This window comes from Anopheles coluzzii, chromosome 2, assembly GCF_943734685.1.
Source record: "Anopheles coluzzii chromosome 2, AcolN3, whole genome shotgun sequence".
NCBI classification, from domain to species: Eukaryota; Metazoa; Arthropoda; class Insecta; order Diptera; family Culicidae; genus Anopheles; species Anopheles coluzzii.
Window position 1 is genome coordinate 101,278,053 of NC_064670.1, and position 555,823 is coordinate 101,833,875.

General features: G+C 45.7%; 42 protein-coding genes, 1 long non-coding RNA gene and 1 pseudogene across 67 annotated transcripts; 18 read left to right on the forward strand and 26 right to left on the reverse strand.

Moving 5' to 3' along the window:
- Positions 1-1,543: 1,543 nt before the first annotated feature.
- Positions 1,544-21,194, reverse strand: LOC120961441 (zinc finger protein 260-like). Of its 9 annotated transcripts, none has more exons than XM_040385157.2 (16): positions 21,079-21,194; positions 17,671-17,823; positions 16,617-16,755; positions 16,423-16,500; positions 16,116-16,199; positions 15,313-15,396; positions 14,899-14,982; positions 14,532-14,615; positions 13,767-13,850; positions 12,602-12,685; positions 12,381-12,464; positions 11,763-11,846; positions 11,205-11,288; positions 10,663-10,746; positions 9,667-9,877; positions 1,544-9,584 (listed from the first exon to the last, which is right to left on the reverse strand). In XM_040385157.2, exons 1-16 carry the CDS (start codon positions 21,091-21,093, stop codon positions 8,738-8,740), a joined length of 2,283 nt encoding a protein of 760 aa, XP_040241091.2. In that variant the 5' UTR covers positions 21,094-21,194; the 3' UTR covers positions 1,544-8,737. The 9 variants fall into 9 exon arrangements, with proteins under 9 accessions (XP_040241091.2, XP_049462793.1, XP_049462797.1 ...); XM_049606836.1 differs by lacking the exon at positions 21,079-21,194 and adding an exon at positions 19,561-20,053; XM_049606840.1 differs by lacking the exon at positions 15,313-15,396.
- A 644-nt stretch (positions 21,195-21,838) lies between these two features.
- LOC120947686 (protein FAM136A) lies at positions 21,839-23,668 on the forward strand. The gene is made up of 4 exons (XM_040363250.2): positions 21,839-21,931; positions 22,765-22,945; positions 23,077-23,268; positions 23,351-23,668. The coding sequence occupies exons 2-4, from the start codon at positions 22,859-22,861 to the stop codon at positions 23,498-23,500; spliced, it is 429 nt and encodes a 142-aa protein (XP_040219184.2). The 5' UTR covers positions 21,839-21,931; positions 22,765-22,858; the 3' UTR covers positions 23,501-23,668.
- Positions 23,669-24,016: 348 nt separating this feature from the next.
- Positions 24,017-27,414, forward strand: LOC120947685 (retinol dehydrogenase 13-like). The gene is made up of 3 exons (XM_040363249.2): positions 24,017-24,347; positions 24,419-24,682; positions 24,779-27,414. The coding sequence occupies exons 1-3, from the start codon at positions 24,271-24,273 to the stop codon at positions 25,428-25,430; spliced, it is 993 nt and encodes a 330-aa protein (XP_040219183.1). The 5' UTR covers positions 24,017-24,270; the 3' UTR covers positions 25,431-27,414.
- LOC120947684 (dnaJ homolog subfamily A member 1) lies at positions 26,935-29,124 on the reverse strand. Its single transcript, XM_040363248.2, has one exon. It carries the CDS (start codon positions 28,831-28,833, stop codon positions 27,631-27,633), a length of 1,203 nt encoding a protein of 400 aa, XP_040219182.2. The 5' UTR covers positions 28,834-29,124; the 3' UTR covers positions 26,935-27,630.
- Positions 29,125-57,052: 27,928 nt separating this feature from the next.
- Positions 57,053-63,142, forward strand: LOC120948967 (rhythmically expressed gene 5 protein). Its single transcript, XM_040365867.2, has 3 exons — positions 57,053-57,799; positions 59,263-59,443; positions 60,478-63,142. Exons 1-3 carry the CDS (start codon positions 57,683-57,685, stop codon positions 61,173-61,175), a joined length of 996 nt encoding a protein of 331 aa, XP_040221801.1. The 5' UTR covers positions 57,053-57,682; the 3' UTR covers positions 61,176-63,142.
- On the reverse strand, positions 62,563-90,598 carry LOC120948966 (putative sodium-coupled neutral amino acid transporter 11). The gene is made up of 9 exons (XM_040365865.2): positions 89,563-90,598; positions 74,789-74,845; positions 72,977-73,171; positions 67,788-67,902; positions 66,339-66,594; positions 66,191-66,261; positions 65,945-66,106; positions 65,575-65,876; positions 62,563-65,504 (listed from the first exon to the last, which is right to left on the reverse strand). Exons 1-9 carry the CDS (start codon positions 89,620-89,622, stop codon positions 65,220-65,222), a joined length of 1,503 nt encoding a protein of 500 aa, XP_040221799.1. The 5' UTR covers positions 89,623-90,598; the 3' UTR covers positions 62,563-65,219.
- Positions 90,599-95,379: 4,781 nt separating this feature from the next.
- LOC120961439 (uncharacterized) lies at positions 95,380-104,067 on the forward strand (annotated as a pseudogene).
- A 1,240-nt stretch (positions 104,068-105,307) lies between these two features.
- On the forward strand, positions 105,308-107,408 carry LOC120952694 (fatty acyl-CoA reductase wat-like). Its single transcript, XM_040372151.2, has 4 exons — positions 105,308-105,598; positions 105,674-106,013; positions 106,077-106,335; positions 106,401-107,408. Exons 1-4 carry the CDS (start codon positions 105,474-105,476, stop codon positions 107,234-107,236), a joined length of 1,560 nt encoding a protein of 519 aa, XP_040228085.2. The 5' UTR covers positions 105,308-105,473; the 3' UTR covers positions 107,237-107,408.
- Positions 107,409-122,009: 14,601 nt separating this feature from the next.
- On the forward strand, positions 122,010-132,483 carry LOC120951354 (protein anachronism). 2 transcript variants are annotated; one of them, XM_040370024.2, is made up of 6 exons: positions 122,010-122,738; positions 128,341-128,568; positions 128,634-128,749; positions 128,836-129,060; positions 130,616-130,688; positions 130,773-132,483. In XM_040370024.2, the coding sequence occupies exons 1-6, from the start codon at positions 122,419-122,421 to the stop codon at positions 131,242-131,244; spliced, it is 1,434 nt and encodes a 477-aa protein (XP_040225958.2). In that variant the 5' UTR covers positions 122,010-122,418; the 3' UTR covers positions 131,245-132,483. The 2 variants fall into 2 exon arrangements, with proteins under 2 accessions (XP_040225958.2, XP_040225959.2); XM_040370025.2 differs by having other exon boundaries at positions 130,619-130,688.
- A 636-nt stretch (positions 132,484-133,119) lies between these two features.
- Positions 133,120-137,412, forward strand: LOC120950484 (solute carrier family 28 member 3-like). Of its 3 annotated transcripts, none has more exons than XM_040368550.2 (8): positions 133,120-133,307; positions 134,318-134,560; positions 134,644-134,700; positions 134,956-135,187; positions 135,286-135,463; positions 135,809-136,588; positions 136,665-136,992; positions 137,060-137,412. In XM_040368550.2, exons 2-8 carry the CDS (start codon positions 134,519-134,521, stop codon positions 137,348-137,350), a joined length of 1,908 nt encoding a protein of 635 aa, XP_040224484.2. In that variant the 5' UTR covers positions 133,120-133,307; positions 134,318-134,518; the 3' UTR covers positions 137,351-137,412. The 3 variants fall into 3 exon arrangements, with proteins under 3 accessions (XP_040224484.2, XP_040224487.2, XP_040224485.2); XM_040368553.2 differs by having other exon boundaries at positions 133,123-133,307; positions 134,980-135,187; XM_040368551.2 differs by lacking the exon at positions 133,120-133,307 and adding an exon at positions 133,343-134,041.
- Positions 137,413-138,418: 1,006 nt separating this feature from the next.
- On the forward strand, positions 138,419-141,557 carry LOC120954027 (solute carrier family 28 member 3-like). 2 transcript variants are annotated; one of them, XM_040374572.2, is made up of 6 exons: positions 138,419-139,393; positions 139,474-139,639; positions 139,696-140,647; positions 140,720-141,047; positions 141,113-141,293; positions 141,375-141,557. In XM_040374572.2, exons 1-6 carry the CDS (start codon positions 139,319-139,321, stop codon positions 141,449-141,451), a joined length of 1,779 nt encoding a protein of 592 aa, XP_040230506.2. In that variant the 5' UTR covers positions 138,419-139,318; the 3' UTR covers positions 141,452-141,557. The 2 variants fall into 2 exon arrangements, with proteins under 2 accessions (XP_040230506.2, XP_040230507.2); XM_040374573.2 differs by having other exon boundaries at positions 138,530-139,393; positions 139,474-139,633.
- On the reverse strand, positions 141,541-143,370 carry LOC120954033 (ceramide-1-phosphate transfer protein). The gene is made up of 3 exons (XM_040374582.2): positions 142,993-143,370; positions 142,700-142,911; positions 141,541-142,510 (listed from the first exon to the last, which is right to left on the reverse strand). Exons 1-3 carry the CDS (start codon positions 143,106-143,108, stop codon positions 142,215-142,217), a joined length of 624 nt encoding a protein of 207 aa, XP_040230516.1. The 5' UTR covers positions 143,109-143,370; the 3' UTR covers positions 141,541-142,214.
- A 583-nt stretch (positions 143,371-143,953) lies between these two features.
- Positions 143,954-145,286, forward strand: LOC120961438 (60S ribosomal protein L14; the record flags this gene model as incomplete). Its single annotated transcript, XM_040385155.2, has 3 exons — positions 143,954-144,079; positions 144,416-144,610; positions 144,911-145,286. Coding segments are annotated over 3 exons (579 nt in total), but the record flags the coding sequence as incomplete, so codon positions are not given.
- A 7-nt stretch (positions 145,287-145,293) lies between these two features.
- On the reverse strand, positions 145,294-148,408 carry LOC120954028 (cytochrome P450 302a1, mitochondrial). The gene is made up of 7 exons (XM_040374574.2): positions 147,516-148,408; positions 147,357-147,439; positions 147,052-147,295; positions 146,783-146,979; positions 146,186-146,704; positions 145,795-146,117; positions 145,294-145,726 (listed from the first exon to the last, which is right to left on the reverse strand). The coding sequence occupies exons 1-7, from the start codon at positions 147,584-147,586 to the stop codon at positions 145,580-145,582; spliced, it is 1,584 nt and encodes a 527-aa protein (XP_040230508.2). The 5' UTR covers positions 147,587-148,408; the 3' UTR covers positions 145,294-145,579.
- Positions 148,409-149,045: 637 nt separating this feature from the next.
- Positions 149,046-150,724, reverse strand: LOC120954029 (uncharacterized). The gene has a single exon (XM_040374576.2). It carries the CDS (start codon positions 150,573-150,575, stop codon positions 149,076-149,078), a length of 1,500 nt encoding a protein of 499 aa, XP_040230510.2. The 5' UTR covers positions 150,576-150,724; the 3' UTR covers positions 149,046-149,075.
- Positions 150,725-150,844: 120 nt separating this feature from the next.
- LOC120954030 (sialidase) lies at positions 150,845-170,136 on the reverse strand. 3 transcript variants are annotated; one of them, XM_040374578.2, is made up of 5 exons: positions 169,923-170,136; positions 167,792-168,069; positions 154,231-154,384; positions 154,041-154,162; positions 150,845-153,974 (listed from the first exon to the last, which is right to left on the reverse strand). In XM_040374578.2, exons 2-5 carry the CDS (start codon positions 167,846-167,848, stop codon positions 152,898-152,900), a joined length of 1,410 nt encoding a protein of 469 aa, XP_040230512.2. In that variant the 5' UTR covers positions 167,849-168,069; positions 169,923-170,136; the 3' UTR covers positions 150,845-152,897. The 3 variants fall into 3 exon arrangements, with proteins under 3 accessions (XP_040230512.2, XP_040230511.2, XP_040230513.2); XM_040374577.2 differs by having other exon boundaries at positions 167,792-168,072; XM_040374579.2 differs by having other exon boundaries at positions 167,792-168,072; positions 170,036-170,127.
- On the reverse strand, positions 155,452-157,647 carry LOC120954032 (uncharacterized). Its single transcript, XM_040374581.2, has 2 exons — positions 156,359-157,647; positions 155,452-156,272 (listed from the first exon to the last, which is right to left on the reverse strand). Exons 1-2 carry the CDS (start codon positions 156,948-156,950, stop codon positions 156,025-156,027), a joined length of 840 nt encoding a protein of 279 aa, XP_040230515.2. The 5' UTR covers positions 156,951-157,647; the 3' UTR covers positions 155,452-156,024.
- Positions 170,137-175,253: 5,117 nt separating the features above from the next.
- LOC120954031 (protein lethal(3)malignant blood neoplasm 1) lies at positions 175,254-181,204 on the reverse strand. Its single transcript, XM_040374580.2, has 4 exons — positions 180,849-181,204; positions 176,910-177,030; positions 176,138-176,812; positions 175,254-175,982 (listed from the first exon to the last, which is right to left on the reverse strand). The coding sequence occupies exons 1-4, from the start codon at positions 180,864-180,866 to the stop codon at positions 175,588-175,590; spliced, it is 1,209 nt and encodes a 402-aa protein (XP_040230514.2). The 5' UTR covers positions 180,867-181,204; the 3' UTR covers positions 175,254-175,587.
- Positions 181,205-184,880: 3,676 nt separating this feature from the next.
- On the reverse strand, positions 184,881-186,385 carry LOC120954035 (flexible cuticle protein 12-like). Its single transcript, XM_040374585.2, has 2 exons — positions 186,145-186,385; positions 184,881-185,648 (listed from the first exon to the last, which is right to left on the reverse strand). The coding sequence occupies exons 1-2, from the start codon at positions 186,270-186,272 to the stop codon at positions 185,459-185,461; spliced, it is 318 nt and encodes a 105-aa protein (XP_040230519.1). The 5' UTR covers positions 186,273-186,385; the 3' UTR covers positions 184,881-185,458.
- A 4,166-nt stretch (positions 186,386-190,551) lies between these two features.
- On the reverse strand, positions 190,552-191,195 carry LOC120954034 (endocuticle structural glycoprotein ABD-5-like). The gene is made up of 2 exons (XM_040374584.2): positions 190,972-191,195; positions 190,552-190,882 (listed from the first exon to the last, which is right to left on the reverse strand). Exons 1-2 carry the CDS (start codon positions 191,085-191,087, stop codon positions 190,678-190,680), a joined length of 321 nt encoding a protein of 106 aa, XP_040230518.1. The 5' UTR covers positions 191,088-191,195; the 3' UTR covers positions 190,552-190,677.
- Positions 191,196-196,067: 4,872 nt separating this feature from the next.
- Positions 196,068-196,835, reverse strand: LOC120952805 (flexible cuticle protein 12-like). The gene is made up of 2 exons (XM_040372323.2): positions 196,615-196,835; positions 196,068-196,491 (listed from the first exon to the last, which is right to left on the reverse strand). The coding sequence occupies exons 1-2, from the start codon at positions 196,737-196,739 to the stop codon at positions 196,302-196,304; spliced, it is 315 nt and encodes a 104-aa protein (XP_040228257.2). The 5' UTR covers positions 196,740-196,835; the 3' UTR covers positions 196,068-196,301.
- A 2,153-nt stretch (positions 196,836-198,988) lies between these two features.
- LOC120950103 (endocuticle structural glycoprotein ABD-5-like) lies at positions 198,989-199,538 on the reverse strand. The gene has a single exon (XM_040367867.2). The coding sequence runs from the start codon at positions 199,434-199,436 to the stop codon at positions 199,107-199,109; it is 330 nt and encodes a 109-aa protein (XP_040223801.1). The 5' UTR covers positions 199,437-199,538; the 3' UTR covers positions 198,989-199,106.
- A 625-nt stretch (positions 199,539-200,163) lies between these two features.
- On the reverse strand, positions 200,164-200,665 carry LOC120952882 (flexible cuticle protein 12-like). Its single transcript, XM_040372436.2, has one exon. The coding sequence runs from the start codon at positions 200,534-200,536 to the stop codon at positions 200,222-200,224; it is 315 nt and encodes a 104-aa protein (XP_040228370.2). The 5' UTR covers positions 200,537-200,665; the 3' UTR covers positions 200,164-200,221.
- Positions 200,666-201,019: 354 nt separating this feature from the next.
- LOC120952881 (flexible cuticle protein 12-like) lies at positions 201,020-201,995 on the reverse strand. The gene is made up of 3 exons (XM_040372435.2): positions 201,692-201,995; positions 201,496-201,620; positions 201,020-201,425 (listed from the first exon to the last, which is right to left on the reverse strand). Exons 1-3 carry the CDS (start codon positions 201,698-201,700, stop codon positions 201,239-201,241), a joined length of 321 nt encoding a protein of 106 aa, XP_040228369.2. The 5' UTR covers positions 201,701-201,995; the 3' UTR covers positions 201,020-201,238.
- Positions 201,996-203,703: 1,708 nt separating this feature from the next.
- On the forward strand, positions 203,704-206,260 carry LOC120951685 (endocuticle structural glycoprotein ABD-5-like). The gene is made up of 2 exons (XM_040370513.2): positions 203,704-205,890; positions 205,968-206,260. The coding sequence occupies exons 1-2, from the start codon at positions 205,748-205,750 to the stop codon at positions 206,200-206,202; spliced, it is 378 nt and encodes a 125-aa protein (XP_040226447.1). The 5' UTR covers positions 203,704-205,747; the 3' UTR covers positions 206,203-206,260.
- Positions 206,261-206,437: 177 nt separating this feature from the next.
- On the reverse strand, positions 206,438-209,934 carry LOC120951649 (cuticle protein CP14.6-like). 2 transcript variants are annotated; one of them, XM_049605986.1, is made up of 5 exons: positions 209,819-209,934; positions 209,621-209,748; positions 208,707-209,539; positions 208,503-208,621; positions 206,438-206,924 (listed from the first exon to the last, which is right to left on the reverse strand). In XM_049605986.1, the coding sequence occupies exons 1-3, from the start codon at positions 209,825-209,827 to the stop codon at positions 209,272-209,274; spliced, it is 405 nt and encodes a 134-aa protein (XP_049461943.1). In that variant the 5' UTR covers positions 209,828-209,934; the 3' UTR covers positions 206,438-206,924; positions 208,503-208,621; positions 208,707-209,271. The 2 variants fall into 2 exon arrangements, with proteins under 2 accessions (XP_049461943.1, XP_040226390.2); XM_040370456.2 differs by lacking the exon at positions 206,438-206,924 and adding an exon at positions 207,638-208,436.
- A 205-nt stretch (positions 209,935-210,139) lies between these two features.
- LOC120951651 (larval cuticle protein 65Ag1-like) lies at positions 210,140-210,685 on the reverse strand. The gene is made up of 2 exons (XM_049605987.1): positions 210,500-210,685; positions 210,140-210,422 (listed from the first exon to the last, which is right to left on the reverse strand). The coding sequence occupies exons 1-2, from the start codon at positions 210,505-210,507 to the stop codon at positions 210,161-210,163; spliced, it is 270 nt and encodes an 89-aa protein (XP_049461944.1). The 5' UTR covers positions 210,508-210,685; the 3' UTR covers positions 210,140-210,160.
- Positions 210,686-210,726: 41 nt separating this feature from the next.
- On the forward strand, positions 210,727-211,636 carry LOC120951652 (endocuticle structural glycoprotein ABD-5-like). The gene is made up of 2 exons (XM_040370458.2): positions 210,727-211,148; positions 211,226-211,636. Exons 1-2 carry the CDS (start codon positions 211,146-211,148, stop codon positions 211,583-211,585), a joined length of 363 nt encoding a protein of 120 aa, XP_040226392.1. The 5' UTR covers positions 210,727-211,145; the 3' UTR covers positions 211,586-211,636.
- A 544-nt stretch (positions 211,637-212,180) lies between these two features.
- LOC120951653 (larval cuticle protein 65Ag1-like) lies at positions 212,181-212,830 on the forward strand. Its single transcript, XM_049605985.1, has one exon. It carries the CDS (start codon positions 212,319-212,321, stop codon positions 212,748-212,750), a length of 432 nt encoding a protein of 143 aa, XP_049461942.1. The 5' UTR covers positions 212,181-212,318; the 3' UTR covers positions 212,751-212,830.
- A 1,139-nt stretch (positions 212,831-213,969) lies between these two features.
- LOC120951654 (endocuticle structural glycoprotein ABD-5-like) lies at positions 213,970-215,711 on the reverse strand. Its single transcript, XM_040370461.2, has 3 exons — positions 215,502-215,711; positions 214,388-214,497; positions 213,970-214,268 (listed from the first exon to the last, which is right to left on the reverse strand). Exons 1-3 carry the CDS (start codon positions 215,511-215,513, stop codon positions 214,085-214,087), a joined length of 306 nt encoding a protein of 101 aa, XP_040226395.2. The 5' UTR covers positions 215,514-215,711; the 3' UTR covers positions 213,970-214,084.
- Positions 215,712-218,615: 2,904 nt separating this feature from the next.
- Positions 218,616-219,906, reverse strand: LOC120949715 (larval cuticle protein 16/17-like). Its single transcript, XM_040367186.2, has 2 exons — positions 219,800-219,906; positions 218,616-219,140 (listed from the first exon to the last, which is right to left on the reverse strand). Exons 1-2 carry the CDS (start codon positions 219,809-219,811, stop codon positions 218,835-218,837), a joined length of 318 nt encoding a protein of 105 aa, XP_040223120.1. The 5' UTR covers positions 219,812-219,906; the 3' UTR covers positions 218,616-218,834.
- A 2,510-nt stretch (positions 219,907-222,416) lies between these two features.
- LOC120951137 (endocuticle structural glycoprotein SgAbd-3-like) lies at positions 222,417-223,072 on the forward strand. The gene is made up of 3 exons (XM_040369680.2): positions 222,417-222,530; positions 222,614-222,720; positions 222,786-223,072. Exons 1-3 carry the CDS (start codon positions 222,522-222,524, stop codon positions 222,970-222,972), a joined length of 303 nt encoding a protein of 100 aa, XP_040225614.2. The 5' UTR covers positions 222,417-222,521; the 3' UTR covers positions 222,973-223,072.
- Positions 223,073-228,114: 5,042 nt separating this feature from the next.
- Positions 228,115-228,963, reverse strand: LOC120949951 (endocuticle structural glycoprotein SgAbd-2). Its single transcript, XM_040367602.2, has 2 exons — positions 228,863-228,963; positions 228,115-228,790 (listed from the first exon to the last, which is right to left on the reverse strand). The coding sequence occupies exons 1-2, from the start codon at positions 228,869-228,871 to the stop codon at positions 228,329-228,331; spliced, it is 471 nt and encodes a 156-aa protein (XP_040223536.1). The 5' UTR covers positions 228,872-228,963; the 3' UTR covers positions 228,115-228,328.
- A 3,566-nt stretch (positions 228,964-232,529) lies between these two features.
- Positions 232,530-233,443, forward strand: LOC120949853 (endocuticle structural glycoprotein SgAbd-2-like). The gene is made up of 2 exons (XM_040367419.2): positions 232,530-232,640; positions 232,762-233,443. Exons 1-2 carry the CDS (start codon positions 232,542-232,544, stop codon positions 233,194-233,196), a joined length of 534 nt encoding a protein of 177 aa, XP_040223353.2. The 5' UTR covers positions 232,530-232,541; the 3' UTR covers positions 233,197-233,443.
- Positions 233,444-238,862: 5,419 nt separating this feature from the next.
- On the forward strand, positions 238,863-241,711 carry LOC120961437 (PR domain zinc finger protein 13). The gene is made up of 2 exons (XM_040385154.2): positions 238,863-240,445; positions 240,537-241,711. The coding sequence occupies exons 1-2, from the start codon at positions 239,758-239,760 to the stop codon at positions 241,313-241,315; spliced, it is 1,467 nt and encodes a 488-aa protein (XP_040241088.2). The 5' UTR covers positions 238,863-239,757; the 3' UTR covers positions 241,316-241,711.
- Positions 241,712-245,003: 3,292 nt separating this feature from the next.
- On the reverse strand, positions 245,004-248,508 carry LOC120952505 (all trans-polyprenyl-diphosphate synthase PDSS2-like). Its single transcript, XM_040371868.2, has 3 exons — positions 248,148-248,508; positions 246,314-247,062; positions 245,004-246,242 (listed from the first exon to the last, which is right to left on the reverse strand). The coding sequence occupies exons 1-3, from the start codon at positions 248,492-248,494 to the stop codon at positions 245,971-245,973; spliced, it is 1,368 nt and encodes a 455-aa protein (XP_040227802.2). The 5' UTR covers positions 248,495-248,508; the 3' UTR covers positions 245,004-245,970.
- Positions 248,509-248,523: 15 nt separating this feature from the next.
- Positions 248,524-254,912, reverse strand: LOC120952506 (all trans-polyprenyl-diphosphate synthase PDSS2-like). The gene is made up of 5 exons (XM_040371869.2): positions 253,476-254,912; positions 250,958-251,284; positions 250,467-250,879; positions 249,951-250,400; positions 248,524-249,880 (listed from the first exon to the last, which is right to left on the reverse strand). The coding sequence occupies exons 1-4, from the start codon at positions 253,805-253,807 to the stop codon at positions 250,129-250,131; spliced, it is 1,344 nt and encodes a 447-aa protein (XP_040227803.1). The 5' UTR covers positions 253,808-254,912; the 3' UTR covers positions 248,524-249,880; positions 249,951-250,128.
- Positions 254,913-260,625: 5,713 nt separating this feature from the next.
- LOC120952503 (serine/threonine-protein phosphatase 6 regulatory subunit 1) lies at positions 260,626-277,018 on the reverse strand. Of its 5 annotated transcripts, none has more exons than XM_040371864.2 (15): positions 276,855-277,018; positions 275,673-275,755; positions 273,098-273,656; positions 272,945-273,024; positions 272,420-272,864; positions 272,200-272,347; positions 270,251-270,395; positions 270,021-270,162; positions 269,795-269,913; positions 269,521-269,701; positions 269,142-269,417; positions 269,002-269,033; positions 268,401-268,829; positions 267,819-268,322; positions 260,626-264,941 (listed from the first exon to the last, which is right to left on the reverse strand). In XM_040371864.2, the coding sequence occupies exons 3-15, from the start codon at positions 273,152-273,154 to the stop codon at positions 264,491-264,493; spliced, it is 3,009 nt and encodes a 1,002-aa protein (XP_040227798.2). In that variant the 5' UTR covers positions 273,155-273,656; positions 275,673-275,755; positions 276,855-277,018; the 3' UTR covers positions 260,626-264,490. The 5 variants fall into 5 exon arrangements, with proteins under 5 accessions (XP_040227798.2, XP_049461799.1, XP_040227797.2 ...); XM_049605842.1 differs by lacking the exon at positions 276,855-277,018 and adding an exon at positions 276,459-276,807; XM_040371863.2 differs by lacking the exon at positions 275,673-275,755.
- Positions 277,019-278,834: 1,816 nt separating this feature from the next.
- On the reverse strand, positions 278,835-416,840 carry LOC120947376 (protein bric-a-brac 1-like). Of its 3 annotated transcripts, none has more exons than XM_049605837.1 (4): positions 413,899-416,840; positions 314,721-314,778; positions 287,679-288,112; positions 278,835-286,372 (listed from the first exon to the last, which is right to left on the reverse strand). In XM_049605837.1, the coding sequence occupies exons 1-4, from the start codon at positions 415,525-415,527 to the stop codon at positions 285,098-285,100; spliced, it is 3,396 nt and encodes a 1,131-aa protein (XP_049461794.1). In that variant the 5' UTR covers positions 415,528-416,840; the 3' UTR covers positions 278,835-285,097. The 3 variants fall into 3 exon arrangements, with proteins under 3 accessions (XP_049461794.1, XP_049461795.1, XP_049461796.1); XM_049605838.1 differs by having other exon boundaries at positions 287,703-288,112; positions 413,899-416,839; XM_049605839.1 differs by having other exon boundaries at positions 286,282-286,393; positions 287,703-288,112; positions 413,899-416,838.
- Positions 343,663-346,537, forward strand: LOC120947377 (maltase 2-like). Its single transcript, XM_040362640.2, has 4 exons — positions 343,663-344,243; positions 344,315-344,599; positions 344,680-344,756; positions 344,833-346,537. Exons 1-4 carry the CDS (start codon positions 343,731-343,733, stop codon positions 345,803-345,805), a joined length of 1,848 nt encoding a protein of 615 aa, XP_040218574.2. The 5' UTR covers positions 343,663-343,730; the 3' UTR covers positions 345,806-346,537.
- A 59,336-nt stretch (positions 416,841-476,176) lies between the features above and the next one.
- LOC120952581 (tryptophan 5-hydroxylase 1) lies at positions 476,177-482,143 on the reverse strand. The gene is made up of 8 exons (XM_040371977.2): positions 481,092-482,143; positions 478,314-478,638; positions 478,086-478,251; positions 477,922-477,972; positions 477,338-477,619; positions 476,906-477,265; positions 476,622-476,838; positions 476,177-476,556 (listed from the first exon to the last, which is right to left on the reverse strand). The coding sequence occupies exons 1-8, from the start codon at positions 481,197-481,199 to the stop codon at positions 476,482-476,484; spliced, it is 1,584 nt and encodes a 527-aa protein (XP_040227911.2). The 5' UTR covers positions 481,200-482,143; the 3' UTR covers positions 476,177-476,481.
- Positions 482,144-486,137: 3,994 nt separating this feature from the next.
- Positions 486,138-496,500, forward strand: LOC120953845 (JNK-interacting protein 1). The gene is made up of 5 exons (XM_049605844.1): positions 486,138-486,832; positions 489,339-489,922; positions 489,994-490,736; positions 492,112-492,296; positions 492,378-496,500. Exons 1-5 carry the CDS (start codon positions 486,750-486,752, stop codon positions 492,448-492,450), a joined length of 1,668 nt encoding a protein of 555 aa, XP_049461801.1. The 5' UTR covers positions 486,138-486,749; the 3' UTR covers positions 492,451-496,500.
- A 405-nt stretch (positions 496,501-496,905) lies between these two features.
- Positions 496,906-554,188, reverse strand: LOC120953844 (uncharacterized). Of its 4 annotated transcripts, none has more exons than XM_040374145.2 (10): positions 552,669-554,188; positions 535,506-536,043; positions 507,500-507,666; positions 507,243-507,394; positions 502,244-502,515; positions 501,948-502,176; positions 500,005-500,236; positions 498,763-499,911; positions 498,553-498,695; positions 496,906-498,481 (listed from the first exon to the last, which is right to left on the reverse strand). In XM_040374145.2, the coding sequence occupies exons 2-10, from the start codon at positions 535,793-535,795 to the stop codon at positions 498,137-498,139; spliced, it is 2,979 nt and encodes a 992-aa protein (XP_040230079.2). In that variant the 5' UTR covers positions 535,796-536,043; positions 552,669-554,188; the 3' UTR covers positions 496,906-498,136. The 4 variants fall into 4 exon arrangements, with proteins under 4 accessions (XP_040230079.2, XP_049461798.1, XP_040230077.2 ...); XM_049605841.1 differs by lacking the exons at positions 535,506-536,043; positions 552,669-554,188 and adding exons at positions 523,492-524,674; positions 530,047-530,210; XM_040374143.2 differs by lacking the exons at positions 535,506-536,043; positions 552,669-554,188 and adding exons at positions 523,492-524,674; positions 529,877-530,210.
- LOC125906547 (uncharacterized) lies at positions 507,673-520,733 on the forward strand. Its single transcript, XR_007451918.1, has 2 exons — positions 507,673-509,481; positions 509,610-520,733. It is a non-coding gene; the product is annotated as an uncharacterized LOC125906547 (long non-coding RNA).
- Positions 554,189-555,823: the final 1,635 nt, after the last annotated feature.

Consider the following 555,823-nt stretch of genomic DNA (forward strand, 5'->3'; position numbering starts at 1 on the left):
GGCCTCCCGCTAGTCAACCAAAAAATTACACGGAAGCACGCGAAGGAATGCCAAAATTGGTGCGAAATTGCCCCACACAAGGGCAGAGAGTGCAAATTACCAGCGAGACCACGGAGGATTAAGGATGCGCTCCTAAGAGCTATAACATACCCTCCCCCTAGACCCCTCGCGGGGCACAGGGAAAGGGGCAGGAAGAGGGTTGGGGAATATGTAAATATTGTAACTTTACTCAAATAAACTAACCCGATTGTTTAAAAAAAAAGCGTTCACACGTGAGGTCTAAAACAGCCGAAGTCGTGATACAAAATCATGTACAAAAGTCTAATCCTTTGCGTTCCGGCGTCCACCCCCGACGTTTAACGAGCTGAACCGAATAGTTTTGTTCGTTAAACATGTGTACGTACTAGTGTTGGGAGATTCAGGATTCGGAAGATTCGAAGATTCAATCCCTAAAAAGATTCGATCAGATCGGATCCCGTTTGTAGGATTTGAATCCCTAAAAGATTCCTTTGCGATTGGGATTTGATTGCGATTCGATTGGGATTGGAAATTCGTTTGCGATTCGATTGGGATCCCGAATGGGATTGGGATTCGTTTGGAATTCGTTTTGGATTCTGATTGGAATTGGGATTCGATTAGGATTCTGATTGGGATTGGGATTGCGATTCGATTTGGATTCTGATTGGGACAACGCATGGGACTTGGGTAGCCGTGAGCGGTGGCGGATTTAGGGTGTTGGGGCCCCCTAAGCGAAACTCTTGCTGAGACTACTGTACACACTGTTCTATATGCTGGTTCTATATACACGGGACCCCTACATTGTCCGCGCACCGTTAAATCCACCACTGGCCGTGAGCAAACTTTTCTGTGTCTCTTTTGCCTTGTCCTCGCCTTTAGATCCTGATGAGTGAACCTTTCGGGTACGGTCATGGTAAAAGCCCTGTCCCTTTCATGTTAATGGTGAAGATAGAATCGGGCTCTGCATTCGGGCGTGGGCAGGCCCGGACGCGTCGTGTGAACGCCGGTTCCCGGACTTGGGTGTCCTATCGAAATTCCGCCTAAAATGATTGCGCATTGCGTTTTGTCATCATTACCTTCCGCTACAAAACCAGTGGATGCGAGTTCTGCTCCCTGAAATGTGTTGTTTGTTTCCACGTTTCTCAGGTACTATATTTCACTGTTTTTGGCCTGGTTGCATCGATCCACCGGGTCAAGTGAACGCATCGAAGTAGCGCCATTTCCCTTCCGTCTTCACTTTCAAGCATACCCTTTGGGGGTTTTTAGTCGCTCGGGGTCATCGGTCATTCCGAACTTTCGGGCTTTCTCTCGATGGTGCTGCCAGATGCTGCCAGATAATAGTGCCAAGATGCTGGAGATGCCGGAACGGGCTTGTGAAAAGGATTTTAACGGGTTAAAGTGGGTTTCGGAAAACATCGTACATTCCTTTTCTCCACATCACAACACATGCACCGCGCTCTCTCTTCGAGCGTTTCTTTTCAATCTTTCTCTTCTTCTCTTTTCTTAAACCAGCGTTGCACACCAATTAGATATTGTTTTCTTTTTATTTTACTGATTGGGTTGTTGTGTTGTTGTGTCTTTATACAAAAAAAAAATCATCTCATAAATGTGTGTGTAACTGCTAACTCATAATAATCGTAATAATAATAGTAGTAATAGGAAGGTGCGCCGCTGTTCAACCGCCACGTGGCTCCTCCTCTCTCTTCTTATCCCCACTCACACGCACACACACAGCTCTTTTAGCGTACTAAAACAAATAGTAATAGCAATAGTGTTATCATTTCGTTTGTGTTACAGCCCTCACTTTCACTCTCTCTCTCTCTCTCACTGTCTCCCCCGCACAATTGAAAAGAAAAGAAAGAAAAAACGCACGCACGCACGTTCACTGAAATCTGTTTTGCTGCGGGCGCCTTTTCTTCTGTGTCAGTTTTCGTCAACGTTAAACGGGATCGAAATCATGTTTTTTTTTTTTTAATTATTTTTTGATTCTCATAAACATATGATAGGCGAGAGACGAAGACGGAGGGAGTGCAAAACCACCGTGTCTGTACGAATGATTCTTCTTCCAATGAAATACATCAAACAAGAACACGGGAACAAGAGGGAAGAGTCACTACTAATTGAATGATACAACTGTGTGCCTTTAAACACAAGAGAGCGGGAGGGGATAACATAGCTTTCTTTCTTTCTCTCTCTCTCTCTCTCTCTCTCTCTCTCTCTCTTTTTTCCCTCTACAACACACACCGTGGGACTTGTGTTCCTAACATTCCTTATCGCAATTATAAATCATTAAACGAAACGATGACTCATGCAACAACTTGGAACCAGCTCTTCCTTTCTCTCTCTCTCTTTCTATCTCTCTCGGCGCACAAAAGTCCTCCAATAAGAATAATAGTAGTAGTTAATAAGTCACAAACTTAACCGTAACTAACCGCACGCACACACAACCACATTGAAGGTGGATGGGTGGGTGGGGGAATTAAGAGGAGCGCGAGGATGGGGCGGAGGGGGGGGGGGTATAGGACAAAAAACAGGCACAGTTGTAACAACAAGAACACGCGGCTCTTAAGAAAATCATTACAAAACACACATTTGCGCGCTTCTGCGGTTGTTTTCCTTGCTTCCTTCCTTCATCACTTTCACATCCTTCTTCAGCTACCGCTGTGTAAGTGTGTGTGTGTGTGCGTTTCGCTTTCACTTTAGTAACTTTTTTCATGTTAATTCGTCTTCTCATTCACACCTCTATATAACATTGTGCCACCCTCCTTTCTCCTCCCTGCAATAATCGTAACAATCGTCCTCCCGTGTTGGCCTCTTAATCTGCGCGCATCCTTTCGCTCTCTCTCTCTCTCTCTCTCTCTCTCTCTCTCTTTCTCTTTATCTTTCTCTTTCTCTCTCACGCTCTCTCTCTCTCTCTCTGTACAATGGGTTTTGATGCTTTTTTAAAACACACTCCACCAACCAGTTGCGGTTCCCTGCGTTCTCGTCTGTCTTACGGACATATTATCACCTTCCTTTATTAGCTGCTTCTTTTCCTCCCTGGCGCAGGCCACAAACTGACCTCACTCTGTCATCACACGCTCCCGCACACTCCTTCTTTGACACAACGTCCTTCTTCTAGTACTTCAAAGGGGGGGGGGGGGGGAGGGGGGGGGGGAGCAACAACACGCACACTTTGTTTCTTCTTTTGCTTAAAAACTCAATCTCTCCCCCTTTTTAACCAATCCGCGCTGTTTGTAGGTTGTGTTGTAGTAGGCGGTGTGTCTGGGTGTGTGTGTGCTTGGGATTTTGCTTCTTTTTTTCTTCATCTAATTTCTCACGTGTATACTGCGTTTACGCTCTCTTTTTGTTTGTTTTGTTTTACACTACTGGTTTGTATCTACTTTTGTTTTTTTGTTTTTTTGCTTTCTTTTTGTTTGCTTCTTCTATTTGCAATGTAATGATTCTTATTTTCTGCTTTGTGTAACACATCATTTCTACTTTCTTTTTCTATGTTTGCGTGTGTATGTTTGTTTGCTTGTTGTTTTACATTATTATTGTTTTAAAAACGTTCCTTTTTTCTCCTTCTCTCTTTTCTGTATCATTGCTAATGGTTTTCTCTCTTTCTCTCTCTTTCCTTATGAATTAGATTTGTTTAAAGTGTTTTCTTTTTGTTTTCTGGCCTCTGGCTTACACTCTGTTTTGAACAGAGCTTTCTATTGTGTATTACACGACCTGTGTTTGCTTCTTATCCATATCCTTCTTCTATAAGACTGATTTATGTTTTTTTTTTCTTTTTTGTCATTTTTTCAGATGCTTTGTTTTGCGCTATTTTTCAACCTACTTTTAATAATGTTTGCTTGTGTGTGTGTGTGTGTGTGTGTGTGTGTGTGTGTGTGTGTGTGTGTGTGTGTGTGTGTGTGTGTGTGTGTGTGTGTGTGTGTGTGTGTGTGTGTGTGTGTGTGTGTGTGTGTGTGTGTTGGCTATAGCTTGCATTTTATTTTTCTACAAATACCCTTCTAAAGGGAGGGGGCTATATGCAGGGGAGGGAGAGGGTAGAGGTTAAGCGTCTGCAACCAGTTGTTTGGTGAGGAAGAGGAGCAAGCAAGCAATCTACTATCTTTCTCAATGGGCTCCTCCTCCGGTAGCGCAGTGTCTGTGTTTTGAATATCTACAAACACACACACACACACGGGCATAATTTTGAAGATCATAATAATGTTTTGCGTGCTTTTTTTTGCCGTTCCTTTCTCTCTTGTTAAAAACTACTTTTGATTAAGAGGTACCTTCCATGACGCTCCTCTCTACTCTCGCGCGCTACTCTCCTGCTACACGTGTGTGTGTTTCTTGTTGTGGCATTTTGTTGGGTACTTTCTAACAGCTACTAAACACAACAGCAATTTTACCTTCTATAAATGGTGTAAGGAATGAGTGTGTGTGCGTTTCCTTAAAACCGGTTGTATGATCTTCTTCGAATGATTCAAACAAACAACACCTCTCTCTCTCTCTTCTTCCCATACTATTCTCGTCCTCATTCTTAGAATTCGCACCACGCATAAAAATACACACCACACCATTGGCTTTTCCAATGCTTTACACATTTTAATGAGGTTTTTAGTTGCGTCGAAAGTACGGCACACTCAAAACGATCCCCCGCCCGTTACTGTCCCGCTCCCAACAACTATTGCCAGTGCTTAGCGGACCCATAGTATGATGGGCGAGATCTAATGCGACTTCTTTATGACACCATTCAAGCATTATGCGTTTTTTTTTTACATTTTAGCTGCCCTGCAGTGCAGTGTGTAGTATGTGCGGTTGCAGCAGTGCACCCTCGGCTTTTTGTGTTTGTAGTAGTTTGCAAAAATCGTTTCCAGTGCTTAAGAACTTTGTTCCAATGTCCCATACATCCCCTCTCCCTCTGGTATAACACAAATATGAATAGAGGGATGGATGTGCATGTGTGTGTGTAGACACAATAGAGAGTTCAGTATTTCATACTGCTGAAGTAATGTTCCCCCAGAATCTTGGAGGGTACTGGACCAAAAAGAATGTGATAGAAGGCAAACGAAGGTTATCAAAAAAAGCCTCGATGGTATGTCTCTCCCTCGCAAGTTGGCGTCGTGTGGCATAACATTGGAGATTTCCATTCGAATATCACAGTCCCAAGTTGTGTGTGTGTGTGTGTGTGTGTGTGTGTGTGTGTGTGTGTGTGTGTGTGTGTGTAAGAAAAGGATCATACGATCGGAATCTATTGGAAGACATGCGACAAGTGTAGATCAAGTAGATCGCGCAGCAACAAGAAGAAACAAGAAACATAATTACAAAAAATAAACGGAAGCCACACACACACACAGCCACCCCCGGTACTAAAATGGACAAAACACACACACACGCCTACACCAAGCAATTTGATCGCTGAAAGCAACTGAGGATCATGTAGTGATGTGTGCGATCACGATCACCACTGCGAACACTCCCATCATGCCGAAAGCCGCTGTTGAAATGCTGCCAACGCACTATATATTCTACATTCTATTGCATTCCCCCCCCCCCTCCCCTCCCCTCCTTCATTGGGGATATTCTTAATCATTCTTAACGCTTTGCTTTACGGCGCCACAGGTTTTCTTATTGGAAAGTGAGCTACCCTTCCTTCCCGTACAAAAAATCAAACTTGTGTCGCTCTCCTGAGTGAGGTTTCTTCCACTAATTATACAGTATACTACTAATCATGTTCGCGTGTTTGTAATGTAAGTGTGTATGTGTGTGTGTGTTGCAAGATTGCGCACTGTGTTTTAAGGGTTTACTAAACACACACATACAGTTCTATCACCCCTACGGACGTGCATTATCTGCTTGTTTACACTTTGCCTCGGCTGAGGAGGTGTGTTTCTCTCTCTATACTAACGACTAATTATTTTAGGACACACCACGATGATCCTATGCAGTGAGTGTCTCGGTTCTACCACGCACACACACCACCACCATGCAATGCAGTCTCGAAACGAAAGCATGACCCAGTATAAGAGAAAAGGTGTTGTTGTCGTACTAAAAAAAAAAGTACAAGGAAATCGCAAACATTGTGTGTGTGTGTTCCTTGTTCCAATGAGCAGAGACTAGAATGATCGTTGAGGACACGCGTTTAGCCTTTTCTAACGCGGCGAGGATGATGATAATAAAAAAACAAGGCATTAAATGTATCGCGCTCTCTCTATGTATCTCTCTTCTGGCAACACGAAACTGCTCCCCCTTCAAAAAAATAATATGAGAAATACGCATGAGAAATCACATGGCAAAAAGCATATTCCTCCCCTTCTAAACATAAACGCTAGGCTAGTGTTAATGTCCCTCCTTCCCTCTCTTTCGATTTTAAAAAGCTTACTAAATTGGCATTCTCTCCACACGATCCTCGAATCTGCCGCTGCTTGCCTATCGAACCTAAAATGAAATTTTGCCCTTCCTTAGCCAAATATTTGTTATCACACATCACTTTCTTGTATTAAGTCTTCCTTTTCGAGCTAGTAGTAGTAGTGTCTCCTGTCCGCATTTTCCTCATATTACGCTCTTCATACCATACATAACTGATGGATATTTAACAAAAAAATTCAATCCCCACCTCACTGTCCGTGTGATCCCGGGCTCCTAAACGAATCGACAATCGAAATCAGGGGATATAGAGGGGTTGGTAAAGGTAAGGTAGCGTAACTGGTTGACCGGTAGTATACAAACACAAACAGGAGACTGGGGAGGCGACAGGCCAGACCGAGCGAGCTCTCTTCTTCTATAAAAAGGAAAGGTGGTAAAACACATCTCTGTTTTCACATTTAATATGGTAATATATATCACAACGGTTTGCTTCGCGACCTATACACTTCTTTTCTGCCCATAGTTTTGCTTTGCCTGTGGTGACACCCTGCCCGCTCTTCACAATCCAAATGAAAATTCAACCCAAAAAACCACACAACACAGGGCACATTCGCCCTTAGGGATAGAAACGATGCCTTACAACGAGAACGAAAAAGGCAAACAATAATGGTTTAAAATTTAACTGTGGCACACACACACAAACCACATCCACCGGATCTCGCTGCCGAGCTGTCTCCCCATTGCCTGCTTCCCGTACTCACTCTCTCTCCATACCGGCCCGCCCGTGGACTCGAACCGTTGACAGTTCTATCACACTATTTCCCTTTAATGTTTCGTCTCTTTTTTCCCTGTTTCTCTCTCTCTCTCTCAGTGTAGTGCTCCCCACTTTCCTGTCCTCCTCCTTCCCTCCTCATGCTTGTGTGCAGTCTTTGCGTTTTGTTTGTTTGTTTGTTTGCAATAATACATACACGTCTCCTCACCTTTCCTGTCCGCCACATTTGTTTCTTTTATCACTGTTGTTACACGCGCGTCTAATGGCGTAAAACAAAAACCTACAATCTACATCATGTGCCAATGCCATTTCACAGTCCTTTCACTCTGTCCTTCACTCAAAGTGTGTCTGTCTGTCTGTGTGTCTTTACGGCGCACGTTAGCGCAGAGAGATAAAGGATAAGCGTGCTGCTGCTGCACGCACTGCCCCACCCACAACACATGTCCCTGCTGTGTTTGTTTGTTTGTTTGTTTTACATAAAGCATGTTTAAAAATATACACATTTTCGACATTCGAATGCGGCACACACACAACGGTGTAAGATATAACTTTACAAGTACACGATACTACGTTAGCTCTAATATATATCTGTATGTGTGTGTGTGTGTGTAGTTCCATGGGATGACTGTGCGCATACTATGCATATAGATTTCACAAAAGCACATTCTTTCTCTCTCTCTAAATGAGGGTGTAGCTGCTGCTGGACTTCATTCTTCACCTCTTAATTGCACCTCTCTAACACACACACACACACACACACCCACACTTCCTAACACTATAACGTCGCCCTTACTAAAAAGGATATATCGTTTGTCCGCAAACAATCGCTTCTTAAAATCATTACCAAGAACAATATGGTAATCTTGCTGTGTTTGTGTGTGTGTGTATGTGCGCTAATTCCTAACGATGTTATAAAAATATAAAAAAAGGAAAACAGCACATTAACCGATGTTCCACCGCGAAAATAAAACCCCCACAGAATATGGGAGTTTTGGAAAGTATGAGAGGGAGGAGGCGAAGCACTGTCCTGCACCTTCATTTGCATTGCTTTTTTACCGCCATGTGTGTGTGTGTGTGTGTTTTTTTTTACAGATTGTCCCTCCTTAATTTCCTCCTGAGTATTTAAGAGAACCGTGTTCGTTCGCATCGAGTCCCGCTCTCCACATGAAAACTGCCATTTTGCTGCTCATCCCCGTTTGCTCCTCTCTCGGGAGTGTGTGTGTGTGACTGAGAGTTCGCGTCCCATGTTCCTGACTGGGTGTTGTTTTGTTGCTTTCTTTTCCATCCCTTTTACCCCCTACACACACTCTCTCTCTCTCACACAGACAGTGGTGTTTGGGGAAGTGCACCGTGACCGACTACTTACCCGCGGGTACACAGTTCCTCCATCCGCTCCTACACACCACCCCCAATTTCCTCGTCCGGCTTTTCCGCCTTCACGACGAACGGCAGCACCATCGGGGAGGAGGCGGAGGTGGATGGAAGGCAGGCCGCCGCATTCGGCAGAAGGGACACCACGCCGGCCGGCGCCGGACCGATTGCCGCCGGATCGACGACAACCGTGCCCGGCGGCGGCCGCAGCGCCGGTCCCTTGCAAGCGCTCCATTATGTGCTGTGGTTGTTGTTGAACGGCGGAATGTGGAACAGCGGCGACAGGATCTTGTGCGATATGTTCGGCAGGTGGGAGATGTGCGGATGGTGAAAGTTCACCTGATGGTGCAGGTCGCCGCCGCCCCCACCGCCCGCACCGCCGTGGTCCTGCGGGTGGGGCAGATGGCTGCTGATCAGATGGTGGGACAGCTGCTGCTGCAGATGGATGGGCAGGTTGTGCTGCTGCTGCAGCACCAGATGCTGCTGGTGGCTGCTGAGCGGTGACAGTTGCTGCTGCTGTTGCTGCTGCTGATGGGCTTGCTGCTGCTGCTGATGGGCTTGTTGCTGCTGCTGCTGCTGCTGCTGTTGAGCGTGAGCGGAAGGATGCTGCTGGGGAAGCCCGCCCACACCGGGTGGGGTGTGCTGCTGCTGGGCGTGCGGATGGCCGGTGGGAATGCCGCCGGACAGGAGGCCCCCGTTGGTCGTCACATGGCCGCCGTGGTGCGAGTGGGCCGACACCAGATTGTGCGCGGTCACGTTCGAGCCGACCGACGACGAGATGACGGAGGTAAGGATGGCCGACGGAATGTGCATCGGGGTCGGCGGTTGCGACTGGCTGACGCTGATCCCGTTGCCATTCGTGGCATTGGAGGTGGTAATAATGTGCTGCTGCTGTTGCTGCTGCTGTTGCTGCTGCTGCATGCCCGAGTTGGAGCTGCCATCGATATCCACCTCGCTCTTGATGTTTTCCAGCTTCACGCTGTGCTGCTGCACGGTGCTGATGCCGCACCGTCTGGTGTGGCGCTCGAACTCGATGATATCCTCAAACTGCATCTTGCACGTCTGGCAGCTGTAGAGGATACTGGGGAGATAGACAGCGGAGACATATTGCTTCAATCTTGCCTATTTATTAAAGGACAAAGCCGATGCGGCACAACACTTACGCCATCACCTGACCGTTCTGTTGCTCCTGCTTGATCGCCTGCTTCTGGTGGCTCAGCAAATGCTTCTTCAGGTTCGAATACTGCGAGTAGGACTTCGTGCACAGCGGGCAGGTGTGGGGCCGTATGCCGAGATGTACCATTTCGTGCTTTTTCAGATTGGCGTTTTGTGAGAAAGCCTTATCACAGCTTTTGCATTTGAATGGTTTCTCTCCTGAATTGCGGGGAGGGAGGTAGGAAACAAAAGGGGAAAAACCATTGTTATTGCATTTGAATTCATAGTAGATGCAAGGCCAAGTATTCAATATTGTAACACAACGTGTGAAATGTAAACAGACTACAGAGGAATTGAAATTTTACAGGGTTTTGCAAGTTAGTTGTGTGCATGACACAATGTGCATGTCACAGAATGTGCACACAATTATTCACCGCCTCTAAGATGTTTTTCAATAGCTTTCAAATGGTGTATTTCCTGCAACATGAAATTTCTGTTTCAACACATAACAAAGAACTGTCAAACACAATCCAGCAGCTTGAGTGTTGAAAATCATGCTGATAGATTTAAAAAATATTATAATGGAAATGAAATGTCAGATCTATGTGGAATATCATTTTGTACGCGGTGAATAACAATGTTTACATTTGAAAGAGACTTGGAAAACCTTGTACTGAAATTTTAGCTTTTACACATGATTTTCAACACATCCCAAAGAACTGTCAAACTCAATCCAGCTTGAGTCGTGTTGAAAATCATGCTGAAGAAATTAAAACTTATAATGATGGAAATGAAATATCAGATTGATGTGCATTAACATCTTTCACGCGGTGAATAACAATGTTTACATTCGAAAAAGATTTAGAAATCTTGTAGTAATCAATTATACTGAAAAGGGCGCTTTTGGTTTATTTTGTTAGTTTTTACTCTAAGCTAAGCTAACTAAATGCAACATATTACGCTGATGCGAATAATGAAAAAGAAGGAGGGAATAAAGGTTTTACCCGTATGGAGCATCTGATGCTTCACCATGTTCGCCTGCTGGGCAAATGCTTTGTCGCAGGTAGGACATTTGTATGGTTTGATTCCTGTGCCGAACGTCCGCGAGCAGACAAGTGCCATTCGAGATACACGCCACATTGACCGAGAAATACAAAATAGCAAATTAAAACAAACGATCTCAATCAGTTGCATTCTTAGTTGAATTAGTTCTTTTCCTAGCTGTGCCCCATGCCTTTGATCCATGCAATGCATGCATTGGACCAACCGGCACAGCACCACAACAACGCAAAATGCAACACATTAACAATAACAAACAAAGGACAGGGCGAGGAAGAGGACACACTAAGTGGGATTTGGGGTTATGGTGGTGCACACCGTGGGACACAAAATGGGGGAGGGGAGGGGGGAGCATTGAGGGTGATACATAGCACGTATGATAAGATAACAAAAATAAGGGGGATGAGGGAAGGGAAATAATAATTGTTAGAAATCGAACTAAACAAAACAAATAGAGAGCGAGAGAGTGAGAGAGAATGTGTATTACCGCTGTGGAGCATCTGATGTTTGACCATGTTGGCCTGCTGGGCAAAGGCTTTATCACAAACTGAGCATTTGTATGGCTTTATTCCTGGACGGCACACACACAGCCATTAGAAGCGCGAGCGCAGTTGAAGTGATTGTTTTCGTTTACGTTTCGGAAGCAAAAAGGATCCGCGCACGTGGCACGGTCGATCATAGAACGAAAGAACAATGAAGAAAGAAATTGGAAATGAAACATCACAACAACGACAACAACAACACCGGGGGAGTGGGGAGAGAGGGATATTAAGACGGAATTGAAACACGGTTTGGCAGGAACAAAACAAAAACGGAGCTGCTGCTGCTGCTGCCGCTACTCTTCTTGCGCATCTAAGTTGTGTTTTTGCTTGGGCGAGCTGTGCAGTGCTGGCAAAGATAGAGCAACACGGCAGCGCGCGCAAGCAAAACGCACGTGTATGCGCGCGCGCAACCCGGCGGCACCAGCGCATATGGACGAGAATGTAAAGGAAGAAAAAAGGGGTGGTGGTGGGGGTAGTATAAGATGAAAAAATGTGTGTATTACCGGTATGAAGCATCTCGTGTTTGACCATGTTGGCCTGCTGGGCGAATGCCTTGCCACAGGTATTGCATTTGTACGGTTTTAAACCTAATGAGACGAGAGAAGGAGGAGAGAGGGCAGGTGTTGATCATTGATTTGCACTCTTTTGCATTGCATGAAGAAAACCCATTCACGTAACAACAAGCAAAGGGTAAGGAAGAGGGATGGAAATTATTGCATTGGTGTACATACTGCTATTGGAAAGAAAGAAAACCAATTGGAAGTAGTTAAAAAAAAAACAATAAACACAGCAAAGCTAACCCCGAGGACATTGCCATGGATAATTGTGCTGTTTGACACTCTTTCGTTTGAGCTCGAAATAAATAATAAGCTATGGAAGTGGTAATTGCAGTAGTAACCCTACAACATCTGGGGAGAAAGGAGCTCAGGAGGAGTTTGATAAAACACACATTTTGATTAAAAAGAGGAATTTTAGGTAATCGGGAGTCAATAATTGTGACTATTCATTGTGCAGCATCATCATGCGTACGGAGAAAAGGGGAAGGAATCGGTTGGAAGGAAGGGAGGAGTGGATGTGGTTTAATTTGATAATAACATTCCAATTAATATCCAGATCATTACCGGTATGCAGCATCTGATGCTTGACCATATTGGCCTGCTGGGCAAACGCTTTGTCGCACGTGCCGCACTTGTACGGCTTCAATCCTGGGGGGCGAAAAGGGAAATGATGTATCAAATAAGGAACGGGGCAACAGTAAAAAACCAAGCCAAGCCTAGCAGAAGGACGGCATTAGCCAGGAAAGGAGAGAGAAATCCCTTTCCTTGCTCTTAAAACCACTTACCCGTGTGCAACATTTGATGCTTCATCATGTTCGCTTGCTGGGCAAATGCTTTGTCACAGGTGGGACACTTGTACGGTTTAATACCTGCAAAACAAAAGGAAAACCGGTGATAGCTATAGTTGGGTGTGTGTGTGTGTTTTCGTGTTAATGCTAATTTTAAAATAGATAACTTAATGGATGAATGATGGTGATGGGATGGTGTAAAATAAAAGCGGGTAAGGTTTCTTGAGTTTGCAGATAAAAACAGAACAAATGTGTCCACACCACGGTGGCCGGCCCCGCCTGCGACAGCAAAGCGCACGGCCCCCTAGCAGTTTGCAGAAAGGAAAGTTACCGATGAGCTGTGAGTTCGAACTTTGATAGCAGCTTTTTTCTCAACGCAGAGCACTCGCAGTCAACGCGCGGCTACAATGTATAATATATAGCGCGTACACGATACGGAAGAGGAAACACAAATGCAATATTGGCTTAACATTTGCAAAGGCAACAGAGTATGGGTGTTTTGTTAAACGCTTTTACCAACTATTTATTATTCTTGGCCCGAGGAAACAAAGATCAAATATTTTCTATAATATTTCTTTCTCCTCCTGCTACACTGTCTTTTGATATTATCTCTTTCTCTCTCTCTCTCCTTCGTAGAAATTATGAAAGGGGTTCTCTCTTCTGTTAGAACAATTTACATTTCTAATAACTGAATTCTGACTTTGCCCAACCGGAAAGCATTGCGCCCTTTAAAGTGAGAAAATAATCTGACAAATGGATAAAATAATATTCTACCGTATAAAAAGAAAATATGCATAAATAGTTTGCACAGTGTGTATCATCCCTTCTTTCTCTAAGCTAGCTCTCTATATCGTATTTAGTAAAGGTGGCGCTCACTAAGTACGTTAACGCACCACACACACACACCAGCCACCAGTAGTAGCGTGATATCAAGTAAATGTTGAAAAGAAAACCTAGAAACCGCAACTCAATAATATGTAGTGTTGTGACCAGTGATGTTTGTTAAATGTATGCTCAGTATAATAATGCTAGTGTATAATAGAAGGGGGTGTGGTTGGTTGTTGTTAAGACGATGAATCACTTTCGATCTCTCGCGTATCGTCATCATCATCGTCTTCCTGCTTCATTATAGTATCGATGTAAAAACACTCTATGGAATTACCGGTATGAAGCATCTCGTGTTTGACCATGTTGGCCTGCTGGGCGAACGCCTTGCCACAGGTGGAACATTTGTACGGTTTAAGGCCTATTGGTTTGGTGTCAGTTGATCGCGACGCGGTGATTTGGGTGGCGCGCAACCCGTAAAGCATGAGCGAGCGAGCGTGCGATCGAGCGATGATATGCGTTGGATGATAAACCGTAGAAGGGTTTGTGTTTTTTTTTTTTTGTTTTGTTGCACGCATATACGTAGGGCGTATGTATATCGCAATGCATTTTTTCATACACACACACAGAAACGCATTGATTGCGATAACACACACGTGTATATCACCCGCGTCGACGTAGAGTACGGACGGAGGGCAAGAGAAGACGCGCGCGCGCACATACGGCCGAAGCGGTCGGAAAAGAGAAAAAAGAGAAAATATCCACGAGATCAGTGATGAGTAATTCATGTAAAAGGAAGGAAAGAATAATGCAAAAACACGCAAACGGAAACAATCAATGGTACTAAAGAAGAAGTTCGGGGAGAAGGGGGACACGCACAACACTTTGCGTATCTTCATTTGAGACAGAGAGAGAAAGAGTTGGGGCAGTACAAATGTAGAAAAAAAAAACAAAATAAACAAAACAAAAATATAGACAAGGCAGCATATATGATGGGGAAAGAAAGGGGATGGGGGGACACCAAACTTATCAAGTGATGGTATGAGTTTAACGGCACAAATTTAAAGGTTTTCATTTCTTTTTTTTTTGCGCGGAAACTTACCGGTGTGCAACATTTGATGTTTCACCATGTTGGCCTGCTGCGTAAAGGCTTTATCACAAACAGGACATTTGTATGGCTTGAGACCTAAAAATAAAAATCAGTACAAAGCAGACAGTTAGTGGCACATTCTGCACAAAGGTCTGCACGGTCTACTATCTTTCGATAAGAGTAGAAACATTTTATCCCTCATTTTTGTACTGGCGCACTATGTTTTCAGTATGAACCAAACGTCAATAGTCATCAATGGAAAATTGTGACCGTGCTGTGAACAGATATCATCACTATAGTGCTTACAGATGCATACAAAAAAGGGATAAAATTGATCCACTTCCAAACCCGAACTGATAATGCAATTAACAACACTTACCAGTATGTAACATTTGATGTTTAATCATGTTGGCGTGTTGCGTAAATGCCTTTTCGCAAACGGGACACTTGTACGGCTTTAATCCTGCAGCCGGGCAGTTCGGAACATTCAGCCATCAAGCCAACGGCAGCAAATAGTTGTTGAATTGTACCCATTTGAGATGAAAAAAGAGACAATTAAAATCATTATTATGAACTGTCATTATCAACTGTATTTATAAGCTATTGTTTGAAATGAAAATCAAAATCAGACTTCAGAGAACATCGAAACTACGATCAATCGTTAAGAGGGACTATCTTTAATAAAAAAAAATAAGAATCTGATTTGTTACTTAATCGCATGGACCCGGCACACGAGAGAGGGAGAACAATGTTAGCAAAGGAAAAAAGAAAAGTAGAAAAACAATTGGCTAACCTGTATGAAGCATTTGATGTTTGACCATGTTTGCATGTTGCGAGAACGCTTTCTCGCACACCGGACATTTGTACGGCTTAAGACCTGCAATTGATAGGTAGAGAGAAACATTTTAGCAACAATTACAGAGCAGGGGCAGCCAACTTACAACACACGCGCGACAGTTACATTTTTTAATGGTGCATTAAAGGGGAAAAAACATGCGCAATGACTCTCTCTTTCTTGCACGCTATCGTTTCAGAATGAACCAAACATTACACATATGTCATCAATGATTAATTATGATGATGCTGTGAAGGGTTGTCATCATTTGATAGTGTGTTTGAAAAGAGTCAACCATACATGGCGCGACGTTCTCAGACGGGGTTTGAACTCATGACGGCTGGCGTGCCAATAAGGCGCGTACGAGTTGACGACTGTACCATGAGACCAGCCGGGCATGACGCACATTAATATGCTATAAAATGCTTTGGTACTATACATCTCGATTAGAGTCGTTGCAGATAATTTTCATTTCTAAAGCACTAATTAAGCACACTAAGCACAGTTTGCATCAATGTTTGCCAATAAAATGTCAATTTTGGTCTCTAAGGTAGTTATTTTTAACAATTTTCTTCATTTTTCCCTTAAAAGTTGGCTAAACTTAGCGGCAACGACTGTACAAAAACCACAACCAAAAACGAACAAACACAAATCATTCTGCAACTAATTGCAAAAGGGTCAGTTATAAATCGCAAGCACGCGCGCAATAGTTGTTCTACAGCTGATTCATTCATCTTATCATATCGCAAAGCTCAACTTACCGGTATGCAGAAGTTGATGTTTCAGCATGTTGGCTTGCTGGGTGAAGCATTTTTCACAGATGGGACACTTGAACGGCTTTAGTCCTGTGAAGGTAAAAAATGGATATTAATGTGTGGACGATACATTTGCTGCTACATTCAACAACCACCACCAGCTTCAGTACATTAATGCTTCAGAATGAACCAAACCAGATCATCACAAAGTTGTATGAAAGTGCTGTGATAATTTGTCATCATATGCTAATGTACTGAACACGTTGAGGGTTGAGAGCGAACCGAATCCTACTATTCCTACTAAATCGCTTACCATTGTGGACGAGATCATGTCGTTGCAGGTTGGCCAGTTGGGTGAAGCCTTTGTTACAAATCTGACAAACGAAAGGACCTGCGCGATCGGAAGCAAAAAAAATATCATTAATTTACTATCGTTTGTGAGGGGGATTTTTGTTTTCTTCACACTCCGAGAAGAAACATTCAAATACCTTCCTACTTCATACTTACGTTCGCCCGTGTGTGCCTTGGTGTGCTTCCACATGGAACTATGGCTGGGAAATTCTTTGCTGCATATTTCGCACTTGAACTTGTTCTCCGTCAAATGCTTCGTCCGGTGCTGTTCCATTTCCTCCATCGTATCGAAACGCTGCAAAATGGAAATGGTTGTAGTATTAATTAACTATCAATAAATGAAAGTGGAAAGAAAAATGCGTCACACACAATTAAAGCATAATTTTGGTGTGGGTGATGAGGGCGCACACACACACACACAATGCAACAGGAAATAACATACGCCACCCTCATCCTCAAGAAGATGGGATCGAACACATAAAGGATTAACGAAGCTAGGCTTTGGCTTGGGATCGCGCAGCGATCGAAAACGCTCCACAGCTTCGAAGGTTCTTGTAACAGCGAATCCCCAAACGAAGATGGCAATACGCACAAGAAACGCCGATGAACGATCGTGTAAAAGCAAACAGAGTGGATGGTCGGAAGAACAGGTTTTGTTATTTTTAAAATCCCTTTTCCTGTGCGTTTGTGTGTATGATGTGTTTTTCGTTCTCTACATATCGGAGAAGGTTGCTGGTACTCAACAAGCGAAGAGACAGCAAGGAATAGAGCAGGATCAGTGAGAAGCGAATGCCGTCACAGCAAGGAAACTTGTTTTCTAGGTTTGTGTCGGTTTCAAACCACCAACAATCCAACAATTCCATTCCAAGCCTGCTCGTTCTACTCCTACTGATGATCTTGAAGATCGTAATGATCATTTCAAGGATTTCAAACCCCGTTGGGAGATGCTATACAGAACATTTTTGCAGCATTTGAAAGGAATAGTCTCGCGGGAATGATAGATTTTTGAGCTATGCATGCTTCAAAGGGATAAAATGCGCATGTACTCCTCTACACTATCGCTTCAGAATGAACCAAACTCAAGTCATCAACGTACAAATTGTGACCATGCTGTGTGCAATTGTCATCACTGATAGTGTGTGTTTCGAGACAGCGCTTGCCGTGAATCGTGAATTCAGGACTTAGAAATATCGTTCAAAAGCAGGCTTACCTTCCGGCACTGTGGACACTTGATTTTGTTGAGATTGATAAGCGTATTGCCCAGGGATAGCGACACGACAAAATGCTTATTGTCAACCAGATGATCCTGCTGGAGCATTTCCGACCGTGTTAGCTCTATCACACCATCATCGAATTGGGTTTGCTGGAAATAAGAAAAAGGAATCGACAGAGCGTGAGAAGAAATAAAGAACGAAAATTAAGGAATTTTATAAACCGTAAATCGGTTTGATAACAAAAATCAGCTGCCACTTTACCCAAGCACACCCGCACAAGAGCGGTCGGGGTTACACACACGTGAGCCGTCTTTTTCTTACTTATTCAAGTTCAAAAGTTCTTGTCTTAAAATAATATTTACGTACAGCGATGGTAAAGGGAATGGGAAAAATGAACCCTCGAAAGATTCCAGCACTCCCGCAACGATCAACGGGCACAAAAACGGGTCTCGCTGAGAGGGAAGCAACGATTATTATCCAGCCAAAGGTGTAATGGGTGACGAAAGCGAAAGCATGGAAGGCAAGCAGAAGAACGAATCGATGGGAAGGAGGCAACAGCGACCAATTTAGAACCCGGCCGTAAAGAGTCAACATGTCCGGTGGCCTGTCGGTCGGTCGGATCGGGATGGGAGGCGGCCACCAAGCAATGGCAAAAAGGGAGACGAGATATAAAAAAGGATGACTTGTGGCTCTCGCCATTGTACCTACGAGACGCTCGCGAGAGATGTGCTTCTCGGGACCTCCACCACTTGCCAGCCAGCCAGCCCAAGTGTGGTGAAGGTGGTAAAAGGCGTACAGCAACACAACTATATTTGTGTTCGTGGGTAACTGGAATGCAATAGAAGCACATCCATAGAAAAAAAAGGAAACCCTCTCGTAGACCCACGGGAAGATGATAATAAATTTATCGTCCAAAAATTAACCAAACCGGCGCAACTGAGGACCGCCATCGGCAAACGAGTTTTGGGACGCATTTCGGTTCGTGCGTATACCACAAGGGATCTATGGTTGAGATTTGAAAATTGATTGACTTGTAATGTGGAAGAAACATAGCAATTGAACGGATTCCATTCCTGTTTTCCTACTTTTACCACAGAACACGATCTCTTACTTCCTAGAAGAGGGCGGATTGTAAATATCATCGAAAGTGTGTTGTTCTACTTGTCCATACCTTTCTGGAGCGTTTTTTTTTCGGTATTACTGTTGCTATGCTACTTGTTTGACCCTTTTCTTTTGCACAAAATTTGCCACACACAAAAAAAAACGCCACCACCAAGGAAAGCGTTAGGTGGTGGGAGGAGATCAATCTTCACATCCCCCCCCCCCCCCTTTCTGTAACCTTTACTTCCCTTTCCCAATTCACCATTATTTTTTCATGCGAGATGAGCGTGTGTGTGTGTGTGTGTGTCGGTTCGCGAATTTTGGCAAACGTCGAAATCCAGGCTCTCGCTCAGGCTATCGCTCTTACTCTCCCACTCTCTCGCTCTTTCTGCTCTCGATCCGCGGTTCCTCTTTGCTTCCTTTTCGCAAAAAAAAGATCTCTAGCAGGCCGTGGAGCAGCAAGCACACCGAAATCGATCACATTTGCCAAAATTCGCGAACCGCGGCACCGCACTTCTCCCGTTGTCCATTCCTTCCCTTGCGCGCACACACACACATACAACCGGGGGGTGTAAAAAGGAAACCCCGACAGCAGAAAACTAAAATGGCTCGTAGAAAATAAAGGAAAGCAAAAAGCAAAAACGGAACAAAAAAAGCTACTGCTGCCAAAAAACGAGTCCGTGTTTCCGTGGGAGTGGGTGGGGAGGAGGAGGGGGGATCAGTAGCCACCACAGCTTCACACTGCACACCGCACATCACCCCAGCCTGCGGGGTGGAGGACTTACTTCTCCTCCAGTGGGCACAAAAGATTGGAAATCCGAGGGTTGCCGTGTACCCGGTGTGCACCACCGCACTACACCACCAATGCTGCCGCTGCTGCTGCTACTGTTGCTGTCCTCCCCCGTCGTCCCTAGTAATGAAGGGCGCACTGACGGATTTTGCGAGCGGGGGGGTGAATCTCAACTCCCAAAGTTGGTGAGAATCGGAACGCAGAGGAACCTTCCGCAGGGTTGTGGCACACACCGAGAAACGCCAGCCCGCAAAGCCGGAAGCCGCTGGTCCGCAACGAGCTGCGGGAGTCCACACCACACCACACGGTCAACGCGCTGATGATTTTGGCGATGGCAAGTTGGGAAGGCTTCGATTTTTTTCCACCCAGCACACGGAGCACACACAACGCACCACTCTAGAGACGGAGGTAGGCTTACACACACACACCGCACACACTCTTACACCGAGAGCGTAATTCGCGCAAGGGTGGATGGATTTTTTCTGTCATCTACTGCGCGTGTGTGTGTATCTGTGTGCAGGGGGGGGGGGGGGGAATTGCTCGCTGTTGCTCACACGTCGTTCGCGATTTACAGTGCAGTGCACATCAAGTGCGACACCCGACAGTGCCGGGATTCGCTGACGTTAATGCGCTGCAATGCAATCAGTGGGGGAGTGTGCACCACAATAAATATGCTGTTAATAATTAAGAATTACAACACACAGCGGCTGTTTTAGTTTGTAGAATGTTTTCAATATACCTCGATGTCCCATTTCTTCTCCTACAGCACTGTAATTCGCGAAACCACATTTTCTGTGCACTCGCCGCGTTTTTTTTTTTGCTTCCGCAACTGTGCACAACTTTATGCGACTCTACACACGCATACCGGAGCATGGTTCTATGTGGCAGTGTCGTTTGCCGGCCCGACGTCGACCGTACACGCACACACACACACACATATACACACGCGTGCGCCCGAATACCGATGGTTGGTCTGCTGTCGTAATCGCGACCGGCGGCGACAGCAGCAGTCCCAAACCGAGGGCACGCACACACAAACACACACACACACCCGGCGATGGAGGTGACCGCGGTCGGTCGGGGTGGTGCATGAGCCAAAAGGCTATAGACAGATGCAAATGGGGTGCGTGCGGGGGACAGCGAAAGCGAATGAAAAATTCAAATCGCAAAGCGCTTCACATTGTGGGACACACACACACACACACAAACTCTCCTGCACCGCGCGACGCACGGCGGAACCGGATGAATGAGTGACGACACGCAACATGGAGAAGAGGACCCCCTCCGTCCCCTCTCTGTCTGTCTCCCATGAACATCACCACCCATTGACCAAACCTCAGCACGCCGTGCCTTCCATATAAGTAGGCGATGTTACAAAAAAAATGGGGTTATGTTTTCACCACGCCAAATTTGCTGCTATGTGACGACGGCTACCGTGTTTCCCCCAAAAAGCACGAGGAATCCACACACTGACCTCCCGACACTCTTCCCCCGTAAAAACCACTATACTCACCAGCGGGTAGAACATGGTTTTGGCCTGCTGCAGCGGCTGCTGCTCCGGTGACTGCTCCAGGTTGGTGGCCGCTGCTCAAGGACACGCACGGAAAAGGGGGGGGGATGAGATGAAGATATATCACAGCTGCTGCTAAGTTGGCCACACACACTGGAGAGAGCACACGGCCCTGCTGCTGCTGCTGCTGCTGGAGCACGTTCGATCGGGAAGGCGACGCACCACACAACCGCGCTCCACGCGTACACGCGACACAAGAGAGCGCTGCTGATCCGGAAGCCGCTGCTGCTGCTGCTGCTGTCGCCGCCGACGCCGCTGCTGCTGCTGCTGATGCTGTACACCACCACTGTGGTGTGTCTGTCTGTCCGTCTGTCGGTCTATCGGGGGCTGTGCGTGTGTGCGTTTCTCTGTTGCGTCCTTTGCCTACCGCACGCACACACACGCACACACTGCACGCTCTCAAGCACCACGGAGCATCTAAATCTAGGCCTACTTCACTGACTTAGTATGGCTGTTGTACACACACCTGCGCCACGGTTAACCACACAGCTGCTATTGTTGCTGTACGGCGGACTAATCTTTACAGAAAAAAAATGGCAACCCTTATCTTTCCAATGTGCGGGACAGGGGGCGGGGAAGAAATCGCCTTTTTCCGGTGCAGTTTTGACGCTTCCGTTTCGTTTCGTCCTCACTTTTGTTCCTAGTGCACCAGCGCACACGTCCAGTGTCACACACTCTTGAAGGGGGTTCACCGGTTTTTTTTGTTGGGAAAGTGTGCCTAATCGTCGTTCCTTGGCCACTGAGTGTAGTGGTGGTGGTGTTTCTCGCTCTCGCCACACAGCAACCGCTGCCGGAGGTATGTGTTCCTTTGCGAAGTGCCGGCTATGCGACACACACAGAGAGCCTTTGGAGGTGCACGATCCGCGTTTGGTGGCCCGATCCGACCTCCGAGCTTGGGGAGAAATTGAGAAGGGAAGAAGAATTTTCACCATCCACCCCCGGGGCAGGGAGCAACTGAAAAAACCCCCAAAAAACCGAGACACCGAGGAAGGAACCAACCGGAGAGACACGGCCTCTTCTGTGTGCCACACTCTCTTGTCTGTGCGTGTGCTTCTTTTCTTCTTCACGGTTCGCTTGCAACGTCGTGGTGGTGGTCGTCGTCGTCGCCGTCGTTGCTGCTGCTGCTGGTGCTGGTGCCGCTTGCTGAAAACCTGTCTGCTATGCATGTGGTGGTGGGATGGCATTTGGCATACGTCTGTGTGCGTGTCATCGGAAATTCGCCGCTGTCATGGCGAACGGACGTCAACAAATAATTTTTTATTTCTTTTCTTATTATTTGTATCATTATTATATCTATGTTATTTGCGTATGGGGAACGTGAATGCGTTAAAAATTACTTATTTTACGAAATACTCTTCTTCTTCATAAAAAAGAAACAAGGCGCGTGACGTCAGAGGCGAAATACGCTGCCCACCACGTGGTGAACCTGGATGACAAATGACAAAAAATAATATTTTTACAAAAATCATGCTCAAAACTACTAATCTACGTACATGTGATTTTTTATAAACAATCATTTAAAGTAAAGTCGATCATTATTTTTAAAAATTCCAATTTTTCCTGGCCTCGTGCGGTTCCCGTTTTCGCCTGTTTACATCGTGACGCAACCCAAACGTCAAACGGCCCCAGCGCTATCGGAATCGACATCTTCTGGCGGAGTGGAAAAAAGTTGTTGATAGCGCATAGCAGTCCTCGTTATTTCATCACACAAACTCTACACAAAATGATCGAACAACAGAAGCAGCGGATCGAAATGGAGATCACCAAACAGCTGGACGATCTGGACCGCAATGTGCTGCGGAAAATGCAAGTAAAGTATCGATTGTTCCCGCTTGCTCGTGGTGAAGATCCTTCCCGGTGTGCTTCGGAACTGTCCCTGTCTTTCGAGATTTTTTTTTAATATTATTTTTCTTATGATTCTATTTTCTCGTCCTTATTAAGGCCGATATGCACGATTGTGCTGCCCGATGCTGTAAGGATTCCGTTTCCTCCATGGACACGGTGCAGCAGTGCGTCGAGCGGTGCTCTGTCCCTGCCCAGCGAGCCCAGCAGCACGTGGAAACCGAGATCAACTCGTTCAACAGTCGCCTGCAGCGTTGTGTAATGGATTGCAATGATACGATTAAGGACAAGGTAACATTGGATTCGGAAAATTCGTTCTCATACTACTCAAATGGCGTTCTCAATGTTTCATTTCTTTCGCCACTGTTTTCAGATGGGACCCAATCCGTCCGAGGGCGATATTGCTAAGTATACTGCCGAGTTTGAACGGTGTGCGATTAAATGCGTCGACAAGCATGTTGCCATCTTGCCAAATATGTTCGCGAGCATGCGAAAGGTTCTGCAGAGCAGATCATCATCGTAGAGAACGGGAGGCACCTAGAAAGGGAAGAATCTGTAGCTACACCCAACTGCAGTAGATTACAATTGTGCATTTAAACGGTAAAGCAGCTGGGTCGCTCGGGGTAGCTGTATTGGATAGCATTTGTACAGAGAACAAAGTGTATGGATGATATAAAGTGCAAAGACTGTAGCGCCGTTGTTGTTCATAATTTGATTGCCTTTTGAGAAGATTAATATTGATCCGCATTGCTGTTTTGTGCAGTCTACGGTGACTGACCTACTTCGAAATGACCGACTGAAGCATGTATTACGCGATCATATGGCTTTTCCATTACAAACAGCACAAACAAATCATCGTAAATAACATTGCTGTCGGGTTTAATGCAACAATATGATTAAATCTTAAGAAGAAGAAGAAGATGATTAAATCTAGATTGAAATAATGATTGAAATGATACATTCACTTCATTAGGTTTTTGTTTTTTATAAACTCCTTACAAAACTTCTCACGTTTTGCAAAACCTCATTTTCAATGCATTGATATTGCTGCCAACGTCCAGTTTGAAATATTCATCTACGCCTCTGACACGTGCTGTCACATTCGTTAAGTTGATTTAACGAACGAAACACCGCTGGAAGCACTGGACCACGAAATTCCGGGATGTAAACAAAAAAGAATCGATTTTTACCAGCAGCAACTCCGCGAACATTTCCAAAAGTTACGATCGGCTAAAGATGAATTAAAACCTGAACGTCGTTGCCCGGTACGCGAACCACTGAAACGGTGCAAGAATGTCGATCTTTCGTAATAAAATAATTTTAGTGAGCAGTGCGATAGGCACACTTATCGGTGGCACCGTTCTGTTGAAGTAAGTAGCAGACTGAAATGTCCCTCCCCCCCTGGCAGGAAAGCTGCTCTTATGATCCATCTGTTTTGTAGGGATCGTATGCAAGGTGCCAGCTTCGAGAAGAATGTGCGAGCCGACGGGAAGGTGGTCATCATTACCGGGGCCAACACCGGCATCGGGAAGGAAACGGCCCACGCACTGGCCCGCCGTGGCGCGCACGTTTACATGGCCTGCCGGGATATGGTGAAGTGCGAGGAGGCCCGGAAGGACATTGTGCTGGATACGCGAAACCCGCAGGTGTACTGCCGCGAGTGTGATCTGGCCTCGATGCAATCGATCCGTCAGTTTGTGAAACAGTAAGCAGCTCACACGCACACTCTGACAAATGCGCCACCGACGGCGAGTCGTTACGTAATGCGGTATTGATTTGGGAATGTTCTACCGTTTTCCAGATTCAAAGCGGAACAGCAACGGTTGGACATTCTCATCAACAATGCGGGTGTGATGCGCTGCCCCCGCACGCTCACCAAAGAGGGCATCGAGCTGCAGCTGGGCGTGAACCATATGGGCCACTTTCTGCTTACCCATCTGCTGCTCGATACGCTGAAGCTGAGTGCCCCGAGCCGCATCGTGGTGGTGTCCAGCTTGGCGCACACCCGCGGCCAGATTGCGCTGGACGATTTGAACAGCGCGAAAGCGTACGACGAGGCGAAGGCGTACGAGCAGAGCAAGCTGGCGAACGTGCTGTTCACGCGCGAGCTGGCCCGCCGGCTGGAGGGCACGGGCGTGACGGTGAATGCGCTCCATCCGGGCATCGTCGATACGGAGCTGATGCGCCATATGGGCATCTTTAACAGCTGGTTCTCGGGGCTGTTTGTGCGACCGTTCGTGTGGCCGTTCCTGAAATCGCCCCTGTACGGTGCGCAAACAACGCTGTACGCGGCACTCGATCCGGACCTGGAGAAGGTTAGCGGGCAGTACTTTAGCGATTGTGCGCCGAAGGAGGTGGCCGAGCAGGCGAAGGATGACCGGGTGGCCAAGTGGCTGTGGGCGGTGAGCGAAAAGTGGACCGGCACACTGACCGGTACGGCGGCCGTTTCCTGACAGCGGATACTGCGTATGAATAACAATAAGGATATTGTTATTTTTACGACCGATCAGCAAACAGCAGCCGGCAATACGTCCCAAACGGCAACCGACCGACCGAGCGGAATGGCATCGGGATAGGGGAATCGTACGCACACACCATTGTACACATCGCACAGAATGTAATCTAGTCACCGTTGGTCGTTGCTAACGCTGTCTTTATTTGCTAGTAAAAAAAAAAAAAAAAAAAAAAACAAACAAAAATCCCTTCAAACCGAGCATTTGCACAATTTTCGCAATATTTCAAGATCGTATTTAATAGATGGCAGGAGCCGCTTTTGCATAGCGATACAGTGTGGAATAAATAGGTTACACAAAAAGTGAGGTTAACTATTTGATTACATTCCTCTTTGTTTCGCGCGAACAAAAACCCCTACGAAGGGGGCGAAGAAATGTCGACGGCTGCAGTAGTGATGCAATGTTATATCACACACAAAACCCACTAGGGTGGGGGGTTGGGGTGAGTTTTTTCCCTTCCTTATCCAACGAGCAGGCAGGGTGAAGAAGGGGCTGGGGGGGAACAGGGGAGGTGGACCTTCGTGCATTCGTCATGCGATCAAAACACTTCACTGCACGATGACGAAGCGCAAACGAACACACAAACATACGCGCAGCAGTGTACTAACGAGCACATTTCTTTTGCGTGTTTTTTTGCTACATGAAATTTTATTTCGCTTCCTTCTTTATGAAACACGTACAGGGGGGAATTTAGTTTCGAATGTGTGGTACACTATTTTACATTACCGAGCGCACATTACCTTTGCTGCAGGAAGCGGGTTGGTTGGATGGAGTGTGGGTAAATTTGAAAATGAACTATTTTAAACGAAAATTTTTGAGGCTCACCCGAAACGGGGCGTAAAAACTAATCCACACTTGGCGGGGGTAGGTAGAAAGGGAGCGAGTGGACAGACACAGCCCTGCACGGCGTCAGATGAGCGCGAAGGTCAAGGTCGGCGAAGAGATGGAGTATAAATAATTCCCGGAAGCGTAGCACCTACGATTCCTTTCTGGCTCATACGGTTCATCATAGCCTACTCACGCGTCAAAGTTAAGGAATGGTGTTGCGAGGGGTGCCCTGTCTTCAGCTCTAGTGCCGTAGTGTTAGAGAGTAAAGCGTATATATTGTGCCTGTGTGTGTGTTTACTTGCGAGTAGAGAGGTTAGGGTAACGGTACTTCCGCCGTACGGTGCGCCACCATCTTAAGGGCAAGATTAGTTATATGTAGTCAAGTTTCCCTGTTTACAGCGACTTCAACTAATAAATCGCCTTTAAAGTGGCTTAAAAAAGCGAAGCTAATCCTACCTTGACCGTCCTCTCCTGCCTTCCCGATCGACCTCTGCTCCTCCTAAATATATCACCACATCCACACTAAAGCGTTCAATTTCCTTCAATTCTCTCGGGGGCTGGGTTGTAAGGGTTGTTCTCATTTGCTTTGCAGAGTAAGTGAATTTGCACAACGCAGTCAGGGGGGTTTTGTTTCGTTTCTTTTGGGGTTGAGAGTTTTCAGCCTGCCGGTAGTGTTTCTTGTTTGTGTGTTTAACCTTTCATCCAGATTGATGTGCTAATAATTTATTATGCTTCATTCCGCGAAAAATGGGAATACGTGCGCGCGCGTACGTACCCGTAGGTTGCGCGATTTGTTCCCCCCCTTTCCCTCTCAAGTTGTTCTGTACCGTTGGTATAATTTCTGTTCCACTCCTGTCTGCGCTGCTTGTCTTGCCTTGGTTTGTGTAGTCGTGTGATTTTACAGCTGCTCTCCCCTTGCTGGACAGTGAGCTGACAATTTGTTTCCTATGTTTGCTCCACACAGCTTGCTGCGCTCCCTACTGTACCACAGTCGCTCGTGCTCTCTCTTTCCTCTTCTTCCGTAAACTACGTCGCTGGGACGCCCGCGTGTGCTTGTTGTTGATGTTGAGGAGTGAAGGAGGTTGGTGGTGGTGGTGGTTTTGCCGGAAAAAAACACACGGCGCCAGAGCAGCGCTTTGAAAAGACAGGAAAGAGCGCGCGCCGTCAATGATGCCATTTGCACACGTCACCAACTGCTAACAGCTACACGACACAATGGTCAAAAAACAGGGAGGAAGGCTGGATGGATGGTGGGAAGGGAGGGGAGGGGGAAAGGAAAGATGGTGTCCTTGGAGCGGGCGGGGCAGCGCATTTAGCTGGTCGCGCACTGCTGAATCCGCACGCCCGGGGTGCCGCCGTCCTCCTCGTCCTCCTCGTACGCGTTCTTGTACTGGTTGCGGGACTCCTGCTCCGGATCCAGCTCGACCAGCTCGACCATCTCCACGTCCTGCGGGATCTCCTCGGCCGGCTTCGGGGGCAGGTACTGTTCCAGCAGCTTGGCCGCCTCGCCCGGCAGCGAGTCCGGGAACACCACGCGGAACTGCATGATGAGCCGCCCCTTCTCGAACGGGTTCTTCCACTGCGGCATGCCCTCGTCCATGATGCACTTGAACGCGGAATGCTTGATCACCTCGCCCGGCATCGACGTGATGACGAGGCTGCGCTTGTCGAGCGTGGTAATGACCTTCTGGAAGCCGCACAGCGCCTCGGACAGCTCGAGCCGCATCTCCATCATCAGATCCTTGCCGGAGCGCTTGAACACCGGATGCGGTCTCTCCTCCAGCGCTATCACAATGTCGCCCGGCTGCAGGCCCGGCTCCTGGTCGCCCTCGCCGCTGAAGACGATCTTCTGCCCGTCGCGCATACCCTTCTCGATGTGCACGTCCAGTATCTTCTTGTCGCGCACCTTCTTCTGGCCGTCGCACTTTTTGCACTTGTGCTTCTCGTCGAACACCTCGCCCTGTCCCTGGCAGGCGCGGCACGGCACTTTGTTCTGCTGCATGAAGCCGGGCATGATGTGGTGCACCTTCGTCAGTATGCCCGTACCGTTGCAGGGGACGCACTTGTGCACGGTACCCCGCTTGCCGCCGATGCCGTCGCACCCATCACAGATAACGCTCTTTTGCAGGGACAGCTTCCGGGTTGCGCCACTGTACAGCTCCTCGAGCGTCACGGTCAGCCGGTGCACCAGGTCGCGGCCGCGCTGCTCCCTCCGCCCGCCGCCCATTCCGCCGTTGATCAGCATGTCGAAGATGTCCATCGGGCTGTGGAAGCCGCCCCCGCCCGCACCGCCCTGCTTGATGGCCGCCTCGCCGCCCTCGTCGTAGATCGCTTTCTTTTCCGGATCGGACAGCACCTCGTACGCCATCGAGATCGCCTTGAAGCGCTCGCCCTCGTTCGGGTTTTTGTCCGGATGGTACTTCATCGCGAGCTTTCTGTACGCCTTCTTCAGGTCCTCCGGGGAGCAGCCAGGCTTTACGCCGAGCACATCGTAAAATCCCGTCTCCTTCACCATTATTGATTCGCGCACACGGTACCTTTTCTGAGGGGTTTCCTTTTTCACTCGCGGAGAACGTACTTTGCCTGGGTGGTGATGGTAGCTCGCTGATGAGTTGCTCTTTTCTTCTCCTTTTTCGTTTCCGCTTTGTTGCGCTAGGGCTGCACGAGCGATTTTCCACAGTTGACTTCGCTGAAAACGAGGAACAAACTTTGCTAAAATGGCGGCGCAGGTGAGATTTTTAGCACTGCCGTACGGGGAGGTACGAACGGTCGAGAACAACTTGACACTGGATCAGTCTCGAACATACGTGAAATGTTTGACAGTTGAATGGTAATGGCGGCGTTCGATGCGTTTACAAGCCCCTGGTTGTAGAGTGACCAGAAATACCGATTTACAGTCTGTTCCCGAGTTACGCGGTTTGTGCGTTCCCGAGGAATCCGCGTTATTCGAATGTCCGCGTAAGTCGAATTTCACGGGTTTCGACCAAAATACAATTGGTTACTCGGTTCTTTTTATTCAATTTAGTACTTTTACACACTTTATCATTTATTTGATACGATTCGTACAGAACATTCTGATATTTTTCGCTTGTAAGTGATTTAAATTTATTAGCAAAAAAGCAATTCAAACTGCATTGTAAATTTCTTGAGACAAATTGTACTGATTGGACATTTGATCTGTCAAATTAAGAAAACCGCGTATCTCCGAATCCACATAAGTCGAGAACCGCGTAACTTGGGAACAGACTGTATCTGTATTTCTATTGATTTTTGAGGCCGAAAATACACGGACTGGAATTTCGCGGCCACGGAATTCCGCTTGCTGAAAAATGTATGGATATGACAGCTAGGCAGCGATAATCGCTACTGCGGGCGTGCAGGCGTGCGTGCGGAAAAATCAAAATTGTTTGATTCTGACGCATGCGGTTGCAAATTGTCACCCGTTGCGGGTGTCAAATTCCATACATTTGCAGAAAACGCACGCACGCCCACATCAGCGATTACCGCTGCCTTAGGGAAAGTTTTCGTTGACACTTTCAAATTCCATGTGTAAAAGTACATGGATTTGACAGCAGGCGGAATTCCGCGGCCGAGAAATTCCGGTCGATGTATTTTCGGCCTTACAATTCCCTAGTATAATTTTCAGATCGCTGAACCAAATCTAATCAATCTCCTTAAAATAGATAGAGGATGTTCTCGTGCGGTGGAACTTTCATTTTGCACATAACCCTCCCCCCATCTCTCCTTATCCCTTCTATTCAACTGAGAGTTTAGTTTGTTTTAACCGTAGAGTTGGCAACCAGATTAACATACGTAAGTTGGCAACCGACATACCCCGGGAATTCCACACGTTTTGACGCAAAAAATAACCGGGTTTCCTAGGTAAACAATGCTTTCTATATTTTAATGCTGTAAGCAAGTAATCTCGACCATATATTCTCTTCTATTTCATTTATTCATGGAGTTTGTTTTCTTTTTATGATAAATTTAACGGTCAAATTGAAATTTGGAATCGCTTGAATTTGACTCCAAAATAAGCACAATACGAAAAGATGAAGAAGAGAAATGTTATTCTCCATACAAAATGTATGGAATATCCAGGTATGCTGGTTGCCAACTTACGTGGTAAAGTTAAAAAAAAAATCAAAATAAAATACTTACATACTGTTTTAAATTACAATTTATGCACCAAAAAATCAGAAATTAAGAGTTGGGAGGCTACGGAAAATTTCAGGTCAATAAAAGCAATGAATCAAAAGTTATTTCAGTTTAAATTTAAAAATAATACCCGGGTATCCGATTGCCAACTTAAAGGTTAAACCTACTGAAAACTACCGATAAAATCCAACTCCTCCTGAACACCACAGATAAAATGATGGTGTATCAACAGAAAACTGCCAAAATAATCTGGCCACTCTGCCTTGATGACCGGGTGTGCGTAGCGAGCGATGTGTCAGAGCAGTTTTAACGAAACTGAACGAAACTTTTCGTTCATCTGTCTCTTTCTCCCTAGGTTTGGGGCTCGGGCTTCGCTCTCGCTCACATTTGTGCAATACTGTCGACACACGTGCAAACTATGGGCAAATGGCGTATAGAATAATGAACAAAAAGCTCGATTGACTTGTTTTGATTGCGTTTATTGACCACGTGCTTTTGAATAGCCATATTTAGAAATTTAAATACAACTAACAGAAGCTTAATCGATTTGTTTTACAGTAAGCTGTGATTATCTATAAGCTTTGGAATAGAAACTGCTCAAAACAGATTCATGTTAAAAACACATTTCGAAATCAACTGTTTGGCAACTGTCAAACATCCATCACATTTTAAATTTAAAGTCGTTCAGCTTTTGGATCTCAATTGAAACCGCTGATTAGGCGTTGAAAAGCAAAACTGCTGTAACTCGCGGACCCCCCAATATCAACAATGTAAACATAAAAATAAAATGAACTTTAAGAAGAAGAAGAAGAAACCGCTGATTGTTTTGTTATAGATAAAACAATCTTATTTAATTGTAGATTTCTACGCAGAAAAGCTTCTTTAAATTAATTTAAAAAAATTGCAATAAAATAATGGCATTTTAAAATAATTGGTCAAAAAACTCAGGGATGTTACATACAGTTTGAAATCGTTTGATTTAACCGTCCAAAAAAGACTGCTTCCATGGGGTTTTGGTTGAGTTGTGAACAACATATTTGACTCCGCTGTTATGCATGCAAGATAGGTCTTGTCCACACGCGATTCGAGTTGGAGGCAGTGTCTAGATGCTATATTCTTGAAAACATAGGTGCTTGGATTGGACGGTCTAATGATAAACGAATAGTCCCTCGCAAAGGCCGAATTCGGTTCGATTCCCACCCAGACAGTTAATATATAATACAAATATCTACACATGGCTTGAAAACATGCTTTGCAATTCTTGCAATTTCACGTCTTGCAGGCTATAATGTTTGTCTTTTTAAACTATATTTTAAGATTCTCGCTATCAACCAATTAAAAGAGCTTGGTAATTCTGAAAGGGAAGACCTTTGCATTGGTTACATATTTAAAATTAATAAACGTTTCCTCCATTACTAAACTTTTGCCAACGCTTCAACCTTGCTAAATGAATTGCTATAAATCTCTCCTATATAAAGCATTGCGAACTTACCACATAACTATATTGCCATCCAGTCCGCAAACCCTTTTTATTCTCAAATCCGCAAGCCGTACGTTCAGCGCCTATCGTTCTGCCAAACGAACCCATCTTCTACCGCGCTTGAATAGCTCTTCCCTATCATCCTAAGCACAGCAGCTCCCACCCCACCACCCCGGGGCGAGCAGCAGTCAGAACCGGTTTGCTGGCCGTACCTATCCGTCCGCCTTGTTTGCGCTCGCGTCTGCGCGTATACGCGAGGAGAAGAATGCGACCTTACCCGCGGTTCGCGGATGCGACCATCGAAAAGGTCACCAAGGACGTTCGAGATTCTGGTTTGCTGGCCCAACCTAGGCCGCTGGATCGCGAGCTCTCGCGCTCATCGGTTGGCAAAGATTGGGGTGTGGGAATCGAGAATCTTGCCTGCTTTTTTTTCTCCTCGAAACCCTGCCATTAAAATGAAGCAATATCCCATTAGCCTGAACACGGAGCGGAGAAGGGCGTAGCGTAGCGTAGCATGCTTTCGGGCTGTGGCTTCACACACCCCAGCGCTGCGATCGTTAGAATTCTGGTGGAGGGTCCAGATAGCGCTCGGCGTATCAGGTCTACCCGAGTTTGGAGACGAGCCTACGAAAACCGAACTTGCAGAACGCTTGAAGTGATCAATTTATTGTACATCATTAGGCTCCCCATTTGTCAATTTGGCAGTTCGCAGTTGTGATGTGGGGCTGGAATCTGCCAACCACGGTCCGTTCTAAATTAAGCATCCTGCAAGCGGGCGACAGCAGCAGATTGATAATCTGTTGTAGTTTTTAATTAGTTTAGCATGGCTGAATAGCATTACGCTCATAAAGTCAAATTGATAGCACACCTTCCTCTCCCATCTGCCTGCCGGCCATAAACAACCGGCTCGATCGTATATGCCAGCCAGCATAGAAGAAGCAACCAAAAAAAAAAACCCAACACGATCGTCGCCAGATGATGAGCTTTGGCTCCGGCTGGAAATATGTACGCACAAACACAAAGCGCGACATTCACGCGATTCCACGCGCCGACGGATGTGTCGTGGGGACATGGTGCGCGGGTGGGGACAGACAGCAAAAATTTCGATCCGGGTTATGGCGCCAGACCTCGATTTTCGGGTGGGGTGAGCGCTTTTTTTTTGGTTCGTTTTGGCGACTGTCGCCTGCAGAAGAAAACTCAAAAAAAAAACAAGCGCGACGGCTGGTTGGAGCGAAAACAGTTCTTCGGATGCTGTTTGTGATCGTCGCGATTTTGGATGGATGGAGATACTGTGCCGCGTGAGGCAAAAGATTGACATTCTCGCGTACGTAAATAGGCGCACGATCGCTTGGCCCGGGTGGCATTAACCTGCGAGACACGCTAACCATGCCATGCGACATGATGGCAGCATAGAATTAATGTTGTGTTTTGGAAGCGATCTGTATTTTTTTGCACGCTTTAATGAAGGAATTTCTCACCTCGCTACCTCGTGGACCCCGGAGACGTTAGGGGGAATTTTGGGAGAAATTATCACGGCACCGCTTGAACGAGCGCCTGACTGGTCGCCGGGAAGCGGGTGGTAAGCTTGGAGTGTTTATAGCCGCTGGTCTGGAAATAAAACCCAGAAGCTAACATGCTCCTCGATGGCGATGCGCTAAACAGCCTTGGCGCCATGCTGCCGGCGGAGAGATGATGGTGATGATCGTGGAATTAGCAAAGTTCCCATAAAAAGTAAACTTGATCGGGAACGGCAGTGCACGTTTATGGCATCGCATATATCAATCGAATTGCCTGGTTGGCCTGTGCTCTTTAAATTCCCCGAGGGTTGCTCCCCCTAAAAGGACCCAGGTCCCCAGTACGAGGACCCGGCTAATGAGAAGGAAAAGTGTGAGCGTCTTGAGCGAAGTGTACAGCCAAAACGTTGGCATCAAGGGGGAAGATGCTTCGAGCCAACCAACAGCCCAATCGGACCGACGCGATGATATTCTAATCTTTATGTCCTCTCTCTCTCTCTCTCTCTTTCCTTTCTTCTGTTTGATTGCCACACAATTTTCGCAGCTTGCCAGTTGCAAAACGGGCTAGGCGATATGTTTAGCAAACGGCCTTGATCGTTGGAATTTCTTCGAGCTTCTTCACCACTTCCTTTGCCCATCGGACTCGATCGCGGGATCCCGCGAACAATGAACTGACTCGAAATGCTAAAAGTCGCCTTTTCTTATGCGTCGTCGTCCATGTTTGCCAGCGTGCCAGGAGTCGAAGGCGGGAAAGAAGCATCCCGCACGATCATCCCGCGCGCGATCGGGGCGAGCGCGCACACACAGAGCCTCACAGATTAGCTGGGGGGACTTTCCCCACTGCTAGAGATGGCACAAGAACGCTACAGGAAAGAAGAACTAAACAGGCACACACACACACACACACACACATACAGAGACGATCGAAAACAGAACGTCCCAATATGTCCCCATGTTCCGTTTGGTTTTCGCGAAATCTGTCCCCTGCCGCCCCGATGCTGGGGTTGGAACATATGGGAGGGTGCTGCGAGGTTTTGCCGTGTGCTGTTGGATTAGTGATTACCATAAAAATTTGCTTGTTATTCAAATGAGACTTGCATACACACACACACGCACATGGATGCTGCATGTGTGTATGAGGGCGATCGTAATGGTCAACCGGTGGACGGACGGATACAGCAAACAGCAGCATCAGCAGCGTCAGAGTGGAGCCAGCCGTGCCAGTGTCCAGGACACGACGTCAACATTTTTGGAATTCCTGCCCCTGCTTGCGAGGGGGTTTTTTTAACGCTCTTCCCCCTGCTAGTATTCGGGTTATACAATGGCGACAGCGATTGTGTACATCTCGATCGTTTCGTAGAGTAGAAGATCAACAACGAAAAAAGGATGGCTTTGCTTGCAGTCATATCGCAGCTGTTGAATATGGGCTAGGTAATACTTCGTACAAAAAAACGGGTACAGTAGCACTAACGCTCAAGTACATCCAGCACACGATGCGGATGTTGCTAGTCGCGTTGCGGGTGGCCCTTAACGCGCGAGAGTAACAGTGGAAGGTTCTAAGAAGCGCTAGACGCGTTGCCAGACGCACAGATGGTTGATTGATTGTTGTGTTCGCTGGAACGTGCCCACGGGTGGTGTGGGAAAGCTCGGCAGCTCAGCCACGTTGACCTATCTCAATTTGCGTAATATACCGCCCTTCCCTGACCTCCTCTAAGCCTCTACCAAAACCACCCTTGCACACTGATCGTAATCTGGGCCGCATGGAGGCTGAACACTGTAAGTTGGCACTGTTGTAACTGTTGATGGATTGTGGAAGCTTGCTGCCTGTTCATCGCTCTAGAGTCTGTCTCGTGAGTGGTTTTTACATGTGTGATGATTTCAAATGTAGGTGTTTCTGTGTGTGTGGGGGAGAGCTTTTTGCAAAAAATAAATGGTCAGTACAGAACCGACGAGCAAAGCGATGTTAATTGCAGGTTGACTTCTAACAGTCCCCACACGGGGAGCATGGGAATTTCAACTGATTCTCAAAGACAAAATGCTTCACACTGCCTGTACAGTGCTATTCCCATTCGACCGAAATGATCATCCCTTCGAGAACGAACGATTGTCATTGCTGTCTGCCTTGCTAATGCAACGGAAGCAGTAAAACGTAAGCCATTAGTGCCGCCCAAGCTGAATTAGCAGCAGCAATTTGGGAGATTTATTAAAAATTCATTTTTTAATGGATTTTCCATAACGAACATCGCATCGCTGCTAGTTCCGGCTTGCAGGGTGAAGATCAAACCCCACATCCATTAGAAGTTGCTCTCCTTCCTTTCAGCGGTGAACGATCGCGTTCACCTGGAACTACTTACTAATGATGAGATCGCCGTTTTGTACTGTGCTGATGAAGCTAAAGGGCTTCTCGTCCCGGTCTTGGAAAGCTTTAGCAGACTTTTGGACGTTAATCGAGAAGATCTCGTATGTTTATCAATGCATAGGCGTAGTGATATCTGCATTCGATACCAGTTTCCGAACCGAATGCTCCAGCATTTTGTAGATCTGGTTTTGTCTTCTGCAGATGTCCCTGGCGAGCGGGTGCAAGCTAATCGTGATGCACGTTTAGTTCGTTAATTTGGAAGATTATCCTACTAAAAATACCACAAAACCGGCACCAACGGCAGATTGAACTGGTTTGATCTGCTCACGAAAGCATGCGTTTACTAGAGCTGATACCTTCAGGTGGTGGTGGTGGTAGTGGTGATTGGGGAGTACAAGCTCAAGCTTCTGAATAGAATTCTGCGTTCAACAATAGCAACAACCACAAAAAAGCGTCAAAACCTTTACCCAAATAAATAAGGTGACTTAATGTGTTTTTGACCGGGCTCCGAACGTAACCGAACGCCCGCCCTAAAAGCTTCACCTCTTTGAAGCTTGGAACTGTGCCACTACGATCGGTGCGTGTGGTTTTCAGGGTCAAGTAATGCTGCGTTTTTTTTGTTTTGTTTGAAGATTATTAGACAAAAAAGTGTTCTAATGAATGGGTTCCGTTCCTTCTGACATGGAGGTATGATGGCTGGAGATAGGGTAGGGTGCCACGGAGGAAGAATTATTGTGATGGTACCCTATCGAGGCTTAAATCTCGTAACTTATAGGCTTTATATTGCGCGGTGGAAGGCTTGTTGTTTTCTTCGGCTGTGTGGTGAGCTTTTTGGAAGGCGTGTACCTTTGCAGATAGACGACCAATCCAATCAAATCAGGAAGCGGTAGTGCGGGTGACCCTGTAATATACGGAAGTATCAACAAGCGTTCGTGGACGTCGTGAAGATCGTGGAGATTGGGGCTAAGGTAGTTGAAGTTATTATCTTGAACAGATATGAAAAGCAATTAGGTAATGGTGGATATCAAGAACGAAATTGAATAGAGTGGTTTTGACGCAACTCTTTATCAAAACAACGTTTCAGTTGAAGCATCTGGAGTGATGGTGCATTTTATATCAAAAGCTTGAAGTAGGTATCTCTGAAGGACTGTTTTCGGTTTGACAGCAATCAAAGAGGGTCGTCTTCTTCCACGCCGTACGAAGATGGCGTCGTCATTTGGAAGATGGCAAGGTTGATCAACTAGATCAAGGCTGCATACATATTGACCAATATCTTAACAAACATCCCGCTGATGTTGGACCAATGTTTACCTTATCAGGTTCACTTCCGCGTCATAAACTTCCAGCATTGGCATTAGATGCTGTTATTCTATCGTCTCGCTGCTCTGCTCTGCTGGAATGACTGACAACAATAACGGACAGCTTCTTTGTCGGAGAAGGTCACCATCGCTTTGTGTTGCCTTTAGTCTTTAAACGATCTGCCTATGCTTGGATGGCAGAAACGGAAATTTCCATCCCCCAAAACAGTGAGTGCCCTGTTGTGCTGAGGTGGCTTATGGACGTTGTTTACAAATGTTACCGTTGTGGTCCGTGTGTCGCGACCGTTGCTAAGGAATTCCCCGGAAGTTGCTAGCCTTAAAGTTGCGCACATGTGTTTTTTTTTTGGGCGGGAAGGTGTGTGGCTATACCATCGCTATCGATTTCTGCACTGCGGGTGTGTGTGTATAGTGATGGATGATGTTGATCTTGAACTTCACAGTGACCGCATACATCATACAGACGGTACTAAGGCATGACTTGACATGGATGTGTGCGCTTATCAGTAGAGGCCTACCTTATGCGAGAAGCTTTAAATGGAAGACAACACACAGGTAGTGCTTTGTGGACGTAAATATAGAAACTAATCCCCAGACTCCCCATTTCCCGTAATGGTCCGTAGCTGATCGAGGATGCCACAAGCACTTCGTGAGCGCCCAGCTGGCAAGCTCCTGCCCAAAACAATCCACGCCAAAACCACCAGCCAATGCTTATCGATTGTCGCCATTGCCTGCCCTAATCTTCCTCCACCTTGTGAGCCACCAATCGAGCCCGAGCTACTATAAAAATCCTAAACGAATTTATTAGCCAGATTAAGGAGGGAGAAGAACGGCGAAAATATCTCCTTTCAGTCACTATTAAAAACTATTCGAAATTTGCATAAATATTTGTACAAATTCGTTTGGCGTCGGCCCGGAGCCGTACCATGCTTGCACTCTCTGCCCTCTGCCTGGTGCCAGCTGCGATCTCTCTTCGTCCGTTGCTTGTTTGTGCGACCGTCGGTAACCCCTCTCCGGCTGGCTTGATGGAGGATCTTGGAACGGATCTTGAATTCTGGCGCACTGAACTGGACGCGTCTGTTCAGGCCCGCTGACGGCTCGTGGTCGATTGATGCGTGAAGACTGGCGAGTGCCCGAATCGATTGTGACGTAGGCATGCAGACCGGCTGGCACCGGGTTGGCATTTCGCTGCGCGTCCCGCACCCGCTCGGCCCAGCGCACGAGGCATTAGCGACCTACAAGCCCGCTCCTTCCAGCTCCGTCAGCTGTTATGGTCCGTGCCGATACCGGCATCGTGTGTGTTTTTGTGTGTATTTTTATTTTAATGCACACACTAGGTTGCGGGTGTGCCCGGTGTGCGACACCTTTTGAAGGCCGCGGCATTGGGGGAGGTCGACTTAGCGTAAATCAATCGTCGGCGTCGTCGTTGTCGTCGTCGGGATCGTTTAGCCGGGGGCTTAATGTGTGCACCGAAACCCACCGGAGCGCACTGCTCCAGACCCTCCGCTCGAACCCGGTTTAAGGTTGAACGGTTGATCCGGTCAGACCGTTGTGATATCACCATCCCGCAGAACCCGGAACCCGGTCGAGAGCCATAAAAATGGAATAAAGTTACCAGGCGGGAAAGCCAAAACGTGTCCGTTTTCGTATGTGAGGAACCATTGGGGGAGGAGAAAGCTTTGGCGTATCTTTTTTTGAGGAGTTCTGAGGGATGCTACCACATTTTCAGATTTAGTGGGCGATTGTTGGTAGGAACGTCATCAGCAGTTTCTTTTTTTGGGCTGGTTGCCTCCTCTCAGTAGCAGGAGGGCAATCGTTTGATCGATCGCACATGGGATTTAGTTTATGGCTGCATTCGGGTGGTATAATGCATCGTGTACGATCGCTTTACGGTGGTGTATGACGATCGGATATTATAACACACCGAACGGAGGGTTCCATAAAAACGGAGCATTCCCGCTTCGGGTGTAATCGTTAAGCTTAAGCTTTTAACACAACACAACCGAGAAAAAAGCATCAACTCACACAAATTTGAGTATCAATAAAAGGGGGTTTTCATTTCGGTGCTGTGTCCAGAATCGGTAAATTGTTCTCAACTCAAACGCACCCGAGTAAAAGCGGAATATTTACGTTCACACCAAAGGGAACGGTCGAGCCCACGCGTGAATTGGTTTTTTTATTGGTATCAGGAACTGCTTTTTTGTTGGAGAGAAGCTGTCAATGAACTTTAGAAGAAATTATGTGGCGGATGTTGTTAGGAAGGAAGAATCCTCAAAGAATGGAATGATCATGAAGATCATGAAATACCTTGAAGAAGTTGTTGCTTCCCTGCTGTTCGGCAACTTTGTAATCTAATCGTCAATTGCCATTAGGGAACTCCCGTGAGATGCACCGTCATCGTCCTTCTAAGCGTTGGAAAGGTCTAGTCATCGTCATCATCCGATTGATTGATAATTTCCTCCACCCAACCAGAGTCCTCCGGTGGGCAATCACAATCACATTGTAGCAATCACACGGCGAAGGTGACCAATTATGTTCATTAGTCACGCAGTGTAATCATCCAATTCCTTGCGCCATTTGCTCTGCCGCGTGTGACCGTACCCATTAAAGAAGACAAGATGTCCATCGGTTGGCTGGTGGCTCTAGCTTGTGATCCCCTGTGAGCCCCAGCAGGGAGTTTTCGAGAAGGGCTTAAGGGCTTCACGGCCTTCAAGAATGAAACAGAGAACAACGGGACGACGGAGCAGTGCGACGCAATCAAAGTGCGCAATTAGTATCTTCTAACGTCATCAAGCATTGCTTTGGGGAGAGAAAACCTTGGAGATTTTACAGATCAAGTTGGGGCTGGGGTCATCTGCTGTGGTATGTTCGTGGGTGCATCTACGTTGCACTGCCTTGCAACTACGCCTCATTTGCACTGATCGATGCAGCGGAGGAATCGAATTGTTTGCCCGTGTATTTGCAGATCGTTGGCCGTAGATATTGCGGCACCGCTGCAGTGGGAACATCATTTGTAACATTGCCATTTATGATGCCGACCGCTTCCGGGTGGTTGTAGGCTCTTCGATCCATCATGATATGCCCGCCACACACACAGCTGGTGCTGCGAATGGTGCTGCTGCTGCTGCTGCTGATGATGATGATGCGGGGAATAATTCAAACATTAATTACCGGCCCACTAGCGTCGAGCTGTTGGCACGCTGTTCTCGCCCCGAGAACCAGGAAGACATTATTAGACATCTCGTCTCTAATCGTGGCGATGGATCAGAGCGCAGGATCCAAGATGGATTGTGATTGTGGAGGAGTGACGATGTAGTCATCGGGGTGGCAGGTGATCGGGAAACGATGCTGCAGCTCAGTGCAATCGAATTGAAATCTCAATTTCACCGCACAGACAAAAACACACAGGGAAATGAACTGCTACATTCTGAAGCATTTCACATTTGTTTTCTACGCTCCTGATCGATGAGCGATCGTGTAGCGATAACAAAAAAACACAACAACGCTCTAAAACAACACCTTAAAAGCTTTCATTAGAGGCGAGTTTAATCAAGTGCCGGTGAAAGGGTGTGCCTGCAACACATTTCTGCCCAAGATTGTGATGATGTTTGCTGAACACGCTATGCTCTTTGTGCAAAGAAACAAAAACAAAGAAAGAATACTTCAAAACAAGACCCCAAAAACGGATGCCCTCGAGGCAAGAACGTACTGGATGGTGCGTGTGTGTGTTTGTGATTTTTTTTGGGGACCGATGCGCAGGGTTTGGGCCCATTTATTTTGGCAAGCTATTTTTAGCAGCCAGCAGGAGTTGGTTTGTTTTTTCTTCTTCTTCTGTTGGTAGGTTCGCCTGCATCTCCTGCCTTTCCAAACGACATTCCATTGGTATGGAATGGCGAAATTGGGAGGAAAGAACAACAAAACGTAAAGCATAAGGGATGGGCAGGCCAGCGATTACTACACACTTGAGCGCAACAACACACACACACACACGACTCGGGGCCGGAACAAGTTTCAGGGCAGTGCAGTGTGTTTTGGTCGTAAATGCGCAAAAAGCTTCGTGCATGCATATACCTCGAGGTACAGGGCAATGAAATTCTTCCTCTTTGCACCGCTTATTTATCACACATCGTTCATCGCTCGTGGGATGAAAACTGGTTTGTTTTTCGTATGCAATTTTGGACGGCAAAAGAGGGAAATAAAAGAGAAAGAGAAAGAGAGAAAGAGAAAGAGAGAGAGAGAGTGAGAGAGAGAGAGAGAGAGAGAGAGAGAGAGAGAGAGAGAGAGAGAGAAAAGCACAGAATAATACAGATTACCACGGGAAGATGGCCAACAACGCCACAGGAAATGGCGTTGTAGACGATCTATTTTTAGCACGTCCACAGGGGCTGAAGGGGGAGAAGAAGCGCCGCCCGGTGTCGCTCGATTAACGCTCACCTCGCAGAATCCAGACAAACAAGCCTTTTATGGCTTCGGAGGGTTTTCGAGCACCGGCGTACCGATTTTCCGACCCGTAAGCGCATCAAACGAAAGCGTTCGTCGCTTTCTCGACCGCGCAAGTCTTTCTTGCTTGCGTGCTTGTTTTGGGCGATTTCTGGGATGCTCGTTGCTCTGGGATGATCTCTGCATGTATTCTGCGTTATCTTGTGGTTGAAGTTAACCAGCGTATCATTCGAATTCTTGCCACGGTGAGGAGTGGGTCAGTTTTTCCTTCTTTTTTTCACCTCAGCAGCAAGCGAAGGTGCAATGGCGCACTTTTTGGGTTTTATTTTATTCTTTTCTGTGGTTCTTTCGTATGCACACTTTGTGACGCAGTCTGGGCAAGAATAAATTGGCCAACAATCTCGCACAGCCGGGCGAATGAACCGGATGTAGCGGTGGATGTATGTTAAACAGAACAACCAAGTTTGCAACGTTTGTTTGATTTTGAGTTTTGGTAACGTTTGTTGATGGGATGGAACTACACAATTGTAAAAATGGTCTAACATGTCGGTGTAATGCTTTAACAAGTTGTTTTTTTTTTAATCAAATGAATGTTACAAAGTATAGTACAACAGCTATTTTAATAAATTACTGACGCACAGCATTAAAAAGACAGCTGAAATAAATGGCCAGTATCACCTGCCAGTTAAACGAAACGCATGAAGACAGACGGAAGCAAACGATTTATTCTCGCTTTATTTATGGATGAACAACGGTTGCTGTTCTGGGATGAGCGTCTGGCTTTTGATCTGTATGCGTGACACAAGGCGAGACATTCGATCGCTGCCCACCGGAGCATGATTGCAGGAAGCGACAAGCCCTGAAACACTGACGAAAATATTGCACCGTTCGCTGCGTAATGAGTGTAGTAAATTTGGCAAACCGAGGGCGTGGGATGTGTTCAAATTTCGTGTGACCTCAACTCCTGCTCCGAAGATCCCTATCAGCCGTTTACTACCGGAAGAGGACTATCAGGTTCACTTCGGGCGGGAACGCTCCGTAGCAAAGTGACAAAACCCAAAAAAATCCCCCAGAACACTAACATCTAACGCTGTTTTGTTTACATCGCGTACGAACGTACAAACAGCGCACCAAAGGAGGAGGGAAAGGAATCATCCTGACCGCGCGAAACCTGCGAAACCCAAAAAGCAAAATAAATAAATAAACACACCGAGATAACAGGCCAAGCGGGCCGCGAAAGCTTGCCAACGCTGCACTCACATCCAGATCGCTCACCCCCCGGGAGTTGGTCCGGGCGCGACCTTGGTCGTGCCGTTGGCTGAACCGAACCTTCTCGACGTCCGCATGAATTTCCGATTTAATTTATGATTTCCCGGCCACAGCACTCCCTCCCCACGTGCTGTCGAACCGTCCAGAAGCGCAACTGCGAACGGTTTTTGTTTTTGCGCATTCCAGCAGTGGAGAAAGAGAGCAAATTATTGTAGAAAAAAAGCAGCTTCAACAACAAGATATTACAGCAGTGAACGGGAGCAAATGATGGGCGTAGAAAGCTTGAGCCGGGTGCTGGGGAAAAGGTGTGTAAACACACACACACACACACACACACACACACACACACACACACACACACGCAACAGCTAAAGAAAACATTTGGTTCAAGCTGGTTTGGGGCAGTGACGACGTAAGAGCACAAAAATTCCGCCCAACCGAAAGGAGTCCAAATAGGAGCAGCAGCAGCAGCAGCAGCAAAAAATACGGCTCAACATACGGAAACTGTTGGCGACATGTGGTCCCTAATAGGAGCAGGAAAAAGTGCGACCGAAGAAGAGCCAAGAAACAACAACAATCCGGTGCCTTTCCGCTATCTTTCGCTCCATCTCCAGTGCTAGCGCTTTTCCCCCTGCCGGGTTTGGCTCTATTCTCTGGCCCGGGCAAAGTTCTCTTTTGCTGCACAAACACACACACACACACCCAGGCTAGTGCGAGGTGTGAAAGAAAGCAAGGAAGGGTGCGAAAGGTTGACAAACAGCCAGGCCACGAAGCTGAAGCAAACAGAAAGATTTTTTTTCTATACAGGCTGTATTTTTTTTTATACAGCCAAATAACCATAACCGGTACAAGGACGCCAGTGAAGCGTCCGGTATGCCGTCGTCGTCTGGTTGCGTCTCGTTGGCGCCAAGAAATTTATAACATTCCCCAAAATTAACGTTATTAATATAATGCGCAGGTTCGAACGAGGGGGGGAAGGGTGTGGGGAATGGACAGGAAGTCGCAAAAATTCGCTAGGCGTCGCGCGAGAGGCCGCCCGAGGGCGAGCGAGGAAGATGCTTCGTTATTCGTCTCGCGGCGAGCCGAGCGGCCGGCTAGATCCGGTTTCAGGCAGTTTCGGGAGATTGAACTTTGTGTTTTCGTACCGCTCGTATTAGCAATGGTCGGTGTGGATGGGGATTTACGCCCCGCCATCCCCAACTTTTTTTGTCATGTACTGCTTTATCAAACCTATCCACTGCTGCCGGCTGCGAAGGTGCGATAGGCGCGTGAAGCAACGTTGGACGCCCTTTTCTTTTAGGGGGAGGGCTGCCCTAGGGGGTAAGTGATCGCATTCCGCGATGCTTTTGGCCGGCCGGGTTCGTCGCTCGCCAGTTTGGGGGTGCTAAAAGGTACGATCGCAGAACGACGAAAGACTTCAACGGCTGCTGTTGTTACAGGCGACGAACCCCGCCGGAAGCGCGAAACCCGCCGGTGGTGGCGGCAGTGTGCTTCGTGCGTTGTGTTTTGGTGTGCCGGTTTGTTTACGAAACACGCGGTCAAAGCAGAAGGGAAACCGTAGGAACGTAAATTTGATAACCTTTTTTTTCCTTTACCACCGGAAGGGTGGGCTAACCAAATTGCGTCTCACCACGATGAGGCGCGTTCCCGTTTGTCAACTAATGTGAACTTTTTAAATGCTGAGTGTAAAAAAAAACCCACTACGCAAAAACGCATTGTTGAGGTAAACAAATCCGATTGTTGTTGTTGTTATGGGGCTTTAGCAGTAAATAGTAAACAACACTGTTGACCGCCCAAAATGCCCCGTGTGTGGCGTGTTATGTAAAATTGGAGGGGAAAACGAAGAAGCTGCCTCGACGCGCGCCAAATGCATCCCCATCTTGCTACATTGCCCAGCTGAAGGTGACGAATCTGATATTAATGACGTGGCGGGGCGATTAATCACGTGACCCAAAGGGGCATTAGATAATACAGCGTACGGTGCGGGAGATGGTTGAAATTTACATGCTGCTCTAATAGCATCGTTTATCTAATTAGTTGTGTCGTGTTTCGGCCTGCTGCAGGGGATGTGTGTTACGATCATGTTTTGATCGTTTTCGGGATGTTGGCAAATAGCGTTGCATTTTGCTGTAATATTTTCCACCCATTGATGTACAAACATCTAAAAATTTAGTGCAAAACGTTCAAATCCAGCAATCGATCATTATGCAAGGGCAGAAGGTTCTTAACCTTGCGCACTGAACCGAGGGTAGCTTCGGTTCGTTAGAAAAGGGCGATAAAAATCGCATCATTCCACTGGCGCACTGGCAGCAGCTATCAGTGACAGCGCTATCAGCGCCCGGTGCCCTCGATTAGTCTGCTCTCTGTTGTGGGCGCGTGTTACTCTACCGAAGCTCGTGTTAGTCTCGCGGGAAAGCACGGGAATACCACCACTGGGCGGGGTTGGTTGCATTGTGTGCAAATGAGCAGCATCATCAGTATCGAGCTGGCCCGTTTAGCGCTGGAGTCGAGTGGGAAAACGGCCAGAAGAGAGTCGGTTATTCCCAGCAGCACCAGCACCTCGGTCTTGATGTAGTGGCGTTACTACAAGTGGCCACTGTGGCGGTTGCGCAGCACCTGCAGCTCGCGACTTCATCCAATTCCACTGCGCGCGCGCGCACGCGCGATGTGTACATCGCGTTGTTTCGATTCAATTAGCGATCAGCAGCAGTTACGAACGAATCCGTTGGCAATCCGTGTGGCCCAAATTCCCGGACCGCGGCCCTCTCGCTGCAAGCGCAGGACTGCCGTGCAGCACTAATAAAGCTTGCAAACAAAACTAAACAAAAAAAAAAAGCAAGCATGATCTTAAGGGAGGGGCGACTGCGCGATGAGGTACGATGCGAAATCTAAACGCTTCGCGCGCACTCGATAAACTATGGGCGGTACGCGGTCGCGCGCGCGCAAAAAAAAGGTAGAGAGCAATGCTTGAATGAAAACACAGCAAAAGCACACATTTTATGGGCGATTTTGTGTAACATTGTACCTTGAGGTGAGTTTTGAGAGCGGGGTGTTTGTTTGCTCGAGATCTCGAGACCTTTATTCGCTACTGTTTTGCTGCTGACCGTTATTGTCTGATTGCTGCTGCTTGGATGCGTCGCTTACTGAGCCAAGCGCGATCAGTGCTCGGTGCTGAACTTGCAAAACCGAATGGAACTCGATTGACGGTGGTTTCATCTGCGCTTTTCATTGTTGCAAGTGTGAAACGGGCCGCTTGCGGACCCGCGTCGCTACAGGGCTGATTCTGATTGTTCCATGATACAGTTTAATCGCAGATGCAAGATGCAATTCCCTCTGTTTATTGGGTGTAGATGAGGATTTTAGCCGTCATAATGAAGAAACTGCTAAACGATGTCACGTTGAGGTTGTTTATTACCGTTTTGTCTCATGAGAAGTTTTGCGTTTTTTACGAGTATTGCCCAATTTAACACCTTATTCTGCGCTATGCGACTGAGAGATGGTTTCGGGGGCGGCGAGATTGCCAGATCGTGATTGTCACCTTGACCAGGAGTATTGCGGGATACAGGAGCAAAGATTGCATCAACAGTGGACCGATACCAAGACTGGTAGAAGGGCAGTGACAGTAATCATTAAGTTGAGAGCGAAACCGTTACTGGGAACAGGAGACAATCAAGGCAAGTCAGTAGGACTGGGACATTGACCATCTCAATAAAATCCTGAGACTAGATTTTACGATTTTCGTTTTAAAACTTTGTAAGTGTTGGAGTGTAAACATTACGTTTAGGTATTATTTCAAATACCTAAATAATATTTTTCAGTGTTCCTACTTTAATCGTTTGCTTTTCTCTTTGATTTTGTAGTTAATATATTTATTTTTTAAGAAATGCTTACCTCTAGTCGTAAGATATTTTCTTTTCAGCCATGTTTTGTAGCTTTTCTATAATATTTAATGTATCATACTTCACATGCATAAATTCTTGTTATTAAGAAGAGCAGACCTCTACTTACGTGACATTTTTATCAATAGCGAATGTTTTGTGAATGTGTTTAAACCCGCCCAACCACATGGCAAAGCGTCTAATGAAGCCATCAACACATATACTCACATTAACATTAACACTAATCGATACACTGGCATCGATCTTGGCATCTAATTTATGTGCAACTGCTCATGCTCATCTTCTCATCTTCGGAGGGGATTTTTGCTTCTCGTCATTCGATTAGTCCGCTGTGTCATGCGTAGCTTCGCGCGAACACGGCCACGGCTAAATGGTACGACCTCCTCCGGGCTGTCCCGGTCATCGTCGGGTCTACTCGGGGATACTACTAGAATCCGGTCGTCCGTGAACTGTGCCGTGTTCGTCGGCATGGGGCGGGTTCGCCCTGTCTGCGATCGACACATTTATCATACTCGTGGTACCAGCCAAGCCACCAAGCAACAACCTTTACACCGGATGCCGGAGCGTGCGGTTCTGATGCGCGAAGGTAAACCTCCGTCCTGGTGCTGATCCTCCCCGGTGGCTACGGTTTGGAAGGCTACGGATTATCGGTGATTGGTTCAAGTGCGTTGGTTGGTACAGGTCGTAGTGGTCGTGCCATCGCTGGTGCCATCTTCTTTACCTCCTCCCGCGTGTAGTTCCCTTTTTAGCCCCACGCCAAGCGTAAAACTCGTTGTCATTGAACGCATCCTCACCGCCGAGTTTCTGACGGAGCGGTATTCTTTTTCTTGTGCGACTTCCGGAACGAAAGCCTGATCGGGGGGGTTGGGTTAAAGGTTTTTTTTTTGTGTCTACATACATATCTTTTTTTAGAGTTATGTAGAAGGTAGGTAGAAGAAGAAAGGGGGAAAAGGAAGAAACACTTTATGCGTGGAAATTTTAATGAAGATTAATGATGATGCTTACACTCCCCAACCAACGTGTCGGTGCTCAGCTCCTAGTGCGTTAGGGATCGTTCTTACCTGAGCACTCAATTAGGGACACTTGAGCGAGGATTGTTACGATGACGTATTTCGATGCGTGACGTATGAGCCACACAGCATCGATGCAATTAAAATAGGGTGGAATATCGATTCTTGCCTAATAAGGCTGTTTCTGCTCCCAGGGAGCAAGTGATGAAGCGCAACGGCTCGCATTAACCGCCGAATCGGCGGCAGGCAGGTTTTAGGGGATCGTACCAAGACCGCTTGACGTAAGCCGACCGCAGTAAGACGATTCCGATCGACTCATCGCTGCGCTTTGTATTTGTGACGTCTTGCGACAGCGAGTGATTGATTTAGCGTGTGGTTTGGTTTTGATCGCACAAAAACCACCCTGAACACCACCGTAGGATGCTTTTCGTGTGCTCTATCTTCCTGGTATCGGTTATGAAAGGTAGTTGCCTAGATTAATGTGCGTTTTTTTGGTCTGTGAAATAGATGAAGCAATGCCCTACTGTGTCTTAAGCGTGTGCCTTGCTGTGTTGATTTGTGAACAGGCTTTATAATTTATCTTCCGATCGTCAAACGATTCGGTGTGCCCATTATGAACGAAAATCTCCTTTAAATGAGGGTAGTTCAGCTATCCACAGCACTGCAGGGATTGGCTTGATTAATGATCGACGCTACCCGCAAACCGTTCAAAAGCTCCGAAAAGGATAGAAACCGTTTCCGGTAAGCTGCGTGCAACAGCCCGAACAGTTCAAGGAAGTTAGTGAGTATTTCCATCTTCATGAAGGGGAGCCGTAAACCATTTCCGAAGCGAAATCAATGTCCAATGTGCGTTTTGGGTGTGTGGTTTTGAGCAGTGGACTGTTTGGAGCACCGCCATCAAAGTGATCGTCTTAACGGCGGCTCGCCTTTAATATATGTATCATCACGTTCGCGCTCCAAAACAGGTGATTGGGACGGGGACTGGTGAAAAACACAAACACCTCCAGCAGCAACCGGGGTCCACGGTCAAGGGTAAATAGTTTGCTTTAACTGTCGCACGCAGAGGAGGCTCCGTTTGCTCGGCTTCTTTATCGTTATGAAGCGTGCAGCAAACGGAGACTCTCTCTCTCTCTAGTTCGCCAGCTTATCAGCTCACCTTTTTAAAGCTTGTCGCAGTGCACTTTATCAGTTCGCATCGCAGGATGGTGTTTTCAAAGTGCAAAGAACGTTCGGGATGAACAGCTCTCGCAGGGTGGAGCGTTTTTTTTTTGAAACTATTCGGCTACATCCTGTCCAAAGCAATCGGAATGAGAAACAACAACACAGCGAAAGAAAAAAAATCATTCCATAAACGGCACACTAAAAATCCCCGAACCTTTCAGCCCGATCAACAGCCAACAAAAAAACGTAAACAAGCGCATTTTCTTTACACTCTGTTTACGCCTTTCCAAGTCACCAACGTGATAGGAAAGAAGGCGTCCCAGTCAGGGGGCGATGATGGGAGGCAGCACGGAGGGAATCTCAGATATGTCCGAACGGTAGATAGAGTGGCCTTTAGAAGGTTATTTGTTTCGCGTTGGTTGTTTTGCGTTTTTCTTCGCCGTGATGCCGCGTGTTTTATTTTTATTTATTCATTTCACCCCCTTGTTTTACTTTTCGCTGTTACGCTTTTACCCCCGCCAGCTACCCGGGTCCCGGGCGGTGGTCCCGCATCCAGCATCCAGCGCAACGGCACAAATAAACATATTTCTTTTTACGACTAAACCGGCGCCACGACCGTCGGTCAGCAATCGGGCATCGGATTTTACTTTGTCGCTCCGGCTGTTTTTTGTTGTTGTTGTTGTCCTATGCTTCTTCAATCCCGTGACAGTGGGCAGGATTTCCAGTCCCGGCCAGTGCCATCTGCTGCCATCCGATCGATGATCGACCGATAAATGCCGGTGACGAAAAAGTGAAGAGGATTTGGTTGTTGTTGTTGATGTTTTCCCCTCCCTTCTCAGGAATTAGAACGTCCCAGAAAAGGATGAAGCAGAGTTTTGCGACCCCACCAAAGAACTTGCACAACAAGCGACCGCGCACGTCAATCGGTAGCTCGGCCGCTAGATCCGCGTTCCGCGATTCGACGTTTGTTCTGTTGTCGTTCTGTTTCCAAAAAGCTTGTTTAAAGCAGCTGCTAGTTTTCCCCTACCAAGACATAACAGGGGATTCGGTATCGGTATTAATAGCAAGCGCATCCGTACAGCTCTTCTCTCGCTCTCTTGGCCACTCGAATCGATTTGATTTGATGACGATCGTGGCGACGACGACGACGACGACTATGATGATGATCTTCCTGATGGTACTGGCGACAGTGTGTAGACATTCAGTTGGTCTGCCGACTGACTGGCGTCAGTTTTGCTGATTTGCATAATTTTTATAACATCCACCACCCGAAAAAAAGGGGGCCAACAAGACGGGGTGTGCGCTTGGGTGGTGGGGAGGGACCGCACGAGCGCGACAAAAAACAAAACACAGCTTTTTTGGATCTAACAGGCAGCATGATACGCGCACGCATCGGAGGTGGTGGTGCGGAGGAGGCAGGAAACAAAAACCGGCAGAACAGCCCGCGTCCCGCGTAGAGTTTCGCGCCGTTTTGCCGGCTGGCCGGCAGGATGGCGCCGCGCATCGGGATTCCACTATCGTTCGTGGGGACCGACGCGTCGGCCCGAGCGATAAGGAATGATAATGTGATGTGATGCGGGGTTGTATTTTATGTTAGGTCTTGTTGTTTTCTTTCCCGGCAAATGATCGGACTTTACAGCACACCCGATCATCGCCGCGATCATGCACACCTTGTGCAGATGGGACGGCGAATCGATGCAGTCGGTTTGAGGCCGCGCCAAATGTCAGCAAAGTGCGAACAGTTTGTCGTGTTGTTAATGTTTTGCGATTGTTTGTTGTTGAATGTTGCGAAATGCTGTGGAAAAGGGTGTTGTTGCTTTCCTTTCAACGCAACACAGTAATTCCTGCTACTTTCAAATGTCACCAAAAACCGTGATCTAATGCGATGATCTCTTAAAGAGGTGGGGAATTTGACAATGTGTTTTGTCCATTCATCACTCCGATCACTCTTTTCGATGGCCATTCAGAGGTGGATTTAGGGTTTTGGGGGCCCTTAGGGGTAAAAAGAGTCAAGATTCCCTTCTTTCATTTATCATACATGCTGGACTAACGATCGTTGAGAGCCTCTCCAACTGACCGGGACCCTGGCGGCAGTCCAATTCCATTAAGCCAGCTACCATTAAACCCACCGCTGTGGCTAATGCATCTTTGTCAGGTAGAATCTGAATATTGCAAAAGAATATTGGAATCATTCAGCTTCTAAAGTTGATGTTTAAGATGTTGAAAGCTTTAATTTATTTCTGCCAGAATTATGGAATCTCTTGAACAATAGATGAATCTCCCGAGGATCCCACCAGCAACTTCCCTGGTCGGCTTTTAATCTTGCAAATTCCACTATCTCCCCTCACTGGTGTGCTTCTGTGTGCCAACATTTGTCTTAAGCCGCAACGAAATTGGTTCAATCTTAGCGAGCTTCCCTTTCGGTGTGCGATTTACATTCTGCACGCCGCACCAATGACATCATCCCGAAGCCCCAAATCCAGCGGCCACCTGAAGCGCGGCCACACAAGCGGTAGTCGGTAGTCAAGAAGCATCTAGTGTTCGCGAGGCATTTTGGGGCAATTTTTTGTGTTTGTTTTGTTTGGGTCTTGGTCTTGGTTGCTGTCTGTCTGTGCCCGATTCTCTCACAAATCCATTTTGCCCGGGTCCGGGTCTCCGGGATATAAATTAAAGTCAAGCCTCCGCAAGCAGGGACACCGGGATGGGGTACGAATGCAAACAGTAACAAACATTGAAAACACTAACCGTGAGCCGTTCACTTGAATCATCTTCCACCAGGGTAAGGAAAGCTACTCGCGCGTTAGAAAGAAAGACACAAAAAAAAGGTGGGAGTGAACGAACAAAAAGGGATTCTGTTCTGTTTCGCTTAATGACCGGTCACGTTTTGACTCACGACCAGGCCAAAACAACAGCACAGCAAAAAAAAGTAGCGCGAATTACTATAATGAGTGGTCCGTAAATGTGTCTTCTCGAGTGTGTCCAGCACACACAAACACACACGGATCCAGTGTTTTGTTTTGAAGTTTCTCCAGAAGATCCGTCTGGAGCCGGGGCCAAAGCAAAACGCAGGAAAATTAAGTAGCCAACCCACAATAATATCTAATCCTCGGGGAATGTTCGCGGACCCGCTCGGGACTTTGGAGCTGGTTGAGTGATGTGTGCCGCGGCAGCCCTGCAGGTTGATCGGCAAGCCTGATAGTACCCCGACAGCATTGACCTTCGTCTCACCTGACGCATTTCAAGGGTCACCCGTTCGTCCCCAGCTGTGAAGCTTGAAACGCGGTTGATAGGTTCAGATTCGCCCAGAAGAGTGGCACACACAGAAGCAACAAAAAAATGGAGAGTGCTCGAGACGCTCGTAAAGATGAGATCGTCTTTTGGGGTGGCTCCCGAGAGCTCTAGTTCCGGGAGCACTCCGGCTCAAGTGATGCCACGAGACGGCTTCATGTTTATTTAATTTGTTTCATTATTTCGCACCCACCCGTCGATTGGGGGTTGCGGCCATCGGGGGAATTAGCGTGGCGCAGAATGTTTTTTGTTTATTCTAGAGCACCATAAAGGCGTTTGGATGGGTGATCTTAAGGTTCGAAAATCCCTCCCCTCTTTCGTACCAAGCGGAAAAGGTGTCGATCGACAGCGCGCAGTCAATTGAGTACGATCATCACCCGTTAATAAGCAGTTGATGTATCGCGTTCCGCACATTAGCTGCAGCAGCACAAGCTGGAAGCGGTTCCCGATGACTCAAAATCGCGGCAACCGGTGCGACCTTTTATGGTGCCCCGCGCGGTCGTAACCCTTGCCAAGAGCGCTTCAAGCGGTACAAACCGGAGGGAAGCACTGAGCACGCGTAACTGAAGAACGTCATCGATGATGAGATGATTTGTTTTCAACCCCCGGCAAACCATTGTCCGCCGGCCACCGGCAACTGTTTCTTCGCGTAGATCGTGATCGTTTCCGTGACGTGCGCCTCGACCTACGCGTTTACATCGAACCTGCTTTATCCGTTTGTTTTTTTTTACTTCTCTCTTTTGTTGTTGCGTCAAACGTAACAAAGCGCCGAAGATGCCTGCCGGCTTGAAAAGGCCAAAAAAGGAGCAGTTGTCGCGGAGGCACTAAAACACGCAAACACCCAAAGGCAGCAGTGCAGCCGCAGTGAATCATCCGCAACTGAAATAGGTTGTGATGCGACGCCTGCGTGCCTTCCAGTGTTTGTTTACGCCGAAGGCACGCGGATTAGTATGGGGGAGGGAGGTTGGCACGCTAATGGGCGGTTTTTACCAAGCTGTGTGTTTTATAAGTTGATGCTTTCTGAGCCATGGGGTTTTAAGGAAAGTTTGTCAACGTACGCAGCACATTTGGTTGTAGCAGTGAGTTACCGTTGAGGAATGTAGATGCAAAATTAGAGCAGCTTCGCTGACTGTAGGGTGGAGCAAATTATAAGCCACCTGTTAATGGGTGATTTTGTGCTTAGTTATGGCTAGAACATAAGAAAAAGAGGAATAACTAAACACGAATAACTAAGCGTTGTTGGACATTTTCATTAATTGTCGTGAGTGAGCAGAGCTGCGGAATGCTGCTAATAGGAGGTGGCGTCCAGCGTCTTCGGCTCCATTGCCATATTGAACCGTTTGCAAGGCTATTTCTGACTCAAACAGAAGCTTTTTCTGGTGATCTAAGAGTAGCAGCAGAATGTGCAAAAACAATACGAAAAATACTATCTCGAAAATACGCAAAACGTGTGCAACCCTTTAGCGTGGTCAGCTTACCGTGATAAGAACATTATTTTTAGCATGTTTGTTTTTGTGCTGAAAGCTCCTATCACTGCCCGTGGACGGTTTGTAGACTTCACTCAACACTTGGACTCGGTTTGGAGTTTGGAGCATCAAAACACTCACAAAAAAACCTACAGATGCACTTGTGTGGGCAGTGGCGCACAAAATTGGTGCATTTGGTGTTTTTACTTGGCCCGACATGGTACGGGAGTGCAGAAGGCGAACGAATGCCACTGTGCTACCCCCCCGATACGACGCATCGACGTGTCACGTTTGCATTCTCAGCCGGGCGGGACGTGGACTTCGATGCCCCGGCTGCCTGAATTACGTGTTAATGTACCGTGCAGTTGGATTAATTTGGCTTCGGGCTGGGGCGTGGACGGTGTTGGTGTGTCGGTACCGAATATCGTTTAGTTTTCGTTCGGCATAGTTGCACCATAGTTTGGTTGGCGGTTTGAGGGCTTGTAGCTATTTTTGTAGCACAGCCAGGGGGCCATATGTGTAGAGGCGCAAAAAAGAGGTCTAGCTGGTACAAGGTTTTATCGTTTCGGTGTTTTTAGGGTGTTGAAATTGCTTCGATCGCAATCAGTGGCGGGACAGTAGGGGCGAGAAAGCACGTGTCTGGAATGATGAATGATACGCGCTGGTGTAAATTAATTTCACAAGGCAAACAATTTTACTAATTTCATGCAATACATCGATCAAATATGTGGGCCACTTTGTTAGCTCTGGTTTATGTGCCTTTCAATTGATTATTCTCTGCAGTTTTTGTGTCTTTTGCTAAGTAAATTGTTGAAAAATTGATTTTTTACTATTTTTTGTTCTATTTTTCACTATTGATGATGGCGGTTCTACTTTTTCCTCTCGTGGTTACTGCTGATTTTTAAAATAAAAGATTTTTTTTTTTCATTTTTCAAACCCCAAACCCCATCTCTCCCGGAGCGTGGGTAATCCAATTAACATTCCTAGTCGAAGAAGCGACGGGACGGTGCTAACACAGCTGCAATAAATCTCGCTGGCAAAGCATGTTGAATGTGTGCATGTGTGTATGTGTATGTGTGCTCAAGTCTGGCAGCTAATCAAAGTCATAAAGCTTCCCGTCGTGCTGCGAAAAGTTATGTAGCTCTTTGCCCCTCATTCTAGCGCGGGCCAGGCGAAAAACAAATTGGACTAAGTGAAACCAAACGAAGATGTGAATCTACGCACCCCAAAACAGGCGTGTTAGCACCTGCAGCAGTAAAGCCGGAACGTTCGGTAGCTCCAAACACACAGTCCAGAAGTCTGCCTCATAAAACCAACCTTCATTTGGTATAGAAACGTTGCAGACTAAAGTCTAGGCTAATGAGAAAAAAAGAAGACACATAAAACCCTTCATTCTCACCAATTTCTAACCGATACAGCTCTTCTGTACTGTGAGCGTACTAAGCTCACCAACAGTTTTATTTATGCTGACCTTTACCCTCTCTCTCTCTCTCTCTCTCTCTCTCTCTCTCGCTGTCTACTAATAGTGGACAAGTGCAGCACCGGCAATAGATGTGATGTGGCTTCTTTTTTTTTTTCAAACAACCGACCTCTTCCTCCTCCTCGCACACTTGAAATTCCAAAACGACCATACACTTAAATCGGCCGCAAACAGCGCACATAAAATTATTTTACAATGAGCAATGATTATTTTCGGTAGCTAACCCCCCCCCCCACCCGGTTGGCGTGTCTGAAGGGGTGGTCCGTGTGGTTGAATGGATGTGGCGAATGAAGAGGGTAATCCTAGGGGTTTTTTTTCGTACCGGGTGATACGTGCCATGTGGCGCGTACACGAGAGTGCTCCCTCTCTGTTTAATGTGCGGAAAGGGGGTTCGGCTTTGAGAGCACCGTGGGTGATCGTTTGATGCTGTTTGATATCATCTTGGCTTGATAATTGAGTCATTTTTAGCGCGAAGCTTTAATGCCCTTTGTGCGCAAATAGTGCTCTGAATGTGCTTTCATGAAAGCTGTTTTCGCTTAACCAACAGACACCAAAAACCAAATGTGGTCGTGTGAAATTGTACTGTTGTAAGGAGAGAGAGAGAGGGTGATGGAAAGAGAAAGACAGAGAGTATGTTGAAAAAAAGGCACCAGTAAAAAAGGGGAAAACAAAATAAACATATTCTGATGCGATCTTGTTTTGGTTCGTGCAGAATAACAAGTTACCCTTGTTTGGAGAATGTAAACAAAACCCACGCGATTTGCTGTTGATCGGTGGATAGTTGTTGATTTTTGGAAGTGAACGATTTTATGCAAAAATCGCAACGCGACAACGCGTGGAGGGAGATGAATAGGAGAAGGTGCTGCTTAGTGCAGATAAAAACAAGGTGACTGGAGTTGAAGGAATGTTTTTGGCTGGTTATCACCAAGCTGCGCAATTGCTTTAAAACGTGTTTGAAATGGCCTAAAAAGGAAACAACAGATGCATTATGGAATTTTATTTGTATTTCAGAAGCTGCTTTGTAAGCCTTTTACTAAAATGCCTTTTGCACTAAAACACATCGTTCAAAATAGTCACACAACATCATGATAGCTACGGATAGAACTTTTGTTTTTGTACGCAAAATTAGCAATAAAATCGTCAACAGACAAACTTCCTTCGCAGCAACTGAGTGCGCAAAAGAAGAAGTGCTTTGAATAATTTCGATTCTGCGCAGATCGGTGTGCAGATGGGCGGCTGTGTGCGCCCAAGAATTTGGCGAGAAGAAATTCAAGATAAAAAGCTGCACAAACAAAACAAATAACGCTACGAACAATAATAACGTACGCTTGAGTTTCGCTCTGTTAGCGGGGAATGTATGACAAAAAAAACTGCAAAAATCCAAAAGAAAGAAAAACGTACCCAACGAGATAAAAATATATACAGCCAAACGGCTAGAAGATGAAAAACACGATCACCAAAGCTTAGAAGACAGATGATAAACAAACGGAAGAGAAATAAATGATAAACACACGGCACGGGGGAATAAAAAAAGGGTTAGCAATGGGTTGCGGGCGAGGGATGAGAGAGTGGTTGCGGGCGCGTTCGATAGAAAAGAAGACGATCGTGATCAGTGAGCGAGCTTGCTTGCGAGCCCCGACGTTGTTTACCAAAGAGTAAGGCAACCGCGGCGAGATCCGCAACAGAGTGAAACACCAGCAGCCCGGGCGCTTCACGCCAGTGGGAAAGGGAAAGATTATTCGGGCAAGGGGGGGCAAACAATGGGGAGGGGCGGTGTGCTTGAGAGGCGACGATGGTTGGAATGCACGAAAGCTTTGCGGTTCGGCTGGCGTCGGCCAGTCGGTATATGACGTCATGATTTACGAAGCAGCGCGCGGTATATAAAGTGAAGGCCGCCCGAGAGAGCGCGTTTAATTCGAGCCAGAAACTTCAACGGTGCAGACCGTCAACTCAGAAAACAGCAACCGCAAGTGTCTTTTCGTTTTAGCAGGACAAGCAAGACAGCAAACGAAGAAACAAAAAGTAACTAAAAACAAAAACAAATAAACCTCAATTGTGGTAGAGCGAAAGTGAAACTTTGTGCATTAGAAGAGGCGAGAAGCAGTGAACGATCATTAAACGGTGTGAGCAAGCAAGTGCGCATTAAGTGAGAATAAGTCGGAAAAAAACCTTAAGGTGAATAAAGCAGTGAAAAAAAAACAAAACAATTGTGCAGTGGTGAGAAGCGGTGAAAGATTAGAAACACAGTGTCGGAAATATTAAAAAAAAAAAAACGGAAGGAACCATTCAAACACCGACTGTGCGGTCGTAAACTGAGCCACTGGGCCCGGAAGCAAATTCAAATCTCCATCTCCAGTGCACTGGTGTGACTAGTTCCGTGTGTAAAGCAAAACAAAACAGCACGCAAAAGCAACGGAAAACTTAAATGCACTCGTAAGCAACGAAACCCTTCGTCGCGCAGCGCAGTGTGTATCGGATTCTGGTTGTGAAGCAAGTAGTGAAGTTGCCAGTTGCAGTGTACAAAATGGCACACGGAAGGAAGCTTAGCTTCAGTGCGGCGGTAATGGTGGTGTCGAGCCTGGTGACCGTGTGTTCCGGTTCGGCCATCCCGATGTGGGAGTTTCTCAGCCGTGGCGAAAAGGTAAGTGTGCTCGTTGCAGCGTCTTGCAGGTGAAAGATGGGAATTGTGTGATGCGTGTGTCCTTTTGGTGGAGGTTGGTTGAGTGAAAGTGCATTCTTTCGGGTAGACAGAGGAGGTTAACCAGTCAATTCATTGCCTGAAAGGTCAGTTTCGAGGCGTTAGATGCGTTGTAGTTTCTTTTGTTATCGTAAAGGTGTGCTTCCCGATGTTTGATTAGCATACCTGTTCCAAGATGTGAAGGACTTTGGAAATCGACCTCAACTGCCTGTTCACACAACCCAATAGAACCTTGCACTTTGGTAGATCAGATCTAAACCGATAGGTGTCCGTATTTGGGAGTCGTCCCAGGGAGCGTCTTCGTGCCCACGTTGCCCGCTTTGCGCTTAGATGCGTGGGGTGAAAACTCGTCCGACGGGTTTCGTTGGTCCGCGCCAGGCCCTAGGTCAGGGTGTGCACGAAACCGGATTCTCCCTCGGGGCGTTTTGTGAGGGTGCCAAGATGTATGCCAGTGTCAAGGAAAGTCAAGGCCAGCGTTTAGTTGTGCTTTGGGGTGGAGTTCGTGCACCCTTTCAGGGCGAGCTTGAGGGTCATCCCGGAACAGCGCTGAAGGGTGCTCTAAACAGGGGAAAGCTTCCAGAAAGCATCACTAGATCCCAGCAAACCGTGTTTGACGTCAGGCAGGCAGGCAGGCAGGCATAGAAATCGTCTGACGCAGGGCCTAGTTGTAGTAGGCGATGTGCAACACGATCGCAATCAATTACGAGGAGATTTGTAGCGTGCCGGCTACGCTAAGGCCGCACGGTTTGCCTTCGCGCAGGTGGGAAGCTCGCGTTCTTCCCTACATTGTATGACGTCCGATCGGACGGGATGATGCAGTGGGGTGCTAGCAAATAGAGGTCAAACGCATACAAGTTTTTGTTAGATTACATCACCTTGGACAGGCATTTATTGCAGTTTTATTGAGAGTTGAAACAGTGCAGAGTTCCTAAAATTCCAATCTTAGCAAAATTCCTGAGTTCAAGCACCTCAAGCAGCATTACTTTCTTTTGCTACAATTTCAACCCTGTAGCGTGTTGTCTGTGGGGCATTTCATTAGTGGGCCTTGCCTCCCCGCCTATCTAAAAAAACAAAAAAATGCCCGTGGCGTGAAGTATGCCACTCCAAAAAGCGAGTCGTCACGCACCGCACAATCTCGTTCGGTTTTGTTTTTGCGCTGCGCAGTGTGCCAAACCGAGCGCGTTCGCGATTGTTGTGCAGTAAAGAAAGAAGCTATTTACTAACGCCATCAACGTCAAGGGCTGGTCGCATACCACCAGCAGTAGCAGTAGGAGCACCATCATCACATTCCGCGCCCATTGCCCGTGATTGCTGCGTGTGCTTTCACTTTTCGGTATCATTACTTATGTATGGTTTCTTTGTTTTGTTTTTTTTTCTCGTTTGCATGGTTTTCTTGAACCCGTTAGATGTCGCATCTGTACACGATGTTCGCCAAGCAGGTGTCGAGCTACTGCAAAAACTCCCAAGACATGCCGACCAACATGTGCAAGCGCAATCTGCTGATGTACGGCATCAACAAGCTGCAGGACATGAACGAGTCGCACCTGGACTCGATGGACCCGTACCAGCGTGGAGCGACCGATATAAGTAAGTATTGCCGGTGCCATATTATCCAAAGTGCCTGGGGAGCCATAGGAAGCCAAAGCCAGAAACTTCGCTTGCGTGGAAATCCGGGAACGTGATCGTGAACCAAAACAGGAACACATTTCTCGAGGCTTCAAGTCGATGCCGTGCGACTTCCGGGGTCATTTGAGTCGGTATTTAAAATTATTGTCTCTTTGCGGGTATATCTGAAGGTGTTACATGTACACGTACACATCAGTACTTCCAGAAGAAGAGGAAAAAACTTGCCACCTTTCAGAGCAAAACTGAAAGATTAATTTGTCCATTAGAACAAACAACTGATATTATTTACGGCGTCGTGACTGCACTCGGTACGGCGATGCCCCTTTAACTTTGTACTTGATCGTCCCTCCACACGATCATGGCCTCCAATGCAACCTTGATCGAATGAGGGGAGCGACTGGATCTTAGCGGGTCGGAGCGACAATGTACGAAAGCCTCTCAATGAACAAGTGCCTCTTGATTGTGAAGCCATCCCCGCCGTGTCGGAAGTGGCGGAGACCGCACCGCGCGCGTAGAGGATCGTGCCGGTTTGATTGACAGTCGGCGCAGGTCTCGGAAACCTTCCGAGACCTCTCGGCGATAAGCGTACGGTGGATGCCTTCAAAACGCGGTGGATGCCTTCCGAGGAGGAGCAGATGGAGATGGAGCAGGAAGCAAATAATGTCCATAAAGGGGTGACGCAAGCGCAAATGATCTCGCGCAAGATGATCGCTGCTCGGTGTAGGAGTATCGCGTGATCGCGCCATAGATGCTGATTTATGATCGGCAATGCCGGGAGCCGCAAAGTTCACCGGTAAAGTCCACGGTCTGCTCTTTTCTGTTTGTTATTTTGTTCTTGTCGATCTTCCGTCGGTCAAGGCGAGATGCGTTCACAGGGTTTGGTTTGGCATTTTAGTGGGCTAGAATCTTCGCGGTGTGTGTGTTTTTTCGTTTTCTGTTTTTGCAAATCTAATCTGATCGTTTCTTGTTTCGCTCGCCTTTGCTTGTATCCGCAGTTTGGGACGCGATGATGGACGGACACACGAAGAACGGCAAAAAGAAGACGCAAACGACGGTCGCGCCGGCCTACATCATGAGCGAGCAGTTCGAGCACAACCCGCTGTTCGACGATCCGGCCCCGACCGATGGGGCGGTGCGCAAGAGCGGCAACGGCCCGGTCAACAAGTACGGCATGGACTACGACTACGCCAGTGGACCTACCGGGCAGGAGATGCAGTACTCCGAGCCGCAGAACCATCTGCCGCAGGAAGCACCGACGAACGTCGATTACAGCTACGAGCCGGCCGCGTCCGCCCACTTCAACAACCTGGCCCCGTACGAGCAGACGAGCAACTACCTGACCGGCCCGATGGTGGTGCGCCTCCGCCCGGACGGTACGCCCGTGGAGGAGGACAAGGTGCAGCCGGCACCGGTCGTGCCCAAGGACGACGACATTAAGGAGATGACGCTCGGCAAGGAGAAGATGCCCAGCTTCCAGCAGATCTACGACAGCCTGAAGCAGAACGAGGAGCATCATCTGCCGTCGACGGCTGCACCGACCACCGCCGCACCCACGACGACGACGGCTGCACCCCGGCCGGCCGTAGTGCTGCCGGTTGTGGCACCCACACAGCAAGTGTATGCCTACGTTCAGCGTCTGCCCAACTACCTCCGGTCGTACCGCACCGCCTACCGGGTGTACAACGCGCACTAAGCCCCGCGTTCGTCCTGCAAACGGAAACCGATCGCGATCGAAAGCTGAATGTGATTTTAATTAATTAACTCAACAACAACAACAACAAAAACCTAACCCGCTGAATGCTGAAAACCAGAACGACGCGATCCGAGCATAGGACAACCGACCACCATCATCACCATCACCAGAAGAAGAATGCAGACAAACGACTGAGACGTACAGTGAGCAAAAAATGGCAAACAAAATTTTGCGAACCGGTTCGGTTCTGTTTTTTTTCTTCAAACGAAACGCAGACCCAAAACGACGACGTTATGAATCTTCCAAAACGGATAGAGACGAGCTTTTCAAACATTCCAGTCGAAGAGCTGTGCTCAGCATCGCGTGCGATGTGGGATGTTTCGAGGCAGCAACGGACAGAAACTAGCGCTAGACATTGACCGTACAAACACGATCGTGCACCTCTGCACAGCTAATCGGAACCACAACGATGAACAACGCCGCCCCGCGCGGTTGCTTTCTTTTTACGATCGATGCAGAAGCCTCACCCTGCAAGCAGCGCAAGCTAACTGCGATCAACTGGTACTGGTTGTGTTGATCGAGAGTTCTAGCCGTACGCCTGCCTGGGAAAGGGTGCGTTCGGAGTGCTCTGCCGATCGTTGAAGATCGTGTGATAGAACCGCCGGGTGTGTGACAGACAGAGCTTCGGGACGTTTCCCGCTAGAGAGCGCTCGCGCGCTTTTTAATACTATTTATAACCCATTACGTCATTCATGCGCGGGTGCACACTTCATTCGTTTCGTGATTAGTTTTGTTGCTCTCGCCATGAGTGCAGGAGAAGCGACGAGAAGCAAAAGAATACGAATAAGAGAGTATGAAAGAGAGAGTGCTGCAGCGGCTGCAGCGTTAACAGTAGCCTCGGTCGAGATGGATTTAATTTAATTTTATCATTATTTTATTGGTATATGTGTTAAGCGCGCCCGAGCGGCAACAGGGGTACGTTAAATTATTTCTCAATGTATTTATGTGTGCGGTGCGCGCGGCCTGCAAATGGCGGAAGGTATGGCAAGTAATGGCAAGAGTTTGAGCAATTCTATCTAGAGAGGCAGAGGCCACGTGCTGACATGGGGGCAGAGTAGATGGCCATAGTAACAAAAAAATCAAACACACAAAAATATGTCAAAGATACGTCAGCACAGCAAAACATACAAAAGCAACAAATCGGGCGCACACAAAGCATACACCAGACAAATTTATACGATTTTGGGTACGAAACGGAAGCACACGGAGAGTGCAGATGCGCTACTCGGGTGCCGAAGGTTTCCTCCCAAAATTGAACGGTATTCCAAATAATTTGGAGAAGTTTTTTAAAATTAATTTTAGGTTATTGGATAAAGTTAGGTTATGCTTATTTGTTTGTTTTTTTTTACTATACACTTTACCTTTTTTCTTTCGTATTTCTCGCAAGGCAAATGGGAAGTAATTAGTGCAACCCGGTTTTTAGGTCCCCAAAACACAGAAATGTTTTAGGCTGTAATGAGAAGAAAGGAACGGGAGGAAGGGTTGAACAGACAAGATAGGCAACACACTTGTTGTAAGACATATTCTCGCAAATCGTAGATGGAAAAGACAAAAAAACGCCATTACAGGGGCGTACACTAGTGGTAAGCTACTGTGAGCTAGTATAGCGACGAAAGGAAGGAATCAAATAATTGTGATGTATTAATGGTTAGGGATCTTGTGCCAGGGGATGGAAGCGTAGCACCTGTCAGGTGGAACACATCCCCATCCGGAAACAAGATGCGCAAGGAGTGAAGCATTATGTAAAGCAAACCCAGGCAAACATGCTTCAGATGGTACGTCTGTTTGAAGATAAGTGTGATTAATTTTGTTGACGAATGTCGAACTCCAAAGGTAGCATTGAGGTGCGGTGTGTTTTGAGATGTATTTCAAAATGCAAAGTGAAATAAAATAATTCAAAACGATAACCCTTCTGTGTACTGTGTGATACTTATTGGTTGGGCAAAGGAAAGAAACTCTGATTGCTTAATGCGGTGGCCGGTTTCATCCTCGTTTGTGTTCCATAATGTACACCCTTTTCGGTCTGCAGATGACCATGGACTCAATCCTAGCACAAAACGTTTCCATCAAACGCTACCCTTGAACCACTTGGATGACCCATATGTCACCAAACATTGCGGATCGCGACAGTGGAGCGAAAGCTATAAAGCAGGTGTGAATAGCAATTATCGATGCGTTATGGGGTTTTTAGCAGCGTGAGCTAATGCGGGATACCCGTTTGGTACCACGATTTGGAAATCGTCCAATCGTGAACGGGAAGAAATTTGGGAAGCGAAAGCGACTTCGGTCGGTCTAGTTTTGGATTTTATTCAGTACATTGTCTAACATTCATAACATCAGCTCGTAATGTGGATCGCTAGGTTTTTTTTGGTTGGTTTGTTTGTTCTAGTTGTCCTTATGTTCGTTTGATTTCTTCTTCTCCTATAGATTGATTTGATAAATTTAGCTACTTAAAATATATTTTCTTTTCATATATTATCTCTCTGTGTTTGTGTTTTCGTAGTTGTGTTTACGTGTGTGGCAATAATTTAATAAGTGGAATTTATTTAAAGGGTTTGTTTTGTAAATATTTCAATTAATTTTCAATTGAGTATGATAAAGAAAGAAATTCTAATTGTAGCGTATGTCAACAAAAAAAGTAAAATTCGAACAATTTGTCTTTCCGCGGTGCTCCGGAAGGACATCATAATACATGTATCGTTACTTACATGGATTACGGACTGTTATATTGAATCAACGCACGCACAAATAATCTGCAGTTTTTTACCAGACAATCAACGCTTTACTGCATTCAACCACAATCAAAACGTATTTTACCGCATGATACAAATCATCTTGCCTCTTCAAGGGTTTAAAATGGGTTTCAACCGCCTAAAGGTATGCTACGACCGTGTTCAGAGCGCAGTCTATTGTGTCTTGGTCGGACATTGTTTTCCCAGTTGTTTGTAACAACAAACAAATGGGTTTAATTTTTTTCCATTTTCAAATGCATGTGTTTGTTTGCATAATAATAGTTCTGTTTTGCTAGTTAAATATTGGTACATCTTTTCATCTTTCGCTATTCATTTAACAATCTCCTAACATCCATTAATCGATGTAAGTGATTTGTGTTTTTCTTCTCTTCCTACCTTCAAAACAGCGTTGGTTCAGAGTTTTTGTTTTTCGTTTTTCTTATGATTTATGATTATGTTTTCGATCTGTTCCCTAAAAGTTTCAATACGCGTGTTCGAGGACACTGCTACACATTTTTATCAAGACTGAATTGATTGGTTGCTGGTGCACTATTAGATTAGATTTATGGATAGTGGTAATGCATTTTTTCTGCTTCATTTTATCGTTTGAAATTGTTGGTTTTGATTCTTATTATAGTATGTAGGTGTGTTTGTGTGAGTATCGGTTCTGTTTTGGTGTAGTATCTCAACATGTGTTCAGTTTGTGGACACTTCGTATAGTATGTTACTGTCAAATAGAGCTTTGATTGCTTGTTGTATGTAAAGAGGTGTAAGAGTTAGAAACGCAAGCAAGAGAAAAGTCGTAGATTGGTATGATAATATGTTATACAAATATAAATCTATCGGCCTCCCTTGAAATAGCGTATATAAATTATTTGATTTCATCTCGATCATCATAAAAATATAGTTTAAGTTACCGTTACAGTAGAAAAAGTGTTAGAAAAGCCTGTTTAGAAAAGGGTTCGTTTGTTCTGAAAGAGAGTTCTGCAGGTACCGAATACTGCTGATTGAAAGCACCACATGGCGTCAGTAGGTAGCGCTAAAAGTATCTCGACGATGTTTTCAAAATATCCTCGTAAGTGAACGCAACAACAGGTGTAAACTATCTCCAGCGAGATACAAAACAACATTGTAAACTAGCCATTCCTAACCTTACTCTTTGGTTTTTGTTTCTGTTTCTCAGTATCAGTAGTTTTTGATTGTAATGTTTCCCTCCTGTATAGTGTTTTGTAATCCGTTTTGTCAGCCCGCTTTACATCTTGTCCGTTGCACAGTTTGGATCCAGCGTCGAAGCAACAAAGAACGTTCCATTTAGGGCCCGCTCGTCATCCTTGCAGTATCCCATAATGATACCGGTCCGGCAATCTCCAATCAAGTTCGGCATCAGGATGGCGGCACCGGAAATGGTAACGATCGTACCGAACAGCACCAGGCCGGCCGCGGGCAGTTTCTCCTGGCTGAACAGCGAGTGTGGACTGAGCTGAATGTAGGCCAGTCCGGGAAGGACGTACGCGAGTGGAATAGCAGCAAGCAGACCCTGTAAAGCAATACATTTTAGCATGTTGTGGAGGATATAGTTTTGGATTGATAGCATAAGCGAAACACACATTTAATTCCAGCACCGGCCCGAGACACTCGGTGTAGGGCGAAATGATGAACGCCGAAAACACAATCACCAGCGTCGTGATCATTGATTTGCGGTCGTCCTCCTCACCCGTCACATGGCTCGGATCCTTGTCCGTGTCATACTCGACGACCTCGTGCGAGTAGAACCGTTTGATCTGCGTGCGGACAATTTCCCGCGACACGAAGCATTCGATCGGGAAGGTGAGCAGAATCGAGACGGAGAACAGCACGCGGGCAAAGTTCATCAGATCGTCATCCCAGCAGTAGTTTTCCAGTAGATCACCTACAAGCAGAGATAAGAACAGTGATGACCAGCTAGATAAGGTTGGATGACAGCTCGCCAGTACGTACCCTGCGAAAGTGCTCGAAACGTGCAGTAGCCGGCGATACCGAACAGTGCCGCCACGAGCCAGGCAAATCCGACGGAAAAGTGTGTCACCTTCTCCCAGCGCTCCATAGTAGCGTTTTGCATCGATTGGTACACCAGGAACGTGTTGTGGTGGCACATAAAGGCTGTGGGGATTGGAGAAAAAGGACGAAATAGCACACAAGTAGAGTGTAAAGCACAACACTCGCAGGCGCACTCGGCATGCTTACCGAATGCCATTATGCCAACGGCCGGAATCAGATCACTGTGGGCAAATCGCCAAGATTCTGGAGTGTTGGGGCTGTATATAGTGGTGAGTTGGACGAGGAAAAGAATGAGCTTTAAGCAGGCAAAACCCTTCTCCCAAACAATACTTACACGACACTGTAATCTCCCGACAGGAGCCTGTAAACGACAGCCATCAGGATGAGCACCACGCAGGCCAGGCTGAGGAAGCTTGCCTTCGCCAGCCGGGACACGTTCTTGTACAGACAGAGCGGTATGACGACGAAGATGGTCACGACCAGCACCACGCCGAACCGTACCATACCCATCGAGCTGCCCCAGGCCGGCACAAAGCGCACCAGCACCTTGGACAGTGTGTCGCCCACGACCACGTTGTACGATATCATGGCTGCCGGGCGGATTGCATACCCAAAGGCGTCGTTTAGTGTTATGCGGAAAGGCAATAGACAGATGGTGCAGAATGAAATGACGCTTAGAGACAAAGGATTTGCTAACGATTCTAAACAATGTTGCTGGAGCAATAGAGTGTGTTTTTATATGTTTTTGCAGGAGGAAAGAGAAGGACAGAAGCTTGAATCGTAGCGTGAGTGGGCAGCGCTTGAACTTCGAACGATTTCCATTCCATTTCTCGGTCCGTGCGGGCTCGATCGCTCCGCCATTTCGGTGAGGGGTGTTGATTACGATTAAAGCTAGCTACCGCGTGGTCCTGTCCTCTGTTCATTAGCGCCTCCCGTGACTCGTGTAGGTGTTTAGGTTTCTCTTTATCCCTCCAATAGAAATGGGAAAGTTTTAATTGAATAAGTCTCGCAGCCGCGGCAGACGGGTACTGCGTTCTCGATGACGTCGGATAGATTTTTATTGGTTTATGCACACTAATTAGCTGCGTTAGTTTGGTTTCTTACACGTAGCGAACAGTGATTGCGACTCTTTTATCTGTAGCACATCCTGCTTGAAAGGGCAGCCGAGAGTTCTGAGACTGGAAAGAAACAAGTCCCGTCCTGTTGCATGGAAATAAATCACCCACATTCACCCACCGATTGAATGTGAGTCATTAGAGCTTTTTTTTTGGAACAGATTTCATCCAAGGACGGTTTGGTTGGTTTCTTTTTTAAAGCATGACCGGGGCAAATTGTAGCCAAGACACGAACAAAGCGGAACAAAGAAAGCTAGTCTTTCTTGTGTGTCGGTGTGTGTGTGTGTGCTGGGCGTTAAATTTCTTGTGGTGGTATTCTTTATTAGCACCCACCGAAAAGGACGTGTGTACGTGTTTTTTTTTGGGGCAAACCATGACGCAAACGCTGTGCCATGCTTGATGAAGCGCTCCGGTGCCGTGCTCTAGTTTTCCGAAAACCGGATCGACCCCATGCAGTTTCGAGAAATAGGTTAAAAACGTGATTGCATTTTGACTCACTCGCTTTTGCCCTTCTGCCTTCTCTTTCGCTCTCTCGTACACAACACACTCCCTCTTTCATAGCTAACATGGAGCTGTTTTTATATCTACGTGGGGTTTTTGTGCACCACCTTTCCCCGTACAACAGGTATGGTCGCACCGCTGGAACGGGGAAAACAAGGAACGCTCACCTAAAAAAGGGTACATAAATTGCAGCAGCGATAGCAGATAGTATCCACCCTTGCCGTATGCGGCTTCCATCACGCCGGGATAGCTGAATCTTCCGCTCAGGTGACCGCAGCGTACCTGAACAGGGAGAAAAAAGACATTCGGGGAAATTGGAGGGAAAAGAGAGGAAATTAGTCACGAGTGAGTAACGCGCACGGGTACGGAATATATAAATCGGGGATCGGGAAAGCATCCCTGAGTGCATGCAGCTGTGCGCTGTCAATGGATCAACGGAAAATGCATTTTGGTGGTGGCGTGTGAGTGTTTATTATTGGTATTGCAAAAAAGTAGTCAAGCTATTAGAGGGTAATCGCACGAACGTTATTGAAAATTGAAGCAATCATTTCGCAAATTGAAAATGATAATTTAATGAAACCAAGTCATGTGTGTGAATTTCTGTTTCAGTGTTATTTGCAACTCTTAATGAACTCTTCATTATTTGGTCTTCAAAATACCTGTAAAATATGGAATTGAATCAACCGAATAAAGTCAGCTTTTTCAGGCGCCTGCAGTTATGCAAATAGCTTACCATAAGCGTACTGTTAAGCTGTTCTGCGGTCAACACACAATTTTATGTGCAATTATAATGGCAATTATAATGTGCGACACGACTAGAAACGGCGAATTTACATGTAGATCTGCCAAAAGTACTTCATATCTAAATGTACAATAAGGATTTTTATTTAACAATTCGCGGAATCCTTTCCACGCGCCTGAAGTTATGCAAATTTTATCTTTATTGGAGTTATTATTCACAACGAAATATTCGCCGATAAGCCTAGAACCGATGTCCACAACGAGATGCCTACCAGATAGCACGAGCTTAACAGGAAAGCCTTATGCATTTAAATTCTCATTACTTAAACTACGCGACGGGCTTTTAAAAGCGCTTTTACATCGGTATAACTTATACTGCAAATGAATAGTGATACTGTGCCTTAAATTTTCCAATTATACCACCCTTCCCCGCCCCTCTGAAACCTTCTCTAGATTAAAACAACTCCCATCTCCCCCCGCCAGCCGCTATAAATAACGTTAAACGACTGCATTGTGCTTTAATTTTAATATGCTGCCTGAACAATACTCCAGCACACCATACTCCAGATAATAGAGTCTCCGAAGGCCTGTTCAGATCCTGCGGCTGAAAGCGATCCGCTCACGAGTGCAAACGAGGAACGATGCCATCGTTTAAACCTATTTTGCCGCCCTAAATCTCGCTCCGTGTATCGTAACTATTAATCTCCTCCTCGGGTGGCAAATTCGAGCAAAATGTGCAACAGGATCGCTCGCTTGCTAGTCGACACCGACTCAACCAGGGGTTCATTGTACCGGGCTTTCGTGATGATTTCTCGTCACCCACGTACATACTTGAAGCGGCCGAAAAGGAGGCAAGCGTGTTGATGGTAACAAATTTACTCTACCCCCCCAAAAAAAAGGCATCGTTCGCCAGCCGGCCGTTTTCACGGTCTCAATTTGTAGCCCACTGAGCAACAGTTTTGAAGGTTTTAACTGGCTGTTGGCAAAGCTTTGTGTTTGAAAAGGGGAACAGCATAAAAAAAATGAAACATGGCATAGCGATGCATCTTCACTCGGGAGCTGCAAGCGTTATGCCTGTGAAGCTCGTTGAGTTGGCTGATGCGAAGTGCTTTCCACGCTCCCACGCACGAGTGTGAAATATGTATTATTCATTCATAAAAACCAGAAGCATGAGTGATGAGTAGGTGTGGAGCAATTCGTTGTTTTCACAATTTCGACTCCCAGGCCACTACAAGCCGGCTCCGATTGCGCTGGGCTTTTATTTCCTGGAGGCGTTGCGTGTGAGATAACTGTGCATGGTGGGGGCAAACAACCCTCCTTCCGAAAACAACCTCCGTACGCAACCGTACACGCAATCCTACGGCACACAATAAACAAGGAGGAAGCTTTTCCTCGCTGTCGGATGAAAATGTGCCTAAATTGTGTGTGTGGAATGTGTTCGTTTGTGTTTCATTCAAAATTTGCGCGCACCCGACCGGCGTATAAAGTGCTACACGTTTAACACGATCAAAGCCTTTGCGTGCCTGTGTGTGTGGTTTGCGTACTTTCCCGCTTCGTGTGCCTCAACAGGCTTCAGCAGGGTGGCGTTCCTTGGGAGTGCTTGACGAATCGTCACTAATTTCGTCTTGCCAGCCTAATGCGATTAAAAAGCAATCTTAACGAATGCAAACGGACGCCCACCGTCCGGACAGTGCCTGGCAGAACGCTCAATGCCTTCGTAAATTAAACACGTCCTTGTTTGCTCCCCTTTTGTGGCGTTTGGAAAGCGTGCGCGCCACTTTGCTAATGGATTGCACATTGCCGCTGGTACCGCTGCTGGTGCAGGTTTTGGCCCTTTTGTTTGCTCTTTTGTGTGTGCCTCTGTGTGTGTGTGTGTGTTGGTACACACTCTTATAAGGTCCTTCAAGAAGCTCACTTCACAACAGTTGGTGTATTGTCGTAAATCGGGCTTTCACGCCGCCCGCTACGGTTAATCTATTTTACCGAATGAATAGGAGAAACAAAGCAAAGCCATGGACACTTACTTTCCCTCCTTCACCACTGAACAGCAAGCAGAAACAAACTCCACAAATTACATTTTAAGCATCCTGAAGCGAAGTAACAAAATGCAACGTTCCAGAGCCAATTCTCTTTGTTCCTGAGATAAAGTGGTGAATGCAGGACGGTTTGTGCCACTTCAAACGGCACCAAAAGGCGTTCCTCCTGGCACGAGGCAAGTGTTCCCCTCGCAGGCGAAACGGGACGATACCCTCCACCCTCTTACCCTTAATCGACCCAACTCTTTTGCCCCCCCCCCCCCCGGTGGAAGCGGCAAGAGCTGGAAAACAAAACCGGCCTGACCCTGGGCAAACGGGATTGGCAATGTTCCTGTGGTTTCGGTTTTTGCCCTATTTCATTTTGCCGGTATCGTCTTTTAATGGTGTACGTATTATGTTTTTCTGCCGTCTGCATTTTTGCAAACTGTCCCTTGGGCAAAGTTTGCACCCAAAAGGGAAAAGTGTGAAAGAAAGTTTTTTTTTTTTTTTTTGCACAACTCTTCAGTTTGTCTCGGGTGTTCAGTTTTTGCTCGTTTCTTCGCGCACACACTTACTGGCGGTTTCGATTGAAATTATCTTGCCGTGGGCTAACTCTATCTACCCACCATCGGGAGCGTAGGGTTTGTGGTTGTGTGCAAAAATAAAAATTTAAAAATAGACGACTGCAAAAGTTTGTGCCATCCTGGTTTTTTTCCTTCTGTTTTTCATGGTGCATTCGTGCTGTCCCTTGGTTTCGGCTTATTTCGTTCGTCCCTGTTTCGGAAGAGTGTAACAGTGCCAGATACCGATGGAATGGATGCCAACTGTGTCATTAGGAAATGAGATTTTCCAGACCCGGCATTTTTTGTGTGTGTTTGTTTGTACAGTTCACGTTCACGGTCTGGACCGGTTGGCATGGAGAAAGGGATTTTTCTCGCAATCGGTTAGCTATTGGCAAATGAAACGGTTTTCTGTAGCAGGGTAATCATCACACCAGCAACAGCTTCATGCCAAGTGCTTGGAAACATAAAACTGCAACACAGAGGTGTGCGAGAGTTTGTGTTCGTTTGTGTGATTTTTCTCTCCATTTTCGTCCCTCTCTCGTTGAAGTGCCATAATGTAACCGTTTCTTCAATGGTTAGTTTATTTCCTCTCGTTCCACTCGTCCTACTCATGCCGCTTAGTATGTTGCTGAATAAATAATGCAAATGTTCTGCAGCAGCCCCACTGTTTTGCCGCATGCCAGTGACGGTGGTGCACTGGGCGTGTGGCAAAAAAAGAGTGTTCAATGTTACAGCCAAAAACCCGCAAACGTATGCAAAACCATTCAGCAGGATTCAAAGTTTAGAGAAGGTTTTTAGTTCCTGCTTTAGTTTGTGTAGCGTTTAAAATGAAGGTAATGTTGTTTTAAATGGGAAAAGCATCTCGGTCGTGATTATTAGGGTTGCTTTTGAAACTTATGATTTAAAAATCCCAAAAAAAAAATTGATTAAGTAATTGAATGAGCAAGCTTGTCAGTATCGAAATTCAAGTCGTGATACTTGCTGCAATAAAAAAGCTGTTTCTATGTACCACCTCATAGTAACACAAAATTGGATGTTCTGCGAATGCTTCTTAATTCATCATAACGACTTTTTCATGGCAATCTAACAACCCACTGCCCCTCCTCCAAAACGTCCACAGGACCTCGTCAATTTAGGGCGAGCCTAGCAGAGACCAATGTTTGCACATCAGTTTGCACCACCACCACACAAACAATTCACGTCATTGTCCCGCACCCATGAAACCCATTTGCGCCAGGATTTTCCTACGGCAACCGAACAATATCGTTCCCGTTTTGCTCAAAATCTTTTGGCACTTTTGCCTGATACGAAAACTTTAGAGCCATCCCCTGCTAAGACGCCGTACTACGGCTTCATTTCATTGCTCGCCCATTGTGTGGTGATGCGCTCACACCCAGCACAACAGCGGGCGTTGATGTGGGTTATAAATTTGTAAACATTTGACCCAATAACCATCATTTTGGCGGGCGTAGGCTGATGGATAAGAATTGAATATATATTCGGTCGGCTTTTGCCCGAAACACGTGCACAAGCTGTGGAAGATGAAAGTAGGCGGCGAAGGCCTGTCGCATTAAAACCAGCATGTTATGAGTGTGGCGGCGGTCCCGGAGATTCGAGGAGAAGTTGCAGGGATTTTGTGACGAAGTTTAATGGTAATAAAAACAGCAAAGGAAGTACGCTAAACAATGGCAGGGTGACGAGCATGTTGAATAGACGCCTCGTACCTTCATGTAGGCACACTCTCTTTTACGTGTTTGTGTGTGGGGTGTATGTTTTCATCCTGAAAGATAGCACGCAACGGCGTTATCTAGTACCGTTTGTTGCAGAAGGAAGCGAACTTTATTATGCTGGCATTTATTATCATCGACGCGAAGGCAGCACGCTATTATTGTACGCTTCAAAGCGCTATCATAACGCTTGCTTGCAATTGTCTGCCGGCTTATCGGTGGACCGGCTACAACCGTCCAGTAATTAATAATGCATCTTGAGAGAGAAAATACGACGGTACGATGTTGATACTCGGTATAAAATACTCACCATTAAAATGAGCGAATAGTCCGTGATGGCGGCCACAATCACTAGCAGAAACAGCCCCAGCCCGAACCCGGCCCGGTGCAGCGCGTACGGGATGCCGATGACGCCGCTGCCGACGATCGAATTGATGTAGTTGAAGGACGCCTGCGGAAGCGATGAGAGCGTTTCGGCCGGCTTGCCCTGGTTGGCCTGGTCACGCTGGGAAAAGGGCACAAAAAGTAACACGGCCAGACAGGCGTTAAAAGCGATAAACCGTGCAATGAAAGCAAGCCGCTCCCGCCTCCGCCGCCGGGCAATTGATGATTGGTCGGGCGTAAATGAGATGAAACCTTACGTTAATGAGCAATTACTTACTGGCCCGGGATCAAGCGAAGGAAAGAGTGCTTAAAAGGTTGGCATGATTGGGAAAAGAGAGCCACTTTTGCTTCATTTTCAACCATTTTGGATAGTGTATTCGGTGATGGAAAGCTTTAAATTGAAGGAACTAAAAGTCCACACTTCACAGCTGTCAGTGTGTAGCAGCACCTTTTTCTCACTGCAATTATAGCTAGTTAAATAAAAACCCCTGCAACATAAATATGCAAAATTGAAAACTAACTCGCCTGTCGCTCGTTGTCAGCTTTTGGACTGGAAATATCAACATTATGCTAATGAAGCCGCACGTACGCACACGTCCGACCTCTCTCCAGTGGCCTATCGTAGCTTTGCTTGCTCCTGGCGTCCCCAGGACAATTATTTATTCATAACACTTCCGAAACATTTCTCCCAGTCCTGTCAGCTCCCAACGACATTCCCAGGGGAGCTTGACGCATAGCTTTCGGAGGGGAGGGAAATTCCGGACGTGTGGCCATACACCCCGAAAGGCAACCGTCCCCCGAGCAGCCCGGAACGCCCGGAAGCGAAATTGGTTTGAACTCAATTAATGAAACGTCATGTGCATACGAGAGCCGCCCGGTGCCGGTGCGAGCGACATTCCAGACGCTAGTTGCAGAGAGCCGATGCAGAAAATGGGTTCAAATCGACATGCCGCTATGCCAGAAAAACAGGGCAGGAGAAAAATGAAATGAGTGTTAGGAAGCGGCAAAAAACGACCGTTTACAAATCCAATTGCTGATCTAACAACAGGTCGCAAAAATCGATCACACTTTGCTCTGTCCTCGAGCCTCCGGGTGAACCTGGGACGATAAGGTGGACGATACAGCAGCATTGACAAAACCGTATCCTTCATCAAACGGGTCAGCGTGCAAATGACACGCTCGAGCATGGAGCTCGAACTTTAATAGGCATTTTTTAAAGGTACGAAGTTTCCGTTTCGGAAGTTTTGCAAGTGAGCTGACCAAAAACTGCAAATAAACGCCCAAAAGCTGAACGACTATGTGCAAATAAAGTGAAATTATTTACTATTTGTTGACAAAATGAAAAAATGCAATCAAAATGGGACGAAAAAACACTTCATCAGAAGTGTTGTCGCCGTTGGGCGGGGAAATGCTCAGAGACCGTTGGGAAATATTGCAACGCTTGTTATTTATATTCAAATGAACTGTTTGATTTACGAATATATTTTCCCGCAACATTGTTGACAAGTCGACAAGTGGCCGTGAAGTGATTCTGGGCGCGTAGTTTCGTTGTTACGCACGGTGCAAATAGAAAGTTTGGCATGATTTTAAACCACAACTGACGTTGTTGATTGGTTTGTGCAGATTTTCCAATGGGAACCTGTGGTAACGTTAACCCGTGCGAATTCGTTCAACGGTCGATGTCAAGTTGTTTTCAATGAGGTAAACATCGATGGGACAAATACTTCACAATGTTTACCTTTACCAGCGAGTTGATGTCATCGAAAGCGTTCACTTCAGCCGAATCGTCACTGGCCTGCAAAGGAACAAAAAATAGAGTGCAAACGTTAAGCAGTGGTAAAGTTTAAAGCGTAACTCAAGTGTTGGATACAATTGATACGGATTCCGAGGGAAAAGCAGGACAAAGAGCTTTCGATGGAGTGGCCTTTGCAGTACACTGTACAGGCCGATCGCATATGTGAACGGAGTGCAGAGCAAAAAGCAATTTTAGGGAGATGAAGAAGAAAAAAAAATACCCCAGCCGTATCGTTGCCATCATAGGATTATATTTACACCGTGCAACGGAGTGGTGGAATCTCTGTTTTATTTTCCCATTTTATACCCCTTCGGGGGCTTTGTCGTGTAGCGCGTATGAGTGTGTGTGTGTGTATATCGGGATGGTCCTAGTCAAACACTTGAGCTAGCGAGAGACTAAACCCGCTGCCACGATAGTGTTTGCGATCGGGTTAAGCTGCTGCAAGCAGCAGGTTCCGCCCCGGTTGGACTCATCCCTCACCGAGCACGTGCTGCACCATGCGTCTCCATCGCCTCGTTACGGTCAAGTACCGAGCGTCTCCATCTTGCCACTCGTGCCGTTCAGTTTTGCACCGCGGGCAGACCAATTCAAATCCTACCCAGCACCACCAGCACCAGCTTACTGCTATGAATATCAATGGCGCGATGGCTATCGATGGTGCGAGCAAAGAGTAGCTGACACGAGTGAGGAGAAGAATTTGTGGTACCATTTGGATGGAGGTGTGTTTGTACGCTTGGAGGCTATTGTTGCCGGGTGCGAGATGCTTCTCGCCAGAAAGATGAATGTTGGATCACTTCTTCGGCAGTAGGTGGTTGCGTTATTTTGTTCTAGGTATTTTTACAAGTGCCCTTAGCATCGCAAGAAAAGGGGAAAAATGCCTTTTCTTTACTGACGCAAGCAGTTTTGTTGTGGTGCATTTCCTGTATCGTGAAAAGTCCGTTTTGCTTGAACATTATCTTGAACAAATTGATGTGTAAAAGTATAAGTAAAACAATTTGTAAAGCTCCACCCATCCTTAATGCTTTTGAAATTATCATCCAACCTGTTAGCATATTCAACAAAACCTTTGAACCATAATCACATTATCACACACACACACACACACACACACACACACACACACACACACACACACACACACACACACACACACACACACACACACACACACCGAAAGCTCTCATGCGCCTGCATTCCATCACGCTGTATGCCGCAAGGGACTCACTCAATGGGTTTTTCATAACCACTTGGAAGGGGGTGCATGGGGACGTTTTCGGGAGTGAGTTTTCAATGCCTTCAGGCCGTTGACCACAGCTTGCTTGCTTGCTGTCAGTGACAAGACGTGCCGTGCATGCCCATCGTCGACCAACGCACACATCATCTGAATATTTTCTCCCCAATCCTCTCCTATCGTCCCGAGGGAGGAGGAGCAGCCTCGACGTATGCAGAAAGGTCTATTTTATCACCGTCCCTTTTTTCACTACGAAAGCAACACAGGCGTAAATGGTGAGGGTGGGACAAAACTAGAGGCAAAATAATTCTTTCACACTAGATAACAGCATCCAGGGCAAATGCGCCGTGGCGTTACCACAACCCCCCGTGCGACCCGTGTGACGTAAAAGCAAGCAAGATCATAAAAGACACTCCGCACAGGATTCGCCACAGCATCATTCGCCTTTTTGTGGTTCGCACTGAATCCATGGATTGAATTCTGCTTTGCACGCGGCGACCTTTTGTGTGGAATGTGATTTGAGGATGAGCCGTTTGGGCATTCGGGCAGACGACAAAGGTTACGCCGCTGTTACGGCTAGGGCAAACTGGAATAGAATGGAGGAAGAAAAAAAAAAGAAACGCACACGCAACGATATCGTAAGAAAGGACAAGCAGAATCATTCAAAGGAACAGGGCAGCCGCGTACGTCATGGGCAGCTTTAGCAACGCCATCAGCCGTGTTACGAAACCGTCATCGGTTGGGTGGAAGAATAAAATCCTTTAGCAGCTGCGTCTTGTGGTGAAGTACAGCTTGATTTTTATCTACAAAAAAAACCTAATTTTGTTGGTCTAGAAAATCATTTCACCGATGACATTTATGCGATGGCCATTGCTCTATAGTATGATGCGCAAATAGACGCAGGCGGAGAAAGAAAACGTTCATTTCCGGTGGTTGGTTGTTGAAGCGAAAGACAGCAAAAGAAAGTGCTCCGGGGTCACGCAATCGTTGGCAGTGTCCCGAACAGATAGGAATCGACATTCTAAACACTCCATCAACAAACCCCTTGCTGATGTTCTTTCCGGCTGTGTGAGTTGAATACGGATTGTTGCTGGTCTGTAACATAATCGTTGTCTCTTCGAGTCACTTTTCTACGTCACATCTTACCATCAGTTCAACCGGCTAGCTTTCCACAGTTTAGCTTTTATCTCGTTTGCCGGTGGCACATAAAGAAGACAGATACATTTGTATTAATAAAACACACTCAATCGTGTATGTGTGTGTGTGTGATGCACCAGTGGGACGTCCCACCGGATAGGATGAATGATGAGATACGTACGCAAGATTTATGACCGAATTGATGGTGTGATCCGTTTGATAGGCTTTTAATCGTTACGAGCTAGGAGCTGTTGGATTGATCAGCAGTTCAAGATAGAGTTTATATTAAGCAATACAGTTGGATTGTAAAAAATACAACCTTAAAGATGGAATGGAGTCAAGCTTTACAAAAAGTTTTCTTTTATCAACATCTACGAGACTAATACTCGTACATTTTGAGGGGCGTGAAATACTTCGCCTGACAGCTCCGTTATTTATATGCAAATGTTGGCGCTGTAGCTCTGCATTTTCTGGCTGCAAACACGCCTCAAGCCGGCGAAGAACGATACGACGATGCATCGTGCGCAAATAAACCTAAAAGATGGTTCAATATGAAGTGAAGTTTTTGGTTCTATTTTTTTGCGAGCTTCTGAGCTGTGCTTTATAATTTGAGAATATTGAAAGCAAAAGCTCTGTGTGACCCGCATCGAGGGAGGATATTTTTGTGGGTCGTGAGAAAAAACAACATCACAGCGGGCCCGTTTGCCATCTGACACCTTAAGCAAATATTTGTGTAACTTTTTCTCAAGGCCATCCGTAGAGGTGTGTGCTTGTGCTGTCTGTGAAGAGCTATGTCCTTTTTTTAAGCTTGATGGAGCTTTTCGAATATGCACCCGTTGAAGCGTACGTGCCATGTATGGGAGACACAGTGAGAGTAGATATTCGGAGGGATGTTCGGGACACACAGTGCGCTCAGAAAATCTCACTCAAATCTCACCTCTATTTAAAGCATTGTGGATCGACAGAAGCGAACGAAGTGCAGCATTTGCTTCCCGTCAGCTTGGAAGACGATGGAAAGGCATCGTATAATCCACCAGATCCACACGCTTCCGTCCGCTTCACGCTATCCGCTTGCAGGTGTTGCAATCAGTGCACAAACTCCACCCGCTCACTGTGCACAATGGAACAACATTTCCTGAACAGATCGCGCCGACACTCTCCGGTTTCGAAGCTGATTGCAGCATTCGCTGGCGCCACGGTTTCCACGACTGCCAGCGACAGCAGATCCCAGGGTCATCAGGTAGTTATTCACGCCGGGATAAGCTTTCGTGGATGGCGCAAAAAACCTGGATGGTGTGAGAAATGGAACTGGCTGTCGTCTTTCCGTCATTGCGGGCTCGCACAATGTATGGTTTCCTTGGGCAAACCGAGGGGCATCATTTTACCCTTCACCAAGTAAACGCGCAAGACGTTTTCTTCCTTCCTGCACCAGCTGCTGTCAGCCTGCCTGCTGCAAGGCGTTGCACTGATCGATGTGCCTTTACAGTGACAGGGAGTCAAATGGAATCGCTTCTCAATAAGTGCCTCGTAGGATGTGAAGGAGGAGCGAGAAGAGAGATAAAATTGAGATTCTTGGATCCAGTCCGGGTTTGATTTGTTGGTAAATGGGGCAGGCTACGGCAAGGGTGTGTTAACGGACGAGCTGCTCAAATCGTTTGCTGATTGCGAAACCCATCAATCAGGAAGGTGGTTGGTGTTTGTGCCGACGGTCGTTTTTCATCGCCATTGACGCTGGGTGCCACTTTATTGTTGCGGTGCAGTGCACTGCAATGTAATGGTGATCTATATCATGCTTAACGAGTTTCACTAAAGATAATCATTATGATGGTAGCGTTTCTAATTAAACTAAACTCTTTGATTAGGTTTCATTCGAGATTGTTTTTTTTTTTCTATTTCCATGATCGATTCGTTTCCAGATTCAATTGCCCATAGCAACTTCACTATGTGTTGGCGCTAGTCTGTGTTTAATGACACTGCAGCAACAACAACAAAAAGCGATGCTACCAGCCGAGCTCAACCGACCGTACCGAAAGGAACGATTATTTTACACCCCGGGAAACCCTACCCGTCCTGCTACGGTCTTACCCGGGTTGGCGAGCAATTTAATTGCATTTTTGATATCGGCGTAATTAAATCGACTTGTTTATTGACGGACAGCACACAGCGCAGGGCACAGAGCCTTCGGGTACGCGCGCAATTGCGGGCGATTTGGGTCCGTTTCGTGGAAAAGGCAGTGCTTTTTTCTACACCGAGCGTTGGAGGGAAACCGGGCCACCCCTAGGCAAGGTAAATTTATAGCGCTTAATCACCGCTCATCGTTTACAGAACCATCGTTGCAACGGGCGGGAGGAGCAAGTTGGTTGAGATTTATCCTTCGCTGGCCTCGATTTCTAGCAAACCTTGCTTGGAGGAACGGATTATCTTTTTTTTATGGGTCCAAATGTACGGAAAGTGGGACGTAAGACAGGCGGATTTGTTATTACTTTTACAAATTAAAAAGTTTGAATCCTTTGAATGCTTTGTTTAAATAAAATATTACTCAATCGAGACGTAACAAGAAAATGAATCCAAAAAGTGTAACGTAGCGTCGATTATATTGGATAATCTCCTCATCTCATCATGACCAGCCGAAGACGACTTATACTAGCATGCAGTCTGTCACACAAACGGTTGTGGGTTCAAGCCTAAACTGGACCCAATTCTTCAAATAATAAAAAAACGATCATAGATTGCGAGAGAAATTTATTAACAAAAACAAAAATCTCCCAACTTTTAGGCAAAGCTACGTATAAATTCATAATAAAAAGTTATAAATGCCCCCAAGAGTCACCTTAAGAAAGATCAATTTCCAGACATGGTGTTCTAACACCGTGTCGACCTTTAACCTTGGAGAAAGAAATAACGAATTAATTTGTCTTCCTTACCACGTGTAATCAGCCGCGTAATCCGAGAAAGAGAGCGCATTACACCTCATAGAAAAAGCTTAACGTACCTTGGTAGGTCCGGGAAAGATAAAGCTTCTTGCAAGACAAGCAAACGAAATACACACACACACACACACACAAACAATGACAATAAAGCAGTGGCGTACACTCAACAGAACCGATCGGGTTACTAGCTAGCCTTAGTTTTTGGGTACTTAATATTTTATGTTTCAAGCAATGTGTGACAGTAGCATGTTGCCGGCAAAAAGCCGGCGAAGGCGGTCAAGAAATGGAATCATTTGTTGCGGGACGAAATCATCTCGACGTTCCCACACACACTCTCTCTCTCTTTCTCTCGCTGGCTCTTCATACAAAAGCAGTTCTAATGAAATCGTATCCAATAACATGTTGCTTGCTCGAGGTCGAATTTCGTGCCTGTGCTGTTTTCGGCTAGCGTTTGCAGGAGCAGCGAAATTTCTCCAATTTCTACCACCAGCAGATCGAAGGATTTGGCAGCGAATGCTTGGAGCTTCTCGTAGTATTTTCCACCCGGTCCAGTCACCGTCAGCTTCCCACTGTCGTAGGAAAAACACAACAGCTTAACTCGAGGAAACGAGGGCTGCTGAATTGGCCCAATCCGCACCGACTATCGTGGCCGCTGGATTAGTCGGTAGGTGGCAGACAGAACGGAGACGGAGGGAGCTGGTGAAGAAAATCCGAAAACTCAATTTGTATTCATCAGGCTACCGGTTCGCATTGCCCGTCGGCATGACCAGCTCCTGGGGAGGAGGAAGCCGTCAGTGTCTCCCGGAGCCACGCAAAACGTTGAATGAGTTAATTCATTTTATTTCACTCCTTCAAGCGGGCGCTCGAGATTTGGCTGTTTGTTTTTACCTCTTTTGTTCTGTGTCACAAAAAAGTCTTTGCCGTCGATTTGCCATTCAGTGGCACCGCTGTGTGTTTATTCTTTTCTAGGTTTTGGGTGTTCGTACAAGCTTCAGCACTAGCTGAAAACAGGATGGTTGTGCAAGAGATTGTGATCTGTTTGGTGGCTATGGAGTTGTACTATTGCTAAGAAAGGAAGAAATAACGAGCTGCTCCATCGTCTCAAGATATCTGTAAAGGGTTGCTAGAGTGTATATAAGCATACTGGAGCTTTGTGAGTGAAAGCGTTCATATGAAATGGTCATATGATGCTCCGAATGGTCAAGCTGATTGAAAATGCTTAAAAAAATGGTTGAAAAGCAATTAAATGAAGCTGGACGTACTATATTGGCATATATTCATAAAGTGCAATAAAGCGCGTTACGTTCTGCACAGAAAGTGAGTAAAACGGACGCGTAGAATTGATTGAAACGTTTCTAACTTCATCGCATCACGACCCCGATCATGACCGTTAGAAACCTTTGCGACTTCCACACCAACCACCACAAGCACATCTCTTCGGTCGAGCTGCTTTTACGAAAGATTAAAAAATAAAAGCGTGACGTTGCACGTTTCCCACCACACCTGACAGAGCGGTGGAGAAAAAGTCAAAGGTGCTAAAAAGGAAATATTGAATGAAAGGCACCCGCAAACCCGGTTTGGAGCGTTCAATTCATGAAGCGCCTTTTATTGCTTTTGCACGATGTTTCGCGTACCGACAAGCGGCGGAGGAGACAGCATTAAGGAGACGTTATTGGAATGTAATTTATACCGTACACGTTTTGTGATGGTGCTGGTGGTAGTGCACGCCAAAGTAGTGAAAGAAAGGCAGCAGATGATGCAGGCCATCGAATGGCATCTATGCTGGGTGGAATTGCGTTACCGTGTGGCTCGACCGGGCGCTCCGGTACCGGTGGAAGAATGCGAAGAATGTTACCAAACGAGCCAACCGTTCCTTTTTCCCCAACCATCCAGCCAACATTCTTTTGTGAATGGCGTGAGAAACAGAAGGTGGGCGGGAGCTATCGGCACCGACCGCAACGGCTGTGGTGGACGATTTTTCCACTCAATTAAATTATCGATTCTTGAACTTCAATTATGTGCCTCCTCCGATGCCTCCTGCCTTGCCGCGCTCTGGAAGTATTGAAAAGCGGTGGGAAATTTTTGCTTTACGAAGTGTGAGAGAGTTTTGCCTATCCTGTACCAAAACATTCCTTTCCATTCCCCCCCATGGAACCAGGTGGGGGGAAAGAAATTGCAAGAGAGTGGTTGGTGGATCGGCGGTTGCCTGTTGAGTGTGGAGAGGGGATTTTGGGAGTGTAGAGTGTTGCGTATGCTATTGCGTAGAGCCTTCCGAGAGGGTGGGCGCGGTAAATATGGTCGAAATTGTTCTTGGGATGTTTATTCAGCGCACCGTCGTGGGCTCATGGTAATTGTAATTGAACTTCACAACCGGCTTGTCCGGAACGGTAATTTAACTTTTCAAATGAAGATCGTATGATATTAGGGCAGGTGTGGGACGGTCTATTTGTCGTTATTTATTCGGAAAAGTGCGGCCTTGGGAGAGCTTAGGAATATATTTTGGGAGCCGTCTTTCTATCAATTGATACTATCTAATCGAGAATAAATGTTTAATAATAGGATTTACTCATCGATGGAAATATCGTTTGTTGTAGGATAATTGAGTATATTTTAGAATTTGAATTTTCAATATTCTCTTTGTTGTTTCAGCGAATTATGTACGCTTCAAGTGTTATTCCGGTTTGACTAGTTGATTGTCAACACATTTTTATGTAATTTAATGTAAACAGTTTGTAGGTTTATTGTTTAGAATTGAAGGTAAACACTTTAATGAAACCCCAACAGTATTCTGCAAATCAATTTGGTGTACTAAAATCATAAAATACTCCAAGCATCAGAACGGTTAGATCAGCAAAATGACGAAATAGAAGTGGAGCATGAGTGCCAATTTTAACACTTTTGTAATCAACATTGAACAGAGATCGATTGTAATAACGTATTACACCCTTTTGTATTCCATTTATCGATCAGACAACAGACATTCAAACAACCTCCACCCTTTCGTTATCTAACGAACGCATGATTTCTTCGGAACCACAGCCAGAAACCCACATCACTTGACACCGGATTCATCCAATCAGTGGGTTGCGTACATGTGTCCTTGGGCAATTTATCACAACGACAGCATCCTCGGGACATCGCATCATTGTGTCCGTGTGTGTGTGTGTGTGTGTGTGTGTGTGTGTGTGTGTGTGTGTGTGTGTGTGTGTGTGTGTGTGTTTGTGCGAGAATTCGTTAATGTCAAACAATCATTGCAACTTGTCATCATCACATCACATGCCCGGAACGGCATGTTGCTGCTTGGGTTGGGATGGTGTAAATGTCGTGCTTTTTCCGCCCGTTGGGCTGATTAACGATTCATTGCGACAATTGTGCTGACGGAGGCTGAGCGTAGGAAAAATCGCTCCACCATCAGCAAGCGCTCTACGTTCGTATGTTCTAAATTTTTTCGTTCGTAAGCGCAAAAAAAAGGAGCAAAGCACACAAAACAAAACCAAACAGGTGCAAAGTGGTGTTACAAGCACAAGGACATCAATTATTGAACGCGTTATCGTATCGTGTTATGTTTTTTTGCTTTTGTGTTTACGTCCCACACTCGATTTGGTGATCTTTGCCCTTCCCAAAAAGTGGTCTGGTGTGGTCCACCAGCTTTTGCTGGTGCTTTTTCTGGGTAATGTCTGTCGTTTTCCCTGGCTAAACTTTATTTCTTTTTTTTTTCGCAAGCCTGCTAGCAGCCTGTGCCAACGACATTCGCTTGTAATTGGTGATATGGGTAGCAACAGTTCCAAGGAGCGAAAAAAAGAGCGTGCTGAGCAGAACCGTACCACGCACGTCGAAGCGAGACAAGCTACCGTGCTTCACGCAGCAGTGGAGATGACCATCGTTAACAGCAGATTTTTCGGTCCTTGCTTGCTGCTGCCCACAACGAGCAACGAGCGCGTTGTGTTTCCTACTACTGACTGAGACCACCTGGTCAGAAATGGAGGAAATGGAAATGGAAAGCACACCGGTACGAGAAGCCCTCAGACCGGAACAAGTTTATTTTTATACCTTTGTTTACAAATCGTTTTATGTGTGCCCGACAAATTGTCGACCGCCTGCCGTCGGGGCCTGCCGAACCACTCGAGAGCGGGAAAATAGGGACGATGCGAGTGCACGAATTATTCGGTGGAGCCGGCTAACAGCTAACAGGTATCGAGTCGGGGTTGTGAAACACACAGCAAATGAGCACGGTCGGGGAAGCACTGTTAATTGTGCAACGGGGCAACGGGGAACGTGGTCGGAAGGTGGATATGTAGGTAAATGTAAGTGGGCGTGTAAATTACCGGTTGTGAAACGGCAGCGGAACATCATTTCGCACTAACTTCACACCGGAAGCGATTGTTTACGGGCCGTAACCCCGATTTCGGGTGCTAATCGCTGTTAAGCCCCTTTTGAGCGTGCTGAGGAGATGGGAAAAAAGAGGTGGAAAAAAGCCATCTTTCTGCAAACAAAGTGAAGAAGCGAACCGGTTTTTGTATTGTTAAATATTTTAATCCTCAATTTCTATGCTACAATCGAACGATGATGAAAACAGTGGAGCAAAGTTTTACATAATTGATGTACGATTTAACCTTTCGAGCCATTGCTGGTACTTTCACATTTTACGTTAAACACCAATTTAGAATTTAAATCGCTCCGCCTATAGCTTTACGACTGTGGGCTTCATTTTTATTGGAGGAAAAATGCTTTCCTACACCGAATACACCGAAACACGGAAACAATACGGCACAACGAAAAATCAATCATGCAAAATAAAACAGGCACGGGCGGGCAAACCGATGGAAGAGACCAGTTTTGGGAAAATGAAGAACACCAAAGTGTATGCAGGTGCGATTACGAGGGGGAAAGGTTTCGCTTTGTTCTGCGACACAACTGTGACAGCAACAGCTAGGGCGGTAGGCCGTTCAATAGGACACGTCGGATGATGTGGGATGTGGATCCCGGTGTGACAACCGACAAATGGATGGTTGTAACGATACAGCTTCTTTCCTGTCGGTCTTTAAGCAGGGCCTTTGCACGATCGATGAGAAGAACGTCGAAGTGGCGTTGAAGGCCACAGCAAAAAAGTGGGGATTTATTTTGGCGACGAAAGAACTGTGTTTCTTTTTTTTTGCTGCACAAAAGCGGTACACGAACATTACGAGCATCTTTAAATCGCCTTTCTGATTTCCCCAGAGTATTTTTGTGGAGCATACTTTTTTTTTGGAGGCTCAGTGTAATGTCATAAGACAGTTTTTTTCCATTTCATATTTTTATTGTACTTCTCCAACTTGGAACGAATACTTTTGTTATGTGGAAAACAATTAAGCTACAATAAAGCAAACCGGTGTGCTCGTTAAAGTTGTCTCTAATGTATCTTTTCGAACATCATTTCCTTTATCTCGGTCTAGTGGTTTCACCAATAACATAAAAAAATCCGAACTTTTCCTAGCATTACCGGTCGCTTCCACGCAATTTACCGTGATCGATAACCGTTATGGTTCTGTCCTTTTCTCTCTCTCTCTTTGCTTCTTCTGCTTGGTCTTCCGCGCGCTGCCAATGGTGTGAAATTCCGTAACTCAATCCCCGACAGCGAAACCGATGAGTGATATCCCTTTCCGATTGCTTTCGACGCGCAATTTCCCCGGTGTCGCCGGATCGAAACGGAATATCATGCAAGGCTTTACGGGATTGTGAATCAAATCCAACGGATTTTTTGCACTGCAAGAAGACAAAGTATGCTTTCTTGGAAGTATACTTCCCGGAAATAATAAGTAAAATGCTAACCAACAATTGTTACTTCCTCACGATAAAAGTGTAAAAATCACTCAACCTGCTTTCAATCACCCATTCGCCCATGCCCACGTCCATCCTGACCTTCACGGTGACCGATTTTCTCTACGATAAAAAGAAACTCAATCTTACTTATCCCAGCATCCCCGTCGAATGACCCGCTAGCGCTCCAGGAAAAAAGGCGTCCCCGCAGCTACGAAGACATATCCCGTGGGAATGGCAAAGTGGCCACCGTGCCCCGCGTTTCGTGCGGCGGATGCCAATGATTTCAATTATGGATTATTTACTTTCACTTTGCATAGAAATGGCAGCATTAGGTGCGGGCAGGTGAATGTTTGCGCCCTGCTTCGTTAGCTTCGTTCGCTTTTCCTGCTCAAAACCATCCCGTCCCTGTCCGGTGCCACTGCCTCTGCTTATCGTCTTATCACCGTAACCCATCTCCTATCGCGCTTCCCGTTCCTGTCACCTGTTCCATCTCCATCACATGCCAACGGACGCTTCGTGGACGGTCCAACGTACGGTGTGGAGCGCACAAGCTGGAACCGGTATGGACGCTGAATAGAAATGAATAGCACTCGGGGGAGAGATAATGGAAATGGTCAGTGTTTCGGGATGGGTTAGCATTTCCTCAATCCGGTTGAAACGGTTGCTGCCTGGCTTTTGAATGAGTTAATATTATCGAAACAATTCAAAACCAACGGGCCTGGGGTGGGTAGCCTGGAGTGGGCTATTAGGTCGTTGGTAGAGCACTTTCCCCGCTGCATACGGAACGGAACTTAATGTGGTGGAAAATGTATCGCCGTTGTTACAGGTTTATGCTGGGAATGATGGAGATATTTAACAGCAATTGTGCATTATGAGCATTCAATGAAGCGATCAACAAGTGTAATTGATTAAAACTATGCTGTGTAACATTTCAAAATCGGTAAATGTAATGCTTTACCTCTTTAGTTATACGTCAACAGTTTTCAACATGTGTTAACCGCCCAAAGGTATGCAAAACGCAGCACAAAACTGGAATTCCTTACAAAGTTCGTAAATAGTATAATGGCAAAGCAATTTTTTTAGGCGTGTGTAAACGTGACACCGTTAAATGAAACTATTTAATTGAGCCAAAGTTTAATGCTATCCCTTTACGATAGGTTGAATATGTTTATGTTTGTTTGGTAGTGAAAGTAAATTGCTACTCAAATTACCATCACCACGGTAAAGTTCAACACGTTGCTCAAGTGTCTTGCTTGGAGTGTAAAGCTTTGATCTTCTAGAAAGGTCTGCAAGGTAGTGTAACATAGTGCTGGTGTTACTATAAAAACAAAATAGAATTTATTCCAAATTATTCCACGCCGTAAACTTTTCCACACCTACCCATCTAACCTAGCAACGGCTGAAATTAGATTACAGCTCAGTTTTTGCAGCTGCTATAATTTATTTCTGCCTCCTACGTATACCTCTTCATTTGCTGTATGGCTTCACCCATCGATTCAACGTACCCGAAGGGGGGAGCAATCAATGACCCACCGCAGACAAACGTTCAGACAACCAGCGTTGCCAACTTGCTCTAAATCGATTAACTTGCGCACAAACTTTCCACCTGAAGCTCGCACGAAAAGTTGTACCAAATTCTAATTACACACAATTGTGGTCCGCAAAAACACGGCGAAATGACGATGTCGTAAACATTTAGCGTAAGACGCGGGGCGGGTGGAAAACTTTTCGACAAACGCCCACCAAACTCACCGGAACGCACCGGCTTTTGATGGTGCGTCGTTGCCGTGCGGCTTACGTCAGTATTACACAGCACACGTGGATGGAAGCTGACGCTTTCCTTCAGATGTTATGATACCAGAGGCACACACACACACTCCAGAGAAGCGATGATACCTCCGTCGTCATACGGAAGTGAGTGCCGAGAGTGCGTGTACATCAAACCAACCATTAAGTTGGAAGCTTTTCCGGAATGAGGTGGTACCACGACATTATGCAGTAATCTGGTTTGGCAGAAGAGTGCAGAAAGTAGGATTATCATGTTCTACGAAAAGTCGGAGATGAAGCGAATGGAGCTCCTGGAGCCTCCGTGGCAAACTGTGTCCGAGAAGGAAATGTCCGCCAATCATCCCTGCGAGGCGCGAGGCTTGTTCGCTTTGTTCCATTAGCGCTTCGAGTTTTGGGATGGGTCCTCGGGTGTCGTGAAGTATCTTGCTTTATCGATCGGTGGCGTGAGAAGTTGTTTATTGTTTGATTTATGAGCTGGTGGGCAGTTATCGCGGCCGCACAAAGGGCACCACTGTGTGACAGTAGTCATGGGAATTTAAAGCCTGACCAGCGTCAGCTCCAACGGTCGTAGATTTGGCTTTCCAGTATGCCTCGGGGGAAGAAGTAAAGTAACGAAATTCGTGAGCTTTGCTTTGAAACAAAGTTTGGCTCAAACTAATAACGGATGTTGAAAGTAGACTTGGGAAGTTCCCTGTTTAAACATGGAGAAAGCTCTTGAAATTCTAGCAAAGTTTGTACAGTACGCAAGATACCATCCCACCATCCGAAGAAGATGATCCTATCTATCCTAAGGTACTGTTCGGTTGACTCCTCCATCATTGCGCTAAAAAGTGGGCGGTAAAACACAACTTTCCCTTGTCGATGCGGCCTCGCACCGTGGAAAGTTGACCTCCGATGTGGCTCCATCGTGTGCTCCAGCCCTGAACTTGTGAGCTTGCCGTTGCTCACTCGACACAACCCCTCCGAGAACGATGCTGCCAATGTTTGCCCAACTTTGGCCGCTTGCCTGGAAGGTAAAGGTCAGCGTGCAACTTAAAACGCTATCCGCTCCTCCTCGGTAATTGGAACAATGTCTGCCCAGTCGTGCCGGACCCGAACGAAGGTCCTACTGATGTGGTTAGCGTAAATTTAGTCCTCTAGCTCCATCGTCCGAGCTGGGACGATTTTCGAAAAACCCAGGGACCCAGGGAGTCGTTCGAATGTGCACTTGATTTATCCTCAACTTTAGCTTCAAATTGCTCTAATGAGCATTCACCGATGTCGTACGGATACACCCGCCACAAAAGGGCAGAAACTAATGGCAAATCGTGCCGCTGCCCGACGGTGAGAGGGTAATCCATAAATTAGTATTCTATCATCCTTTTTGCAAGCCAGTAGGGTCTGGGGTTGGGTGAACGTGAAGAGATGAATAGGATAGAGGAGGCAATAAAACGAGGGTAAACCCGGACCAGACTACACAGATGTGGGAGGACGTGGATGCACGAAGCTTCCGAAAAGGCTACGGTGCCAATGTGTATCTTTTCCATTTTCAGCCCGGGGGATGTTGCTCCCGAATCCCGAGCAACGATGGCACGACGATCGCCCACTCACCAAAGGACACAGACACAAGCGCACACACACACACACACACACACACAAACGATGAATGGGTCGAATCTGAATGAGAATGAATTGGAAGATAAATTGGGACACCGGTCGGTTGTGTGAAGCGTAACGTTATGAGCATTCTGTTTGGTGCGTTTTTTTCCCCGTGAAGCAGTGAGAACAGCCACATTGTGCACCTGGCAAGAACCTGTGGAAATACAGGGGACATCTACCAATCTACTTCTTACTTGTCGCTGCAGCATGTAGCTAAACTCGGACACGGTGTTCTTCTTGGCCGTTGGTTCCATGGTCGGTGGCGTTGCTTCGTTGCGGGTCGCTTCCGGGAGTAAATAATCCTGCTCACAAACAGGTGCTCGAGCGAGTTGTGCGAACGATCCTACTGCGGTAGGACGGGTGCAGCCAAGATCACCTTAGGGCGGGACGAGCTGGAACCGATCGATTGCACAAGCACAGCTGCAAGCAAGCACTTAATTATGATTCGTTTTAGCGTCGGTTTGATTTTCTAATCACGCACGCCACGGCCTTAGTAGAAGGGTTACATTACGGATGGGGCACGGTTTTGGGGGTGGAAAATGTGGATAATTCGGAAACTTGAGCACAAATACACACACACGCTCGCACTTGCATTTCACACTGAAGCCATACAGTTGCACATCTGGGAGCCAGAGGGATGCTTGCGGATAGTAAGCACGGATGTAATGGCAAGCTTTAGGGCTTATTGTGCATGGCGCAATGAAGTAACGGCACGGTTTGGAATATGTCGCTGACAGGTCGCTGGGAACGGGTCCCAAGGGTCACATCAGCGTAGCCAATCGGAACGATCTCCGACTGCTTTAGCGAAGCTACCGACGGTAACGAGGGATTTCTTGACGGAACCGACGTGACACTGACGACTTAAACGGAGCAGCTGACCGCAGCGGAGCACAAATTGCAGCTACACTGTTGTGGTACGGAATTACCGTTTTCTTCTATCCTGCGTTTTTGATGGGACTGAGCACGGCTCTGGGTAAGCGGCAGCTCGTTCACTAAGCCGTAAACTTCGTGAGAACACCAAACGATTGTAAGCTGCACTCGCGCTTCGTAAGTTCGATGGATAGGTCAGGATGCAGTGGACTGTAGTGCCGAATGGGAATGCGTGCAGGATGTATCGCGTATCCTCGCGAGCACACGTCTGCACGCGACGAGGCTTCACTGCAGTCTATCCGTCGATATCGGAGCACTTGGCGTAGCGTTCTACCATAACGACGAGCGTCATGCATTCTCCCACGCTTCGGATTCGCGGATCCAACCAGAAGCATAGATGGGTAAGACAGTGGCAGTGGACACCGTTTTGCCAGAGATACGAGAGAGCGAGAGAGCGACCGTTACGGCACTTCTCATCTTTGACGAGCTTTGATTATTTGTTGTGCTCCACACGCTGGTTTATGTTTCCCAATTCGGTTAGGTTTCGCTCTGGCAGTACGTTTTTGGAGCACCCTGGAGCAACAGGAATCAGGACATCGGGCACTCTGTTTACTAAACGGCTGGCCGATGGCTGGCGGGTCAAGCTGGATAAACAGAGACAGCGAGCGAGCGAACATGCGCAACAGTGTGTGTGTATACGTGTGTGTGTGTGATATGGGAAGACAAGGGGACGGTGTTTGATCTTGACATTCAAAACACAGAGGCATTAAAGCAAGGGTGTCGAAGTCAAATAGTGATATTAGAAATTTTAAATTATCTACAAAAAAACTTATTGGAAAATTATACTTTTTTGTTGAATTATTCAATATTCATCAATATTTATTGTGTATTTTAAATTAGTATTATATCATGTAGCATACTTTTAATATCTTTTCATTTATAAAATATTCTTATAAGCTTAACTTTATGTCTTAAAAATAATATTTTTACAATTATGTGCTAAATTTTTACTGGTTTTAACGTGATTATTTACAAATATTATTCTCATAAGACTTGAAGATAGAAATGTTTGGAAGAATGAATTTGTGTTTTACACACAAAAATCTATTACTCATTAATAATTATTACTGATTTTTTTTTGTAAGATTTTCTCCAAGCTACATTACAGATAATGCTTAATTGACGTTAAACAGGCAATATAAGATTTAAAGCTGCCCTCTGGGACCACGCAAAGTAAAAGCTCCCGAGAGCTTTGCATCGTTTGAAGCGGAGCTTTATGAGCTTTCTGGACGGAAGCTTTGTTTGTGTGCAAGCATTTCTCAGAATAGCATCCGCAAGTTGTAAACCATGTCAATGACCTAATTTATGACGTACATAATAATGATGCATTATGATGACATGATAGATACATGTTACTAAAAAGAAACAAATCAATAAAATTTATAATTTAAAATATCTCTATTGAGCCAAGTTTTTTCTAAAAACATATAATAACAAAATGCAACAATTTCGACAGCGCGAGACAGCCATTACGCATTAAGGACAAACGCCACTCACGATCGAAGGTCAACAAAATTAAGCTAATTGTTCTCAAGACCGAACTGCCGGAAAGCATATCAACGCCGTAGCCGAAGGTGCATCAAAGTGAAATTCGATCGTGAAATTCACCTCTGCCACGTTCGGCCTTCGGCGTGTTGTAATGCAGATAATTATCGACATCAAGCAGCATCCCGTAAGAGCGCGTACGCGTCGCTCCAGTGCGGTGTACAGACATCGAACAATTAGCCGACCGAAGTGATGGTCACGGCCAAATTGGGCACCACCGGCAGACCGGTGGCGATGGAAAACCGAAACACTGTACACACTTCGGGTGGGTAAAGAGTGTGTGTGTATGTTTGTTTTGACCAGTACAAAGTTCACTTGCCACAAGCAGGGTGTAAGAAAAGAACATCAGAATGAGACGCGTATATGCTTTTTTTCGTAAATTTGTTTGTTTGAAAGTATTGACGGAACTTCAAGATGTCTACTACGGTCTAACAACATCTGCCCACAGTGCTGCGTACACAACGCTTCCAGCGGAAGCCTGTTGCGTTAGTGGCTGAAAGTCACTCTCGCCAGACGCTATGCTTTTTTTTGGGGAGAGAATCAGCTTCACCAATCGTTTGCCGTTCATCGCAAAACACTGACATGGCATGAGGATGTAATTGCACGCGTACACCGACTGTGATAATTCATTGTCATCTATCGAATGTACCTGTACGGCAGACGTCATTACTGCTCCCCCCATGGGAGTGCGCTACGAATAGTTCCAAAAATCCCAAAGAACTTGTTTTTTTTTTGTTTTGTTGCTCTGTTCTGTCTGACCGTATGAGCGTTTGCGGTTCGTTCCAGCAACCCAGAAGTGGTCACAATTTGGCACGGGCTATTCAGACTTCAACTGTGGACTTTTCTTGCGGATAGGAACCCCCGGAGAGGGAAGCATAGCCAGGAAGGGTTTGTTTCGTTGAAGGCTGCCGTCAGTGTTTTTTTGTCAGCCGTAGCAACAATTGAGCTTGAGGGCAGTAAATATCGGTAAACGAGCAAATTGATCGGTCGGTAAATAATAATCTTCACAAACCGCGTCATCGCGCTGCCGCAAATACGTAAAACCGAAGACGTTATGGTGTTTTTTTTGTTTGGTGTGGCGACTTATAATAGAATTTAGCACACACAATCAGCCCCAACTGGAAGGATGTGCACTTGATTTTTTTTGTGAAGAAATTAGCAGAATGGCGTTATGGCTAAGCAGCGTTGCATTTTGTTGCACAACAGATGAGCCGTTTAGGCGTGTGCCGAATGTAAGATGTCGCACCGACAACCAGGAAGTACATGCTGTAGTACTAGCAATTACAACGGCTGTTGCTCGTAATGATAGCGCCGTACGATTGTGCCGACCAGTTGCTTCACTTTCAGGTCCGGTTTCAGCGCACCGTGCCCTTGTCCTCGGTGTCAGATCCGTTGTTCTAGGCGTTGCACGCACGCCCAGCACGCCGGTCAGACACGCTGGTCTGGCTTGCACCGGTGATAGATTAACGGCGTTTGTTTGCTAATTAGTGATTAATTGCTTACGATAATCCTTGCACCTTCGGTGAGCAGAGACAGTGCTCGTATCAGGTCGGCCCCCGCACGCTGATTGATGGGAGGATCATGCACCGTACGTTGGCTGGCAGGCTTCAGCCCGCGGAAGGTAACTTCCTGATCTCGGCACGCCAGCTCTCAAATGGTTTGAACTTGTAGGATTCGATCCGAGGTTCTTGCTGCATGATAAGCGTTGCCACGCGCAAAGGGCTGGTTGGTGTTTACTGGCGGCACCTGACCTCAATTAGCTCGCGCTAGGAGGTGTTCCAACTGCTAGAAGCTTCACCGAAAGAGTTCAGAGTGTAAGTGAGCTCTCGATGTGTTGAGCTAATTGTTTGTAAACTTATTTCAAACAGAAGCAATGTGTGAATGAATGATTCATGCTACTGCAAGTTGCATCTACATTTGGACGCGAATGACCGTTGCACCTGAACGTTCTGGATGACACTTTGCGTTTTGTTTTCGATTTGCCTATCGCTGTATCGTGAGAACGCACAACACACACACAGGATGTTTAACACAATAACTGTGCAATAGTGCTTAACATGTTGCATTCAATCGCATTTTAACGCCCACACCCTCGATCATCACGTATGGGAATTTGCGTGTGACTAAAGCGGCAAGCCAATTCATTCTATTAGCACTGCAACAACGTGGCATCGATACTAAGGGGGAGGAGTGAGCAAGACAATCTTTTTGCGCATGTGATAGGCGCACCGGAGTGAGAGGAAAATTTGCGCTGAGAATTGTAAAGTCCAATGACACGGCACCACGCGTCATTTGGCGGTTAAGTTGAATCGTGAAACTGTTGGGACGTGTCTGGTTGAAAGTGATCTACTAAGTAGAGCGGACCTGATTGCCCCTCGTTCTGAAGCAGGGAAATCCCCAGTAATGCGAAACATGAGTGGCGTGAAACATGAGCATCGGCAAGATGTGGCTGTTCGTGCGTGATGGACGTAGGATCTAGGAAAACCCTTGTCATGGTTATTTCTTTTAAAGTATCGCTTGATCTTTAGTGATTCTAGGAAAGCGCTCAAACAGAAATCCCCTAGGGGAATAAGTTTTGTCGAATTGATGTACTTACGTTTGCCTATATTTCATTAAAAATGACATTATATTACAAAGTTCCTGTTGAAACCCCCTCTTCAATACGGTGACATTTGGAATAGTGAAGGAGCGTTTGTTCCACACATTACCACGCTTCGGTTTCTTCCTGGTGTTTCTGCGACAGTAATTGAACTACATACACCGACAGTGGCAACACTGCTATCCAATCCGTGCACACCCCAGTCATTTACGTCATTCACCAAGGGTGGTGCTCGAAGGTGTACGTAGTAGGGGCAGGATCGCCATGCGCCCGACCGCTCACGCTGGCGGACACTGACGTAGATATTGGTCAGCAATTTTCTGTCCGTCGTTCAGAAAGCATTTCCTAATGGGTACTTGCCAATCGGACGGTACCGGTAGCTGAATCGGTTGGATGAAGTGTAATGCTGCTGCTAACGAATGTAAACACCTGTGTCTCCTGTCTTCGATTGCCGATCGTCATCATCCCGTGTGTGAGCTGCAAAGTACACACAATTTGACATTGTATCTGTGCACACACACACACATGTAAATGGGAAGGTAACTTCCGGGGAAGGGATATAGGATGTGAGTGGGTCCGAAAAAAAACTGAAGTGAACAAACCAGACAAAATCATTCTTAACCTACCATTCTCTCCCTAAGCGACGAACCTCCTGCGAAGATCCTCCATAACCCCCTTCAAAATCTAACACGATCACACTTACGATCGGCGTAATTGTTTGGCACGCACATCGCTCCATTCTTGCCGGTGCGGTATGTAAACAAGGGGAAGGGGGACTACCTCTACAATTGCACGTATGTGTATGTGTCCTTTGTCTGTGTGCGCAACTTGACTCGTACGACGTTTGAAGGGGGGGAGGCGTACTTGGCGAAGGGTCCGGGCACTTGACGCCGTGTGGTGTTGGAGCGGTGGAGCTTCGGCTACCAAGTCGGGTGAAAAATGAAATTACCGCTCCGTTGTGGCCAGTACAGTGAATCAGTTTGAGCCGTGCGGACGCAAATTTTCTCCGTCGATCACAACACCAGCAACCTGCGCCTGGTAGTCCACCGCAACTGCAGCAGTAGTAGACTACCTGATTGATCGGTGTCTTCAAAGCCATCGATCGGCGAGTGTAAACGGTAATAGTCTCCGAACGGTTAGTGGCGGTTTCCAGCAGGCTAGGGCACGCGCGATGCGGTGTAATCGTGACTGTTAGCGTGAATTATTGGTGGATCGTTTCTAGTTTGTATTTGGGAAAGGTAGAGCAATAGTTTCGGGTACGTGCATGGAATAGACAAACGGTTGGAGGAGGGGAACCTGGGTGTGCTATTAAGCAGAGTAGATAGTGTATTCGCTATATGCCGCGCAAATTGAGCAGAATACAAAGGACAGGCCCAACATGTCATAAGGCTTATGAAGTGTGATGATGTAAATGATGCACAGGAAAGATGCAGTGAAAGCGCATCGCAAAGTAAACGAGGATCTTGAGACGCATTCACAGCTGCGATTTTTACTTCCTGATGTAATGAGCCCTTTTCTCCGCAATAGCTTGAGTGACTGCAGGCATAAGGGACACTCTGCTGTGGCTTAAAACTATTTGCTCGGAAGTATAAACACTGTAATTTTTTTTTGTACACGCTTCCAGCACAACACCTCACGCAGAAGGTAAAGCCAAATAGAGGCCACGTGGTGGTGTGACTGTGCGGCAGAAGAAAAGCGAAAGCGCTTCCATCGATTCCGCCCGTCGTCGCAGTTGAGTTTTAATTGTCGAAGCTGTTTGCATTTCGATTAAGACTACCGATTGTGCACGTTGCTGGCGAGTGACATTAGATAGTCGTTTGGATATGGTTTAGCTGTGTTTGTGTGTGCATATGTGTGTTTCTTAGTGTTTGTTCGAATGTCGCTAGTAGCGTGTGCGTAAGGTGAAAAGGGCGGGCAGTTTGTCGTGCGGCTAAATAGGAGTGGAAAGTGAATTTGAAATGACATTAAAATGTTGGGCAGTCGAACGACCTTTTCCGTTTCGAATGGTGTTGTCGCGCAGGGATACTTCATTACGTGTTGCTGTTGTTGATGATGTTCTAATAATTATCAACCTTATCTGTCATCTTCCTCTCACAGGCTTCTAAGTCTACGTCTGCCCTGCGCCTGCGTTTTTGGAAACACGAAACTTCCCCACACGCAGCAACCCGCAACGGCCCTGCTAGGATGGATCTTCGAGCAAGCGCAGAGTCGGGCCACAACAACGAGCTGACGATGACGGAGGAGCGCAAGATCACGTCCACCCCGGTGATGGAATTTTATCGCGACAAGTGTGTACTGATCACCGGAGGTACCGGCTTTATCGGGCGCTTGCTGATCGAGAAGCTGCTTAGGTAAGATCCCACGCAACGCACGTTCTGGGCGTTTTGCTATCATTCTGGATCATTGCGCTCCAGGGTGATCGGGGAGTATGGGGCGACGAAGGGACTGACTGTTAGTATTCGATTAATTATTCACCCGCATGTTGAGCGCGGGGACAAGCGCGTCTGACAAAACGGGAAAGTCGCTGTTTGCAAAACGGCGAAAACGGCTGTTGCTGCCGCGTTTAAAGCTTTGTCCCACAAGGCAGAGAAAAAGAGAACGAGATTTGATGTCGTTTAATGCACGGCTCGGCTGTGCTGGGGATTGGCAATAGTGGTTTAGGAATACAGCAGCGGTAATGCAATATCCAAACGGGTGCTACCACCCGCTGGGTGCAGGTGTATGATATGGACGACGTCATAAGTTGTTGTTTACTGCTTACTGTGAAGGTGGCTGTGGAGAGAAAGTGACAGCAGGTAGATTACCTTCATGAGTAGCAAATGTAGTTCTGTTTAGAATGTTTTATAGGAAAAGTACTAGCAAATGTTAGAAACAGATACTTCCATATTTTCCTATTCCTAGAACCTAGAGTAAGGCGTACGATTCAGGCCAGAATTCAAACGAGAGTTGCTACCGAAGCGTTAATTTTTCGTATCATTACGAATCAGGTGTAATACGACTGTGCTAAGTGGGGGTGTCAATACAGCTGCTGTTGCTATTGCTGCTGTTTCTTCTGCTGCTAAAGCGAAAGCACGTTTTGCATCCCGGATGCCGGTTTGCAGTCGTAAAGTTCTGTAAAAAAGTGTTTGCAAACCGAGTGGAGACATAATTTGCGACTGAAAATTCGTTCTTTCAACATAGCCTTGAGTGAAGACGCGTACTGCCTTCAGCAAATAACATTGCTGAAGATGACGCCGTACGCATCTATGTACTTCCGCAAGTTATCACCAAAATTTGTATCGTGTTCTCAGCAACTGCCTAGGCTTTGTTGATGGTTCTTGGAGTACACATGTAATGGGACAACACACATCATTACGCGTGGTGATCGATTGATCTTGACGTAACCTTGGTAAACAGATTTTTTGTTGTTGTACACCTGCATGCTGTCTTTTTATGAAGTACTTCTTTCGAAACAATTGCTGTCAATAGCCCAACTCTCCGCACGATGTGTTGGGCACAGAGAGTACTGCAGACATGCCTTGTTTGCCGTGTAAACCGCAAAACATTTATTTTTTACACCTTTTTTTGTGTGTCAGTGACCTTGTTGGAGTTCATCCACAGCAGAAGATTCAACCAAAATGGATCTGTTGTCCGATAAATATTGAATTAAGCCTTAACTGGTGAAGTGTTTGATCTCGATGAATGCACAGAGTTTATTTGATATTTTAATCTTTGCTGCAGTCGATGCTACAGATAATAACGTCTATTTCTGCATTCATACGCATGTTTGCACCCGGATAATGGGAGGTTAGACTCTTATGCTATGCACACTCACATTCCGCCGATTAGGATAGAATGCCAATTAGCTGTGGGTAAACAGGTTTCGCAAGACTCGATTAGTTCGCTTCTAGCCAGAAGATTGTACCTTACGCAATGGTAGCGGCGTTCCTGCGCGCTTTGATCCTCGCAGGCAGCAGCGAGGAAGGTTGACATTTGTGGCCCTCCAGGCGGATCGTTTGTACGGTAATGCGCATATAATAAAGATTGCCTGCCCGAACGAGAGTACGCAGGGTTGGTGTGTAGGAAGCAAAATTAAAATTATTGTTTTATTCCGGCAGGCAAACCCATAAAGACAATCCATTGCTACAATCGTGTAATGCGTAATTCTGTTACTTCGTCTTCGTTCCATTGCGGTCGCCTTCTGCCCAGTCAGAAATAATGATTATTTTGGATTTCTCTCATTACCACTAACCGGTTTACTTGAGGAGCATCATCATTTCCCACTCTCCAAAATCAAATGAAGGTTACCAACAAGAACGGACACACGCCGTACCGCTACATTAGGGCTGCTATTGTTGTGCAGTTTAGCGATGGAAAAGAAAAAAAATCGGATATGTGGAAGATACAAAAAAGGTGCTTCCTCCTAGACCACAAAGTTGTTTGCAACAAAAAAAATCCTCTATAGACCAGTGCCCGAATTGCTTACTCACGTTATCGGGAGGTGTTGGCTGCGGGGTTTGGCACGGACAAACGTGTGAGCTAGCCTTCGTAACAGCTCGTGTCATCGAAGCTAGAGCACGAAGTAGCAGTCTGTTTTTTGTTGTGCTTGAATTTTCTTCTAGTCGTTGGAACCAAACCGTGGGACGGTCAGTGAAGGCGAAGTTCAAGTGCGTAAAAGTCAAGTGGAACCGAAGTAATGATGAGGTGAATGGTGCTTCAGGTCCACCGAACGGTGTTCTAGAATTTGTGGCCGTCTCGCTGTGTCGGGTGGGTTCTAATTTCGAATTAGAATTGATAATTCGATCCGGATAGTGCAGTACCTACTGGTACTGGGATTTACATTCAATGTTGCGGTGTTCTTTGACTGTATGGCAGACACGGTTATAGAAAAGATAACGATTGCAACCAACACTAGAATCTAAACGACTGTATTCCTTCGTTTTTTTCTTCCCCTGTAGAATAAACGTCAGACAGATTATTCTACTTTCCCGACCGAAGAAGGGCAAAACGACGCAGCAGCGTTGCGACGATCTGTTCAGCAGCATCGTCTTTATGAACCTGAAGAAAGACTGCCCTACGTTCATCGAGCGTGTCAAGCTGGTCGATGCGGATCTGCAGCACCCGTCCCTCGGCCTCTCGGACGAATCGATCGAGTACATCGTGAACAATGCGCAGATAGTGCTGCACGCCGCCTCGGACGTCCGCTTCGACCAGGCGCTCAAGAAAGCGATCGAGGTGAACGTGCGCGGCACGCGCGATCTGCTGCGCATCGCGGAGAAGATCGTCAATCTGGAGCTGTTCGTGTACATCTCGACCGCGTACTCGAACTGCCCCCAGGGACTGATCAAGGAGCAGTTCTACACGCCACCGTCCGAGCCGGAAAAGATGATCCAGCTGGTCGAGGCGATGGACGAGCGGTTCGAGGAGCACATGAACAAAACGGTGAACGATTTCATTCACCCCTGGCCGAACACGTACGTCTACACGAAGGCACTCACCGAGGACGTGGTGCGGCAGTACGGCGAGCTGCTTCCGATCGCCGTCGTTCGACCATCGATTGGTAGGTGTTGGTGTGGGCAACAGGGAAGTTTTTGAGAGGGCAGCATACAACTAAACCTGGCATCTACTCATTCTACAGTGATTGCTACTAACGAGGAACCGATCGGTGGCTGGACCGACAACATCTACGGGCTGAACGGTGTGATTGCGGGCGTTGCGCTTGGCATCATTCGCATCATGCACGTGGACGACAACAACAAGGCGGACATCATACCGGCGGACATAGTCGTGAATACGGTGCTGGCCGCCGGCTGGCAAACCTACGTAGAACGGTAAGCTAGAGCTTTTGTTTCCATCCCGCAGCAGGCGGGGGCGCTGTCCAAGCACTGAAGTTTGTTCGCTCTCTTGTTAAACGAGACAGTTTTATCTATCACCACCTTAGGAAAGGCGATCGACCGCTGCCGGAGGCCAAGTCGAACGGGGAGCTGAAGGGTGTGGCCAAACCGCGCACCAAAATTTACAACTGTGTCACCGGAAACGACAATCCCATCTCGTACCGTACGTGTGTTTTTCATTTGAGGTGGGTGAGGCTTTTTTATTTCTGATTCTAACACCGCTTTGGCTCCTTTTTTCACCTACAGAAAAGATCTACAAGTACTCGATCGAGGTGGGTAAACATTGCCCGCCGAAGAAATCGCTCTGGATCGTGTGTCACAACACGACGACGAACAAGTATTTGTATGAGTTCTACAAAGTGATCTACCATCTGCTGCCTGCACTGTTGATCGACACGTACCTGCGAGTGATCAGACGCACACCGAGGTAGGCGTTGTTGGAACATGTTTTGAGATGCAATGCATGTAATGTGCTTGTTTCTTATCATTCCAGAGTTATGGACCTTTATCGAAAGGTGCACAAATTCGCCACAGTCATCGAATACTTTGCCAACGGACGATGGACATTCGAGAATGACAATTTGAAATCTCTGAGAGAAAAGTAAGTGACTGGACATTGGTTAGACATTCTTCTTCTACAACAGAATGCTCTCTCAAATTCGTAGGCTGTCCCCAGACGATCAGATTATGTTCCAGTGCAACATTCAGAAGATTGAGTGGGCCGACTACTTCTGGACGTACATTCATGGGTTGCGCAAGCACATCGCCAACGAGCCGCTGGAGAACCTGGACGAGGCGATCAAGCGCCACAAGCAGATGCGGATAGTGCACTACTTCATACTGGCCGCTTACTACTCCATCTGGGCGCTGCTCATCTTCTACCTCTGCAAGGCGGTTGGGATGTTAGTCTTCTAAAGCTAGTTGATCGATAGCATCTCGTCGATCATCGTAGGACGTGAGTTTGTCTGCAGTTTGGTCCTCCCACAAACACGCGCTATAGAAAAATGGAAGCAATTTTGCAGATGGCTTCCTATCGGGGATGGGTCGGGAAATTATGAAAGGTAAAGAAAGCCATTTTTTGCTGATGCTTGTATGCGTGTCATACACTCCATGTGTCTGTATGTTGTACAAATTCGATGCGAAAGATACGGCGCATTTTGTTAGTGCTTGGGGTTTTGCTCTGCTTGAAGGCAGGGATATTCACTCAAGATTCACGCTAGAATGACGTAGTAGACATCGAGTGTTACTACTCAATGCTTTTTTCATGTAAATAGAAAAACAAACAACTGTTAGAAAGATAATAAAATAAAGTACATCTTACGGTAAAAGGAACGGAACGGGACTAATGCAATTTTTTATACAACAAAAGATGGGAATAGTACTGATGTTTACGAAGACAATCATAAGATAACAGTAGATAAGAATGCTGAAAAGAAACAAATTGGAAAGAAGTGTGCTTTTTGTTACTAAATGTGGCTTATCATTGCGTGGATTTGTATGAACTACCCTGTTGTCACTATAAGTATTTGCATGCAATGTTGAAACTGTCCTTGCACGCCATCGATCGTATCCAGCATGAGAGACCATTGCATAGCTCAAGGCGCAAATACGGAATGAACAAATCATCCTTTTTCACATGTGACCCATGGGCCTCTACTCACTCTCGTCAAATCTTACCCATAGTTGCCGAGTTGAGCCCGTAGAAGTTGTCTCACCCAGGGCCGAACCTTTTCTCACTAATTCCAATGAAAAACAAACACAACACTACGCGCACACACACATACGCACATCAAAACGCGACAAACGTGTACGTCACACCGCTATAACCTTTTTACAATTCGGCCGAGGTCGGGGTAATTAATTAGACTCGGTTGGCGGTGTAAAGAAATACTTCAAATTGGCCGCATGCGTACGATCGCTCATCAGTAATTGACAACTAGCCGCGGTAACAACTGTCCGCTCGTATTGATTCGCACTTCCTCCTGCAAGGAGAAAGAAGAAAACGTGGACAAATCATGAGCCTGGAGGAGTTTAACGCTAACAAATCTCCCGTGAAGGATTTCTACCACGGCAAAACGGTTCTGCTTACCGGAGGCAGTGGGTTTCTGGGCAAGCTGTTCATCGAAAAGCTGATCAAGTGTGGCGTGCGTGAGATTCTCCTTCTGCTGCGCTCCAAGAAGGGCGTCAGCCCGGAGGAGCGGCTCCATGCGCTGCTCAAGAAGGAGGCAGTGTTTGTAAACTATCAGCAGCAACCGGAGCTGTATCTCGACCGGCTGAAGGTGATCGAGGGAGACATCAGCCGGCCCGGGCTAGCGATCAGCAACGATGATCTGGACTACGTGATCAAGCACACCAACATCGTGCTTCACTCGGCCGCCGATGTGCGGTTCGACGAGTCGATGAAAGAGTCGGTCGAGACGAATGTTCGCGGTACGGATCATTTGCTTAACATTGCCGAAAAATGTGCCAATCTTGAGGTAGGTGTGGGTGGGCAGTGGAAGAGTACAGAGGACTCTAAGTAACTTTCTACTTTGCAGGTTTTCGTTTACGTATCGAGCGCTTTTTCGCAATGCATAAAGGAGACGGTGGAGGAAAAGTTCTACACGCCCAACATCGATCCGCTGGAGTTGATCAAAATGATGGAAAACGAACCGCGGCTGGACGAGCTGGAGGCTGTATCGAAGAAGATGGTGGAACCGTGGCCAAACACGTACTCGTTCACGAAAGCTCTGGCGGAGGAGGTCGTCCGACGGCGCAGAGACAAGATGCCGATAGCGATCGTTCGTCCTTCGATCGGTAGGTTAAAGCCGAGGCAACTTCCTACATCGGTTCAACATAATGACTTTACATTTATTTCTTTCCCCGTTGCCCAGTGACTTCCACCTACGCTGACCCAATTGTCGGATGGACGGACAACTTCTACGGGTTCAACGGGGTCGTGAGCGGTGCCGGAACCGGTGTGCTGAGGATCTTCCACATTCGCGACGAGTACAAGGCGGACATCATCCCGGCCGATATCGTCATCAATGGTACGCTGGTGGCGGCCCACTACGCCGCCAAACACCCGGCAGAGGAGAACGTGTTCAACTGTACGATGGACGAAAACCACACGACCTGGGGTGACATCCGGAACGATTGCCTCTCGCAGAAGGGCGTGGTGGCGGTGAAGAAGTCCCTCTGGATACCGACCTACAACACGACGCGGTACTACTACGTCGCTAGCTTTCTGCAGGTGTTTTACCATCTGATACCGGCAGTGTTTTTCGACCTCGTGATGCGCTGCCGGGGCGAGAAGCCTCAGATCTTGCGCCTGTACCGGAAGGTGCACCGGTTCTCGGACGTGCTGCGGTTCTTCACCAACCATCAGTTCCAGTTCGCCACCAAGCGTATGCGCCAGGTAGTGGACGGGATGGAGATAGTGGATCGGCATCTGTTCCCGTGCGACATGAAGTCGGTAGTGTGGAGCAAGTTTGGCGTCAACCATATCCGGGGCTGCCGGGTTTATCTGCTTGGCGAGCCGTGGAACACGAACGAAGAGGCGCTACAGATTTATCGGCGCCGTCGGCTGATACATCTACTCATGCTGGGGGTGATCTACTCGATGTATGTGGTGGTGGGCCTGCGACTGCTGGAAGCGGCCGGTGTGCCCGATCTGAGGAGCTTCTTGGGTTGTACACAATTTGCTTGAAATTCATTCTTCGCCACTGTGTGCATCGATTGCTCAATAAAAGTTGCCGTTGTTTTGTACTGTATGAGGAAGTTTTGAGCTTACTTACCTACGTGGAACGTATGGGTTGTGTCTTGTAATTTAAGTGTCACTAGGCGATTGATTTATAATGCGGTGAGCGCTTCCCTGATCAGGAAGGTCACTTTGCCGTTGGATGAACCTGGTGCTAATGCTAATTACCTGTATAGCAGCAGCATTTGTATGTTTGTGTGTGTGTGATACGGTTTGACAGTTCTTTGCCCTCCAAACTTTGCTTAAAACGTGTGTTCAGTAGCGTAGGCATGCTCATGTTTAGAACGAAGGCGTGAAAGGTATTGAATAACAGTTTGCGTATCATCAGTATTCAACACTAATGTAGAAATGTCCAAAATTACCGAGAACGAATGAATGTGTTCTCGGTGTTTCTGGTTGCGTTATCTGTTTTCTTTAGTAATCAAAATGCCTTGTCGTTGTGTCCATATCGCCAGAAAAACAACGTGAACCATTATTCATTTGTTTTCTGTTGCTGCGGGCAGTGTAACGTTATAATATTTGGTTGAGATTAATTTGTTGTATGTTTGATTATTATTCCAATATGATGTATATTTATGCTTTTCAACATTCTCTAGCATGTTTCAGCTTTGTTCGGATATATTTCTATGAATTATGCATTGTTATTTTATACTAACTCAGGTGCACTTAGAGAGTTACACAAAGCACTACTTGGTGGAGCTCAAAACTACATTATAGACGGATATAGTTTTATTCCAATATTTCTGAAGACAAATCTGCAACAGTCTTGCTGTGACTTGTTTTTTTCTCACATTTTCCATGATTTTCGCTTACAAAGTAAAAGAAAAACATTTAATTATACTTTCTAACATGTGTTATTTGTGTTGAAATGCATAAGAATATCATCCATAAGTTCAAGAAAAGTCACATGAGTCGTTTCATTTCCTATTTTTACGTTAGTGTCAATAGATGTAGTGCAACAACTCATGTAGTGAAATATAAATAAAGTAAATCAAATTATTACATATTCCATCAGCATGGGAAATCGATAGGCACGGCCACTAAGACGCATTAAAATACTGCACAGCGCATAGCCGCTCAGCACCACCTCGAAAACTAGTGCAAAACTGCACATTCGTCACCTTACGACCGATCAATTCGTAGTGTTTGTGAGGCTCAAATAAACGAAAGCAGCAACACCGAAGAAAAAAACATACTGAATGTTAATGAACTCTCATTGGCCGGGAAAAACGGCAGCTTATAATTAAACTTTAAACATTGGTCACAGTGCACTTGGGTTGCAGTTGCAGACCGCGCCAGCGATCGCGTTAGTTGCAGTTTGTGCGTCCACGGGGCAAACGGTTCCGTATCGATTCCCTTCTGCCAAACGGTCCGTGTGTGTGCCTGTGTGTGCGTCAGCAGAACAGTGTCGTTCCAGCGATGGTCAGTTTGGAAGAGTTCCGCGCGTACCGATCTCCGTTGAAAGATTTCTACGACGGAAAGTACGTGCTGCTTACCGGTGGTAGTGGGTTTGTGGGCAAGCTGCTGATAGAGAAGCTGATAAAGTGAGTTGTGCAGGTGGAAGAGGGATATCGGGGATAAGAGTGTGAACAAGCTACATAAAAGGGTGTCAATTTCAGATGCAATGTGGCGGAGATACTGCTGATCCTTCGACGCAAGAAAGGCCTTAGTCCTACCGAACGGCTGGAGCAGCTGCTCGGTAAGGAAGCGGTGTTTGTCAACTACGAAAAAGATCCTCAGCTGTACCTGTCCAAGATTCGGCTCATCGAAGGTGACATCAGTGAGGTTGGAGTGGGCATTTCGAACGATGATCTCGAGTACATATACGAGCGGACGAACATCATCGTGCACGCTGCGGCTGATGTGCGGTTTGACGAATCATTGAAGGAGTCCATACAAACGAATGTGCGCGGAACGCAAGAGATGTTGAAAATAGCCGAAAAATGCCGCCAGCTGGAGGTATGTCACGAAATCCATTAAACAATTCTTCCATTTACAATGTTCATTTTACACCCGATTCAGATTTTCACCTACATCTCGACGGCTTTCTCACACTGCGTGCTGGGCGTCATCGAGGAGAAGTTCTACGATCCACCACTGGATCCGAGCGTTCTAATCAAAGCGTCGGAAAGCGAGAACGATGCGGACGTGTTTGAGCAGCTGTCGAAGAAGCTGATCGAACCATGGCCGAACACGTACGCCTTCACCAAATCGCTCTCGGAGGAAATGGTGCGGCGCTACAAAGCGAAGCTGCCAGTAGCGATCATCAGACCTTCGATCAGTAAGAATACGCTCAAAGTGGAAATGTAATACCACCTGTAATATATTTTACTGCTTCCTGCCCAGTTACAACCACCATGGAAGATCCAATCGCTGGCTGGACGGACAATCTGTACGGTTTTAACGGCGTAGTGTGTGGCGCAGCAACTGGCGTCCTGCGCATATTTCACATCCACATGGACTACAAGGCGAGCATCGTGCCGGCAGATACGGTTATTAATGCGACGCTCGCCGTCACCTGGTACGCGGCGAGCCATCGCGAGGAGGACAACGTGTACAACTGCACCACGGACGACAATCCGGTGAGCTGGCGCGAAACGCAGCACCAGCTGGAGCACTGGAAGGATCGCATCCCGTTCGACAAGTCGCTGTGGATAACGACGTACAACACGACCCGCTTCAAGCTGGTAGCGGACGTGCTGTCCATCCTGTACCACGTCCTGCCGGCACTGTTCTTCGACGCCATGCTGCAGCTCGGTGGTCAGAAGCCGCGCGTGCTAAAGCTCTACCGGAAGGTGCATCGCTTTTCCGCCGTGCTGCGCTTCTTCACCAACAACCAGTGGTGCTTCCGGACGGCGCGTATGCGCCGCGTGCTGGACGCGATGGCGGCCGACGATCAGCAGTACTTCCCGTGCGATGCCAAGGCGATCCAGTGGAACAGCTTCCTGGATCATCAGATCAAGGGACTGCGGCAGTACCTGATGCGCGACCCGTGGAGCACGTTGGAGAAATCGGTGCGCCGCCATCGGTTGCGAACGTTTGCGCACTGGTGTCTGCTGGCGGTGCTGTACGGTGGAATGCTGTACTTGGTGGGGAAGGTACTGCACGCGTACGGTTACATTGATTTTACGGGGCTGCATGAGAGCAACTTGGAGGAGTGTCTAGAAGCGGAAGCTATATGAAAAGGGGAAGACGAGGTGCAGGGTGTTTTTGTGTAGGATAGGAACTAGATGAAATGCGCTTTCCTAGAGAGCGTAGACCCCAGGTAAGGACATGTGTTATTAGGTCTTCTAGCGACATTTTTTTCATGTGATATGCCATTCGCCAAATAAAGCCAACTTCTTCGCCAGCGTCTTTGCTCCACCTCTTCGCTCACCGTAAAGCCGTTTCCTGCGTTGGGTAGTTGCAATTTAAATTCATCATCTGTCTCGTTATCGAACGGTGAGCAGAGTCTCATTTAAACTCCACAGAGCAAACACTCTGTCCACCTCAATCCAACGCCGACGAATCATCGTCCAACTCAAGCAGGTCGTAAAACGTAATGCAGGACAGGAGGACTTTCTGTTCTTAAAGCGCTCCAGCGTTCTGGGAGCGACACAAAACAAAAAAAAAACAAAAATGCATGAAGCTGTTACTTAACAATCGCTTGGCTTGCAAAGAAGGAAACACAAGTCAAGCTGCAAAGGAGCCTTGCGCATCATCCTATCTGCGGCGTGCGCGCCCGCGTAACAGTTAGGTCATTATCGCACCGTGCGCTCTGTACGCTTCTGTCTGGGCTACAGTGTTTCGTTGTGTTCGTGTTTGTTTTCGGTAGCCAGTACCAGCCAGTCTCTTGTTTTGGGTTTTTACTTTTTCACGGTCATAAAATGACGAATAACGCGACACGCGAAAACGTTGTGGGACGTAAAGAATTATCCTTTTGCCCAGTGAAACGATACAGCATAAAAACAACCAAAAAGCATCTAATTCCAACCAGACTCAGACCCAAAGAGACATGTTCCGATGGAGCTGGAGAAGACAGGGAGTATGAGGAAGTTAATGACAGCTAGTAATTGGCATTCGGGGAGGCATACGCTGCGATGAACGAGGGAGAAATTTACGTGAACGACAACGCGAAGTTGATGCAATTGAAGGTCAAGATCAGCAGTAGCAGAAGAAGATCATCAAAATTTGTCAAAGTGGTGTAAAAAAAAAACCAAAGAGGAAAGCAGTGATGTAGCTGGGGAAGGCTGTGCTGGAAATGACAGCACAGTTTTATGCCACAATTATATTCTGGAAGCAAACAAGGCAAAACTCCAATCGCATCCATCGAGACAAGCATTGCGGTGACATGCGACATCATTCGTCGACACCGGCTACCGCGTCCGACAGCTGCGTCGGTAGTGAACTGCATGCGAGATGCAAAGTCGTCTTCTTCGGACTCCGGCAACACTTTCGGGGTACGGTAAGGAAGGAAGGAGGATATGTAAAAGAAAGAGAAAAAAAAAGGCAACAGAAGGTGTAACATTTCCGATGGCGATGGCGAGAATCGAAAGGCGTTAGAAAAAGTTGCCAGACGTCCTCTCCATTCCTTTCCCTCTTTGCTCCCATCGGTCTGGTCACCTCAGCCACCGCTAGAACCAACCTGTTGAGCTTCGGGGTGCGCTGTTGCGCAGAAGGTTAGATAGCGCAGCGAAACCAGATCGCGCGGTGGGCTCGCCATCGTCTCGCCGAAACCCTCGCCCAGCGGGAGGGGTAGGTGAGACGAGGGGAGTGTTTGGACCCGGCTGTACCGCAGCGTCTGGACACCGGTCTGGACGGTCGTGGGGGCTTCGAGCGTCGATTAATCAACGACAGCAACCGTCTGGCTGTCTGGCAGACTTATTGGACGCGGCTGACGAGTTACGCGCGCGCGCGCGCCTCTATGTAGAACCGGGTGAGAATCCGGGCCTGTGGTTATGCAAGCGAGACAGTGCCGAGCCGAGACATGCAGTCGCGGATGCACATGCACACACACACACACACACCCATGCAGGCCACATGAGGAAGAACGTGGTCCGATCAGCAAGCGCTAATCAATGAGAGCCGGTCGGAAGGGACAGACAGATACCCGTGGAAGGTGGAAAGTGCGCGGGCTATTGCATGGTGCAGATGGAGTCACTCGGACACACGACGCATAAAGACGAAAGGGTTTCAGTAGGGGTGGTGGGGGAGAGGGGGGGGGAGACGTTTCATGCGACGTAGAGACGTTTCATGGGGGTGAAGCGACGTAGAGGACGTACTTTTGCCACATTACGTTTGTTTTGTTTTGTGTTGCCTTAACTGTTGTGGCCACAAGCAGGGGGAGTAGAGCTGCCCACCTTGTGGGATGGGTAAGCGGTCCGATGCTGTAATCGAATGCAGTCTCCGTCTGGGGTGGAGCATAAAAGAAAACAGGAACAATAAAACAGTAAAATATGATTTTCATGTACGTCCCAATGGACGGGCTTCCAAAACGGGCTGGCCAGTTAGAACGCGTTGCTGGCAGCAGAACACGAAGCAGGCAGCCAGCATTGGGGAGAGCTGTTTCGGCTGTTACTTTTTGGTAGCAGTGGGTGTTTTGTGGGTCTCTCTAAACGAACCTTCTTGTTTCTGCTATTTTGTTTCCCTTTTCTTTCGAGGCAGCTAGTATGCAAAGCTTTCGCTTCTGCAATTCGGAAGCCAAATCCCGAGCCAGAACAGAAGGGATGGAAAAGCATGGCATGGAAGCGGGGGTAAATTAATTTGTACGCCCAAAAGTGGGCGTTCTGCTGTGGTTTGATTTGTTGCAGTTCGTTTTGTTGGATGCATTTTCGTTGTTGTTGTGCTGTTATGATCCACCGTGCCTTGTTTATTGCATTTTTACCCTTTTCTGCCTCTGTGTCTGTGAATGTTTTTTTTTTTTTTGTAATTTTTTGTGTGCAATGCACTTGAATGCATCTTATGCTGCCGTGGGTTCTTCTTGCAGTTGCAGCAGCAGCTCTGGCACCGTCTGGCTGATAAATTTGTTTTGACTGCGCGCTACGCAAACGACATCAATTGCAATTGTTAATGTTAATGAGATTTTCGTTTCGTTTGCTTCGGTTGCGCTTGCCAGGCTGTGCTCACTCTTTGCTGCTCCCCCCTTCCCCCTCGTATCTGCACCTTTCGTTAGAAGACCATGTTTGATTACTTGTACACGCTACTGTGTGTGTGTGTGTGTGTGTGTGTGTGTGTGTGTGTGTGTGTGTGTGTGTGTGTGTGTGTGTGTGTGTGTGTGTGTGTGTGTGTGTGTGTGTGTGTGTGTGTGTGCGAGTGTGTATTTTATTTTATCTCCACGCAAGACACTTGTCAGGAAAGAACGATCGAGAGCGAAAGGATGCCTATTACGGAGTGGAAATAATGGTGTCTGTTGGTAGAGGAGTTTCTTTTTATTTTTGTTTTTGTTGGTAAAAGCATGTATAACACTTTTAATTGTAACATAAATTTAATTGGGCGCTGTTTTGGAGCAGACTTCGAGCAGAGCTTTTAGCCTTCGTTGTATTTGACCAGACTAGTAGTACTACGTTTTATATCTTACTGGAAGAAATAAATTCCTTAGACTCTTTCAATATACCCTTATTTTCTAGTGGTACATAAAGCTGATATTCATAGCTAGTTTTAATAATATTGTTAAGAATTCAACGTGAAGACTTTCAGTAATTGAGGTGTAGGTATGCTCAATGTAATTAACGAGATGTTTCGTAAAGATAAGTAAATACATACCAGTTAACATCTTATTGTATTAGATATCTTGCAGGTGTTTAAAATTCGCCATCAAAGGAGTGCTTTCCATTTCAACCTTTATTAATTTTAGTTTATTAATTTTTGTTTCAACATTTTAATAAGTTTTTTATTATGATTATTATGATGATCGCTTCTTTGTTCGTCTTTACTTTATTTTCTCTAATAGTTCTCCAACAATTTTAGCAATTTATTTAGTTTAAGAAGAAAACAATTGATTAAGTACCTCCAAACATTGCCTCAGCAATATCTTCGTTCCCAGAGTGACTCAGTCGTAGGTCGTGCTCGCTCTAGCTCGTCTAGCAGCCCAGTCCAAAGATGCGCTCGCCCCCTCGCCGGTTCGCAATATTTTACCTCACTTAATGTAGGTCAAACTGATATCAACAATGTCTGTATCCGCTGTGCCAGCAGCTCATAAGCATGGGTTCCTTGGTTATGTCACACGGACAGCACACTTACCCAGCATCTTCCAACTACATCCGGCAGAAGAAAGCGGAAGCGACGAGCGTAAAACGAGGTAGGAACCAACCAACAGCGAAAAAAAAAACTCACACACAACCAACGCGACAATCATCATAACAAAATTCAAACACAAACTTTACCACACTAACTCGGTGGCCTGCTCTCTTGCTCTCCCATTCTTTCTCGAGAGCCGATACAAAGAGCCGGTCAAAGAGGCAGGTTTTGTGCATCTCCAAAATTGGAACGATGCAACAACACACATACTGCCCTGCCCCTCCTCCTACCCATCTCCGAGGGTGAAGATTCAGATGGTTCCCTGTTTCGACTTCTAAGCACGACGACCACAACGACAGCCAACAGCTTGCCGATGGACGACGCAACGAGAAGGGGCAGAACTTCGCCGCTGTAAACTTTGTCTCGTCCAGACGTGGGGAGTGTCAAGGGGTGCAAGGAGGGAAGCCAAAAGGAGGGCGACAGCTTTTAGCATCCAAATCATTACCGTCTGTCTGGTCTGGTCTGGCTGCATTAAAGATTGCGCTGGCTGGATGCAGTTCTGTTTGTTTGCATGAGCGCGAAAAAGGACATCACGACGAGCGCGGCACCAGAGCAAGCTTTGGCAGTGTTGCAAATGGGAAAAAAGAATAAAAATCGGCTACTATATGACACTACATGGTTAGCCAGATACCAGAGAGGAAAGGAGAGAGAGAGGACTGTTCTCTAAGCAGGGTTCCCTTTCCGAGCGCAACTGGAACTGTCTATGCATTCTAAATAAATTGACGATTGGCTGAGACGTCGTCGTCGTCGTTTTGGACGCAAACATCTCTTTCTCCCCCCCCCCCCCCCCACCCGTTTCGACAGCACTACCTACCCAGCTTATCTGCGCTGAAATGGATTTGGTTCCATTTCCTTATAAAATTTTAAACTGTGTCACTTTGCACCAACCTACGATACCTTCCTTCTCGCGGGATACTTCGAGTCCGCCAGTCCCCCTTTGGTACTTGCCTGCGCGTACCGTGGTGCAGGAATCGGATCGTTCAGCGCACATTTTAAACCCGGACAGGAAAGATAATCCTAACCCACGGGGAATGGGCTGGCAGGAAGGGGGAATTGGGTGTTGAGATGCGGCGTATTGTCGTCTGCAATGCTACTGGGTCACGTTTGTAAGGCGAGCGGTTTGTTTTTGTGTGGTTTTATTCGTATGGTCTGCCAGCATTAGGTGGCGTGACAGTGTGCGTATCGACAGATTGATGCTTTACAGCGCATCGAGGGGGGAGTTAACAGAACAGAAAAAAGTTAAGTATTTAAAAAAAATCGACATAAATAATAACGAATTGGTTGTTCTTCTTATTGCACTTGTTTGTCTTGCGAATTATTTATTTCTTTAATTTTTGTCAGGTTAGGTGTTATGTTTTACAATCCACTAACGATTTGAATTATTTTATCATGCAATCTTCTGTTTTCATTACTTTTACTGTTAACACTGCACAACGAATATGATACTGCTCATAAATAAGCTTTTATAGACAATTAATTATATCTTGTAAATAACTGTTCCGTGGTGCAGTGCTAGGCCGTCGTTCTGGTATCATAACAGTTCTGCGTTCGAATCTGATTTACGACGGGGGGAATGCTAGATTAATTTTAAATGGGGCTTTCTCTTAGGTGTGAATCACTTAAAATGTATTAGTACCGGCACAGAATCAGATTTATACACGCGACAATCAAGACAACAGGTCAAACCACTTAAGTCAAAAAAAAGGACAGCAAGGAAATGAGAAGCAGAGAGACACATACAAGTGGGGCAAAAAACCGTACCATCAATTCTGTATTTAAATTCTGCTGTCCAAAAATCCTTTCGTGTGACGTATTTTAAAAAGGGGGCAGTCTGTGCATTTTGGCGATCAAATGATCGAGTGCAACACTCAACGAAAAGAGGATCGATTACCGCAGGAAAGGAAGGAGACACTCTCCATACACCATCACCTCCGCATCATCCACTCTCTGTGCACTCTTTTTCCGCCAAGCAAACCGGATGATGATTGGATCCTGTTGCCCGGCCCTGTTACTGATGCGCATTTATGCAACAGTGCTGACGCGCACCGACACCTTCTTGCGGTAAGGCTCCACTGGTCATAGTTCGATGTGTTGCTGCTGCACCTTCGCTTGGGGGCCGGCCAGACTCGAATGTTTAAACCACATGCAAATGCACTTTCAGTGTGAGACGATGGAACGGTGGAAGTGTCGCTGGCTAGACGGTCACACAGCAGCGAAGCGTACCTGTATCTTGGACTCGCGCACACACACACACACACACACCCCGTTACAGTGTCTATTTTGTGTGCTCATTTTTTCCTCCTATGTCAATGCCTAGCGTCGTCTGGCCCGGGGCTGGGGCTTTAGAAGCATTTAGCACACGCGAGAGGTCGGCCTGTCTGGGGCTGCGTCTTGGCCGGTTTTGTGCATATGTGCTTGCCGGCAGATAAGGTGCACTTTCCGGCACAGCACTGGCACCGACAGCAGAACGGTGTTGGTGATGGTGTCGAATGCAACACAGAAGTAAACTCAACAACAAAAAAAACACAAAATGGAGAAGTAGTGCACCCCATCCGAGACGAAGAAGACGAATGTTGATTGTTTTTTTTTTGCGTTTTATTTGCTCGTTTTTTGTACTGATCGTTCCCCCGTTTCGAAGTGTCCATTGAAGTAGCAGACGAGGGGGAAGGGGGAGGGCTGCGGCCACATGATGCATTTGTGATTTAAATTTGCATTCAGCAGAACTTCCCTGCCCGGCGGGCTGGCTGGATAAAATGTGTGTTAGTAATATTTAGAAAATTGCTTCTTTTTCTCCCTCGGTCTCCCTTTCTGTCTGCTCACTTGATCGTTTGTTATTGCGATCGGGGTTTTTATTTGTTGCTGTGCTTTTTCTCTTCCACCCAGCAGTATATTTTACTCACTTTATTTCACTTATTGTGTTAGGTGAGTTATGTAATCATGCTGATGCCAGATAGAAGCCATGGCCAGTGGCAACACGACGCGAACTGTTTACGACGTTCATGGAATAGTGTATCGTTTTGCGGAAATGCTCCATTGAACTGCTCGATGGTGTGTGTGTGTGTGTGTCTAGCCATTACGAAACGAGTGGGCAGGATCGTATGACGGCATCCAATTGGAATCCTGGTTGGTGGCGGATATCGGGACTGTATTACGAACTTAAAGCGCCACCATTTGGATGATTTCAAGGTCAATTTCAATGTGTTAGTTAGTAGGCATTGTGACTGAAATGATTAACAATGAAATGTTCTAATAAATAATCGATTAAAATGATGCTGCTCTCCTATCAACTTTTACCTTTTCATTGCAATAACACTGGAAATTATAAAAAAAGCTTGATGCTGCTGAGGAAGAGGAAACACACACAAAAAAAAAAAAAACAAACTGTCAACCTAATAAAGGCATATTCAAATAATCGTTTACATTAATGGCATCATCAGTACCATCATCCATTGCCACATGGCCACATTTCCGTCGATTGTCGATCGTCACCATATGAGGAAAGAAATTTCCGGTTCGCTCTCGTTGCACCATGCACGCTGCACCACGACACAGTCTTGCCACAAACGAGCTGAAATGAAGCTGTCCTGACACGGCAGGTAGCCTGTTTGGCGGCTCGCAACATCACCTTCCATTTCCAAATTATGCCCTTAGCTCTCAGAACCAAAAATGAACAAAATGGTACAAAATGAATGAACACGTTTTGCGACGCAGTTACGTCTTTCCCCAAAAAAATAGGGAAGCATTCAAATCGGGTGCAAAATGCAAACCACAGCGACAACGACGTATTAAAAACACTTGTCGTTTCACTTTCCATTCGCGACGTCCCTCCCCGTGTTTTTTTTTCGAAGCGTTCGTGCTAATTATGTTAAATTTGGGCAATGCTACTTCTCGCGTTCCTGTGCTGCGCAGCATCCCCGAGAACGGAGAGCACCGAGTTGATTTTCCGGTTTTCCAGGCCCCCAGCTCATCACGACGTCACGTAATGTAATGCAATGTGTATGTGTGTTTATGTGTGCAATGGCAGCAGCATCATTTGTGGCTTTTGGTCATTCATCGCATCAGCAAACCGGACTCCCGGGTCCCATTTTGAGGCCTTCTTTTTCGGGGTCTCGGCCATGGCCAAGACGGGCGAACCGTTCGCCCCAAAACTGGACGACCGGTTTGCATCACTTGTTAGCAACGATTTTTTAGCAGCCGTTTTGCCAAACCCGAAAACCGCGCTAGGTTCTGTCATTTTCCGCACCTGGGTAATGAGCACGGGATGTCACAGGTGTGTGTCTGTGCATTGCGTCGTCCCAATGTTGAAGGACAAACGGTGAACTGGGCTTGCGCGATCGTGTTTTCGTTCCATAATTGACTCATCGACGCATCGGACGGGGCCGGGTCGGCCTGGGGTTACCAGACAGGATGACTTTCGCATAAGGCAAGATCAAAACATGCCCGGCATTATGCAAATTCGGCCACAACATTCTGCTCGCCTGAGTAATCGAACATCAGGGCTGGGCAAACAAACAAACAAAAATTATCCTTGCAAATCCCGTGCCGTCTGGCTTGGCGGCTCAGGTGATCCTCGGCAGGCGATTCCCAGGCAGAAGAGAATTGATTAGAATTACGAGGTCAAGTCACCTTCTAGCTTGGGAGAGTTGGGATTAGATGCGTGGAGGGACATTCTTACCAACAGTTCGGTCCAGAACCGATTGGAAAGTCAAATGGGAAGACGGCGGGACATATGGGGTTTTAATTTCAATGTTACTCCACGTCTAGGCAGATTAGATTGGGAAAGGAGCATTTTACGGCGGGATCAAAACATGCATGCAAAAGCAACAACATGCCCAACAAGTTCGTTATACGACAACTGGCACGATTGCGATTATCAAGTGGCCACCTTTGGGATGAAATTCGGCAGAGTGAATATTCATGCGTGTGAACGCTGTCTAGACGGTGGTGGCCATTTGTGTAGTAGAATTTTAATCTCAGCTCCAAACAGGGCAGTTGTAGTAAGAGGATCTCGTTATGTACTCTCTGTCGGTCAGCAGGCATGTCGAAGTTCGAAGTAAAGTTCAGCGTATTCAGAGAGCAGCATGACCATTTGGTTTTAGAATGTGACACTTACATAATGCGCCCTGTCTGCCCAGATCTAGATGGTGATACGTTGCGGCGTAAAAGCATATTCAAGATGCATAAGGTTGTTGTCGCATAATGCCCGCTGCAGCGTGTAGCGCGCAGTAAATCCGGCTCGAAGGACCACGTTTTTGACCACTGTGCACGGCGTGTATTTGGGTTTCAAATTCTGTTGACTCTTCAGCTTGTTCTTTAGCTGGCAGCGGTTTGTGTGCTTTTTTTTACCGGGCCTTACTATGCGTAGTTTAAATTTGAGCCTTTACGGTTGTGGAATGTTTGCGACGAATTCCCTTCCAAAAAAACAACTTCTCGCTTTACCGGGGCATCAAGTTCAACAATTACGGCGCGTAGTTGGTGGCGCGTAGCAGTGCTTGCAACAACACCCAGGAACCAAAGCTCACCTTGCCGAACCGGAACAGTGTGTCTGGACGCGTGCCTCAACATCCACGTTGTACGGTGGCACGGACCGCAAGTTGGCGCTCCAACAGCAACATTGTAAAGCACCGGCCTCACCAGCAAAGATGTAATAGGACTCGGTACACTATCCGATAGCTCTGGCCTGTAACCTGTAGTGCCAATTGCCAGTTTCCTCCGTGCTCCGTCCCTCTTCAGAATAGAACTGATCGCTGACATTTAATCCAATCAACGTGACGCGGATCTTCCATGCTTCTACGCCGAAACTGCACCGTGCTCCGGGCCGACGGATGTGTTTACATTGATCAAGACGTGCATGTCAAAGCTATTAATTGTGCGTTCGGGACCGGACGCCGGGTCACGGTTGGAGTTAGATGTAATGGAGGCGCTCGGTACTCCGTACGTTTGGTGGTCACCTTCCCTGGTCGCTCTGCCCTGTACCGTACCCCCAGACATAGTAGGGCGATTGTGGAGGAACGCAAGACATGCTTGGCTAGTTCATTCATTTCATCCAGTCGCTCGTACCGACACAGGTACAGACACGCAGGACAACACGAGGTGCCGTCTGTGAATAGAAATTGCTTTTGTCCCTCCCTCGCCTCACGCTAATAGAGCACGAAATTACACCAAATCACAGGCGAGGGATAAACACGGGCAGTCTGCGAGAGGAGCAGAGCTGGCGGACGGAACACAACCGTCTGTCCTAAGACGCAGCTGGAAACGATGAAATCCCTGCAGTCTGGAAAGGCCTAGGTCGTTAGATATCAAGCAAGACGCACAGACGCAACAATCCTCCCCGGTCCGATGCCGATGGCCTATGATGGGTCGTCCCAAAGTGTCTGACATGCGGGGCGGGGGAGAAGGGAGTATTCAAAGGGGGGCTGGCGGCGACGCGTGATAACTATGCAAATCGAGTGGCCAATTTCTATTAGTTCACTTCTCTAGTAGGCAGTGTCAGTGAACTTGTTGAACCGGGGCGAGTTCATTGCTATCAACTTATTTTGACTGACGATTTTATTTTGCCCGTGGTTGTTACTTTCTTTTTTGGTTGGTTGGTGTGTTGGTTGTTTGTCTGTCTGTTTTGGACATCACAAGAAAGGGAGACGTACCTTTCCTTGGAAGGAATTCGATGTTATGAGAAGCATTACAATCGGAAAATGTGGTTTATATTTTTTTCTGCTAGTTTGTTTGACTCCTTGAACAATCTAATCTCTTATGACTTGACTGGAGTATCATTAATTGCAGCAAAATTTAAGACACATTTTGAAAAAATAAATTCTATCTTATTCTATCTCCATTAACATCAAGAATACATCAATAATATTGTCCAAGAAAACGTACCTAAAAAAGTATCTTTTTCTTTGCAATTCTCAGTAAATATTAAATTTACCATCTCCTATGAGCTGCCGCATTTGCCTGCCGGGGAAGCGATTGTTTAATAGAAAAATATGCGCGGTCACTGCCACTTGCAGCATACGGCACAACCAATTAGATCGGTTATGCTATGTCGCCGTATCCATACCGTATCCACCATCTATACCACCACCACCGCTACGGGCTAGGTCAGGCAAACATCATCCCATCACCATTCTCCCTAGAAACGTCGCTAGAAAGGCGACAACTTGGCCGAAGAACGTAGAGTGATGGCGTGGAGGTGTGAAACTTCTATACCGCGCGGGGATCGCTAGAGACAAATGCCGTTGTCTAGCGTCAAGCGAGCGCAGACACCGACTCCCACCGAGACGCTGGGTGCTGCCAATTTGGAATTGTGTAGTCGTGTAGCTCCCCTTGCTTAAGTATGTGATCCTCGGCACTTCGCTTCGCACAGACACAGAACCCCCTTTTCGGAATCACGGTAACCTTGAAAAGGAGTGTGACTAGTCGCTGGATCGTTCTGCCGGACTGAGCCAATGCACAATGCGATCACACACGTCCCTACGGCGAGACGCGTCCGAGACGCGATCGCTTGCCTAGGTCTAGGCGGCCGCATGCTAGACAAAGCCCTGGAGTGTGTCGCAGACGCAGACGCATAATAGTGTGCCTAGACGACAAACGGTCTCTCGCCAAGAAGGAAGGGTCAGTAAATCTTGTCTATTTGATTGCTGCTACGCTAGACCCGTCCCGTTCGGGCGGGTGGGGCCATATTTTGACGGGAACGATCGCCATACGCCGGCACGATCAACGGCTGGAGGGCTGCTTGTTGGGGAAGGAAGAAAAAGGTTGGCGCATTCTTGCTACGCATGATTTTGCTACGACGGTGGGAATTTACGTACGGGAACTAGCGTGCGTGCGTAACGACTTCGGCCAGCGAGACTGACAGACGCGAGGATATCTTACTCTATCTGTACCATTCCCGTTGGCAGATGATTAGCCAAATCAACGTGTGACTTTGGGTTGGGTTTCGTTCGAGCTTTCGGGCATCTTGTGCCTGAATGAATTGTGCGTAACTTTGCACGGGATATTGGCAATTTCGGAACATTCGTGGTGGTTTTCGGCGGTGCGTTAAGTGTGGCTTCCGGCATGCGTGCCGTGCGTGTCAACAACGGTGCGTGATTGGTGCGCCCAGGTCAATTGAAATCGTTACCACAGCATCCGACGCTAGACCAAAAGAAGAAGAAAAAAAAAGAGACAGAACAAACGGAAAACATACATTGTAATCCACTAATCGGCCAGCAGTGGGACCGGCCCCACTCCAGCAGAATCGCCAATTGGTTGCGACTAATGATGAAATATTTGCTGTTTCCTGTTGTTGTGCGCGAGCTTTTTCTTCTTCTTATTTTTTCGCTATTGTTATTGTAGCCGGCGGCGGCTACAAATGTGTTCGCAAATGACTTATCATTTGCTCCTAGACAGACACCTAAGCATAATCGAGGATGACGCCCGCTCGCCACTCCCCGTCCGTCTCGCGGTTGTGAGTTGTTTGTCTAGGAAAGCAAGTGGTCGCTAAATATTTTGCAGCCGAATTAGGATTGTAAAGTGGCCCCCCTTCACCCCCGTTCTCACGGCAGGGGCAGGGGCACAAGACTGATGAACTCATGCAAAGCATTCGTCCCCGAAACGGTGCAGACTTGATGTTTATTCCAGCGTCGAATTTATACATTCCCATCCGAACTGGGCGAAAGGATTGTAACTGCTTCGCCGAAACTCTTCCTCGTCTGGGTTTCGTCTGGCTGCGCTTGTCACGTGTCACGTATCGCCACATTCTACCGAACGAGGCCGTCCGGGGGGTTCATACATTCGATGTAAAAAGGGACGACAGTGCAGCAACTCAAACAGTGGTAGAATAATTTCAGGAAGTTGTGTACTTTGTAAGCGCATTTTCTGAAAATGTCTTGGTTTTGGGGTAATTTTGATAATGCAGCTTTCGATTGGCCCAAATGATTGGCTGGCCGTTAACGCCTCCACCGAATGTGAAACCGACGCCGTACACGCCCTCAAACTTGTTTTACTTGCAACATGACTGAATTACAGTAGGTGCTTTATGTTTAAGGCTAGAGAGATGTAATTAAACTGATGCTCTCAGAAGGTCTAATGGTATGCATGCAAGTTTCTGTAAGGACCGCATATAGTTAGAAGCTCAAGTGAACCATTACACCAAACCAAAGGCCCACGAAGCTCCTATATATGGGGATATGGAAGCATTTTGGGAGAATTTATTTATTTAAAATACTTAAAATATGTTTCAAATATTACAAGAAAATGTATGTTGATGCTCTGACTAGTGTTACTTCCGATTATTCCAAGTATCGAATGTATTAGCTCTGATAGAATATAGTTCCGAAAATATGCTTATATTACATATAAATATTACATCCTACCTTTTAAATCATTTAGTTTGTTTACACCAAAAGAAATTAGTGTTAGACATCATATCTCTAAATGAAAAGAAATTAGTGTTAGATATCATATCTCTGTCTTAAGTAATGCGGCAAAGCCGTCCCTACTGAATAAAAAAAAAATCATATCTCTGTCGATTAGGGTTTGGTCTGGGATCATTCGAGGTTTGAACCCTTGTCGGGCGTACTCTCTGTTTGATGAGTGTATTTGCATTAGTAAATAAAGATCTCAGCGGGTTTAAATTTGGATTAAAATCAGTTTCCAAATATAGCATAGCATATTCTAGCAGTTCTCAAAAGAAAATTTGTGTAAGGCATAAAGACGTAATTCAAAAATAAGACCTTTAACAGCATACATCGGATAGAAACAAGAATATCTCACATTCAGACATCTGGAAAATGAACAACATAAGTTGTTTAAAAAATGAATAAATATAGCAATAATAAGCATATTAAATTATTAAGAATTGGAAAATTCGATCAACGTACCCACAAAATCTTAAGAACGATCTCCTCCGCACCAACTGCCACATGCAGCACTGTGCTGCTCGGTTTTGAAAATTGGTTTTCTCTCCAACTACCACGTGCACGCTAACAACCCGGCGATGGACGATGGACGGGGGCCGGCAGACGAGATGGGCATAAAAAGCCGAGATTTTCCTTCTACCAGCTGCCTCGATGGAGCTCGATTCTACATCCCGTCCCATTTGCACCGACAGCTTTGCCCGGCCCAATCTCGCTGTGGATCTCGCTCTTCCCTTTTGGGGCCCGAGACCGGCACTTCGTCCGGCTTCGGTCGGCTTTTCTCCCGCTCCTGCTTACGCTCGCAGCACCAGTTTTCCCTATCGCCCGTGCTCGATCGCACCGCCGACCCGGCGGTTCGATTTTCCCGCTGCCCGAGCTTCGCACCCGAGACTTCTTGCGCCCCCCCCCCCCCCCCCCACGCCCAAGCGATACCGGTACGTTCTTGGCAGGCAGTGGCATTTGCATGCTGGCGGGGTTTCGTTCCATTTTTCTTCCGCTCGCGCCCCGAAGATTGCTCCGCTGTCCCGGCACCCTCGATTTCCCTCCTGCACCCAGTACGCGCGCTTTCACACTCACTCGCGACGGGCGTTCGCTCGCTTGCTCGCTCGCACTCGCGGCTGCCCGTCTGTGCTGGCGTTCGGCTCAACGCGAGCCCTCGCACGCACGCCGGCGGCCGCGTTTCGGACCCGGCGACGCTCGTTCGCATCGGCATCGGCTTCGGGGCGAAGCGGTTGCCCGGTTTACCGTATAAATAAAATACCTCCTTTGGCAAGGAATCATTTGATCTTGACGAGCGCAAGTGTCCAGTTCAGCGCGATAGAGCCAACGACGCGAAGCGAACACTTTCAACACTGTTTGCTGGAAGCTGATTTTTGTACTATTTCTTTGGTTTGGTTTTTTTTGAACATTTTTTGCGAAAATTTTTGCTTTTTACTTAGTGGCTAACAGTGGTAAAAAAGCACAATAAATAGATATTGTTCAGGACTATTCAGTGAAACGGGAAGTAGTAAGTGTCACTCCAACAGACGATCGCAAATGATCGTAAACCGATCATATTATCCGCAAGGAGCGCAATCGAACAGAACAGGTTAGGAAAGGCGAGTTCAAATTGAAGTTTAAATAATCAGTTGCAAAAGACAATAAAAACAAAAATATAGTGAAATTGAGTGAGTGTGCCATCCATCCACGGCGCGATGAAGACGGTCGTACCCTTGGGCCTGGTGGTGCTGCTAGGCTTGCTGCAGGCGCAGCCGACGCACAGTGCACCGTTCAATCTGCGCGACCCGGTCGAGGAGGGCCTGGCCATGGCGGAGTCGAAGATGATCGATTTCGAAAACCTGACCGAAAGCGAACGGCTCTCGTTCCTGCGGGAGAACATCAACATAACCGCGCTCAAGATACAGCAGCGGGTGCTGCGGGAGAAGCAGAACCTGAACCGGACGAGCGGACCGCTGGCCATCACCCAGAGCACCACCGATCGGAACGTTTCGGATCGCGTGAAAACGCGAAAAGAGTGAGTATTTGCCAAGTCTATTTGTTTGGTTATTTGTAGCAGCAGTTGAGTAGGAAAGTACCTTGATCAGTCGGGCACCAGGAACAATGTTGGAAATTTCCGCCGCGAGCAAAGGTGCGATATTAGCCAGAGAGACGGTTTTGCCGTGACAGATATAATTAAAAAGTGCAACATTAGTTAAGAGCACATTTTCACCTATTAATAGGTCGACATGCTTTTTTGTTCGCCGATTTGTAACAATTCCCGTCATCGGGTTTTGTTTCGTCGTTTTTTCACCTCCCAAAGGAGGAGGAACTGCCCCGGTGGTTCGATGAAAGCAGATGCGAGTTGGGCGGGTGGCGAAAATTGCAACCAACGTGAATGATGTGTTGTTTTAATATCAAGCACCTCCTTTAGTGCTGATTAGGGGTTACTTGAGAGAGAGAGAGAATTTTTTTTTTCAATTTCAAATGAGATTTGAAGTTTCTCAAAGTAGTTTTTAGTTAAAAAAAAGTATACATAAACAAGCTGGAATATCATTTAAAATACATCAACCAACAGCTTTCTCGAATACATTATAATTTTGTGTTTATATAATAATGCTCTACAATATTTCTAGTCTTGGAATAATTGCATACTACGATTTTCCTTCATTTTGTCAAGTTAATTTGCGTAACATTTTAAGGAATATGATAAAAATGATCATTTACAGAGATATATTATATGGAAAGTGATACTTAGCGATGGAAACTATTGAATTAACTTCTGTTCAGTTAATAAATTGTATTATTTCAAAATGTTCTTAACACATAATGCTTTCTAAATATTTTCACTAGCTAAGTATCGCGATATCGCATTCAACATAGGAAAATAATATGAGTAATTTTCATATAAAAAGGATGTTTTAAGACACAACATCATTTTTTGTGGATGTTTTGGGGAAAAACAAGACATTTTTCATGTTTTAATGGCCCTAAATATTCAGTAAGAAGGCAAATAGCCTGATGTCTGATTTTACAATCAACTTAGGTTGTAAAAGTGTACAATGTACTCCAAAAAACGGTTTATTTGAAACATCGAGAATTTCTGAGAGTCTTGAATAATGTTTAGGCTAAAAAATCTAACACTAAATTTTCTTCTTTCTACGGTGCCACCTCTATTTCGCACCCTGACCATTCTTACCATAACTTCTCATTCCGGCATATTTAATAAACCGAAGAATGTAAGTGTGTGTGAGGGTATGAGTGAGGGTCGCGCAAAGAAATTGTTTGATTATTGTTGTTTCTCTTCCCGTCACCGTCATCGTCAGGAGATAAATCACTGCAAAGGAAGCGAATGTAACACCTTTGGGCCAACCTCGTGTATGATAAAACGGTTGCAGTTGCTTTCTTTTTGCTTTGCCGTTTTGGTTGCGTTTTTCGAGCTGATTTATGAGCAGTTGAGGCCACACACTGGTCGACAGCGCGCTTTCCTTGCACTGCATTCTCGCTGTCTCCTTCGGCTCTCAATCGTCGTCGCTAGATGTAGGTTATACATTTGTTAGAAATGTGACTGGTTAATTCGAGCTTGTTTTCTATTTTTTTCTCCACCTCTTTCGATTCTTTCTAATTGTCATCGCCATCATCGTCTCGTGTCTTTACTGCCAAGCACTGCCAAGAATGGGCTAACGGCTTACAGCTGTTTCTAGATTGCCACACGCGCTCGCTGTTAAACGGTTGCCAAAAATGGAAACTTTCCCAACGGGTGGGGGGATGTTAAATGTACATTCCAACACGGGCATTCAATGTCGAGTACGGGTAGTAAATGTGCAGGAAAAAGGGGGAAACCCATTTCTTCCGGCGGCTGTAGCAGTGTTCCGCGGCTGAAAGCGACCAGGCGACCCCTTCCGTCAATCATCTACGTCAGGACACGGTCGATCATTAATATCCGCCACACGAGTTTGGTGACGGTACTGTACACACATACACACCCTAAAACGTTAACTCAGCTGAATTCACAGCTGATGCGGGGGCAGTAGGTAATATTCTTAGAAACGCAACACGGAGAAAACGCTGTTTCTCACGGCAACAGCCCGCAGAATGCCTTTTCACCGGTCCTCCCTCCTTTCACCGGCAGTGTCTGGTTTTGTGAAACATCAACGCGTGAAAGCGAGCAATTTCTACGAAAACGACACGAAACATGCGTGCAAAGTTGGTGTAATTTGCTCCCGCCCGTGTCTCTTTTTGTTCGCACCGGGCAGACAGAGCGGCGCACGTGGCAACTCGCAAGCGGATGAGTGATGAGTGGTACGCACCCACGCCACCAATGGCGACCGGACGACACCGTGTCTTCTTCGGGCCGGCGGGGAAAGGCATGGTAGTGCCAAGGCCCCGCACAACCATTGACGTCGGTTCGGGTCGAGTGGTTTTTAGCTCGCAGGCGAACCAGGGGAAGGTCCAGCATCGCGCAATGTAAAGTGCATTTTGCGCTGCTGCAGTTCGGCGCGTGAGATCTGGTTGCCTTGTCCGTTTCTTTGGTATGCAGATTTTTATTCGACGATTCGATGCGCTTTCCATCAAGTGCCATCGCACTTGGCAACCGGTCAAGTACTGATACTGACCCATAAAAAGTTCATTGATGCCACGGGTCATTAGCATGTCTCCCTCCCTCCCGCCGGTGGGGCTACTTGAGAAATGGGTGTTCTGCTTCTGCTGCTTCGTCCTGATAGTATAGTGCCTGGCTTTTCTTGAACTGTTTTCAAGCGAGATTAAACGACATCTAACCTACGCCCGTGTGTTCCCTAGTTCTAGCCACAGGGGTGGGAAAATATTGTTCATCTTGGTCTTGGTTCTTCTGCCGTGTTCGGACTCCACCACCCCAAGGGGTCGAACGCATTCCATCCGTCTGGTATGTGACAGTTCAGATGCATTGGAGCATTAAAAAAGAAACACGCTATAACGACCCCGACCTTGGGGAACGAACGCTCCGGAGTTCCATTCGAATGCGCTGCTAATGAAGAGAGCGAATGCGACATCTGTCAAGTGTCTGAAATCAGTGTCGAACTGCCGGCAAGTCTGGTCTCGGTCGAACCCAGGCACCGGGCAAGTAGCAGACTGCATTCCGAGGAAAAAAAACACGGTTGCGCTTGTTGATTGCGCTCTCCAGGCGTCTCCAACGACATCTTCTCCTCGCTCCAAGAGCGCATCTTGCATAATAGCAGCAACGACAGACGAGGCCCCCGGATGATGATGACTCAATGACGGCACTTACCTCAGACCCCACAGGCTCCCTACACTAAATAGCTTTCAGCACACACACACACACACACACACGTATCCCCGACTGGATGCGTTCGGAAGAGTGTCTGTGTTTTTTTATTCTGTACATTTTTTTCTATTCCAACCAAACTGTTTGTGTAGCGAAGTGCACACAGTTAGGAGGATGCTGGAGGAACTGACAAAAAATGGAGCTCTTTTCACAGGGATTGAATAGAACGGGAAAACACTGATGAACACTGCATCTGTCGCCGTCATACGAGATGCGCTCGGGAGTGCGACGCATCTTTCTGACCGGTTGGCCTTGCTACTCGTATCCTATTTGACTGCTAGGGAGCTGCTGGGGAAGCATATTTTCTCGCATGCCTTGAGAAGGGGCTGAGACGCGGAACGTCATTTAGTCGCATCTAGCGAAAATATGGAAAATATGCCGCCGTCTGGATTGGAACCCGTGGTTGCTTTTTCAAGGTTACCGAGGTGCAGATGCTTGGGATTGGGAGAGAGCGAGCGAGCACGAAACCTTCCCCGAATGTGCAAATCTGGGTCTTCGTGTGAACGGTGTAGGTTTGCCAGTGCATCCAGATGCTGCTGCATTTCGCTTAGATATAGTATACATTTTTCCACATACTTTTTCGTGAGAAATATCCCAATACAACATGATCTAAAGGAATGTATTCATTATTGATGACATATTGGATCTCTTGGGCGTACATACGCATCATAAAAGTAAACTCTAACTGATTAGGAGCACCTGATATGAACCATAACACATCCCCTTAGTATCCTTGTACACTTAAGATGACTAAACGATATATCTAGTGCATTTGATTTCAAGCTGAAGGTGTTCAACATCAATAACAACTGATCTTAAAAGGTTTCATGGAATTGAATATTGGATCCACTTAACAAAAACGATGATCTAGTGTAATCTAATCGATCTATTTTTAAATACACGGAGTAATGAACAGCTCCTATGCAAAAGAAGTAGCTGAAAGCTATTGAGAACAAACCCAATCACAGCAATACAAGCTCCTAATTAAAAAGTGGTGAGCTTTGCAACGTTCTCTGGCTGGCTTGTGCAACTCTAGCCCAGTTGTGGGCCCAGAATAAAACCCCAAAGCTAAGCGGAACGGTGGCGGGCAAAGCGGTGCAGCCCAAACAGGCTTGCAAATATAGTTGCAATAAACAGAAAATCACAGTAAGAAAGCGAACGAGCAAAAGAGAGAGAGATGAAAAATAATACAGCCACTGCACAACATAAACACACACACTATCCGTCTAGACAGCCGGCAGACAGCAGACAGGTCCCGCCGCTTCGCCGGTTTCAACGCACTGCCCGCGGTCAGGCGGATTTATTTCGCGGTCTCTGATCGTGTGTGAGCATCGACTACGCGAAGGTGAATGCAAAATGCACCGACTGCATTGCAGCAGGGGAGTTTGGGTGGGGGAGAAACAGGGTTTGCAATAGTTTAAAGAGCGGCTCGGGCTCTCACACGCGCGGCATGATTGGCGGCCCCGGCTTCCCGTTTCGTGTTCGCGCATTCGCTCGCCAATCCGCATGGCAAGGAGCAGCAGCATCCCATCATTTGGTGACATTGTATGTCGCTCCTACTACTTGTGGCAACTATCCATCGCTCCCAAAGCCTCCCCCGGGCCAGACAGAAACGGCCCGGAGAGAGGAAAGATGCCGCACAAAGCATAAGTAGCATTGAGAAGTGCTTTGAAGTTGGATGCGAGCGTGGGCAAAAAGATAGTTTGCCAGTAGTGAGTGGCCTGGCCGGGTGGAGGATAGTTTACGCCCCTCGTAGAGGGAAGGAGAGGACGTGTCTGTGTGTCTTGCGTCTTTAACGTCTTCATCATTCGCACGTCGGGCCGGGTCGTCGGCATTCCGGCTTCCGCACGCCGGGCAGGCATTTTTCCCTCCGCATCGGAATGCAACCGCGCGTCACGCTCGATGCAGATTGTGTCGCGCGCGTGTTTTGCTTTGCTTGCTCGCTCCCCTTCCCGTCCATCCGGACAGGGTGGGTGTTGGTGTAATGTTGTGGGCCGGAAGGGGGTGGATTGAAGCAAGACGCAACGACTAGCCGTCTAGCCGCTGTCTGTGCTAGCCGCAGCAGGCACGACGGGGCAGGGCAATTATAATAATAAATCTGCAAACGTTTTCACAAACGTGAATGAGAACGTGCTGTTGGTGAAACCGTGGGACATAGTGTGGTGGGAATAGCAGGACAGAGACACACGCTTGCGATGTCGATTTTGTCGCTCAAGATGAATGAAGAGGTCGCGGTGATGCCACAAGTGAAGCATATAATTTTATTAAAACTTCCCATTTTTTTTTTGGGTTTTCTTCTTTCTCCTATATCAACCAGATACGCCGAACACATCATCGGTAACATCAAGCACAACATCGAGACGAACCTGATGCGCAACGACACCGGGCATATGGGGGCGGCGACGCACGAGATGGCCTTTTCCGCCGTGTGCGACATGCCGAAAAACACCAACGCGAGCCAGTGGAACAGCGACAACACCTGGAATCTGTACTTCCGTCTGCCTCACAATAAGCAGTATAATTCTGTCAGCTCGGCTGTACTAAGGTAGGTGTGAGGGACAAACCGGGTTGAGCTCATGCCTAAGCAACCAACCTGCCTTCCTTTCACAGACTTTACATGCACGGTGCCAACTCGACTGGTTCGCGCGAGTCGGACAACTGCAAGAACCCGTCGGAACAGATGATTCGCATTACGACCTCGGTCTACTTCCGCAAGAACCGCAAAGGTAAGGGATAAGGCACAAGATTACACAAGATCTAGAGGGAGGTTTTGTACTGAAAGGCGGTATCTTTTTATCCACAATAAAAACAGATAATGCCGGCCAGGAGCGCAAGAAGATCTGCAGCTGCATCACGATCACCCGATCGTACCGGGGCTGGATCACGTTGGACACGCTGCTCGCGGTGAAGGCGTGGGACAAACCGAACCGCAACCTGCTCATCGCGATCGACGTCGAGGATCAGGACGATCGACCGATGCGGGCGGCCGATTTCTTCCGGCCGGCCGACTGCACGGAGGCAAGTAAACAACACAACGGTAAGTGTGCTTTTGCTTGGCTTTACGCTTTACTACCATTGAAACGAATATCTAAGGAAATTCCTTTCTCCAAAAAAATTTGAACTCATCCGTAACGACGCCAACGAGTGGACTCCATAGCGAGTTCCGAAGCATTCAGGATGCTTGTGTCGTTGTAAACAACCTCAGCGCCACTCAGCGGCTCAGGCCTCAAAAAAGCCGACCCGACACCATGTGCTGCACATTCTTGCCGCGCGTACTATTCCCACGTTTTTGTTTACGCGCGTACCTTGCGTATCCGCCGTCAGGTACAGGCCCGGACCAACGGTCGGGCGCAACCAATCAAACGGCACGACCATGCCGCGACACGGCGGTGTCGCATAACGGCTTACGCAGGCAGGAACACTACGCCATTGCGATGCGCCCGTTGCAGGTGCAGCGGTTCGGGGCATTCTTGGCCCCCGGGAAGGGAGGCTCGAACCTCATTCATTCATGAGGGTGTTGTTGAGGTACAATAACTAAAAAAAAAAAAAAAACAAAAAACAATACAACTTCCTTGCCAATACTGACGCCGACCTGGCAACACCCTTGGGTGGCGCGTGACGGAAGCGCTTAGGTATGGTGTTTTTCCGTTCGTGCCGTCGCCTGGTGCTGTTGGGAGTAGTAAAATTTCCAATTTTGGCCGTGTCCGTGTCCGGTAGCGGCAGAATAGATTGCCTACTTGCTCACCGATTTGTGCGCGAACGGTGAATTTCTTGCAGACGGTACGTCTCGCGTTCGATTCGCAGGTGGGGTGGGGCGTGCTGCTGTGTGGGCAGTTTTGGCCACAATAGTGCCACTGCCCTGACTGGTAAAGCTGAAGGTCAATCGTTTTAATTTCAGTTCTTGCAAACAGCAGTTAAATATTATATTTTAGAACATTTTCTACGCAAACTGATAAAGCGGAAGAATTGCTTAGATCGTTTTTCTTGCGGTATGTATACTGGATCGATGCCCAAGAAACGTTGCTGTGTACAAAAACAGTATTGTTTTTTTTTTAAATATATAATAGGCTACACTCGCACGCCTGTTGCTTTGCCAACTTTGTGTTCAGTGTGTGTGTGGTTTAAATGCTGTTTTAAAAACGGTTCCGTTTGTAAGTTGATTAAGAGCTTTTTACGACCCTTCGCTGCTTCGATGTTGTATGCCATTTTGTTTGATGTGTTGATATGCGTGTGTGCGTGTTTTGTTTCCCTATTTTGCAAACCATTTAATAATGCGAAAATTCTGGCTGTCTTGCATGTTTATGTTTTTTTTTTGCCATGCTTCGCTTGATGAAAACACGCACACACGCTCCAATACCAAACGAGCAGTTGATGATCGCTCGTTGGTAAAAATGGGGGTTTTACATTGCACTCCCTGCTGTTTTGTTTTGCTTGTATGTTTTGGAATGTTTTGTTGTTGAGTGTGCATTACTTGTTGTTGTTACATGATGATGTTTTTCAATTTGTTTTTCTTCTTTTTTTCAATCATTCCCAATGCTTTTAACTAATTTATATGGTCCATTGCTCCATCTCACTCTCTTCCCATTCAACAGCAGCCGTTCTTCCATGGACCTATCTCCGAAGCACATATGCAGGGTCCGCTCATGAAATGGACAATGTGCCACAGTGAGTAATTTTACATATTCTATATCCTCTCCGCACTGTTTACTTACAAAACCTGTGTGCAAACTGCCAACTACCCTTTTCCAGCAACCCGCGACTAGACCTAATGTTCCAGAAGCGCATGCATCACAATCATCGGCCGTACCGCAACAAGCACCACTACAAGGGCTACTACCTGGCGAACGATTCCACCGGCAGCGCGACCGGCAACTCGTACGAGCACGATGGCACCGACTCGAAGTGTCCCCGGTTTGTGGGCGAAGACGCCAGTCAACCAGCCCAGCAAACCCACCACGACCATCAACACCAGGCCACCAAGCACAACGGCCAGCGTCCGAACCCACTGTACTACTTGTTTAAGGAGCTGCATGGTCACCAGCATCAGCAGCAGCAGCACGTCGTCGTACAGCACCCGGTGGTGGTAAGCCGGGCGCAGATGAAGCGACGCCATCTGAACCATCGCGCCCGGGACGCTCCAGTTGCAGGAAGTGACGGCAGTGATGAGAGCCGGTCGGTGTCCTCCGCCTCGGTGCTGTCAAGCGAGGAACGCAACCTATGATGTGGTAGCGCTGGAGCGATGGAGCAATACATCAACAACAATTAGACGTGTAAGAGGAGATTCGGGCATCGGTAACATAATGTTGATGCTCGGTGTACGATTGAGCTAGGGTAGTAGGTACTGGTCCGTACCGTTTCCGTAACATGCGCTTCCTTTCTTTAAGTTCCTTTTTTTATTTCCCCTTGTTCCTGAGCTGAGTTTCTTCGTTTAAGGTATAGGTCGTTTCACGCACCGGAGAGTGTGACTCAGAATGCGACGCCAAACTGTAGAGTTCCTGTGCTTCTTAGTGCTGTACTTAAGTTTGATTGATGTACGTGTAGGTGTATATGCGATGTGCTGAGGGGAGAGTTAAGCCGATACACAGGTAGTTAAGTTAGATGCGCAATCCTGCGTGTGCAAGTTGTGTAATGTGGTATGAGAACACACAGACACACACCGATTCATTCATTCACTTTCAAAATGGTTAAGCTTTATACATAGGCAAGGTAGGTTAAAAGGGACGATAGGGCGATCAGCGATCACGCTGAGAGCTGAACAGTGCGCCACAAAAATCCCACAGCCCGATCGAAACGATCGTAACAGAGGATGCAGAGTATCAGAACAGAACAAAAAACAATGTATGTAAATATTCATTTCTCACGCTCTCCTTGCTGAGATGCCCCGCTTTGTGTCACACTGTGTGTGAGATAACGGTGAGGGAGGATAGGATGGAGCGTGTGTTTGCTACGTTCGCGCTATCATTGTATCTAGACGATATTATTTATTACCGTTTTTGTCACAACATTTGCCTCCCTTTAGAAGGGATGCAGTTTACTTTCGTTCCCTTTTTCTTAAGCTGGGAAGTTTTCCCCTCTATTCCCGTGCTTTTGCTTCGCTTGCTCACACTGAAACGCTAAAGCAACTCTGCTGCGGATGCTGCGCTGAAACCAGATTGTAAATACCTAGGGAAGCGAATATACGTTTACTGTTTCTCGTGTCTGCTGTGCGCAGAATAGTGTAGCTAGTTGTAAGAAGTGAAACATAGCAGTGGTTCTTTTACTCCCCGGTTTGATCGGTACGCACAGACGTCACACAGTTCTGTTTGGTGGTTACTGTTGCTAGCAAAAGGACCGATACAGGAGATGTAAGCCGTACACAAAACGAGCGTTAAATAGTAACAATTAATGTGTAGTGCTGTAATGTAATGTAATTGCTAGTTAAGATATAAACGATATCAATAAAATTGCTTCACGAAATGCACGTGGTGTTCTGGTTCGTTGTACGTTGGCCAGTTTGAAAGATTCGAGCAGTGTTTCGAGCAGTAGCTGCACGATGGGAGCTTGTATTCAAGCTGCTGCCTTGTATGCAAGGCAACTGTTTCGGGTCTTTTGATTTGTTTTTCAAGCATCTTTTCCGTCACATAACTTAATTATTTATTATTACTATAGAGAAATGGTAAAAATAATGGACCCGGAACTTAATCCAAACCAGAAACTGTTATCAAAATACTGCTTCACTTATCCCGCTTCTTATCATGCCCTAGTCGGTCTGCAGTACAATAGCGACCACCCCCCAGGTAGCTTGATAACGCACGATTGAGAGCTTCTCCCCCACCTTCGATGGATTGGCATTTGATAACTGATCCAGCCGAGATATTACAGTGCATTTGTAAGTTCAATTCCATTAAGAAGAGCACTCAAAGATTGCGTTCGCTCCACCAAGACCATCAAGCAAAGGAAACTCCGAACGTCGGTGCGACCCTATCAGCGGACCCGACGGTCTATCTAGCAGGGTAAAGCGAGACGATACTGAAGATAGTACAGCGACCTATCACCATCATCATCCTCCCACCAAGCGAGCCCACCAAGCCGGGCAACACCGGTAGCAGTCGCGGGTGTATCGATGCGATACGCACACCACCCACGGGGCCCGGGTGAGGTGAGATGATAAACGAATATTTGAGGCACCGGCACGATTGATTCGATGGTCATTCGGATCGAAGCAGGTGAACGAAGCAGGTCGGCCTGGCAGGGCGCCTAGTGCACATAGTCGAAGCGTTGCAGCATTCCGCAACCCTCAGTGAGGTGAGTAGGAGTGTGTGTGTGTGTGTGGTGGAACGGTGGAATTGAATTGTGCCTATCGTGGCGTGACGCAAAAACATTTCGGAAAGGGGGTTCGCCGCTTAACCGCCGAGCCAACCTTGCCCAGCCCTGAACGGCAGCAGTGGATGCAGTGCGGTTGTTTACAAGTGTGTTCGATAGCAAAACAAAATACCTCCTGCTCCCGGAAGAGGTGCACAACATCAGCAGCCAGTTGGGAAATGCTTTCAGTGTCTGAGGGGTGGAAAACATACGGAAGAAACCCCATATTACCACGTGACCGCGTACGGGTTCCCAAGCATCTCGTTATGAGTGGACTCGCTCATCATAAGGAGCTGGCGGACGGCCCGTGCCTGTCCGAAGCCCTCGATACATCAATGTCAAATCAGCACCCGTTGGACCGTGATAATGCACATAAGCACACATGAGTGTGTCTCTAGTGATATGGATTGGTTTGAATGGGGCAATGTTTAGTCACGTCCTAGCCTTGGAAGGGCGCCTATCGATATAGTTTTCGGTCGCAACACTAGCCACTATTTGCACGTGAGGCAATTAGTTCGATCACGCGGAGAACAACAGGAGAACAGCATGAATATATTAACACATGGTACTTCCACCACAAGAACCAGTTCCGATAAGCTCCTTCACGAGTGCAGTGTACGAGTGTCGCCTTCGAGTGGAGTTCAGAACTCGCTCGGATGGCAAGAAAAACAAGTTTGGTAAGGTTTAATCCAGAGTGAAAGCCAACGAAAATAGCAAGTAAACGGTTAATTCCGTGCAAATTCTGTGGACAGTGTGATCTTGTTTTTTCCCCCCGGAGTGAGTTCTGTACTGCGAAGTAGACGCCATTTCGCAATGTTGATATCAACCTTAATTTCTAATCGTTCGTCCGGTGTTTAACAATCGATTTTATTGTTTGCCGATAACAATCCGTGCGTCCGGCTGGTATTGCTGATTGTGTAAAGTGGTGTGTTTGTTGGTACATATCGTTCCAGGATTATCACAATTCGTAGTGTTGCCCGCCCTTTTTGACCATGCGATAATAACAGAGCGTTCACAGTGATGATCTTCCAGGCAGTGTTAAGTTGGTTCGAATAAGACAGGTCTTGGACTCAACACCAAAAGCACCCGCGGACTGTGACCCGGGAAAGGATACCAAACGCAAGTCGATCGATCGATCTCACAAGCGTGCAGCAATGAGCGGCATCCAGAATGATGCATTTCTCACGGAGATGGAAGTAAGTGAGAAGATCCCTCAAATGGGAAGCTCGAGATGACCGACTGTATCACACTGTTTGTGCTTAAAATCTTCCCCCCACAGGACGGTACAACAACCCTAACCAAACGCAAATCCAATGGACACATGGCAGTGGTCGAGGTACGTACATAGGTGCTGCTTCCGTGCGACGGTTAGGCGATGTGTGGATCGTAAAGTAATAACGCTTGCCGAGGGTGTCACTAAGATTGCAGATTGCATTGCAGACAGTTATCTACGCCCGAAGGCGTGTGGCAAGTCGGGGAGATTGCTCATTCTTTTCTCTTTCCTCCCCACAACATCATCAACATCCTTCAGCAGCACATTATCTTGAATGACATTCACACCAATTAGTGAACTGTTTCAGTATTTACACAGCCCCGATTCTGCGTTCTTCTGCAGGGTGTGCCGTCGATATCTTACGGAAACGATAGGGCACCAACACTGGCCGGTGGAAGCGAACCTCCATCGGTGGGCGGCAAACTGTACGACAGACTTTCCGGAGCCTACGACCGGCACAAGAAACACCTCCAATTGGGCGTGTACATTTTGCTGAATGTTGTTGTTGTTGTGTTCTTCGGTTTCGCTACCAATTACTACCTCGAGTATGGTACGTTGTATGGTGGAGTGTTTGGTCGTTGAGGCTGAAGTACCTGCGCCGGAAGAATACTGGAGAATACATTCCAATGTCCTCTTATCGTTCGACAGAGCAAACGGAATGTGGTATGCAGTGGTGTGATGGATACGGTATGCTGGTACTGCTGGTTGGTTTCGTCTATTTGGGTCTGCTGTACTACCATGTGGCAAAACCATTGCTGGGGCGACACTTTAAGGAGTTCATGGTACAACCTGTCACAAGAATGGTAGTCCACATCAGTAAACCTTGGTAAGTACCATGGATGGTGCAGTCTTTTTGGTGTGTCATTTGCTGAAGTCACACGACCTAAGAGCATGTCCATCGTGGGTTTAAGCCTCATAGTAGGTTCATTAGAAGGTCCAAAGACTAGCTTAAACTAACTACAAAGGTCATTGCGCAAACGTGCAACACGATGATAATGAAGTGGATAAATTACTCATAATAACATTTCTGGCATTTGGCTACCTAAATTGTTTAGTTAGTATCAGTGAGATGGTTGTTGAAATGGAATCCCTGACTTTGTTTAGAAAGCCTTAGAGAGACTTAAATGTATATCCAAAAATACTTCATTTTAATGCTTCTCTCTTGTTTCAGGTATATACGCCTTGGTGCCGTCGCATTAGTGCTGGCCGGTTTCGCCCTATTCGTGTACTTCGAAACGCGTGACCAAACCGAACGGCTTATGTCCCTCACCGGAATGGCGTTCCTGCTCGCCGTCTCCTTCCTAATATCCAAACACCCAACCCGAATAAACTACCGTACCGTCGTGCTCGGTGCCATCTTCCAGTTCCTGCTCGGGCTGTTCTGCATCCGCTGGGATGTAGGTCGTAGCATCTTTTCCTGCGTCGGCGATAAGGTTGCCACGTTCCTGAACTACACCCGTGCCGGTGCCGCGTTCGTGTACGGTATGGTGCTGGTCGGGGACGGCGAGAACGAGTACGCCATCTTTGCGTTCTCCGTCCTGTCTGTGATATACTTCTTCAGCTTCTTCATCTCCATCCTGTACTATCTGGGCGCGATGCAGTGGGTCGTGCTGAAGCTGGGCTGGATTCTGCAGTCAATCCTCGGCACAACCGTGTGTGAAAGTGTGATCGCAGCGGCTAACATTTTTCTCGGTATGAGCGAATCGCCGCTACTGATACGACCGTACCTGAAAGATCTCACCCCTTCGGAGATACACTCGATCATGACGTCGGGGTATGCGACAGTGTCCGGGACAGTGCTGGCAGCGTACATCTCGTTCGGTGCCAATCCGGCTCACCTTATCACGGCCAGCGTGATGGCGGCACCGGGTGCACTTTGCTTCGCGAAGATGATTTACCCAGAGACGGAGGAGAGCAAGACGCGATCGGATAACATACAGATGGAGGAGTCGTGAGTGTTTTGGTCAATCATGTGTCAATCAAAGATAAATTTAACAAAAATAAAAAAAACATTCTTCTCTTTCTAGTACTGACTCCTCCATGTTGGATGCGGCCAGCAATGGGGCCAGTGCGGCGACACCGCTCGTCCTGGGCATCATTGCCAATCTGATCGCGTTCGTGTCGTTCATTGCCTTCCTGAACGGGGTACTGTCCTGGTTTGGGTGGCGCGTCGGCTGGGAGGACGTATCGCTGGAGAGCATCTTCGGTGCCGTCTTCCGACCGCTCGCCTTCGTGATGGGCGTCCCGTGGGATGACAGCTACTACGTCGGCAAGGTGATCGGCATCAAGATGATCGTGAACGAGTTTGTCGCGTTCGAGCGGCTCGGCGAGTTCATCACGGAGCAGGTGATATCGGTAAGTGTTAGTGGTTGAAGAAGTTTAAAATAAGTGCAGCAAAATGATTCTATCTATCTCCTTGCAGCCAAGATCAGCGGCTATTGCAACGTATGCTGTGTGCGGATTTGCTAACCCGAGCTCGATGGGCATCATGATCGGTACGCTCAGTGCCATGACGCCGGACAAGCGCGGCGTCATTACCTCGGTCGCGTTCCGGGCGTTCATGGCGGGATCGATCGTGTGCTTCATGACGGCCAGCATCGGCGGGCTGCTGATGGATGATGCGATTTTTAACGGGTTTGGCAGGATGGGGCCGATCGAACAGTCGATCGCCTTGGTGAACGGTACGCTCGGTGTGCCAACATTAACTCAGTAGCATTTGTTAGGTTAAAGAGATGTAAAACAAGTGTCATTAATAAACCAAACGTAATAGTTTCATTTGTCAGTATTAAAAACACAGTTGTTTTTTGAGTTGAATTGCAAACCCGTAACGAACATTTGCTTTCTTCAGTTGGCACGACTATGCAAGTTCTCTACAAACATATGCTTTTAAGGTACAGGACAGGTTTGAGAATCATTGTAGACATGGGTTCGGGATCAATTCCGGGGATGGTATGGTTTCAGTATCAGTTACAGAACCGGCATGAGTTGGGGTTTAGTTCCAGAAGGTTAGGTATGTAGTCATGAGCAGTTTCAAGGCCGAAATGAGTTGAAGATATGTTCCAGGGTCGGTATGAACTTGGGATCAGTTCATGGGCCAGTATGGGTTTGAGATCTATTCCAGGATCGGTATAGATTCAGTAATTCTTCCAGGAACGATGGGGGTTCATTTTTAATTCGACAACCGTAATGGGTAATTCGTAATTTCGAGGAATTCGACAACCGTAATGGGATGGGTATCATCAATTCCCAATCTGACATGGGTTTCAAAGTAATTCCAGAACTGCAGATTTAGGAGCAGTTCCAGAGCCTTTATGGGTTCGGGAGTGAGTTAGAGGACCGCTGTAAGTGAGGAATAGTTGTCCGGGTCCAATACAGGTTCAGGTTCTGTTCTAAGGACCGGTATAGATAGATCAGTTCCAACACTGATGTGGGTTCGATGTTAGTTGAAGGACTGGTAGAAGGGTCGGGGATCATTTTCAAGACTGATATGAGTTAGGGATCAGTTTCAGAATCGTTATGGGTTAGCGATCATTTCCAGTAATTCGCGATATGGGTGCATCATCAGTTTCACTTCCCCATCGATTGCTGGGGAATTAAATGTTCTATAAGTATCTTTGCTAGCTCCCTGGCCTGGTTATGTACTCTCGAAATTATTTTACGCAGTCGAGCCAAAGACAATGTTTTTTTTAGTTAAACACCACACTGTAACCTACATCTTATCAGCAAGACTACGCTCAGCGAGCATTCTTAGTAGTAATTTCATTGTAGCCCTAAACGATATCAAGCAATACGTTGGCGCCGATTACAAACCGTAAACAAACCGTAGGTACAACACCACCAACACTACTGCCTGTCGCTCACGAAAGCTCTCGGTGTGTTATTCCCCCCTATCACCCTAGCACGATACGCAGAGCACGTTTTGTAACAACAGAACTTGCCTGAAAAGGGTGACTTTCCCGCCCGGTCACCAATAGCTCATCATCGTTGATGCATTGACGTCGGCACTGTACACTGTGGCCTTTTAAAAGCGCTCCCAAACATCTCCGTGAGTTCCATTCGTTTGCCATTAGTCTGGTGGATCGGTCTTGGCACAGTTAGGCACACGATGACACGACGCTGAGTGGGTTATGCCGGTTGTGTGAAACGTGTTTTTGCGACGGTCGCGCGTGATTCCCCCAAAAACGTCAGCCGTTTGGAGAGAGAGAGAGAGAGAGAGAGAGAGAGAGAGAGAGAGAGAGAGAGAGAGAGAGAGCAACCAGATATCTACCTGCGTTTTTGGAGGGGTGAGAGAGGGTGCGTTTTTATAGCTCGATGCAGGTGAATGCTGTCTAGGGGTGGTGGTATAGAGCCGTGTGTGTTTTGAAGATCATTAGTACGATCGAGCGGTGTGTGGTGAGTCGAAGTTGTTTTGAAGTTCGCTGTGTGTTTGCTTTGAGTTGTCTGTGTTTGAAGAAAAATTTGAAATAATCAAAATAGTTCAAAACAGTGTAAGCTGCAGTTGAAAGTGAAATGTAATGTGAAAAGGAAGAGATTGAGGCAATCAAATCGAAAACGGCGCCTTGAGTTGTTTGCTCAGCTGATAGCAAAGCGCCAGCGGAACACCGATTGAGTTCCCGTTTCCAGGAATGAATTAGAAATTTGCAACACTCATCCTTCCACATAATTGACTTATCACTCAACGATGGCTGCCAATGGGCTGTACACCATCCGTGGTGATGACGATCAAACATCTGTCCGTTGCATTGTTGACTCAAAAGTAAGCACAACTGCCCTATCTATCTATCTATGCAACGTCCTATCTAAATGCATACTTTCTTCCCCATCCCCGCACACAAGGAGGAAATTGCACTCTCAACACTCGGCTTGGATGACGCACCGACCCCGACCGGCAAGGCGAAGCAATACGGCGCCATGAAACGATACACCTCGATACTCGTCATCAACGGATGCGTTGCGGTGTTTTTTGCATTCGCCACGAAACGCTTCATTCAGCATGGTAAGGGTAGGTGGGTTTGAAGGACGCGCGTTTCGAATACAATCTCCGATCTCTAATCGTAGAGCGAAACTGCCAAACGAACTGCGGCATGCAGTGGTGCGACGGGTACGGGATGTTGGTGCTTCTGCTTGCGTTTGCCTACGCCGGGATGCTTTACTTTCTGCTCTTGAAGCCCATCTGCGGACCGCCACTCTCCAGGAAGTTTGCCCCGGTTGCAGCCCTTTGCCAACGGACGTTTCGCTTACGCGCTGTAAAACTCTCCCTCGGTGCGATCGTGCTACTCGGGCTCGCGATATTCCTGTACTTTGACACGCGTGACGACACCATCCGATTGATGCCGCTCACGGGGATGGTTGTGATGCTGGCGCTCTCCTTTCTGGTCTCGAAACACCGCCGCTCCATCAACTATCGTCCCGTGTGTGCGGGTCTGCTCGTGCAGGCGCTGCTCGGCCTGATTTGCATCCGCTGGGACGTAGGGCGAGCCATTTTCTCCTGCATCGGTGCAAAGGTTGACACCTTCCTGAGCTATTCCTCCGTCGGTGCTGGCTTCGTGTACGGCGATGCACTCATCAACCGGTACGCCGTGTTTGCGTTTGCCGTGCTGAGTGTGATCTACTTCTTTAGCTTCTTCATCTCCGTGCTGTACTATCTCGGCGCGATGCAGTGGGTGGTGCTGAAGCTCGGGTGGATCCTCCAGTCGCTCATGGGAACGACGGTTTGTGAAGGCATTATGGCGGCGGCTAACATCTTTCTCGGCATGAGCGAAACACCACTCATCATCCGACCGTACGTGAAGGATCTAACGCACTCGGAGCTGCACTCCGTAATGGCATCGGGGTTTGCGACCGTCTCGGGGACGGTGCTGGCCGCCTACATCTCGTTCGGCGCCAGCCCGGGACATCTCGTGACGGCGAGCGTCATATCCGCACCGGCCGTGCTGTGCGTGGCGAAGATCATCTATCCCGAGGTGGAGGAAAGCAAAACGACGTCTGAGAACATTCAAATCGAAAAGTCGTTAGTATTGGTGTGATCGGCTGTAGAAGAGGTAACTGTAATTAAATTACCTTTTTCCCCGTTTGTCTGTAGCACCGATTCGTCTGTTGTTGATGCCGCCTGCAATGGTGCCAGTTCGGCCACCTCACTCATCCTCGGCATCATTGCCAATCTGATCGCGTTCGTGTCGTTTGTGGCGTTCTGCAACGGCGTGCTGGCCTGGCTCGGCATGCTGGTGGGAGTGGACGGCGTTTCGTTGGAGTGGTTCTGTGGCTACATCTTCCGTCCCCTTGCGTTTGTGATGGGTGTGTCCTGGAAGGACAGTGAGCATGTGGGGCAGGTGATCGGCATTAAGACGGTGGTGAACGAGTTCGTCGCCTACCAGCGGCTAGGGGAGCTCATACGCAGCGAAATCATAACGGTAAGAGTGCAAGATAAACGGCTCGCGCTGAGTACAGGATTATCTTTCTTCCTTTTCTTTATCAGAAACGATCGGCAACGATAGCGACTTACGCGATTTGTGGCTTTGCAAACCCCAGCTCGTTGGGAATTATGATAGGGGCGATGAGTGCGATGGCACCGGAACGGCGCAGCTCCATTACTGCCGTGTCGTTTCGTTCCTTTATTACCGGTTCGGTTGCCTGCTTCATGACCGCGTGCATCGCAGGTAAGAAGCAAGCGAAGGAAAGCTTTCTTTCATTATGCGTTCATGACGGTTTGTACAAATTTGCCTCTTTCTATCCTACAGGACTTCTTATCGACGACTTTCAAGGGTCGAATGGTACACCGCTCAATATTTCGACTTCATTAAACTCTACTTTATAAGACTCAAAACTGATGGGATATTCACGTCAACTGTAAATAAAAAGTATTAATTATAGTTTTACTCGAATAAAGCCATGGTGCTGCTGTGCTGTGTTTACAATACATTTATTCACGAGCAAGCCAAATAATCATCCTGTCCATCCTTCCTGTTTGTCTTTCAAAATACATGAGCCTCAATCCTACTACAGGGTGGGACGATGTGGGGTGGTAGTTAATACGAGTGGAATGTGATGTGGGCGTTCTACACGGGGGGGGTTGATTGATTATACAGCACGATATAACTTGTTGCATCTTCCGTTTTAGAAAATTGAGCAAGTCGTAGCATCACTTTACGCAAGTAGGAGATTGAGCTTCTACAGCCAGCTATAACACACGGTAAGCACCTTTACGGGCGGGGGAATCGATCGTTGGCCAGATCTAAGCGCAAACACACTCAAACCAATTGCACGCACGCGAAGCCAGCTTCAACTTAATATCACTGTTTTGCGCCACTGCCTTTCAACCGAAACTAAAACACAGCTAAAACTCAAACTGACACTACAATCAATTAGCTATTTGGATCAGTCCTATACACACACACATGCTCCTAATACCCTCTCTTTCTCGCTTCACGACATAGACAACAAATTAAAACATGATTTAAACAAAACTTAAAAGCATTAACCAGATAATACACCCTTTGTAAGCGTAATTGGGTAGCAGCCGGCCGGATCGACGGTTCTTTGTTTCGGCGTTTTTGTTGCCCCCTCCCAGCGCGCAGATCTCAAGGCAATCCGTGCAGATCGTACCGCGTGTAAAGGTTCTGCGTACGATCGTACACGTTGCGCGTGACGGACAGCATTTCCGGCAGCAGCTTCATCGCACCGGCCACATCCATGCACACCCGCTCGAGCAGCTGGTCCCTCGTCGGCAGCGCGTACATCGCTACGGTGGCACCCTTCCGGATGAGCCAGGGGTGAAATTGAGCAAGCGTATCGTTGTACGCGGCCTGGCAGACGCCGTTCGTCTTGCCGTCGCCCTCCAGCTCACCGAGCCGCTTCAGAAACTCTTGTATAAAATCTGCAATTTGACGGATACGCATCGATATTCCATTAATGGGGCAATTACATTTCAAATAGTAGCCACGTTGCGGGTGATAAAACAAAAACAAACGGTTGCTTGAAAACCGGACACGGTGGCACGGCAGTATAAGATAAGATAAGCGTGCACACAGATGCATTTTTTGCAGCCCACGGTGCCCACACTCACCCAGCCCACGGTGAAGCCGTAGCAGTGTCCGGCTGCCCGAGACGTAGTCTTTCTTGTTGAGCAAATTCGACTCCTGCTCGTACTGCATCATCGTGCGGATGGTGAGGAAGCTGTCCGCATTTTCCTTGCCGCGCAGCTTCTCCAGGATTTCCACCTTTTCCTTCACGTCGCTGCTCACGAACCCGAACACCGTCCCCATCAGCTGGAAAAATCTACAAATTTGGGAAGGAGGGAGCGTGAGCGGGATGTGTGATAAGATTCGATCGTGGGCAATCATGATAAGCGTTTCTTACTTGTACAGCTCCTTGAACGCTTCCAGGTACTGGTCCACGTACACATCATCCTCCTCGACCAAACTTTCCGTAAACTTGGCGTGCACCTTTTGCAGATCGAACTTTTCCACCGACATGATTGTTGTGGTGTGTAGAAAATCTAGAAAAAAAACAAGACTGCACAAACCCGGCACACAACACTACTGCGCTAGCACGGTGGAGCGATATGTTGCTTGATCGATTTGTGTCCCACGAGAATAAAGCTCGCGGAAAACGGAAAAACTGAAAACACTACACAAAGGAAAACAGCCCAGACAAGGCGGGTGAGCGTGTGCGATTGTTGTTCTTGTGCAAAAATGACAACACAGCTGTTCCCTCCTACCCCCACCCCTACCAATACAGTCTTCGGCAGCCTTTCGGACGATTCCGTTCGCGTTGTAATAAAACGTCGCACGCGGCAAAACATCGCAACCCTCCAACCGGCGCGTATAAACCAACGGTGCAAGAAAACTAATCGCGTCAAGCAAACGATGTTTCCGGCGGTCGGCTTCGAGCTGTCATTGCGCGAATTGTCAACTGTCAGCTTTCTTTCCGGTCCAAGATGGTAAGCGATGTTGTCGAAGATTTGCTGCGCTCGTCCAAAAATTGTCGCTAAAATCGGTGAAGTTGTGCGCGGTGGGCAGTGAAATTGGTCAAAACACGGCGAGCATGTCCGCGAGCATCGATGGCACCAGTGCCGCAGGCGGCTGGGTCGTAATTTTTCACGAAAATGGGTGAAACTTTACGCCGTCTGCCACATGTTTATCTTGTGTGTGTGCTTCGCGTCGTGGGTAATGGTGCTGCTGGCGGCAGTGGTGGTGGTGCTGGAGGGAATGCTGAAAATGTGCCCAAGTTAAGCCCAGCGGCAAGCTTCACCGGTTTTTTCACGCGACAATTGTGGCGAATTGTGAAGGAGAATGAAATGGTGCAAAGAGAGGGTTAATGTGTCTTCGTTCTGTTACAGTCGTCTTTCACCAGGTTCGTGGAGACTGGCCGCGTTGCCAAATGCGCTGTTGGAAAATACAAGGGACGCCTTGTAGCTATCGTCAATGTGATTGATCAGAATCGGGTAAGTTTGTTGCGATTAATGCCACCCCGGTGGGAAAGTTTGATTCATTTTAGTTCTCACAATACACACACACACGCCGGTGAACCGTCCAGAGGCAGAGGCAGACAAGATGCGGGTCGTGTGGTGATTTAACCTACGATTCAATGATGATGTTTTCTACGGAAAACAAGAACTAATTAGGAAGAGCCGTCTGAAACGTACCTGAAGTAGCGCTTCCAGAACTGAAGTTTTGTTGCCAAAAATGTCCCACACTTTGCGAACAATCAAAGCGATTGTCTTGGTTTCCGTCGTGTTTCGTTTAGTCACTAAATCCGGCATCTCTCTCGCTATCCGCAGGTACTGATCGATGGCCCCACCAGCGGCGTTCCCCGTCAACAGTACGCCGTGAACCATCTGCATCTGACGAAGTTCCGCGTGCGCTTCCCGCATACTGCCCGTACCCGTCTGGTGCGCGATGCCCTCGAGAAGTTCGACATCAGGAAGAAGTTCGAGGAGACCAGATGGTACGAGCGTTCCGTCGCCAAGGCAAAGGTGAGTGTTGCTAAGCAAGTGTGCCCAAGTACGTCGTGTGTGTGTTTGTCGTTCGTTCCTACCACCGTTCCATCCGTGATGAACCTTTTTGCGTAAATATAATTTACATGATAGGAAATGCCGGCTGATACAAACATGAAGCCAATTCTGTTCTGAAATGGAAGTAAAAATACTATTTAAAATGAAAACACCACACAGCACTAGACGACGCCCTTATCGTTCCCTGCTCCATGCTCGTGCGATCGTTATTTTCTCAATGCTAACTTTATTTCTCTCAATCTCTTCTCCCGCCTCGTATAGCGCTTCAGCATGAACGATTTCGATCGCTTCAAGCTGCGTCTTGCCCGCCGCGAACGTAACGCCATCGTCAGCGCGCAGTACAAGAAGATGAAGAAGGTGGTCGTCAGCAACGGTATGCTGTTCGGCAAGCCGCGCAAGGGTACGAAACCGCTGCCGTCGAAGCGCGAGAAGAAGCCCGAGGATGCCGCCAAGAAGAAGAAGAAGAAGGTCAAGGCCCCCAAGAAGGAGGCGGGCAAGAAGGTCGCGGCCAAGAAGTGAGAGCGGTGGCTAACGAATTACTACTATCGGGACGCAGCGGGAGTGTATAATTATTAAAAGCCGTTCAAAAGAGGAAGAAGTAAAACCAACCACGAAAAAAACACACAAAAACACTCAACGCTTCGATGTTCAAATCAATACAACATTCGTAAAGGGCGAGAGAAAGTGGCGCAGGACAGGATGAAGGGATGTTGAAGTAAAGAAAAAGATCCACACACACACAATTTTGAAAATTGAAAATACTTGAGGCAAGATACCGAAAGAATACGGTTAGCTATTGTTTCCACCCTTTCATGTGGATTATCTCTTTCCATGGGCAGAGAATTGAAATTTCTTTCCAATGAAAACCAGAATCTCGTTTGTGTTTTTGGCCTTTAAATTCTATATTTGCACATATTGGTAATTATAAATTTAACTCATTTGCTTTCTACTTTCTCTCCCTTCTGAAGTTCTCGCCTTCATTCGTAGCCTTATCGGTTGGTCGGGTTGATTGATTAGTTTCGTTTTCACATCCATCGGAACGGTTCCTGCCCACTCAATCTCGAAAGAACGTATCAGCTAGAAGAGTTTGAAAGAAAACAGGATTAAGCATAATGTTCAAGTACAATCCACCCGACCTAGCTTACCCTTAGAAGCAGCACAAGCATGCTCTGTTCGGCCAACCGACGTGCGATGCATGAGCGCATACCGTGGCCAAACGGAAGCACCAGGTGCGGATGCACTGGTTCCTTTGTCTCACGCATCCACCGTTCGGGGAGGAATAGCTGCGGATCACGAAAGTAAGCCTCCTGACGGCACGAAATCATGTTCTGCGTCACAATCACCGTTCCACGTGGTACTTGATAACCGCCGAGAACGTGGTCGCGATTAAGGATGCGTCCTACCCCGATGGAGATCGGATTGAGGCGTAACGTTTCCTTTAGAACCGCGCGACAGTACGAAGCTTCCGCTGGAAATTGAATGCCGAAGCACATTTAGCATTAAAATAAGGAAGCAGAAGAAATGGACTTAACTTACATCCCAGCACAGCCGCACCGATTCGATTTTCCTTTGGATCGGGAAGAATTTTCTTCGCCTCCCGGTACAGCCGGTCCTGTGCGGTGGCCCCGTGCAACCCCAAATGGTAGAGGGCGAAGGCGGTGGTGTAGCTGGTCGTATGCACACCGGCCAGCAGCAGATCCGAAGCCATGCCGATGATGTCGTTCAGCTCCAGGTTCGGATTGCGCAGGTACTCCTCCATGAGCGACTTGGAACCATGCTCGCCGCTTGCCAACCGTTGCTGGTCCTCGTTGAAGTAGAGCAGCTTCTGGGACACCAGCTCAACGGCCGTCATTTCCATAAACTCTTGCGCTTTGCGCAACCGTCTGTACGCAGGAGTTTCAAAGTAGCGCCACAGCTGGAAGCCCTGGTCGGTGGGCAGGATGCAGGAGTTGGTCGTTTCGGCCGATTCCATCAGGCGGGAGGAAAGTGAGCCCGGGTCCATCTGTTCCTCCGAGAAGCTGTCCAACCGTACGTCGAAGGCAAGCAAGCAGATCACTGGGAAAATAGGGTAGGTATCAGGCAAATGCTACCTCTTAGGGGAAAATGTTTAAATTTTTAATTAATTTCCCATACATTCCAGATTGAGCCGCGAGACCAGTGGCATAAAGTCCTCTATTAGGATGCTTTTGCCTGGCTCCGTTTGCGCTCTCAGGCGAGTAACGAACTCTTTCGTTATTTTGTCCGTGGCGGGCAGAAAATTGCGCACATTCTGCGGTGAGCTGAGGCCCTTCTGCAGCTCGGAGCGAATTTTCCACCATTCTGCACCGTTGCTGGAAAAAGTACGTACGATATTGCGTTAGCTCGTTTAAGCTATTTGTTGGCATTACAGTTGGCACACTTACGTCGGCAGCAGCCCGGCGGTGCGGTAAACGTTCGGACGATCCTTGCGATATTTTTCCAGCGCCGTGTGGCTCCGTCGCGACGGATACATGCCCGGTGTCCGATCGTCCAGCACGGTCGCCACATCGTCCGGATCGTAAAGCCACACAATATCCTGCCCCGGGACCATTGTTTCGCGCACGATCGAACCATACTGGCGGTATTTGTCCTCGCCGGAACGGTGCAGCTCATCGAAGCTGTAGCGTCCTGTGGAGCGATTCGATTAGGGTGGATGCCATCGTTCGAGAACGGCGCTGGAGCTGCTTACCTATACCCGGTATGTACTGGTACAGATTGCCCAGTCCGAGCGGTCCTCTTGGGCCGGGTATTTCATCGAAGCTTTTAACCGTCCTGAGCGGAGGGAGAAAAATGGTTCTTTTCTTGGCCACGCAAAAGCTGTTTAATTTCATTGTGGAACAAAACATACCTTTTCGAGGGTTCGTTGGCTACCGATGAAAAGCCACGCAAACGTTTCGTAATTTGTCTTGGAAGATTCATTGCTCTTTACAATATGTAAACAATAGTTTCTAACTTAAAAGGTCAAAGGCATCTTTTTAACCTATCCACGACACTAAGAAAATATTGAAAGAACAGTAAGGGCGCACCACAGAGATCACGGCGGTCCGTCGTTCGCGCAAGATCTGACAACAATGCAAGCCGGTTTACATCGATCAGCCTGCGCGATCGCGAGCGGCGATCGGTTTCGTTTCACGCACACCACTGTAAACTCTTTCCGTTTTGTCACAGATGATCGATACGACGGACCAATCTTATTGTATTTTGAATGTTTCAATGAACTACTATTTGGTGTATAATTTTAAATGAAATTAATCAACAAGAAGGCCTTTCCCTGAACGTATAATCGATCTATCAGTATCGTTCTTTAATGCTGAACGGTACGCGCTTTATGTGGGAACCTGCACGCACACAAACATTGCTTTACATTGGCCCATCGGCCAGCGCTACATAACCGATAGGAGAATGCATAACAAGCATAACAGACCGTGTCGTCGGGCTGACCTTGAATAATAACATGTGGAGTCAAAAAAAAAATTGGTGTGCGTGTGCCACCGCCCGGCGATCGCAGGCTTGCGATAATTTTAACAGCAAACCGTTGATTGATATTGAGCATTAATAGAGCGATTGAGTTATTTTCAAACTCAAGTGACACAGTTTTTGTAGGAAATAGGGCTTTAAAAAAAGATTGATTAACACAAGGCCTTTTAACACGTGGACAAAATACGTTCTAAAACTTGAGGAAATGCGTTCTTCAATTAACTTACGTTGCAGTGTGGCACGAGAAGCTGTTGAAAGAGCGACTGAAGCTGCAATTCCCCTTTTGAAATGAAACGCGAAATTATGCACGCTTGTTTACGTTTGTAAACGATTAAATAATTACAGCATTTGATAGCGATAATATGGGAACGGGAATATGGGGTAAAATGCACACTGCTAGCTGATTTTGTGCGGGTCAGTATTGAAACCTGCCTGCACCACTTGTGGCCTTGGCTTTCAGTGATTTATTGATTTCCCCCCATAGCAGGATAGTCAGTCCTACGCATGGCGGCACGGTTCATTCGGGGATTGAACCCATGACGGGCATGTTGTTATAGGGGTTTTCATGGGTTCTCATAGTTGTGGGAGACTTACTCGACTCTTTCCTATTGGTAGTGAACTTCATATATCGGAAATTTGACTCTATGGCACCTTTTTGGAAAGGATCCTTGGAAATTCCTATTGGATTTGTTCAACAAGGGTTCTATAGAGTTCAATTCTCGTTACATAAAGCTCATTTCATATAAGTAAGAGTAAATAAAGTGTCCCAAAGCTATTAGACCTCCTGGAAAACTCTGTAAGTCGTGCGGGAAGTCGAATGTTTACAATAATTTAAATTCTTTATTTTTATTAAAATCATAATTTTTATTACTAAGACATTTCTTTATTTGCGATTCCAACGCTCCAACCCACAATCTCCACAAATCTCCACTCACCACAACCGACCATCGCTCGGAATCATCATGGCGGGCGTCTCTGGCGGCTTCACCTTTTCCTCCACCGCGTTACAGTCCACAGTACAGACCACGATCTGAGACAGCTGGCCCTGGGAGTCTTCGGCCGGCACCACCACCACCGTATCATCGTTCGGATTCCACACCTGACGATTCTGCTCCCTGCGGCTGTGCGTGAACTTGAACGACCCACGGCTGCCATGCTTGGCGGGCTGCTGGCCACCCTGCTTGGCCTTCAGCACCGGCAGCGGTGCCATCGATTGGACGAGAATTACCTGCGAGTGGGTGGAGAGTACACGGGGTTGCAGTCGGTCCGAGGAGGACCGCTGGGAGAGTCGTAGATCGACAAGGGCGCCATTGTCCCCGCCGGGTGATTCTTGTTCTAGGCGCACGCGATGCTCGGCGGGCAGACAGTTCGAAGGGACTGCTTCGCTTGGGAGATCTTCTACGAGTGGGGGTGATGGTGGTGGTGGTGGTGGAACTTCTGTGGTTGTGGTTGGTGCAGCCGGGTACACCAGCTCGGGCAATGCTGGAAGTTGGTTGAAGTTACAATCGCTGCAGCCCACAGACGGTGGGCCATAGCTTGGGACCTCTGGAACGGTGGGGACTTCTGGGACAGTGGGGACCTCTGGGACGGCGGGGACCTCTGGGACGGCGGGGACCTCCGGGACAGTGGGGACCTCTGGGACGGGAGGGACATCAAGCAGCACACCCACAAGCTCATTCAAACTGTACAGTGGCTCTTGGGAAGGAACGGGACCTCCTACGACTGGAACTACCGGTTGCACATCGGTACAGAGTACTGGCGGCGGAGCTACTACTGGTTCCTGCGGCATTGGCAAAGGAACTGGAGGTACTGGAGGTACCGGATATACCAGCTCCGGTAGGGGTGGGAGTTGTGAAAAGACACAGTCAACACCACCCGGGCAGGGTGCTTCGGTCGAGCCAGGAAGTCCGTACACTTCGTGAGGAACTCCCGGTGTTGTTGGTGGCAGCGTTGGAGGTTCCGTCGGTGCTGGAGTCGTCGTGGTTGTTGTTGTTGGAGGTTCCGTAGTTGTCGTCGTCGTTGTTGTGGGAGGTTCCGTAGTTGTCGTGGTGGTGGTGGTGGTGGTGGTCGGAGGCTCGTAATGCGTCGGTGGATAAACGGCCGGCGGGTATGGGAAATCCGCCTGGCGCTTCACGATCGACTTGCCCAGGAAGCGCCGCAGCTGCGGATCTTGGTTGCGGACGTACTCCAGCTTCAGGTGTGCCTGCCGGTTGTAGTCGTGCGCCTCCTGGTCCCGGCCGAAGAAGTGATCACCGTTAAAGTCCAGCTTGTCACCCGCCGCATTCTCGATGTGGGTCGTCACCGTGACGGGGTCATCCTTCCCGGCGTAGTGAACGTTCGCCAGCTGCTCCACCGGGGATGTTGCTGCCGGCCCAACGGCCGTCGCTGTCGCAACGAATGCCCCCACAAGGAGCCAAATGACAAGCAACATCCTCTGCGGGGAACCCAAGCGAAAAGCTAATTCGAAGTTGTCGAAAACCTTGGGATCTGATGATACTACTTACCATTGCGTGCACCATTCGGGTGCGATTTGATATGGCGCTAGCGCCATTGCATTAGTTTTATACCTTGCCCCTCTCTCCCCGATGCCTGTTGTTTTGGAGGGGCACAGGGTCATCGGATCTTTCCCATCGGGAAACTGGATCCCAGCGCCCTGGGGGATTCTTTTCGGGACATAAAGACAGCTCAAAAACGTACTGGTAAATCGATCACGCGGTCAGACCGGACTTTATTAAAAACATGTCATGCTCTTCTGCTCCTCATGCTGTTGCTGCTGGTACATCACACGGAAGTTGGGTGTCTTGTATCCGGTAATGTCTTGTTACATACAGTACACAACACACAGCGCGCCTCATCCCCTTGTACGGTGTGAGGTATTTATAGTTTATTAGGGGCGTGTGTGTGTGTGTGTGAGTGAATGTTCGTACACTCGTAGTCGAGCATAAAATTGGCTGGTTCGATTGTTGTGTTAACATCGGCCCTCCGTACATTACCGCCCATGTTGGCTATCGCCGTAGCGCCTACGACGGAACAGTGCGGCATTCTCCGTAACGGAAGTTCATTTCCCATAGCGTAATATTTTGCGTGTGGTTTGTTTTTTGTGCAGCGGAAGAGATTCCTTTTTGCATGTTTTCATGTACCAAACAGTCCCACGGTTGTGGGTGAACTAACTGATTAGGCGGGAAGGGGAAATGAAGATCTATTGACGGAGAACAGAAAAGCGGGCCTCTATAATGCGCGCGCGAGCGCGGGCGCATTTCGATTGAGTTCGACGGTGACGCGTTTCGTGGTTTTATTAGCAAAGCGCGAATATTTTAGATGTGTACTTATACTGATAAAATCACTCATTCTGTCTTCTAAACGGTACAGCGAGCTGTTCGGTTCTGCTTACATATGGCAATTAGGGTTTTTTTTGTATTACTTTGCTCTTGCGTAACTATTTTAAAGCTGTCTTACGCAACGAATGCTGGGAAGAATTGAATTGGGAATTGGATTAAAAAAGGGCCATAAAATAGAGGATATTAATTGGATCATAAGTTAAAACGGAAGCTCACCTTACCGTACATTGCTTATTTGCAAAAGCTTTTACGTGTTTACAACTTTACAACAGCTAGACTTAAAATTATGGCAATTTTTGCAAAACAAACGCGGCACTTATCGGTTATGGTTAACGGTAGAATGGGCGTGAGGAGATTGGAATGGAGGATTACAGAGCTGGTGCGGGTAGAGTAGGACAACAACGACAACGTCGACAATCGAATCGAATTGATGTCTGTTTTAAGCAAATTTGCCTAAAAGAATGCACGATTCACATTATCTGATTAATGATCATCTTCCTTTTTTGGACTCACTATTTTGAAGCAATTTGCCAAAAAGCTTTTGGATTAAACACATCGCTCCGGTTTACCATCGCTACCCACACAGATATGGCTTAAAATGCTCTACAAAAGTGGACCTTCAGAAGAATTGCGACGAAGGACGCTTTGGACCAAAATCACCCGTCACATTACTCAAACACCTTCCAATTCTGTGCCATTCCGCACGTGATGACATTAATCATCAGCCAAATTAGATCGTGTGATACAATCCACGAAGCAGAAGGGTGAATGTGTCACACTCACATTCGTCATACGCGTACGTAACTACGAAGCGGAGATCGCAAAAGACGCACGCGACGTTACGGTCGAGATGCCGTACGCCCAGTGGTAACGAATCAATTTCGCTGGAGTTTTTGTTGTTGTACGAGAACTGCAACTTGGAGATCACAAACGAGAGCAGTCTGTGGATAATTACAATTCCAAGCTGATGGTCAACGTTACGGCAACGTCCGAACGAAGATGCAAAAAGAGAGAAGATGACGAAGAGACAACGTGACTGTGTGATCAGGTTCGGTGCTTTTCGTAGAGAGCTGATTTGTAAATCCAATCTGAGCTTTGGAGAACTCTCAGATCGGAGCTGCAGGCCAGACATACATTTTAATTCACTTATCATGTATCAACCGGTCGTTGTCGTTTTGTCCGCCCCAAGCCCCACTCTGTTCCTCTGTTTCAGTGACTTTTTGAAATCAATGTTAGGCGCTGACGAAGAATGCACCACCATACATCAAAGGCGCACCCTTACTACCCTATCCTCATTCTAAGTAGCTATCCTTCGCTCGTGCGAAGAGTGTGTTAGTGTAGTTACCATCTGGAGAGGGGATGAAATAAATAATGCAGGAAGCAAGGCGTGATGAAGCGTTTAAAAGCTAGCAAAGCTACACTACCGGCCGCGGATCGTACGGTGTCGCATCAAACCCGACGAAGCGATTGTTCTTCCGATGCACAAAGCCCTTGTTCGGGCCGGTGTTGTAGTACACGACGCGCCGTATGCCGAACGGATCGATGTACCCGAACGAACCGTCCCGCGTGTCGCTGGCCGAGTTGCGCTCTTCGTGGTACTGCCGGGGCAGATAGTACCGGAAGCCATCGTTCGTGACGGACACCCCATCGTACGGGTGGCTTTCGCCGGCACGCCGCACCGGCAGCTCCTGCCCATTCTCGTCGTAGTACCGGCGGACGTGTTGGTCGTCGTACGGTTGGTGGGCCTGCGGATCGATCAGATCCCGGTTAAAGCCGATCGATGCCGGGTCGAGCAGATTCGAGCTGCCGGAATCGAGCTGTACGAGCGGTTTTAGGTTCACTGTAGCGCGGGTTGTGCTCTCGATGTACGGGCGGGAGGAGGTGATTAGGATCGGTTCACTCGATGGGCGACGGCGCCGTTCCGAGGGGTTTATGGGTCTTCGGCGTCGATGCGGTGGCGTGAAGGTGGTGGCCGCAATGTACCCGCTTGGGTCGACCGCTACCGAGGGATTTCCGTTGTAGATGACGAGCGGTGGAAGGTGAGCTTCGGAACCGTCCCGAAGGGGCGATGGAGTTGAGGAGGGAGCGTAGACAGCGATCGGTGTGGAGGAGAGCTCGTTGCCGATCAGCGGAGTGTACGTTGTCGAGGGGACGTAGATGTCAAGGGAAGGTGGTCGGGACGATACGGATGATGGGTAGTGGCGGTGTGGAGAGGAAGAGGAGGACCCAGGTTGAAGTGACGAATGGTATCCGGGACCGAGTGGTTGGGAGTGTGGTCGGATGAAGACACCATTGAGCGAAGGAGTCGAATGGACGGAAATTGGAGCTGGAGTTGAGGGGATGATGGCGATCGATTGGATCGCGGGTTGGTTGCGGTGCTGGGGCGGTTGAGGTGGAGCGGATGCTGGTGGTGCTGGGGGCTCGTAGGAAGGATCCGACGGTACCAAGACGCCCGAATCGGCCGGTTTATTTTTGGCCACCTTAATAGCGTCCTGTCGAAAAAGTTTGGGAACATCAGAAATATTGGAGAAGGCGTTCGGAAGTTTATGTTATCTTACCTGTATCGGTCGATTCTGGCCCACGTACACCGTCTTGGACTTCAAGATCCGATAGCCCTTGTGATCTGCGATGTAGTCGTTCTGGCGCAGATAGCCGGAAGCATCAATCCACGCGTCCGTTCCTGCAGATGGGTGGTGCATAAGTACACTTGAACTTTGGACGTATACTTCACGCAGAAGTTCCACTTACCGATCACCGTGCCATCTTGCAGACGCTTCTCCTTCCGAAACTGACCATTGTCCGTCTGGTACCGGAAGTACCGCTCGGGGCCTTCATCCGTCTGTATGTGGTACTGGTTGCTGTCTGGCGAGCCCCAGGAGGCGTTCGCCCCGTCCAGGTAAACCTGCCGACGCGGAAACAAAAATGAGAAATGAAACAAATGACCAAATATGAAAGCAAAAAAAGCCCCGTTAGAATGTCAAAAGAAATGTGTTCTTGAGCAGAAGGTGCGTCATCGGCAGTCTGGAACACGCCCTGGATTGCAAGTGGGCGTTCCAAAACGGGAAACAGAGCGAGTTCAATGAATCGTAGTGTGGAACGCTCGTTTTTGGTGCACTTTTTGGTTGCCACCGGACATTACTTTTCGGCGGCGCTTTTACGGGGAAGGTGATGACCTTCGGGTGGTCAACACTCGAAGGCGGCATTACGAGTTGGCGCAGTCAATCATGTGGCGTTACACTTCAGCTTAAGCTCTCGAAACTGCTCGAGACTGCCCTGAGGGCATCTTGACAGAGAGGTAAAAGGGTGGTCGGAGTCGTAAAGCTGGTGGCCACCTTCGACTTCAGGTAGTCAAATGCGTAGGGAGCGTAGTCCGCACACACACACTATTTCCAACGATCGTTCTTTGCCGACCTGCCGATGTGGGTGTCTCGATCAGATCAAAGTGTCGACATTCTGAAGCATTCCCACCAACGTCCAGCGACCCACCGGGTGCGCCAGATGCGTGTGTTGGTCATCGTAAATTCTCCCCCGCCCTCCAAGGTGCCCACACCGAAAGTGCGAATGGAATGAACGAACGAACGATCGGTTTATATCGAGTACAGCTGGTTAATGTACGATCTCGACCTGTCTTGGCTTATTTCTTTTTCGCGCGATCATAAAGTGATTGCGTATTGCGCTGGCGGGGAAGGTGGCGGGCGCAAACTGTAACGCTACAGAGCCTCATGCCCGTGTATGGAAGGTTGGTGTGGTTCCATGGCGTCAAACGGAAAGCCTCTGGTTAAATCGATTCAGACGCTTGTCCCGAGTGTAGAATCCAAGTCGCGGATGAATATTTACAACGAGTGGATGCTGGTTGCGATGAAGTAATCACCATTACAAGACAAACGGAGGCGAAATCTTGCCGCCCAGAGCACCATTTGTCATCTAATGGAACATTTTTGCCCGCAATTGTCATCGGTTTGGGGCTTGGGGTGCTCTTGACATTGCCAACACGGCGGTGTAACATTCGAATTTGAATAAAGGCGAGGTCGTCGTGGGCATTGAAATTCTCGCGTTTAATGTCTTTTCAGGCACTTGAAAATTGGAGTTTTCAGTCTGTATTACCTAACTAGTTGATTATGCGTTGGACATTACTACTTGTCCCATAACAGCACAGACCCAACTATCGTGCCATGTTAATCGATTATCGTGTGAGCTATTACTTTTGCAACCCAGCAATTGGTGAAAGGTTACACCGATACTGAAACGATCAGGCTCCAACTTTCCACCTCATTTGAATCGACTATATCGTTGCCAATAGTTGATGGCAAGCCACGGGAGAGCCCCCCCTAGAAAGTGTCCAGAGTGATCGATCGATGCAAAACGGGTGTTAAACGTTGGCCTGCCGCCCATGCTATCGTGCTCTCAGTGCCTCCGAATGGGGTGGAAATGATGCAACAAAATGCCACCTCCGTTACGCGATTGGACACGCTTACCCGGCGCGTTCGGCGATGGTATTAAAACATATTTTTGCAGCCAATTTTCCAATTTAGAAGGAGCAGTTTATTTCCCACCGAACGTTAGGTTCACATCGTATTTCCCCGTCTCGAACACATCGTACGGCGTGAGATCTTTCGGGATGGGCCAAACGAGGTCCCGGAAGCTGCTGACGTCCGGCAGCCGGCCGTAGAACGATGCGTACTCGGGCACGGTGAACAGACACTTCAGGCCGAGCAGATACTCCAGCACCGCAATGTCCGGCGTGTGCTCTTCGTAGTTTTCGTCCAGATAGAGCGATTTAAAAGCGGATCCTAAAAGGGAGGGTGAACAAGACGCGCAAAAACCATGAAAAACAATCCTCAAACAGGCACACTCTCTCTCTGTGAGTTAAACTTGCTTTCATCCAGCTCCTCTTCCCGCACCATCTTGCACAGCTGGTACACCTGCACCAGGAAGGCGTTGATGGTGCCCTGCGTCAGGTTCGGGTCCCGCTGGTCCAGCTCGGTGCGCTTCAGCTCGTTCAGATAGTCCGACACGCGCCAGACGAGCTTGCGGAAGAGCCGCTGGTTGATGTTGTTGTACACCAGCACGACCCGGCTCTCCTCGAACAGGTCGGCCGCCGCCAGCGTGCGCAGATACTCGCCGACCGTTTCCTCCGCACTCTCCACCATGTGCACCGTGTACCCGTCGAAGTTCATCATCAGCCCGAACAGCTTGATCTCGCACACCGTACACTCCTGCAGCTCCTTGATGAGCTTCAGAAAGCGGTCGCGCAGCGTCATCCCCGTCACTTTTGGATGGCGGCCAACGTACACGATGCGCTGGAAGTAACTCTTCCGCCCGGCGCACAGCATATTGTCCTTGACGTGGTCGGCCAGCGTGCGCCGGTTCTGGAACGAGGGCAGGGCCGCCTCTTCCGTCCTTTCCATAAAGTACGGCAGCGGTTTCTTCTTCTTGTTCGGGCTGTTGCTCGCTGTTGAGTTGGACATTGTGCGGGGTTTGGCGTTTCTTTCGGGGTCTGTCTGCGGGATTTCTTGTGGCAGGACGGAACAGGAACAAGAATTTGTTGCACGTTACAAGCAGAGCACTGTTTTGATTGTGGCCCGGTTGACAGGAACATCAACGCAATAGCGCAAGGCGTGACTATGGCAACAACGCTTTCGATGCGCTCGTTACCATGGAAGACTCGAAGCCTGCTAACAACTGGTGTTGTGCCCAAGCAACGCATTCTTCACCAAATGGGGAAACAGACATGAGGCCCTTGAGCAGAAAGCGGCAAAGCGAGGAAACGTCATTTTCATGCCACTCTTCGTTCATCAACTGTGTCTACCCCTCCGGTCCCTGACGTAACACAAGAAACACATTCCCCACAGGGTTCGTGCGCGGATGGAAGGTCTCAATTAAAGCAGAAATTTTCCACGCGCAACTCCCCTTGTTCCCGTGACTTGTGCAAATGTGTGACAAGGTGTGTGTGGAAGTGCCCGTGGTGCTATAAAATGCAGCGAACTTTTAAATCTAACCACTGCCAGCCTCATCTAACTACTGGTCAGATGGGGTTGAGCAGTGGCAGTCGTATGCAGAAGACTCATGGCACTCTCATGGCTTTGCACCCGTCGCACTTTAGGGGGGCTTTTTTTTGGCGCGTGCGAATGCGAACAAACTGCTCGGCATGTGTATGTGGCCATTGTTTTTCGCCCGCCATTCTCGCGGGCGTCTCGCTTTCGTTCGCCCGGCTAGTACGTGACGCATTTTGGGAAGAAAGAGCCACTGAAGCAGAAGGTGTTCGTTGTTGGCGATGAGTTTCACCCTCCCAACGGTGGTTGGTTTTGCATTTCTTTTGCCCTTGAGCATCGTTGAACAGGGGGAGTGTGGTGCTGTTGCACCGGCCGAGAAGGGTAATTCGATTAAACCCATCCATCGAACGAGTGGTTTCACCTTTAACTCGAGCGAACTAGATTGTTTTGGCTTTTTTTTTTGGGGTTTAAATCTGTTTCACCTTCCAGCTGCATTAAGCTCTGGCCGACGGTTGACTCCTCGGTTAAGTACCCTGGGGCGAGGTCAAGATTGCGTTAGGTAGACAGCGTGGAGAGAGAGAAAGGTATGAGGTGTGGATTAAAGAAAGAAATAATTTCATATAATTGGGTATCACATTTCATCCGCAGCAGGCTGTTGGATTATATTTAAGGCGCCTAAAGGTAAACAACACATTTGATTTGCTTCCTTTTTTTTATATTGCATTTATAGTTTGAATGAGTTTTGTTGTATTTTTACTAAAATTATTTTTTGTTTTTACTTTTGTTTACTACTCCTCCACTATGCCTCCTGTTATTGTTGTTTTCTAATTAGTATTTGTTTTTCATATCTGATTTCTCAAATGTATGACAATCTTTAATTTAAATAAAAAATTCAAGTTTGAATATTAATTGATTAGTTTGTTTTCTTATCGTTACTTTTGATTATGCTTGATTATTCATGATTAAAAATGAATATTAGTTTTATATACCTATTCCAAAATCTCTTTTGAAGACTTATTGTGCTTAACATTCCTTGGTCATCAATAACTTCATAAAATGTGAAATATGCAACATGCTAACGAACTCAAACCCGTTCTAAATCGTCAATATTTCCTAAATATTCCTAAATCGTCAAATTTTGATTCCTAAAGGAGGACTATTCCATTTGTTTATTAAAATCAATCAATTGAAACATTTCACATTTAGGCGCCAATTAAGCTTTACATATTTAAATAAACTTCCAACACGCATCACACATTCCTTTCCAACTCGGCTCAATCAACCGATCCCGAGGTTTGCCACCTGATTGACAGCGAAAAAGGGCCCAATTTCCCGTATCTACTTCCACCAACAGCCGTTGTCTGTACCGTTCCATCGATCGATCGTTTCAAACGCGATGAAGCGATAGAACGGCAAATTGCAGTGCTTCCCCAACTATGGGCGGTTTGCAAAGTGTATGCACAAATACCCCATTAGACCCTTTGCCAAAGAACTGCAAACTGCATGTGCCTCATGCATATTCAAGAACCGCCCATTTAGCGTAGGCTCGATGGAGTTGGATTCTTTTTTTTCTTTGGCCCATTTGGTTCCGGAACCGCGTATGGCGCTCAGGTTGAGTGTGAGTGGAGACCCCACCGTAATGTTCGGTGGCGCCCAATTATACACCCACCGTGCGCAGGAAGCGATTTTTTGCTTTGCGGGATGTGTGTGGAGCTTTGTGCTGCATACACGATTACATGAGCAGATATTACACACCTATTGGCGTGCGTTGTTAGTGGGTGCACTTTTTTTTTAGTGGAGCGTCTTCGATGGTGCGTTCTGTTCGCGCTAGTGCAGCGGTGCATCATGCCAACACAGCGCAACCGGTCGCATTGCAGCGAACACCTTTCCTTCCTCGTGGTTAGCGCTAAAGGTTAGCCTTTCTCTCGAGCCTGTTTTTGTTTTGCCACCCCGTTGCAACCATTTGTTGTTGATTTTGTGGGGCTGTGTTAAGAGTGTTTTGGTTTTCACTTTCCTACACTGTCACATAAGCTTTGCAAAAGGTTAGCAGACAGCCCGGCGCAGCTACCATCGGGAATGATCTGCGATAAGCCGTCTCCATTTGAATAGTCGCAACCATCCAGCAAATCAACACGGCCAACAGCAGGTACACACGGCGTGAGAGCGGGTGTTTGATAGTGATCGGGAGCGGTACACCAGCACCGGCAACAGAAACCGGAATCGTCATTTAGACATAAAAGTGGAAATGATGAAAAACAAAACGATTCAATCCCGGAAAAATAAGCCCAAGCCAGGAAGTGGAGGAAACGCACTCGGCAGCATGCGCACCCGCTGCGACAGTCAAGTGCAAGTGCATGCTGCACCGGAGCAAACATTGGCAAACATTTATTGTCGCAATACTCGAATCAACTCCGGCGTGTTGGTAGCCGTTTGACAGTGAAAGTTGCCGGTGTGTGTGTGTATGTGCGAAACGATTTATGCGAAACGTGCTCCGAAAATATGGGCAAAAAACAGCGTGCGCAACCTGAACCTGAACCAACGGGTGCGCACAGCACCCTGTTTGGGGGGTGAGGATAGAACCGGATTTTTGGACGCCGTTGATAGCAAAGCAGAGAAGGAGGGGCAGCAGGACAGAGTTCCGGATGTGCTGAGGATATGTGCGCTCCTTTCACCAGTATGTCATCGGTTTTAATGTCAGATTAGCGACCCCTCGGGGCGGGTATGCTAAAAAGCAGAAGGGCAAATACGCGAGCTTTCGCGGTTCACCATGAGAAATCTTACGATACGATTGATTTAAATGCGTGCAAGAGGGTAACCATTGGCATCTCTTTTCGCCTGTTTTAGTGTTTCTGTTTCTGTTTTTCCTCCTCCTTCTTGATGATTACCGCATCGATCGCGATCTTGATTGAGTGCATCGCTTCGGAAGAGTGTATTGCGTGTGTATCTGAAGAGATGATCCGGTTTCTGTCAGTGCGAGTGGGAAAAAAACGATGCAACCCGCTTAATAACCGGTGTGGCAGGGTAGCGCTTCACTTCCGAATGAACGAAATGCTTCCTATTCGCTTGATTCATGTGCGTTGTTAACGGTGCTGTGATCGATAGCGCCTTTAGTGTAGTTGTGAAGCGAGCGGCTCCGTATCATGCTCGTCTGCTGATCGAATCTCGGTGTAAGTAAGCTTTTCGGATGTACAGGAACAAACTTTTCCTGAGGCATAATCGACATTTAGTTAATTCGGTAGCAGAGATAATTGTTGTAAGTTCAAATGTGAATGCATTATAAATTTAAAGAAGTATTAATGTGGCTTTTCATGTTCCTTAAAGGTAACGTCCGATTTTGCGTGTCATTTTCGTCTTTAAGTTTTCAAGCTTAAATGGAATATAGACCGTTCTGATGGTAGTTTTAATTTCTACACAACACAACGGCGACCACCTGATGAAACTTTAATGCACCTTTTCCCCCATTCAACCATGCAAAATTTTCGGGTGAACGTAATTTCGGTCCAATTGCACCCTTTTTTGTCATCTGTCCAGTTTAAAATGCTACCTTCCCCGCGTTCCTTTCTGCGCTACCTTTCAATTTAAAGGCTCGACTAGTGGACTAGTTCGTTTTTAAAAACCTGTATCGTTTTCGGCTGCCAAAAAAAAATCTCAGAAATCTTTCGTCCACAAAACCAATCCTTTCTCTTTGCCAGCCAGTGCTAGAAGGGATGGTGCCTGCTCGCTGACCATTGGACGATTGGGTGTGTGGTTCAGGTTCGATCACAGGTTTGCAGCTCTCTGATTTAAGGGGGTGTCTCGCCATGATGATGGTGATGGGTGATGATTGCACCCATTTTCGCAGATCATTTGACCGTGATGTATTGGAATTCGCTCGCTCCGTTCGTTCGTTTTGAATGAAGCTTAAAGCGAGTGTTAAAATCACGATAGCATTCATTTCGCGTAATCAGATCAAGGCCGCAACACGTTCAAATGGCGCGGGTTGGGCAGTTAGTCCGCGCGATCGATTGTGTACGATGGGTCCTACACAAAAAAAAGGTCACAACTTCGGCTGGACCCCGGGGTCTGACTTTGACTTTGACTCGACAGGCGCACGCGATATTCAGCCCGTGCGGGAGTGTAAATTGGTAAAGAAATGGGTGAGACCGGTCGGTGCTTTGATTGTTCCAATTTTGGGGAGCTGGGATTAAATGTGGATCAGTTTGGATTACAGGTTGATGGTATTAAAAGGTGCGTACACTTGACACCAGCGATCGAAATGTTGAAGATAATCCCGGTCCAGTTTTGGAGCGACCAATGCCACAGCTTATTAGCATTTAATTAGAATAAAATCCTTGAGCTCTGTTGTGTCTTTCGATTTGCAATTATAGACGAAAAAACAATTGCTGCTTATTTTACACGCATTTGCATTAAATTAATCCTCGCTCAATCGCCCCTTTTTGGCGCGGATTATTCAACCAGAAATGTGTGTCATGCGGCAAACCCGCCTAATAGAATTGTAGCAACATCTGTCTCGACATAGATCACTGTCGCTTTTAACATGATGCCGAACATGCAGCATCGTCTGCCCGCTCACAGTGGCTTCCGTTTTGTAACGCTGCAAACGATGAAGAAGAGCTCACGTTCACACGCAACGGAAGCTGGCGTAAAAGAAATGGATCGCGAAAGCATGAGCAACATAACTGACAAAAAAGGCGCATCATCAACCACAATTCCCAAAAGCGAATGTCGGGAGAATGGCGAACAACGAGATCGGAGCGAAAACAACGCCACCACCAACCATCGTCATCGTCATCAGCATTGGCGGGAATCACCCTCGTCGTCATACTTTTTTTTGAGGGGAACATTACGTCATACTGGATGGGAGGATGGGGCGAGAGGAAGAGTTGTTTGGGTGGTTTGAAGGAAGCAAGCAAGAGAAAAAAAAACTGGACCAAACACGACCGCGCACGCCACGGCGCAGAAAACGAGAGCGAACCGAGATCGGTTCGCGCGCGAGGATCGTGTCGGTGAGCACATAACGACGGGCTCCGCAAATCAAGCGTCGGAAACATAAACAAGAAACGACTTACTAGGGGACACTAAAGGGCAGGGAAATGGGAATCAAATGGAACCTTTGTCACAGCCCGAGATCAACCCCTAGTTTCGCGGACTGTTGCCGGCGATGATCGTGCGGGATGGCGAATTTCGCGTTTGGGTGTTCAATGGCGTATGCTGGATTATGAGTTTGACGGGTGCCCTATCTTATGCAAACTCCCCCCGGTGTCCTGCCGATTACCGTGAACGTGTTCCCTTCGTAACGAACCCTTCGCTTTCGGTACCTTACCGCACAAATCGAACCGACGACCGCCGGGTTCGTCGCTTGTGTGTGCTGTTTTGAAGCATCGAAATTGTTCGTTCCGTGTGCAAAAAATTTGAACGAGAAAGCAAGCGAGTGCGCGAACGTAAAACAACGCGTTCGGAAGGGCTCCCGCGTTGGAAGCCCGCGAGTTTGGTGGTGCGAAAGCGAAAGGCATGGTCGAATGATGAATGGGGTGTTTTTGTTTTTTGTACCTTTTGCCCCGAGCGAGCGAGCGAGCGAGCGCACGCGTGCACACGATCATTCTTCGCGGTGGATGGATGGGTCGGAAGAATTTGCAACGGAAAAGCGCGCACAAGCAAACAGCAAAATAAATAAATCAAATTCACTCCAGCCAATTCGCGGGGTGTTCAACGTGATCGGCCTTGATTGCAACTGATCGCGCAGATGGCACCTGGTGGTGTGGCGATTAAAATAATGCGTACATTATTGGAAGTTTGCTTTAGGAGAGCGCAAATTGTAAACAACAAAAAAGTGCCTTCCTCCGTGTCCATCAGTTGCAGAGCGGGGGAAAAACAGAATAATTGGAAATGACGATTGCGTAAGGTGCGGCCCGAAAGTTTGTCTAATCAAACGATGACCTCGCCACCATAATTACCATTCACGGCAAATGGTCAACAACAAGCGAGTGACAATGGCAATGTGTCACGGTCTTGCACGGTGGTGCAGCGAGAACAATCATGGTTTTGACCCATACGAAGGTTTGCCGATGCCGGCCAAAAGGGTAAAAGGGCGCTTGGGAAAACGGCTGGGAGCTTCTAAACATTTTATGCAAAGTCGCATTGTTTCTTGTTTTTTCGCGGGCACCAACGATAACAACGAGCATCTAGCGGAAGGTGGAAACACCCATTCGGTGCAGTATTAAGTTCAAGGTGGCCATGAAATGTGTTTTAGTGGTGATTTTGTTGAGCAGCTTCCACCCTTTTTGAGTGGAAAGAAAAATGGATTTATTTTTTTATTTTTGAATTGATTCGCCACAAGGGAAACAAATTCACTTTATGTAATGTCCATCGCTGTGTAATGTTGGCTTAATGATGCACGATTTTCAACGGTAAATGGATTTCCCCCCTGATGGAAGTGTAAAACAAAATGGGTGTAAAATTCGAGTTCCGGTGCCCTCAGACTATTAATTGCGATTGAATTGCTTCAAATAATGCAAATAAAATTGTACTTTTAGGAAAAAATTGGAAGCCAAAACTTGTGACAAGATAGGAAGCGACGCTTTTTGCTTAAATTTGTGCAGTTTGGGCGATTGGAAACTGGATAAAAAGGATTTAAAAATTAATCCAAAGATGTAAAACTACTTGCAAGGAACTCTCTTCACGTGACCTTTTAACCAATTGCAACGAAACACGAATTGCGACCATCTATCTCGTGCTGGAAAGTGAAAGATCGGTGTGGTTTATGCAACGGGATCACTCTCCATCCGTATATGGGCCAAAAGGGGTGCACACACACACACATAAACACGTTCCGATTCTCCAAGAATCGAAAGCCTTATTCGCATCGAGCCGCCACGGCCACGGCAGGAGTTTTGGCATCAGTGAAAACTGTCACGGGCGTTCCGTGTGCTTATGTCTGATTCACACCGACATTTCGGAGGGGGCGGAAAAGGGAAGTAGAGGGAGTTTTATGGCTACTGATGGTGAAAAAATGGGTGAAATAGTGAACCAGTTCTTGCTGCTTCGTGTCGTTCCGTCCGCAAGGCGTCATGTAAGAAAACGTGACCACAAACGTGCGCGATCTGCTTGCAGCGGACTGTTTCGGGCAGCCCTTTCGAGTTGGGTTTTGCGGCACGATCGCCCAAATAGAAGTCAACATTTTGGGTCAAATATATTGATTTTTTTGTTGTTAAATGTGTTATTTATGCTTTGAAAAAGTATTACAATTAATACGGTCCAAAGATACGATCACAATACGACAGGGAAAGTACATTTAATCGCTTTTTAAACATGGCAAGGTGGGTTCCCTTCTTTCATGAACAGTTTGCTGAAATGATGTTAATTATTGTCACGATCATTTTCTTTCTAGGTCACAGAATTTAAGCGTCCTTATTAGCGAACAAAACTGCACCGTTTTTAAGAGCATTTTCTCTAGCTTCTCGGAGAATGGAAGAAAAAATCGTACCACACTGCTAAAATGCACCTTTCATGATGTACATTAATTATGATAATCGATCCTTTCCTTTCTATCGATCGCTGATCTCCTTTCTAAGCGCGGCAGTTTTGTTACAAAGACTGCAGAACTAAGGGAGGCTCAATGTAGGTAATGGTAATCTGTTGTTGCAGCATAAAAGGGCGGAATGCTTTTGTCGTGTGTCAAAGGAAATTGATCTCTGGGAGTAACGGTTCAGACGGAGCGCAAGGGAGGGGAATATTAAGCCCTAATTTGCGGTACAATCGATCGTGATTGTGCTGCTTTGATGCTTTGTTGTTTGCTGTGTGTCCGTCCGTGTTCCGCAAAAAAGGGATTTAAGGGGTTATTGATATAGCAAGTTGAAAATATTCTTAGTTTTGATATATAATGCTTACAATTATGCTTTCTCGTTTGTGTCATAAAGTGATTTACTCAACGTGTACTAAATTTAAAACAAGATCGAACGAATCGTACCTAATCCCCTTCTAGGTTCAATCATCACCTTACGCTTGCCTGGTTTGTCGTTTGCCAGCTTGTTGACTGTACTGTTGCAGGCGTGGGTTAAACTAATTTGGTCGTGTAATTCATTTGTCAGAGTCACACAGATACACACACAGCCTTTCGTACGCCTTTCGTGCAAACTATGCTCTCTGTGCGTCAAGCAACAGCCAAAGTCAATGAGGCAGCCGATCGATCGATCACAAGCACAAGAAATCATGTTTTCTGATCTGGTTTCTGATCGAAACGCCCGCCCGCCCGCCTGTTTCGGGTGGGAAAACATATTTTGTGATGAAGCAATACACACCAAATCGCTCTGCTCCGGGGGCGACTGTGGGTGCAGCAGAACATTGAACATTGAAATGGGAAATGATTTTTATCGAGTGCTTAACAGTTGCAAGAATGCGGCGCGTTATTGCATCAAAACAGAATCGAGCTCAATCAACCCATTAGGAGATAGAATGTTATGATTTGTGCAAAATGAAGCAACAAAAATGACCCAAATTTCCTCCCATCAGTGGCTCTCATTGAGCCTATTTTTCGTTTTTTCAAGCTTACCGTGTTTGCTGTTTTTAGTTTGATTTACTGCTTCCTGTTGTGGTGATCCAAACCTTTGATTAGCAACCTTCCGTAGTGGGCGAAAAGTAAAAACAAATGCTCACAGTTTCACCGGAGGCACTTATGGGCCGTTCCGGTTGCACTGGGGCGTCGGCAATCAGAGTATACGAGCGAGAGCTGCACGACACAAATATCCCCTGCGCTTTAATCGGTCTGTTGATCATCATTAGCAAATATTTGGGATGCCCTTGAAGATAGGAAATGGTTCGAATTGTGTTTTATTATCATGTGGGCGCAAGACCGCAATGATACGGCGGGCAAGAGAAGGCTCGATTGCTAAGCGAATTCTTCCGAGCGCGCCTGTGCGTGCTTACAAGAGCACCGGAACGAACGCAGTTTAGAAACCTCGTCCGGTGAGTGATTGGTTGAACACGAGGCGATTGCATCATGAAAAGAAGCGGTCCGATCATTGCTGGATGGATTGATTTTTTCACTTCTTCTGTGTCATCTGAAGTGGCTGCAACGAAGCGTTTAAATCGATCAGCATGAGAGGACTGATGATGATATGCGCATTTGCTCATCATGTGTGTGTGGTGACTGACGGGGCAAGAGGGCGAAAGGGTCGACTGTCGCAAGTGAAAAGGTTAATCTCCTCTGCGAACGCTTTCATTGGACTAGATTTGATTGGGAAAGGTCTGCCGTAGCCCGTGCGGTACTATTAATGTTAGCTTTGAAGTAATCCATCTTCATGTGCTTCGTGGGTACTTTTGGGGAGGGAGCTGCAGATGCTGGACTAGAGCATAAAGGATCCACATTTGTCAAGAGATTTGATTTCATGGTTGCCGTATAGGTTGAAAGCTTTCTTGCATTGAGCACGCTGTTCAATTGAAAATTAAATCTACGCAACCCGATTTAATTTAAGGAAAATAACTGGGGATATTAAATGTATGTAACAACATACTTGAATCGGAATATAGTAAAAATCTGTAGCTATTAAATATGCTACTATTTTGTGGTACATTTTAGGAGCATTGCAAATAAATCAAGTGCATAAAGTTAGGGAATTTAGTGTTCAAATCCTACTAATAAAATAAAATGAATATATTGTTAGGCTTCTGATCCCCAAATTGCATGATTTGTAACGAAAAATCAATAAATAGCAACGATTGCAATGCTCGTATGAGTCAACTTGTCTCCCCAAAACAGACTCACCGCGTCTTAGTTGCAATGTAAGGACTTCATTGCCCACTCCAACCTGCGTCTCGGAATCAATTTGTGCCAGTAATTTAGCAACGTGACTATCACGAGCCAAGCATTCTCCTCCCCACCAACCAACGCGATCATGATGATGATGATTACAAATTAATTGTGAAGGCCCGTATCCATGACACTAATTACATGCCGTGCCTTTGAAGAGCGATCGAAAATAAAAGGGTTTGGTTTGTTTTATGAGATATTAAGCTACCGTATTATGAGTTTCCGTTATTTTTGTGAATCAAAAGAAGAAATTTCTGTGTTGGGAAGGAAAAACAAAGGTTTTAGAATGGTCAAGGCATTGCCTTTTTTAAGAAATTATCCAAAGCACACGAGTTGAATCCCCTGTAATCATATTTGCATTTGCTTAATTTGCCTAATCAAACCTAATCGATCGTGATTGCAGGCGATCAAGCAAACGCGTTAAAAGAACCATAACAAAACGCCATTTCGCCAGTTCGTTCACATGCACCGTGTGCATGCACCCTCCTCTTCATCCTTCCCATTGACTTACCAGATGCAATCCAAACAGAAGCAGGAAAATGTTGCCCATATTTTCGGTCGACTTCATTTTGATATGTAGGGTGCGCTGTGCAAGCGCTTTCCCTGTGCCTGGTGTCGGAGTAGTGTGTATCCGCCCCAAACTGCAGTTCCGGTGCACCGATCAGCAGGATGATGTCGTTTTTTTTACGTCGCTCTCACTGTGCTCCCGTCGATTCCCAACCTTCCGCCTAGTCACTTGCACTAACCGTCGGCGCTTAGCCGTACACACGCCTGGTTTTATTTCTGCTGCTGCTGTGGTGAGTAATGGGTAATTAAAAGTGCAAATCAATCAACACCGTCATCGGACGTCTTAACTAGAGGTGTGCTCTGTGGACTCCGCACCAACGACTGCGATCCGACTCTGGGAATTGTTAATCCGATTCTAACTTCGGCAAACTAGGATTCATTAGTTCTGCCTGGAGTCTGAGTCACCCGGAGTTGGAGTCGTCCATAATCAGAGTCGTCCGGAAATCGGAGACGTTCGGAGTAGGAGTCGGTTGGAGGAATTTCATTTGGAGTTTTTATTTCTATTTTTCACTTTGTACCTGCACTTCTTAGACAGTCCTTTTCATTCTAACAATGAGGGTTTGAGTTGACCGGAGGCAGCAGAAGTAAGAGTTGGAGTCGGATATAAAATTCCAGACGTTTTGGACCATCTCCAGCCGACTCCAGACGACTTCTGACGACTCCGGTCGACTCCGGATGACTCTGGGCGACTCAAAATGACTCCTAACAACTCCAGACAACTCCGGACAACTCTGACTTTGCACAACTCCAACTCTAGACAACTCCAACCCCGTATGACTCCAACTCCGGATGACTCCGGATGGATCTGGACAACTTCGGATGACTCTGGACGACTTCGAATGACTCCGAATGACTCAAGGCGATTCTGGATAGCTCCAGATGATTACAAAACGGCTCCAGATTATACTGGGCGGAGTCGGATCTTCCTTCCGGAGTCGGTTTCGAAATTTTCGGATTCGGATCGGAGTCGACTCCTAATTTTTGCCAACTTAACCCAACACTAGTCTTAGCCCCCATGTGTATCGGTGCGTTGTTTCACTGTTCGTTTGCGTTCACGCCAAAAAGCAGTAGTAGTTGGGTTCGTTGCGTTCGACGCGCGCAACTCTTAAATGTTACTAATTTTGCTCTGTCATCGATCACAACCGTTTGCCACCTCGTTGAGCAGCACCACGCCCCTCTCTTTACTTACGGAGAGACTGAGTAAAAAAAACACGTAAAACATAATAATAATAAAGAAACTAGCAACAAAAATTCACTCCATCGCGCCCGCCGTTCGCACGATCGTGAGCGTGATATCAATTTGATTCTTCGCGTTCATTCACTTTCGCCCGGCGCTCCTGGAGGAGGAGGGGGTTGCTGCATAAAATAAAACAACAAAAATGCACCGACAAACATCCAGCCCATGGGTGTAGTGGACTTAAAGCATCACCATTTTCATCCACCGTTATACTGTCCCCACCGAGGTGTGCTTTTACGACATTTTCATAACCGATGCGACCGGCAGGTGTGTGTGTGTGTGTGGGGTTGCCATCGTTGAGTGTAGTTCTTGTTTTACCCCGTCTGCGGAATAATTAGCTCACATAACCGCCGGTTCAATAAAGTTTGTGTCTATGCGGGGCAGTTTGTGCGGGCATTCGCTCCAGGCGCCGGAAAGTAAGAGTTACCCATCGGCGGCGGTGACTGTTTAGGCTGATTAGATGCTCGACCGACCGGCCGAGGCTTTGGGGCGTGCTCCGGATAATATTCTTACATCACTCAACCCAAGCGTCTTGCCGCACTTTTCCATTCCAGCAAACCACCCAAAAGCTCACACCGAATCACTCGCATCACTTCCCGTCCCGATCAACCCGAAGATGCTGTGATGTGATCGCTTCCGACGTCGTCCGTTACTACTTGTTATCTTCATTAGCGAACAACTCCCCACATACACACAAACACACGAGAGTGGGTCGGTTGGTGTTTACTATTTGCACTTTTCTTTCACTTCCACTTCATCGAACAGCTTCTGCTGCACTACTTTTTTTTAATAACACTTCCACATGGCCACCCACACCACCCACACGAAAAATCCGTACCGTTTCGTTTCTTTCCGGCTATGGGTGCAATTTTTCAATTTTCTTCGCCACCCAACACCGCCCTGAACTGTGCGAGCGCGACCACACTGGAAAACGTAACCCGTGTACCGTACCGAGTGCTGGCCAAAGCAACACTGACCCACGAGCGCTGGGGTTGTAGCTTTTCCTCCCGTAAACCGATTTCGCGCTACACGCGCTCGCTCGTCGGTTGGGGCCCACGTCGTCGTCGTCGTCGTCGGTGGCGGCAGTTTTTGCTGAAGCAGTCGCCACCCGTTCGGAGTGCTGGCTCGAGCGTACGGAAACCGCTCACGAAAGGTACAGTGTGCACAGAGTTTTGCACCACGGGGAATGCACTGAGAGAATGAGTGGCTCTACTAAATGGAATTAGTCTGTTGCGGTTTGGTAACTCACTGCGAATTGGGGTTTTTGGAAGCGAAACAAAGCGTTAAATTTGTAAACTACTCAAATAGAGCAGCTTTTTTTGGGAAAGAGATTTGGGAATAAACAATTTAAAAAAAAGATGTAGTGTGTAGGAGGAACCAGACAAAGTACTTCTGTGTGTGTGTGTGAGAACTGGTACTTCCAAAATGATTGATTGGCTTCCTGGTTGGTGCCAAAACCATCAGTTGTGCCGTTCTTACTTTGCAAAAAGGTAACGGGCAGTACAGAAGGGTTATGGCTTTGGTGCGTTGGCGTTGAACGCGTTACACTGTTTTGTTGTGCGCAGAAAAAAGGTACCGATTTAAAGCGACAAGCCAAAGATGCAGTGCAGGAAGTGTTGGACGATTGGCAAGCAAAAGGTGGAGATCAAAAGAACGGTTCGGTTGTTCGGAATACATTACATTAACGAACACTTGTTAACAATAGGTGGCTTTTTTATTGGTTGTTAATGATTGCAAACAATTCAGAATTGTATGTATTGGAAGTGATACCTTTAAGGGCTCAAAGTAAGTTGTACCAAGCATTGCAAACAAGCACTTTCTTAGATAAGTGATGCTCGTTAGTTGCTGTCCTTAGATTTATGCATTTATTTTCCTCTCTTCGTGGACAAGCGAAATGCAATTAAAATGTACATCGAGAGGAATGCTTCTACCAGCAAGACAGCTGCGATAAGCCAGCTACACTAGACACAGTGTTGCAGACCGGGCAGACCCACGCTGCAAAAGTAACAAAGAATTGCATTAAACAGCGATAAGCGACGAACCCGCCACACGAATGCCATCTGCACACCATTCGAATTTGCACAGCGCTTTTGTGGGTGATGTGATGCTCTTCTCCCGGGGGTGCAAAACAAGGCTCATGCGCAAATCAATAAAACGTAGACACTTTCCTTCCCTATGCACACTACATCCGTATCGCGATCGGGTCTAGGAGAAAGAGAGAACAGGGCTTTTCGCACAATTCCGACAAGAATGTAACCAGCACGGACACGGATTCGTTTCCAGCATTTTTGTGCGTGGGGATTCATAGGATGAGTCATTGGTAGCAAAACACCACCCAGCACACAATTAACGGTCGAATCCACGGCGTGTTGTACTACAGTGTGCCTCGTGCATTGTTTGGGCCGTTCCGCCATGCCAATAATAAGTTAGTTGGCGCGTTTAGTTAGGCGAAAGTTGAGTCGAGTTTGTGATCGGATTTAGTTGACCGTGTGCGCCAGAGGCGGGGGAAAAGTGTCGTCTTCGTTTCAGTACAGTCAGCGCACACCCTTCAGGTAAAATTATACATTATAACCACAGCGGGACAGAGGAACCATTTCGGGAAGTTGGGCAGCTTTGTTGATGGTGTATTCCGAGTGGTGGAATAGGTTTGTAACGACCTTCACGAATTGCACGCCTTGTCAGAGCGGCATGGCAAGAATAAGAGCTTTGCAGAGGACGTACGAGGTTCTAATTTGCATGCAATGCTATACCGTTGGCGTTCTAAGATGCAGTGTCTTCCCTGTTTGAAGAATGCCTAATAAAGCAATCGGAATGGAGCAATTGGTTTAATTTGTTTTCGAGCAGAGTGGTTAGAATAATAGAATCGGTTTGAAGTGTTTGCAATCGGCTCACGTAAATTAAAGCCCACAATAATAAGTGACCTTCCGAATGGATGGAACACATTCCATTCGCGTATGACATCATTGAAGTTGATCGACTGGATATGAGGAGTTCTTTTTTAAAATTGAAAAGCTTCAGCTTACTCTTCAGGATTGCCTATCACTGCTTTTAACCCAGTGCAGCAACGGTACTGGTTGTAACGGTCGAAAGTGCTCACCCAACATTCCGGGCAGCTCAATCCGATTAACAGTCGCATCAGGTGGCCGGTTGTGTGCGAATTAGTACTTTCGCTGGATTTTTGCATTTGTGGCTGGTAATGGGACAGCAGCAACAAGCAGCCGTTGACAATGATCCTTTCCGGAACCCTTTTGCCAGGCACGTACAGGCGATAAAGTAAGCAGAAAACGTGATCGAAGAGTATCGGCGAACGCCGTTGACGAGCCGGAAGAGTGTGGAAGAGCACTGGCCGAGTGGAACGCTTCCCAAAAGGCGAAAGTGTTAGTGGTAGTGAAGGTGGGACTTTTAAGGAGCGCGTGACATACATCGATCAGTTTGGGGGGCAGGATTTGTGACGAACAATTTGTGTACAATTCTTCAAACTTTTATTGTGTTTTTTATTCGGGTTTAAATCAATGATTCGGACGACTGGTTCGAGTAAACGATCGTGTTAATTGAGCGGCTTCCCGCGGCAGCAAACACTTCCAACGCCCAACAGTGACATCGGATGTTATGCACGCGCGGACGCGCGCGCTCGCAACAGCAACAACAGCACACACGGCCACCGTTTTCTTGCGATAGTTCCGCTGCTCGTGTTACATAAGCGGAAGCATTCAGCGCCGACCACCTATGCTTCCCGCGCCTCACCACCACGCGCCTATTGGACTGTCGTTTGGGGTCGTTTGTTCGATGGTGCTGAACGGGCTTAGCCTTGGCCATGATATTAAACGCTCGATGCATATTTCATATGCAGGCGCAACCCGACATGCCCTCCCCGACATCCCGCCTGTCAACAAATTAATGAAAGAAAAAAAACGAAACCCTTGTCACCCCCCGCTCTTTGGACGGTAATTATTGGTGAATTGAAAAAAAAGGGGGAGCGCGAACGACCAACATATCGATTGCGAAGCACCAAAAGGGAGTGAGTAAAAAATTGATCTCCGAGGCACGTGGTGATGACGAACGCCGGACGGGGTTCAGCCGCGTACGATCGAGCGCGAGCTCGGTGACCTCATGCGCGTGCAACTTCAATGCTAATCGATGATCGTTGCAGTTTATTCTGCGCTTGTTCTACATCCTTCTGTCAGCTTCCGTTGGGTAAAAGTAAATAATTGTTAAAAATTTCTCACGCCATCTATTTAGAACGATCTCCAACTTGTGCAATGCACTACTGCTCTCGTTACGCAGAAGAAGGAAGCACTTTCAACGGCAGAACAAACAGCGCTGAAGTACCACTGAACATGGTGATTTACCGTTTGCTGAGAATGGCCTCAAGTATGATGAGTGCGTACCTCGGGTTCGCCAATCCGTTGCTATCGGCGCATGAGTGAGACATTACCGGCTACCGACTTGAGCGCAAAACGAGGCAATACTTCCAGCTGGCAATCGTGTAACAGGGACAGGGTTCAAAGGCGCGCTGTGAAAGGCGTCTCTGCACCTTTACAGGAAGCTACGGCGTGCGTAAATGACCTAAATTTGTGGTGGTTTATAATAAATGGAGGACAATTTGCGCTATGGTGTGGAGCGTGCAATTTTATGCAAAAAAGCACAGGCAAATAGTTTACACATTTATACATAAAAGAAGCAAGGGTTATCAGCAACACTAGACGGAACTAGAGCTATTAATCTTGCAGCAGAACTTGCTCGATTTATGCGCTGCTCGGCAAGATCCGGGACGGGAACAACTGTCTGGTCAACTGGGGAGAAAAATTACCCCCCACAATGTGGGTGGTGTTTCAGTACAAGCCTCGATATGACACTTACAGGGCAAAAGCCAAACCATTTGTAACGCTTCTACTACCAGCCAATTCTTGCTAGCTCCGGTGTGTGTCTCCTGGGACCACTTTACCGGGCCGTTGTCCATATCTGCCTGTCCCGACAAGTTCCAATCGCGATTGAATCCATTCTTTTGGGGCGACTGACACCTCCGAAGGCACTGGATGCTGACGGACCCCCTTTCGGTTCGGTGGAATGTTTCCGTACACACACACACACATACACAGTTTGAACCACAAATCCTACGCATGTGTACAACACTAACTACCTCCTCCAGCCAGCGCTCACTGCCCACGCTCAGTTGACCCTGCAGCAGGAGAGTGCGGGCGCTACAATTTCATGCCGCTGACAGTTTGAGCTTTGATCGCCCCAAAGGGGTTGCACAGAGTCATAGAACTGCGCCATTTGTTCCTTCACACGACAGCTCTTGAGCTCGCGGAAGCTTGGCCCATGTCCTGGCTTGGCCGATTATTGATCCGATTTGTTACGGCTGACGTAACTCCGCTGAATGTTCCCGCTTTCAGAACAGTTGCAGAAATTTACCCCGTCGCCCGACGAAAAGTCGGAATATGGGATAAAGTTCAACAAAACTGTCAGCTTTATCTTATCCGGTCAGTATCCATTCCGCTGGCTGGTTTTTGGGGACATCAGTTTCGGCAATGGCGTCGGAATAATTCCGTTTGGAACAGTTCATCTGGTTACATTGTGTCCATTGTGCCGCGAACTACCTCCTGTCCTCTTAAACGGTTTTGTTTTTGGTGTTTTTTTTTTCTTTCGGGAAGCGAAAGACAAACCGGCGTGGGCGTCTCCTTTTACGGTTACCTTGCCGCAGTGTCACTGTCATGGTCAATGAACGTGCAGAATGTGAGTCGTATTAGTGGGCTGGTTCCATTCTTGGATACTAATTATCGGTTCTCCCGTTGGACGAGAGCAACGAACGCAGTGTTTGCTTTCGTTTTGTGTCTTTTGTGGCGATGAGCATTTGTGCGGGCGATGACTAACAAACCAATCAACAGTCGGCCAAATATGGTGTCGATTGTAGCTGGGAAACGGGAATGATGCACAAATGCATCTTTGGGAATTTGTGTTCTGAGTGCAAAGCAAAGCGAAGCAAGGTTCTGAGTGACAGATTGACTTTGAGTGATTAGTATGTAGTAAGTTTCAAAATTATCACCTTGAAAGTAAAGCTATGTTGCAATCGGTAAAAGTAGTCGCAATTCAGCAAACAAACTGACTTGGGGCTGGTTTTTTGGAATGTATTTTCGGACGAAACCTTGGACGAAAGCACACCAACCCGTTTGTTACTGAAGGCTTACCTTCCTATCACTTTTATTAGCATATCGCAGCGTTTAACATATGAAACAGAGCGCGTGTTTTGTCTTACATTCCTTTCTTTTCGCTTTTGAATGCTTCATCCTCAGTGTTTCGCTCCCTGCGTTTATCCTGGTTTTACATTTACATTTGCTAGCCACTCTTACTTTACTTTCAACAAGGATACAATCACCTGTGGCAGAGGACTGTTACAAATGGGAGGGAGGCAGTGTTATAACATTCCTTTTCCCGTCACACAAGATCGAGTTGAGTATTTTTAGTAGTTACAATACAAAAAGGAATCTGGATGCAGCATCCCATTACGAACCGTAAAACCACTTAAAGTCGAACCCTTTCAACCCCGCCTGCTTTTCCGTCTCCTCGCGGGGCGTCTCCTCCGGGCTGACCTTTTCGAACTTGATGTGCGGCTGGTAGCCAAACTCGTTCGCCTTATAGCTAACGCCGCGCCGGATGCCGTCCCGCCCGATGGAATAGTAGCCGCCCTCCTTATTGCCCTGCCGGTCGCCCTGCTCGTGGTGGCCGTGGTAGCCGGCGGTGTAGTTGAACCGGTACAGCAGCCCGTTCAGGATGTGCTGGATCATGTTGGCAGTGTGTATCTCGATCAGCTTCATCGGATCGTCCTTATCGGTGCCGGTGGACCCACGGCCGTCCTTTTTCGGTGCCTCTGAGCGGGACTGTGATTGAGGTTGATCTTCTAAAATGAGTACAAAAACGAGAATAATGTGAAAAAGTGTGTTTAAATGTCATTAAAAGTGTCTGTGAGTGCTTCAAACGGCAAGTTCCCAAGCGTATGTCGACTGGGTCGATAAAGCTTCCTCGATTTTAAATGATGTGCTGCACATTGCATACCTTTCGGCGCTTTTCGTTCGCCGCTCGTTTGCCCCTTCGATCTGTTCGGCTCTTTCCTCTGTTCGCTCCGCTCCCCAGCAGTTACGTTTGCAGCTGAGCTCGTGCCCGACCCTCCACCCTGCTGCTGACGCTCCGACCCTTCCTTCGATCCCTTCGATTCGACCAGCTTCTGGGGCACATCGGGCGGTGGCTCGGCCGGCCCGCTGACCGACCCGGCCGTTGTGGTCACCATTGAGCCGGGCGTTGCTTTACCTCCGCCCACCGGTTCAAGGTCGTTCTTGTTGACGATTTTAAACGGTGGCACGTACAGGGTGCTCGTTTCGGGCAGCGGGGGCTGCGTGGACGGTACCGGTGGTTCTGGGATTTTGCATCCCGAGCAGGTGGCCACGCTGGAGGGTTTCGGCGTGGTCAGCGGGACGATCGGTTTGGCGGTGGTGATTATGCGGAACGGTTGCGGTGTGGTTGAGGTAGTCGTTGGAGCGGGTGTAGTGGTGGTGGGTGGTGGTGGCGATGGTGGTGGAGGAGGAGGAGGAGGCAGTGTGGTTGGTCCGAGTTTATAGTTCTTCATGCTGACAATTTTAAAGTTGCCGTCCGCATCGGTCGCGTACACCGTGACGTGGTAGACATTATCGGCCGTAATGAACCCGAACTCGCCCATAATGATTCCGTTTTTATCTGCAAAACAAAATAGTATGGTGGGGAAGGAGAATGGCGGTCAAGACAATGCGGTAGATCAGCAATCAGCAATTGGGGATGGCAATCCGCAGCAAACCTTTAGATTCCTTCCTGTGCTGATGTCCTTCGATGTTGAAGCCGAACTCGTACGGGCGTATCGGACCGTCGTAGTATTTGGACGCGGCACGCACCATCGTTAAGAGCAGCAGGATGATTATCTGAAATAAAACGCGTTGATAGACAGGTTAGGCTAGCGTTGGTAATAATGGGCTTAACTCGTACGAAGATGCGTTATTGTATCCTCTTCATGGCCTGGTGTTGTCCGCACCATCTACGGCAACAGGAAAGTGAGGCTATCACCATTATCGCTGACCACAACGCGCAGTCCGGCTAGGCTAGATGATTTGTTTGCCAAAATGTGGTCTTTACCATACGGAAAACTAAACAACTCATCATTTCGTTTTCGTTCGCATGCGACTCAATTCGCTCGTTCCCAAACATTCCGATAGCCTTACCGGTCGGTTGACTAAAAAGTGCAAAAGTTAATGTGATCTTGCCCATTTGATTCGGGCGATCCACGGGCAGTGATGCAAAACATCTTCATCTCAGTTTGTTGCAGTTTGCATCAATTCTCTAGCCCGAAAACTCTCCAACTTTATTAGTGAATCTTTCCATGCGTTTTTTGATAAAATTATCTTCCAAACGACCATCGATCGGGTTAAGGTTGACCCGCCGGGGTGGTCGCTGTCAATAAAACGTTGTTCGATTTATAGCCGTGAGACACACCGCAGCAGCGGCGGCGATGCGAGGAAGCGGTTTTTCGGACGTGGGTTGAAAAGTTCATAAAGATCTCACCCTGAACTCCCGGGCCGGGCCTTCCCCGCATGCGTGCTGATAGTACCGGAATCCAATCGAACTGGCGAATGACATAAGCGAGAATGTATGCGCACAGGTGCCGTACCGTGGCAGGGCAGTGAGTCACGCAGCGGCAGAACGGGGTGCAAAGCGTGGCAATCATCTTCGGTCGGTCGGTGTTGAATATGTATGGCACATAAATCTTTCGGTAGTTGGCCAATTTCATGTTAACCCATTACGGGCGGTAATGGGGATGGCTGCGTTAATAGAGCTTAGAGGATTATGGGGCAAGTGATGAACTTTGATGTCGATAGATCGCCAACGCTACCGTTATCGTGTGAGCTATTAAATCGACGAAATGGTTTATTGATTTAAATTTAATCCTATCACATAATTTGGTAGGTGATGATGATTAGATCGGAGTTGTTAGAAGCAGAGAAACGAAGATTGATCTCTGACATATTAGATTACAGGGAACTGTTGAGTACGGCCAATTTTAATTCATGTTTGTTTGTTTAATTGCGTCGATATTTCAGAATGTTCTGATGGTGCTGTGGATAAGTGTGCGGCTCCACATACAAGGGGACGTTGAATCGAATCTTTTCTGGATTCGAACTCTCGCTACAGGTGAATGAGTTTTTGAATTTGACGAGTGTTTAAGTTTTCAGTACATTAACGAAAAAGGCGGATAATAAGAGGCAAACAAACATATTAAAATTATGAATGCAATTACTATATATATGCACATACAGTCCCTGGTTTGGAGCTGGAAACGACACGAAATCTATTTGTACAAGCATCTTCATTCGCGATCGTACATCTTCGTTCTTGATCTCCGGCATGTAAAGAAATCACGATCTCCTCTTGGACTGTGTTCTGTTGTACACACTCGCGCCCTAACCCAGAGCCAGCCAACACATCCAGCGTATGTAGCCTCACCCTTGAACGGGGCTCGGTCCAGTAGTTGCTGTTTGTGAATAATTAACTCTAACGAGACGCCGCGCGCGCAACGCCGATGTCACTGCTGCTGCTGCTGCATCCCCGAGAGAGGGCTGCGCGCGCCGCTGAAGGTGTCGATGATGGACGCGATCGGATCGTGTCTCTTCATCTCTCCTCCAACGAAAGGGAAAAGAACATGCTGATGACGACCACAAGCCGGCGCGATATAGACTGGAATGGTCGTCTCTGGGGATTAGAGGTTTGTTCCCCTATCTCTTTCCCCCCGTGGTAGTAAGTGCCGCGTAGCGCACGCTCGCGGTATCATTGTGTGTACTTATCGTTGTTTGAACGTGTGCATCTTCCTTCCACTTTCCACACCCGGGGAGCAGGTTTGAGGGTGCTGATATTTATGTGCATATGCTAAACACGATCTTGAGCGTCGATCCCCGGGAGACCGGGAGGGGAGCGGGAAAAGACGATCGATCGTTTCGATCGGTGATATGATCTGCCGCGAACTGATGAATGGAACGGTGCGCTAGGTCGACGCGTATCGTTGCACACCGCGGCTGGTTGCACATTTCGTGAGCCTGGAGCGAAGATGACATTTCACATCTCGAAGGGGGTTTGCGTTTTTGTCGCTGTTTCGGGAAGGCAAAGGCACAACCGAATGCGGATTAGCGATGGCTTCATCCGCGGGTCCTTTTACGACGCGACAGATGTCACGGAACCTCACTGCAAACGGGCATTGTTGCAACAATGTCACTATCGCATTCGCATTGTTATCGATCGATAAAGATCGTTTAAGGTCAGACAGAGCCGCGGTAACCGCCACACTGGCAATGATGCCGAGGCGTTTGGGTGTGAAGTGATGCTCGTGAAAATGATGTAGCGCACATGGCGTTTGTGCGCCAATTGCTTGATCAAACACACTCCGGGTGCTCTAGTTTGCTTTCCAGCGCTGTTGGATGTACTTGCAGATGCATTTCTAATGTATTTACTGTTTTGATTTGCTCTTAAATATACTATCGAGTAGAGAACATGAAGTCATGAAGTTCGTGTAAAACTGGTCATATTTTGGGAACATATTTCACCATTGGTAATAATATCATGCAAATCCCATTGCTTGTCTTGGCCGCGTTGCCTACCGTGCTGCTTGCAAATTTGTGTTTTCGCAAACCAACACGCAAATAACACGCATTGATGGGAGGTACTGACGAGAGAAAAAAAAATCATTAAAATTGCCGTATGATGCAATCGCAGAAGTCACCCGGCAAACCGTTGTTTGTCAAATATTTGCTCAATTCTTGCTATCCCTGCTTCCTAGCGTGTCCGGCTGGCACAGTTTGAGATTCTGCTAGCCTTTTCAGAGACCTCAGTTGTAGACTTTTAATTCGAAAGTAACGGGAATTTTCAATAAACTAACTAAAAATGGTTCCAAATAAGGAATAAAACAACTTCAAAATAAGTAATTTAATTTCCGTACTTTTTTGCAGATTCCAGCAGACATCTTCCTATTTGATTTATCTATTTGTGTGGCGAAACATGCTGTCTATTCGCACCCGGATCTGCCTTGATTCCTCTCTTGGCATAGATATGGAATTCCATACCTCAACAAGAAGGGAGGGTTTCGTTTTCATTGCACCCTGATGGCATACGGTTGACGAATGGGTATAATCCCATCATGTACTGCTTGTCAAGAGCATGCCACCGAGCCCCAAGCGCCCCAAGATGAAGAATAATGCTATTTACAGGTGCAAATTGTAGTTTATGTAAATTTGTTTACTACCATCTGCCACTGCGGCACTGAGGAACTGTCCAAATGAACCGTTGACACGTTCGAGAGCCGCACAGTATTGGGGATCAAATGATCGTGGGCGCGCACGTTCGTTTTATGAGCACTGAGGAGCAGACTGGCGATGGGCTGGGTGCTGGTTGTATTAATAAACAGCAATTGATGGTTTTAGGAGTGTTTGGAAAAAACAACAACACCAAAACCAAGGAAAGAGTCGAGAATTATGATCGTAAAAATTATGTATGTGGCTCCCTTAATTGGCCACGTGTGAATGCGATGAACTTAAGAGGTCTCATATGAATGATTTAATAACGCCTTTCATTTACATAAATCACACACATCTTGTGAGAAGATAAATATTGATCAACAGGTGGATTTTTGTTTGTGGTTTTTAGGAATAGTAGGATATTTTTGAAAATAACAAAAAAAAAACACCGAAAAATTTCTTACCAAAACCTTAGTCTCCATTATGAAGCAGGAATAATATCACTTTCGTTTTCACTATCCTTACAGCACTAGTAACTCTTTCTAGCTCAAAGACTATTCGCTTTTACTTAGCCACCAGTCCACTTAAACACTGTTCATAATCATGTATCACAGCACTAGCATAACTTGTTTCCAATTCTGTTGACTCACACACAGTTTCAGCACATCCATCCACAAGCACTACTAGGCTGACCTCTTCACACCATCCACTAGCCTAGAGTTTGCGGAATAGTGTACGATACCCGCAAACACCTGTGACCTGTTACCCGGGCGACGGTCCAGAACGTTTTGGTTGGGTTGCAATGTTCGGCAGTTCTCGACAACTTCGATTCGGGCTCGCTAACGGCGATGAAAAGCGACGACCCCACCGAGTGCGTGGAGCGGTGGAGCCTGTGGCGCATCTTTACCGCAATCCCTCTCCGCTTGCGCCCACTTTTCCGACCACTGCTTGATAGTATTGTGTACGGGTGTTTGTGATGTGGTCGTTTTTGCATAGTTTGATGACGTCGGTGTCGGTGACGACAAGAAGTAATGAGCTTTAGAGAGGGGTGCTTATGCAGCGGACCGATCAGGAAGGGATCTTTCGATGATGAAGATGAGCGTAATAGATATGATTGGTATAAGAAGAGGTATCAGATGAGATGGATTTCTAGTTGAGATTGATTAACTAAGTTTTTGAAGAAAAATCAATTTTATTTATTCCTGCAATTTCTGTGCCACATTGAATTATTCAAAATATTTGTACATTTTATTGAAAAGAACATTGTTTGTAACACATTTTAGTTTTAAGAAGTAAACCATGCATGTTTTTACTAATACACACACACATCTTCTGATTGCATATGCTACCATTACATGGCACAGATGCAAATGTGATAAACTGTACACGAACGTGATGAAACCGATTAAAAGTATTCTCAGCAATAACTTTCCACCTGTTTGCCATCGGCGCTTCCTAGATGCGTATCGGCGCGAGGTGTTAAAATGCACCTTTTGCACACATTGTTCCGAGGTGCAATCGTGACAAATGGCGCACAATTCATCGTAAAGCAGCGCGCGCCGGACTGGACGCCAGTCCGGTAGCTTCGGATTTCGGAAGTGTTGTTCTGTTGCATGCATTCTTCACCTCCGCGGGTCAGATTTCACAGCCACGCAACGGTGATTAATTGTTATCGGAGAAGCCGCAGGGAAAACACCTCTAGCTCTTCATCCCATCCTTCCAGCGATATGCTTCGATTGTTGTTCAACGCGATGTTGCGCTCACACGCTGCGTTGAAATCCGTTAGGCTCGAAAGGTTTCCTTTCTCGGATTCGATACCTTGCCGACCGGCGATGGTAAGGTCTTGCGACAGCTATTTCGATCTTTTGCCGCACATTTTTGGCGAGAAGTACGGGAAAGACACGCGTTACCGGGACGCAGCATAGCTCCGCTTAGGCTTATCTTTTACGCGGTAGAGTGTGAATCAAAACGCAACAACGCGAAACGTGTTGCCAAATGTGGTAGAAATGCAGCTACTCTTGACACTTGACATACGGGGACCACGGGGGTTGAACCCGGTAGTTGAGATACGGAAGGAAGAGCGCACTACGCAGGTGTAGATCGATCATTTGTGTCTGAATCGTTTTGTTAATCGGAAAGTAGAATGTTGTTTTGTGAAGTTCTTTTTTTCTTTGCTGACACATTATTTGCTAATAAAACCCGCTTTGAATTATTGAACAAAACGTATCAGCATACCCACCAAGCGTTGGTGCATCGTTAAGCTGTGCGATCGATGAAACAAGTTGAGCCATCAAACGGCACATTTATTGCCCTCTGGTTGGCAGAATTTTGGGGCCAAAACCTGTGCCGTTTTATGGCGTGACAGGCGTGTGGTGTCGGTTTTAGTTACCTATTTTGATACGCAAATCATGTTTGCAAGATGCATTCCGAAACGGACCAGAAAATAAACCAGTCTCGCTGGTGCGCTGGGTGGGGTTTGTGCATATTCTTCACGATAAATTGCATCGAAGACAGCTTATGCAAAGAAAACACGGCCTGCGTTGATAAATGATCATTGCTTGTTTGACAAAATGAAGCGGCTCAACAATTTAACTAGCCTATCGATCATGTGTCACAGGCTATGTGATCAGGCAATGATCATTCAGTGCGTTATTTATGCAACAATATGGTACCACAAGGTGAACAGCGTGAGAAATGCCTGTTGGGAGGAGGAGCCGTTTCATCGGTTATTGTAACGTTTAGTATTGACGTCTTCATAAGCGAATGATCTAAGCAGCATCTGAAATGCGATGATCAACACTGAAGCTTTTGATCGAGCGTTACGTAGCGTTACACAGCTCATTGAAAGCTTCATTAAAGCGCCGAGTTCGAAAAAGCACGGGTAGCGGGAAAGCTCTTGAATTTCGAAAATAATTTCAAATTAAAAAATACTTAACGTGTATCAGAGGTTTTGTTAAGAAAATAAACTATGTTTTCTCTTTAACTTGTGTTCGACAATATAATACCGTATACTCTGTTCCATAATATAGGAACCCTGTAATCCGGGTTTCCCACGATTTATTGGTTGGTTCCGATCAATTTTTGGTTGGCTCCCAAATTTTTTTGGTGCGTTCCCATTTTTTTTTTCTCCGTTTCCCAGATTGTTTTGGTTTATTTGTACTGAAATCCAATTGAACGATACCGATAATTTATGGGAACGAACCAAAAATCCATGGGATACGATAAAAAAATCGTAGGAACGCACCAAAAAATCATGGGAGCTGACCAATAAATCGTGGGAAACATTGTATGCTACCCTATGTATGACATTGTATAGGTTGTCGGTCAAGGCCTGCCTGTACCACGAATGGGCTAGGCTTTCACTGGACTTACATAGAATGATAGTCAGTCCTACGAATGGGGGCACGATCCATTCGGGGCTAGAACCCGTGACGGGCATGTTGTTAAGTCGTACGAGTTCACGACTGTACCACCAGACCGGCACTGAAGATTACTTATTTATATTTGAAGCCATGTCCAATTGAAAAGTAGCTATAGTAAATCGTAATCCACTGTTTTATGCTAGTTTAAATCAAAACCAACCGGAAAAGACTCTTTAAATCAATTCAACAAGCTTAAAGCTTATACATCCTGATGCAATATTGTCCATCACACCTCACTGATTCTCGCACCCACATTGGGTGCTCTCAGAGCGTGGCGACACATTCCACAATCCCTAAATCATATTCCCCCTTATTGCTAGTCACACTGACGCCTAAAGATGGTCCAAAAGCGGGTTAAACTGCATCTCATTAGCAGCTGCGCGGTACAGTAAATCCTTTAACCCCGCCAAGGCGATCGATCGTTTGATGGCCTTGCCTTACCTTGAACTAAAAACGGAAAAATCATCCCCACAGCACACGCATCTTAACGAACCGATTCACGATTCCGTATCGCACGACCCTGGTGCGGGGTAGGCTCCACGAAAAGCTTCACAACCCTTGCTCATAAAGTTATTTTGATAACGATTTATGGAAATTCGCTGTAGAATAAAGTTCAACCCGGCTTCGAGGGTGAACTAGCGTGGGGTGGCCTTTTCTGGGGAGAGCGAGAGAGAGAGAGAGAGAGAGAGAGAGAGAGAGAGAGGGTTTAGATGTGAATGATATTAATTATTCGTCCCAGAGGTGGCTGGCAAAAGGGTTCCCTGCTTCACGCGTTGGTGTGTGTGTATGGTGTCTTTTGAGCCATTAAATTTAAATTTCCACACACACTCAACATTGAGCAATGAGTGAATGATGTTAATTTCGGCGGAGGTTAATTGCTGCGTGAAGAAGGGCTCGGTTTGGCTGGAAAAAAGCAACCTTTCGGTGTGTTTATCATAACAGGTATTTTCGACCAGGTTCCGACATCGTTTAACTCCTAATGATTGCAGCGAGGTGGAGAATATTTCAACGAATCTCGAAGGTTTGTTTGTTTTTGTTTTCGGACAAAGAAAGACTCTTGCATTTTCTACACGATTTGTTTCTCCCCAATAGATGTATTTCGGTAAACTGTCATTACAAACAGCTCGGTATGGCAAATTGTACATTCGCGAGCACTACGTCTGCTCAGTGTGTGAGTATTTTACGTTGCTGTGTGTGTGTGAGTGCACGCCATTGCCCGAAGCATCTTTGGCCTCTAGACCCTGGTGCCTGTAAGCGGGGTTGTTTGTCCTGCTGGTAACTTGTGTGCTGTATTTTCGGTGAGGATTTCACTTAACAAGTAAGGAGATTATGTAGAGTAAAAAAAACGATACTTTAAACGCAAAAATGTACACAAAAATCGTTCGAGAACGAAAGGGATTCGTTGGAGTGCGTTGAAAGCGTGTGTTCGATAGCGTGCAGAAAAGTTCAAAAATCTACATCCCCGCGACAAAACGGACGCGTCCTCACCGATGTTCGTTACTATTCGTCTCGGTTTCGCGGGTCGTGTGGTGTTCTGGTGCACCCAAAGTCCATCGCTAGCGATGGAAATATGGTGCACGGTTTTTTTTTAAAGACTTTGTTTGGTGTTGTTTGGTGGCTTGGTAGGGCCTGTTGCAGGGCCTGTTCACGACTTAAACCGTTGGCAGATGGGCACCCTCCGGCTGGAATCCGTTCTCGTCGGCGACGTAGTTGACGGTGTACACCTGACCATCGTCACCGGTGAACGAGTACGAGCCACGGACGACCAGGGCCTCCACATCATCGCCCAGCTTCTTCAGCTCCGCCTGCTCCTGGCGCTGGTGGCCATCGCTGGTCTCGAAGCTGTGGAAAGAAGAACGCGTTTTGTGAGAAAAAATAACTGCTGCCTGTTTTTTTGGTCGTGAAATAGAAAGATAAACATTGATATGGGTGTGGTCGAGATCAACTACGACTACGGGTTGCTCAATGGTGCCTCCGGGAGACGCACGGTCGGCTGATGACAAAATGATAAAACAAACACAAACTCCGAGCCGTAGCAGTAACCGTGAATGCAACCGCTCATATAATGAACAAACAAACCGTGAGCCAGGAGCGCAATTGGTGCAGATTTGAGACCGTGCGCACGGTTGCTTCACACTCTTCAATCTCGCTCGTATGTCGTAAGCAATTAACGTATTCACGCACACAAAAAAAAACAGAAGAGAGCAAACCAACTAAAACCGATCACTTCCACTCGGACGGAACACCGAGGGGGTGGTTCGTCGCTTAGCGCGCCTGTTGAAATCTTTCGTATTCACTGACAAAACTCCGTTGCCAGGATGGCGAAAACCACACTTACGCAAACTTGTATCCATCGACACCGATGTTGTCGTTCTCGTACTTCAGGATCTGGGCGTTCTTGGAGTCATCGAGCGGGGCGGCCAGGGCCAGGGCGACGACGAAAGCGAAAGCAATGATGGTTTTCATTGTGAGGTTTTGGGGTGGGGTTTGTGAGAGTACTGAGTATACTGAGAACGTGGCTCCGCGAAGCAGTGATAACTGATTAGATGGACAAGCGACAACTGATGCCGATAACCGATCTGCAAACCTCTTTTATACACGTCCGACCCAAAACGCTCGCCGTCGTCGTCGCGGATGCTGCTGTATCCTGGTGGAGGCGCTCGATAACGTGCAACGTGCCGGGGAGGGATGAGCAGTAAGCCATTTTTTGTTGAGTGTGTGTGCTCTACCGGAATCGTCTTTGTGGTCGTGTGCGTATGTGTATATAGGGGTGGGTTTTGTATTGTAGAAATTTAAATACAATCATCCGTACGTGTAATCCGGCGTCTGTGCAAGCCGGACGGGTGAATCTTCATACGACGTTCTATCCATCTCGCTCTCGGGCGGTACTTTCCAGGCCCTGCCAATGCTGTCATCGCACTGCTGCCCGGCAAATTTTGTACGTTTTGTTTTTTCGACCGGGGTAGAGGAGCTTTAAAAACGATCTAAGCTTCATAAAACTGGTGTAAATTTTTTGATTACGGAATGTTGCGGGCTGGGAGGCTGTTTGGTGCTGTGTCGAATCACAAGGTGTCAATGAAGCGGTGCGTGATCTTGCTAGACTCGTCTGCTAGACTTGCTGAGATGAGGTTGGTAGCAGCATTAGCGACGGGATGATATTTTTATTGTTCGCATGGCAGCAGGAGGGTTCGCAAGAGCGAGAGAGAGGGAGAGAGAGGGTCAACTATTTCCAAATGTCACTAACGCTCATTAATTTGCAGCAATATTTGCGAACGGTAAACATCATCTTCATCAACGAAAGTTCATGATCAAGCCGGCGAGTCATTATGGATTGGCAAAAGTTTATTGTTTGAAGGGGTTGAAGAAAACAATAAGGTTGTAAAATCGGTTTAAATGTGTGGTTTAAGCGAATTGTGGAATGAAGATTCTTTGTTTTGTATGACAGGATTTTAGAGTGCAATTAAAGCACAGCAATAATTAATATATTTATCGCACAGCTCTTTATGTATATTGAAAGCTTTTAAGAAGTCATTTAGCTATATTGGTAAAGCTCTTTGATCTAGCAGCGAAACGTCATTCGCAAAAGAAGATCGAAAGCGATCGTTCACGCCGCTAAGAACCAGATTAAAAGAAACTCTTTTTTTGCCCTCCCGAAAGCACTCTTACGCGCCGCCGACAGGTGTGTGAGTTTGGATGCTGCGCATTAAGAAGCATCGTAGCAAAAGCAAAACTTTGCGGATTTTTTTTTTCGTTGCACATACATGTTCTAATGCGGTGGTGTAAAATAGGCTCACTAAGCTACTTTAAGTCGATATTTGTTAACTAGCGTTTGAAGATTATCTGCCGCCCGGACTAAGATGGCGATATTTTACAGCGGCTACGGCAGCAAGATGGGCCGGTCTCTCCAGTTCCACCTGTCTGCCAGTCCAAAAACACTGACCACCCCGACTTTGAATCGCTTAATCCGATTAGCATAAATTGACGCATCTCGCACCATACACACACACACGCGCGCCATCGAACGTTGTCTCGAAGTTGCATACGCGCTGATGTCTGTCGGGGAGGGTTCGCTCTTATCATCGAGCCTGATTTTTCTCTTCTGCGCTGACCTTGAATCAACTGGTGGCTAACCTCCGCTTATCAACGGCATCCATCATGGGGTCCATCCCGCCCGGTGGGATGTGCACGTGTGCCTCTTTCGCCCGTTGCAGCCCTTCGGCGACCTTAAAGTCCCGCACCACGACTTCTTCACATGATCGTCGGGCGGTTGCCCCACCTCGCAGCCTAAAAAGTAGTTCGGCGGTCCCGATAGTTGATGGCCTTTTCCGATAGGCATTCATCGTTACAGAGCCATCGGTTTGAGGAGTTACAGCAGAAGGGTTTCATTTTCGATACGATTCGAGAGAAGCGAAGATAAAAAAATCCCCCACACATGTCGAACCGGAAACGAACGAAAGGGAAAACTGGTCCTAATGTTTGTCTTCCCACCATGGTCGTATCGTTTTCGTGTTCGGTTCTCAGCTCTCTGCACAACCGCGCCCTCCGGCTCCGAACCGGTTAGGAAGAGTCTTTTGGACACTAGAACTTAGGACGATCAGGGTAGTGTCTGCGTGATTGGAGCGACTTTTACGAAACAAATTAATGCTGCATCTTCCTCCTTACTGGTACAGACCGGTCCTCGCAGCTCGCGCACATTTCAGATCGGGACATGTGTTTGTATGTGTGTGTGTGGAGGTTAATTTTAGATCATATTCAAATGTTAAAATTAACATCACATCTATGTTTGGCTGCGATGATGATCATGGCTCATGATCAAATACCAAACAAAAAAAAAAGGCTAACAATTTTACAGCACCGAACCTGTTCTGTGGCGTCCAACGAAGAAAGAATCAGCCCAATAGGGAGGGGCCGGGTGCTACAACAGAAATCTCTCAAGATCCTAGCACACACACAAGGCGCGGAAGGCGTGGAGACCTGTGCAGGGGACACGGTCCACACTCTCCATGGGAGACTTCAAAAAACCTAGACCGCGTTCAAGGTCCGCCAAATTTGTGATTCAAATTTTGGCCAGTGAGGGAAGGACCCTCACTCGGGTCCAATCTGTCTTCTTCCTGCTGGCTTCACCCCACACCTTGGTAGCAGCGAGATGGCGAGGGGCGATTCGGGAGCGGCGGCCCCAACTGCTTGTTTGGTGCTCTCATCATGGTTTTATTTCGAGAACGAAACGCTCCGAATCGGTTCGCCCGATCGCACAGGTAGTTTTTGATTGTGTTTGACTTGGTGATAGGTTCTCGGCCCGGGTAATTATTGGACCGGCGAAAGGAAGCAATAAGACATGCGATTTAATTATATCATTCCGTGCGATAGGGGCAAGGATGTTGGCAAAATTTTGTGCGAATTAAACATCAAAAGCCGAAAGAGCCAGGAAGTTGTTGATACAACGATTGAATGGAACTCTAATACGGGGATGAGAAGGAATTGTTTTAATGTCAGAAATGATTTTATAATTAAGATTATAGCATTATTAGTAGAGCCATCAAAAGAGTGGTTTTCAAAATTATAGCAGATATCTGCTGTTCATAAGGACATCCTCATAAACATCTGTTTCTGTCTGTGCACACAGTCTGAAAGAGGGACAAAGCCAAGCCAACTGACTGCCAAACACTGGTTGAACTTGACATTCCGCAACACTGCAACATCAAATATTAGGTCCACAATCTGTGCTGCATTTAATTAGCCATATTTGCTCAAACCGTGTCTCGGTGTATTGGAGTAACATCATCTGCATCTTGCTGGTACAGAAAACGTATTCCAAAAAATGTGCCAAAATACTGAATGTCGTCAATCCAGGAAGAGCTGTACGGCAAACAAACACAGGCCGCGGCGGAAGTTCAAAGCTCGTGCAAATATCTCCAAACGTACATGGTTTCCTTGTACGACGTTAGTATGTAAAGTGCGCAGTGTGGCGGTAATTTCAGGAACTTGTTGAAATGATGTTGTGTGTAAGACGAGTTGAAATGATAGAATTCATCGTTGGAGGAGTTGATTGGAATTTGGTTGAAAAGTCAGTTAACATGCTATGCAGATGTTTTGAACTCTCCAATGCTTTCTTTCGATTTTTTAAGCTAATCGCATAGTCATACTCATAGTTAGGTATGACTATGAGTTTAGTTAAATAATTGAAAGAAAGCCTTGAGGAGTTCAACAAATTTGAATAACAAAGACAACATTAACCACAACCAACAAGCTAGAGACAAGCAATATCTTGGGAAGATCCTAATATATGTATATATGTAAAGAACAGTACAATAACTTTTATGTGAATCTTCCTCTTCTATTTCGTGCTAACTTATGTAGGTAGACCTATTCCGAAACGTATTTACAACTACATACCCGCATAGTCAGCCCTTGCTACAGGGAACGGTCTATACATGACAGGGACCCAAGACGAGCTTGATGAAAGTGAGTTGATCATCCAAGATCTGATCAGATCACGATCTGAATGATAAAAATGAATATTATTTAAGGTTCCTAAAATACGAAAGTTATGAAGAACTATTGCTTCTCCTGAAATTAATGAAAATCCTCAATCAACATGGCGAAATACTATTCGCTAATTCACCAATAGACTATTCGGTACCCTTGATTAATCCTCAAACGTTAATCACACTTTTTTGTCATCAATTTGAGTCATTTTGTCATCTTGTAAGTCTGTAGCTGTAGCTGTAGATCAACTAATCGTTCATACGTTTTCGTTGCCCTCAAAAACAGAACAACAGTACAACGGTCTTTATTTGTTTTGTTCCATATGATAGGCTTTTGTTATCACGATCTAATCTCTAACTCTCGCCATAGCACAAACCCGGCCTCCTTACAGGCTCGGCACATTCTCGACGTACTCCTTCGGAATGTGATCGCCCTCGGGATGGAAGCCCTGGCTGTCGGCAACGTACTGCACCACGTACTCCTTGCCGTCGTCGGCGACGAACTTGAAGTTACCCTGCACGTTCATGCCTTCCTCCTCAGTCTTCAGCTCACCCTGCTCCTGGCGCGCGATACCATCGTCCGACTCGAACCTAGAATGGGAAATAAGAAATTCTCATTCATTAAGGACTGCTCGACCACTTACTGCCAATATGATGATCAATGGTTGTGCAATACTTACGCAAACTTGTAGCTTGCATCACCGTCCTGGACGTTCTCGTAGCGCAGTACCTTGGCGTTCTGGTCGGCGGCAACGGCCACGATCGCGATCAGCGCAAGCACAATCAGAGTCTTCATGGTGTGTGTTTTGGGTCGGTGGTTCGACTTCTTCTAAGTAGGGAAAACTGGGACCGGGCGTGAACCGTACTGGTCGAAGGCTGGGAACACAACTTGCTGAACCACGCCATGCACCGGCCGGTTTTATATACCTTCCTGCCCGGGCCGGGTGCTCTAGCTCTCCCATATCTTATGCAAATTTGGTTCTGCCAGAACTTCCAGTGTCAGCAGCAGCAGCCGCAGTTTTATTTCACCCAGAACGACATCGCCCGAATCTGCCACAAAACGCACATTCGGGCCGATTCGCATGGGGCGGTCTCGAGTGTGTCCTGTTTTTCCTGTTTTCGTTCCGGAGATCTTACTCTTTTCGTGCTTATTTTTGTTTTTGGCTGTCCTCATCCAAACCTTTGCCCCGAAAGGTGGTAGTTTGCTGTTGGCGCTGTACGCCTTTTCGGTGAACTACGCAAGTGTCGCTGGATTCGCACGTTCAAATCTGGCAACACTGGTTCCAAACTTTTTGCAGGCCACAATCTGCTCCACAAGTTGCTGGGGCCACAATGTCTACAAAACGATCCAGTTCACAAAAAACGAATGCAATCATCGTCGTCGTCGTCGGTCGGTGGACTTTCCCCATACTACCCCCTCTTGCCTCCTGCACCCGTTGACACGTTCCGTTTCATTGATAAAATCGCTTCTCATTAGCATAAGCATTAGCCGAAATTAAAGTTATGACCCCATCGGGACGACCACGGGGACACCGACGGTCTTTATTTTTTTGTGTGGTCACTCCTCAACCTCTGCCTCTCTCGTTCTACAAGACACTCACACCAGACGCAGCACACAGGTGGCTTTTGCAAAGATTGAAAAAAAGGTGATTTGTCCGCCCAAAAATAAAGCAAAACCTAAAAGCAAGCAATCCGATCCTTATTTGGAGCTTCGCTCCGTTTCGGGACGGAGAACACTTTCGTTGTGAGTTTCGCTCGTGTGTGCGTGTGTGTGTGAGAAATAACATCGCTTATTAATACATCATGCCGGCCAGGAGCGGAGTCGTCCGCGAAAAGGTCATCGTATTAATGCTGTGCGATAAGAGCCGGGCCGGTTCTTCGTTCTGGGTCCGTTTGGATACATTTAAATTTGATATCAGCTTTGTTTATGTTGCGTTATTTAAATAATGAAGCCAATAAGCAGTTACATCACAACAGTTTGTTTGTTTTTTGTTATCGAATGCATGGGAAGATGAAGAGTTTCTTAAAAATAGAACCCTTCCGCGCCTCGCCAAACTGGAGATACATACGAAATGATCGATCCGCTGCCCGGTTTGTGAATATATTCAACGATCACTCCGTTGTAAACGAAACGGCGCATTTGGAAGATAAGATCGAACGTTGTTCTGCTGCTGCGACGGTGAAACAAATTACCCAAATCTCGAGCCTCGATCGTTCAGCTATCGATAGGTGTTAGATGATCTGTGGAGATCACAGAAGCGATCTGGGGAGAGGCAAACCTGTTCCAAAGGTTCTAACTAGTTCTAGACGTTAGAGTTGATGCCTTTGGACTCTTCACAGAGTAGTAAAGTGCAAAATTTTCATTTTTGTAACATAAAGTCAACACTGTCGCCCTTCGAGACACCTTCAATCATGTGACATGATTCAGAAATTACCTTTAATAATATTTAAAAAAAATCTCACAAAAAGAAGGCGAAAGCGAAACGTTTGTCATATCGTTCTGGGTGCAAAACTTCATCCTTTCCACGTTTATGCAAACGAGCGTACAAGTGAAGAAAGATATCAAATCGCAGCAGGGCGACCATCGGCTGATTATAAATCTAAACCAGTTTGTGCCCGTCTGCCGGACATGGCACCTTTTGCGGAACCACACACACACACACACACACACACACACACACGCTTGAAAGCTGGTCGCAAGCTGGCCAGAGTGAGGTTTCGGGCGTTATTTCCCCCTTCTTCCAACACCACCAGAGGTGATGACTTTTGGAGCCGTTTTAGATAAGTGGTTGATTATGGTAAATAGATGTCGATTTTCTTTCTGCTTAATGTCAGTATCAGGTTTGGTGTCGTGTGGTTCGATTGGGCGGAAAAGATTGATTCTAGAGAAATACACACCAGAACTTGGTTTTTTGTCTGTGCGTGAAAAAGAGCGCTCCTCGCTCACTGTAACTTTCAATGCCACAGTTTACAGGCTACAGGGTAGTACAGCTTAAGATACCATTAAACAACACATGAGCAGTTGTAGCACTCATCTTCACCTTCACTTTCATTGGCCACACCAGCGAGGGGGTTGTGCCAAAACAGCACACGAAAGCTTCCCGCCGCAAAACGAAACCGGTTGCTCGAAAAGGGGGGAATCGCGCGCCCAAAGCAACCTGCTCGACCGGGCGGGCTTACTGGGCTAATATTTTGATTGCCATGTACTCATCAAAGCGTGCGGGGCGCGCGGGCCCACTGCGTCAAGAATATCGCGCCCTCCCACCAACAAGCGGGCTTATATTGCGCACTCGCTCGAGGATATTTGTTCGGTGTGTTGACCTTCGGCGCGACGACACGATGAAGTTATGTTTGGTTGACAAAATTTGAAGTCTCAATGCAATTCCTGGTCGGTGTAGTTTGGAAGTTTCCATGCAAGCGACACGATCTTCACCGTGGTCAACAGCTCACTTGAGGCCTTTGCTTTAAGTGCTCCGTCTTCTCTCCCTACTTTAAGCCCGGGCGATCATTTCTTGGAGCTGTGTCGGAAAGTACGTGCCACATCTTACACCTTCCATGTTGCGCGAGTGGAGCTAAAGCAACACTTCAGTATGCATTCAGCTTCCGGTCTCGTACACTCGTTTGAGGCGTCCAAAGAAAAACGAAGAGAGGGTTTTTTGCTTCATTGAATTGAAGGCAGCAAAAAATGTAATCGCTGTGTGCACAATCCATAATAAAACCGGCCAGCGTGCGTGATTCGCTCCCGCCGGTAGGATGCTGCTGAATCATCAATGCTGTGTGGGCTGCAATGTCTGTGGTTAAGCAATTTATGGCCCACAATTGGCACGTAATCGTAGTTGACATCCTTTTCTCCCCCTTTCCATTTTTTTTTCTAAACTGAAACGGCTTGACAAAGTGTTTGCTGTGCAAGCAAAGCCCGTTTGAAAGCGTTTCAAACGGTTGCAGTGAAAGAGAATCGAACAAACAGCCGATTGCATACATTTAGGCGACTTTGGTAGCGAACGGTGACGCGTGTTAGAAATCAAGCAGGGATTTCAAATTTGAAAAAAAAACGTTCGTTTCCAATCAGACTTTGACGACAGACTGTCTTATAAGCACTTGGTGTGGTATTTCAGATAAAGCAAACCAGAAGTAGTAAAATGTTGCTAGCTTCAAGCGTAAAACGACATCTGTGAAACGTAATGCTTGGTAACAAAACTACCCCTGCGTCAAAAAAACATGTCCAACACAGTAATGGCATCCAGCCCGTACGCTTGCCAACATTACCACCTATAGCGAATTAATGACAACGACTTCTTCCTTTTACGGAGCTCGATTGGAATAACATTCACGGAGACACGGAGATGAAACGCCACCGCTTTTCTCTCTCTCGGAGGAGGAGAGCCTGATAGCATCATGCAGATGATTATGATGATGATGTGGTGTTTGTGGCGCATCAAAAGTGAGCGTCCTTCAAAACGAGCCAGTCCGATCGGTTCAAAATCCTTCAACGGTTTGTGCTTAATTTCGGAAATATTAGTTTAAAAATAGCACTTTTTAGTGACGACGCGTTGCAAACCTTTATTTTAAAACAGGGCCGTTGGTGCGAAATCGAAATGAGCTTGAGTTTTGGAGGCAATGAAAGCAGCAGCCTTAGCAACAGCACAATCTGCGTGGGTATGATAATTTAATTTCCATTCGACTGCATCCCTCCAGGTACGGCACCAACACTGCCGTGAGCACGCTGGCCTTTCCCGAACTTCAGGTAGCGTCAGCAAACACAGACGCCAGCAAACACAGATGGGGAGAGGGGTGGGCACAGATGCACTCTTTGCACTCGCGTTGGGTTGGCAGCACCATTTACTCTACTTTACGATTGAATTCACGGAACGCCGACCAACCGGCATCTGCATTTAGTCAGTGCTGTGCGCATCTTGGCTCGTTAAACATCTTGTGCGGGGTGACATCTTCCATCAATCTTGAGGGCGCCCGGGTTGAGCTGCCGCAAAGTGGGTATTTCCTTACGCGAGTGGAAAAATTTACGACCAGTGCGAAGGCTGCGGCCGATCGTTACGCCGCTACCAAAGACGACCTCCCGAGTGGACTGCCCCCGAGGGGGACGAAATATGGTCAAGCGCGTCTTCAAGCATTGCGGATAATTATTGGGCACTTTGCATGCGAGCAAAACGGTTTGCCACGGTGGTCCGGCACATCTTTTCCCCCCCCCCCCCCCCCCCGACCTGACACCCGCGGGCGGGCGTGGGGAGGATCTTTAACCTGACTAGGTAGCGAATCCAAAGCAAACCTCCCAGAAGAAGCTTGTAGAAAGCTGGAACGACGCTTCATGGCGACATCTTTATCCGGCGAAGGGTGTAAGGTCAATGGGGTAGGTTGGTTGGTTGGTTGGTTTCGGTGGAAAATCGGAGCTGAAGGACAAACGCGTTTGCGAAGAATGGGACAACAAAACATCAAGCAGATCATCCACTGAAGTGCAACACTTCTTCTTCTTCCCTCTCCGGCACAAGGTGTAATAATCGAGCAAATTAGGGTCGTATAATGTGCAGTTGACGGACTTCCCAGGGTGCGGGTATTAAACCTGCCAAGACCCGACGGGGAATGAAGATGGGCGCCAATGGGCACCTTGTGCGCCAACGAGGTGCTTAATAAAAGTGATGATGATCATTTACAATGAAGAAGGAGCAGAATTGCATCTCAGGTTTGCATCTCGATAATTCGATACGATCGACCAAACACCCTCGGGAAGGAAGACCAGGAATAAAAAAGACACATGGTAAGGTTTGTATTTTTTTTTTGTAAAATAGTGTACTGGTTTTTTCATTGGGCTATCATTGAAAAAACACAGCTCAGGTCACAGCTTTTATTGGGTGAAGGTGGTGGTGTACTGTTGCTCGCAGAATGTTTCATTAACCTTAACAAGCTAATAACAGAGAAGTGTTTGGGAAATAGAGCGCGAGACAGAAGGAAAAGTAGAGCGAGAGAGAGAGAGAGATCCTTTGCTTAGTTTCCCTCCTTACAGGCGCGGGATATGGGGAGCTTCCGGCTGGAAACCGTTCTCGTCGGCGACGTAGTTCACGGTGTAGACCTGTCCATCGGGGCCGGTGTACGAGTACGAGCCGCGGACGACCAGGGCGGCCACATCGTCTCCGAAGTTCTTCAGCTCGGCCGTCTCGGCGCGGTTAATGTTGTTGCTGGTTTCGTACCTGCGATGGAAAGCACAACGGAAGGTGAGCGACACAGCAACACAAACACGAACCAATCACTCGAGAACCAATGCACCAGCGATGATCACTGTCACTGTAATGCACTGCGTGAAAGACACTCACTGGAAGTTGTATCCATCGACACCCAGGTTATCGTTCTCGTACTTCAGCACCTGAGCGTCCCGCTCGTCGGCGGGTGCGGCAAGAGCGACGGCCAGAACGGCGGCAAACACGACGGCGAATTTCATGGTGGAAGGAGGGTTTTTTTGCACTATTTACTGCAGGGCGGTAACGAAATACAGTGACTTGCTGGCGCTACGTTAGACAACTGACAGCAGTGTGGCGGTTTGCGTTTCTATTTATACTAATCACATTCACCCAATGTTGGGGGGAGGTGCGTGTGCTCGTGTGACGACGATCTTTAGGCAGAGAGAGGGGGGAGGGGGGAATATCATCTCCCTTACCCGTGAACCACCCGGGCTCGCGGGATAGTTTTGCAATCCGGCGACTCTGACGCTGTCTTCCCGCACGGTACGGCACGAAGGAGTAAGGCACATCACGCATCAAACAGAAAAAAGTAAGGTGCGGGAGTGGGAACACACACACACACACACACACACACACAACAGGCGATCACAGACCCATCTTTTTGCTTCGAGATAAGCTACGAAGAGGGAGGGGTACGACACCCGCTTCGGTCTCTAATTCGACCGGCCCCGACACACGCGCCTGGGCGAATTCAAATTTTTATGTGACCCACACCCTAAATAAAAATTTTGAACCGGTTTCGATGATGAGTGAGCAGAGCGAGCTGCCCGGTGTCACCATCATTCGCTGTACCAAGACTAGACTTTACGTTTGTGTCTGTGTGTATGTTCATGTTCCATCTGTCTTTTGTTGGTTTTGAATGTTTCCAGCACAAAGTTAGAAGCCCTTCCGTTGCTTCAGGCCGCGGAAGAATGGAGATAGGACTGGCGGTGCAACTGCAAAACGGTTCCGACACACAGCAGACCGATACCAAAAATTGGCGGAAAATTTCAATGCCAGGATGCATGCAGATAAACTGTGGAAGGGAAGACCGGATAAATCAATATCAAGTGTGTGCGGGCTCACCGATTTGCAAACGGAAATGTCAGTGGCGTTTGAAATGGAGCGACCGACCGTGAAGCAAACGCATGCGGCATGCTGCGCGAGACGGTTTCGAGTAGGTAGCGCAAATGTCGAGGCCTGCTTTGTCCGGTCCGGCCCAGTGCGCCGGTGGCGAGAATGATCGATTTCGGACGGGTGCGAAGCACCCATGAGGAGGTTCTTTTAATCATTTGTTGTTGTTGTTTCTCTGTATGTTGCTCCAAAATCTTGAGGTTGCTTCCGAAAGGATGTTTAATAGTTCTCCCCCGGGGAGTTGGTCGCAGTTTGTGTACAAACAGGGCTAATGATTTTGAGGTCCATAAAAAAGTAGCATGATTATGAATATGGCTTCACATTTGTGCACGGAATAATAAGATGGTTGGTGGTCTAGAGCCGTTGGATTTTGGGCCGCAACCAAACGCATTGTTTGGGAGTCAAATGCTGCAGTATCGGGTGAACTATCTCGTGATCATGGTACGGTATGGTTTTATGTAGTCCAGCCGACCAATTTCATTGAAATTCAGATCAGGTAGTGAGGGTAAAGCTTTCAGTAGAGATCGTTGAACTTTTGCATACAGTAGAATTAAAAGCTACTTTCATTCTCATGACTTTTAGAGCATATCAGTGGCTTCTTTTTTATTATTTTTAAGTAAAGGTGATAATTCTAATACAGCGAATCTGAAGTTTTCGTTCTAGTTCTTAATGTTGGGAACTTTTACACCTCCATGTAATTTTTTTGACTTTGATAACAAATAGCTGTGTGATCTTTAAGACTTTGAACTTACGTTAGGATGATGCAATCAGAAATGAAAAGAACCCTCACAAAACTAAATTTTAATGGTTTTCTATCAGGACCATACTGGGTCGGACTGTAGAGGACTAGCTCGTTCGTTCGGTGGTTCAAATAAGATCATTACGCTTACATAGTTACAGAGAAGACAACACTACTACATCCTTTGGGATTAACATAGGAGAGTCTCAGATTCGGAGATCCTTCAATATACATCTCTTAGGAATAGGAATGATGAAGTACTTTTTGGGTCCTCTTCTGTTCCTTTAAATAGTTATCTGTCTTAGAAAGACATGTAATGGATGTAAATTGTTAATAACAAATAACATTTTATATCGGAAAGAATGCGCTCAACGACTTAAGAGACTCTACTGTATTTCATTTAGAACAACTTATGTGTTGTTTGTGTCATTTCATTTATTCAAATTTTTAGTAGTGAGAAGCCACTTTTGTACGACCTCAAACGCTGAAAAGTTAGGCTTGCGAGACTTAAGAAATTCCCAAAACATCTCTCACTCTTAGCATTTTTCTCAAAATCTTCTATCAAAAGAATCCTTCCAGCACACCCAGTTATACTCAAATGAACTATCGTTCTTTAATTAACAAACCGAAGGAAGAAAAAACAAATTTTTAACCTATATGGACCAATCGCAAAAAGTTTGCACTAACACACACTGCCAACCAAACCCCGTTTGCCTTACTTCGGCAGATGGGGAGCTTCCGGCTGGAAACCGTTCTCGTCCGCAACGTAGTTCACCGTGTACACCTGCCCATCGTCACCGGTGAACGAGTACGAGCCGCGCACAACCAGGGCCGCATTTTCATCGTCGAACTGTTTCAGCTGGGCCTGCTCCTGGCGCTGGATGCCGTTGCTCGTGTCGAACTGGAAGTTGTACCCATCGATGCCGTTGTGGTCGTTCTCGTACTTCAGCAGCTGGGCGTCCTTTTCCTCGGCGCCAGGGCGCGGTGCAGCATAGCCGAGCGCTAGCAGGCCGGCGAACAGCAGGATAACGATGGAGGTCTGCATGATTGAAGATGCTTTGTTGCTTGGGCTCGTGGGCTTGAAGGGGTTGTAGTACACTGCAGTACACTGTGTCCAGAGTTTGAGGCTGCAACTGATGCTGTCCGAGAGTGCGGGACCAGCTTTTTATACTCGAATTCAAACAGTTCCCTGCAAACACTGTACGATTACGACCTTCAGCCGGCGTGTGCGGCGATCGTGTTCCTCCCTTGGTGCCGTGCAATCGCGTACCCCCTTTTCGGGAGGAGGGAACGGTGGCCAGTAGCATCCGTGCCTTGCTTGCACTAAGAAGGAAAGAACCGTCGGGTGAATGTCAAGTTTACACCCGTCGTACCGACATCCGATCGGTATGAATTGGATTGTGTGTTTCTGAATGAATCGCGTTTCCCTTCGCTCCGCCTCGTCCAGTGAAAGAAGCCCAATATAGCACACACGCCACCAATTGGCGGGTCAATGAGAGGGTCAACGCATTTTTTGGCAAAAAGAGGTTGTTAAAAATCGCGGCAATAAATTAGCAATGCCAAAAGAGGTGTCCAAAGTGTTTGTGTGTGAGTGGATCACTTCAAAATTGAAACTTTTGTCACTTTTGAAGCTACTGGACAATCAATTCAATGTTTTTGGAATATTCAATATTTACAAATTACGCAATCAGAAGAAATTGCGGGCGATTTGATCACCATTTGTCACCATTCAACTGTAACTGGCATATCTTTCATACAAGTGACACAAAACATGTTTTGGTACAATTTCCAACCATTTATTTACATCTCGAGTACGCCATTCGTTACGCTCTACTCCTTCGGCAGATGTTCGCCTTCCGGCTGGAATCCGTTCTCGTCCGCAATGTACGTCACCGTGTACACCTGTCCGTCGGCGGCCGTGTACGTGTAGGATCCACGCACGGCCAGGGCGGACGCCTCACCGACCGCCTTCAGCTCGCCCGCTTCCTGCGCCGAGATGCCGTTGCTCGTCTCGTACTGATAGCTGTACCCGTCGACACCGTTGATGTTGTTGTCGTACTTGAGCGTTTCGGCGTTCTGGTCCGGGACGGGGATGGCCACGGCCGCGGCCACGCACAAAGCCACACAGATCAATGCACACTTCATTTTCACGCAGAAAAAGATTTGGATGTTCTTTCGGGTGAATTACTTCAATCTGTTGATGTTCGAACGAGATGCGTCGTTGACGGTTGCAAAGCCAAGAACGTTACTAAAGAACGATGTCACAAGTGTGATCGCTTTTATACTGAAATTTGGCACAAGGTAGAACAGAATGCTATAATCTACCCACAAAAAAGTGGCTCAGTTTCCAATCATTGGTTTTGCACATTTTGTCACATCATTCGTTGCAGTCTTTTCTCTTGTGGGACGCTCCGACAAATGCGTCCGAAATGAGAATTTTATGTGCATTTTCCATGCATAAGCTTAGGAAGAACCGGTCTAATAGCATGGACGCAACACGGATGTCGGGTTCGGTTGAATATCAAAGGAGAGTTTGAATATCTGTAAAAAAAACCGGTGGAATAGGAACGCCTCCAGATAGAACTGAACCGGTGTTGCATCGATTTTCGTATTTCGAAGTATCGAGGATTTTGGAGGTATTTTTTGCTTTTTATTTTTTAAATCAAACATGATCGCATCAGCAAACTGATCGTGGATGGGAGGAATTCTCGAAACTAAAGACGGAGATGACTTGTTCTTGACTCTCTACAGTGAAATGCATTAAAAACCGAAAGGTTCTCCCGCAAAAGAATTTGTCACTATAATTTGGCTACTGGATAAGGCTGATTTGGAGTTTGAATGACCAAACTACTTGGGAATATGTGCACCTTCCGGTTGGAATCCGTTCTCATCCGCAACGTAGTTGATCACGTACACGGTCCCATCGGGCCCGGTATATGAGTAGGATCCTCGTACGGCAATCGCCTCATTATCCGTGCCGGGATTACGCAGCTCAGCCTCCTCCGTTCGGCTTGTACCGTCGCTTGTGGCGAACCTGTGTCGATGAGATTAGAGTCCCTTTTTATGAGCCAGGCACTATCCTAGACAAATCTAGCACAACTTACTCGAATCGATAGCCATCAATTCCAATGTTTTCGCTGCTGTACCGCAAGATCTCGGCATTTCGGGAATCATCCAGCGGGGCAGCAAATGCACTAATCACCAGTGTCAAAGCGATTGCTGCTAATAGCTATAAACACACAAAAGTTTTGGACGTTAATTCAAAGTTGATTGGGAACTGATGGAAAGAATATTGTGTACCATCTTCATCTTGAAGTAACTGTTTTTCTAATATATATTTGAACTGATGTACTACAACTTGTGCGATCCGTCTTCAACCACTTAGCTACCGTAACTAACGGGGGACAATGCAGCTAGCATCTTCTTTTATACGCTATCGGTGTTCTTCTACAAACTGTCATAACTTGTCAGCTTCCCCTCAGCAGTAATTAGGATGCACACACCACACTTTTGCTTGATAACGGTCCTGCGGTTGCCGTCCGGGGGTTCGCCCATGCCTCCTACTACAGAACGTGATTCGCTTTCAGCGAGGCAGTGGCAGTGTGTCATTCGATCAGTCGATCAATTACATCGATCATATCACGTGGAAAGCATGAGTTTTTGCTAGCCAAGTTGCTAGTACTGTACTGTACTGTGCGTCTTCCGCAAACCGGTAATACGGTAAAGTGTGAAGGTTCATTCTCGTACCTGGTTCCACTGCACTGACGAGTGAGGACCTCGTCTGTGAAGGTACGGTGAGGATGATGTTCAACGCATTAGATCGGGTTTGAAATTAGACTCCCTAGGTAGGCGTACGCGCATCCGGTTAGAACCACAGAATGCTGCTGGAGAGCAAGCAACAAAAGAAACTGGTCCGAGGTCTGGGACAAAGCGATCGCGTTGAACAGTGGAAGAAAGATCACTTTTGCTTTCAATGTCTCGTCGCCGTTGCGGTGTAGACTCGAGGCAAGGCACTTGAGATTGGAGTCTCTTTCGCTGGACTACAATCTTTCGCTCTCAAGCACCGCAGCCTTCTCTGCCTGTGTGCTTCGTAGCGTAGCAAAACCGACGGCACAGCAAAAAACCTTCTGTTTACTGTATCACTTACCCGACTTTACCCCCGCAACCAAAAGCCACAGCGAAAAAACGGTACAGTGAACAACGAAACGAAGTGCCAGTAGCACTCTCAGGACGCACGCACGCACGCACGTCGGCAGTAAATATGTAATGATTTATGGTCCCTCTTTGATGTGCTGCCGTTAGTGGATGCATCACGCGGGAGGTTCACATGCCCTTTTTTTGTGCCTGTTTGCGATGCCTCTTCATTGCTCCGGACGAAAAGATTCTAACCAAAAGATGAGATGCAAATGTCAGAGCCCGAATTGGACAACCGTTGGGTTTTGTCTCCAAAACAAAGCAATTTATTGGTCGGTAATGATGACCGATAAGCTGGGTGAACTATTGGAGTAGCTCTTTTGGGGGACCGACTTCCCAGGAAATGTGTTTTGCAGGAGTGTAATATTTTACAGCAAAATCGATTGATGCCCCTCGCTACAGTTGGCTGTAACCGTCGAAACTTACGGCACACGAGCGCGAGCTAGAAATATGATGCAAAATCCAATCGAACAAACCGAAAACGAAACCACACACAAGAAAAAGAAACACTCCACAGATATGCTAATGAAAGCATCGGCACTCCGTGAGACATTCCGTCCCAAACCGCTAAGCTACCCCGGGAAGAAAGAAGAAGAATCTACACATGGATGTGTATGTGTGTGTGTGTGTGTGTCTTTCTAGTACTTTACCGTGTTTGTGCGTGTGATGTTAGTGATAGTGAAAACTGTTCGAAGGCTACAGCCAACCGCTCGTTGACGATTTTCTTGATCATCTTCCATGCACAGCCCCACCCTTTTCTCGTTTATCATCCCCTCGCGCCATCTCTGGCGAACGGACACTCGGTGGGGTAAGGGGGAGGGGGATGATCGAAAAGTGGTCCAATCACGACCCCGCACCATGCGCACCATTCACCAGCAGCAGCAGCAGCCAGCGAGCCACTTTCTGGTTAACCTTGAAAGTATCTTCTTCATCTTTCTCCGCATAGTGTTACCGCAACATCAGGCTAGCATCCCCCTACCCGGTCTTACCCTTCCTCTTCTACTTTCCACCACCAACAACAACAAAATCCATGGCAACGCGAACGCTTGCGTGCTTACACATAAGTCACATTTTAGTAGTAATTTATGCACGGTAATACCGCGCTACAAAAGCGTTTGGTCGCCGACAACTCACCGTGGCCGATGTTCCGCGGCCGTGTTCCTTTTGTGCAAACGTTCTCAAATGGGGAAGGTTAGGATGGCGTGGGGGGGGGGGACAAAAAATCCCCGAATTTAAGCATCGAAGCTAGAATGATTAGATATCATAGAGTTTCAGGCCATCGATTTGAAGGCAGCCTGAACGAAAAAGGGAAGATAAAAAGAGGACTTCTGGGAATTCGGACTGTTTTTTGGGACCGTTTTTTTTAAAGGTTCCTTTCAGCACAGCCTTGGTTGACATTGGGTCGAGCTAAATGGGAAGGACGCTGCTGGCTAGTGAACATCGCGATCGAGATAATCACCATCTTGAGCGTCACCATCATCATCATCCACTAGTTGCTTTGCTGGCGATGCATCATCGATTATGTCAGCGTGCATCAGCGGGCGCTGCCGAGACACCGGTCACCTCCGAATTGACCTCCTGGCGTCACATCGCCGATCATCTCGCGCTCGCCGACGGAGATCGCATATTTTGGAGCCTGAGCCCGTTCGTGTTTGCGTTTGTGTGTCGGTATTTTACATCTCCTTCGACCTACATCCCTCCCATCGTAGGTGCGATGCGCTCGTTTGGCTTGGAAGGAAGGAGATTTTGTTTTTCTGCTCTCTGTCACCTTTCTTTCGAAGCTCGGTTAGTTGGTATCTCTGTGTGTGAGTGTTTTTTTTGTTCGGAGACACACTCTGAGCAAACCAAGCCAAAAAAACAACACCCCAAAACTGTTTGTTGTGTATGATGCGTGGGTAAGATGCGTGAGGTGAGGCAAGTTTTACGGTTCAATTTTATGGTGATGTCCACGGGCACGCTTGCAGTTTGGTGTTTCTTTGGCGGGGAGGCATCTTGACTTTTGGTGGCCTTCCCGGCGTGCTGCTGCAACCTTATCTAGCTGGGCCGTAGCACGTGGGAGGGAAGCGCCAGTGTTTGTTTGTGTTGGAGCACATTTGGGAGAGAGGGCTCATCGCCGGACGGCATTTAATCGGTCAGCTGTAATCTAAATGTTGGTCCTCGTTCGATCAGCTGGGCTGAACTGATTGGGGCAACCCTTCGAGTGGGCTGTGCATCCAAGCCAAAGGTAAGAGGGATTAGCATGATAGGAGGACATAAAATGAGGTCACTGGAATGCAATCGTACTGCGCTTGTTTGGATAACATCATATCGCATTGCATAAGCTTGAAAGGGGAAACGTTCTATGAGTTCCAGCAGATCCGACAATTGTCCACAATATTCCTTACACAATATTCTCTGTTTCTGACTCTCATTTCCATCTGTTTTGTTTTTTTGCTCGTGAATGATTATCTATCGCAACATAATTGCTTGGCGCCTCCTTGCGTCTGCAGCCAGACAGAAGCAATGCTTATGTAACGGAAGTGATCTGACACGCATCGCGCTCTTATCAAATCGGAGTTAAAATTAACAGCGAACCAGCAAAACCGATTAGCATATTATCGTAGCAGGCGTGCGCGGTTCGAGGTTGAAAGGTAGCTTTGAAACCAGTTCACTCCGAACAAACGTTCCGAATGTGTTCCGAGCAAAACGTATGGAAAGAGCCTTTGCGTTATGCCTTTGGCGAACTACAACAACCTTTGGTGCAGTGTTTGGTGAAGAGTTGTTGGGCTGAAGTGCTCTTGGGAGGAACAATGCTTCACTGCATCCTCCGTTTTTTGTTCGTTGCAAGTATTTTAATGAAGACGTTTTAGACTGCTCTATGCTGTATTCTCCAAAACCACACCTTCTACTAATAGAGCCATCAGTGTTTGATGTGTTCTCATCAGCGTTGATCGAAGCTCATCATCCACCGTGCGCTCGTGTGTGCACCCATACCGTGGCCATGCCTAAATCCCCGTGTACTCCTTGAGCTGTCACTTCAAACCTTTGTGTTTCGATGTTGTTTAACTTATTCCAAAATCCCCCGCTCGCAACCCGCTCAATCACACCTTTGTTAGGCAAAACGATGTCCAAAATGGTAGTTTTAAGAAGCTGTAGGACATAGTTTGATGCCCAGTGCTCATCATGAATCTTATCGGCGTGGTAGTATCGTTAGGCACGCTGCTAGCTGTATCAAAATGTGCTCCGATGGAGTCGTCAGATGCGGATCAGGATACTGAACTCCTCAACTACGAAAGTATCCACGGGCAGGAAATGTATCGGTTTAAGTGAGTGATCGCAAGTGCATGAAGCTTGTTGCTAGTGCAGTGTGACGTATTTTGTTCTGCTTTCTTTCTCACAAAAGGTACGAAACGAGTGATGGACAGTTTAGGGAGGAAGTCGGTATGCTGGTGAACGTTGGAACGCCCGAGCAGGAGCTGATGCTGATGGGCCAGTATGGGTACAAGAATAAGGACGGCACGATGGTGATGGTCATGTACACGAGCGGCAAGAAGGGCTATCGGGCACGAACGGTGACAAGAAACGCACGCGATGCAGATTTAAGGATGAAGGCTTTCCTGTCGTTGCTGATGGGATAGATCTGCCGGGGTTGAGATCATTCAGATCATTAAAAGGATGGAGAGAAAATGAAAAAAAAACATAGCAGCAAGTAATTTAAGTTTCGTTTAACTAAAAATAAATCTTCCCCGATTATGTATTCGACAGCATAAAAATGTGTAGAAGACATTTATATGTGTTTTCATGTAAATTGCTGTGACTAAAACAATTGCAGTTAAGCATCACATGGTACTTTATGCAATTTTATTTACCCGTTTATTCTGTTAACCTTTTGATTACCCTTAATATGTGTAGATATTTTGAAAATCTGTACCTAGAACAGCCCTGAAAGTATAGCCTCTTTAACGACCCGATGAAAGTGATCTAATATTATCTAATGCATTTTGACGATTTTTTATCATACTGAGCTAATAGCTGCTTCGTTGAAGATGTTGACTGTCGTTGAAAATAGCATTTGTTGCAATGTTCCAATTAAAATCAGATTATGAGATATCCCTATCCAACAAGCGAAAGCAGCACCGTCCTATCGATAGGACCAGCTTCAACGTTTGGTGTGAACTCTTCCTCAACGGACGACGGTTCGCTTTCGACTCGATAGCCATTTTCATCCGCAACAAAATCAACACGATGCATAACGCCATCTGGAGTGTAGTAACTGTACCAACCCGTCACGCGCAACACGCCCGTGCTTGGGTCGATCGTACCGATCTCTTCCCGTGCTTGTCCATCCTTTGTTTCGTAGCTAGAAATAGACGATTTTTTTAATCAGTTTGGAAATTTAATTCAGAAATCCAATTGAACTTAATGTACACTTACGAGAAACGATATCCATCCTCGGTTTGTACGTTCTCGTAGCTAATTAGATCGTCACCTATTGGAGCTCCAATGATCAAAGACGTAAGCAGGACACACACGGCAAGAAACACACCAATCTACCACAGTGCAAGTTGGAAATAGGAAAGAATGTAATATTATCTTCAAGATTCAAATCACAATCAAATCAACAACATTCTTACCACACGCATTTTCGTTAATAGAATCCTTCCTGTGCAGTAAAAGCAAGTTCCCAAACTCTTCTAATATCACTCACAAATTTTGCACTGCGCTAACATGAACCACACTCGTCAGCACCTTTCACACGTCTACACAGCTTTAAAGCTTTTGCAAAAGCTAGCGAAAGAGATGCCCACCGAGGGGTCAGATTCAGAAATGATTAATGCGTCCCAGCTGAGACGCGAAGATCCCCTGAGCCGTACCAGAAAGGTCAATACCTTCGGACCAATCTTAAGAGAGGTTCATCGGGTACGTTTCAATGATCCCGGCAGACGATCTCGCGAGGTAATGCTCAATTGCACGATGATCGTTATTGCTACTGAGAGGGACAGGTTGCTTAATGTTAGTCATTCCCCCTTTTTTGCAACGTTTTTCGTTTTTTCTAATATCAAATTTTGAATAATAACCATACGGCATTGCTAATCGTATTAAGCTACTTAACAAGAGTTACTGTAATGTTATCATTTTCGAAATGGATAGAACAAATGGATAAAGAAAACATAAATGTTAAATTTTAAAATAAAATATAAATCTTCCAGATTAGGTCTTGCTTAACTACTGCTACTATTTCAAAATATAATCAAAAGACTCCTGCCGAAACAAGCGACGAACCTTTCAATATATCCCACAAGAGGTTCTTAATGTTTCTGTTAAATAATTTATTCACACATTTGTGATGTTATGTGTATTAAATATTATAAATGATTATCTATCTGATGTCCTATAATCCATATGCAATATGAATCCGATATCCAATTATATAGCTGATATCATAACTACTAAGCTGATAATATAACCCTAACCTCAGCCTCTTTTATAATCCATTGAAAGCGAACTATTACTTATTTCTATCTATAGTGTATTGTTTGACAATTGTTAGCTTCTGTGTTGTAACATATTGTTATGAAAAATTAATTGTTTTTCTTGCAACGTTCCAAGAAAAGTATCTCCCTATCCGACGAGCGATAGCAGCACCGTCTTATCGATAGGTGAACCAGCAACAACCATCGGTATGAATTGTGCCACAACGTTTGGCGGTTGGTCAACGATTCGATAGCCATTTTCATCCGCAACAAAATCAACACGCTGCGTATCGCCATCTGGCGTGCGGTAGCTGTACCAACCAGTCACCGTCAGCACCCCCGTGCTGGGGTCGATCGTACCGACCTCTTCCCGTGCCTGTCCATCCTTTGTTTCGTAGCTGGAAATACATGTTTGATTCTTTTTATCATGGAAATTGCATTACATTAATCTAAGGTGCACTTACGAGAACCGATATCCATTATCGGTTTGCACGCTTTCGTAGCTAATTAGATCGTCGCCTATTGGAGCTCCAATAACAACAGGAAGAAGCGTTACAAACACACAAAGAAGCACACCTTGAATCTGCCACATAGAAGAGGGGATTATGAATGTTTTATTTAATCATTTCTCTCTTGCTTCATCACAATCGAACAAACAACAAGCTTACCGCACGCATTTTATTTCCTAGAATCTTTCTCTACAAAAAATAAAACTGCTTTACTCCTTTGCTTCAGATTTTTTTCTTCGCACAAAAAAAAAAAAACAACCACACTCGTTGGCATCCTCAGCACGTCTACGCAGCTTCCAAGCTTCTGCGTAAAAGCTAGCAAAAACCGATGCTCGCCGATGGGTGCGATAGCGCTTGATTAGTGCGTCTGTCGTTGCCCAAGCCCGAGAAGCGAAGAGGCCCCCGAAGAGCCGTTTCAAGCAAGGTCGTTGCCTTCGAACGATCCTAGGAGATGTTAATCGAGTATGATTCCAGCAAGCGAACTCACAAATCAACGCTCGCTGCGCGGTGATCGGTTATGCTACTGACAGGGACAGGTTCCACAATGCTGTTCGTCTTCGTTCCGACGTGTATCGTGTTTCATTTTTTGTCTTCAAATTTTAATACTATCAATACCACGTTGCTAATCGTACCAAACTACTAAAGATAGGATTTCCATAATTTAACCGCATTTAAAATAGCACACGCACAAAATTGTAATTTATATCGCCCCCGTTTGCTGATGTCAGCCGACTAGGGATAGAAGCACTGTTCGCGAAACGCCACTATCGACGAGTGGCGTAAGCACGCTGAACGCGGTCGGATCGGACAGATCGGCCCCGGGCAGATGCATCCCGAGCGGCCGGTAGCCATTCTCGTCCGCCACGTACTTGACCTGGTAGGTGACGCCATCGGGCCCGACGTAGCGGTACCAGCCTGAGATGACCAGCTTGCCGGTCTTGGGATCGGTCTCAACTGTTTCATCGCGCCACTGATTGTCCTTCGTTTTATAGCTTTAAAAATGCAAAAAAGGGTATAAATGGTTAATAAAATAGATTCTTCTTTGTTTTAGTAATGAGGAATTAAACACGTACGAAAACAATTGCCCATTTTCAGTGCTTATTATCTCATAGTAGTGGAAGTTGTGGTCTTTCTCCATCGCCGGTCGGGCGTCGGTCAGTAGCGTTGATGCCAGTAAAAAGGCAAGAAGACACACACAATACTAAAATGTTTAGATATTTAAAAAAGTCTTCAAACTAACTGCTTTTCTAGCAACTAAATCAAACACTCACCCGATACATGATGGATGGGGAATTAAACTACAACAGCGCAACATAAAAGCCGTACAACCTGTTTCTAGCGTCGCGAAGGTTTGACTAACACATAACGTCCAGAAACCACGGCTACACACGGTGCCAAAACGCTAAAGTTTGCCTGGTACGCCCGTTTGATCAGCGGTGTAGCGATAATTTTTATTGATTTTCATTCGCACGCAGTAGCATGAGTGGGGATATATCCTGCCCACAGTACAATTTTTACTTTTTTACACAAAACAACAACCAAAAGCGCAAAAACCGGAAAGCGCAGAATTTTACGCCAATTTTCAACCGCACCGCCCACCTGGTCGGCCTGGTTTATCCAACCAGCGAGAGGAGCACGGTTTTCGAGATTCCACCCGCGAACGGGGTAGAAATGGTGTACAAATCTGGATTCGGATCGGCACCGGGCAGATGGGCGCCGAGCGGCTGAAACCCGTTTTCGTCCGCCACGTACTGCACGGTGTAGAGGACACCGTCCGGCCCGAGGTATCGATACCACCCGGAGATGACAATCTTGCCCGTGTCTTTATCCCAGGAGACCGTTTCCTCGCGTGATTGGCCGTCGTTCGTTTTGTAGCTGGAAGAATGTGGACAGGGCAAACAAAACAGTTGCTTTTGGGTGGTTTACCAACACAGTGCGATAGTGGTACTTACGAAAACATTTGCTCCTCGTCGTCCGCCTCGTGGTAGAAGCTCTTCAAATTTGGATCAACTCCTTGGGCCGGTGCCCCGCCGACACCGCACAAAAGGGGTACGAGTAAAAGAAGGAAACAAATCTGTGAGGCAGAAAAGAACGTTGTAATACTCGTATTTATGTGTTTTTTATGGCTCTCTTACCTGATTCTTCATGTTTTTTTTTTTACAGGAAAAGGCAGCCAAAATTCTACCAAATCTACAGAGCGAGCTCCCGTTCCAACCTTGCTCGCTGGGAAGATCTAGTCAAACTGACAGTCCAAAATGCCGAAATTATTTTTAGAAAGATTCACCCGGTTTTCTTTTTGTCTTTTACCACAACTAAACGGCCTTGAAGTGGCATCTTTTCACTGGAGAATGTCGATGGAAACATCAGCAACATTCAGCGATGCACCGGAATGAGGGTTATTCCCCAGCTAAATAGTTGAAACACGTTTGATAAGTAGCTCACCAATATTTACAGCGTACGCTTGGCTTAAGTTATAAGCGCATGTGTTTGTCTTGGTATCGCCGGCAAACATAACCTTGACAGGCACACAGATGCTAAAGACCGAAATGTTTTAGTGTTGATGTATCGCTGTTGCAAACAGGACGGACTCAAGCAACGATGGTAAGATACGCGGTTTGTTTATCGAATGCGTGCTCAAGAAGGTGTTATCTTTTATTAAAATTTGATGTTCGTTTAAGCGTTCCTACAAGTGGATCCTAGCAACGGTGGCAGTTGCACTGACCGTAACCGCGATCCTGGCAGCGCCCGTTGGAGAAGAGGAACCCGACATACTATACTACGACAACGTGCGTGATGATCAAGGATACTTTTATTCCTACAAAACGAAGGATGGCCAGAGTCGCCGGGAGCAGGGATACATTGATCCCGAGTCGGGCATTTTGCGTGTGACAGGGTCGTATAAGTACATCGGTACCGACGGTGAAACGTACGAGGTGTACTATGAGGCGGACGAGAACGGGTATCGCATCGTTGGTAAGCCACCGCTGCCAGGCGCTCCCGGCATCTCCAACACTGTGTTACTTTCGCTCGTCGGTTGAGGTGGGAAGCTGATAACCGCTGAAAATTATTATGAATGTGCTTTATGGAGAAATAAATTAGGAATATTGAGTGTAGTCTAAAGTGTCTAAAATTTATCTAAAGGCTGATAGCCTACAAGACTCAACACAGAGCAAAAGTTCGTTTAACACGTTTGGCTTAATAGCTTACAGGTAGGCGGTTTTTATAGCCAAACCTAACTTAACGCGCAGCAGCATTCAAATAAAGATAAAAAAAATAATATTAATTACGTTACAATGGGCATTTCATGGAATGGAAAAATGCGGATAAACTATGCTTCGAGGCACTTTTTCATTTTTTCATAGATGATTTAATTTGAAAAGGCAAACTAAAACGTTGTCCAAACATTATTTTTCGTATTAATTTAGATTAACGGCTATCATCTACCGGTAAAAAATAAAACCAATACAAAAGACTTCTATCGCTATCAAGCGACGAACTCACGGAATGCAGAATATTACAAAAAAAGTCTAGCATGTGCGTAAGCAAAATTGTGTTAACTTATAAATACATGTGCATGGCTTTGTACCACCTACCACAAGCATAACCTTGATCGTCGTAATGCGTATCATCTTTGGCACCATTCACCACAAGAAACGAAGAAGCCGACGACCGTCAGCGCATCGCAGCGCAGCAGCCGGTTGTTGAAACTTTTAGTATTGACTTATCGCTGTTGCGAACAGGACGGACGGATAACAACGGACTCCAGTAGCGATGGTAAGCGACAACACGGTTTTCTTATCAAGCGAGCGTGCACAATATTTGGTGATCTCCTTTTCCTTGCTCTTGTTTAAGCATTCGAAATCGTGGATCATAACGGCAGTGACAGTTGCACTGACCGTGACCGTGACCGTTGCCGCCCCTGTACGAGAGCAGGATCCGGAGCTCGTTTACTTCGAAAATGTGCGCGATGAAAATGGGTACAGCTTTTCCTACAAAACAAAGGATGGCCAGTTCCGCGAGGAGCAAGGGACCATCGACCCCGAGACGGGCATTTTGCGTGTAACAGGAGTGTATCGCTTCATCGGGACCGATGGCGAAACGTACGAGTACAGTTACGAGGCGGACGAGAATGGGTATCGCATTGTAGAGAAGCCTCCTCCGGCAGGCATCTCCAATACGGTGTTGCTTTCGCTGGTTGGCTGACCAGACCAGTGAAGCAAAAGGTGGACAAATATTATCTACAATTCTTGTGGAATGGAATAAACGAGCGCTTCACGTAGAAATGATCTGAGCATATGATATTTTAATGTTTACAAAGGAAGGAAATCACCTTCTAAATCGCTACGAGTTCGCTGACTTTGTAAATGAAGGACAAAAGTTCAAGATCACTTACCCTGCTTGCCTTAATCGCTTGTTGATTGGCTGTTTTTGTAGTGAAAGGTGCCTAAGCGCGCACTAGCATGCGAAGAATGATGGATATTAAAATAGACAAGCACAAAAAATGGAATCTGCATGAGCATTTAATTACGACTATAGCAAAAGCATTTAAAGCTTTGCTCAATGTTGAAGTTTCGTATTAGTTTCGGTTGCAATCAACAGATGGCACTTTAGGCGATCGAGACAGAGGCGCCATCTGCTGATGAGAACGAAAACTTAAACGAAAGTCTTCGGATGACATCAAGCGACGAACCTACGGAATGCTGAATATTAGTGGTGGGAGTACGGAATCGGACCTACCCGATTCCGCGTTCGGAATCAATTACGAAGTCAATACGATGGTGAAATCGATTCCTAATCCGGATTCGATTCCTTTACCGATTCTGGAGCCGATTTCGGAACCGATTCCGGAGTTGACTTCGGAGCCGAGTCCGGAGTCAGCTCCGAAATTAGAATAGACTTGGGAATCGCAATTTGCTCCGGTAACTCTAGAAATGGAATTAGCTCCGGAATGAGAATCAGTGCTTGAATTGAAATAAGTAAGAAGTTTTAGAAGCGAAATCAGTCCGGAAATCTCTATGAGAATGCATAGTTTACAAGTAAATTTGGATTCTTTGCGCCTATCAATACGCAGCATCATTGGACCCAAACGCCTATTCTTATGGAGGTGCCGAAACCGACTCCGTTTCGAAGCCGCGTCTGATTTCTGATTCCAATTCCAGGGCCGATTTCGATTCCAGAGCCAATTCCGATTTCGGAACCGATTCCGATTCCGGAGCCGATTGCGGAACCTATACCGGAAACGATTCCAGAGCCGATTCCGACAAAAACATGTTTTTCCCATCACTACTGAATATGTATTACGTTTAGCATTGCATACTTTCGGGATGAAAGGCTCTGCATGCTTGTGTTTTAAAATAAACGGACAAATGTGCTTTCTTTCATTGATTTCTTCTTCTTTTGGTAGTGCAATAAGAGAAGCAAATTTAAAGATTATATTGTTCACAACTTTATTCACTTTTTTTTACATACTGTTTGTGGCATTTGAATCTCACTGAGTGTTTGTGCTTGTGATGGCAAGGCTGTACCGTCTCCGTATCTTACAGCTTGGTCACCGTCGGGCGGTATCCTCGCTCGTCAGCAACATAGTCCACCCGGTATCGCTGTCCATTCGAGTCGGTATACTCGTACGAACCTTTCACGGACAGGGCTGGCTCATCGGATCCTTCCACCGGCTTCAGCTCACCCTTTTCCTCCCGCTTTTGGCCATCGCTCTGTTCGTAGCTGTGCAGTTCAAAGATTAACGAAAATCACATTAGTTAAACCCCTAAAATGCCACCACGATTGTGCAAAAACAATCGAAAAGGGATAAATTTCATGCAAAAGCATGGGTTGAAACTTACGCAAATTGGTAGCTTCCATCGACGTTGTTGTCGTTGTTAAAGCTTATGACTTGCACCTCATCCTGCGCCTTAACGGCACAGAACACGGCCAGGGCAGCGAAAAGAACAATCTAACGGGAGGGAATGAATGAAGAATGAAATGAAGATAGTGTCGATGAGCAGTTCATATTTCTAGAACATTTTTACGGCCCGGATTTACGCCTTTGCGTGGGCATAGCATGGCTGGACATTATTTCGCATCTTTAGCGACGTAATCTGGTGTGACATTTGTGCCGAACTGGTCGGAACCAGCGATGTTCCCGCGAGTGCCTAATGTTGTTCTGATAATGCTGATTTATGTTGACCCCGCGGCAGAACTGGTGGGCAGGATGCGTCACAAAATAAGCAATGTTGAACATTTGAAGAACCTTTAGCACATATTCTTTAATTTTCGTAAGTGAGACATGTGTTAATACATTAATTTCAATCGCATTGATTGTGACTCATATTTAACAAGAATAATTTTTAAATATTTCACTAAAATTTTCTCTAATTTTTCTTAACTTCTGGCCTTTTTTGATCTATAGTTGCACAGAGAGCACCTAAGAACAGTTTTTATACTGAAAACTATCAGTAAAACAATGTGATTTTATTTTTTTGTTTGAATCTATAACACATAAACTAAGAGCTGAGGAGATTGAAAGTTGATTTAAAAAAAATCTTCAATTTAAAAAAATAAATATTACTTATTGAATATGGAACTTTAACTTGTAAGACAGAAAAATTATGTATACAGTCCAAATTTAATATTTTCTCCACGTTTAGTAACCATTTCGTCACACTTCAATGGATCTCTTGAAGCATGATCTATGAGCTAATATACCGCCATATCCTCGTTCGTAGTCATATTTTTGATGTTAAAGATAAGCAACACTTGTCCAACGTAACATCACCAAAAAATGTCAGCCATTTCTGTCGCCACCTCATACTACGCAACCTTCAGGTGCAAACAAAAAATGACATTCCACCACCCACAGCACTTTTCATCAACATCAATTGTCTTTTGTTCACTTTTGCACGTAACGCCTACACCGTACATCGCTCCATCCGCCACAATTGTCACGTTGAAACTCACCACGTGCTTCATGCTGACGGTTAGACGGTACACACGGACACACCACACGGGGAAATAATCCAACAGCTGTAATAAAACGTTTCCTGGAGTACCGGGAGCACGGGAGCAATGTTGGGCGCAAAATCTCACTCGCTAATCACAGGACGACCACAGGGTGTGTACTGGACACGATTGCCGTACCGCGCGGACAGAATAATAAGCGTCCAAGATGCTGCGCGGCTCCTTTTATACTGCCACCGGACGCAGAGGCCGGTCAGCGCAAAGGCACTGGCCGTAAAAAGAAAGGTAATCGGGATGGGATGGGAGGAGCAGCCAACTTTAAGGTGACGATACCGTCCCCGATGGCCGCAATTTATCACCACCACCACCACCACTACTACCGATGCTGGGAGTTTATGCTTGTTTTGCATGTGTTTTGTGTGGTTGCGATGGGAAGGAGCATTGCACGCGGTACCGCACCGCTGATGATGGTGGGAGCGCACGGTGTTTGATCGCAGGGAAGATGAGCACGTACACGGACACCGAGTATGGGCCGATTGATGCCACACATATGCTGTAGGGAAGGGAGGTGGAGGAGTACAAGTGAAGATCAGTCTGTTTGAGGGGTGTCAAAAGTTGGAGGACGTTCGTTTACAGTAGCTGTAGAAGAAAAAGTTCAATCGCACGGGAGTCAACGATGGTGAAGGTGCAAAATCACACAGATATTTTAAAGAAAAGCTATAAAACTAAGACTACCCATTCATGTAGGTCAGCCGCTTTTGTTTTAGCGTCATGAACTGCTATGACTGCAAACGAGGAGTCGATGTAGTTGTCCCCGTTGCGTAATTTATTGCCAAAAACGGAACAATGGATTTGACAATTTAAAAGGACGTCAAATCGATTGTTGTAATTACAAGATTTTTTTATGTTCTGTATTGTTATTGTTTAATTACTAACATTCACAATTACAATTACAATTGCAGTAAAAATGACTCTGAATTAATTTATTCAACAAATAGACCTATTCTACAACTCCAAATGATAAAATGCCCAAAATTTGGTTCTATTAATTACTTGAAAAATGCAAAATGTACAGAAACATTACATCTCGTACTATTTCTTTTCTTATAAATTGATATATTGTCCTTGAAGATAATAAAGCGTAAACATTTGCAAACATAACCCCAAACCCATTCCCACCAGTATAAAAGCATCAATCGATTGAGCAACTGCAGCTGGAGCGTGCAATTGCTTGCCCGCTTAGCTTTAAGTGCATTATGCACATTTACAAATTAGCATGTAGGTGACAACATCTTGCTCTCTCTCTCTCTCTCTCTCTCTCTCTCTCTCTCTCTGTCTCTCTCTCTCTCTCTCTCACACAACAACAACATAATCTTTCCCTTCGAACATATATTTGTTCGTTAGTTTTTAATCGTATATTTAAAACTACTAATCGCAACACCCGGCACCCGATGCACTTGCATCGATTCGATGCATAATTCCCTGCGCTGCAATCTACGACATTTAACCTTCCCCAGCTTTACGGCAGCTAAAACTGCCAATTTATCAACAAGCTTCTCGTTAGCATACGGTTCTCGTGTGTGTGCGGTTTTAATTGTTTATCTTTGAAGCGTTTGTGAAAAATGTTTGTCAATTAAATAAACTACCTTGCGGAGAACCTTGCTTGTTTGGGGACAGTTTTTTTTTTTGGCCAGCAGCCATCGTCCCCTTTGCAAAAGCTGACCATGAAAAAAGAAACAAAACAGAATGCCAAAAAAAGAAGAAGCTTGTCACATCGATACATGCTGCAGCTCGCCAGGAAGGATTACGTCGAAGAAGCGCTTGTTTAAAAATTAACGCCTTCCGCAATGTGCAAAAAACAAATCGCCAACCGGTACAAGAGTAATGACCGAACGCCCGTCGGTAGCCGGCTTCTGTCTCAAACATCCAGCATATACGCTCAGCTGTGCTCGGTACTATAGAGAAAAAAAAACGATACTAAAAGCCACACAACGTTGAGGCGAGCAATAATTGAACAACTTCAATCATGATTACTGTGTCCGTTTCGGGGGTGAGTACGATCATCTTTTTTACTTCTTCCGTTTCTCATCTCAATTCTCTCTTCCATCGTGCTCGTCCCCGTGGAGTGACCTTTGCAACATTCCACTAAAAACCTCCAAAAAAAAAAAGCACTGCGGTGAGATAAGCGTGAAGAGATGTGAGAACGGCATACATCTCATTATCGGCAACAATCAATTACCACGCGCTCACGACGCGCCCCAGCGTGTTGGCGATCGTTCGCTTCTCCAATAATCTTCCGCTGTGCATCAATTTCCCCCAAGGTCTCTTATTTTCGGCGAAGGCACTGTAAGGTTTTATACATATCATTCGATTTGCTATTCATCATCAAAATTGCATCTTCAGCAATGGCGACATACACACACACACGAGGTAGGCAGTTACACCCTCTCGAGGAGTGAGTGTGAGAATAGGAAACGCATCTAACAGCTAGGCTAGAGCTGCTGCATAACACGCATGACACTATCGGCACGACGACAACGGCACGATGGCGTAAGACGACCCCTTGCTTCAAGTCCGCGAGAGCACATCAAATACACACAAAAAAAAGAACACCAACCCCTTTCGTCTACAAAACGAACACGATCGTCAACCAAGTGGAGGCAGTACATGTGCATAGGTTAAACAGATGAGGCGCGTGCGTAGTTAAACCCTCATCCACGCCAGACGCCGGTGGTCGATCGGTGCCGATTGCTAGCCAAAGGAGGCAAACAAATCAACCTCAAATTATCAAACACTCGAGCGCGTGAGTGTTCGGGCGCGTACGAGGATGATCGATGGTGATATTTGTGGCGGTGAGCATTGTTGGTCAAGCCGGGCGTCGAGGGTCGCGCACAGTGTGTTGTGGTCTGTGCTTCCCGATGATCATGATGATGATATTATGCCTTTTCGTCACCCCAAATAGGTCCCCATATCTGGCAGCTCTCTTTGAAGGTCGTGTTTTCGTGATGTCTTTAGAAAGATATGCCTCCAAAAATACTTCTCTCTCAGAGACAAAGACGCCTTCAAACTGCCACAAAGAAATTGTGAAACAAAACAACATGTTTTTTTTTGAGAAATTTTAAACTTTTTTTGTATTATTTCACATCAATTTTACAAACTCTCTTCACTGGATTTGTGTGTTTGTGTCGGCTGCTACTTCAACATCTGCTTGTTTTAACGTTCGCCGTGCAGTACTTTGAGTACGGTCGGCGAACGGTGGCGATCTTCTAGGAAGAAACCAGCACCTGGCACGACAAACACGGACAACAGAAATGGTGGTACAGTGCGCCGCGCTTAGGCCTCGGTGATCGTCGGGTTGAATCCGTTCTCATCGGCCGTATACTTGACCAGGTAGCGCTTGCCGTCCGGATCGGTGAACTCGTACTGGCCGGTGATGGTGAGCGCTGGCACATCCTCGTTGTCGAAGTTCTTCACCGTCTTCAGCACGGCCGACTCTTCGCGCTTGTGGTCGTCCGTCTGGTCGTAGCTGAAGCTGTACGAACCGTCCACCAGGCCGGCATGGTCAATGTCCAGGTTGCGCAGCGCGATGTCACCCTGGGGCGCACAGGCCGCAACGGCAATCAGGGCAGCGAGAACGATCTAGAAAGGGGAAGGATAACAGATTAAGGCGAGAGTTCTAAACTGAAGGCGGAAGTGTGACCGGCTTCCTGGTTTTGCACAGTTGAACCGTCTGCGATCTGCTTAATTGGCAATGAAAATCGATCGCTTTGGATAACGATCAGCACGAAAGGTAACAGCAATAGGCGAAACCTCTAAGAGGATGACTTGTTTGGGCACATAAAGCAAACCAACGATCACAACATTGTCGCGTGTGGTATTATTTCATTTCTGGTTTTGGTTGAAATGTTTAATCCCATCGTGACCTTGTGGATCTTTTTCACACAAGCTAAGCTTTATCTATGGTATAAGAGGCTATCATAATATTTATACGCAGCAATCTGTCAACTTGATGCCTGACGGTTAAGCGAGAGAATTAGCCAACCAGCTTGAGATGACGCTATACGATCGTCTTGAAAGATCCTTAGATGAATGTTGCAGCCTGATCGTTTTCTGATTTGCAATATGTTGGGAAAAAGATTTGATAAAACATTCAACTTAATCAACAACGGAAACAATTGGAAAGAACGACAGTCTACATGTCATAGGCTCGCTACAATTCAATCACTTTCTCCAATGATTCCCGCTCGCAAAGCACTTGCTCGTAGGTTCTAGCACTTTCGTTACGTTCTACCACTCACCAGGCACTTCATTGTTGTTTGTTTAAAGAAAGCTTTTGCTTGGATCTTTTCACGACGATGTTTGATGGTACAATGTACTGGTTAGCCGGTCCCACTGGGTTATATATCCGCTGGACATCTTCCGACCCGCGATACTGCTCAACACGATCCACCAGCAAAACCGCACCAGCTGACCTTACATTAATTCAAATTCCGCACCAAACTGATACAGATTCCGGCGTGATCCTCGCCTGATCGTATGTGTCTGTGTGTTATAACTTTTTTTTTTGCATAGCTTTACAGCTCAAGCCTCTATCAGTATCAGTCAGTGAAGAAGAAGAGAGAGGGGAAAACAAGACATATTTCGACGAAAACTAACGAAACACTTCTCTACCGTGTGGAATGTGCCCGCCACTAAAGAACTAGACGGAATTCAGATAATGGGCCACCTAACCTTTCAGCACTGTCTCGTACGTGGTCGAAGATGGATCTCTACCGGTGCAGCAGAAACACTCAGCAGTAGTAGTAGTGGTAGTAGTATTGGTAGCAGTCTCCTAAACATGAACTTGTTTTTTTTTCTCCCGGTGACGTTCGATTTTGGCGAGACATGTGTGTTTAGTTTCTTTAAACCCCCTTCTCTATCACTTTTGTTTGTTGTAGGTGTTGTAGAGCAAGGCTGGAAGAAGATGAACCTCGTTTTCAAGGCTTTTGATTTATCATATCGGTAGACCGGTGGCGGTCCGGTTCTGCGGGTTAATGAGTGAACCAGATCGGTTTATGGCGCCGGTTGGTTTTTGTTTTTTTAAAGAAGATTCTCGTTAGCGAAACCAGGAAGGAGCTGCTAGAACGGTGCATACACTGGATTATGGTGGGAATTATTGGAATTATAGGAAGACACACGAGCTTCCTGTTTTTGCTCAACATCTTGGTTATGCTAATTTGCCAGGAATTAATGCATCTTTGGTGGGCTTGAAAGAACAACATGCGATCAACAAGAGAGAGAACCATGCAAACAAAGTCACTTTCACTGCAAAAAGTTATGTTAATTTAGGAAATATCTTTTGGCTTATCGAGGGATGATTAACAAATAACAATTCTACTTAGAATATTCCAATGACTTTGTTTGTTGTTCCCTTGAATACAAAGGATTAAGAAAAGAATAATCAATGTTTAAGAATTGAGACGCTGATAGGATCAAAATTATGGGTGAATTAACTAAAGCGTAATCAATTTAACGGTCCTTTCCAAACGAATCTTGAATGAACCGAGACAACCGAAAGAAGAGTAACTAATTCCAGCTAAGAATTAGGCTATAAAGGTAATAACATCCATCCAGTAGTTGTAAAATCAAACTCTTCCAACGAGTTCTAATGTTCGTCGAGACATCCGCATTTTGCTGAAGTTAGCATAGCTTGGAAATTTCTGATGTCTAGCCCTACATGAGTCATGGACTTGTCTATCTGGCAACTCTAGAACATAACATAGCGTTCGATCCTCTCTAGATTTGAACTCATGACGGATATGATGTCAGTTCATACACTTGGGGACTGTGTTTGTGATAGCTCAAAATGTCACTCCCGTCTTTAGACAAGTTTCAGTCTAGATGGCATTCCATAACCTTTCAGGGACTGTTATTGCGTATCTGTCAATTTCTTCGCAAAAAGTCTTATAAATTATGAAGATCATAATCAATTTCATTCAACCTGATCACAAATGTACACAAAGTGGCAAGACATTAAGCTGATCGATGTCTATTCTTTACTAGCCAAATAACCAACCCGTCTGCTCTGATGTAATGATGTGCGAATGTCTCCTCCACATACTCGCTGGAACGCTCAAACCGGTACCACTTAAACCTGTCCCCATGCACGAATTCCAACCCAACGATAACACTCAATTTTACGGTCTACGGCAAATTGATGAGTTTCAGAGCAAACCGGCAAACCCGAACGGCATGACGTAGGCGCCAGAACACGGTCCTTGCATACGAGACTCTGTCATCCCAGCCACTCTGCCGAAAAGCGTAGCGATATCCATTAGAAATTCTAATTCCACGCACTTTGAACTTTGCACAGGGTCGTAAATTAGCGAGCCACATCCTTGACCGGGTCGGCCGAATTTTCAATGTCTACTGTCAGACACAAGGAGATTAGTGAGGGGGGAGGAGCATGTTTGTGGGTCGCGAAAGATTTTGCTCATCTTCATATCATCCACACCGGGGTGGAACATTAAGCGTGTGGCTGGGGCTCGGCTCGAGATGATGATACCGCACGATGATGCCAGACGATGATACTTTTTATTTCATTTCGCTTCGGAGGTAAGGCGAATAGTGTATTGAAAAGGGAAATGAAATGATCATAAAATAAGCCTCCGGGGGGAGAGAAGAACTTGGTAAACAGATCAACCAGAAAGTCCTGCATTGGGGAGTAGGTTAGGGAAGAATCGAGTTTGATCACCTGGGTTCAATTCAATAGCCATGATGATGATGATGATGGTGACAATAAATGACCCAAACCGTGGACCGTGGGGACATGGGCCGTGGTTCTATGGTGTCTTAACCCCTACCCAGCGATTCCAGAGAATGGCAGAGAGTTAGATTTCGGGGCACGCCAAATTCGCATATAAAAGCGCGCCTTGGAAGGGTTCGAATGTCAGTCGTCCACAGTGTTATCGCTTTGACTTAACGTAATCCCTGCGTTCTTTTGGTAGTGCCTCTGGACGTTTGTTCTAAAACTGCTTCAACATGAAGTTTGTAAGTTTAAAGTTAAATAAAATGATAAAGTGATATTGAAGTACTCAGTGTGTGGATGTAATAACCGTGTGTCCTCATTACAGGTCGCTGTGTTTGCCTTTGTGTGCCTGCTGGGTCTGTGTCTCGCAGAAGATACGTCCATCGTATCCGAGGATAAGGAGATGAACGTCGATGGAAGCTACAAGTTCAAGTAAGCATCCCGAACGGGCCAAGTGTTTCCAATTTGAAGTCTAATCCTTACATCCAACCGTACAGCTACGAACAGTCGGATGGGCAGAAGCGCGAGGAAATGGCTGAGCTGAAGGCATCGGCCGCCGATCCGGACGTGCAGGCAATCTCGGTCAGCGGCTCGTACGAGTACACCGACAACGATGGCAAGCGATACCTTGTCACCTACACTGCCGACGAGAACGGTTACCGTCCGATGGTGAAGCAGCTGTAAAGGGTATAGGGCGCTGGTTCGCTTCAGGGTTAAGCTTTAGTTGGATATCTTACCGAGAAAATCATGGAAAAACAATAAAACAGGTCAAACGAATTGTACAAATCTACTTGCATGAGTTTGTTTGCTGTGTTAGCTCAGGAAGAAAGAATTGCATTCATAGCAAAAAACTGGTATTTTTCGACATTTTTATGTCAAAATATGTCTCGGCAGTCAGCTTTAGTTGACAGAGCAGTCAATTTTAACATTTAAATGAATCTTCGATGGACTGCTGTGTGTCGCTACTTAACGGATTGAATTGATAAGGGGAATGTGTTTAAAGGCAAAGCGTGAATGTCTTCATTGAATAAAGTGAATCTTCTCATTTACAACCTAATCTGACTGCGCTGTGTTGGATGTAGAGGCACACGTGCTGGCGACAATAATGAACATTGGGCTGTACCAGTGAGTGATCATGCAAATGATATGCACAAAGGCACGTTGTGCACCCAGTGAATCATGTTAAAAAGTGACATCCGCTGGGCTGAAGGAATGCAATTTATTTCCGAATAGCTTCACTACCGTATCAAAACGATCACGACTCTTTAAATTGGCATAAAATTGCCCATTTAATTGAATGATTAGTACATTTTATTTGTAAACACAGGAAAGTTTTAGCCCTAATGTCTACACCTCAAGCGAAAACCACCTTCCAGCAAACCAATAAATAACATCAATTAAACCAAAAGGGAAGCAAACCATCAAACATCGTGGCAAAACACTCCACACTCATCCACAGCACGCCGTCGGCGTGTGATCGATGCTCGGATGTGCGCGACCCGTCGCCGTGCCGTGCTCACTGGCCACAAAGTTTAAATGTCAAACGATCGCACGGCCTCTATCGGTCAAGCTCGCGCGCATCTCACGTGCGCGCACCGCATTTCAAGTGGAAAATTGCAAGAAACCAACCAGTTATCCTCGAGCACGACTCTTCAGCCCGACGCTAACGCGGCTTTTCGGGTGATGCTTCTTCGCGAGCGCGAGCATCATAATTTGTTTGCTACTGGCCGTCTGGTCGTCTCACACCTCACCACCACTTTGGGCGATTGTTTCCCCGTTGCGTTTGATAAGATTATGCTGCTTGGGGGGAGTTCGGTGTAAGTGTTCAATCAGGCGAGAGCAGCCCCAATCCCGAGTGGTCCCAGATGTTGCGCCGACGGTGGGTCATCTTACCAGGTAAAAGGGTCACAGGGTTGAGGTTTTTTTAATGCTTGATTGTGGAGGGATTGCCACTGGTGTTTGTTGTTGTTGTCTCGAAGATGATGATGGATACAGCGTTGACCACTCATCGCACCATGCTAGGCAATAGCAGCAGCTTCAGGTTTTGTCTATTGATGGATGGGTAAATATTGAAATTTGAGTTCGTATCATATGCGTTGGGTTACCTGTTCAAGAAGGGGTTAGATGCAAACGATACTGATAAACATGATCTTGTCTAACATGTGTTTTATGTCGAAAAGGTAAAAGGTCAGCTCAGATTTTACTGGTTTAAACTATAGTTTGTGTAGTTGAAGAATTAGAGCCAAGAAAATACTTTAATCTACTAACAATATCAGATTGTTGGGCAATTATATTCAATACTTGTATAGTATTCGTTCAAAATTGGGCAATCGTTTTTCGTTACACACGCACCACATTGCCTTTATTTGATTGTACAGCTCACTTTCACTTTCATTCGGCTCACGCTGCAGGTGGATGCTACTGAAAGTGAGAGTGTACTGCTGGTTGCCTATCTGAGGGCGTTCTGCCCAAACCTCAGCCCAATCTTAGCAACCTTCGGCGAACAAACACCAACAACGCTGGTGCAAGCGACGAACCCCACTTCCCTCATTTGTTTTAAATTAATATTCCATTAAATTTAATTAAGCGCAGCAAAATCATATTAAAAAATTGAACAATCATACTCTGTATGTAGCCCTAAAAGACAGAGAGAGGGGCGCCTCAATGTAATTTATGCACGCCTGTCTGTCCGGCTCAGAGAGTGGATGATGAATTTTTGGCTCCCTCCGCATCCGTGTGCGTGTGGTTACGGGGAATTAACTTTTGCTGTCCAGAAGCGCGGCTGTGACTGCTGGCCAAAAACCCCTAAATGTATGTTGTAATACCAACAAACCCGAACCAACTGAACGACCGGTCCACCCGGGTCCTGCCCGTCCGACCCGAGTGCGAAGAGGTATCGCTACCGCTCTGTTTGACGGTGGTGGTACGAAAGCAGAAAGATAGTTAGTTTGCGTCCGGCACAGCGTTCTGTTCGGGTTCGCTCACCCTTACGCATCCTGTTCAAACATTCAATCACAGCGCACCGCGAAGGGTGAGCGGGAAAATCGTTCTATTATTGCAAGCCGTGTGCACCACCAGGGGACCGACCGGCTGCACCGGCTGCCTCGCAAGCATACGCAGCACCAACGAAAGGGACGTGAAGTTGAGCAGGGAACGCGGCATGGTGGTTTTAGCATTTGAAGGATTTAGGCACGGTAACACCTGCATGTTCGTCTCGGTTCTAAAATAAACACCACTAGTGCGGACTAGTGCGAAGGGCAGTGGGTTGATGTTCGGTGCAAAATGCTTCGCCCCTCTTGCTCTCTATATTCTCCCCTGCGCAGAGCATCACTCGGCAGCGAACGAAGCGGATGAGGTGAAAGCGATTTGTTGTAGCAGTGCGCAAAAACATATGATCGGTTCTCAGCGAGCACTTTAGCTAGACGCACCGGACGCTGCGTCCCCGCCGTAACCTGCGTGCGCCTGCGGGTGGATAGATGTTCCCTCTGCTGCGCTGCGTTGTTTGCTGAGTGCGCTAAAAACCATTCGCGTACCGGCCCTTGGTGCGCAAAACGCGGGTCTGGGAACTGGCGCATGTGGTGCGTCGGGATGTTTCGGGTTTGGGTGTAGCTGTAGGTTGGTGTCTGGTTCCTGGTGCTTCCTGGTTTGGCTGGCAAGGGTTGGAATCTTTCTTCTCCCCCTTTTTTCTTGCTCCGTTCCAAATCCAGCGAACAGCGATGCAAATCTAAATGCTTTCCCTCTTTAAAGCGCAAGAAGCAGAACGCGGGATAAGCGCACGGGAGAGATTTGTTGTTTTTTTTTGCTTTCTTTTTGTTTGGTCCTGAATTTGGTTTGCTGATAAAGCACTTGAAGGGTTGGGTGCAAGTCTTGGGCTGGGTTGTTTTTAACCCCTATTTCGGAGTGGTATTTTTTTACATGACTGCAAAGTAATTTTGATGTGATTTTCACGCACTTGCTATCCGATCACTATCGGCACACCGTAGCAATGTGAAGGGGGTGGAGGAAAACTATTTGACAAAAGGATACCGAATGAATAGGAAATGATTTCCCTTTCCCTGTAGTTTTGTTAGGGAAAAACTGCACATGGTTTTGTGCAGACGATTTTATCACGATCTACAGACAAGTGGAACAATTTGCTTCGTTCTGTGTGTGTGGTGAAGTATGAATAGCGCTTAATTTAGTAACACAAATCCCAGCAAGTTTCATTGCTTATCTCGATTTTTGTTTAGTTTATTGAGGAACATTTGCTACTTATATTGGTAGCATCAATCTGTGAATGCAAAGCTAACACAAACCAAGCTGTTGGGCAGCTTTTCATCTTCTCGTGCCATCGTCTGCTTCGATGAGGTAATCTTTCATCGATCGGATCGTTGCATTGGTTGCTGATATGAAAATAATAACAATAAACCATCACGCTCACCGGCGAAAGTATAAACATTAGCAACATCAAACCACGGGCAGCCCAAAAAAAAGCAGAGACTTCACCGGCCACTAAGCAACGAAAGCCATCCATCACGCCATCAACGCCTTCGGCAGCAGCAGCAGCGCCAGCAGCCAAACTTCCGGAGACAGAGAAGCGGAGAGGAAAACCCCGCGTCTTTGTAACGATTAACCCTCCCCTTCGCGCCATCCACCTCACCAGTAGTCGTGCGCCAGTCCAGTGTTTATACTGCCGGCTGTCTCGTTGCGGTGGTAACTTTTCAATCAAATGCAAGCATTTAACACACAGTGCGACAGGCGGAAGGCCTCTCGAACTTGGGTGGTGCTATTAAAACAATACTTGGGGCACCCCATTTTCACTGTGCCATCATCGCCATTTCCTTTTTTTCATGGTCCCTCGGTGATGGGTTTGTGACCGCGTGGTGATGATCAATCAAAGAAAGGAGCAATTAAACGCTTCGGTAAAGATTTGAACGATGAATTGAAAGATTATGTCCCGCAAACGCAGTCGATTTCCTGGGTTGCACAGTGTGTGGTGCGTTTTGAATAAAATATGTTTAGATTGACTTTGAATTTATTTAAAATGCTTAGAAATTAAGAAAAAAAGCACTATTTTACGAATGTTTTTTCTTCTTCCTAAGGCAACATCATTCACTATTGCAGCCAATTGGCCAAAATTCCAATTTTAACATCCTCTTCTTTTTGGTGCGCATTTTTCTCACCTTCGCAACACTTTCCCTCTTTCTCTCGTTCGGTGTAAATAGCGCCCAATCTTCCACTCTAAATAAAGTGCATCTGCACACAAAACAACCGTCATTAGCGTCCAACAGCACAAATGCATCCATCAATTCGGACCACTCGTCTTTCAAACACACGTAACGCTAATGCATCTGCATCTTTCTCACCTTTTGCTGTTGTGCATGCATGGAAGCTCCACTTTCAGGTGAGTGGATTATTTTTCTCCAATTTTCTATCTAAAGTCGAGACCTAAATTCGACCGAATCTACTCTCGATTTCAATCATCACGCACAGTGCCACACAGACATACACACATATGATCAATTGCGTCACACCAGATGTGTGCCTGTCACAAGCAGCAACAGTGGTAGCGATAGGTTTTTTTGTTAAGAAAATTGGTATAATTTTGGTCACACATGCACGAAAGATGTAGCGTTTTTTATTTATTTTAAATTACAGCAATCATTTATGTAATGTCACAAAGAGGGAATTGGCACGTGAAGGCAGACCCTGATGAGTGAAGGAGATATGTAACAGAGATTAGAGGTGTTTTTGCTGAATACAGAATGTACCTGTAAGTTTTGTGTAATATTTAAACCATTTTTCATACATGCATATACCAAATAAAAACACACAAAAGTATTTAAATTTTCTTTAAAATTGTTTTATATATCACATACTATAGGTTTTGGGATACACATCAGCAAAATAAAACGATCGGAGCACGAGTTATCGATGACCCCGAAGTCAGTCAGTGTTGGTATTGAGATTAACAGCTCCACTGTCCTGCTGTTCACTAGCCACTACTGCTTTTACCAGGTGCAACAGCACTAGCCTCTTTCTCTCTCTTTCTTGTAACCCCTTAGTAGGCACTGTATCCGTGCTGCTGGGCGGGCTGAGCGTATTCCGGCTCGTCGTGGCTCTGGGGCTGGCTGGCGGCCTTGGCGTACGCATCGACCAGCTCCTTCGGGACTGGGGGCGGCGTCGGGACGTGCGAGCCCTGCACCTGGAAACCGTTCTCATCGGCCACATAGCTCAGCGACACCGGGACACCATGGGGATCAGTGTACGAGTACGAACCGTGGGCGACCTGCACCTCATGGTCCTTGTTGCCCGCGTTCTTCACGAAGCCTTCCTCCTGGGCGGTAATACCGTTGCCCGACTCGTACGCAAACTTGTAGCTACCGTCGTGGCTGCTGTACGATTCGCTGTGCACGATCGGGATCTGCTTGGCCGGGGCGTGATCGTACTCCGGCGCATGATGGTACTGGTCGGCGGCGGCCAGGCTTGCCACCAGCAACACTCCCAGCGAGGCGGTAATGAACTGTAACGGGACGCAATGGGAATGTATTTAAAAGCCTGAAATCCTTACAGGAAGCAGTCCGACTTCACTTACCATCTTCATGGTTGTAATGGGGGCGCTGCTTGAATCTGCTGCCTGGTGAAGCTGACTTGACGGTTGCTGCGACTGCACTGATGGCCTTCCGAATTCGGGTAGTTCTTTTTATACCGGAGGCCACCCCAAACAGTGGCGCCCGCTTGGTCAGGCTGCTGCCCCGGATGCTGCCCCGTGTTGGTTTTGCGTCTTTCCGACGATTCCGCCATGTGTTTCACTCTCGCACACGAGCGAGGATAATAAGAGCGGTCGGCGGGTACTGATAAATGTACGATGTTATGCGAGCGATGCTGCGGAACTACTCTCGGGCAACAAGTTTGTTTTTTTTTTGGGTGTACGTTGCAATGTGCAAGCAATTCGTTTCCACTTTTTGTCTGTGGGGAGAGGTCCATGGAAATTGTGTAAACATTAAACTGCTGCGCGCACTATTGAAACGGGCATCGATCGCGATCGTAACAACGGGGAAGCAAAAGAGTGAACGCTGGCACACGCGATGGAGGAGGAAGTAGAGTAAGAGTCGAAGGCAGTGCAGAAGAAGGCAATTAAATCTGTTTGATTGATATACCCGTACGGGGCTGCGGTGTGCATGGAAATTGATCTATTACAGGGAGAGAAGTCACGGGCGAATAAGAACAAGAACAGAAAGCGTGAGCGTTTGGAGTGACGATAGTGATGTGAGAGAGAGAAAGACTTTCACCCGTAGGCAATTTTGGAAAATCACGTTTTTCTTCCATCGCGTGCATCCACGTTAAGCCCACATTCGTGATTGAAGGTGGTTGAAAACCTGGAACCCTAAAATTGTTAGTTTTTTTTTAATGGAAAAGAAAGTAATGTCAACCACTTTTAGGCATATGAAGGATTTATAACATAAAAGAATATCCTAATAGTATTCATGAACATGTCTGAAATCCCCGAATTTGAAAACTTTTGTTTTCAAATTTTTTGTGAAGATTCCAAGTAATCTGACAATGTATGGGAGAAACCAGTACGCCTAATTACGTATCAATAATGATGACAGTCTCGTGGCGTCGGGTCATGTGTCTGCTTTTACATATACAAGGTAATTAGTTCAAATCTCTTCGAGATCGATTTTACAAATTTAACTTAAACGATCATTAAATTGGGTACAACAAATCAATAGCAAGATTTTCTTCTTCTTCTTCTTCTTTGGCACAACAACCGTTGCCGGTCAAGGCCTGCCTGTACCCACTAGTGAAGTGAGCTTGGCTTTCAGTGACTCATTATTACCATAAAAGGATAGTCAGTTCTACGTATGGGGGCACGGTCTATTTGGGGCTTAAAGCCATGACGGGCGTGTTGTTAAGTCGTACGAGTTGACGACTGTACCACCAGACCGGCAAGATTTAGATGATATTATTAACATGTTCAGCAAGTTGGTGAGTCGTTCAAGCAATATTGATTAATTCTTTCAGCATAAATATTGAATTGTTCGGAGGTAGACGATGTTGACATATGTTTGGCAATACTTTATTGAGCTGTCGTTTGTTTTGTTTTACACCATATGCTAAACCGTTTAATTAGTCATTCTTAGCTTTCCTAATATTGGTGAATAGTCATTCCCCAAGCTATTTGATACATAATTTAATTAATACCGGCATATTTTTTCTGATGTTTACATTCTGATGAGAATGATCCTAGTTGCAGTGCAGGGGGTACGAAAGTGACAGCACAATAATATCGCCGAACATGTCAACGCCTGCTCGAACGAATCAAACACACTCGCTGAACATGTCAATAGTTTCAACGAAAACCCTGTATTTACCTTACCTCCTTACGACTTATTACAGCGGTCTGGAATTGACCATCTAATGTCTAGTCAAATCTTGATGCATCGACAATCCTCTCAACTCTTTCTTCTATACCTTAAACTTCGTCTCGTTAAGTAACGGTTTCGTCTTTTGATGATTATGATGTATCGTTTGGCCTCTAAATTCTAGTAATCTGTTTCGTTTTGCATGGATCATTCACGTTGTTCAATCGCAAGACATAACAGTATGCCCGTCATAGGATCAAATCCCTGGTACTGGTCCATATACGGGTAAACACATAAGTCACAGATTTACTTATCTCGCTATGATTGGTGCTCCAAATACGTAGAAGAAGAAGAAGAAAGATAATAATTAGCAAAGTGGATTGAGTTCCAATAGTCATAGACCCAGGGATCTTCAAAGTGTTGAAATTTTTACGTACATTTTAATTTCAAAATCAAGATCGAAGCGATATAATTAGAAAATCCAAATTTGAAGAATGGCCAGAGGTGATCTAATTTATTCAATACACAACCAGGTGCGTACTAGTCAACTGTAGTAACCCTTCCTCTTAACAACAATACAATAAAGTAACGCTTTGTCGAGCATAAATTCGCATGTTCAAAATTCAAACGATTTTGTTACGATCGATCTTTTTTTGCAACAGAAACTGACCCCATCTCACAAGGCCACACAGACCCGCACCCGCAATTCACCTACCCAAACTACGACGGGCTTCCAAATTGCAAACTGATTTCATAAACTCCTCCCCCACACCCGATAATAGCTTGCTGCGGGCGTATTTGTTTTTTCAATATAATTACTTTTTTTGTTGCTTGGTTTGCTGTCTTGTGCGTGATCTTGTTTTTCGCCCGATTTCGGTTTCATCTTCTTCGTTTGCCGCTGCAGGCGATCATTTTCTGCAGGTCGAGCGTGCTTTTCGTAACCATGGCGTTTGCAAGCGGCACACTAGATGGACGAAAGGCTTTTGCATATCCATTGTGTGTTGCTATGCACTCGGATAGTCTACTATGTACAGAGTCGATCTTTGCATGAGTTTACTATTTTTAGCTCAAAAGCTTTAAAATAAAGGCTCACTGATCGAAGGTTTAAGTCTAGACCGTTTTATAAATACATCGATTGTAGCTTGCCGGCAAGCCTCCGGTGTGACATCATCAAGAAAATTTGCCAAACGTCATTTTCGTACGATCGATCAGTTTTTGACAGAAAAAAAAAACGATCAACTTGAAGCTGCTCTAGATTCTATTCGATCCCGGGCTCGCCAAACCCACTCATCATGTCCACTGGCGCAACACGACGACCGAACGAAAATGAGTGCAGAGTGGAAAAATTAATTGAAAAAAAAAAAATTCGCACACCACCAACCCCTTGCGGGTCGGTCCTCACGTCGCTCACGTCGACCCGACGAAAGTCTTTTGTAAAATAATAACTTTCAATTTCGTTCCAAGTGGCCGTTGGCTTCGTGCCGCGAGGCCTCTGGATGCCCCAAGGAGGGCCCCACGGAGCAGCTTTTTCCTACCAGCTTTCCCCGCTCCGGCTGTCCACCCCCGAAAATTGGCCACTTGGCATGGGGAGGTGCCGGCTGTTGTTCCTATTATTTTTGGACATTCGCTGATTCGCTTCGTTTCGTTAGCGTGGCTCGATCGATTGTCTTACTTTCGATCCCTCGGTCTCTCTCCTTCTCCCTCCGAATTTCACATATGAGCTCCGAGCCGGCATGTGAGGTTTCGGGTTTTTGATTTTCTTCTCTTACTCCCCGAAAAAAAAAACACATATGGTGGGCTTTTTGTTTGCCCTCCCCCCCTTGTAGAGCCCAGGTGCCCGAAGCTTCTGACAGTGGCTTCTGAGTGACGACCCGGTCCGGTATAAATAACTATCGAACCGTTCCAATGGTACGTCAGTGCACAGTTTGCATCCAAAGCCAAACCAGCTCTACTCTTGCAGCTCAGCAGTCTCCAACCTCCAGCACCAGCACCAAGATGAAGATGGTAAGTGATGTGGTGATGTGGTGTGTGTGTTAGTGCCCTAGAATGCGACCCTTGGACATTGTCGTCAGTGTCTACATCCAGTGTTGTGAGTGTCTAAACGTTGCTTTTCCTCCCCACACAGTTCGTAGCCCTGTTCGCAGTGTTTGCGGTGGCAAGTGCTATCGGTGACTATCACCATCAGCCGACCGGTGCTCCGATCAAGATCGTGCACAGTGAGTCGTACCACGGCCACGACGGTAGCTACAAGTTCGGGTACGAGTCGGCGAACGGTATCGCGGCCCAGGAGCAGGGTTTCGTGAAGAACGGTGGCAGCAAGGACCATGAGGTGCAGGTTGCCCACGGTTACTTCTCGTACACCGACCCGCACGGTCACCCAGTGTCCCTGAGCTACGTCGCCGATGAGCACGGTTTCCAGGCGAAGGGCTCGCACATCCCGACGCCGCCCCCAGTCCCGCAGGAGCTGGTCGATGCGTACGCCAAGGCCGCCAGCCAGCCCGCCCACCACGAGGAGCCGCAGCCACACTACGCACCGCAGCCGACCTACAAGCACTACTAAAGTGTACCGCCGCGTGTGTCTGTGTGTGAGAGTGTTGAAAAACACTGCGCCACTACCACCCAACAACCACCCAACCCCCCGCCCAGGGCTATGAACAAATTGTGATCTATTAGCGATCGCGCTTCTTCTTGGTGTTGCCGCACAGGAGAACTGCTGCAGGGCAACGGAGAGAGAGAGAGATGCCGATCTAGAGTACCTAAATTCGAATAAAAAAAGAAAACCTCCGATATATTTTTTAAAACCAAAACGTCTACACCACCGCCATTGTCTATCATTAGCTGTTTCGGGTCCGAAAATCAACCAAACAAATGGGGTGTGTTTTCTGTTCAGGGTAGTGCAGCAGGTTGTCATCGCCGGAACGTTTCCCAACGGATGATGGTGGTGGTGGTGGTGGTGTGTCATGTGCACGTGCGCTCTTTTCACCCTCTTTTGTACAACCCCATGCCATCCGCAGCCACGGGCATGACAAATTGTCTTTCGCAATGCCATCCCTGTCTTCCGTTCGCTTGTCCCGCGCTTATCCATCACTAATCTCGTTCTAATAGAGGAACATCAAACATTAAATCCTCTCCTCGTTCGCTTGTCTTTGCTTGGTGCTGTTGGTAGGTGGCAAACGGGGGGGAGATGTTTCTATACGTTTCCCCTGGCCGGGAGGTTGGAGGTTATGATTTTGGATTATTATTAATATTTTTTTGGCAGACACAAGTGAGACAAGTCTTTTGCGTTTTTGCGCAGTCGGTGCATAATGCATTTGTTTCGGTGGTGTTTGAGTTAATTTAATAGTGCTTTTTTGTGTGCTAGGGTAATATTGTTTGCTAGTTAGTTTTGGTCCCGTAGACTTCAATGTTCTGTAAAAATTTCAATGACGTAGCTCTAAAACCTCAACCCACAGAGCGACCGCAATTGTAGCATTGGGGAGGTAATTTCAAAGAGAGGAAATGAATTCATGCTTCTTCTATTGAGCTCTTCCGCAGCCGTTTCACGAATGAAGGAATTTGAGGAATTTTCTTGTATTCACTACATGTTTGCGAGTCCCAATCGTTATCAAGAATAAATTAAAATTCCTGTTTGTTCGATGTTTGGCATACTTTAAACTTTTAATTTTGCTTGTTATTCATGAAGCGTAACACCGCCATAAAAATCACCGAATTTCCAGTGTTCAATTTAAATGTATTTGTAATGATTACTTCAAATCTTCAGCGTACACATGAAGTAGAGAATAGTTAAACAAAAAGGAAAAGGAAAGAAGAAGAAAGAGGGTTTTAGAAGAAGATGAAAGAGAAGGGGTAAAGGAAGAAGATGAAAGAGAAGAGCTAAAGGAAGAAGAAGAACAAGAAGAATAAGAATAAGAAGAAGAAAAAGAAGGAAGAAGAAGAAGAAGAAAAAGAAGAAGAAGAAGAAAAAAAAGAAGAAGAAGACAAAGAAGAAGAAAAATTGAAAAAATACAGTCCTTCGCCGGCTTAAGCGAATAATGCGGAGACATTCACGTAACTGTGATTTTCGCGGTAAGTCGAATATCACGTTTTACAGCCAAAATATACTTTATTTATGGTGATGATGATAAGTCGCACCTCTTACCTGTGTTGGGGTAAGAGGTGGCACTTATCGTCATCATTTATAATGAATTTTGATTAAATTTAGTTCATTTATGTGATTTATTACTTACTTAATGCAATTTCTTTAGAAACATTTGAGTTATTTCTGTCTTTATACTGATTTGAAAATTTTACTATTTCATTTGACAATTGATGGAGAAATTATACTGATTTGACATCTGAACTGTCAAAAATAAAAAAATCGCGTAACTCGAGGAAAGACTGTAATAAATAATAAGTAGTAGTAGTAGCAAGGTGTATGGATATTAGGAGGTGAAGTGCTTCAGAGCAAATTGACATTTCACGACTTGACATAACAATACTGGGTGCTCCGGTATTAAAATCGGGGAGGGCTGGAGGGGGGTATAGAAAATTGTATGCGATTTGACATAACAATACTCGATGATGGCGCCCGAAAAACGCACTAACAATTCACCTCCTTAATAAACACACCTTGAGTAGTAGTAGTACTGATGGTGGTGGTGATAGATGTAGTATTAATAGTAGGAGCAGATGAAGAAGAAGAAGATGAAGAGTAATACGAATAAGAAAAATAGTTATAAAAATACAGTGTTTAGATTTCTTAGCAAATAAGAAACAGAACAATAATAATAATACTTATAATAATAATAATAATAAATAGAAGTAGTAGTAGTAGTTATTGTACTAAAAGTAGAAGTTGAGAAGAAGAAGAAAATAATGATGAATTTATAATGATAATGATAATGATAATGATGTAAAACAATAAATTCAGCGCTCAGCATACAAAACATAACTAATTTTTGTGTAACTGAAGCGTTGGTTTTTAGCTCTTAAATTGATTTTTAATACGATTCCGACGCAAGATAACACGCAAGATAACTTTTTAAATAGTCTTGAAAATTTTATTTCAGTATATTGATTTTACCCCGAATATATAAAATATATATATTATAAAATATAGTATATTTGGTTCAAGCCCCGAATAGACCGTGCCCCCATACGTAGGACTGACTATCCTGCTATGGTAACAATAAGTCACTGAAAGCCAAGCTCACTTCACTAGTGGGTACTGGCAGGTCTTGACCGACAGCAGTTGTTGTGCCAAAGAAGAAGAAGAAGATATTGATTTTACATTTAAAAATTGATGTATTAAATCAGAACAATTTATTCAAGGAGCTGTCTGCTATCTCAGAATCCGCGCCTAAAAGGAACCGAGTATCTCAGGGACCACCATGTAACATTCTACCATTATTTTTGAAGTTTTTGTGGTTTTCATTACACTGTGAATAGGTCTAATACAACTACTCCCCGAATTGAAGTTGTAGATTGAGCCAACACAACACTCTGGCTCATTATAGTCATCAAAAGAGAGAAAAACACGTGTACACTTCACAGCATGATTTGCGTATGTTATCAAACGTTTCGTCCGGCAAACATCATGTCCCTCGGCCTCCGAATGAATTAATACACCTTTTAGCATAGATAAAACTGTGCAGATAGCGGTGCAAAACGGCTCCCTGCAAAAAACATAACCTAATGAACCTTATCGCAGCCCCATTGCTTAATTAATCGCAATTTCGCCCTCACACGCATAAGCTCCTCCCTTTGGCGGGCATTGAAATCACTCCTCGCACTGTCCCTGTGTAGTTGCAGTACATTACTCAACCATTCCATTCATTCGCATTCATTCATCCCATCGACATCCTTACTAGCCCTTCGGATATTTGCGAAGCATTCCACTCCCCTCGCTTCGTTCGATTGGCCATCGCAAAGCGGGTCGCGGCCATGTATTGGTATTGGCCCTGTAGATTATATCTGGTCGGCATGGTGCGCTACCATATTCTCCGCCCCTCCACTTTCTGCTAAGGAGGGTTGTTGTTCTTGGTTTCGCGCAAAGGAGACCAAAAAAATGAGGTCGAACAAGAAAAAGGCATCATCCTGCTGCGTCACACACCGCAGCGCACCCTTCCTGCAGGCACACACTTGCGTGTGGGTTTGACTTGCATTTGCAAGCTTCACGGCAGGCCGTAGTAGGCTTTGGGTATTCCCCTTCCACACAACGTTTGCTTGTTAAGGTTGTGCGGAAAATGAGATGTGCAGAAGCGGGACAGACAAACATGCAGGAAACCCATTACACCGAAAGCAGTAGAAAGGGAAAACAATGCCGAAAAATACATTCGCTCCACCGAAACGCAAATGTAGTGATAATATTTGAGCTTTTCACGCTTTTCCCTCCGTGTTCGTGTTCTTATTTTTAAGGGGATGAGTGTGTGTGTTGTTTTTTGCTTCTACAACTGATGCTGATGCTGCGGCTGCAGTCTCCGTCTCTCTCTCTCTCGCGGTGTGTATTCTTTCATTAGGGTCAGTTGATTTTCTATTATTAAGCCAATGCATCAATTTGCCTAGCGAGGGGAAAACGAAACCGTATGTGACGAAACAATTATGATCGCTCCGAACACGCACAAATGTGGTTTGCAATCGCCCTTCTCTCCCTACTCTTCGTTTTACTTTTTTTTTGCTGGCGATAGGAGCCGCTAAAGAAGATGAATCACGTGGCACACGAGCTGATAGTGCAGTGGAAAGTGTTTTTTCTCTCTCTTGCTTTCGGAACCGTTTTTTTATCGCCATATATCTAATTTTGCTTTGACACGGCTGTGACGTGAACATGGCCAACATAGATTGGCGTGCATGATACGGTGTCCTGCATGATATGGTACGAGCAGTGCGGGTTCGGATGTATGGTTGTAGCGGTGGTTCTGGTTTTTTAATGGTTTTTTGGAAGGTAATTTAAAAATTTAGATTTTTCTATTTTTTTTCAATTGTATTAAATAAAAGACAATTTTCCTTCACCCTTGGTACTATGATAGACTTATGCTGCGCTAACATTTCTTTCTTAACATTTTTTATCCTTTTTTTAAAACTGAAATAGTTTATATTCACGTTTGGTGTTGCATACCTTCAGGCGCATAAAAAACACGGGCAAGGAGTAATGTGCTCCTACTTTACTTTTAACATTTTTCCTCTACAATTAAATTTATTTTAGGCAAAAACGATACTAAACACCTACTGATTGCATACATTCAGGCGTTATTTCCTCAAAATGTATAAATAATAGACTGAGGTGTCCGTTGAAAGTGTTTGTAACAATTCAACAACAAACGAGCTCAAAACGATAAATAAGTTATTGGTATTAAGGTTTTAAAATCAACTAAAGTGTAAGTTACAACCTTCACCTCCTTTACAATTGTTATTAGTTATCGTTGTTGTCTCAGACAACCCAAACACCTTTTGATCCGGTTCGAAGGACCAAAACGTAACAAAGCTTTAAACAAATGTGAGCAATGAAGCAATCCGCTTAAGGTGCAATGGTTGGGCCATAGGTAAGGGGTAACATTTAACCAACGTGCTAAGCACTTTATTCTCAAAGGAATATAGGTTCTTGTCGAATTAATTGTTTTATTGTTTAATATGTTTTTTTTTTGCTTCTGTTGGTTGTTGCAATTCTTAATTTCTCCTCCCTAGTGGAATGTAATAATAATCCCCTCACAAAACATACCCACTCGACCCATTAATCTATCTCCCTCTAATGTCCTTTTAAAAAATCAAACATTCCAACCCCTTTCAGTCCCAAACCCGCTCAATAAAAGCAGCAAAAACACACACACACCCATACACATAGAACCCACTGCCGGCGCACAGAGGAGTCGTCGCACTTCCTAATTGAATCGTAATGCAATGTAAACAAAACCGAACCAACCGAACCAACCAACACAAAAAAAACCCCTTTCCGTTTTGATTGAAAAAGGGGTACAGCACGCGCACAAACCCCTTTGAACTGTGGAAGGGTGGTACAACCGATCGGAGCCACCATTCGTAAGGAAAACAACCCCGAAAATCCTGGAACGCACGGAACCCGACCTGACTGACTGGCTTTTAGTCTCACCCTTCGCCCTGCTGCTCGGTCGGCAAAAGGCAACCGGGAGTTGTCGGGCAGGGGAAACTGGGCACTGGGCCACAGGTTGCGCCACAGGTTCTCTTTTTTGGTTGGAAGAAAAACATATGATTCTGACGGCTTGTGCCGAGGGGGAAGGAGGAGGGATTAGGCATTGTAGTGCATTTAGAGAGCGTTTGAGGGCGCGCATGTCGTCGATTAACCGCAGCAGGAAGCCGACAATCGATGGGGTGCGACGACAAGGCGAGCGATAATCCACCCTCCCTCCCCTTCCCCGTCCCACCTTCCCTGTGGACACAGGATCATTTACACAGCACCCCGACGGACTTTGGGCTGATCTTTATCAATTCATTTAAAAACTATTATGTGGCGCGCAAAAAGAGGGCGAGCGGCGCGCGCGTGACCCTTCGGAATGTCGTGAGATTTTTAGCACTTGTCGCACACACTCGAACCCTCTTCCTGCTGCTGCGGGATGCTGTTTTCGCTCCCTCCCGTTCATCTGCTGTCCCCTAAAACAGGACCACTTACTGCCTGAGTGAGTGACTTCGTATTATAGTTTCCCCTCGCCGACGCGTTAGTCCCGCGTTCGTGATCGGTTCGTTCCGGGTGCTTTCAGTGAGTTGGTGGTGTTGGTATGTGTTGCGGAGGGCAAGACGGACGAAATCCAGGACAGCAACCAGGATACAGCATTCGGGACACATCACCACCACCACACTTGCCGGCAGCAAAAAAGCTATGCCACACCGGCCGCAACCACCCCGAGAGGTAAAGCCGTGCGAGCGCACCACCTGATTTCGGCACGAATCACCAGGCGTTCGCCTGTGTGTGTGTGTGTGTGTGTGTGTGTGTGTGTGTGTGTGTGTGTTTGTGTCCTGTGTAATCCTGGACCGATATAAAATATCCCGACCGGGGTGGTGCCGTGCTGCAGACCGAGTCGGCACGTGGCGATGAGAGGTTGTCGCATCCTGTTTGGGAAGAATTAAAGGATTCTGTGAGTGTGATTGCGTGTGATTGCGTGGAGAGCGAGATGTGATGGTGTTACTTACAATAAACTTTAAGAACATATTGCTGTCTGTCGTGTGCTTTCAATTCAATAGTGCAAGTGTCTGTTCAACTAGTGCCAACATGTTCCCCTCAACGACGTTCGCCACAACGCCGACTGCCGACGGATCGCCTCCGTTCGTGCGCAAGTTCCGGCCGGAGATCGATCTGCACCTTAGCAACGTTAGCCCCGAACCAATGTCCAACGATGGGTACGAGGGCTATGCCGATCTGTCCTCCCAGTCATCCACCTCGGCCCCGATCCCTCGACGTGCTCCATCTCCTTCCACGTCCGTCTGTGCGCTCGGATTCCTGCCGATCGATTCCGTATCGAAGGGCTACACCCCGGAGGAAGTGTGCCTGAGGGTGGCCCATCACACCGTCCACGGTGGCGCCTCGTCGACCGCCCGCACCACGCTGATACGCAAATCGTCCTCCACCGGGCTGCTCACGACGAACGAGTCGACCGGTGGCATGAAAAGCTCGAACTGGATACGCACGATCAGGTTGGCGAGTGATGTGCGCAGCTTTAACGCACTGCTGGAGCTGACCGCGACGCAGCTGCTGCGCATAAGACTGACCGCCGACGTCGGCAACGGGGAGGAGTTGAAGCTGTGGTTCTCCGAGGATGTGATAGCGCACATGCAAATCCCCTTCCTGACGCCGGTCAACATTCAACGTAAGTAGCTGGAGGATGAAAAAAAAACACGAGGAAACGATTCATTAGTAAGAAGTTTAAATGCAATTTTCCGATTCGCTTACCCACCCAGGTCAAAACTGCTACGTGTGCCACCTCTGCCAGAAGTCGTACGAGTATCCGAACCCGCTGAAAATCCATCTCGCCACCAGCTGCAACCGCGAGCCGCTGGCGACCCTGTGGCACCGGCTGCACCAAGCCCTTGCGGCACGCTACGGTGCCCCCTTCGCGCCCCTGTACGACTTCCAGCCGTGGCGCAATTCCGCCTTCCGGCCCGTACTGAGCGCGCACGTCGTCAAGCTGGACCATCACCTGTCGCCACCCCCGGCAGCCCATCGGCGGCTGCATCATGCGCCCGCCCCGGCAGTGGAGCGGGCAGCGGTGGCCGCGGACGAACCGACGGCGGGCGCTACCCATCTCGTCACCGCGGCGCACCTCGAAACGATCGTCAGCAACATGGGCTCCTCGAAGCAGGGCCACGTGTGCATCTACTGCGGCAAGCTGTACTCGCGCAAGTACGGGCTAAAGATACACATCCGCACGCACACCGGCTTTAAGCCGCTCAAGTGCCAGTACTGTTTGCGCCCGTTCGGCGATCCGAGCAATCTGAACAAACACATCCGGCTGCACCGGCAGCACGATGGGTCGCTGTACGAGTGCAGCCTGTGCGGGAAGAAGCTGGCCCGGCGGAGGGATTTGCAGCGCCATCTGCAGGCAAGGCACAATAGCACGCAAATCATCGACCAGTCGACGACCTCCGAGGAGGAGGAGGAGGAGGAGGACGAGGAGGTGGAGGTGCGGCAGAGGAGAGGTGCTTCGGTCGGTGGTGGACGCCGGGAGCCAAACAGTTGATAGTCGAAGGCCGAAATTGTCGTCCGGAACGGACGAAAGTCGCTCGTTTGTTAAGTTTGGTAGCTCTTCTGCAAACAACAGATGTTTCATTAAATAGTTTACTATATTATAACGAAAATGTGTGTAAATACAACAACGCATGATTGCCGAAAGAAATTTACTTGCCGTCTGCCAGTAGTACAGTTTTCTTGGGTCCGGGGTAGTGGTGTTAAAAACGGATCTTTTTAATGATCGGCTCAGTTCCGGTTCATTCATAAAGGTGATCCGGATCGTTTGATCGGATCAATCATTCAATCGTTCGTTCTCTGCTAAACCTGTCATTTAATGCCAAAGAGAAAGAGAACATCTTCTACAGGGCTCTACCAAGGTTTTTTGGTTGTTTCCCAATTATTTTTGAATGCTTCCCATGGTTTTTGGTTCGTTCCCACTATTTATTGGGCGTTACCCATAGTTTTTTGTTTTGGGTGTATTGTATTGATGTCCTATAGGACGGCACTAAAATTATGAGGAAACTATACAAAAATATTTGCGAAACGGTGAATGAATCGTGAGACGGACTCTAAACATTACAGGAATAAATCAATAAATTGTGGGAACCCTGCATCCAGTGCTGTTCGTCTTTAAGAGACTGGCTGAGACGAAGCACGAGGCGAAAAGATGCAGTGCGTGTTAACGAGCGAACGAATGAGAGAGCCAGTTATATTTTCATCGTCATTGTCGAGTAGACAATACGCTAAACATATTGCTAAAGCTGCATCCACATCCACAACGCTCGTCATTCAACTCTCTTTGATTTGATGAGCCGGCTTGCTGTAAACAAATCATCCAGGTTCAATATTCACCTGTTTCTCTCAGCGTTCTTTTCGATCCCGTCTGCAACGCTCGATGATCTGGTATCTTTCATACGATGGGCCAGTTTGCTAACCTCGCCAACCTCTCCAACCTCGCCAACCTCGCCAACCAACCTTACAACCACCTCTCTAACCTCACCAACCTTAGCTTTTTATTTCAATAACTTCACTTTTCAAACTCAATAAATTTACTTTTAAAACTCAGTAAACTCACTTTTCAAACACAATAAACTCACTTTTTCAAACTCAATAAACTTACTTTTTCAAACTTAATAAACCCGCTTTCCAAACGCAATAAACTCACGTTTCAAACTCATTAACCTCGCCAACCAACCTCACCAACCAACCTCGCTAACCTCGCCAACCTCACCAACTAACCTCAAAACCTTCAGTATCACGTATGATTATCACAATTGAGTGCGTGACGCTGACATGGAATTTGTTTCAGTCAGATTTTTTATGACATTGACAGTGGCATTTTGGCAGTCCTGATTATTACTTTTGAAAAAGGGAAAAATTATCGATATTAGTCAAAAACAAAAACCACAGAATGATTTTAATTGCAATGCAATGTATAGCGGGTCGCTTAAATTAAGCGTTATTATTTTAGTAATAGAGTAGTTTTACGCGTTCAATAAACTATTATTTCTGCTCTGTTTGAATGAAAACTGTGTGATTAGTTAACATAAAATGTATTACGCAATATTGAATGGAAATTTTCAAGTTATCCATATCTAAAATGAGCATCTGAAAAAAGCGTAAAAAAAGTGAAAAAGGCAGATAATTTTGAAACTGCGTTCTGCGTTCCGTTGTTTTTTCTCCAGATTGGCAGGTTCGTTTCGTTCCACAATTTTCGAAACTATTTACATCATTAACGCAGATATACATTGCGAGCAAATATGCTTTTCGTATATACAGTCTTTCCCCGAGTTACGCGACACTCGAGTTACGCGAATTCGAGTTACGCGAATTTTTATTTTTGACAGTTCAGATGTCAAATCAGTACAATTTTCTCCATCAATTGTCAAATGAAAAATAATTACCGAATTATTTTCAAATGATCAAATAAAATGATCAAATGATAAATAACCAAATTTTCTGCACCAATTGCATCAAATAAGTATTAAATTACATAAATGAACTAAATTCAATCAAAAATTATGAAAAATAAAGTATATTTTTGCTGTAACATGTGATATTCGACTTACGCGAAAATCCGAGTTACGCGAATGTCTCCGGAACGCATTATTCGCGTAACTCGGGGAAAGACTGTACAGTCTTTCCCCGAGTTACGCGACACTCGACTTACGCGAATTCGAGTTACGCGAATTTTTATTTTTGACAGTTCAGATGTCAAATCAGTACAATGTTCTCCATCAATTGTCAAATGAAAAATAATTACCGATAAATAACCAAATTTTCTACACCAATTGCATCAAATAAGTATTAAATTACATAAATGAACTAAATTCAATCAAAAATTATGATAAATAAAGTATATTTTTGCTGTAACATGTGATATTCGACTTACGCGAAAATCCGAGTTACGCGAATGTCTCCGGAACGCATTATTCGCGTAACACGGGGAAAGACTGTACACGACTTGCAAGACATGGGTGGTCGAATTCAAAGCGTGAGTCGGATCCGAGCGGTGTGACTAGTCAGCTTTCTCGTTTTGGTGTAAAGAATCAAATACGTGTAAGATATGTCTGTACCGCTATCTGAACAGAGAAGAATGCTGATCCGAAAATGATACCAGTTCACTTGCTCATTTGGCGCATTCGATCATTCGTCTCTTTTTTTTTCTTAGAGAAGCCATGATCCGGATCGTTCAAAAAACTGATGCATGATACATGTTCACTTAATCAATAGTTCAGTTGGCGTATTCGATCATTCGCCTCTGTTTCTCTCTGGGAAGCGATGATCCGGATCTTTCAAAAACTTCAATGTACTGATTCGGATCATTTGAACAAAACCGGATCTGATCTTATATCACTAGTCCAGAGCTAAGTTCGCAACTTCGTCGCTCATCAGCCACCAAAGGCTCGGGAATGAAGTCAGATTGACAAGGGTTTCGGGGCTAGGTTATAGTGGCTTGCCCAACCGGCCATAGGCCACCGATTCGAGACACTCGTGAGCAAGGGCTTCTGCAAATGTGCTGTGCGTATCGTTGCGAGGAACATTTTGTTTGCCTGAAATTGTGATTTGACGTTCGGGTTAGAACGAAACTATCAACCGAGTGCGGCCAATTCGTCGCTCGGTCCAGTTGGGTCAATAGAATAAGTGAAACTTACTTAATTCAAGCCAACTTCACTTCGCTTTTCAAACAATCCCTGCTTCGGACACTTCTTCGTGTATCATCAACAGGTCTGAAAACGGTTAAGGTGGCACCACAGGGGGTTTTGGAACGTACACTAAACACTGACGAGTCTTCAACTTTTATCCTTCCACCGGTAAGGATCGCGAACAGGTAAACCTGTAAGAAACAGGTTTTTTGCTAATTGCGATTCTGCCCGTAGGACTGTCCGTGTCTCTGAGAGGATGCGATAGCTCACATGCAAATTCGTTTCCTAACATTGGTTAAAATTTAACGTAAGTAGCTCGAAGAAGGGAGCAAAATGCTCATTAGGTACCATTTAAATTAATAGTTTAATAGTTATTTTATTTTGTTCTTACCCAGAACAACGCTGCTACATCTACCATCTCTGTCAGAAATGATGAGTCAGAAGAGTATCCGGTCGTGGCCGGTGGTCAACGTCGGGAAACAAACAGTGTAATAATCAACGTTGAATATGTCATCCGAAAAAAAAAGAATAAACCGAACACGAACTGGCACGTTGGGGGTTTGTTGAGTTTTATATCTTTTTTGCAAACAACAGGTGAGTTCACTAAATACTTTTACTACATGATAACGGAAAGACGTGTACATACAGCAACGCAAAACGGGGGAAAGCCATTACTGGCCGGCCGGCGAGAGTAACAAGGGAAAAGCAAAACTACATAACCTCACCTACTAACAAAACACAACCACACCCAGTGTTAACGCTTAGTTTAAAGTCCGCCAGCTTACGAGTAAGGGGTTTGTCCTTAGCGCCTAAAACAATCTGCTTGGTTTGCGGTTCTTTCGAACCGTTCTTTTAACGAGTGTAATTGAAGCTATGACGACCTATACCTATGAAGGACTGATAATGATGATCGTCGAAAGGAGTTTTCTTACAAATTTCACTAGCTCTGTACAAGGATTGTGCGATTGATTCGGTGATGTGCGTCGGTGTGTGTGTGTGTCAGTGTGTACTACTAACATATCCTATTTATACCTCTACTAACGCACCTAACGCGTAGGTAGCGTTACCTTGCTGGTAATATTTATAGAACTCCTGCGGGATCGATGAAACCGTTTGAAACGTTCCCTTTATGCGTTACTTTACTCGAAAGTAGTTTCCTCTCATTACACTAGATGCCGTTTTTTTCTCTCTCTCTCTCTCTCTCTCTCTCTTCCTCTCTTTCTCGCAAACCTTCCCCTATCTACCATAATCATAAAAAAAGTTCACACTCTGGACGGAATGGTACGTTTTGCTGTGTAGAGCATGCTTAGCTTCCAGTGCTAACCAGTCATTTAGCGTCGATCGAAACTGCCCTTTCTACCGCCACTTACCAGTTAACTCTTTTCCAACGGTATCTCGCTTCATCTAATCGCTTCGCTCGTGTGAAGCTTCACCGACGGGGACGAAAAGAGCTCTGGATGGGCGTGAGTCGTGATGTGTTGGGGCTCGCCGCTCGATAGATGCCTACCGGCACCGTCCGCTAGATGTCCTGCATGGCCAGTATAATGTTTTGCAGTGCCGTTCGTGCGTCCGAGGGTGGCAGATCGTTCAGCACCTCCAGTGCGGCCTCGCTGTGCTTTTTCTGCAGTACACGCGTCCGCTCGGGTCCCGGGCCCTTCAGCACCGCTGCATGCACCTTCGCGAAGTCAATGTTGTCCACCGACTCGCGTCCCTTCTGTATCTCTTCGTACAGTGACGGATCGTGCGCGAGATGGAAGAGAACCGGTGCCGACACCAAACTGAATCGAACGCCTGAAAGAAACGCAACAATTTGAAACGATTAAAATGTCTTTTGTGAGATTGCAGCGTATTTATTCTCTTACCGGGTGGAAGATGATCACATCCGAACGGTTCCAAATCGATACAGGCCTGCCACGCAAGGGACAGATGCTTGCCGAACATGTAACCGCGCCGCTGCAATGCTTCCGACTGCTCGGCCAGCATCATCGCACCCTGGCAGCTTTTGCCCAGCAAACTGCCCGCACCGAGAATATGCCGCAGGGCCCACTCCCTCTCCGGATTGCCCATAACGCCCTCCAAGCTGAGCGGTTGCGTATTGTTCACCAAGTCCCCGAAGTTAACAGCCCCTTCGGGCTCACTGTCCCGATCGCCGGCTGCCATGCCCGGACAGTCCAGTGGGCAGGAAGGAAGCGGATTGTTCTGTTGATCGCGTTCGCCGATAAAGTTCGACTCCGCTAAATCACGCACGGCCGATGAGATGAGCTCGATCAGCGGTTGATTGCGGAGCCCGGCCAGCTGAAGGCAAGCATTGCCAAGCAGATAGTCCCCGCTCAGCAGGGCGATCTTGTTGCCGAAGATGGTATCGCTATCGCTGCCCAGCTCGTTGCCGGCTTCGTCCAGCGACTGCAGATTGACCAGCCCTTGGTGGACGAGCTGGGCGGTACGGATCATTTCCGTAATTTCCGCCAGCCCCCGCTGGGACTGCAGCACGCCCGCACTTTTGTCCTGCTCCAGATCGGGTACGGTCGGGGCGTGGCCGACGGCTTTCGAGACGAGCAGCACGATCAGTCCCCACGCTTGCATGTTGTTTTTGCCGTTGAAGATGAGCATTCTGAAATGGAAATGAAATGGAAATGGACAAAAGTTAGTCAATTTAAAAAAATACATTTAATATTATGAGATAAGGTACATGTTTTTCATGCCAATACAACTAAAGCAACTCCTCATTCATGCAGATTCCCATTAATGACGATTAAAACAAGCGAGCGGTCAAAATGCTGCTTGGGTTTCAAATCCACAAGCGTTACGCGTAACGGTAACCTAGCGTAAAGGGCTGTTCTCATCTACTGTTCTCAAGTCATCTGTTGCTAAGCGCCTAACGGTATGCAATCTAATGTATTAAAATGAATTTACGAAAGCATAGTACATTAAATAGACTACTTATAGTTTTCCCTTTAAATTTCGTAGTGAATTGTGTTCAAGCTTTTCAGAGAAATATTTTTGATCAGAAATATAGATTTAAAGAAGAAATTAAAACAAATAAAGAAACACAAATATCACATTGCATACCTTTAGGCGTTCGGCAAGGCTGTACGATAGAAATTGTTTAACTTTATGCCAATTTGTGCTAAAACTCGTTGGCGTTTGATAACACCCAAAGTTAACTACTTTTAACTACAAAATTATGATACAAAAATACAAAAAAATAAATTAAGTTACTTTTCCCCAGTAAATGTAACAAGAGCAATGCCAAACACCGCGATCAAAATGTGTATTATGAGTTAAACAATAAGGGAAAAGTATCCACATTAGATCCCACTAGTTGTATCGTTGTGTTAAAATGCAAATACTATATGTTCGTGCAACTTGCGCAACATATTAAATCCGACAAACGTTTGAAATCGGAAAAGAAAACCCCCAAACTTTAAAATTCACTAATTTGCGTCATTTTTTCCAATCGGCTAACGATCTGATGCCAATACGCATAAATCACTAGCTCTTGTGACGTCAATCGTGGATTCTTTTAACCACCCGTCTCATATTAATTCCCAATTTTTGGAGCTTATTTTAGGTGAAACGCGGAATGGAAACGTTCAGAACCGGTTTAGTGACGTTAGCGCATGTACAAGAATTGGGCAGGAACAGGAAAAAGGATGCTTCCCTTCAGCTTAAACGCCAAATGCTCCAACTACTTACTTCGCCGTCCTTAGCAGGGGATGATTGCTGCCGACCAGTTTCCGCAGATGTAGCGCTACGTTCGCAATCTCATCGCTCAGCAGCCACCGAAGGCTCAGGAACGAGGTCGGATAGCCGACGATCTTCTCCGCCTCACTGACGGCCCGGTTCCAGTCGTGTTTTGGCACCGGTTTCGGTGCAAGCTTTTCGTGGCTTGCACCACCACCGGTCAGGATGCTTCGCCTGGAGACACTTTCCAGCCAGGTAAACGCCGAAGGACCACTCGCGCCGCACACTTTCACCACACTCTTTCGCAAACGTGCTGTCCGCAGAAGGGTCTGCATGCCGTAAATCCTTGCGAGGGACATTTTTGCGACCGGAAATTTCCGCTATTATCAACAGAATTATCACCTATCAAGCGCACTACCGCGATCCAGCAATCCGGTTTTGCACTGGCGTTGTAACGCGTGTAACGTATTTGTGTAACTTGTGTGCGAAAGTGGCACAGAGCACAGAGTGGTGCCTTTCTTCTGGTACGATCAGTAAACAATGCGAATCGCGCGGGGGGTTCAGCAGCGGCCACGGGCGTACGTACGCTTCGTGCTCATCTTAACAGTCGCCCAACAATCACGTACACAGGCCGCCTTTCACGCTCACGGGGTCTGGGCGGTGCTGTTTTTTTGTTATTAGCTACACACGCCACCCTGCGGCTTTCACCGGCTGCTCTGCTCAACCAAGCGCGGACAATTCGTCGCCCGAACTCCTCGCTCCGGCACCCCTGCACCGGCTGGGCAAATAGAAAAAAGTGAAACTTTTTTCAAATCAATTCAACTTCACTTCGCGCCTCAAACAATCACTCTTCTAGGTGATGGAATAGGTCTGAATGCAACAGGCGGCCCTGGGCGACTACTGTTAAACACAATCTGTTTTTTTCTCTCTCTTTTTTTGCACGGGACGGGACGGGTTCAACCGGAAGATGTTGGTCCACGCAAACGACGTCAGACACTGGCGAGATGGCAGGCGAACTGTTCAGCTTTTATCCTTTCGCCAGGAACGGACAAATGACCGGAAGAAACAGGTTTTCTGCATGCGGCACAACACCAGCTGATCGACCCCTTTTAGCGCGGCCGGGGGCACGACAAGAGAGCAAAAACAAACGATCTGATGATGTAACTGTTCTCTCCCTGCTGCACTTTGTAAGACGGATTGCACTTTTTCATCATCGTGAAAGTGGAACCCTCGGGACACACAGGCTTAACGCTGCACTTTCCATTCTTCGTTCACCGATTCTAAGCATCTTTTCAGGCGCAATGCGTTCTTGCACAACTTTTGCATTCACCAACACTGCTTATCAAAATATCAAGAACACGCAATTGGCTTTCGGGTTAATTGCGATTCAGCTTTTGAGGGTTGAATTTTTGCATATTAAACACGCGCACACCTTCGGGAAATGAGAAGAAAAAAACACTTCACACACTAGCACTTTGGAACGAACCACGCGTAATGCGTACTCCAGGCAAAAGCACACACAATCGCCGGATTAATTCACGCCGATAACGTAATCGTAGCCTTGCTTCCCCACCTTTTCGGTACACGGCATGCGAATTTCGGTGCGCTGTCGGCTGTTATTGTTGTTTTCAACCCGGCCTGACAGCTGTCAGTGAAGAGAGCGGTTTCAGCCGCCGGCCCGAGTTGCGGCCGTTTGAAAGCGGCGGCGGCTACAAACGAGTGCGTTTGGGGCGCCATCTAGCGTGCTGCAAGAGAAGCAAAGTTTGAATTGCGGTTGTTGTACCGGGCGACCGTTGCAAGTGTGACTCAACTAACCGTTTGGGGTAGATTTGAAGAGAGAGATTTCTTCTTGTTGAAGAAATCGTGATCGTTATCGAGTGATGGTGGTAGTGTGGCAAGGAGGCGCTGGTTGCATCAACTTTGGGCTGTATGTTTCCTAAACCTTAACTTACGGTGTACTGTACATCTTCCTCCTCCGCATGCACGCCCGCCTCTACAGCTCCTGCATGGCTATGATGATGTTTTGCAGCGCTGTCCGGGCGTCGGTGGACGGCAGCTCGTCCAGCACCTTCAACGCCACCAGGCTATGCTTGCGCTGCAGGATCTTTGTCCTCTCCAGCCCCGGTCCGTTCAGGACCGCCTGGTGCACTTTGGTGTAGTCGATGTTGTGGATCGATCGGCTGCCCTTCTCGATCTCCTCGTACAGCGCAACGTCATGCTCCAGGTGGAACAGTACCGGAGCGGACACCAGACTGAACTGTGCACCTGTATCAAGCAAATTGGAAATAAAATATTAATTAACCATTACATTCCAATCGATCACTTCCTTACCCAACGGCAGCGTCGGCAGCAGGAACGGCTGCATATCGATGCATGCTTGCCAGGCCAGCGCCAGATGCTTGCCGAACACGTAGCCCTGCTTCTGGAGCGGCTTCGGATGGCCACCGAGCATCAGGGCGGCCATGCAGGCCTTCCCCAGCAGACTGCCACCGCCGAGCACGTGCCGGAGCGACCACTCCTTCTCCGGATGCCCCACCACCCCGTCAATCTTCATCGGTTCGGTGTTGTCCTCCAGATCGCCGAAGCCCAAATCTTCCAGACTGTTCAAATCGGTCGCCAGCTCCTTCAGCTGGGTGCCCGGTTTGGTCGGCAGTGGGTTGTTCTGCTCGTCCCGCTCGCCGATAAAGTTCGACTCGGCCAGATCGCGGAACGCGGACGAGATGAGCATGTTTAGGTCCTGGTTTCTGCGAGTATGCACGGGAAGATACCGACGCTTAGCTTTGATTCTTAGGTTTCTTTAATAAAGCACCCAAACAACCTACCTTAATGTGGCCACCTGCTGAGAAGCGTTCGCTAGTAGATAGTCCCCACCGAGCAGGGCGATCTTGTTGCCGAAGATCATGTCACTGTCGCCGCTCAGATCGTTGCCCGCATTGTCGTACGACTGCAGGTTCAGCATGCCCTGGTGGACCAGGTGCGAGGTCCGGATCATCTCCGTCACCTCGGCCAGAGCGCGCTGGGAGTGTAGCACGCCGGCACTCTTGTCCTGCTCCATGTCGGGGATGTTGTCTAGGTGGCCGGCCGCCTTCGATACGAGCAGCACGATCAGTCCCCATGCCTGCTGGTTTTTGTCGTTGTAGATCAGCGTTCTTCGGGGGAGACAATTAGCAGGAAGAGTGTGTGAATTGATGAATTCAGAAAGGAACCTGATCCGTAATTAAGCTTTTACACCGAGCAGAACAAAGGCCAAGGTTGGTGAGGATGTTGCTGGTTTCTATCTCTCTCTCTCTCTCTCCTTCTCTCTCTTTATCTCTCTCTCTCTATTATTTACCGCAGATCAGGAACTGTTGGCTTTGCATACCAAACAGACAAGGCCCCCTGTGATGGCCGTGTGAGATCGCGCAACGCACCACCGATGACGGGGCATCATCAGTAAACGCTTTCTAAAGCGCTGCACACCTTGGTCGGCTGTCCTTGTGGAAGTGGTAGCTTAACGAAGAAATTTATATTCTCCACACAGTACTCCGCTAAAGACACTGTTGTGCTGTTGTTGTTTTTTTTTCTGTGCGTGGTGAAACTTTGTGGCAAAAACAGCGCTGGCGAGATTGGAGATGATTAATAGCTGTAACAAAAACAGCTGTATTGGTTACAATCGCAAAAAAGAGACGTGGACAGCTAATGAAGAAATCAGCAGCAAAAACTGATGTTGCAATGTAAAAAAACAGGAACATTATGTTCAATAATGGTAGTAAAGCAAGGAAAATTAGTCCATCATGATTCACGGTCATGGTTGGATAATGAAGAACTTATTGCGAGTTCATTAAAAGGGACTAATTAAAATCCACTGGTAGTCATTAACACTTCTTTAAGCGAAAAAGTTGAACTCTCAAAATATCAATTAAAATCTCATCAAAGTCTTGTTGCGAATTATGGTGGCGATTAGGAAAAAACACACTCTTTGCCCCTCTATTTGTGCATGAAAAGAATGATCAAATTTGATTTTTGTTTTAACAAAACATCTATTGAGAGTTATGATATAAGTTGTGAAAAGAAGTATGAAATGCACACCAAGAGAGTTACTATACTCATCAATGAATTATTAAATTTAACTTTAAAAATGGAAAAATCGACTATTAACCTGAATCATCATAAAAATAAAAGATAATAAATAAGACAAGAAAAAGGAAAAATCATGCTATCGACATTAGCAAGGAAGCCTTATCAACCTCTTCTTACTTCATTTTTCAGCCCATCTTCCAATGTTGATTGCATTATTCAACTCTCACGAATCGTGTTTCAACAGCACAGATGTCACGAATGTATGACAGCTGTTGAAAAACATTTTGCAAGAGTTGAGTAACACATTGGAGCATGGGGACGTACACGAAAAAGAGAGTAGTTGTCTGCCAATTTGGGTTACACTCTTGAGAATTACAACCTTTGCTAAGGGGCTTTGAGAGAGCTTTTTGAACACTTATCTTAAGAATTGGAATATGTCTTCTTGCTCGTCTTCATCTAAAAATGGAAATTGAGCCATGTTATGCTTTGTAGAACATGACACGCCACGGTCCAATAGACCACCTTGACTATCGCAGTGCGAATCCTTATGTATCTATTCATAGTGGAAACATCTCAGTCCCTAATCCTCCCGGACACCAGGCATAGGCCGCAGAGAATGTAACAGCTTTGCATAACAGCTTGACGAACTGAAGCGGCTAGACTTGTTTATCTTAAAAGGTCACTAAACTTCTTCATTCGTTCGATCGACTGAAGAGACGATCGCACCGAAACTCATCGCTAATTTCCATCAAGCCAACCAATGTCTCACCATCCCCGTAAAACACACTCCATGGGGTCCATCATTTTCACCATCCCTGCTGTCTGTTCGATCCGTCGATGATGGTGTGGTACCGCGCCACATCATCTCTACCCCACCTGAACGAAAGTGACATCAAACCACGAACGCGAACCGTTTTCGGGTGAGGTGGGCAGCTTTTTACTACGGGACCGGTTTTTTCGAAAGCACGAGCCACACACACACACAGCCACCACGGCCCAGCTTCCACCAACTGTACCGAAACCGAAGTCGCAGTCGTACGGAACGCGCGAGGTTTTGTTTTCCAGTGTCGTAACGGTATGACCCGACATTGTTTCCCAATCCGTGCCAACCAAAGCCAACTTGAGCTTAAGTATAGAAAAGCTGGGGTGTCTGGGACCGACCGCTTGGTCAGTGATCGTGATCAACAATTCATTTCGGTAGAGATATTTAAAAAGAGAGAGAGAGAGAGAGCGAGTTTTAGCACGACCACCATCCACGTTGTGGCCAGTTGTATCTCTTACTTGGCAGCTTTCAGCAACGGATGATTGCTGCCGACCAGCTTCCGTAGATGCAGCGCCACGTTCGCGATCTCGTCGCTCAGCAGCCACCTGAGGCTGAGGAAGGAGGTCGGATAGCCGACGATCTTCTCCGCCTCGCTGACGGCCCGATTCCAGTCATGCCGCTGCACGCTCTTGGTGGCCAACTTTTCCTGCAGCAGATCACCGGTGCTCAGGCGACGAACCTCTGGCGATGTGACGAACGCACCGGATACGGTGGTCGCTGTGCGGGACGGCTGACTGGACCAGTGCCTAAGATGGCGACCGCACAGTCGTATCACTTTGCTCATAGCCATTTGGCCTCTCTGTGTGTGTCTGTACACGCGGACACTAGATCCTGCTGTTGGCCACACAAACACTTCCGGGAGCACACACTTAGAGTCACTCAACACACTCAACGGCTTCACACGGCGACCTCGATCTCAGCAAACAAGCACTCTTGGACGCCACGCACACTGGACAGCAGCAGCAGCAGCGGAGAAGCACACGTGACCGACCGCTCGATTCGAACACCTGCACCGTACTGGGCGGCTTTCTTCTTCGCCAGCGCGCCCGCCACTCGACGTGAGCGAGCGAGCGAGCGAACTGGTTGGGTAGCTTCGCAACACTGTACCCCCTTCCACCGACTCTCATCTCCACACCTTCTCTTCATCACTCGACATCGATCGTGTCCGCACGGTACGTGTACCGAATTCTTCAGGTGGAAGGGAAATTTCGGTCACCCATCCTACCCTAGACCATCCACTGACCATTCACCACATTCCATGCCGCCAGCCAGCACGCGGACAGGGGAAGGCAGATCTCGAACGCGTCTTCCGTGGGGGAGCCTACCACACTCACACACACACGCACCTACGCACACAAACTCCTAATAACGGTTTGTGGCTTCATTACTGCACGATCGGATGGTGTTTGATGTGGAAAAGTGGTTGTAGCAGCTCGCCCCAACGCCAACACCACCTTTGGGGAGGAGGTTAGCGGTGGAAATAATTGAAATGCTTCCGCCAAACACCAACACGGATCACGGCGATCGGGCACGAAGGACCAACACAAAACTAACCTGTATCAACAAATCCGGGCCACGTATGACCGTGAATGGATCGCGAGGTGCGATTGCCGAGGAGCACTTTTTCGGCGTGAGCGAGGTGCATGATCGAGGCCTGTGTTTGTGTGTATGTGTGTGTTGTGGGGCGAAATGCTTTCTTCGCTTTACAACGTTTCGCGCGCCATACGGGGCCAGTTTTGGACCTCCCAGGCTAAGGCGAAAGTTTTTACGACGTTTTGAAGTTTGTTCCAATTTCTGTTTTCTGGTCTTTGCACTTGCCTTTATACCTTGCTTAGTTGGGCTAAAACACTTTAAAATTAATGAAACACGTTTACCAATAAGTTCCAGTTGTGAGACACTGCTCGCAATTTGTCGAAAAAAAAAGATCAGTAAATTGATCGATCATCACAGCAGTCATTATTGTTTAAACGGTTTGTCAGCGGTCTGAATCCACCCTGCCGATCGATTTACCCACAACGCCACCTTGGAAGGAGCGGTTCAGTGTTCACTCACAGTGACTTTCCAACACATTCGGCAGCACGCTTGATTGCAACGAAAACGGGCATGTAAAACAACGCACGTTGCCAACGAGTATGATCTCATCCGTACGGCCCTACCCCTGGAGGTAATGAATTCGTCTCATCTCACCGCAAAATAAAGCACACAAAATACCTCTGCCCCATCAGTTGCAAGACTCGAAATCTATACGAAACGGTTTGGTCGACTCACGGCGCGCGCACACGTCCAGCTGAGAGGCGCTTCACTTAGTATCATCTTCGCGTGGATAGGATCTTCCTGGTGGATCTTTTTTTGCTTTGTTTTGTTTCGCCAATGCGTTGCGCGATGGTTTCCGGGATCGTCGATGCCATGCCCTTCTGTCTTGAAGTGTGGTGGCCCCGAATAGACGAAACCGGTTTCGTTTGTTGGTTGGGTGGTTGGTTGGCTGAGGGCCGTTGTAACGTGTTGGATGATCGCGAAATTGAAGGTGATCGTACGCCGTACAAACACGCTAGTACAACTCGGGGGTACGGAGGGGGAGTTTGGTGCGGCGAGGGAAGAAGAATGGGTGTAACGTGATTTTATGAGTGAAAAAGCTTGTTTTGCTGAATGCATGGAAAATAGTAAGTAAACATGTAAAGATGATAAATCTTGAAGGTTAACGGATAGCAAGTCTTAAGATCTCTTCGATCAAATTCTACGACTTTTAGTGACTTTTTAGGTAATGATGCTTTTGTATTATTCGGGACGTTAAGTTTGCTTAACATCGTTGTCATCCGGCATTAAATAACCGAAAACAGGCCCTTTGGTGCATACATTCAACATCATCGATCGCGATCTACTTGATGATGGGTGAGGCCCTTTAAATGACGCTGTAATGTGCCATAAGAAAACGATGTCCTTCCGAGCCACCCTTCCTATTATTCACTTGGTGATTGCTGGTTGCAATTATTACAAGTCTTTGTCATTATGTGATCATCGTGCTTTCTGCGCACTTCCTATGGCAGTTGTTGTTCCGAGCGAGCCTAAGAGGTGAAGAGCCAGCATATTGAATGGCCATGAAGTTGGTTTTTTGTCACTACACTCCTCCAGAGATATGAACATAATCCTGGAATTGGAAAATGATAATTCTGAGAAGATGAAGTACTAGTTGTTTCTACTTCCTAAACGATTCTGTATTAGTTGACGAGTTGAATTGAAATTTTGAGCTTCTAGAGGAGTATTGTAATATTGGATGGGTCTTCTAGCGTCGGAAAACTAAAAGACGGTGGCTTGGGGGACACATTGTTCAGCTCCAAGAATTCCAAGATATTCAGGAGATGTGAAGAATTAGGAAATAGATCGAGCTTTGATACGACCCACGATTCTGTGTACTATGTGTTCTGAGTTATCTGAGCGAAGGATACATGATCAAGACAGCACGATCTACTAAACCAACTGTGAGTGGAAGTAAGAACCGACATATCCCGTATCTCAAGATGTCCAATAGTTTGGGATTTAGGATGGAATGGAAGATACAATCAGACAGACACCAACCCAAAGGGTGTACGCCACCGTTTAATAGATACTATTTCTGTTCTGTTTATATTTGTCGTTTTATTTTTTCTTCTTCTTCTTGCTTTTTTGGACAAACATTCCCAAAGCAAATTTCTTCCTCACCGTGTAATTTATTTTTTCCTGCATTGTTTTCCCTTTCCAACCCTTCCCTGCCAGTTCTTCGTCCGTTCTTCGTCGATCCTCTCTCATCGCTTACGTACAAAGTAATGCAAAAAAAGTGTAAGAAAATAGTACTAAAAAACTAACATACCACTGTAACCTGACTCACACACACACTCAGATCGCACATATTCCAACACACGCATACCTTCACTCAAACACTAACTTCAGCCTTCTTTTCTGCTGCAGAGTGTAATAGTTTAACGAAAAGCACTTAGGTTTGTGTCGCATCGTTTCACTTTCAAGAAGGGAGTGTTCTTGTTGTGGCTACCGCCTCATGATAGGACGGCGTTTGTTAAGGTCTTCTCGTAGTGGAGATACTGGAAACGAAGGGTGATTCAAATTGCGATCGACCGATCACAACTCTGTGCGCCCCATTTGGCAACTCTTCGTCCTTAGTTCCTTTACGCTTCACTGCCTTCTTGGAAAGGATACACACGGATCATACTCACACGGAGAGACTCACACATTCATCCACACACACACACACGATGCCAAGTCACATACATCTTCTTGTGTTACCAAAGTCAGTTTATTATATTTATATAAAAAAAGAAATGAAGGAAAACACTCCCACTCTAATTCCCCCAGCGGTTCTACACAACAAAGAGGCACCGGTACCACCACAGATTCCTTTTTTCGGGTTTTTTACTTCCACACATCCACAACACTTCTCCATCTCGCTTGTTCTAATTCATTCTTTCGCTCCCCTTACGCAAATTACGCTCTCTCTCTCTCTCTCTCTCTCTCTCGTTCTCTCTGTCTCTCTCTCTCTCTCTCTCTGCAACAGGCACCCATGGGTATTTGGGAGGAAAACGCATCATCCAATGAGCACAATTATGATTTTCTAAACACATGTTTTCCCCCCTCTTTCTCTTGTTTGCTTCTCTCTTCGGAGTGTTCGCTCTCTTCTATCAAAACAGAAAATGATTTCGAATTCCCGTTCCTTCCTGCTTCTCTTACTTTGCGTTTCTTTTTGTTTTATCATACATTGTTTCATTGTCTTTTCTTTTATCGGTATGGGTGTGAGAGTGTGACTGTGTTCACGTTTACTTGTTTGTTTTTTTTTATCTACTTTGCTTGTTTTAATCATTGTCTCTTGGTTGGTTTCAGTTTTCATCGGGAGTTTCCTTCTTGAGTGTAAAATGGTGTGTAAGTTAGGTTTTTTTGTTTCTTCTTTTTTTGTTGTTTTATTTTTGCATTTTCTTTCTCGGGTGTAATATTTTACTTTTCTATACTCACCTTCACTTTCGCGCTTGCTGTTCTTCCACCTATCCTTTGCTAATATGCTTCGCTTATCATTCTGTCTAGTAGTATTACTTTTTACTATTTTTTATCTTCATTGTTCAGATTGCAAATATTGCTTCTCTTCGTTTGCTATTATTTTCCAGTAACTTTAGCTGTGTGTGTGTGTGTTTTTTTTTCGTGTTTTTTTCTTATCTTCTCTGTTTCTCTATTTTTTTTATTATTACGATACGTTCTCGATCACTTTCGTGCGTTGATGAATTATGTTATGTGTTACGTTGTGCGCTACCAAAACGAAACTCTTTTTCGAGGTTTGCATTCTGTTTTGCTTGTTTTGCTCCTGTTTGCCAATGTTTTTTTTGTATTTTTTACAAGTCTCGTGGGTTTTTTTTTATTCGCAAACGTAAGGAATTGCGAGAAAGAAGTAAGAGTTTTCTTTTGCGTTCTTTGTCGAACAAACACAATAGAGAAATAAATGGGTAAGCATTTTGGTATAAGGCTTATTATAGCACAGTTTTCAACGTGTTTCAACGCTTGCCTTCTAGTCATTTCCCAAACAAAACAAAAAAGCTCTTTTCATATTTAGCCTTCTGCTATCCCGATTGGAACATCGCGTTGTTTTGGTTTTTCTTTCCTTCACTTTACATATTCACTATCCTTTTGTTTATCTTCTTTTAGCATATACACACACGCACACAAAACACACACTTTCTATCCCGCTGTTTTTTTGTTTCTTTCTTTCACTATAACAGTATATCTAATGCATTCTTTACACTCACACAACTAGGCTTTAGCACAGTTTTCTTCAACCCTGTTTTTGGGAGGGAAAGCACCGTGAAACGCGGCTGAAACTCGTGTTCTAAAAAAAAAACGAGACAAAATTGCACACACACGCACACACACACTTTGAGCAATTTGTTCTGTGTTGGCTGAGAAAGATGGGTGATGGGTGGGCTAGCAAATGCATTCAACAAACCCATGGTTGGTGGCCAAACGGTGTGTGAAGAGTTGGCGAGATATGCATACAACAGTGGTAGCGAGAGATAGACAGCATAAGACAAAATTGCACGTTTTCAGTACGTTACTGGCACAGGGTAGAGAAAGATTCAAATGCGCTCCAACATTGCCGCAGTCGTCGCAGCCGCCGTCGCACCAACAAGTGCAATAGAATTCCGTGGGTTACACATATGCAGGGAGCAGTCTGTTGCGTTTTGTGGGGGAGGGAGGCAGGCCACACATACAATTAGGAACAATCGGATAAAGAACCATCTAAAGCGTCTAAACTTGTGGCATGTTTTTGTTTGTTTTGTTTCTTCATTGGCATTTTCTCGTTGAATTTTCAGTTTCTTCCTCGGTTGAGGTGTTTGTGCGAGTGTGGATGGGTGGGTGTTAGCGTGTGTGTGGGTGTATATGGTTATATTCTCATCGATATGATACGCTTAGTACATGCTAGTACTAAGTTAAAAGCATATACAATTAGTGTCAGCATTTCGGTGCAATGCCTTCCTGAATGTGTCGTTCGTGAATGTGGGCAAGTGTGAATGTATGGTTCCGTCCCCAAGTTTTGTACGTTTGGTTCGTGAGAATGTGTTTTTGGTGTGTTTTTGTCTGCAAAACCGGTGCGCTGCTGTTGCTGCAGTCAAAAGTAGTAATAGTAGTAGTGGTTGTGGTGGTGGTGGTGCTAGTAGCATACAGGGTTTTCCAGGTGTTCTCATAGTTGTGGGACACTTCCTTGACTTTTTCTTATGGGAAGTGGACTTCATATGATAGAAATTGGACTCTATGGCACCCTTTTTGGACAGGCTCTTTCGAAATTCTAATTGGATTTGTCCAACAAGAGTGCTATAGAGTCCAATTCCCATTATATTAAGTTCATTTCACCTAAAAAAGAGTCAATAAAGTTTCCCACAGCTATGAGAACTCCTGGAAAACCCTGTAAAGGGAAAATCAAAACGAGCACGTGTTTGGTCCTCCTTTGCGTCAGCAAATTGTGTCCATGCAGCAGCAACTACCAACTTCAAATGCCGCCAGTTAGGAATGAGCTATTTTCGCGACTTGGAATTTGCTTAATCTTATCTATACACACACACGCGCGCGCGAGAACCATCCACACATAGACACAGTCTAAGACAGTTATATTATACGCGGTACCACCACGGAGAGAATTGAAAAGGGAGTAATAGCGTATTATTGCGTGCATTCTCAACCCGTTCGAAAGCGGTATCCGTCCGTACACGTGCACTCACTCTACGGTTAAACTGTACGTCTTGCAACAATTGTTTCCTTTTGTTTTAGTTTTTTTTATGTGTTTATGTTATACCAGCTTAAAAGACACAGACTTTTGTGTGTATGTGTGAAATGATGTTCCCTCGGAAGACCCAGTACTGTTTGCTTTTTCTTCTTCTTCTTCTTTTTCTCCATTTTTCATAATGTAAATATCAATAGTTCACTTTAATATATATCTGTATATAAGTGTATATATGTACTTTTTCCTTGTTCATTTACTTGCTTTTGCTTCTTTTACGCACACAGACACAGACACACACATACACACCAGAGGAGGCCAAGTAGTTCTTTCTATTAACACCATTAATTACTTTTATATATTCCGGGGGGGGGGGATCGATCTTGGGCGAGCTACAACTAGACCTAAAGGAGCCTGTTACAATTCACACTATTATACCAGCCATTTGTGTGACGCTCGCAGTTCACATTATTTTCCTCTCTTTTTTTGCTTATTTTTTGCGCTTTTCGTTAATTGATAGTAGCTACCATTTTGGTTTGACTTTCCTTTGCTTCGCAATCGGGGCACTTGGTTTGACAAATGAAGGGTAAAAATCATGAACATACACTACCACTCTACCGGTGCCGTTACGCCACCACCAAATGGGACACACTACTGCATTCTGCTGCTTCTCTTTCCCCGTGATCAACGCGAGGAACGTGAGGATTATGGGGAGGATATGCGAGAATGGTGGTGGCCTTCCCCCTCCTCCTTCTCGGGGATCGTGGCTACGATACATTTGCAACAATTGAAGTACTAGTAATAATAATATTGTAAAATCTCTACATGATTGGACGAATTTAGTTCTATAGTTCGTTTCGCGGTTGATATCTTCTTCCCGTGCCTTCCGTTTCTAACCGTTTTTTTTTTGCTTCAGTTTTAGCGAAAATGAAAGACAGATCCAAAACGTTCGATTGCTATGGTTTTCTTCTTTCCTTTCCCTCTAAACTCAATCTAAACTCAATCTTTTGCGCCGCGCAAACTGGACAACCCAACAACGTTTCGCACATTCTCCTGTTTGTATTGCTATAATGCGCCTACCTTCGTTGGAAATACGTGGCTAAACGTGGCTACTGCTAAACCAAGCCACAACCCGAATTATGGACGTGTACGATTAAAGCGCGTTCCGCTTGCATCTTACTGTGTGTGAGCGTCTAGAGTAGTAGAGTAGTAGTAGTAGTAGCAGCAGCAGCAGGGGTTTTATACATTTAGTTTAAGGGCAATTGTGTGCTTCCTTTGATGTATCCGATACATACAACGAACAGAAAACATAATCAAACTTAACAGACTGTTGTTTTGCTACAACAAAAGGGTTAACAAAGCTCCATCGTGGGGTGGGCGCAAAAGCAGAAAACAGGACAGCCAATCTGCCAGACGCAGAGCATGCAGCAGCACTTATTATTGTCGCTTTCTATTGTATGCATGGTACGGTAACGACTATCGACCATAATGAGCATAGTGATATGGGCGACGGACTACCTACACCACACCCCACACGACGGTATGGGGAGGGAACAGTAGTGTGTGGTATGTAATTACTTGCAAGTGTTTTCTTAAATAATCACCTGCGTCTGTGCGTGTGTGTACCATTCAATTAAGCACAATAAAGAACTTTCCCGAACGCGAAAGTTGTTTTTCTACAGCTTTTTTTAAATCCTTTTTAATAGTACGCGCTTTAAAATTTGCGACAAAAGGAAAACCAACAACAGAGGCAACGAAAAAAAAAAGCATTCCCTGTTGCTGAAAACCATTTGATTTGAACCATTTTAGACCCATTCTTTGCTAATAAGACATGTTTCTGGTGTGTTTCCTATACTTAAAAACACACACACACACGCGTTCAAGCTATTACTACATGTGGGAGGGTTTCTCTACTTTCTTTCCCCAGTCCCTCTACCTTACTTACAATAATATGTTACATCCTTGAGTAACTATCGTTTGTTTGTTATCCCTTTTTTGTTTGTGTGTTGATATGACATCAATAGTTTTAGTTTTGGTTTGCGTACATTGTTTTTTTGATTGCTTTCTCTCTCTTTTTCTCTTCTTTTTGTTACCGCTGCTACTAACACACGCGTTGAGCCATCGTTATCGGTACACCCTCACTACACCGCCACCGAACCGACGCAAACCGTAGCAGACAAACAAGGCATTTTATCGACGAACTAACTCAAACAATGCAATGGGGGACAGGTCGGTCGATGAATTGATGCGAAGTTTGTTTGTGTTCCGTGTGATTTTAATTTAATTTACCGCATTGAATTAACAAACACTACTACACAACACCTGCTTGATTTTAAAACGTGTGTCCCGATCATAACCGTTTCGTCATTATCAAAAGATTTTTTTTTCAAATGGCAATCACCATTCAAAACAATAAACTGTTATTTTTGTTTGGGTTTTGTGTGTGTGTGTGTGTATGTATGAGTAATTCCTTGCAACCATTTCTTCGCACGCCCTACTACTACACGCAGTCCATATGAATTAGTTGAAAAGCAAATTTTTACTATAGTTTCACAGCACAATTTGATAACTTGTTTTATGCTAACCGTGTCACAGTACTAATCGACTTTTGCCACGCTCCCTTGCCGGAGGAGCTTTTACTACAAATGTATCTCCCCACGCGCTCTTCCCTCTTGGCTCGCGCCACTACGGGGGATTGAATTAAGATCAGCAGTTGCTTTGGAAGTACAGCAGCAGCGGGTGTACGTGGGTTTTGCGCCTTCTTGTTGTAATTTAGCTATCGTACGAACACTGTGTGAAACGTGTAAAAGAGATATTTGTGCTGTCACCCTGTCTGTGCTGGCTGTGTGTGCTCTGCAGCACTTAAATTGTCGTATTAGGTTGTTGTTTTTTTCTCGCTCTCTCTCTTCCCTCTCAACATACAAAACGCTGTAAGCTAGTAGGTAAGCTAGTATGAGTGTGTGTGTGTGTGTGTGAGGGGGGTATGTCTCGATGTAATCAAACGTCTTACACAAATCAATCGGTTTCTAAGCTCACTTTTTGTTTCCTTCTTTGAACTAATTATTGCTCGAGTTTCTCTAGTGAAACACACACACACACACACACACACACACACACACACACTAACACACACAGAGGTGGTTATCATCATTTTCATTACGGTGGCAAAATAGGAGCTACTTCTTAGGCGAGTAGTGTGTGTGTGTGTATGTGTGTATGTGCTTGAATTTGCAAAAATGGTGCGCGCACGTTACTGCGGCAGCACGTGGCAAGAACTACGGCAAGTCGTTGTGGTCGTGTCCAGGGGGGCTTGTATGCTGGGGCTTTTTTTTCTTTTCTACCGAAGCGAGGGCAAAAGAGCATGTTGCACTAACGTGAGGTAACGTTTAGAGTTTTGGGTGTGTTTTTTTTCTTCTTCTCCGTTTACTATTACGGTACCATATAATGGATCACATTTACTTAAGGCATGACTGATGATCACGGAACGTAAAACATTTCCAAAACTACTGAAAAAAGAACCTATATAGAAAACACTTGATTATTTAAAGTTTGAGATGGCGGAAGCTTCCAACCAAACGAAAAAAAAACCCTGAAAGTAGTAAGATTGCTAAATTCTTGTGTAGAACAATATCTGATTATCTGTTTCTTGCTCCCGCTTTCTCCTCGAAATGCTTTTGCTGCAAAAATTGCAAACGGCTTTGCAATTGCTATGTGAGACACACAATGCGCGTCAATATGCTCTAGGCTTTGCTTGTCTAACTCGTGTAAGGTCGCCCTCGCACAAATTACTATCTCCTGGATGCATGTGATACTTTAAAACACACATGATTATCATATAAGCTCTTATACCATATAAACAAACCTCCCAAATCGCGCATTTTTCTCCTCTCATCTACCGGGAAAGATGCAACTCGTCGATGTGCAAACGAACAGGTGCGCGCACACACACACACACACACATACACGCGTACATATATCGTCGTGCTCGGATCTTCCCCAGTGTGTGTGTGTGTGTCGCTGTGATTATGTGGATTAGCAGTGCACGGTAGTAGTAGTACCGTTTAGGTTCGGTGCAGCAGCAGCATGCTGTACAGGTTGTCGCCGTCTCTGACGGCGGCGTCGATGACGCTGCTTTGGCTGGGTGGCCGTTTCGGTCTGGTGCGCGTGCGTTTGGCGTCGGTGTGGCGATGGTGGGGGATCCCGTTGGCAACGACACGGCGGCGGACACCCTCAATTATCCGGTGAGCCGCTTGTATCGCTCGCATCGGCTGCGGAGCTGCTGCTGCTGTCGCTGGTAGCTGCTGTCGCCTCAACGGTGGGTGCTGCTGTGCTGGCGGCAGTCTCCTCTACCGATGCTGGTGCGGATTCTGGCACTGTTGCTGGTGCAGGCGTTGCTGCTGCAGTTACGGACAAGGAGCTTGCAGCACTGTTGCTTACCTCCTCTTTCGGGGTCATGCTGCTGCTGCTGCTATTGCTTTCATCTCCATTTACCGCTTCGGACTTTTCGACGTCGGTGCAAGTGGCTGGACTAGCTGCTTTCTCCTCTGTGCTACCAACAGCTTCCTTTCGTTCGACGGCACTGTCCGCGGCTGCCATGGTTTCATTATCGGAAGGTACAGCGGTCGGCACATCGGCTACTGTTTGAGTGCTATCGACAACTTTATCATTCACATTGCTGTCACTAGGAGACCGAACAGAGAGAAAAGAAAAACATTACATTCCTTTCAATCCAATACTACACGCACACCTCACCATTACAGGGTTTCGAATCATATCAACCATATCAATCATATCCTATCGAATCAATGAATAGTTCCACCAGTAAAACGAATATTTCAATCGATTAATTGAATCCTGCAAGCATACTGCGGAAGTTTGCATATGTATAATGAAGTGTTGCGTAAGCATACTGTGGAGCTGTCATCAGACTGTGGGTGCCGCTGTAAAGGGATACCTGTGCTGTTTTCTGTAACAAAAAAACATTATCTTGATCTGTTTTCGTGTGGTATCTATCTGTATACATGATAAGCTAATTCAATCCTGGCGCGGAGTCACAATGAATTATGATGATTCAGTAAAATTAACGAAAATTTTTTAGGATGTTTGCAGCGGCACCCACAGTCTGAGCAGCAGCTCCACAGTAGTGATGGGTAAATACATTTTTTTTCCGAAGTCCCCACCCCTCGGAGTCGGACTCGGAGTTGCTCCGACCTGTTTTGCGGGGAGGGGGGGGGGGGAGGGGGGGGGGGTTGCCTACGGGAAAACCCTCGGACTCATCGACTCCGAGTCCGGATCAGTCCGGATCAGTCCGGATCAGTCCGGATTACTCCAGTCTACTCCGGATTACTCCGGATCACTCCGGATTACTCCGGATCACTCCGGATCACTCCGGATCACTCCGGATTTGGAATGACTGTCCATTATCGTTTAGACAATTCTTGATGAGTTCATTGACTTTCAAATCGTACATCGAATATGTACGAAAACTGATCCGGACTGATCCGGAGTGATCCGGAGTAATCCGGAGTAATCCGGAGTAATCCGGAGTGATCCGGAATAATCCGGAGTAATCCGGAGTGATCCGGAGTAATCCGGAGTGATCCTGAGTAATCCGGAGTGATCCGGACTGATCCGGACCGATCCGGAGTCGAATCCAGTTATGATCCGGAGCCGGAGACATATTTTGCGCACCGGAGTCGGAGTTGATCCATGACTCCGCTCCGGATTACCCATCACTACTCCACAGTATGCTGCTTGCCAAATTACCCTATTGGGTTGCTTACTTACTTACTTAAATGTATGCATATTTGTACTTTGATGCAGATGCAGCACAAGTTTACAACTACCTACGTTAGAACTTCACTTTCTTGCAGTATTTTTAATACACTGTGGCAGAAATTTTCCATTCGTAAAAGAAGGGTTTTTGCATTATCCTAATTATCTTATATTAACCTAATTTACCCTAAACCTAAATTTATTTTGGGGCGATTTCACGCACTGCCCTTTGTGTAGACAACCTGCATTTTTCTATTAGCTTGTTCGTTTGCTGCTGTATGATATCATCAAGTGGTGTTACTCCGATCTGAATTACTACTGAATCGGTTGCAATTTGCTATCTCTGGGGCCCTTCACGATTCTAGTCAGATTTTTTTTTATATAGAGCTTGACAGTTGGAGGCTGAAATCATGTAATCACTCCATACAAAACCACACACAAAACTAGCCTGCCATTTTCAGCCTAGATTATTTTAGCCTTAAAGCTAGAATTAGATTGTAGTACTTGCTCAAAGGCGGTGGTGTTGGAAAACAAGGTGGTGTTTTCATTTATCCTAAGTTGCATTAAAGAGATCAGGTGGTGGAATCTAGAATCAAAGTGTTTGTAGACCAGGTGGTCTTATAGCATGTTTTTTAATAACCAAATTTGAACGTCACTTTTTGGCAAGACGGGTGAAAATTTTTGCTCAAACAGGCTTTCTGGTAGCTTGCCGACTAAACAAATCATTACTGATATCTTCATGCAGAAGCAGAAATTATAAAATTCAGCCTTCTAAATACATACACCTTGGGCTTATAGCCCACCTGTATACTATATCCACTTTGATAGCTGCTCGAAAACTGCTATACAATGCCAACAGCTGACTGAAAATTCAGCCTACGATCTGAAAACGGGAAGGGGCCCATTCTTAGCATTTTATTCAATATCATCTGTATTTTTGGCGATGTACCCTTGCACATGTCGTCCATGTCCCAGGCCACCGCAAAGTACCGCTGGTTGGATGATTTGCTTCGATGGATTTTCCTTGGATTTGGATGACTGCTAATTTGTTTGGAAAGCAAAGTCTGCGCGATATCAGTGGGTATAAACTCATTAAGAGAGCTCATCCTGGCGTAGGATGCACTTAACCTATCCGTGGGAGTGCATCTTACTATCCAACGTGAGGCCCAAATATTTCACTTTACTAGTCCATTCCACACCAGACGACCGTTAATCACAACCCTGCTGCAATAGTTTGAACCAAAGACCGTCTGCTTCGATGTGGGACAATCATGAGCTGAGTCTAGGCAACGTTTACACGAGTTTTCGTTGTAGCATAATGTACAAAAGTATCAAGGCAGCACTGAACACGACGGTTTACCTCGGGCAGTGATCTACCCTGCACCGCAAAAGCAGTATCGTGCCTGCGAATAACAAAGACTGACCATCACAATGTACAATAGTATACAATAGTGAACCCAGCAAACTACCATGTGGCACTCCGGCCGGAAGTAAGTGCGAGTCTTAGAGCACCCAGCGCTACCCAGTCAGGTCATTTGTTGTCAGGTACCATCGGGATGCCAAATGTGCCAAAGTTTGTGGACAAGTCCACCGTGCCAGCCATTGTCAAATACCTTTTCGACACATCTAACCTTTGCGACCAGCCTATTCGGTTGTAACACTCCATTATAAAATTGCTAACTTCCACAGTATGCTTGCACGATTCAACTAACCGGTTGAAACATTCCCTTTACCGGTTTGAACTATTCCATTGTATGATTCGCAAACCCCTTATTATGCTTACCTCACTTCCTGTGCATCCTTTGCTTCGGTCGATTTTTCTGCCGCCTCCAGGAATGGGTCCTGCTGTACGCTTTCGGGCACTTTTCCGACCTCTCCCCCACTGGGCGTGGCTTGGTCCACGGTTGGCGGTATCGAGTTCGCGTTAAAGATGTCCGCATTTTCGAAATCGAAAAGTACACTGGCCGCATCGAACGCTGCAGCAGCGCCGGCCGGTTCGTACCGCAGCGTACCGTCGCCGGACGTCGCCCCAGACAGGGAAAGGCCACCGAAGGATGGGTCGCTGCGGGCGGCGGCGGAATTGCCCACCGCACCGAGCGCCGACTCGAAATCGGCAAAGTTGTCCTCGAGCAGGGCCGCCGACGGTGGGCCCGTTTCGTTGACCGCCTGCAGAAACTTCAAAATGTTGTGATTCATGCCACCGGTCAGCGGCACGTCACTGTTGCTCTCGCTGTCGACCAGCCCGGACGATGCCAGCGCACCGAAATCAAAGTCCGATTTCTGACCACTGAAAGGGAAGGGTATGAAAAGCGATAAGTAAGTAAAGGGAGCAACCCACAAGTGTGTCGCCGTCGGCGCAACTCACAGCAAACCGTCGTCGCCCAGCAGCATATCTTTGGAGGCGTGGTGGTCGTCGTCGTCGTTGTTCTGCCCACCACCACCGGGCGCCGACTGTAACGGTGCAAACGGATCGCCATCCTCGCCATCGTCGCCATCGTCGTCGTGCTCGTGCGTCTTTGCCCGCTCGCCGAACATGGCGCTCTGCATGCCGAACGGATCGTCCCCGGCAAGGCTGTCCAGGTTGGTGGGGGGCCGGCTGTTAGGCAGGGTCAGGATCTGGGCGGCCGAGTCGCCAAAATCGTCCCACCGGTCCGAGGTGCCCTCCGATGCCTTTAGCTCTTCCGCGAAGTCAAAGCTGTTGAACGCAAAGTTGATGCATTCCAGCAGCTGGTCCATTTCCACCTTGCTTGGCGGAGTATCGCACGGCATCATATCGCCAAGCGGTTCTCGCTCTCTGCCGGTTCGCAACGCGCAAATGGGCCGCAACGAAATAAAAAAAGGAAACGAAGTAAAAGGATACTTTTAGTGGACGGGGGTTCAGCAGTTGGGCAAAATTCCTCCTCCCAACCAGGCAGTTTTTTTTTTTTTTTTGAGGGTTTTTGGAGGGGGCGCAAGATAATACTTACAGTGAGCAGATACGATAAGGATCCTGACCAGCCTGTCGGGGGACGTCGTCGGGTGGATTGAAATAACATGTGGCATTACTCAATTAGTCAACACACACACAAACACATCGCATCGTTTTTACGAGCGGTTGCAGACTTACCAAAAACTTCTTCTGCATGCCTAGGTGATTTAACAACTGACTATTCTCGGATTCCATATAGCAAGCCCAATTCGACATCTGCTCCTCATCCGGAAGCGTCGCGTGTACCATACCGCGGAATTCCTTCGAGAGGTTTACGGAGGTCATAAGCGTATCGCACATCTCGATGAGATGTCCAGTATACCCTAATTGTTTAACGCACAAGCTTTCGTTGGGTGTTACGGCATCTACAAATAGTTTCAACAGTTTCGGCGCCAGCTGAAAATCCGTTATGATCTGGCCGGCCAACGGGGAAAAAATGGGGCAAAAACCGAAATTCGTGAAAGGAAAGGTAAACCATTAAACCGCAAATCAATACCGCCCGCTCCACACCACTTACATATCGCTGCAGGCTCGAGATAGCGAGTTTGTTATCTCCCTCGCCGCTGCTGCCGTCGCCCTGGTCGAACGACGCGACGGCATAGTTGATGCAAACTTTAACACGCCCGTGAAGGAAGTTGTTCCAAATGTATTGCTCGAAGAGGCTGAGCAAGGTGTCGAAATAGTCCGTTTCACAAATCCTGCAAATTGAGCACGGGAGAGAGAGCGAGAGTGAGTGTGTGGTTTAGGGCAAGAGAACCAGAATTGTGGCTCGCTCCACAAGGGCGACTTACGCGGCAATAAGTTCTTTGTTTTCCGTCTCTATTAATACTGTAAATAGATAGCAAATCTGAAGTCTCACGTTGCCCAGCGGTGGTGCCAGTGAGCCGAAGGTGGTAACTATGTCCGGTTTCTGTGGTAATCGAACACACACACACACACACAATATAAATATACCGAACCTAGCAGGGTGGGGGGGGGGGGGGGGAGAAGGTGGAAGAGGGCAGGAGCAGTGCTTACCGCAGGCGGGTTCTTGAGGATCGCGACAAGGTCGGCAACGCGCAGCTTGATAACGTTGGCCAGACGTGCCACGAGCAGATCGTGGTGCTCCTTCTCCGCATCGATCACAATTTGCAGTGCCGTATCCGAGACCGGTTCTTGGCTGTAGTGGGATTTGGGTAAATGTAAGAAAAAAAAAACGGTATAAGGACTGCGAACCCAAGCAGCCCGTGAGGACCCGTGGCACTCACATTATCGTGTTTTCTAGCAGTCTTAGGATGATTTGAATTCCGGCAATGATTGCACTTTCTTCGCCATTTGCTTCGAGAATGATGTCGAGCAGCTGTTTCGTTGTTTCTTCACTTTCCAGCGTGTCTAGAATCGGGTCCGAGGTAACTGGAAAATAAGTTTAAGAAAAAAAAAAGAGTAACATAACCGTTTAGTGCGCGTTCTACGGCATGGAGGACAGGGAAAACAGGGTAGGGTAGGTAAACGATCATCCGCAGATGGTGTTGTGTAGGTAAAATCCAATCAGAAGAACTTTCAAACGTACAACGCACAACAGGATATGGCAACAAACGATTGCTGTTTAAAGATCTTCTGTGGGATTTTCGTGGCAATGACGCAAGTGTACAAGTGAAATAAAAAGGAATTTAAGTCAGCAACGAACAGGGCGATGGGAAAGGGGAACTGAACCTAAAACAACAAACACACGAAAAAAAAACAAAACAAAACCATAAATGTAGCAAAAAAAAAGCGAAAAATAACAACCTGAAGGAAGGATAAGAAGCATCTTCGCGATAAAGCGCGATTATGTGGTCAAAATGGTCCAAACAGTCCAAATAAAAGAGGAAATAAGAAATCAACCCAAAAAACCACCTGTGTTAGCTAATACACACTTCTCACACACATGTAAAGAGCGTGAGCTGCTTGTTCAAAGTTGAAAGCTACTTGGGAATTATGTGTGTGTGTGTTGTGTGCCAAGGAATCGGCCGAAATCGGCAAAATATGTTGCAACAAGTGCAAACCAAACGATGCAGAAAAAGAAATTCAACGAAAAAACGGAACGGAAACTGGAGGATTGACTGTGTGTGTGAGAGTGTGTACGGGGTGGGTTGTGGTACATTGTATATTACCTTGAAAGCGAGACGAAATCTTGCCCAGAATCGATGGAATGGTACTGCTTAGGTTGAAGTTGAAAATGGTTTTCAGTTCGTTAGGGAGAATTTTGGATTTCAGATTGTCGATCCGCTTACAAGTACTTTGCAGTCGGAACGTCCCTTCTAGGGCAACAGGTAAATGCCGATGAAAGAAAACACACACACACACACACACACACACACACACACACACACACACACACACACACACACACACACACACACACACACACACACACACACACACACACACACACACACACACACACACACACACACACACACACACACATACACGCAATTTTGGGGGTTTCATACAGTTATTTAGTCGGTCGGTTAGGTTACAGCACGCAGTGCGGATGCATCATGAGCATCATTCATCATTGAGGAGATGGGACGATTGGTGGGTGGTGGTGTTGGTGGTGTGTGCATTATTGTTGTGTTGTTGTGGCATTTTTGGATTTGATTTTTTGGGGCGGCAGGGGGATGGTATGGGTTTAGTTTAATAACAAACAGAAGTAGTTTTTAGTTACCGCGCGTGGGGGAAGTTTCGTGGGTGAAAGACACAGTGGGAGAAGAGAGAGAGAGAGAGAAAAAGAAAGAAAACAGTGAAGTTTTAAAAGAAATGCAATTGTGTAGTAGTGTAGGTGCGTGTTGTTTATAAGAAAGCGAATAATTGAAAAATAATATTAAAGGAAAATGACGAAAAAATAGACAAGCCTAATCAAGCCGCTTTGTCTGTAAGAAACTGTATTCCTTTTAAAGGCCAAAGCTAAGTAAATCAAAATATGCCAAAAGCACAAGCAAAAACCAATGCTATGTGGGTCCGTTTGAGGTGATTCGCAAAGGGGTGGGTGGTATAGAAGGATCATACAATGAAATGAAATGGAACACAAAAACATTAGAAACAAAACCAAACCTAAGGGGGAAAACAAGTCTTTAGGCAAAAGTTTCAAAATTTGCTAAAATCAACGTTCACTTCTAGAGCAAATACACGAAAGGGGATGTTCACACATCCAGTATTGTCATTGCGTACACACCTTTGTCCTGCTGCTCGTTCTGGCGCTTACACCGGCTGATCTTGATGAGCTCGATGAGGAACTGGGAAGCATTGTAATGCTTCTGGTCCTGGCCCGGCTGCTTGAGTAAGGCAATGATTTCGGCCACCAGCTTCTGCTCGTTCAGCCACTGTTGGGCGGGGAAAATTGGACAAAATCATTAGCATCAAGCACACACACACACATACACAGCGCCTCATACCTCCAACAGTTCGGACTTGAGCTCGGCATCCTCGATGTCGGTGATGTGGGACAGCAGCAGATCGCTCACGACCTGGTTGCCAAAGTGCTTCAGCATCGACGGCAGGAAACCTTTCTTCGACTTGATAAACTCTAATACTTGCAGGCACACAGATTTGTAGGAGAAGTAGTCCTGCTCGTTCTGCTTCGCGATCAGCATGCCGAACGTTTTGCAGAAGAACGAGGTCAGCAGCGGGTTGAGCGGCGGCTCCTTCAGCAGGAAGCTGTACAGCTTGTTTAGGAAGTTCTGGTTCTCGACGAGGTGCGTTTTGAAGGACGGCACATCGCTGGTCAGTATTTCGCACGCCATGTTGGAATGCATGAAGCGTATATTGTCGTCCAAATCGGCGGCCGGCTCCTGTATGATGAGATCGATCAGCGCATCGAAGTTTTCGGTGCGATTTAAGCTGCGGGCAGGATGGGAGGGGGGAAAAACAAACAATGTCAATCGTGGTAAGGAGCAGAAGGGCTCAGTGCTCCTACTTACTATTGTATCAGCTTGGGATTCTGGCTTTTACATTCTTGTAGAACGTTTTCGTAGTCCAGCACCTCGGCAAGGGTTACACCCTGGTAAGTGGAGGGGAAATGAAGCATATCATTAATAACTTCCCCCTGGCCAACAGCAACAGCCAGCTCTTACCTCTTTGCTAAGCAGTGCGTCGATATCGGACTGCATACTGAGCGAGTCCCAAAACATGATGCCTCGTTTGTATCGTATCTTGACGGAGCAGATGGCAATCGGCCAATCGGCGATTGCAGGTTGCGGGATTCAGTTAAGGCAAGCTCCCGGCCGCTTACTGTACACGTACCTGGTGCTACGGTGGTACGACGGTGATAGAGCACAGCGCGCGGGGGGGTAACGCGTGAACAACAACAACAATCCGGAGGGGGGTTCGGAACCGTCTTTATCACACACACACAAGGACACAAAGTGTGCACTCCTTCTGCTCTCTGTATTAGTCTTGCATGCCTCTCGTGCACGGCTTGCACCACAGAGACTCCACAATCACAGTGGAAGGACAAATGAAGCGTTAATGCTCGGTGGTTGGTGGTTGTGCTAGCTTTCGTTGAGGCTGTACACGGTTTCGGGGGTTGAAACACAACTTTTCCTAGTGCGATTTCGCTAACATGATACAATCCTGTGGATGCAATCGACTACACTTCCTTTTGCGCTACGAGCCGACCTAGATAACACAGCACTGTAACGAAACGACAGAAGAGAGCTTATATTAGTTTCGTTTCGCTATAGGGAATCGTTAAAATCGAACCGCTAATACAGTAAATGAGATAAATCGAATTGAAAATTGCCCCGAAACACGCGCTCAAACAACAAGCGTACACGAACGAAATCGCATGGGAATGCGCGACCGGCCCCACTCGATGCGGCTCATCGATTGTGGCCCGAGTCAAAACGGAACTCTGTCGAAAGTCGGTACAAATCTTTTATTTTTAACCCAAAGACCATTCTCTCCCCTTCACCCAGACCGGGGCCCAGCCCAGCCCAGCCCAGGTCGTCACAATCCACACCATCGACACTGGCGGGACGGGAGGGAGGAGGACGGGTAGGCAAATTCATTACCCTTCCCACAGAGGGGAGGGGGAGGGGGAGGGGGGGGGAATAGTGGAACAGCTCGTCCACTGTCACACTACATGACTCGCGTGATAGCACCAAGTTGCGTCGTTAGAATTTTGATTTGTCCGTTCATCTGGGCCGCGATGGGTCATACTTTTCTTGCATCTTCATCTCGTTCTTCGATTCGATATTGCCCAAACAGCAAAGAGGCTGAATGGAAAATAGCCGTGCCGCCGGAAAATACGGCCCCCTCTTGGATCACACACTGTTCTCTCTTTTGACAGCATTGAGCATTGATGCAGGTGACCGTGACAAACGATAACGTAACTTAACGCGATGCCTCCTCCTTCAACTGGGTACTCTCCCTCCACCCCCCCTCCCTCTCTTACGCGGAGAAAACTCTGAATGGGATGCAAAAAAAGGGGTGGGGGGCTCGGAATTGTTTGTGCTTTTGTGTTCGCGTACTTCGGCGTAGTTCTGTCACTGACGTCAAGCAAAGAATGGGATGGGACGACGAGAGGCCAATTCATATTTTTATCAATCAGGCAGAACACACACACACACACACAGCCCGGTTTGTAAGGGGGTAGAAGACGTGTGTGAAGGGAGTATGCGGCCCTGTGTGGGACAATTAGGGTGACGATTAGTTGTGATAAGGAAAAGTTACACATTACACAAAGAGTGTGTAACGCGTGCGGCATCGCTAAGTAAGCTCTAATTAAGCTGCTCTAATTTGGTAACATATTTGAAAAATCTATTATCTGTGTGGCGGCGATCGGTGGATCAGCCCACATCCATCCAATTAACGTCTGGAAGGCATGGCAAACAGTCTACATTGTTGTAATCACACCGTGGACCCGAGATAAATGCATTCCGCGGCTCCGGGATTGTGTTACAGGAAAAATATTCCTCCCAGCTCCGCAGTTAGGCCGCACCAGCAGCAGTAGTAGGCTGTTTCACGCTTGTTGCTCGGTTGTTAAGCAATTCAGCCAACCAGAACAAAACCGGCCGCCCTTCCACCTTCCGGCACACGGACACACGACGGCTGATGATGGAGCGATGGAGAAAAGTAGTGTACGCGTACGGGGGCTAGTGGTCTGCTAGAATTGTGAAATCACAAGATTAAAGCAAAAGCTAAATGATCGCTGCTAGTGCCCTCGGGTTCGTGCCACCATAGCATACTAACCTGAACAAAGATCACAGATATCTCGCGCACATGAACACAATCCCCACGAAACCCTGCAGAGCCAGCCGGCAGACACACTAAATTGTTGTCTAAAACTAATTTGGTGTCGGCACTTTTGTCCGGAGATGATATGAATACACGCACAACTAGACACACAGACACAGTGATTTGTTGTCGAATGCTAATCCCTATTCTTCTGTACACCGAAACTTTTCTTCCCGACGCTCGCACAGGGTTCGTGTGTGCACTATTTTGCCTTTCAAGGATTGCTTTGTTCCAAAGATGAGGTGCACAACAGTGCGGGGGTCGGTCGTCATGCACTGGGAAAGCACCAAAAAACTATTGCCACTTCCGGCCAGTGGTAGACCATCTAGCAGAACAGCTCAAACCCAGCAGCACAACAGCACAACTCGTTTCAGCACACGTACACACACACACACACACATACACACTTACGCACTAGTGACGACGTTCGTGATAAGAGGTGTCGGAACGACACACAGAAACCACCCGGTAGCGATGTGTTCGTGGTGCCGATGCTAGAAAATAGAAAATAGACAACGTTGTAAGACTGGGGGGCGGGGTTAGAAGGGAAGGTAAACTTAAAAAAGAAAACAACACAAAAATACTACGCGCTTCTTGCCCGATTTATGGGAGACGTGTGTATGTGTGTGTGTGTGTGTGTGTGTGTGTGTGGAGGGGGTGATAGGCCACCCGATCAGCCCCCGATCCGCGTGGCCGGGGTGTAATTTTAGCATATCAGAAGAGCCAATTCCGATGCTGCGTTCCGTTCCTGTTGCTTCTCGCGAGTGTCTTTTCTACTATGTCCCTTTTTTTTGGTTGGGAGGGTTGGGTGGATGCGTGGGAGTTGTTTTTTTTTTCTTCCGTGCCTCAAACCACATACACACCAACGCACACATACAGTCGAAATGCGTGTAGAGGGTAGCTTGATTACGGTGGACAGGGACTCGACGGTGGTTACCGAACCGATAGCTGACCTTGGTTCTTCCCCCTGTGTATGAAAATCGATCTCCAGGGGGGGGGGGGGGGGGGGGGGGGGAGAGGTAGATAGAGCGGGGTGCAGTCCCTTTCCGTGTAAAAAAGGCAGTGCCAGCCGGAGCAAAGGAACAGCAGCAGTTCAACAGCCTCGGCTGCTGCGATCAATATGCGACTTTGCACCGGGAGGTAACGGAGCACTTCACGAGCATAACTATGCAATTCGACACACGGCGGCACACGTACATTTCAATGCAGCAGCACCGGACCAGAACAAAAAGCAAGGATGATGACTTGTGCTTATCGCATCCGGACAGCACATTGGTGCACAACCTCTCGTGCCTCGCTGTGACGTTCACTTGCTACGACGGCAAAATCGGAGGTTAATATGCAACCGGGCAGGAGGATAATTTGTCGTGATTTTTCACTTCAACATTCTCGACCGCCGCATGAGTCACACTGCTGCTGCTGCTGCGGCGCCGTACATTGTTCGACATCGGTGGTGGTTGGTTGCACTCGGGGTCTTTTTTTCTTTTGCTTTACTTTTGTTGCCTCCGCTCTCACGCCCGTGCGATTTTGGCCGCACGGAGAACACACCACAACACAGCCCTGCAAAAAACGCTGCAAAAAGGGACGGTGTACCTGCTGCACTGGAGTGGAAGTTCGGTTTCCGGTAGTCCGGGCCGGGTAAAATTCCGTAAAGGACGCGAACGACGCAGAGCGATTCTCTTTTGCACAAGTCCACTTCCACTCTTGGCGATCTATTTTTTTCGTTGGCAAATAAAATGGTGAAAGTCAGAAGGGAAGGGTGGGAGCGCGAGGTGTGCGCCCAGGCAGCAGATTCCGGCCAGTGTGGCCAGATTATTTTGGCGGTATTCGGTAGGCACATCAAAATGTTATCGGTAGTTTTCGGTAGGTTAAAACTCGAAACTTAACTCGCGTTAAAAGAAGTAAAAGCGAAAGAAGTGTTAAGCGTGATGGGGGGGGGGGTGTACAAATGCGCAAAATTAAAGTTCCATTTCAAAAGAATATGCATCCTTTACTTAGGATATGGATTAGATTTGGTTCAGCGGTTACACAAATGAAGGTCTTTCTGAAGTGTTGATCTGAAAATGGTACTAGGAATTCTAAACCAAAGAATAACTAAGATGCTCATTCTTTTTTCTCAGTGGTCGCAAGTTCTTTTTCTTGGGGCTCCACGCGACCGCTTAGGGCCACTGCAGTGCTTCATTGGATACGATTTTATCGTACGTGCTGTAATTTGATTTTCGCTGGATTATTTAGATTGATTTGATTGTTTGGCTGAGTTTCATCGTTCAATGATTACAAAAAATTGAGATTTTTTCCTTCAAACCCAAATATATATACATCGCTATTTCTGGTCACTTTGCCCACAGGGCAAGGCGAGCTTTTGGCGGCCACCGTCGCAAAACCGTCGCAAAACGTCAAAACCGGCGTCGCATGTACTGCAAACCGACGTCGCCAGCGAGCGAAACTCGCAACGATTTGGAGGCGCTGGCGACGGTCGTTTTTGACGTTTTGCGACGGTTATTGACCCTTCGAGCGAGCTTTTGCCCTGCGGTCCAATGTGGCCAGATTATATCGGCAGGAGCACTGTTGAGAACGCAACCATTTAACCGTCTTGTGTACGACCAAAAAACTTTACGTAATCGTACAACCGCCTACCCGGCTAGGCCATACAATTTGTATGGAAGAATGATGTTTTTTGTGATTAAAAGAGTATATCTTTTGAATTTGTTGTAAGATTTGAATGAAAACTGTCTTATAGGTTCATAATAATGTTTTATTAGAATTAGAATAATTAGAATAATGTTATTAAAATTAGAATTTTAAAAATCCTATCAATATTTTTTTTTATCAAAAATGTGCAGTACCCAAGCGCCACAGATTAAGCTTAAACGACTGAAAAATCAAATATCTGTGATTTTCGGTAGGATAAATGGAAAATCGGTAGTTTTAGGGCGGTCATCTGTGAATCGGTAGGCATATAAAAAATCGGTAGGAATACAGATAAATCGGTATTTCTGGTCACTCTGATTCCGGCAGACAGTTGTTTGACAGCCGCTCGCATCGAGCCGCCTGTCAGCGCAGAGGTGCAGAGGTGACGTTCTCGGTCGTTTCATGCGGTGCCGTTGCCATCGGGATCCTTTCAGCTTGTAACGAGCGATAATGAGACATAAATAGAGTAGCAATTCGAAGCATTTTGAGAAGTGTGATATGGAACAGATTAAATAATTATTAACCCAACTAGCGGTTCACAGTTAAATGTTGATGTTTATTTACTGGTAACAATGCCCTTTGTAGTACATATGCGTACAGCATTGAACTGTACGTTGCGTGTATTGGTAGCCCGTTTGTCGCTTCAAAGAATCGATACGGCAGCCCAACAGAAACTTATAAAGATTATTCAAAAAAAAAAAACAAAAAAAGTAATTTTCAAATACTAAGAAGAGCAAATTATGAATCAAAAGCTTCATTAGGTGACATTTTTAAATTGAATAATGATTAAAAACCGAAAAACTTAGAGAACTACCTACCCTTCCACGTGTTTATCCATCTCCAACCACAGTTTCTCAATCTCAAAACAGCAACACACATGAATTATTTGCATTTTTTAAACTATATTTTATATCGAATAAATTGGTACACTGTGACAAATAGCCAACTAATGATTATGATAAACTGTGTTTTTGTTTGTTTGTTTGTTTGTTTTGCTTTCGGTGTGAATGTTTAGCAGCATGATACGATTTTCCTGTGTTCGTTTTATTTTGCTGTTTTTTTTGTTACTTCTTTTGCTTAATTCGTTTCCATCTCATTTGTTTTTGCCAGATGAGAGTGTAGTTATTTTATTTGATTGTGGTTTTGCTGCTGTAGCTGCTGTGTATGTGTATTTCTTGTGGATGTGCTGTACTACATCCATCGTTCACAATGATGATCGATTAGTACTTAGGTATGTCCCACTGTTCCTAGCCTGCTCTCATACCATGGGTTCTCGGGTGTACCATTTTCAGCCACTGCTTCAAATCAATAATTAGGTAAGATTGCGTATTTTTGTTTTTTTTTTTTGCGCGCATGCATAAAAATAGTACTACCCATCGGGATTTGGATTTCTCTCTCTCTCTCTCTCTCTCTCTCTCTCTCTCTCTCTTTCCCTTTCGCTTCGTTATAACAACGGCTTTTTTACGCATACAGCTACCGTTTCCACTCTCTTTCTACCCCCCATGCACGTACAGTATAAAAATGTGCACTTAAACGATAGCTCATAAAAAAATACATAATAACTTAGGCAATAGAAAATAAAATTCAACAGACACTTGTATAAATTAAACTTCAGCACACTGCAAGCAAACTATGCTGCCAGCAACGCGCGCGCCCAAGGAAGGATATGGGATCCATATACAGTTATCAAGGATGAATGGCTATCGCTTCTAAACATCCGTTTTGCTTGGGATTGGTTGGATTGGTTCGAATTGCTTTATCGTTTTGTGCGTTAAATTCTGAAACAGTTCAATCGCTCTCCCTCTCTCTCTCTTTCTCTCTTGCTCACGTATTTCTTTTGCACAATGCGTACTATTAACTATATCGGTATACATTTGCCATTACCGTCTAACTTCCCCCTAGTAGTAAAAGTAGCTGTAGTAGTGGTAGTAATAGTACTAGTAGTAGTTGTAGTAAAAATAGTCACTACAGTATTACTAAAGCAAATTATTCCGATGTATAATAAATAAACTCTGCTATTAAGATAAGTAGGAGTCGATCCTTCCAGTAATAATAATATTAAAACAAACAAAAAAACATGATTCCCATTTTCCTCACCTCACCCCCAAGACTCTCGAGAGGCATTTAAAGTGCGTATCGGTGCGCGTGTTTGTTGTGTGTTAAAAGTCGTAAATCATCTCTAGAAAATAGTAACAACACAGAACATACATGTATATATATCTAGCCATTTTCTTTAACTGTCCCTATGCGTTACAGTGCAAAAATCAAGAACAGAGAAATGCACATTAAATTATACACTAAACAAATAAAAGAGTTGGTAGAGCTTCATTCAACCAGTTAAGCCTCGCCTCGATGGAAGGTTGGATTTAGAGGGTGGGATGGCTTATTTTTGGACTACATTTGTACATTGATTGGGAATTAGAGCATGGTAGTGATGGAGATGGTGAGATGGTTTGGGATGGGGGTAGATTTAAATGTTTTTTTTTTTAAATTATACAAGATTTTTTAATATATTTAGTCGTTTTGTTTTTCACTATAAATTGCACGGCGACGCTCGAACGTCGTTCTACGTGGCTAGCTTTCCATTACAAAGACAAACCCATACATAGCCTGTCTGTGCCTGTAGTGTAAGGGGGGCGCGGTGTGTGTCTGTGATGTTTTGCGGGTAGTTGGTAGCGAACGTGTGATAATTCATTTAAATTAACCTAAACAAATACCAATTACATCGGCTACATTACACTGCTATGTACTATCGCACGATCGGGCTATGATTTGCATCACCGTTTATTAACGTTTCTGTAGTTTTGCTATATATGTTTGTGTGGTTGTGTGTGCTTGTTTATGGTTTTTGCTTTTGCGCTCCAAACAAACGCCCTCTAGTGGCGGAAGTTTGGTTCGTTTGGGGCTGTTGTTGCTGCTGCTTAGTGGTCACTTTACCTCCTTTGAGACACTTAGAGACAGTTGTTCAATTATAGCAGGCTGAAAATAGCCACCAAATAAAAAAAAAACCCGAGAGAATATACAGACAAAAAAGCAATAAATTATCAAACACGATAAGCGATTGCGTTGAAATGCGCTCACACAACCAAGTCCTGTTGATGATTGTTTTGTTTTTCTTCTTCCTTTTCTTTTTCTTCTTTATGTAGGTTAGTAGTACATGCGCACAGCGATGATATTGATCGCTCAGTTACGATCATTTACTATCTTTCATCTCACAATTATTTGCTTCTTCTTTTACTCTCATTTTTGCGTATTTCAACAGCTACACAATTGTGCTGTTATGGTTTTCATCTTTCTTGTTCTTGTCTTGACACCTTTCTTTTCATCTTTTCTCATCCATTTGTTGTGTGTGTTTGTATTTATTTGTTTGTTTGTTTGTTTGTTTGTTTGTTTGTTTGTTTGTTAAGTATTTCTATTCCATTTTACACATACATTTATGAAGTTTAGCTAATATTCCCTTTTTTTTTGTTGCTGAGCTGCTTTGCTGTTTGAGGGGAGGTTGGGTGATTATTATTCTGATTTGCTTGTGTTTTGTTGCTATTTGTTTGAACATGTTCCACCCCCTGCACTGTCGTCAGCAGGGGTGGGGGGACTGCTAGATTCGTATCGAAACAGCTGGGTGGATGTAATCATTCACATTTCCTATATGAGATCATTCAAAGAGCGGGGGTTGACATCCATAATGCGTAAACTATTGTTGGTTATTGATGTTCTGTTTTTATGTTGCAGAAAGAAAGGTCCTGTTTGTTGCTTGCTGTACCGGGCTTTGCTCTCTCATGTGACGTATGTGTATGTGTCCTATGTGATAATTTTTGGTTTTTGTTCTGCTTTGTCGTATACCGGCGCATACTCGTAATGCGATAAAAGGGTATGCGTACGTGTTAGAGACTCAATGCGGCTAGCGTTGTAAACTTAAGCGCTGTTTTGCTTGTGTCGCTTGTACAACGTAATAAGGGGGTGGATGGTGTCTGTACGATTGTGCCATGAGCATAGGTAATAGAATTTTGTTATGATCGCTTACTTATTCACACGATTTGGTTGTTATAGGTTCTGAAACAGCAGATCTCCGGCAAATTATAGTTCATTTTTTAGTTGTTGCATTCTTGTTTGAGGGGTTGTTTTAGCAAATGTTGCAAAACATCATGACTGTTGTTGGGATTTTGCTTGTTTTTTTGTTTTCACAGGTTTTCCTCATTTGTACAGAGCTGGATGTTTTTTGTTTTTTGTTTTGGAGTAACATAAATGCCTTAAAACAATTTTCTTTAATTTTGACTTTAAAAATTTTGGTCTGAACGGTTACTGAAGCAAACTTTGTCTTACGTACGCCTTCTTAGAGTACATCTTTACCCATTGCTTGTGTATGATTTAATAATTTTTAAAAGATCTCTCATTCTTTTCTTCTCCCTAACTCTCTCGCACATCTCACTGTCCTCGTACAGTGCACTGGAACAATCAACAGAAAAACGAAACGAATACACTCTATATCTGACTTTGATTTTGATACATAGATTTACCGGTTTGCCGAAAAGTTTTGTAACAATTTTTGTATTCTCCTGCACCAGTTTACTCACTATAAAACTAACAACTACACCAGCCACTCGTGTTTCGCCATTGTGGTATTATTGGTTTGCTTTCTTTCACTTTCTTCACCGTGTTCAGTTCACCGTAGTTTCACCCGGTTGGTTTATAGATTTGTGGTTTTTTGTTTCTGTTTTCTTTCTCTTTTGTTTTCTCTTTCTCTCTCTTTCTGTTACACGCTTCGTAAAGGGAAGTGGAAGGCACTTTTGTCTCTTTGTCTCTTTCGTTTTCTTTCCCGCTCTTTTCACTGCGCCTTTTGTCCAAAGGTTACTACTACTCCTTTTTTCTTCGCCGTGTTTCTCTTCTTTTTGTTACACTCCTTGTATCGTTTTTTGGTACGATTTGTGTTTCCTTTAAGCGCTCACCTGCGCGGTACGCAAAATTTAAATATACCTCTTTTCTGCTACTATAATTTTGTATCATTCTTTTCGCGTTAATAATTTTGTTAAATTTTGCATAAAATTTTGTTACTCTCTCCTTGCCAAAAACAGGGGTTTTGTTCGCAATTTTTTTGCGATTGTTATTACTTTGTTTTCTTCTACTTCTTGTTTTTTCTTATGTTTCTTCGCTTTTTTGAACACATAGGCCGAAAGGTTGCTTGTATTTTTGTCGTAATAAATTTTTGCTACTTTGTTGCTACTTTTGCCTAAACGTTTTCACCTTTTCGCCAAAAATTTTTTTATGTTTTTTTTGCCAAAAAATGGTAACATGCTTAGCCTTTTTAAGAGGAAGAGGGGCGTCCGGGCAGGGGTCCGTGATACTTTAAGGGGTTCCGTCCGAAAAGAGGAGCGTTCGTTCCTTGGCTTGTTTTGTAGTTTTGCAGCAGTTTTGGTTTACTTCGCTAGTTAGTTCTCTGCCAAAAACTTGTTGCAAATCGTGCCTGTTTTTGTTTTGTTCCTTCCATTTTTCCTTCTTGTTTGTGCTTTTGTATTGGGTTTTTCTTCGGTCCGGTTTGCTGGTGCCGGTTAGCCATTTTTTTCATCACAACGAACCTGGTGGTAGCAGTTTAGTGCACACGGTCGTAGTGCAACGTAAAATTGGGAACGCAAAATTCAATTAACTAAACAACGTATTCGTTCCATGTTCCATTCTTCCATTATTTTTTTTTCGAGGATTGCTTCAGCTCACTCGGCCGAAAAATGCTTCAATCTAAAAGGCCTAAAAGGTTGGATTGTTGTTCTCTTACTTTTTCTCTCTCTCTATTCTTCTCTCTCTTTCTTCTTCCTTCTTTTTTTATAGCAATGTGTTACTCTGTTTTGTCCTTTTTGCTAAACTATTTGTTTGTTTGTTTGTTTGTTTCAGTTTCGCTTCATCTCCGTCCATTGATAAGGTAGCCGAAAGTATTAGTAGAGATTTCTTTTTTCCCCCTTTCTTTATCTCCTCTTTTTACTTTGTTTTTTTTTTTAAGGTCTGAAAGTTTGGCATTATAAATGTGTTCGCTCGTGTACAAAATAGTTCCTAGCTCATGTTTTTCTTTTTCTTTTTTAATTTTGCTCTCTTCCGCCTGCAAGGTATGCAATTCAAATCGCTCCTCAACGCACAATTCGGTGATCTTACAAAGCCGATCACAGCTTTTCAGAGTAGAACTTGACTGTTTGAGCTTGAATTATTCCACAACCAGCGAGAATGCAGGCGTGCAGGTGTCGCTTGCTCTCTATTTGTTTGCTTTTGTTGTTAAACTTTCAATACCGTTTGTTTTGTTTTGTTTTTTTTTGTACACACATTAGTTAGAAGTCATGATGCAAGTTTGAATCTTTTGCCCCTTTTACGTTGTAATGGTTTCATTTTTAAAATTATTATTTCCTTCCTCTTTCTCTTTTTCACCTTTCTAAAGGACTGTTCCGTTCCTTTTCCGGCTACGTTAGCGCTTAGGACACGGCAGTTCTTTTTCACCGTTTTGCGATAAGATTGATGACAGTTTGGAATGTAAGATTCCATTTTACATGTTTTGCCAATCGTGTGCATTCTATCTGTGCCTCTCTTTCTCTTTGTGTTCCTTGCCTTTCGTCTCTTTTTCGCTCCCAATATTCTTTCGCCTTATTGCACACAAATTCTTATCTGGGAGGGTGATTTTCTTCTCCATTTTTTATCTCTTGGCTCATTGCTCTGCTCCTCCCATACACCACCTGTCACACGTATACACACACACACACACACAAACACACAATGTTGGAAGCATGTCCCCCATGTTTGTAAGTTGCAGTTGTTTCCCGTCCCCCCGATGGGAAACTGTCCAAATAAATACTGTGTTTAGTGTATATATGTATATATATGCTCACAACTACAATTAATGCCTACACGTGGAAGCGAAATGGGGCGAGCCGGGCAACGGGGGAGGGGCCCTTTATGACCCACTCGCGACGCCACCGCACCAGGGAGAAGACTTGTGGGAACTCCCGCCAGAGCGCTCTTCCGCTTAAATATATCACATATTAAAAATTGTCTAAACTTAAAAGACCGACCGATAGAGGGAGCCACCGATGGCGCCCAGTACGGGGTGGGATAGCGGTGCGGGGTGCTGGTGGATGTGTATGTGCTTGTGTGCCTGTGTGCGTCATGGAGCCGGTTTAATCGCCCCGACACTCGGTCAGCGGTTCCACCTTGATGGAGGCCGTCGGCCGTACCGCCGTGTCCTTGTAGTCGGGCACGCGGGACGGTGGGCAGGCGGCCCGCGTCGTCGCTACCAGCGCCGCAATGTCCTGATCCTGGAACAGGTGCTCGGGTCGCGGTGGGGACGAGTTGCTGGTGTAGCCGGTGGACGGTGCTCCACCGCCCCGGGACGGCGGTTTGCTGCCGTACGGGGGCGGCACGTGCAGCCGCACATCCTCGGGCCCGGGCTGGGTGCCGCCGGCCCCGAGCGCCAGATTGACGGCCGGTTCCATCGCCAGCCCGATCGGGGAGGCGAGCGGGCTCTCGTCGGGGCTGTTGCTGATGCGTAGGTCGTGTGCCGAGCCGGGCGAACCGAGCTTCGTTATGCTGAGGGCGCCCGACGCGCCGCCCGAACCCACCAGATGGGACAGTGGGTTGTGGTGCGGCAGATGGTGCGCATGTCCGTGGTGCGGCTGGTGGTGGTGCTGGTGGTGATGCTGCTGCTGATGGTGCGGATGGGACAGATGGGCCGGGTGCTGGTGGTTCAGGGACGAGCCGGCACTGCTGGAAGGTGACGATCGGTGGATGCTGCCGGCGGAACTGCTGCTGCGGCCCGTCTCGCCGGCGGCCAGATTGGAGCGGGCCGTCATCGCACGGTCCCGGGCACCGGGCGGTGTCGCCCGGGACATACCGCCCCCAGATCCACCACCAAGCCCTACGCCGCCGCCGCCACCGCCGCCGTGATGCTGCAGCTCGTGCTCCTTCGCCAGCCCGCTCGAACCGGCGGGCGAACCCAGGCGCGGCATCTGAATGCCGGCGCCCGAGCCGCCATTGTTGTTACCGTGCCCGGTCGATGGGACGGCCGGTGAGCCCATCTTCGGGAGCGGGATGGCACCGCTCGAGCCACCGCCGCCGCCACCCCCGCTCGGTCCACCGGCGGCGGATGCGTTCGAGGCGGCGGCTGCGGCGGCGGCGGCCGCTGCCGCTGCCGGATGCATGCTCAGGTTGGGCGGTGTGCCACAGTGGGACGGTAGGTTGAAGCCGGCCGCCGCCACGAGATTGGCGGCGTCCGGGTGGTGCTGGGCGGCCGCCACCATATTGCACATCTGCTGGCGGACGGCGGCCACGGTGGCGGCTGTCAGCGCGTCCTGCGACATGCCGTCCGGGACGTTGGTGCCGGTCGCCACGGAGGGTAGCTGACCGTTCGGTGCGGTCGGTCCGTAGCTCAGGGGGTTGTCTTGAAAGGGAAAAGGCTGGAAGGATTCGATAAGTTACTAAAAAAAGAACGTATAAATGGATAAAGATCAGCGCAACGGAAAGGGGGGAATGGTCAGCTGTTGGTCGCCTTTGAGGTTGGCGGCTCAATCAAAGCAACAAGAGTACTTGACTTGAAGCTTAGTAGATAATCCAATTAACGTTGAGAGTGTGCAAAAAGCATTAGTTCCAATAGAGGTTAACGAATTCCAATCACCAATTAGAATTGAAGCGTTTATAAGCCACTTTTCAAATTCAATCTGACAGATTTTCATATAGTATATACCTGATAGTAGTAGATTGTCAAATAATAAAAGCAATGTAAACCAAGCAAATGTGTTGAAAATCATATGGACGAAATAGAAAACATGAAATAACAAAATTATCTTTTAAGCAATAAAAATTATCTTTGAATTATAGAAAAATGAATCATAATGCATCGCGGAAGAAATAAGACTTGTGAAACGTTTTTACAGGGTTTTCCAAGTCACTGTCTAATGTGATCAGCATTACAGGTTTTTCTAATGCACTTTTGAGTGTGCACATCATTACTCACCGCCTGCAAGATGTTTTTCACCAGCTGTCACATATTGTATTGGCATCACAATCTAAATTTTAGTTCAACACATCACAAAGAACTGTCAAACTCAACTCAGTTTGAGTCGTGTTGAAAATCATGTGGAATAACTGAACAATGTATTGTGATGAAAATACAACATTAGACAGTTGTTGAAAAACATCTCGCAAGCAATGAAAAATGAATTAGATATTGGAAATTGACTCAAAAATCCTGCATTCACTGCTTGCAATATGTTTTACAACAGCTGTCACGTGTTGTTATTGCATCACACTAAAATGTCCATCCTTCCGCATGATTTTCAACACTTCACAAAGAACTGTCAAACTCAGTCCAGCTTGCGATGTGTTGAAAATCTTGCGAGAGAATTAAAAAAATGTTTGTGATGCAAATACAACATTTGATCTCTGTTGAAAAACATCTTGCATTCAATGAAAAGTAATATTGATATTGGAAATTGGAAACTCGGAAAACCCTGTATGACGAGAAAGAAGGATAGAAAGTAGGAAAGATAATGTAAAAAGAACCTTAACAGTATTCACCTATGTGTATTACGATTAGAAACATTGTAAAATTTAAGAAAAGGTGTTTTGTTTTCATTTTTATTGCAAATTTAAACAATTTCATGTGCAACCATTCCCCCCCCCCCCCAAAAGGAAAGAGACAGTGGAGGAGCGTGTGCGTGCGTGAGTCACTTCACAAAACAAAAATCCGCGAATTGAACGTACCCCCATGGTGTTGGCGCTACTTACAGAGTGTCGGCCGTACATCATCGGCTCCTCCTTCATCTCTTTGGCATCGCGAAAGACGACACTCTTGATGACGCCCTTGATGTGGTCGTCCGGCCAGATGCCGAGCAGTATGCGCTGCGGTCGACCGCGACCCTTCGGCCGCAGATCCGTACCGCCGTCGATCGACGGACCGAGCATGTTGTGCACCCGGTTCGCGTACAGCACGAACGTCGGGTAGGGGATGTCGTACTTGCGGGCCGCCTGCGACAGCGACAGGCCCTCCTTCAGCACGCTGAAGATCGCTTCGGCCATCGTTTCCGGGCGCCAGGACTTTAGCGGGCCGCGCTCGCGAAAGCGCAGATGATGGATCAGGTTCTGGCTGTTCCAGCACTTCTGCCACATCGACTGCAGCTGGTATTGGTAACTTTCTGCTGTTGGGTTTGAATCGTCGGGAGAAAGAAGAAAAACGGTAATGTATAATTAGTGCAAAAGATAGGACCAATAGGGATGCGAAAAGAGGTGTAAATATTTGGTGTGAATATACAAAAAAAACAATGTTGTATGATGATTTCCAAATTAAAAGGAGAGATAAGAAAGCAGCGTTTAATTAAAAGTCAATCAAAAGCGAACAGGAGAAGTAACAGTAAAAGAAGAGAATAAAAACAACCCATCAGAACTTTATTAAATATGACGAATGTAGCAGTAAACAACACAAAACGAAAGGAGAAAAAAAAAGAAGATACAAATCCTCAAATGAGAAACAAAACACGCAAAAGCAAACGATTAAAAAGACAGTGAAAAAAAAAACAAAAACAAAATCAATCGCCTGTCAAAAGACCGATATATTTATCGAGCAAAAAGAAAATGGGAAAATAGACTCAAAACGAGCCACAACATACACACACACACACACGATTAATCAATGAATAAAACAAATGAAAACGAATGCCGGAGCGGCAGAAACGCCACTCTCCCACGTCAATCGTTTGAGGGGTTTTTCACGCCGCCTGGTTTTGTGAGGGGTGGGGGGGGGGGGGGGTATCAAACAGCCCAAACGTGCGGCTCTTAAGTGATCCGATGCTTTTTTGACACATTAGCCGAATTAAAGTCATGAAATTATAATTGACCGAAATATTGCGGCCTGCTTGCTTCACACGGACCGGCCAGCCAAAAATTGGGCCCGTCAACCAGCGCGTGTGTGTGTGTGGTTATTGTTTGGCTTTGTCCGTGGACTACACGCTGCATTATAGAAAAGGTGCACTTTTTATTTGCGGGCATTTTTCGACTGTCTTTTGGGTTTTGTTTTGAAGTCGCAACACAATAACTGTGGCATGTTTTTGACCGATTCTTATGTCATATCCCAAAAAAGGGGGATAAAAGCAGTGATATTTTAAAATTCACCATAAAACATGACAAGGGAGCAGGACCTTTCGCTCTCTCTTTATCCCGGCTGTATGACATTTGTTCGTTTGCATTGTGTGAATGTGTAGTTAAACTGTTTGGCGATAAAAGCGAAGAAAAAAAAAAAACGGATGGCGAAACCCTCTGGAAGCTGCATTCCGGTGAACTTTCGAGAGCGAGATTAAATGCTGTGTGTGTGTTTGAAGGGTGCTAGGGAGTGTCAAACGGCTTCATTCCTCAAGTCCCCGTTCCGCCAAAGGACGATGGCGATGGAGATGGCCACAAAAACCGCAAACCACCAGCCTTGGCAGGACCTGGTACGGCATCCTGTGGGAAGTGGACCTTGCTGTGGCTTTAGGAAGGTTTGAGGTCGTGTTGGACTCACCATTTTGGCGAGTGTTTCCACAAGTAATTGAGTAATATTGAGTGTTGGATTTGATTTATGATTTATTGTTAATTTTTTTTAGCAACAAAATACTAAACTCAACCCAATCTTCAGTGAGCACCGATTATGCTCATGCTTTATTCACACACTCTCTCTCTCTCTCTCATTCGTACTCCACCTTTTACTGCATCCGTTGCTGCTGCTGCTGCAGCATTAATAATTGCACAATTTAATGTGCAAACGTGTCACACAGCCACAGTCGGTCGTTGCGGTACTGCGAAAAGCGGATAACAATTTTCCCGGCTGTCGAACTTTATTCTTCGTGCGGTGGGCAAACATAGGAACCTTTCCCCTTTGCCTCCCCTCTGTGTCTGTGTGTGTGTTATATGTTGATCTTTGCTCGCACAACTAAACGCACTCATTGCCCTTTAGGGGTAGAGGATTTATATTTGACAGCCAGGTTGGACACCTTTCGATTGGTTGTGGTCAACAAAACGGGTACTTGCTCGCCGAATTGAACAGCTGCCCTTTTTTTGCAATGGGAAAATATTAGATTTATGATTCATTTATGGAGCTGCTTCGGTGTGCTAGGTCAGTGTGTGTGTGTGTGTTCGGGTTGGGTGTGGAGCACAAAATGTATTTAAGAACAGGAGATTGATTCCATTTCCTGCGAGCGTTTTGTGGGGCAGTTTTTTGACGCACTCTTGTTTACTCTGTGAGATGCATCCGTCAGCGAGTCATTTGGTTTCATTTTATTTATACTTTTGCTCTTTTAACCTTTATCAAATGGTAGTTAGCATTGTTTTAGATCAAGCTCAGCTGACCTTATTCTCTCCGACTGTGCCGATAGAACCGTTTGGTTCGCGGTAAAGCCAATAATTAACCAGACAACGAAAAAAGGCCCTGAATCGCTGGGAAAATGCTCTGAGTGTGTGTAGGGCCCATCGTTCTTATCGCGAAGAATAAAGAGCAGAAGAAGGCTGCTGGAGGGCGGGAAAACACACAACAAAGCCGGGGAGGGAGAGGGAAATATAATCAAACACATCAAACACCTTCCACACGAGCCTGTCATCGGGCGGCTGGATGAGTGATGTAAAGCGTTCTCCCATTAGCGCAGCCCTCGCAGTGTTCGTTCGGTTGCCCTTGCAAAAAAAAAAAACAAGTGTGCAGGAAGGTGATGGTGGTGGTTTCGGGCTTTGTGTGTGTGTGTGTGTGTGTGTGTCGGATTCACCCCGAACCGCATACCGCATCATTAAATGGTTTCGCTTCTCGATGTTCGCTGCGCTTCTTTGCATGCCTTTGCGAATGCGAAAGGGGGGAAAAACCAGCCCCATAACAAAGCGCACACAGCACACACACACACATACAGATGTATGGGTCTGTTGCATCTCGTTTTCCTTGGGCGTACCACACGGGGCACGGCACGAAGATGGATGTATCGCATCATTTCTCTCGACATTATTTATATTCCTTCAACTGTAATCAATTATTATCTCTAATTGCTACATTGTGCGGCGGCGCATCGTTCGATCGAGCTCTCTCTCTCTTCTTCTCGCTCTCTCTCTGTGTGTTTCGTCAGGGTCAGCTGTATGAGCGCCCTGTTTTTTCGTTAAGTCCAATAGGTGATCTTCACCATACCAGCCGGACCGCGCATTGAGCAGCAACATGTTTATGTAAAGCAAGCACGCTCCAAGTGCAAGGGATGTTCAAACATGAAACGGCGTTCAAACGGCTAATTTCGATTTTATTGTTTAATTTGTGAAACCATTTAAACCTAGATAACTTTTTAATCTCAATCGTCGTGTCGCAGTTCCTCGGCAATGCTTGTGCAGCGGCATGAAAAATGGAACCCAAGCAACTAAGTCGTGTGTGATTAAGCTCGTTGTGATTACTATTAAACTGCTACTCAAACACTCTCTTTCACACACATACACACACACACACTGGCATACAGGTATGTGTGCTTACAATAGGAAAAAAATAGAAAAATTGCTTCCAACCAGACAAATTGATGCATTCGCAAAGCAGTCATTATCGTGCGATCGTGTGTGGACTGTGCGGACGGCACAAACAGAAGGCAACTGCACGCCACCTATAGCCGCATTGTGAGGTGATGTAATTTTATGATTTCATGTTTCTTTCTCGCTCTTTCCTTGCACTGGGGATATTCAACCCAGTAGGAAGCAATACGGCACGGGCTGGTATATTAAAATATATAAATAAATATGGAAACCTTTTCCCGTGTCTACCGCTTTCCGGCTGCGTCATTTCTTGACATCAAAACCGGACCGTTGGGATGTTGTCCCAGGCAGCCCTTTTGCCCCCGTGTTTGGGCGCCCTAATGTACACCATTGCATTTGGATGGTGCAATTCAACTCAAGCACACACACACAGACCTGTGGTTTTAGTACACGTGTGCGTGCCCTCTCTCTATGTGTGTGTGTATTGTGTACTTCTATTTCTCTTTCATAAGTAACAGTTCGCGTGCAGTGGAGAAGCCGTCGGTCGGGGGTTGCTTTTGCCGGGTAAGTGGGTGCACCACCTAGCGAAGGGCGCTTGTTACGTATGAAGGGCCGCCTCTCCACTCTCCAACAGCCACAGCCCATTGCCGAGGCAAATAAATATTGCGTGCAGAATGTCGTAAATAATTAATATTATGAATATAGTAATGACAATGCTACTTTGTGTACGGCGTTGGCGAATGCCATCGCGTCACAGCGCGTGTGTTAGAGAGAGAGAGAGAGAGAGAGAGAGAGAGAGAGAGAGAGAGAGAGAGAGAGAGAGAGAGAGAGAGAGAGAGAGAGGGACGGGTGAGATGTAACAAAGTATATCTGCCCCCCCACTGCTGCTACTTATACCCCTCCGTCACCTTGCATTAGAATGGTGTATTGCTTGCCTAAGCTGTCGGGTTCGTCTCTTGCTGCCAGTTTTGCGCTGATGCAGTTTTTTGTTCCGGATTGCATGATCTGCTTTTGTTGTGCAAGCGCGATGCACCGGCCGAGTGATTGATTATCTTAGTAGGCTAGGGGGCCGACGTCCGGGGGGGGGGGGATGCTTGACAGAGAGCGCGAGAGGGAGAGAGAGCGAGCTGTTAGCAGCCTGACATAACAAAAGCTACCGTTTAGCTTACTGTAATGGTGGTGGTTTGTATGTGTGTGCGATTTTTTTTTTATTGCTACTGCCCACAAGAAATGCGCACTCAACCGATCCCTCCAAAAGGAACGTGTGGGGAAAAAATGGGAAGGAAATAAAAAAAAAGCACAAGAATCAAACACCAACTCAACCAGCGTGGAATGAATTGCGACTTGACAGGTAACACATGTTTCGCACACGGGGGTTTTGCCTCCCTGGTCGAGCCCTGGTGCATGCGTGCCACATTATTCATTTACGCACCCGACCATGTGGCAACTGTTGCCTCTGTTGGCGAGTGTGGCACGTGCCAAGCACGCTAAAGCGGGACAGGAACGACTGTAGCCAGTCAGACTGTAGTGACAGACTAAAACAAATTAAATGATGGCAGATTAGATGGTGGTGGGTCGGGCAAACCCGGTGGCACCGAGCTGTCAAGCTACCGATTAAGCTAAGGGTGCCTACAAAAAGCACGGGTTAATTTTTGTAGGCACTAAATCGACTAAATGGGGTTTATCGATGGAAATCGATTTTCATTTGTGCTAGCCGAAATTGGAATATTGTGTTTGGTAGAGAAAGAGCTGGTAGATGACACTCGCTTTGAGCAGGATTTAAAGTGATAATTCAGTCATATTAGTAAGTGAACAAAGCAGTTTTGGGGTTGATTTGTATGCAGTTTCTTCAAAGAAAAAGCCAGCAATATTATGTTTAGTGTTAAATCACAACTTGTACAACAATCATCCCAATGGACTAAAACATAATAGGTAAAAGTTATGGTAAAGTTCCCTTAACTGCATATTTACATTCTGAAATCATTAAAATTCAGAAAAATAGTAAAAAGTACTCACAAAATTGATTCAAATATTTAAAGAAAGAAACTCAAATACAGCATGAATCACTGCCCAGTCACACTAATTGGCGCCCAATTTAGCATCCCATCCTTCCCAACGGACTACAGCCCTTTTCCATCGTGCACCAATTTACCATGGTCTCATTCTTTCTTGTTTATTTGGTCACACTGAGCTCACAGAGTGCACTTTTGAATCCATTGGTATCGGTTTTTTTCTCGATTTGGGAGGCCCTAACGAATGCGCTGACAATGTGTACGGCCGAAATTGAACACACAACGTGCTCTCGTCTCTTGCCCGCGTACTCGCGAACGTGTCAAAGTGCAACGATGCACTCCTTCTCCAGCACTCCACGATCGATCTCCAGAATTTAGATGAAAAAAAGAACAGGCGAGCTTGTAACCGCAACACCACAACACTGCATGTGTGTGTGTGTGTTTGTGGTGTTGAAAGCTTGTTGTTTGCCGATGCCACATAGAACATAGAAAAAAGAAAAGCACAGCACCGGGAAACAGGTCCATTTGCAGCTTCCTTTTTTTGCATTATCCTAACTCGGTGTAGCTTTATCGGCTGTCGTCACTAGAGGAGGTTGACTTTTCGCGTGGGGCTTTCGGCTGAGGGGTACAGGGTTGGGTTGGGTTTTTTATGACACAATTCTTTCCCATTCCCCTCCACGCCTCCTCAGCAAAACAGAATGTTTGGCATGTCACGAGCTGGTCGCGAGAGAGCTTGCTGAAGCTTTGCACTTCATGTTGGAGTGTGTTTTAGTGAGTGCAGGGAGGAAAAACCAATACGTGAATACGTTGCTCTGTTCGCTGTCCTGTCGATTGGGCGATTTTTCGGCAATCGATCGACTTGATAGGAGAAGAGGGGGTTTGAAATTGCTCGAAGAATTAAAGTGGAATAGATGACTTGTCCGCAAACAGACCGGTCCATTGACAAAACGATGGTTGGATGGACTGGAAATGGGTCCAGCCTGTTGATGGCGTTACTGAATATTGAAGTTGTTTGAGGTTTTTTTTCTTGTTGAAGTAATTGCAAAATTTCATGCTGTCTATTTTTGGGGGAAAATATGTTACCTTCATACTATTTTGCTTATCAAAAACGCCCTAAATTTATGAAAAATAGTGGCTTGAACAGAGTAAAGCCTTCGAGACTTTTGTTACCTACAAAGCTTTGGGGCATTAAGTTTAAACCTTATTTTTCTATACATTTCAACAGAGTCTTGAAGAGATCTTAATCCATATTCCACCCTAAACACGTCAACAAATTACTTCCAACCAGTTCCAAAATCAAACTAATACCCACTAACCCACCAAACTAAGGGCCGGCTTTTGCCTTTCTACTGTCGTTCCCGCAAAGTTTAATTAACACCAATTCATCCGCATTGCACGGGACAGGCGGTAGCTGCGGTCAAACGCCCAAATTGAGCACGAGATAAAATCGCATCGAAACCACCTATTTGCCTGTGAGCTTTAATCCCCCGTTTGGCGTGCGTTCACCCAAACCAAAGCGCGACTTTCAATACCCAGCCACCATGCACCATAATTCACTCCCGAAATTCCCAATCAACACACCCTTCGCCATTCTTGTGCGGTGAATGATGCACCAGATGCATCTGCATGCGCCCGAATGCGGTATGGTATGGGACGGTGAGGGGTCGCGGCCCGGGGTGCGAATACCCGGTTGACCGTTTGCAATGATTCCGTCACCTTTTTTTCTGTTGTTGTTCGGGGCATCGGCGCACATTCGGCGCGTTACGTTCGGTGTGAGTGAGTGAGTTGTTACCTTTTTCCCCCAGCTGGGCTGGCCGATGTTTATTCGGCGAGAAAGAGTAGAGGCAGCGATGTGTGTGTATGTGTGTGTGTGTGTGTGTATGTGCGAAATTTGCCCCGTAACCTCATAAATCGCGTCAGGCAGCAACAGCGGCAGCATCAATTCGGTGGCCGTGGGCACGTGGCATGATTTTCATTCAATTTGCATCCCACCCAACCACCCAACCGGGGAGGGTGGGATGGTGCATTGATGCACTTCGACAAATATACACCACCCAGCGTATGTGTGTGCTTGTGCATGTGTGTGTGTGTCTGTGTGGATGTTGGGAGGGAAAAACATACAAAAATCTGCGCACGTTTCGCACGTTTTCCCATCCATCGTTGCATCATAATTTGTGCCACAATCTGGCCACTTTGGGGTGGACCACAATGAGGTGGGTGGAAAGGAGGGAAGGAAGGGGGGGGGAGTAGTGTTTATTTGACTGTGCGTTTACGTTTTCACACACTCGCGGTGTGTGGGAGCCGAGTGGGTGTGTATTTTTTTCTTTTTTGCTATGCGTTTCTGTGTGTTTATCCGTGTTGTGCGTTTTGCCGCTTCAAACATACAGACACACACACACACACACGGCGCGACAAACGTTGGTGGTTGGGTGTCGATGCTGACCGATTGGCAATTTCTCTCACTTTCTCCCCATGAACGCCGTGGGATGTGTGGATTGATACGATTATCGGATAATCATTTACATACCAGCGTGTACACGTTTTCGGGTAGTTCGGGTAGTCGGCAGTTTTGGGGGAAAAGGGGGAGGGGGGGAGAGGATGTGAGCCTTTTTGAGAGGAAGGGGTGCAGGGTTTTTTGTTGTTCGGGATGGCGTGCTGCTACTGCACCGGTGCAACAAGTGGGAAATTATGGAGGATTTAGTGTCGATTACGCCTGTCAGTGTTTGTTCCGGCTTTGCTTCTGTTTTTATTTGTTGCTGTTGGGTTGGTTGGTTAAATTGGTTTTAAATAAATAAATTGCCCACCGGCTAGTAAGGCTTACAAACATCTGTTTCCCATTGGTAGTAGAAGTTGATAGCTGTTGTTTTGTTTGATGTGGGGGTTTAATGGAGGACAATTCGTTTGGTTATTTTTAGACAGAAGAATTAAAGTACTAACTGCATGTACCGTTTAGGCGCTTGACTTATGCGCGCAAGCTTTAGTGAAGATTTGGAGAGGTGAATATCGACACAAAGAATCGAGAATAAAAAATTCCAGGTTGATTGTAAAGGGTTACTATCCCAGGCTTTCTCATTTTAGACTATTGGTTAAAAAAATAGACTAAAACGACCAATTAAGCCTTATTTGAAGATCTTTTAGCTTGCTACCTGGGTTAAGCCTGCAATGTAAACTCTTACTAGACTATGAATATAGACAAATAGTGAATTGTAACAGTTTATAGAATAATAGTTTCCTTGGGAATATGGCTCATGCTAATCTAAAGAGAAGAACAGATGAGTACATCCTCACAAGCAGCTTACAGATATTTTAAGAGTTCAGCTGTGTCTGGAGTCATTGTAGGGGCGTGATATACTAAATAAATCCTATAAGAGATCTTCCTCTTACAGGGGTTTTAAGGATAACCAAAACAATTAGAGAGCTTCCTCGAATGAAATTATCATTATTTGGAAGGAAGCATTGGAAAGAACGATGCTCTAAGAAGTATTCTTCATGACGTGATGCTTTAAGCCGAACGAAATCCTATTCTTGTCCAGAACTTCTGAAATAGAAGTTCAGAAACTCCTGAACTGTCTGATAAGCCAAAGATGTTCAATTATTACTACTCTGAATGTCTGTAGGTAGGTGAACACATGTACTGAACTGTATCATAAGCCAAATATGTTCTATTCCTGCTACTCTGGATGTCTGTAGTTAGGTGAACACATGTTAGGATAAGATATCATCGGTTCGTAATAGGAGGCATAATGGAGAGGCGATTGCACTGCTTCCTATATTCCACATCCTTCTTCTTCTTCCACTACCTTGACATCAAAATCCATCAACATATCGTCTTCTATGTATACTTTGCTACCGCTGCATACATATTGCTACATCTCTGTATCAAAATTCCTTGCAACAATTTTGTTAAACCTTCTCCAACAAAAGCCTAGCCTTCAAACAATCATCCCAACCAGTGTGCGGTTTTGCTTGCTTGCGATGGACACGCGTCACAAATACAACACGCTTCAACCTGACACAGGAAAAAGATGCTCCAATTTCAGACACCGTTTCTTTCCATCCGTTTCTTTGGCTCCACGCGCCCGGTGTATCAATGTCGGCGCATCGTACGGCGTACACGGGCCTCTACGTGGGGAGGTTTTATTTCTACCCATGCATCTTTCTTTGAACTCATCGTGCGATATGAAAAGATGCAGAGGGTTGAAGTGTGCGAGAGAGATAGGGAGAAAGAAAGAGCACAGCAACGGCGAAAAGAAAACTGCGCAAGCAAATGTAATAATCAGACACAAAAGCAACATCTTGTCTGTTTATGTAACATGTCAACGCAAACATATTGCACGATCGTTTTTGTTTGCCTTCACCTACCCGCCACCCTACCACCCTGCTTTTGGTCGGCATCCGCTCCAAGGGTCACTGTGGATCGCTCCAAACAGTTGGAGCAATGAAGCAATCGGTGGGCAGATGGGGGGAGTGGAATGGGAAAATTAAAGGAAAGGTTAATCAGTGAGGTACGAGCGAGCGGCGATGAGGTCAACGAGAGAAAGGCCGTGAATTTACACATATTTTACAGTAAGCATGATTGTGGGTTTGTGTGTATTGGTATAACATATCCGTCATGTTTCTTTCCCGTCCTCAGTCCTTCCTTTACCGCTTTCTTCTTGCTGAAATTTGAAGCAAAAAGTCAACCCAAACAGGCCAAAGCGTCCACAAGGGAAGGGGCTTCGGGTGGTGGTAAAATAAAACGGTTTCTTTTATCTTCACACCACCATTACTCATTACAAGCATGAATAAAAATTCATCATCGCCACGTGGTTGGCAGGGCACTAACACTTACTCGCATACACACACGCGAGCGCGCCGATGACGCATTGCTTTTCCTACTACTACTAAGCTCAATTGTAAAGTCCCGTCCAAATGCAGCAGCATACCTTTTACGCCATCTCTTTTACCACCGCCTGGATGCAGTTGGTGTGTTGTGTCTCGAACAACGTGCACCAAGGGACAGACGCGGGACAACACAGTCGGTCGGGCGGTGGAAAATTACTTTGGAGTTTTCCACCCCCAACAGCGCGCTCGCGCGCACATACACTCTTTCCCTATTGTGTATTGTATTGTGTGCAGCGGGGTTTCTTTTTTGCCTCTCGCAACCCGTCATCACCATGTGTGTGTGTGTTTTTTCTGTGTGAAAATGTGTGCGTGTGTGTGCGCGATGTGTTTATATGTTGTTTACCATTTAATTTTGCCGCTTTTAGAAAGATTGCCTAGAAGAAAAAAAAGGAACCGAAACAAGACCAGGGCAGCAGGGCGGCCTTCTTCACCCCACCGAAACGTCTCCCTAATGCACACCAGCTGGGGCGGCAAACATTTACGAGCACGCCGCCAAAGTCATCCCGTTTTTTTTTGTTGTGCCCCTTCATCCCTCCACGGTCCCCGCGCATTCCCCCGTGTACCTTTATGGCCGTGCCGTGTGTGCTGGGCTGTATGTAGGCTTGCGGGACCGGAATAAGCGCGAATGTGTCATATTTGAACAACGTGCGGTGGAATGCTGAATGCTTCAAACCACAAAAACACCACCCGCCACCAGCTTCCCTTCGCTCTTCGGCGGCCCCTAGCTCTTCTATCGGCGCGCACGATCACAGTTCGCTATCTTTTTCGTACACTAAATTACATATAATAAACAATATAGCAATTATCGTTAAATGAACACTCATCTTGTGGGTGAGCGGAGTGCGAGGGAGTCTCTTTGGAAAGATGAGGCAAAAAAACACAACCTCACATACTCACACATAAGGGCAAAAATAGGCCCCGACGACGTAACGCAGCTAGTAGTGCTTGGAGGAAAACCACACACTCACACACACACGCAACTAACATCGAATACCGATGCCGAAGGTAATTTCTCACCTCGTGTTTTTTTTTCTTTCATCTCCGTTGACAATGCGGTAGTTAATGTTTTGAGTGTGGGTTCGAGTGCGACGTTACAGCGCTCTACACATGGGAGTGCAAGGCGGCAAAAGGGAGTTTGTAACGATCATTTCCATTACGCGATCGTCACTCATCGAAGTCGCTTCGAGCCCCGTGTTCGTTCTATTTTTTCCCGTTTAGTTATCAAATCGCTTTTGTTTGCTGTGAACAATGTTATAAATATTTCCCTTCCCCGTTTGGTGAAGCTGGGTGGCAATGTTGGAACAACGCGTGCCAGATATTGCGACAGCTCGATATTTAAATTTCATTACCTTTTTTTGTTGTTGTTTATCTTCGTAGCTAAAGCTCCCTCTCGTTTGATTACTCTTAATTGCGTCACCCATACTAGCCCTTCATACGTATGCGGTGGAGCTGTAGCTCTATGTGCGATCATTTCGCGCTCCCCCTTTCCGATGTCGATCGTTTCGATTTACCGGAATTGCAACACGCGTGTAAGGGTGTGTGGCCACAAGTTGGACAATCACAGCCCTCTGCGACAACACTGCCCTTAGCTTGCCGTCTGTATGTGTGTGTGTGCATATTGTAGGTATGGAAAATAGGTACAACCCAACGAAGCAGCTCTGTACCGATAGATCACGTGTAGCAAATTAATTGCAAATAGTTATTATTTATAGCGCTCAGCGCCACAGTGCTTTGTTATTTTTGTTGGGGTCGTTTTAACTACATTCTACTTTTCTTTTTCTTTTTTTGCACACCACCGCAGGTCACAGCTTACAAAACAGCGCCGTGAGTGTGTTGGAGGAGCACGTTGGTCGCTTATCAGTGCAGTCGGGTGCAACTGAACGATCATCACCATCACATCATCACCGGTCACGTAGCCGCTTGATAGTGCTGTTTCTGGCTGCGGGCGTTCGATTTGCCGGCAGATTTGATTTGATTTGATTGGCAGAAAAACATGTAAACTTAATAGGCAACACGGTGCGCGATAGTGCAGCAAGGAGCTGCAATCGGTCGAGGGGATGAGCGCACGCGGAGTAATTAAATATTGCACTATTGCGCAGCCGACTGCAGGAGTAAGCAATCCGCTGCAAGGTTTTGTCGAAAAGGGATCAACGAAAGGGGTACAAGGAAGATTTTTGAACGTGCTGTGTAGAAGAGTTTTCATGATTAGATCATGCATAAAACAGTATAAAAATAGCAATTAAATGAAAACATTTCAAACAAATAGATTTCCAATTTAATGCCTTGGTTGTTTGATTGCGTACCAATCTTCTTGTGATCCGGTTCGAAGGACTAAATTTAAAAACGCTTTTAATGCTGTTCTTGATTTGAGCTCTTGCACAACCTTGAACCTATTAAGGTAGTGTAAAGACTTATTGCTCTTTCTTGAATATAAATTACTTATGAGTGTACGAAAGAATGTATTTTTACCCCTTTTTTGAAGGTATTGACAACACAAAGAGAAAGTCAAATAAAAGACAGTGACAATCTGACGAAAATTGCTTTGATTTACACAACATAAAAGAGGTGAAAATTACATTCTATCACACTGCTTCGTGTACATTGCGACAATCTTGTTGATGATCGTTCGGAAAAGCAATTTTTGGTTTTCAGATCCCATAGGACGCACAATCGTTCAACTTGCCCCAGATTAGACAAAGACCTTCACTAACCGATCGTAACATCCCTACTAAAGTGCTTCCATCTTCGTGACACGATCCTCGTGCCACCCGTACTGCGAGCGATCCACGTAATGCAAGATCGGTGACCCAAAACCCGGTTTCGGCAGCCATGGGGGTGGCAAGGCTGGGGGCCGTGGCGGTGGTAAAAGCTTTTTTACTCCTTCATTTATCCTCCATCCTCCTTACCTTACCGTGCGCTCTAATTTCCTTCCTTCCTTTTGTTTTCCCCACAGGGGGATGATATTATCATAACGAGCACCTCCCCCTCCCCAAAAATCATCTTATTTTATGATACCTTCTGTTTATCTGCACATCACCTCCTTTCCTCCTCCCTCCCTAATGCTGATCGGAACAAGTGTGTGTGTGTGTGTGCGTCTGTACACTTGTCTGTCTCGTGTGTTTTATGAAGTTTTGCCTTCTATTTCGCTTTTCATTTTAAATTTCAACGCTCTTTGGCTCTCCTTCCTTTGCTGCCTCCCCCCCCCCCCTTTCCCATCCCAACGGTCGCGGTTGCAATGGAACGCATTTGTTTGCGCGTTTGCAATTAAGCGCTATATCGTTAATGCTTCGGTAATCTCTAACAGATAGAAATAAATATACCTCCTCATGCTCATTACCAACGGCTGCTCTTGCCGTTTGGGTGTTTGTGTGTGTGTGTGTGTGTGAGAGCAATTCCATAGAAGAATGGGTCGGAAAAGAAGGGGGAGGGAGGAGGTGGCCAATGATTTCGACGTTATTTCTTTTTGTGCTCTGGTGGGGTGTTTCGAGATTGTTTTATTTTTTCGCTCTCCCATTCCTTTTCGACTGTGTGGTGTTTTGGTATTTTTATAATAATCTTGTTGTTGTTTTGTTTTTTTTTTTGGTTTTTGGTTTCCATCCCCTTTTGCACACTTCTCTATTTCGAATCGTCGTGGAGGTTAATGACTGCTTAATAAAAATGAAAGAGTAAGTGAAACGATGAGGCAACACAGGTCCGTCCACGGGGATCGGTGCAAAAATATAATTTCTTCTTTTTTTTCGTTCGTTTCGAGTTTGAATTTCACGTACACATGCGAGCCATAGACGTAAGGGGGGGGGGGGGGGGGGGGGGAAACCCAGGGAAGCCCGGAGAAGAGATCACCCGGGTAATGGACGGAGCGCATAAAGCCAAATATATGATCGTTATTGTTATTACAACTGCTCTTATTGCGATCATAAATAAGGCAGAAATAATAATTTCTGCTCACCATCTCTCTCGCTCGCTCGCTCGGACGGCACGGACACTGTGTGTCTGTGTGTGTGTCTGAATAATTTTAATACTCCACCATTACCATCAACTGCTAAACTCCTGAAGGCCCACACGAGCTCTATCTGCAAACTTTATCGTATTTATCTTCATGATTTGTGTCGGTGTGTTTTACTGCGGGTAGTAAAGGTAGTTTTGAACTATATTTAACTACCCATTTTCGTTTTTTTAGGGTTTTTGGAATTTATTTCATCCGACACAGGGCGAGTTTAAAAACTCCCACCATCTGAAGGGTTAATTTCGTCTGTTGCTTTGGCGCACCGTACACAGAAAGGGTGGAGCAGAAACGGTTCCCGCCACTCCCGGTACACATTTAAATAAACGTATTAATAAAAATTAAATAAATAACAGCGCCGAATGCGCGCGAAACCGCGTTGCGCGGTGCCGCGGTCAGCTGGAATGCGCGCACCACACTTAGACCGTGCGCAAACACACACACACACACACACACGCATACACAAAAGCGGTCGCAAAACAATCAGCTCAGCATCAGCATCGTCTGAGGGTGTAGACAAAATCTGTGTGCGTGTGTGTGTGTGCTCATTGGAGATGAATGTTGAAATTTTAAGCAAACAAATTCAAACGCCCCGTCGGACCCGCTGCGTTTGCCTTAAGGTAGTTTGCCTTTTTTGTTGTAGCTACGGTTCAATATGATGGTTATTTTTTATTGCTGCTTGTGCAAAATATGTTGGTTGGAGCGTCCTTCGCAATTGAAGGGGTTTTCCATTAAGAAAGCCAAAGGAAAGGAAAAGCAAGAAAAAAAACGGTGAGAGCTCTCACCGCCAACCGAACTGTCGAGTGCTGCGCGTGTGTGATCGTTGGAGTGCTTGTTGAAGCGATCGTGCCACCCATCGAATCCGAACATGCCTTCAAATCGCCCCTCACCCATCCATCCCTTGCAAACAGCGCTTCAAAGCGATCAAAGGTGCTGATCAACGCACGCATCAAAGGGTAATGTAAACCTCTTCCACCTTCGGTGGTGCAGGACCCGCCCCGGGCGTGTTGCGTCGTGGTTTTGTAGGGAGAGAGAGCAAAGAAAAACCTCCCGTACGAAACACTTCAATAGAATTTTTGTTCTTCTTCCCTGGACGTGGGTGGCAGTAAGAAAAAAAGTAGAGTAGATTCTTTTGATCGGGTGATTTATTTTCCGGTCGATAAACAATCGATGCGGACGGCAGCAGCAGCAGCAGCAGGTGGATTAGTTTCGGTGTCGAAAGCAGGCGTACTGGGCGAGCGCGCATTTATTTTAACAAAAATCGAGCCAAAGATTTTATTGCCGCGAAAGGTGTGGAAAAATGCCGCTCAAACGTTGTGTGTGTGGGGAGGGTGAAAGAAATATAAAAGGAAATGCGCGCACAAAAGCAACAGGTGTTACGCGGGCAGGTTACACTTCTGTATTGGCAAAATTGGCAACCGGGAACTGGCGGCTGGTTTGAACTGAAGTTTTAAAATATATGATATTGATTAATCAAATGGGAAGCGTTACTTTGAAGAATGTTTGGGGGAGAAAAAAACTACAATGAAATTTGAAATAGATTTCCCTTTTTGACAACCACTCCCGATTGAACGGCCCGACTCGAGACAGATTGAATCAAGATAATCGGCCAAACAGGGCACCGTCGACAAACAGTGGCGGCTGTTTGAAATCGATGGTAGAATTTTGTTCCCTTCTTTTTTTTTGGAACCAAAATAGATTTCGAATCGAATTTAAAATGGAGCCAAAAGTAAGCGGGAAAACAAACATTGACAAGAAAACGAATGCATTTTACAGGGAAAACCACACGATGCCGGCAGAGAGTCCTCGTCTCGTTTCGCTGCAATATTTACTACCATTAATTGTGGCAAATGTTTCGATCGCGTGTGCGCATTCGGTTTGGGTTTGTTTTCCCGGTTTTTCTATCCCCACATCCCCACACACACGCGGGCACGAGACCGGCTATTGGAAAATCAATTAAAACCCCTTCATATCCTTATGCAGTAATTACGCGCGCCCGGTGATTTGTTTCCACGTATCGACTCGAATCGGTTTGCGATTGGGCCGGGGGAGCCGGGGGTGCGCCATTGTAAAGTCGATTTACTTATTTACCGCACCAATCCCTACATCGATCGAAGGGCTGAAACACACACACACACACACACACACACACACACACACACACACACACACACACACACAGCACACACAGTGCACAGTGGATTGGTAAAACAATTCCCCGATACTGGAGCTTCTGGAGCGTTTTGTTCGTAAAGACAAAAATGTTAATTACTTGACAAATGAATCAATCGGCACATTCGATTGCTGGCAATTATTTCACCGTGGCGTATTGGAATGAGGCATTCTCTCTCTCTCTCTCTCTCGGTATTTTAAGCTCCACCAAACACGACCGAGTTTTTTGTTTTTCATTCGAACCCTAAGGACCGGTGAAGCCGGGTCCCGGAATTGTAAATAAAAATGAAAAATTACGGCAATGAAGGTTGAAGGTTGGAGTACGGCGGTAGGCACGGGTCAGGTCAGGCCAGGACGGGTCGGAGTTTGCCCTAACAAAGATGATGATGATGATGACGACGATGACGGTTAAAACGGTGGCGTGTTCTTGGGAAGTGGTTCGAGTGAGCGAGAGCCCATCATCACTCATCACTTCCTGCCCGTGCGCTTTGGTTCATTTTAATTTTCATTAATATTTAATTAAAAGTAAAATTGTAAAAATGGAGCAGCACAGCTCAAAAAAAGGAAAAAAAGGACAAGCATTGTACAGGAGAGGAAAAGAGAGCAAAACAAAAAAAAAAATAACTGGCGCAAAATTATCCTCAACGAAGGTGCAGCAGTGAGCATGCTGGTGTAAATAGAGTGTAAAATAATAAGTACATACATTTATTATATATAAGAAATAAAGCAAAGAATGTAAGTGGAGAAGTACACAGGAAAAGAAAAAGTGCAAAAAAGAGCGGAAAATCAGCACCCTCAGCAGTTGAACGAAAGTAGACGAAGCGGAAATGTCGCATGAAACGGCAAAGGTTGTTAATCTTGGCTCGGTAAAGAGAAGAATGATTTTAAATGAAATAAAATATCAACACAAAAGCAAAACAGGAGAAATCAAAACGCAGCCCTCCCACTATGTAAATGGAACACTGTAAAACGTCACCCGTAAGGGGCGAAAAAAAAAAATAGCACCACCGTAAAACGCGACAAAAGAACAAATCAACCAGCCATCTGGGGGTGGAAGGTGACCAGAGTGCAAAGTTTACACTCCACGAGACGTGCGAGAGGTAAAAAGGCATCGGATTTTCTTTCGCAAAGGCTTCCTGTACAAGAAAGCGGGTAAACAGTTTCCCTTCGGCCGTTTGGTTCCTGGGGCAAGGAATGGAAAGAGAGAGAGAGAGAGAGAGAGAGAGAGAGAGAGAGAGAGAGAGAGAGAGAGAGAGAGAGAGAGAGAGACAGTGAGAGAGCGAACGCGAGCGCAAAGAAAGTGCAGAAAGACTTAATATTAATAATTGATTAATGAAAAATGAAAAATTTAAATGAAATGGATCGGCGCTTGGGCCGAGCATTTCTGCGAAGGGAAAATGGCAAATGGGTCGTTCGCAGGAGAGAGAGAGAGAGAGAGATAAACAGCAAAAGGGAAGTGAAAAGTTGGATGAAAAGTGGTACACGAGGGGGGATGAAAAAAAGGATCACAATTTACAGGAAATCATTGAGCAGAAAAGGTTTTTTAAGCAAGTCGTACATCTGCTTGCAGTAGAATATTTGCTGTTAATTACAATGTTGCGATGCTCTAACCGGAGTAAGAAATTAATTCTTCAAGCAAACTGGCAAAACACGTACACGATTGCAGCTGGATCGACTTTTCCAACAACGTTCCAACGCACAAGACAAGACAATGTTGTCCTATGCGAGAGAGGGCAAAAAAGCGATACACATTATCGCAAATGTGAGGGTGAAAAGGTGGTGAAACATGGCGGAAGGCGATGAGTGTAAAAATGTGCTATTTTTCGCGTTGAATCGTTGCTCTCGTTTCGGTTTTGTTTCGTACCAACGGTACCACACCACGACTGTGTGCCGACTTCACTTCCCATACAGAGCATCTTCGTGTGCAGTGCAGTGTAAAGGGGGACTCCGTAAAACTTTCCTCGTAAACGGGGTGACAACGTGACGTGGAAGGGGCAGACTGAGCGGGAAAAAGTTCACCAAACTCTAACGTACTTGCATGCCTCTGTGGCTTGGCGCGTGCATCTCAGAGTGCAGTGCAGATGCGGCTGCATTGCAGCAGGTAAGGAGACGATTTCGGTAAGATGACTGGCTCTGCGGGGGAGGGGAGAGGAAGGGTGGTCTTGTTACACCTTGAACAATACGCGGGAAACAACATAACACACGTCAACACGGCACGGTCTCTCTCTCTCTCTCACTCCGTTCTTCAGTGCGCGATCATTGCGAGGATCGTTGGCGAGGGCGCAACGGGTGGCAGAAAGGTGGCAAGAAGCAGCATAAGTGTAACTAACGGATGCTGGATGACGACTGGAACTTACCGATTGAAAGTGGGAAAAGGGAAATGAGTAGCCCTTCGGGTGGGGAGGGATGGAAAGCATTGCTTCTGAAGCTTTACTTTCAAGGCGAGAGCGCAATACGGCGTGCGACAGCGGAAAAAGCGGTGAAACGAGATGAAAGTAATTTTGAAATGACAATTGATGGCAGTAGAAAAAGAAGGAGGAGGAAGAGGAGGAGAAGGAGAACGGGCAGGGCTGGCGGCTGGGGGAGGGGAATGAATGTAAATAATTACTCTGCCGCGTGTTACATCAAAGTTAAAGTCGCACAAGGCTTTCTTCGTTGCTCGACGGGGACCGGGGAGACAAAACGACGGCGAAGGGCAGCACGGGCTGGACAAAAGAAAAATTAAAAATAAAGAAAGAGATAGCACACATACACACACACATCGACAGGGATTACCGTTGCGACAAAAGCGCAAGACGAATGGGAAGGCGCAAAGGCGCAAAGACAATGAGTGAAGCGTAAAAATATGAAAAAAGATCGTCTTTATCACCCCCCACGACGCTCCTTCCTTCTCCAGGCATGGCAGTCGAATCGGTCCAGACGAAGGGAAAGAGAGAGAGAGATATAGAGAGAGAGCAAGTGAGTCCTTGAAACAGTGGAGCGAAGAAGCGGACTTTGGGGTGGTCGCTGAGCAAGGGGCGAAAAACTAAGACCGAAAATAACTTACAGCAGCGCGGGCGTGCTAAGATGAGGCCCTTTCCTGTCGCTCGCGACCGCGGATGCAATGTAATCAAAGGGGTAGAAGTGGGGTTTTTTTTCTTGTGGGATGAAAAATATGTCCTCCCACCCCTCTTCTTTACAGTCCCCCTGTGTCCTAGTGGTCCAGTGAAACGGGGGAGGACCGCCGAAGAAGACGAAAAGAAATAAAATAAGAAAAACAGATAAACACGTGGGCCAACTCATTGTGTTGGAGAGTGTTGGCAGGGAAAAAAAGGGGAGGGTGGGGGGGAGGGAAGTGTAAGAACAAAACACCGAAACGCCGGCCGGAGCACAAAACAAGAACAAAGCGAAAGAACTATGTGTGGATAAAAATCTGGGAGGGGGAAAAATACGCGGAAAATGCCCGTGCTCGTCGCTTTTCCTCAGCATCCTGTTTCCTTCGCAACAAAGAGAGCGAGAGAGAGAGAGAGAGAGAGAGAGAGAGAGAGAGAGAAAAAACACAAGTGTGGAAATTTATATACACGGATGCATTTTACGAAAACCGGCTGGTTGCATGGGTGTACACGTGTATACGTGCGTGCGTGTGTGTGTGTATTATTTACGAGCGAAATGAACGGATCTCACACCCACACGCTGCCTCCCCCAGCGTAAACGCGCCGGAACAATTGGGCAGAGCAGAGCAGAGGGACAGCAGGGAGGGCGGGGTGGTGGAATATGGCAAAGTTTTTCCATTCTTTTCAACTTTTCCCGTGGCGGCACGGCGCGGCACACGGCGCGGCCGTTTTTGTTTACAAGAAATAATTTCCGAATGCAGAGGGCGCACGAAAGAACCGGGCGGCAAAACGGCGCGGAAAACATAAAAGAAAATGATGAAAAATATATTACAAATATATATCAACCCTGCAGAGGTGTGGGGGGGGGGGGGGGGGGGAGGGTGACAGGAGAGGTTGCTTGGGTGTTAACTGGTGTGTATGTGTGTGTGTTTGTGGGGCGGTAGATGGACGGGAAAAGATTGGTTTTCTTTGTGATCGCGATCGGTTTCGGAAATCTTTTGTATTTTGTGCGCGCACTCCGTTTGCCGTTTTGGTGTTTCTGTTTGCGCTAATATGTGGGAGGAAAGTGTGTTAATATTTTATGCAATATTAATAATTAAATGAAAATTCGATTCTTAGTGTAAAGTTTGGGTGAAAAATATCAACATTTGTTCACTGTTACGCTCGCAGAAACAGCAACAGCTTGGTGCTGAATTTAAAGCCTCCTACCACCGATTGTGCGGATAATTTGTCATTAAATGTCACGGTAATTACGGTGACACGGGACGAGAGTTTTCTTTTTTTCTTCTCGTCAATCCATACCCCCACCCCTCTGCCCAGCTAAATGTTGGGTGGTCCAGTGGCAACCCAAATGTGTTGAAAGTGTCGGCGGAAGTGAATCCGAGCCGATCACACAGTTCGACCAATTTAATCTATATCATTTTCCAGCCCATTTGCATTCCAAATTGGATGTTTATTTCATTTATCGCCCAGTGCAACTGCCCGATCGACTCCAGGAGTGCTGGTGGGGAGAGGGGTAGATGCACTTCCGGCATGGTGCAAGTGTGTGCAAAGGTGCGTTTTGACGATGGGCGTAATGGGCGAAGTGGAATGGTGCATTGAGCGCTTACAAGGATTTTATTAATAAAATCATGTCTTTGATGAAGTATATTATCTTAGTTTTCAATAAAGCATGTTTCTGTTTTACGGGGTTCTCCAGGAGTTTTGGAACACTTTTTGGACTATCTTTCTTACGCGAAATGAACTTAATGTAATAGGAATTGGACTCTACAGTACCCTTATTGGACAAATCCAATAGGAATACAAATGTCCACTAGGACAAATCCAATATGGAGTCCAATCTCCATGATATGCAGTTCACTTTCTATAAGAAAGAGTCCAGGAAATGTCCCACAACTATGAGAACCCCTGAAAAATCCTGTACACATTTAGCAACGATTTTATACACATAGAAACCTTCTCTCTTGTTTTGGAGCCGACATGCTGCAGTTTCATGCTGCCATACAGTGAACAACAACGAGAAGCACTCAATAATAGCACTAGAAGCGGTACAAGAATAGGAACAAAAAATATTACAAAACCTCCTACTCTCCACCATGCTCAAACCCCCTCTATTCTATACTCCTCGCTTAGTGCCATTCCTTTGCAGGAGTGTACGTATCCGCGAAATGAGCTGAGCACAAACTCAATCAATAAATTAAACATAATGAAACCGGGCTACGCGCGCAATCGTGATACCGATACAGTGCACCCCCTCCGCCCCTTCTCCAATAGGTCCTCTTTTTCCACCCACTTGAGAGCAAGGGGGTTCCTTCTCTTCCTTTTCCTCTATTTCAATCACAATCATCGCCCACCAGCAGCATCCAGCAGCAGCAGCAGCCACCGTTCCGACACGACTGTAGCTCATACTGTGGAAAGGTAATTTTCCATCCTCCGTTCCGTTCCGTTTGGGGATTTTTTGTTTGGGTTGATTTTTGTCCACCACCCACCTCTCTCCACCAGTTCTCAAGGAAAGGGGGAGGAAGGTAATTTTTCGCACAAGCAATATTATATATTGTTTTGTATGAAAAGCTTACTACTGGCTTTTCGGGGCGATGGTGGTTGGTGGTGCAAAATGGAGCGGACTTTACTCATTCTGCGCGGGCCGGAATTTTGCCGCGCCACGGCGTTTGTTCTAATTTTTATTTTCGGTGCTCCAGCATAGCATTCTCGATCGGCCGCGACCATCAACCATCAGCGAGAGCAGGAAGAGATGTTTAATTTTGTGTGAGGTTCTTTTTTTTTGCCTTTTCTGCTGCTTCCCTGTGCGAGGGAAATATGAATGCATGGGCTCGAAATTATACCTATTCTTACGCCTACATACACTTATAGTAAGACTACTAGAGAGAGAGACAGAGAGAGAGAGGGAGAAATAAATGTAATGAGTGATGGAAAAAGGGCAAACCAGGAGGGAAAAAAACGAGGAAAACGTTCGCCCCTTTCCCCGTTGGAACAAATGGCAAAGAATTGCGGGCCGAAAAGAAAAAAGAAAATGCTTTACTTTTACGCGAGGCAGAGGCGGCGGAGAACATAGGGCGACGAAAAAATCTAATTAATCAAATATTTATTGCAAGTCCCTCTTAGTATTTTTTTGTGTGTATAATATTTTTAACCTGCCTTTTTCTTACGACTCCCCCCCCCCCCCTCTACTAATGCCTTTGCCTCTGCCCCGTACATATTTTTAATTGTTCCCCCTGCGCTGAAAAAGATGGCAGCGTAAATTAACAAACGCGGGCCGTGAGCGTCCCGCGAAATAGCGTCCACTTGCTAGGAGCACTCGAGGAGGGTTGGCTCCTTTCACCCTCCTTCACCACCACTTTTTTTCTCTCTATTGCCCCTTCCTCCACCCTCCCCCCGTCCGGTTTCAGCAGGGATTCGGTTTTTCGGTGAAACGGGTCGCGGAAAAATCGAAAATCATCTACACCAACCCCGGTGGTATGGTTTTGGTAAATGAGTTTTGGAGTTTTTCCTTTGCTGCCTTCTCGTTGCTCGTTCGTCCGTTCCTTTCGTTTGTTTGTGCAGTGAGAAAATAGAATAGAAATGGAGTGAAAGAGAGAGAGAGAGAGAGAGGGAGAGAGAGAGAGAGAGTGAGAGGGGGCAATAGGAAGAACAACACAAAAAAACAGCAAAAATTAAGAACCAACCAGTCCTCCGGGAGCAAAAGTTTTGTTATTTAACAAATGTTCCATTTTAATTCGCTTGTTTTTTCTCTCTCTCTCGCTCTTCTATTACTGCTTCATTTTCTGCTCTCAACACCGTTGCTACTGCTGGAGTAGATGCAAAGGAACATTTTACAATTAATTATAGCTATTGTTGTGGACGGTAAATGCCACCTTTTTTTTTTGAACAAAATTAAAAACGCTCTTTTTATTGCAATGTGTTTAATTTTGATTTAAATCATCTCGAAAAAAAAAACTGCTCAAAAATGAAGCATTTTGTGAAGCAACTAAAACAAAGAAAGTGAGTTTTTCCCTTTGCCCTTTCAAAATCAATAGCAAGATGAAAGGAACACACTTCCAATTTGTGTTCCAGTGAGGCGAGAAATGGCTGCCGAGAACGGGGAAAAACACAACCCAAATGGATGATCAGCACAAACAGAAGACACAAAAACAGAAAAATCGAACTATCTAAACCAGAACATAGCAGCAGATAAAGATAGACAGTTGCCTTACGAAGCGGAGACATTTTATACCCCAGTTTTGCTGGAAAATGTATCGCTTTTAGTGTGGCCGTTCACTCGGTGGGACGGGGTCGCAAAAAAAAAGCAAGCAACGGCAAAGATGCAAATATGTGCAAAAGGTTTTACATTTTTCTCCTGCCCTTTTGCCTTGCCGCTAGGCCTACGTGGGGCGCACTTTTTTGCTCCTTCATGTTCCAGTGCCACGCACACGTGCAAAAGGCACCGAGATGGCATGGCAACATACACGCATATCCTGGATTACAGACGCGCCCGTACCGGTGGGAACGGTCCGACGCAGATGCGTCTCGGTAAATCCTGTTTGCCAGTGTCGGATGGGCCTCAGACCTTTCTGATGGCAGTTTCTATGCGTGCGATGGGATGCTGAAATTGAAAGCTGGGCACTACCATGAGGCTTCCTTCCCGCACCACCCACTATTTACACGTTACGTCATTTCAATCGGAAAAACGCTGCACTAGCTGCGGTATGTTCACGGGCTTCTCTCTGTGTGTGTGCCCTGCCTGAAAGTGAAATGTGTCCATCGCCTCGAATCGCGTTGGGTGTCGGGATGTGTGACGTTTTAGCCATGTTTTTTTGCGAGCTGTCGAGCTTACAGACCAGAGCTACGCACAGCATATGCGTCGTTAACCTTCGGCATAAGAGAGTTTCGTTTTTTTGCTGTTGTTTTGGGGTTGTGGCAGCCACCTGCAACGCCACTTTCGCGAGCTGTTACACTTGCTGCCAGGAAGCGGGCATCGGGGTATCGGACGTTCGACGTCAGTCTTACTTTACTTTGCTGGCGATGGTGCTGCTGCTGCTGCTGCTCGGTGCCCGGTGCGTGTAAGGAAATAGCAATTAAGATGCAGCGTACCGGAAGGATGCACATAATGGAAGCACAAAGCGGAAAGCACATGGAAAGTGACAAAACAGTAAACACAAAAAAAAGAGGAAAAGCTCTAGGTAACCTTCGCTGGGCGCACTGCACGCAAACGCACGCCTCAAAGGAAGATTAGTTCAGATCGGTGCTGTCCGTGCTCATCGAAGGATGTCGAAAGGAGAGCGAGCCATGGGGAGGCAAAAACAAATGGGCTTTTTTTGTCGGTTTTTTTTTATCTTGTGATAGCGTTTTTGTTCCCGTACGGCTTATCAAGGGAACGGGAAGCCAATGGTGGATGGATTGAAAGCTAAAGTCAATCTTTGCTGCCTTTCCAGGATAGTAGTTTTAGTGTACATATTACAAATTACAATAAATTTTCTGTAAAGTCAAGAACTGTGAAATCTCTATCACGACACAAGGTATACTTCAATTTTATTATCTCATGAGAGCTAAGTTTCGATACCCATCATCATCATCATGTTCATCATGCTCTGCTATGTGCTATGTATCACTACGAGCTCCAATGCACAGAAAAATGATTTGGAGCTGAGCACGGAAAATGCTGACCCAGAAGCATTCATCTCGTGAGCTCCAAAGCTGGTCGTCGAAGCGAACGGCCGCTGAGCTTACAAATAAAAAGTAGAGTAAAAATTATTTGAAATATATACACATCTACAAGAGGCTTGGGCATGTAAAAAATGCAGCAGCAAGAGAGCACGGCTCAGCAGCAGCATGAAACCGACCGCCGTTGATAATGTGTTCACGTTCGCCAGAATATCGTGCCTTGCGCTACAGACGAACGGGGTGAAGGGTAGGCATAAACCCCACACAAACACACACACAAACGGGTTGAAGGAAACGACACAACCACGAAAAGACCCAGGACGACCCAGAAGAGGCATGTTCGATGAGGCGGCCGTGATGCCCGGAACCATTTGTGCGACTTTATTCGCGGCTCGCGGCCCGAGGTTCCCGGGGTGATCGGGCTTGTGAATTGCAAAAATATAGATTTTTTAATTAAATCCTCTGCAACAGAGCCACCTCTCCGTTTGGGTCCGGGGGAGGGGTTTTTGGACTGCATACATACAAAGACAAAGACACTCGATGGTCCGATACATACGCTCGAGCAGCGTACAGTGGGGAACATACAAATGGGAAGCCGCGAGTCCTTTTCATACTATGCCCATGGTCGTCCTAGGCTCTATTTTGGATGGTCGGTGAGGATGATGAGTTCACGTTGTACTACCGGCGTATCCGTATCGAGTGGAAGATCTCGCGGATTGGGGGGGGGACTTTGTAGTGGTGGCATTTACCGGATCTGGCTGGTCAGGTGTGTCTGTGTGTTCGTGGTTCGCTTTTAGAAAGAGCTACAAGCTATATCTTCCGTGTGGTTTCGTTTCTGTTTCGTTCTTTCTTTGTAGGCGGTTATCCTGTAGCAAAATCGTATTTGATCCGTACGATTTAATCCAATTTGTTGGAGAGGTTTCGAGATGGGCGATAGAATAGTTGGGGCGGTTTGGCAGAAGCGGAAACTGCCAGAACTGTTCCTGTATTTTGACCGGTTTGTTATACCAGGCTTACATTTGTGTTGATAAGTGATAAAAATCGATATCCACAAGGCTCATATTTGGTCATGAATATTAGCTGAAACGGATCAGCATCCTGTGGGAATTTGATCGAAAACTCAACGCTTTTGATGAAGTCATTGTAGTTATTTGTAAGAGTGTTGAGTCGTTTCAAAACAATAAAGAACGCCACTTCTACTTTGTTGGAATGTTCACCGATTAAGATCAATTCGCTTATATTAATGTCTTGTTCATTACTTTGAAATAACAAACCAGATTTAGAGCAGTATTATCTTATCAGTTCAAACAGAGTCATATTCTAGGTAAGAAGTATAGGCACCATGGCCTCTGTTCAAGGTTTTCAAAAGGGGTCACTTGGCCAGAGAACTTACAGAGCAGTTCTGGAAAAGTAGTCTAGCTTGACCCGACCTTAGTTTTAAAGATCCAATATCTAGAAGCATTGTGTAACTTACCAGCAATTGATGACGTAGACGCTCCTAACCATGCTTGGGAGTTTTCCAACAGTTTAGCCTGGAAGTATAAAGAGACAGAACATACATCAGTCTGGGTGTTTGGAGATTCTTCCCAGCAGTGCAGCAATGTTTTGTTAAATTTGCCTTCAAAACAAAACTAAACTAAATTACATGCTTGGTCTGTTCGACTTTCGTATCTTTCGTTGAACCTTGTACCCAAAATGCCTCCACCGTGCTTCACAAACCGTTACCCGCGCACTATAAATAATAAAATAATCCAAAAGTAATTATCATAATAAACGTAATAAAATCCGACAACAAAAAAGCAGTTCCTTTTTTGGGGCAGCACCAGTGCTGCTACACAGTGTGCAGTCTCTGTACATAATTACATCGCTGCGCGTTCCATCGTGTCTGCTTTCGGTACGGGCTTCTCAGCCCGCCAGTAGCCCAAATGGCTCTGCCAACCTTCCCCCAGTTGTTACTCCCAGGTTTTTGTGTTGGTATCGCTGGCACCTGCCGGGATCTGGGGGTGTTCTCCGGGTTCTGTTGAACCACCACTGCACTGCACTGCGATGCAGATTTGTGCAGGTTTTATGCAATCGGCAAAGCATTATTATTATTATCATCTCTCATCTGCCGCTCTGCTTCAAATGTTTCGTTGCTTAGTGCTTTCGCTCCAATTTGTTGCCGCTTCTGCCCAATCTACCATTTATCTTCGATCCTGATGATTTATCATGCCTGAAGACCTCCTTCTGTAGAAGTTGCATTGTTTTTTTTGCGGGTAGAACTCTTCCTCAACTATGCACTTCGGATGCGGTTCTTTGGGTATAATTTACTGTCGCACACATTTAGCACGAAAGTAAAATGGGCTTCTACAGCGCAGGTTTGCGAAGATCGTCATCGTAACAACAAAGCAACGATCGGCTCTTCAAAAAACGTCTCCTTTTCTTGTTGGAACGATGGTCCACAATTGTCAAAAGACGACATAATTGTACAATCTTCCATTCGTCCAACTTCTGCCTTGTGTTTGTGGTGTCGTTTTGTTTATTTCAGCACCTTTGCACGTAGCAGTTGCCGGGCAGTTTCAGTGCATGTGTGACTTTGGCAATGATGTCATATTAAATATTGTTTTCTGAATTGCTACCCTCCGCCACATCGCTGCTGCAAAAGGGAACATATAAAAAAAACACGCAAATGCTCGTATATTTTCGGAGGCTGGAATGGTTGCACATGCTGCAAAAAATACGCTACGAGTAGAGTCACGCCTCCCGAGGTTGTTCGATTGTGACAGCAAATTTATTTCCTCCAGTGTGCAATGGAATGCAGATTCCAAAGATTGAAAGAAAAAAAGCAACCCCTCCAAAACGACTGCCAAAGTGGGGCAAATATAATATTATATTTTATTCGCCTTGCTTTCCGCTTCGGGCGGTTTGCTTGCGAGCAAACCTGATGTGTTGTTCTGCCCTTCTGCGCTTGCGTTTGCGCTCGGCGCAGTACGCACGAGAGGTCAATTAAAAGGGAAATACCAATAATGTATGCACGGCCTACTATCGCCGAGGCTGGGGCTTATTTTTGGGGATTGTTTATGCATTACTGTTCGATACGATTGGTCCGCTTGTCAATAAACAGGCATGTGTAGTGTGGTTGTAGTGATGTTGTTGCTTTTGCTGCTTGTTTCAAATGGGAGTTACAGTAATAAAGTGCATAGTGACAGTATTTACACCGCGAAAGGGTTTTTGCCGTGAAAGGTAACAATTATACTCCGTTTTGGGTTGTTTATTTTTTTATCAATTTCTTGGTTTTTAACTTCCTATTGCAAATTAACCTTTTCTTTAAAATTAATTGCACGATTTTTCGGTCGTAAAGTGCAAACAAGTCCTTTATTTTTCGAGAAAAAAAAGAATTTAAATAACCGTGCAATAAAATTAATTTCATCTAATTGCAGGTGACTAATGTTCTCCTAGCACACAACAGTGCAATATTGGAGCAGACAAATGCCCGCCAGCTTAAACCCTTGCACTCAGAAAACATTCCTTGCTTCATAGGACCTACTGCTGGTCACCAGCGAGCCTTGAACGCACTGAACGTGACTCGTATCGTTAAATATGACTCTACTGTTCCTTGGTTGTGCTGTGCCTTTTTTATGAGTGTGTTTTAATGCCATTTTTCCTCCCCTTGTCCATTTTTCGTCCTGGTGGTGCTACAGAAAATGCAACCGTCTGTACTCGGTCAATGCAGCGCAGAAGAGGGCCTTAAAGTTTTCCTTTTCAAAAATGCAGCCGAATAGAATTTGACGAACTTTTGGTGGAAAAAACGATGCAAAAAAAGAAAGAAAGAAACAAACAAACAAGCAACTTCAATGCAACGGTTTTGCTTGCAGTTCGTAGCTGCACTTGCATTTGACTGTTTTAAATTAGAACGTCTCTTTCTCTTCTCTCATTTCTTCATACCTACATTTTTTTATGTTTAATAAATGGCTTCGACAAGACGATTTGCATACAGTGTTAAAGCGCGAGGAATGTCCTGAAGAGGAAAAAGGTAGATGTGTAGAAGTAGCAATAGCTGGAAGTAGCTGGAATCTAAACAGTTTCAACAGAAATGTCTACCTCCTTTAATAATTATTGGAAGTTGTTACATCTATTTCGCATCCGTCATGGAAATCGATATTGAAATTGTCGATGGCACTGACAATTATTTCTCACCTCTTGCATGACCCAAGATGTCGTCTGTTTTATCGTAATCCACACAAACACACGCACGCACATCAAAACGGAAGCTACAGCTCGCTTGCACCCATCCCTCGAATTGCCCGGTTCGCTGTTTGTAATGTCCGGCCAATTGCGGATGGCTGTTAATTGACACATTTATTGAAATTAAAGACCATCCGCAGGAGCGGCACTCATCGACCTCGTCGTGCCGGGATGGAAATTCAATGGACTGACTGACAGACTGACTGAAGTGATCATCATCAGGTCACCGAATTGTAGGATGGACGGCGGGGTGTTCCGAGAACAGGTTCAAGATGCGTTCCACAACCCGTTTGAGGATTTCTTAAGGACATCGGCTTCCGTCGGCTCCCGGGACGGTTTGCATAAACAGTCACAATTTGCTCATTTTCAAAGCCCCTTTCTTACCCCTCTCTGGGCTGTTGGGCGGCCCTTGCGATGAAGGCATTATTATTACCTGAACATTGTCGTAACACTGTCGTTACGGTTTACGTTTCTTCCGGCTTCCGGGTGAGGTGGACGAACAATTAGCGAACTGCTGCCCCGGGAGGAGCGGCGTGGGGGCCTTCCGTTTCCATTTCGAATGATAATTGAAATTAAATTAATAATTACACCATTACCATTGCATGCGCACGGATGACACAAATCAACTAATGGCTGCCTCGGCTATGACTTTGAGCGTCTTCCCCAGCAGGAGCTGGAACGACGGGACGGCAGAAGCGTCTTAGTTTGACGCAAAACCGGAGCATAAATAAGGTCACCGGTCCGTTGTTCGATCGAAATGGCAGTTTAAAGTGGTAAATAAATGAACGTCGCTTAGCAGTAAGTGGGAGCGAATGCATGCTTACATCTTATTCAGTTTAAATTTAGTAAAGAAAATACAATTTTAGCATAAAAAATGAAGCGCATAAATAATTCATTTTTCTTACTCTATTTTGTAAAAATTGATGAGCTAGCTTGCATAGAACTTTCTTCTCCTATATACTTTCCGTTGGGCGCAAAATCATGAATACTTTATGTTTTTCTTTTCCTTTGCTTCAACTTTCTGTGCAAACCCTTCTGCCCGCTTTACACCAGCGCTTCGCCCAGCGGCTGTACGAGCGGGCTGAATCGGGCAAAACCATCGAACAACGCATCCATAATTAATCCTAACCGGATATTTTATTAATACACCCCCTCATTTGTGCGCAGCGCATCCTTTCACTTCCCTCCCTTATGGTGGCGGTTTGTTTTTTACCTTCTCTCGATCGAAGCAAAAGCTAGGAGCCACACGAAAAAGATAGCAGAAAGTGAACCTTAAACTCAAAACGGAAGCCCTTGCCCGTGCCCGTGCCGGAGCTTCAGTGCAGATAGGGCGCCAAGGAGTTGGGTTTTTGCGCCCTTTGCATCACCAGTTCTGAAGAAACCGACCAAGATGCATACATTTATAGATGTAAGGAAGCAGAGGAGTATAAAAAAACACACACACACAATGAAGTGCATTATTTAATCACGAAGGTAAATGCAAAGGCTGCCCTTCGTAAAGTTAGGGCACGTGCAATGAATTAAATATTACCTGTCCACACTTTTTACCGATATTTTTGAAACAAAATAACATCATCGATTTTCTTTTACTATATGTAAATTTGTAAACATTTCAGCTTAAAAAAATGGTATAACTTGACCCAAAAGGCTGTGTAGAAGATGATAAATTAAATAATAGGTATTACCTTTCCGTAACCTTGGCAATATCCTATTCCCCCGTTTCGATATTCCTTTTGCGATCGATCGATTCGGCAACCTATCAAATGATTCAGGCGTATCTGGCGGTGGGCGGTGCGTGTATGTGTGTCTAGAGCTGTGTGTGTAGGCATCAGTTGCAATTTTCAGTGGCATGTTATTAATTATGAACGAACACATCGCAAAATCGTGCATCGTCCGACGTTCAGCATCGTGCCAACGTCCAACTTCCGGGGCGTTCTCCTGCTCCCTATCGATACCGTTCATTCCCGATGCCGTTTGTTGTCTTCACAGCAAGGGAGAGGAGAATGAGAGGAGGGGATTTGCACATTTTTACGTTGTTTTTGACCAGAAAATCAGCGAACATCATAGAGACGTAGATAGGACCTGCGGCGGAGGCACGCTTTCGCTCGTTTCGTTTCGCAATTCAGCGACCGTGTCGCTGTGGTCGTATTTCTAGCATTTCTAACAACGAGTGTAGAGGGGCTGGGTGGTTCCCTCGCTGCCTAATACATATAGGACTTCTTTCCTGCCGTGGCAGTCATCGAATCGCTCGAGCTTCGCGAACTTCACATAAAGTGAACGCCGAACGCGTTGAGCTGAGGCCTAACGGTTTTGGAGAAGGAGCAAGGTCCTTCTCGCTGCTGCATTAGGCCAACGCCAGCTCCGCGCAATGGGAAAGCGCAAGGGGTCAAGTGGTACGGGGAGGTACGATTTGTACGTACGGGACGCTGCATATTTCAGCGGGAAAAATGTTTTTAAATATGTTTTGATGAATGATTAATGAAAAGTCTTTTCACAGCACCAGCAAACAGGGACGACAGACAGACACACAAATGGCAAACCCCGGGATGGTGTGGCATCGAGGGTTTGGCTGTTCTACAGCTCGTTCTTTCGGCCGGCGTTTGCCTGCTTGATTGGTTTTGCCGAAACGGTGCAGAATTAGCTTGAACAACCGTGCCCGTGTCCTGGGCGAGAAATGTGTTGCGAGATGTACTCTCCACGTGCTGTGGCGTGGGGGAACAGTGAGCGTCTAACGGTGTGAGTTGATATGAAAATGATTACAAAACCGCTCCACCCACACACACATATATACTTGCTCTACGTTGGTCGGTCGGCTGGGTTCGATTCGAGCCCGGGGAATTCGAGTACGAAAGAGGCCTTCTTTTGACATATCCAAATCATACCTCTTTCCCAAACGCGGTTGCATGTGGTTCGTCGCCGTTGGATAAAATGAATAGCAGACGCCGACACACACACACACACATTGCAGAGAGAGAGAAAAAGGAAGAAAAAAAAAAATGGTTACGCCAGGACATTCGTATTTTATTTTACACAAGTACAGTGTACAGCACGTTATATGTATGATTTATTTGTTGGTACCGCACCGTCCCGAACCGTCACACCGTGTACAACATTTTCCAGCGTGCTCGTAGGAGAGGCACTTTTCCTGCTGGGTGGACGGGTGGGGATGGTAGTGGCGAAAAAAGCACTCTCTTCAGTGCACAGAATATGGTTAGGAATGCATGTTTGTGCCACGGCGTATCAATGATAAATGAAAGTCATTTCTTATTCACTACTTCCCCACCCAGGGTCGGGCGCGTCCGCGCTGCCGGCACAAGTTGGTTAGGTTTTATTTGTGCATTTTTATATACATTTTAACTAGTTTTCTTTTCAGGCTCCCTTTTTCTCCTTTTAATTTCCTTCACTTTTTATCCCCCGGTGTAGTTTTTGTTTTTTTCCATTGCCGTTCTGAGCTTTTCACTGTGTTTTGAGGGAGGAGAGGTTAGTTTCGACTGTCGGTGAGGGAATTAAATGAATGGAAGGTATACATTTCCTTTCAGCAGCGAACGGGATTGGTTTGATTTGTTTTAGTTTGTGCAAAAACAAGCTTTTAAATAATTTACAGTGTCTTTTTTTTATTGTAGTACTGTGCTGGGTGGGTTCTTTTAGGCATGGTTGTGTGATGCAAATGCCACAAAAGTTCTTTGAAGTGTACCAAAAATTCGAGACTGCCACAGTCTTCAGCAAAACAGAAGGTAAACATTTATGGTAATTTGTTTAAAAATTTCTTTAATGTTTCAGAGTCAACAATTCAAATCCATATAGTGAAAATGAGACAGGGCTGTTCAAAAATTTGTGAAAAATCGGCGGTCTTTTAGGGTATAAACGTGGTAAAAGCTTGAGAACCAAGAATTTTACATCTTCCAGAATTCATTCTCAGGATCCAAGTGGTGTGAAAGGATAAAATTATTTTACGAACTAAATTCATAATGTTACGTATTTTTTGCACTGTTTTAGATTTCTTAGTACAACTCGATAAAAACCTTAATTACTTCTTTTTTTAATCAATAACATTTTTAATCAACCAGCGATCTAATTAACTGGTTTTGTTTCTCAGCAGAATGACCATCTTCTTCCCCTCTTTTCCTCTTTCAGTTTAAGGTTCGTTGGATGGAGTTTCGTGTAAAACTGATCGATTCTTTAAAATCACTCACTCGTTACTGATGGATGGACGCGAAAAAGCGAGCCGTGAACCGTACCGGCAATTCCAGAAGACTCTGCTCTCGTCGCCGTCTCAAAGTGGCGCACTGACGCAACACACAATCATCCTCCCTCTTCTTCCCTTCTCCGCCGGACAATATACACTCCCAGAGTGCGGGAAGCCAGGCATCCATGCAAATGCGTTGTATGTAAATTTATTGTAAAACAATCTCCCTATAAACACATCATTAAGCAGCTGACCAGAAAACGGGGCTGCACTCGGACAATATTTGTCTCCCTTCCCTCCACAGCGACACACACACACACACAACGAACGAGCCAAAGGGAAGCCAATGTTGCAGCAGCATCTAAAAGGGCGGCCGGCACCGGTGAAGACAAACAGGTGGCCACACACCGGCCAAAGAAGGCATCACCCGTTCGAACACTTGACAAATGGCCGCGGTTGCGTTTGAAGAAAATTGGCCCTTCACGCAAGGTGTAGAAGAGGAGAGCAGGAAGGGTAGGATTTAAGACCCGTCCCGGTCCGGTGTGGATCCACTTTGGCAGCAGGGATTAGAACGGTGCGCGGGTGAAGACGACGACGACGACGACGATGGTGGCGGTACATTACATTATCTAATATTTATAAGCTCATTGTTTGTCTTCGAAATGCGGAGAGCGTACGGGGTCGGCGTTTTCGCGCGATTTTGCATCCACCTGGCGACAAGAGGCGCGCGGGTTGAGCGGAATACATTTATTATACCATTGTTGCCAACTTTTCCTATTAAATATGCACATAAACTGCAGCGCAGTGCTGAGCGGAGGCTGAAGGGCCGCCCTTACATGTGCCGGACAATGGATGCAGTAGTTTCGCCGTTTTGTGTTTGTGCATCGTCGTCGTGGCAAACGCTTCGGCAAACGATTGACGATAATTTATTGTAATCATTAGCGAAATATAATTAGAACGAGGCCAGCGAGGCCAGTGTGAGGGCGACGGAAAGTGGGTCTAACCTAACCGCCGGTCATGTTGTCCGTTGTGTGTGCTTGTACGCATCCGGTTGGGGAAGTTGTTTTTTAACGCTCCTGCTAGAAATCTTCCTACAAACAACGTACAGCAAGCTAATAAGTTACAAATGGTGCATTATTTACGAATGAAATACACTATCAATTGCAACGCATTTCCCTTGGCAAAGCAGAAGTGCTGCGAGCAGGTCTATTTTAAGCCTTGTTTATCGTACAGTGGAAACAGGAAATTGACCAATGCTGCTAGTTCGATTAGGTCGGGGTTGCACGAGCATCGAAATGCTTTCGATTTTGCCAATCAAATTATCGCACATTGAACTGCACTATTTATTTCGCTTCTGTTTTTTTTCTTTTCGTAATCGTATGACCAAAAGCACAGTTTTTGGGGCAGTCGTGATTCAATTTCCTGTACCTTTACCGAAAAATTGGACATTGCAATGTTTTGCTCACATAGTAGTGCACAGAAGGGCACAGAAAAAGGCAAACTTATGTATTTTTTTTTTTTGAGACTTTTAGAAGCATGGCGCAACTGGTTTTTATGCTTTGGAAATTAAAAATATTCACATTTTTTGGGAATCTAATTGCGTCTAGTATGAACCAGGAAGCCTAAACGATATTAATAGCAGTAGCGTACAATAGTTACGCATATGTGTTTCGTTTAATTTTCGGCTTTAATATCGAAGGAGTTGATGCAATTATTTATTGCCAAAAACATAAATAAAGTACTTGTCGCTTTATTTTTAAATACTATTGAAAACATCACTTTACTCTACTTAAGTTAAAAGAGTTAAGATTGGATAAAGGATGGTTGAACTCTTTCAGCTCGTTTCAAAAAGGTTCTTGGGTAATGATGGTATTCTACTGAACTATTATAGCAAACAAGTTAGCTTAATAAAAGATTCACAAGAGCTACTTTGCTTTTTACATAAAAATAATAATAGATGCTCTTAAACCACGCCATATCGTTAGTAAGCGTTACGGCAAGTGCCTCATTTTCTAGTGGAAAATAAAATTAATTGTTTAATGGTTACGACTTCCTGCATTCTGTGCCATTCCGGTTGCATTGCTTGTTAGGCCTTTTTTAGATGCAAACGATCAGTTGATTGCAGCATCTCTCCTAGATCTGGACTCTGGACTCCGGTGTGTGTGTGTGTGTGTGAAGATTGTGGTAAGGAATGTCGTTTCTAGTCTGATAAAGATGCACCACAACCTTAAGCCTGCTGAGGGGATGCTTCTGCCTTCTGTCCATACACCATCGGACGCTCAAGTGTGGGAAGATCCCACTGCTTCATCCAGAAGAAGCGCGCAACCGTACGCATATGATGCTAAGTATGATTTATGTACCGTGCACTGTTAAATGTGAAAATAATAATCGCCACCCCGTGTGCCGGGAGCTTCAGTTTTACAGAAACCGGAATTACGGTGATGAAAATCAAAATCACAATTAATGTTATCTTCGCTCCCCCGGTAAACCGTAGGCGCAAAACCCCACATACCCGGGACATGCCGGGCTGGCCCTGATGGTCTGATTGTCGATTATGATTTGCGGCACAGTTGCCACCCGGTTCCCGTTACCCGGGTGTCATAAAATATTCTGCTTCAATTGACTTTTCGAGAGCGGGTTTTTGAGCCGCCGTTGCAATGTTGCATAAACCTGTTGCTCTACTGCATTAATGCCGCTCGCAAAACCCGTGTGTGCGATAAGTGGTATGTGTTTGTGGAGTATATTGGTTGAATTTCCTTAAAGATAGTTTATGGTGCGATGAAGGATAAAACACACGCTTAAGGTATTATTGACCGAGCTGATTGTTTTCGTTATCGCGATGACAGACCATCGGTTGTTTGTTATTGTGGCGGAGACTTATAAATTTCAATGGAATTGTAGTGTAAAGATTGGTATCATCCTGCCGGTTGGAATGCTGTTTGCCCAGACACACCTAAGCAAATAGTAATATATTGGAGGAGACATAAATATTGCCTTTTTTTTGGGGGGAGCAGCGAAAGAGACAAAGACATCAGACTGCGCTCTTCGATTACTTGAGCGGTGTTTTGATCACACAAAAAAGTTGTGGTAAGATTGGGTTGAGACGGGCCAGACTTTGCTTTTGCCTGTGCTTAGTAGTAAACTGATTCTGGCGTGGCAGACGGTCTCCATATGAACAAATACTTCGTTTTAAAAAGGTAAGTAAAATACAACTAAATATACACCCACACACGGTTGTCTAATGTGGCGCAATCGAGGTGTAAAGAAATGAGCGCTCAAATGTTGACGATTCTCAAAGCAGATTGGGCAAAGGAGTTGCTCAATACTATGCCAGTGGCCGTTGGATACTTACACTGAAATAAGAAAGCCAAAACCAACCCGACAAAAAGGAGCATCACCCCCAAAACGGACTCCCAATCGTAAGCAATTGTGTAAAGCAATCCCAGCCCGTGTTGGAATCCCCAGCCGGTTCATTTGCCAACGTCACGATGTCTAGCCAACGTCTAGTCTTGGTAGCGCGCACACGTACACACACACCCGGTACACACCGGGCGCTTTGAGCGAGTACTCCCAAACTCCGTTCCGTTCGAATCGCACGGGCACCTTTGCCTTAGTTCCCGAAACGAAACGTGCGAACGAAGCGCGCCACAAGGCAACAGGTTCCGTACGCTAAGGGTCGTGTTTCCTTTCTGCCATTCTGGGACGCCCTGCGATCCTTATACATAATAAAATGTGCTAGCGTTCTTCTTACCGAGCTGCTTCTTGACCTCCCCACGCGCTCTTTGTCTCTCTCTCTCTCTCTCTCTCTATCTCTTTCGCTGGACGGCAAAGCGTGGTAAGGTGCTACGGTGTTAGCGAGAGCTATGCAAGTGAGAAGCAAATCCCTTCAGGCGCCAACTGACTGACAACGGCCACTAACCGATTGCGGTTATGCGATAAGATCCTGCCAGTATGGGTACGGGGTATGTGTGTGAGATGCTGATGCCTTCGTGAACTCATGCGACGAACGCTACTTGGTGGGATATGGAGCAGAGACTGCGACTGAGTCTAGCTGGTCGATTGGTGGTTTGCTCTCGTTCGCGACTGCTTCCGAACACTGTTAATCTCATCATCAGCATCATCGTCAGCATCATGAGCTTCATCAGCGTCATTACCATTGGTGGGGCGTATCTCCCCAAAGGGATGTACAGCTAGTGTCGTTCGCAAGGAATCTCCTCCCTTCTTAGCAGACAAAATGGCAAATCTCGAGCGGGTTTACGTGTGTTGTGATTTTGAACAAGAAAAACAAGCTTGAAAAGCAAAACAAGGGGACAGCTAATACACTTGGAAACGGTGTAACTTTAAGAACATCGTAATGTCGTCACGAAAAAAAAAGCGCCACTAAACTCCAAACAGCAGTGAAGAACGAGAACGGACGCGCGTGACGACCGTTTAACACACCATTTAGCGCATTTACAAACGAAATAGAAGAAAAAAAAAAGAGGTGCAGCATGGGTTTGGTGTTTGCTTCGCGACGAATCGACCAGCAACCTCTCGCGTATATCTGCTTTCGTGTGTTGGTAATTAAGAACGAATGCATAATTATAGGTGTTTCATATTAAATTATTGCCGGAGAAAGTTGGTGTGACTGGGGCTGTTGTTTGTCTTTCGATTTTCGGAAGAGTTCACTTCGCTCTGTGTGTCACGCGAGTCTAGCATATTATTGATCAAGGTGCTAATGCATCTGTTTAATGTGGTATGTAAATAGGCACATTTGGAGCACAGTCAAAAAGGGAATGACGTACGATTTGAATGAAGCTTTATATAATTATTTCAAGTTGAATTCTGTCCATGATATAATCGTTTTGATGATCTCGTCATGTTATGAATGTCTATCGTAGGTTCGTAAGTTCCTAAGTCAAACTTCTTGAATCTGGATATGGAGTTTAATTATTTAGATCTTCTAAGACGGTCAATTGGAATACAGATCTCACAAATATTTAAATCTGCCGTAACTGAAGGCTTTATTTTAACTCTCTGCTTCTTGGTTACTCCAACCTCACGTTTGGTCTATTTCGTGATGCTGCTCCAAGTTGTAAGAGCCATCTCCTTAAAGAGTGGCTGTGCTGTATTCTGTTGTACAACCGAAAAGGTCTTTAAACATATCATCTTTTCCGACCTCCGATATGAATACATTTGGTTTGCATTTGGCTGCTCCCCTCCAAGTCTTGTCAGACTTACGGGATTAACTCTTCACATTTCACAAACGTTGCACATCCTTTACAAGGTGGCATTTGTGTACTACAAATGTGTACACCACATACTCCCTCCCTCCTGGTTAGCTCGTTTCCTTCAGACAAAACCATCCATTTGTTGATAATCGCTCTTTGTCACCTTCTCTTGTGTGTGCGCGTGTATGTGTAAGCATGAACAGCAGAAAAGGGTGGCAGAAAAGGTGAGTAGCTGCTATTTGGAAGAGGAAAAAGTTACACCTCGTCTTAACGCGTGCATTATGATTGTTCCAGGGTGATGCACATGATGAACCACTTCGACACGTCAACGCGCTTGACGCTTCCTCTCTCTCTCATAAAGCGACAAGAGTGTGTCCGGGATATGGGTGGCATACGGTGGTGAAGGATTCGGTCTACATCCTATGTACGGCCATTGTGTAGTGTCTTTTGATGGAGGGCGAAGAGTATATCTTTGCTGGCTGTGTTAAACGGAAAAGACAAACGAGGATGCATTTTGTACTTTTTACTGAAAATGTATCTCTTGTTGTCGCTGGAATTTCCAGTCGTTTTTGTGTGTTTTATATTAAAGTTACTACTCAACATTTCGAAGTGAAGGTCTTTATTTCAGAGTATAAAAAATCATTACTGAATTTCTCTTTAGAGGAGTGTAAGCATCGATGTCTGTTTCACTGGTTTCCCTCAATTTCTACACTTAAACCCGTAGCTGAATTGAAGCAACCACTCACCATCGCTTGTACGCACCTTCAAATGGTGTCAGTCCGCTCACGCAAACAATAAGTTAATGTTCGGTGAGCAAACGAAAGCAAACCATCAACCAAAATGAACAAAAAAAAAACCGGAGTATCATTTTAGATTAAGCTCAGGAAAATAATAAAAGCTAAACTTGCGCGTGCGGCACTCCAAAACCGTCCCAAAAGCGGTCGTTGTGGGAAGGCACTGGAGGAAACCATTGCCGGCGACAACTTTACGGTACAAAATTACAGAAAAAAAGATAAAGTACATTAAAAGAGACCGCAACGCGCGCTGTGAAGTGAAGAAGTGTGCAAGAAAGGCTTGTCGCCGAGACAGAGAGAGAAGCGCACCGAAAATGGAACGCATTGTTGAAGAGGCCGGCGTATCTACTTGCCTACCACCGCTCTGCCTTGACGGTGCTCTTGCCACTCAGTTGTTGAAGTGAACGGAAACCTTCCAACCTCCCCATCCAACCACCAATTCGTGTGCGCTCCCGCGGCAGATTTTGTTTTAATATTTCAATAACAATAATCGTCATTATTATTGGTAAATTATTCAAATAACTTCTTCCATTAAGGGTGGGCCGGACCGCGTTTTGGGGCGCGGTGTCGCTTTTTTGTGCTCTTCGGACGTGGTGCGACTTTAGCACACAGAAACAAAAAAAAAAAAACAAACAAAACATTTGGGGAAGAAACACAACGTGGGGATCGAAAACTCGCGGATCGTGAAAGATAAACAATCGAGATGGTCTTTTTGTCGGGTTTGGGGGAGTTGTACGGTGTAGCGGCCCGGGACGGGAAAGGGAATTTACTTCTGATCCATGCCGGCCGAACGGCACGACCACAACCGAACTGACCGTTTGATGGTGACGGTAATAGTGACGGCAATGATGATGATGATGATGATGACAAGATCTAACCGTTTTTTTTGTGCTCATTGTAGATGAGCGGAGATTTTGAAGATTTAGTTGAGGAACGGTTTTGGGTTCGGAATAAACACGTCGAAATTATGTGTTTTTTCACCTTTCCAGCTCGTAGCTTCGTTATGGGAGGTATGCTTGCGTTAAACGATATAAAAGAGGTTTTCTTGAAACGAAATAAAATAGTCAAAAAGTCAAATCTTGTCTTGTGTCAAGTTAACAGGTATAATTAACATTATTGTTGATCGTACACCAAGTAAAAGGATAGAGATGAATATGACAGCTTTACAATAATCAGCAAAATCGTGGGGTGTTTTCCAGTTGTTTGTCCAATTTTAGGCTACGAAATAATGCTTTGGTGGTGTCATAATTACAATTTTGATTGAATTAATTACAATTTTGATGCTTTGATTTGTTAATGTTGATTTTGCAAAAGGGAAATTTCTTGTGTTTTAAAGGCTTTATGAAATTATTTCTTTTTTATCTTTTGATGTGTATTTTGTTCTTCTGATGCTGTGATTTAAAACTTTTGTTTGTTAATTATAATATCATCATCTTGTTGGTAACTGATCGGAAGGCAAACGATCATAAATGAGAAATCCAATGTTTTATCATATTGTTTTAGATCATCAATAAATACAAAAGAAAAAATGCTGAAAAATAGGAACGTGTTAAGGTAGAGGCTAATCATAAAATAGAAAAGAGGAAAAGCCTGTTTCGGCCTCTGCTTAAAACATTGTACAAGACGCACGTTGGACCCAGTAAAAACACACACACATTGCCTTCGGAAGCTGCTACCTTTCATCGTCTGCTGACCTGACCTCTCGTACAGTCAAACCCACAGTGCCTGCGCAAAAAGGGCCATACACACACACACACACGGTGCCTAGGCAATGGCGACCCCGATTACAACTTCCGACGGACGGACGGCTTGTCTAGGAAGACGAATTTCCAGCTCACACACCGGACCGGGCAAACATAAACAACGATGACTCGACAATCTTCGCCTCGACAAATGAGACCCCCGGAATCGGCCTTTGACCACCTTCGCCGGCTTAATGATGCCCGCGTAATAGGCAGCCCGCGGCCGGGGCCAATTCGAGGTGAAAAATTATCGAATTTGGCTCTCTCCCTTTCTCTTTCTCTCTCTTTTGTACTCTCCATCTATCATGTCTGAATTTTCAGTTCCGGAAATGAAGCAAGAATCTGCTGACATTTACTGGAGACGTGGAATTGCAATTCCAACCGGGTACGGGGGGGTAATCAGACGCGACGCCCCACCCGGAGTTACATACGCACTTGAAGTTTACCGACCGACCTGCCTGCGGGCTGTCGGGAGGACAGTGCCCGGGAGGGTCCGGGAAGTTGTAATTGGTGTTCCATCCCGGGATTTGTTCCCTTTTGAAGGTTTACTGTTATCTTATTAAAGGTATGTACGAGCCAACGGTATGTTATTTTGTGAACTATTTCTTTTCTTAATGTTGGCTTATTAATATTGCTGTGCTTCCGCTGGGAACGTTGGGAGGAGATGAGGAGAAAGTAAAAGTGAATCGGCACAGGAGAAGAGCGTAAAGAGCAAACAATGACGTTGGTTCCTTTTATGACGTGGTCTAACAAGTACAGCTTGGAGTTTACGTATTTTGTACAAGTACATCGTGTAAGCCTCTCTTTACAATTACTCCAAACATCCGCTGTAAAACCGAATCGCTTTCTACTGGGGAAATTTGATGCATTTTAATCAAACACAATCACCAATCTTGTTTGGTACAACATGAAAAAATGCTTCCATTTTTAACGACCTCATCATTCTCAACAATTTCACAGTGCACACTCTGCCGATGATGACGGAGGACAGTGTGCATTAGTATTCCTGCGCGTACTCTTAACGTTTCCTAATTTTAATGGTTTATATATTTTCTTGATGTTTTTTTTTTTGTTTTGTTTCAAAACCCATAATATCGTGGCCCGTGCGGCGGAAAAACGTTTCGGCTTGCCGGCCCACGATGGCCATCATCGGGGTTTGGACACGGCGCGCTGGAACCCTCCCGTGCGTGAGGAGCGTTAACAAATTGACGCTGCGCAATTAAAGTTTACCGATCATAAAATTGAAATGTGCTCAGTCTGTTTACCCATACGCTCGAAAAAAACCAAAAAACTCCCTTGTTGAGAGGTTCTAAGCCGGGGCCTAGAGTTTTCTAAATCACAGCCCAGCAGCAACAAATAAAGTAATTAAATTTGTTCGTGCAGTGAGGATTTGTAAAACGGTCATTTGTTGTTCCTGTTGTTGTTCGAAATTCCTTAAAGTAATGTTAATTTAAGTTGTGCGCAAAAAAGGTATTACTTTTCGCTTCATAAAGTTTTAGTTTTTAGAGACACGGTGGCACGTTTTGTTCCCCATCCCTTAGCGCACCGGGCAGTGCAATGGTTCGGCCGTTAAACGTCTAAAAAAAAGTGCGTTTTTATGACCCCGCGAACAAATGACGCGAGCGGAATGGGATAGTTTGTGCGTTTTAATTTTTGGGTATCTAAACCCTAAGAAAACCTTCGTTTTACGCCCGGGGGAAGATTATGTGCCATGCAACGGTAGTGCGCACCAACCAAACCGGGTTTTATGGCTTATTGTACGGTGACTTTCACATGAAATTTGCTCTGCCTCTGCCGGTGGTGGTGGTGATGGAGAAGAGGCACGGAACCATGCATTGGACATAAAAAGAAACACAATTATGCTTTGATGCACTTTTATGTGCATGCGTCGTCGGTTTCATATTTGCTGCTTCACATGCAGCGGTACGAGGCTAACCGTTGAGAATAATAATAATAATAAACAGGCTCGTAACAAAGTAGATTACTCATCTTGATCGTCCTCAAGCCCCTCTCCTCTCCACCGTCCTAGAGGGGTTCCAAAAACGGCAAATTTGTTGAAAATTGTTTTCTGCTGAGCTGAATACTTTTAATCTTTCTGGTCTTACCTGTAACGAGAGCAAAACAAAAAAAGGGAAAAAGAAAGAAAGAAAGAAAGCAGTGAGTAAAAGGCCATCAACAATCAACAACAACATTGTGTGTGTGTACGGCGAGTGTATGTGTACAATCGCACAAACGGTTGGAATGAGTTTCAATTCAACATTAACCCCTAAATCGACCTCATTTCCGGCAAACGTATTTTAACCGCAGGAAGTGCAACGGTTCTGCTCCCGCTGCTAGCAATGCAAAGGGGATGGGAGGTATGTTTAAACACAAAAAAGAGGCAAATAATACAAAAAAACCCCATATCCAAGACATAAACATCACCCAGTGTATGATGTAAACAATCGGAGAGGGCCCATGGCGCTGTTGGTGCTGCTGCTGCTGCTGCTGCTGGACCATGAGAGCACGGGCTCACGCTTTGCGCCATCAATTTGGGTAACACTGATGATGATAATTATGAAGCTTTTAATTAATCATAATGGGCCGTAACCCATTGCGAGCAATTATGCAGCCGGGATTGTTGGAAACGGGGGGTTTGGGCAGTGCCGAAGGCCCTTTTGTTGCAAAATACGGCCCCAATCGCGGGCCCCCGTATTTTGCCCTGAGATCATCGTGTTTCGAGTATTGTACGACGTACGGGTAGGGAAGGGGAAAAGGTAGTTGAATCCGGTAGTTTGCTATTTGAATTGCGTTGAGATTTGCAATTAAAAGTTAATTTGTTGCAAACAGTGTTTTCCACCATTTGTTCGAATTTGTTGTTATGCTGTAAGCTTGGTACCGTTTGAGAAAGTTGCGATTGCGATACATTTAAACATAATCAATTATTTCTTGTGCGATATAAATGCAACCGATTTTTGTGTCAATGCACTTCCTCCACTTTGCACACTAAATGTCCCTTTGAACATCTTGACAAAATATTGACAAAAACTCCTTATCCTATTGTCTTCTAACACTTCGATGCAATTGCAATCGCAGCTGCTGCATTCTTCAGCTGACAACCAAAACACAAATGCACCTTCTTTTTGTTTAGTCGCGAGGGAATAATATATTGTGTCATACCGTTGCATTGCCTGGACATGCACCGTTGCACCGTTGCGACTGCAAGTGAAACTAAAGTGGCAGCACCAGCACCAATTCTGACAGGAAAGAAATGTAGAATTTCTTATTACACGTCATGTCGCCATTCATGATGGGCTTTGCGTTTTTGGGACCTGCAGGTGAAAGACACGACACGTCTTCTGTCTTGCCGATCTCCCACCACCCAAAAGCAGTTGCACTTTTTCTTCTAACCCATTCCAGCAGAACAAGGCAGGGCGAAGGTGGGAAAACTGCAACTGCATATAAAATAAAATAAATGCATTTTTGCGCGGCCCAAGACAGACTTCTTGCAAGTCACGCCTTGCACGCCTTGACTGATAACGAAACGCGCTCTTCTCTTTGCTTTCTCTATTTTAGGCTTGCGTTTGTGCTACCTAAAAGGGGGATTGTGTCGTGTTTTGTGTCGAGAGTGTGCACATTTTAACGCCGTGTTTGATCGAAAAGCTAATTTCCTTCCCAAGGTGCTCCCTGCCGCGCAAGACGAATGCAATTTCGGATGCATCGCGACCTGTGCCGTGTCTAAAACTGTGCTGGAGAGAATTTTTATTTAATAGAACCGGCAAACCGGCTCGGTTTGCAAGGTCAATCCCTATGGACAGAGGTGGAAAATGGAGAGGGAAAGTAGCATAGAGGAAATAAAATTCTTGCACACCTATTAATATATGCAAGTTTCCGGGTCAACGCGATGCACATCGAGCTGTTTGGTTTGGATGGGGATAGATAGGTGCATTTTTGCCTAGAAGGCCGTAAAACATTTATTCTAGAAGAAAGGAAAGGGAGTTTGGAGGATTGTAAGGTAGAGAAAATATAAAACAAATCACCGTAGTACAATATTCTTCATGAGGAATGATAATTTAAGATTTGTTCTCCTAACTTTGTAAAAAGTCATTCACAAATACCTCTTATTGTTAAAAAAAGCCTGCTCAGCAATGAAAGGCTCCGAGCCAAACATCACCGCGGAAAGATTAATGTAAAACACAAATTTCTCGTACCAAGAAAGCCCCCACAACATCGCATTTGTTTTGTAATATCCCAGCAAACGGGCAAGAACGAACGAGAAATATAATAATAATAAAATAAGACGATTAATGGCGGAACGCGTTTGCGTTGCGTTGCCGGCAACATGGGCAACAATTCCAATTCCGGCATCGTGTGCCCGGCCTGAGGGTCTCTAGCGCAAGGTTCTAGCCGACCGCATCACCGTTTTCCGGTTCAGACGTTCATTATGTAATAATTTCCTATGACTGGTGATTTTTTTTTGTATTTCCACCTCCGTCGTGCCTTGTCTCTGGGAGCAATGCTGGTCATCTAGCTCTACGCTACGCTATTTTGAGTCAGTCAGTCCATTCCATCACTCCGGGACGTGAGTCTTAGGAGCGGTCAGACGCTGCTGGCATCCTGTTTTCTCTAGCAAGCACCGTCGGGCACGGCAGGTAGGTAGCGATAATTAAATAATGAATACATTTCTTTCTGTGTTTTGCTGTGATCGAATTGTCGAACGCTTTTCCGCGTGCGCGCTTTTTTTCTTCTTTTTTTTTGGGGTTTGCTTGTGTGTTTGCAGCGAGAACAAAGGTTTTGTCTAGCTGGCAAGTAAAGCAATTGCACAGAGGGAAATCATTTCCATACACTTTCCATACCCAAAACAGAGAGAGAGAGAGAGAGAGAGAGAGAGAGAGAGAGAGTGGGAGAGGCTATGTTCACTTGAGTTGTGCTGGGCTTGCACAGGGGGAAAGTGTAATTGGTTTCTTATAAGGAAATGAACTCGTCGCTTCAAACTGGTCACTTGCTTGGTTCGACAAAAAAGGAAAGAAAGAAAAAGAATAATCTATAAATATAATGGCCAATTATTGAACCGTTCGATTACATCCTCTTTCAACTGGTCATTTCCTGGCCCTCAGTGGGCGACACTGGCGGATATTGTAGCCGGCTTCTGACAGCTTCTAAAGCTGGCTAACAAGGCGCGGGTGGGTTTGGGCAAAGGGCAAACAGAAAAAATATAATTCAGAAGGAAAAAAAGAATTTATTAAAAAAAACTATAATTTAATCTTCTTTTAAAACATCAGTACAGTTGAAACTGCGTTGACGCTCCACAAAAAAGAACACTAGAGGAGTAGACATTCACAATTACCCCACACGGGGAGCTAATGCTCCAAGAGTGCCAAACTATATGACTGCAGGAGCCAGAAATTCTTTGTTTCACAGAGGTATCCAGTATTACAATAGAATGCCACAGGAAATCATCAATGCTGGTTCGTTATCTGAGTTTAGACAATTGTGCTCTGATTTTGTTAGAACTAATGTAGTCTAAATGTATTGTCAATTGTCAACTCTAGGTGATGATGATTTTTTTTCATTCTTTTCTTTTGTCCTTTAAAATGCGATGAATATTTTTTTAAAACTAATTTACATTCTAAATGCACCAAAGTTTTAAAACTATAAATATACAAAAAAAAATAATAGAATGAGACTACATTGAATAGAGACACGCGCGCGTACAGTAGACTCCGGGTTCGGAGCTTGGTATATTGGGTTTGATCGGGCTAATAACTCGTCATAACGATAATATTACACCTCTATGCTTTGCTCAGCTCCCAAACATCTACTCGTTTGAATATTTGTAGCTTTACCAAATTATCGCAAGATACATCGAACATCTCAATCCTTTGTAGGGGTCAGAGGTGGGTCATCATGATCATCATCATCATCATCATCACTAATTGTAAAAGATATTATGACGCTCCAACCCTCCCTTTAAATATCATCGCTCAGTCGCATTTCCATCTCCTGTCAGGTGTGTGTGTGTGTGTGTGTGTGTGTGTGTGTGTGTGTGTGTATTTCTTAGTTTTACTCTCATTATGCTCATGTCTTTCTCTTAACACGTACTCCATACCTTCCAGAGCGGTGTTGCTTGGGTGCTTAATTGCTTAAAAATGTGTGAAATAACTGTGTCGGGTTGACAAGTGTCTTGTTTGAGATAAAGAACATCTTTTCCGTATACATACAGCTAATTATTTACGTTTAAACATACGTAAAGTGAGCATTTTGTGGTGAAAATAACTTTAATTCCTTTAAAAATAACCTTAAAACTTAATTCCCTATTTCTCATACAACTTATGTGTCACACTGAGCAAATAGACTCGTTTAATGCCATTTTGCATTTCGTCCCTAACATTGCATCGCATAATTGGTTGTTTAAAATCATACCCTCGAACCGGCCGGGCGTGAAGTGGTGCACGGAGCAAAACAAATCAAACAGAAAGTAAAAACAAACTTAAAATGCATCACAAAACTGTCACAAAAAAAAAGAAATCAAAGCCAAAAACTGGAACCCACCACCATGAGCTCCTTCCTCGTGAATATCATTTTATTTGCCCTTTCTTTTTGCGGTCCCTGCGCTAGAATGCAGCTCAAAGCGAATTTTACGTGGAGAAAAAAAAAACCGCGGGATCGATGATGCATTTTTTCGTTCACTTTTCCTCCAATGGTGCTGCTATCTATTTTGGAGCCTTGACTATTTTTTGCTGTCGTCTACTCCCGCTGTCCTCGGTGGGTAGGGAGCCACGAAAATAGGGAGTTGCAATGAGCGATAATTTTGTATGTGATTGCAAAAAAGACGGAACGATTTTACAGCCCACTCCAAAATGTGCATCCCACACCCCGGGACAGAGAGGACTCGTAAAAATGCACCACCCACCCACTGTGGCCGAATTGGCCACAAGGGAAAACGGGCTGGAACCGAGTGATTTTATTCCCTTTTTTTTTGCGTGCACTGTGAAAAACAACCCGCCTGCTCTTCCCGGTCCTAAAGAGTGTGCTTGAGTGTGTGCCACATTTTTTGAGCGCATTTTTCTTCGTTTCATCTTTTCAGCCAAACCACATTCACGCGCGACGACGATGATGATGACGATGCCTCTCCGTGATGCACCTGCAGTGTTGAAGAGGAGGGCGGAAGGGCTGCAAGGGTGGTCGGTTGCAAATGATAAGTGGGTAGGAAAATGAATAAAATATATATAGAAGCTGGATTTGCCACCGACTCGTCTGCTGTCTCTCTCTCTCTCTCTCTCTCTCTGCTCGCTCGGTCTCGCTCGGTCTCGTCTCCCGACTAAGTGTGTTGTAAGAGGCCTGAGCTCTGCCTGAGCAGGGAGAAAAATGACATAGACGCGACATACACTCACACACACACCGGACGCGCCTGACGCGCGCATTGAAAAACATAATAATAATAGTAGCAGTAGTAGTGGTAGTAGTAGCTACAAATAATATGCATCAAAAGCTGGAAGAGCAGCAGCAGCAGCAGAAAAATAGTTGAAAATGCCTCCATCCTTAACATCACCGACGTTGCACCGCGGTTCGGCAGACATGGCCCCCACAGCTCGATGCACAGTGTCGAGAGGCTCTTGGCCTAATTAAAATTAAAGATAAAGCATGCATCCCCCAAGCAGCAGCGAGCGATGGTAGCTAACTCGTCGGGGCTTGCATTTTGGAGGATGCAACTTGCAACTACACGGCTGCATTTCGGCATCGGGCCGGTGTGGGCAGGAGTGGTGGCTTTATTTGTGGCGCAGAATGAAAGTAAAGCAGTTTTTTTGGCGCGTTTTTGGTATGATTTTGTGGACACTTTTTCATCACTGACGTTGATGCAATGTAACCAATTTGTGAGCCAAGGTTTGTTTGTGAGCCAAGGTTTGTTTGTGAGCCAAGATATGACGAATATAATACACTGTAGTCTATATTTAATGACACAAATTGTGCTTAATTAACCATAAAACATATATGACGTTTTATACTCTATTTCATATTTCCTTAGAATCCGTGCTGTCAAAATGTCATGAACATCACGTGATGATCACCACCGAAAACAATAAGCATGTCCATAGTAGCTTGATGTTTATTGCTGATAATCAATGAAAGTGCGTCATGGCATGCCGAACGCGATACAACTGTGATGATCTGGGGTGAGCCTCAAACAGATGTTTGATCAATCGCATGCTTGGTGACATTTTTTGTAGCCCCTTATTCTTGGTCACTTACTTGGTCATGACATTTTCTCCCAATGATAATCACAACATTCTTGGAACATGCTAGGCGAGTTTCTCACTCAAATGCTTAATCATTCTACCCAACAGACCATCAAAGCGGACAGAGCGAGAATGCATGTTCATTTTGTTGCTTGAGACCACTCGCACGCACCGCATATTTCGCATAACTATCGATGATGATAACCGACAGAAAATGTCACAACCAAGTGACTGACACAGAGTTGGTTGCAAAAAATGTCACCAAGCATGTGATTGTTCCACCAAATGTTTGAGTCTCATCTCTGATCATCACAGTAGAGCTCGTGACGCTGATATGATTTTTTTTTTCAGTCGGAATTTGTCATGACTAGAACAGTGACATTTTGCATAATTGATCACAGTAAAAAAAGTCATCTAAAAGTGACTGTCCAAGCGTTGGTTGCTAAAATGTCACCAAGTATCCTCTGATGTAATCTCACCTCTGATTATCACAATTGAGTGCATAATTTTGTATGACATTGCCAGTGACATTTTGTAGCCCTACTTAGGATAACAAAAGTCATGTAAAAAACCGACCTCAGTCTGAAACAATCCCCTGGCGAGCCTCTCTTTAAGCCACCTTTTATCCAAAAAAGCACGGGAGACACATGACATACAATTTGATACACCCATCTCTAACACTCCTCCAACTTCTCCTCCTTCCTCTTCCCTTCTCCACCCCCACCCCGCCCCCCCCCCCTTCCACACCACCCTTCAACCGGCTGGGAAAACTATTTGTTTTTAATGTGTGATAAACACCGTCAATACACTGTTGTTGTTTGTGTGCCGCCCTCGTATGCTACATACTAAACAATTTCCTCCCCGGGGGTTGTTCCGGGCTCCGACACCGGAAAGGGAAAGTATGGAGTGTTTTCACACCGTCACTGCAACCTCTCCCCCTTCCCACTCCTCAGGTGAGACAGACATACACCTCTGGTAGGGGTTGTGGTGGTAGTGCCCTATAGTGCAGCCACGATTCCGTCGCGCGACCGGATGGGAAGCTGTTTTGACAAATCGAAGCCGGGGGCGGGCGGGCGGGCACAAAGAGGGCTACGTGGACGCGCTTTGGTCGCGAATTAGTGCGATTGAACCACGGTTTTTGGGGGTCGTGGTTGACCATCCACTTTGCATTGTTTTTCCGGGCCGGTGTTCACCTTTGCCCGGAAGGGCGTTTCGCTGTTCGGTGCGTGCTGCTTAGCGTGTTTTCCCTCCCGTGTTTGCACGGGCACGGGTTTAATTGATTGAAAAATTGAAATCCAGGGTTGGCAAGGGGAAAGTACTGATGGGGAAGCATCGGGGGCTTTTTGACTTATGCGTGAGCCCCTGACCAAACCAAATGCATATTCACCAACAGCCACGCGAGGATAAAGCGTTTTTGCAGGCGTGCTCTGGAGCTCAAGGCTTAAGAACGAACGATTGGGAAGTGGAGAAAATCGACGCGCCAAATTATCGCTTAATGGTTTCCAATCAGCTTGCATTATTATGCGAACGAGTGAGTGTGCGAGTGAGAAAGAGAGAATGGTTGCACAATGCAAACGATCGCATTAAGACATATTCATGAAGGTAATTAGAGAATGTGATTCATTTGCATTAGCAACAAAATCGTTTCTGGACGGCAAATATCCATAACGTTGCTCTGGCAAATTGTGGAAATTAAATCGAACGCTTTTTTTTAAACGAAAAATATACTAGAAAAGAAAATCAAAACGATTCCATTGCATATAACCACGCGTAGCACTGTTCCGGCAGCGCGACAGTTTGGCGTCAGTGTTATGGCATTGTTTCTATATTTTCAACTCCGGCAACATATGGCCGTCCCGAGCTCCGGCAGTGCACAAAACTTTGCACCATTTCCTGGGTGCTCCCTTCCCGTTCCCAGCAGGATAAGATTTAATGATTTTGTTTATAGTTAAATTACGGTAAAAAGTTTGCAATGTCTTGCAGTGGCTTGTGGCCAGCAAAGCAGTAGAGCATGTGGCTTGCAATAATAAAACCCCCAGCAAGTTTGTACGGACTCTCTGGCAATGGAGTTGGAGTATTGACTTCCCTGTTTTTCCGGAGGTCGGGAGAGAAGCAATAAAGCTACATAAATAATAGTCGCCGGATTGAGTGAGCTATCGTATTTGGCCATCCGTTTTCGGTGGTCCGAAGCGGTACAATATGCAAAAATCAAAATTCGACTAAAGATAGGATCGCGAATTTGAGACTGAGCGGCTAAATTCAATCGACCTGAACCACAGCAACGGCTGCAAAAGAACGGTGGTTGTTGGTTGGGACCATTTCCGATCATTTGCATAATATTCAATCATTACCTCCGGTGTCGGTGAAAATGGTAGGAAATACAGCAGCAAAAACCACTTGTACGATACATGTTTTTCGACATGGTTTGCCAGTAACATTCGTCAACCGTTTGACCGTTTTGGGAATGTTTTGCACGCCTTCAAGGAGTGGGAAGGAATTGAGCCACTTGGCATGGTAAATTGGGAGTAAAACCCTTCCTCCCGAGGTTGTTCCAAAATGGCGAGGCAAATTATATTGTGGCCTCGCAAATGATGATGTAAACGCTTCCTCTAGCAGGCTGCCTATTTGCCTGGAAAAAACGTGCAACCCAACAATCAGAGACCAATCGTGGCTGCGAAAGCAGTGTTTTTGGGGGCACAATTGGTATCCTTTTTCGGTTCGGTGTGTTCCGTTTGGTGGAACTTCCGTTTCAAATTCTTCCTGCGGCTAGAGTTAAAATAACTCAATTCAAGGATAATTCAAAGACTGGTTGAGAGTGGGGCTGATCGTGTCAAAAGGAGATTGTTACGGATTTTCGTTGCGATAAGAGAAACTTTGTGGACTACAGATGAATTATGATGAAAGGAAAAAGGGAGGATGTTGTTGCACGTTTTGGTATGATGGATATAGGAGCACGCTACTTTACCATAATGATGTGTATTATGGGGTACAAGTGATTGTGGTTAGATTTATGGTGCATTACGAGCAGCATTTCAAAGCTAGAAAATAGCAGCTTTGCTCCGGAAATAGTTTTCTTCGGTCGTATTAGGAAGTTTTTCTAAATTCATGCCACTCCTTCTGAATTCAAAGCGAAAACTTTTTGTTGAAATGTCGAATATTTCTGAACTTGCAATGAATTCACTTTTCCATGAATCAATTTCGAGCACAACACAAACTCCTCATCCGCTGCAGGTGTTGTCAAACGATTTGCTTGATCAATGTTTTACTGCATCATTAACACCGTTATATGCTGCTCATCGTTCTTCAACTACACCTGACTAAAGAGGCCTCCCTTTTCCTCTGCTCCACACAATACACAGAAAAGCAAATATTCAATCTTCTCACTAAAAATAGCATCGGCAGAGCAGATTGAGTGAGAAAAAAGGAGGGCAAAGAATCACAAATAAACCCTTGTTGGCCACAGAAGACGCACTAAAGCCATCACAGACGCTTGATACTGCGATGAAGTTTTGCAACGTTTTCCGATTGTTTCCGTTAGATCGGCTCTGGTCCGTAGTGCACAAACCCTTCCCAACTAATCCCTCCGTTGCTCCCTATCGTCAGTGTAAGAAGTTTGTGTATGGAAATTAAGTTATAGCTGTGTCTTTTCCATTCGCCATTGTTTAAAGAGGATGTGGCCGGCATTTACAGTGTACAGGCTGCTCAAGTAGCTAAGAAAACATACACACTTTCCTCGGCAAACAATACCAGTACAAACACTCGGTACTTGGCACAGCCCAGAAAGCGTCACGAAGATCCTTTCCTTCCCCCGGGCGGTGGTGCTTCTTGCTAAATCGGTAGGAAAAAGTGGCAAAGAAACGTTCGATTCGATTCAGTAGAGAATATAATATTGCACACAGACACACAGAGCGAGAGAGAGAGAGCAAGCATTGCCGGTTTGATTCCGTGTCAATGAAACCCTCAATTAAGTGCTGCCAATTTCGTTACGATTGGAGAGTTTTCCTTAGCTCCGGCGACTGCAAGACGGTTAATAAAGACGAGCCCCTGGCTCACTGCTACGTTTGCACAATCCCACACACCGGGCGGGGAAGGCAGACTCGTGATGAAGTCGTTTCGGCAAAGCTGGTAGTGCCAGTAGTGTGCAGCCAGCAAGACAGCAATACAACACACAGCACATCGATCAATACAACTATTAAATGAGTGTCTTAAAAGTCATGTAGAAATCGTCGCTTTTTTGCTGCTGCTAGAGAGCACTAAAGCATTGAAAGAAATGGTGGATGTTGGAGAGTGGTGGTGCAGCGGTTGAGCATAGTTTTAATTACCCACCGCACGTCTAACCATGCTTGAAAGGGGCTACTTGAACAGGGGTGGGGGATCGTTACCGCGTGTAACGTTCGGCTAAACGGTACAAGCAAAAAACCCGACCCAAGACAAGAAGGAAATTCCTTCCGAACGCTTCACCCCCGCTCTGTCCCCCGCAAGAACACTTCAAGCCGCTGCGCCTTTTCTAGCCAGCGCGTCAGTGGTAGCAATTTGGCTCGATAGAGGTAGGCTTTGCTTAGCATCATAATTTCCATATGGAGATATACTCCGTGCCGAAACGACGACGCACATGTGTAGTTGTGAATAGGGAAATGCAGACAAAAAAAAACCCCATCGAAAGACAAAACAGTGGCACTCAACTCAACCGATCGATTGCACTGAAGGAGCGCGTTAGATTCCAATCCCAGCGGCACCCCGTCGCGAAGCGTGGTGCTCTAATTTTAACAATTTTATTACTCCGAACGCGCGAATACCAATATTTGCACAAACAAGATACTCGGGGATGCAATCGAACTAAATAACTGCGAAATCGAGCTACAGAGTGTGGGGTGGGGTGTGTGGTAGGGAGGGAAAGTGGTACATATTTCAGAGTGCAGTTGGGGTTTATTTTTTTCGGGTAGGTTGATTTGCAGCGGCTGTAGCTTATCTAATGGATCGTACATCGATTGTGGTGTTATTTTAGTATGTTTTGTTTCTCTTTCATTATCAACCAAATGAAGAAAAAAAAGTCTGAACACACACGTGTACGAATCGATATGCTACATAACGGCAAAAACGGCTCCTATCATTCGTAGCGAAAGAGGTAACCACGAACGCCACAGCAACAAAAAAAGGAACAATCCCTCATACTACTCGTACGGTGCGTGTATTTAAAATTAATCATATCAATTATAAAACAATTAAACAAATTATCAGACCAAATAAAATCCCTCTCTTAATTGTTCGCGACCGATTCGGGAAGGGGGCGATGCAAAGGGAGTGAAGCGAGGAAAGCTCGGAGGAGAGAGACAGAGAGCGAAAGATCTGTTTTTATTGTATCGACGGTAAACTCAATAAGCTAGCGAGATGGAAATTGGATAAAACAGAGCGAAAAAGCTGCACACCGGGAACGGCGTAGGTAACGGCCCGGTAGCGAAGGGACTCTGGTAATATAGACAGCACACGAAATGCGGTATGCTTTCGGTGGGAGGTTTTTTTTTTTCTCTTCTTCGATTGTTCGCAAACGCTTCCCTTTCGCAACCGCTCCGTTGCAGTTTCGCATTGGTGCGCTTTTGTGTGCAACGCACGCACGCATCTGCGATGCACAAACGGGCAATTTTCGCATTCAATTGCACCACATTTGTGACGGGTGGGGGAGAGAAGAAGAAATGGCTAAAGCATTGTAGCGAACCGACTACGACTCGCATAGAGAGCAATCGATGGTAGCAATCTTCTCTTCTTTGGCGCTGGTTTTCAGGTGGTAAGACGGCATAAGTTGTACTGTATCTTATCTGACAGTCAACCACTGTCATATTTAGTTAACAAATTTAATGACATCTTGATAGGAGAGAGTTGAAATGATAAGAATGTTATCGACTAGCATTAAGAAGAAGCGATGTTATTGTTATTGGTTGCGCAAAAGCGCATTGATGTCCCCTCGCAGAAACACACACGGCGCCTCAAATAATCTAATCACTTGTGTTCTACGTCTTTCATCTGCTCGATTCAAACAGCAAGCAGAATAATGATTAGCTAACGATGTCTCTAAACAAGTGGCTCAGTTATTTGCTAGCCAAAGTACCTGTAGGACATGTCCGGTTGGAAGTGTTTACTAGCAGTCGCTTGCACGGTAGGTTTCCTTGCGTCCAGCATCAGGGGACAAAACCAAACCGACACCGACTGGTGGAAGACGGCCGTACTGTACCAGATCTATCCACGCTCGTTCTATGACACCGACGGCAATGGAGTGGGCGACATTCGAGGGGTGACGGCGAAGCTCCAGTACCTCAAAGACACCGGCATCGATGCGACGTGGCTAAGCCCAATCTTCCAGTCACCCCAGCGAGACTTTGGGTACGATGTGAGCGATTTCCTGCAAGTTGATCCACTGTTCGGTACGAACGGCGATCTGGAGGAACTGTTCGACGAGGCACGCAAGCTGGGGCTCAAGATTGTGCTCGACTTTGTGCCGAACCACTCGAGCAATGAGCACTGGTGGTTCGTGCAGTCGGAGTTGGGTGTGGAACCGTACCGGGACTATTACGTGTGGCATCCGGGAAGGCCCGTTCCCGGCCAGGCACGTCCGGATGTCCCAAACAATTGGGTAAGTCTCGTCTCGTTCAATAGTGCTGTATTTCCAGAAATAAAAACATGTTTTTTGTTGGGGAGTTACAGAACTCCGTGTTTTATGGTTCGGCTTGGGAGTGGAGCGAAATACGCCAGGAGTACTATCTGCATCAGTTCGAAGTGGGCCAGCCGGATCTGAACTATCGCAACCCGAGGGTGATCAAGGAGTTCGATAATATCCTGCGCTTCTGGATGGAGCGTGGAGCGTCCGGGTTTCGGGTGGACGCAATCAACCACATGTTCGAGGATGCACTGTTTCGTGACGAACCGATCAACGATCCGAGCGATCCATTGAGCTACGGCTACACGCATCACATCTACACAAACAATCTGGTACGTGCGGTTGTTGAGCATCTGTGAGATGGAAACGGTTCTAGAAAGGTACTAAACAAAGCAAGATAATATTTCTACAGCTGGAAACATACGACGTCATCGGCCACTGGAGGAAGGTGATAGACGAGTTTGTGGAACAGACGGGCTCGGATGCGATGTACGTGTTTTGTGTGATTTTGACACCTTTTGTGAGGAAGCTGTTTGAAACAACAAAAGTCTCAATCTGCTTCCAGAATCATGCTAACGGAGGCCTACACCAGCATGGATATGGTGCTGCGCTTCTACCAGTCGGACGATGGGTCGGAGCAGCGGGCACACTTCCCGTTTAACTTTGTGCTGTTGGGTGAGCTGAACGGAGATTCGAATGCGCGCGACTTCAAGTACGTCATCGATCGGTGGTTGGAAAACCTGCCCCGCGGTAAGGTGACCAACTGGGTGCTTGGGAATCACGATCAGCCACGCGTTGGCAGTCGCTACGGTGAGGAACGGATTGATGCGATGAATGTGCTGCTTATGACACTGCCCGGTGTTGCTGTGACGTACAACGGGGAGGAGATCGGTATGGTCGACTACCGAGACATGGCCTGGGAGGATAGCTTGGACCCGCAGGGCTGTAACGTTGGGCCGGAGCTGTACAAGTGGAAGTCACGCGACCCACAGCGAACTCCGTTCCAGTGGGACGATACGCATAATGCCGGGTTTTCGACGGCGAACCGAACCTGGCTACCGGTGTATCCTTACTATCGGCAGTCGAACCTTCGCAAGCAACTGGAAAGCGATCGGAGTCACTATCAGGTGTACACGAAAGCGATCAAGCTGAGGCGCGATCGCGTGTTTCGTGAAGGTGCATTCCGATCACGCGCGTTAACGGAGCAAGTGTATGGGTTTGTGCGATATCTGAAGGAGGATCGAAGTGCGTTCTTCATTGTCTTGATTAATCTGGGCGATGAGATGACCGAAGTTGACCTGCACGATCTATACGATTCGATAGGTGATGGAGAAGTTCGTGTGTTCTTGGTAGGGACGGCGTCTCGCTACAAGATCAACCAGACGGTGGAAGCTACCCAGCTGCTTGTTGGACCGTATGAATCGATCATTCTAGGCAAGGAAGCATCCTCTTCTACTGACACTGTTACTGGTTGCTTCAAGTTAATTGTATCTCTGTGTGCAGTTGCAACTTTGTTCAAGAAATTGAATTCTTTCTAACGATTCCAGGTTCCAGTCGCAAGACAATTATGAAGTTCATTGTAAGAAAGACGAAATATTCTTACATTCAACCTCCACTAGCCTAATCGATTCCTGATCAATGTTGCAGCGAATTCAATAATTTACCGCCGCTCTGTAACAGCCCATTCTTCCTCCGATCTGCCAGCTAACAATCGGTCAGAAATTATTAACGTAAAAATTGTATCACTCTTCGGTGGCGAAACGAAACCACCGTCATTAAACGCTTCACTACACCGCCGGGTGAGTGGCAGGTCAAAGCATAATGTGTGTAAAGCATTTGGTTTTCTCCTGGTATAAAATAATAATCCAGCAACGGTTCTGATTTAACTCCACGAAGGTCCGTGTCGACTGACGCGGAGGACTGGTGCAATCGGAGGTCCTATTAAAAAATGTATATCCATCGAACTGCAATCCACAAATTACACGACTTACTGTCAACTGGGCTGGTGTGAGCTGTCCTCTTCCTGCAAAGGGGCTTTTCAGGACTTTTTTTTTCGAAACCGCGCGTGTTCGGGATTGTCATTTAAACAATCGCAGTAAATTGAAAGCCCCTAGCGCACGGGGTGGTTAATTATTCACTCAATAAAGTCATTGCGATCCACCCACACGCACGTGGATCGAGGTTGCAGACAGTGCAGCATGGCTTATTATTATTTTGATGCAATTCGAATTCAATCGCTGCGACCGGTGGAACGTTTGCTGGAATTCCGCTCCGGCAGGATCTGTCTGGAACTGCTGGACGATGCACATCGTTCCTTCCTTCGCGGTACTTTGTGGACTTTGAAGGCACAAAGTGACACAAAGGTATATACGGAAGGCAGCCTTGGCAAGTGTGTAATAATTCACTAAAAATGTCTCAGTGTGGTAAAAATTTGATCAGCAAGTCTTTGCTAGCGGGGACTTGGCGACTCGTACGGGGTCGTTACATACATTATGCAAGCATGTGAAAGCCAGCGTTGCTAGAATCGATAAAAGATGGGTAAGAGTCGTCATTTTGTGCGCTTCTGTTATCCACGAGTGTAATTGATTAAAGGTTTAGTTTTGTCTGATATGGATCGGTTTTAAAAATCGGGAGCTTTACCCTTACAAAGCGACATGGTTTTTAAAGGGGGCGTCCATAAATTACGTAACGCTCAAAGGGGGGGGGAAGGGGTTCCCTGTAGCGTTACGGTTTGGTACATAGGGGAGAGGGGGGGTTCACATTCTGTTACGTAACGTAATACAATCCTATCACTGGTCACTGACAAATGATCGCCCACCTGGGTAAGTTTTGCACTTTTATTTCTTTATATCTTTTGATAGGGAATACGAACTTGACATTTATAAAATACCAAAACAGAGGTTTGACAGAAAATTGCCATGAAAAAATCCACCGTGTAATACAGGTTTAAGAGCCGTGTGTCTCAGGTAAAGACTGTAGTTTTCAATCTTACCGTCAACAAAATTCAAACAGTTACATGTCATTCTACGCTAAACGCATCGACCTGTATATTATTGTTGGTAAACAACAGTCGTGCGGTGCTGTCAATTTTTTTTTTTTTTTTTTTATTTTATTTTTTTTTTTGATGATGGATACATGTACAACGAGCTACATGGATACATGTACAACGTAGCGCTACTAAACGAACTGTTGAGTAGACTGCCTCCTAGTATGTTTACTAATTGGGCCGTTTTTAAACACACCAGGGACAAAGTCAACCTAACTGACTTCGGAAACTGGATAGGAGAGTTGGCCGATGCCATAGCTGGCGCAAGGGTTCACTCCTTCGGCAATGGCGAGACGGAGAGAAAGGTTGATGAACGCAGACAGCCTAAAGGGGAACCCTTCACCCACGCCCATCCATGGACAAGCCATGGACGCAACAATTCGTCAGTTGGGCGCAACGTTACGGGTCGGACTTGTGCAGTTTGTAGAACTGGGTGTAATAGTCTGGAGAGTTGCAGACGTTTCAGGCACCTGAACGTGCATGAACGATTGAATGTCATCAGAACGGAGAATTTGTGCCGCAAATGCCTGCGTCAGCACAGCAACGCCTGCCACGTAAAGGAGCCTTGTGGCATCAACGGTTGCGGGTATATGCATCACGATCTGCTGCACGATCCTGCGAAGCATGAAACAGCACCAACGACAGTTACGCCTAGATGTAATGCGCACGCTACGGAGTCATCTAAGTAAGGGGGGGTTGTTCGATCATGCGTTACGTAATTTTGGAAGGGGGGTCTCCTCCAACGTTACGTTTTGTTACGATAGGGGGGGAGGGGGTCGAAAAATCCCAATTTCAGCGTTACGTAATTTATGGACGGCCCCAAAGTAAAAATTCCTTCCCATCATTGTGTTGTGTCCAGTGTCCAGCAACTGGACAATGTTAAAGACACGGCAGCCACTGAACACTATCGTCCATTCTAGCGAAAACGCTTAATAGAAACCCGGCAGAGCCACGGACAGACATTCAAAATGCAAGGGTTAATTGTGCGAAAATATTTACACAGCTGATTATGGTTTATCGTAAGCGTCCGAAGAGCCAGTACAACGTGTTAGCTAGCGCTCCACGAAAACTGTTTCACAGGTGATTGTTTCGTACTTTAGGTGTACCGCGAAAACGGAGCAAGATTAAGCGAGAATTTACAGCATCAACTACCCAGGACGGACGAACAGGACCGCACCTGTCCGTCTACTTCCCTACCAAAGCCCGCAAATCTCTTTGCCAGACGTTCTGGACAGCAGCAATGAGCAGTGGCGGCTACTTGTCGATGAGCAGGCTGCAAAAGGAAAAGGACCATCGCTGATGGGAGTGAAATAAGTTGCACGGATGCTTGCAATACGCGTGGATACTTTCGAACGCGCAAAAGGTGAAAAAACATGGCCGGGCCTTGTCATTTGGTGCGATATAAATGTGCGCCTTAGTTTGTTTATAAATATTAAATCCTGTTTTATCTTCCCACTTGCCTTCCCTGCCGTGCTTGCTTCCATTCTATCTTACTCCCTGACATCGAGCAAATGGAGTATTCCAATGACCAATACTTGGCACAGCCACAAGGACGAGAAGGGCAGGTATTGCTTCTTCTTTTTCTCCTCCTTGCTCATTCGCTCTGTAAAAAAAAACTAGCGTCTGCTCCATATTCATCGTCATCTAATATTTATGATTTTATTTTTGTTCCCTCACTTCGTTTGCTCCAACTTCCAGGCAGGCGGTGTACATTTTATGCAGCTTACCCGGGCCGGGCGAGCTGATAGGAAAGTTGAGTCGAAGAAAATTACTGGGTACGTAATGTTGCATGCTAGTTGTTATTGTGGAATGTACAGAACCAGAGAGTATTACAAGTTTTATGATGCATGAATGTTTTATCCACGCAAGTGGGAAAAAAAAGGAATGAAAATAATAACAAATGATCATAAATTGAATACTTCAAACGAGCGCAACTGTTGAAGCGTCTACTTGATATAAGGTTTTAAGGTTTTCACAAATTTACACAACTTATTTTTTCAAAGAAATCATCTCACAACTTTCGTCAACTCCTTAAGAAACGTCCCTTCGAAGGACTAGATCTGCCGCTTCGAAGAAAAAGCCGCTCCAGTCCTCCTCTCTCTCCTCATTGCGCGTCCGCTAACCTAAAAAGCAACCGTTTGTACGTGCGTGTGCGAAGCAGGAGGGAGGATGTGTGCCGAACGAGAAAAGTGTCGGCTGGCAGAAATGGCTGCATGAATGATTTATTTTTCCTACATTGTTTATGGTCACAACATGGCTGCCCGTTGCATCCATCCTCTGGCATCACACCCCTTGCTGGCACTGTGTGCCCCACCCTGCTACCAGCAAAGGAAGCAGGATTGTAATACATTTTTTGCTTCTACTTTTCCTCCCCTACTTTTCACTGGCAATCCTTTTTTTCCAGTTGACCGTTTGTACCGAGAGGAAGAGAAGAGCATTTCTAAGTCAACACCCAGCAAGCGGCAATTATATGTATCTCCACAGTACCGTGGAGCCGGTAGTGAATGTGTTAGTGTGTAATCAAGAGTGAAATCGTCATGAAAGTAATTTAAAGGACATATTTAAAAAAAATAGATTTTGTTTCTACTTAGCAGCGATGAAGACATTTCTTCGAAGCTCTTCGGGGGTTTAAAGCGGTGTTTAGTTGAAAATTCTTACCTGCAATAAGAAATAAAACAAGTCAGCATTAGTTCATGTAAGTAAATGGTGCATTACAATTATTCTATTTTATACTAGTCACGCAATGAAAAACTGGTACGTTGCCGGGAAGCAATACTTATGTGATTAATTTGCTAAATTAAACTCGCGTTGCGTATGGTCTAATGAACTGTTGCACCAAGTTCACGGTAACAAGCACTCGTTATTTGACCCATTGCAAACAGTTCACTTCAATCGTGTAAACCAAAGCGTGTGGGTTGAGTGTGTACACCGAACCGTAAGCCTTGCCCGGTTTTGAACTCGCTCCACCACCGTGCGACACCATTGCGACAATTTAATTCAACCCTGCTCCAACATCCGACCAATTTACACCGATGCCGGTACGGAATATTGCTCCCCAAAAGCGTTAATATCCACGTTGGTGAATTGAGGGGGAGGAGGGGGGAGTTTAAGGGAAAAAGGAAGTGAAAGTAATCAATCAACCTGCGCAATACGCGAGCAGTTTCGCCTGAAAGTATACTTTGAAAGTAATTTGCACGATAAAAACAGCATCCCTTTTTTCACTCTCTCTCTCTCTCTTAGTGCAACCATATGGATATGTTGGTGCGACGTGCAGACAAAAATCTCACTGTCAATATATAGAATTGAGTTAACTGCACAAAACTAATCACTCGAGCCGTCAATTGGGCACAAATCGTATCAGCGTCATCAGGCGCGGCCGTGCTCACCTGCCAGCCAGCCTAGGTAGACAAGGTTTAATAGAATTACACCAAATATATATAGATGTATTCGTCACCCGGTTCTTACACCCTTTACGGGAGTTTTGGGATGGAGCTTGGTAACGGCGGGGCGCGGTGGAAATCAAAAACTCCCGGATTGGAAACGGCCGCCGTGGACTGCGAACGTTCGCAACACTACCACAGCCCGCCTGTGCACCAAACCAATAAGTTGTGCTTTTCCGCCTGCCAGCGCTGATTGATGCTGTTTTATGCCACACTCATACTGTGTGTGTGAGAGAGAGAGATGTAGGGCTGGGTGAACCCATGCCAGTATATTTATATTAGTGTGCAATATCCTTCCACCCGGGCTGCCCTTTGTCGGTACCGGTAAAACCCAATCAATGAGTAAAATATTAGAAGTGCAAATTGCCAATCAGTAATGCTCGCACGGTGCACCGAGTTTCGGGTGAATGTTTGCCCCGCATTGCCCCGAGATGGAGAAAAGCTTGTGGGAAAAAGCTTGTGGAGCGGGAAATGTCAGTTTGCACCACACATGTACCCAACTGCTTGCGCAGTTGGTCTCGTGACGAACGGTGCTACAAAGTTGGAAACAGTTGGAAATCCTTCGGCAACAATTTCCTCACCTTTTCCGGACCGATCGTGTGTGTGTGTGTGTGGGTTTTGGGAAATAATTCGAGTTTTCTATCCGGTAGGTTAATAACGGTAGCGAAAAAGCATGCAAAAGCTCCTGTTTTCTGGGAATGGAGCGCATGGAGCATTTAGTTTGCTTATAGGATTTAAATTAAATGCATTGAATTCTAAATTTGTTATGCCACTTTGTTGTTTAAATAAAGGAAACTGTGTATCACCTTAATGTGAAAGGGGAAACTGTGAAAAGTAAGTAAAAATTAGCTTTTAATTATTAAAATTTAACCTTAAGCCAGCACTGCCTACGAAATCGTAATTATAGTTATATTTTTAACCGTATATTGCTGACGTAGCCTTTCTTCTCTCTCTCTCTCTCTCTCTCTCTCTCTCTCTCTCTCTCTCTCTCTCTCTCACACACACACACACACACACACTAAAACCCACTCTACAGTGGCATATTATCCCCTCCTGGGCCTCCCTGCATTTGATGGAAAGGCCAAACCCTTTTTCTTTCTGTTTGTTTCACACCACACAGTCCAAGGATGGTCCGGTCCGATTCGTTCGTCTCGTCTCGAACGTGCGGGTCGGCGCAGAAGGGATGAGGCGGGTTTTGCACTGTTACAACCGAGAGCGCAACTATTACTGCTACTACTACTCCTCCCATTCGCTGTTCGACTGTTTGCGCAATTGGATCAATTTCTTATGTAAATCGATGCATTATCGAGCGTATGTTTTCACACGGCAGTAGCGATGGTGGTGGTGGTGCAAAAATTGAGCCAAAGATATGAGGTATAAGAGGGACTTCGTTTGTTCGCAAAAAAAGAAAGAAGGTGGTAAAGTACGAAAATGCACTCACACACACGCACGCAGCGACTGTGAGCTCATTACTTATGCAGACCCACTCTGCCTGTCTTTTTCTGGCCGGGCAAATATTTCTGTACAAAAATGTGTGTTCTTTGCTTGCAAGCCAAAAGCGGGGTATTGGGGTAGTATGGGGGAGCCAAAAACATAAAAATGTGTGAAGTGGCACATAGAAACACAGGCACACACGCACGCACACACTCCCAGCAGAGCGGTACACTCACAGTACGGTCGATTGCACCGTTGATTAAAACCCCGTTACCCTGAGGTGTAGAAAGGTGTAACACGTGTGCAACATGAGCTTTACAACGCCGTACTAATACGAGTGGCCCGTACTGGAGTACTGTTTTCCCTGTGTCTGTGCTTGTGGTTGCTGTTTTTTTTCTTCCTCTTCTCTATCTCTGTTTCAATGTTTTATTTTAATTATCATGCGCGAATAACGATTGCAATAGAGACGTCAAGCGTTGGTCAATCGAGCGTTTTCAAGATTGAAATGAAAATGTTTCCAACCAGCGCTTCCAAACCCGGGACGGGCACACAGCTCTGCCAACATTCCGCGCACCAATAAGTGCCATAATTGCCCCCTGGATGGTGACCAATTATTGAGGTTTGCGGTAACGCGAGGTGGCTCTCCGATTGCACATTTTGGTTCTTTGGCCTGCCCACACACAGGCACAGGCACACGCATTCAGTGATGTATTGACATCCATTAATCCTACGCACTTAGGATGCACTCGTCTGCATTCGTGGGGCAAATCCCTTTTCGCCGCCCACAACTCACAGCCTCAGCTTCGAAAGATTCGCGCGAATCGTGTCCATTTATTCGATTACGGTCATCGCATCGCAGGCGCAAGGATTTTGAGGGGGGGGGGGGGGCGATAACGAGGAAGCTGTTGGAAAGGTTGCACGTGAAATGGTCGTTAGAGTCCCATACGCCCTCCTTTCCACTCCTCACCCCTTGTGAACCATCGTCGTCATCTCCCTTCCGAAATGGGCACGCAGGGCCGTTTTGGTCATATTATCGAAATGAAGAGATTGTGAGATGATGATTTATTAAGCGATCAAGCCGTGGCTAGACATTCGGTGGCTTTTGTATCTCGCTTGCAGCTCCACCCGTGCTTGCGGGGAACCTGCCACACAAGCCTGACTGATCCATGGCCGCTTTGCCGCTCTGCCTAATGTGTACTAATTTGTGTATCGCAGTGCAAGACGACAGAGCCCGCCGCTACCCTGGTGGTGGTGGCCCGCGATCAAAGTGGCGCGGTCCGCACGTTGACGCATCAAGGAACCGGGCATCACCGGGTATCTCCGAGCTGTACGCTAATTTAACCGTCATTTAAATTATAATTTCCTACATATTCAATTAGACGATTCCGGCGCTGATTTGCAATGCACGCGCGCGGTGTGGGGAAGAATGATAATCGAGACGTCGGTGGTGGTGATGAGGCTAGCATACACAGGGAAGAGGTATACAGGTAAACAACGTCAAAGTGCAGGGTTGGTAAAGGTGAGTGGTGATGATGAAGATGATTTTACAGCGACACATTGTATTAGGTTGAGCATTTATGATATTTATGTGATGGTTGTTTGCAATATATTCAAGAAGCGAAGATGATTGTACTACAAGATTTGCTTAAAAGTGTGATACGATCAATATATGGGTAAGCATACTAGGAACATCGTCACATAATCAAGTAACAGATTGTTTGATGACTAAATTGTGTTGTTAAGCTCGTGGTTCTATGTATCATTCGTGATGGATTCCAATTTGATCTAATCTAATCTCATTTGGCTTGTAATGAGAAGAAAAAGAAGAATATTATTGTATCTGAAGTCTGTCATTAGCTATCTGAGATGTCCAATTCATCGAATGTGATGACTATTCAATTATTTAGACGCATTTGTCAGCTGAAGCAAGGTTTGGAGGTAGTCTGATCTTATAGGTTATTGGCTCTATGTAGTACCAAGCAAACTGAAATATAGAGCTTAAACAATAGATTATGGTATTCCCCAATGGATATATTACTTTTATTAGACAAACTAAACTCTGTATATCTATGTAATTAGACATGTTGCATCATTCTTCCATATAGCTTCCAATTTGTTTCAATAAAATCCTCAGAAAATAGCAAAGAAAACCACAAACAGAGTATTTGAGACTTTTTAAAGTAATCCATGAAGAGAGTCGATGGTATTATGAAATTCTATTGCTTTCATAAAACTTCAAATTAGAAGAATACCGTTTGGAAGAATTTAACCTAGAAGTGAAGTGAAGTTTTATGAAATACCTTGCAGCTAAATAGTCAGTCTTTACTATGGTCCATACGGGGCTTGAATTCAAAATAGGCACATTGTTAAGTCATGCGAGTTGACAACTGCACCACTGGAGTGTCCGTAACTCGTATCTTATTTACAGCTTATCAAAACGTTATCAAAATAATCTTCTGATTCTCCATTACTCGAATCTGACTTATCTTCTGATGTTTTATCGAAGCTATGAACCTTACTGCCTATTATACTTGGAATAATTATCACATTTAATATTCATTTACTACACACTAGTACACACTAATTGAACAAGCGAGGGAGATACTTAAAAATATATTAAATACTGCCTGTTAGTCCATTAATACAGTTGTGTTAGATTCGTCGGCAGAATAAATACAACATCGCAATAATAATTGAACCACACATGTATTAACCGTGCAAAAGGAAGAGGGCAAAAACAACCGTAGCAGACGGAACGTCTCGGAGGAGTTTCGCAACTACAACGATCCACTTCACTTGCCTTATCAAAATGACGGTATCGCACCGACCACGGAGGCAAGGGGAAACATCCGTCGTCGTCGACGACCATCCCCATTGCCATGTGTGTGTATGTGTGTAAATTACTTATCTATTCCGATGCTTTGCACATAAATCATAATGAATAAACATAAACTAGCTGGCAGACGGGGAACGCAGGGGGCGACCGAACCGGGAGTGCATAAATCGGAACAATATATCCCCGGGAACCAGATGGGAGCCGGGGTTGGGCGCTCGAAAGAAAGCCATCGGCCCAAGTGATAATAGTGGGCGCACGGAGCGAGACTAGCACCGCGACGGTTATTGGGGGTAAGGTGCGAAAGTGTCAGGGTGTTATGGAGACTCGAGCGTCTCGTTGATGATGAAAGAAACGCTCCAGATTGTACAGCCGTCGTACATCATACAGCCCGTCGAGCGCGAATCCATATTGTGCCGGTTAAATCAAGCCTAAAAAGCCCACATCACACTTACGGACACACACACACACACACACACACACATATGCACAAAATATTCCACTCCAGACAGGCGCAAACCCTTGGCCTCCCCCTCTCAGACGCTCGAGATTTGCATCTCGACTTTTGCATCTGATATGTACGCGAAGCGGCGATTTATAGGCAATGTATGCAGCGAGCATATGTAATGAAACAAAAATGCACTGACTCCCCCAAGGGACACCCCTTGGCACCCCCGTCCACACATGTGAAGGTGGAGTGTCACATTGAGCGGGTGTTTTTTCCCTTTCCCTCTCCTTACCGTCGTTGTTGGGTGATGTTTGTTACATTTGGCACATTAGCAAATGTTACACTCTTGGATGGAGGATTTTTTTATTCAAATACCTTCAACCCCGGACATCCTAACGTTTTGCGTGCGATTGTTTCGGTTAGTTTTTTACACCTTACCCTTTACCTTGCCTGTCGGCGCCTGCCGGTGGGAGGTTGCAAGAAGTTCTTGGCATTACAAAAAAAAACGCCATTAAACCCCAAACACCGGAGACATATGTATGAATATTTTGTTCTGCCTTCGTGCACGAATGCATTACGTTCATGTTTTCAAAATTATGCATCCATTATGGGGTGGAAGGGTAGTTGGGCGGATTGCGGCATAGTCTACCGTTCTGAATTTGTGTTTCAACGCTGCCTACAGACAATAATCAAAGCTACTGCTTTCTTTTTGCCCCCCTCCCCCGTATGCCCTGCGTGTGCCTTCATATTTTGTTTTGCCTTCAGTCCTTGCTGTTGGAGCAGCACATCTGCACGATTGATAATGTATGTTTAAACTTTTTCCGGCGTATGTGTAACAACACATCGCTCCTTCCTTTTGCCCTGGCAAGCATACGGTATAATTGTATAAAATTAATTTGAAGAACACTTTTGTGTGCCCGAGTGCGAGAGTCTACAGGCGCGAACGTTCTAATAGGCGTCAGGAAAGACACTAGCGTTCGCACATGCAAGCTACAACTGCTACTACGGAGCGGGTGGATTGGGGGAAACAAATTGCTCACCAAATTACTTGCCTAAAACTATTCAAATTTTGCATTGGAGGAAGCAAATGATAGCAAACGGAAGCAGAATGGTGAGTGAGCTTAAAATTGCTTTTTTCCCGATGTTGCTTCCTGCTAGCGCAAAGGATCAAATGGGTGACTTCTTGGGTGTGTCTGTGTTGTTGTCTGTGAGAGGTGCTGGTAGTGAAAAGTGTCGGTAATAGTGTAATAATCAAATAAGTTACATTCTATGAGTACTTGCGAACTAATAATCCATAACAAACAACACAAACAATAGTTGTTTTGAGGTACCCAGATGTCTGATGTCACTGAATATTAATGTTAGCCTCTTTCTGGAGTATTGAGTTTAACGACCTCAAAGTATTTCAAAATCCTTCTTGGGATGACGTCTTAATAAAGATGACTTGATAAGACTCATCTTAAGACCAATTTTCCAAAAAGATTCAACTTCTAGCGCAAAGTAGCATCACATTGAGCTAATATTATAGGAAAGTCAAATCTTCTCAAATAGAGCACCTGATGCATCTCATACTCAGAATTCCCAAAAGTTGTGTTCTACGACTTGACGATGTTCCATTGACGGTGTCTCTGAAGCACTCTTGATTCATATTTCTACACCAATTCGATGTATGACATCAAATGTAGATTCCAAGAATAGAATAAGCCTGATAGTAAATTTCTTGAATAGCTTGGATTCCTGATGAACCTCAGATCCATCTTGAGCTATACTTCAGACATGTAACGATGCTCAGTATTCTAATTTTTGTTGTTGAATAAATCAATGTTTAAATCCTCCAAAATCTATATTTTTCAATAGCCTTTACTTCGAAATCGTCGCATTGTCACCTTCCTACAAAGAAAATCTCCACTCGACCATCCTGTTGAACCTGTCTGCTATATCTCAGGATGATAATTGCCATCCATTCATGCAATCCACCCCGAAGCAAAGGCAAACGTTGTGTGGTTTGTGATTGTTTTTGCAACCGCCTCCTGCTAATCGGTCGGTCCCATCGAATGGTACCAATTCCGACAACCCGAGCCGGCCCGAGAAGTGCTACAATCTTCTCAAAACAATCTACCCGCTCGGGGGGAAAAGGGAATCAGCATGACCAACCGCAGCCAAAAGGTGCGGGAGAGTGGGTTGAGCGTATCTCACGCTATCAACACACCTCCTCCTCCACTGGCAAAGAAAACATGACCCGTTTCTGTTCCCCTTTTCTGTACATTAACCTCGCACACACACACACACACACACACACACACACACCTCGGTCCGGGGCACGGATTAACTCGGCATAACGCCTTCCCGGCATTTATAAAGCTTCCAAAAGTTGTGTCTTACTGTTGTGGAGAGTGTGCTGCACGGAGCACGATTAAACTGCCGATGACGACGACGACGACGACGATGATGACGACGGTTTAGCTTAGATCCGTTAGGAAGGACCAACGTTCGTTGGTCGCAACGAAAGATACTAGAGCGTGCCAGCATCGGACGTTCCACACAGGCCGCACGACAGAGCACAAAAGGAAAAGCACAGAAGGGAAAAGTTTTTCTTTCACACACTCCGCTCACTCGCTTGGTTCCTCCCGGGTGGATATCTTTCCGGTCGTCGGAGATGATAGATCCTGCTAAACCACACAGCCAGCAACACACACACTCACACACACATACAGACACACATACAGGCTCATCAGTGGCGTTGAGCAGTATCCCGCTTTCAAGGGCAATAAGACCACGTGCTGGTTTGGAATGTTGGGCGGGTAGGATCGTAGCGGAACCCACAGAAATTCAACCAACCATTTGCCCCGAGCCATCACACACATACTCCATGCTTTCCGGGACGACCCCTAAAAAAAGGATCGAAAGGAAATGGACAAGACAAGAAGAAGCAGAGGAGAATGTTTTGGTATTAAATTTTCCCTCAAGCCATTCCTTTCGGCGGTAAGGTTTTCGAGGGGGCAATTTTTCGGCAACACTCGGGAGATTTGTGGAAAAATGTCCGTCCTCACCGCTACCAAGCGAAGGGTGTGAAAATATTCGCTACACCTTCCTTCCACTTTCTATCCCTACTGTTGGATATGTTTTTCTTGCCCAAGCGGGACGTCTGGTATTTCCCGGGGAGAGGACCGAAGAAACATCCATTAGAAATTTTCCAAAAGCATAAGTCGAGTGTGTCGATGGGAACGGTGGGAGAGGGGGAGAAAACATCGGTTTAACACACTGCCACATGTTGCACGTGGCCCGGGATGGTTTCCGGAGGATGCATACTGACACCCGTTAGGTTTTGGTGTGGGGATTTCCTTTTGGGAAGATTATTTCTCGCCCTCTCTTTTGCTCTCGTTGAGGAAGCAAAAGGGAAGCTCATTCAACAGCTCCTGTGTTGCCTTCTCGGTTTTCAATTGCAAGTATTGCTTTTTGGGGATGCAAAATAGTTTTTGATCGTTTATTTATGTTATGATGGATTAATCCACCCCAAAATTGGCTGGATTTTAGCTGTTCGAAGGCTAGAATAATATTCTCCCCAAAACTTCCAGCTCTAATCGGGCACACCCAACAGTTGGTACCATCACAAGACCATGCAACCATAAAAACAATCGTTCCATTCTCAATTGCTAGCTGAAAGTCTCCAATTAGGATTGTTCGGGGCCGAGCTAATTGGTCTCTAATATTTTCACAATATTGTATCCTGTCTTTCGGGCGCTAAGTCTGCTGTTCTTTCGCATGTGTACGGCCCATTTACAAACGTGCCATTTTTGCACATTTTTCACAACAGCCAAAGAAACGAACCGAACTGCAGTGTGCATTCTTGTTGCTGTGCGGGGCAAACCCCACGCTCCCATGTGCTCTATTCTAACCCCAATGCATCTGCCAAGCGAGGGACCAAATCAAATGCATGCTCAGCAAAGTGAAGGGAAAAGGGAAAATGGTTCGCCTTTTGCAAAAGAACCAGATTACAACCTCCATCAAAGCTCGCCGCTAAGCGAAAGCTTCACCGTGCAGGCGCACAGACAGACTGGATCCAGCCATAAATTGGGAAAAAGATATTATTAGATAGCACTGATCACACACACGCGCGCTCGATGGGCTGCATTTGCTTCCGCATTCATTGTTACGGCGGGCGCGCTCGAAGCGTAAAACTTCATTTATTATCCGATCCGGCCGGGCGAGAGCAATTTGTAAAACACAAATAAAAACCACACCACAGGAGATGGCACGCGGGTGCTGTAGGCCGACAAAACGAGCCCACTTTTGGGTGGGTGAGTGGGTGTGCGCCATCATCCCCGTGCCGTATGAAGTCTACAAGCCGGGCGAGAATGTGTTCCCGGCCCGGCCGGGGTGAAATAAAATATGTTTGATTAGCACGCAACTGTACGGAAGGTTCGGGTTTCTTCTTCGCTTCCCTCGTGCAGGCACACCAGCATGGTCAGGAGGAGCAGTAGAAGAAGAGCACTTTTAGCTCGGGTGTTGTTGGGTTGTTTGCCTTCGATGCAATTCGATTAGCTTGCTGGCGCGCTCCGAAATTGGCCTGTATCGGCGGCCCACTCCCACTCCTCCTTCTACTCTGGTCATTACGCATCTGCGGCGCAGGATAATGAAGGCTGAAAGGAACGTGAGTGGCGTTGGTGTGCCTCTTTTATTGTAAAACTTTCCTCCCGGGGTATGATTTTCCACCGGTAGTTGCCCCACCAAAAACAAAAAAAGAAGGAAAACAACAACTAAAGCCCGCCGTTTCGGTTCGAGATGCACTCACACGATCGTAATGCATTTGCATTGCGTAATAACAATGTTGCAGCACCGGGCGGCGAACGTACCAGGCGGTGTGTGGATCCTTTCGTTTCGTCCTTCGTTGGCGCGAGCGTACCGTTGCGTGTTTTGCGTACAAGAATCTCGCGTGGAAGGCGCATTGGGTTGGGGCCCAACATTTTCCGAACCCGATGGGTCGGAAGCAAATAAATGTTTATTTTATTACCCATTCACCCCAACCCCTATGCAAGGTACGGTTTGCGTTGCTTGCTTTCGATTGAAAATTTCAGAACATCGGCACAAGCAAACGGAACTTATCCTACCCCCCCCCCCCCCAAAAAAAAACCTCCAACTCGAACCTTTCCACCAGAAATGGTGTAGATAAGGTGCGTGGCTAAGCTCTTCCTAGCCTCACCAAGCCAACCAGCACACCCAGAGGTCGGTGCGTTTTACCGATGTAACAAAACCCTGGACCACCCGTTTTTGCGTTTGCAGGAAAGGCCAGACGACGACGGCCACAGCGCTTTTTCAGAACGATGGTTTTCCAATGGTTCGATCGATTACACGCTCTTTGCATGTGTGGAAATGAGAAAAGTTTGTGAATGTAAGTAAATGCAAGCACAAGGCACTGGTTCGATACGTTACACATATTAGCCTTTTGTGCTACCGATTATAATCGCGCGCGCGGGTAGAAAAGTTGCTGCAATTTAGTGCAAACTATCACAAGTCGCCGGCTCAGCAGAGCACAAAATTAGTGCAAATCAATCCACGCAAAGGGTTTGAATAATTTGGCATTTTGTGCGAAACTTTTCCTCACGAACATTGCACACATACACCGCCGTCAGGAAGGGAAATAGTTAGCTAGTTTTAATTTTATTTCACTTTAATGTGTGTGTATGGAAAAAGGGAAATTACTTTGTAAATGATATTTTGCAACAATCACAATCTTGGAAAGAAATTAGAAAAAATAAATGCCTTCCCTGGAAAATTACAAACTACATTTTCTTTTTCCTCATCCTGTTAGCAACACGGCCGTCGTGGTGAACGTTGGTGAAAGCGAATGTTGATCACCCCCCGTTGGTCACAGAGAGTATGTAATTTAATTATATTTTTATGAGATATAAATTAATTTAAGCATGAAACAGGGGAGAACTGGGAAAAAAGGCGCAAAACAAAATCACAAGCACAAGTAGCGCATCGAGCGATCGTTTGAGCGAATGCACCAGCGACTGTGTCTGTTGGTGTGTGTGTGTGTGTGCCTTCGCTTCGAAGCCACGGGCAGGCCGTTAGAATACGGCCATCAAGTCTCATCAGCACCATTCGCCATCATCATTTGCCGCTGATGGACACAATTTTCCATTTCGTTTGCACATGGCGCAATGAAGGTCTTGGTAGGGGCGGAAGGACTGGCTTAGTCTTTGGCGTGATTATACTCTGCTCGTACGTCGTGCGCTGTGTGTTCGTGTTTGTTATGCATTTTTCATTTGCAGCCTGTTTCAAGCTCAACGAGATTATGTTGTAGTTTATGATTAAATAAAAAAATAAAATTATTTACGGAGCGAAATTATTAAGCGACTGTTTTTTAACGTCAATTTCTCTCAGCATAGTAAAAAGACGGATAATTACTGCTGATAAAAATCGATACTTTGTTCCACGCTTCTCCATTCGTTTGTAATGCTGTCCTATGAAGCCTGGTAAATGATAGGGCTTCTATTATTACTAGTAATAGGGGTCAGTTGCTATTCCATTGCACGCTTTCACAGGTGATAGAGAAATATCTTTCCGTTGGTGTCTAATTTGTGCCTTCCTTTTCCCGTGAAGTGGTGTGCTTCAGTACCTTCCAGTACATACAAACAGTGGCCTTAGCGGCAACCAAAGCGCTGCTTCGCCACCGTGTGTACGTTTGTGCTTCATTAAAATGGGACAAGACTCCGGATCTGATCGATAAAATTCGAATCGAGCTACCGAGCGAGAAACACTAAATGGAGACTCGCAAGGAGAGACAACGGAACCATCGAGGAGAACGTACCAAGGGCCGCACCCGCGGTTCATTCATATTTTATGATTATGAATACACTGACGTGCTCGCCGGGTGCGCCAGGGCGGTATTATTTATTATTCATATAATAATACAATAAAATATATTTGTAATAATATACACCAGTCGCTTGTCGCTAGTCGTTGTCGCTAGTCGGTGCCGCTGCCAGCTAAATTACAGCCTCGCGCGCGCGCCCCGTCGCCCCGTGCGGAAGGACGGGCACTGCTATGCTTCTTTGCTTTTATCTCTCTTCCTCCTGCCGTCCCTTAACGCGCTCGTCCGGACAAATGCCAAGGCCGCCGTGAGGCAAACCCTTTATATCGCCTTAACCCCAGCCCGGCGTCTCGACCCGGCATTATGTCGCACGCAGGGCAAACACACACACACACGCGCGCGTCACAAGCCACCATGCAATGGCTGTGGTGGACGAGTGGCATAGCTTTCCCGGCATTTCGATAAAATAAATTAAATATTAAAACCCAGTAATTATTGATGTTTCGATGCTGCCTGCCCGCCCCATTTGCGAAGCGACTTCCACCCCGGCACTACATTTCGCCCGGCGTACCAAGGGGATGTTTGTCAGTGTGTGTATGTGTGTGTGTCTGTCTACATTCAGCTTGTAGCTCGTTGGTGGTATGTTTTGTTTCTTCGCCGAACGGTTGTAATTCCAAGCGACTAAATGTCCAGAAAGTGTCGCCTCCCAGCGACAGCGATAGAACGAATGAGACAGAGAGACAGTAACAGAAGAGACTGAATGGAGACGGCGGGACTTACACATATACGGGGTGGAAATGTTTTGAATCGTCCAACGTCGAACAGGGCAACAAAGCGAAAGAAGCCATGATTTATGTCTTGCTCAACAGTTCGCGACGATGCGGCGTTGATAACCCGCCTTTCTGAAGGAGGAGGACAACTGTACCATGATTTGTGGGCTTTCGGGGTTTGCCATTATCCGGCTGACGTATGGTAATGAGGTTGGAGCGAGTGTATGTAGCGTATTATGCCATTTCTTTCGGCGGGCGGCGATAATGTAGGTCGCAACAAACGGAAGCAAGTTCGCAAATAAATGTCTGCTTGTGCTTCAGGAAGCAAAGAAATTGATAAATGTCTGATAATTATAACGTTTGTTGGAATGTTTTCAAACCCATTTTAAATTGTTGATACATTCAAGTACAAGAAATTCTCAAAGTATGGAACATTTCGACTTAAAATCTAAAAATAGCCGCTACTACTCAACGAACAACCCCCTTAACCAATCAATGTGATGTTCTTTTTTCTTCTTCATTTCAACCGATTCAGACATAAAAATCGATCCATGCACTCAACTCACAACGCCGGGATCCTCGGAGGTGTGTGTGTGCGCAACAAAGTCAATTAAGCGAACCAGTCCTCAACATCGCGAATGACAACATGCTCGCGGAAATTCTATAACTGGACACAAACATTCAGGCGCCCTGTAGCGCTGTTCAAACACTCTCTCTCACACACTCTCCCCACGACTAGCGGCTCTCCAAAGTCCCACCGGCAGCCGCCCATCGACAGTCCTTCACGACAACTCATCGAACCACGCGGGTGTATCCTCTTCGGCTTCGGGAAGAAGGCAGCCGTCGGGAAAATATATTCAATTCCGGTTTGCGTGACACAACAACAAAAAAGCGCACACTCTGCCAACGAACGAAACAAAACAAAAAACGCTCCAAACTATATCACATCTGTTCCGTCGTCGGTGCATCCGAAAGGGAAATTGCTCAGATCATGTACGCGCCAGCCAATTGGAGAAATTCATCCACCTCACCGGTGGACCAGCTCGGGATGATGGAGCGGAAGTTTCCGCACTGTCTGGTGTGCGATCCGGTTGCCGCTTTCCTTCGGACGGCCAGGTGCGAACGGGTGGTGCGACATCTGCATACAAAAAAAAAAAAAAGAGCGGAGGACGCAGAATGCACCCAGACGTCCGGCGACGTAATGCGATATCTGAAGCCCGGTGGGGAGGGTGGAGAAGGCAAAGGTATGGTGTATAAATTTCCTTCCATTTTTGCGTTCCTACGTCACCGACGTGACGTCTATCTTTCCCCCCAGAAATGGATGAAACGGTCCTTTATCCATCACGCAAAATATGACGATATGCGGGCCCGCTGGGTGCAGCCAGCAACTTCCCGTCCAGCCGTGTTGACAGACCGTTCATTCGGTCGCTTCTACTTTCACTCATACCTCGGCAAATGGCCGCTCAGGGGGATGATATTGCACTTGCACTTGCACACATCGTTGCAGGTTCTTGCAGGGCCCTTGCTTCTTCGTGCTCGCTCGTACACCTGAGCATCCAGCACAGTGCCAGAAAGGTGCAATGGATAGGTGTAATTGTGTCTGTGCAAGAAAAATAGGCCTCTCTGTCCACAAGCGGACCCGGCAGGCGGACTGGCGGGAGTGTATCCAAAGAGTGGAAAAAGAATTCAGTAAATTGCTACAACACATCCCAAAGTCTGTCCCTCAGCGCCTATGCGTGATGACTATACCGAGTCCTGCTGCTCGGATGCAATACTTCAGGCAGCGGACCTGCACAACTCGGCAAAACGGGAACCTTCCCGTGCAGGTGACGATGCACTGAAGAGTAGTAGAGAAGAAGTGGGTCCGCCAAAAAACTTGCTGCACAAACGACGCCGGACACAGACAGAAAACGATCACGATTGGCCGACGGAACAGTCGGAATGATGATGCATCGAGTGAAATGCAGAAACAGACGAATTGTATGCATCCATCAGTCCTTTCAGTGGTTGGGGAGGGGAGTGTTGCAAGCCTTTCCCGATTGCAAGCGTCCGAGGACGAGTTCGTTTGCATCATCCGAGGTGGACGCTCTGGGATGAAGTTATCCTGAGCGCACAGGACACATCCAGCGGTAGGTGCTCCACCAGACCAGACTCCAAGAAGATGAGCCCTTGTGTGCGTGTGAGTGTGTGTGTGTGTACACTACAAATGTGCACGTCCAAAAAGGATGGGCATGAATTTTGATGAAACTTGTCAACTGTTCGCTCCTCCGCTCCCCCTGCCCACGATGGTTTGTTTTTGCTTCGTTTCGAAACCGACCCAAAACCCTTCGGAACCGTTTCGGAATGTGTGTGGGTCCGTCATCGTACTCCGATGCCGATCGGACCTGTCCCTGCAAGAACGAGAACGCTTGCAGCGTAGTAGATTTTAAAATTGAATTATATTTTATATATTTTATTTCCCGCTCCCGGGTTTTGCACAATTTTGCGTACGGTTCGATGCAACTCTGGTGACAGTTTGGTGCGTTTTCTGTGCGTCTATGTGTGTGTGTGCTTCTAATTTTGGTACACGTCGTAACGCATCGCTTCCGGTTGCAGTGAGATGTGCATGGGGACGCTTAATGTTTGCAGCCCAGTACCAGAGTGCACCAGAGTAACCGTCCGCAGTCGGAGTTTGCATTCGTCATTCGGTTACGTCTCGCATGTTCTTTGCTGTCCACACCCGTATAGTGGCCGCGTACATTCTTTGGCACGACTTGTTTTGAGGCCGGACCCGGACAATCTCTCTCTCTCACAATCAGTCATCACCCGAGAGCCCCAAACCCTTACCTCGAAGGGCACTTTGTTGGGCGGCCGACGGGTATTTTGAGACCACTAGGGGTGCACCCTCCGTACAAGTGGTGTCAATTTTGACAAACGACCTAGCCCGGACCCGGACCGGGGTTGGATGTTTTGGGAGATGTTGTTTCGGTGGAAGAAATAAATGGAACTTCGTCTGTGTCTGTGCGTGCATGTGATACATCCTGATGCAGTTTTGTGGAACACTGTGGTGGAGTGCCGCTCTAGGTAAAGGGACTGATAATTGCCATTGATTGTTGCAGAAGTAGTTACGCACCGGGAGCATCCCGGGTTTTTTGGTGTGCCATTGTGATTGGCGCTGCTACGCCGGTAGGGGTACGGGCGATAATATCGATGAATTTAATTATGGGTTATAGGTTTCGGGCCTAGCTGTCTCGCTCGGTTGAGGGGAGAAATATCATTTTGAGCTGGCATTGGACCAGGGGAATCATAAATCAGGATCCCTTTTTTTGTATGTAGAATGTTATATTTATTCCTACCATGGTTGCGGCAAGATGGGCGAAGGACGGGACTGCTCCTGATGGTTGAGCATAATTTCCTTTTAATATCTTACCGATCGTTTGCCATTTTGGAGCGATTTATGGTATGCATTGACACTCACCTGTAAGGAAAGGAAAAGGGATATAGACTCAGATTAATAAGTGTTTATTGTTTGCTAGTTTTCAACAAGAATTTAGTAAGGTCTTTTATTGAATTATGAATGAATTTTTGAGTTAAAATCGATGGAGGTGTTGCCTTCCTGCATTCAAACTAAACTGAAAATCCTGTTCTAGAGTTTAATATCTCCCTGGCTTTGTTGCCGGTACGCTTATCGATTATAGTGAACAAACTTCGAGATCTTGAAAATCAATATTTCCTGTTTAGTGCATTAATTTATCCAGCAAACTGAAACCTACCAATAGCACAATGTGACTTTTTACAACAAAATGTCGATGGTAATTAAGACAAAATATTTCATTAAAAATAACAGCTCAAAAACGAAATTCTTAGAAAATGTATTCTAAATTTAAAAACTCAATGCCAAAAAAACACCTGAATCAGTTTTACCCCTGTTTGCACCCTCTTTTTTTAGCACAAAAATCCATGTTTGAAAGTCCCTGTCACCGTATCATTTGTTATGGTTGTTTCGCCAATGCTTGTTACAACATCAAACATTTCCATCATCAAAAAACAACAACACCAAAATAACATCCATATATGTACATGCTCCGTTGTTAGAAGCAAGATTTTAATTCAAATTTCATTCTGTAGCCTCTGACATGAGTCACAGCATCATCAGCTTCTTGCTGCAGAGAATTGCTGCTGCTTATTGCACGAAATCATGATTCCCCAACCCAACCGAATCCGTCCAGCATGAAGCTCATTTACCGTACCAACGGTGTAACGTTCGTACAACGATGCATGCGTCCTGTTTAGCAAACGACAGCACAAGCCAAGCACACACATACACACACGCACACGCACGCAGTACACGCAGTGGCTAACTCTTTCTCCTCCGCCTTCGCTGGTTCAACCCGCGGCAGTAGACTGGTATAAAATTCGTAAAAATTAAAAACGCGATTTTCCACTTTCCACTCAACGTTCCATGCGCCTCCCACCAACGGCCAATGGGTTGAAATGTTGTAACAAAATTAAAAACAAAACAAAACAAAAAAAAACAAGACCAATACCAAAGGAGTCACTCGTTCGACCGTTCCGCGTGCTGAGTGTTGCGTTTTGTGTTGGTTTTGCTTCGGAACAGTCCTACCCGGAACAGTTTTCTTTCAACACAGATCGGTGCTGTACCTATGTGCGTACATAAGCGATTTGGCGGTGAAAACACACGCGGAAGAGAAGGAGTTAAAGGCACTGCAACAACAAAAAAATGCACCTGCGAAAAATAAACAACAGAACCATCAGGAGCTTGTAAATGCTTTTGGAGTAACATTTTCATTTTTGTTTTTTTTTTTTAGGGGGAATGGATTCGACGGGATCATCTCATACGCGCCCGAAACTACATTGTACAGTCGGGAGCTTGGAAATAAACACACAACAACGGCCAATACGCTCCGCCGTACGCTTTGCCGTACCGTGGAGACGCCCGGTACCGACGCTTTCCCGTACATTAGTGACTTTTTCTGAGGTGATCGGTTCGGTTTTTATTCTTGTGCTTTTTGTGTTTTTCGTTGATACTGGCTGCTTGCAAAATTGTTTCATTTTTGGTTTTGCATTTGCACGGCGAACAGGGATGGGCATTAAGATGGCACTTCGTGGCGGGCGGGATTGTGGGAAGATTGTGGAACGACGATTGCCGTTGGCCACAGGCTGCGGATCGCGATAGAAAATAGAATCAAACGTACAAACGTACGTACAGCCAGGGAGAGCAAAACGTTGTGTATCGTGTGTCCTGTCGTGCTGATTCGGCATCCACCAACGGTTTGCGGTACCGGCTTCTTTGGCCGCGAGCGTTCCCTCGTACGCGTATTTTTGTGGCTCCTTTTTTTTGGTTTTTTGGCCGGGGGTTCGAACGCGGAGCGAGCATTACAAACGCGTACGGTTACAACGTACCTTGTCCTGTGTGATGAAACGAAAACAAAAAACCACACGCAACCCTCTCACTCGGAAGAGCAACCGACTTTGCGCCAAAAAATATACTGTCCATTCCACTCAGTGTGCGGTAGAAAAAATCACGGTACAGCATAAGGGTCGGGCAAGTGGGCACTCGCGTGCGCGCCCACCAAACCGTTCTCTTACGCCGAGCGGCCGCCCTCCTCGAGGAAGGTGAAGGAAGGTGGATAGAAATTAAAAAGTGTTATGTGGGTGACAGGATTCGCTTTTCGCTCGGGTCTGTTTGCCCAAGTCATCCGTTGAGAGGGAGATGAGGCACCGTACGGGAGAGAAAGAGCGGAAAAGTGTATTCGTCCATGAATTCCTGCAGAGCCCCTTGCGTAGTAAGAGCGCAGCGTCCTTTCAGTGGCCATAGTTTTTGTTCGTTTTACACGTCTCGAAGGCAGGGGGGAAACATCGAACACCCGCTGCTGCAATGTGGCCTGTTCGAGGCAATGGTTCCGGTGTTGCTGGGTAGACATAACCGGCCGTTGACTGGGTTTTATTTGCAGCCTCCAGTTTGCCTACCGTTTTGCTGAACGGGAAAATTGAAACAACAATGTAGTCGATGATGTTTAGGAAGGCACATAGGAGAATGGTTTTGAAATCGACGATCGATTGCAGGTGTGATGCAAAATACATTCCATTTCTTAGTTAGGTTGAGCATAACAATCTTTGAAATAGGTTTCGTTTTGCCTGTCCATGTGACGTGTCGTAAAAGGCGAGACAAAAATCCGGTTCGAAGGACTAAAAGTAGCTTTTACTTCACTGCGATCCTAAAAAACAATATTCAAACATTCAAGATTCTTTTTAATTAATAAGATTTTTAAGCAAGTGTTATAAGTCTTATATATCTTAGAGAACATAATATGAAATCAGATTGAGATCAAAATTAGCAAAATATTATAAAAAAATATGAAAGAATTTGTTGATTTTAATGTGAGACTAAAACAATTTATTTTGAAGTTTATCTTGATGGTTGGAAAAAGGTACAAAGTGTCCAAAACATCAAATTATAATCGCTTCTTATCTATGATCTAGTCAAAATCGTCAGAAATTGAACAAATTTGAGCTAAAGTACACAGTAAAACAAAACTAAATCAACAAACCTTGCTGCAGCATAATCTAAAAACGACAATGAGCAACAAAGTAACTTTTCCCCCTCCATCTATTACTATCATCCCAATGAGCGAACCAGAGTTTGGTGCCATTTAAAAATTCACGAGCTACGCAAAAGTATAAGAACAACAAAAAACGAACCCATTTTGCCCAAAATATTTTCAACCCAAAAATTGAAATGTTTCAATGGCGATAGTATGCCGCTCTGCTCGAGGGGGTACGTTCGCTGTTCCTCTTGTCATGTGTTTTTTTTTTTTATTAGTTTTGTTGTTAATCCCCATCCCCACATGTAACCCATCGTCCGCATTAGAAACATTTCTGCAGCTCCGGAGCCGGTCGAAATCATCATCAGTCCACACCGACAGCGACAATTATCGGAGAAGGATGAATTTCTGTTTCTGTCGCGTGCGTTTAGCGAAAGGGACGCGGGGAAAGATTCACGATACATCCCAATTTCGTGGGGGGTTTGACTGGCCCCCCGTTAGCTCGCTAGTACTCTTTGGGCGGGGGAGGGGGGAGGGGGGCAAAAATGCTGTGGACCGCACAAGGGCGCACACAGGCAACACACCAAAAAAGGGAAAACAAACAAATGCAATCGCTTTGGTTGGCTTTTTTTATTTTTTGCTGGGACACGGTGCAATGGTTTTGTTCTTTCCGTTTCCTCCCGTTGGTGCTCGATTTTGCCGCGAACGCTCTAGACTCTCCCTATCCAAATCAGCCAATGTGTGTGTGCGCGCAGAGATTCATTTTATCTTCTATTGTCCGCAAGAGTGCCTGGTGTGGAAGATCCCGCGAATTCTCCGCCGAATGATATTTAATATAATATAACGGCTGGCAGGACGTGCGCGCAGGCAGCGTTCGTTTCATAACGAACTGCACAATGGGGAGATTTTCTATCGCCCGCGAGGAAAGGGTTGAGTAGTCGGAAGTATTCGAATTTTTTATCTACGAGCGGGGAAAAAACGAAGAAAAATCACTCTTTATGTATGTGTGTGTTCACCCTTCTCGTGTTTAAAAAAATGCCCCGCCGTTCGTTTGTGGATCTTTTCCTCATTGCATTTGCTTACATGCCCAAAGCCCACCTCCTCATAGTTCCTGGCCTGGCGTGTGGAGTATGATGATGGGTAAAGACTCATCGGGAAACTGGCAAAGGGATGGATATTTCCCGATTTTGTTGCGTTTTTTGGCAACTTTTTTTTTTTTGGTTTGGTTTCGTTGCTGCTGGAAGGTGGAAGGGCCTCATTTCGCATCGCGCACGAGAGAACGGATCCATTTTTTAGACCCCATTTCATTCGCGTATCTATCTTCTGCTTCACTCCTGGTTGCGATTTTTCTGCACCAAATTTTACCATTCCCTATTCTATTTTGCACTCTTTGTATGTGTGAGTGTGTGCTAGCAATCCTTTTGCGATATGCGAAATGCGGGACAGTGTAGTTGGAGGCTGTACTGCCTTGTTGCTTTATTTGGGCGAACGGTCGCAATGGCTTGCAAGGGAAAGGAACCGGGCTGCAAGGAACATGATCAAACCTGAAGGGACACATTGAAAGCTTGGGCAGGCAAAAAATATAGGAAAAGAGTTTATACGTCAGTGTGTGTTTCGGTGCCTGTGCAAGGGAGTGCATGGTACCGGAGCCCGCGTGTGTGTCTAGTCTCGTGCGATTCGGTTTGCGTTTTTGTTTTGCTTTTTTTGGGGCGGAGAATTGATGAGCAACTATAGATAGATGGATAGGCGTTTTTCTCCACTGTGGGCACCTTTCCGCACAGGATAATAGGTCGATGCGTCGTAGCGAGGGGCTCAGGGCTGTATTTTTTCTGTTTCTTGCTCGCTACTGCAAAACAAAAAAGACAAATCCATCGCACCGAGCGAGCACACACACAAACCAGGTATTGTAGGGAAGTGAAATGAAACGGCCAGTGAAAGGCGGATCGAAAAGAGAGTGCTGCAGGGTTTTAGTTTTATTTGAAGCTGAGTCGCACCCCGGTACCTTTGCTGTAGGTTGCCACAGTTGAGGATGGGATGAAAATTAATGTACGAGCAAATGAAAATTTTAAAACAAAAATGTTGTTTAGTGAGGTGAGAAACGAGGCGCGTTACGGGATGCAGCATTCATGGCCAGAAAATCGATAATTTGGTACCTACAACAATACAAAAATGGTACGATGTATGCAGGGTTCAGTGAATGCTTGGCTCAGTACAAAAAGAGCAGATTTAATTACTGAAGAGCAATACGTACTTGCTCTCATAGATTACTTGCTGCAGAGCTCAATATTTTAAACTTAGTATCGATTTCCTTGTAAATTCTAATGTTGTCAAAGGGCTGTTATGAGATCTTTACAGTTCAATACATGATCTAGCAGGACTGTAATTTGTACATTTAAAGTTAAGTTAGAAACTCATACAAAGGACTTCACAACGCTCGGTATAATGAATGTCGATAGTGACATCGATGATGTACCTTTGATTCTAAGCAAAACAGTGTTTAAAAAGATAAAAAAGAATATTATCATTTAAAATTTTGTATATCCGTGCTTCGCAGAATCCAGCTTAACTTTGCAGTCCCAATGATTTGATCTCATTTTGTAACTGCAATAGTTACTCATATTTCAATTCGGCTTGCCAGAAAGATTCCAGAAATGCAGAAAGAGCTTCTTTATTACCAAAAATCAAAGAATATGATGAAATATTATAAAAGCGCACACAAATTGTGCGTGATGGTGCCGTCAGCACCTAATCCCACCCTGAAATGTTCCAAGGATTCACACGATTCTGAGCGGCATAAAAACATGCCCCGCGGCAATTAAAAAGCCCCCTTCGAGATTCACTTGCACTTCTTCTTGCGCGGAAGCGATAAGTAAAGCAAAAGTGAGCGAATTTAAATTCAAACTCCACAAAAAAGTACGAACGCTTGGAAACACATCATCAATTTGCTTCACGGACAAAAGAGAGAGAGAGAGAGAGAGAGAGAGAGAGAGAGAGAGAGAGAGAGAGAGAGAGAGAGAGAGAGAGAGAGAGTGGAAAAAAAAACTCCCCGGCAGCCGTTTGCGCATTTCGGTAGCACGAAGCAAATTAATAAAAATGATAACCTACGGGCTTCTGGGTGCATTTGCACTGGGAAAAAAAACCGAGGCTCCGGGGGTCACTGTTACTGTGTATGTTGGAAGTATCGATATCAAGCATAATGATACCCGATCGGTTTGATCGAGCTTTGGTTCAGCAATGGTTCAGCGAGAGAGAGAGAAAGAACGAAATGAGGCGCAAAATACTATCTCGCTGTATTATAATGATCAAGTGGTCGATCCCTTTTCCCCGAAACTTGTTGCCTGGAAGGGCAAACCACCGTTTGATAATTTGCATACCGGGGTCCGGTGGTTAATCAATCTCAAGGTCAGCGATCTTGCATCTTTTTTTTGTTGAGTAAACCAGTCTCGAGAATTCTGGGGCATATTGAGGCTGTTGCTGATCGACCCGACTGACAGACGCACAAAAAATCGCCGAAAGATTTTCGCCAGAATCAGACAGGTCCTCTGGCGGCGTATCAGCCGGCGCAAACTGGCCCTCGATCGATAGGTAAATTACGTATAAGCACATAAACACTACCTTTGCACTTCCTCGCTGTGCTGGCTGGTTCTGCGGTAACGCATCTTAGAAGTGTGCAGCACACAAAAAAGGCCCGATACACGGGCGGTTTGTTTGATTCCCAAAGGTCGAGAGTAAGAAAATGATACCTTCTTCTCTCGCTCCTCTAGTTCCATCAACAGTCCTGCCGAAAGATGATCGTTGCAACTACGCTTGAAAAAACAAAACTCCAGTAGCATTTGTGGTGCTGTTTTGTGTTTGCCTTCGGTCGCTGCAGACGTCGCCAGACGTCGCCGGCTTGATCATGCTGTGGTGCAATAAAAAACATTAAAAAGAAAACAGCACAACAGAGAAACACGAATCGATCGGTCGGTGGTGCATGCACCACGGAACGATCGGGGCGGATAATTTGCGTTATGCTGATGCGCGTAACAAATGATCCTGCTGTAGCGCGCACGTTAGAGGTGGGAAGCGTGATACATAGTAAGGTGTGGGCACACCGGCCAAGAAGCTGGTGGCTGTTTGATCGTACAACGTACGCGTAAAGATCGCTTACAATATCCAACCCACCACCGCGGTGATGTAAAATTGTTGGCATCACTTTAACGTTGCTTCGCTCTTAAATGGCTCGATTATGCTGCTGTACTTTCGGTAGTAAATCTCTCCATGTCCCCCCCCCCCCCCCCACGCCGGAAGACACGATTGCGGCTGCAATTCACTGGGGACTGTTGGTTCCACGTCGTAGCGCAAAAAAAAGAAAGAAAAAAACCAAACGTCACATTGCACATCGCCGTACAATACTATTTATGCTCGTCACTGTACCATAAATCTTCATCCGGGCTGATCCATTCACCGGGAAGGTTTTATCAACACGGTAACTAAGCGAAGCTGTGTGGAAAAAGAAGCGCCATTTAGTCACAACTTTGGTGAACGCTGCTGCTCCTAACGGATGGCATTAGAAATGGATATATCAAAACTGGTGGCATAAGTACTTGCGGCTACCCGGGGGTACCGGTTTGTGGTGTGTTTTTATTATATTGAAACGTTGCTGTCTTGTAGGGTTTTTCAATATTTCAAGAAAGCAATTCACAAACTACTTTATCGTACTCTGTCTCAGATGTACTGAGAAGATGGCCTGAGAGTAGCTGCCTCTAAACTAGTCCGTTCGCTTGCTCGCCGGGCTCTCGGCTACGGTTGGGTGGTTGTGATTTATTTCTTTATTATTGTTTATGATCTTCTAGTGTTGTTGCTGCTGCTGCTGCTGCTGCTGCTAGGCTCCCTGGGGTGGAGTGGAGGAATTCTATTGCGGTGTACTATTTATTGGTGATGTTGTAACATCCCACCTTGTTGTTGTGGTTGGAAGCTTATCTTTGCGTGAAGGAAATGCCCGTTGGAGGGAAAATTTCTATTGTAACAGAAACACAAGCAGCAGTATTGATATTGCATAAACAGTTTAGTTTTACATTAGAATTGGTCGTTTCGTGTCTAAAACGCTGGGATCCTACTAAAACCTTGAGCCTAATCTCTTGTTATCATATGGTTTAAACATGTTTTTGTAGAAGCAGAACATCGCAGACACGAAAGATTGAGATACGCAATTCAAGGTTTAACAGGACAAAGATACAAGAGAATAACAAACTTTTTTGAAGTTCCAGGTATCTGAGCATTTTGGATTGTGGAGAACATAAGTTTATTACAGAAAGGGGACTTATGTTTGCAAGATAAACTCTCTTTGGATCTTCAAGTTTGCAGGTTCTCATAGAAACAATGCACTCAAATGGTGGGACACATTTTTGGAGTTGAAGATATCGAAGATTTCGTAGTTTTTAGGCATTTTAATTGGAAGAGTTCTTGTTGGTGCCATAATGCCATTAAATAGGACATTCAATAGGTCTAGAGATTAGATGCAATTGAAGTAACGCTTTCTCAGAACTGTCGATTATAAAATGAAGATGATCTTTGCAAAAAACATTAAAAAAACTAAGCATTTTTAAGAATCTCTTGTAAAATGTTGCACTGGTACCCTGCGTCAAAGAGCTATTACGCTCTCTATATGACCCTGTACTATAATGCCAAACATTGTACAATTTGTTGTTGATTGCTTCCTTACATTTCCTCACTCCAACACGGTGTTCCGCTGAACCCACGGAACGAAGCCCTCCACCCGAAGCGGTCAATTTTTACACCCATTTACTGCGTTCCATCATCAGTAGCAGCAGGAGCAGGAGCAAACGGGGTAGCTACCATGTCAGGTTTTCCCCTTTATGCTGTGGTCAATTGTGTTCTTTGGCTGTGCATTGTTTTCCAGTCACTCAACTAATCGACTATCGTGGCCGTACACCGCGGCGACTGACTGTAATGTGTGCGTGCATGTGTGTGTGTGTGTATGTTGCACAAAAACAGCATACCCAACATATGCTGCCGCATCAACTTCCGCAATGTTGCGAACCGTGCTATTGTGCTATCCGCCTTCTTAGCAACAGTTCGGCCCCATATGTGTGTGTGTGTGTGTTTACGTACTATTTTCGCATACTTCAATGCGTTCGCGAAGCCGCGCGGGGAAAAGAGAGAGAGAGAGAGAGAGAGAGAGAAGGGGTGGAGCAAAAAACGATTTCCGCAAAACAATAATAATGCCCCCGGTCATTGTGGATGTGGATGATGAGTATGAAAACAGTACCGAATGCAGTCCGAAACATGTATTCAAATTTATAATAACAATAAACATTAGCAAATATTTATTTACGATCGGCTGCCCGTGGGCGAAGCGCGGCCCACTCCACAGCACGGTACGGTGGCTGTGGCAAAATGTTGGTTTTAGATTTTATGCAACTTCTTTTCCCGCATTTACCGCCTCTCGTACCGACGCACTGGACAAAATGGGGCAAACGCGGGCGCGCGCGCGCCCATTCGGGTGCATCTTTAACCGAAGGGAGGCGGCCAGTTCAAGAGGACCACTTGGGAAGGTTTCCACCGGTTCGTAGCATTCCTTTGCGGCGCGCACGGAACGGTTTTGTGGTTCTAGAAATCGATCTTCACTTCCTCATCGGCCACGGCAATAGGCCGCATGGAATGTGCCGCATAAAATTCGCAACATAATTTCCATCGACCATCGAGCGCGGGCGCACGCCCTCGCGTGTGTGTGTGTGCGCGCGTGTTTTGCGGCCTATGTGTGTTTTGACTGGGCACGTCAATCATACCGCTCCGCACTTCCCAATTACGGCCAGTCCCGTCTTGAGCAGCTTTGTTTGGATTTAATTTTTGTACGATTCGGGGCGCGCGAGTTCAGCCTCTCTATCGTTTATCCAGTGCCGAGTCGAAATAACAAATATTAAATTACATACACTCGAAACGGAATGCGGAGGGCGGTGCACAAACAGTTCGAATCGGGGCAATGGGCAAACACACGGACTCGAGTCGTGCCAAAACAGTTACACGTGTGCGTGCCACGGCACCGAGGAAGTGTAGGCACATATGCGCAGGAATAAGGCCATGTTTGGTGTAATAATGCAGCCGAAAAGAAGCTTCACAAATGTCCTGGTATTGGGAATTTTAGAACAGATATGTAATTATCGGGCTGACGAGAGGCTTCAATGGGCGGAATTAACATTGCATAATAATTTATATTGCAACCAGGAAATGATGAAACAGGAAGAAGCCGTTCAGTCTCTTTCTAAAACAATGAAATACCACCAATGTGTGTGTGTGTGCCAACTGTAGGTTCATGGGAAACCCGTTTTGTCTGATTCTTCTGGCAGACAATTTAGTAACTCCCAAAAGTAAGTCGGCCAGATTTTGGGAGTCTGTTTTTATTGCTATATCCAACCCTGTGCATCTTTCCAAATGTGCAAATTGCATACAAACACACACTCTGAACTGCACCTGGAACCTGCCCTCCCCCTCCCCCCCTCCCCACTTTTTTCTATACATTTAAAAATGGCCATCCTTTGGAAAAAGACAAACTTCACAATAAAATATTTAAAACAGGCACATCCTACGAGCAAACAAGCATCCTAATTCGTTCACCACCAACACCACCCTGCTGCACTGCATCCAAACCTTTTTTGTGCGTGTGTGTGTGTTGGCCTCTTTCACCGGTGTGTAGTAGGCTTTGGTCGCTGCGTTTCTGGGGCTGCGTACGGTGTGTATATACCTTTCGGTTACGGTACGCTTTGCCCATCAATTATGCAAAATGCAATTTCAAAAACGTAATGATAAAACTTCTCCACCCGAGATGCTTGTGTGTGTGTGTGTGTGTATGCCAGGCTTGGAAGTCAAGTGTGGGTACTGCACTGCTCCCCTCCCAAGAGGGGTCCAACCCCCTTTCCAAAAGGTGCGTACCGATATGTTGGTTGGTGTTCCGGTGAAAAACAAACGAAAGACGGAAAGACGGGACGGAAAAGTGCATCCGACGACAACGAGCACGAGGTCGATTGGTGAAAAAGTATTACACCGGATGTCGGGTGAAAGATATGTCACGATGGGGCAGGCTGCACTCAATGCTTCTGTGCGAGTCTGTGCATTCATTTGGATGGAAAATCTAATTCCGATCGTCGTTCATTCGGCTGCGTCGTTGCACCGCCAACCAAACTCGGATGAAGTAGTTTGTTGCGTGCGTGCGTGTGTGTGTGTTTGAGCATAATTTCTGTCCATCACTATGTAACACACCATCAACACAACAGGGGCCGTACGTTTACTATCGTCCACCGGGGGATTGCGAGCCAAGAGCCAAGAGTCGGCCTGACTCTACCACGGTTGCCCTGTCTTACACGGTTTTCGCGCACTCGAAAAAGGGGTCCCGAGAAGGGGAATGCTTTTTTGGAGCGCACAAGAAAACCGAACGATGAAAACGGTGTTAGCAATTTTATGCATTATTAGCCATCACGGGATACGGGATGGGATGCAGCGCGAACGGCCGGTTCCGAAAGAGGTGGAACGATCCGAGGTGATCGTGGTGGACATCGTGGCGCACATTTTACACTTTCGAGCACTTGCGAACGATACGCGTGGGAGTTGATGGGTGGGTGTAATTTGGCACACAATGTGACTCTTTCTCTCGCTCTCTCTCTCTCTGTATCGGTGTCTCGTTCTAAGTTTCTCGCAGCTCTTTCTATCGTGAAGGTGCGTAACAGGTGAGAACAGTTGGTCCGTCCGATGTAATTGGTTGGAAATGAACTAAAATATGATAATCAAATGTAGAGCGGCTGCGTGATGCGTGATGAGCTTATAAATAGTGTGTTTGCTGTTTTTGGTATATCAATTGTATGGAAAACTTACAACTAGTCACAGTTTCTATACTTTTACATCAAAAGTGAAATGTATTATTTTCAATGTTTAAAACACAACGTCGATCTGTGATATTTATTTCCTCAAATCTTCGTGATGTTTCATCCAAATAAAATCATACAAAACTTCAACATTATAAGGATAATAAAACACACTCAAATGCCAATCATGTTTTCAGCATAGCTCAAATACATTGTGTACGTGCGGCTGAAATTTGCTCTCGCAAAAACGCAGCCAACATTTGCGTCTAATTTTCCCATCGCAATGCGCTCCAAAACGACAAAGTAAATGAGGTGGAAATGAATGTTTATACCCCCTCCCCATTTGCCCACTCAAACACGTGCTCCGTGTCCGTATGTGAATGGGTGTCCGTGTGGCCACTTTAGACCCGAAATGCATTCCGGAACCCAATGCCTCTCCCGCTCTCTCTCGCGCCCCCGGGGCTCATCATCTTCGTCACTCTTCTTCGCGATCGCGACGATTCAAGTGCAATGCACATTGCAGCAGGTCCGTGCAGCCGTAGCTGTATCCGTCCCATGTTTCGGCCCCAATCGCAAAGGTAACACTAGCAACTAGTATTAGCGTAAGAGGAACAGTGGACGGAGGGAGCGGTTTTGTGAGGAAAAAACGGGGACACTCTCGGGTTTGCATCACTTTGATGATTTGCGCACCTTTCCGATGACAGGGCCGGGCTATGCAGTACGCAACGTTGCCTACAACAGTGCCGCCACAGCACAGAGCGAATTTAGCGAAACGCACGCAAACGTCCGTTGCGGCCCGGGTTTTGGCTCGGACAGAGGGAAAAACGAAACATAAATCTAAATGAAGTTCCCGTCCGTCATCTGATGTTCTAATAAATAAGAAATCAACTGCCCTACAAGGGCTAGCGTCTAGTGGGGCGCCCGGGCTTTGGACATTTTTATGCTTCTCTCCGAACTATTGCTACAACAAGAATGAGAAAAGGACCACCAAAGCACCGGGCGAGCTCTAAGCAGTAGCAGCATACACAAAAAAGAAGAGCCTCCACCGGTAGCAAGCCATCATCATTGCGATCAAAACCCGATGCGTCAATGTGTCCGATGCGTCGCAATTTCAGCAGTGCGGCCCTCTACATTAGGAGTGCATTTTCGCGTGCCTACAGAGAGAGAGAGAGAGAGAGTGACGATCACGACAAATTGGAAGGACGGTCACCTTTCACGCACCGGTGGCATTGTCATTGAGTTGGACCACACACCCACAGCGGCGGGTACGAAATTTTAATCAAACTATTCTAATTATCTATTTATCGATGCACCACCGTACGGGACAGGTACGTTGCTTGCTTGCTTGCTGGTGCACTCGGGAAGGTGAAATTTCCCAACCCGATACCCAGGCTCATTTTCTTCGTCCCGAAAACATCACCAATGAAACGGCTGTCGCAATCGCGCCATACACCCGAAAGAATGAAGATATAAATTTTCAATAAAGAGAGAGAGAGAGAGCTTCGGAGGGCAGTTCGTTCGAGCCGATGCTACGGCCTGATGCAACGGAAAGGTGTTGGAAAATGTGACAATGAAGAGATCACTAATAAACTTTAGCCATTGCTCGTTTGCCGCTCAACTCGGTTCGATCATTAGCCGTGCCAAGGGTGTGACAATACGTGTTCCATTTTTTGTTATACATAATCAAATTAATAGAAATCCCAATAAATATTAACCCACATTTTTTTAACATCAACCTTTTCTCTCCAAAAGATCATTACCCTTGCTGAACCTTTTTTGAAAACCAAATAGTAAATACAATCAGTTGGGAGCGCTGCCCCCAGCATGATGTACAGCGATCCATTTTCCATCACTTTATTTTACTGTGTGTGTTTTCCCCCCATTTTAACCCGTCACAACAACCTTCACCTTCTTGCTCTTCGCACGACTTGCGTTCTTTTACGTTTCGTCTTTCGTCGGTCCAGCCTTTTATGAGAATCTTCTTCAGTCTATCCCCGTGAGCAGCAGTAGCAGTGGCGAAACATTTCAATCGCACACCAACGACACAGCAGTTGGTGCCGTGTTTGCTTTGCTTGTAGTTTTCCCCGTTCGTTGTCCGGCTGCCGAAGCGAAGGAGGAACCTGCTGCATCCCCCCGGTCGACGATGATTGTGATAAATTAATTCCGGATGATATAAATTAAACAAATAATTAATTTCTGTCTTGAGCCCTGTGTGTTTGTTCCGTGGAGTCACACAGCTGGTCGTTGGCCGTTGGATGGGGGCCGTGGGGCCGATTTTATGTGAGTGTCGTTGAGCCAAAGTGCCCTTTCGTGTGTGTGTGTGTGTGTGTTTGTGTTGCTTTAAACTATCGCACGCTAATGGGAGGAGACGTGCTGTGGGAGTGGGGAAGACTGAGAAGCAGAAGTGCAGTTTGATGGATGGATGGATGGATCGGGTAAAAATGTGTTCGGTGGCCGGGCTGGAAATGGGAATTAGCATGAATGCAGTGGGTGGGTGAACCTTATCGTAAGCGTGGATTCAAATTGATTGAAGACACAGACAAAACCGAGTCGTTGTTTCCAATTTAGGCAACAAGGCGGCGATGAAGAGCGGCCCTGTGATATGAGTGAAGAGAGTTCGTGTTTTAGCACCTTCTTTTTTTTGGGGAGAATTTTTATTTATGAGCCAATGATAATCGTATAAAATAAATAGAGAAAATTCATCAAAGTGATGGAACTAAAACGTCACAATCCAGCGTTACGAAACAAAACTCCCCACCACATGGCATTTCCGCCCCTGGTTTTTTTTTTCTATTAGAAGCAACATCCCATTCCTGTCTACGTTGCATCATGCAACACACCGGGGAATGCACACCGTACCACCGTTCCTTTTCCCCCCTTCGCTTGTGCAGTAAGGTGTAATTGCAGCCCTTTTGTTGCTGCGCTGTAGTTTATAATGAGTAAAGACGGGAAGGGCACAGTAGTGGAAAGAAACGGCACAAACTAACCAGTGGAATGTAATTTTGTAACCAAGCACAATCGGCACTGGGAGCCACAAAAGGGTTGTGCCCTTTTGCAGTGTGTGTGTGTGTGCGCACCTTTCGTTATTATTAGCGCATTTTACTGTGAAGGCAAACGGGGGCTGCTGGTAATGGCTTTCGTGGGCTCGCTCGCTTCGCGGAAGGTTTGCGCGAATAGTTTGGGCCGATAATCGGTGGCAGGGCAAATCTGCGGGAGGAGCTATTCTCGTTTGGTACGGGAGAAAGGGCAGGCAAGTATTTCGTTATTTTCCGTGGAATCCATTCAGCTTTACTAATCAATCGTAGGCATTTTGGTGGTAGGAAGTTACAAACATCCCCTGAAGGAAGGGGTTTGAATTGCTAGAGCTTGTAAGAAACAAAATATAACTCCATTTAAAACAACGAATTATGTGAATAATAAATATAATTTCGAACAGTTTATTAAAAATAAAGACTGTAACAAATGTTTGCGATAGCATCTCAGATGTGTTCTTCACGTTGCATATAAAAAAGGGAGTTATTTAGTTATTTTCTTTGGCATTTGAGCTGCTGTGTTAATGAGACGTTTGCAATTCCAATGTAAAGAGCCTCGGAAAGGATTGTAATTAAATTCCTTATAACTGCTGCATGATTTCATTTCCGGCAATACGATTCGATTGATTATAATGTTGTAGTCGTATGTTAGATGAGTCCGATGATATCACAAAAAGCAATACAAACATTTAATTTGCGTGTTGGTTGCGTTTTTTGTTGGTTTTGTTTTCTGCATGGTGTATAACAGAAAGCTCTAGTGAAGTTATCACCCGGTAAATTGTGCGTGTTTGAAATGATTTTTAGAATAAAAAAATAAATTAAAAAAATATTCCAGTCACTTTTAAAATCTATTTATAAACTCATGATAGAGATACGAGCAGAAAATGAAAACATATAGGATAAAAACGCCTGAATGGTCCCGACTAATACAGTTTCCTAAATCCAACTAGATTATATGTGATATCAACTGGAAATCGCCTTTGAGATATGATATGATACGATTTTTCTATTAGGCAAACATTTTCAAAGCCGATTCTTTGTTTGCCAAAGCTTACCTATATACTACTAGCAATGTAAAGCCTATTATGAATATCCAAACCCTAACTCAGGTATTCCACTTCAACGCCTTTTCAAACGTCTAAAAGCGAAGCATTCAGCGAATCTCACCACAAACCACCTTTCATCCAACAAATGGGGAAATGTTAGCAAATCCACGAATTTACGATCCACGAACATAAATGAAACCGACCCGGCACATGCATCGGAAGATGCACTTTTATAATGCACAACCTCCTTGCGAAATATGCTCGCAGATTCCATATGGCGTTTTGGGGTGAATAGACCCAGCAACAACGGAGAGGGCACAAAAAACTTTTACAAACATTTAACATCTGATGGGCGTCATGTCTGGTTGAGTTAACTCCTCCACATACAGACACACACACGCATCAGAAGGAAGCGGCTCGCTAGGGCTCATAGAAACTACTGGTGATGAATTCTTCCACGATCCCTGCTTCTAGCGCCCACTGCAACCATAGCTCGCTAGTCCTGGCTGCTGTAAATAAGGAGCGTGATGACCAAGTTGGCCCTTGCGATGTGACGACAACGTCTCGTCGATGAGGATGAGCCAGCCTGATGATGCAGCCATGAGGCTGCGAGGACGAGCGAACGAACAGTACAGAACCGTAACTCTCATCCCACACACGCACTCCCACACAAAAAACCTTCTAACCCACCCGGCCAAACAACAAGATAAACCCATGGTGCATATAATACAGCCGGCCGAAACCAAACGGTGAAAGGCCGTTTTTGCCAGGCTGCAGAATGCTGGCAAAATGCAGCTACAAGACCAGAGCTCTGTGCTGTGCCTACGACCGCCAAACAACGCCCGGCAGCGCCAACGTCCGGAGATGTATATTGCATCAAAACACGGGCGTGTTTTATAACTCCTAAATGTGCAAATTTATAATTCCATGTTTATTTAAAACAAAATAAATCCTCCCCAGAGCCGTGCTCCTAACAACGGCCTACAACTGAGTCGCGTCTATGCGTGTTGTGGTGCTTCAGACGGTCGGATCAGTAGTTGTCCTTTTGTTGGGTGCCATGGGCACCGCTGGTTACGAGAAGAATTAGATGATCCTTGTCCGAATGGTCGCCCGAAAGCCTTTTTGCCGAGAATGGAGAATGCCAAGCTTTCTGGCAAGCAAACGGCCAACGGTGAGCACCCTTCGAGCGGTTCGATAACGAATCGAGCGATCTATGTGTGGGGGTATGAAGAAAGGACACCGAGGGGCCGGACGCATACATTGAGAGGGTTCACCGGCTGGATGCACTGGTCACTCACACACACACAATATTCGGCTGAAGGATATTGAATCAAATTCGTCATCAAATAATCATGCGACGAATAGAAATAGAATCCAGCAGTGCCTACGATGTTTCGAACCGAAAGCCCCTACCGCCGCCCCGAAAACCTATCCACAACGCTCTCTCTCTCCCCCTTTTTCATTTACACAGGCACCGTTTCCGACCTGTCTAAAAAGGCTTCACTTCCAAACAAGCACATGTTTGACGACGACACCCCGGGGGAGTTTTTGGTAGGGGGCAGAGTTGGCACAAAAACGTCCGAAATTTCTCCGGCCTCTGTTGTCTTGCTGCAGCGCCCGGAAGCGTTTGGAGCGCATGCAGAGAGAGAGATAGAGACAGAGTATGGTAGATGACGATGATGGTTGATACACACCCTGCTCCTCCTCCACAGCGGGGAAATCTACATTCGTTCGCGATCATCATGAATAGTTACATTAATCTTTTGTTTCCCCGGGAGTATGCATACAGCGGCCACTACATACGCAGCTGTGATGAGTGGTACAAACCTTGTGGCGTATCCTTTTCATGGAGCGTTGTGTTTGTGGGTACAATTTTCTCGAATATTTTGTAAACAGCATCAAGGGCACTGACAGCACGTTTGAGTTCCACGAGTTGATGCATTTAGATACATCAAGAGGTGCATAACGATGCAGAGAGGAGGTGATACGAGGTTGTATTTTGAAAATGTGTGGAATTATGTACAGATGCAATATCCCAAACTACCTTGGATGTCTTATTTGTGAAACTAATTGTTCTTGTATCATATATTAGATTTACAACTTGTTAACAAACGATCCATTTTATTGAAAATATTCACTCTCAGGCTTTCTGCAGGACATTAAAACATTTCAAGATTGCTTCTCCATTCATGTCCAGGGCCTTTTTGTTTGCATTCTATCAAATCACATTTTCATCTAATGTTTCCAGATTTCATCAGCTTTTTTTCCTGCACGCCCCCGGGTTTTTGGAGCGCGCTCATCAGTGCGCTATCTTCACCGCGTGCTCATCTGCGTGCGTGGAAGCTCTCGCGGTCCGCGAGATTTCGCACCAGAAATCTAAATTGGATGACGAAAATCTAAAATTCAATCTCATTAAATTTGCAACAGGCCGGACGACTCCACTGCGTCCGTAGAGTCCGTTCGTTCCTTTGCTTTCTTCACGGTGGTGACGGTGGTACAGCATGGACGGGTGCTGCAAACTGCACCAGATGGTGCTCACTTGGTGTGATGTACGAGAATTCAGGCCACCGAAAAAAAAAGATCTCCTCCCCTCCTGCAGAGCGCTGCCCGCCGGTCGAGATTCACTTGCACGCGAAAACAATCACGGCCCGCTCGGTATCGGTGCGCGAATTGCGCACCGAATCGCTGGAATCTAACCAGCGAAGAACGGAGTGGGATCCTCGAACTGGCAGTGGGAGTATTGCACATCCAAAAGTGCCCGCAGGCGTTACGCACATCATGCGAACTGAGAAAAGGAACGTATGGTGAGCAACAGCACACACAAAAAAAGCGGCCCAAATAGCACGGAAGCTAGGGCCGTCTCTAATTTTGTGCTTTGTGGTGGCCGGTTGGCTATTGTGTATTAGGCTTGTTTGGTACGGAACGGGGGTCGTACACAAACGGGAAGAAATGTGCACACAGCAGACTTTCGGTTTGGACCGCGGCAGGACCAACCAGGAGCAAGGTTTGATCGTTCGCTGCTCTGGCGTTTGGGGTTGCACAAGTGCGAAATGCGTTGAAGATGCGTACCAAAAGAACCACAGTCAGCAACAGCAACCGCGCACAGAAATGGTGTTTCAGGGTGAGCTTTTTTTAGCTGCAGTACAAAATATGAAAAACAAAAGTCCTTCTTGTTGTAATTCATAAGAAAAACTAAGTTGACTTAGTAAGTTAACCCTGGAATGGTGGAAAATCTAACATTTTCATCAATATAATCAAACAAAAGACATGGGGATTTCTGGGGGAAACTGATAAAAATGCCATTTCTTTCTGACGTCATTTTAGCATCGAGTTTATCACCACCCACAGTACCTCAAGACAGCACAAATCGGCATTGAAAAGATCCCCGAACTGCTATATGTGCTCTTTGTTGCTTTTGCATAAATATTTCACCCCCAGCTCAAATCGCCCGTACACTGGCGCGGTGAAATAAAGCCAAGCTCCAATGCTCTAAATAACCAATCCAACAAGAACCATCGATCGTGTTTCCCGCTGCAAAAACGCCTCATTCGATGAAGATGCACAACAAAACACGTGTGTGCGGCCGTATGCAATCGCGGCGATGACCGCGTATCCAGACGCATCATCGATTCCCATCATCACCGATAGTGAAAGAGTCTGCGAAACTAGCTCTCCTAGTATGTTCGTACCGAAGTCGTAACGTCGTTCCTTCTTCCCGCTGTTTATACCACATCATGTCCAGCGCTTTGCGGCACAGAGTAACGGTACTGTGTGGTACGTGTTTTCCCGGTAAGCAAATGCTCCGTGCCCGCCCGTACTTGTCAGGGTAATTTATCCGATACGATGTAATGTAAAGCTGTTCTAAAACAACCACCAAAAATACCTTTTACATTCCCTTTTCTTTTTCAACGTGAACTTTGGTGAACGTGCGTACGGGATGATTTCAAAAAAGCGAAACCCGAATCCGAATCGCGAATCCCTTCACTTATTCATAAACCGGGTGGAAGAAATACGATATACTGGAATATGTGAATCTTTAGGTTAACAGGAAAACTATAGGGATTCGTTAAATTTCGTTCAATTTATTTTTGATCTTTGACCTCTGAACTTGTTTATAATGACTATGATTGATTATGTGATTTGTATCGAAATTCATTGATTTGCATCGAATATCAGTTTCAAAACTGTTTAATTTTTTATATCTAATGAACTTTAATGCTTGACAATAAATTTTGGAGAAATTTTTAGTGAAAATTAAACATATGTTTTATTAAATCATTTATTTTATGTTAAAAACATTTTAATTTTCATATTCCTCTAACCCTAGATTAATGATGCTCAATTAGTGATGCTCAATTTCTCATTCTTGTGGCATAGAAGTATATTTTAATGCTTTATGAAAACTAACGGATTTGATCAAGTATAAAAGGGGTTTTCATCCATATCCAGGACCTCTTTATCCATATCCAACTATCAAAGAAATAATCAAAGCCTTTCCTGAGAGCTACAAAATCTTCAAACGAACCATAAAACGTTGAACGCGGTAAATTCTCCTGCTGCAGTATTGTCCCTAACCACAACCGATACAGCGCCCTTTTTCCATTCTCACCAATACTAAAACAAGAACAAGAGGCACACAAAAAAACGCACTTAACACCGATTAGTTCGCGTACATCCGAAATTTCAAAAGAATGGACCAATTTTCTAAACCATCTACGCACTCGGATCGCTGAGAAACATGCCTCGCACCGTCCAGCTGCAGCTGCAAGTGCAAGTGTGCGCGATGGTCGTGCACTGGCATGTCTTCCGCTTCGACGGCAGAACACGACGGCTCCAGCTCTTGCTTTCATCTTCAGCCAACAACACTCGTAATCCAATCCAGTGCCATCGGCCACAACAATATCGAGCCGGCCCAACGACCGCAATGCCAGCCCTGCCCAAAAGAAGGTCGGAAAGAAACGGCAGCAGCTTCCAGCATGTCCAGGCCAGTTCAAATAACATGCTACTAAGCGGCCGCTGCAACGAACAGCGGACGCCCCCGTGCGTGTGTGCATGTGTGTGTTTGCACGCACCGATGGTAGAGAAACATCATCGGACACTGTTTAGGCGGCTTTCACTGCTGCCGTACGGTGAGGAGAACCCCCCGGGTGGCGCCAGCATCGGGAACATCACACACAAGAGAAAACGCAGCAAACATGACGACGCCGGCGACGACGACGACGACGACGACGCCATCAACAGTGCCCCGGTCAGTGAAGCAAGAATTTCGCGGTTTTGATGCACCCTCGTGGGGTGATCCTTTGCCTTGGCGATGTGCACCGTGCGCATTAGAAGAGTGCGTTGAGCACGAAAACACCACGCAGCAAGACTGTGGACACTGTCTCCGATGGCAAAAATGGCGTCCGGGAGGGTTTGCACCAGTGCATCACATGCAGATGTTCCCCCAAAAACTCTGGTCAAGTCGCGTAATGAAATGTAGCCCGGGAAAGGTACAAAACAACATTGGTTGGTAAAAAATATCACCACACGCACCGTTGGCAGTGCACTGGTAGTAGCATAATTCTTCGTTCGGGATCCTGGTGAGGTTTTTCCTGGACAACGAGCAGAAAGAGCCAAAGAAAGAGCCTGGATTATATTGAACTCCGTGAAACAGGGGGCGGCGGTGTGCCGGCTGTACTCGACAGTACACAGAGAAACATCCTGCGATATTACGAATTCACAACAAGCTCAATGCTGGTTCGCTTCCCATCCTCCCGATTTGCAATCACCGGAAAGGAACAGGTCAATCAGAAGAAACTCCTCCACCACTACATGACATGCCCCGGCCATCGATTGCGTTAGGACCGCGTTAGGACTTAGGCATCATTCCACCAACGTCATCCGCACCCGAGCACCGGGCACCGGGTTCTTTTAATTTAGACCAACTTTTCCGGCTGGGGATAGTCTCCCATGCACCTCGATGCAACCGAACAAGGAGGCCGTTTTTGTGCGTTGGTGCTTCGCGTCCAGCCAGCGTCCAGGCACGAGAAACCTTGTCGAAAGCGATCGATTCTTTCCGAAATGCGTGCATGTGTGATTTACCCCCGGCTCTTCCCTTGAGGTGGAAATTGGGAAAACGCAGACGCGAACATTCTTCTGCCGTACACTGCCGCAATAAGGGCATCCCGCACCGACAGCGGCAAGATGGATATTAGGGACTAGGCCTTTTATGCACCGGATCTTCATCTCCAGCCTCGTCCGAACGACGCGAACGATGGCCGGGTGACGTGCTTCAATCGGAACATTCGTCAATATCTTTTGCCCAACTGTCGGCCGGGGAAAAATTGGGCAGGTGGGTAGGTTGTCGATGGCAACTCTGGGGCGCATCTCGGAAATAGGAAATGCTACTTCGAGGTTTGTCCGACTGCCCGTCCAAATCAGATGCAGACCAAATACGCACTAGCAGCCGTCGTACGTTCGGTCCGCTTCCCGGGATTTCGGGAAAGAAAAACGGACCCGGGCAACTGCATCCAAAATAAATATCCTTCAGCTTCACCTTCCCTCCCATAGATGCATTGCACCGGAGTCCAGTATCTTGGAAGCGAACGGACGGTGTACACAAGCACAATTTCGGGTTGAAGGATTTGTACGGTTCGATTTCCAGTGTTTCCCCCGGTCCCGTTTTTTCGGTTAGGGCATTGCACAACTCCATGTGTGGGCAAGGTGGGCAGCAAATCAAATACGGCACACACACACACACACTCGCACACATGACGATGGATTTTTGTGTGCACTGCTGCTGCAGGTCTTTTGTTTCAGGACGGTGAGGGCAATGAGGCTATCCCCGCCTGAGCCGCCGTGATTGAAATGTGACTGAGTGCGTCCGAAACGGCTGCGGCTCCATGATTATTGCGGAACTCCTAGAACCGGAACGCAATGGCGCACATTCAGGCAGTGTTTGCTTTGCAGACGGTGAGAGAGAGAGAGAGAGAGAGCGATGCGTTCGTATAGGTAGATTTTTTAATTGAAAGAAAATAGAATTCTTGATTAATTTTTCAATAGCAAACCCGGGACTGCTTGGGGTATCAGGCTGCAAAATCAATGACGTCCTCCACCGGCAAAGGTAAGCGTAAAATGCGAATATCGGGACCGGAGTTTGATTTTAAGAGGATTTCAGTTCAAGAACTAGCAGGCAACTCTCCTTGCGCCGTCTGCAAAAACTGCAAAAGAAATGTGTATGCATCTGTGTCCCGGCAACCAACTCGAGTTGTGACAACTGCTGTCTTGGTTCACGTCCAGTGGGATCAAGAATTAGTTCTCGGTGCGTTTTTCTACAACCGAAAGCGCATCGGAACGCTCCCTGGGTTAACTCCAAACTGAAGGGAACAGTGGGGCAAGCGTCTGAGCTGTGCTTTTACTCATTTATTTATTTGCTGTTCCCAATGCCCAAATGATCCGAGCAGGCCTGCTAGAAGAATTATGTTTGAGCTATGAATATTTCAGAAAACTTTATCTTGCCTGAGAAATGTCGGAGAGCTGGTAGAGACTATGGATGATTCTTTTCTTTTTTAACTCACGCACAAGGATTTCTTTGTATAATTAAATAATTCATCAGACTCTCGGGCAGTGCAGACACCATACAGCTGCATCAATTGCACAGAGTTTTTCTCTTGGGTACTGGAAAGAAATTCATATTTTTAATCGAAAGGGAGTAGTAGTACCCTTCAGGATAATTTTATTGGATTTTATTTAATGGGGAAAGAAGATGCAAATGATGGAATTGTTCAATTGGAAAGCGATTGTTAAACAACTCCGGGATTTGTTGGCTCCGCAAAAGTGAAATAATTCCAAACCCGTGTTGTAGCCTAGGGACAACTTCGGAGCAGCCTTTTCGTATCAAATATTGAGCAGGATTTACAAAATTCTTCACCGAACTTCTGGAACGGCTTCAAAGTCCTGTTAATACGTTTTCATACAAAAACGCATCCGTCTATTTGGAATTGATCCCCAGAATCGGCATATTCCAATATCAAATTCCGTTCAATTCTTCGCTTTTTTGAGGGCGAAAACTCCATTGCTGAAAGAGCAAGATGAGCTGCACATCCTTTGCCCGTTCGCCGGAATGCCCTCCCCCCCCCCTCTCATCCCCTGAATGAAAGCTCCTATCCTCGCGCTCACGCACGCACACGCACGCAGTTCAAACACCGCTCCAAAGGCCGCACCAAAGCCTTTGCCAAAGCGAAGGACGAACGAACGGTTGCGAAAAGGTTGCCGGTTTTATTTATTTATTTATAAATGCGTTCAGATGCGTTGCCAGCGCTTCGTTTGCATCCTATCCCCGGGAACACACACACACATGTGTGCGACTCTCCCCGGGCTGGGTGGATAATTCACCCCTAGACTCCGAAGCAAAATCGGGGAAGAGTACCTTAGGACCGTTGCCTCTTTCCTGACCGTTCCTGAATCTCAGATGAAATGCAACCCATCGCTGCAACGGTTTGGATTTAGGCTGTGCTGTTCCCGGACTGTTGCGGTTGCTCTCACTCTCTCCCGTCTGTCTTCTTTTGGACTGGTCCCATGTATATATCCCAATTACGGCAGCCGCCACCGCCTGTGAAACGCAGGAAAAGTTTCACATCTCTACCAATCGAACGCAATCCAATGACGACGACGACGACAGCGACGACGAACCGTCCGGCTAACTATACGGCGGCCTCGCTGGCAATAGAGATGTATTGTTTGGTTATCAAAGACAAAACAAAATAAATACCCCACCCCTACTCGCACACACCCTCTTCATCACATTCCGCTACGAATGTGCGAGGTACGGAGAGCGACCCTTTCAGCAGGCACCAGGCAGCGGGGGCATGCGAAATCGAAATCTCGAATGATAAATTTTATATAAATTCCGTGTCCCGCAGTACTGTTCGTACGGTAAACCATCCGCCATCGGACGGGATCGAAGTGCTGAGCACCCGTGGCTCTTCGCTGGATGCGCTTCTTCTGCACCATGATGGCCACTCGTCGTCCGGTATCCGTCGTTTGGTTTCCTGCAAGCCTGCTGCACCTCTAGCAGCGGAACACAGCAGGGCATTCGTACATTCGTACGTATGCAGTTTTGAGGCCGGCCACCAATCGGCTACCGACCCGGCACCCGGAGACACAGATCATTCCATCTGGATCTTTTCGGCGCAAATCGGGGTACCATCGTTCGGTCGGCTATGCCGGTCCTATGCTGGTTTCTGCTGGAAGATAAATTGAAAAGAGCCGAACTGTGTGGGCCCACACTGCAAGATAGGTTTGGACGTTCGCTCACCACTCCAAGCTCAAATCACATACACACACATGCACACCGTACGCACCTATCATCGTCATCACCGTCGTCGAGGTCATCGCTAGGGCGCTACCGTTCTTCGCTAGGGCTTGCGCTTGGATGTAAAATGTCTTTGTGGTAAGCTTGCTGGTAGCTCAATTCCAGTTGCGCCAACACACACACACATACGCGCGGACGAGTACACCGAAAATGCTGGAGGAAAAGGGAGAAGTTGGGAAACATTTTCGGCTTCGGACAACCCCGTCCAAGTCGGCTCCGGGCGGTACGGGAAAAACAAAGACACCAACGAAAGGGTTTTGGGGGGAGGCCTGTTCCCTAACGACCGGCACTGCATATGCATTTTAAGGGGGATTGTAGATGCACGTAAATTGTGGAAGCCACGAGGCGTGTTGTGCTTCTCTCTCCCATCTCAATCCCATCCATAGGATAACCCCGGGCATGCAGAGTGAGAAGGATGGAGAGATAGGAGTCCTGTGCATTCCGGGTCAGACTTTGCCGAATCGCGATGCATCTCGATACCGAGCCAAACAGGATGCACCGCGCGTAACGTTCGCGAAAATGCATTCGAAACCACTGTTTTGCAAAACCGGGATCTATTTCGACACTCTATTCCCTTCCACTCGATCCGGAGCGCCCGAGAAAACAAATATTTTATGCCTTCGTTCTGGGGGAGGGGATGGGGTTCTGAAGGGAAGGGAAGTTTGCAAATCGAAATTAAGCAGCAGCACTAGCACCCGTTGGCTAAGGAACGGCACACTGCACACTCGAAATGTGCAAAAAGCACCCAAATGTGTCTGTGGGTGTTGCTGGTATGAGATTCGGCAAATGATGATGCCCTCCCGTTCATACCCCCGTCATTCGAATCTTACCCGTGTGGCAAGGGGGGAATGAGCCCTTCCAACAACAAAAAAAACGCAACGACAGAACAGTCGTTCCTTGTGCGGATTCATGATGCGATACGAGGATGGAGGGTATGATTTTCCATTTTCATGATTTTCTACGGCACCGCTCGAGCAAGTGCACGATTCGAGCTAATATGGGGGGCGAGTGGGGGAAGGTCGGGCCAGAGCACCATCATAAGTGAGATTTAGGAGGAAAGTAACAATCGACAAATTCCTCCATGGTGCTTTCCCGGTTTCGCTTTCGATTATGGCGCTCTCGAAATTGGTCCAGGGATCTCCGCTATGAAATGTCCTCCAATGAAGGTAAATGTTTTTCCATGAATTTAATGTTTGGTGTACATTTTCAGAGATGTTGTGAGCTTTTATAAAACCTATTAAACAAGAGTTTGATTCGTTAGAATCACAGCTAAATATAACGTAAACATAAGCTTTACTTACTACACTATAAACTCCAAGAATGTAACCCAACATCTGGCTCTATCTTGAACATACCTGCAACGAAACGGAAGACAGTGAATTAGAGTTATTGTACTTTACTTATGCATGACAATTGATTTGTTTCAGTGTGTGTAATTGTGTAAATGTAGCTGCTCCACCAACAACTTAATCTGGCAAGCAGCCTCTCAATTCCAGCCCATTCCATGCAGCTGCCTTACCCCATTTGCAGCTGTAAAATACATCCTTATTAGATTTGTGGGCGCATTATTCGCAACCCTGCAAGCATCAAACCTCAATACACCATTCCACTCACACACACACACACACACACATACACAAACACACACTATAAGAACGTCTAGCAAGGAACGCTTTTGTAGTCCGTCGGGTTTGGAAATGAGGACACAAACGCCTACGTCAGAACTGTTTGTAGTTCTACATCGTCATCATAACCAGCTGCTCCCCACCTGCACAAATCCTTTGCTTTGAGATCGAAGATACTCCGTAATCCCATTCCGTCACCGCCCAGCACCAAAGTCCACCCGGAGCACATTTCTCATTTATTAAGATAATAGCTAAATGACAAAGTATTTCCTTTACTTATCGGGTCTCGGGCCTAATTAAATAATGAATATAGTGAATTAATTAACTTATGTGTGTGTGGTGGTGGTTCACCTTCCCCCCCCCCCCCCTCCCCCTTCGCTGACCCCATTTGCCAACAGGCATGACGTGGATGATGTCCTGCGTGTGTGTGTGTGTTTGTTTGTGTGCTTCAGACTACTTGAAGCGCACTCCAGAGCGCTCGCTCAAGCATGTCACGAAATATTATCCTTGCCCAAACATAAATTCCTCATCCTGAATGCACTTCCTACGATTCGAATGTGTGCGCGTATGCTTTGACAACGTTTCTCTCCCTCGTGCCATGCCCTCCTGTTGCCTGCTGCATCGCATAGCTAAACATATTTCCATTCATCTCAAAGCCGGCATGGCCAACCTCCGGCCCCCCGGGCTGTATGGCAGCTACACTTCCAACTCCCGGCTTGCGTGCGACCGGGGAGAGATGATTTGTGCGTGAATGATGATTTCCGGGCCGGGTTTTGTGCTAAAAGCTAGTCGCCAAACGGGTGGTTGATACAGTCCCCCCCCCCCCCCCCACTACTGCCCGGGATGCACTAAATACGTGGGAAAAACTTTTGGGAAGACGTTGCAACGCTCTCTGCTTTTCGGAACTGATCCGCAACGAAAGCCTTTCAATGTGCTTACACGGATGGTTTGCGATGAAGCCCCATTGTGGCTAAGAATCATAATGGAGTGGTGTGGATTATGTTAACAGCGATTTTAACTAGACTAAACGGCACCGATGCCTCGGTACTTGGACCTGATATGTGCTTAGCTTTCATGGTTCAAAATTAGCAAGGCATGGATCGTAAAGCTTCGCTAATACTGTCGGTACATTGTACATATGAAAGGGTAAGTGCTAGGGGAAATATTAAGCGCTTGCCGTTTTTTGCTGCATAGCGATGAGCTCTTTTGGAAGATATGCGTTTCGGAGACTTGCTCCTAATAGTGACGTCGTCCAGGTGTATAAAAATAGGAAAATTGAGGTTCTCTTGAAATTAAATTGAAATAAATGGACTTTTTTGTAAAGCCTAACAGTTAAAATAATGATTCCAACAGATCGCTAACATAATCATCGTTTTTCTGATGCAGCAACAACCTATCCTGAAGTGTTTAGTTGATGCTACTTCAAAATATGAAAAAATATTATTTAAAAGTCATTGCTACCAGGTCCAAACGCAAACAGTTAATCAGTCACACACCCGCGGGAAACGCTGCAAGTGACCGCTCTAGCAAAGGGGCATCGTATAATTACTAACAAAATGTGCAATGTGCAAATCACAAATGATGATTCCACTTCCTCTACATGTAAAACAGCACGGGAACGATACGATTACATTGTAGTGCGCATTGTCTCCCATCGGGAAGAAGATGCATCATGCATTGGTCTAATAAAGCAATCAACAGCAATATTAAAACAATTACAAACCACATGCCATCCATCCGGCACACCGGTGCACGCGAAACTACAATTATATACAACAGCTCACTCACCCACCCGATGCCGTGTGTTTGTGTGTGGAGAGAGTTTTCCACTACAGAGCTAACTCATTCGTCACTAACTAGCCGCACTGGTTTCACGCATCACACGCAGCAAACGGGTGAAAAAATCATCGCGACTGCACGAGGATGCTTCAGGATGAATAGAACATAAAAAAACAAATGCATTGCAAGCGTTACCACACACACACCCAACCCCCCGCTACAAACGCACATAGCTTCGTTTTGCGTTTTTGTGTTTTGTTTTCACACACACACACACACACGCATTTAACCTTCATTGACATGGAAAATGGCACGATTTGCAGCCCGTTGCATCGCTCACACCTTCGAATGGTGGTGGCTTATTTGTGGCAAACCAAACACTCATCCCGCGCGCACACACACACCACACACATACACACGGCACCGGATGGGTGGTGTGGGTGGAAAAACCGGAAGCCGAACGATGATTATGTGCAGGATTGCACTTTTGCTCGCGCTACATTCCCACGCCACGCCAAGCGCTGGTAAAATGGGAGGATTGGTTGATGGCGATGTCGTGCAGCATATCACCCCCACTCTCTCGGGGAGGATGCTTCCAGTGCACATATTTACCACGCGCGCGAATCATGTTTTCATCCATCCTGACTGACCCATACACACACACTGCTGCTGTGGCTGCCGTTTGGATCAATGGGCAGCAGGACAATCAACAAGTGTGCTACACCCGTTACTATATAGTGGGACGTGCACGTATATACACACGCACTGATGCAGCTGACGACACACGTCATCATGTGCTGTCCGTCCCCCTCTTGTCCCGCGCTCTGTTCGATTTTTCACCTGATTTGACCCGACCAACCCCCCCAATAACCGGTGCATCCTACAGCATGAATGCAAGCGAATTTCTGAGAGGAATGCATTCGGGATGTTGATTTTTTACTGGGTTTTTTGCAACATCCAGTCACATATATACATACGTCTGCAGTGCTGTCAGTGGGTTAATATTGACAAAACAGCTTTTGGGATGAAATAGTGACACCTTTCGAATGGTTGGATTTTTTTACATGAACTGTAATTTTTAATACTTTAATTTGCCTATTCAAGGAAAACACTTAACAAATTCGCATGAAATATTCTTTCAACATCTACGGTACCTGTAACAAAGCATAGCTTTATTGTTGCACGGTTGATGAAAGACGATTCGAGATTCGAACTAACGTATTGCGTTGCACCAGACCAAGAGCTTGTCATGGTACTAGCAGCCCTCTCGATTAGAAGAGACGTTAAAATGTCAATAAAACTGCATACGAAAACGTATTCGAATGTTGGGAGCTATTTTGAATTGCTAGAACGCTATTAAATATGTATGAAGTTTGTAAATTTATAGTATTTCTGTATGGCATAAGAAAACAAAGACATTTTAGATTTTTCCACCAAGTATAACTATCCAAATTGCATTACTTTTTATTAAAATTCAACTTCACAGCTGTTCTTAATGTCGGTTACTTGAGAAAGCAGGGATAAATGCTGGAGCAAACTTTTATCTTAAGCGACACATCAAAGGGACATTTTACACTTCGCCACACCGTCATTATTCTAAAAAAATGAGTTAAATCTGCATCAAACTTATGGCACCATTTTCTTTAAATTTGCCATCCCGTGCCTTTTTTGCTTCAAAATTGGTGACATGATTCGGCAAAGCCATGCATATGATACCCGAGCACACGACGCGAGTAACAAAGCATGCATCAAGAAAGCCTAACAAGAACGTGTGGCTTTTTTTTCTTTGCCCCGGCCCGGAGTGGCCTCGTCAAAACCAGTCCAAGGACTTGCACGTACCGTGGCTTTACTTGCGGGCTGGACGGCGGGTGGGTTTTCCGCGATTTTTACAGGCGAAGAATGACTAACAAAAAGCACCATGGAAAAAACGCTCATACACACACACACTAACACAGGCAAGCTGTTCAACTTACAAAGTAGCAGCCGGGAAAAGCCTTTCCATCGCAACGGCTCCTGGCAAACGTTCGCGAAACGGAAGGCGCACGGTGGTATGCACATATAATTTTAGCAAGCAGCAACATTTTCATTTAATATTTATACTGCTCTAAATATTAAATATTATTTTAGAAACACAGTGCTCGGCACAACGGCGTTCCCCGTTGCAGCAGTAGCAGCAGGGTGTGAGTTCACACCCCCCACCATCAACCTATCTCGCAAACGGGAATGTACTTGAACAGCAGGGTACATGAAAGGACAGCGGAAGCCAAGGCTGATGGTGTGAGCGCGAGCGCTCATGCTGGTGAGACATTTTGTTCGTTTCTCGTCCCGTTTACAGCTTTTTCTTGCGCGGCTAAGCAGGACGGTTCAGCTGCGACCCGTGACTGGCTTATATGTATGCATGAGATGAAGCTTTTTTTTGTGTGTGCGTTTTTGTTGTCGTTATAATGCCAAAGTGTCAGTGTGTTTTGCGACGCGTTCTGCCCCGGCAAGCCGTGTGGCACGAGGAAGCTGAAAGTTTGCAGGAAACACTTCAAGTTAGCTCACCTTTTTTCTTCTCCTCCTCATAGGAGCAGCAAACGGTGGAGGAAAGCCAACGGCCACCAGGGAAGCTTATGAGCAAGGCGAGGAGAGGAGCGCCAGTGCAAGAGGAGCATAAATATTACACCACCATCAATGTTTAACGAACGCTCGCCAGGCGCAGCCTGTCAGTGGGAAGATGTATTTTGCTCGGTTGGCAAAGCAAAGGCGCCTGGCAGTGTGCTTTTTTGCTGCTCCTTCGCGCGCACTTTTCTTTCCTCTGAAGTCAAGGAAAAGCGGTGCGAACAAGCGAAAGCGAAAAAGAGGTCAAATTTGAAAAGTAACGCTCAAAAGGAACGGGATGAAAGGCAGGCTCGCGCGTGAATCGATTCCGATGCCACAGAGAGAGAGAGAGAAAGAGCGTGCGAAAGAGAGCTAAAGTATGAAGTCTGCGCCTGTCCGTGGGTGGGAAGAAAGCCTTTTGAAATTATTCATTCAGAATGTATAAAATATTTAAAAAAGGGAAAAACCTGCACCGCCCGTGTGCACCGGCAAGCAAGAGCCAGAGGATGAAGTGATGAATTATTGGTTAATTTAACGTCAATCATTTTGGCTCCTGGCTCGCAAAACTTAACCACCGCCAAATGTTTCAAGCGGTTCCTGCTACCGTTTGACGGGAGAGTGATGGAGGAAAGCCACGCAATCGGGTTTATTGGCAGCCTAAACCGACCCTTTTCACATTCCAGGAGGGCAGCAGGTGAGCCAATTTTCAAATGAAACCAAGGTGTTGCAGTTGCACTTACTTTGGCCCATGAATGCTGTTCCGATTTTCCCGACTTTACGCCGAAAGGCGTAAATATCCTTCACGCTGAAGCCAACAGTAACATCCGGCAAGCTTTTCGGAAGGGACTAGGGAACGCTTCCACGCGTTTGGAACGTTTCCAATCCATGCCACTCCCTGCCCAGCCAAACACACTAGCTAACGACTGCACGGCTCCGTGGCTTCTCCAAGGGTTCGGGGGCGAGGAACGGGAGCAAATAGTATGAATATTTTATTGCTCCAACACTGCCACTGTGTACCCCTTGCATCCCCGTATTCCTCGAGAGCTTCGTAACGATCGTTCGATTCGTTCGGGCTATACCGGCAGCGAGCAAGGAAGAGAGCACGGTGGACTGGGAATGGGATGGATAATATTTTATACATTATGCACGGTATCCAAATAGTAATTTCAATCTAACCTTCTCGCTTCGTACTTTTGCGGTCTGTATGGGTGTGTGTGTGTGTGGGTGTGTTGCTTGACACAAATGCTCAATGAAGTCGGTTTTTGATTTTTTGGATAGTAAGATAAGGCGCGTAGCTACGATTTGCTTGATTTTTCTCTTTATATACTTTCCTCCCATGAATATTTTGCTTGTTTTATTTTGACTCTGTATTGGTTCTTTATAGAAGCCAATTGTTTTTACATGTTCAAATTTGAGCTTAAGTTTTACTAAATAATTTAAAAACTCGTTAATGTTACATTTTAAAATATTTTTTTTCTATTTTTAGAACGGGTTTTTCATCCATTAGCATGTTGATAGAGCTTTTTTGGATTTAAATTACTATTTTTTATGTGTTTTACTTATTTTGTTATTCTTTTCCCCATAACTATGAAATTGTTATGTTTTTGAAGATTTATAAAATTGTTCTGCTTATGTCGAAGAATGTTTTAATTATTTTATTGCTTAGTTTCCTTTTTGTTTTTCCCCTTTCTTTACATGTGTTATCATTTACTTTACAGTATTTATATACATTTACATTTATTTTACAGTATTAAAGAGCAATAATGATTTTCATGTATCTGTTCGAAAACTTTGTACTTATTTTTAACATTTTTTCTAATTAAAATATTTTGGTTCTAAATATTTTGTATGCTTACACCATTTACATGCAATAAAAGAAACATTACCAATACGACCGTCCAGCATATCCACATCCTTGCTTGCACGAACGAGAAAGCCCGCTGCCTACATAAACATTTCAGCGAATGCTCTTCCAATGAATATCCTCCCCGTCACCGCACACCATACCTTCCGCCCGCTCGCTGTAAATCGTTGAAACCATTCAAAGGCGGCCCCAAACAGACACACAAAAAAAGCACAGGATCGCGCAAACCTTTCCACTACATACAAAGCCACGTGGCCCTTCGCACACACACATACACGGAATGGGGGGGGGGGGGGAACGAACGAAGCACGCTCGAGGCGGCACGGTTGAATCTTTTATGTACTAATCCTGCACAATTTATGTCGGCCAATGTTGCAAAAACCGGCGGCGACGGCACTCGCTGTTCGCTCTGTAAATCGCCGATTGGAAGGCAACCGGTTAAAGGGAGGGCTCCCAGGAGGTACGGGCAGAGGTAACCGTTCCAGCCGGTCAGTCCGGATTGCTCCGGTGATGGCGAAAAGTGGCGGGAAAATATTCCACCATCCTTTCACCGTCCTTTCGAGAGGCACCCAAGTGCGCTTGTCCTCCTGGCGAGCGCGCTCAGTCATCATCATCATCATCGAAGCTCTCCCGCCCAAAACAAGGACACACACACGCCAACTCTCACCAATACGGTTGCAAATGGGGTGGATGCTTCATCTCAGGCTCAAACAACAGGGTGAAGTGAGAGGTTTTTCGCGCCAAAAAAAAAAAACAGGAAAAACGAAAGGGAGCTCACCGCGTTCCAGTGTGGCGCGAGATTTTGCCGAGCTAGAAAGAGCATGTACCGGTGTCAGACACTGGTCGCGGAAATCGAAACTGCAGCAAAGGACCAATCGGGAGGGGAGGGGAGAAAGGATGAGTGGGACACATTGGTGGCTGTGTAAATGGAGGCAGCAGTGTTTTGTAAGCCTCACCGATATCCTCTATTTAAGCACAGGCTGTTAGAAGGGACCTTGGTTTCTGGGCCGGTTCGTACCTTCTCGTTGGAGGAAATCCTTTTGCGCGACCGGCAGTTAAAATCTCTGACCCCGGCGTTATTGAGAAATATCCGTAAGCTTGCAAAATATACAATTTGCATAATTATTTACCGGCACTAGACGCTCTCTCTACCTCTCTCTCTCTTTCTCTCTCTCTCTCTCTCTCTCTTTCTGTTTCATGACGACTAGTACCTGGCGACCTGGCGGTACAAACACGATATTTCTCCTCATTAATTTGTTAGATAAAATTCAATACAAATAAATACCCACCAGGCGAACGGTTTGGACTGGACCGTTGCCTGAGTGTTGCCCGTACGGTCAGGCAGGCAGGCGCGTAAAGCTGTCCCACCAACCCGGTAGGGGTCGCATACTGCACCTTCCAGGCGACACCTTTCCCCGAGCGGAGTTAATGTTCGCTGCCCACGTGCTGGCAAGGGAAAACACAGGAAACCAGGACACTCGCCGTACGTCGTACACAGTGGTAAAGGATTATGAGAGCAAGATTGGGCAGGCCCATTTACCTCCCGGTCGGTTCACGGTTGTGCGGCTCTTCACGGCACAAGTGTGCATGTTCATGGCTCATTAAAAATCGATTTTCCCACCACCAATGGCGTTGGCGGGGACACTAAACGAAGGTACCGGATTGATACCAATTTGTGAAGGGGTACGGTGTCTTTCGGGGACAGAGATTTGAAACAAATGTGGAATGTTTAGGTAACATTTTAATAACAAAAAAATGTATTTTTACTGAATAGCTCCTACTGTCATTACTTCCACCGCACCGCACCGCATATTAATAGATGCAGCAAAACTGCAACCTTGAAAATGATTTGCATAATTTGCTCCGCTAGTGGTACCACAAACAAACAGCAGCAGACAGAGAAGGAGGAAAAAAAAGCTCACTCCACTTATCATATATGCATCCGGCCTTTTGTTGTTCAATAATCAAATATTAAACGACTCGATGAAATATAAAGCCAGCTTAATTTGATTTGCAAAACAACTGCTTCCCGCAAGCTCTGCTACCCTTCTAACCGACCCGTTGTAGCCTTTGCAGCCCCTTTTGCCGTAGCCCCAAATGGTCATGCAGACGAGCTGCACAGTTGCCATTCCACGGCGGGTTGCAGCAAAACGCAAAACTAAAACAAACTCTTTTGAAGCTCGGGCTGCAGTGTGTGTGTAATCAAGCTTACGTAAAAGGGGGGCCTTTGGTGCTACACAAGTGACACAAAAGCATGTTTTGGGTGGAGCAAATCAATGTCAAAACGCTCCAAAGGTGGCAACAAAGCGGTGGCCAGTAACGTGACAAAAACGGTTCACCAGAATCTCACCGTGGCATGGGTGAAGAAGTTTTCTGAATAAAGAAAACTTACTAAACACGCTTCGTCGATCGTATGTGTAACGTGTGGCCAAAATGGTGAGGGGAGGGGTGCGCGGGGATGGGTGGAGAGACAGCCCCACTTCGTGACAGTTGCATTTCAATAAATAGAGAAATGTGATGTGATGACCGAGCAATTAGAACGTGCCATTTTGAAGGTTTCATGGCTTTGGGAATCGTTGATTCTTCAAATAAATAAACAACACCACGGTGCCTGCTCCCCGTCGTTGCCCCGTAAGGGCGGCTCATGAAGCTCCCCCCCCCCCCTCCCCCCAACCCTCTACCCCGTTTAGAGTGTTCTTTCTTCCGAGAATTGCTTGCACAATGCACCACGTGACGACACGTGATACACAATAGGGGCAAACCACACGCTTTATAATAAAGAATCAAAGAGTCAGCTCACCCCTTGCGATTGCCATCCCTCGGTGATCCCCTAGGCCCCCCCTCTGACGGTGACGGGTGAAGCGTGTGCAAATGATTGTGGAGGTAATAGCGGCCACCACGAGCACACAAACACACAGCGGCAAAATAAAAGCAACAAAAAATGGTAATAAATGAACGATTCGATTGCATCTCTCTTTCTCTCGATCGGGTTCCGTGCAGCAGCAATTGCAGTTGCATTATGCACACACTAACACACACAATGTGTGTGTGCAAAGTGCAGCCGAACTATGAACCCCCCCCCCCCCCCCCCGTGCTCCACCTGCCACCGCTCGTTTTGCGTGGCCGTGTAGCCGCAGCCGCTAGTAATCAGCTCGCGCGATCGTGTATTTATTATTTGCCGCCGATCTGGTTTGCTCACGTACCACTGGACGACTCAGGAGCGCGAGCAAAGAGTGAGCATGCGTTATTATTAATAATAATGTTTTAATTTTGTTTACAACTAAGCGCTTTATTGTGTGGCAGCACCACCACCAACACCTTCACCAGCCGTCCATGCGTCCACACATAGCTAATGTTGCTGGATGTTGGAGGTAGAAGCGGCCGCCTGGGCAATTGCAAAAGAACGAGCGCGTAGACAGTGCAGTAGTAGCAGCAGTAGGGCCACGCTTAGAAATGGAAAGGAGGCGCGCGCGCGCGCGCAAGATAGCAAGGCAAAACTTATTCCAACAACACACACATATATACGGTATTCGGTATTTGAATAATGCAGTTATTGTTCTTCAGTGCCATCGACAGATTGCACCGTGCAACCAGGGCAGGTGCATGCAATGCAGGGGCGTGGGTGTGTGTGTGTGTGTAACTGTAACGATCGCCATCAGCAACGACTTTATTATAAAAGAGCTTGGCCGAGGCGCTCTCTAGGCGCTGTGTGTGATTATCACTTTTTATTGCAAACCATTGATGTGTTGGCAATCGATGTGAATAGGCTTTTCTTTTTCCTTGATAACCCTTTCTTTATTGTTACAATGATCATTCCCTCACTCACTCGCTCTTTTGTAACATTTACATCTCCCTTCCATCTGCCTTCATCCCACTCTCCTCCTCCCAGGTTGTGTTGCATTGTAAGCACAATTATTTCTCATTTTATTTATGTTTTTGTACTTTTCAATGGTCTGCTCCCACAGTCGCCCCCCCCCCCCCCCCCCCGGTCGTTGTCGGTTGATACGGTTTCGGTGGTTGGTAGGGCGCATTTTCTGTGTTTGCCATTTCAGCCCGCCATTTCCCCTTGCCCATTCCCGTACCGAACAATAACGACGTAATAGGTGGTTCATTTGGACCGTACTGTGGGTGTCAGTGTGTGTGCCCTGGTACACACATGTACTATGTATAAAACTAATTATTTTACCTCCTTCACATTCCACCTTTCGTATGGCAGCATTCAGTTTCTTTTGTTTTTTTTTATTGGTTCAGCTGTTAGTCACACTGTGTGGGCGAATGGAAAAATATTTTCCACTCTGCTTAAAACTGCAGCACAATTTCAGCGACAAGAAGCTACATCGAGCTTGTAAAAACAATGTATTTACAAAAAAATAGTTGCACCTTAGATCTTGGATCATACGCTACAGTGATTACCGCTAAATGTTGACTTCAACGCATCAATTTTTGGCTATAACGCACCTGTTTTTCTCTGTAAGTCGACAATTTTTTTATTCTTATAGGATTCATTACAATTTTACAACACAAACACACCGATTGACTGATAATTTGTTTGTTTTGTTGTTGTTGTTGTTGTTGTTGTTGTTGGTAGGAAAAAAGACATTTAAATATGATAATTTTTCAAGACGTTGTTTACAGCTCTGTACATTGAAACTAACCTTTTTCACTCCATTAAATCGTCCAAAATCGGCGTAACAATTAAAAATATAAGTTCCGTTAACGAAATTATTCATTACTTCACTTACTAATGTTTAATAATTTTGGAACACACATGCCGTAGGGACAAACATTTACGCGCACTTTAAAAAATGCTTAGGCAGATGCAAACATTGAAACATGCTGTCAACAATTGGTATGTTTGTGCCAAAAATTGGTTAGTTGGAGCCTAATTTAAGCGACAACGACTGTAAAATAAAAGTGAATAGGTGGTCATACAAAGCTTTACGGCTTTCATGTTAATTACTGAGCAGCATTGGAGATAAAAAGAAACTTAAATTGCGGTTATGGAAAATTTCAAAATATTTTTTTTTTAATTTGAAGTGAAATCATGCCAAACATGCATGCAAGGAAACAAGCAGTGTGAACTAAGCGCAAAGTTAAGAATACTCTCGAACAACCAAGCACAATTGTACATGATTCATACAGCAAATAACGATTAAAAGCAAACCTTCAGCCGCCAAATGGAATCAGCCTACATTGTACAACCAACGCTATTCATTTTTCCAAATATAGACAATACCCGACCCATTACGAGCTCGAGCTAGGGCAATAATTATAGTTACGCTTAGACCTCGACACCGGCCGATTCGACGAGTTGGTTTGCTCGCTACACACACACACACACTCACGCACACATACGTACTACAGCCTCACTTATCAAGGTGATAAAAAATAACTAATATAATAACACAAAACATCGATCGCATCGTTCGCTACCGTGGTTTATGCAACGAGGCTATTATACACTCACACAACTATAACAAAAAAAAACATGTAAATCGTTTTTTCTTATTTCAGTGTCCGCTGAAGGACAGCGAATTGGATGAGTTTCTGCCTAGTTTCGGGCCCCCTTTTGCAGTGTTTGCTTCTTCGCGTTGATAACATTATCGCCATAACTGACCTCTCACAAAAACTGACCTCTACCGCATTTGGCATTGTGGCACTCCATCCGTGTGGGGTGTGTGTTTTTGTTCGGCAATTTTAAATTCCATTCCAAAAAACCAAAAAATCCACAGGAAATCAATTCCTTCATTTTCTCCCTTTTACTTACAATCATTGCTCTACCCAGAGCACTAATTGAGCACCTATCCTTGAAACTAACTGACATGAAAAAAAGGGAACAATGCTAGCTGATAATCACGCAAACAGTTTGGACGAACGGGGGAATGTTTTTAGAACAATCGTTAATAATCTTCCCCATTTTTTGGAAAGTAGAAAAGCAAACAAATCAAATAAACGATGAAACGATCTGAACCGAAACCTGTCACCAAATAAAGCTACTGATTTACGAGTGGCAAGATTAGGGGGACGGAGTACTATGCATTCGAAAAAACACAAAAATCCAAATCGAAACCAGGCCGGGTAGAATGACGGAGCAAAATTTACTTGTGACTTTTAAAAATAAAACACAATCGCCACAGAATTGAGTAACGTCTGGCAAGTAAAACTTGTTGGAAAAAAAATATACACATGGAAAAGCCGTCGGCAAGCGAGCTTCTGATTTTGGAGTGCGTATTTGGAGTGCAAGAGAAGCAAACAAAAAGAGTTGTGGTTTTTGTTGATTTCCTACAATTTAAAGAGGTTTCATTCATGTTCAGTCTTGAGAACTGTTCGTTAATTCGTTTAGCAGAGAATGTATCTCGTACACTCTAATGAACAATCAAATGGTGCATTTTGACATTTAAAACAGTATTCCACATTCGGTACATTAACAACATGTTCATAGTACTGGAGTTAGGCTTAAGTTTTGAAGTATCAAAGTTGTTTTTTATTGTTGTGTTTTAGTAGTTTTAATACATCTTAAGTACTTTATTAACTCTTCTTAGTCAATGACTGCCATTTATTTCTGACGACATCATTCCATGTCATCTTTCTATTTATTTCAGAATAACAAGCATTGTACAAGACACAAGATTGAGTACCCTTTCTTAGAAGCATACCAACTTATAGATTGCTATAGATTGCTATAGCCTTATAAATTCATTGAATTTCTAGCTTTTCTAGAAAACAAATCAAGTGCTTAACAAAACAATGAAGATGTCGTTGGAATATGTGTTTGAATGTTATTGAGAAGTTGATAATTCTAACTATTGTGCCTGATATACGCTGATGATGTAGACATCATTGGTCTGCGGCTCTTCTTATATAGCAGAGGCCTACCAAGGGCAGCTGAGAGTCTCGGATTGCAGATAAACGAGGCAAAGACCAAACTGATGGTGGCAACATCAGCGGCCCTGCCAATAACAAATCCAAACTTATGTAAGCATGACGAACAGATAGGTGAACGCATTTTTGAAGCCGTCCCACAATTCACCTATCTTGTGTCAAAGGTCATCGACGACAATAGCATTGTTGCCTAAGTTACGCGCAAGGATGCATTGCTGACAACCGGTCGTTCTACAGCCTGACAAATCAGTTCACCTCAAAGAACCTGTCGCGACGGACGAAGCTGGGACTATATAGCACGCCACTGAGACATGGACACTGGCCAAATCTGACGAAACCCTCTTAGCGGCGTTCGAGAGGAAGATGCTCAGAAGGATCTTTGGCCACGTATGTGTGGAAGGACAATGGAGGAGCCGCTATAACGACGAGCTATATGAAATGTACGACGACCTCACTGGTGTGCAGCGTATCAAGCTCACCAGGCTCCGGTGGGTTGGCCATGTTGTACACATAGAAACGGACGACCCAGCCCATAAAGTCTTTTTAGGCCGTCCACGAGGACAGAGGAGACGTGATAGGCCCAAATTGAGTCCCAGTGAGTGGTTTCGGACACTTCTGAGGTAGGCCATGACCGCAAAACGGTTGTAGCGCCGGATAAGTAAGTAAGTAACTACAGCAAAGCTATAGCAATCAAAAAACATTGAGTTTATAAAAGAAGACAAGCATTACGACCAATTAATATGCTTCTTGTGCGTTTTCTAATGTCTTATCTCTGCGCAAGAAAGAAGCGCGTCATCTCATACCATAAAGTACAAACACCGTCTCAAAGAAAATCAATCTTAATCAAGAATTGGTTCAACACCAGCCATTTCTATCGTAGCATCATTCCATGATGTAACTATCCAAAATAAATAATTTTATTGATCACCTCTTGTCCGCTTATCATTTTACACTCCATCGCCTGCCTTTATCTCGCACAAACGATCAATGATTAACCAATTGCCTCGGCAGAACCGTTTTACAACCCATTCAATCCTATCACACTCCGTGTGATCCACCGAACCTTTTGCCTAAACATTGTCACTTTCGTAAGCGCTCTCCAGTTTTGTTCATGGGTCAGTCTTGGGAAGAAAAAAACAAACAAACAAAACCAAAACTCCGCATAGTCACGGCCTGATTAAAAAGACGTCATTGCTTCCACCTCTGTCATGCACCCCTTTCCGTGTATCAATTGTGGAGCTCTCCACAAGCAAATCGTTTGTCTCTAGCGTGACCGCGACCATATCGCCAACCGAATCGTGCTCATCTTGCGACACCAAACAAACTGACAACAGTACAACAATGCACATAACAAATGGAGGGAGACGAGGCGAAAAAAAAAGATCATAAAAAATAAATTGATTAAAGAATGGAATTTAATTGTCGCTTATCAAATTTTTATACATTTTGTGCCGCCCCAAAACACACACGCACACACACACGCACAAGCATGTGATCAGGGGGTATGGAAACGATAGCGAACACAATGATGCCCTTTTGTGTGTCCATTCGTTGCTTCCTCTCTTTCCCTCTGGCTTTCGTTCGGCGGCGATGAACCTCTCTCGCGATGGCCTCGAACTGGCCGACGTGAATTGATATAATATATTTATTTCTATTTAAGCATCAACACCACGGCTCGCCGTGTAATAGCACGCCGGGGCAATTATTTTACAACATTTTTGATAAGGCTTGTGTGTGTGTGCTGTGTGTGGTGTGGCGTGGCCCGACACTCGACGTTCTGGAACGTTTCAAACAGCAATAAACCTGTTGACTGTGACACCGGCACTACATTTGCCGCTCACAATAAGTACAATAAAATTTAAAAAAAAACATAACTTGTAACCAAGGGCAAATGCCACCACCCCAGTATGGGTTACGAGTTCCAAAATTTATTATATGCTGTTGTGTGGGTTAATATACATTTCAAAACCTCGAGCGGTACCATCCCGGCGACAATCGTGTGCCGGTGCCGGTTGAAAAGTAAAGTTGTTCAATTATTTTATCTTATCTACGAATTATGCTCAATTATTACATCGACCAGTTACCACTCTCCCACGCGCACCTCCCATTCCCCCCTCTTCCGCCAGGGGCCGGGAGAGGGTTCATCAACGTCGCGCCTGTTTGGTTTCACCTGTTGCGCATGTGTCGGTTAAGGCGAATATAATAATTCGTCGGTGGTGATAAAGAAAATAATCGAATATAGCAGCCTCCCCCCTCAAAAGCACAAAAATATACAAACCAAAATTTTGACCCCAATCGGTGGACCCTTGAAGAGATGGTGCACAAAAACTGAACAAACACACACACACATAGGTCCACCTTGCGTACTGGCGGCTTGTCAATATTTGTGCAGACAGTTTGTAAATTTTCCTTCGGTAGGAGCGCAATACGGTGTTATTGTAAAGTGCCGGTCAAATTATTATTTTTTGTTCTCCTTCTGGGCATGCAATGCTGTACAAACTGTACAGCAAGTGTTGGGTTGAGTGTGTTGGTAAAGAATGGCACAACGACCGTAGTGGTGCAAGAGGGGCTACGACTATGATTGATCAGATGTTTGCTAGTTTTACTACAACCTTGGAGTTGGATGTTTATTTTATTTAATCCATTTCCGGATGAAAGCTTCAACATGTTAGTATTGTTTTAGTTTAGCTAGTTTGATTAGACAAACAAGCTTGTGTATTGATTTTTTAAAACATCAAACATTTAAAAGAAAAGGCTAAACAAATACGTAAGTGCACCAAACGATTCCCCTTAGAACTTCACTGTCACACCATTGAACGCACGCATTCAGTTAACGGGACCAAACCACATTTTTCGCTCGGCAAACACAATAAAGAGACAAATTAAATGTAGCAATTTTGAACCCGACCCACACCCGAGTGCTTCGCCACCACATCGCTCTAGGAGGTAGGCTTTTATGTGACTCATTTTTCTCGCCATCGCCCTATCGCCTAATGACATCTCTTGGGCAAAGCGTTGTCGTTCCGAACGAATGTAACCGAACAAACAGCATTACCCGAATCACAACCGTTAAAAACAAAAACAGAAAAAAGGAACCAACATAAAACTAAACAGCGTAAAGTCGCTTCGGCGAACTCTGTGTGAAGATACAATTTGTATAAAATATAAATATAAAACACGATCGTCACACGCGCGTGCGAAACGAAACGATGCGTGCTAATGTCATTTTTTTTGGAGGTTCTTCTCTTCCTCCTCATCGCATTGTGGAGCAAGTTGTCAGCAGTGCACATGATGTGCCACCCTCGCTGCGTTAAAGTTTTCCACTGCTCCAGCCCAACTCGACAGCCCATTTTCACTTGTCGCATCTGTCTGTGCACTCCACCACCGGAACCAAAAAAAACATGCTCGTGGATCACACGTGGTAAGAGGGAAGGAAAGGGAGTGGGGTAGGCAAATAAAAATAAAAGAAAAACGGTCACCCCCGTTATGAGTCGCAGTTTTGTTGTTGTTGTTTTGCCGTTTGTTGTTTGCCACCTCAGCCCCACCTGTCGTCCCCAAAAGGCCCACCAGTCAGCGGTGCAGTACCGCGTGCGTCGTCGGTTTGCGCTGTTGCGCGTCGGTTGCGCTGGAGCTGTGGTGCGCGCGATACCCATCAGCAGATCTAGAACTTGACACAGAAAGTATGTTACAAAGCATACATACATATTGACAATCGACCCCGCTCGAAGCGGTGAAGTGAGGGAACGGGGCTGGTTAAAACGCAAGAAACGACTTTCTGTGTACTTAGGCCGGTGTAGCCGGTAAAAGATGGTTGGGAAGAAAAGGCGCGCGAGAGGAAGGAGAATAATATAAGTGTAATAAATGAAGTTGAAAGCAAAGCCGGAAGAGCAGGGAAAGAAGAGCAAAGAAGACACGGCGATAAGGGACGCCGGCCTGCCCAGTGCTGGAGCAGAATAGAAATAAATATATTCCAGCAGAAGCTGCCACACTGTGCCGGGCCGGGCGAGCCGCAGCCAGCGAAACAAGAAAACAGCATAAGAGCACTTACTTTCGTAGGCATTTTCATTAATAACATCATACATTTTATTACACCCCATCGGCGCGCTTCCTCTCCCTTTTCCTTCCCTTCTCGTTTTACTGATTTCTTCCACCCTTCCCCCGCGCGTACCTTCTGCTCCAAACTTGAGCAAAAATTCTGATGCTCGCTCGCTGCGAGCAAACGGGGAACGAGAGCGCCTGTTTTTGCTGTTATAATAATAAATTATAATTTATATATTTTTATCGTCGCGTACACAGCCCAACTCCTTCCTTCCGCTTCTCGAGAGCAGCTGAGCAGTTCCGCCAGCTCCGCGCACAGTAACGAGCACTTCCTACCAACACTTCGAACACCGATCGCGCGCGCCGTTCTTCTCGGTCGCTCTTCCAAACCGGGCGCAAAACCCCGCGCAAAACACAATCGAACCCAAGCAGAACCCAAAAAGCAAAAGATCGACCCACGGGCTGGATGGAAACCGGGATGGTAGGTCGAACGGGGAGCGGTTCCGAAGAATTGGGTTCTCTATTTGTGGGTTTTAGGTTCTGGGCTTCTGACATCGGTTAGAAGACAGGCTGCATCGGAGAGTGTTTACTTTCAGAGGAGTGGAACTATTTTTAATGTTTTATTATTCTGCATGTAAGCTCGTCTTTGACAGTGTTTTTGTAAAGAATAAAATATGAACAAGTACAGTCTAAGTTCATTTATGATCTATGATTCAAAACTCCTAAAAAGCGTTTACAACAGCTCAATTTTAAGGCATTTTAGAAAATAAAGTATTCAATAAAAAAAATTAATTCAAAGCTTTATTCTTTAATCCTTCACAACAATGTCTGACATCGTCGAGATGATTCAATACACCACAAACCTTGATTTTTACATTAAGACTGCCAGTTTTTTTAGGCCGGTTACCGTAACGACGTCTATTTTTAAACTGTTTGGTTCACTAAGAAGGGTTAAAGATAATTTTAAAGATACTAACATAGTTTTAAGAAATTCGCAATCCAAAAATCACCTTGAAGCAAATAACTGTCCGGGTATTGTTAAAATCCACATTTTAACTAACAGAAAAGGCATAAATTAGAGAACTACTAGCATTACGGCACAATCAACGGTTTTGGAACAGATTAAGAGAAAAATTTATCACTTTGACGTAAACAGATAAGAAAACTGAAAGTTGAATAGCTTCCAACTGATTTGCATAAACCACCGAATAAAAAAAACGAAACTGTCTGATAACAGAATATATTTTGAACCAAATCTTTCGGTTTCTTCCCCCTCACAGCTTGTCCCTGGCTGTCGGAGTTGCTTTAATCATCAAAGTTATTGTACGATAAATTAATAAAATACAATTTAACCGCAAGACAACGCTACGTCACCCTGTATTTGGTTCATTCGCCAAACTGCGCGTGTGTGCGTGTGTGTGTGTGTGCTTCTCTTTCCACTCCCTGTTTCCCCCTTCATGGAGCTTCACATCTTCTCCACAACCAAAGACCGGAGCGCGACTCCGGCTTTGCGCCACTCCAAACGGCGGAGTATTTATATTAGTGTTATTATTTTTATGATTTTTTACGAGGCCGTCGTCGGGGCCTCGGGTGATGGAGGCGGGGAGGCCGGACGGAGAGACGACAGGGCAAGAGCATAAAGTAGAAATGTACACATTTTATTTATTTTAATGTGCGTGCTCCCACTCCAACGGGACAGTTTTCTTTTCGTTGCGTATGCGGCTTCGCGGGGTTTGATGGCACGCTGGAGGGTTGCGGTACGGAGCGCGGATATTGTTTAAAGCAAGCGTGTAATGGCCTCCCCCTCGACATAAGACGTTATTGATATTGGTCTGCATCGCGCGCGTAAGAGACAGAGACGCGGCTCGTCACAAAACGCGGTCGTGGGTGTTGTTTTGTGTCGCGCTGCCGTTTGCCCGTAAGTGTTCCGCACGGTTTAACGCTCTCGTTTCACTTTCTCGCAAACGCCGATGGGATGGGATCGGGGAAAAGGCAAAGAGGATGCGAGAGAACAGGAAAACATAGAAAAAACTCACTCACAAACACACACACACATACTCAGCACACTAATATTATATATATTTAATTTCCCTCCCCCGTCCAGCTAACGCTGCGGCTCGTCTCTTTCATTCTCCACCCTTAAATGGAGCGGCGAGCCACTTTGCTTTTAGCTTCCCCCTTTCGTTTTACACGCCTTTACCCCTTTTTCAGAATGAAACTCTGAACTCTAAAGGCCGCTTGTTTTGTTTAGAAATGAAAGAACATATGCTTTCCGAAACGGAAAGAAGAAATCATCCCTGGGGCATGATCATCATCATGATCGTCTTCGTGCTTGGTGCACTGCACTTCAGCGAAAAAGGTGAAATGACATCAAGAATTGCATGCGCTTCATGTCACTACATTGAATTGATGCATTCTAATACCCTATCTCTCTTTCCCCCCCAAGACGGATATAGGTCAACTCCTCCAGCACGGCCTTATAAAGACTTATTAAAGTAGCACATTTAGAATTAATCAAATCAATGCTGCCCGGGACCAATTGCAAAGTCCCGATCGATCGTGTTGAGTGAGCGTTGGTGGTCGCAGCCCTCGCACCGCAAAACTACATCCATTGCCCGAGTTGCATCCGCTGGCAAGAGCATACGGTACATACTTCCAGCAACCACACACAGACGAGCAAACGACACAGTGGCTGCTATTTTTAAATGAAATATAGCCTCAAGAATAAAGCCAGAAATAGGACCGGATGGTTTAAATGCACCCTCGCCACCGAAGCAGACGGGAGTGCAGCAGGGAGGAAGAATGGGAACCGAGTTCCCAGTTCTAATGGCAGTTTTCATCGCGGCCACATATTGCTGCCCGACGACTGTCATAAGTTAAGCGTCTGGTGGTGGGAGGGTGCTAGTGCTAGTGCTTGAGCTAGTTTCCATCCGACCCTAAGTGCTTGGCCAGGTGGTGGTGGTGGTGGAATGTTAAGCGAGGGAAGGAAGCAGGCGAATAAATTCTACTTAAAAGGTAGAAGGCCTCCACTCTACCGGCAATCGATGGCATTACGCTGGTGCACGGGGAAGTATGTTTTATTCTTGGAGCTAATATTGAGTTAGAGTTGGCACTAAGGTTGACGTGGACATTTGTGTGAAAAATGAGAAAATTGAAGTCAAACTCCAATGGAAAACAACCGAAATTGACTTTCAGTTTCTTCAATGCACCCAGTCCTTACTGAAATTACCCCGCAAACTTACCCTTTCTTCCTCGCGTATCATCTCCGCGATGCCCGGCTTGATCTCCATGTCGTCCGGATGGTTCGCGATCGAGGACGACAGCGACGACATCGTCATTGCGGCCGTATCCAGTGCCGGCGGCAGCGGGAACGATGCGAGCGGATTGCTCGACCCACCGCCACCACCACCACTTCCTGTTCCACCGCCACCACCACCACCACCACCTCCGCCTCCCCCACTCGACTGTGCCAGGCTGGACGGGGTGGGCGGTATCGGCGACGGTACCTCCAGCTGGTCCGGCGTACTGTCAGCCGGACTGCCGATGCTGCTCCGCTCGCCCGAGGGCCACCGGCGCTTGCGTGCACTCTTGGGCGTGGAGGCATGAACGGCGGCCGCTGCGGCCGCCTCTAGCCCGGCCGCTCCGAGCGGCCACTCGCCTACCGCCAGCCCGGCAGCGGCCGCGGCAGCCGCCGCCGCAGCCGCCGCCACGCTGCTAATGTCGCGCGACGAGATGTGCGGATCGGCCCGCGAAAGGTCGCGCGCGAACTCGCTCAGCCGTGCGTCCATCCGGTGCTCTTTGGTCGTGTCGCGATCGCGGCCCGCTCGCTGTTTCTTCGCGGCCGCAGCCGCCGCTGCCGCCTGTACGGCGGCCGATCCGCTCGTGGCCGTACTGTTCGACCCATTGCCGCCCGCCATTGCTGCCGAGGCCGCACCATTGGCGAGCAGCGAGCTTCCGACGATCGCCAGCGGATTCAGCAGCTTGCCGTGCTCCTCGCGATCCAGCTCCTCGGGACCACGGCTTCCGGCCGCTTCCCGCTCGGCCCGGCTGCCCGTCGGTTCGCCCGCATCACCGCTCACATCGGCCAGCCCGCGTATCTTCAGCATCTCGGCCACCTTCAGCAGCGGCCCGATCTGGTCCTGGCTCACGTTGATCTCGCCCTTGTACATAAACTCCACGATCGCCTTCAGCTCGGCCCAGCTAACGTCGCGCATGATCACGATCGGGTGCTGGCAGGGGTTGTCGAAGAACAGCGTCTGGAAGTAGGGGCTGCAGGCGGACAGCACCATCTTGTGCGCCTTCATCGACTGGCCGTCGCAGGCGAGCGTGACGTCGACGAACGATTCGCTCTGCAGCAGCTGATCGAACACGCTCGTCAGGTTGGTCTGGTAGTTGTTCCAGCGCAGACAGAACTGCTGTCCACCACCACCACCACCGGAGGAAGAGCCACCGGTTCCGGGGGCGCTTGGGCTCGCCTGTTGCTGGGTGGAACGTCCGGCCGGGCTTGCGGCTCTCGACTGTCGGGCGGCCTTGTGCTGATGATGATGATCCATTGTGAGGGGCGAGCAAGGGGGCGACGGTTTCGCGGTGGTCAGCGGTTCCTCCAGTGAGCGCTTCAGGGAGAGGGATGAGAGCGACGAGGACGTGCTGGAGGACGACGAGGACGAGCTGGACGAGGACGAGCTCGACGGTGGTTGATGGTGACCGAGGTGGCCACCGGTCGGGTGGTCCGAGGGGCCGGGCGTCCCCGTGCCCGATCGGTCCACCGGGTCCCTGGGCGGGGCGTTCGGATCGTTCGGATCGTGATGGCTCGACGCTGGTGACGGATGGGACACCGATGTTGCGGACGGGGGCGGTGTGTCCGATGGCATCGCGGCTGGTCGGAGTGCTGCACGAGCGGGACACGGTGCTCGAGCCGCCTGTTTCGATTGTGTTACTGGTCTTTAGAGCTTCACTTGATGCTGGAGAGTGTATGTGACGGCGCTTTGTAACCTCACAAAAATTTGGCTCACTACGTCACCTTAACGTTCACGCACACTCAAAATTAACGTTTGTACATCGGCGATACGCATGAAATAGCGCCACAGAACTGCATGCGCACAGTATCTTTCCTCTCCCGACACATGCTTGACACTTCAATTCAAGATCAACACACACACTCACTTTTTTAACTCACTCACAAACACACACACTCTACTTCTCTGCTTTAGTTTTATGTTTAAACTTTTCTTCACACGTTTTTTCTCCAATTCTGATACACGAACGACTGCCAAACGCTAAAGTTTGTCACCACGGCCTAACTGTGCTGTGCGTACCTGCGCTTTTGGGGGGATGGAAATAAAGTATGCATAAGCTTGCTTGTTTTTTTTTTTTTTTTGCACAAACATTACCAAACGAGCATTAAAAATGCACGAGATGGATTCTACGTCTACTACTTCGAGCATGCCATGGGGAAGAGCGCAATCATCCAAAAAGTCAACCCAAAAAACACGTTGGTCCTGTGACTGTGCGAGAAAACCACCCATCCACCCTCACAAACACACATTCACACACACACCGAGACGTAGATGTTCCGAGAGCGCACCAAGACATCCTTTGCCGTCTCGGAGACTCGGAGTCTTCGGCGAGTCTTCGGTGAGTTTCGTTTTCGACACATCTGCTGAGTCCGTTTTTCGTCCCACAGTAACTCTCCAGATCTCTCACACTGGCACACACACACACACACACACATACACACACACACACATACACACACACACACATACACACACACACACTGAGACTTCTAACAACAAAACCACGTGCTAGCCGATGAATTTGTGGGATTAGGGGTTTGGTAAGTCTTATCGACAACCACTGTTCGTTTATCATCAACACTACACACACACATGCAGAAGTCCGCTTTTGACAGCCAATTAGAGGTTCGATTAGCTTTTGCTTTGTAGCAGCAAAGTGCAGCAAGTGTCTGTGATCATTCTAGTCTACTCTGGTGTGCACCCCTTGAGGTCTTTAATGCTTCAAACACCATACTCCAATATGAACTGAACGTTTTACGCTCTTCGACTTGGAAGTGTACGAGCGAGGAAATGTGTTCTTGTGCTGTCCAAAAATGTCGTTGGACAGTTAATCGCGTTTTAATGTCTCACTTTTCCGGCTCACTCACCGGTCCGGCACCCAAGCAATTGGTTGGGGACGTGGATGGAGAGGGCTCTTTTCCCCAAAAAAAACGAGCGAAGTAAATAAGAAATAGACCACAAGAAATCACGATCATAAAAAAAGCTGAGCTTTGACAGGGAAGGCAGGGGACACCTTTAAATTGTCTTATAGAAACACCATTTGTGAGGCAATTGAGGCCTCCCGTTTTCCCTCCCCATTGTCTGTGACTCAACCAGTGTGTGTGTGTGTGTGTGCTTAAGCATGGTTCCATCATTTCCTCCAATTTTGTGGCCTACTGCTCCCGTGTGTTGGTTTTTTTTTCTTCTCTCTCTCCTTGTTTTATTCCCTAATTCTTCGTTTCCGCATCTGCGTGCGGATTTAGTTCGTTCAGTTTCCGACTCGCCCTTGCCCTGACTGTTTTGCTGCTTATTTTCAATTTCTTACGGTTTGTTGCGCGTTTTGTTGGTATTTTGGTCCGGGGGGGTTTTGTTTGTGGCTCTTTCCTTCTACTTTTCCCGTTCATTTTTCTAACGCTTTCTTTCCGGTCGTACCGGAGGGTTTCAACCTCTTTGCTCGGGTTGCGTCGTCAAATAATCACGGAAAACAACACACAGTCACACAACCCGCCAGATGCGGTTAATGCGCTAATGCTCGGTGGGCTTTCCGACTTGAGGTGTTTTTAATTGGAGTTGTTTTTTTGTATTGTCCCTTTTCTTTCTCTTGATGGCATTCTTTTGCTTCTCTGAACCATTGTCAAGTGTGACTAAATTTGAATAGGAGCGTCATACAATTTAAGAATTGTGGGAGTGGGATGTAATAAAATGCCCCGACTGAGGGTGCTGTTGGCTAATGTGGGGAATATTTTATGCAATTTCATGAAAAAGTTCACTAAAAGGCAAAATGTTGCCCAGTGACAAAAGTGATTCTTAATATGTTTTTTTTATAAAAAAAAAATGCTTGTGATGCCAACAGACGCCCCATCACAAGTACTTTGCTTTGCGGTTGCCCTTTCAACGTCGCAAACGTTGTATTATTTAAATAATCTTCCACACACACACAAAAACCCTCCATTACTGGCTCCAAATCACTCAATATGCTCACGATTGGCTCATTAAACTATGGCCCGAATCGGAGACGCCGGGGGAAGCACCTGTTTGCGCCGTGCGCCAGAGCGCTAGAAGATAAATTAACTTGTTCGCCTGCCAGTGCTTGGCTGGAGATTTGCTCTCTATTTCTCAAACCGGCAGCAGCAAAACATATACAGAAAAAAACGGTCCAAGCAAAACACACCGCAAGCTCGTCGCCGTCCCTGTGTTCTTGGCGAAACGAGACTTAAACGGTTTCACATTTACTGTGCACACACACACACCGACACACACACGCCAGACCACAGACCTGTGGCAATGACGAGCATTATCGAGCGGGGGGGGGGGGGGGGGGGGTATTTGTCAGCGTACAACATCTTGCGCTTGATGACGTTTTAATAATTATTACACAAGAGCCTCTCGGGCCCGGCCACTTGCCATGCCGCTCGTCCGCATGCAGCGTCACACCGTCGTTGTGTGTGCAGTGCAGCCGTTTTGCACCAAGTCTGTGTCACTTGTGGGATCGTTCACGAAAAAATAGGGAAAAAAGAAACCAAAATCCACCCACCCACCACGATCAAACGACATTCTTCACAGGCACATCAAACACACACACACACACCCCCATGTACCACTGTGACAACTTCCGGTAGCACAACAATTCTCAAACGCCTGGTTACAAGCACAAACGCACACACACACACTTACACCCGGGATTACGCAAACTTGCGGACACTTACACCCGAGAACTTGCGGCGCGCGCGGAAGCTGCCGTGTTGCACTTACGCGCCGCGTGCAGCCGTGGGAGATGTGTGCCGCGGATGACGAGAAGACTAAAACCGAGCGTTGTTGTCGCGGAGACGCCTGCTGCACAGTTAAGAAACTGCATACACACTCACTGGCACACACACACACACATACACACAAACGCACACGTGTTAAAGGGCGGGAGAAGTTGCGATTGCGCGCGCGGAACATTGGTCGCTGTCGGGCAGCAGAAATCGGTCGCTCGGTCGCTCGTGTCGTGGGCACCGTCCGTACGCTACGGCATTTCAAACGATTCTGCTACGGCGGCCGCTCTCTCGATTGGTGTGCAGTCCCGTGTGCGTGTTTTGCTGCCGCTGTGTACCAACGCGGCGATGATGATGGCGATGATGATGGCGATGATGATGACGGGTTGCTGCTGTGGTGGGAGGAGGGGATTGTGCTTCAAAAACAAACCAGAAACCGGCACGCCGTATGCCGTTTGCTATGTTGTGGGACCGAAACTGCTCGAAAACCCGACGGTGTGCTGGCCTCGTGTTGGTGAGCACGCGGCTCGCTCTCCTTGCTCGGTTTGATTGTTGCGCGGGAGAGGGTGGCAGTGGGAATTGGATACATTTGAATTAGGAAAGATGTTCGGCTGGAAGATGATTGGTTGGTGTAACTATTTTTTTAAAATATAGTTGCTGTTTTACATTATTTATTAATAATTTTTGTAAATCACTTTAGAAGAATAGCTTTCTAAATGTCATTTTGTTGAAATGTAAATTAAAATGTTATAAAAGTTCATAACCTCGTTTTGCTTCTCAAAAGTAACGTGCACTTCTTTCAGAAACTTATTTTTGAACATATAAAATTAAAAGAAAAAAAAAGGAATTTTGAATAAATATATAACATAAAATAAATAAATTAGTAAAACCATGGAATAAGCATCCTTGCAACATTATAGCATTCAATCCACATAAATCATAAGGAGAAGCAAGCAACAAAACTGCATAAAATAAATAATGACAGTTGCCCACAAAAAAAAAACAGATATCAATCATTCGCCGGGGGAGAGTGGAAACTGCTCGAAAATCCGCTGCTGAGTGCGTGTGCGTGCAATAGCTCGCACGTTCTCTCTCTCTCCCTTATTTACCTTATCTACACCACCACGCGGTACCTAGCGGAGAGAGCGAAAGATTTTGAATCAAACACATGGTTGCATGTTGGGCGCAGCACCAACAACACCAACAACAAAATACACCCCCCAACCTACACAACCAACAGTGTGCAGGGAGAGAGAGAGAGAGCCAAGCTGTCAAAACAAACCGCCATATTTCGCTCTCTTTTTCTCATGCTCACTCTCTTCACGCGTGAACGCACCGAACAAACTTCCCAGATGACGATGACGGCAGTGCGATGGTGATGATGATGATGATGATGACGCTGATGATGGAATACTATTTCCCCTCCATCACGCAGGGCAAAAAGCATGGCCCGCGTACTCGTTCGTTCCATCTCGTTCGCACGCTTGCCGCTGCTGGCCGGTGGATAGAGCAGGCACACCATACACACGCCAGCGCGTTGCCCCAATCGGAAAGCACCATTCGATGCCGGGTGCGTGTCGATCAAAGCTTCCTTTCCCCAACCATTATCGGCGATGGCGATGGTGGGGGGGACCCGCCACACACAATGGGATAGCCGAGCGCGATGGTTTCTCGTTCACCCATCCCCCCCACACACACAAAGACCGAACCGAACCGTGTGCTGTGCAAAAATGGGCAAAAATTGAAAGAAAAGAAACAAAGCGTAAAAAACAGCATGGACAGCAGCGCACACGCCATTCAGGGTTTCGGGTTCGCCGGTGAGAAGGCGGTGCCTTTGTGCGAAAAGCCGTGCAGGCCGAGCCGAACGCGGCAGAAAGAACACACCTAGTGTTGGACCTAGGTGGGAAGAAAAGAAAGCATCATACCGCCGTGGGCGAAGAAGAAGAAAGTGACGCACACCCGTGCGAAATTGCAAGAAAAAGAAACGCACGCACTTGGCGGCAGCGGGCATAAGTAGGCGCTGCACGGGCAAGTACATATGCAACGAACGATACGCACTGTTTTGCGTGCGTTGCAGCGGAAGCGTATCTCCTTCGCAGCTGTCGATGGGCTAGCAAAGGGGTGGGCTTTTTCTGTGCTGGGGAGAAGGGTGATTTCGATCGAAAAGCTTCTTTTTCAACGGATAGGTAAGAATAGGGAAAAGAAGTGGCTTTTTTTAAGGTTGATCAAATTACAATTTTGATACAAAGAATGAAGAAAACCTTTTCTTTATTTCACATTTAATCATGTTTTTGGATTAATTATGAAGCATTTTTATAAATTATTCTTCAATTTCAATAGAATTTTATTTTACCTTTTAATTGCACTTTCTGTTATTTGCATTTCATTCGAGCAGCGCTTGTTACATCGTAATTATGCCATGGATGGATCACACAATCGCTGCTCAATACCTCAATGCCGCATTTGGGGCAAAGGGAGGGTCGATAGCAATTATTGACAAGGATTTTCACATCATTTTAATGGGGAGGGAGGGGGGGGGGGGGAGGAGTGAGTTGGAAACTGTGGAAAGGGGTTTTCTTCTGAGAACTGCCACTGCAGCTGAGCAAATATGATCGATACAATCGTTTGTTTTTAATGAGCAGCGAATAATGATTTAGTGATACATGATCGCGCATAGAATAAAACAGAACGGCCGCATTCGACCTGCAGTTCGACAACTTCGACGGCCTCGTTTCGGAGTGCGATTGCGCGATTGCGTGTTTGCATTCGAAGCTATTATGATGAAGATATTTTATGTATTCCCATCAGCGAGCGAATGATTGTTTAAGCAATTTAATTGCTTGGCTGGCAAGTTTAGCGATGGGGAAGCAATTTTTTCTATATTGGAAGGGTAAACACACAAATGTTAGTGTATAATTGTTTGCGTTTATCAAGTAAGATGTCTGGAAAGTGACGTCAGAAGAGACATACAAAAAGAGAGTTGAAGAAAAAGAACGTACAGAGCGCTGTATCATCAGAAACTTTTAGTCCTTCGAACCGGATTCAACTCACTGGAAGTAGCGATCAGCACTCATTCGACGATTCATTGAGCCATTCGGGCCTTGCTATTTGTGCGGGGAAGCAACAATTAACTGAACGTTTTAAAAATTCACATTGTCATTACAAAATATTGTGAATCGTTTTGACATGCACACAGTCAGCGCGAGCCGTGTGACAGCTCGTGGGACTCCTTTCACCTGAACCTCTTTTACGACCGCACGGGCGCATAGGGGACCTAGGAAACAGTTATTAAGTCGTTCATGCCCAAACGTTACCACCAGCTGACAGTGCGTTAACATAAAATTATTTGCGGTTTGAACTTCGAAGGGACCCCAAACGGCACACTGTTGAAATCACTCCATCAAATCGATCGGCGATGTGGCATTGCCTTCAAGCTGGGACCCCCGTTCGGTAACTGGTACGATTGATTATTCACTTTAAAGTTTGATTTATTAATTGCAAATTGACTGGTGAATTATGGAAACCGACTCCCAGCCGTGAAATGCGGGAAAGGATATTTAGATTTAGGTGAGCTGGCACGGTTTTCAGTTACAGGAAGAAAAGAAACGGGTAAAGACAGAACACCGATCGCGACTACCCACAGTACCAACTGTTTGCAGTTCCTCCCCACCACCCATCTCCTTGAGCAACGGGGTCTATAATCAAATATTTATCCCTCAGAAAACTACCACCGGCCGCGAGCGGTCACGTTGGCAGCAATTACGTTTGGTAATATTCGTTTTCTTTCCTCTTTCTCCTTCAGCTCGGTCCAGCGTCGGGAAACATCCTGGGGAGGTCATTTTTTGGGTGCGTTGGTACTGGTTGATGTTTCGTCAGCAGCAGCAGCAGCAGCAGCACAATCACCACGGATGGACATCCAACCGTCATCCTCAATGCGCGGTCGGTGGATTGCTTCTTCTACGTGCAGTTCAGCAGTGCTTGCGATCTCGCTCTTCGACCCGTCGACTTCCTGTTGCTACCGGCACCAACGATATTAACCAGCGCGTACACAGAAAAGCAGCAGTAGCCAGCCGGGTCCATTCCCGCGGTCCCAAACCGAGCCGTGCACCGCATGCCGGCAATATGCTCCGTTATTGTTTATATCAACACAATTAATTAGCCTTTGATATTTTTCTGTGTGCGCGCTCACCGCGGCTGCCGGTTGCGTTTTGTACCGTGTGCTCGTTCTTGATGTTATTATTCTACTTCGCTGGTCGTAAGAAAATGGATGAAAAATCGATTTTTCATTTGAAATAATCATTTGAACGCGCGCACAACGCTGGTTGAGGAGTGGAGTGAACGGGCATTGCTTCATGGTATTACTCCTGCCGGTTTTCGTGTCCCCGCTGGGAAGTGTTGAACGATCGCGTAACGATCGATTGGAATGTTCTGTCTGAATCTTTTTTTTTATGAAATGGAAATCATTTACTCCTCTCTGTTGGTAGCAAAACCAAAATTTTGTTTGAATTTTCTGCGCTTGGTGTCTGCATTAGACACTGTACTATTGGTGAGGTACGATGATGAGGCATTTGAAACATTTTTTTTTTTCATTTTTTTGCTTCATAATCGATATGCAAAAAAAACAACCATTTCGATCGAACCAGATTGTTAAAATTTTTTCCATTTTCCACGGTTCCATGCTGGGACAGAGGTGGTCCCCCTTGCATGTAGAACTCTTCTCACCGGAAGTGCATCGTTAGCAGCACCGGCTCGACTTCACACTACCCGTACTCCCGACTAAAGAACACAAAAACAAAACGACAAACGGAAGCAACCCCAAACACACATGCATACACACAGCCAGGATGGTTTTGGAAAGAAAAGTGTGTTTATTTTCTTTTCCAGGAATCTACTACCGTGCGGGCATGTTGGCAACGGTCTTCGCTCGAAAAACACTGAGCGGGGGGCGGGGGGAGAAGAGCGAAGAGGAGCTTGCGGTTGAAGGTGAACTAGTCGAGCCGTAAAAATATTGATGTAAATTTTAAAGAAAACATTAATCATCTGTCTTTGCACGGGGTGAGGGGGGGGGGGGATGGGGTTGAGCGGATTCGGCGTTTAGGCGGCTTTTCGTTTTAAAAGACGGGAGAACAAAAAAGAGAGAGAAAAGAATGGGGTCATACGTTAGGGCAAATGGAATGGTGCAGCTTTGATCGTTGGTGAGTTATGCAAATTGCAATGAATTAAACTGTTTTTGATTGAAAAATGAAATTGAACAGCTTCGCATAAAGACAAATATAAGCTTCATTTTGGAAATAAATACTCTAATGTATTGTCTCTCAGTTTTCCATTTCTTTACTTGAGCAGAAAACAATTGCACTCTCTAGCACTCCCTCCGTGGCTTTTGGGATAGATGATCGCAGTTCTACCGCCTACCGAATACCTCTTTACATCTTATAAGGCTCATGTGAGCAATTTAATTAAGTTCATTTATATCATTCCACCCATTGTGCTGTTGCTGCAAATGTGAAATGGTTCAAGTTCTTAGGTTTCTTCTTCTTTGGGTTCAATTAGATAAATGAATGTTGTATAGCAATTGAAGACCTTACCTCAATCGGTTTGAATGACATTTTTGACAATATTAGATAGAACTGTCAGTAAAAATTACGTCAAAATCAATCAATGCATTTATTTACCCGTTTTTCTTCATTTTGCTGCAAATTGAACTGCTCTAAAGCATCAAAAAGTCTAGCAAACTATAGTCGATTTGAATGGCTGGCATAACCGCGGGCTCATGATCATGCTGCTAGATTTACAAGTCAGTCTTGCATAACCAGTGTATTTATACTTTTTCCTTTATGCTAGCAATACAATGATTCATTGCTAATCCATAATCCATAGATAATTGCTTTGCCCTATCACCAGTGCTGCAAAATGTCATGATTATCACGAGATGTTCACCAACCGAAACAATAAACATATCCGTGGTAGCTTGATGCTCATTGCTGATACACCATGAAAGTGCGTCATGACATGCCGAACATGCGACATGCGAGTGCAGTAGTCAAACCTGATACTCTGACTGACAAGCTTAGCTTAATGTCAGCGCAAGCATAATCATGAGCACTGTGAACAGTGCTGCCAAATGCCACTGTTTCAGTCACCAACATTCATGACTGAAGCGAAGCTCAAATCATATCACGTACACAGCTGAGATGATCAGAGTTGAGACTCATACAGTTGATGGACCAATCACATGCTTGGTGACATTTTGTGCAACCTACTCTTGGTCAGTCATTTAGTCGCGACATTATTTTGTATCAGCCGAAATTTGCCATGAAAATGTCAGTGACATTTAGTAGAACTGATCTCAGTAAAAAATAGTCATAACAAAATGACTGATCAAGCGATGGTCGCAACAATGTCATGAAGCATGTATTGGTCATATCTATCATTTTTAGTATCACATCTGGTTATCATAATTGAGTACGTGACGCTGACATGGATTTTGCAAAAGTCATATTTTTTATGACATTGAAAGTGACATTTTGCAGCACTGCCTATAAGTTCTACAATTAGGTTAAAATTCCTTAGTTTGTATTCATTTAGAAAAAAAAAAGATTTACATACAAGTGTTGGAATACCTCAATTATAAGAAGATCAATCTAAAAAATGAAATTAATTTAATCTAAAATGTTTAACTGTCTTTCCTAAATTTTACCACACTTAAAATTCACCCAAAACTCTCACGTTGATGAAAAGACACCCCCGCATCATTGCCTGCCTTTCAACCGGTAGCCCGCGCCAGCAAACGCGCTCTCCCAGCACCAAATCAGCACACACAGTCGCCGTCCCATGGGAAAATGGGTAATAAAATCGAAAAATTGAAATAATCACCGTGAACTTCCGATTCACTTCCGATTCCTGTCCCAGCGTTACGATCTTATTGATCTTTCATCCCTACCCCCCTACAACCCCACCTTGGCCACCTTTCCATCCCGATTGTGCCAGTTTCCAGGTCCCTTCTCTTGCTTCGTCTCTCTACCCGTTGAGTGCGTTGATTTGTCTGGTCGCGCTCGCTAAATCTTTATTAACATTAATGAGCCTCCATTGGGAGGATTTGCTAGTTTTCCAGCAATTTCTTTTGCTCGCCATCGGCCAACCACGACCATGGCCACTGCTTGATGGGGCAACCAGCAAACCGACCGTGCTTTCAATAACTATTCAATATTTTGACACTAAGTGTACTTTGTCTTACGTGCTGTGTTACGTCTTTTCTTGCACACCTCTCTCTCTCTCTCACTTGCTTTGTCCCTTTAGACGTAGATGCCCCTGCCGAGCGCTCGTTCATTAGCCGTCGTCTCCTTTCGTCTCTCTTGGTGCAGGTTGGTGATTAGTTTTTGTGCGCGTTCCTTCTTGTTCCTTGGCTCTTTCTGTGGGCGTTTATATGTGTGGTGCCGATTATTTTGCCTTTCATCGTTGGGGTTAAGAATCTGTGCCCCTCACCGAAGGCATAGATTTTCTACATGATCACACATTCCAATGATTGAATGGGAGGGAGAGAGAGAGAGAGAGAAGACGGGAGGGTCACATTAGGCCCTTCCCGCCACTCTTCTCCCTCTCAAATGACACGAGCGAAAAGGGACGAGTGGGTAAAATTTCAAACCCAACAACCGATACAATTTCTTCGTTTAATTCATCTAAATTAGGTACCCCGGGAGCGGAAATAATTTATTCGAGGTCTTTGCGGAACAAGCCAACCCTCGGATCCTTGGGAACGGAACGGGAAGAGGGGGGGGACAGGCAGGACGCCTCAAAACGGAACTACCGAAATAAGCAGGTAGCGCGCAAAAAAGTACCGAACGCAACTTGAAACCGGGCAGGGGTGTAGGAAGGTACGAGTGGGCGGTCAAATTCGGTAGCCAGCTTCGGAACACGGTCGAAGAGGTCGTTCATTTTCACTGCTGCACAGTGTCCGGTTGAAGGTAATCATTCAATCAATGTACTGGCCAATCGACTCTCGAAGTAGAAAACGCAACGCAATCGCACAGGGGGAGCTGCAAATTTTACCGCCAAAAACCGCCGTTAGTAACGCTGTCCAGCGCAGCGAAAAAGAAGCCTGCCTGGTGCGTCACTTCCCTTTTTCCTGCAAGTGGAGGCATAAAATGCGAAAGCCCCGGCACAGTGGCAGCGATCGAAATTGGAGCGCGAATGATCGGCGCTGTTGCTCGGTGCGGGACGAAAAAGGGCCTACAATTTTTGCAACATTTTTAATGATGCCTGCGTGCCCTGACGGAGGTCTGAGGCTGCCCGATTCTGCTGCCCCGAAAGAATGGCCAGCGCACCGAACAGCACCCGAAAGCTTCCGGCGTTGATGAAATGCGTTCGATTGAAAGTGTCTTAAGTATAGGGCGAGGGAAATATAATTTATTAAAATACTATGCTTAATACAGGAATGGCAATGCAATAAAAGGAGCAAAAAAGCTGCCCAACATACAAAGTATTATTACAATCGATCGAACCGAATGCCGACTGTACCGTGTATGACCAGAATTCGTTTTGAATTCGAAAAAATGCAACTCAACTCGCCACGAACGCGCAGGACATTAGGAATCGTACGAAAACCCGGTCCGGCTAATGATGGTCCAGCAGATGAATTGTTTTAATACATAAACATAAACACACCGATCGAACCGGCCGATCCTCAACCGCATGAACGCAGCGCACTGCGCACATAATCACCGCCAGCCGCCATTCAACCGGAAAACAATCCGGCTGCTTGATTTGCGCAAAAGCGGTGCTGTGATCGTAATTTCTTGTTTTATTTCTAGTTGTGAACGTGTGTATGTGTGTGCGCACCTTTCTGTTCCCCTCTCGACTCTCACAGAAATTGCCCTCACCCTTCCCTTCGACTCGAGCAAAAGGAAACAGCCGAACCGCTGTTGGTGGTGCTGGTGGTGAGCTCATTTTTTATGAAAATTATTTATTTTCCTTTCACCGTGTACTTCACGCGAGCAATTGCAGTATGGTGCGCGGGGGGGCAGAAGAAGAAAAAAACACCACAGAACAGAACTACGTCGGCCCGTTACGGAAACGTAATAATAATATGTGCGTAATGTTTGATTCTAATGCTGCGGGCCCCCGGAGCCGGAGGGGATTGCTCATTGTTTCTACAGCCACACAGGGGGACGGTGGGAGCGCGAGGTTTGGTGGTGTAGAAAACGGATTAGAAACCGAACGAATTAGCCACATCCGCAGCTGCTTTGTTACGGATGATGAGTCGTTAGTTGGGACGGCAACGATCAGCCGATCGTTGACCACGATTAGGCAGGAACAGTGTTTTCTTTTGCGGGAGAAGTTTGCTACAGAGGTTTGTAATTGTTTCAAGTGTTTGGATGGAGGTGTTGAACCGGAATCAGAAGATGATTGTATTTTGGAAGTTATCTGGTTTGGGATCATAAGGGTCATTGCGATATCTCGTTTATGCAGATAAGTCTATGTAAACGAAGAAATAAGCTGTTAAAAAAGATTAATCTACTTAATAAGATATTTCTGAAGCATTTTCAGTATCTAACACATATATATATTAAGCCTTTAGGGGGGTCCCGTGGTACATTCGTCGACTTGAACGACTCAATAACATGCCCGTCATGGGTTCTAGCCTAGAATGGACCGTCCCCCCGTAGCAAGGATTGACTATCCGGCTGCGTGGTAATGAATTAAGTCTCAAAAACCTGTATAGGCCGGCATGTCCGCGTAGGACGTTACGCTAAATAGAAGAAGAAGAAGATATATTAAGCCTTAAATTAGGAAAAAAAGGCAATATTAATTACATTAAGCTCTAGCAGGAAAGAATGACTGAAGCTTATAACAATATGAGGACATCGTACAGGAACTCTGTTTCTATTTGTAGTCTCATCATGAAAATTGAAAATGATCAATAAAGTCAAAAGCTTCAAGATGTATAGAGACTGAAGTTTCAAGGTTTAAATTGAGAATAAAAGACAGCTTGAAAGCTTTTTCTATACCCAAAAATCATGTCATCGAAAGTTCTACTTCATACAACGCGAATGTAAAACTTCGTGTACGATAGATTTCAAACAAAACCCAAGAAACGACCCCAAAAACATGTATGTAATAATAGTTGAATTATTCTTCGCACAAACTACGAGTGAGCTGCATTTACGATCAACCGTACAGAGGGTATGGAAAAGCACGCGTTCGAACAAAAAAAAAACCCCATCGACTCACATAAACGAACAAATCCTAGCAAACAGCATGACGACGGGCTATTAAAAAGCGTTAACTGCAGCCAGCGAATGGGAGCATAACGAAGTAACGCAATGAAATACGGCGTTGTATCAAACGTACGCATCAATAAAACAAACCCCTTTCGGTGTAAGGAGAACATACCGCGCACCGCACTGCTCACTTCCATCACCATCATCATCATCATCACCATTTCACTGTGAAAGATAATTTTTATGTGACTACGGTACTTACGGGCAGGGGCTTTCGAGGGCTAACGGTAGACGGTGTCGACATAGTAGTGTGAGGGGAGTGTGCCACGGGATTTTAATATTTCTTCTATTGATATAAACTAAAGATAGAAACAATTTCTCCTTACTACGGCTTTTGGGCTGTCAGGATAAGAAAGGGGAAAAGGAGGGTTAAAAATGAGTTTCATTTTAAGCCACGCTATGGTTAATGGGTTTGTGGTGAAGGCGAACAAGAGCTTAATGTGAGTTGAAAACAAAGATTGCGACTTGCACTGCAACCATTTCCAGAAACGCAAACGATTAAGACAGTTGATAGTGCCACAAGAAACCACACCTAATGCATGCTAATGTTGCCTCAATACCCAAACAAGGTTACACATTTTAATTGAACCATTTTGTGTCATAAACATCACTGTCTGCCCTGAAGGCAGATCGGGTCCGTCTCATAACATGCAAACACCTCACTGCAATCCATACAACCGACCGACAATCTGCACGATTACCGAGCGGTGTTGATGATGGTAGCCTTGGTGCTGATAGTGCTACCAATGATGATGATGATGATGATACACTTGGTAAAGATAGCTTTCTAAATAATCTTCCACTTTCTACGATTTTATCAGACACACTGCACACGCCTGGAATGCCCGGCAAGCCTTGCGGGCAAGATGCTTCCCTTCTTAAATGGTTCGGATCGGAGAAGGAAGGCTTCAACCTTGAAGAGGAAGCGAAGGAGTCAATCTCACCACTCGGCCGGCGGTTTCCGGGGCCATTCTTAGCATACCGATGCATACGCTCCGTTCTCGTGCTCCATTTGACCCAACACCCAAATGAAGTTGTTGCTGAATGATAAAACGATTTGCTCGGTACACGACGTCGACGACGACGAAGAGCATGTGGTCAAGGTGCAAAGTTCTTCCGTTCTTCAAAGGCAGCAAACGAAGCAGCAGCAGCAGCAGTAGCACCATACCATAACAGAAACCGAAACCGGGGGTCAGACCAGATGGTGAAAGGTGAAAAAGTTGAGCTACTTCCAAGCCGTAGTTTGTACAGAGCTCGGAGTTCAGCATCATCATCATTATCATCATCGCCGTCGTCGTCACCGCCGGTCGTAGGTGTCGTCCGAAAATGAAAACGTTTTCCTTTCAGATTTGCAAAACTCCCCCAACTCATCCCGTTTGTCTGCATGGGAAAAGTCAGAGCTTCCTTGTGTCTGAAAGTGGAGCCACTGTGAGTTGTGGTTGCCCAGCCGGTTGCAAAGCCGTTTGAGAAGATGGGAAGAGTTTGCATATAAATATACAAACCGATTACCCAAGCCCAAGTGGATGCAAGCAGGCGAGATCCGTGCAAGAAAGAGATCGAGCATGTCCAACGACCGAGCCCGATGGTGTGGACCATCCGAAAGCCTTCCCAAAACGACCCATCCCGAAAGACGATGTAAGGAATGTGATAGTTGTTATCTTAGAATCTCGGTGTTGATGTTCGCACTCGATGGTTCCTTCTCCCCCGGAGTGAGTTTCCTGTGGGTTCCCACTTGCCATTACCGACCGATGATCCGACAAAGCGTACATTGTATCGGACGACGTACGTACGGACGTAGTGTGTAAAGCGTTGCCTTTTGCTGCTCAAGTTTTGGAGTTGGGCATGGGCATGGGCCTCTCATCAAAGCCTGCACGACCAAGTCAGGCACGGCGGGAGCGAGCGACTTGTTGAGGACGACCAAATTTGACTGCTATTGTTTTGCTGTTAGCACCTTGTTGTTGTAGTTTGCGGTTTCACAGCTAGCCACACTTTGTCGCACACGAACCAACAGGTACATGATGTATCAATTAATGCTGACAAAAGAGATTTAGATTTAGGGAGCGTTCCAGTTGCGGGTTGCGGGAATGCAGGTTTTTTCAACTGATCTTACATTGAGCATTTAGGGGAAACATATATGGTCTAGGAGAATAGTTCTGCTATGGTGTCGGTAGTTAGTTGTGCTTTTTTATGCCGTTGTTTCCTCATTATAATGCTGTTGGTAGATGCATGCCTCAAAAAGGTACAAAGATAAGGTCCTCTGGAATGTTTAACAATGTCTTTGTGAACTGGAATGTCGATTTCTGGACTTGTTTGCTAAGCGCTGCAACTCATCACATGAAAGAGGTAGTCAAGAAAGAAGTTATCATCCGCAGTATGCAAGAAACGGTTATTATTTATGTACCTGTATTCATGGTGAACATTCCAGAGCAGCCAGTCGGGTTACATTCTTGAGTGCAAAGTCACCTCATTGTCAGCATTTGTGGCATTAACACCTGATAATCGATACATTTGCACCATTATGAGACAAAACGTCCGGCGTAAACCTGGATGTTTATTTGATTTGCATTCGTTGTTACGGGGTAAAATTTTATAAGAGAAATTATTAGCTGAAAAACCCATCATTACGGTTTGACTTTGTAGGTTTCATTTAAATAAAAAGAAAGAGAGTGTTTCTTTACTTAACAAGAGTAAGAGGATAAATAAGAGATCTATATAATGTGAAGTTGAAAAGAGTTTATAGTACAATGTATTGGCAAGAAGACCAGCAATGTGATATAACCTTATGAAATGAATAAAAAAGAGAGTTTGGTTTGAAAATAGTTGTATAATTCACTTAATCCACTATAAACCATGTCCATAAATTACGTTAACTTTGTACAATATAAATAATTCCCAATAATGACTCTAAATTACTATTTGAAGGCAAATGTCTTTCTTTTGATTTGACAGTAAAAGCACAACTGACATAAAATATTATAAAGGCATAATTATAATTGTAATAATAATAATCAAAACCACACGGGGGAGTCATTCATTCGTCGAAAAAGAAATAACAAAACTAAAGACAGCAACACACACACACATACAACCACGAACCAAAAAGGAGATGCCAAACAATCAAGCACAACAATCAAGCAAAGAAGAAAAGCAAAACAAAAAAACACATACACACACACACAACACAAAAACACAACAAAATATGAAACAAAAACGACACATCATGCTGAAACTAATCCTGGCCAAAACGGTGGCCTGGATGGAGCAAGCTCAGTGCACCGCACTGATCACCGTTTTGTGGGTTTGTAATGATACATGCTTTTTCTCTTCCCTCTTTCCTTTTCCTCCTACCTCCCGCTTCTAGACAATGTGTGATCGGGTGAAGGAAAAAAAACTGAACTCCATCAACCCTTCTCCCTAGCCCTGTAGACCGGTATGTAATACTTATTTAAAATCCGTACTGCCGCCGGATCCGTACACGCCGGTAGATTATTGTCTTAAAATTTGATACACATTTACGACCGGATGCCATTTAAGAAGTCATTTTCCCGTGTGTATGACTGCGTATGACGGACAAACATAATCGAGAGCGCTCAGTGTTTGCCCTCGGAACGAGAGTCACATGAACCGGCAGTGGGGGGAGAGAAACTGTTCGCTGCCACCGACCGCTAGCAAATGCCAACTAATCTCTACAGTTCCGCATTTGACGAGCCACGATCCACTGACGAACGTCGCAGTCGGTTTATTAATGTGTGTGTGTGTCTGTTGGCGTGAACTTTGCCTGGCGAAAGAAATGGAGCAGAACAGCATTAAAACAAAAACGGAACGTGACGCAGGCGGAAGTGAAATGTAAATATTACGCGAACACGGTTTGCATAGAATCTGCCATAACCCGCTCCGCTTTTCTTTTTTTTTTGTTTCTCTAAGATTGCTGTTGTTTTGTGCTGAGATCATATTTATGTTGCCCTGTCATCCACCGGTCCACCCTCTCCCAGCACTGCCATGTGGCCCTTCTGGTCGGCTTTTTTTCTTTCTTCATTTCTTTGCGTTTGCTGCATCCGATTGTTTGTGGCTCGCGCGCATTTTCAGCAGGGCCATTGTTGTTTGTTGATCGTTTCATTTCGATTCATTTCGATCAAGGCACGATCACGGGGGAGCGCAGACAGGTAAACGCGGCAGACGGGCGCGATGCGTTATGCGCTGCTACCGCGCTGCTTCCGTCCGGGAAGGAAAGCGGCTAGGTCCTAGGGCAAAAGGAGGAGAGAAAGAGAGAGAGAGAGAGCGAGAGAGGGAAAACCGTCCCGGGATGGTTGAGCGTAGCGTACAAAAGCGATTTACAACTTAATCGCCCAAACGCTTCAACGGTTGAGGATTTATTTCATAACTTTGCGCTCGTGTGTTTGGGGGTGATCTTGGGGTTTTTCTTTTCTTTTCTTTTCATCTTCTCTATTTTCCACTTCCCTTGTGTGTCGTTTTGAACTGATTCTTTTTTTTCTATATTATTGCCTCTATTACTGTTTTTATTCTTGTCCCTCCCCTCTTACCTCGCCACACTGAGTTGTTGAGGATTTCTATCGCATTTCTTTCGATTAGCGCACCGTTCGTGCCGGAGCTTGAGGCCGATGAGGCAAAGATTAAAGATTAAATGGTGCAATTTTACACCTCATAATGGAAAATAAAGAAACGAACGACGGTTCTCCTAAGCAACAATCATTGTTACTGGTAGAGAAAAAAAATCCCCCCTCGCCGGACCGAAGTCCAATCGATCCGACCAGCTGTGCACAACAAAGCACAACATATTATAAGTAAAAGAAAATATCACGGTCATTGTGGGCTCCTGCCATCCTGCCAGTCGGGGGAGGGTGAGCCAGATGACGGTGTCGATTTCGTTGTCGCACGTTCGGTCGGTCGTAGCTGGGATGCTGGCGATCGAGGGGGTGCCGTGTGATCTGTTTCAAATTCTTCGCCTGATTTAACAACTAATGACTCGTACCAAAACCGCGCACTGCACGCAACGCTTCCACGTTCGGTTGTAATGGTTCGATAGATCGTGTGGGAATATCGACTCGGTCGAGGTGTTATGACTTGCGGCCCGCTTTTTGGCGTGTGGGCTAAACTGCAGCGTCACGTGACTGCTGGCTGGACGGGGCCGGATCGACAAACGAGGATTTTATTTAATGCGAATTTTTGGCTATTAATATTGAACTGTAAAGAGTTGGCAGCGGGAAGGCAAGCAATGAACGAAGCTTTGGGAATAATTTTTAATTGTGTTATAAGCGATCTAATGAGACGATCTAATGATTTAAAGAAGAATCTAGTCTAAAGAAATAGAAACTATCGCCTATAATCAAAGAAATGTATTGGTTTTTTTGTGTCTAATATATTTCGATAAACTACATCCAGCACGGTTACTTTGCAAATACATCCAGGAATTGTGAACAAAGAAGAATGACGAATGCCTCAACGTGCCCTACGACCATTTACAATGATGATCAAACGACGTGCCGAACCGATGTCTCCAAACCACCCGGGCAAAACCCCCCGGAGCAACATCTACTATACTGCATCAAAATCAAATCAACAGAATCGTCCATGCTGTCATATCACCACCACCACCACAACTACAAGCGTTTCTTTGTACGAAGCACGAAGTGCCAACACGGAGCGCCACGGTTGGCGCCGGACCGATACAATCGGAAAGAACACCGGAATCATTTTGAATATTCTATCGACAACAACTATAATAATATTAGATTGCAATTTTTCCACTGAAATCTAATTATTGCACAGCGCTGGTGTGCCCTGTTGTGTCCTTTCCTTGGTAGCGCTCGGTAGAAACACTCTGCACTCCGCGACCAACCACAGCGACAGCAACTACACAGGACAGGTGGAAGACACTCCCGAGCAGGAAAAGTAATTGAAGTTACTGAAAAAAAAACAAAATGGGAGCATGGGTTGGAGGACTTTGGGTCTGGCCGTTGGGCATTTCGGGTTGGGTCTTCTGCTTCTTCATTGGGATGTCCTTTCTTCCTCACACTTCCCTCCAGTTACAGACCAAGAGTCCACACGAGAGAAATGGTAAAGCTACTGAGCGCGAAGGTGGTACAGTCACAGGTACAGAAAGAAAGGCCAGAAAGAACCGAAAGTGGAAAATGGTGCAGTTTTTCCACCCGTTGAGTTGATTTTCTTGATGGTCGTTCCTGCCAAGTCCGTTTGTTGGAATTGTAGTTTTTCTTTTTGTTGGGTTTTTTGTTTGCTATCGAATGGCAACGGAATTCAATAACCGAATGTAGGATGCAAGTTGGACAGCATGCTGGAGGGCAATTAGGGTTCGATGGTAAGCTAAGGATGAAATAGTTCTCTCCGAAACGTGCCAACATTTATAGTTAGGTTGAGTGAAGAATATTTAAACGAAATTTTTGAATTATTTTTATAGAACAGCATGACTTAATTTAAAATGTAGGAATTAAACACACACATAATTAGTATAAATATAGCTGAACAATCTATATAAAATTAATTTTATTGAACTGTAGAACTTAAAGATATAAATAATTAGACTGGACATATCACAAAAACTTTCAAAATACCATCGCAGAGTGTCAAAAGTTTTTGAGATAACTTATAATTTTGTTGGCTTTATTTTTCTTAATTAGAGTGATTTTTCAGAATTGAAATGTATTTTTAAAATATTGTATGAAAATGTCTGGACCACACTATCGGTCACTGCCACCCAAAACACTCTCGTTCATCAATCAAGCCGATTCGAGTGCGCTTGAAATTGAATAATAAAATCGAAATAAAAAAGCGACGGAACCGTCCAAACAACAACACAACACAAAAAAAAAACTTCCGGAGCATTGAAAGTGGATCAAACTCTCCACACTCACACACACACACACTTCACCTCTTCTAACCCACTACCACGTGTTTCAATCCGCCTCATCTGATACACACCAGCACCACCATCGCCATCGCACCGTATAATTAGCCCAATAACGTTTCGGAATGGATTTGGAATATGAAATATTTATATCAATATTATAATTAAACCTGTCATCTCGCCAACTTCCAGCGAAATGGTGCCTACGATATCGGCGGAGCAACCGATGGGTGGCTGAAGAGGACGGCTGGAGAGCACTGTGGAGAGTCTATGGTTGCGCTCAGGACCGGATTTGACCGGTGCCTGAGCATCCGGCGTCCGGTTTGTAATTTAATCGACTGGTCCGCTTATTATCATATTACTCAATTGATGGAGATTTGACACACGTCAAGCGAGTTGGCGGATGAAACTTTGTGTAAATTATAACTAAACGATTATAATTGTGTTGTCACACCGAGAAGGGCGGGTGGCTGCTCGACTGCTGTGCCGCGTGCTAAATGCCCCGGCTCGGCCCGGCCCGGGTTTGCGCTGGATTTGTGCATTATGTTGTATTTTATTAGATGGATCCGGGAGGATCGAGAGGATTGTGAGGATGAGGAGCAGGGAGCGTTCCGATACACGCTCGATGCACTTTGCTTCCGAATTGCACTTGTGTTCGATAAATATCCACATGCTCGAATGGTGGAGATGTGTTGTCTGGCCGGGTTTTGGGGATTGTTTCCGCCTCGCTTCCATGCCGCGCCCGCTTTTCCCATTCGAGCACGGGATACGAGGAAATGATCTAAATTTGAATAATAATCTCATTGGCAATCCACCGATCCAAACACACACGTTCACACACATGCAGGCTGCATTCTCGCATCAGCAGTGGAAGCATAAATAAGCATGCTCGTATAAATATGTGGTGGCCCCGGTGAAAGCACTGGAGGCAGCATGCGGTGCACACACTGTGCCGGGCGTAAGGGTTTATATTATTTTCCTCCGCTCCGCTGCCCGGGTTCGACCGGTTTCCCCACGGAAGTGGCAAGGCTGTTTGGCCACATCGCTGTCGCTGGGAAATAGATGCAAATTAAAATATTTGCGGTGTGAAATGTCACACAGATGTCTGCTTAAAGTCTGCGACACGGTCGAGTGTCATACGCGCGGCCGTGGGGAAGGAAATTATTGCGAAATCAATTCGTTAATCGTCCAGAGCTGGATTTGGAGGGGAGGAAGGAAATTGGCTGCAACGGCTTTTCGGTGATTCTTGCCTCGCTCGCTCTCTCTCTCTCTGTTAGCATTTTTGGGGGGTTTTGCTGGTGCAAGCATAACATTTGTTGTAATTATATTAAGACACGTGTGCGCTGCAGGTGGAGCAAAGTGTGCGACGAGTGTGTTAGATATATGAAAAACAAATCATTTCAGGAGAGAGTTCTACTTTCGATGCGTGTTATAAGTGCGAAAAGAAGTACTTAGATGCAAAAGAAAATAAGAACTTTTGACAGTTTTTTAGATGTGTAAATAAAATAGACATTTTATTTTCACAATGTTTATAAACATATTGCTACTTATTGAGGTACAGATTTTTCCCGAGTTACGGGAATAATGCGTTCCGGAGACATTCGTGTAAGTCGAATACTACGTTGCACAACCAAAATATACATTATTAAAAATGATTTTTGATTGAGTTTAGCTGTTTTGAGCAAATTAATAACCTATTTAATGCAATTCGTGTAGAAAATTAGGTTATCTCTGTCTTTTTATCCATATAAAACTTTAGGAAAAATTACATTTTTTTTTTAATTTGACAATTTATGGAGATAATTGCACTGATTTGACGTATGAACGGTAAAAAAACGCGTAACTCGGGAAAAGACTTTACATAATGCTGGTATGCTGTCAAAATATTTATTTCATTTACCTTCCATCTAAGTTTAAGTTATGTGACATATTCTAGACTATCCTAAAGGAACAAAATAAAAGCAGATAATAGTTAACAGAATTTTCGCTACCGATTGTTTGGATGATTAAGATTAGAAGCTAAAATCTTTAGCAAAACAGGATAAATTAATTGATATTTTAAAAAAATAAAGAGTTGAACAGTCAAATAAATAAAATAATAATAAATTAATTAATAAAAATATGATAAAACAAATTAACGTAGAAATAATAAAAATAAATAATTCAATGAATCAAAAGATAGATAGACAAATGAACAAATAAATAAAATAAATAAATAAGTAACTAATTGCTCGAGTTTTTTGAGCAAACAATATCCTTGATTTGAGATAAATCTCTTACTTAAAACAGTTGCAATCTATGCCTTTTCGTCATCTCTTTGATATGATATCATCACTCGTTTTCTCTGTCAACACGATCCTATACTTATAGCAAAATAAAAGGCAGCTATGATTATCCTTCGTTGTGCATTCTTTGCTGTATCTATTTTACTTATTCGTATATTATAGTGGACGAAACTCAAATCCGTAAAATAAAACCCTCTTTATTGAATAACATAAACAGTATGATATGACATGACGTACACGAGAAATCTCTGCCAGACTAAACAGTGCTGACAAATTTCCTGGAAAACTGTTCAGAAACACAAGTGAATGTATGTATTTTTTTACGAAGTTCTTCAGCTCTGCGCCAAACTTAACCACCCTATTAATGATTTTAATAATTCACCCCACAAACAAATCATCGTTAAGGTTGATGTCTCAATCAGTTGGCCGTTTAAAAAAACGTTCAAACCAAATTATTACTTTTACAATCTAGCAAAAAAACACCTCTGGCGCTTGGAAAAATCACACACCAACCAAACACTATTGCACGATGCGTTTACTTCAATATTCCGTTTGAATGGCGACCGACGCGGTAATCAATCCCCTTTGCCAAGCAATCTGACACCGTTTTGCTAGCAATCTCTTTCTGCCCAGAGCGGAAGCATAAAAACGAAAAACACACACCAACACACAGTAACAACGTTATCAATGTTGCACAAGGTGTTGTATATTTCACGAACTTTGATTGTACATTTTTCACCTGTCCCTCCATCCATTTGATCCTTGTTAACTTAAAACACACGCGCGCACACACACACACACACACACACACACACACACACACACACACACACACACACACACACACACACATGTTGCCGGCTATGGCTTCGGGCTGGTGCCTGGTGGATGGCACAAATAATAGAACTGCACTTAACATGGGGTGAAGTGGGTATAAAATGCAATTTTACGCCGTTTCTACCAACAACCGGGGAAAAAGTACAGAGGCGCACACACACACACATACAGAAGGAGGGTGAAATTGGTGGAGTTGGTGTGGTATTCACACGATTCATCATTCCGAGTCATTCCCCGATTCATTAGACGTCGATGGTTAATTCATAGCGACACCTGATCGTTTGCTCGTATGCTCGGTTTTCCCATTTTTTCCCGCGAGTAAATGTGTGGTGAAGTGGAGTTGTGTAACACACACACTCGCAGACATACAAAGAGTTAATTGCTTTATTACCATTCTGAATACTGCAAAATTGTGCTGAAAGTACATTTTCCATCACCATTTGCTCCGGGGGGGTTGGTTGTATTATTATGAAATTCTGTTCAAAAGTTGAAATTGACTGTGTTTGAACTATTAACTTGTATTTTCAGTTAATATTATAGTACACAATTAGTTACTTTATAAAACATTTGCCCTTTTCTAATGTGTAGTACACTTTGTAGTAAAAGGCTTGTATACATGTAATATTGTCTTAAATATAAAACATTTATATACAATTCAAACTATCCAACGACACATTCAGTAAATCCAAACGCAAACCTCCAACTGCTAAAAGCTTTCTTGTTTTGTTCTCTGTGTTTCAAAAACTCACACAATCTCGTTATGAACCACGAATGTCTCACTGAAACTCGGAACGCACCATTCGTTTTCCTAATCCCTGCGGTTTTCCTCCAACCGTAACTCCCGCTTCATCCGACCGTTTGTTTCAGCTGATGAATGATGCTGCCGATCAACCAGCCTGGCCCAGGCCCGTAACTGCATTCGCTACTGCACCCCCTCCGCAAACCCGCATACCCGGGAAAAAGATGGAAATTAAAATCAATTTGTCCATCGACATCAACATCTCGCCCGGACCGTGAGGGCGGTTCCGGCGAAGCACGGGACGCGATGCGAGCGAGCGCCTTCAATCATCCGATGCCGTTGCGTTGGCGAAAATTCTTCTCCGTGTCCGTGTACCAAACCGACACAAAGCCCACGGACCCACGGTCGGGACTCGACAAAAGGGGCCCAGCCCCTGTTCGTTTCTGCAAACATGCCACTGTGAAAAAGGCTCAAAACGCACCCACCCGTCCACCCGGCGAAAGAAACGTTGAATTCGAAATCGAAACCTGCCACGGTTTTCCCTCGCAATGCGTTTCGGGGGTTTCGTGGACGTGTGTGTGCGTGGGTTTCAGTTGGATTTTTCCCTGGAATGCAGCACACCCCCATTCCACCCGCTCTCCAAAACTCCTGGAAACTGTGTGCGTGCATGCGTGTGTGTATAATATTTGTTTGCACAGATCGTTTCAACATTGAATTTTCAGGTTTTGTGTCGTGTTTCCTGCACACTTGCACCACACTTGCAGAGCAGGCCCCAAGCAAGCAGCAGATACTGCACCGCACCGCCCGTCACACAGTGTCTTTCCTCTCGCTCGCTCCCTCTTCGATCAACAGAAAAGGAAAGCCTTTTCTTCCGCGCTCGCTGTCCGAACAAGGATCCGGTACCGGTGGGAGTGTGTGCGTGTGTGTGTGTGGGAGCCATTTCACCACAAGGATTTCACTCGCTTCGCAGCCCGGGCAAGGACTTTGCGCAAACTGCGTCTCGTGAAAAGCGGCTTCGCAAGGCAAGACCTCTAGCAAGCAGCAAGAAGAAGGGCGAGGAGGGCATGCTGAAACAGAAATCGACAAATTAGTTCCACCAAGCAGCACCGTCGTTCTGTAGTGTGCAGGCAAAGCCCGCACGGTCGTTCCTCATCGAACGGTACGGGAAAAAGGATATCTTTCCGTCTAACTGGAACGGCTTCCAATTCGATTCCTTCCACACACGACACACACTCGAGCCTCCTTCCCCATTCCTTATATAGTTACGCAAAAAGAGAGAAAGAGAGAGAGAGAGAGAGAGAGAGAGAGAAAAAGATAGAGGATGCAGCTCCACCATCCCGTTCGTTTGGGAGCCAAAAAGGAACGGGTTTTAAAATATAATACAATAACATACTCGCTGGCCAAACGCACGGTTCGAAACGGCGCCGAGGTTCGCTGCTTTCCACCCGCCCAGGATGCTCTCCATTCCGCTCGCACTGCCAGAAGAAGCTCCTAAGCCCTAAGCTTTCATCGTGGTTCAGGCATCATCACCCCATCGCACGCACATCTCTCGCACTCACCCACCTCCAAATCTCCAGCAAAACTTCCCTACGGTGTACGGGTTGCATCGCATCGCATCGGCAATGGGTTGTACGCATTGATCTCTTATTTGAATCTCCCTTGGAAACGGTTCCTCCCGTGCCCGGTTCATGCACACGCACACACACACACACCAAAAAAGGAGAGAGAAAGAAGGAGAGAGACAAATATTATGGCGAGGCGCAGATGCGTACGAGATGCGCCCAGGGAAAAGAAGCGTAATGATGATGGAAAGAACGCGCGAACGGGTACGTCCACTCAGTCCTTCCCCCCTGCAGGAAGCGGATGGTGCAGTTTCCCAGGGGCCCATGTCTCATCGTTTGGCGTCGTCATGGTGGCGGCCCCTCATACCAAAACCTGCTCATACCCACACACACACACACACACTTGCATATTGAGAAAAAGGGACCTTCATACAGCCTCGCACATTGGCGTTAGCAACAGAGGCAGGCGCACCAACCGTCCACTGCACCGTCGCGTATCGTTGGCCACCTTGCGCACGGAAGGACATCATCGACGACGACGACGATGACGATGGCTCTCTCGGACGACGTAGTTTTCGGTCAGCTTGATTGGATACGCAGCGCAACACAAGCAAACGCAGCAAACCCCAACAAGGAGCAAGGGAGTACGCGTGTGGAGGCCCATTTCCCAGACCGATGGTGCCTGGTGCAAACGTTCGCCGCGTGCGTATGATGGCAGGCCGAACTGTTTGCTCTATGTTTGTCCCTACCGTTTGCTGCTCCCCGCTGCTGCTGCTCCGCTACCTTGGAAGGAAACGGAATCCGAATGTCCACCATGCGAGGGGAGGGTATATAGCGGGTACGCAGTTGCCACTGGGGCGCTTTTTTGATGGAAAGAAAGCAAACTCCGAGATGTACGACTGGGAGAACCGTCAGCGCGCAACTGTGGCCCGTGCAGCAGTCGCGCTACCGTACCCCTCCCTCCCTTCCCTTCATGCTGCTCCAACAACAACAACAGCAACAGCAACGACCGTGGCCGAATCGAATGCCGGGAATGCAAAAAGGAATGTTCGAACCTCTGCGATTGTCTGAATAAAATCGACGAAAAAGCCTACCCCGTCCCATCATCATCATCATCCACCAGGCACCAGGCCTACCGGTGCGAACGGACGGATAGTTTTCTCGTTCTTTCGACCGATTCGACTCGGGGCGCCTGTTCGCGATTAGAACCCCGGGAAGGCTTTTCACTTCCACTGCAAAGCCCGCCGTTTGCCCGCATTTTTGGAGAAAGACAAAACCTGAGCGTAGGATTTTGCTCCCAGCTCGCCAACTCCCGGACTAAACATCGGAGGGTGGCTGCTGGCAGTGTGCACTTTGTGCACCGCATGACTCCCCCTAGTGGTGCCCGTGCTGTCCGCTTTTTCGGTGCTTTATAAATATTATTTCGCATTTGCTGCTGCTGCTACTGTTGGGGTGCTGGTAGATCCTTTTTCTTCTGCCGGGGATTTTCGCCCGCCCAGGAAACCCGACACACAAAGGCACGGGCAGCCCTGCCCTACGGCTTTCGCTGGACGTGGTTTTTGGGGAAAAAGGGGGGACAAGCAAGCGGGCGAGAGTGTGTGTCCGATGCCGAATCGAATCGAAAAACGTCTCTATATATGCGCGCGCTCGATTCGTTCGACTGCGGGACCGTTTGCGGATCCGTTGCATGCAGGCCTACACACGAGCATTGGGTATTGGGTTTACTTTCGGAGAAAAATGTTTTATCCTACCTCCACCCTTGCCAGCTGCACCTGGGGCACCCACACTTGGTCGTCTACTTATTTGCGTCCACGGAGCGGCAGCAAACACACACACACTCCTTACGAATCCGGCCTGCCCCACTGCACGGTGCAGTTTTTGCGGGGGGTGGTTCGTGGTTAAAAAATCGGATTGAGTGCGGGTAGGGTATAGGGGGAATGGGCTTTTTAGAAAATACTCACCCCACACGGCCGAGGTTTTCTAATATACGGAATGATTTATTTATTTTTGCTTGTCACAAGAAACGGCACAGCGGAACGGGGTTTGTTTCGCCAGCTTGGAGCACATTTCGGCGACTGCCCACGAGTACGGTACGGCAGGGGCAATGGCAAGAAAAATGAAGATTTGTTCATAAAACCGGCGGTAAGGCGGTGTGCTATATATGTGTGTACACTGTGTCCACCGTTCATGCCTGTCAGCAATAATTGGACACCAAGGTGGAGCCCAACACCCCCAGAAATGGACGACGAAATGGGTTGGGGTTTTGTTTTTGTGCGATACCTATCGACACGGCCAGCACTGCTGCTGCTGCTAGTCTCTTCGAGCTTCGAGGCTGCCGGAGGCATAATTTGGACATTAGAATCGAGCCGAAGGACACAAAACTATCAACTCCAATCAGGGGTAGGGGTGTAGAGATTTGCAATCACATGGGGCGAAATGGGGTAGTTTGTGTGTTTGTTAATGTTTGGAATAAAAGCGATGACTAAATTTGCCTAAATTCATGCCGTCTGGAGAGGTTTACGTTGGGCTGGGGCTGGGGTCTTTTGTGTAGGCAATCGGGTGCTGCATTGGAGTTTATTTGGATTGGCCGGCACAGAATGGAGTTAAGTTTCAGTGAGCAGATCTTCTTGTTTCTGGGAATGTATAACGATTAGAGCTCCAAACTGTCTGACGAGCTTAGAAGTATTTTGAAGGCTTTTTTATTTCTATTAATGTTATGTATTGTTAAGACTATATGGACACGAAAACTGATGAACATATTTCATAACGTGTTCGTTCCGACTACAAACTTTTCTGATAATGCAGATATAGGATCTAAGCTAAGTATAAGTTCCAAAACTTTTCTTTGTTTTCAATGGTCTGAATATGTGACTCAACTCTAAGACACAAGTAAACTACAGGCAAAGGGTTATGCACAGATTATTACTATCTTTATTGAACAGTTTTAGCTATAGATCAGTTTACTAGAGATCTTATTCAGGCTTCATAATTTTGTATTCTTTTACAGATCCTTGGCTATTCCCAGTAGACTTCTTCAAGAATTTGAACAGCATTCAGGTCTAACTCTGTTATGTTAGTGTCTCTGTCATAGTTAGCGCATGTTCTAGTCCTTGTTTAGTAGCATTAAATGTCCTAGCCTCCTAGTATTGTTATATGTGCCCTGGTAGTCTATTCTGCTCCTACAATACTGAACTAGATCGGTTCTGATCCTCTATACAGATATTAATACCCTAAATTCTTAGCAGGCCCTATAACAGCAACCGACAACCACAATGGGCTGACTTCTAGTGAAGATTAAAAAAAAAGTAAATTGAAGTTGGAATCAAAAGTTGACCTCATTTAGTGAGCTTAAACCTAAATTGGCTATTTAAGCTTGTACAGGCTTGTTCGTTGCACAGAGAGAGGAGAGTGCCTTATTTTTGATGTTCAACTCAAATTAAGACACTCTTTTTCTTGGGTGTAAGTTGTTGACACCATGCTGACTATGGGTAAACAATAAGTCACTGAAAGAAAAAGCCCACTGGTAGTACAGGTAAGCCCTGACCGACAACAATTGTTGTGCCCAAGCAAAATTATAAGAAGAAGAAGAAGAAGAAGAAGAAGAAGAAGAAGAAGAAGAAGAAGAAGAAGAAGAAGAAGAAGAAGAAGAAGAAGAAGAAGAAGAAGAAGAAGAAGAAGAAGAAGAAGAAGAAGAAGAAGAAGAAGAAGAATAAGCCAAGTTGCTGGTCCTTTTCATCTTCTTTCAATGTGAGTATGTTTGGTATAAATACACGTGCAAATAGAGGGCTAACGAACGATGAAAGTTATTGGAATGTATTGCTTATTTCGGCAGACAGCCTATAATCGAGGCAAATGCACAAATATACAAACGATGGTACTTTTCAAGCTTAGATATGTAGAGCTTTTGAACATAGAATTTAATTTAAAAGTATGGTTATTATAGAAGGCAGTGAGGCTTAATTATATCTTACCTTTTCCTATATCTTCAATATCCTAACAATAATGAAATTCAGATCTCAAATTCACAAGGAAAATTATGATTTAAAAAAATATCAAAACTCTTCAAAATACTAAAACCTTTTCAACAAGCTCAATATTGCATCCAGCATGTTACGGTTCTTTCCTAGGCAATCGAAAAAAGCTATCCTCATCCGTCACCATCGGCCGATCCAAACAAGCAATACAAAGCTCGTGGAATTAACTTTGGAACCGTTGCTGGTCACGTCCAATGTACCGTTTTTTCCCAATAACTCCCATACGACGACCATGTTTGAAGAAAGCAACCATAACCCGAAGGGGGAAAACCCCCCGCCGAAATTGACTTCAAAGTCGAACAGTTTCAAAAAAGCGACACTCACACGCGTCTATTAGATACTGTAAGTTACGCAGAACACTCTCGGAAAAAATAGGGAAATTTCCCGGAGAAAAAAGACATCGACCGGGTGCTGTGAGACAAGTGGCAATGTGTACAGGGTGTACAACGGTGTACACTACACTGTACGGTTTATTTATCTTTCCGCTGATAACAAAAGCAACCTCACCTGAGCAGAAGTCCGCCGCTGCACCGCTGGCACTTGAGCTGCATCGAGATTAGAAGTTTCGTGTGTTTTGCTAGCGGCTCTTTCTCCCAACAGCAGCAGCAGCAAAAAGCGACCAAAGTCCCACTGGCCGGTGCGATATGGTGCCGATATTGGCCTTAGAAAATATGCATTCGATCGTTTGCGTTCACTTGAAGCAAGCATATATGGAATAAGAGGCTCGCGTGTGCCAACAAAAAAAAACCCCAATGCGAAACCCTCGCGTCTAGTCAAATGAATGCCAAAATTCAGCCGAATATATAGCCAAGCATCAAACAACGAACGTACAGACACACACATGTCGCGATTCGTTGGCGAATGTGAATCGACTGGTTCGCATAAAAAATGAACCAGACGCCCGCATTTTCATCCAGCCAGCCAGCCAGTCAGCCAGCCCCGGAAAGGTCCTTAGGAGCGAGTGTCCCTACAGCGACAGCCGATGTCATTCCGCGAAGGAGATGCACTCCGCAGATAGAGTCCGCGGCAAAAGCAAATGTAGAAAGGACAGGATGTGCAAACCCTGGGCCCTACGATGATGAACACCCTTCCGGTTATGGATTGTAAACAAACGTCTGATCGTGAATCGCGATGCACGGGGAACATGCCGTGTTCGTGTTGTCCGTGTGGATGGGATGTATGTACGCTTCCTCTCTGCCTATTCCGCCCGCTTTTCCTCAGCCGCTTGAGTGCAGCAGGGGTGCAAAAATGGGTCCCCTTGGCCACACACACACACACTCACCTCCCTACGTAGGCTTCTCGGACGCTTCGAACAATGGTTCAATGTTGTGCGAAAGATAGCTTCGATTTCTTCCCCTTTGCTCATCGGCACCCGGTGGCACCGTGCGGCTGGTTGATTCTGCATTAGAACGCAACTGAGGACTCTCGAGTGACGCAAAAAATGGAGACACATAGCCAACACCAAGCGCTCCATATCCCGTTTGTGATAGTTTTATTTCTTAAAACATTTTCCATTTCAGCTGCTTGGGGCAGCATCTCGCCGAGCAGGCATGGAACGTGTTGGTAATGTTTGCTTTTTAGATTAGTAGTTTCGAGCTGTCCGGAAAGCGCGGGCACTAGTATCTTTTTCCCGGTGTGGTGTGATGTTTTGATTTGACTTTATCTTTCGTGCAGAAATGTGTATGTGCATACGGTCCAGTTGAGGTACATTTCCTGTTCCGGGCAATGTTGGCCAGGAATGTTCTGATAAATGGAAAAGAAATATGCTTTATTCTTCCCTATCAAACTCCAATGTTATGTATTAGGAAATTGCATTACTTATTTAGAGATTAAACTTATTTGAGATTGCAAGACTATAACTTTTTCTTAATAAGAATCGTATAGACAGAAAAAAGCCTCTATCGCTAGCTCTAATCGTTTCAAGCATTCCTCTAGACGTCACTTGAAGTCTTCACATATAGTAAGTGAACTAAACCTTTTTTTATTTTTTTTACTAAACATGATATCAATTTCAGTATTTTTAACTAAAAATAAGTAGAAATAACCATGAATCGACTAAGAAAACTATCACGTACAAATTTTAATCCATTGAAAATGCCACAGGCTCTAGATACTCAACATCTGACAAGACCGTTAGGGTAGAGAGTATTTAAAATGAAACAAATGAATGACATATATTCACTTGACCAGGAGTGAAGCATTCTGTACAGTTTGTTTTGTTCCAAAAATTAAAATCTAGCATTAAACCAATATGATGGTTAAGGACTGATTCTTTAAAATTATAGTGTCCTATTTATGGTGAATTATTTGCTAATTATGAATTGTTTGTATTATTATATATTTTATGTACAAAAAACAACTTTGTGCTATAAAAAGATGCAATATAACTTTACATGCTTGGCATGTTGTTGGTCATCGACTTCTGCTTGCTCATATTTGTGCCACAATAATACGTTGAAAGCGAACGAAGCACCTTAAAAACAACATTATGATTCGACAGAAATGCAGATAAACTATAATTAAGAGGTTTGTTTTATTACTGAATTAAGGTTCTCTAAAGTATTGTTTTATGATATGTTCAAAAGCTATGCGAATATTTTAGGTTTTCCTAAGGCTAATACAAAATCTATCTATAAAATTAGCTTTTATATCTTGCTCTATATCATTGCTATGCTGAATTTTGTTCAAGCAGCTTAATTTCTGGTTGACATATTGATGACAGGTTTCAATTTTAGTTAAACCAAATTTGTCAACGGATCTCAAATGCAACTCTTTTAATACATTCAAAATGCAATACTTGCTAAATGGTTCAATGATCCTCCAGGAATATTTAGGTGATTTATAGAGAAAGAAGACTTTTCTTAAAAAATAAAAATTCATTTGAAAAATATAATACAATCATCAGTCCAACATAAACCAGTGTAATCAGTTTCATTGTAGTTATTTTCCCTCCCTAAACGAGCAAACCCCAATTCCGCTTCCAACTGCAGCAAATTAAATTGTGTGCATTGTCTGCGCACTGTCTCTGCCGAACTGCCGTTCGCCCCGCCAGAACAACCATTACAGCAGGGTACTACAGCGTGTTGGACCACCGGCGACCACAAAAGCCTGCCCGCCCTGTGTCTCTGCAAACCATTACACGGCTACCCCGAGTACAGTAGCAACGACGCTACCGTTTTTGCCACGATACACGATCGAAGAACCATTTTGCTACACGATGCCCACGAAATTATGTTGCTCCCGCCAAGTCCCGGCCAAGTGATCACGATACGATGACTAACAAGCAATGCCATCGGAGACAGCGGCGCGAGCAGCAGCTCCGTGGCTGCAGCTTTGTCATCGGCCAAAACCATCAGCTGCAGAGTTTTGCATACTAATAAACATATTGCTCGTAATATGATTATTATAAATAATCATGTTAATAGAAATTGTGCCGAAGGGTGCGGTGGGGAAGGAATCAGCAAACTGCACGATTTCGTGGGCATCGTGTGGGGCATCTCCGGCACCGGGGCATGCTCATGGCATGGAGACTTAAATGTAAGAAACAAATGTTTCTTCTCCGGGAACCTACAGGACGTTGTTGGGAAGCTTGGGAAGGCTCGACAATGAACTGTGGGTGACTGCTTACTTTGAGCGCCAATAAATGTCCCAAACGTGCGACGCCTTTGCGTTTCCACTCAGCACGACTTTGCATCCACTAGCGAGCATAATGCAATTGAATGTTCCGTTGTGTTCTGTTTTTGCTGGTAGCTGGAATTATTTCCCTGCTACAAAATATCTTTCCCCATTAAGTCGCGCTTTAGCAATCTCGCCAGACGTCTGCTTTCTTTCACCAGGCGTCTGTTGTCTTCGAGCGAGGTTTTGCAATCGAAAGAAACATAATAATTTTTTTTTTATCCACGGTTAAATTCCAAAACAGTAGCGAAAAGAGCGAACCAATGCAAGCAAAGCGCTTCATTATGCAATTAAAAGCTACTGATTTCTTCCCGCAGGGGAAGATTAATGCGCCGGCAGCAAAATCGATGCAAAAATCGGACAAAGCAACATTTAACAAAAATGCTACAGAAGCCGATTTAGATGAGGCAAATTTGCGATTGGATTTGAATTTATTATAATCAAATTATAGTGCAACGGAGGCGGCGATCGATGGGGGTGTATCTGGATCGATGGGTTATAATTTGGAAGCCCTCGGGCCAATTGCTCGGAAGCTCGAGCACGGATTGATTCGAATTAATTCTCCATACTTATTACTGCAGGCTGCATAGCCTGCAAGAGACGGCTGTAAAGAAGTGTTTAAATTCATCAACAGCTTTCAACGACCGTCCACATAATGCCCTCGCTAATCGTAGTTGATCGGTTTCCCAATCGGTTTTAATGCACAGAAGCACGTGCTAAACACACTGCTCGCTGTGTCACTGTGGCTGCATCCTTCCGCAAACATCACGCGCAACCATAACGGATCAATATTCCAACCCCCGAACGAAACACCATCATCGACGTCCTGTAAAATCGTTCGCCGGTACTATTATCACCAACCCTCCTCCATCGCTGCTGGTTCTCGTTGAACCGTACCATTGCCCCCGTTTGACGCTGCAATTACGACAATGCCATTATTGGCAGTAAGCACCGAAACAACCGTCGCGTCGTTTAGCGCCTGCATCGCGTACGCCACCGACTGTCGAATGGTGAGTTGTGACACTCGCAGCCAGCACAAAAACGCTGCGTACGTCTATCGATCAGCCGCTCGTCCAGCCCATCAATCCAGCGCTATCCGCGATCACGTACCGCGTGATAATGGGCTGTGGAGGTAATGGATTGCATAGTGGAGGTGGGCATCAGTTTGCAGGTAGCAAAAACGCAGTGACGCAGGAAAAAAGGAGCAATGAGTTGAGGGTTTGTGTGTTTGTGTCACAACCCGTGTCCCCACAGTGGCACACATTACACGCGACGTTTATTATTGCTGTTTGATTTGTCAAAAATGTCACGATGGAAGGTTATTAATGTGCGTGTTGATAAATAAAGCAGCAACGCTAATCGACCGGCACATATCAATCTCGACCGTGGGACGTGTTTGCGGTTTGCCACACTTGGTGTGAAGGAATGGGAGGCGAAAGAGAGAGTGAGAGCTGTTGAAGAGCATAAATTCCATCTTTTTTCTGAATTTTAAAGATTCCATGGTTAAGGGGTATCAGTGTGTTACAGCTTTATAACTTAAAGGCAGCATTTCTGATATCTTGAAAATGTTCTTCAGGTTTGGTAAGATGATTATCAACAGCTCTAATTAAATAAATTGCAACATTTGAAATAAATCTGTTGTTCAGTTCAGATCAGTTGCTAAATTATAAGAATTAGAAGGTACACATGAGTTAACTGCTCAATAAATCAAACGTATATCTCTATAGATATCTATAGATGACATTTGCCTTACTTGGATGTTCGAGATTCGCTATAAATTTAGTTTCAAAGTCATTTGTTGTCAAGAAAAAGCATCGTACATATTATAATTTAAAAATTGTTTATCTTATTTTCAACCAGGTTTACCAAACATATGACTATGATACTGCGACACAACCTCCCAGTCAGCAATAGTGATGGGTGAAGCTGACAGAAATCTGGAGTCGACTCCGATCCGAGTACGAACATTTCGGAACCGACTCCGTAAGGTAGAGCCCAACCAGCATTATTCGGAACCTTAAGGAATCGTCCGGAGTAGTTCGGCCGACTCCCGTCGACTTCAACTCTCCGGTTGATTCCGTCTCTGAATGACTTCGATTCCGATTCCACACTACTCTTACTCCAGACTACATCGAGTCAAGGCAACTCCGATTCCGGATGACTTCTCTTCCGACTCTGGACGACACATACTCAGGGTAAGCTGTTGATGCTCAGAGAGTAAGCTGTTTCGATTGGATCGGAGTGAGATCGAAGTAGTGGGTCCGCAGCAAAAAGGAACATCACTAGCCAGCACCCATGAACGTATTTCTCCGAGATTCTCCCAAACTACCAAAGTCTTCCCAAAAAGAGAACCACAGCAATTAGAAAATCCCTAAGGTCACACATAGCAAATCAGAAACATATTTTGTGTGCTATCATTAGAAGAATTGAGCTTACAACATTCTCAAAGAAATAAGCATGTGGTTCAACTTGATCAAAGCTATCAAGTACATGAAAAGGATATAAAAGTACTTTAATGCTACATATATAAATCAACAAACTGAAATTTAAAAGAATCACTTAAATGGAATAAAATCTGGATAAAATCTCAATTTGAGGCACTACCATCAGATGTCAGATTGTTTGACAATTTAAAACCATGTATCGTCAACCACTTCCCGCATCAGCCTCATCTTAATTACTCACCGACAGGATTAATTTCTGTGACAAGTAATCTGTTACGAAAATAAAAACCCATCTTCTCATCACATCAATTATGGGTGGGCAACCCCAGGCTAGCAGGCTTTTTTACCATCCTCCCCCCACCAAACCCTCCAACAAAATGCATCGGTAACACCTCGCGGTGAGAATTTAACACTCCTCCTCCCCTCATGGTCCCATCCATCCGAAGCATCAATGTCACGTGGGGCCATGATTTCAGTTTGCCACTAGCACGACAGGAAAGCGTAAACTCCACAAAGGAATGAAAAAGCCTTCGGCCACGCGACCAGAAAGCCACCGGGCGGAGAGAGAGAGTGAAGTGAAAAAATTTGACACCCTCCAACAACTGCATCGATGCATTTGCATTTGCATGCGGAAAGTGCAGGTTACAGTGGTTTCGGTACATTCCACATACGCACAAAAAGACAACAAACAAGTGTCCCCGGCGTTTCGCTGTACGTTGGCGTTTGGTTTTACCGTGCCGAGAGAAAATAAAGAATTCCCGCACAATGCACCTCGCCGAGCTGTTTGGCACAAAAAAACCCAACACAAAAATACACACACACACACAGAACGCGCGTGCCAGTACCCGCAGTCTGCGAAACGAAACGGCCACAAACCGGTAAAGTGCAGTCAAATTGACTCCCACTGTGTGTGTATGGGGTTGAGGTGCGTTTGATTGCATGTAAAACCACCGTGTGAGGATAACCCCACGGACGGCACGCCAGGAATGCACTTCGCTGGGCCACGGTGCATCCTCCGCGGTTCGGTGCACACCAAAGTGTGCGTTTCGGCAGCGCAGCAGAGGTGGGTGCAGCATGGGTGCAGCAGAGGTGTTATTTTGCCAATACGCCAATGATGGAATTCCCCTATCAACCGTGTGTGTGTGTTTTTTGTTTTGTTTTGTTTCGTTTGTTTTGTTTGTATGCATTCCCAAACCACAGAGCCAGGACCGGAAAGGTAAGTGAATAACAATTTTACACCATTCACACTACGCACCATTGTCCCACATCCCGAACCCCAGTATTCCACTCCGGTGCCGGGAGTGTCCTGATAGTGTCGATACCTTTTTTTGGTCATTCTCAATTTCGGTAGGGAAGGGTGAACGTATTTCTTGCCCTCAAAAGTGCATGTGACTTTTTTACGTGCATGCCAATGTTTGTTTTGTCGTGTGAAGTGCATCCTGTGGGAGATGCATCCAACCCTGCTGCACCGAAGAGAATGGGAAGCGATCGTTTTGTTTACTGTTGCACTTTTATATTTATCCGCCCCTCAAAACTGCCTCTAAAACGTTCGATTTTTTGGGGGGTTGTGTGGAGAGCGAGAGAACAAAGGGAACAAATAAAGAGTTGCGATGCAATCGGTGCAATATTGATGCCGCGTGATAGGAGTCAGCCTATTTGTAAGCGGTGGCAAGCATACACAATTACACTCTTCTAGCTCATGTGAATTGGGGAGTTTGAAAACATTTGTTATAGCAAACCGTGGACCGTGTGTCTGGGTTTGGGTCGTGCTAACCGTACCGTGCGATGCAACTGGTTGCAATCGGGCAAGTGTGACAAGTGAATTAAACGATGCACCTTGACACCGACGAGGGGTTGATGCACATCGAAGTGCAGTTTAGTGGATGGGAAGCGTCACCAACATTCGCGATAGGATTGGGATCCTTTTTCCAGTACGAGGGTTACAGACGACTGCATTGATCTGCTGATGTAATGCTGCACGGGCATTCGATGCACGTTCTAATGCACATTTGTTGTGCAAAGCAAAGCAACAACAAAAGTCGGAGTGTTGAGTGCAGCCGCACTCAGACGCGGTCGTCGTGTTACAACGTAATCGAATCATCTGCACCCCGTGGGAACGGCCGTTGATCAATTTTGCGGCAAGAAGCTTTTGCTGACGGGTTGGTTTTTATCATTGTATTTATATGGTGCGTCTGTGAGAAAGACGATCAAAACTGATTGCAAAATGTGCCCTTTTTCCCAAGAAATAGACCATTCAGAGCGGGACCTGTAATAATGTTTCTTCGATTTCGATTTAAGTAAAACGGTTCGCTAAATGGATTGATGCAGTCTCAATCGAAACCGCTTTCGTCGATAAACAATCCCGAATGCTCGAAAATGTATAATAATAATACACAGCCACACACACACACACACAAACGGCACAGCACAGTGTCCTGCAGCTTCAAAATTGCTAAATATCTCATCTCCAGCCAAAGGCAGCCTACGGCCATTTTCGGCTGCACAAAAACAAATGCAAATCGCTGCAAGGCAAATGGCCGCCTTCCTTCATCCTTGCACCGAGCAACAGTGGAAACATTGCGTGTGCGTGCGTGCATTCGCCGTAACCCAGAATGGGACATAATAATAATGTTCCAGTTGCTGGAGTTGGAGGTTGTGTGCAAGTGCAGCTTGATCTCGCAAAAAAAAACGCTTATTATAAGGAGTAGTTTAAATGGTCAGCGCCCAATCAAGTGCGATCGGGCCTGAGTTGTGAATTTATTTATTTATTTCCATTTTTTTTTGCATTCGCGTTGCAAGATAATGAAGATGCACTTGCGGTCGGGTGTGTTTAATATGTTTAAAGAAAAACACAATTCCCCTTTTCGCTCTCTCTCTCTCTCTCTCGCCCGCCGATTGGAATGAAAACAGTGTATGCAAATCGCCCGGTGGAGGAACAGACACCACAAGGACACAGTGCGGCTGCGGCCGCACTACATCCACCATCCTTTCCGTAGCGCTTTTCGCCCGACAAAACTCCACTCTGTGAGCTCATTAATTCGCACGATTCGCAACGTAATGATGGCGATGATGATGGTGGTCAGGTCGGTGAAAAGGTAAAACGCGACCAGGCCGAGTGTGTGGTGTGTAATTCGGAAGCCGGGAAAGTATTAAAAATATAAAAAAGGGGTTGGCGGGGATGGGGAAATTGAGCACTGGGAGGGAGGGAAAAGACCAACATCAGCATAAACACACTCGCCGCCAACCAAATAACGACTGCAGTGCATGCAATCTTGCATTTGCATTTCCTCGATCGGTCCCGATCGGTCGGTCGTGGTGCAATGGCCGACTGGCGGGACTCCTTTGGTAAAAGGGAAAAGGAAGGGTGAAAAAAGGCGTACAATAGTTATTTTATATTTTTATATATACACAACAAAGCACTGTTTCACATACGCTGGGTTTTTTTTTGTACCATTCCTTTGCCTCGTAAATAATCGAAACTCGCGCAAAAACGAACACGCTTGAAGATACCTTCTTTTTCTGAGGCCCTTTTCTCTCTGTCTCTCTTTCGCTGGCCGCACCACACTCTTCCAGGGGTGGTAAGTCAAATGGCTGGACCTTGCCGTTAGCGCTGGCATCCTGGTGTGAAGGGGTGCGCAAAAACAAAGCAGCAACAAAAAAAAAGGTTTTGCGTTGCGTGCCTGCCGCTAAAGGTGGCAAAAAACAGGCAACGGCTCCTCGAAAAATCGATCCCCAGCAAGATCGGAGCCTCCTTTGGCCGAATGCATCCATGTATAAAGGGGGTTTGGGGGGGAACAAGAGAGTTAAGCAACGAAAGAGAGCGTTCGAGAGAGAGAGAAAGCACACCGTCAAGGGTGCTAGCGAAAACAGAGAGAGAGAGAGACCCCATTTACGGCGGTTTCGCAGGGAAGGAAAGAGAACAAAACCCATTCGTCAACGATTATTGGCAGGCCTGTAGCATGTGTGTGTGTGTGTGTGCGTGTCTGGAGCCCGATAGCCCGAACGGGGCCCGATTCCTGGGGCGTTTCTTATGGCCCAGCCACTGCGTATACCGTCGGCCTAGGCGTTTGCGTAACGTGTGTGAAGTTCAGTTCTTGTTTTTTATATTTTTTTCACGTCCACCCGGGGAAAAGGAAAAGCGCATCAACAATGCAGAAAACAGGTAAGGGGAGGTATGAAAAAAAAATTAAATAAATGGTGCGTTTTTGCTGTGCTGTGGACGTTATCATTATTTATCATTCGTTGCGAATCAATGACAGTTTATTTTTTCATATCGGTATAGATAGTTAATAGTTTGAACAGGCAAACTGTACTTCATATATTTTAGATAATTTCTTTTACTGAAAAAAAAAACACAGAAAAATGATCATTAATCCATGAAAAAACGCCTCGAAAATCCACAACAAAATGGAACAACGCAAGAGCGCCTAAAAACCAATCCAATTTCACCGAAAATTGAAACCCATTTTCCTCCAGCCCACGATGCATAATTTGGCGAAGCAACTAGGGAATGGTTGGAAGTTGTATCCGTTATTAACGAAAAAGCCCCTCACAAACTATGATCGACAATCGATCGACTTGGGACCTCGGTGTCCCACCGCCACGCCACGGTACCTCGCAACCCACCTTCAAAGATGATAATGATGGACGGGATCGGGATTGTTTCAAAACTTACCCCACCTCAACCTCATTCACCACAACCGCCCGACGGTTCGATTAAACTAAAATGGACACTCAGCGTATGTATCCGGGGTGGGGGCCAGCGATTATTAATGCAAAGTGATGGACATAATTCGACATTTTATTTTATATGCGACAGTGTCAGTCTCCGGCGCTGACGTTTGTGGTCACGCAAAACAGCACTGGTGCATTTAACTCTTTATGCGCTCCGAGATTGTGGAGCAAAAACAGCAAAAATAAAACGACAAAAATGGCAATACTAATAATTGAGCACGATCGAAGCGGTTAGGTTGATGGAAGGGAGGAAGTCTGGTTTCTTGTTGTTGTTTTTTTTTTGCTTGCTCCTTTGCTGTCATTATGATGCATTATGCCTTTTTAAATTGCGCATTATGTCACGAGCACGGAGAGCGGTTTTCAGGCGGGGTTGTAGGGGAGGTTGCAGAACCGATTCGAAAGTTTTATTTTATTTGAATTTCCAGGCAAGCTTTTAAACAGTGCACGACCGTTTAGTCCTTTGGCTCCAACCACTCAGCAGAATACGTTAATACACTTGGAAAGTTGGCTGCATGGCAGTTACGTCGAGCGAGAAGAGTATTCCTTCAATGGTTAAATTATAGAATATATCATAATTGAAATAACTTGAGTGATGTTGGCTAGATATTAGTGGCAGTTATTTATGTACATTTAAGTTAATGTATAGGAACATTTATCTTGTTTAAAAGAATCCAAAACGATAGCAATCATACGTTGATCGTTGATAGTAAAAGAAAGAATCACATTTTCTAACACTGGGGCCCTTTCCGTTGTAAGTTCGTAGGCTGAAATTTCAGTCTGTCAGCTGTTTGCATTGTATAGCAGTTTTCGAACAGCTATCTATGTGGGTATAATATACAGGAGGGCTTATCCCAAGGTGTATGAATTTAGAAGGCTGATTTATATCGTTTCTGCTTCTGAATGAAGATTTTAAGAGTGTTTTGAGTATCCATCAAGCCTCAAGAAATCTTGTTTGAACAAAAGTTTTTACCCATCCTGTCAAAAAGTGATATTCAAATTTGGTTTTAAAAACATACTATGAGACCACCTGAACTACATACACTTTGATTCTAGATTCCACACCGTGATCTCTTTAATGCACCTTGGGGTAAATGTAAACAACACCGTGTTTTCGAGCAGGTACTCGAATCCAATTCTAGCTTCGAGGCTAGAATAATCTAGACTGAAAATTGCAGGCTAGTTTTTTGTGTGGTTTTGTATGGAGTGTTTACATGATTTTAGCCTCCAACTGTCAAACTCCATACAAAAAACTTACAAGAATCGTGAAGGGCCCCACTATTGAAAATTATCAACTTTATCTAATGCTCAATTACTGATTATAAAGATTGGGTTCTCGAAAGGATGATACCACAAAACATGGTAAGAGACACTTTCTGCTTTTAGAGCAAGTTTGAAGGAGAAATGATTAAAGAGATCACGCGTGTATTATAGAACATGGTTGAGTTAAACCTAATGCATCAAGTTACCAACAACTGAAGTTTATTGAATGTAAATTGGGGCAAAATTTTGCATCGTTTTTAATAGTTTAATTACATGATGTCTGATTGTTCAGTACAGTTCTACGGCAAAAGTCGACGAAGGAGTACGATGCCCTCTATTTGTAATTGCCATTGGGATGACGGTGAGTGAGAAAATGTATAATAAGGCCCTAAATATGAGCTTTCGATGTCTTTGTATGCCTCCGTCTCATAAGATAGAAAACAAAACTAAATTTATGATTATTTCCCCAAAACAGTTGTTCATCTTTTTCTCCAAATAATCGGTCTTTTGCAACGGTGATTGATCATTCAGTCGTTGCCGACAAGTTTTGGGTTTCAGGTACCCATTTTTGTCACTAACATATCTATTTTTGTCTCTAAGTAAAGAGTATTTTTGTACTTCTGTAGGAACTATGATAAGTTTAAGACAACTGGAAAACATTACAAAATCAGTTCAAAATCATTTAATCTTTAAAATAAAAATTAATTACATTAACCATGAAATATAACTCTTTTTTCACTGTATTAAAACATAGAAGACCAAAATTTAACGACAACGACTGTAAGATAATTTTCTTCAATATAGGATGTATCAATTGATAAGAAAAATATACGTTATAGTTAGAGAAAATGCAAAGAACATTTTAAGAAATTTAAACATGAAAACTAATGCTAACCATTCATTGAACTTCAATATGTTCGCCCTGCTTTACTATTCCAATTTAATAACAGATTTTATAGACCGATTTCGGTTTTCGCTGCGCTACCTCTTCTCCTACCTAACCGGCAATAAAACCACATTAAACATTTGCAATCACATAACATTCCGTTCGATCATTGGCGTGCTTTTCGGCAGTTAACGTTTTGAAATCTCGTTTTCTGCTTATCAATTAAAACAGTTGCAGCTTCACCTCCCGCCCAAACACAAACACACACACACACACACTTGAGGCTCGGAAACACCCATCTAGGAAACCTCCATTCACCGATCTTTGCTCACACAGCGAGGGGGGGGGTGAGCCACTCATCCTGTTGTACAGCATAGCCGCAATACTCATGGTTTTATCCTCCATAAAGCACACATACATCGCATGGCGAAACAACATTGGCTCAACATTTATTTTGCCTCGCCCAAAGCACCCCAGCCGGGAGAAGTGCGCGGGCCAGTTGAGCGTAACCAAGTGCAAACCGCCAAATGAAACACCGAAGTGCTGTCGGCCCTCTTCACTTTGCCCGGGTGGTGGTGTGGTGTTGCTACAAAATGTTGCGGAAAATATATATTTATAAAAATATAACAGCACACACACACATACACACTCTGGGCCGAAGGAGTGGCGGAAGCAAGGAGAGTAAAGAGAGATGCATAAATTGTAATAGCAAACATCACACTCCAGCACACTCCAGCACAGGTGAGGGCCGCGCGTCGAGCGAACACCCACCGACGATTGGCAACCGACCGAATGAGGCCCGTACAGTGCAGAATCATTAAACTTACATTTAATTTACACTCGTAAATGGGGAAAAAACGGTGCCGCGGAAAAATGTGTGAGTGATGAAATGAAATTATTCCGACTAAAATAGAAAGGGGTGAGAAAAAGGAACCCACCGTCAAGCGCAACAGCGAGCACGATTGGTTCAAGTTGCTGTTAAAAATAACCTCGAGGCTTTTCCACAGCCACATTTCAGATACATAACGCGTTGAGTTTTCAAGTGAGTGGAAGGGAAAAATCCTTATCAGCTGGTGGAGTTTTTAAAATTTGCGTTAAATATGATTTGTGCGCAAACATAGGGGTGCTCTATTGCGCAAAAAATAAACAAGGTGCCGCAAAGATGTGGTTGCATGCCTAAGGCTCCTCGGCAAGAGGCGCGTATCAAGAGGCTGGAACGTACGATTGAATTTTGAATTATTTTATTCCTAGACGGCCTTTTTTCACAATACGTTTTTTTTACCAAAATTTCAATCCATCTCTATCCGCTATCTTCCCACAGACTGTAGCCATCTTGAGCAACAGGATGGTGCTACTGCTCCAATCACTTCCCAACCGCTGCGGCCCCCGACGGGGATCAACACGGAGCAGTACAAATTGTCCGTATCAAGTAGGGGAGTGGTTTCGATTGCGATTTGTCAAACCGAAACCCCTGATAGCGTAGACCAAAAAAGCCACACCGGCAAAACCCCGTGCCGACGGATGCCGGAAGCTTGGGGTGAGTAACATCATCATTACCAGAATCAACAACCAACTCTTCCCTTCATCACGGCTTGGCTGCTGCGCTTTCGTCTGCCGGATCGATTGCCATCCTGCCCAGAAAGAAACGACCTTGCAGAACGCCCTCGAGAGAAGTGAATCTTAATCTTCCTTCTGCTACCGTCTAGCGAGCAGGCGAAATGCTCGACCATGCGGAGTAATTTCCACAATCACACACACACACACACACACACCGACACTACGAACAAGATGGTAGCTATCAAGTCACGAATAGTCCTTTGCGGAAAGGGAAAGTAAATTTTCACTCAATGAAGCCACCTTGGCATCCCATCGTACGGTGGCAAGAAAGCTGCCTTCGGTACAACTGCTCTCATCCTTACACAGCTCTGGGGTTGGTTCGTGCGCTCGGTACACACAAGAACGAACCTCACCCATTGCACCCCCAACCCATCTGTCCCTCTGTCTCGCCCTGCTTCCAGCAGCATCATGCTAGGGAGCAGGCGGTAAAGCGAGACATTTTCCCACTTCCCCCCCAGCCGCTCCGGAGAAGGAATCTTTCGCTCGGTAAACACATCCGCCGTACAACCGCCGGTGCTGAAGCAACAGGATGCCGGTTGGATGCCGGCAAAAAAGGACAAGAAGCAAACACACTGCCACACACAAATACACACATTTGAGCCAAACCCAAGACACCGAGGCAAACACGTTCAACAGTGTCTGAGGTGGTGGTTTTCGATTCATCCTTACCGTCCTTTCCCGTGCGGAGAAGTTTATGCCCCGAAAGCCTTTACCCCGTTTTGGGGCCTGGGAGAGGTTCGGGTGCGTTCGGTTACGGGGTTTTTGGGGACGGGCCGGGTCGGGTCGTGCCGGGCATACAAGAAGGCAACAGTTTAAACACACTTTCTGGTCGTTTAGCACCATTTTGTCATTTTTGCGAGATGTGGGATGATACCGGGGAAAGGGATGGATTGGATGGGGTAGGTCGTTTGCTTGTTGTGGGAGAAGATTCCTTACGAGAACATCACTTACACAGTGTTGGAAGGGATATGGTTTTGCAGCTGGGCTATGTTGGTTGTTTGTTAAATCACTTCTAGATGCTTTTGGAATGGATTTTGAGCAGTTTTTGCAAGTAACTGCAGAAAGCTTCAGGTATTTTTATTCAGGCCAGTCAATCAACATTCATCGAATCTAGAATGTTAGATCTTTAAAATCAGAAGATTGCACATTTTACGCCGAATTGAGTTCATTTGAAATCGTTTTGTTATTAATTAAAGAAAATCAAGTTAAGGCTTCTCTTACTTTGACAATGGGCCATGTCTTAGTTGATAGATATGGCGGCTTCTACAAGGATGTGTGGGCTTCATTCCCATCCGGCGTCTTGTCCATGTAGCAAAGATCTCAATAGCCTCAATGGTGGTTCTGAATAACACTTTAGAAGTACTTTATTGAAAAGATATAAAATATTCTTAATATGTAATTATATTACTCTTTGGAATGATTTTGATATCTACTGGTACAGTCTGTTCCCAAGTTACGCGGTTCGTGCGTTCCCGAGGTATCCGCGTAACTCGAATATCAGCGTACAGTCGTTGCTACCTAATTTTCTCTTTAAGGCATCAATTTTTGACAGTGCGCATCAATTTTTCCCTCTAAGGCATAAATTTTTGACAATGCGCATCTATTTTTGACTCTAACGCACCTATTTTTGTCTGGAGGTCATCAATTTTTGACCCTTGTAGGAATTATGACAATTTTACAAGGTATTGAAGCAGATTTTTAACAATTGTTATTCCACAACTCATAAAAAATACAAAAACTGTGTAATTCATGTACAAAAATGCAATTTATACTGCGTTGGACAATTCTTGAAGCAAATTATATTGATTTGACGTTTGATCTGTCAAATTTAGAAAACCGCGTATCTCCGGTTGCCTGCTCCGCGTAAGTCGAGAATCGCGTACCTTGGGAAAGGACTGTACTTACAAGTAATGATAAATGAGTTACACTGAGCAAGAACTGTTATATTTTTAAATATTGTATGCAGGATAGGGGGAAAACTAAGGAGATAGCTTTTATATAAATAAACGTAATAACAGATAAATTATATACATTCTATATGCTATATTCTATAAAAGGTATTGCCAAAATTAAGAGCATCTCGCACAAGTGTGTCTCTACAGTACAGTTACTGCAAGTGAAATGGTACAAGTGAAAGAAGTAGGTATTAGAAGGAATATTGTGCTAAAAAATCTATTAAATACCCCTTTCTGTCGATTCTGAGTGATAGTAAATCGTTAGTTATCAAGCGTCTGAACAATTTTGCCAAACAAGCTTGAATTCAAACCTTGGATTTGTCCTTGAGGAAAGAAAAACATCGAGAACGTCCTAAAAGTTCATAGCGATTTTTAAAACAAAGGACATTTATGTGTCTTTTGTGGGTTTTTAGAGAATATTGATACAATAGTTTATCATTTGTCACGATAACGTAAAGTGACCTAACAAAAATTACGCACATTTAATCCAGTTTTGGGTTGTTTAAAATTAAAAATGTTCTTCCTTTTAGGTGGGATTACCGGAAAAAGATTTGAATAGCTGATTTGTTATGCTGTGGCACTCACTAAACTCGCCAAAGTCATTCCTTAACTCAAAACAATACAAGAAAATATCCGTCAGATTTTATTCACACAATACTCAACATAATGTTGTCCAATCTTGTGTTCAATTGAAATTCCATATTGTCCCTCTACAAATGGTAAAGACATGCAATTAAGCACAGCAATTGGCCCCAGGTGCTTTGTCTTAGCTTTCCGAGAGGGAGGGAATTTCACACGTTCAGCGTGACACGCACGTCACTTATCTTTCTCTTGATACGGCATTTCGAGAGCTTTCAGTCACAGTCCAGCTTGTGCACACAACCAAACAAATCACCTTAAAACCCTTTCCATCCTACTAAACAATGACGGCCCAAATGAACAAATCTTTCCGACCAAACGCAGACGCCACTTAGCCACACAGCTAACAAAAAACCTTGCCCGAAAATTGTTCATCATCACCCCGGACACCATCCACATGCAAAAGAACTCCCCAAACAACAAACAAATGATTTTGATTGAAAATGGCTGCCATTTTGGGGGGCTGCTCAAGCATCTCTTTCTTTTTTGTTTAGGTCCTCGGTTTGATAAATTGCGTACAGCAACTGACAATCAAAAGTGGTTGACAAAGAAGAAGAAGAAGAAGAAGAAGCATGCACGCATGCAAAAAACAAGGATCTCTCACGTACAGACGCTGTGAAGATACGCACACACACCAACCGCGCAGAGACAGCCGACATCAAACGAAATGACATTTCTTGATGAAAGCGCACCGAACTGCATCAATTGATGAGAATGGTTCACTATTTTAAACCCGAAACATTTCACTTCGCTGCCATGCCAGCCCGGGCCGTGGTTCTTTGCAGCGAAAATCTGCAAACCTGGAAAGCCCTTGTAGAAGGAAATGGGAGGAGTTTTCAGTTCAAGGCATGTATGCAGATTTTTGCACTGAGCAGAACTGAAACACACACACAAACACCAACCGTCCCACCACCGTGTAATTTCACTCTCCCTTGGAGAGTGCTGGCTTTCGCCGGTTTCGCTGCCCAAAAGTGGCCATCCCTTTACGTGTGCGTGTGTGTAGAAGATTTTCGCACACTGACTACCCCCGTACGCGGATGCATTTCGATTGCAATGGTTTTGACAAACGATCGCCGGGCTCCCCGACTCCACTGGAAGCACCCGGCGAAGCTAAAATGTGAAGCGCTTGGTGAAGGAAAATGTTCAACAGCCACGCGCTCGCCACGGACATGGACCTACATCGTCGTCGTCGTGGTGCGTCGTCCTGCAGTCGCTGCACACATGAATAGATGCAGCACCGGCTTGCAGCTCCGGTCCGGCAAATAGAAGCGAGAAAAGGGCCCTTTTTTTTGGGTGTCTGAAACGTCCAAACCCGGCCAATTCTTACGATTGCATTGCAGCGCTTGTTTGATGATCTCGCTACTTGTCCGAAACCATTCCGGGGGCTAATTTTGCTAGTGCCGCGAAACTTGAAACAGGAAGTGGTCGTACCAGTGGATCGAATTCCACACAGTTACTCGCTTTTTTTCTTCTCCAGAGTGGCAATAGAAATCCAGCCTGCAAAAGAGTCCGGTCACAGCAAAAACGAACGCCAGCGCGCTCAGTTCTCAAGATCCTACTTGCTAGGGCACAGCCCGGGAAGGATCCGTTTCGCGAGCCGTGGAAGCATTTTTCGTTTCCGGATGTGTTCCGGTGCACGGTGCAAACCGTTCCTTGATGGATCTGCAGCACACATACACACACACATACACACACACACACAAACGCACGTTTTCTGCCATGTTCATCCGCCTGCCAAGTGCAGAGTGCTTGCTAGCCCGGATGGCACGGTTTGTGCCACCAAAAGCGCGATTCCACCCCGGTCTTATGCTTGTTCATGTGTTCTCTCACCATCACCAGGCCGGCGAAACTTATACGCCTACACTTGCCTGCCAGGGGTGGTGGTGGTGTTGGTGGGCCAATTGAAAAAGTACACTCCGTCCTACCCTTAGCAAACAGAGCGGCCAAGCACCATCGCCAAAGACAGCGTAACGCGCGCAACGAAGCGTGTACGCTTGAAACCCGCGTGCGTGCGTGCTTGCATGTACTTCCGGCGCTGGAAGGAACCGGGCCAGCGAATGCTCAAAGATTACTGGACATCTGGCCGGGACGTGTGCAGGAATTTCTTGAATCGCTCATAACTATAGTCCTGCTGAACGGCGCGCGCACACACACACACACACGGTACGAGTGGTTTTTCGTGGTGGGATTTCAATTTCATTTTCGGACGAATTCGGGAGATGCAAGCCTCCCGGTGCGCCACCGGTCGGTGCGCTCCTTTGCGCTTTGTGCGTTGAATATGATTGAAGTGAATCAAGCGAAATGTTCAATTACAAATCGTGTGCAGCGGAGGTCTGGAGGGAGGTTCTGCAAAAAAGCAAACACTAAAGCCGGGCAAGCGGTAAGCAACTGCAGTAGCAAGGACCCACTTCTGGACGGGGGGGAAAAGTGAGGTTTGAATGTATATATATATATGTACAGCGGAACAAAACGTTGGCGCATTTGCTTGGGTTGCGGGTTTGAACCGAGGAGTTTTTCACTTGAGGAAATGCATATTGTGCACTGCACCAGCCTGTTTGGGTCGGATGCTTCCTACGCGCGAAAGATGCATTCACGATGCACTACTACTGCTGGTATAAATGCTTTCGATGGTGGAGAGTACACAAAAAAGAGAAGAAAACAGACTTTTTTAGAAGTAAACGATAATTCAAAATGTTTGTGAAAAACCCCCGACCACCATCGTCGGTGGTTGATTTTGCGGAAAGTTTCTCCTTCTGTGGGGCTTTTTTAGGTTTTTTTGCGTGAAAAAGTTCTACAAACATTGGTCGTTTGCAGCTGTCCGGAGCCTTATCAATGCACATCGTCGTCATCGTATCATCGTCTGCAGGGCGATGCATTTTTTGGTGAAGGATTTTGTTATTGGGAGGTCAAGTTTGACTGTACAGAGAGCGGAACAATAGGCTCAAGCTGGTGCATGGGAGTCGAGTTTTGCAGACAAACATTTTGTGTTTGTTTTTTATTCTGAATTTTTAGACCATTGTATAGTGGTTTTGTTGTTGTTAAATTGAGCTTGTAGGATCGTTTTATTACATTACCACATTAGAATCATTTACTAAAGTTTGTAAAGTGTTTTCATGTGTCGAACAATTTCCTAAATCATTTAAAAAGCTGAAAAAGTTCCTGCATTAGTTGGTCGTTGTAGATTGGAGACATCTGATGTCCAATCGAACGATACCAATTGTATAGTTTTTGCTTTTCCAGATCTGTTTCTTATTATTTCATTACAACTATTAGAGTAGAATTATCTTATACATACGTTTCGTCCTTCTCAAACCTGTGTTGGAGGAAAGAGGAGGGACTTATCATCATCATAATTGAACGATGGGAATGAACGAAAAATCTATTGGACAAGATGAATAAATTGTGAGACGAGCCCAAAAATCATTGGAACCAACCAATAAATCCAGTAAACAGTTTTCTTTCATGTGAATAAAGCCATTCGACAATAGGATTGTGACGGACCCGAGACATTTGAATCGGTTTGAACTTGTATGATTACGATTTGCCGTCTCAACAGTTTGGGAAGGGAAGGCATGCTCTCCAGAAGTAGTTATAAAACCCTGCCTAGATATTTATGGAGAATTCAAACTGTTATTCCATTCCATCTAACTGCTCTTAAAAATGTAAAAAAGACATTCGATAAACTTGATGAAGGGTTCTAAAGGTTTGAAAGAAATGTTCAAGCTATTGTAGACACACGATAAGATAAAGCCTCTAAGATTAAACAGTGAGGGATGAACAACTTAGAGAAATATGAATATTGTTTGCGCAACTAATCAAACGTTTTGCTATTTAATGTCAAAAAAAAGTCTTTATTCACAGCTTCCTCTCACGATAAATCTGTGAACTTATATTCAATTACTCAACATGATGAATTTAGGTGACCATATCTTATGTACAGCTTTGAAGATAACAGTCGTCTTCGCCTTGTACGTATGTTTTTACGTATGAGGGTAAAAATGGAAGCAACTGTGATAATAGAGATAAATTTTACTATATTTATATGTGAATAAGGCTATGTTTAATTTAAACCATTTCAAACCTTAACGAAAGGTCTTGACCTAGCGGCTCAGACCCTACTGCAAACGAACGTTTACTACGAAAGGTTATTGAAGTTGGTACAACTAATAAGTTCAAGGATGTAATACCAAGCACAAGATGCTTTTTAACTTATAATAATCATCCCAAAAACTGGATTGTCTTTAATTCTAAACCAACAAAGCGTTCACAACGGTGCTTTAAAGTAAGGAAACGACTAGAACTGTAATTATTCGTTCCACGACACGTAGCCCGTGAATGCCTGGTAGAATATCTCCGGATAGTTTTTGTACCGTACACATCCAACCTGACTCCAATTCATGTAAAAGCTGCCCCGAACACATTGGCGATCGTCGGACGCTCCACAAACGATTTCTTCCATCGAAGCGCATGCGAACATTGTACAAAATCAATTACATTACAGGCACATCTAACCTAACGCATGCAAAAGGCACACATCGTCCACTTTAGGGCTTTAGCCAACGTACCGCGCACGCAAAAAAATAGGCCTCAGATGACCCACCCGCTTGGTAGTGCTACCTTTCTCAGCTAACCGAAGTGGACGGGAGAGTAAGAAGCACAAAAAAGCCTACCAGCAACGACTACTCCAAAAAAAAGGGGGAAAAAAGTCCCTGCATAAGATCGAAGTGCTTTCCGTTTACTAAATGGTGGATGTGCATCCTTGGTAGGTGTTCGTACGGTAAATTTCGTTTGGCCTGTTCTTTTTGTTTTTTTTTAAACTTCTCATGCTCTTCCATGTTCCATACATTGCTCGTCTAACAAGCTTCCGTAGCAATAATATGCATAAGCCATCGGAAAACTGGAGTTTGCATGGCTGGGGGTGGTGCGTACAGCGCGGTACACCGAAATGCCTTCACACGGGATGCAACGGAAAGGCATTTCCATAGAGAGCGAGGGTAAAAAACGCACAACTTGCCTGCTTTTATGGATGAGGGATCCAGAGAAAGCACAAGCAGCAGCAAAAAAAGAAGCTGAAAATCCTAAGGTGTTTTTCGGTTTCGTTTTTTGTTCCCAGTTCTTTTGCTGCCCAAATTAAAGGCAGTAACAAGCATTCCTCAGCAGCAGCAGCAGCAGCAGCAGCAGCAGCAGCAGTAGGGGTAAATTGAGGCGTGTCAGGCTTCAGAATGGGGACAGCGGACAAGCGCTGCAGGTTAAAGGTTAAAAAAGCAATCGAATTGAAAGGGGCAGGAGGCAGATGAACTTATTCACGAAAGGATATACTGGAAGCAACAAAGTCAGTTCGGCATGTTATATGAGTCTTTTTAAAAATGTTGAAATTTTGGCTCAAGAATCATTAATTATTTTAAGTACTGAAATTGGATGTGAAAAAGCTATTGAAGAGAGAGGCAAATACTTAATACCTATTGAAATCTTTTAAAACCCTCACCAAAATTAAAATAAATTAAAGAAAATATAATAAAATAAGCAATACTACATAAAAGATACCAAACATTGCCACAAAACCAAACAAGCTTACAAAAATTGTGTAAAACTCCTTTAAAAACAGAGTGAAAAAAAAACAGCTTGCATCATCTATTTTAATTCCCGCACTGGATCACACTGAAATACAACACCAGCGTTGAATTTTTCCATCTAAAGATTCGTTAGCAAAAGGCCTTTCCCCATCAACCCGCTCCACCCTCCAAAGCCAACAGTGGACGCGCGTAAAACAAAACAAAAAACCTCCTCGTGGAGAAAAATGTGCATTTTTACTGTTCGTTTCGTATCGGGAATCGACGCCATCCGCCGTTCCTTACCCACTCACACACACACGCACAGAATCCATTCTTTCCCTTCCCATCGATGCTGACCACACGGCCACCTAACAATCCAGCTGCCCCCCTTTTCGGGGTTCTCATCTCTGTGCGGTATCTGTATCTCTATGTATGTATAGGCAGGTCTCGATGCGTGTGCGAAAAGGGTTTGCGTTCGCTATTTTTCCAAACTCATCCCAGCCAGCATAGGAGTAGCAAAAACAAAACAACGCACAAAAAAAAAAAGAAAGAATCCCACACGTCGTAAGGCCTCTTGCGAGCGAAAGTTGTGACTCTTTTGATGATGCGCTGCCAGTTCCCGTGGCAAACGGGGCAGTCGGGACAGTCGGGACAAAAAAAAGGGAAAAGAAAAGCCCCAAGGTTCCCCACCTGGTGCCGCCTGCAGTCACCGCCGTGTGCGTCCTCGCGCGTAGGTAACTTCGATGCCATTGAGAAAAGGCCGACCAGGGCAGACGACAACGATGGCATCGTCAAGGCATGGGGAAAAGGATGCGCAAAATGATCGAAGCATCGGAGAAATGGGTTTTCCTTTCCGTTGTCATTTTTTTCGACGTCTTTTTTGTTTTTTCTTCTTTTTTAGTATTTTTTTTTATACACCCAAGCGGAACAAGAATTGATGACTGAAATGAAACTAAGGACACACACACATACATGAAAAAAAAAACGCAGCAACCGGCTGCATCACGAGTAAAGAGTGAAAAATTAAACCTCACCCTCGTTCTCGGATTCACCACCAGAGGGAGAGGACCACCAGTGTGGGGTAGTGTGTGCGTAGATGGCGTTGGCGAATTTTAGAATTCGAATATTCGAATGTGATGCACGACCTAGTGAAAAAGACAGAGAGATAGAGAAAGAAAGAGCGAGAGAGAGAGAGAAGGTGGAAAAAATGCGAAAAGAAACCCTTCTCTACGAAACCCGTAGTCACGGGATTTTTAGTGAAATGGTAAGCAAAAACTAGTGTGTGGCTGTTTCCCTTCCATTGCTCTGGTACCTTCTCCCATCACCCTTGCCTTTAAAACGGATATACACACCCCTATCCGCTAACCCTTTCCTCCCATCACCGATCACGGTAAGAATACTTTGAACGATGGCCTGCAGGGAAATTGCACGGTCCCAGTCCTAGGCAGCATCATCTCGGCAGCCACCACCCCGTGCGCATTCCGCTCCCGGAAAATTCCAACCCCCTCCCCCCACAAAGAGTGTCCGGCCGACGATCGATGTCATATACGTGGCGGGAACAAAAATCGCGAAACCCGAAACCATCTCCAAATGCTCGCGCGCGCACTGCGCTGCTTGTTGGCCGCGCGGCGTTGGCATTGCATTTTTTTCCACCCCTCCCTGTTGTTCTTATTGCTTCATTTATTTTTGAATTTATCCTGTACCTCGAGCGTGTGTGAGGGAGGGATTTTTTCTGTCCCCGAATAAAAGGCACCTTGCGTTTTCGTGTGCCAAATACAAAAAAGGACCTCAAAAAAAGTGCGTCCATCTACCTCTACCTACACACACACATGATTGCGTATCGCTCACCGGATGCGAATCAGTCGCAACGTGGACGCGGCAACGCTTCTTGCTGTCCTTGCCACACCCACCCACCAATAGGGTCGCATCGGACCAAAAAGAAGAAGTAGAGAAAAAATACAGCGAAAGATGGGCCCTGCACCGGAATCAATCTAATCGCGACGACGACGACGACGGCGACGCTGACGATACCAAAAACGTCGTACCGGGGCCATCGCATCGAAGTCCGTCATTAGAGTTTCACTCATCCTAAAACCCATCCCTAGAAAGAAATGTATGTGTGTGTGTGTGTGTGTGCGGGCTCGCGGACGGCCCTAGTGGACGCTAAATTTATTAAAAAAGGGGAACAGCTTTTTCGGCGAAACAGCGCCAACAACGTGTGTTGAGGCAAGGTGATGCAGGAAGGGGGATCCCCCCCTTTTGCCCGGGACATCTTTTGTGAACAACCGGAGCAGGAACGAGCTAAATTGTGACCGTCTATTTCGGGAGTTTTTTTGTTGTTGTTACCCCCAGTGCCACATACACCTTTCTCGCGTGTTTTTGACACAGGCGCGGGCGAGATTTGATTTTTCTCGGTGCACTTTTTGTTGCTGTTGCTCTGCCAACACTTGCTGGGGGGGGGGGGGGGGGGGAGGCATCCTTCCGCGGTGTTAAGGACGTGGTCGACCGCGCTTTGTCGCGGAAAGTGACGCCTAATGGGTTGCCTCTAACCGTCGTGTGCCTTATTGTGCAGGTGTTTTGACAGCTTTTGCCGACGCTCTTTTTTATCCAGTGCACTGGATCAAAGTGAGGCACAACCAAAAGTGTCGTGCAATGCTTTGAAACACATCGATTGTGAGATAGAGCAAGTAAAAATACTACGACATTGCGCCAAAAAATGACACTACAATTGATTTTGAACGCTCTACGGCTCGGTGACACCTTGTTTAGATAATAGATTTCTTTTGATTGAAAAATTCTACAAAAAAAACTCCTAGCTGAATGCGGTGCTCAAATAGGGAAGAGGTAGAAACATCAGAGCCTACAAAAAAAAGGTTAAAAAATAGCTTAACTCCTAGCTAGCGACGCTCCTTAGTTGTCAGAGAAGTTAATTTTATTTGCACCTGAACGGACAATCAGATTTAGAAAAACATTTAAAATTCCACACAATACCGGTGTTTATGCTAGCAAAGTGATGACCCCCGATGACCCCCGATGTGCAACAAAATCACTGAATTTAGTGAGTTAACTGACCACAACGCTAGCACATTATTATTTAAAAATAAAGTTTTGAAAATAAAATCTTCCATACGGTCCATATTAGGATGGAACCCATGTTGTTAAGCCGTATGAGTTGATGACTGTACAATGGGACTGCCCCAAAACCATCAAGTATAAAGTATTAAAAATGATTTTTGACTAATTTTAGTTACAGTATAAAGGACAAAGTTTAGGTCCACCAAGGACCAAGGACAAGTTTAGGGGACAAAGTCGAGGGAAAAATAGGCCACATTAGTAATGGAACATTAGGAACCTAAAAAAAGGCGCAACGAGACAATCAAGAGCAAAAGAATGAAGACTTTTGTCGATTACAAATAGGAATCTTCCACAAATAAAATTAAACAAAGTATATCATAGTTCAGCATGTTTGAATGAGTTTAAAACCATCCTAAATACAAATTAAATATTAAACAGAGACATTAGCCAGAGCTGCAGTAGAAAAGTTCCAGCGTTAAGTGAGTAATGTAGTGGAAGGAAGAAAAGAAAACAGAGAACAACAAGACATTTAAAAGCACAAAAGACGAAGATTAACGATTCCAAATCACATCTAGAAGCAAAAAGTGAAAAAAAATAAGGAAAAAGGCACAATTGATTCATATGAGTATAAATAATAATATGGTAAGAAAGGATATAAATGAGTAGATGATCAAAAACTAAACTAAAGGGTGATTAAATACTAGACAAAAACCGACTAGAATTGTAAAATAATAGAAGAATAACAGTTCTAGCATAGACTGAACATGGTGATAGTTACAAGAAACAGCAAAAATAGAAAAAAAGATAGTAGAATAAACCTAGAAACGGAAAAAGGATAACGATACATATTCAAAATAGGAAAAATGTCAAGTGAAATTATTTAAAAATGAAAGAAAAAATTAAACAATCAACATTAATTAAATTACAAACTGAGTTCAAATTAAAAAAGAATGACATGATAAGATCTCACATGAATGAGTACATGATAATTCCAAACCTTGGTTGTATATTGCGTCATTGCGTTGATCATACAGTCTTATCTTCTCAGCTAATGTAACTCATCGAATATGCTCACAACTCATGAGTAAATCATCGTTAATTGCCTTTTCTTTTTTTTGATACAAAATGAACAGAAACTTTGTTGAATTTGAAATTAGCAATACATTTACCATTTCTACCCAAAAACAGTCAAAACGAAATTCATTATTTGTTCCACCTTGTCCTTTGCCCTGTACGTTCAGCACGCTGTTTCGTATTTGGCTCTACCCCTCCCAGCCAACCGTCTCCTCTATGTTTGCCGCTTGTGTGCTATGGAACAAAATTAATTTAAAAATAATGAAAATAAAATTAAAACAAGCGAAGCTACAAACATACAAGGCACTCGCATCTATGTGTGTGAGGTGGTGTTGTAAGTCAGCGTCAGTGGAGACAACCAAAAAAAATGTATAAATGAAGCTGTCCTTGCACAATGTAGAAAGCCACACCGAGGGAAGTCACACACCACCTTTGAGTACCGTTTGGGTTTGAACTGTTGGGTTTGGAACATTCACAGAACGGAACGTAATCAAAACCAAGCGACCAACGCTAGAAACAGAGAACAAAACTGCAAAACATAAAATGCAAAACAAATAAAACAAACAACCAAAAAATAAAACAACCAACGCACACACACAAACACACGTACGGAAAGCGGAGTTTTAAACGAAATCAAGCGGTGAACAAAACGGATATTACATAAAATATGTACATATTCCACATGAACACAGACACACACACACACGCGCGCGGTCGAGCCAAATACTGCTGATGCTGTGCGGTGCAAATCAAAAAATAAAAGAAACGAAGAGAAGGGAAGGTTTTGTAATATTGATTCTAAGCAAAATTCGCTCCATTCTAAGGGTAACGACGTAATAACGCCCCTTGCACCCCGTGCGGTCCAGAGCCGGAAAAACCGGAAAGGGTTACGCGCGAGCCAGTTGCAGCATGCAAAAAAGCAAAAAAGCAAAACAAAAAATCAAACCCCGGAAGTTCCTGTGTTCCGCACAACGCGGGTGGGTGTACCCCGACGGGACGGAGATGGTTTTGTTTTGTTTCGCTTTATTTATTTTATTACGAATTTTTTGCTTGCATCATCCTGTCCTTGTCGCGCCCTGTTCATCCGCGTGGTGCATGGGTTTTTTTTTTAACATCGTTGTTGTTGTTTTGTTTTCATGAGTTTCTAATTGAGATCACCGTCGACGTCCTCGAACGTTTGGCGTTTTTTTTCCCGAAAAGGGTGTACAAGGTGCAGGCGAAACTCATGTTACCCTCTCCTCGTTGGCAGGGGTAGAGAGAGTCAGCAGCGCCAGCCAGTACCATCTGGTCAGTGCAGTGCAGAAACGGTAGGGAGTGTCTGCTGTTGGCCGTACGCCGGCAGAGCTTGGTTGGAGGGTTGGGTAAGCGCCGAATGGGCACTCGGTGAGTGGTAGAGCTCACGGTACAAGTACGGCCAGGGGGGTGGGGATGATAAGCGTTCTGTGTCCCTCTTGTTTTTGTGAAACCCCTTTTTGGAAGAACGAATCGAGTTGAGGGTAATGTTGTTGCCTTATTGACGGATAAAAGTGGTTAGGAAACAGGATCTCTGGCTGGAAGATTTGTCGGATGGAAGACTTTGCCTGACCTACTGACCATAGGTTAGGAAGTGACTACAGTTCTTGATTCAATTGAGCTCGCTCGATGACACATCATGTCTTCAATATCCCAAAATCAATCTTCAATAGCCTGTGCCTTGCCGTAGCATGAGAGTTATTGAAGCAATCTGTTATTATATATTATTATAAGTTATTATATATTTCATGCTTCTTAATTGGTATGTGAACTTATATTATTGTTGGTTTTGAAACACTGAAAAATAGATTTTAGTGTTATGATAGCATCAACTGATATTGTATTTGCATTACATTTTCCCATCTCACGGCTGTTAAACCTGCACCGACAACAACAACCTCAATCAACCTCCGCCGACAACTGCTCGAATGTTGAAATTGAAATGAACAACAAACGAAAGCTTTGCGCGCAAAAGCTCCCTGCATTTAGAAAATATTCGAGTAGATGCATGCTTTTCTTTAGAAAAGGTTCTGCTGTTCGAAAAAGCTTACTTACTAGCAAGGTGGAGACATGTATAACAGCTGATGGAACAGTTTAAAAAGGTTTGAATATACACATTAATTTAACGGAAATGACTGTTAAAATTTAAAAAAAATGCAATATTCATTAAGTAATTATTTCTGACTACTGTAGCTCAAAAGTTCTTTGATTTTTTTTTACTTCTATTTTAACTGATCTCTTTGATGCCAGGCAATACAGGGTTTGGGGGAACAGGGGAAACTGACTTTTTTCGAATGCAAACATTGTTATTCGCCGTATGCTAGATGTTTTTCAACAGCTGTCAAATGGTGTATTGGCTTCAAAATTAAATTTCAGTTTCAACACATGATTTTCAACACATTCAACACAAAGAACTGTCAAACTCAATCAAGCTTGAGTCGTGTTGAAAATCATGCAGTAGAAAGTAAAAATTATTTTGATGGAAATGAAATGTCAGATCGATGTGGAACAACATTTTGCATGCGGCGAATAACTATGTCTACATTCGAAACTGTCTTGGAAAACCTTGTAATATCACAACAATTAAAGACTTTTGAACAGTGATTATGCTCAATTTCATGCACAAGCCCAATCACGATGCGATCAACCTATGAAATTTGTATCTGAGCGTGGAACTCCATGTAAACATGTATAATTTTACAGCAAAGTGTTAAATTTGCAGGTAACGAATATGCTTTAGTTTAGTTTCTTCACCTTTAAATCGATCAGGAAATGAACATTAATCAAACTGGTCGTGTGAAAGTATAATGCATTGAAAGTTTCACGTAACAATCGTAACAATAATTATCAAACTTTGTCTTTTTCTATTTTTTTTTGTATGAAATTTACTACGATATTAGTAAAAGTAAGGCTCAGTCATCTACGTTACGCTTGTGTTACGCGTATCGCCTGTTTATCGCAAACCCAAGCAACTTTTTTGAACGCCTGTTTTAACCTGTGGATGAGCAAATTAATGGATAATCATGTCTAAATATTGATTATTTTTACATGATAATTAGAAAAGAAAAAAACTTGAAAAAACATAAAATAGTACAGCAATTACTATTAAAAATAAAACTAATTGATAATTCATGAGTAGAAATAAATTATTATATTATTATTAATCTATCATTTTTAACAGCAATCAGAGTTGGCAAGAAGACAACTTCAAGAATTACAATTATAACAATTTTATACATAAAAAAGGGTTAATAATAAAAAATGAGTATTTATTTATTCACCCAGCTATTGACAAAGTAGGATAATGAGATACATACAAGTATTTATTAACTTCATTAACCTCACATTAAAAAAGAGCCCTCGCATCTAAAGTAATTTTTATTTAAAATGGCCGGAAACATAGATTGAAGAGGTAATAATTATATTTCATTTATTAAATTTATTTATAAATATTTTGAATGTTTTATATTTTCAACTCATAGGAAATGATACTCCAATTGAAAGCTTTTGGGGTGTTTAAGGATTTTCTTTCTTTCATACTATTTTGCATAAACCAAAGTGCAACAATGAAAAATATTAAACCTGTTATTTACTTGTAATTTAAAAATTTAATCTCGTAGAAATCAATTCATCTTAAAGCAATTAATGCACAATGTACACTGGTTGGTCGCAAAACTGTAATAAAAAAGCTGCTTGGGAATATTTTAAAGGATGTAACGCTTCTCCAATGTAACGTAGAGGGCTGAGCGTTACTTTTACCAATTTTATAATCAAATCAATCTTACAAAGCAAATCATAGGTTTCTTAATACACAGAAACAGAAACTTAATTTGCACCATGCTTTTGACATTATTCTCTCGATATATAAAATGAGTGCAAACAATTGAAACAAAAACCCCGCATTGCCGTTTATCTCAACTTGTTGCTTTACGCATTTTATTCATTGGATTGTACAGAAAAGGTTAAGAGTTATTTTACAGTTCACATCTAATTATGACATATAGATTATCTTTTCTTTCACTGAATGTTGCCCAACAGCCACTGCCTATTCGTTGATTGTATAGTTAAGGAAATTTGAATCATTTTGCAAGAGACGGCAATCAAATTACGGCAACGCTCTGACTAGCTTCTCGCCCACCAACCTCCACCTTTCCACCGTTCACCACTGTCTTTTTATTGTACATTTTGTGTAAACGTGTTGCAGCATGCAGGACGAACTAATGTTTCGTTTCTTCTCCAGTTCCCTTTGAGCGTTTCTACTCTTTATTGGGTGTACTTGAAGTCTGCTCGGGTCCATCGTGTTCCTCCGAATTAAGTGTTTTATCGCACACCTTCAAAAAGAGCAAGCATTTACTAAAACCATAAAGCACTGAAGGACTGCTTTTCATACACTCACATGCAAACTGCTCGACAGCAGCTTCTCAATCTTTTCCACGTCCAGGTTTTCATCCATCGCGGACACCTTCTTCAGGGCGGACGAAACAATGCTCAGATCACCGCGCAGCTCACTCACGACGGCCGTGATCTTCTTCGCATTGCTCAGCACCTCCACCGTTTGCGTGTACGGATTGTACCGCACACCGAACGGGCGCTGAATGGTGTCCGCATAAGCCCTGTACAAAGCGACGGAAATGCTCTTAATAAGACAAGAAATGAAAAAGAAGAAGCCCCTTTCATCACCTCATCTTCTCCTTCGCCTCCTCGAACGAGTCCGTGTAGTAGTACGCGTTCTGGTACGCTGTGATGATGCACTCCTCCTGGCACGTCACCTCCGGATCGAACCGCTTGATCTTGTCCGTCGTGGTGATTGCGTGCTGCAGCTCCGCCACCGACGAAAGCAACCCGGCCCCAAACACCTTAAAGCTGCCATCTTGCTGACGGCACAGCCCAAACTCGACCGTGAAGAAGTACAGCGTCGCCAGCTTGTTAATATCCTCCTCGGACGCACCGAGCGAAGCGAGCCCAATCTCCTGCGAGAACTGCGCAAAGCTCGAGTTGGCTAGGAGCGGCATATGCCCGAGCAGCTCGTGACAACAGTCGCTGGAAATACAAAATTTCAAATTATACACGCACCCAATCAGAAACACTGTATAATTCGAAATTTCAATTTACGGTTCGGGCGTGTAGAACGGATCGGACGAGTGGCGGATGTACTGGGTGCAGTGGAACACCCGGAACGCCAACCCGGACAGGAAGTCGCGCGGTGAGAGGTAACCGGCCACGGGGCGGATCTGGAAGCCAGTTTTGCGCTTCAGAAACACGTTGATGTCCTGCAGCTGGGGCAGATTGTCCTCCCGGTAGCCGCAGTACTTCACCAGCTCGGGCCAGTTCTCCAGATACTCCGGCACGGCGTGCTTGATGTAGAGCTTGTGCAGCTCACGGAACACCGTACCCCTTTTAACGGAAAGAAACGGGAAGGGAAAAAGGTTTAGCACCTCACCAAAACAACCACAAGGATCCTAAGAGCGTCTTAATAGGAAAGATGAGTTCTTGGGCGTAACTTAATTAACCCGTTTGAATGGGACACTCGTTAGACGTAGCACTGGATTGATTACACCATCATCCGTTTGGAGTTAACGTCCCTTCCGGCAGGATGTTGAGAGTTTCCGGTGTGTTCTTTTCGGTGCCTCGATCGATGCCTTAAGCAAAGGGGGAGTGATATGCAAAGTCATTGGCAAAGTGTAAATCTAATTTACCAGGTTTTGATTTCCTCCGGTGTGTACTGAACTCTCGGGATGGGACTGCCACTGTTTGGTGTCCGAGGACAAGGAAGAATACGAACAAGAGCAGGAGTTTCATGATTAGAAAAAGTCTGACCTGGCAGGAAAAGTCCTCCCTTTCAACCGAACGGCACACTTACTGCTTGTAGGAGTTGGCAATGGCCGCAAACTGCTCTCGACGCTTGCGGTACACCGGATCCTTAAACCCGGGATGGTCCGCATCCAGCTCGCTGCCGTACATCAGCACGTTCTGCGCCCGGTCCAGGTCGGATATCTTCCGCGGGAACCAATGCATCTCGCCGAAATCTGTCGTTCAAGTAGCGTACACCGTTAAGCTAGAAAAGTGTTGAAAAGTCCAACCCGCTTACCGAAACTACCACAAGCGGACAGTGGCGTTGGCGGTGGTCCATCGCTGCTAATCTGGGCGGCGTAGTTAACCGACTGCACTTCGCGCTTTAGCAGTCGCAGCACCTGCTCGAGCCGGTTGGCATCACACTCGATGTCGACCAGGACGTCCGCACTGTCGCACATTTCGCCGCTTTTGTTCAGCTCCACGTGCAGCACGTTGATGCCGAGCTCCTGGAACACGCGCAGCGCACTGGCCAGACCACCGATTTGGTTCTTCAGCGTGAAGATGATCGACGTCCGGTCGGATCCGTTGCGCTCGTTGCCATTGCTGTGGTCGGCCGATTTCTGCATTGTTGGGGGTGATACAGATAGGGTCGTTAGATTCGGTTGAACACGTTTCATGTAAGAACTAACTTGTGGGACATTTGATTGTAAGTATACATAAGGTAATTGGCCAGCATTTGAATGCGCCTGAAGGTATGCAACTGGAAATATTCATTTAACTTTTGTTGTTTCCTCTATAAGTTAGCTTGTTGTTCATTAAATTAGTCCTCGTATAAATTCGCATTATAATTTACTACAGCGCGGCAAATATTTCAGGGTGCACACAAATTTCTCTCAATCATTCTGGGTGAGACGCAAATCGTATCTTTTGAGGTGGTTTTTAACTTGTCGAGATATTGAAAACGATAGTTCAGCATTTGAATGAGAAGTTATTTCATTTATTGCGGATCTTGCTATAGGACAGCTGGTTCGTATCATACCACTGAACAATCGTTTTTCAAATAGAGATCGTTTAACAATAAATAAAATTAACTCATGCGAAGCTTTTTGTTACGTTGAGCGAGTTTGAAGATATTTTCTTATATTGTTTTGATGTTCTGAAGCACACACATAATGTAAATGTCACAGATCCACCAGGTAGCACAATAGAACTAAACAGTTGAGTTTAAAATGTAAAAAAATAGGTATACAGATGTTGGTTCTAATCTTTTGACTCTATCTCACATATTTTTGTCTCTAAAGCACGCGGTAGTGAATTTGAAAGTGAAATGAAATGAAGTTGAGTGTGAAAATTTTGAGTTTGTCTGGTATTTTTGATTATTTTTATCAGAATATGGCTTATCGTACAGCAAAAGAAAGGATATTCGATTTCCCAACTATGAAGACTATAAAACAATGAATTAATAAATCAAATCAATTGAATATCTTTTCTTTCAATGTACAATAAGTCATATTCTGATAAATATTCAATGAAATATAGCAAAAAACCAAAATTTCACTTTTACGCTTCACTTTCAAATTTCATTCAATTTCAAGCAAGGCGTAAAAATAACTTAACTCAATTAATTTTTAACAGCGTGTCACAATTTTGGCCGCAAAGGCTTCATTTTTTACAGTGCGCCTAACTTTTGACTCTATGCCATCAATTTTCACTGTAAGTCAATCGCTTTATTTACAAAATTAATAATAATGTTTGAAAATGTATGATCTAAAACTATTAAATTAAAGTATTTAGTTTCATGCAGATAATATGAAACATAACAATACGTTTTGGAAGCATGAAGAAAAAAAAAGTCGGGTGTTAACAATGTCTTGAGACAAGATATTATTTTAAGAATTTTTTCATAAAAACAATCAAATTACTCAGTTTTTGTTGTGTAATTTTTGTAGTGTCATAAAATTTTGTCATAAAAATTGTTTTGAAAAACCTTGTAAAATTATCATGATTCCTAAAAGGGTAAAAAAAATGTTAACCTACTGACAAAAATAGATTGCGTTAGAGTAAAAAATTATGCGTACTGTCAAAAATTGATGTCTTATGGCTAAATTTTAGCGGCAACGACTGTTAATAAACGTTAACTGCAATTTAATTTGGGTTTCGTTATGTTAGTTACATTATAAGGCCTAACAGAGACAATATTAAAGAAATATAAAACTTTTCCTTGCAAGTCCTCTATTGATTGGCTTTCAGCATAACATGTACTTATCAATACATATTCTATCTGACTTCCATTTATAAATTCTGGAAAAAGCTGAAAAAGCAAAAAGTAGGCTCTATATAAAACTGTTTTTAGTGTATTATGTTAGACAGTTCACAACAAACAAAAATGTTTGTGTTGTATTTGTTTCACTTGCACTTGTTTTGTAACACATTTCAGACAAACTAACACCGCTTTCATCTACCGTCGGAATACTCGTTACTGTTCACGAGCATTAGTATCAAATAAGACAGTAGAGTAGAGAGCAGTCAAATTTTAAACTATTCACAAAATTACTGTTGAAGGGTGGCTCGTTTGTCAATTGAAAAGGTTGTGACTTAAAGCAAAATTGTATAAATTTATTCAATAACTTATTTTCCAGTTTCTAGGCAGGTTCATACGAGGAAAGATAATCGTCAATCTTCACTAATTTACGATTTCTTGTAGATATCGTATCATTTCAATATCCTTTACGAAGTCTTCCTAGCAAACACCTGTCGCGCATAAACGCCGTAAAATGTTAACTGTTTAATTTTTTCACAATTCTCTTGGACTCAGATTATAAAATGAAAACTATAGAGAATTAATCACACAAACCATCATTAAATATAAAAAGCCAAAAACAGTCTAGAGGTACCGTCCATGCAGTAATGATCATATTGCTCCTCTCCAGAGTATCACAGATCACACCAACACACTTTAGCACACTTAATCCTTCAGAAAGCTTCGCCAAGAGTCTTCAAAACATGCACCAAATGTCTCTGTTTTTGGGTCAGTTTTAACAACATACAACACTTATGAGGAAGCGATAATTACAGCAAATTCCTTCCGCCGATGTAACGGGCTGCCCTCCTTAACGGCCCACTCCTGATCGCCGCTATGGTACAGCCATAATCCCAATAATCCTTTGCCGGAACCACTCATCGTTTTTGCACACCTGAGGGGGGAACAAAAAGTCCAACCGAAAACACTTATTGCACTTCGCAAATCCCGTTGACAAACAGAAATGTCCACTGTAGCAATCCCAGAAAACAGTGTCCAATGTGCCCTGCGAAAAACGACGACACAGCACGCACGACGCACTCGTATCAACTGGTGAGCTTTCCAATCACTAGTGGCGCTTTTATACCTTCTGCCCCAAACGGTGGAAGGATTCTGCCGCCATCCTACGCAGAAGGAAGCATCCCAATTGGGTGGGGATTGGGGTCGGCCTGTTTGTAGGCACACAAGTCAGGAGGGTGGAATGTGGTGTAGAGACATACATATATATTCTAGCTTTGCTTACCGATTCATTCTCAGTCAGCACACCCTTCCAGTTCCCTCCTTCTGGAGCACGTTCGGAACGAAACCAGCATAAAATCGTCCGCTTCCCTTCCCAAGTGATATCCTAACCGTTTACAGTGTGTGTTTTTTTCTACTCATCCTCATCCTGTGCACGATGGATGTGCCGGTTCGATGTTCTTTCCCATCGGACGGTCCTTAAGAAAATTTTGCACTACTCCCAACGGCGTACCACCACCACCACCACCACGATTGGCTGAATCACGATAATGTCAGGAATAATCTAAACTTTATCGTCGAGGTGATTTTATGCTGGTCGTTCTTGTGTTTGTTGCTGGAAAGGATGGGTGGATGAGTCGGGCGGTGAGCAGCTTCGAGCGGTTGATTATGACGAGCCGAGGATAGGGAGGCATTGAGGCATCGAAGGCAAAATAATGACGAATGATGGAATCGTTCACTACCGTTGGGACAAACTTATCAACGTTTCAACGTGTGAACGTTTTGTGAGTGCTGAGCGACTTACAGTGAAACTGTTAGGATGTATTGCAATTGCTGTCATTAAGGTGGAAAACAATAAAATGAACGTTCCAAGGCGATTAATTGTGCCGTGTAGACATTGATTAGTTGAGGGAAGTTGCGTTTATGAGGTTTTAAAACTGATTCAAACTGAAGGAAGAACACAGACTTTGGATGCTAAAATGTATCTAATTCTTTACCTAAAACCCCTTTGAACCTATCGTTTGCTAGCTACTAGATAGACATTAGAAAGCCCTTCCTTCTTCCTTCCCACCCTGGTGTTGGATAACTGGCACCAACATTGTAAATCATCCACCCAGCAACAAGACCGCAACAGTAAAACCAACGGACAAGGAATAAAAAAGAAACCGAATCTCATCTCCCGAGCCCTCGAGTGTTTATCTACCGGCTCGAGTACTTACCGTCAGCCATTCTGTATAAAATCACTATTTGTTCCCCATTGCTTGGCGCCATTTATTCTTAGAACTCGTACGCTCACACACACGCATGGAGCAGGATAGCCAAAAGGGAACAGGAACATTTGCTTCCCTTTCGTCCAGTCCTCCCAGCGAGGGAACAAAAGCGTCCCGCCGAGCTTCTCGAGGAGTTTCGGCCCGGCAGCATCTGCGTCACCGCGAACGGAGTGTAGAATTAATTTCTTCTCACTATTGTGCTGCTCTTCGGTGACTTTTAACTTATACTAAAGAAGTGTTTTGCTGACCTTTTTTCCCCTCGAAGCAAACGAACCGAATGGGTGTAAGGGTCGTTGGTTTTTGGTTAATTTCGCAGCTATCGTTCCGTGCTTCCGTGCTGTGTTTGAAGGGAAGACACTGGAGAAGCGGCCGCTTTGAAGAACGGAACGACCACAAGCGACCACTTAAACGACCACAAGCGTGCACTTCGCCAAAGGAAAAGGCAGACAAACACAAGACACGCTTCAATCGCTTCCCTTGCAAAATAAAAAGGAACCACAGGGGAGAGAGTCGAGAGCATGTGTGGAGCCCGGGCAGTGGATAATGATAGTGATGATAAGGGAAAACCATGTTACAATGCTGCTACTGCTGCCTAGTCACACATTTCCACTTGTTGCTGACTGAATCTTCTGGTTGGTGTGTGGAGTTTGTTTGGGAACACACAGAGCAACGAAAGCGGAAAAGTGGAGAAGCATGTTGGGAAAATAAAACCGCTGCCCTGTGGCACAAGGCCCGTCCGTCAGTCAGCGGTGTTTCGGGCTGTGGGTTTTGTTCTTTGCCCATCCCAGCAGATAGGTTGGATTTCTGCTTCCTGCTTCGGGTGCTTTGGTACGGGTGTTTGAATAGAGGGAAGCAATTCGAGACTGACGATTGGAAAAAGCGTCCAAGGACGGTATCTTAGAAAAGGAAAAGCGCACTGAGAGATTGCGAGTTGATTTTACTGATTTCTTTCCTACTCAGCGTCAGCGCCAGGTTGGCTTTAGGGTGTGAGATCGATTGACGACTTTGATTTGGCAGGAGCAGGAGATAAACTCCATTCCCGTTTCCCACCGCCCGTTCACACTGTCCAGTATCCAGTGGATGCACTTAATGTAACGACTTCTTGGTGGATCGTTCCGCGATAGTGGCGAGGAACGCGTAGGACGTGCGATAAACGCTAATTCATGAATATATTCATCAAGCAGGGGGTTGTGTAGATGTGGTTCACTATTCCTTGCGGAATCAACTGGTTGGCGAGCTTTGCCGTTGCGTCTTGTCCGTTCAAGTGAGGAAGGAAAGGTTTGTTAACGAAGCCCTCATTGATTGATGATCCTTGAATGCTACCAAGCTGGATATGTAAACTGAAAGGCGTTCTTTAAAAAACGGAGCTCTTCTATGCTCCGTTGGAAAGCATTTTGAAATTCTTATACTAAGAAACATTAAAAGGGGCTTAGAGCAGTAAAACTTTCATCAAACTCTTGTGTGGCATGATGATATAAATGAAACAAACCAACAGATTTACACTACATAATTTGTAGCCTATTTGCAACAAAACTGTTGAAAGGAATTTCCCAATACACTCAAATTAATTACAGTAACGAGACCTCCAATGTTCGGTTCAATGACTATTCAACACGCACTAGCTGCCACGTCATGCACAGATGACTGTCACATATCGAGCAAATGAGATCGAAACGATCGTTTCGCTCCATGCATGACGTTTCAGGTTTTTATATAAAACTTTGCAAATCATTCTAAATCACTAGAGTTTAACAGCAGGAATTTAAGTCATCGAAGAGTAGGAATGTATGGTTAAATGCTGCAGGACGGTCAAGAAAGACCTGTAATAACATAGCTAGAGGGACTTTAGCAGCTCTAGACACTATTGGCACTATGCGAACTGTTATAAACTTTTGTGAATAATGGAATTTGGAAAGATGAATGTTGATCACTCGATTTAGAATCATTTCAAACTGGAGGATTGTAGTCTTGTAATCGAGATATTTGAACAATGAATTGATGATGTTTTAGTATGTTCACTTTGGAGTTCATTTTTGTACATATATCAGTTCAGGAACAGGACTAGTATGCGTTTCATCCCATGACTGAGGCCTTCCCAAGTCATGTTTTTAGATTGGATTTATCAAGAGAATACTAAGAGAATCAATCTGGCTTTGCCGTCAGCTCCTTGAATGGTTCTGAGAACGGGTTTTGGTTTAGAAACAATTCCACAACAGCTATGGACTTGGGATTAGTTGTAGAACAGATTTGCATAAAAACTGATACACAGAGTAGGTATTGGTTCGAGATCACATCCAGAAATGGTATATGTTCGGCATCTAAGATCAGGACTGGTTATAGGTTTTAGGACTGGTAGTAGGTTTTAGGAGTAGTAAATGATTAGAATCAGCTTCTAGATCGGTTTCTATCATCTACTCTAGAGTTTCTATAATCTATATCGTAAAAGGACCGATAGGAGTTTAATATCAGTTCCAGGCCTGGTATGTGTTTGAGATACCTACCTGGAGCCGTATGAAATTTGCATCAAGAATGGCATAGGTTCAAGATCAGCTTCACAGTCAGCAGGGATCAGTCACAGAACCGATATTCGCTCAGAAATAGTACCAATAGGGTCCAGAGGATAAGTCCTACAATCGCTATGGCTTGGGTACCGGTTCCTAGAATGATATGGACTCAGAATCAGAATATAATGGTATGGATCCAGGACCAATATGGATGCAAGATCAGCACCACAACTAATATGGATTCAGGATCAGGTCTAGTACCTCTATGGGATCAGAATTTTAGAGTCTTTTAAAAGAAATTGTTTGCTCACACTTGTAATTTGTTATATATCCCCGAAATGATTACCTTTACAAATTGCTATGTTTATTATTGTAAAGGATACTTATAGACTAAGACCATGCGGACCTGAGTTTTTTTTCTGTATGGAGGTTCTAGAAGTTCAAATCGCAAGTCTCCATCTTCCTACGCTTGATATTTGACAAATAAAGCATCAAATGCTATTAGTAACTTATCTGAGTATCATAAATTCAAAATGATACCAAATTTATAGCAACGACTATTTGCGCCGAAATTCAAATCCAATTTACGTCATCGTCCGTGGCAAACATCACCATCTTTACCCCATTCAAAACAACCCAACGTCCCATAAAACCAGTCCCGTCACCTGACAGTCGTCCAGGTCCCTCAAAAACAAATCCCTTGCACACCATTCCTACCCTGGACGAAGGATTAGAAACGCTCAAACCGGCGTGTGCGCATGTGCGCAGCATTCCCCTTTGCCGCGATGCCATAATCGATACGCAAACGGCGCGCCTGGCACATGGTGGTTTACCGGAGGGTAGCACCAAAACACTCTCACTCTCAACTTCGGCGGCGCACGGAAAAATCCTTGCAAAAAACGCTTCGCTCCCTTTCGCTCCTGCCTACAAGGTGTGGAAAAAACGTCACCACCAACAGGGATAATCTCTCTCGCTCTCTAGCCCTCTCTTTCTATCTTTCTTTTGCTCTGTATTTCTATCGCATGAGTTTTGTGGACTGTTACCACTCGCGGGGCTTCTTCTTCTACGAAACGGGGGAACTGTGGAAAATGATGTTGCGTTTGGAAAACGTCAAACGTTTCTAGTTTAGGAGAGGAAGTGAAAGAGAGAGAGAGAGAGAGCACAGGTACACACGCAAAAGAGCGAGAGCCTATTATTGCGTGAGGGCTTGCTCGTCCTGCAGAGAGTAGATAGTGCGGCCATCACACGTCGAAGATGTACAGCCTCGCGCACTAGTAGAACTTTGCTGAAGTTTGTCCCGATTAATTGTGCCAGAAATTGTGTCCAGTGGTTTGGTTTGCTGCGGCCAGACTCCCCGCAGCAAGTGGGAGGGGGAGCAACAGCAGGGACTCGACCAGTGGGGGATTTTTTTTGTTTGTTGAAGGAGTCCCCCTCCGTGGTTTCACATTCGTGGTGCTGCTGCCAAGAAGCTAAAACAGGGTGTTGGTGTTTGGTGAAAATCGCTTGCAAATCGCTTGCGCTCCGATGGCTCGATCTAGTGTGCCAGGCTTTATCGTTTTTCACTCCTGAAGTGTGTGTGTGATTGTGTGTGTGTGTGTGTGTAGCAAAATATTACCCAACGACCAGAGTTCGTGTGTGCCCGTGTTCGATAGTGTGTCCAGCTTGGTATAATTTACCCTACACACTACCCACCTTCCACCATGGCCGACACGGAGTTTGAGGAGCTCCGTCAAAATCTGGACGCGTTGCCAACGTTCCGAAAGGCTCCCGCACCGTTCTACTCGTAAGTAAAGTCTGTATGTGTGTGTGTGAGTGTGCTACATGTTACAAGGGAGCGATTAGACACTAAGTGGTGCGGTGTGTAGCAACGAAGGAAAATAAACCGAATTACCCAGAGCCTATAATTTCCTTGCACCTTGTTAAACCACCACTCAACGGTTGAAGGTGACGAAGGAGCTGTGGCCTTATTTCACCTCCCTCTTGGTTTCCGCCGTCCTTGTGTGTGTGTGTCTGGAAAAGCAAAACGTGTGTGTATGTGTGTGATTGTGTGCTTCAAATCAGTCCATTGCCTGGAGCCAGAAAAGGCTACCCAGCGGCACGCCATTCGCCCCATCCTTGACACACGGTCCGGCAAAAGGAGCGTATGGGGGCAAAGGTGTACGGTGGGGCGACATGATGATGCATAAAGAAACCGTGTGACGGATGCGGAAAAATCCCCTCTTTGGGCCGAAGTTTTGCGTATCAGTTGCCTGGGCCGAGCGCTGATGGATGCAATAACATCTGCCCGCTTTGTGTACGTGTCGTCGCCTACTCTTCTTCACCACAGGTGTATTCGCGTCCGTGTGTGTGTGTCTGTGTCCGTGTGTCCGTGTGTGTGTGTGCGTTAATTTCCTTGAGGATGTTTTTGCCTTTTATTGAGCGTGGAAGATGATTTCGACACTTGACGTGCAGAAGGCCATCCGCTCGTGTCATGTTGTCACGTTGTTCGCATCTCATATTGGCAACGGATGGGCAAGCACCGCGTTAGGCCAAGGCCTACTCTTATTCCTGGACATGATCCGTTGTGATTTGTGAACGAAGTTTACTAAAAATAGTCTCGCTCTTTCCTATTTCCCATCCTTCTACATCCTCTTCTGCATGACGCAAACTATTTACATTTCTCTCGTTTATCCTTTTTTTGTACTTCAAAAAAAGAGAAAAGAAAGACCCGTGTTGGGATGAAAAGGATGCCTTTAATAATGCCTTCAGCGTTGGCCTTCCGGGGTACCGTTCTGTGTGACATTCGCCTTGCTGTATTTAGACAGGATGCTTCCGACAGTTGTAAAAAACAGCAACTAGACCCGGAGAGAATAATACAACAGCGCCACTCTTTATGATGAGGCATAAGTAAGAGATGACTTGCCTGACGATGAGGCCCCTTGCAAATGGGTATAGAAATAGAAGGAGCGCTCCTTCACCATCGCCACACGCACCTTCACAAGCGAAGAGAAAGGCCTTGTCAAACACACAAACTGCACTTTCCTTGCTTACTTTTTGCTACTTCATGTCATGCTTACTTCCTCCAACTCACTCGCTTCTGTATGTAAATGGCACACGGGCACAGGTTAATGAGTGAGCAAGAGGAGGACGTGCACGTGCAACTTGCAGCTTGCTTTCCCTGTGCCAGCTAATGAGTCACGTTTGACACTCGCTGGTGCTAGTGCTCAGGGGTTTTTTAATCAACAAATAGGGTCCAAGTGGACAGCCGGCTACAGTGGAAGGTCATAGGTTGTGCATCGGCAGGGAAAGCGGTTTCTGCATCAACATTGTAAGTCATCCCAGCTTCAGTGTAATGTTGCATTCATTTCACTCCGAACCGAAAGCAACAACAATCAATTAGAGCTCTTTTATGCTTTTTCCTGCAACATAAGCAACTGTTTTCTGTCAATTGTCGTCAATCACACACACACATACGAGTGACACAGAACAGAATACCCTTCGCCCCGGAACCATAATTCTTGGGCATAAGCACTGGGCTCGTCCTTGGAGGGGCATTATTTTTCCGCGTAACGCTCCAAACAAACAGACTGCGCTAGGGGTGCTAAAGTTAATCGAATTTCGTCCCCGGATGGTGAGTGTGTGTGTGTGTCTTCTTCCAATAAAACTTCATTAGCAAGCAAGTTGTGCAATGGACGGAGAGGTCTTTCCTCCCTTGGATCCAAGATCATCGCACGATGGCTTTACGATGCCGGCGTCGAAATAATTGCGTTGAAGAAAGAACGGACACGGTTGCCTGCAAGATGGATGGACATGGCTGTGAGATAGAATGGAAAAAATGAAAAGAAAAACACACACACACACACACACACACACACACACACACTTACCCACAGTGATGTCACAAGCGGAAGATAAAATCCGATCAATACTCTTACCCCAGGGGGGGCGGAGGTCTTTATGGGATGAGATATCCTGCCCAAAACGGCTCCAATCGGCGTTTTTTTGTTGCTCCTTTTGGGTCTCCATTTTTCACGCTCGACTCGACTACGAACCTGACAATTTGGACAGTGCTGGAGTCTGTTAAAAAAGAAGCCCTCCAGGTTCGTGTTGTTGGCAGCAGCCAGACAATTGAAATCGACCCAAAAGCATCCTCTAAATGGGGTCAACTGAACTGCTTCCCATTGGATTGGCTTTTGAGGAGGACACTCTTAATGCGATTTAGCAAACAAATTTTCCACCTCGATTGCAGCCGACTGGAGCAGCAGATGTCTCTCGCACTAAACTAATTACACTTTGCTTCTCGTTTGCAGCTTGGTGGCAGATTTGGATCTGGACGATACGCCCTCCTCCAAGAGCGACGCCTCGTCGGACCACGAAGAGGATGGGCCACTGTCGGCGAGCGACACCGGCACGACGGTCGACTCAGTGCTGAAGGGAACGCCGAGCAAGACGCAGCAGCTCATCCAGACGATTAGCACGATCAGCAGCGGCAGCAGCAGCACCGGCGAGGACGACGAGCTTGGCGATGGGTTGCGGACGGTCGTAACGACGCACCGGAAGCCTTCGGACGGTTCCGAAGGGGACGATGAGCTGCTGGTGGTGACGGCGACGGCGGCGCCTGGTTCTGGGCCGGAAAGCTTGCTGCAGCTGCACCTTACGCCACACACGGTCGACGGGAAAGGTACGGCTGACGTAGACGCGCATTCCCAGCAGCATCCTTCGGTGGTGAACTTGGGTCAGGTTGGGGCCGGCGGTGCTTCCGCGACGAGTGATGCAGCAACCACGACGAACAGCAGCAGTTCCCAGCTAGCAAGGACCAGCTCGCTGCCCTGGATCCCGGGACAGGTCGAGCGGCGAAGGCGCAAGCTGCCGGAGATTCCGAAAAATCGTAAATGTAAGTCCCAGTGCAACCTACCCAGTTGTGAACTCGATTCGTTAAACTTACACTTTTGCAAAATGTTGCAGCTTCCGTGCTTCAGCTGCTCGCGGGCCAAACGTCACTGGCGGACGAGCTGAGTGCCAGCAGCCGAAGGGCACCGCATCACTACCCGGCATCGCATCACCACCAGCCCGGCACGACCTTCTTCAAGCAGAGCTCGCTGCTCGCGCTCAAATGCAGCTACTTGCTGGACGAGGACTCCAGCCCGGACTCGGAACGGTTGCAGAGCCTGGGCGACGTGGACAGCGGGCACAGTACGGCCCACTCGCCGAACGACTACAAGAGCATGTCCCCACCGCCAGTGCAGCCGGTGTCGCCGGTGACGTCCCCGTTTCCACCGCCGTACGGTGGCGTCCCGTACAGCCAGCTGGAGATGCTGGAGGCGACGCACCGTGCCCTGCACAAGTTCATCCCGCGGCACCACGATGAGATCGAGATCGAGATCGGCGACCCGATCTACGTGCAGAAGGAGGCGGAAGATCTGTGGTGCGAGGGCGTCAATCTGCGCACCGGGCGGCAGGGTATATTTCCTTCGGCGTACGCCGTCGATCTGGATTACAACGATTTCGATCCGACCTCGGTCGAGATGAAGCGCGAACGGTATCTACTCGGGTACCTGGGCTCGGTCGAAACGATGGCCCACAAGGGTACGGGCGTCGTCTGCCAGGCGGTGCGGAAAATTGTCGGCAATGGGACGGAGTCGCCCAAGGCGCAGCCGTGCATACTGGAGATCTCGGACCAGGGCCTGAGGATGGTGGACCGATCGCGGGTGAGTATGTTGTGTGGGTGTGTGTGTGTTTGTGTCTTTCAAAAGCGCATGCAAGAGGCATGCAATTTGTGTTATTTTGAGGCATTATAACACAACAGGCTGCAGTATTATGCATGTGAATTAGTGATGGGCAAAGTTGGCAAAATTCCAGAGTCGGCTTCGAACCGACTCCGAAAATTTTGGAATCAAATCCGGAAGGTAGTTCCGCCCAGAATTATCCGGAGCTGTTTGGAACCACCTAGAGTTGTCCCGAATCGGAGTCATGCGGTGTCGTCCGGAGTCATCCGAAGTCGTCCGGAGTTGGCCAGAATCGGCCGGAATTGTCCGGAGTTAGAGTCATCTGGAGTTATCCAGTATTGTCCGGAGTCATCTGAAGTCGTATGGGGTCGTCTGGAGTCATCCAGAGTCATTCGAAGTCGCCCGGAGTCGGCCAGAGTCGGCCGAAGTTGGAGTCGGCTGGAGTTGTCAAGAATTGGAGTCATCCAGTATCGTAATCTGTATCCAGTAGATTAATCTGGAGTCTGGAGTCATCGGGTGTCGTCCGGAGTAATATGGAGTTGTCCGGAGTTAGAGTCATCCGGAGTCATCCAGTATCGTCTGTAGTCTTCCGGAGTCATCGGGGGTCGTCCGGAGTCATATGGAGTCGTCCGGAGACATCCGAAGTCGTACGGAATTGGCCAGAGTCGACCGGAGTTGTCCGGAGTTAGAGTCTTCCGGAGTCATCCAGTATCGTCCGGAATCATCTGGAGTCATCCGAAGTCATCCGGAGCTGACAAGAGTCACCCGCAGTTGAAGTCGCTCGGAGTTAGAGTCGGCCGGAGATGGAATCGGCCAGAGCTGTCAGGAATCAGAGTCAACCGGAGTTGTTGAGACTCGGAGACATCGGTAGTCATCCAGTATCATCCGGAATCATCTGGAATCATCTGGAGTCGTCCGGAGTCATCCGAAGACGGCCAGTGCAATATTTTGAGGTCAGGAATTTCATCTCATACTCTGAGGCCAACTCCCGGCAACTCCGTACGACTCCCGATGACTCCGGGCGGAACTAGTGGTTCCGATTTTGCCGGAGTCGCAATCGGACTTACAATAACTCGAGTCAGATTGAAGTCTTCGTTGCGCTCTAGAGAACACCCCACTAGTGTGAATTAGAAAGTAGACATTAGTATGTGTGTCGATACAATTTGGAGATAAATCAGTTCCACGTGAAAAAGCTGCCCATCGAGCGTTAAGAAACAGAGGGCCTACAATAAAAATGTGTACATTAGTAGCAATCAAAAGATTAGTCACTCTCGCATACATTAAGTAACTAAATCAAGACTTTGTTACGTTTTTTGGAGCGTAATTTGTATGTTGGTTTTTCCACCTCCCTTTGCAGAACAAGAAATCCAAAGGCCCTTGCATAGACTACTTCTACTCGCTGAAGAACGTCTCGTTCTGTGCGTTCCACCCGAGGGATCATCGCTACATCGGCTTCATCACGAAGCATCCGACGGTGCAGCGGTTCGCGTGCCACGTGTTCCAGGGTACCGAGTCGACCCGCCCGGTTGCCGAGGCGGTCGGGTAAGTTGGACAATCTGTGAACGGCAAAGGAAGATCTATTGATTGTTGCTAACACCATGATCCGTCCGCGTATCTTCTCAGGCGAGCTTTTCAGAGATTCTACCAGAAGTTCATAGAGACGGCATATCCGATAGAGGACATCTACATAGACTAAGCGAGCCAGCGATTGCAACTAGAACTGGGCTTGGATCTACCGCCAAGGAGCAAACCTTCTTTCATATTTTCACTCCCGAGAGTTTTCAGTTTCAGTTAGACATGCCATTACAACCCGTCAAGCTTTTTTGTACAGTTTTAGTAGTAGTAGTAGTATCAGCCCTTCGACATTGCTCATAGGGGGCCTTTAGTTTAGCTATTAAAGAAATCATGAAAACCAATGCAAAACCAAAGAAAAGTATCTCAATGTTAGAAAGCAGCCGAGACGAGAGTCTCACAATCCCTGTTTCCCACCGGTGGGGACCGTGTGCTTTGTTAGTTAGCATTATGTTGTTTATGTTTTACCCCGTGTGTGTCGTGTTGGGAGTGCGTATGTAGAGTGTGGGCATGCTTTTCGATCGCGCTTTTTTGCCGTTCCATTGGCGCTACTTTCAAATTGGCTGTTTTAGTGACCGAGAAGCAGTGTCGACCAGAGTGTAGACGTTTAATCGCACGCTTTCCATAACTCCCCCCCCCATACTTCATATGTGGCTTTGTAGCACATTTGTAACGGTTTTTTCCGCAAAGGCATAGTTTGAGCAGACTTTTTCGCTTTTTCTACGGCAGATTATACGACGTATGTAGGTAAATGCACAACGGAGGACGAGTAGGACACGGTGGCTCTCTCGGTTTTTGGCGGAGCTGCAGCTGATGTTAACTTTCTATCAAAAACAGCATTAGGAACATGAACACCAGGCAAGGTACTTGAACCTGGTAGAGCGGGCAAGATGGTTACAACTTTTCCTTAACTCTATACTGTTTCGAGTTTTTGAAAACTAACACACAAACAGTTTATCATCATCTTCTTCTGCTCTTTGCTCTTTCAGCATGTTTAGTTCTCTGTACATACTGGTAGTTAAAATGGAAGAAACTTGTCACCGCGAAAGATAGATAATCGAAAAGCAAGACGAGAAAAAAAAACAAACATACAAAACCTGAAACTAATGCAAGCGATATTAGCAACAATATACTTCATTCAATGCTGATCTAATACTACTACTCACATACACGCTCGTGGAAAGGATGAAATGCTGTTAAGAGAAGGAAAAAGCAAACTCTATATTTATAGCACAGAAAGAGAAAGCAAAGTTAAGAAATGAAAAGAAAATGAAATAATAAATACTAAAAAAAATGAAAAGGCTTAGGAATGATAGAATACAAAGTATATGAAACGTGAAAAATCTAATGCTTCGTGTAAGATATAGTCGCTTTTCTTCCATGCAAGACAAAACTAACGCAAACTCCTATTTGCAGTGCCGCAGGGTCGCAACACGTTTTACAGCAGCGTTTAGAGGCAAATTTGCAAAATTCAAAACAAACCAAAAAAACTCTCTTTCCCTATGTTGTGTTTGTGAAAAAACAAATCTAAAGATCTCCCGGTGACACTCAACTTCCAAAAGTCCAACCCACACACAAACTTTACTCGAAGCAAACGTTACGAGCCGCCCCTTTCTAGGCAGTTGGTTGATGTTGTGTGTGTTTTGATTTTGGAGGTTCTTTCTCTCCCAACTCTTTACTTTACACTCTTACAGAACGAACGAACAAAGCAGCTAGCTAGAGTAGGGCAAGAGTTGTGCAAAGTCGCAGGAAAGCTTTAGCAGTGATTCGCGCGTTTTGAGGCCGCAGGGAACGAAGGAACCATGCAAAATACAACATTTACTATAGTTAAATCGTACATCCGCTTCTCACAGGCATCACAGCTAACAATACTCTACAACAAAAAGAAAACAAAATGAAAGACAAAACAAAGGAACTAAGAAGTAGTGACACATTAAGAGGTAAAGAGAAAGTGAACAAAACAAAACAAAAATACACAAAAAAGGAACAAAAAACAACATAAGAAACTCTAATCGATAACAAAAGGCAAGAAAAAACGTGTCGTTGTCGTTCTACTGTACTCATTTCCGGAGCGGCAATGAACACTTATTGAAACATTGTACACAACATAACACAAAAGGTATATAAATTGCAAAGCATTTACACAACTTAAACAGTACACACAGTGGCGCATTCATTACGCTAAAACTCTGACGCCTGAAGTTGAAGCGCCGGGAGAAAAAAAAAACATGCAATAAAAACTTGTTAATCTTGTGACTCTCCTCCTAGCAAACACAATCTGGAACAATAACATTAGAACGACGGAAGCACGGGAAGCAGCTACTAAAACTAACACTTTGAAACAAAACACACACTGATTAATGGATCTATACATAAACATACATACATACATACATATAGCAACGTAAGCCTGTATTTGCAAGCGCCTGTGGTTGAATAATACGGTCTTTTTCGTGCAAAGCATACCAGCAGCAGCAAAAAGAAAAGGCACGTAACCAACAGGAACAACACAAAACAGAAGAAACAAATGAACTTTCTAATTGCACAACCAAAGGAAGTGGAAATATTCGTAAAGTAGCGAGAGAAAGAGAGAAAGTGAAAGAGAAAGAGGGAGACAGAGAGAGAAAGAAAGAAAGAAAGAAAGAGAGAGAGAGAGAGAGAGAGAGAGAGAGAGAGAGGAAAGAGTCAGTTGTTGGAAAGATATCAGGGAAGGTGAGAATGGCGATGGAGGAAAAGTGTCTTTGTATCCGTTAGCTGCGTTTGTGTGTGTGTGTGTGTTGATCCTTTAGGTGGCAATTCTGCCCCTTAGGTGGATCGAACGCCAAGCAAGGATGAGCGTTAAAGTGCAATGTATGTTTTGTCTAAGGGCCTGGAAGATGATCGCGAATGCAAAGAAAAGAAGAGCAAGAAGAAGAAGAATAAGAAAAAAGGAAGAACAAATAGAAAAAGAAAAGAAGAAACAGAAGAAGAAGAAGAAGAAGAAGAAGAAGAAGAAGAAGAAGAAGAAGAAGAAGAAGAAGAAGAAGAAGAAGAAGGAAGAAGAAGAAGGAAGAAGAAGATGCGAAGCAAGCCTATAATGTTTAGTGCAACCATGTACAAGCAAATAAATAACTGTGAAAAAGTCAAACACATACTTATCTTCTTTCTTTCTCTATTTCGTTATATTCTGATGACACTGTTTTCGGAACTGTTTTTTTCGGCTGTTGTTGTTCTTCTCTATCTTCTCTATTTTATGATTGGTTTTTGCTCTTCTTTTGTTCAATTGGTATTGTGTTTCTCTTTTTATTATTCTTTTCTTGAGTGTTATTGTTGTCGCTGTAGTTGTTGTAAAACATTCTTTGTTTGTTTTTTTTTGTCATCTTCTTGTTTTGCTGTTTTGGTTTGCTTGCATACCTACGGAACCGCTGACCTGATTTGGCCGGATCGTGGAAAAACGGAAAATGGAATAGATTAAGATAGGGAAGAAAGAAACTCGTTTTGCCAGCAGGCCGCCAAATGGTCACACAATCCCACTCAAAGGAAGGACACTGCCAAATGTTGGATGGGACATTCCTTCCTGCTTGGAGTGTCTCTCTCTCTCTCTCTCTTCCTGAGTGTTTTTGTGTTGCCGTTTGCCACTCTGAATGACAATAAATTGGCCCTTGTGAATTGCTAACCTTCTCTAAAATCACTACAACTGAGTTGTTTTTACTAATATTGCCTCAGAATATCATGTTTCGATGTGTGTGTGTCTGTGTTTGTATCTTATAAGGCTAATTAAACGGTGTACAAATAGCTCACAACGAATCCTGTGCTTATACTTCCTGTTCGCTTTTTCTGCTCCTGAATTAAAGTGGCTACATCTAGCTTGATTTGTTTTTCAAACTGCCAACTTTCCCTATTTCTGTGTGAGCATGAGTTTGAAATGAAAAGGGCAAATACGCAAACAAACAAACAAACAAAAGGTACAATAAATATCATAATCATATTGAGTTGCTTCCTGTGCTGTCCTTTCTCTTCCGTTCGATCCTCGTCTCGCAGGCAGGCACAGAATCGTTACATCAGTATGGTTTTGTTTTCCCTTTTTCTTCTATTTTAATTTGTTATAACTCCTACTACACAATTGCTGGAATTGACCAGGTTTTTTTTTCGCTGCATACATTCGTTCGTACACACACACACACACACACACACACACACCAACAAACACAACGGAAACATTAAAAAAGCGGTGGACATTTTTGTGACGTCCACGGCTTTTTTCCATTTTGTTTCGCCTCTATTAGCCTTTTGCCCCTTATTTAGCTTCAATGCACACTCACACACATTCACATTCACACATACGCACACCTACATATAAAAAGTAACTTTGTTCCAATTCTACTAATTACACCTTAGCATCAGTATCAGTAACTTGTTTCTTTGTGTATTCGGCGATCGCCCGCGCCTATCCAACGACTATTAAACACCCGTCCTAACAGCGTCTTAATAAACTTCTTATTAAACGTTTTACTACCCTCTCTATCTCTCCCACACACACACACACACATACACATTCATTTCTTTCTCTCTTTTTTAAAAACAAAACAAAAAAAAGGAAAACAATAAAAATATATCGCTTTCTTCCAGTTGTATAACAAGCTGTGCCCCGGATGAAGACCTGGTTTCCGTGCGTTGGATAAATTACATTCGTATGGGACTTATGGTACACGGTATTTTACACACAGCATACCCGTTGCTCTTCCCGGGATGAAGAGTGGGTTGAGTTTTACATATCTTTACACGCTAGCAAAAACAAAACCATACCATACTCGATCACTCGTCCGCATTGGGTAGACGAATTAAAACTAGACACGAAATCTCTTCTCCTTACCTTTTGCACACAAAACACACACACACATCCGCACCTCGTAGAGCTTTTCCTATTCCAAATTATACCCTAGCCTACAACGGAAACAGTTTGCTAATCCTATACATATGTGTGTGTGTCAGTGTAATCAAGCGTCATCGTTGGACGTTGGACCACTCCACTTTTTGGAAAGAAAACGCTCCCCCGACGACGCACACGCCAATAGGTTTACCAACTCTATAGCACAACAATAATTTGGATTCACGTCACAGAGCTGGTCCGAATTGGTGTAAGGGTATGGTACATAAAAGGGAATTTAGTGTCTCCTAACCGAGAAAACCAAGCTTCTCGCACTCACTAACGCATAAGAGAATACTTTATATCATCACTTCCCAAAAAACAAAAACTCATGTAAATATACATGGTGTGTATAAATATGTACAACATTCATCAACATCCGTGCCGTTGTTTGTTTGGTTTGACCTGTTTGAATTCGTTGACTTAAAATGTTTTGCTTTTTAGTAGCAGGGAAGGGGACAAAGGAGAAAGATCCATCACCCAACATGGAGCCTGTATTGAATAGTTTGCCACCATTCTGCACGATTACTGCGCGTTCCTAAAGCCCATTCTCGTTAGAACTTTCTCCTTCTTCTCCTCTGTTCGCTTCTATTAGAAATTTTAACATCGAACGTTTGTTACGTTTATGCACCAAACGTCCTTTTTCCCCATTGTGAAAATGGTCTCTTGACGGGTTCGCTCTTGCACCTCATGGTGGTTGTTTGCAAGCGAAAAGCAATGGTGTAATAGAAAGGTAAAATAAAAAACTAAATCCACGGACGGAAGGAAGTGGAAGTAGTCGGAGCAGAGGGGAAGAAATAAAAACCGGAGCGAAAAAAGGTGTCCAACCATCGGACGAAAAGTACGTTCTGTGATGAGATTTACAGCGCCAACGGCGAAAGTGGATCGTTCGGATTGATGAACATTAACTCCCTGCATCCTTTTCCGATCGTACAGTGCCCGCCACCGGTCCAGCGCTCCCCGTTGCAGCAGCCGTCCGCTGCTGCTGCTGCTGCTGCTGCCCAACACTCGACGTGATGACGGAAGGCATCATTAATGGTGGGGTGGCGGCCACCATCGTGCTGGTGATCGTACTGACCCTTTGGCTGAGGGAATTGCACAGCATTCCGTCCGGTTCATCACTGCCACCACCACCTCCACTACCATTGCCCGCCTCTATTGCATCGCTCCCCGTGCCGTTGGACTGCATCTGCAGCTGGTACTCTTGCTGAATTGACTGTAACATTTCGCGCTGCTCCTGATGCTCTTCCTAAAGAAAATGGAGATAAAGAGAGTTAGTTCGTGCCTGTTTGCCTCTACAATTCGCCCTTCGTTACGCACCACTATTCGATCCAACCGATTTTGCGACTCATGCAAGCTGGAGTAGCCGGTCACTCGGTCCCGTATGATGGTCGTCGTCGTTTCCATCGTCAGCAAAGACTGATCGAGCGCTTCGAACGAGTTCGGCAGCAGCGATGTAAGATCTGCAAGTGAAAGTTGAAAGCTCAAATTATCCTTGCTGAGCATGTGAGCTCATTTGTCGCCACTTACCAGAGCCAGGGTTGATAAGATCGCTAAAGCAGTTGGCCAGATCGCTGTTGCCCAGCGCGTGCATCCGCGCCCGCTTGCCACTGTCGCCCGTACCAGCCTCACCGCCATCGCCATAGTTGTCCAGCGAGTTTAAGCTGTTGATGCTGCTGTTGCTGTACGTTCGCTTCAGCACGGTCGTTGTTCGACTACCACCACCACCAGCACCGTGTATTCCAGCCGGAGGGGAAGCAATGCCACTGCCACAACCACCGTACGGACTTCGCGCACTGCGCTGGCTGTAGTGGGACGAGGCGGGTGAGAGCAGCGATACCGGCACGGGCGTCGTACCGCCCGACGGTGAGAACGGTTGCGTGAAGTAGTGCTGCGAGTTGGGCAGCGGTGGCACGCGCTGCTCCACGTTCGCACCGACCGCTGCCGCCTCCTCCGACAGCGGCGGATCGAGCTTCTGCAGCACCGTGGGCCTTTGCGCGCCGCCCGGTGACAGCGACGGTTGTGGTGGCGCTGGTGGTGGCGGTGGTGGCGAACCAATGCCATCGGCAAACGCCGATCGGGACGGACTGGGCATGCCGGTGCTGACGCTACTACTAGCCGTGCCGCTGCTCCCGTTGCTGTTCTGCTGATCGCCCCCCAGCGGTGACCAGTCGCCGCCCGACACGGACGAGCAGCGGCCTTCGCGCATCGTTTTCGCCGCAATCGACACCACGTTGATGCTTTTCACGATCGCCGACTTGACCGAGTTCTTCTCCGGTGCCACTATCGCGAGGGGGGCACCCTCCCCGTACCCCGACATGATGCTGCTGGCCGGCGAGGCCGGCATCGTGTTGAGCAGCTTGTCCTCGCTGTCCGGCTGCAGGTTGGTGATCAGATTCATGACCGCCTCCTCGATCTGCTTCGGGTTCTCGACCACCGGCTCGCCGCTCTCGTCCGGCAGCTCCACCTTGTCGACGATCACGGAGAACTTGCGCTTCATCTCGCGCACCAGCCGCTGGCCCTCCTCCTCCGACACGAGCGTGTTGATGCAGACGAACGACTGCACCACTTTGGTATCGCTATCCACCTCCAGGTAGCCGCGCGTCTTCAGATAGATAAAGTCCCCGGTGCGCGACATCAGCCGGTAGCAGGATTCACCGTTTTGATTATAGTCATACACTGCAGGGAGGTGGACAAGAATTAAAAAAAAAAAAAACAGTTAGTATGGAAAGAGAAGAGAAGAAAAACATCCAACATCCAAAGTTAACTCACTTTGTCGTAACGCTACTATCACCCATCGGACGTCATCCCGATGCATAAAGGTGAACGGGGACAGGCCGGACACTTCGTCGGTCAGGTAGCCGGCCACTATCGAGATGCGCTGATCGCACTGCACTATCCGGCCGTCGATCAGGTGACGTGTTTTGTACTCATATTTGCAAGCCTCAATCAATCGATCACAGATAGATGGCACCTTCATCACACGCGCTAAAGCAATCAGAACCTGCAAGCGAAGGCAGAGTGAAGTGGTGTAGACCATTAGTAAGAAATAATATTTAAGGTGTACAAGTCTACGATATGATGTTGATTTTTGGTAATTTTTAAAGGGTTAGTTATGGAACTAGTGATGAGTAGAGTCGACTCCAATCCGACTCCGAAAATGACGGAACCGACTCCGGAAGGTAGGTTCCAACCAGCATTATCTGGAGCCGTCCAAAACCATCCGAACTCGTCCGGAGTCGGAATCATCCGGAGTCGGCTTCGGAGTCATCTGGAGTCGGGGTCGTCTGGAGTTTGAGTCCTCTAGAGTCGGAGTCATCCAGAGTCGGAGTAAGAATCATCCGGAGTTGGAATCATTCGATGGCGGAGTCGAAGTCATCCAAAGTCGTATTCATCCGAAATCTGTGTTGAAGTCATTCAGAGTCGGAGTCATACGGAGTTGGAGTCATCCGAGGTCGGATTCAAAGTTCTTGGGGGTTGGAGTGGTCCTGAGTTGCAGTCATCCAAAGTCGGAGGCATTCGGAGTTGGAGTTGTCTGGAGACGGAGTCATCCGGAGTGGGCCGGAGTCGGAGTCTTCCAGAGTGGGCCGGAGTTGGAGTCTTTCGGAGTTGGCCTTAGTCGGAATCAGCCGGGGTCGGTCCGTGTCGGGGCCAGAGACCGCAAAACATTGTTGCCGCTAAGCTACAAAGGCTACGTCTACGAAGTGCACGCGCAAAGCTTCTCTTCTTCGCTTCGCAAAGCAATAAACGAAAAAGAAACTAAAAAAAAAATGAAATGCTGGACCAACACTGATAGACTCCAGGCAACTCCGGGCGATTTCAATTCTAGTATGATTCTGATTCCGCCTGACTCTGGTCGATTCAGACTCCAGACTCCGACTCCGGATGACTTTGGACGACTTCGATTCCGGATGATTCCGACTTCGGACAACTCTAACTTCGACTCCAGGTGGAACTAGTGGTTCTGTTTTTGCAAGAGTCGGAATCGAACACGGAGTCGATCGGAATCATGTGTATGCTCCGGAGAGCACATCATTATATGGATCGTTTCTCGATAGGGACAAGTAGGAATTGGTTGATGACTGCGGATGTCCAAAAAACCAACAAATCCTCGAAAAAATATTGATGAAGAAGACCCGAATGTATATAACTCAAGATTGAAGTTATTTGAAGTATCAGAAGAGAAGACACATCAAGTGCCATTTCCTGCCCAAATGTCAAAAACTATGGGTGCCAGTCTAGAATGTATCGTCCCCCCGTACCAAGGACTGACTATCCGGCTACTGAATAAGTCTCGTAAGCATATAATAAGCCTGCATGTCCTCGTAGGACAATACGCCAAGTAGTAGAAGAACGAATGTCCTAAACTAACGACTAGTAAGACAAAAACAGATCCATTACGATCATTCAAGTTGTCCGGAGATCGTTTCTCATCATACAACTGTTCATGATGCGCAAAGATTAAGTCCTATTAGCGCTTTAACCAGCCAGGGCGTAGCCTATTAAAGCAGGCGATGCAGCTCTAAGCGTCTATAAACACCTCCAAACACTGCCTACCTTTCACAACCGAGAAGGACATGTATAGTGACATCCCTCGCACACAAAAGTAAACAAATAAACATCTATTTTTAAACCCAGACAAACAAAACATTCATTCAGTTCTTTTTTTTTCCCCCAGCGAACCTCATTTGCATAGGGAAATGTCAAACACTTACGATATCGTTCCCGTTGATGCTGTGCAGCGGTATGGCGTCGTCGCGGCCCCGCACCCGCCGTATCATTTGCATACTGCCGGCTGTACCGCCAGCCCCTGCAGCTCCCGCTTTGGTGGTGGAGGAGCTGCTGCTGCTGCCACGCGGTGCCGAATCCGCCCGCCGAAAGCACCCATCGATCGTGACCAGCTCGTAGGTCGTCGCTTCCGATCGCGGTCCAGCCCGGGCCATCCTGCGCAAGCAAACAGCAAACCGGTGAAGCAACTGTTGTGGCTGAGGTTAAAAACGAAATCTCTTACCTGATGGTAAACCTCCGATGATCCTGCCGCAGCTTTCGGTCGATTTCCTCCTCGTCGTCGTACGATCGCTGGAACTCGCCGCCCCCATCGGTACCGTGCGTGCCGGATCCACCCTCCCCGGAGCCCAGCAGGGCCGGTGGGGCACCACAGCTGGTGCTCGGACCGCCGTTGTCGAACATGTTGACCAGGTTCGACGGGATGAGCTGCTGCTTGAGCAGCGCATGATCGTCCGGGTGGGTAAGGTTGAAGAGATTTTGCCCGTAAAGATCAGTCTGCGAGATCGGAAGAGTGAAGCAAAAACAAAAAGACATACGGGATTAATTGGTTTGTTTGGGTATTTTTCTTCGCCTTCATGTTCTTTGCGGCAATATACGTTTCCGGTACAATCATTTAGCGACACTGATAACGGGGACAAGCGCACCAAAGAACCTTTGCTTTGGAGGCAAAATTGCTTCCAAGTGCGTAATAAAACCGGTAAATAAAATGAAATTTAACATGTTGTAATAAAATGTGGCTGTAACAGGAGAATTAATTTTACCAAACAGTCGAGACAAAGATAGAGAGAGAGAGGGACCAATTCATTAACGGAATCGAATAAAAAAATGATACTCATTATCGAGCGCTGTAGCGTCTTCTTGAGCTGTGAACACACTTACAATCAAACATGAAAGGTGCCTTTTTTTGTTTTTTTTTTTGTGTTCGCCCCGGGCCGTATCGCTCGCAAAAGACATTATTATTTTGTTCCTTTTTGCTTATCGTTATGCCGTACCGAGAGCCCGAGCACCGAGCATCTAATCAAAAACAAGACAAACCACACGGTCGGGGCAGCGAGCGAGCGAACCGACTGGACTCTTGCACTTTTGGGGCTGGGAGCGAGGGCCGTGATTGCCACTAATCCATCATCTTGCGCCCGTTGATAAGTATTTGCAATCGGCGTTGTTGTTTGCGGGCCGCGCGCTTTTGGTGGTACCACCGCGACCCACCGAGATGGAACTGAATCACCGTTCCACATGAGCTGGGATGTTTCCGGCCATGGTCTTGGTACGAGCCGGTTACGAAATCAATGCACGTCCCCTCGTCGTTTGGCAAAGGACTATTGGCCCAGACCCCGGGCAAGTGTAGTTATATATTAGCGGCACAATTTCTTAACACACAAACATCTCGCCACCGAGTGTGACATTTCGCTGCTCGATGCAGGGAAAATGGGAAATAATATCATTGTATCTCTCCTGCTTGCTAACCATCATATTATGCAAACGTTTCAGCATGTGTTTGGGAATGCTGTTTTTGTCGAAAAAAAAAACGCATAAAACATAACCCATCCATCGCTAGCCCGCCGTAACGGACAGCTTTAATTCCATTCCAAACATGTTACAATTCAGGTTTTGACCAGTTTTGCTTGTTGTTTTTTTTTTTTTTTTGGTTCACCCTAATCGAATCAACAGCGCAGCGTTGTCTTAGCGTGTTTGAATTCATTTTTATTTGGCGTCTTGGTTGCAAAAAAAAACCGGTATCACAACGCACACCAAAGCTTTGTGGAAAACATGAGGAGAAATTTACAACAATCTTTCTACAGGCCGCCAAAGCTAAACGTCCGCAAGAGATTGGAGGAAAGGAATCAACAGGCTGCCTTCTCCGCTGCCTTCGCTTTCAGTTCGCGAATTGTATGCGCCCCCGGTGACCTTGGGCGGGTGTGGTCAGCTGGCTGTAGCACATACCAGGCGGAGAAAACGTGAACACACACACACACCAGCTCGGTAAACAAACAAGCGAAGACATCCTTCTGTTAGGCACGTAGTCACGAATGTTTACGTTTGCTCCATCGTTGCCCCACCGCACCCAGGCACCTGGGGAGGCGCTTGATAGAGAGGCGCGGGTTGCAGTCTCCCGATAAAGATGCAATCGTCCGTGTGCATCCACTGTGCGTGTGTGTGTGTGTGTGTGTGCGTCTGTGCGTGGAAATATGTGCGTCTGCTGCGGTGGAAATGGTTCCGCCACAAGCGCACGGCGGCATTCCTTCCCCTTGGGGGGCGATGGTATTGGTTCCTTCGTCCTTAAGCGCGTGCACTGGAGGCCTTCCTTCAGATCGACCACTGTTTGTGAACGTTGTTTGGATTTGCTGTGTTTTTTTTGGAGCCGACTGGTTCGCGGCTCTATTTATTAAGTCCTTGACATTTGCAATGCCACCACCACCACCGTCAGCATGGGACAAGCGAAGAGTGGTTTAAAAGTAGCCGCCTTTATGTGTTACACTACTAGTAGCTACAAGTTTGTCTAATACCATCAAGCATCAAGCATTCCGAAAGCAAACACATCTGTTGCTAGACATTTCGACTGTGGCTTGCCGCGCTTGTTTGTCTCATTTGTTTTCGACCGATTAACAACATCGGAGTCGTAAACAAAATTGATCCTTAATGGCCTTTTAGGACAGCATATGTGGTACAATTATTGAAAACAACTGTGTCTGTGGGGCTACTACACATACCGAACAATACAATTCTAAGGGAAGGTAGGTAACGACGGTCATATTAAGCAAAAAACTGGGGAAAGAGCCAGCATGAAAGCAATAACAAATCTTGTTTTCTAGTGGTTTAAACATGCAGTTTTATTTTGAGATTTATTTTATTTTTTATATCAATTTGGGGCGGTCCCGTGGTACAGTCGTCAACTCGAACGACTCAATAACATGCCGGTCATGGGTTCTAGCTGCGTGGTAATGATTTAAGTCTCGAAAGCCTGTATAGACCGGCATGTCCGCGTAGGACATTACGCGAAATAGAAGATATCAATTGGCGATGAATAGATGTCATCAAATGCCTTGAGTAAGGCACCAAAAAAGGCCTCATGAGGCACCTCACGAAACCCAATATCTTGCCACGATTTGGAATACTTTGATCAACAAAAAGAAGAGACATTGATATGACATTGTTCAGGAATAGATAAGAGAATCTTTGGGATTAGAAATATCAAAAAGTTGAAGTTTGACATGGCGGAAAAATGGCTTTGACCATTAAACAAGTCCATTAAACATGGTGGGGTCGTGGAATTTCCTCCAAGTAATTTCCTAAAGAGAAGCTCTTGACTGTTGTTCTGTAAGCTGAAGCAATGTGTCAGCTGTTAGTGACTGATAATGCTTTAGATTCTGCATTCTACGAGATGTGACACTTACAATTCCTGAATGAGCAGTACTTGCAATTGACCAGGAATTGGTTCATCTACCCACCTAGACGTGGAAAGCCATAGGAATGCAATGGTAAAATACAGGTGTCCATTTTCATTTGGCCCGATGTAGTTATATATCCCCAGATTTTTAACATTTTCCTTGACATGTCCGTCTTTACCTACCTTCCCCATGCACACAGCAGCTCACCAGCCAACGGCGGATCATTGCATGTTACCCCAACGCCCGAAAGTAACGCTCGCAATGCAATCAAAAGCTCCCCAAAAAAGGGGAACCCCCCACAGCTGCCTGGGAGCCACATTAAACTGCCACAGACTTATCGCGCGCTATTGGGCAAGACATCGCGCTAAAACTAATTTTGATTGCATTTCAACCCTCTTCCATTCTCATGCCACAGCGAGCGACACATATGAAAAATCAAAAACACATTAAATTATAGTTTTTTTTTTTTGTTTGCTGGGGGAGAGCACCCCAAAATCCATCTCACACGCCACAAGAGTTGACAGTTTGCAACTGCCAGGCAGTGTGGTGTTGTGTGCAGCCTTGCAATGCTCCACACAATCAGCCTGATGTGTTCCGCCGCAAAAGGGAAAGGCAGCCCCGGTCGTCGTAAACGTTAGTAGTTTCGATGCACCGGAGGCGGACGTAGAAAACACAAAAACCAAAACGAGACAGAGAGAGAGAGAGAGAGAGAGAGAGAGAGAGAGAGAGAGAGAGAGAGAGAACGCGCGAAAAAAACACGCCAAAAATTGGACAGAGCAGCAGTGGACAGTCTCGCTCCTCACGGAGCAATCTCAGCCACATGGGCTACCACCAACACCTTAATTCGGTGAAGCTAGTGAAAGGGGGGAGGCACGTTAATCGGCACCACTCTGCATGTGTGTAGGGTGATACGCCAAACGCCAAACGCCACGCGAAGGAAATTGGTGGTAGTAGAGCGGTATTGCAAAACCACTGAGATAGTTATCATTTTGTGCCATTTTTGTTTTGTTGTTGCTTCTCCTAGTGTGTCTATTCACTTTATGACAAGCGTTTAAACGTTGTTGTTTTGTCTTGTTTTTTTACTTGAAAGAAACATGCCAAATCTCGCTGCAAGCTACCAATGTTAGTCACGCAATTTAAGTGGCGTTTCATCAAGCGAGCGCGGACGGGCTGTTCTCTTTCTCTCTCTTGATCGCGTCCGATCGTTTCCGATGCAACTCAAGGTTGTGCCCAGCTGGTGTTTGTGCCTATGGGGTGGTTTTATGTGGTTTGCTTTGGAAGCTTTTTTTGTTTATTTGATAGAAAGATGGATAGTTAAGCGAAGCTGTGTTGGCTTTCACCCCCGTGAGGGACACGCTAAGAGGGGGGGGGGGGGGGGCACAGTGTTGCCAGCGGGAGCTTGCATAGATATATCACGCATCCAATTATAAATGGATATATTTAATCGTGACATGCATGTTATTCAATACAACACAACCGAAAGATTGGGCAAAGATGGAAGCGAGAAAACCCTGCTAGATAAAGTGATTAGATAGCGACGAAATAATCTCGAAATAGATACGGCTTTGATGAAATCAAACTGTAAATCTAGTGCCTTAATGTGGATAATCATTCCACATTAAGTTAGCAGCAAAATTATGAAAGACGAAAAAATGTATAAATGATTAGGTCAGTAGCTAATTTGTTTCAATTTGTTAGATTGCCGCTATAAACCGAACCCGACATGGTTGTGTTAGCACGGAATGATCGGCTACGGCATACCATCATCATGTGTTGCTACCATCTGTTCAAACAGCGCACAAATTCGTGTAAGTGCCACTAGTCATTCTCACTCACCTGACAGTGCCCCAGAAACTGTTCCACGGACGGCGACACGAGCACGATCTGGCCGCGGCACGTCACCGTGAGCAGAAATCCGTTCAGCATGCGAAACAGCGAGTCCTGTGCCTCCGGTTTGACCGTTTCATCCGGTTTAGATTTGCCAAACACTGCAACAGGAAGCGGTTGGGAAGAGAATGTGTGTTAATGAACGTCTTGTAACACTTAAAACACACTGCTGCAGACTTCCTGTCTGCCCTGCCTGCCCTTCTTACCATAGTCCACCCGCAAACCGTGGGCCGAGAAGCGCAGCACTGCAGTTTTGTCCACCCGGCGGGGCGATTCGGCCACGTGCGGCACCATCGCCGAAAGTTCCTGTATCGATCCGTTAAGCTTGTCTCGCCGGTTCTTTTCCGCCCGGTTTCGCGCCTCGCGCCCATTTCTGGAAAGAAGAGAGAAAGAGAGAGAGAGAGAGAATGAGTGAGTGAGCGAGAATTAGAAGGTGGTAGCATATTAATATGTAAGCGTTGCAGTAACACGTTGTTTCTCTTTATTTTACACCACACTTTTTACCGCACTCAACGAAAAGCTTGTTTCGGCTGTTTTACCGGATGAAGGTGGGTGGTCGGGAGGGGAGAGGGGTAGAGAACTGACCCATTAGAAGGACATTAGGCTAGTAAATAGGCGGTATGATTAATGGCGGGTCGATTTGAACACAAGCGCGTGGAAATCGACAGGTGGAGCGCGCCAAGTTCTGCCTGCTCGCCCAGCCAGCCAATCTTCACGCTTAGTAAAGAGGCACTCACGAGAGCAACAGTAGTGGTAGTTCATACTAGCTAGTTCTCACATACACCGAACTTGTACAGCAAACGATCGCCACTTCGACTTTGCTGACGGCTCAACACAGCGCAGCACTATGACTATGAATCTGTTGCCGATTGGTGCCTGCAACCGCTTGCTAACAGGTTGCTAACAAGCCTGACCATCGATTTACATTAACAAAAAAAGGCTGGGAAAGGCAAACGGAACGAGTGGTTTCGAGAAGATCGACTAGGAAAAGGGCAGAAACTGTCAATTCATGCAATGACTTTACGGATTTTGGCAGTTTGTGGGGCTGTGGGATCCGTAGCTTTTGCCGGCGATGAATGCAGACGTCTCAATAGACGCAACAGGGTTTCGATTATCTGCTCGAACAGCAAAATACAACAAGGTTGGCACTTAAGCTTACGCAGACACGCGCAAAACACGATCAAAACCTAGTCGCGCAATCAATATGCTGTTTCTGCAATGCTACTTCTCCAGCAATGTAAACAGCGTGAGCAATTGGAAGAGAAGCGTCCGAGCCAGAACGCGTTTTAATTTGTATTTACATAGTTCCGCACAAAAGTCCTTAGGTTTCTTTCAATTAGGTGCGTGTGGCATCTCTCGGGCGGGCTGCTGCTCGTACACTTGTGATTGATTCGGTAAGGTGCAAAGAGCTGATGGAAAGAGATGAAGAGATCGCCCATCCCACGATCCAGCATTGGAAGCAGTAAAAGAACCTTCAATATCTTCGGCCCTGAAGGACTGATAGTCGGCGGCAAATAGGCAGCTGCTGCTGCGTATCTCTGTTACCGAGCATTTATTTACCTTTCTGAGAGATGCTCTACGCAACCATACGTTCATACACACACACACACGCGCACACGCACTCGTTCATACACTCACAGCAGAGACATCCATTTTACGTGTGCTTTTAATACTCGATGCGAAATTAATACACTTATACCGACTCTGTTTCCGATGATAAATTGGGTCCCGAAATCTAACCGTGTAGGGTCTCCCTTTTCCTCTTCCTATCTTTCCCGTCTCTTAATAAGTGTCTCCTGGTGAGTTGGTGGTGGGTGGCATTGGAGGAGGCATGAGGTAATTATTGACGAACAATCGTCAGCTTGTGCTTGTAGGGTCTGCACAGTATTAGCGAGAGAGAGGGAGAGAGCGTGAGTTTCGGAGGGCGAGAGAGACAAAGAGAGAGAGAGAGGGAGAGAGTGCGAGCAGACACGCTCGGTAGGCATCGGTGGTATGAATGTGGAGTCGTGCCTTGGAAATTGCGCAATGTCATCAGTGTTTCGAGTTAGTTTGCGCTACCAGTGTTGTAGAAAAGTAGAAATCAATATTCTATTCCACCTCCACAATTGCTCCTCTATGTCCGTTCCTGCTGCCGTGCTACAACCGTTTGGGGCGGTGTAGAGAACGCAACCAACAGGCGACCACCGAAGTAAGTTCAGCGGAACGTATTAGCAGAGTGTTTCTTTAAAATAGATGTGTGGGTGTGTGTTCCATTTTTCCAGCAATTCAGAATACTGGAAATTCCTATCAATTACTGATAATTTCATCTCATTTCAGTTGGCTGCGAGTTGTTCCTTTTTTGGGAAATGCAGAGAGCCGCAGCGAACAACGTTTTGGCGCTTTTTCCAGTTGGTCGAGCTGCGGCTAGGTTTCCGCTACAAATGCGAAGCATTTCACGGTGGCAAATTTTTGACGCACTTCATAGAAAAACACTCCAAATTCCAGGTTCGGAATCATTAAGCAGTAATTAATTTTTATTGATTATCTTATTTCTATCGAAAAGTCTCGTGCTTTCTATCGAGAAATTGCTTAATATCAATATCAATTGAGGTTGTCGGCAATAAGGCAAGAAGTTGGAGCATTTTGATGGAAATAAAGATGCGAATAGTCTTTTATAACAGGTTGGCTGAAAAGTCCCCGGTCTAACAAAGAAAAACACATTTGTTTGTCAAAATTCGTTTTTATTATTCAACATAGTTCCCTTCAAGAGCGATACAACGATTATAACGACCTTCCAATTTTTTGATACCATTTTGGTAGTACTCCTTCGGTTTTGCCTCAAAATAGGCCTCAATTTCGGCGACCACCTCTTCATTGCAGCCAATTTTTTTCCCTGTGAGCATCCTTTTGAGGTCTGAGAACAAGAAAAAGTCGCTGGGGGCCAGACCTGGAGAATACGGTGGGTGGGGAAGCAATTCGAAGCCCAATTCATGAATTGTTGCCATCGTTCTCAATGACTTGTGGCACGGTGCGTTGTCTTGGTGGAACAAAAACAAAATAACAAAAGTTGCTTGACAAAAGACGCTCTGTCTCACAAACTAATTGACCTACAGACGTCAAATTTTGACACGAATCATTTGAAGGTTGGTACTATATAAAAATAATATGCATTTAATACTAGCGGCGCCATCTATGTGTCAGACCGGGGACTTATCAGCCAACCTGTTAACTACCTAAATATATCTAGTTACACAATCAGAGTAGCAAGCTATCATCAGTTAACGATCAGTTACTGCTGTAAGAAAGTCATGATGAAATGTCTATCTCCAAATTGAATGTTATCACCATTACATCTATGTAAAGGGCAATAATTAAACTAATTTAATTTGCTCACATACGCTTAAAACCAATTTAATATACTGATACAAATGTTGCGCAATATAGGACATTCAAACAAAGCTCGTTGATGGTTGTTTTCACACATCAAAAAATGCGTATCACTTCCCCAACACTCTAAAATTCATTTCTCAGTACTAATTTCTGAAACTGAGCCGTCCTACTTGAGTGGCGGCCTAACAACCCCACACACTTCCTACGTGAACACAAAACAAGCAGTTACACGCAAGTGAAATAGAGAAATGATTAATCAAATGATGAGAAGGTTTCCTGCCAATCATCTCCCTCTAGCAACAGTACCGCATTGGAATCGTTTTAATTCTGCACTAATGAACTCAACCCGGGCCCACAGTATCATCCTCCATGTGCGGTTTGACAAATGTGGGAAGGAAAAAGGCTTAACAGATCATGCGTTGTGCATAAAAGCTTATAATTCACCAGCGAATTTTTAATGCGTGGCGAATTGGTTTCGTTAAATCGGTAATCCTCGGTTCCACTTGCTTTAAATGGCGTGCCATAATGATGCAACTAATTGGTTTTATTTTCAACACAAAATAATCATCATGTTCAGACAACTCTCTATTGCTGATGCTCCATCCAGCTAAAAGCCTTTTCCTCACGATGAGTGACTGTGAAGTTCCTCAGACATCTGTCGGATGGAGTCAAATCATATAGAAGCAGAATCAAAACAACACCAAAACACGTGAGTTTCGTCTAGACACAAAAGAGCGGAGTAAATATCTGCTGAAGTTTGAAATTTCAAACCATACCGCTAACTCCGGCAGCAGCGCGGATGGCATGAAATGAGACCGACTGGGCGTTGAAAATACTCGTGGAAGAGGGAGAAATCTTCCAACCTCCCCCAAACTACCCAGGTTCTCACGAGTTACCCTACAAACCGGTGCAAAATAAAACGAAACTATCGGCGAATTGCACTCATTCCCTAGTTCCCCTGGGGTACAGGGGGCAAATGGGAACGACGGCGGAACGATGCGGTTTGCGGAGTGTTTGTTTGCGATTACTTCCCCCTCGCATGCACACCGGCACCGAGTGATGGGGGTGCAATTGGTGCATGGCCGGCCAGTGCCGGCCCACTCCACACTAATGCGCGGTGGAACCATCTTTGTTTGGATAGACGGCAACATTGTTGCACTGGCGACGGCCTATAAGTTTCTGTGCCTGCCTGCCGTCCTCTCGCTTCTCGAATCTCGTCCCGCCAATTACGACCGAGTAGAGGCTACCGTCATAGTGGCACGCGGCACGGCACGAGCGAAATACGACAACGTATGGAACCGACACAGCCATTACTTCTTCCCTAATACTGTTCTTGGGGATGCGGCGGCACACACATTAAGCGCCTCATTTTGTCATATTCTCAGCCACGGGACACACCCGCCGGCGTCCGGTTACGCGGTGCATGCAATCGGAGCACAAACATTCGACACCGGCCGCAGTCGCGGCGTGATCTGGTTCGTAAAACTATTGCAAAAAGGAGGACAAGGTCAACCCCTTTTTGCCAAGCGCCCACCGCGGCCCTGTCTGGACGGTGTGACACATTCGGTCCAGAATTAGGTCGAAGAAACAAGAATCGCTCTCGAGCAGGCCACACATTGAATCTACTTGATGGACAGCTAGGAAAAGACGGAGAAGTAATGAGTGTGAGAAAAGAAAAGAAAAACAAAGCCCGCCCGCGCGTCCTTCGATGAATACGATTCGCTTATTTTTAGCCTCTCCCTTTTGCCACCCATTTCCCCACGATGCACGGAAAACAGAGATCCTGAAATAAGAACCAAATCTGCATCTGCATCTTCCTACGCTATATTTATACGCTGTGCTGGCTGTGATGTGTGTGTGTGTGTGTTTTTTGCTCCCGCCATTCTCGCGCAACACACAAGCATTTCATCACGAACTAACAGCGCTAAACATCCGCGAAAGGCGGTCAGTGCCGAACGGTGAAGAGTAAGCAACAACTATTACTGGTACGCTGCGAGGGAAGGTCTGTTTTGGGAGCTTGAACGCTCAGGCTTTTCTTTGGTTGCGGAAATGTCCGACTTTCGCGAAACCAAACGCAGCAGTGCTGGCGCTGTGTTTATGCTGGCACCATGCAGCGAGGATGGAAATATTTTGCCAAGGAATGAATTTTCAAGGCGAATGAATCGTATTACAATGTAGCGGTTGAAGGAAAATGTGGTATTAAAGATATATAAAAGTTGTAGAATAAACAAAAAAGTTTTATTGTCGGTAGAACTTTTTAAACACTATTTACATCCATGAATTTCACGAAAACCAAACTGTTAAATACAAACCAAGCTATAACGCTGGCACTTTGAAGCACAATTGATAGTGTCGTGTTGAGCGTTCAAGGCTTATAGATGAAAGGATAGTGTTCAAATCCAGATCCAGGCGGCGGCGGGTGGACATAAACAGAATTTTGTGTTTTTACAACTTATTCCAAGAATAACAACAACTGTGTATCGTTTTAAACTAGCAATAATAAAACTTAGAGAATATAGAAATACATATAAAAACAAAAGAAAAAGAAAAAAAAAACGAGAGAAACCTTGTTTCAACAATTAATTATATATGAAAACAGCATCCATGGACAAACTAAATTTATTCCATTCAAAGATTCATACAAAGTATCCAACAATACACACCCCGCTCCCCTCAGTCCCACCATCTCCTCACACACGATTAAGCTTTTCCCCACTCCACACTGCTTCTTTTAACCTAATAAAAACAGCACATTTATCATTATAATTAGCGTTCCTATGGCAACGCATCGCAACCGAAAAGTTGTGGTACTGGCACGCTTCAGTAACCGGTGAAAATTCAATGCTCGCCCAGTGCTCCCGCTACTACCACCACCACACCTCATCCGGGGCTCTCTTTTACATCATTAGCAGCTCTCCTGGTTGTAAGGGAGAGGAGCACGTCTGGTTGGTGTGCGCGAATAAATTCGATGATTAATTAAATGTCTCATTCAAAACTTCCCACACCGCACACGTTTTTGCCAAGAGCCGTCGTTGTCGTCGCCACCGCCACCTCGCTTTTCACACCCGATCCCGTGTGACGGTGGTGGGTTGATACGCTAAAAGGTGCGTTTTGATCCTCGTCATTCCCCTTTGGAAAGGGTCCATATTTTCCAGCAACCAGCTCGGAAGATGAATACTCTTCTTCTGTCCGCATCTCCTCTCTTTAGAGGGCAGAGAAGGGTTTTCGGGTGAGCATTTTTGCCCAGCTTGGTTGCGAGCATCTTGTCCCCCTCCTAACCCCACCACTTCCTTTTCGCAACCACTCGCTCGAGAGCCTACAGTGCGGGCATTGCCGGGTTCAGCAAGCAGCGCCGAAACATTTCCAAGAAACTCTTTCATTGCCCGAGAAAAGGACACGCCAACAGCGGACTCTTCAAACCGGCATCCTTCTTGTCATCGACATTGTCCCTGTGTGTGTGTGTGTGTCTCCCAAAATCCTTTTAGCATCATATGCAACGAACCTGACCTCACCCCGTCGTTTTCCAGCATCCCAGCTTTGCTCGTTCTCGTTCTTTCGCCAGCTGTTTCTAGCTCCGAAAGGATGACAAGGTTTTTCCAGCTAATTCATCCTTAAGCAGTGAGACGCACACACACACACACACCGTTGAAGAAGTGGTACAGCAGCAACAACAAAAATAAAAACGCTTATCTTGAAGCTTCAGATGACAAGTCCACTTTACCGTGAACATTCGAATAGCGCATGGCGGCTCCAACCAGAGCAGAGAGAGGAGGAGCTCGCTGCACAAGGTGAGCGAAATTAGTCAGCGAATGCGATGTAACATTCGAATTGCTTCTAGAACACAACGAAACGGACCCACACATACACTCGAACACTTTTTGCTCTTGCAAGCTGCTGGCCCCCCTAATCCACCCAAAACGATACGCCGCTGATGCTTCACACACATCTCGCCACAGCATTTCCTTCAGCATTTCCTTTGAATTCGGAATTATTTAGACTATTTTCTCCTCGCCTCAAGAACTCATCAAAGTCTTGCGTCAGAACCGAACAATTTCCCTTCGCCTAAAAAAAAAGGAAAGAAACAAAAAATAGACAAGCAAGAAAATCAAACGAAAGCTGTCAAGAGCTACTACGACGGGCCTCGGTGTTTTCCGGCCTCTTTATGCGAACACACCATCATCATGCGTACCGGGAGGAGCATGCCGCATCGCGTCCCAGGCAAGCAGGGCCTAGGTTAGGGTTTTGGCGGACCAAAAAAAGCAGATGGATGGTTACACGGCAGGCGCAACGGAAAAGTGGCAGCCCTTCAACAACAACAAACCAAACCAAAAAAAAAAACAAGCTCCAAGCGAAAGAGAAAGATTAGATTTCACTTTCTCTTCGCAGTGGCGAAAGAACCTGTGGAAGGAAAGCTTTTCCGATCCTGCCGCCGTCGCCGCTGTCGTCTTACAATAAGAAGCAAAAAGGGCATACGGTGGTTGTTCCTTTCTCCCGCTCGCTTTCTCTCTCTATCTCTCTCTCTATTTCCAGCATGCTCCACTTTAGTGCGAGTAAAATTTCATGCTTCACAAAAAGAGAGTCGTACCGAACTCTGGGTAGGTAGTAAGCCCCCATTCCCCCATCCAAAAAAAACCCCAAACACAAGAGAGCCACCGCACCATCAGCGCCGGCCCGAGCGGTCCTGTGCTTTACGCAATATTGCCGTTTCAAGTGCACGATTTTGAATGGCATTCCAAGAATTCGCTAATACAAGGTCGAAAACCTGTATCAAGATATTCCCGGGACCGACGAGGGCTTTCGGAAAATGAGCCCCTGCTGCCTGCGAGCGAGGCGAAGAAATAGAAACGGCAGCCTCGGGCGGGGTCGAAAGCAGCTCCCTCGGTCGAACCGTTTTGGTTTGGGCTAGGACACGTGTGTGTGTGTGTGCGTGTGTTTGCTGCTGTTGCTTCTAGGATCTTTATTCCCGGGACGGCGTGCGTCTATACCTCTCCTGTGCCTTGTGGTAGCAGCGGCAGCAGAAGTCGGGCAGTAGTCGAACAGTTAGCAACGCTTACTGCTATCGATGTCCAAACTGCAACGAACTCTGTTTATCTTCACTATTAATTTCAGAGGTTGTTTTATTCTTCTTCTGAGGCTCCTGAACTGAGACGAACGCAGGGATGTAGTGGTGTACCAGAATGCCGGTAAAGGAGCGCGTGGCTGTGCGGCATTATCTAACCGGATCATCCCGGGCGCATGTTTTGGGCAAGAGCAAAGAATGCGAGTGAAGAAGAATCGGTCGATCGAGCTAGGACGTGATTGAACGATGATACGGTTGTGATAGGTTCGCGCGACAAAGCTCGCCTTCAATTGGGCCCCTAAATGCCGATGCCAATCTAGGGTCCCGGTATCTGGAGTACCTTCACTTCTATTGATGCAAGCGACACACGAGTGCGCTGCGATAATGATGCGGTGGTGGAAATCTTTGAACACTCTTCCTCCCTTGGAAGCGACAAGCAGGCCGGGAAGAATTGTTATTGTTACAAGATCAGCTAAACATAATTCCTGGACCGAGAGAGAAGGCGAGCGCGCGCACACTCTCATCTAATTTCATAATGCTCCATCAACTACTAGTAGAGCACGGTGCGACGGAGGAGGAGGAAGTAAAGCAAGCGAAATCGCAATACAGTTCCAGGAAAAGGTAGATAGCGTGGGGCAATGGAAGAATAATGGAACACAGAAAGTGCTTGCGCTTGGATAAATTCGGGAAATGCCTCCACGAAATCCCATGCTTCCTGTTTACACAAAAGAGCTTTACCGGGGATGTTTCCTTTTTTTGGAAGGGGAATATTGGCAAGGATTGATTACTCCATTCTTTTTGCGATACGCTATTGTAGCTAGAGGGATATTAAGCTCTGTTTTTTTGTGAGGCAGCGAAATCCTTTCGATATCTTCCGAGAGGATGCGAACATTTGGAAGATTAGGTAATTATCTTCACAGATGGACAATAAAGATGTTGAAGTTGTGCGGGTATCAAATCAGTTAAGTGAATCATGCATTAATTAGGAAACAGAGGAAGAGGAATGATTACTCAATGATAGACCCAATTATTTCAATCACCATTTTAATTGAGGCATATAAAAAGGTTATCCACCGCGTGAGTATCAGGACAACGCTTTCGGGAGCGTTTTTGGAGAATTTTTTACGCGTATCTCGATTCAATGGCAACGTCAGACGTTATCTCTTGTATGAGAATCTCTGTATAGTCTGTATATATGCATAGAATGGTGTCTTACCGTTTTTGATCCACTAACAGGATAGTTAGATTAGTCAGATGATAAATCTAGATCAGTTTTGTACAGGGAATCAGCAATTCTATACATAAAACTGCAAAGTCAATGCAAATAATAATCCACTAACCATAAGTCTTACGAAATCAAATAGAAAACGGAAACATACAGACAGTATTATTTAAACATACATCAAACAGGTTGAATTATTCCTAGATTTAAAGAATAGAAAGATACCATACAGAAAAAGTATAAATTTTTAGCGCAATTTCTTAGTATCGATTCGACTTCGATTATCGATCTTGGATATATCAATGATAAGTCAGAATATTTTATTCAAGCATAAGTTATTCATGCAATGCAGCTTCTAACCATCTACACTGGATTGGATTATAATATCTTCTTCTTTTCCTTCTTTTATTTGGCGTAATGTCCTACGCGGACATGCCGGCCTATACCATTGCGAGACCACGCAGCCGGATATAGTCAAGTGCTTGCTACGGGGGAACGATCCATTCTAGGCTTGAACCCATGACGGGGATGTTATTGAGTCGTTCGAGTTGAAGACTGTACCACGGTACCGCCCCGCTAACTTGATATTCTAGCCCTTAATACGTTCATTCAACTTCTGCATGCACTGTTCAAAGGGAAACCCCCATTCTATTTGTATTTTTTGTTGCAAGATCCAGGAAAAAAACAAAAAATAAATGTGATGAAAATTATGCAAAAAAAAAAACAATGAAAATGAACCCATTTATATAATTAACAATTACATAACAGCACCTAGGACAACGTCAGGAAACAGGTAACCTTCAGAATGCACTTCACAGCGTAGCAAAAGCTGCTAATGCACCTCCCATTCGCCCCGAACGCCCATCTCCGTAAACAAACACGCCACACACCACATACTGCACACACAGAGAAGTTGTGCATATTAGTTGCAACAATGTTGCAATAAACCCGCGCGGCGTATCAAACTACCGTGCACGGTGAGGCGCGCAGCAATCCAACTTGTTGACGCCGAGTTGATGATAATTAATCAACGATAATAAACAGCAGAATCTTGCCACCCAATCGCTGCTGCCGGTTTACGTGCGCATGAACACTGGAGGGGTGGGAATCCGTTTTTCTCCCACCGTCCCGTAGCACAATAGGGGTGTGATGGGTACGTGCCAGGAGCTCGTCCGGTTCCAGCAACGATTACAGAGCGATCACACGATCAACCGCGTTGTCGCCACACCCCACCTTTGCTACCTGTTGGACGAGCAGGAGCGCCAGGTAAATAGAAGTTTGAAGCAATCGTTCGCTCCCCTTAATCCTTGGAGGAAAATGGACCACTACACCACACCAACGGAACATTTGCTATCAGCTCGCATCCCCTCCGCTTGAGCAATTAGTGTACGACCAGAGGAGGAACAGGAAAGAGAGAAGGACCGTTTTGATTGCAGTTGAACCGCAAGTTGCATGAAACAACGGTGTGTCGATAAGGGCCGGGCGTCTTCGAGGATGATTGAGTGGCCACCGATCAAGTTCAATACGCGAACTCGCGGACAAAGCACCGGGACGGAGTGAGAGACAAGTGGTGTACCAAACAAAACACAACATAGAGTGCTGCAGTTTGATATTCTCAAGTGCAAGTGCAAGATTGTAGTGCACCCTCCAGCTCGCCGGGGCGCGGACTAGTTTCCTTTTATTGCTGCTAAGAGCGTTGGATTAGCAGCGCTAAATATACTTTCCCTTGCAGGCTGGCTCTCGAATCAACCCCTCCCGGAAAACACATACAGACTCGGGAGCTGATTGCTCGGTCACTTGTTCCTGGTGCAGCTTGGTGCCGTGCCGATCACGTGTCACGGACAAGCCAAGAAGTAGGGAAAACAAAAAACAAACGGCCCGCAACGGAACGCGGCTTCTACCGCCGTCGTCGCTTTGCACGGCGTTTGGGTCAGCAAATCTACCCCCGGGCACAATCGCGCCCACCCATCACGGCACACCACCTTGCTGCTACTGCGCAGTTTTTCCACACCGAAACCGTGAAGTGGCCAATCGCCAAACACAATGGTAACACTAATTACTGCTTATTACATTTACATTTGCCTGCGGGAAAAGCTGATAATGGGTTTGACCAGGGGCAAGCTGGGTGGTTGTGGTAGGGGAGTAGTGTTTTGGCATGGCGTGTCCAACACGTACCCAATGCCACCCAGGCGCGAGAGGATCCCGATGACGCGCGTTTGCCTGCTGTTCCGGATGATCGGGCGCGCGTCCGCACCAATGGGGGAATGTGGATTGTTGTAAATTATTTCAATCCTTTAATTTACTGCATTGCTTCCAGCTACGTGCCATTTTTCATCTCTCACTCTCTGTGAGTTGTGTGAGTGTGTTCACTTGTTGCAGTTTCTTCGCACACCGTAAATTGCACCCACTCTCCCGGGAGGAAACATTGTAAATATGCAAATAATTACTGGACAAACAGCACAACAAGAGTTACAACACAGAGACGCAACAGCAAATTGCCGAGTCTCCTCCACCAAACCACTGTATTCGTGTGTGTGTGTGTCCATTTGTGTTTACCAATATTTAAGCCTGGAATCCCTTTTACAAGCGGTACGGAAATAGCTGCAACAGTGTGCATTTAAATGGGAATGTTTGTGTGACCATTCAATTGAATGTGGCTGGCTATTGCATCCCCTGGGCAGAGGAAAAGCAAGTAGCGAGAAGTGGGAGGGAAAGGGAGAGAGTCAACCACAAATGGAGTAGATAAAAGTGAAGAAAACCACGATGTAAACACAGCCCCGCTTCGGTAATGCGACTGCGACAGGATACTGAAACGTTTAGTTTATGTCCACGCTGGAACCGTCCAACCAGAGTTGACCATCCTTGCCGGTCGGTGGTAGTGTGGAGAGGATAGTTGCATCGTGCGAGTGTGTGATATTTCATGGGAAAATTCATTTTCAAAGGGTTTGCTAGGTGGAACAGGTAGGGCCAGCCAGAAGGGTCATAACAAGCTTACAATGTATCGCATTGGAAATGGAATGGGAAATGGAATATCGCATTTCAGTACACACGTATGCACTAGCAATTTGCGGGACGTGGAAACTACTGAACCCTTTTTTTTATCAAATTATAAACAGGTTATTTTAAGTTGCTTATTTGTGTGACTCATATTTTGCTTCTTTCGAGGATGAAATGCATATAATGAAACGCTTGTTTGTCATGAACTTGCCGAATCACATTAACTTTTAACACATCATCGGGAAAGCCGACGCATGGTGTAGTGCAAAGCTCGCAGCCTTGCGCAATGAGGGTCGTGTATTCAAATCTCATCATAATCCGATTGGCTTTTGACACTAGATCAATCTTATTTAACAGTCATCGGACGTGTGGAAAAGCACATTTTAACCGACTGTAATTCTATTAAACAGCACCAACAAATCTCCAACCCTACGGTGTGTCAAGAGGCGCACTCATCTCATCAACAACCACCAACGAACTTTCCAATAATAAGCACATCTAGAGCAAAAAAAAACCGGACAAGGGATGGAAATGAATTGATCCATTTGTTTACACTTTTATAATTCCCAGCTCTCTTATCCTCTGCACGTCGCTGATCGGGCCAAACAGCAGAGAGTGAACGCTTCCTGCAAAGCGCGCTTTATTCCTTATCAGTTGGATTAAAGACTTCATTTAGAAAAGAGATAAAACTCCAGTATATTCCAACCGACTTTCTACCTGACAACCGGAAGAACCTGTGTCACCCACTGTCCACAAGCTCTCTAGGGATAGAAATGCGGGGGGGGGGGGGGAAACGATTAAGCCATACAGGCTTTGGGAGTACTTTTCTCGATCCCAGATACACTTACCGGCCACATCGGAGAACGTTTGAATGGGTGGTAGTGGTTGGATAGGTGCTGGTGGTTCATTGATGCACACTAATAACACTTGACTTATACCGGTGCAGCACTACGTGATCCGTTGCTTGTTTGCTGACACGGAGTGAAAGAGAGGGAGAGAACGAAAGAAACCGATCGCCCACCCATCAAGGGTGCATCGTGGGTCCACACCCTTTCACCGCAACCGTCACACATAGCTTCACACCGCCAAACACACACACACACAATATAGTGTTGTGTAAGTGGAATAGCAATAAAATTTGGCTGTAGTAGTATTAGTAGTTAGTGTAATGGCGACTTGGGCAGGAGGGTGGAGCATGCACTTGTTGCAACATTGTTGCAGCGAATTTGCTCAAGAGGAACGTATCATCATTTTGCAATCGATACAAATCTCACCCCATCGGGACCTTTCCCTTCATCTCCCCCCCGCCCCCTCTCTCTCTTTCGTACTTGTTGAACTTCAGCCCGCTGCACCGATTCACCTTTCGCTTGCCCTTTTTTGCGTAACACATACACGCGTTGGAATTGTGTGCTCAATAAAGTGAAGTGATGAAAACCGTTGCTGATTGGTAGAACGGGAAGACGGTGTTTTAGTGGAAGCGAGTAGTTTTTACATTCCCATTATTTACAGTGCAACTTGATGAGTTCACACACAAGCTCCTGATTCTGCGCCCGGAGGCATGCATTGCTAATGGTGTGCGGGCGAACGAATAGCACACCTTGCTCGTTCGTGATTCTAACTACAGTGTTACTGGAATGCCCGACTTTGATAGATGAGGAACATCTTAAGAAAATTCAAACTGTGAAGGATCCGAGAAGTAGCAGCAACGAGGATATCGACTCCGGGGAAAAGAACACACCACACACGTCGTGTTTTGTATGCCTGACAACAATGTACACACGACGCGACGGTCTTAATGGCGAGAAGCAAAGCAGCTCCAGCAGGCTGTTTCCGTGCTCAAGGTTCAGGCCAATACATTGCTGTTTGCGGCAGCTTCTGTATTTTACAGAAACGTCAGAAACTATGCAAGGTAAAGTATCTCAGCCGAACCCGGGACAGCGTACAAAATGGCTAAATATCCTTAACCGAGGGGCCTAAAAAAGCGTGCAAAGGAAACCCGGTCCAGGATCGAACGGTCCAAGGCAATGAAATAACTACCGTCCTTCTCTGTCTACATCCCTATCCCTCTCGAGCCACCCAACAATTGGCAGGAAGCGGGGGCCCTACGTATCCCAAGAGATTTACTTTTTGACATTTTGACGAAATTTTCTACCTTCCGAGAATTGATTCCCTAAACGGTATTTGCATTGGAGAGAAGGGTGGCGAGGAGGGACGGGTGCGTAAGCGTCGGAAGTTTATTTGATACAACACTGATGCTGCTGCTGCTGCCAAACTTTGCCTGTCAAACGCTGATGTTGCTGCTCGGAAGGAAAGCCAATAGTCGAGCAAGAGAGATGTTAGCGGTACAAAATGGGCTGCTAGCCTGACTTCATCAAGTCGACTTTCGTCCAGCATTTCGCCAGAATGTACTGAGCTACAAAGTTTGGGGTATAGCATTTAAATTACACACCTTCGAGTTGGTGCTGTGTCGGTGAATCGGGCGATTCACGAGGACCGAGGATACAAAAGCAAAAAGCACACTCGGAAGATGAGTAATGAATGCTTACCACGAAATGTGTGTTGCTAATTTTGTTTTCTTCCCGTTTTGCCATGGGTCTAGAGTCTAGACATTGAAAAGCGGAGAGCAATACACATCCGGATAATTCTTGGTAAGCAGGCAGAGTTATGGCAAAAAATAAGGGACGACTCAAAAACGCTTTTATGGGTCTTATCTTCTATGCATTCTAAACTGAAATCCAACCCCCGACGAGTTACCGCTAAAGCGAGGGGCCCCGGCCCGGCAAAGTTCGGTATTAGCAAATTGAACCATCTTTGAAGTATCGTGCACGAGGCACACGGCATTACAGAAGATGTAATTGAATTAGGAAAAAGTTCACAGTTTTTATCCAATTCAGCGTTTAGTCTGGGGATATTTAAGCCCCGGTTCGCCATTTAAAGACTTTGTCAATTCTAGGAAAACGATTGACGCGTTCTTCAAAAAAAAAAGGAATCAAAGAAATGGTAAGTAGATACGGTTCTGAAGTCCACGAACATGGAATTCTAGCAAATAATGGATTAGTGCACGTGCAGTGGAATGAAGTATTTTTGCAGGAACAAACTAATGATGAGTAATTATTGCAATATTTTGATATTTGGGATTTTCCGGGGTTTTACAACAAACATCAATGCATCAAACAGTGGGATGGAAGACTGCAGGCTCAGTTTTGTTGTTTTAAAGATACAACCTTTCAAAACTGTCTTCAGAGGAAAAGTCTGCTATTGGGCTTAGAATTTCTATGAACATAAATAAACAACAATATAAAGATAGTCTGATCTGAAGACAAGATATTTGAAATCTGATGTCCTTGGATACTCTTGGAACTTGGAGATGCAACGGCACGCTGAATTGATGAAATGAAATGAAAGATGAATTGATGTTTGACAAGGTTTAGGATTACTTTTGTATATCAAGTAACTATTCAGTTTACGGTTTCATAAAATTATCACATGTCGTAATGTGATAATGTGATTTGAGCCTCACAGGCGTTACAACCAACCGCCAAGAAGTTTACCTGTTAAAGTTAAACATATTGTACATATGTTCCGGTGGCATCGGGTAGCATCTTGGCGATGCCGAATGCTGCTGCTGACTGTGGTGGGGATGGGAATGGTGGTGGTGGTGATGGTGATGGTGCTGAGAATGTCCCGGATGCTGTTGCTGATGGTACGAAGACGGTTGCTGCTGCTGCTGCTGCGGAAGCTGGTACCACGGTACCGGTGGACTGCCGTAGCATCCTCCACCGTACATTCCCAGCTCCGGTGGCATAGCCCGCACCATACTACCCTGATGCGCGTAACCACCACCACCGGCCGTCGCACCGTAGTAAGGATTCGCCAGATATCCGCCCGAGTGTCTGCCTTCGTCCGAAGCGTACGAATCGGACCCCAGGGGCGATGGGGCGTAGAATGGCTTCTCATTACAATCTCCCTCGAAACTTCCACCCATCGCCATACTGGCCGATCGATCGTGATGCCGCCGCGAGTGGCTCCCTCCGTCGGCAAAACCGATCGTCTCGACTCCACCACCGTACGGCGGCTGGTGCTGCTGCGAGCCGAGAGCTCCTGCACCACTGCCACCGATCTCCGGTGGCCCACCGTAGTAGGCCGATCGGTAGGATGATCGCGTGTAGGACGAGCGACTCATCCCGTCCGTCGGTGCGTACTCGGTGGAAATGTTCATCGTAAGCTCGTCCGGGTAGGAGCTGCTGTGTTCGTGGTAGCGATGGGATGCGTCTCGCACTACTGGCCGTTGCTTAGCAGCTCGTACCGTCGCTGCGCATGTTGACGACGTTGACGGTTCCGCACGCGGACTACCGCCGGACGGATCCAGCTTGATGGCCGCCGGCTCTTACGGGGCCGCCGCTGTCACAGCAACGAATTGCTGCTCAGCTGCGCTGCAGACCTACAACCGCCAGCCGCCGGGCGCTGGCAAGCATCTTCTGGTGGAGGAGTTTTACTAAATTTCACTTCCGGATCAACGTTGTACTTGTACACACTCACACAGACACTACTGCGCCTTATTTTAACACTGTTGTTTACTTTTTATAAGCTCGAAGCGTACACACAAACTGCGCACGTGTCGTGGTGTACTGACGCACTGTAACCCAAACTACACTCCAACACAATTCAGCAATTGTCTCACTTTTCACCTAATGTGCGTCACGTAAAGCTAGTCTTTTACTGCTAGGCGTCTTACTGATAGAAGAGGAAAAAAAACCTTTAAATTGAAGGTAATAGACGACGGGTTTCCAATACAAACAAAAAAAAATACACCACTTTTCGCCTAGAGCAAGACATTCGCAACATAATAAATCATTATCCCGCACAGTGTTCAGCGAGCAAGGCCCGCCTGAGATCACGCGTCTGTGTCCGTGCCCTTCACTATCAGCCCACCAGGGAATGCAGCTTGTTTGTAAATGTAATTCTAGCCCAAAAAAAATCAAGCAGCCCATCACTTCCTAACAAGATCGATCGTAGCTTCTCACTCACTTCTTTGTTTTTGCTTGACATTCTCGGCCGTACTGCCTGTGTTGCTCTAATAATCATCGACACAAGGCTATCGCAAGCCTCTCTCCCATTCATTATGTGACATTTTAATTGTGATTATTTATACATGTATGTGTGTGTGTGTGTGTGTTTTTAGTACTTTTTATGAGTTGAATTTTGCCAATCATTCCGGATTTGAATGGAATTTGCATTCTACACGCTCTTGATACACTTACTGCCCCTTATGGATGGCTTTTTTTTCGTTTTTTCGCTTCCTTTCACGAACATAGGTCATTGCAACAGGCGCGCACAGTTGCTGCTGACTCCCCATCGTCTGCCGTGCCATTCCCCCAAACCATCGACCGATAAGACGACGCTTCCTTCCCGTCTCGGCTCGGAAATTGAATCCAATCCGAAAAGAAAGAAGCACCACGGACACACGGTAAGTCCGCGGTCCGTTCTGAAAAAAAAAACGGTGGAAGGATTTGATAAGCGCGTTGCGGTATTTTGATTGCAAGCAGGGGACGGAGGACGCACAGGGCTGTGTTGCGCTTCGGTTTGGTTGCGTTTTTTTTGGGTTGTGCAATTGGCTCTACGCCACGCTGGTTCTATCGCAAGCGGTACAGGAGCTTGCTGCCCTGACCGGTGCCTCAAGAGCACACCAAAGACACGACCAACAAAAACACTCTCCTGCCGATTGTTCCCGACTATTGGTGCGACTTCCCTTCCTGCGTTACAGTGTGTTCTCCTCGATGTCCTTGTGCGCGGTCTCGATTGGCGATGGCTGATCGAAACCATTTTTTCGTTATTTTCCTATGAAGATTATGAATGTATCAAAAAGCAGCAGTTTACCATCATCTTAAGCATCCTTCAAGCTGTATCGCTCTTTGAAGTGGAGTTGCGAAGCGGCTGAAGAGGACAAACCGACTGTAGCAAAAAAGCAAGCCAAGAGTTGCCAGATATTATCGGCAAACGGGAAAACGCTCCCTCGCGACACGGCCGAAAGCCTTCCTCTGCGCACGGTTAGCACGGGCGCGCCGTGTTGGCTGTGGCAAAGCTGCTTCAATCAAATTTTCCATCCTTCCTCTCCGAGGGACCTCTTCGACCGCTGTTTGAAGACTTTTTGCACGGCCCAAAAAAAAAAAAAAGCAAACAAAGCAAAGCGACTAACCATTTTTGCATGATAAGAAACCTTATCCGGTGATGAAAATGACGACCTGGAGGACCTAAAGAGGGCCACAGAGAGAGCGGCAGAGAGACCAAGGGAGGGAAGGGAGGGTTCAGGCGCGAGCGCGTACTCGGCGGAGATCAATTAAATTAATTAGAAAATGTTCCAAAACTGAACGGCTAAAGCGCCGGATTCCGTGAAAGCAAATTTCTTGGCCAGAGCCTTTCTGGAAATGATGCTGCTGCCGCCTTTTACACGGGTTCAATTACTTTCACTCACCCGTGAATGTCAATCATGCTTTCCACTGGTAAAGTTCTAGCCAAACAGAGAGAGAGAGAGAAGGAGAGAAAGAGAGCATTGCACTGTGAAGTGTTCCGAGACTGAAACAGCATTCGACAAACGAGTTGAAAGCTCCAAAGCGGACAGAAAGCGTTTTGCTTTTACAAAGAAAACAAAAAAAGGACGAGCTACAAGGAGTTCTAGGTATTTAAATCCTACTACTCATTAAAGGGGCAGACCGGGGGAGCAGGTGTGTTGATGGTCGATATTTCAAACCCCCAAGAAAAAAAAAAATAAATCGTTTTGGACCTGCGCTGCCGTGCGGAATTATCCCAACCGTCCGAAACTGTACAACACCACACACGGCCGTACACTAATTATACTACGTTTGGCATTTACCTATATTTTGCACACTAATCAACTTTCATAAGCACACACACACACACCTACCACAACAACTTTGCCAACTGGAAAGGAACTTACTATAGCACCCAAAAAAAAATCGAACTTGGGGGGAAGCAAACGGCCAAGCAGCAGCTTCAACAAAAACAAACGCCGCAACCAACCAAACGAAGCAAGCAAAGCCATTCACTTTTCGGGTGGACACATTCATTCGCGGGACCGTGTGTACGCCTGGTGCTGGCAGGCTTCACACACACACACAGGGTGGGAAGGGGGCGAATGGGTATGGAAAGGAGAGTTTCGGTTTTGGTCCGGTGACGAATGGGGGAAGGAAAAATGCCCACACATCGCACAACCGCTGTCCAAAAACGGGGTCGCTGCTTGCTCGGGCGGCAGTTTTCCGAGCGCTTTTACGGCCACCGAGCGTTGGAAATTCGTCATAAGTTTCCTGACAGCATCCATTATCGGTCACATGCGAATGCACACTAATGCCCACACACACACACACACACACGCACGCATCGAGGAGCAAAAATTTCGCAATCCGAACCATCCATCCATTTGCAAAATGTTTTTAACACGTTTGCTTTGCCAAAGCCCTTCGCACATTCGAGTTTTTTTTTGTTTTTTGAGCGATGCTACGCTTTGGGAAATACTTTTAATTTTTTTTTATTTTGTTTTTTTTTCTCTTGTCTCGTTACCTTTTTGGTCAATTTTGCCACTTTATTTTTTATGTTTGTTTGCTTTTTTTCGGTTGTCTTGATTCACTTTTCCGCTTTACTGTTTGTTTATTTATTTTTACTATTCCCTTTACTGTTTCTATTGTTTCACGTTTTATTTTTCACTTCTTACATTCCCTTTTCCTATTTATATATTTATAACACTTTTTCTTGTGTTTCTTAATTGCCCTTTCCCGCTGTTTCCTTATTCCTTAGCGTCCGCTGCTGTTACACATGAGATTAACGCACCGTACGGAAGCTAGTTTGGTGTAACTTTTGACGCTTTTTTCTGTTGCTGTTGCTTTTTTTTTTGGCACACCACATCCCACTTCTCCGGTGGGTGGGTGGGTGTTAAATGGGTGGCTCTTTTTGGCGAAAGCTACACGCGACAGGAATTAAGGATTTGTGTGAAGCCAACCAAGTGGGCCACCGTCCATCAGGGTGGTGGACCAGACCTTAAACGAAAATTCACAACCATACAACTCATAAATCGTTATTAGCCGAACCAAAAAGAAAAAAAAACCCTCCGAACGGAAAGGAGACAAAATCATTTTTGCACGAGCCGCCTTTTGCTAATATTGATGTTCGATTCATTCAAATCATTTCGCTGGCTGGCGGGGACGGCCAAGCTTACAAAAACCGATTGTTTTTTTTTCTGTTTTTTCGCGCAAATTATGCACGATTATGCTCTTCTGACTGCTATCAATTTCATGCCCTATCACACAACGGAACGCTGTGGAACGGTTATTCTCCTCTTTCTTTTTCGTGTGTGTGTGTGCAGTAATAAAACAACCACAAAAGTGAAGCGAAAGCGCGTGTAAATTGTTGCTGCTCTCGTCATGCTTCGCCCGGTTCTGTTACAGCACGGTATGTGTCGCCCAGTGTGTGTAATAAACAAGGAAACGGACCCAACCGGAGCCCCCGAGCACAGTCACTAACAACACGCATTGGGGCAAGTGTGAAGGAGGAGTTTGATGTGTTTCATTCCTCCCAATTCCAGTGGGGCCTCACGATTTTCTCACAAACCAGCACAACACATACACGGACAAAGATGTCACAACCAACTTTGCCAATCACACTTACACAACCAACCCCCCCGAAAAGGCTCTAAAACCACAGCCCCATACACGGCCACCTATTGAACCGAAACTGTGGTCCTTCGCCACCTTCGTTTGTTGCCTCGTTGCAGTGGGAAAAGCGTCACAACGGCGGTGGGCTTTTGAAAGCATTCTCCGCAGGAGCCAGAGTTTCGAAAAACCTCACCTTCACCCTGTGTGAGATGATTGAGAAGCTACCACTCCAAAGGGCATGCAGCAGAAGAAATTGGTTTTGTTTTTGTACGCTACAGCCCTTTTTTCTTCTAATTAATCACGGAAAAACACACACACACCAACACACTGGCAAATTCATTCCCACACTTTTTTGGCGAATAATGTCTGCGCAACCCCCCGTCCTTTCAATGGCAACCTGTGGAATATGCCGTCGACACGAAACGAGCAGCAGCATCAGAATCCGTGGGCGAACAACACTCCAGCTTCCGCGCGCGGATGCGAGCAATACCACACCCCAAAGAAAGCGAACACAAAACCTTTGGAGCAAAAGGACACTGTCAAGGCACGGTACAAGGATGCTCCCAACCACACACACACACACATACACAGCACGACTCACAACATATATCGAGCCGCGCACAAATCCAAGCAAGAGCTGGAAGGATGGCCTACAATGCCCCGGGAAGCAGCAGCATCGGGACGAGAAGATGTATTGCGTCTGACAAATGTGCGTCTTCTCTCTTTTCGTTTGTTGAAAAGGATCCAACAAAAAAAACGCGAACACACACACACACACAGTTTGGGTAAGGTTTTTCCACCCAGTTTCCCTGACCCTACCTACAGGCAGTCACAGACACACACACACGCACGAATCGGACGTCCGGAGACACTGACCCGGACACACGGGCAGAAGAGTTTGTCACACTGGGGTGAGGGGGAGGCCGAAGAAGCACAAGGACATTCTCCTCTCCAGAATATTCGGCCGGAGCGAAGTACAGGGCACGCACGCACGCACACACACGAACACCACCCCAAACCTAACGCAACAGGTGGATGAGTGTTATTTTTCGGCACAGGCGACACGGTCACAGACGGGCAATGGGCAATGCTGGGCACTGATCGAAATGTATCTTTGATACAAACTGCTGATGCTGCTGCTGCTGGCTGCTCTATCACAATTGTTTTCGCTTTTCATTAACGCACTGTGTGTAGTGGAAAACACACTTTTCTTTTGACACATACACACACACACACACACAAACAGGGAAAATTAATCGCTCGTTTGGCTCACCGTAACACTGCTGTTTGCTCTTTATTCGCGTTACAAAATTTCCCCTGCTCCGATAAGACACACGCGCGGAATCGAAAGATACACAACGCGAACGCGCCTTTGATGAAGCCAACGACGGGGACGGGGGTGTTTCGGTTCAAGGTTGTGAGGGACACAAAATGCACACTCACAAACGCACACGAAGAAAAAAAACACCAAATTCACGCGTAGCCAAAGGAATTTCGATTGCGCGCGGTTGCAAATGATGGACGCACGCGATTTTCCACACACAAAAAGACGCACACGCGCTCGCTTGCTCGCTCGCGAACAAGCCACATCTAACACTACTTCCCGATAGTACCACGTGCGGCAGGCGACTGAAAATGGGTTCGCGCTCGGACCTGGCCGGGCCATGGGCCGGGTGTTATGTTGTTGCGCTCTCGGCTTTACGGTCACTCCCTGTCTATTGCGCGTTGCGGCGCTCACTAACTCAACCAACCACCAGCAGTGTGTGATTTGGATTTGAAGGGCCTGCGGGGGAGGGGTGGCGGGGTGGCTAGTAGCTCACTCGCCACGAACCGTTTTGTGATAACGCCGGAAGAGCGAGAGAGACAGAGAGCAAAGGCGAATTGCGAGCAAATCTATCGGCGAACGAAACCAAGTGGCAAACTTGGAATGATAATGGTCTTCTTATGTGTGTGTGTGCTACGTCTCTGTGTGTGGCTGTTCGAGAAGCCTCGCCGTGCGCCACGCTATGTGTGTGAGTGGCCAAACCAGAGTGTTGCAGAGGGTGGCGGCCGCCCCAAATGGCTGCTCAGAAAAGCTTCGCTGAGAGCGCCGAAAATAGCTCCCGACAGCGCAGTTCGGGAGCCAATGCAATGTCCCCCGCTCTCGATTGATTGTTTTCTAATGATCACAGAATCAATGTGTGTCGAAAAGGTACAAGTGTTGGTTGCAATATTAACAACACAACGTCAAATGATTGGTCTTAAGGTTACAGTCATTGAAATGGTACAAAAATCTTACAACAAAGTATGAGTTTTTTTGTATTATTATTACAATTATTAATATTGCTTAGCAAAATGAATAAAACAATAATCACCGTATCAGTGACCATCCCCCCTAAGTCACTCACCAAAGACTGACTCGGTCACTCAATCGGACACTCAACACGATTTCAACCCCCGACACTCGCTCGCCACTCAGCCGAGGAGAGAACGGTTTGTGTAATGACACCCCTAACACTCACTCACACACACAAACCCCCCCCCCCCCCCCCCTCTTTTGGGAAGGTAGCGTTAGTGTGCGATCTATTGGCACCGTCCGCGAGGGGTGGATGGGTGGGTTGGGCCTTTGTGGTGTGTGCCATCGGATCGCGTAATAAATTCATAACTTGCCCTTACAATGTAACTATTTGTTGACGAACGCAAATACAGCTGCTCTCTCTCTCCCTCTCTTTCTCGCTTTTTCTCTCTTTTAGTGGATGCCTTCTGCTTCTTCCTTTTGTTCATAGCACCCACCAACACCGCTCGCAACCTCAACCCCACACCCCAACCGGCCGGATTTCAATCAAACCGTTTGGCGATGCTTGTTGACTTGGCAACCATGACCAGCCGCGCGCACCCACACTCACACACGTTCACATTGGTGATAGATTAGAAAATACAAGAGGGGGGGAGGGGGGGGAGGGAATGTGCGGAGAGGGATGGAGGAGTAAGTTGGGGCCGCGTAAGATGTTGCGGTCCATTTCTTTCGAATGCTGCTGTGTTTGAACGTGCAAAGCACCAGTGGAGCACTCAGTTTTCACGACCAACACACACACACACAGCCACAAACACACAAACGTAAAACAGATGAGTGAGCGAGTTCTTCAATCTGTTCGGCAGGTTTGCGATTGCTGATTATTGGCCACTAAACAGGTTGATCCGTCTCGCTTTCTCGTGTCGCTTCTCGCTCATCGTGCCTTATCGTCGTTTATTTTTTGTTCGTCTCTCGCTCTTGATTCATAACAAAAAGCATAACAAAAAATAGACACACACACACACATATACACACAATTCAAATGACCTACACGAATGTCTTTGATTCAATGGCAGCAATGGCCTCTTCCTCTTTCTTCCCCATTGCACAAAAGACGGCCAAAGCGCGCGTTAATGTTTGCCTCCCCAACCGTTCGGTTTGCTCTGTTATCTTCATTTAACTCTCTTTCTCTGTCTCTCTGTCTCCTTCTCTTCCTCTGTATATCAATCTCCTCTTATCAATAAATTACCCCCCCCCCCCCAACCCTCCCGCTCAGCTCCACAAAAGAATTGGTGAAAACTTTGCTGCAGGAAAAGCTTTTTTGAGCGTTGGAAACGTTACGGAGGGTTTGCTTTTACACGATCACTGGCGTACCAAATTCCATTTGCTAAGACAATTTTTGCTTACTGACCCCACTGCACTTCCCCAACCGACACCCTCCCAGATGGTTTGAAGAAGGTAAGTGCAAGCAAGAGGAGGCCGTTTAGCGGGCCTTTGGCCGGCAATTTGGCATTCCCCCGTATAAGCGATCAAAATGCGCGCGCACTAGCTCTAACTCATCGCTTCCTCCACTGGCGACGACAATGGAAATGCGGTGGTGATGATGCAGAAAGATGAGTTCCCTACCACCACTGCTGTCCCCCCTCCCATCGGTATCAAAAATGCTGATGATGTTGCGCTCTCTGGTGATGCTGTTTGTTTTGATGACGTACGAGACGGTGGTGTGGTGTTTTTGTCGATTGTTTGGGCTATTTTCTGTGTCTCCGCCGGTTTGGTCTGCCTTAGCGGGAGCGTGTCGTTTGCGTTGGGGCAGAGTTGGCAGAGTAGAGTTATTTAAAAACATAAATCGCATTTGATCCATTTATTAAGTGGCTGTCGTTTGTTTGCCTTTTTTTTTCGATTGTTATTATTGTACCGCTAGAGCACGCTGTTTGTACACGGCGCTTGGATTGCTGCACGGAGAGTGCTGCTTGGGTAAATAGAAGGAATGCATTCCGGTGGTGATGAAACAAATCAATTTCTTCAGTGGCATCTGTTGGTTGGTGCGGTTTCTTCTTGCTGCGGTATATTGTACACAATGTTGCCGTTAAATGATTGCAATAGCTAAATGATGCATGTTTTCGTTTAAAACTCTGACGTCTTTTAAACATTTAATTTCGCGCTTTATTTTTCATGCAATAAACATCACAAAATTAGTAACCTCTGTAAGAGTTACACCGATCAAATATGATACTTTTTAGTATTCTTAGTAAGTGGATACTTTTGGGTAGGCATGACTGAGCCATCAATGGAGGCGGATGGTCATTCACTTAAAACCCAAACCCAATGAATGGCCCGTGCCGGCGTGAATGGAGCCTCTTCCTCACGTGGGTTTGACACATGCCATGAAGCATTTGTTACATCTTTCACGGGCGAAAGATTGATCCATAACCCGGCGCACTGACGTCAAATGATGAATGGATTGGTGGAGTCCTTTTTCTGTTGCGAATCGACTTGCTTACAACAAACACATGTCACTTGTTATTTGACCCATTGTGACAGACAGACATACAATCTAGCCTACGTATGTTGTTACTTTTTGTGTTTTTTTAGCCAAGTAAACCGGCCACATGCCGTGTTGTTTTGAAACTATAAAAACAAAAAACATGTAAAGTCTGACGTATCACAGCATTAGATATCTAAATAGATGATCCGTGCTTAGGGGATAGCACCTAAGCGATTCTGTGATCAACTTCTTAAATTGCCGATTACTAAGAATTAGGTTTAGTTTACCTTGAGTAACTAACTGTAGGCAGTTAGTGACAAACTTGTGAGAATAAAGATAAGAACTGAGCCCTTAGAGGATACAACAAGAACACAACATTTCGCAAGTCCCACTCCAAAATCCTCAATGTAAATAAATAATAGGAAAACGAATAATAATAGCAATAGTAATAATAAATAATAATAATAAAAAAAAATAACGGAAATAATATAAATATAATAGCAAACAGATCAATGTTTGTAGATAAATACTGTTAGTAAAAAAAATACGGACTCTCTCATCTGCTCTTCAACACCGCCCTGCAAGGAGTTTTTAGAACCGCGGGGCTAGAACACAACGACATCTGTGGCATGATCTTCTACCGGTCTCTCCAATTACTTGGTTTCGCAAATGACATCGACATCATCGGCAGGACAACAGTGAAGGTGTGTGAGGCGTGAGACTCAAACGTGAATCAGCAAGAATTTGATTGATAATCAATGCGACGAAGACGAAATACCTGCTTGCCGGAGACTCAGACCATCGGAAGTGAACCAGGGAAGCGGTGCAATAGTTGACGGCGACAATACCTCGAGTTGGTAAAGGAGGTCTGCTATCTCGGGACAGTCGTTACTTCGAATAACGACATCACCAGCGAAATCCGGCGATCACCACGCAAATATGCAGGGAATTCGTGCATACCATGGGCTTCGCCGACTGCTGAGAGATCCAAAAGACTTCGAGCTCTCACGAAATGTGAGATATATCGAACATTGATTCGCCCGGTGGTCCTTTAGAAACACTAGTCTTGGACCATCCTAGCGGAGGATACAAACGCTCTGGGCGTGTTTGAGCGACGCATCCTCCGGACCATCTTCAACCAGTGTGTTCGAGCTTGGCGCCGAATCGAGCATCCAGACGGTGGCGAAGGTTGTTATGAGGATACTGGACAAATGCACCACTAATGTCCCACCGAGACCAATCGCGCGATCGGGTGTCTCCATGGATGGGAGGAGCATCCTGGTTGACCGCTCCATATCACGACGACGTGCTCTATTGTGATCAGGTCAACAAGAGAGAGACAGAGAGAGAGAGAGAGAGAGACAAAATACGATCAATCCTCATTACAATTCAATCGAAATGCAATTACGAACGTTCAAACTCTAAATGAATCGTCATGAGACGCTTAGAGTTTGTCAGTTAGGCTAGTCTAATCCAAGATTCATAACATCCTTCCGACATCGAGTAAGAAAGCCAGTTCAAGAATTAAAAGTAATAACCAACATCGAAATAAATGCCAACTTCAAGATTGGTGACATCTGGGTCGCAGGAGGGCTTAAAACAGCCGTCCAAAAGTGCCCGTTTCTGCAGAATCGATTCATTATCGCCAAAGCTTTCAAAAGAGCACACAAGACGCTTGGTGTGCGCCGCAGACCAAACTAGCTGCTAACCGATGATATGAATATTTGCATTACATTATTTGCCGTAAGTGCTTTCGTGCAAAGACCAAATTTCCAAATCACCACGCGCACACACAGTTTACGAGCACTAAAGGGCCTACCAAAGAATGACCAACGTGGTAAAGGAAACTGTCTGGCAGGAATTGCCTTCCAGGAAGAATAGTCCGAAGCAATTGACATACTTCTGCGCCTCCCTTCGGTTGCGCAGATTTGATTACATTGTGACATTGATCCCAAAACCTTCCGGGAAGCGAATCTCATTCCGCTCGGAAGCCACAGGAAAGTAGTGCGCTGCTGTTGCAAAATAGCGAGCCACTCGGCCCCAGGCCACTATGGCTAACAAACCCCACATATACACAACACGACCAGAAGAAATCTATTACATTATAACAGGAAAAGAGGCACAAGAACCGATTGCAAAACTCACCTGGAGCAGCTGGTATCGGTCAGGTCTTTCGAATGCGTCGTACCATCCGTCGTGTTCGCGTTGCTACCGGCCACCGGTGGGTCTTCCTCGCCGTCCGTATCGTAGCCGGCGGCGGCCGGATGCTGCCTGCTGTTGTCACCCGGGATCAGCATTGCATTCGCCTGCACTGGTGCGCCATTCTGATTGCCCGCAACAGTTGACGCAACCGTTGCACCGGCCGGGTGTGCCCCACGTGCAGCTTCGACACCTACTACAGCAGGAGGAACGAGACTGCGGCGAGACTCGTTCATTCCGACACACTGTCTCAGCCCGGCCACTCGTCTCGGCCGGGTATGGTTTCACTGTCCTTCTACCGTCGTTTGTCGTCGTTCCTTTTTTTCCTTTCTATTTCTCCCCCGGTGTCTCTACACTTCGATATCTTGCACAACGACTCGAATATCGTTACCGCAACTCACACACACACACACCGAGCAAGTCCTGCGACATGCGAAGCAGCGCGGCGACTCCTTACATGCAGTTGATTGGCATTTGGGTTACACTGCAACGGGGTAACAAAAAGAGGGAAGATAAAATGATTAGTGTCTCCGATATGGTTTGCTCCAAAAAAAGAAAATCATGTAATTGAAGGTGATGCGTAGGGGTAAACAAACAACTAAAGAACAAGCACAAGATGTGGACCAACCCCATCCTAGCACTTCCGAGCAAACCGAACCAACCCGAACGGTTTGATTAGAACACCAACTGGGCGCTCTGGTGGCTTTTCAGTTTTCCATTCATCCGCCCGGAGTTAAGCTCGTTAAGCTACCGTACCGGAGGACTTGGTGGCAGAGGGAGGGGGATGTGTGGGGGTGAGTCGCTAATATCAGGCACAGTCTAAATGAGGACACAGCGAGCGGCTACAATTGGACGTCGGCGGCAATCAGAGGCACATGCCGTACCATACTGTGCCGTACGTATATAATCTAAAGCCAACCGGGCAAAGTGCCTGACAACCGGGGACCAGGAGATCTCAGCGCCTACCTCTAGCCTCAAACAAGCTCAAGAAATCAGCATTCCACCGCTCAAGGACCATCTATTTACACACACATACGCACACGAGAAAAACAGTTTCCAGTACGCATTGTGCCCAATATAGAAAGCTAATCGTCGCTTGATATCTTAGAAAGCACTCGGCATGTTGCGTCGGTTGGTGGGATTTTTCGGGAAGTAGTACCTCGGAACCTCCTACACTTTCAGCGAATTTGCAGTTTACAAGTCTTTCCCCGTGCATGCCCACTGGACTGGGCGCACTCGTGCAGCAGCGGATGATTGTGATTGTACAGGAATTTTTGTCTCTTCCTGCGATATTTGGCGACCATTTGTTGTGCGCCACTCCAGTCACGTACAGTTGCTGGCTTACCGATAGGCTTTACATTGTGTGTATGCGATTGCAGCGGAGAGTGCTGCTGCGACGTTGTGTGGGCTCACGGTTTCAAACAAAGATGTACAACATGTCACTACAGCAATCCACAACTGTCCATCGGTCATACGAGGACGACACGAGGTTGGGAATGAATGGATGATTTCCACACAACTGAAGCTTTTCTTTAATTCTAAATTTCCGTCTTGACATAAGCCTACACTTTTTGACAGTTTTTAGGAAGGCTATAGAAGGAAAGTAAATAATTCTTCGTTTGAATCATACACTAAACAGTTTGAGAAGTATGGAACCGTACTTTTGAGGAACCAATGATATGGAAAATTATTTAAAAATAAAAAACATATAAATCAATGCCGAATGTCCAATACAAACATTCTGGCAAACTAAAAATGATGATTTTTATTCATTAGTTATGACAGGGAAAATGAACACAAATTACTTAAAGAATAGTTCATAATGCATTGAAGCTAATTTTGCTTATGACATAAAACATCTTATCTTCATCATGAAAACAATGTGAAGGAGACTTGATTTACCGAAACGATGATTTGATCGTCACTTCCCCGAAGGTGCACTTCCTCGAGGACAAAGCGGCAGCATTTTACCGTAGGTCAACAACTTCACACGCGTACTAGTTATTGTTGTTTCCCGGGTAAGGTCAGCGGAGGACAAAACCGAACCATAATGGTAAGATAAACAGAGCCCTGCTTGCTTGCTTGCTATGGGACATCCCTTGAGGGCGTACCAACCTCCTACCTGTGATACCCGTCAGGTTGATGCTTCCTGCACACAAGGCAGAGGGGAAAGGCAGTGACTCCATGCTGCCGTGTGACTGACCCGTCCCCGTGTACATCGTGGTAAGTGGCCTCAAGACGCACTCGCGCTGACGAGAGATTCGTGCGTTTTCTCAGAATTTTGAAAATTCTGCGTGATTTCAATTTCTAATACATTGTTAAAAAAGAATGCGGACATGTAAATCATTTCGAATGAAATTTAACTAAGGCTCGATAACGATAAAATAATGAAGTAATAAAGCCATGGAACCAACGAAAAAACTAATCATCATCCAACATTGCCCGTTTCCCAGAATATGCAGTGATTGGATTTGGCCGACCAACAAGTATGTCACGGCATAATGCATAAGCACAGACAAACCCACAGCAAAGAGGCAGCAGGAAACACCCTCCCTGGACCTACGGGAGCGAACGGGGCCGACCACCAACAGGTTGGAATATGACCGATATGGCGGAAACGGTCAGAACTGACCAGCACCCCATATGTGTTGGTGGTGTGTTGCTTGCGCACGTTGAACGAAGCGTGACCCGGCCGGCCGCCGTTGTTTACTACCATCCGTCAGACAACGCTAGAGTGACCGACATTAGGCAGCAGGACATCGGAGAAGAATCAAATTAATGGGACCCACACACACACACACACACTCCCGAGCAAAAAAAAACAAGCAAAATCATAAATAAGAGTCAGAAGAAACGCCCGGCAGTAGGTGTATGATGATGCGAACTACAGCGACGTGAATTTGACTCTCCCGCTGGGGTAATATGTTTATTAGTCGTTTCTAATTTAAAGGAAACCCATTTGCCGCTGCAAATTGTGTTACAATAAAAGACGCTTCTGGGCTGTGTGGGACTGTAGTGAGAGTGGGAAGACGACTGCCTATTTGCTATAAAACCTCCATTACGGTCGTATTCGTCAGAGTGTCGTGGGTTTAAAAATAGTTAAAAATACTTAATAGTTCAACTGATTACCCACCACATCCCGCCAAAGTCATCCCACCAGTACTGTCTCTCTCTCTCTCTCTCTCTCTCTCTCTCTCTCTCTCTCTCTCTCTCTGTCTCTCTCTCTCTCTGTCTCTCTCTATCTCTATCTCTCTGTCTCTTGTAACCACAGACAACCACAGCGGCATCCCAAAGTGCCTTTAAACAGCCATCGACAGATAAGTGCACGGTCGCAAAACGGCATTAACTCACGCAAACGAATGATGATTGAAAGCTCACATTTGTGGCGTCATAGAACCTTTCAGTGTTAGCAGAGCAGTAGTAACAGTAGTAGTAATACCATTAGTAGTATTAGTAGCGCTGGTTTTCACAGTTGTAAGAAGCAATACCAACAAACCAAATCAATGGGAGCAAAAGGGAGAACCTTCAGGGTTTGGCTGACTCAATATCCATCAAACACATGTCGTTACTTTTTTTTCTTTTTTTTTTTGCTCTCCCTCGACCCCATTACCAAACTGTCCCAATGTCGGTTGAGCCAAAAATCACGTACGACTTGTGAATCGTAAGATAATGACTATGGTAAAAAATAAGGGGACACATACGGGAAGGTGCTTTATGGTGGCAATGAAAATCTCAGTGGATCCCAGTGAGCCACACGAACATTGTCGGTCAGCTGTCAGACGCTACTTTTGCCCTTGACAGTTGCAAAGTCACGCTAGCTAGTGAGAATAATATTCAGAAGGGAAGTTGAATCATCATTCCGAGGTACTCTTTCCGGTTCCATCATGCCCAATATGGCTTGGATAAAATAGTTTTTTTTTAACGAATTCCATGATTCAGTTCGCTCTTTAAAAAAAAAGCTGAACAAGAAAGACAGTTCTGCTACACTATCTTTAAATAAATCCACTTAGTTAATAGCAAACCCTGCCAAAGCAGTTCAACGTTCATATATTTCTTCGTTCAGTTCAGATAATCGTTTAGTTCAGTTTATCGTTAAATTCAGTCCACCGTTCAGTTCAGTTCATCGTTAAGTTCTGTTCAATGCTCAGTGCAGTTCATTCAATTGCATTCAGTTCGATGATCAATTTCATTCAATTCAAGTTTAGTTCATTGATCAGTACAGTTCATAGTTCAGTTCTATTCGTTAGTCATTCAATTCAGTTCATTGATCAGTAGAGTTCATAGTTCATTACAGTTCATTGATGCCCCGTTTATTCTAGAACAAATTAATTTTCAGCCACCTAGTAGGAATCTAAGGCAACGTACCTTATTTAGAACTGATTTTAGGTCTACGTTATTTGGACATAATGATCCACTTTTGAGAATGATTAACTCGTATAGCTCTGTTGCAACAGCATTGTCGATCATAGCGTAAGCGTTAATGTACTAAAAAAAACTCTTTGCGAAGCCTTTACTGAGAGTGAAATACTTATTATTTTTATCAATTTATTTTTGTGGTCAGCTTTTATTTATTTGTTTATGAGTTCAATATTTATATTAGTTAGGAATCTAGTATTAAGTTATGGAGGCCAGCATGTCTAAATAACCTTGTTAAATTAAATAAATAAATAAATAAATAAATAAATAAATAAATAAATAAATAAATAAATAAATAAATAAATAAATACAATTTTCATCGTTAAGTTTAGTTATTCATTCAGTTCAGTTGATTGTTCAGTTCAGTTCACCGTTTCGTTGAATTCATGGTTCATTTTAGTTCATCGTTCAGTTACGTTAAGTTGATCGTTCAATAGAACCGTTTAAATCAGTTCATTAAATTCAGTTAAATTCATTGTTTTGTTTCGTTCACTTCATAGTTTAGTTCAGTTCAGTCCATGGTTCATTACAGTTCATCGTTCAGTTTAGCACATCGTTCAGTTCAGCACATCGTTCATGCGTAATATGTTTATTCGATCAATCGTTCGTTCATTTGTTCGGGTATCCATTGGGTTTAATTCAAACCAACTGCTTGAACTGTACTAAAATAGCTAAGTGAACCCAGTTCGTTCATTTACTGAAAAGAACGAACTGACCATTTCTTGACGAACTGACTCGCCACATCTCTAGTGCCCGCACGAAACATTCAAACTTGATTAACCTCTTTACTTAATGGTCATAATCTTTTTTATGTTTTTTTTTTTTTTTAAGAACAAACTAGCCAGACAATCGCTTCGCTGGTCAAACCGGTGCATATTGAGGCCAACGATTCGCCAACTGAACTTTTGCTGCACTCGGCACGCAATGTGCGCCGCAATCACAAACACACACAGCAACTTCTCGCCTTCCCCAACAAGTTTGCTGGAGTTTTCACTTTAAAACCATATTTGCAAATGCTGCAGAAACCATACATCCTTCAGCGTCAACCAACTGACTTTTTCTTCGATTTCATTTTCGTCAATCATCGACCGATTCGAATTACGCACATGCAGGCACACGCCACGCCACCTCACTGCCCCAGCGTTGATCGCAGAGAAGAGGGTTAAGTTCACTTCACTACCAACAGGTTAAGGTACTTCCAGTTCCCTTTTTTCCTTCTTCTTCCTTATCCACACGCCCCACAACCCTTTGCGAAGTTTTCCACGCAGTTCGCACGAAGGTTTCTGCTCGTATTTCTGCCCAATCTAATTCTACACGACTTCCATGCCTCCAGTACGTTGCCATGGGTGCTATGTGTCCGTTGCCCGCCATTTGCCACACTGCGGTGGCCTTTTCATCACACACCAACACACACTTTTAGCACGCCCTTTAGAGACCGATCAATTACTCCAAAGTTTACCGCCCCCAGTGCACTGGTATTACGCGGTGGCTAAGCGGAACTTTTCAATTAAGTAAATCATTTCCTCCTCCGCCAACCGATCGGAATCAGTACATCCTAGATGCCGGTGGGATTGCAATTCTTACACACACACACACACACACATAGGATCTCTTAACTTTTCTATTCGCTTTTTTGTCCACATTTTCTTACGTACGTTCCAGCACACGAAACAGTTTCCACCCAAATTGCACCCCGTATCGTTCGGTACTGCCTTCCACTGGCCTTCCCCACAGCGTGTGTGTGTGTCGCTGGGGGCTTGGAGGGCTTACCACCCCTGCCCTTCTCCTTCCACAAACTTCACCATATCCCCGTCAGGTCCGCGCACACACGAACGCACCAGCATACTTAACGGGCTTGCCTGACCCGCTGACGGTTGACGCGCTCGTTGGCTGGCTGGCTGGCTGGCAAGGGCTCCAATTGCTTTGGTTTCAGTTTTGCCAACGATGCACGTTTTGTTTGGTAACGGACGCAGTTTGTCCCCGTCACTGGGGACAAGCCTTTTGCTTTATCCACCTCCCCCTCTCCCTACCTCTCACTCGCTGGTTGACAGCAAGGGCAGCAGAATGGTTTTTACACCTTCCACACACCACAAGCAAAATCCACCTTACCATTTTCAAAGACGTCACCCGAAAATGAACTTCCCGAAACAAAGGAGTAACTTGACCAGAGGGAAGAAAAGTCGTCATTTGCAGTTACTAGGTCTAGTAGCAGTAGTTGCAGTACTGGTATTGCTTGGAATTTCCGGCACACATTCGGTGTGCATTTACATAATGTAATTGGTGTTTACACCGTACAGAGTACCCCTACAATGTTGCTCTCGATTTCACAATAAAAAAGGCAGAGTAAAAAAGGCAAATAATTTACCTGAATGCAGGCTGTAAATTGTAATCAGCCCGATCAATGATTCCGTAGCCTCTGGGAACTGAGCCTGACAATGTAACACACAAGCGGAACACATCCAATGTAATCAATGGAATGCGCAAACCGTCCAATCCCGAGAAGCCGAATGGTTGTTGTTTTTTTTTACGGAACACACGCACAGTCGGTGGGAAATTGTAATTTGCTCCTGTGAGTGTGGAAATTAATTGCACAGTTTCCAGGTAAAATGTTGTGCTGTCAAAACAAAACGACAAACAAAAATGGCGAAACTTGAAGTTCCTGAAACTGGATGATGGTAGGACGACGTCGCGATTCCTGCCAAACACGAAAGTGGAATGGTTCCTGATCCAAATCCAGATCAGGTACTGCTTATGGCTTTCTACATCCAGATTCTAGAGATGTTGCATAACCAAGTGACTTTTGTTCTAAATTGTTAATCGTGATCTGCTCGAATGCTGCTCGAAATACCAAAAATTGTAGATTTGTGTGTGATAAACCGTGTTGAAAGCGAAAATATTTCGTGTCTGCGTATGCATGATCTTCTTCTATCGCTATCCAATTCGTTTAACAAGCATTTCGTGCGGCGTTATTTTATGAAAATTCGGTGTTTTACACATAAACTACTATCTTACGACCAATGATAACGATTGGACACATTATTTCCCATAGGAAAAAGAAGAAAGCAACGAAAAAGCCACAGCATAGTAGATTTTAAATGGCCTGTCCCAGAACTCCCTTAAACTGGTGCAGTTTAAGGGAAGTTTAAGATTCCACTATAAGGAAAACAGCTCGAAAACCCGATTTTCGAGCTCGCAATGTTAATTGGGAAATGCAGGTTTGCACAAAGTAGTGAACTACTTAGAACAAAAATAAAATTTCATACAACTAAAGTTGGTGAAGTTGTTCCTTTATTGAACGCGAGAGTAAGTACCAAGTGGTCCGTATTATTTCATATTTCTTCTATTAAAATAGTAAAATATCCTAAAATAATAAAGACTAAAGATGGTACAGGAGGACTTGTCATAATAACAGAAAACATTAAAGAATATCGTAAACTTATTTTCATTATTACTGACTGTTGACTTTTTTCATATGAATATGCCGCTTTCGTAATAAATAAGTCACTGAAAGCCGAGCCCACTAATGGTACAGGCAGGCCTTGACCGACAGCGGTTGTTGTGTCAAAGAAGAAGAAGAAGAAGTAAAGTCCAAAAGCAGGATATATTGATATTGCACAGTTTTGTCTATGAAGAGTTCTCGAAGACTCGGACCTTACCGACCCCTGATCTATCACCTAGGTAAAACAATTCTAGTAAGCCTCCATAAGACGAAAGTAAGATGCAGCGGAAAATGAACTTAACACACACGTGGAACTCTTGATCTACAAGAACTTTCACTAAATTACGTATCACTTTCAAGAATTCAAGTGATACTTTTCATAAAAAGCTTACTAATCCTATTTGTTTTACCACACCAAACCAAAAAAAAAACGAACACTATACCTTTCACCGATAAAAAGGGAAACATAACATTAATTAGCGCCGCACGGGTGCAGCGGGGATTTCGTTGTGCTCCAGGAACCAGGGAAAAAAGAGCGAGCGCAACAACAACAAAAAACAAAACTTTTCAATCCGGACGTTGATTGCAATTAAACAAACTACCACCCACAAATCCCGGGAAATATGTTTTGCGCCGCATTATTATCTCACAAATGAAAGCAAATTTGCCAAAGTGCTTCACCTTTACCTTCCACGTAGTACTACTGGCGAGAGGTCAAAAGCACACACAAGGTTCAGTTTGCAGCCCGTTGTGCTGTCGCTTCATAATCAATCAAGCCTACCATTTAGGGCGAATTAGGCCGCATGTAGCAACAAACGCGCAAACATAAAAACAACATCCTAGGGAAGCGTTGTAGCTACGTGTGCGTTTGTGTGCGCTATTCATCCTGTTAATTACGAAAATTAATACCGACATTTGTAGCGCGGAATGGAAAATGTAGTGCGCGCATACGAGAGCATAAAAACTACGCCACATGGTTGCACACGTTTTTTGAATTATTGATTTATTCCACAACCGACGACTGCTCGATGCTGCCATTTCCGAACGAGCACGGGGGCGCGCACAAACACTGCTCGAATATGCTGCAAAACCCGATGGAACGAGCTGCCAGATGGCGCTGCCCTGTCCTGTTCCCGACAGAGGACGCTTGCTGACGGGCTGGAAGTGGCGCGAAGTTAAGTATTTTTTCAAATGCAATGCAAGTAACGGTGGCGTAATATACAGTGCACAGTGGGGAGGGGCGTAAATGTGCATTAGAAAAAATAAAAACACTATCGCGAAATTTATTCAAATACCCCACCAGTGTCAATAAAGCGCAAACACCAATACACCTACATGCAGATTTCGCGCGCCCAGCCGGCCAGTCATCCTGAGGGAAGCTGAAGTGGTACGGGCGCAGGGGCCACACCAGGGGGTGTAAATGTACATGTATGGAGCGCAACTGTAGCAAACCATCCCCCGGAACACATACACCCAACGGGGTTGATTCAGTGTTCTTTTTGTTTTTTCTCTCTTACTCTCTCTACGGTAATAAATCGTATGAGCAAATGTGGTCGTCGGAATGGCGTTTTGTTTTGTGGTAGTATCAACGTCGCAAAAGGATGTAGTTGTGTTGAGTGTGGTCGAGAATAGCCCGCGTTTGCCGTTAGAGTCCCCTGCACGGGTACATGTGTGTGTGTGTGTGTAGGTTTCCTTCCACCATTGATAGCCGTATAAGAACGCTCGATAGACGCCAACACCCCGTACGCAGAGACGTGTCAAATGGAAAACAAACAACCCAGCAGCAGTCGGTACAGTGGGCGAGATTTGCTGTTGAAAAATAACACGCGAATGGGATTTAAACCTGGTGTAGTGAACAACTGTAGAAGCATTATTGAAATCGAAGTAAAGCATTTGAGTTAATTTTCATATCAGAAAAAGAGCTTCAAATAGTATTTCGCATTTCTAATTAGAACTTTGATATTTTGATATTTCTTCCAAAAATCAGTTAAATCTTGAAGCTTTTTTGCTATACATGACAGCTGTAGTTTTCAAGCTTGAGCAATTCATTTTCGATTCTAAACGCTGTTAACATTCATTGTAAGTGAGTTGTAAAAGATGGCCGGTCGCAGCGACCTTCCGGGCCAAACAAACGCCATCATTTGGAACCTCAAGTCGCTCAGCGTCAACTTTCTTTCGATGCTCTGATTGTTGTATCTGATAGTGCCAAGATGTTGTAGAGGCCGAAAAGGCCGAAATACGACTCCCACAAACTGCCACACGGTGTCCGTTTTACACGCTACGGGATGCCGTTGTTTGATCACGCACGATTCTAATCGAAGTTGCTTCACTTTTTTGGCCATGACGATTTAAGTTCGACTGATACAAGTGTCAAATACTGTCTACTGTCTCAAAGGATGCTATTTTTAGAAGTGCAATCAACGTTTCGTTAGTTAGTGCTGGTTAAGCCCATGAAAAATTATCCATTTTGTTTTAATGCAAACGTTATGTGCAGTTTTGCACACATGACATTCTACTACAAGGTACAAACAATCAGTCTCCATTTTATGGGTATTTCCCTAACTCTCTTGTACACATTTGCAAGCATGCACCTCACAAGAAAAAAAGCGAACCGTCATCGTGATGAAGCGTGATGTGCTTTAGGTAGGCGCCCAAAAAATGATTCGAACCAGTACAATCTAGACACATGTGACGCATTCCGCATAGATGGATTCCGCCACAAACGGGGGTGAAAAGATAGGCACCCTCCCCGCCCAGGAGACATTTTGATAAGCATTATCTAAACCGAATTTATCACCTTTGCACATGATGTTTCGGCGAGAAGTGGTTTCGTTTTGGCAAGAACCGACAAAAAAAGGCAAAACAACCACCATCACCAAAAACGCACCACCTAATCAACAGCATTACAGCAAGCGATTGTGATAAGCGAAAAATAGCCTTGAACAGCAATTTTAAAAACTGCTCGGAAATAGGAAATGCTGCATGACACGCCATCGCAACACAAAAAAAAAACCAGACGAAAATGATCACTTAATCACAATAATTGCTCCTGTTGCCAATTCGAACCCAAACGCAATCCCAATGCCCAAGTCCCCTCTGTATCAGTGCGCGCGCAACATTAACTGACCTATGGATCCAGCAGAAGTAATCTATTTTTTTTCTCTCTCTCTCTCTCTCTCTCTCTTTCTCTTCTTATCTTCCTTCCCCTTTCTGATAGTGACGAGGCGCATTTCACCCAGCACCCTCACCAAAGCATTGCAACAACAACGTTCACGGGCAGGGAGGAAAGGTCGAAGGGCGAGGGAAAACAATAATGCAGGGTTTTCCAGGTCACGTTCGAATGTAAACATTCGGCCTCAGCACAATTTTTCGATCGAAAAAATTCGATAGGCGCTCACGTAAAACTGACAGTATAACTATTTCTTTTATACCCCTACATGAAGTTGGCCCCACAGGTAAATTTTTTTTTTTAAATAAATAATACATATTTTTTTATCACTCAAAATATTGAAAAAGAACCAAAACATTTACCAACTTGGTTTTACATGACGTTTTTCAAAAACATCAACCTTGATTTATGGCATTTTTTTGATATTCGATAATTTCCGCAGCTCAATGCGTCGCGGATTTTGCCCCATACAAAGCGGAACGATCGAATTTTTGTAGCATAGTTCATTTTGCTCGTGAGTGTCATGGTATAACAGTTTTCAAAAAGACCAGTAAAATGAACACCTTGGTGGCGAAATGAGTGTCAAATGACACCAAAATGACAGCCGAATCGATCGAATTTTTTCGATCGAAAAATTGTGCTGAGGCCGATTGTATTTCACCGCGTGCAAGATATCAATCACCATCACTACGATATTTCATTTCCATCATCATACAAGGTTTTCCGAGTCAATTTCGAATGTCAATACAGGGTTTTCCAAGTCACTTTAGAACGTAAACATTGTTATTTACCGTGTGTAAAATGTTAATCCACATGAACTTGACATTTCATTTTTATCACAATAATTTTTAATTTCTCAAACTTGATTTTCAACACGACTCAAGCTGAATTAAGGTGGACAATTCTTTGTTATGTGTTGAAAATCATGTGTGGAAACTGAAATTTCATTTTGAAGCAAATAAACCTTTTGACAGCTGTTGAAAAACATCTTGGATACAGTGAATAACAATGTTTACATTCGAAACTGACTTGGAAAATCCTGTAATATTTTTCATTTAAGCAATACGGCAAATCCGATTCTCCCGTAAAAATAAATCATTTCCTGCAAGATGTTTTTCAACAGCTGTCAAATGTTGTATTTACATCACAATTATGCAAATGTCACAATTGTCACTGAGTGTGACAGATCTGATGAATGATCTGTTGAAAATCATGTGGAAAAATTTAAATTTTATTGTGATGCAAATGCAACATTTGACAGCTGTTAAAAACATCTTGGAGGCAGTGAATAATGATGTGCACATTCGGAAGAGGCTTGGAAACCCCTTTAAATCTGTGCACATTAGAAAGTGGCTTGGAAAACCATTTTCAAATTGGTATACCTTCATCCTTTTTATATTGGTATGCTATTGTAATAAAAATGCATCAAAATGCATGTGCAGAATAATTTTGAAAATGTTCCACAAATCTTGATGAGATGCGGCCTAAACCCCCGGAGAAAAAACGGTGGCAACAGGCCATTGAAATGTTGAAAATCATGCTGAAGAAAATAAAAATTAACATGATCAAAATTAAATATCAAAGCGATGTGGAATAACATATTGCACGGGGTGAAAAACAATGTTTACATTCGAAAGTGACCCTTGGAAAACCCTGTAAAGCCGTAGCGCAATTTGCCGTTCGACTGGACACGGTTCTGCCTACCACAACACACATACACAGACCGGGCACAGGCAAATGGCCATGACTTTCCAGTGCGCCCGGGAATAATAAAGTTTATACCAATCGTACACTCACACACACACATTTCATTAAAGATTGAAACATCAGATTAAAAAGGTTATTGTTTCGGGCAAAGCGGCAAACCGGTGGCCACCATACTATTATGAGTTTCATTCGTTCACCTTACACCAACGACGAAACAAGGCAGGCCAGCATATGATTCCCGTTCTTTCGTTTGACTTTTCTTTTGTCGTAGAATGCACCGAGGCCACGGGAGCTGCATTTAATTGCAACGCGGCCAAAAATAATTTCATTTCGTTTTGGTGGAGGTGGGCACACTGGCGATGCCTCCTCCTGTGTCCTCGATGCAAGGCAAAAAACGGCTGCCAAATCAAAAGAGGATTCTTCCACCCAATGCACACCACCACCCCTTTTTGAACGGGCGATATTGCATCAATCCAGCGTCTAGCCACCTTTTGCCTCGGTCGTTTTCCCTCTTCCCGCCCTGCCGGACTCAGGCGACTGAGAAGACCTTGAAATCAACCCCTCCATCCGTCCCCTGAGCGATGGGAGTCGAACGAAAAGCAACAACAACAACAACAACAACTGCACTGCAACCACCCACCCACCCCAAACGCCATTGCATACTGAAAGCCCTTGACAGTGATATTGAGGCTGGCTTTAATTGGTATTTGTGCCGGATCGTTTGTGCCACGGCCCGGCTGGGCCGGGTGGGGCGGAGAGCCGTTCGTGACGATATTTATATTACGCCGGCCGGCGCACCACTGCTGTTGTTGCGGGATTGCAGTTGCATTTGCAGTCTGCTGATGCAACGTTGCGCAGTGCTGTGTGAGTGTGCCCGCGATAGACATACACCGTTTCGCCCACTCCGGTTTCCTCTCTAGCTGTTCAGCCTGTGCAAATATACAGTTCCGTTTTTTTCCGTCGTTAGGGCTGTTGGCTGATGGCGCGTTAGACAATTGGCGATGTGTGTGGCACAGTGACAGCGACTGTGGGACATAGCTGGCCAAAACTTATTGCAGCTCACAATATTGTGTACTTGTTTCTTAATTTTCGAAATCAAATTTGTTTTTGTTTTAAGCATGACGCTTAATTTCTTGTTTAAAATTTAAAATTTCCCAAACTAAGGTACATTTTTGAGCAAATATTTTCGTACAATAAATATTCTATAAAAAGAGTATAATGCAGGTTGTTCTCGAGGCATGCTTACATGCTTCACATACTCAAAAACTGTCAAATGTAAAATAAATTTTGATTTAGTTGGTTTTTAACGTTTCAGCAAAGGACAATATCTATAATCTTCAATCTGAATCGTGTCAAATGATCAACTTAGTGGCTTAAACCAGTGCTCTTGAAACGATTTTAGGCCCACGGACCACTTGGTGTTGATGCAGAGTTTTTTAAGTCACTTTCGAATGTTCACATAATTATTCACCGCCTACAAGATGTTTTTCAACAGCTGTCAAATAGAGTATTTGCTTCATAATGAAATTTCAGTTTTTACACATGATTTTAAACACATCGCAAGAACCTGTCAAACTCAATCTAGCTTGAGACGTGTTGAAAATCATATAGAAGAAATTAAAAATTATGATGATGGAAATTAAATGTCAAATCGATGTGAAATAACATTTTGCTCGCGGTGAACAACAACGTTTACATTCGAACCTGACTTGGAAAAACCCTGCAATACATTTACTGCGGCCCACATACGTTGTAGGCATATATTTTGTAGACGTTGTTTAAAGATTTTTGATGAAAAAAATATGTTTTAATCTTATTCTAGACATGCCTGTTGAAATCAATTTCTTTGCGGACCACTTCTGTTCACCGCACCGACTACATATTGGAGATCATTGGCTTAAAATACCCAGAAAACCGTAACCGTATTTTTTCTTCTAATTCCCTTTAATTATTCTCCTTAGTTTTCTATTACTCTCTTTTTTTTGTTTTTGTTAAGTTTATGATAGTCTCTACGCTCTACTCTTGTTTTTTTTCTTTTCTTTTTTGCTAGGTCAAGACTAGGTCAGTTAGGCTTAGTTTTTCATGAATTATTTTGTTTATTTGTTAGTATTAAATTAGTTTTAAGTCTATTATATTTAGCCTTGATGGCGGATATTGTATGAAATAAATGAAATGAAATGAAAACTACACAAAAATTGAATATTTAGGATAAAAACCCTATACATTCGGCTTTTAATCTGCACTGGATGTAATTGCTGCTCTGATTTTTGACAAGTTTCAGTCATCCTCTTAGTCTCATAACCTAATATGATCATGATATATAGACATCATACCATTCGATATAATATATTATATATTCTATATAATTTGGCTAAAATTGTCAAGTGGTAAATGAAACAGACTAATCACATTGGTTCAGAAGCAGAACTGGAAAAATACTATATCATCATGTAAAAAACAGACTGATCGATACAGGGTTTTCTAAGTCACTTTCGAATGTGCACATCACTATTCATCACCTCCAAGATTTTTTTCAACAGATGTCAAAACATCACAAAGAACTATCAAGTTCAATTCAGCTTGAGACGTGTTGAAAATCATGTGGAAGAACTGAAACATTATTGTGATGGAAATACAACATTTGAAGGCTGTTTTGAAAAACATCGACAACATCGAAAAACTCGGAAAACTCGTTAGAGCTGTTAGAATTGTACCTCGTTAGAGCTATTAAAAAATCGACATAAAATCGCGTTAAAATATGTTAAGCTTTTGCTCATGCATCTGTTAAAAGCAGATAGCAGAGCAGAGATAGCAGATAACTGAATCCTTTGCTCTATCTTATATCATTGAATTCCTCAGCATAAACATCTTCTTTTAATCTTATTTTAAATGTGTGTTTTTTGCTGAAACATTCTAGCATATCATGTTCCTAATCAATCGCTAATCATATTGGACGCCTAATACATTCAAAACAAAACCAAAGCGATTGAAAATTCCCTCCCAAATTAACACTCTTGTAAGAATTTAATTATCTACAGGAATGAGTCTGCTAAAAGGCTGCGTTCGGCATGACAGGCTGATTAAAATGCTCCCTGTTTTATCGCACCGATCCCGTGGCCGTCCTCTCCTCTTCAATGCCTCAAAACGCAGATCCCAGATCGATCCGGCAAAAAGCCTCCGATTGACCCACTGTCCAATGCATTGATAAAACCCTCCATCCTCTCCTCAAACATTCCACCACTATCTCTATTTTTTTGGGGTGGGTTGGGGGTTCGTTTCTGGAGGCGCACCGAATCGTCTGTTTTTGATTGTGCACCCTCCGCTAGACAACACAATGCGATAGGGAGGAGGTCATTTTTGGTCATTTGGAAACCATGCTGCTCTCTAGGTGCTGCTGACCCACCGATGCACACCGACGGACAGGTGTCAGACAGGGCGCGCGCCCTATGACTCCTGCAGTGCAATACACAACACAACAACAAATAAAACACACGTCTCCCTCTAGCAATAGGCCTACAAGAGCAACCGACTGGTCCGGTCCCCTTGCGTCCGGGACAATTTGCATTTGCAATCGATCGTCATCCGCCGGGGGGTGCCGCCAGCGGAAGCTTCCATTCTCTACACGATCCGTTATGCAATCCTCCCCTGCCCGGTCGTGCCGTTGTTGCTCAAGCTGCTCCCGTGTCGCCCCATTCGATTCAAGTTTCTTCTCCGCAGCCTTTTCGCTCTCGGGGGATGGAGATGGTAATATTTAAATGATACCCACTCCCCCATCCAACCACTCAGCTCCCAGGCCCAAAGCGCCTGCTGCGACATTTTCGCCATATTGTCTCGCACTGTCCGACCCCGTCCCCGGTTTCCCGGCTCTCGATATTCCTCCCCACACTACGATCGTCTTGCCTTGCGGTGGTATGTGTTTGAGGCCCCACAGGCCATTGCCGCTAATCTGTGTCGATCACGAACTTTTAACTAAAAATAAACAAACAAACAATTTGAATCTAGCCTAGTGTCTCGGTGCCGCTGTGTGCGCTATTTGCGTCCGTGCGCTCCCTCGAGACACACACACACGCACACAGCCATACAAACGGTTTATTGGGCGTTTGAAGCCGAGATACACGACACGGCGTCGGAGAAAAACATGCGGAGCACCATCGATAAGCGGGCCCGGGCGGCCGAAATATGTGCCGCCGAAAAATGTTGAGATAGGTTGGAACAATTTCGGTATTGGTTTGGCCGGTTTGGACAGTGCGCACATAGCCCACGCACGCACACACACAGCCGGCAAGATGGGTTGATGTTGTTGATGATGGCGATGGTGATGATGATGGTGGTGGCGAAGACGCGCCACCAATCGCCCATCGAAACACATATAACTGACCTTCTTTCCGTGGTTTCGTGTGTTCCGAGGGTCTCGAGTGTCTCTCCTTCCTTCTCCTCCTCCTCCTGCTGCATTTGATGGACGCGCGTTCGGGGTGTGGATCTGTGTGCGTGTGGATTGGTGTGCACAGCGGGAAACAACAATCACACACACACACACGGCGGTTGTGTTGATAATGGAACAACCTCCCTTCTCCTCCTCGTCTTTTGATAGACGACGTTTTGCGGGGAGGCGGGGGCTTCTATTTTCTTCTTCCACTACTCTGTCACACCCTGCCGCAGCGGTATTGGGAGAATCGTGTGCGCTTTCGCAGTCAAGGATTAGCGGAATTTCCGGTTTTTCTTCGTCGTTGTCGAACCGGGGTGGGGAAGGCAGTACACACTAAACACATTCTAATCACCGTGACGCGCGCGTTTCGTGGCAAACTGTGTTTACTTTGATGGGCACACACACACTAAAGATAGCGAAACACGGTTGCCCTCTTTCGTTGTCGAAGCAGCTCCCGTGAACAGTGATTTCTTCAACTTTAAATGCTTATTTCAATAACACACTGTATACAACACGTAACAATTCACAACGTACCACAAACACACAAACACTACATTCACTGTTTCGCTCGCTCACACTTCCCTGCTGCTGCTGCTGCTGACATTCCCGGCGTTTTGTGCCGATTCCGGACGATGACTAGTGGCACCGCCACAGTGACCCACGTACCTTGCCAGCTGTGCCATTTCTGGGCCGATTGGCATAACGAAAACACGACCCCTTCCCGCGCGCACACACACACGCCCACGCACACACACACACGGGCACGCACACGGTTGCGAGTAGATTGGGGGTCCCGTAGTACCTACGTAGCGCTACAACTGGTTACGGCAGCTTGAACGGCAGGCAGGGCAACCATTAGCAACAAGGGAGGCGCTCTATCTCGTAGTTTCTATGATTGTGTTCCTTTTTGATACACTTCCTCTCTCTCTTCACCTTTTTTCCACCACCTACTATGCTTCCGCGAACGACAATAGAAGGAAGAGAGAACAAACAAACGGACAGAGGGTTGGACAAAAAAAAACACCACAACACAACTTGCACAACACCGTGTTGTTGGGACGATGATGACGATGACGGTGGGTGATCGTTTCTTTGTTTCGCCCCACCCACACACACACACACACACACACACACACACACACACACACGCACGGAGAATATATCTTCGGACCCTGCGCCCGCACTCCCTTCTTTTTCTATCACAATCGTACCATTTGTTGTTGTTGCTTCTTCTCGTGCAGCTCGTCCTTCCTTCTTTTCTACAATAGCACACACACGCACTGTTATCACTTTGTCACCCCGCACTACCTCACCCGGAGGATCGTTTTGGCGAACATCGGTAAGGGTGGTTAAGGGTAAATTAAACGCACTGCTCGGTACCGCTCGCCCTTTCGCCCATTGTGTGTGTGCGTATTTTTATTTATCTTCGCAACAACTTCGGAATTTATGCATCTTTTCGAGTTTTTACACTGACAGCCGTGTTGCCTGCAGTGTGGCCAGATTATTTTGGCGGTTTTCGGTAGGCGCATCAAAATTTTATCGGTAGTTTTCGGTAGGTTAAAACTCGAAACTTAACTCGAGTTGAAAGAAGTGAAAGCGGGGGGGGGGGGGGGGCATTTACTAATGCGCAAAATTAAAGTTCCATTTCAAGAAAATATGCATCCTTTACTTAGGATATGGATTAGATTTGGTTCAGCGGTTACACAAATGAAGGTCTTTCTGAAGTGTTGATCTGAAAATGGTACTAGGAATTCTAAACCAAAGAATAACTAAGATGCTCATTCTTTTTTCTCAGTGGTGGCAAGTTCTTCCCAAGCGCCACAGATTAAGCTTAAACGACTGGAAAATCAAATATCTGTGATTTTCGGTAGGATAAATGGAAAATCGGTAGTTTTAGGGCGGTCATCTGTGAATCGGTAGGAATACAGATAAATCGGTATTTCTGGTCACTCTGGTTGCCTGTCACTGCTGTGTCAAAGTAACGTCAAGGGGGTAGGAATGTTCGCTTTCGTTCGTTGCGTGAAAACGCGCTGCACCGGAACGGTTTGAATGGAAAGATTTCGCGTGAAACATTTCAGCGATGACGGTTGGAGGGAAACGGTGTTGATTTGAATGGTTTTTTTTGTTATTTGCAACCGAAACCATCGCTTGTTTATAGAACGACAATGGCTGGTGTTATTAAATCAGTTCGTAGCGGGAACGTACGGCGCTCACATGAAATTCTATTATAATTCTATTATTGAATCCGTTCGTAGCGGCGGCGTACGTCCCGACACTCATTTTCCTAACGTACTAGATGGTTGCTACAGTTATTCACCGCGGCGTTGTAGGAGAGGGCTCAAGAAATGTGTTGCCATTCCTAGAATTTCATGTGAGCACCGTACGTTCCCGCTACGAACGGATTCAATAATACCAGCCAATGTCTTTTTTTAAACCATTCTATTAAATTTGTTTAGAAATTGTTTGAGATCGTTTGTGTTGGTTGATTCATGATTCACTGATGTACAAAGTATGTACAGTGGAGTGCCGTTTATCCGGATACCTTTTATTAGGCTGTCCGTTTACCCGTGCTGTTTGAAAATGACAGTTCAATATAAAGGTGACAATGCGTTATGAGGAGGATATTTGAAATAAAAAACGGTTATCAGAGCACATTGTCAGAACTAAAAACATTATAATTCATGGCAAATTTCAAATATTCTCATCTTTTTAAAACTTATCAGGAGTTTGTGATAAAATATATTATTTGACTTATTTGACGTCTCTATCTCTCTCTTTCTTTCTTTTGCGTTCGCTTTACTTCCCTGCGCCTTATGCCGAACTGGGGATCGCTGTCGAACATCTTCTTGGTGGGGCATGAGTCCGGTATCCTCAAGACATGCCCCAGCCAGCGTATCCTACCAGCCTTCGCCACCGTCAGGATGTTCGGTTCACCGTACAGCTCAGCAAGCTCGTGGTTCATCCTTCTCCTTCACGCTCCATGCTTTGTATTTGGCACAACAATGTGTATTTCTTTTAAAAATTAATCCCAGTTGTCAAACAATTCAACGCGTTCCTACTAAGCCAGAAAAACGTCAACAGTTCATTAACATTCCCGTTTTAAGCGT

Excerpts from the sequence above, each read along its gene's own strand:
- LOC120961441 (XM_040385157.2), bottom strand. Across the intron at positions 15,397-16,115 it reads ACATCAACTTCTGCATACCG|GTCTTAAGCCGTACAAATGT; the intron begins GTAAGTTGAGCT and ends TATCAATTGCAG. Across the intron at positions 11,847-12,380 it reads GCATCAGATGCTGCATACCG|GTTTAAAACCGTACAAATGC; the intron begins GTAATGATCTGG and ends TCGTCTCATTAG.
- LOC120947686 (XM_040363250.2), top strand. The coding sequence starts at position 22,859 with ATGATCGAACAACAGAAGCAGCGGATCGAAATGGAGATCACCAAACAG. Across the intron at positions 22,946-23,076 it reads ATGTGCTGCGGAAAATGCAA|GCCGATATGCACGATTGTGC; the intron begins GTAAAGTATCGA and ends GTCCTTATTAAG. Across the intron at positions 23,269-23,350 it reads ATGATACGATTAAGGACAAG|ATGGGACCCAATCCGTCCGA; the intron begins GTAACATTGGAT and ends CACTGTTTTCAG.
- LOC120947685 (XM_040363249.2), top strand. The coding sequence starts at position 24,271 with ATGTCGATCTTTCGTAATAAAATAATTTTAGTGAGCAGTGCGATAGGC. Across the intron at positions 24,348-24,418 it reads GGTGGCACCGTTCTGTTGAA|GGATCGTATGCAAGGTGCCA; the intron begins GTAAGTAGCAGA and ends TCTGTTTTGTAG. Across the intron at positions 24,683-24,778 it reads ATCCGTCAGTTTGTGAAACA|ATTCAAAGCGGAACAGCAAC; the intron begins GTAAGCAGCTCA and ends ACCGTTTTCCAG.
- LOC120947684 (XM_040363248.2), bottom strand. The coding sequence starts at position 28,833 with ATGGTGAAGGAGACGGGATTTTACGATGTGCTCGGCGTAAAGCCTGGC.
- LOC120948967 (XM_040365867.2), top strand. The coding sequence starts at position 57,683 with ATGGCACACGGAAGGAAGCTTAGCTTCAGTGCGGCGGTAATGGTGGTG. Across the intron at positions 57,800-59,262 it reads TTCTCAGCCGTGGCGAAAAG|ATGTCGCATCTGTACACGAT; the intron begins GTAAGTGTGCTC and ends TGAACCCGTTAG. Across the intron at positions 59,444-60,477 it reads GCGTGGAGCGACCGATATAA|TTTGGGACGCGATGATGGAC; the intron begins GTAAGTATTGCC and ends TTGTATCCGCAG.
- LOC120948966 (XM_040365865.2), bottom strand. The coding sequence starts at position 89,622 with ATGGAACCAACGGCCAAGAAGAACACCGTGTCCGAGTTTAGCTACATG. Across the intron at positions 66,262-66,338 it reads TCGGGAGATTACAGTGTCGT|CCCCAACACTCCAGAATCTT; the intron begins GTAAGTATTGTT and ends CACTATATACAG. Across the intron at positions 65,877-65,944 it reads GTTTCGAGCACTTTCGCAGG|GTGATCTACTGGAAAACTAC; the intron begins GTACGTACTGGC and ends CTCTGCTTGTAG.
- LOC120952694 (XM_040372151.2), top strand. The coding sequence starts at position 105,474 with ATGGTCAGTTTGGAAGAGTTCCGCGCGTACCGATCTCCGTTGAAAGAT. Across the intron at positions 105,599-105,673 it reads CTGATAGAGAAGCTGATAAA|ATGCAATGTGGCGGAGATAC; the intron begins GTGAGTTGTGCA and ends TGTCAATTTCAG. Across the intron at positions 106,014-106,076 it reads AAAAATGCCGCCAGCTGGAG|ATTTTCACCTACATCTCGAC; the intron begins GTATGTCACGAA and ends CACCCGATTCAG.
- LOC120951354 (XM_040370024.2), top strand. The coding sequence starts at position 122,419 with ATGAAGACGGTCGTACCCTTGGGCCTGGTGGTGCTGCTAGGCTTGCTG. Across the intron at positions 122,739-128,340 it reads CGCGTGAAAACGCGAAAAGA|ATACGCCGAACACATCATCG; the intron begins GTGAGTATTTGC and ends TATATCAACCAG. Across the intron at positions 128,569-128,633 it reads GTCAGCTCGGCTGTACTAAG|ACTTTACATGCACGGTGCCA; the intron begins GTAGGTGTGAGG and ends TTCCTTTCACAG.
- LOC120950484 (XM_040368550.2), top strand. The coding sequence starts at position 134,519 with ATGAGCGGCATCCAGAATGATGCATTTCTCACGGAGATGGAA. Across the intron at positions 135,188-135,285 it reads CAATTACTACCTCGAGTATG|AGCAAACGGAATGTGGTATG; the intron begins GTACGTTGTATG and ends ATCGTTCGACAG. Across the intron at positions 135,464-135,808 it reads GTCCACATCAGTAAACCTTG|GTATATACGCCTTGGTGCCG; the intron begins GTAAGTACCATG and ends CTCTTGTTTCAG.
- LOC120954027 (XM_040374572.2), top strand. The coding sequence starts at position 139,319 with ATGGCTGCCAATGGGCTGTACACCATCCGTGGTGATGACGATCAAACA. Across the intron at positions 139,394-139,473 it reads GTTGCATTGTTGACTCAAAA|GAGGAAATTGCACTCTCAAC; the intron begins GTAAGCACAACT and ends CCCGCACACAAG. Across the intron at positions 139,640-139,695 it reads CTTCATTCAGCATGGTAAGG|AGCGAAACTGCCAAACGAAC; the intron begins GTAGGTGGGTTT and ends CTCTAATCGTAG.
- LOC120954033 (XM_040374582.2), bottom strand. The coding sequence starts at position 143,108 with ATGTCGGTGGAAAAGTTCGATCTGCAAAAGGTGCACGCCAAGTTTACG. Across the intron at positions 142,912-142,992 it reads GCGTTCAAGGAGCTGTACAA|ATTTTTCCAGCTGATGGGGA; the intron begins GTAAGAAACGCT and ends CCAAATTTGTAG. Across the intron at positions 142,511-142,699 it reads ACGGCTTCACCGTGGGCTGG|ATTTTATACAAGAGTTTCTG; the intron begins GTGAGTGTGGGC and ends GTCAAATTGCAG.
- LOC120954028 (XM_040374574.2), bottom strand. The coding sequence starts at position 147,586 with ATGAATCTTCCAAGACAAATTACGAAACGTTTGCGTGGCTTTTCATCG. Across the intron at positions 146,705-146,782 it reads CTCGCGGCTCAATCTGGAAT|TGATCTGCTTGCTTGCCTTC; the intron begins GTATGGGAAATT and ends CTATTTTCCCAG. Across the intron at positions 145,727-145,794 it reads TGCTTGTGCTGCTTCTAAGG|CTGATACGTTCTTTCGAGAT; the intron begins GTAAGCTAGGTC and ends AAACTCTTCTAG.
- LOC120954029 (XM_040374576.2), bottom strand. The coding sequence starts at position 150,575 with ATGTTGCTTGTCATTTGGCTCCTTGTGGGGGCATTCGTTGCGACAGCG.
- LOC120954032 (XM_040374581.2), bottom strand. The coding sequence starts at position 156,950 with ATGTCCAACTCAACAGCGAGCAACAGCCCGAACAAGAAGAAGAAACCG. Across the intron at positions 156,273-156,358 it reads GGAAGAGGAGCTGGATGAAA|GATCCGCTTTTAAATCGCTC; the intron begins GCAAGTTTAACT and ends CCTCCCTTTTAG.
- LOC120954030 (XM_040374578.2), bottom strand. The coding sequence starts at position 167,848 with ATGAAGTCGACCGAAAATATGGGCAACATTTTCCTGCTTCTGTTTGGA. Across the intron at positions 154,163-154,230 it reads GCAAGATGGCACGGTGATCG|GAACGGACGCGTGGATTGAT; the intron begins GTAAGTGGAACT and ends ACCCATCTGCAG. Across the intron at positions 153,975-154,040 it reads GCCAGAATCGACCGATACAG|GACGCTATTAAGGTGGCCAA; the intron begins GTAAGATAACAT and ends CTTTTTCGACAG.
- LOC120954031 (XM_040374580.2), bottom strand. Across the intron at positions 176,813-176,909 it reads GCACAGGAAGGAATCTAAAG|ATAAAAACGGAATCATTATG; the intron begins GTTTGCTGCGGA and ends TTTGTTTTGCAG. Across the intron at positions 175,983-176,137 it reads CGAACGAAAAGCGCCGAAAG|AAGATCAACCTCAATCACAG; the intron begins GTATGCAATGTG and ends TACTCATTTTAG.
- LOC120954035 (XM_040374585.2), bottom strand. The coding sequence starts at position 186,272 with ATGAAAACCATCATTGCTTTCGCTTTCGTCGTCGCCCTGGCCCTGGCC. Across the intron at positions 185,649-186,144 it reads GTCGATGGATACAAGTTTGC|CTTCGAGACCAGCGATGGCC; the intron begins GTAAGTGTGGTT and ends TTCTTTCCACAG.
- LOC120954034 (XM_040374584.2), bottom strand. The coding sequence starts at position 191,087 with ATGAAGACTCTGATTGTGCTTGCGCTGATCGCGATCGTGGCCGTTGCC. Across the intron at positions 190,883-190,971 it reads GATGCAAGCTACAAGTTTGC|GTTCGAGTCGGACGATGGTA; the intron begins GTAAGTATTGCA and ends TTCCCATTCTAG.
- LOC120952805 (XM_040372323.2), bottom strand. The coding sequence starts at position 196,739 with ATGAAATTCGCCGTCGTGTTTGCCGCCGTTCTGGCCGTCGCTCTTGCC. Across the intron at positions 196,492-196,614 it reads GTCGATGGATACAACTTCCA|GTACGAAACCAGCAACAACA; the intron begins GTGAGTGTCTTT and ends TTTCCATCGCAG.
- LOC120950103 (XM_040367867.2), bottom strand. The coding sequence starts at position 199,436 with ATGCAGACCTCCATCGTTATCCTGCTGTTCGCCGGCCTGCTAGCGCTC.
- LOC120952882 (XM_040372436.2), bottom strand. The coding sequence starts at position 200,536 with ATGAAGTGTGCATTGATCTGTGTGGCTTTGTGCGTGGCCGCGGCCGTG.
- LOC120952881 (XM_040372435.2), bottom strand. Across the intron at positions 201,426-201,495 it reads ATTGATGGCTATCGATTCGA|GTTCGCCACAAGCGACGGTA; the intron begins GTAAGTTGTGCT and ends TCATCGACACAG.
- LOC120951685 (XM_040370513.2), top strand. The coding sequence starts at position 205,748 with ATGAATCTTATCGGCGTGGTAGTATCGTTAGGCACGCTGCTAGCTGTA. Across the intron at positions 205,891-205,967 it reads CAGGAAATGTATCGGTTTAA|GTACGAAACGAGTGATGGAC; the intron begins GTGAGTGATCGC and ends TTCTCACAAAAG.
- LOC120951649 (XM_049605986.1), bottom strand. Across the intron at positions 209,540-209,620 it reads GAAAATGGGCAATTGTTTTC|CTATAAAACGAAGGACAATC; the intron begins GTACGTGTTTAA and ends GCATTTTTAAAG.
- LOC120951653 (XM_049605985.1), top strand. The coding sequence starts at position 212,319 with ATGGTAAGCGACAACACGGTTTTCTTATCAAGCGAGCGTGCACAATAT.
- LOC120951654 (XM_040370461.2), bottom strand. Across the intron at positions 214,269-214,387 it reads GATGGAAGCTACCAATTTGC|CTACGAACAGAGCGATGGCC; the intron begins GTAAGTTTCAAC and ends TGAACTGCACAG.
- LOC120951137 (XM_040369680.2), top strand. Across the intron at positions 222,721-222,785 it reads GATGGAAGCTACAAGTTCAA|CTACGAACAGTCGGATGGGC; the intron begins GTAAGCATCCCG and ends CCAACCGTACAG.
- LOC120949853 (XM_040367419.2), top strand. The coding sequence starts at position 232,542 with ATGGTACGTCAGTGCACAGTTTGCATCCAAAGCCAAACCAGCTCTACT. Across the intron at positions 232,641-232,761 it reads CCAGCACCAAGATGAAGATG|TTCGTAGCCCTGTTCGCAGT; the intron begins GTAAGTGATGTG and ends CTCCCCACACAG.
- LOC120961437 (XM_040385154.2), top strand. The coding sequence starts at position 239,758 with ATGGTGTTACTTACAATAAACTTTAAGAACATATTGCTGTCTGTCGTG. Across the intron at positions 240,446-240,536 it reads GACGCCGGTCAACATTCAAC|GTCAAAACTGCTACGTGTGC; the intron begins GTAAGTAGCTGG and ends TTACCCACCCAG.
- LOC120952505 (XM_040371868.2), bottom strand. The coding sequence starts at position 248,494 with ATGTCCCTCGCAAGGATTTACGGCATGCAGACCCTTCTGCGGACAGCA. Across the intron at positions 247,063-248,147 it reads CCCCTGCTAAGGACGGCGAA|AATGCTCATCTTCAACGGCA; the intron begins GTAAGTAGTTGG and ends TTTCCATTTCAG. Across the intron at positions 246,243-246,313 it reads ATGTGATCATCTTCCACCCG|GCGTTCGATTCAGTTTGGTG; the intron begins GTAAGAGAATAA and ends CGTTTCTTTCAG.
- LOC120952506 (XM_040371869.2), bottom strand. The coding sequence starts at position 253,807 with ATGGCTATGAGCAAAGTGATACGACTGTGCGGTCGCCATCTTAGGCAC. Across the intron at positions 250,880-250,957 it reads CAGCAGGTGGCCACATTAAG|AAACCAGGACCTAAACATGC; the intron begins GTAGGTTGTTTG and ends GCATACTCGCAG. Across the intron at positions 250,401-250,466 it reads GCTGCCGACGCTGCCGTTGG|GTGCACAGTTCAGTCTGGTG; the intron begins GTAAGGAAGTGA and ends TGCTTGATACAG.
- LOC120952503 (XM_040371863.2), bottom strand. The coding sequence starts at position 273,154 with ATGTTTTGGGACTCGCTCAGTATGCAGTCCGATATCGACGCACTGCTT. Across the intron at positions 273,025-273,097 it reads ACGCACTGCTTAGCAAAGAG|GGTGTAACCCTTGCCGAGGT; the intron begins GTAAGAGCTGGC and ends TCCACTTACCAG. Across the intron at positions 269,418-269,520 it reads TCTCGAGCCTGCAGCGATAT|ATCATAACGGATTTTCAGCT; the intron begins GTAAGTGGTGTG and ends TTGGCCGGCCAG.
- LOC120947377 (XM_040362640.2), top strand. The coding sequence starts at position 343,731 with ATGTCCGGTTGGAAGTGTTTACTAGCAGTCGCTTGCACGGTAGGTTTC. Across the intron at positions 344,244-344,314 it reads CGGATGTCCCAAACAATTGG|AACTCCGTGTTTTATGGTTC; the intron begins GTAAGTCTCGTC and ends GGGGAGTTACAG. Across the intron at positions 344,757-344,832 it reads CAGACGGGCTCGGATGCGAT|AATCATGCTAACGGAGGCCT; the intron begins GTACGTGTTTTG and ends ATCTGCTTCCAG.
- LOC120947376 (XM_049605837.1), bottom strand. The coding sequence starts at position 415,527 with ATGCCATCGGACACACCGCCCCCGTCCGCAACATCGGTGTCCCATCCG. Across the intron at positions 314,779-413,898 it reads TGATACGCGAGGAAGAAAGG|GCTAAACTGTTGGAAAACTC; the intron begins GTAAGTTTGCGG and ends TTATACTTCCAG. Across the intron at positions 288,113-314,720 it reads GTCTACGTCATCAATTGCTG|CAGAAAGTTACCAATACCAG; the intron begins GTAAGTTACACA and ends CAAACCCAACAG.
- LOC120952581 (XM_040371977.2), bottom strand. The coding sequence starts at position 481,199 with ATGAGTGGTTCCGGCAAAGGATTATTGGGATTATGGCTGTACCATAGC. Across the intron at positions 477,620-477,921 it reads CCGGAGGAAATCAAAACCTG|GGGTACGGTGTTCCGTGAGC; the intron begins GTAAATTAGATT and ends TTCCGTTAAAAG. Across the intron at positions 476,557-476,621 it reads TGCTGTCGAGCAGTTTGCAT|GTGTGCGATAAAACACTTAA; the intron begins GTGAGTGTATGA and ends CTCTTTTTGAAG.
- LOC120953845 (XM_049605844.1), top strand. The coding sequence starts at position 486,750 with ATGGCCGACACGGAGTTTGAGGAGCTCCGTCAAAATCTGGACGCGTTG. Across the intron at positions 489,923-489,993 it reads GATTCCGAAAAATCGTAAAT|CTTCCGTGCTTCAGCTGCTC; the intron begins GTAAGTCCCAGT and ends AAAATGTTGCAG. Across the intron at positions 492,297-492,377 it reads CCGGTTGCCGAGGCGGTCGG|GCGAGCTTTTCAGAGATTCT; the intron begins GTAAGTTGGACA and ends GTATCTTCTCAG.
- LOC120953844 (XM_049605841.1), bottom strand. The coding sequence starts at position 524,159 with ATGAACATTTCCACCGAGTACGCACCGACGGACGGGATGAGTCGCTCG. Across the intron at positions 500,237-501,947 it reads GCATCAACGGGAACGATATC|GTTCTGATTGCTTTAGCGCG; the intron begins GTAAGTGTTTGA and ends CTTCGCTTGCAG. Across the intron at positions 498,696-498,762 it reads TCTTATCAACCCTGGCTCTG|ATCTTACATCGCTGCTGCCG; the intron begins GTAAGTGGCGAC and ends TTTCACTTGCAG.